Source organism: Cervus elaphus, chromosome 27 (assembly GCF_910594005.1).
Source record: "Cervus elaphus chromosome 27, mCerEla1.1, whole genome shotgun sequence".
NCBI classification, from domain to species: domain Eukaryota; kingdom Metazoa; phylum Chordata; class Mammalia; order Artiodactyla; family Cervidae; genus Cervus; species Cervus elaphus.
In genome coordinates, this window is record NC_057841.1 from 35496952 (window position 1) to 35990280 (window position 493329).

The 493329-nt window shown below is 41.5% G+C and overlaps 6 protein-coding genes, 2 non-coding genes and 1 pseudogene across 27 annotated transcripts; 2 read left to right on the forward strand and 7 right to left on the reverse strand.

Annotated features, from left to right (window-relative positions):
• Window positions 1–31074: 31074 nt before the first annotated feature.
• LOC122685009 lies at window positions 31075–32844 on the reverse strand (annotated as a pseudogene). Its single transcript, XR_006338216.1, has one exon. The product of XR_006338216.1 is annotated as a serine/arginine-rich splicing factor 3-like (transcript).
• A 6407-nt stretch (window positions 32845–39251) lies between these two features.
• HRH4 (histamine receptor H4) lies at window positions 39252–54048 on the reverse strand. The gene is made up of 3 exons (XM_043889640.1): window positions 53752–54048; window positions 44600–44763; window positions 39252–40202 (listed from the first exon to the last, which is right to left on the reverse strand). Exons 1-3 carry the CDS (start codon window positions 53990–53992, stop codon window positions 39402–39404), a joined length of 1206 nt encoding a protein of 401 aa, XP_043745575.1. The 5' UTR covers window positions 53993–54048; the 3' UTR covers window positions 39252–39401.
• Window positions 54049–85782: 31734 nt separating this feature from the next.
• On the reverse strand, window positions 85783–113392 carry IMPACT (impact RWD domain protein). 2 transcript variants are annotated; one of them, XM_043889397.1, is made up of 11 exons: window positions 113235–113392; window positions 112005–112133; window positions 110836–110888; window positions 109536–109598; window positions 102530–102615; window positions 99231–99353; window positions 97051–97103; window positions 94315–94388; window positions 90985–91075; window positions 89364–89498; window positions 85783–88343 (listed from the first exon to the last, which is right to left on the reverse strand). In XM_043889397.1, the coding sequence occupies exons 1-11, from the start codon at window positions 113268–113270 to the stop codon at window positions 88275–88277; spliced, it is 912 nt and encodes a 303-aa protein (XP_043745332.1). In that variant the 5' UTR covers window positions 113271–113392; the 3' UTR covers window positions 85783–88274. The 2 variants fall into 2 exon arrangements, with proteins under 2 accessions (XP_043745332.1, XP_043745331.1); XM_043889396.1 differs by having other exon boundaries at window positions 97051–97148.
• A 19723-nt stretch (window positions 113393–133115) lies between these two features.
• Window positions 133116–346374, forward strand: OSBPL1A (oxysterol binding protein like 1A). Of its 6 annotated transcripts, none has more exons than XM_043889695.1 (29): window positions 133116–133339; window positions 141680–141856; window positions 145977–146099; window positions 153656–153741; window positions 154653–154727; window positions 175876–175987; window positions 180590–180675; window positions 181799–181943; window positions 192086–192147; window positions 192250–192294; window positions 193147–193220; window positions 193335–193398; window positions 199182–199280; window positions 201082–201204; window positions 212384–212465; window positions 225563–225669; window positions 261533–261695; window positions 282642–282798; window positions 307882–307957; window positions 324991–325125; window positions 326295–326392; window positions 327477–327659; window positions 332624–332731; window positions 334066–334155; window positions 335258–335384; window positions 337984–338100; window positions 338679–338802; window positions 339790–339880; window positions 345129–346374. In XM_043889695.1, exons 3-29 carry the CDS (start codon window positions 145979–145981, stop codon window positions 345229–345231), a joined length of 2853 nt encoding a protein of 950 aa, XP_043745630.1. In that variant the 5' UTR covers window positions 133116–133339; window positions 141680–141856; window positions 145977–145978; the 3' UTR covers window positions 345232–346374. The 6 variants fall into 6 exon arrangements, with proteins under 6 accessions (XP_043745630.1, XP_043745631.1, XP_043745634.1 ...); XM_043889696.1 differs by having other exon boundaries at window positions 133130–133254; XM_043889701.1 differs by lacking the exons at window positions 133116–133339; window positions 141680–141856; window positions 145977–146099; ... (11 more) ...; window positions 212384–212465; window positions 225563–225669 and adding an exon at window positions 232769–232890.
• Window positions 156936–157008, forward strand: TRNAE-CUC. The gene has a single exon. It is a non-coding gene; the product is annotated as a tRNA-Glu (tRNA).
• On the reverse strand, window positions 298838–298944 carry LOC122685066. Its single transcript, XR_006338240.1, has one exon. It is a non-coding gene; the product is annotated as a U6 spliceosomal RNA (small nuclear RNA).
• A 306-nt stretch (window positions 346375–346680) lies between the features above and the next one.
• CABYR (calcium binding tyrosine phosphorylation regulated) lies at window positions 346681–365191 on the reverse strand. Of its 13 annotated transcripts, none has more exons than XM_043889707.1 (6): window positions 363601–365191; window positions 363414–363503; window positions 360474–360646; window positions 360321–360374; window positions 350497–351650; window positions 348350–348474 (listed from the first exon to the last, which is right to left on the reverse strand). In XM_043889707.1, the coding sequence occupies exons 3-5, from the start codon at window positions 360619–360621 to the stop codon at window positions 350506–350508; spliced, it is 1347 nt and encodes a 448-aa protein (XP_043745642.1). In that variant the 5' UTR covers window positions 360622–360646; window positions 363414–363503; window positions 363601–365191; the 3' UTR covers window positions 348350–348474; window positions 350497–350505. The 13 variants fall into 13 exon arrangements, with proteins under 13 accessions (XP_043745650.1, XP_043745642.1, XP_043745638.1 ...); XM_043889703.1 differs by having other exon boundaries at window positions 360474–360921; XM_043889706.1 differs by adding an exon at window positions 360841–360921 and having other exon boundaries at window positions 363414–365191.
• Window positions 365192–367127: 1936 nt separating this feature from the next.
• On the reverse strand, window positions 367128–466775 carry TTC39C (tetratricopeptide repeat domain 39C). Its single transcript, XM_043889329.1, has 14 exons — window positions 466016–466775; window positions 420653–420701; window positions 418471–418599; window positions 415309–415423; window positions 412649–413003; window positions 410384–410552; window positions 383296–383389; window positions 380060–380167; window positions 374381–374490; window positions 373236–373359; window positions 371876–371973; window positions 371422–371526; window positions 370115–370153; window positions 367128–369565 (listed from the first exon to the last, which is right to left on the reverse strand). The coding sequence occupies exons 1-14, from the start codon at window positions 466165–466167 to the stop codon at window positions 369476–369478; spliced, it is 1737 nt and encodes a 578-aa protein (XP_043745264.1). The 5' UTR covers window positions 466168–466775; the 3' UTR covers window positions 367128–369475.
• On the reverse strand, window positions 404360–405089 carry LOC122684878 (protein POLR1D-like). The gene has a single exon (XM_043889330.1). The coding sequence runs from the start codon at window positions 404963–404965 to the stop codon at window positions 404609–404611; it is 357 nt and encodes a 118-aa protein (XP_043745265.1). The 5' UTR covers window positions 404966–405089; the 3' UTR covers window positions 404360–404608.
• Window positions 466776–493329: the final 26554 nt, after the last annotated feature.

Here is a 493329-nt window from a genome sequence, read left to right on the forward strand (position 1 = left end):
AGAGTAGATTTAAAAATTTTAAAAGGATAAGAAGTATATTAGTTACCTTGAAAGTGAAAGTCACTCAGTCATGTCTGACTCTTTGCAACCCCATGGACTACACAATCCATGGAATTTTCCAGGCTGGAATACTGGAATGGGCAGCCTATCCCTTCTCCAGTGGATCTTCCCAAACCAGGAATCAAACCAGGGTCTCCTGCATTGTAGGCGGATTCTTTACCAACTGGGCTGTCAGGGAAGCCCATTAGTTGGCTTGAGCTGACATAATAAAAGAGCATAAACAGGGAGAGGCTTAAATAACAGATTTATTTCCTCACAATTCTGGAGGCTTGAAATCTGAATTCAAGGTGTAGGCAGGCTGTAGGGCTGGTTCTTCTGAGGACTTGCTCCTTGGTCTGCAGGTGGAAGTCTTCTCTTCCCTGTGTCTTCACATGGCCTTTCCTTTGTGTGTGTCGGGTCCTAATCTCTCAATATAAGGACATCAGTCATGATGGCAGATTAGACTATTCCTCGTTTTCACTTAATCACTTCTTTATAAGCTCTACTTCCAAATACAGGCATATTCTCAAGCGCTGGAAATGAGCACTTCAACACATAAATTCGATGGGCGGGGCAGGGTACAATTCAGTCTACAACACAGAGAAATATATTTGGGGGGATGGAGAGAGAGGTGAAGTGAGCCCTGCAGGCAGCCCAGATCCCAGGTGATAAGACTCAGAAGTGGTCTCTCTGGGACACGTAGGAAGAACAGGCCTAAGCTCCGGGCCTAAGCTCAGCCAAGACTCCTCTGCTCTAAGCACTGCCTTCAACTAACAGATACTCCCAGTCTAAGAACTTCTGTGGACAGAGGAGCAGACTGGTGGCCAATGACCAGATGGTCTTCCCTGATGCTAGGCTCTAAGTCCCAAATCCCTTGCATAATCCAGGCTAGGAACCCTTAGAGAGCATTAGTAATGACTGATACTGAATTTCCAGACAGCCCTGTGGAACAAGGGCTTGGCAACATATTAATGTTAATTTAAAGTAAAAAACAGAATGCAATATCTCTTGCTGTTTATGAACAACCTGCTTGAATTCAGTCAGGATGTATACAGAGATTGGGAAAGACTAAAACAAAACAGAAACCTGGACCATATGTATACATTAAGCCAACCAAGGTGTCAAAAATGCACAGAAGCAGAACAGAACTCAGACTAAGAGGTCTTAGGGTTTAAAGGAATTCATTTGGACCTAAGAGGCAAGAGTAACTCATGTCTCCTGACCTACTCCAATACACTGATCTCCTCCGTAAGTAATAATAATAGTTAACGGGTGCTAGGAACTAACACATGTTCAGCCTTCTCACCCCATCCAATTCTGCCAACACTCTCATTTAAATTTAAATACTTCCTGGGCTTCCCTGGTGGTTCAGTGATTGACCATCTGCCTTCCAACGCAGGGGACGCAGCTTGGAACCCTGGTCTGGGAACTAAGATCCTACATGCCGCAGGGCAACTAAGCCCTGCGTGCTGCAATGACGATACCGTGTGCCCACACTAAGACCTGATGCAGCCAAATAAATAATAAAAATAAAGTAAAATTTAAATCCTTCCTAATATTTTAGTATTACGGGTGATTTTACCTATCTTTTATTTACACAGTCCTCCTACTAAAATGGTAAACTTCATGACAGCAAGATCTCTGTTTCCTACTTTCTTTGGACCACCCACGGTACCGGAGAACTTTTGCTCAATTATTATAATTATGGGTCACAGCCGTAATGACTGAAAACTTTCTTTCCTCCCACCAAAAGCATTAAAAAGAACCTTTATGTCCCTTTGTACTCTTGAGACGGAATGGGGAAATTGGGTAAAATCTCCCTATTTTTTTATTAACAGAGGTTGACTGTTTTCAGAAAATTCTTCTTGCAGGTGGCGAAGTTCTAGAAAGACTACTGGGAGGAAAAAGAGAGGTCCGGCATCGAGAAAGGGAAAAGAAAGCAGAGGAGAGACAAATTCTGGAGGAAAAGGCTCAGGACATGCTGAATTCAGTGGGGGGTGATATTAGCTCTTGAAAGTCCTACGAACCCACTGCCTATCTCCCAACCTAAACATATGTGTTTTCCAAGCCTGGAGTTCTGAACAAATTTTTGCTAAGTCACTTCAGTCGTGTCTGACTCTTTGAGACTGCATGGACTCTAACCCACCAGGCTCCTCCGTCCATGAAATTCTCCAGGCAAGAATACTGGAGTGAGTTGTCATTTCCTCCTCAAGGGGATCTTCCTGATCCAGGGAACAAACCCAGGTCTCCTGCATTGCAGGCGGATTCTCCACCACTGAGCCACCAGGGAAGCCCTCTGAACCAATTACGAAACACAACAAGAGTCAAGAAAATAAGAGATTAAAATGTCCCTTTATCTCAACTAAGATTGGCATTTATAGAACATCGTGTGCACCATAGGTAAGTGGACTTTCTAACATGGAGCCACTGAATTAGCCTACCCTCTGTACCCAGGGAGGGCTGGGTGCCCTCCAGCTCACCTCTCAGAGGCACCATGCCTTTGCCACTAAGCTTCCTGCAGGGTAAGAGCATTCAGGAGCACACGCTCTCTGAGAGCAACGCAGGAGAGGAGAGTCCGGCAGCGGCTATTGATAATTAGGCAATTACTAAAGGCAGAGTCTTTATCTTGGATCTATAAATGTGCTCCCCAAAGGTCCCAACAAAAATCATGTGCCAAACTGTGTGTGCTTTGCGTGTCTGTGCATTTTTCTGGGGAGAGATTTATAGCTCTCATAAAATCCAACTGCCCAGTATTAGGAGCCAAGGAAACATGACTGAATGGAGACAGGTCAAGGTCGTTAAGTCCTCATAAGAGCAAGGATGTAGTTAGTTATAGGCCTTGTGGGTCCAAGTGGGGTAGGGAAAGAGCTAAACCAATAAGGCAACTCTTCCATGAGTGTTTAACCAGTCAGTACCTGGGAGACGCTCTGAGGGCTCAGCTGAGAAGATCCTGGGAAAGAATGGGAGAAACAAGAGGAACATGAGAAAGCTGGAAAGCCAGAGCTGCCATCCATTCATTTCACAAATATTCAATAAGTGCCTGCTATGTTCCAGGTGTGCTGCTAGGTCCTAGGAAGAAAAGGTGAAGAGAACCTGTGTTTAGAAAATGAGAGACTAAAACTTGAGATCTCCTAGGTAAGGACAGTTCTCTCACTACCTGAGTTCAGTTTGCTCAATTCCTTCATTCTTCAGTCACAATGCTCACATTTAAGGGGTAAAAAAAGAGAAAGAAAGCAAGCAAAACCATACAAGGTGAATTAATCCACCAAGCTGCCAAGATCAATCTTTTATCCATTCATTCGAGTCATGGGGAAAAAGAGAAAAAAATCAGGATGACAACAAAAACGGAGAGAAAATGAGTTTCTTGAAACTTTCCCTTTCAACTTTGAGCTGACATTGTGCTGAGACTCTTTCCCGCTGTTCTGTCTGGCCATGTCAAGGAGTGACCATGATTTATGGTGCCACCTCCACAATTCCACTGTTCTTGATCCCCCACCGGAAGCAGTGACAAGTAAGGTTAACTGCTGTGTAAAGAGACAGCTTGAGTAATGCTTCGTACACAGATCTGGTGCTGATCTACGGTACGAGGCGGGGGAAGCAGGGATGTTAGTCATTGGTTAAATCCCTTCCAAACGGCAACCTCCCCAAATGCCCTAACACCTCTTGGAACAATCCATGCTTGTATGGAAAGGCACCCTGCATTGTATTAGAAACTGTTTCTTTGTCCTTGTTCCCTCAGAAACATGCAAAAAGCTCACTCTGCTCACATCTGCATTTTGTATTATCAGTAACAGCTAACACGATGTGTCTGTGTACTATGCCAGCCCTGTCTACATGCCGTATAATCATTACTTCAGTTAATCCTCTTGCTGTCATACCCTATGATCATCCCCATATACAGACGAGTGGAATGAGGCACCAAAGGTTAAACAGCTCATCAAGAAGCAGGAAGCAAAGCCAGGATTTGAGCCCAGGAAGTCTAACTGCACAACCTGCTGTACTACTCTGTTAGACCATTCGTCTTCATTTAACTCGGCCAATTTAGTCTAACTTATCTTCTCTTTAACCACCTTTTATGCATTTATACAAGTTCACACCACTGAATAAAATAGGGTGTGTATCATCACAGAAAATTTTTTTTCTAGTCTTCCATAGTCACAACTTGCTTGATGAACAGGATTGGAAGTTTCTGTGTCTGTAAATATTTCATTAATGCTAATCACTTTTTCATAAAGTTACATCTCATTTCCCCTGAATAAAGGAGGAAGAGGAAACAGAGACCAACTTGACTGAACACCTACTTCATTCTAAACATTGTATCAAGTGCATTCAGCCTCACCATGATGCCCTGAGTTAAATATGATTCTTGTTGTTTAGTCGTTAGGTTGTGTCTGACTCTTTTGTGACCCCACAGACTGGAGCCTGCCAGGTTCTTCTGTCCATGGGATTTCCCAGGCAAGAATACTGGAGTGGGTTGTCATTTATTTCTGCAGGGGATCTTCCTGACCCAAGGACCAAACCCACATCTCCTGCATGGGCAGGTAGATTCTTCACCACTGAGCCACTAAGGAAGTCCTTAAATATGATTATCCTGTTATAAATTGAGAAATGGAAGCTCAAGAAAGTTAAGGACATTTCTGTGTCTAACTATATGGGAGACAGAAATGGGCTCAAGGGCCTCAGTAATTCCACTCTGCCAGGGCTGGACACATGCTGTGGAGGTCTTGGTAACTCAGTGCGTCCCATCCTGTTAGTCACACAGATGAGGTCTAACCGAAGAGGAAAGAGGAAGGCAGAGAGAGACGGAGAAGCAGAGTGAGAGTCAGCTTCCAAGTTCAAATGCTGCTGAAACGGTGAAGAAATGGCTACTCCGCATCCCGGATTTCCTCAAGGTCTCTCTAAACTCTTGTCAAAGACTTTAGATTACAGTTATCTGGGTGGCAACCTTGAGATGTTACCAAGTTTCTTCTCTGGCAAGATGCCAAACTCCCTCTATCTGCTGGCAACAGCACAGCACCTGTGTGAGGTCTCCTGCTTTCCAAAAACGCCTGAGGACAAGGTCAAGGATGCGCTGCTACAGAGGTCTCGGCCCCCACAGCGACGCAGCCGGGACAGACTGGGCTCCTGGATACCGAGATGGGGGTAGAGCCTCCCTCCTTTTGTCACATAAATACCATCTTAATCTTATTTCCTCAACCCTTTCCCGTCACTAAAGAGTTCTTAAAGTCAATTCAAATCTCACTTTAAACTCTTTTTTCGCCTAGAGAAAAAAAAAGAAAAGAACTGTTGTTGTTTTTGTCTAAATGGAAGTACTGTGCTGTGACTGGGTTTGTAACAGCAATGTGTCAAAATGCCAAAAAAGTGTGTCAAAAATAACATTTAAAAAAAACTCAGGGGAGACGTGTTATAGTCCTAAATGAGCATCTTTATTTCTCTGTGTTGAAATTTGTTAGTCTCCTCTCAAGGGTCTTAATAAACCTCAAAGAAACACACAACACTTAATGAACACAATTTAAAGGCCAATTCAGCCCTTGATACCCCCATTACTGTCAAAACATCTCTCACTTGTATTTGTGAGTTCTTCTCTTCCAAGTCTTTCTGTTCAGTTTCTTCCTCAACGGACGCTTGTTTTCCCAACATCCTTAACCTCAAATGTATATGCATGTTGCCATGAAGTTAGTCAACTAAAAAGAATTAATTTCAATTAACTTTCTTTGTCATTGTTGAGGAAAACATCACAAAGTATTTCTTGACACATTACAAATGACAGTCAAATTCAAGGCAATCCCACACTGCCCAGCGTTTGTATATTTAATTTAATGGGCTTTCAAACAATATTCAAGCCTATCTATAAGGAATATACCCTCCCATGATCTGACTGAGATAAGACAAAAATATTAAAATTTCAGAAGCTACTCAGAGAATTCAAAGGATTACAGTGTCTTTCTGCATATCTTGAAGAGAAAATATTTACTTCTATCAAGACACAAGGTGAAGATTTGATCTAATGCCAGGAAGCTCCTTGAATTTCTTGCTTCCACCACCTCATGGTCATCTATTGCTCGTTGACTGCTCAGCCTCCCCATTGCAGAGCAATTGCAAGTCAAATAAAAATAAAAATCCCCTCATTTCCTGGGCAAAGTGATTGGAAAACAGTTAAATCTATAACATAGCAGGACTGTATTGTTTTGCACAAATTACTCTGATACTAGGAAGTAAAGGGTGTCTCTTCTTAGTTCAAGAACAGTAAACGATGATGTACACCTAGAGCCACTGGTTGTCATTTTTGCTGTGATGTGGAGCATGTCTTTATCAGCAGAAGTTGAAAAAGGTAACCAAGAGCCAAGAAATGAAAAAATATAGATAATAGCATTTGAACCCTTGGATCCAGCAGTACCTGAAATCAGCACCACTCTCTTAGATTTCCAAGTTACATGAGCTCATCATTTCTTTTTGTGCTTATATTGGTTGCATTTTGCTTCTCAGTTCAGTTTAGTCGCTCAGTCGTGTCCAACTCTTTGTGACCCCATGGACTGCAGCACACCAGCCTTCCCTGTCCATCACCAAATCCCAGAGCTTGCTCAAACTCACGTCCATCGAGTCGGTGATGCCATCCAACCATCTCATCCTCTGTCATTCCCTTCTCCTGCCTTCAATCTTTCCCACCATCAGGGTCTTTTCAAATGAGTCAGTTCTTCACATCAGGTGGCCAAAGTATTGAGTTTAAATTTCAGCATCAGTCCTTCCAATGAATATTCAGGACTGATCTCCTTTAGGATGGACTGGTTTGATCTCCTTGCAATCCAAGGGACTCACAAGAGTCTTCTCCAACAGCACAGTTCAAAAGCATCAATTTTTCAGTGCTCAGAATTGACGCTTCTTGCTTCTTTGCATATCTGAATAATATACCTGATTCTTCCCATAGGTACCCAAAACAACGTTTCATAAACCACAGGCAGCATGGTTCAATGTGGGTGGGTTTTGAACTGTTCTTTTGCTTTAGATTTGTAACTTTTCTTTTGCTATAGTTTTGTTAAAGGAAAAGTAGCAAGGTGAGATTAAATTCTTGGTGACTGGGAGACAGTGGGATGGAGACTTGACCTGACATGATTTGTATAAATTTTGAATTTCTATCTTACACATATTTGTATTATGTACTTAACATAACTAAAGCAATTTAGTTATTAAACTGTTCAAATGATAAAAAAGCATAACCATACTTTAATACAGTGAGATTATTTCTAAGACTCTTTTTAAAAAATAATCAGAAACACAGACCAAAGTACATGCATGAAGATATTCATGACAGGGGTTTCTGTTTGTTTTAAAAATTAGGAAATGGCAATAGTCTAAGCAATATTAAGGGAACAGTTAAGAAAATATTAAATTCATAAAATAAATTACTATGCAACCATTAAAAATGATTTTAACATAAAATTGTGCTTATATGATTTAGTGAAAAAAAGGAAGCTGTTTTTTCTATACACTGTATAATTTTTTATACACTGTGACCTGAACAAGTAAAAACACATGGAAAACATATTAAAATGTTAATAATTATCTCAGTAATGAGTTTACAGATAATCCTTTTTTCCTTTGTCCTTTTCCATAGTTACTGATTTTTCCAAAATACATTTTTGTTCTAGTAATCACTAAAATGTTTAACAAAAATTAAAATTTGTGTGTTCCTAGCCACCTTACTTAGTAACAATGGACTCAGAAACATGCCCTCTGGGACTTCATCTTACACTGTGTGGAATATTGTTTTCTGCTTTCTAGCAGGATTCACCAGAACTGACTTCATTTTATGCCAGCACTCACTGCCCAAGAGACCAACACCCACCTTTTCATCATTATGCCCTCTTCGTGAGACTGGAGTCTAGCAGTGTGACAGTTTCTGAGGTCAGCCTGCTTGGAAGTACATTCTGACTCCATCATTTTCTACTTAACTGGCTTGTGCCTCCATCGGGATGCAAGAGATATACCATGTAAGGTTGCCATGGGAATTAAATGAGATAATTCACACACCTCACAGTGCCTGGCACCTGGTCAATCCTTAATAAATATTAGGTATTTTACACAAGAGAAATTTTCTTTTCTAGATTGTGACTTCAAAACACGAAGATAAACTCTAATAACACCCAATTCTCTACCAGCTTATTTGTTTTCATTATTTCATTATTTCCCAACAGTTTGAGTTTCTGTCACATGGGTTTTCTTTCCTACTCTCTTCGCATTCATTCCCCAATGACTCTGCTGCCTTTGAATCCCACATCAGCAGGAAACCTCAGACTCTACCAAGACTTCAGTGCTGATGCCCTAAGACAGCTGTCTGTCCTTCTATGGACAATTTATGAAATTTGAACATGAGTAGTGGATTGGGCAGCAACAGTTTATCAGTGTTAAAGTTCCTCATTTTGATAATTCTGCTAACATAAAAAAATGTTCTTAGCCACAAGGAGTGCCCACTGAGGTATTTCAGAGTAAAGGGGCATGATGTCTTCAATGTACTCTTACAAGTCAGAAAATTTTCTGCAAGTTAAAATTTTATCAAAATAAAAAAAGATTAACATAAAGCAAACCTGGAGAGTCTAGGGACATCAAAGACAAGTGAAGTTTATTGAATGTTCTCTACCTTTCCCCTGCTCCATGCAGTGTGTATACACACACACATATACCACAAACAGTAGCTAACTTCCTTGACCGTGACTTCTGCATGGAAAACTGTGCTGTCCATTTACTTCCCAGCCACTTTAGGAAATAAAGAACACCATATCAATGAAAGAACACTTTCACCTTGAGGTGTTCTGCTCTCCTCTTAGTTAAGGAATGCTTTGAGAAAAAAAGCTTTCGAGGTCTTAAACACAAGGTAAGCTCTCCCACCTCACCCCTTCCCTTAACAAAGGCAGAGAAAGAACAGAAACTTCTTGAGAAGTCCAAAATCCTCCTCGACAAAGGCAGCCATGGAGGTGCCCAGTTAGAGAGGGCCTGACACAGTAGATCAGGGAGGGTTTAGGGCAGGAGGGTATTATCAACGGGGTAGGTGAAAATCTTGCCCAGAGAATTTCAGGTGGTGATGGCAGTGTGGAGCAAGAGAAGTCCATCTCCCCGCCCCTGTGAGCACATCCCAGAGATGAGGGGCAGCCAGTAATAGAAGTATGAGACTAGCCAGTCATCAACCTGAGCTGGTGTGTTGTCACCCACCTTGACTATAATTTTGCTCATGGGAAGATAATTTTGTAACAGGAGGATTGGTTTCTGGTACTGAGGAAACCAGAACCCTTTCATACACTCTTTTCTGTTTTTTTTCATTGTGGGAAAAAATAATAAAAACATATAAAACTCAACCATTTTAGCCATTTTTAAGTATGCAATTCACTAGCATTAAGTACACTCATACTGGTGTGCAGCCATCATCACCATCCGACTCCAGAACATTTTTAATCTTCCAAAACTGAAACTTTTTACCATTAAATACTAAATACTAGCAACTAAGATTTTATTTTCTATCTCTATGAATTTGTCTACCATAGGTAATAGATGGAAGTGGTAAGTGGAATCCTACTGTACTTGCTTTTGGAGACTGGCTTATTTCACTTGGCATAATATTTTCAGGGTTTATCCATGTTGCAGCATGTGCCAGAATTTCATTCCTTTTTAAGGATGAATAATATTCAATAATACCATATTTTATTCATTCAAATATTGATGGACATTAGTGCTGTTTCCACTTTTTGGCTATTGTGCATAATGCTGCTGTCTCTGTGAGTGCACAAATATCTGTTCGAGGCCTTGCTTTCAATCCCTCTGGTTATATACCCAGAAGTAGAATTGTTGGATGGCAATTCTATTTTTTATTTCTTAAGGAAACTTCATACTGTTTTCCATCATGTCTGCACCATTTTACATTCCTACCAGTAGTGTACAAAGATTCCATTTTCTCCACATCCTCATCAACATACTTTCTGAGTCTTTTCTCTTTTGATAACAGCTATGCTAACAGTTGTGAGGTGGTTATTGCATTATGGTTTTGATTTGCATTTCTCCAATGATCAGTGGAATGGAGTTATCTTTTTCTCTGCTTTCTGGCCATCTGTATATCTTCTTTGGGGAATATTCAAGCCCTTTGCCCATTTTTTAATTAAATTGTTTTTCTTTTTTTATTTGGTCACTCCACAAGGCTTGTGGGATCTTAGTTCCCCAACCAGGAATTCAATCCAGACCTCCAGCAATGGAAGTATGGAGTCCTAATCACTGGACCACCAGGAAACTCCCAGGTTGCTTTCTTGTTGTTGAATTGTAGGGGTTCTTTATATATTCTGGATATGAACCCCTTATCAGGTATATGATATGCAAATATTTTCTCCCAGTCTATGCATTGTCTTTTCAACCTAGTGACAGTCTTTTCATGCACAAAAGTTTTTAATTTAATGTAATCCAATTTACCTATTTTTTTCTTTACTGTTTGTGCTTTTCATGTCATATTCCACACACTCTTAATTTGTACCACAATTCAGAGCTCATTAAAGGGGCATATATTTGACTCAGTCACTGACACTCTTACCCTGTCACTTACTGTTCAGCTAGGCAGGGACATGGAACTCCTCAGAAATGGCAGAATCCCCACTCAGTGGCAGAAAAGGGATAAGGAATGACCCCACAAATTATCAGTGTTTAAACACAAACTCATCTAGGAAACACAGGGCTAAAATGTTTTCAATCAGTGATTCACATCCTCATGAGATCTGTCATCAACCAGTCATCAGCTGATAAGCCAGAGGAGACGAAGCCTACACCAGGGACCCTCATCCTTATCCTACCCTGGTCTATGTCAAGGAAAAGAAACACTAAATGAAGCCTGAAAGCCTAGTCACATAGAACAGAAAAATGGCTTCAACTCTGATTTTTTTTTAACCAGCATAAAATTCTGTGATGTTAACACATCACATTCTTTGTAAGATACAAAGAAGCAAAGCAGAGTCTTTCTGAAGGGCTGGCAGGTAATGCTGAGCATCATGACAACATCAAGCTTCACATAAACTAGACACAAATCTAGCAGCATTACAGACAAAATGATGAGCCCTCAACCTCCCCACTTAGGGTGCATCTCTAGCACCTTCTCCCTGTGTCCAATAATAAAAACCAAAGCATTATTTCATATGTCATTTATCTCCTCCATAACCCATACATAATAATAAAAACAAGTGCTTATGTATACTTTCTATGTGCTAGATACTGTTTTAATGAACACATTAGCACATTTAACCCTCCCAAACAACTCTGTGAGGTAGATTCTGTTATTACCATCCCTATTTTATAGATGAGAAAAGTGAGGCACAGAGGTTTAGTAACTTACCCCAGGTCACAAGGCTTAGACAGCAAAGCTGGAATTTTAATGTAAGCTGCCCAGTTCCAGGAAAGTGATCATAATCATGACAGTCTACTCTCTGGATTTACAATTACATATATATTTTTATATGTCTTTATGTATAATCACCAAAAAAAAAAAAAAAACCCTCTTTCAAAACAATTTTAGTAGGTGATACGGTAATAAACTGGCAAATCATCTGCCATCTTCCATAGTTTGGGCGATACATACCAATCTTTTTTTTTTTTCTTTTTTTGAGAGTCCCTTGGACAGCAAAGATACCAAACCAGTCAATCCTAAAGGAAGTCAACCCTGAATATTCATTTGGAAGGACTGGTGCTGAAGCTCCAATACTTTGACCACCAGATGCGAAGAGCTGACTTACTGGAAAAGATCCTGATGCTAGGAAAGATTGAAGGCAGGAGGAGAAGGGGGCAACAGAGGATAAGATGATTGGATGGTATCACCGACTCAATGGACGTGACTTTGAGCAAGCTCTGGGAGATAGTGAAGGACAGGGAAGCCTGGCGTGCTGCAACCCAGGGACTGCAAACAGTTGGGCATGACTGAGCAATTGAGCGACTGAGCAACAACAACAACTAATCCTTTTAAACTCCAGAACACAGACTCAAACAGTTTATGTCAGAATGGGCAACATCTCCTCCAAACTAGCTGGGATCTAAACCTTTGGTTCCATGAATAAAGTGGATGGTCAAGCAGCCTCAGTATGTAGGAAAATCTAAAAATGGGGAAGCCTCCAGTCGAGGCAGCTTTGCTGGTTCCCCAAATTGCTCTGGCCAGCCAGCCACCTCTGCTCTGGATGCATTAAGCTGACCTCACCTGAGATCTACCCCCACCAAAAGCACCCCTTATAGTTATTTTCATGGGTTTTCTTTTTTTTTTTTTTTGGTTCTCAATTCCACATCTGTCTCTTTATGCCTCAATTCCCTTAACTGTAAGGACTTCCCAGGTGACTCAGATAGTAAAGAATCCACCTGCAATGTAGGAGACCTGGGTTCAATCCCTGAGTTGGGAAGGTCTCATGGAGGAAGAAACAGCAACCCACTTCAGTATTCTTGCCTGAAGAATTCCATGGACAGAGGAGTTTGGCAGGCTACAGTTCACGCAGTCGCCAAAAGTTGGACATGACGGAGTAACAAACACTTTCATTTCACTTCCCTTCTCTGTAAAATGGGCTAAAATACCTACAGGATTTTTTTTTTTAGAGAATTAAATAATGTATGTAAAGCTCTCAGAAGGCTGACATAGAGAAAGTGATAAGCGTTCGCTTTTACTGTATCGTAACCCTATTGAAGATGCATTTTCTCCCTCATTTTGCATTTTATGTGATGGTCATTCCCTTCCTGTGGACTGTTCCACCCATCTCGTGACACTATCACAGACAATGTTGGATATTGATTGTTGTGGATTGAACTGTGTCCCCCTACAAAAAAAAAAAAAAAAAGATATTCTGAGGCCCTAATCCCTAGAACCTCTGATGTGGACTTTTTTGGAAACAGGGTCTTTATAGACATAATCAGTTAAGATAAAGTGATATTGGATGAGGATGAACCCTTCTCCAATGTAAGTAGTGTCTTTATGAGAAACACACAGATATACTCAGGGAGACTGATGTGTGACAAGAGAGACAGAGATTAGAGTGAAGCATCCACAAACCAGAGAATGCCAAGGACTGCCAGCAAGCAGAGCTAGGAAGAAGCAAAGATCCTCCCCTAGGGCCTTCAGAGAGAGTATGGCCCTGTAGACTCCTTGATTCCAGACATCTAGCCTCTGGAACTATGAAAGAACAAAACTCTGATATCTTAAGCCACTTAGTTTATGGTAATTTGTCACACCAGCCCTAGGAAAATTTTACATGGATATGGACTTTTCACATTCACTCTCTGGGTTTTCCTTCTCTAATCCAAACCGTGTCTCTCATAAAATTCCCATTCGTGTTTTTGTGCATGAACTTCCCCTCTTCTCTGTAATATCTGTGGAAATGTTTAGTCACGAGGTGTCAGAAACTTCCCTGTTTTAATTTGTTATACATTAATTCTTCCCCTATCACAAAATATGATCATGCAACAAAAGGATATGACACAGAACGCTGAGCTTCTTGTGTTTAACTCTGTGTTAGGGAGCAATCTGTTATCATTGAAATCAGGCGCCAATCTTGTCCTTCTGGGTTATCGTGAATCCTCACTTGGTTCTGGCCATTCGTAATCTTGATGTCCTAATATTCTTTCAACTGGGAGAGTGACACAGAAACCACTGTCATTTTACCAACTGATTATTCAATTCCACATTCCTAAATCTCATCTTTTCCAGCTTCTCTGAGTTAAACATTACATTTTATTTTAGCTAAATCACCCCTGTAATAGCTGAATCTTATTCTGTTAGAGGTTTTGATGACTTCTCCATAGATGGAACATAAAACAGTGTCTAGCATACATACATTTTTACAGTTTAATTCTAGGCTCCCAAAAGATAAATCGCGAACCAAATGGAGAAAGAGACATGAATAAATAATACCAGATGAACAGACTAAAATATGTAGGAAAAGTTAAGTCCCTCTCAGTAAATGTCAAGTATGAAATTGTTTTATATAATTTTATTCATTGGACCTAATCTACTCCCACAAGATTTCATTTGATTTTCAGAGATTGATACCATTATGTTCTGCATTCCAACTATGAGATCAAAACATTTCCAGGGCCAGACTACAGTTTCCTGCACTGTGATGCAAAACTCGCTCCAACAATAGAACAGAGTGAGGTCTACAGCTCAGCTACATTCTGCCCAACACTGGTCACCGTGAACCAGAACGTGTGGGTAATCGCTGAGTGAGGATCGGGGCTGCAGAGGGAGTCTCCACCACAACAGCCAGTTGGAGCAAGGAAGCTCAGTGCAAGAGCAGAGGAATCGCTTTTATTTTCGGTAGCTCTTGCCCCAGCTGGGGCTGACGGGAGAGGGCACAGCAGCCATGCCAGCCACACATATAGGTGGGTGTAGGGGATCGTTCACCAAACCGTTTGTCTTTTCCTCCTAGAGACACCACCAGATTACACAGTCCATCAGGCTTGAGATGCAGGGGAAAAAACCATTTCAGTTCAAGTGCAAAGGCAGAAAAATACCAATGGCTCAATTCAAAGGCCATCAAGTAGGAAGAGCTCTCCATAAGGGGTAGGTCAGCTTTTTTGCTCTATGTAGGTCTTCAACTGATTGGACAAGGCCCACCCACATTAAGTAGAGCAAACTGCTTTACTCAGTAAACAGATTTAAATGTTAATCTTATCCAGAAACACCCTCACAGAAACACTCAAAATAATGTCTGACAAGATATCTGGGCACCCTGAGGCCTAATTAAGTTGACATAAAATTAACCATCACACAAAGTAATCTCATTTATTTGCACAGTGATGATCTGCCACTTCACAGGATCTTCCCAACAGCTTCAATTAAATATACTGAGATAAGTCAAGAGGTTAAGTGGATTATCTGAGGTGCCAGCAAGTGGAGGAGCCACAATTTGAAACCTATGACTTCATGCAGCAGTTGTTTCCAATGGTTTCCAGCATAAAGGTTCCTTTTAAATAGCAACAAAACACCATAATTTTGTTTAAATCTTGATCCAAGAAAACAAACTATCAAGAAAAAAATTTTTTAAACAACTGGGGAGAATTGAATATGATCTGGGCTTTAGATGGTATTAAAAATTATTGTAAATATTTTTAGAAACAATATGACAAGGTTAGGTAAAAACAAAAATCATAGACCATTACATGATGGTGTTTTGTTTGAGATGATACATCATTAATTAAGCTTTTTTAAAAACTGTGAGTTCTTCCAGACAGAACTCCATTACAGCATAGTAGCATCCATGGCATACCTTTATCAAATATTAAATATTTACCTTGCTTTAATGTGTTGACTTCACTCTGAGCCAGGTTCTCCCCACAAGATGGCAAGATGGATGCAAAAGCCCTAGCTCTCACATCCTCTCAGCATTTTGGTTACTAGGGCAGAAAATGTTCAACTTTCTTACAGTCTTCCCAAAGCCCTGAACTTTGCTCTGATTGAACCTAACTAGGTTACCTGCCTTTATCTGAATCAATCAGATAAAAGTTCTAAGTTTAATCCTGGAGCTAAAAAATAGAGCCAACCCCATGCCATATGACATAGGCTCCAGGTGTTGGTGATGGACAGGGAGGCCTGGCGTGCTGCAGTTCATGGGGTTGCAAAGAGTCGGACATGACTGAGCAACTGAACTGAACTGAATATTGGGGAAAAGATGTTTGCCCAAGTAAATGTGGGGTGCTGTTAAGAAGTCAAAACAAATGATGAATACCCCAAAGCACCAATTTTACCTCCCATATCTTCCTAGCACACCAGGTTTGACTCTGGGTGTGCTGTTCCTTAAGTTTGCAAGTAACAAGGAAATTTATCTCTTCATGGACAGACTATTTCCAAAAGACATGGAAGCCTTATAAGTAATCAGCTCAGGACAGTTGTCCAATTTTACATTCCATGATATTCTTCTTCTAAACAATTTATCATTTATTTTATAGGCCTGAGACTTTCTCGCCTTCCCTTGTGTTAAGCTCTCCATTCAAAATGCCCTCCCTCTCACCCTCCTTCATCTTGTAAAACTCCTGCTTAACTTTTATGTCTAGCTCAGATGCCATTTTCTTCACAAAAGGTTTCTCAGAGCTCTTCCCCATCCAACCTCATCCAACTTCTTCCAAACCCTTGTAGCTCTGCATACCTCTTAGGATACCTCTGCTCGTCTCAAGAATTCAAGGGATGCAGAGCTAAATGTGTTATCATCTTATTTTCCCTTTCAGATTATAAATGCTCTGATGCAAGCCTGTTTTCATTCATCTTTACATGCCCCTGTACCAACTCATTGTCAGCAGTCAATGCTTATTGAATTCCATTCCACCCAGCTTGTAGAGATATGTCAATTCTCAGAATGATTCTCACCATCACTGAAATAAGTCAAAATGTTCTATTTCTTTATCTGGGTTGTGGGTTCAACAGCATCATTATTTTATTAGTATTATTCATTATTTAGCATGTGTACTATATATATATATTTTTTTAAAGCAAATAGAAAAAATAAAGCCTGCATTCTCATGAATTTTTCATCATTTACACATCACTTTCCTACATGATGAGCTGCTGAATTGCAGAGGGCTCTAGGTAGATCATGCCCTGGCTTTAATTCCTTCTTGGGCTTCTTAGAGCTCAGTCACTGCTACCTTAAGAAAGCACTAGTTGAAACTTGATGCCTATAATTCTTAATTACAATTGCATTACTGGCTTTATGTGCATCTCTGCTCATTTAAACTCGATGCTGACTGACAAATTGTGCTCGTCTGCCTATTCGACAGTAATTTAGTCGGGCAACCTGCAGCTTGCGCCAGACTGATGAGCAGCTGTTTGATCTGTTTGGGGATGTATTGCTGTTTTCTTGGTGTAGGCAGCTTTGTGCTGCTGCTGAATGGATGGTTGGTTTCATCTCCTCCAGTGACATTGTGGACACTCTGGATAGCCTTGCCTATAACTCCAAATGCATGTATTTTTAAAAATCAATCACCTCCCATTCCAGACATATTATCACAAGAAGGGCAGGATGACATGGCTCATCAGATTCAACACAAACTCACTGCTATTTTCAAGCCTGTGAAAGTTCAGGCTGATATCCAAAAGGTGGCTCTCCTTAAATTACAACCCAAAACCTACTTAATTGCAACACATGGTGACTTCTCTCTAAAGCCTTTCAGTAGAATAACCCTACTCATAACAATACAAAATACAATTCAGTACAAAATATTCTGATTCTGAACCACCCACTCTTCCTCTGCCATATCCCATGGTCTTCAGCCCCTTATGCATGGCAAGTTTCTGAGTTAATTACCTGAATCTCTTCAAGCTGTGAAGAGATCTCCCTCTCCCATGACTCACACTTTATTATTTTTCCAGTCCAGGTTTTTCATGGTCCCTGTGGCCTGAGAGCAGAGTGAAGGAAAAGTGTCCCTAAGGTATAAGAACTACTTTATTGAGATATAATTCATATGCCATGCAATTCACCCATTTTAAGTGTACAATTTAATGGTTTTGCATATATTACAGTATTAATTTTTAAATTGTGGTGAAATATGTATGTAATGTACAATCAGACATTTTAACCATTTTTAAACATACAGTTCACTAATTTTAACTACATTTTCAATGTTATGCAACCATCATCATTATTTTTAAAACTTTTTCATTACCTCAACAAAATCTCTTCTAAACTTCAGGCAATAACACCCCACACCACTCCTCTCAGACCCCAGTAACTACTATTCCACTTTCTGTCTCTATGAATACGCCTATTCTAGGTACCTCATATAAGTGGAATCATACTACATTTCTCTTTATGTGACTGGCTTATTTCACTTAGCATATTGTTTTCAAGGTTTACTCACATTGCAGCATGTGTCAGAATTTCTAAAGCTGAGTAATATTCCATCGCAGGTATATGCCACATTTTATTTATTCATCTGTTGATGCACATCTGGGTTGTTTCTACTTCTTGGCTATCGTGAATAATGCTGCAATGAACATGAGCACATAAGTATCTGTTTGAGTCCCCACTTTTGATTCCATTGTGTACATACTTAGGAGTGACACTGCCAGGCCATACGGTAATTGTATGTTTAGCTTTTTGAAGAACTGAAATGCCAAACTGTTCCATAGCAAGTTTTTTTCCATTTTTTAAAAAATTTTATAGCCATCATTTGTGTGCCAGCACCATTTTAATCTTAGAGTCTGGGGTAGTAGTCTGCACAGGTAGTAGTGGAAAGGAAGAAGGAAACTGTCCAATGTGAGATACCACGTTATACCACCACCCCTACAAGGAACTTAATCTGGGTCAGCTTTATTTGCAGATGTTTTCTGGTAGCCTCACTTATATCCTATGACACTGAGGGACAGCACCGCAGGCCCTAAGGTCACAAAGATCTGTCCCACTTGAAAACATGGTATTGGCTCCTATTAAGGGACAGTGTCAAGTGAACTGGTGAGTCACCATGGATGACAATACAGCACATGCATAGCACAGCAATATATTTTATATTCTGTGTGTACAGAATTCTCCAGAAATTGAAGTCAAATATCAGGGAGAAAAAAAAAATCCAACTTTTGTAACTCAAGCTAGTAAAACTCAAACATATGCACTTTTTTCCAAATTCCCAACCTGCATACCAACTCGATATCATAACCAATACGGTCAAAGCCCTCTTCACTGAGAAAATAAAAGCAATTACTGTGGGCACCTCAAATCTCTTGCCCCAACAAAATGTGTCTTTATCTTCATCTGCTACATGTCGCTCTTCTTGTTGCCTCTTCATCAAGACTATCTCCCCTCATTGCCTCCCTCTGCAATGTAGACATACATTTCGTTTTTTCTTCCCTTGTGACTTGCAGACAATTAGAAAACACAGAAGAGCATAAGAATAAAATTAAATCATACTTTTTACAAGAATTAGACGGATGCTATAGAAAGTTTCCAAATAATATCTGCAGGCCCATCTCACAAGGTATCCTTTCAAATACCTGAAACTAAATCTCAGGGTGTATACTCTTTACTTCTCCAGTGCATCACCGCCTTTCCCTCCAATATGATTTCTTTCAGTTCAGAAATTTCCTTTTCCCACCAATTCAACCTTCAAAACGGCTTTTCTGTGAGGCCATCCCGCTGCTTCTCCCTTCCGCCAGCCAGAATTCATTTCTTCTGAATTCTCACAACATTCTGCACCTTTATGTAGCGCTTACTTTTCATTTTCCTTCTAATTCCTTGAACTAAAGGGTTGACTGGGTCAGTGACTGTGATGGGCATGGGGACAGGCGGGATCCAATAAAGACAGCAAAGCAAGGGTGGCCTGGGTGGGAGGGCTTGACCGGGATGCGGGCTCAGGAGGCAAGCGGAGAAGTCGGGAGACCTGGGCTCACGTTAAGCCCCCACCTACTGCTGCCAGGTGCCGGCCCCACTGCGGGGAAGGGCCCCACCTATGGCCACGATGTCCGCCAAGAACGTGCAGGGTGGTATCTCCTATGCCCGCGGCCCCGCCCCCTTAGCCAGTGACCGACTCTGGGGTGAAGAGCCCGACTCCTTGGCCGGGGTGGGACAGCTTCTCCAGGGAGCCTGTCCCCAGCACCCCCCCCCGCCCCCCACACACACCCTCCTCAGGCCAGGGCTGGCTTGGCCTGAGAGCACGCTTTGCTCCGCTCCTTCCACCCTCTCCTGTCGCCCATTCGCCCCTCGGTTTTCCTGAAAAGCCCGTGATAAATCACATGCACCTGAACCCCAGCTCCTCACCTGGCCTGGTACCTGCTGTGCGTTGGCATTGGGACCTGTTCCCCGTCATCTCTGAGACGGGGAGGACGATGTCTCCCAGGGCTGTGGAGGAGGAGCATGGCGGCGGAAACCAGCGAGCACCCAGGAAATGTTGCTGGAACTTGAATCTTAGCCCCTAAGGAAGACAGCCTTGGGACGGAAAGCAAACTATGACAGTGGCAAACGCTGTGGTGGAGGAGAGGATGGGAAGAAACTAAAATACTGGGGTACATTCTGCCTGGCCTCAGCAACTCCAGTTGAAAACAGGTCCTTCACTAATCAAGGTCATTTACAACTTGCACATGCTTCTAGGGGCAAGTAACCTAAACAACGTTTGCCCGAATCGTCTAGAAACTCCTGCTGGAGCTGAGTGGGTTAACACTGGATAGGCCCACCCACCCTCCACTGCGCGTGCGCATGCCCGCTGGGTGTTGTTTTGACCCCTGCAGGAACCCGTAGCCTCTTGTGCACGCAAAAAAAAGCCGCTTTTTTTTGTCTTGTCACGGCGTGGAGGTTCCTCGCTCCACAGAGGCTTTACCGCTTTGTTCCTTATCCCAGAAATACTCCAGCGCCTGGCCGTCCAGGAGGCAGATTTGAGGTTTGTCTTCCTGTCTTCTTGCCTGGCTTCCTGGAGGATAAACCCTCTCTGGCTGCAAACTTCACCTCAGTCAGTCATATACGCCACACCTCAGGCAGGACTAGAACCCCATTGGGTAACAGTTGTTATTCTACCCTTATTGTTGCCTGTGAACCTCTCTTGATTCTCTTGTAGATTATTTCTAGTTACTCCTTTGTGATCCCTCTCCTCCAGGAAGGAAATATTACTGCTTAGCACGCCATGGTTGGTTAATAGGCGCTGATTAACTGAACACTGAGACCATCCAGTGAGGGAAACACTGGCCTAGTTTCCACGTGCGTCTCATGCAGGTGGAGGGCGACCGCAGCCTGAGAAAATAGGGGACAGAGGGGTGGGCGCTTAAGACATGAACGAGAGAGACCCGGACATTCAGGAGAGAAGCTCACAGAAGCTTCCAGAATGTATTTCCCCACTTGCTTCATGGTATATTAACTGATTTCTGGCCCTGTGCTTGAGGCTTTTGACTGATGGGCCCACCTGGTCTTTGTTTTTATATTTTGGTCCCCAAACATGGAGGATTCTGCTTACCTAGAATTCAAAGTCCTAGTTTAATTTGCAAGTAGATAAAAGATCTGGGGGGTGTTGCATAAAGAGTCAGAAAGGACTTAGCGACTAAACAACAACAAAAAGATCTTCTTATGACTCAACTAAGAGCATTTCCTCTTTCCTTCCTATGACTTCCATCCTCAAGTACACAGTCAGACATAGGAAACAGCCATAATGGTCATAAAGTCAAACATCACCAGGTAGTTTTCCAGTCTTGGCTATCTAAATACCGTGTCGTCTGTGTTACATAACTCTTCCAGAACGCATGCTGCTTTAATTGTGGGGCACAGAGCATGACAGACTGCTCAGTTTTTTTAATCATTTTCTTCAGTGTTTTCTTCACTCTGAGGGCGGGGAAACTAATTATGTCCAGGTGGGGTCCAGGTGTAAGTATGTTTGCTAACTCCAGAGGGTCTGCTTATATATAAGATGGTTTCGTTGCAGTGTTCGAGCTTTGAAAACTTGCTCTCTTGGCCCTTTTTAACAAGTACTCACTTCCCTCTAAATATTCCCCTATCATCATGCTGACTATTGAATGGCCCATTGAAGTTCTGTGGGGATGGGACGAGCCCTGGGAAGGATGAGGGCAGTCTCAAGACCCATGGCAGATTCTGGGCTGCACCATTTCTTCTTCAGTCTCTCCAGAAACCTATCTTTACAATAAAGGGGCTCAGTCCTTAAATTATCGTCGTCATAGTCAGTGCTGAGATGATGGAGCCTCACTTCAAATTTAGACTAGAAAATTACCTTAAGAAGATAGAGTCTGTTATCAAAAGTAACTGGAATTCTGAAGATGGATGGTGGTGATGTTTGTGCAACCATATGAACGTACTAAATGTCACAAAACTGTAAACTTAGCAAAAAGTGTACGTTTTAACCATTTTTTGTATATTTTGCCAGAATCAAGAAAAAGTAACAGGTTGTCTTAACCTAGGAAGGATTGGGGTCAGTGGAAATTAGTCATGTGGTTGAGATGGTAAAGAATCCACCTCAAATGCGGGAGACCTGAGTTGGATCCCTGGGTTGGGACGATCCCCTGGAAGGGGGCTTGGCAACCCACTCCAGTGTTCTTGCCTGGGGAATCCCCATGGACAGAGGAGTCTGGTGGTCTACAGTCCATGGGGTCACAAAGAGTCCGACACTACTGAGAGACTAAGCGCACAACTTCAGAGCAATCGTATTTACAGAAACCCTCCATCCTGTTGGTTACTTCAGAGACTATCACCTTATGTTGATATAGAACTGCTTTATAGTTGGCAAAGCACTTTTACATACTGTATCCTAGTGGACCCCTGTGTGTATGAAACAAGTAGGTTTATCAGCATATTGCAAATGAGCATTGTTGTAGCTATCTTTGCTGAATAACAAACTACTCCAAAACCTAGTGACTTAAGAAAAATACCTCACTTATTTTACTCACCAATCTATAATTATGGGCAGTGAGTGCTTGGCAGGGATGGCCATCTCTGCTCCTTGAAGCATTAGTTGGGGTGATTCGATAAGGACTAGAGAATCTACTCCCAAGAGTGGTTCTCTCACATGGCTGACAAGTTGGTGCTGGCATGTTAGCTAAGAGGTCTTGTCCACATGGGCCCTTCCACAAGGCTGCTTGGGATTCCTACAACATGGCGCAGGGTTTCAAAAGTGGTTGTTCCAAAATTCGGGACTCTCCAAGTCTCTTAAGGCTTGAGTCCACAAGCTGGCACATCATCACTCGATCTGTGTCTACAGAGCCCACCAATATTCAGAGAACAAACATGGGCCCAATCTCTTTAAGGGAAGGATGTCAACCGATTTGTGGCCATCTTTAATCTTCTACAGGAAGATCTTCTACAGGCTTAGAGTGGATCAGCTATGGTTACTCAGCTAGTGTGAGACTCTCTTCTTTCTCCACCAAACTATTCTGGGTTAGTGTGATGATAGGTGCACCAAAATCCATCTAAGTCATTTGAAATTATTTCTTTCCTTTGAAACAAGTAGATAATATATTCAACCACTCTTTGTTAGAGTACAGAGATGAGTTCTTAAGAGTAATTTTTAAAACTACAAAATGCTGTGAAACACATCACTTCTGAGTCTGAGGTCTAAGTATGTATATAAAACCCTTTATTTTTGTTTCTGCCAATGATTTAAACAGTGGGCTTTAAACACTACCTCCCATAATATTTACCAGTAAAATGCATGTGAATGCATTATGTGTCCTAAATCTAAGCAATCTAAGCAATTTTAATGCTAAAATGTTATGCCTTATCAAATTATCTCAAGTAGGAAGGGAATTCATTTGTTACCTAAAAATATCAAAGATTAGAAATGTTCTATTAGAGGTAAGACATCTTCCATGGCATGAAGGTCCCATTTTAGGGAGAAGCTCTATTTAGATGAGATAACCATTTTGCTTTGAACAGTTGTATCTTGCAACTAAACTTGCTGGAAAGAAACTATTCCACCAAGTTGGAGATAACTGACCTGTGATGCTTCACGTTGACAAATGAGGTTGTTAAGCCATGAAGACTTGGGGAAACATCCTTTGCAATAGAGAGACCTGGCTGTCACCACCTTAACCAAGCAGTCACACTCTGCATCCATGTCACTAATAGAGGAACAATCTAATATTATATGCTTCCCAGCATAATACAATAGGAAATATGCACTTGCCCCTGTAAAGTATTCTTGCTGAAAATGTTTAACTTTAATCTACTTTAAGCCCTAACCCCTTTTTCAACTGAGGTTCCTCAACTGAACCATTAATCACAGAAAATGAGTTGTGATGATTTCCTCAGTTCTCTCAAGAATGAAACATAATTGTATTGTGAATCGTTCAGTCACTCAGTCGTGTCCGACTCTTTGGGATCCCATGGACCGCAGCATGCCAGGCTTCTCTGTCCTTCACCAGCTCCCAGAGTTTGCTCTTACTCGTGTCCATTGAGTAGGTTACGCTAGATGCATGGGCTAGAACTCAATTTGCTGTATAAAGTGGGTGCCTTAGGACAATACAGCTCAGTTCTTTAATGGATCTTTAGTTGTGAAGGATCAAGTTAAATGAGGAGAAGTCAGACAATGGTGAGTCGGGGGCATTCCACAAAACTCACCTGGTCTCGTCAAAAAAAAAGTCATGAAGAAAAAGTGCTGGTTGTTAATTAAAAGGAAACTAATGAATTCTCTCAATAGATTTTTGCCCGCTTTTTTACCTTCATTCTCAAGGATTCATACAGTGTATACTCTTTGTATTAAGCTTGATTTAGCTGATCATAACATACGAACTTCACCCAAGCTATTGCATGATTCAGTATCTTTCTCCTTTTTATGACTGTGTGGTATTTCCTTGTATAAATACACCACAGTGTATTTATCCATCTTCTTGCTGATGGACATTTGGGACAGTTTCCGTTTGGAGAAATGATGAATCAAGTTTCAGTGAGCATTCTGGTACAGTTCTTATGGTGTTAGAAATAATCATTTCCCTTGAGGGTATACTGAGGAACAGAATTGCTTGGGTCATAGTCAGTATATGTTAAATTTTATTAGATATTGGGCAGGCAACCTTCCTATGTAGTTGAACCAATTTACACTTTCAAAAAATCTGAGAGTCAGCAATTTCCTTGTGGTCCAGGGAATTTCCCTGGTTAGGACTTCGTGCTTCCACCTCAGGAGGCATAGGTTTGATCCCTGGTGAGGAAACTGAGATCCCACATGCTGGGAGGTACTGCCTGGTGAGGGGGGGTGGTGTGGGGAAGGATCTGAGACTCCAGTTATTTCATAACTTCACCCCTTCTGGGAGAAGTTGAAGAGGAGCTATTAACAGGAAAAGGGCATGAGGAAGCCTTCTGGGGTGATGAAAACATTCTATTTGTCAATCTGATTACTAGTTAGGTAGGGGTTGCTGTTTAGTCGCTCAGTCGTGTCCAACTCTTTACAACCCCATGAACTGCAGCATGCCAGGCTTCCCCATCCTTCACTATCTTCCAGAGTTTGCTCAAACTCATGTCCATTGAGTCAGTGATGCTATCTAACCATCTTTTACCTACATAAAAAACTCATCAAGAGTCTAAAACTGCTATAAAAGTGTAAGGTATAGTTCAGGCCGCGGCAGAAAAGGAGAGACGACCTCAACAGAGGTCGGTTACCTTTATTCAGGCAAGGAGGGGCAACAGTCGGCCTAACGACCAGGCTGAGCGCAAGAGGGATCAGGGAGGCTCCATATTTAACGGGAGGTTTGTGGAGGCAATAAGGGAAATGTTAGTCAGGCAGGACGTTTTGGGTAATCTTTAGCTGAGATGGCATTTGTAGTTGAACAGGAGGTGGGAGGTTTTGGGCAGGGGGTGATAAGTCCCAGGTAGATGCAACCAGCTGGGAGCATCAGGGCGGGGCTTAAAGTTCAGTTTTGTCTTCCCTGAAGTTAGATGACTCAGCAAGGGCCTTTGAGACCATTGTTTTCTTTACTAGGCCCAAGGACTCCTTCAAAAAGTATTTTTAAATTCATCAAGATATACATTTAAGATTTGTACGCTTTGAATGTAGGTTTCATCTCAATTAGAGAAGAGAGAGCAGGAGACTTTTAACCTAACAGCTAAATTTATAGATGGGTCTTGATTGGCTCCTGGTTCAAAACAAAAGTCAATTACAAAAGATAGTTTGGAGTCAATTAGAGTCTTAATATGCACTAAATATTAAATGTTACTAGGAAATAATTTTTCATTTTCTTAGGTGTAATGGTTATTTTCTGGTTATGTAGGAGAATGTCCTATTGGGAAATGCATGCTGGAGTATTTAAAGGTAGTTAGAAAGGTGAAACATCATGATGTCTGTAGCTAACCTTCAAATGATTCTGCAAGAGTGTTTGTATGTGAGAGAGAATGTACACACATAGAGATAGAGATAAAACAAATATAGGGGGAAAAAATATAAACCATTGTTGAATCTAAGGATTGCTGGTGGCTCAGAGTGTAAACAATCTGCCTGCAATGTGGGAGACCAAGGTTTGACCCCTGGGTTGAGAAGATCCTCTGGAGAAGGGACTGGCAACCCACTCCAATATTCTTGCCTAGAGAATCCCATGGACAGAGGAGCCTGGCAGGCTACAGCCCATGGGATCACCGAGAGTCAGACATGACTGAGTGACTATCACACACACACATTGTTGAATCTAGGTAGTGGATATAAAGGTGTTATTTTTTTCAACCTTTCTAAATATTTAAAGTCTTATATAGCAGCAATCCCCAACCTTTTTGACACCAGGGACTGGTTTTGTGGAGGACAGTTTTTCCATGCACACTTGGGAGATAGAGTGGAGGATGGTTTTAGGCTGATTCAAGTGCATTACATTTACTGTGCACTTTATTTCTTTATTACATCAGTTCCATGTCCAATCATCAAGCATTAGATCCTGGAGGTTGGGGACCCCTGTTCTATAGTAAATTGGGGGTGGAGGGCATGGGTGGAAGATGTAGAGCCCTGAATGACCAGCTCAAAGTGCAAAGTAGCTAAGAGAAGACCCTAGAAGGAAATCTAGGAATCTTGGCTCCCAATCCTCTGTGCCCTCCCCTGCATTGTTCCTTTCTGTGTTGCAAACTGTTTATTAAGTTTGGATCTGCCTTTTTAAATTAATTTCCCTCTGCAAAGTACTCCCAATGGTCTAACTAGGCAGCACAAAGACACCCCCAGATTTCTCTTACAAATAAATTGCACTTGCATTCTGCCTGCAAACTCCCTCTGCAGATCTTCCCCTACCTCCCCACCCCCTCACCTCCTTCCTCCCCCTGCCATCCCCTCTCTCCATCTCTCTCTTAACTGCTTTCAAAATCTCTCCACAAGCACTCTATCCATGCCCACATTCCCTTCTTCTAATGCAGAAGCTAAATTGAAAGCTGAGTGGCCCTGCCAGCACACAAAGCCCCATGATTCCTACCCCTCCCCAACACCCCCAGGGCAGGAGGGGGACTCGATGGAATGCACCACTTCTGTTTGAGGTTCGCTGGCCCAGCTGCAGTGCCCAGCAGAGCTTCTTAGGTGGCTGGGCCTCTTTGAAGGTTTACTTTCAATTAAAAAAAATAAGAAAGAAGCCAAATCAGCAGCTGTCAGGGAGGCAGGGAAGATTTATTCAGGGTGGTCAAAGGGGAGTTTGGCCGGCAGGAAAGGCCTGGAGGTAGATGGGAAGGAAATTCCAGCTGGAGAGAGAAATTCCTCCTGGCAAGGTCAGGCCTGCACCAGGCTAGTCCTTCTGGGTCGGGCAGCATCGAATCCTGTTGCTGGGCTGGGTCACAGGGGGAAAAGGCGTCCTGTTTGCAGACGCTTGGAGGATGGGTTTGGGAAGGGGAGCTACCAGGGGAAGCAAACGGGTAGGGCCTTGAAAGCATAGCTTATTAATCAGATGAAACCAGGCCTGCGGGATCAAAACATGACTGATTTTAAAATTGCTTCCTGATTCTAAAGCTGGTGTTGCCCACCTTAGAATGTGATGAGGGGTGAGGAGGCCAGGTCCCTGGGCAGTTCTACAGGCACAGAGCTTCCATTGAAGTCTGCTTGTGTGGAGAAGCCACGCAAATGTGCAAAGAATAGCAGCAGCCAGAGTCTGTAGTTTTTATCACCTTTCATTTCCTGTCTCTGTTCTTCTATGGCTTTAGACTTTTGATGGGCCATTGTGAAAACTAATGTGTGCTTTTCAGATGGAATGAGCCAAGTCCTGCGTTAACCCTGATCCATGCCCAGTAGCTTCTCGAAGTACAGAGTGAAGCTACAGGCATGAGTTTGAAAAAAATTCTCAGCCCCGCTCCCTGTGTCTACACCCCTTCTCCATCCCACCCAGTCTTGGATCGAGTTGGAATAGAGAAGCTAGGGTGCGCTCCATGCTCTATCCCTTTCGTGCAGAAGCAATAACCGTCCATATTATACCTGTTCCCACAGTACAGCAGGTTATTGTTGAAGCTGCTAGTTACACTAGTAGGTGTTGCCTAAGTATCCCAGACCTCATTAGCTGGTGACTATTTTAAACATAACTGCATATAAACATAGATATGTACATACACATATATACATATCACAATTTTATTTTTATATAGAGGGGCTTCCCTGGTGGCTCAGATGGTAAAGAACCTGCTTGTAATATGGGAGACCCAGGTTCATCCCTGGGTTAGGAAGATCCCCTGGAGAAGGGATTGGCAACCCATTCCAGTATTCTTGCCTAGAGAATCCCGTGGACAGAGGAGCCTGGTGGGCTACAGTCCATGGGGCTGCAGAGTTGGACATGACTGAGCAACTAACATTACTGCCACAGAGAGACTTAATATTTTTAGAAACAAATTGTGATTAAGCTCAGCTTTGATTTCCAGACTTTGTTCTTGTACCTGTCCTGACATTTCTGTTCATCCCTAAAGAGATGCCATCATACATGCCCAAAAACCAGTCTGTCAGCTGCGGTCAGCATCGGGTGACCACCCTCTTTTCTGCCTCCAGCTGTCGTTTGTCCACCACACATGGAGCCCCCTGGGTCAAGGGGCGGGGGCGGGGGCAGGGATGGGGGAGGCCCAGTGCTGCCACTGCCCACTGGGAGACTCCAGCGGTCACCCGGACCCCAGATGGCATGCTGCGTCTGGGGAGCCCGGCATGCCAGATTCAGGTGTCGGAACAACACTGGGTTCCTCGGGAGTGGAGTAATAGCTTCCTTGCTAGCTCTGCCTCATGTTTTGACATGTGGTCACCCAAGGCTGCTCTGTTACACCAAGAGAATCACAAAGTCTCAATGTTTTATCAACTTTTGGGAAGGTAGTCCTCCAGTAAAGTAATTTTATTAACTTCTGGTCCTGGTTCCTCTCTTTAGAGGAGCTCAAATATAAGCCAGGAAAATAAATATATATTATTTTCCACTCCTTTCTTTTTATTCTCTTTATTCCTAGCTTTTCTTTTCTAAAGTAAATTTAAGTTGCAGAATAAAACTTCATAGGATTTTAATAGATGGAACATTAATGATAGAGATGAGATGAAGGTATTACTTTAATCAACAATATCTGGACTCTCCTGTCTCAAAACTTTGAATAAATCTAAAAATCCTATCATCACGCCAGCGCTTGATTGTGTTTTTCTTTTAAGCTAACAGCTGAGATTTTAAAAAATAGATTTACCTTATGAATCATAAGTAATGCCCACAGTGTGAAATAGACTTATTCCTGAGAAGTTGGCCATAGAGCAGTTTTTCCAAAATGTACAATATTTTCCCCATGAGCATCCATTATATCAAAGACATAGTCTCAAGAACAAAATTTTAGGACTGAGAGATGCCCCAATTAAATGATAGGAAAATTTTTGATAAGAAAGATTTTAAATGTGGCTGGACTCATGGCATCCAGCATAATATGAAATTGGAAATTACTTTGTAATAAACATAATTTCCCTTTTTACCTCCTGATCATGGAATTACTAATACAAAAGAAGCTCTGTTGCTTCTTTGAGGTTATGTGCTAACTGAGCTGCAACACCAAATCTAGCCAGTAGGTGGTGCTCTCTTAAAAAGGGGAAATACTTGAAGTTGAAAATTTTTTTTTTATGAAGACACATGACTGCAATCATTAAATTAAAAGACTCTTGCTCCTTGGAAGGAAAGTTATGACCAACCTAGACAGCATATTAAAAAGCAGAGACATTACTTTGCCAACAAAAGTCCATCTAGTCAAAGCTATGGTTTTTTCGGTAGTCATGTATGGATGTGAGAGTTGGACTATAAAGAAAGCTGGTCACCGAAGAATCAATGCTTTTGAACTGTGGTGTTGGAGAAGACTCTTGAGAGTCATTTGGACTGCAAGGAGATCCAACCAGTCAATCCTAAAGGGAATCAGTTCTGAATATTCATTAGAAGAACTGAGGCTGAAGCTGAAACTCCAATACTTTGGCCATCTGATGCAAAGAACTAACTCATTTGAAAAGACCCTGATGCTGGGAAAGATTGAAGGCAGGTGGAGAAAGGGATGACAGGATAAGATGGTTGGTTGGCATCACTGACTCAATGGACATGAGTTTGAATAAACTCCAGGAGCTGGTGATGGACAGGGAGGCCTGGCATACTGCAGTCCATGAGGTTGCAAAGAATCGGACACAACTGAGCAACTGAACTGAACTGAAGATACTTGAAGGTAGAGGACCATGACTTTACAGCTACCTGTAAAAGTTAAGTTTTGAATACTTTGGGGTATGTGAGAAATAGACAACGCCTTTAATGGATCACTGAGGAATGTAAAGAGTAGATGTAGGGAAAATGCCAATAAAGTCAGTTTAGGAAAGATGGGCATAAGTTGGTGTATGTCAAAGCTTAGAAGAGAACTATTCTTTTCCAGTGACTTTCAGGGAAGGAAGATTTTTATAAGCGTTGAAATTCCTGAAATGCAGTGAGTTTGTTTTTTTGTTTTTTTGGTTGTTTTTTTTTTTTTTTTTTTGAGCCAATAACTTGTAATGTTTTTACAAAGGAAAGACTAGCAAGTGAAACCCATGAAATAGGCAAGAAAAACTTTGTGTAGTCCTAAGGAATTTTAAGAGGTTCTTTGAGAAAAGATTCCTCCTCTTGGAGAGAGAGAAAGAGGGAGTTGGTTTATCTGTGTGTCCATCTGTGGGTATGGGGGCAGTAAATCTGTGTGGGAGTGTGTGAGTCCATATGCCCACCCTTGTGTGAATGCTTTCTGGCAGCCCTACCTCAGGATGGGGAGCAGTCACTACTTGTTTTTTTTATAGAACTTGTGTAGCCTTAACTGCTTTTCTGAGTTTAATTCAGTATAACATATTGGCAAGTGAGGAGGCTGTTATCAGATTCCTCTAAATTGTACCTCAAAATGGTATTACCCATTTATCCAGTGGCTGCTCAGAAATAAAAGGGAGAAAAACTATGTGGAATTACTGCCATCTGGTGGAGAAAATGGAGACTGCTGGGGTAGAGTGAGGCGGGGTGGGGGGAAGACCTTTAGATTTGAACTTTGTTGATTTGATTTTGTTTCTTTAGGATTTAATTCAGGTTTTTATTTAGTTCACTCACATTCACCTCCTAAAAGCTCTGATTCACTAACTACCTCCTCTGTCAAGTAAGAATAGCAGTGGTATCTATTTTACTGATACCATCTCTTCTTTTTTTTTTTTTTTTTGTAACCAAAACTTTAATCCCAAGGATTCTCACAAAACGTATTACAAATGACAGCATAAAAAAAGCATCTTGCACAGTAACTCAGTTCAGCTCTACAATGTACCCTTAAACTGGCAGGACATTTGTTATCTTGAGTAGTCTCAGATTTCCAAATAAAGAACGTTACAAAGAGCTATGTATTCATATACAGCAATCATAGAAGGAACTTACAACCTAAAGCAAAAGTAAACTAACTTCCTTGAAACTTCTTAGATTCTACACCAACTGGACAACCTTTCGTCCAGTGTGAAGACTAGTGGGATTTTTAAACCTCTAATCTAGTTTAAGGGTGAAGGTTTAATTTTTCCAGCTAGCTTTTGAGTTCACAGCAGCTTTTAAAAACTGCTTAACTACAGCTGCATACCATATCCCAGCTATGTTGAAAAAAATCTTCCAATTTTTGCCAGTTTTTATTTCCATATTGTTAAATATTGACTTTAGCTGGGCAGGAGTTAAGAGGTTTATTATCAGCCTATGCAAGACTAAAATTCAAAGCAAATTAAATTTTGCTTAAGGGAACATTGTAAAGTAATAATTCTTGATATTACATGCCTCATATGATCCATTTCAAACCATAGAGAATTACACCTTTGTGTCACTGTTCCAACAGACAAACAAATGTGAACAGCTAAAACATTTTAAAAATGCACCAAGCTTATGAAGTCTCAAACAAAACTTGAATTTTCTGTACATACTCCTGTCAAATAAAGTTATTTCCTGCACACCACTCCTCTTGCAAATTGGTCTTCTATTTCCTTTCATTTGACCTAGATCGGCTACGAGACCTAGAGAAAGATCAGGACGGCTTGTGATATCTCTCCCGGGACAGTGATCTCTCTCTCCTTCTATCTCTAGAAAGGGACCTGCTCCGGTGGGAGAAGCTTCTCCGTCTTGGAGATCTTCAGCGAGGTGGAGGACTCCTCCTCAGATAATCATATCGAGGGCGATGACCCCAAGAAGGAAGTGGGCCACGATTACGACTTCTCTTTTCACCATCGATAGTTCCACTCTTACTTGGCAGCCACACAGTGTTCTCCCATCTAGCTCTCGGACAGCATCAGCTGCATCTCGGGGATCTTCAAATTCAACAAAAGCAAAGCCAGGAGGGTTTCTAGCAACCCACACACTTCGAAGTGGTCCATAATAGCCAAAACCTTGTTCCAATTCAGTCTTGTTACCATTGTTTCCAAGATTACCTACATAAACTTTACAGTCCAATGGACAGGAATCACGATGCATTTCGAGATCTTGGGTTAGAAATGCGGAGGTTCAAATCCACAGAACCTAGGCTAGGTCTTCTCCATCCCCTCCCGCCTGGCGTTCCCAGATGCTCTGGCACACCCAGCGTCCATGAAATGGCCGATACTGTCTCTTCTAAGGAATCCTATCTGGCAAAAAGAAAGCCTCTTGTTTCTGCATTATCCATACAAATACTATTCTGATTTATCCATGCAAATTCTAGCCATCTGCAGGCAAAGCCTTGTCTATACTAGCCTAGGAGCGCAGCTACACAACCTTGACACAGAAGGACGGGTTGCTTGGAAAGATACAAGGCCAAGCAGGGCAGTTTGCAACAGTTCTGCTGTAGGGGCTCTGCCTTCTCATCCCTACAAGCATCACTATAAAAGAAATAATTCATCATGCTTTGTCACTGCACTGCAGAGCACATTTGTGGGCGTGTCCCTGTTGATTTCAAGCCTGATGATACATAACTCCTTAACTAACTTGCCCCTCATTGCCTGCTACATGGTAGAAACCCTGATGGGGCTGTGTTCTCAAAGCCACAGACATTTCCTCAGTCCTGAGAATAGTGTCGAGGAGTACGGCTTTCCAAGTCCGGACCCTCCTTTCCTTGGTCCTCGTGAAAGCCGAAAAGTAAGAACACTGAGAAATAGACCATAGTGCTCAGCTCCACACCACGGGGGACTGCAACCCCTTGAGAGGTAGTCCTGAAAGTGAAAATCTCTCAGTCATGTCCAAATCTTTGCAACCATGAGGACTGTAGTCCACCAGGCTCCCCTGTCCATGGGATTCTCTAAGCAAGAATCCTGGAGTGGGTAGCCATGCCTTCCTCCAGAGGATCTTCCTAACCCAGGGAACGAACCCAGGTCTCCCACATTGCAGGTGGATTCTTCACCCTTTGAGCCACCTTTGAGCCACCCCTAGAGAAGTATTCCTAACTCAGGAGTAATAAGGCCGTTCAGCCTAGCTTGAGCCACATGAAGCCAGAGGGACAAAACCCAAAAATAAGGATTGAACTCAAAACTCAAAAGCTGAGATTCCAGAAGCCAAGGAGGGCAGAAGATTCAACCTGTTGCCTAACCGCCTCCTCAGCCATGACCCAGATGCCCTAGAGTGGTGTGGGGACACAGGAAGGATGGAGTAATAATTTAAAAACAAGTTGTCTTCCCATTTCTAAGAAAGAGCTGATAAGTGTCTTTCTAAGGAGAAAAAAAAGCATGTCTTTTACATCTTTATCTTGACTGTTGGACATTTTAAGTTAGAGTGAATGTCCCAAAGATGTTTTAAGTGACCTAAACATTTCTTAGGATTTCTGTCTGTGTGCTTACATTGCCCATCTGACCTTGCAGGCTGATTGCCTTACCCACTAGAGATCGCAGCATGTTCATCAGAATGGGTTTAAATTCCCTATCTGATAATTCCAACACCCACGCTATGTCTGGTTCTGATGATTCCTCGGTGTCTTCAAACTGTGGTTTTTGCCTTTTGATATGCTTTGTAATTTTTCCTTCGTAGCTGAATATACTGCATAAAAGGAACCACCATAGACTTCTAGCAATGTGGTGGTGAGGTCTGGGGGAGGGGAAGTTTTCTGTAGTCCTGTGATCAGGTCTCCATCTTTCAATGAACCTGTATCTTCACTGTGCACTCCAAATGTACTTCTGAGAGATTTTTTTATCTCCGCATCTTAAGTGGGTCAGGACAGCTAGAGACGGCTGGAGTTGACTATTTCTCTTCCCCCAGGTCAGCTAGGCTCTGAAATTATCCCAACAGGTTAGACTCTGGTTAACTAAACTAAACTTTTCCTGAAAGAGGTTTTGTTTTATGATCAGTTCCTTATGATCAGTGGTAAGAGAGCAGAGAAAGGCAGTATAAAAATTTGAAAGGAGAGATAAATTCGACTTCTTCCACTGATCTTCACAGAACTACTCATCATTAACCAAACTGGCTCATTCTACTGAAAGTCCTTCTTCTCTTATTCCCTGGTAGACATTTAACTGCATTAAGAAACTGCTGCAGGCCTGAGCAAGAATAGGATCGAAAAGAGAGACTATTTAATACAAAGTGTATAACCAGTCTGTAGATTGCAGTATCTGACTTAAGGTGGAAACTTGAAGAGACTGAACCTGATGATTGAGAGAGAAATGCACAAAGCTAAGAACAGCTTGTTTTAACCTTTCTCTCCCTATGGTATAGCCTTAGACTCACATGTGTATCTATCCTACTATTGTTATGTTGTCTAGTTGACAATATTTTGAAATCAGTTATCTTTGCTCCTAAATCATTTTGCAGCAACTATGTTCCTGTAGAGAAGTAACCATGACCTTTAAAAAAATACTGTCCTATTACATAATGTTTGTCTTTTTTTGTCTCAGTTACCACAAAAGAACAAGTGATATAAATCTTTATCTCTCTCTCATACTCAACTTTCAGAGGTTGGATTGAATACACTGGAAAGTGGACACTTGCCATGTAAGCTAGCTATTACTGAATATCAGAGCATTCCCCAGATGTAGTGACTTGCGTTGCTCAGGAGTCTCTGGGTCAACTGCGCAGCTCTTCTGGTCTGGGCAGTGCTAGGCTGCAGTCAACTGGCCTCATTTAGCCAACATTTGCCCAGGCATCTCCAATCAACTGTTGAGTCACCTGGAGGCTGGCTACTCTTATGATGGTCTTAGCTATACCAGCTTAATTCTGTCCTGGGTTGGGAAGATCCCCTAGAGAAGGAAAGGCTACCCACTCCAGTATTCTGGCCTGGAGAATTCCATGGACTGTATAGTCCATGGAGTCGCAAAGAGTCGGACACGACTAAGCGACTTTCACTTCACTTCATACAATGTTTGAGTGGCCGAGTCTTAACCACTGGACTGCCAAGGAACTCCCAGAAAATTGTTTCCTTGAGGGAATGTGGGCCCAACATTGCTGGATCTTCTAATTTCTAACAAAACAAAACCAAAAACACCTGAAAATCTCAATTTTAATGTCAAATTCCCCAGTTTTTAAATTATTGTTTTTGTTCAGTCACTAAGTCATGTCCAACTCATATTCATGTCCATTGAGTTGATATTGCTATCCAACAATCTCATCCTCTGCTGTCCCCTTCTCCTCCTGCCTTTGATCCTTCCCAACATTAGGGTCTTTTCCAATGAGTTGGCTCTTCATATTAGGTATCCAAAGTATTGGAACTTCAGCAACAGTCCTTCCAAGGAATATTCATTGTTTTAAATGTTTAAATAATAACACCAAAATCCACTGATCCTATAGGTCAGACACTTTCATGAACCACCAGCTTGGCATCTCTGTAGGGAACCCACCAATGATAGCCACTGCCAAGTTCCATGCTTTCCTGGACTTCATTCCTCCGTCACTTGCATCATCAACATTAAGATGTTAAACACTTCTTAAGCACTAGAGTCCACGTGATAAGAATAGAGAGGAAGTAAATTTTGTTGGAATGAGGGTTCTGGGCTTAGTGTTGCTAGAGCTGCTCCAGGTTTTTGCTCAAAACCCTCCACCCCCCACTATTAGCAGGAGTGTCCTTGCTCACAACCTGCCAACCCTGCACCTTTCGCAGGAGTGAACATAAATCTTTAAAGAATCTAGAGATAAGGAAAAAAAAAAAGAAGAATCTAGAGATGAGAAAGGAAGCTACATACACGCAAAGAGAAAACCCAGATAGAACCAAGATGGCAACAAACCTGACCTCTAACAAACTGAATCTCATCATATCTTGATTTTACTACATTAGCGTATTAGTAACACACCTACCAGTAGCCAGGACCAGACATTAAAGACCAATGTTTCTGCCTTGCTGGCTCCCATCAGAGGTACTAGCAGAAGCCCTAACTACATTTTTCCACCTCCAAGGGCAGGCTGAGCACAGCTGGCCCCATCCCTTTGGTTGTCCAAGCTCTACCATTGGCATCAGGAATTAATCAGGCCTTCAGACATTAACCTTCTAATGATTTCTCCAAGATCCTAGGTTCTGATCACTTCACTTCTCTTTTACTCTCTCTAATCTTAAAGATGATAGTCATTTTCTTAAATTATTAACCTCTGGGTTACATAAACATCCACTTCTTGCTCTTTCAGCCTTCCAATATCCTGCATTGATTAAATTCCTTCTCTTTGAAATAACTTGACTCAACCCTGACTGATAACAATTATTAGAACAAGAAATTTATTTTGCATACAAGAATTTCTTTTTTCTGAAATCACAACATGAAAAAAAGTTTCTTCAAACCTCAAGATCTTTGCTACAGGAAAGTAGCAACCAAAAAGCCACAAAAAGCAGTTCTATAAAATAGTTATTATGATTGTTCAGCTGTTTATATTTAAAGCCTTCATGACTCATAAAAAAGACTGTAGCTCAAATGTCATCCATAATTGACGTATCCCCCAATCTGCCTTCACTCTTCTTGAATCTGTTTCTATACAGACCAACTGAAGTCAGTACCTAGGAATCAACGTTCTTAGGAATGTTTGCCAATTATGCCAGTGAAGTTGGGTCTGAATTTAACGTGAGCTAGTAAATATTCCTCTTTCTAATATGTATTTTAAAATAATTTTAAAATAAATATCTTTAATTTAAAAATTTAGTAAGTACTTATAAACCAGCTATGCTGGGCAGTGGAGGCTAGTAATTACTCATACTAAAATAGGAAGTTTCGTTTTATGAAAAGTCTCACCTGAGGATATCTTGAGGCAGTTAGATCAAAGTTTAGGTATACAAATGTGTTTCTAGAAAATGGGATTATATAGTTCTTTTCTTTAGAAACATCTACACCAAACTAACAATTATGGCTGGTTCTTGGTTAAAGAAATTGTTTAACTGTTGTCTTTTTATAATAAGTACATATATTTTCATTATAATGAAAACCATTTTAAAAGTTCTTACAGTGCAGATTTAAAAGACTGAGATTGACATTCCCTTTTTAAGGAAAATGCCTAATGCATGCCTTTTCAATAAATAGCTATGAAGTGCACTGTACTAAGAGAACCCCAATGTATTGGGTTGGCAAAAAAATTTATTTGGGCTTTTCTATAAGATCTTATGATAAAACTCAAGCAAACTTTTTGGCCAACCCAATATTTCTGCCCCAGGGAATCTAACTCTTATTGTCAAGGTTCACAGTCATCTTTATAATAAGTAGCTAATATATGATAGACTCCTAATACACATTTGTTTCATGAATACCTGAATGTACCATCAAAAGTATTTTATTCAGAGTCTCATTTCATAGAAGATTAGCCCTCTTCTGTTCATTTCTCATACCTGACTTACAGTTCATCACTTCTGAAACATACATTTCTCACTTTTCAACAATTCTGAAATCAAAATAGGAGTTACTTTTAAGTGTGATTCTTTTAAACCTTGTTTCATAGACAATCTGCAGCATTTTCTCTTTTATGATGTAAGATGATATGTCTTAGATGGACAGCATCTTGGATTGAATGAAATATAATACATATTATGTTTTCTGACTTTAGAAAATACATATGACTATTTAGGCATGTTTCCTCCAAGGTTCAACTGGAAAAAGTTTTCATGGGGCCACTCCATTCAATGATCATTCAAACCTCCAGTAATGAGATGAAATCCACAACTACTGATTTATAAATGTTAAAACTAACAAGCTACAGCATTGTAAAAACTTGTGTGTTTATAAGGGCTTATTTCTCAAAGTTTTCAATTATGATTGAATATTGAACATGTATTTCCTGTTTTGAACCTAATGTTAACATGTAAGTGTATATAAAAAGCCATGTGCATTTCTAAGCATTTATGATATACTTCAAAGATTTTCCTATTTTAATGTTTTAAATGAATCAAAAGTTTAAAAGATCTAAGATATGAAAATGACTAATCTGTATTATAAGAACTCTGAGAAATTATAGAAGAAACACTGGTAAAATCTTATGGAAGAGATTAACTATGAAATCACAATTAAATGTTATGACAAAGACAGGTAAAGAACACTATAAAAAAATTAATAATGACAAAAAGAACAAAATGTCACCAGACTAATAAAATGTTAGGTATAACCTACATTAGCTGCATAGTAATCACTCTGAGCACTGCAATATAAAATATTGAGCACATGAGTTAAAACATCAAAGGCAGAAATATATTTGATTCATAATTATTGACACATACTAGTTCTGTGAATGTTATACCAGATATATCAGGTTTAATCTTATAGTCCTTTTGCATCTCTTAGCCTTTCTCATTCTCTCATATTTTCTCATGGAGAAGTTTTAGCTGATGTGCAAGTTAGGAGAAGGGGGCAGGAAGGAAACGGGAAAGCCATCCTTTCAACCCATTACCTATCCCTCACCCTGTCATCCTATGATTGCCCGGGACTCCAAGATAACTTCATTGAGAACCTTAGAGCTGCAGTGACCTCCTCTTTCCCCCATCATCCCACACTTCCTGCTTTTCTCGGATGAGGAATGTAGAGTCTGGAAGTACACATGCCCTCTGCTCTTTCATCTGAGCACCCTCACCTCCTGTTCTGCCGACTCAAACCCTAATTCACCTGCCCAGTGACCATAACAGAGTTACCCACCCCCAGGAAAAAGGGCTAAAGAGCTCTTTTTCCTACTGTATGCTTTAGGGAATGGTCATAAAACGTGATGAGTTTTCGTCACTGTAAAATAAAAATGGAAATTCACTTAAGACTGTAGCAACACTGAACATATAGAAAGAAAACCAAAATTTTTGAATTTCACAATCAAAATTATCTTAAGATCTAAAGACAAAGAAGAGGTGATGACTAAGAAAAATATAGTGCTTTTGTGGCTCTGAGTTTACAAAAATATTATTGTCAGTTTCTAATGATGCTATTGTTATTCACCAGAATAATTTTCCACTGACTTCTAGGTTCCAGGGTTTTTTTTATTTGTTTGTTTAAGTTTTCAAGTGTTACAATTTTATGGACTTTTTCAGTAGAGTGGAAAGGGCAAGATGAAAGCCAGACTCATTTAAGTGAGAACAAGACTGAGATTTACATAAGCAAAATGATTATCTTTAAGAAGATGTTGACCGATTCTGTGATGGTATGGTCTGCTTTTTCACACGAAATAATTTCAAAAAGGCCTTCTGAAAACGCTTGTGACACAGGGGATACAAAAAAGGATTGACAAAGGAATTGAACCACTGAAGCCAAAATGTGAAGTCGTACACAGCGTTTTCAAGATCTGAGTGTGTGCCATGACATGAACGAATAATTGTGAACAGAGAGTAGGGAGCCCAGCAAATAGCAAAAACACCCAAAAGAATGGCCAGTGACTTGGCTAGTTTCTTGCCTCTGCGCAGCTCAAGGTGTTCCCTTTGGTGAAGAGTTAGGGAATCTGAATAAGAGAGAGAGCTCGTTTTGGAAGCAGTTAAACTATTCATCTGGGCTCTTAAGGAAGACAAGAGGCTGCTCTTTCTTCCTGATTTCTCAGAACGAAGGGATGCTGCTGATTGCTCCAGGTTGGAAAGAGATGGCCTCGAAAACAGTCCATTCCTGAATGAGCGTCCGCTGCTACTGGAAGGGACAGAAATGAATCCAGAATGCCCCCTACTGAGATGACCACGCTTCCATAGGCTCCAATAAATATACATGTTGAAATAAGCCACTAGCAAGACTGGGATCAGGAATTCGAAGATTAATGTAAGGGCAAGGATATGCGATTGTGTAAGGAATTTAGGTTCACAATCCCCCTGCAATTCCTTCCTAACCTCTGAAACTAGTATTGGCCCATGCACTAAGAAGGCCACCACCCAGACGGCCACCATCAGAGCCACAGTCTTCAAGGTCCCAGTATGTTGAGCTCTGTAAGATACCTAAAAGAAACCAAATAAATTATTTTTACTACAATGAGCACATGTTGATTGCACAAAGCTTACCGTCAGCCCTCAGGAGTTTCCATGATGTGCACAGAGCAAGTGGTCACTGAATCTGGGTAATGTGATTGGGCCGGGGCAGAGGGCCTGATTTTGGTGAACCCTGGGCCAAGATGTAGACTTTCTTAACAGTTTAAGGTTAAACATCTGACACTATGGAAAATGTCAAGGTTAATATCTAAAAGAAGAACACAATTTTTCCTAGTCCACAGACACTAATCTGAACTGTTAACTGAAATTGAGGGAACATGTTCACAGCGTTTTTAACCTGCCAGCTGGGTCGTGAGCAGCATTTTTAACAAATTGGAATAATCAATGTCAGAATGCATCACACATCATAAGGATATGTATTGTTTGATGAAACTTTTGCTTTGGGAAAACATTAATAGATATACATAGAGAGAAAGAAATGTGCATACCGAATCACAGTGTAAAATGCATTTATCGCTGAAGTCACAGTAAAAAAAGTTTGAAAGAATCTATTCTGCAGTTCATGCTGAGCCTTCAAGGTGGGATCAAAAAGGAAAGAGCTCTTACATTCCCCCCACAGGATGATGCACAAAAAGAGAGTTAAATCAGCTGTAGGGAGAGATTACAGTGTTACTGAGCAGAACCTAACATTTCTTTCTACAAATGTTATACACGCAGCAAAAATGGTACTGAAGCAATGGTGGCCAGCCACTTAGGGAGATGTGGCTATGGTTCATGCCATGGTCTTTTTTAGGAGTGAAGAATATTCTAAGCCCACTTGAGCACAGGGACAAGCTTCTATAAGGAAAAATGAGATTCTGTGGGGGAGGATTGCTCTCAGATCCCAGGACCTTGATCGATTCTAAAGTCTTGAAGAATATCTTCTATAAGAAATCTAAGATGCCAACTACCTGTATTAGGGGTAACCATGTGACCCAAGACTTTTCTAAGGGGACTTGGAGCAATCTCTCCAAACCCCTTTCAGATCAGTAAGATTTCTTCCAACCATGTTCCATGTTTCTCTGCTTATGCTCAAGGAAAAGGAAATGATTTACCCATAAAGTGGGAACACACGTCCCTTTTCACCATCTTTCAAGTACCATTTTCTCTGAGTTTTTAAGTCTTGTTCTGAAGTATGTTCTCATTTTTATTACAAGGGTATAAGAGTGCCAAGCACTGTCTTTCTTTAATGGCTTGTATGTGCTGAAGAGGGCTCACCAACGGGCTAGAGGTAAAAGGAGGCTTGTTTAAAATTTTTAAGTTACTTTTTTAAAAAAATCAGGGCAGTGGGTTTTTCCCTCTTTTTTTTTAACCCTTTTTCCAAATTACTGGTATTTCTGAGGCGAACCTAAAATGTATATGGTGCTAACCACAAGCTCTCATGTACAGTACATCTTTTTGCCTTCTGCTTCTCATACCACTAATTAATACTTGCACTTAAGTCTAATGATTATGAAGATAGTAACAATACCCAGATGGTCATAAAACTGCATTTAGTTTTTTAATTGCTTTGTTCAGCCTTTGTAATGATATGGTACAATACACTGGAAAGTGATCTCTTTTCTGTTATGTATAAGGTCAAATGGGATAACAGACATCCAAGGGAATTGAGATGATGATGCCAATCTCTTCCTTCACCTCTGGGTAGCATTTTAAACAGATGTCAGTTCAAAATTGCTTGAATCCAGGCCCATGCCTCCCTGAAATTCATCCATGGCCCACTTCTCACCTTCTATAGAATATGTCCATTATTCAGGATGTCTCCTCTTACCCTGCTTCCTTCCCCACTTCCATAAGACATCCAAACATTCTGTCAGTTAGGTTTCTTTTGTGAGGCAGAGCAGCCCCTGGGACATGCTGGTGTTAATAATGAGATGGGATTGCAGGGCCATTCTAAGTGCTAGTCAGGCATGGCCATTTGCATCAAGTCTTCCTTTCCCCAGTTATTGTCAGATTTCCATTTCTCAAGCCCCACCTGTCACCCTGACCTGTTACACTGTCTTCTTGACTTCTCGCTACAGCAAGGGCTCTGTTCCCCATGATCACTTCCTAGGCGCTCCTCTGGTCTTTGAAGGCTTCCTCCTGGCTTCCTACAGCTGTGTTGGAACTCAGCCAACAGAGGTGCTGGTGCCTGCACACCCCCGTGAGCATTCACACACCGCTGCGTTTAGCACCCGTTACACGTGACTCTGCTGTGTGCTGGGGGCCCGGAGCCAGCTGACCTGGCCCTCAGCAAGTTTACAGCCTGCATTGTCGGGGAGTTTCTCAGGGCAAGACCAAGAAATAAACCCATCCATTTTTCTCTCTGGTCATCACTCCTCAGCCCTCTGTAACATCTAAGCCTTCTTTCTAACTGGGAAAGCCGTCCCTTTCCTTTACACAAACCTGAGGTTCACTCCAGAGCTTGAGCCTGCAGTGAAGAAATGTCCCAGTGAACACTAACTAGGAACACTCACTTGAGATTAAAAAAGAAAACCCAGAAGGAAAGGGAATGTTTAAAGTACAAATGGGAAAGATAATTAACTAAAGCACTGCTTTTCAAACATTTGACTGTAACCTAAAGTAAGAAATGCATTTTAAACTCTAATCAAGGATACTGACAGAAGTACTCATAAAACAGTTCTTACCTTTATTATACACAGGGTACTCTGATTTACTCTAATTTGTAAGTTCTGTTCTACTTCCTTTCATGTTTTTTCATTCTAAGAAAAGTGACATAACAGGCCACTACACTGACTTCATGACTCAATAATGAGTTACTACCTGCAGTTTGAAAAATGTGAGATTATAGGCTTCTGGATTGCTAATCCAAACTCATCTGTACTCTCTCCAAAGTTCGTCCAGTACAAACTGCTGTGGACTCTGGTGCCAGTGAAGTACTCAATGTCAAGTGTCTGGCTGTCCCACCACATCCCATCCTCTACTTCTTCCTTGCCATACGGCAGCTCAGCTAGAGAATACATTTCCCGGCTTCCCTTACAATAAGGTAAGACCATGTGACTACATTTCACCAGTGAAAGGTGAGTGGAAATGATTGTGTGCTTCTGCACTACTTGGTTAAAAGAAAATCCTTTGCCCTGGACTTCTGCCTTCTGCCCTTCTTTTCTGAAACCTGAAGTGACAACAACTTGACTTTGAGCATGCCAAGGAGGTTAATGACTTAGGATGGCTGTCTATGGAGCACGTGTGTCCCACCAACTATTTGCATGATTAAGTTTTATTTGAGCAACTGAAACAGAGGCCATAAGTGCCTGCTCTAGAGGGTACAGAGCGTGGGTCCTTGGGTGAGTTCCTGGAGCAGAGCCTTCTAATCTTCCTGAACTGTTCTATGAGAGAAAAATTAACTTCTGTCTTACAGTCTGAGTCTCAGCATTTTGAAATCTCTTTGTAATGGAGTTTTATCCTATCCTTATCCAATGCACCCTGCCAGTCCTGTCTACCTCCAAGATGCACAGCTCTCTCAGGACAGAGCTGTCCCTGTCCTCTCAATGCCTCCAGCACCACACTTGGTCCCTTTGTTTATGGATCCATTTCCACATAAGACTGTTATATTCCTCAAAAAAAAAAAAAAAAAAAAAAGACTGAAGATTCAGTTCTGTATCCCAGTCCTTAACAAAATCCCTGTCACACGATCATTCCCCACACATTTAGGTCCCTGGGACTCAGGAGTGAAGGAAGTTTCCCATCAAGGTCTCAGACTCTTCAGATCACTGTCCCATTATTTCTGTGGCCTCCACCCATCCCCCAGCCTTACTAACATCAATCTTATTCTCTCCTTTGTTGCTGATAAATTTACCTTGCTTAAGAACTGTCGTGAACTAATTGATGAGACGATTCCGGATCTTGGTTAGTTCAGACTTGCTTGGCATGGGTCCTAAACTGGCACTGGTTAGTTCCACTGTTATAACCTGTGGCTTCCCTGTACACTGTTTTTTCCTCTGGTCATTCAAAATTAATTTTCTCATGACCTTCAGAAGTCTGGGAGTCTTTCTACCTGCCTACCACGTTCAATCCTGAAGAAAGCATTCAGGTCTCAAGTTTTCTAAGGAGTTGAACAGATAAACCTACTGTGAGACTCATGCATATCCAACCAACTACAGACTCAGTTTACCACTTCTCACAACTTGACTTGGATTCTGTTGGACATTTTCCCATCTTCATTGGATGCAGGGGAGTGACTTAACCAAACACACAGGAAGTGTTCAGTAACAGCCAATGAGAACTTAGTGCCAACAAAAGGGTAATCAGGCTTCTCTAAGGTTGGTCAATTAAACAAACAAACAAAAATTTTTGCTTAGGGACCCAAAATTTATAAAATTTTCAAATATATAATCTTCTAAGGAGGATAAATTAATGTTTTGACTTACAGCATTCGAGACTGACTGGTATCGATCAAAGCTGATGAGTACAATGTTATACACAGATGCTGTACACAAAAGGTAGTCAGTAGTGAGCCAAAAGACACAAATCTTATTTTCAAACTGCCACTTGAAGAGCTTGTGAGGGATGAACAAAGGAATGGAGATCACACCTGCATGGGGGGAAAAATGAAGGTTGAAAAATATAGCACATATCAATGAATACGAAGAGACGCAAACACGACACAATGAACTATCTGAACTGACCAAAAACTGCTTGATTATAATTTAGAAATTCATGGTATTTCATCAACAAATTCAGCACTGATCTCCTACACGTTCTTTAAATACCATTTTAAAAATAGCTGTCACAAACATCTTACCTTCAATGGCTCCTTATTACTTTCCAAATTCAGTTCGGGTCCCAACATGTATTTCCAGCCATATACAGCACACATCATCTTTTGTGTTCATGATCCGACCCAGACAGGATGGGCCACCCTTCCCCTAAAGACATCTCACATTGCCACATCTCTGCTTTTGCCAAGAACGTTCTTCTTCCTAGAATATCTCTCCTTATTTAACTCGTTCTCATTCTTCACATAGTGTAAAAAAATGATATCTTTCTTGCCGTCTTCACTGGAACTTCCTGGGTAGAAGTGACCCTTTGTCACCTGCCCTTTCCTGGCACCTCAGTCATCTCTCCCTCTCTCGCGTACAGACACATCCTACTTTATAACATTGTCACGTGTTAAGATTGGGACCGTGTTGGAAGTCGATCTTTGTATTTTTCACAACATCTAGAGTTGACTAATGGCTCACACATTTAACTCAAATAAATTAATAACAGCTAATAGGTATTGTACAGTTACCATATGCCAGACACTGTCCTGTGTGCTTTACATATATCATCTCCTCTAACTGTCATAGAAGCTCTGTAAGGTAGAGACAGTGTGAGAGAAAAAGCCTTCTGCTACTCCCTCCACTCCTGGCTCACTCCTCTTCACCCTTGTTGTTGTTCAGTCACTAAGTCATGTCTGACTCTTTGCAACCCAATGAACTGCAGCAAGCCAGGCTCCTGTGTCCTCCACTATCTCCCAGAGTTTGCTTTAATTCATGTCCATTGAGTCAGTGATGCTATCCAGCTGTCTCATCCTCTGCTGCCCCCTTCTCCTTTTGCCTTCCATCTTTCCCAGCATCAGGGTCTTTTCCAAAGAGTTGGCTCTTCACATCAGGTGGCCAAAGTATTGGCGCTTCAGCTTCAGCATCAGCCCTTCCAGTGAATATTCAGGGTTGATTTTCTTTAGTACTGACTGGTTTGATCTTCTTTAGGTCCCAGAGACTCTCAAAAGTCTTCCCAACACCACAATTCAAAAGCATCAATTCTTTGGCACTCAGTTCATGGTCCAACTCTCACATCCATACATGACTACTGGAAAAAACATAGCTTTGACTGTATGGACCTTAGTTGGCAGAGTGATATCTCTTCACCCTATCTGACCTCAAATACACCACACCCACACCCACACCCACACTCTCAGATCCTTGCAAGGGTGTCCTGGCATGCAGCACACTTCCCTCCAAGAAGGCTCCTTTTGTTTACTCAAATGAATCTTCCTCACTGAGCCCTAACCCTGAGGTTTACATTGTATCCTCTACCTCTAACATACTTCCTCCCCGCTATGTTTTTCTCAGTAGCAAATGATCATCCTCTAAAATGTTGTGTACTTTTATTTATTTATTTATTTATATTGTTTATTGTCTCTCTCCCCACCCATGTTCCCAGAAAAAATACAAGCACCGTGAGGGCAGGGATTTTTTTTTTTTTTTTTACTGTATTTTCCCTGATATATCCCCAGCACCTAAAAAGGTACCTGGTTCAAAATAAATCAGTATCAGATGAATGAATAGATGAAAATGGGGAAGTCTAGTTTCATTAAAAATTGCTGTCAATACTGAATAGCCCCTTCTTTCTGAACCCAGTTAAGAAGTTGCATCTTGTGGGAAGTAGGAGGGAGATTCAAGAGGAGGGGACATATGTATAACTATGACTGATTCATATTGATATATGGCAGAAAAGTGAAAGTGAAGTCAGTCATGTCCGACTCTTTGCGACCCCATGGACTCTAGCCTACCACACTCCTCTGTCCATGGGATTTTCCAGGCAAGAGTACTGGAGTGGGTTGCCATTTCCTTCTCCAGAGGATCTTCCCGACCCAGGGATCGAACCTGTGTCTCCAACACAATATTGTAAAGCAATTATCCTCCAATTAAAAATAAACTTAAAAAAAAAAAAAACCTGCATCTTCCATGAGAAAATGACAGTCAAAAGGTAGCAGGGGTGCTAAAAACCCTAGTGAATTCTTTGGACCAACAGAACAGTGTGTGGATAGCAGTGATTGTATTGAGGGTATTATGGATTGAATGTTTGTGTCTCCCTCTCCCAAAATTCACATATTGAAGCCAGAATCCCCAGAGTGATAGGGCCTATAAGGAGGTAATTAAAGGTAAATTAGGTTGTACGGGTAGAGCCCTAATCCAACAGGCTTAGTGTCCTCAGAAGAAGAAACACCAGGAAGCTCGCTTGCTGTCTCTCAAGGCCAGAGGATGAAGCAAGATGGCAGCCATCTACAGGCCAGGAGGAGAGCCCTCACCAGACACCAAATCAGCTGGCACCTGGGATGTCCTAGCCACCAGAGCTCTGAGAAAGTAAACTGCTATAAAGTCAGTCAGACTGTGGTTATTCTGTTGGGGCAACCCGAGTCGACTAACACAGAAGGAAAGAGAAGAGTCTGGATCTGAGGTCTCAAGGTACCAGCATACTTCACTCTGTTGTGCTTCGCTTTATTGAACTTCACGGATACTGCATTTATTACAAATGGAAAGTTCACTGCAACCCTGCATCAAGCCAAGTCTGTCAGCGGTATTTCTTCCAATAGCCTTTGCTCCCTTTGCGTCTCTGTGTCACATTTGCTACTTCTCACAATATTTTTATTTTTTTATTATTATATTTGCTGTGGTGATCTTTGATGTTACTGTTTTAATTGTTTTGGAGCTCAACGAACTTTGCCCAAATAATTCAGTGAACTTCATAAATGTTGTGTGTGTTCTGACTGCTCCACCAGCCTGCTGTTTCCTTGTCTCCTCAGGTTTCCCTATTCCAGGAGACAACAATATTGCAATTAAGCTGATTAATAATTCTAGAATAACCTGTAAGTATTCAAGTGAAAGGAAGAGCCAACAAATGTGGCAAATTTCAGTGTTGTCCCATTTTAGGAAATTGCCACAGGCAGCCCAGCTTTCAGCATCCACCACCCTGATCAGGCAGCATCCATCAACATCAAGGCAAGACCTTCCCGTGAGCAAAAAGATTATGACTCCGTTAAGGCTTGGAAAATGGTTAGCATTTTTTACCATAGAATATTTTTAAATTAAGGTGTGTACATTGTTTTCTTAGACATAATGTTACTGCGCACTTAGTAGACTGCAGCTATACCTTTTACATGCACTGAGAAACCAAAAAATTCATGCGACTCTTATTTTGATTTTTGCTTTATTGCAGCAGTCTGGAACTGAACCCACAATGCTTCTGAGTTATACTTGTACTAAAGATACACTTTGCCATCCTGAAAATGTGTTTCAGACCCTGTCACCAACAGCAACCTTTTGCCCTTGAAGATCCTGTCTGGATCATCCATCATGTGCTTATGTAGGCCATACATACCCAGACAAATGTAGATATGAAAAAGCTACCCACAGATGGAAGCATTGGTCATGTGATACCAATTTTATAGGTATCAGTATAGATATAAATAATATTTTTCTGGAATAATATATAGATGAGATAAGCTAATGCACCTGATACCAGAATTTTTCCTCAATAAATCTTTCCTTTTCAACTAAATTCAACCTAGGAAGTTGTGCAGGTGCCACAAATTTTAAGAAATTGCTTCTATAGGAGGCCAGTTCAGAACCCTGTGACAAGAGGACATTCAGCCAGAAAGCCCACCATACGGAGCACGTGATGCTCTAACAGCGGCATCACCACATGGATGTGGAGCTCTGGATCTCATGACCCTAAATATGAAGAATTGCTGTCTTATAGCTACAGAAAATCTCTCACAAGGCCCATCTTGGCCCACCACCACCACCATGAGGTCCTACAGGCTCAGAGCTAAAAAGACACACTTCCAAGCATGGCAAAGGAGAAAGAACAGCATTGACACAGAACTCAAATCTTGTTACAAAATGCTCTCGAAGACTCTGCCAAGCCCTGTGCGGTTGTGGTGAATATTGCATTAGATCAGTGGACCTCTGGATGAAGCTGGCAGGCGGCAGGGAAAATGTGAAGGATGAGACCGGCTGACTAAGAGAGATTCTGGCCTGTGTCCAGCTGCTGTCATTGGGAGCAAAACCATTTCTTTTTCCATCCACCTGACAGTAGAGGAGGACCACCAGGACTGCTAAGTCATCACATCTGCAGGGACATTTCTCAAAGAGGAACCACAGATGGTCTTTCTCAAGACCACGCTGGTGGGCCTCCCATGACGTTGACCCTGGGCCTTATACAGAGGCACTCTGTTCTCGTCTAGAACCATCTTCATTCAAAGCTTCAGGCCTCAGTCTCTCTCCCTTGGATATATTTTTACCCCATCCCTTCTGACCATGAGGTATACAAGTCCTTACTTCTTTTGGAATAGTCAAAATACATCATCCATTTTAAATGTTGAGTATCATCTAAAAATTGTACAGTTCTGTGAAGAAGAAGAGAGATACATATATTTATAATAGAATATTCTCTGTTCACATAAATATACTCGTGTATTTATCTGTATATTATCTGTTTATGTGAGCATAAAGGGCTTCTCTGGTGGCTCAGCAGTGAAGAACCCACCTGTCAATGCAGGAGTCTTAGATTCAATCCCTGGGTCAGGAAGAACCCCTGGAGAAGAAAATGGAAACCCACTCCAGTATTCTTGCCTGGAAAAATCCCATGGAACAGAGGAGTCTAGCCGGCTACAGTCCATAGGGTCACAAAGAGTCGGATGTGACTGAGCAACTGAGCATATACACCCATGCACACGTGAGCAAAGAGACTGAAGTGGAAGGATCTATATCAAGTTGTTAGTGTTGGTTACCTGGAGGGGCAGAACTGAGGAGAAAACCGAGATTGCTGCATGTTTTTAATGCTTCTATATTAGTTCTCCACTTTTTTCTGTGATCCTGTCATTTCTATACCTGGATTCCTAAGTCAATCTTTCCCACTAGAAATTTCCTCCAAAACTTTTATCATTGCAATATCAGAAGCATAAACTGCTTTCTCAAATGCTCCCTATTTCTCTGAGGAATGTCATACTTCTCTTGTCCCCAGAACTCAGTCTTTAACACGTCTTTCTCCTGCCTGACAACCCCATCCCGATTGCATCTTTGCCTCCTGAACTTATTTCCACTCTTACCCTCATCAGCAAATTTCTGTCTAGTCAAGGCTATGGTTTATCTAGTAGTCATGTATGGATGTGAGAGTTGGACTATAAAGAAAACTGAGCGCCGAAGAATTGATGCTTTTGAACTGTGATGTTGGAGAAAGCTCTTCTGAGTCTCTTGGACTGCATGGAGATCAAATGAGTCAATCCTAAAGGAAATCAACCCTGAATATTCATTGGAAGGACTGATGCTGAAACTCCAATACTTTGGCCACCTGATGCGAAGAACTGACTCCTTAGAAAAGACCCTGATGCTGGGAAAGACTGAAGGCAGGAGGAGAAGGGAACAACAGAGGATAAGATGGTTGGATGGTATCACTGACTCGATGTATATTTGTTTGAGCAAGCTCCAGGAGTTGGTGATGGACAGAAAAGCCTGGCATGCTGCAGTCCATGGGGTCACAAAGAGTTGGACATGACTAAGCAACACTACAAACAAAGCTAGTGGAGGTGATGGAATTCCAGTTGAGCTATTTCAAATCCTGAAAGGTGATTCTGTGAAAGTGATGCACTCAATATGTCAGCAAATTTGGAATATTCAGCAGTGGCCACAGGACTGGAAAAGCTCAGTTTTCATTCCAATCCCAAAGAAAGGCAATGCGAAAGAATGTTCAAACTATCTCACAATTGCACTCATCTCACACACTAGCAAAGTAATGTTGAAAATTCTCCAAGCCAGACTTCGGCAATACATGAACCATGAACTTCCAGATGTTCAAGCTGGTTTTAGAAAAGGCAGAGGAACCAGAGATCAAATTGCCAACATCTGCTGGATCATTGAAAAAGCAAGAGAGTTGCAGAAAAACATCTATTTCTGCTTTATTGACTATGCCAAAGCCTTTGACTGTGTGGATCACATTAAACTGTGGAAAATTCTGAAAGAGATGGGAATACCAGACCACCTGACCTGCCTCTTGAGAAACCTGTATACAGGTCAGGAAGCAACAGTTAGAACTGGACATGGAACAACAGACTGGTTCAAATAGGAAAAGGAGTACGTCAAGGCTTTATATTGTCACCCTGCTTATTTAACTTATATGCAGAGTACATCATGAGAAACGCTGGGCTGGAAAAAGCACAAGCTGGAATCAAGATTGCCAGGACAAACATCAATAACCTCAGATGTGCAGACTGCACCACCCTTACGGCAGAAAGTGAAGAAGAACTAAAGGGCCTCTTGATGAAAGTGAAAGAGGAGAGTGAAAAAGTTGGCTTAAAGCTCAACCCTCAGAAACCTAAGATCATGGCATCCTGTCCCATCACTTCATGGCAAATAGATGGGGAAACAGTGGGAACAGTGTCAGACTTTATTTTGGGGGGCTCCAAAATCACTGCAGATGGTGATTGCAGCCATGAAATTAAAAGACGCTTACTCCTTGAAAGGAAAGTTATGACCAACCTAAACAGCATATTAAAAAGCAGAGACATCACTTTGTCAACAAAGGTCCGTCTAGTCAAGGCTATAGTTTTTCCAGTGGTCATGTATGGATGTGAGAGTTGGACTATAAAGAAAACTGAGTGCCGAGGAGTTGATGCTTTTGAACTGTGGTGTTGGAGAAGACTCTTGAGAGTCCCTTGGACTGCAAGGAGATCCAAACAGTCCATCCTAAAGGAGATCAGTCCTGGGTGTTCATTGGAAGGACTGATGTTGAAGCTGAAGCTGCGATACTTTGGCCACCAGATGCGAAGAGCTGACTCATTGGAAAACACCCTGATGCTGGGAAAGATTGAGGGCAGGAGGAGAAGGCGACAACAGAGGATGAGATGGTTGGATGGCATCACTGACTCGATGGACATGGGTTTGGGTGGACTCTGGGAGTTGGTGATTGACAGGCAGGCCTGGTGTCCTGCAGTTCATGGGGTCACAAAGAGTCGGACACGACTGAGAGACTGAACTAAACTGAACTGAAGTGACTGAACTGACCCTTGCTCAGAGCCTCACTGCTGATTTCTGCCAAGGTCACTGCAGGATTCTCGGAAACCAAGCCACCCCCTGCTCCAGCTTCTCCCAACTCCTACATCTCTTCTGATGCTTCTAATGTGAAGCTTCAACCCAGTCACTCAGTTAAATGTCTCATTGCCTTCTGAATAAGCTCCAATCCAGACTCACACTAGTATTCAAGGGCCTTCATTGTATAGATTCCAACTATTCCATCTTCACCCTTTGCTGTTCTCATACAGCCCATTTGCACACAAGCCAGCCTGGAGCTCACACTTAGGAAGGTACATGCAATGATTTTCTATCTGCATATCTCTGTTGATTCTTGGAATTCTCTGCCCTCTCCATCTCTGCCTATGGAAATTCTTCCCATCCCCTAAAGTTCATTTTGGAGGCCACAACCCCCTAACAAAATGTGTACCCCTTCCCACCCCATCCCCGCACCCCGCCACCGCCCCGCCTCTGAGTGCCTATAACACTGGTAGGTCTTTGTAGGTTCTCATATCAATTTGTCCTGTTAGTTGTTTCTGAACTTCTCTTAACTACTCTACTATTCGAAGGCTTATTAAAGAAACAGATTAACCTAGTCCTGTCTATCTCTCCTCACCATCTAATTGTACTTGATACTTAACAGTACTTATGCATGGTAGGCACTCTACTAGCATTTGTGAACTTGGTTTGAGTTGACATTTGTCTGCAGAGAAATCAAGAGTGAAAAGACTAACACAAGTTGAGCAATCACTATGTTCCAGGCACTAAACTTAAGTGTTGTGTTAGTTTTGCTTCATTTTAACATAACATAACATAATTATGTAGCTATACACAATAACAAATTAACTAGGAGGTCCTATAAGACAATATCAGCAGTAGACACTTCTGCATATTTACTTATTATTGCAAGGATATGCACTTCCTTGGTGGCTCAGCTTGTTAAGAATTCACCTGCAATGTGGGAGGCCTGGGTTCAATCCCTGAGTTGGAAAGATCCCCTGGAAAAGGGAAAGGCTACCCACTCCAGTATTCTGGACTGGAGAATTGAATGGACTGTATAGTCCATGGGGTCACGAAAAGTCGGACACAACTGAGTGACTTTAACTAGACACTCATTATTATAAGGATTGTGAAAAATGATCATCAGGCAGTAAGAAATTATGAAGTACACATTTTCAAGGAAAGATTACTTTGATTTCTATGATCTTACAGTTATTTGACACTATGATACCATATCATATGCAAAGTAGGTCAGTGTTCGGTGTACTTTACAACATGCTATGATATAGCATATTATAAAATAATATCAGCTATACTATTTGACCTGAACATCCTATTTTCTGATTGTGCCAATTACCAGTATATGCATCATTTCCTATAACTCCAACACTGTGATATTAAAGAAACTATGCTTACTTAAAAATGAATGCTTATAAGCCTAAACATGCAAGGAAAATAGCTCCAGAAAAAAAAAATAACTCTTAGATTAAAGCAATACTGGACTTATTTTTATTCCATAAAAAGAAACTGTTTTTAGAGGAAAATTCCCCTGCAAACCTTATTTATATATATATATATCATTCCCATAGAGTGCCATATAGCCTCCCCTGACTTTCAATCCTTAAAGCTTTTATTTCTAATAGTACCCAATTTTATACAGTCCTTTGAAATAATAAAAGCTTATTTTATGTTTTTAGAAATAAATTATAATCGAGAAAGATTATCTTAAATAAAGATATGTAACTTACCAACAAAGAAGTCCGAAATGGCCAAGTTAAGAAAAAAGTAATTACTTCGATGTCTAAGATTTTTGTCCACCACAAAAGCTAAAATGACCACAGCATTTCCTAGCATTATAGCAAAAGCTAGTAAGCTCATTAAAAATGCTAAAGCAATTTTTGAAAAAGAATTTATGTCATTACTAGCAGAAGAATTTGTGTCATTAGTAAATGGCACCACATGAGAAGAATTTGTGCCATTAGTAGACATGACATCAAACTTAATACAGCAAACTAAGCCAGCAAGACAATTCTGACAAGTGTCTTTTCCAGTCGGACACCAAAATATATAGTCTCCTACACATAACAACATTTTAAGAAAGGCTAATGCTGATCTCATAGTACTTCCTGATTCTTGATAAAAGCAGACTTGTGGTAACAGTTTCCTCTTAACTGACACTGAAGAAGTGTTTCCAAAGACAGTGAAAGGTCTTATCTTAAACATTTTGGTGTAACTCATCTATTTCCCATTAATAGAGCAATATTATATAAAATATAATTGATACACTCTATAGGTAAGGAACTGGACTCAAATGAGACGATATAAATCCAGTTAAATGTCCCCTTTAGACCAAGATATAATATCCGGGGCTGAATTCACCATCACAGCTGAAACAGTGAAAAAAATGGACAAAATATATGAAACCGTAGTTTTTGAGGCACTGGACATCAGGCAATGAAGAACATTAATCCCTGAGAGAAGAGGAGAAAGTGAGGAAAGTCCTGCAGTTGCCCCAGCTCATTGTCTTGAGAAATCTTCCAGGGCACAGAGCAGAGAAGGGTATCCAGAGGAAGCCCAGCAAATTCCCTGAGATAGGGAGGTTAAGCTGAGTTGGGCAGTACCAGACAGAACTCTGTGCTAGGGAGCTGCAGAGGGCCCTCCTCAAGCGTTCACCAGGATACTGACCAGCACAGTGTGTGGGGAAATGTTCTCAGACAGGAAGAAGAACCACTGAAAAAGATTAACAATACCCAAGAGTCACAGGGAGCCAGTTACAAAATTGTTCCCACCAGTTAGACACGAAATCTCAATTCATGAGTAACTGAGTAATTTACTCAAAAAGCCATTGAGTAATATTCCATATTCAGAAAGGTCTTGCCTCAGTAGTCAGAAATAGATAGCCCCTTACTGAATACTGCTAGGATCCTGCCTCACAAATCTTAAAAGCAAAACCTGAAAGGATCAAACTAGTTCCAAGTGACTTAACAGGAGCTCAAGAGTATTTGTAGAACATAAAAATATCCAGTCCCCAACAAGGTAAAATTTATACCATCTGAAATCCAATTAAGAATAATCAAACATGCCAAGAAGCAGGCAAATAACACCCATAATGCAGAGAAAAATCAATCAGTGAAACCCATGACTGACACAAATACAAAGACATTAAAGCAGTTATTCTAGCTGTATTCCATATTTTTAAACAGATATATAAGATACAATTTTTAAAAAACAAGATGGCAGAGTAGAAGGATGTGCCCTCATCTTCTCCTCTGAAATCTCCAAAATTGCAACTAAGCTCTGAACAACCATCGACAGGAGAATGTTGGATCCCACCAAAAAAAGATATCCCACTTCCAAGGGCAAAGGAGAAGCCCCAACCAGACAGTAGGAGGGATGAAATCACATTTAGAATCAAACCCCATAGAGATCTCTTCAAGAAAATTAGAGATACCAAGGGAACATTTCATGCAAAGATGGGTACAATAAAGAACAGAAATGGTATGGGCCTAACAGAAGCAGAAGATATTAAGAAGAGGTGGCAAGAATACACAGAAGAACTGTACAAAAAAGATTTTGTGACCCAGATAACCACAATGGTGTGATCACTCACCTAGAGCCAAACATCCTGGAGTGTGAAGTCAAATGAGCCTTAGGAAACATCACTAAGAACAAAGCTAGTGGAGGTGATGGAATTCCAGTTGAGCTATTTCAAATCTTAAAAGACGATGCTGTGAAAGTGCTGCACTCAATATACCAGCAAACTTGGCAAACTCAGCAGCGGCCACTGAATTATAAAAGGTCAGTTTTCATTCCAATCCCAAAGAAAAGCAATGTCAAAGAATATTCAAACTACCACGTAATTACACTCATCTCACACACTAGCAAAGTAATGCTGAAAATTCTCCAAGCCAGGCTTCAGCAGTACATGAACCATGAACTTCCAGATGTTCAAGCTGGTTTTAGAAAAGGCAGAGGAACCAGAGGTCAAATTGCCAACATCTGCTGGATCATCGAAAAAGCAAGAGAGTTGCAGAAAAACATCTATTTCTGCTTTATTGACTATGCCAAAGCTTTTGACTCTGTGGATCACAACAAACTGTGGAAAATTCTGAAAGAGATGGGAATACCAGACCACCTTATTTGCCTTCAGAGGAATCTTTATGCAGGTCAAGAAGCAACAGTTAAAACCAGATGTGGAACAACAGACTGGTTCCAAATTGGGAAAGGAGTCCATCAAGGCTATATGTTGTCACCTTGCTTATTTAACTTATATGCAGAGCACATCATGCGAAATGCCAGGCTGGATGAAGCTCAAGCTGGAATCAAGATTGCCAGGAGAAATATCAACAACCTCAGATATGCAAGTGACACCACCCCTATGGCAGAAAGTGAAGAGGAACTAAAGAGCCTCTTGATGAAAGTGAAAGAGGAGAGTGAAAAAGCTGGCTTAAAATTAAACATTCAGAAAACTGAGATCATGACATCTGGTCCCATCACTTCATGGCAAATAGATGGGGAAACAATGGAAACAGTGTCAGACTTTATTTTCTTGGCCTCCAGAATCACTGCAGATGGTGACTGCAGCCATGAAATTAAAAGATGCTTGTTCCTTGGAAGACAAGCTATGACCAATCTAGACAGCATATTAAAAAGCAGAAACATTACTTTATTGACAAAGGTCTATCTAGTCAAAGCTATGGTTTTTCCAGTAGTCATGTTTGGATGTGAGAGTTGGACTATAAAGAAAGCTAAGTGCCAAAAAATTGATGCTTTTGAACTGTGGTGTTGGAGAAGACTGTTGAGAGTCATTTGGACTGCAAGGAGATCAAACCAGTCCATCCTATAGGAAATCAACCCTGAATATTCATTGGAAGGACTGATGCTGAAACTCCAACACTTTGACCATCCGATGCGAACAACTGACTCATTTGAAAAGACCCTGATGCTGGGAAAGATTGAAGGCAGGAAGAGAAGGGGATGACAGAGGATGAGATGGTTGGATGACACCACCGACTCAATGGACATGAGTTTGATCATGCTCCAGGAGTTGGTGATAGACAGGGAAGTCTGCTGTGCTGCGGTCCATGGGGTCATAAAGAGTCGGACACAACTGAGTGACTAAACTGATAACAGATATAGTGGGCTTCCTTGGTAGCTCACCTGGAAAGAATCTGCAATGCAGGAGACCCCGGTTCAATTCTTGGGTTGGGAAGGTACCCTGGAGGAGGGCACGGCAACCCACTCCAATATTCTTGCCTGGAGAATCCCCGTGGACAGAGGAGTCTGCTGGGATACAGTCCATGGGGTCTCAATGAGTCAGACACGACTGAGTGACTAAACACGTAGATAAAAAAGATATTTTTAAAAGACCCAAATGAAACTTCTAGAAATGAAAACTGAAATGTATGAACTAAAAATACATTAGAAAGGATTAATGAAAGATCAGAAATTGTAGAAGAAAGGATCATGAACATGAACACAGAGCAATATAAACTACTCAAAGTGAAAAACGGACATAAAAGAGAATTTTTTTTTATTTAAGAGAGCTTTACTACACTATAGAACAACTTCAAGTGACTTAATGTATACCTACAGAAGTCCCTGCAGGAAAGTAGAGAGGAGGGAACATAAGGGAAAAAATTGCAGAAATCATGGCCAAAAGCTTTCATCATTTGATGAAAACTATAAGCCAAGAAGTGCAGTGAAATTTAAACACAAGAAACGTGGTGAAAACTGCACAAAGCACATCAAATCAAACCCTTAAAAACCAGCGTTTTAAGAAAAAGTCTTAAAAGCAGCCAGAGGAGGAAAATTACATACAAAATAAAAAAATACATGGATGGCAGCAGATTTCTCATCAGAAACAATGTAAGCAAGAAGATACTAGTCAACATCTTTCAAGGGCTGAAAAGAAAAATCAACTTAGAATTCTGTACCTAATAAAAATAACTTTTAAAAAAAAGTTGAAATAAAGAATTTTTCAGATGTATAAAAGCTGAAAGGATTCACCATCAGGAAACTAGCACTACAAGAAATGTGAAAGGAAGTTCTTCAGGCAGAGGAAAATAGATCCAAATGGAAACAGGAATCTATACAGAGGAATGAAGAACAACAGAAATGGAAGTTTTCTTTCTTGTTTACCCTAAATAGAAGTAAGGTGCTAGGGGCTAAGGCTGCATTTTGTTTCATTTTGTCTTATTACTTTTTGTTTAAGTATGATATATACAAGAAAAGCACATAAATCACAACTGTATAAAGTACACATATCATAGATGTGTAACTGATTAATTTTTACAAATCGAACATACCCCTGGAACTACTACCCCAGGCAGGAAATAAAGCACCTTGGAAACTTCCCTGGCGGTTGAGACTGGGTGGTCCAGTGGTTGAGACTACATGCTTCCAATGCAGGGGTCTTGGATTCCATCCCTGGTCAGGGAACAAAGATCCCACATGGCATGACCTAAATAAATAAAGGAGAAATTTTTTAAAAAGAAACAAGCACCTCAAAAATTCCCTTACCTAGTCAGTGAACCCTGTGGGTAAAACTGTCTTGACATTTATAATCATAAATTAATTATGCCCATTTTTGTATTTTATAAATGAAACTGTATGTTCAAAATTTACATTAAAATACTTCATATATTCTATATGGCATGATTAAATTATAAAGAAATTTGTATTAATATATTCTACCCCAATATAATTTGTTAGTTTCATTTGCAGTACTTCTCAATTTACTAAAGTGAAGAAAAAAAGAATTGGCTACATTTCCCCTTTTCTTATAATTTCAATGGAAGGGAAAAAAACTATTTTTCTCATTTGGTAACCATAAGCTGAGCCTGGAGCTTCCTCATTGAACAATTCTACTTCATATGTATTCATTAGGTAACCACTTCAAAAACCTGGAGTAGGATCTGGGTAATAAAAAAGGATATATACCTCAGAACCTACATGTCTTTCAAATATATATAGTTTTCCAAAGGAAAGAGACTGATGAAGGAAGAAGCAAACTGGTTCTTCCCATTCCATCCCAATTGTCTTACCTCACACTTGGTAGAAACTTAGAATGAATTTAGCCTTCCAGCTACGTCTCTTGATATTAAGGTCCTCCATTCACTGCCCATGCAGGCAACAATAAGGAAAATAATATCACATACCATTGACTTATTTTACTTATCAATCCAAAAGTAGTAGGTTAATAGAGGGATTCTCTGGTGGCTCCAGTGGTGAAGAATCCACCTGCAATGAAGGAGACCAGGTGCGATCCTTGGGTCTGGAAGATCCCCTGGAAAAGGGACTGGCTACCCACTCCAGTGTTCTTGCCTGAAGAATCCCATGGACAGAGGAACCCGGCAGGCTACAGTCCATGGGGTCTCAAAGAATGAGACACGACTGAAGGACTAAGCGCAGGTTAATAGAAAATTGGCATGGATAGCAAACACACTTGCTTAAGAAGACGGCCATGACAAAGAAGCAAAGGGCTGATAGACAAACCTCCAGCACTGTGTTTTGCAACATAAGGTGAGGGGAATTTAAAATAGGCTTCTGTGAGACAGATGATTACACTTTTGTGGTGAAATTAAGGAGAAAGGGTTTATCTTTTACAGGAATTTACAAACAAGTCCTCCCTACTTCATCAAAATTTTCTTTCTCAGTAGTCAGTAATCCCTAAAACTAGAGCTACCATTATGAATCCCAAGAGTTGGACACGACTGAAGCGGCTTGGCATGCACATATAGTTGATTTAGTGTTATGTTTAATTTCTTCTGTATAGCAATGTGACTGTTATACACAGATATATATATAAAAGTTACAGATACAGATATATATACAGATACAAAAAGATACAGATATATATATATAGTTATATCTTTTTCATATTCTTTTCCATTATGGTTTATCACAGGGTATTGAATGTAGTTCTCTATGCTCTACTGTAGGACCTTATTGTTTAGGATTATCACATCTTGTGCCAGCCATATAGACCAACCCAGTGACTTAACCAGAGGGACCTTCATTAGGGAGAAATATTTGGATTAACATAATGATAAGTGGAATAAAATGGAAATTATTGCTAAGGGGAAGTTAGCCAATCAATAGGCGTTACAAAAGGCAAAGTCTAATAAATTTTGGTGCCTTAGGAGAAGTACAGAGCAAGAGAATATTATTCTCTTAGTTTTAACTCAGATGCCCTTTGGGAGAAGGACTCATTTATCAAAATCTTCTCTTTTGAATAATCAAGAAGTAAGCGGAATAGCCAACCCAATGAACATACATATATACACTTGTGAGAGTGGTCTGCGTCCTCATGATGGATAAATGAGTTAAAGGTCTGACCGTAACCATATGAACAATACTAAGGTGGCTATGCCTTTTGGTTCCTATTTCATAGGATAGAGCTATTATGGAAGACCTGAGTTAGGAAGAAAATAAAGGGATTATATACCACACTGATTAATAATAATCTGGATGAACAATTGCATGGCCATTAATTTTGATGGTGAAGATTTAAGGAATATGAGAATAGAAGTCCGTCTTCTGGAATACAGGAGTTCATCTTCTAAATGTTCCATCTGTCAAAACATTGTGTGTGAAAATAGCTCCTTGCCCAGCACTGTGGGTAAAAAGCCATAAAGAGGCAGAGGAAGAATTGAGACACTTGGGTCACTGAGAAAGGAAAAGAATTTAGTATAACTTGGTAGGCCCACCCTCCTGAGAATGAAAAGCCTAAAAGTCTATGTAGATGGCTGTGGGAAGCTCTATGTCATATCCAAACCAAAGTCCATTTAGCAGTCACAAGTACTTGAAGTATCTTATAGCCTAAGGGGGTCAATGTGATCAGGTGCCAGATGTAATTCCTAATTGTAAGAAAACTCAGTCATGTCCAATTCTTTGTGACCCTTTGGGCTGTAGCTCACCAGGTTCCTCTGTCCATGGGATTGTTCAAGCAAGAATACTGGAGTGGGTTGCCACTTCCTCCTCCAGAAGATCTTCCCGACCCAAGGATTGAAACCAAGTCCCTGTGTCTCCTGCATTGCAGGCAGATTCTTTACTGCTGAGCCATCAGGGAAGCCCTGATCGTGAGAAGCTAATACTCTAAATGTCAACAGCAGGTCTGGTGGATCAAACAGCTTTTGCCTGCTTGAAAAAAGAGAATATTAGGAGAATTAGGAGCTGATCTAGGAGTAATTGATGGAGAGGGATTCACTTTAAATGAGGAAAGATATTTTGAAGGATTAAAAAAAAGACTTCTGGAACAAATGGGGAACCTCCAAGGCATTTTCCTCCAGGAGGAAAGATAAGGATGGCAACTGGATGATAACATAGCACTGGGAAAATGGACTTTTCAACAGCACAGACACTGTGATAATCTGCCTAAACTCAGCAGCGGAAACAAGCTTGTATATCAGCACATCTGGGCTCCTCACTGTTGTAACTCAAATGGAGTCTGAGCTGCCTGAGGCCCAATAACCAGAGATTCTCACTGCATGGGAGACCTGTGGGCTCTACAATCTGTGGAAATTTGTAACTGGAGAATGCTACCTCTCAAAGCGCTCTTTAGCAGCTTTAGTGTCATGACTGATGGCGAACCGTTCCTTTCCTGTAACGTTACTAACAGGTATTGGACAAAACTTTAAACAGGACTAGAGGGCTCCCCATGGAGAAGAGTTATTCCCAGTTGTGGAACACTAAGAACCACTGTCTCTGACAGGGAAAAGGAATTTGTGTTTTCAAAAGGTTTGGAGTCCTGGAATAACAGAGACACATGTGGTCTCTAACCTACACCTCTCTGAGAAAAGCTAGATTTTGTTGGAATAGACAAAATAATGATATGTAATTATATCTGATTTATATTGTACTGTGTATCCATGACACTACTGTGTGGTATAATACATAAATCATAGATAAATTTAATATTGTAGACGCTAATACAATTTATGGTATTACCGAGATTGATCTAATATATTATGAGATTATATTAAAACCCCCTCATGATGTTCTTCCCATGGAGGAGAAATGGCTTAATCTCTCTCACCTAATAGATGTATACATTAAATGCTGATAACTGTAAGTCAGCAAGACAAAAGTATTATAAAGTTAGTTCAAAATATGAGGAGGTTTGTGCTAGTCTGTACTAAAACTATTGGATTGTCCATCTGTTTAAATCCATACCAAACCCTTGTTAGTTATTACAGATGTTTGCAATTTGGTGAATTTTGATTGTCTCTGTGATTATGTCATGCTTTAAGGCAAGTAATTACTGTCAAACCAAGAGCTATCGTTAGGTCTAAAAAGGGCTTGCTCATAGGTCAGGGAGCTAGACCGTGCTGTGAGGGGAAGTTCCAGTTCCAGAAGACCTGGAATTAGCCAGATCAAGACATGAAATGTGCTAGTTAATGGAGTTGCTTTGAAACCATGAGTTTGAGGAGTTCCCAGCCAGTCTGTTCCAGCTTTCAAGCATTGTTGATTGGTAACAGTGAGACTGATGATTTGCATCTGCTCTTCATGTCTCAGGAAGCTGTGCTGTTGGGCTGATTATGTAGCAAGAATATGCCTGTGTGACCAGCAGGGAATAAGAAACCCTGGCTGAGATTCCCATTCTGGCTCCCTAGTTTCAAGGTGCTCCGAGTCAGTTGGTCCTAGGGAAGAAGCACACACGTGTGGCCCTTACAAAGAGAGGACATCTGGAGTTCAGCCTGACTTCTCCAGACCCTGTTTGTAAAGCAGCCTTGGGCAGTGATGTTTATCTTTCCTCTGTGCTGATGGCTGTGTCAGATCCCCTTCCTGCAACAAACCACGGATTTGTAAGCATTTTCATTTTGGTTCTGTGAGTCTTCCTTAGTGATCGAACCCTGTCTAGCTGTCACCATTAATGCAGCTAGATTCCAGATGCTTTAGGAAAAAAAGGCATTACAGCCATAATTTCTCACCCTCATCTCCCCTTCACCTCCCCACCCCCACACCACATACATACACAGGTACACACTCTCTCCTAGGATGAGAGCTCACATCTCTCACCCAGGAGAAAGCAGACCGCCTAAATGATACACAGTGGAAACTGGAGTCTGTCAAAAACTGCAAGATACAAGAAACTACTGGGACTTGATCTTATCTATGGGGTGCGGGGAAATCCCAGGAAATAGTGGGAAAAGGGCTTTGGTAAGAAATGGGGGTGATTAAAGATGAAAGACATGAAGAATGAGCTAAAAGAAAAATGTAAGGTAAGTCTGAGAGAGCATTCACTTGGAACACTGCTAAAGCCTTATGTCCTCACTCACTGTGGGCCAAAAATGCTGTGTTCCAGGACCCATAAAACCCAAGTCTGTCTCCATCCACAGTACTGGTCAGACTCTACCGAAAGTTTACAGGAAAGAGCTACCTAAACCTGCATCAAGGATCAGTGTGTATTCAGAATCAACAAAACAGAAGAGAAGCCCAAGGCAAATAAGGAACAACAGACAAGCCGACAGGTGTCTTAATTTATATAATCCCAGAAGCAGATCCTGAGACAAAGATCTATACAAGGAGTTTATTTGAGAGCTGATTCCAGGAGTGCTAGGAGAAGAGTGGAAGAAGGAAGCAAGCCAAGAAGGGTGCATTGAAGTTACACTTTGACTAATGAAATCTTAATCCTCCTGGGACACTCTGGAAGCCAGTGTAGAATGTGCTCCTCAGGGTTATTCCCATAGTTGTAAGGGAGCCAGAAATCACTGGATAAAGATTGCTAGAGTTTGAGGGTGGCATCAATCCTCTGGTATTTCCAGCCTGAGGTGCCTCTGCAGAGCAGTATCAGGCCACCAGAGAACGCCATCAACAAGGGAATGCAGATGCTGGCAGGTGGGAGGTCCGCAGGTATGAGCTACAGCAGTGAGGCCAAAGGAGATAACAGGCTGGGCACTGACAACATAGTTATAATCCCAAGAGCTTTTCTCCAGCAAAGAGTAATAGCAGCCATATTTCCAACTTTTACCTTTCTTAGATGGCAGCTAAGGACTCATTTTGTAGACAAGAAGGAACGGGTTCTGTCTCCTTGGTTACATTAGGGGCTCCCATGTAGGGTTTTTGACCTTGAGTGCTGTGTCTGGCTATATCATACTTTAGATTCATATCCTGGAACTGAGCCACCCAGAAGATATATGCCACCCATTACCCAGTACCACCATGGATACAAACCTGTTAATGGATAGACACCAAGGGACAAAACTGGCCCAACTAAAGATGTAAGGGTACTCAGAATACCCTCACAGAGTGAGTAGGATATATGACCTCAGTGCTAGAGATGATGATATAGTTAATAAGTGGATGTTCCAAAGGGTAGATAAAACTTTATTAAGAAAATACATTATGCAGGTTTTCACCCTGTTGCAAGAGACCAAATGACATGCAAAGCCTGAAATATTTACCATCTGATCCTTTTTCAATGTTAACCCACTACTGTAAGCCACAAGTGAGTCCCCCGACCCTAGTCAGACTCAATACCTCACCCCAGGAGAGGAGATCTCAAGGAAAAACCAGAAAGATTGACTGGTCTGCCTTTCTGTTGTTGGGGCTCACCAAGACCACCTTCATGTTCTATGATTTGCTAGAAGGGCTCACAGAATGCAGTAAAGGTGCTGCACTCACAGTTAAAGTTTAATTCAGCAAGAGGATACAGAGTAATATCAGCAAAGGGGAGAGTCCAGGAGAGACCAGGCACAAACTTCCAGTTGTCCTCCCCCAGTGAAGTCATATGGATAGTGCATAATTCTAGCAATGATGAGTAGCAACATGCATAAGCTGTTGCTAACCAGAGAAACTCACCTGGACTTTGGTGTCCAGGGTTTTCTGGGGGATTGATCATATGGGCATTTAGCATCCACATGGTTGACCTTCATTACTTAGTCTCCAACCCTTCCAGAGATCACACTGATACCACATGGCCCAAGATTCACACCATGAATCACATTGTTAACATAGACTATCTGGCTCTGCCAAGGTCCCAAGTAAACAAAAACACTTAAACGGCTAAGATATTCCAACACCTTAGAGGCTGTTTCCTAGGATCTGATCAGTGGCCAAACTTTTCTTTGAAATAGGAAGCATTTGGGCAACCCAGGCCTGCTGAGTTAATCCTTTATTGCACCCTTACCTTAGTATTTTCCCAAAACTGGATGAATGATGGAGAAATAATGAAGTAGCTCAGGAAAACATAGCAAGAAGCTGGTTGGAGAACAGCCTGGGGAGAGGCCTCAGAGGCCTCCTGAAGAATGAGGAGCTGTGTTTCCTTCACCTCATAGTGGGCTCCTTCCTAGATACCCATGGATGGTAAATGTTTTCGGTGTTCTGTTCTCTGCGTGATCTTTCAAAAGTTTTCCACCAAGTTGAGGGACATGAGTCAGAGGCAACTAGACAGAGCTGTGGGAGCTATAAAACTTGGTATCGTTAAACAATAAGAAAGCTTTAGAACTACTCCCTTAGAAATGCAAAGGGAATTAAATACACAAACTGAGAAGCATACAGAAAACTTATGGCAGCTTAACTTAAAAAAGGAGACAAAAAAAATCAATATGTGAAAAAGAATAAATGAAGGAAAAAGCTATAAAGAAAATGCAAAATAGTCTCAGGAAAAAACGAGCTTGGTTTTTGTACTTTCTCTTCATCCCTAAATGTAAGCCTGCTAGAAAGTCCCTGCATGGTGATGGTTTTAGTCTCTTGTTGGTGGTTTAGTTGCTAACTCATGTCCAACTCTCATGATCCCATGGACTGTACCCTGCCAGGTTCCTCTGTCCATGGGATTCTCCAGGCAACAACACTGGAATGGGTTGCCATTTCCTTCTCCAGATGATCTTCCAAACCCAGGAATGAAACCCGGATCTCCTGCACTGCAGGCAGATTCTTTACCAACTGAGCGTGAGGAAAGCCCTACTCTCTTGTTGGCTGAAGGAAATGGAAGACGTTGGAGACTGAAAGCGAGCAAGACCTGGAGGGTTCCTGGGCATGGAAACCTTTTTGTGTTCCCCATTTCTTCTTTGTAGGGATTAGGCTTCAGCCTCTGTGAGCTTCCCTGAGTTCCAAAGGGCAGGCTGCTAATCAGAGAAGGGAGGCCATGCAGAGACAAGGGAGGAGCAGTCAAGAAACAATAATACAGCCTTGCAGGCAGGGTCCTGGTTCTGCCAGTTATCTTCTGCCAGGTATCTTTGAGGTCTCCTGCAGAACTAAAACCCTCAACAAATGAGGATGTTAACTACTAGATGAGCATTCTTCAATCCAGAGAGAAAATCACAGTTTCATAACCTCAAGAACCACAGAGGCTCATTAGGAGACCACCTGAGGCCAGATTAAAGGAATGCAGGCCTGCACACACCCTGATCCTTATCAGCAACCCCACCCTTTAACCATTGCTGTAAAACTTTTCACCAAATCCCCCCAGATTGGGACACACAATTCTGAGGGCATGGGCCAACTGTATCCCCCTTAGTCTGACAAAGCAATGAAACTATACTTTTCTACTTCACCCAAAACTCTATGAGATTCGATTAGGTAGTGATGTACAGAGGCCGAGTTTTTGGCATCAAGACTACAATACAGATTCCATTATCTACTGGGTAAGATTAAGCCTCTTGCTTTGACCCTCTTCTCTTTGTTCAAATTAATTTTTGTTGAGCATAGTGGATTTACAATGTTGTGTTAGTTTCTGCTCTACAGCAAAATGAAACAGTTATACATATACATATATCTACGCTGTTTTAGATTCTATTCCCACATAAGTCATTACAGAATATTGAGTAGAGTTCCCTATACTATACAGTAGGTTCTTATTTATTATCTATTTTATATATAGCAGTGCATATATGTCAATCCCAATCTCCCAATTTGTTCCCCCTACCACCTCTCTTTGACCCTGGTAACCATGAGCTTGTTTTCTACATCTGTGACTCTATTTCTGATTTGTAAATAGGTTAATTTGTAATATTTTTTAGGTTCTAATCACCAACATCATATGTTATTTATCTTTTTATGTCTGACTTACTTTACTCAGTATGACAGTCTTTAGGTCCATCCATATCACTGCAAATGGCATTATTTCATTCTTTTTTATAGCTGAGAAACATTCCGTTGCCAACATCCGCTGGATCATCGAAAAAGCAAGAGAGTTCCAGAAAAACATCTATTTCTGCTTTATTGATGATGCCAAAGCTTTTGACTGTGTGGATCACAATAAACTGTGGAAAATTCTGAAAGAGATGGGAATACCAGACCACCTGACCTGCCTCTTGAGAAACCTGTATGCAGGTCAGGAAGCAACAGTTAGAGCTGGACATGGAACAACAGACTGGTTCCAAATAGGAAAAGGAGTACGTCAAGGCTGTATACTGTCACCCTGCTTATTTAACTTATATGCAGAGTACATCATGAGAAACGCTGGGCTGGAAGAAGCACAAGCTGGAATCAAGATTGCCGGAAGAAATATCAATCACCTCAGATATGCAGATAACACCACCCTGATGGCAGAAGGTGAAGAGGAACTAAAGTGCCTCTTGATGAAAGTGAAAGAGGAGAGTGAAAAAGTTGGCTTAAAGCTCAACCCTCAGAAACCTAAGATCATGGCATCCGGTCCCATCACTTCATGGCAAATAGATGGGGAAACAGTGGAAACAGTGTCAGACTTTATTTTGGGGGGCTCCAAAATCACTGCAGATGGTGACTGCAGCCATGAAATTAAAAGATGCTTACTCCTTGGAAGGAAAGTTATGACCAACCTAGACAGCATATTAAAAAGCAGAGACATTCCTTTGCCAACAAAGGTCCGTCTAGTCAAGGCTATGGTTTTTCCAGTGGTCATGTTTGGATGTGAGAGATGGACTGGGAAGAAAGCTGAGTGCCGAAGAATTGATGCTTTTGAACTGTGGTGTTGGAGAAGACTCTTGAGAGTCCCTTGGACTGCAAGGAGATCCAACCAGTCCATCCTAAAGGAGATCAGTCCTGGGTGTTCATTGGAAGGACTGATGCTGAAGCTGAAACTCCAGTACTTTGGTCACCTCATGCGAAGAGTTGACTCACTGGAAAAGACCCTGATGCTGGGAGGGATTGGGGGCAGGAGGAGAAGGGGATGACAGAAGATGAGATGGCTGGATGGCATCACCGACTCGATGGACATGAGTTTGAGTAAACTCCAGGAGTTGGTGATGGACAAGAAGGCCTGGCATGCTGCGATTCATGGGGTCGCAAAGAGCTGGACACGACTGAGCGACAGAACTGAACTGAACATTCTATTATATATATATACACACACATATATATATTCCTCTATCAATGGACATTTATGTTGCTTCCATGTTCTTACTATTATAAGTAGTGCTGCAATGAACACTAGGGTGAAGTGAAGTGAAGTTGCTCAGTCGAGTCCAACTCTTTGCGACCCCATGGACTGTAGCCTGCCAGGCTCCTCCATCCCTGGGATTTTCCAGGCAAGAACACTGGAGTGGGTTGCCATTTCCTTCTCCAGGGGATCTTCCCAACCCAGGGATCAAACCCAGGTCTCCCATTTTGCAGACAGACTCCTTACCCTCTGAGCCACCAGGGAAGAGAGGGGTACATGTATCTTATTGAATCATGGTTTTCTCCAGATATCTGCCTAGGAGTGGGATTGCTGGATCATATGGTAGCTCTATTTATAGTTTTTTAAGGAACCTCCATACTGCTCTCCAGACTTCCCTGGTGGCTCAGTGGCAAAGAATCTGCCTGAAATGCAGGAGATGCAGGTTCGATCCTAGGGTTGGGAAGATCCCCTGGAGAAGAAAATTGCAACCCATTCCAGTATTCTTGCCTGGGAAATCCCATAGACAGAAGAGCGTGGCGGGCTACAGGCAATGGGGTCGTCAAAGAGTTGAACACAACTTAGTAACTACAACATCAACATACTGTCCTCCATGGTGGCTGTATCAATTTACATTCCCACCAATGGTGTGGGAGGGTTCCCTTTCCTCCACACCCTCCCCTTACTGTGTCCCTCTTGACAAAAGCAAGATGAATCTTTAAGTCTATGTTCAATTGCCTTCTATTCACTTTTTTCCCGCAATGATTGGGTAGAGCAAGGTAATGTTTATTTCTGTTCTTAGCTATATTAGCAAAGTTAATGAATTAAGTTAAAGGATCTAAACAATGTCAATAGATCTTGGGCCACTAGTCACAATCCACTAAAAGAAAACTTTTTACTTCATTATTTAATAGCAAATTGCTAATTGTTGGCAGGATTTGTTTATGTATATTTTTGTTTACAGAGCTTGAATTTTTAAAGTACTATAAATACTTAAAGAAATAGACGTATATCAGATGTGATAGAGAAGGAAGGAAGCTAGTACACAAGTTACAAAAAGACTTGACACTTCAATAAATTTAAATTAATTCAAATAGAGTACCAAGAACAAAATTCTGAGCTTTGCTCCTAACAACTGTATGTTCACACAAGGTGAGAGAATGAAATGTAGCCAATGTGATTTCATCATTATTCCATTTCCTGAATAATCTCTACTTGGTAGCCCATATCTGTGAAAACAGTTCAACACAACCTAAGGCTAGGTCCCCAGAGCTGTCTTTCCACATAGAATTACCAAAAAAAAAAAAAAAAGTGCAGATTATCTGCACAATCCATAAAATAAATCCCTGTTTACTTTCTGGGCCAACCTACTCAGTATCCCTTCAACATCTTATCTACAGTGGTTACAGTCATCTTGTTTACTTTTGCACCTTATCTAATACTACAAAGTCAGCAGTGGATTTATCAACCTTTCTTTCCTTCCTCCTTTGAAATGAATGCTCTCTAGCCTCTCCAGTTTAGAGATTATAATTAAGAAATTACATAAAATAAATGCTTCATTGGCAGGTGGATTCTTATCCACTATACCACCAGAGAAGTCCTGTATCCATAGTTCTGCCTATTCTGGGCATTTCATATAAACAGAATCATATACTACATGCTCTTTGGTGACTGGCTTCTTTCACACAGAATAATGTTTTCAAGATTCATCCATGTTGCAGCATGAATCTGATTTCATTCTTTTTAAATGACTGAATGAGTCATTATGTGGCTAGACCACATTTGTTTATCTATTTGTTTATTGATGGGCATTTGGGTTGTTTTCACTTCTGGGCTATTATGAATAATGTTGCTATAACATTTGTTTCTACATTTCTGTGTGGACATATGTTTCCAACTCTCTGGAGTTTATACCTAGGAACAGAACTGCTGGTGAAATGGTAACTCTATTTTTAACTTTTTGATGAACAGCCAAATTATTTTCTAAGGCAGCTACATCACTTTGCATTCTAATCAGTAATACCCAAGGAATTCAGTTTCTCCACATTATTGCCAATACTAGTTCTTTTCCATTTAAAAAATTATTATATTATCTTAGTGGATATGAAGTGATTTCTCATTGTGGATTTGATTTACATTTTCCTGATGTCTAATAGTGTCAAACATCTTTTCATGTGCTTCTTGGCCATTTGTGTTTAGTCTTTGGGGACATGTATATTTAAGTATTTTGCTTGCCTTTCAGTTGGGTTGTTTGTTACTTTGTTGTTCAGTTGTAAGATTTCTTTACATATTCTGAATACTCACCTTTATCAGATCTACAATTTACAAATATTTTTCTCCCATTCTTTGTGTTGTCTTTTCACTTTCTTAATAGTGTCCTCTCAAGCAGAGGTTTTAATTTTGATGTATTCCAATTTATTTATTTCTCTTTAGTTGCTTGTGCTTTTGGTGTCATATATAAGAATCTATTATATAATCCAAGGTCATGAAGATTTCCTATTATGTTTTCTTCCAGGTAGCTTCTTCCAAACCCTTACAAAACTAAAACAAAATAGCACAGCAGTACAGTGGACAGACAAAAGAACTGAAGAGTGTGATTTTCCACAGTCTTAAGTAGAGAATTTATTTCCAAATCTAGTCATTATGACTACATTTAAACAAGTCGGATTTATTTTCTTGGGCTCCAAAATCACTGTGGACAGTGACTGCAGGCATGAAATTAAAAGTTGCTTGCACCTTGGAAGAAAAGCTATGATAAACCTAGACAGCATATTAAAAAGCAAAGACCTCACTTTGCCAACAAATGTCTGTATAGGCAAAGCTATAGTTTTTCCAGTAATCATGTACAGATGTGAGAGTTGGACCATAAGACGGCTGAGCACTGAAGAATTGATGTTTTCTAATTGTGGTGCTGGAGAAGACTCTTAAGAGTTTCTTGGACTCCAAGGAGATCAAACCAGTCAATCGTAAAGGAAATCAACCCTGCATATTCATTGGGAGGACTGATGTTGAAGCTGAAGCTCCAATAATTGGCTACCTGATGCAGAGAGGCGACTCATTGGAAAAGACCCTGATGCTGGGAAAGATTGAGGGCAGGAGGAGAAGGGGGAGACAGAGGATGAGATGGTTGGCATCATCAACTCAATGGACATGAATCTGAGCAAACTCCAGGAGACAGTGAAGGACAGGGAAGCCTGGCGTGATGCAGTCCTTGGGGTCGCAAAGAGTCAGACACTACTGAGTGACTAAACAACAGAAATATATACAAACATGGTCTTAAAACTTCTGGTTTTGCATGTAAGGAACTTGGAAGTTGCCACTCCCTTCTGCCAAGTAAAAGAATGAATGGACTAAAAAATAAACTCTTTTAGATTCATAAAAGAAGAAAGGTCATAGGGCAAACCACTGTCCCCAAAACTGGAGAGAGAGACACAGAGTCCTGAGTTACTAGAGCAGAACAGAGTTTGAAAACAGGAAATGCCACGGGAACTAGTGCCAGGGGAGAAAGCCTGAACTATAACTTATTTGCTGGAGGATCAGTGTCGACAAATCTGAGAGTTAAAAACTCCAGGAAGGTGTCCTCCCTGGTGGTCCAGTGATTAGATTCTGTGCTTCCACTGCAGGGGACTCAGATTCCATCCCTGGTCCCTCATGGCATGTGGCATAGCCAAACAAAAACTTTTTTTAACTAAGAAAAACAACTCCAGGGGGATCCACTCACAGGGAGGTACCCACAATACTGTGAGATTTACCTCCAGGAGCTTGACCAGGTTCCCACAGAAATATCAGAAAAACCCACTCATGCAGGGGAAGGGGAAAAGGAAACACTTTGAAATGTGACTGAGCACTCTGCCTACCCAGTGGAAACTAGTTAACTGGAGCCTGACCTATCAGGGTTTTATCAAACCCTAACAGATATGGGGAAAGGGAAGTACCCAATTCCAGCCCACTGAAGTTATCCTCCCCTAAGAGGGGAGGCGGGAAACAAAAAGAGAAAAAAACTTGAGAAACATTTGCAAAGCTCATAGTCCAGAGGCATAGGCTCACTGAGAGACTGAGATCTACTAATAATCACAGAACACTGAACACTTCCTCTCCTCCGTACACACCTCACCAACACATTACTAAAGGCCTGTTGACAGCGGTTTTTTTTACACAGTACATCATGGCTGGCCTTTCAAGGAAAAGAAACAAACAAACAAAAAAAATCACAAGGTATACTAATAGGCAAAAGACAATTTGAAGAGACAGAGCAATCATCCAAGCCAAACATGCAGGAATGTTAGAATTATCAGGCCAGAAATTTAAAACAGCTATCATGAATATACTAAGGGCTCTAGTCAGAAAATGTAGGCAGTATGGGCAAGAACAAACGGGCAAACATTAACTGGAAAAAAATAGATGCAGCCCCATGTTCATTGCAGCATTATTTACATTAGCCAAGACATGGAAACAGCCTAATTGTCCTTCAACAGATGACTGAATAAAGAAAATGTGAGATATACATTCTATAATATTCTAGTTTTGGAAACAGTGGCAAACATTTGTCATCCCTGAGTTCAGTTCAGTTCAGTCGCTCAGTCGTGTCCAACTCTTTGTGACCGCATGGACTGCAGCACGCCAGGCTTCCCTGTCCATCACCAAGTCCTGAAGCTTGTTCAAACTAATGTCCATCGCATCGGTGATGCCATCCAACCATCTCATCCTCTGTCGTCCCCTTCTCCTCCAGCCTTCAATCATTCCCAGCATCAGGGTCTTTTCAAATGAGTCACCTCTTTGCATCAGGTGGCCAAAGTATTGGAGATTCAGCTTCAACATCAACATCAGTCCTTCCAATGAACACCCAGGACTGATATCCTTTAGGATGGACTGGTTGAATCTCCTTGCAGTCCAAGGGACTCTCAAGAGTCTTCTCCAACACCACAGTCCAAAAGCATCAATTCTTCGGCGCTCAGCTTTCTTCACAGTCCAACTCTCACATCCATACATGACTACTGGAAAAACCACAGCTTTGTCTAGACGGACCTTAGTCGGCAAAGTGATGTCTCTGCTTTTTAATATGCTGTCTAGATTGGTCAGAGGTTTTCTTCCAAGGAGCAAACATCTTTTAATTTCATGGCAGCAGTCACCATCTGCAGTAATTTTGGAGCCCATAAAAATTAAGTCTGTCACTGTTTGCATTGTTTCCCCATCTATTTGCCATGAAGTGATGGGACCGAATGCCATGACCTTAGTTTTCTGAATGTTGAGTTTTAAGCCAACTTTTTCATTCTCCTCTTTCACTTTCATCAAGAGACTCTTTAGTTCTTCTCTGTCTGCCAAAGGGGTGGTGTCATCTGCATATCTGAGGTTATTTATATTTATCCCATCAGTCTTGGCTCCAGCTTGTGCTTTTTCCAGCCCAGCATTTCTCATGATGTACTCTGCGTATAAGTTAAATAAGCAGGGTGATAATATACAGACTTGATGGACTCTTTTCCCAATTTGGAACGAGTCTGTTGTTCCATGTCCACTTTTAACTGTTGTTTCTTGACCTGCATACAGATTTCTCAGGAGGCAGGTCAGGTGGTCTGGTATTCCCATCTCTTTAAGAATTTTCCAGTTTGTTGTGATCCACACAGTCAAAGGCTTTGGTGTAGTCAGTAAAGCAAAAGTAGATGTTTTTCTGGAACTCTCTTGCTTTTTTCGATGATCCAGCGAATGTTGGCAATTTGATCTCTGTTTCCTCTGCCTTTTCTAAATCCAGTTTGAATATCTGGAAGTTCATGGTTCACATACTGTTGAAGCCTGGCTTGGAGAATTTTGAGCATTACTTTGCTAGCATGTGAGATGAATACAATTGTGCAGTAGTTTGAACATTCTTTGGCATTGCCTTTCTTTGGGATTGGAATGAAAACTGACCTTTTCCAGTCTTGTGGCCAGTGCTGAGTTTTCCAGATTTGCTGTCATATTACGTTGAGGGAAGGCAAACATGTGTCACTGGCAACTCACAAAATCTTAGGGATAGGAGTACCAAAGAAACTCCCAGAAAAGAAAGTTCAACTAGTGTATTTATAAGAGGATCAGAATATAGATCCATGTCAATAGTTCATCCTACTATCTAGTACATCACTGGATTATAATTTTGCTTCCTAAATATCTTTGAAATTCAACTATTTCATCTCTATTGCCATTATCCTAGTCCAAACTATCACAATCTCTTTATTACTGCAATAGCCACTTAAATGCTTCCCATGATTCACTTTTGTTACTTTTCAATGTATTTTTTGCCAAGCAAGCAGAGTATGTTTCTAAAAGAAAAATCTGATTGTTCTCTTCTTCTGCTTAAAATCTTTCAGTTGTTTCATATTATTCTTTTTATAATCTTATCAGGGTCTACAAGATTCTGCTTGATTGATTCATCACCTACCTTTTCTCCTTGATCTCACAAGATTCTCTAGCCCCATGCACTCTAGTGACATCATCCCTTCATTTCCTATAAGCAGACGTTCTCAATACATTTATAACAGAAAAATGAACTGTTAGGCTCTTCCACCAATGAAATTCCCCAGATCCTTTGTTATAGCCACGCTTTCCGGGAAACAGACTCACTCAGAAGGACAATGCAGATAGTGGAGTGCAGTTTATTACGCCGGCGGGCCCAAGGCAGAGTCTCCTCTTAGCCAAGGACCCCGTCCAGCACTTGTGAAAATCTTTTATAACCCATGCGTATGTGTCCAAACCCACCACCTACCCCATGTGTACGTGTCCAAACCCACCACCTACCCCATGTGTACGTGTCCAAACCCACCATCTACCCCATGTGTACGTGTTATGTGTTCAAACAGTCTATAATCAATAAGCCTGCAGTTACATTCCAACCAGTTAATAATCGATAAGCCTGTGATTACATCCTGATAGATATGGAAAGAGTTTATGACCTGTCCGGAGACAGGGGTGATTACGGTATGCTTCCTCTTAGGCAGTGAGTAACCTGGATGTGATCTTCAAGATTCCCCTGTCTGGAGGGGGGTCTTATCCTTCCATTATCGTTCCCACAGGCACTAAGCAGAGAGTTCAGAGTCCACTGGAGAGGCAGCCGAGCACGGCCAGCACGGACAGGCCTGAGATGGAGTCCAGGCCCTATGAATTCCTTCTTCATTCCCCCCTCTTGATGCTCTTAGTTTCCATAATGAACATCACTCATTGAGATATATTGTACCTTAGCCCTCCTGTCACCCACATGAGAGAATGCTATCAACCTCTGGGTTACAAAATTCACAAGACATTGTAGGAAGCAGGGCCCACAGAGCAGTATGATTAAGATTACTATAACAACAGTTACAATGGTTTTCCACCAGTCTCCCTTTACCCAGGAGAGGACTGAAGTCCAAAAGGGAATATTTTCATTAGACATGGCTTTCACTTGATTTTGCATATCCTTCAAGGCAGTAGATACATTTCCAGACAGGTCAGGGATGTACACGCAACATTCGACTTTAATTACGGCGCAAGTCCCTCCTTGGGCTGCTGTGAGTATGTCTAATGCCATCCTATTTTGAATAACTGCCTTCTTCATCTGAATTTGTTCTTCGTTCAAAGCTTGAATGGCTTTTGTACTGTCTAAGAGGGCCTGTTTAGTGAAATTAGTTAAGGCCTCTACCTTAACCATGATATCCGTTGTCCCTACAGAGGGTACAAACAAGGCAGCAAGATAGTCATACCATTGGAACACAGATCGTGTCCATCTTGCATGCAGATAAGGCAGGTTAACTGGAGGCTGGTGTAGGCCAGGCTTAATACTGCCATGGGCGAAAGCAAATCCTAATGTGCAACGCCCCACCCAGCCAACTGGTAACCATGGCCATAAGTTAAGCCCACAGAGCCACTGGGTCCCATTGGGGGCTACCCAGCGGATTCCAGGATTATATTTTCAGTTGGAACCGGGCCACTGAACAGACTGATTGGGGTGATAGGTAACTTCCAAGATTTGTTTACATTGATCAGGGGGCAAATAACCCATATATTTTAATTCTTTTGGGTCTAGGGGGTGGTCTTCAAATCCAACTTTCTGTTCTTTTTGTTCCCAGCAAATAGTAGCAGGGGTAATCAACTGTCCTTTCTCAGGAGTCATCCAGAAATATTCATCCCAGACCTGGTAGTATTGCTCAAGGTACCGGGAGGCCTGTCCCCCTTTTGTAAGAGAACCCTTTTCCTTTTTATTTTTCATATATGAGGTATAAGCCTTTGTTACTTCCGTAAGGCTGGTGTTCATGTTAAATGTAACCCTATGTTCCTGGCCCATTGATGGCTTCTTCTTACACCAGGAGAGCAAAGAAAGGTTATGGTTGGTGAGAGAGAGAAAAGTTCCTTTCTGTTGCTCTAAGAAGGAACACAGTGGTATAAAGTCCCCATAACGGAGTGGTGATACCCACCAGGGGAGTCCGTCCATTACTGACAGGGGCATGGCCCCACATACCCAACAGTTGGAGGAGTTGTGGAAGTTCGTGTAAGAATGTGCCCACAAGATGAAGACGTTGTTCTGTGCAGGAACACTGGTCAGGTTCAGAATTGCGTTGATGAGGCCGAGCAGCAGGAGTCGTTTACCCAGCTCCATCCTGTAGAGGGCTCGTCCGGGATCTCGTTCTCTTCTTTCTCTTTAGAATGATCTTGGTTCCCTGTGGGTTGGTGGGGTCCTTCTGGGTGGTCCACTTGGCGTCCTCCGGGTCAGCGTGGTATGCCTTCTTAGCTCTGGTGTGATGGATCAAGGGACAATACCTGCAACTTTAACTGCAGTAGGGGTAGTTAGAATAACATAAGGGCCCTTTCACCAAAGGGCTAGCAAATCATGTTTCTAATCTGTGACCCATACTTGGTCACCAAGTGTAAACTCATGAATCTGTTCCCCAAGGGGGAACGGCACCCTTTCTTGTACAAACTTAGTTACCCGATTTATTATCTTACCCAGTTCCATCTGCTGTGAAATCCTATCCCCCCTTACCTGAGGCAAATTTGTTGACACCTGTTTTATTATGGGAGGAGGCCTCCCATACACAATTTTGTGCGGAGAATAGCCTTGGGACTGTGGGGTCATCCTGAGTCTGAGCAGAGCCATTGGAAGCAAGTCCACTCAGGAGCAGTCAGTCTCTCTGATCCACTTGGAGAGTCTCTTAAAGTGTCTGGTTGGTTCATTCCACCATCTCAGAACTCTGGGCCTCCTCTTTGTAGATCTGTGCCTTCTTCTTCGACACCCGGTAACCTGCTTCCATCAACAGCTGGAGCAGTGCATTTGTCCCTTTCCAGCATTTTTCCTTGGTCTCAGGTAGCCAGCAGCAGGTCATCCCCCTATTGTAGGAGCTGACATCCATACTCTTCTGGATGGAATGAGTCCAGATCAGAGGCCAAGGCTTCCCCAAAGATGGCTGGGAAGTTTTTAAACCCTTGTGGGGGAGTCCAGATGAGCTGTTGTTTGGTGCTCCCCACTGGATCTTCCCATTCAAAGGCAAAGATGGGCTGTGACGCTGGGGTGAGGCGTATGCAGAAGGCATCCTTGAGATCTACGCAAGTGTAAACTTTAGTCCTCGGTGGGAGGAGGCTAAGTAAGGTATAGGGGTTTGGAACAGTGGGGTGTAAAGTCACAGTGGCCTGGTTGACTAGCCTGAGATCTTGTACAGGCCTACAGTCCTGTCCTCCTTCCCTGTTGACTGGCAGCATTGGCGTATTCCAAGCCGACTGGCACTCTACTAGAATGCCTGCTTGTTTCAATCTATTGATGTGGGGCAATATGCCGGTTCAGGCCTCCATCCATAGCGGGTACTGGCACCCTCTAACCAGGATGGTGCCTGGTTTGAGTTCCATTATCACTGGGGCGTGATGTTCAGCCAGCCTGGGGGGCAGGGGGGGTTGTCTTCCACCCAGACCTCAGGGAATAATTGAGTTAGCTCCCTCATGCTCTTCTGGCCCACCCGGTTCTGCCTTCAGAGGCTCATGCAACCTCCACTCATCTTGGGTTGGTATTGAGAGAGAGGGCAAATAAGTCATAGGGTCCATCCAGAAGGTGAGCCTCTCCTCAGGGGAGAAAGTCACTGGTGCTCCTAGTTTGGAGAGCAAGTCTCTTCCCAACAGGGGTACTGGGCACTCAGGAATGTAGAGGAATTCATGAATCACTTGGTGCCCCCCCCCCCATCTGACATTTTCTGGGCTGGCAAAACGATTTAATCATCTCTTCTCCCCATACTCCAGTTACAGCGGTAGTCTTTTTGGACAGAGGTGCCACAGGTTTTGTTACCACCGACAGTTCTCCTGTATCCACCACGAAGTCAATGTTTTGGTCCCCCACTTTTACGGTTACCATGGGCTCTCAGGGACCTGATATCTCTGAGCCCTGGCAGCCCTAGAGTTAATTTCCAGGTCAGCAAGCCCCACAACTGAGGGAGCTTCCTCTTCCTTCCTTGCCTTAGGGCATTCATTCTTCCAGTGGCCGAAAGCTCGGCGCCAGGCACACTGGTTTGGCTGTAACCGGCCCAGGGCCTCCCTTGGGACCGGCTGAAGGACTGTCCTGTCCCTGGGGCAGATGAGGTTTTCTGGAGGGCCCGAGATAGACTTTCCCAGAGCAGCAGCTTGCACTATAATTCTCTTGTCTGTTCTCTTTCTTTCCCTCCGGCTCTCTGGCAGAGCGCGGTCTCTGCTTAATTCCAACGTCTCCCTCCCCCTCTTGTCAGTACTCACCGGGAGAGGCGGGTATAGCTTGGGCGGTTCGGGTGGAGCCGGATCCTGGAAGTGTTGGCCAGAGGCTTCTGTCACCGGGATCGGAGCCTGCCCAAACGGCGGCTCTACAAACTCCGGGAAAGCTGGCGGAGGAGCAGTGGCTGTTGCAGAAACTTCACCTGGCCCTGGATCGGGCATTAAGGCGGCCTCCGGTCCTGGTGAAGCACTGGGAGGCAGGCGTGTCATTATCCAGCATGGGGGAGGGGTCAGGTCATCCCCGTCCAAATCCTGTAGAATTTCCTTTTTTATCATCAGTCAATTTTTGTGCCCTTAATATTTTTCCCTTTCCCTTCTGGATACAGAACCTTGTCCAAGTAGGAGGGTTTCAAGCTAACACAGGCCATGCATGAGTCAATAGATGGATATTGATCCAGGTGTCCTGGCTCTCCTGTGACCACTGTGTAGATTGCTTCCACTATTTTTAAGTTCATGGTATTCTCTGGTGGCCATCCTGCTCCCATAGGGGGCCATTCGACCTCACAGAGTATGTGGAGGCAGTTAGGCTTCATCTTCACCCCATAGTCTCCTCCTAATCCCTTCTTTAAATTTTTAATCATGCACTCCAATACAGTTGCCTTAGATTCACTTTCCCCCATCTTGCTTACCTTCTCAGACCTTCTTGTACTTTTCCTTTTCGTTCTGTCTACGAAGTTCTCAGTACTCTATGTACTTCTGCTATTTCCACTCAGTGACACTTAAATTGCCATTCTGCCTCCTTCCTAATTGAGGTGAGAAGAGCCTTACCTGCCAGACCCCAGAGGGAGAAGGGGGATCGGCGTGTCTTCACCTGCCAGTCAGCATAGCTGAACCAGAACATCACATGGTCCGAGACTGTTTCTCCCTTAAAGTCCATTCTGCCTTGGTGGGCTTGATCAGGTGCGGATGAAAACACAGATGGGTTAAATATCTCATGTCCCAGGCCATCTCCGGAAAAGCCAATTCATACTCACTTCTGTTTCCCTCTTCTTCTAGCCTAACAATTCCGAGGGGGTCAAGAATTGCACAGCAGACGGGACACCTCCTAGGGGAGGGCAGAATACGAGCATACAAGGACCAGTTTCCTATCCTAAAAATCCCCTGGAGATCGCTTGATAATAATTTTCCCCGAGACGGCGTGGACACACCTCCTAAATGTCCTTCACAAATTTCCTTCCTAAACCCTAGCACGCTCGTCGACCTGTGTACCAAGCAATCGCCACCTGCCTATTCCAGGCTCCTGTGGGTCCCCGCTCCTTCTAGTCCCTCCCAGGGGGGTGATTAGGCCCCCTCTTCCACCCTGCTGGGTGGGCTCCTCCTCACCTGAGCGCTCAGTTCCCTGCTGCCCTTCACTACCTGCCAAAGCGAAGAAACCGGGCTTTGAAAGGCTGAATTCTTCCAGAGGGGCGAGGCACCTTCCCCCTTCTAGGAGATTCAAGCCACAAAGCCTCGGGGTGGCCTCAAATGCGACCTGTCTCCTCAAAGTGAGGAGTTTCCCGGCCAATGCACCAAATGTTATAGCCACGCTTTCCGGGAAACAGACTCACTCAGAAGGACAATGCAGAGAGTGCAGTGCAGTTTATTACGTCGGCGGGCCCAAGGCAGAGTCTCCTCTTAGCCAAGGACCCCGTCCAGCACTTGTGAAAATCCTTTATAACCCATGCGTATGTGTCCAAACCCACCACCTACCCCATGTGTACGTGTCCAAACCCACCACCTACCCCATGTGTACGTGTTATGTGTTCAAACAGTCTATAATCAATAAGCCTGCAGTTACATTCCAACCAGTTAATAATCGATAAGCCTGTGATTACATCCTGATAGATACGGAAAGAGTTTATGACCTGTCCAGAGACAGGGGTGATTACGGTATGCTTCCTCTTAGGCAGTGAGTAACCTAGATGTGATCTTCAAGATTCCCCTGTCTGGAGGGGGTCTTATCCTTCCATTATCGTTCCCACAGGCACTAAGCAGAGAGTTCAGAGTCCACTGGAGAGGCAGCCGAGCACGGCCAGCACGGACAGGCCTGAGATGGAGTCCAGGCCCTATGAATTCCTTCTTCACCTTTATTTCAGTTGGAAATTTTTTTCTCAAATTCATCACCCACATGCCTTTGGACAGCTTCCATCAGCTATAATCCTTTCACTGGAGTTTTCTTTCAGCTTTCTTCCCTCCTGCTTTGTTACTTCACCACAGTTAGAGCAAAACCACTGCCACTCTAGACCACTTAGGGTCCTGTCACTATTTCTTTAAATTGTGGCAAAATATACATAAAATAAAATTGTGTATCTTAATTATTTGTTAAGTGTACCATTCAGTAGTGTTAGTATATTAACATCGTTGTACAACCAATCTCCAGAACTCTTTCAACTTGCAAACCCCAACCTGTGTACCTATTTCCAACTTCCCGTTCTCTAATCCTCTCGATTACTATTTTACTTACTGCCTATATGAATTTGACTACTCTAGTTATCTCATATAAGTAGAATTGTACAATATCTGTCCTTTTGTGACTAGCTGATTCACTTATGTCCTCAAAAGTTTGTCCATATTGAAGCATATGTTAGAATTTCCTTCCTTTTCACAGCTGAAAGATATACCATTGTGTATATAACACATCTTGTGTCTCTTTTCATCTGTTGACGGACACTTGGGTGGCTTTACATGGATGTAAAATATCTCTTCAAACCCTGCTTTCATTTTTTTGTGTGTGTTTATACCCAGAAATAGACTTGCTGGATTGTATGGTCATTTTATATTTAGTTTCTTGAGGAATCACCATACTGTTTTCCATAGTGGCTTCATGATTTTATATTCCCACCAATAAGGAAGAGGAGTTCCAATTTCTCCACACTCTTGCCAACATTTGTTCTGTTCTTTTGTTACTAACCATTTCAGTGGGTGCAGTGTGTTATCTCACTGTGGTTTTGATTTGCATTTCCCTAATGATTAATGGTGTTGAGCAGCTGTTTGTGTGCTCATTGGCCATTTGTTTATCTTCTTAGAATAAATGTTTATTCAAGTCCTTTGCTTCTTTTCAGATTGCAGGGTTTTTGTTGTTGAGTTTAAAGAGTTATCCATATATTCTGGATACTATTCTGAGTACTTATCAGAAACATGATTCACAAATATTTTCTCAGATTCCATAGGTTACCTTTTCACTCTTTTAATTGTGTCTTCTGATGCAAAATTTTTATTTTGATGTTATCCAATTTATCTATCTTTACTTTCTTCACCTGTGCTGTTGGTGTCATTTCCAATGAGTCTTATTAGTTTGTATTTTTATACTGGAATCAGATATAGATAAAACAAGAAATGGGAAATATTGAGTTTAAAAGAAAAAAAAGTTTCCACATGGAGTCAACATTGATGCCTACTTTATCCATAACTATACAGTCTTATTTTTCTTGGAGCTCTTATACTCTCTGCTTTTTTTCCATGATGCAATATAAACATGTGGTTCAAACCTATAGGCATTTTCCTTCTATATATTGTCGAGTCTTACCTCTGATAAAATATTCAATCCTGCCAACATTCCTTCTTTGACAATATTTCTGTCAGTTTTAAATCTGAATTACCCCTTGGCTTCAGCTGTGCTGCTGTGCTCGACCCTATGGTGGTGTTTCTTACCGAAAGGAGAAAAGACTCCTCTAGGATTTCTCACGCACACCTTCCCACACAGCCCACTAGTTGAGAATCACAGCGGTAAGGAGCCAACAGCCTTTCTTCCTGCACACCACTGCTGGTCTCAGGACTCACTTTCCTCTCTGGGCTCCAAAGAGATTCTCCATGTTGATTGGAGATCAGCCCATAATGCTGATTTGATCATTCCCTTTTTTCTTTCTTTTGTTCCTTAATATTTATTTATTTGGCTGCGTCTAGTCTTAGTTGCAGCATGCAGAATCTCTTTTAGTTGTGGCAGTTGCAGCATGCAGGATCTTTAGTTGTGGCATATGAACTCTTAGTTGCAGCATTGTGGTTTCTGGTTCCTTAATAAGGGATCAAACCTGGTCCCCTTGCAGGGGTAGCCCGGAGTTTTAGCCCCTGGACCACCAGGGAAATTCTTCCCATTTTTTTTTTAAAGAAAGTTTCTGTGGGTTCTCTCATCAGGTAATCCAATTTCTCTGATGTCTGGCTTCTCCTTCCTCCAACCTAATGCATCTGGGCCAGACAGAACCAAAACATCACACCCAAACTGGCAGCATTCAGTAGGCAACCACCTGAGGGGTAGATGAGTAAGGTGGCAGAGCAATAGCAATGAAGGGGCATCTAAGTGGCAGTGAAATGGCTTCCCAATCAGAAAAACAGGTTAGGCTTAAATGGCACCTCCAGCTAGCCAGTTGCCCAGGTCAGGACCTGAATGCCATCTTAACTCCTTTCTTCCCTGCAGCCCTCAAATCTAGTGCCAAGTTCTCTCAACTTTACCTCCTCAGTTCAGTTCAGTTCAGTTGCTGTCATGTCTGACTCTTTGCGACCCCATGGACTGCAGCATGCCAGGCCTCCCTGTCCATCACCAACTCCCAGAGCCTACCTAAACTCATGTCCATCGAGTTGGTGACACCATCCAACCATATTATCCTGTCGTCCCCTTCTTCTCCTGCCTTCAATCATTCCCAGCATCAGGGTCTTTTCAAATGAGTCAGCTCTTCACATCAGGTGGCCAAAGTACTGGAGCTTCAGCATCAGTCTTTCCAATGAATATTCAGGACTGACTGATTTCCTTTAGGATGGACTGGTTGGATCTCCTTGCAGTCCAAGGGACTCTCAAGAGTCTTCTCCAACACCACAGTTCAAAAGCATCAATTCTTCGGCACGCAGCTTTCTTCCCAGTCCAACTCTCACATCCATATAGGACTACTGGAAAAACCATAGCTTTGATTAGACAGACCTTTGTTGGCAAAGTGATGTCTCTGCTTTTTAATATGCTGTCTAGGTTGGTCATAACTTTCCTTCCAAGGAGTAAGCATCTTTTAATTTCATGGCTGCAGTCACCATCTGCAGTGATTTTGGAACCCCCCCCAAATAAAGTATTTACCTCCTTAATACTCCTTAAATTCACTTATTTCCATCCATTTCCCCTATTAGTAACTCAATTCAGGCCATCGCCCTCTCTCATTAGAGGCTTTTCTTTTCATACCCTTTTGCAGTGTAGGAGAGGAAAACAGATTTTCCCTCTACCTTTCTGAGTTCTTGGTTAAAAACAGATTAACAAGAGAAAAACAGTTTATTAACACTATGCTGCATGTATACAACTGGAGATAACCAGGGGAAAAAAAAAGGGTAAAACTTTCTGAGATGGACCAAGCCACTACTTTAAATACCATCCTCAGCTAAATACAAAGGAAAGATTTGGGGAGTAGGGGGTGGGGAAAAGGTAATTTACAGGAAGGTGAGAGAAGGAAATGTTTAGTCAGCAAAAATTTCCCTGCTGGCAGATAAGTCTCAGGTTTAAAAGTTTTATCTGGTAAAGCTCTCTTTCGGGTAGAAGTCCCCTTTCTAATGTAAATTTTCTTTATGAATGTAGATTTCCCTTACAAAAAGGTAACTTCTACTCTGTTCTCAGAGCTTCTGCTGTGTTTGCAGTTTTCAAAAAAAAAAAAATCAGCTCAAAGTAACTCAATATGTCAGAGATATACTAGGGTGGCATATTCAGGTGTCAGTACCAAGATCTTACTGATTACAGACAAATCTGATTTCACTTCTTTTACAATAATATACTAACCCACCTACTGAGCTCCCACTTTGTGTGAAGCTTTACACTAGTGACAATTCGCACATTACCTCGTTTTATTCAACCCTCCAAAAATCCTATGAGGAAGGATTATCAGTCCCACTTTACAGATGAGGAAAATAAGGCTCAAAGAAGTAACTTGTCTAAGATGGTTCCATGTCCAGTGGAAGCAAAATTTAAATCCAGCTCTGACTTCCCAATCTACTTGATTAGAAACACGTACTTGTGATGTATGTCTTGCTGTCAAATGACAAAAATAATACAACTTGGTAATGAGTTTGATGTTCTTTTTTCAAGGAAGAACAGTCCATAGGTTGGTGGAGCCCAGTGCCTGGCAAGCAGCAGAGCGCCCTTCCTGAGAGATTTTGGGCAAGTGCTATTTTTATAGGGACTAGAAGAGGCAAGGCAGGAATGGCATGATTGGCTAGGAGGTCAGGAATTACCTTCGAAGGTGAGCAGATCCTATTTTCTCGGGCAAGGTAAGCTAGGTAAACTGAACTGGAGCATTGTGATCGGTTTAAGTTAGGTTTTCTGGACAGACCAGGCCGACTTAGGCTTAGATTTGTGACATGGGACAGGCCACTGGGGCAGCGTCCACTTTGTGCCTCCTGAAAATATGAACTGACTTTATCACGCCCCTAGACAGTGCACAACGCAAAATCGGGGCTAAATGGGAAAACAGACAAAATGTTTTCTAGGTCCAGAGACCCAAATCCCATCTGTTAGCATTATACTTTTGACCTGCTTGTTTCTCTTTCTACTTGGTCTACACGAAGGGTTGGCAAAGTATGGATCACAAACCATGGTCTGCCTCCTGAGTTCAGAATGGTTTTTCCATGTTGTGGTACTGTATTTATAGTTAGAAATACGTATCTGGTCTTCATCCCCATCTCTGGCACAGAACTCTTAATAGTTTATAATATTGAGAAATTGGAAAAAAACTTAAATATTGGAAACTAGTTTATATTATATAGTGAGTAAACTTTGATATACCCAGAATATAGAATGTGACAAAGCCATAAGAAATTAAGCCATAGAAGAATATTTATTGACATGGGAAAATGTTAACAATATACCTCTATATGAAATATGCAAGATACAAAACAGTATATACAGTTTAATACCATTTTTATGGAAAGAAAAATAGCCATATATACAAAATCATGCATAGGAAAAAAATAGAAGGATGTGCATACCAAATGTTAATAACGTTATCTCTAGACAGTGGAATTACAAGTGGCTATACAATTTTCACAATAAATTTTACCTGCCTTCCAAAACAGTATCTGCTTCAAGCTATTCTTTCTTGGTTGTGATCAATTTGATACAATTTCTCTTCAAATAGGCTCTGTATCATGACCTATACCTCCAAACCATGCTGCTGTTCCCATTTAAAAAGGAGATGCTACTAGCTCTTTCATACTGGCATATGGAGAGTATCTTTAACTAACACAATATACTATAAAATATGCCACAGTATAGATCTGGCTATAGAAAATTATTATTTGGAGAATTTGAAAACCTTCTAAACGAGAGAAATTTTAAATAGACAAAAGGATACTATAACTAGTTAGGGGTCCATAATGAAGAGTGAAATAACTCAGGTTCCGTAACTGGAGACTTTTGGATCTCTCCTTTTTACTAGCTGACTTTTGGCAAAGGATATTAGAGTTTTTTAGTCTGGAAAAATGTGGTTAATAAAAGAAGCAAAAATAAGTTGTTGGTTTTTTTTTTTTTTTAGTAAGGGAAAATGGGATCAGAGATTAAAAGGTTTTCTATAAAGACCTAAATAAATGTTAGATAAAACAGCTAGGAAGAAATTCAAATTTGGTGTTGCAGAAAAATTAACTCACATTTTTCTGTAGCACCAGTTCTTCCTGTTTTTTATCTTCTTTGACAGGTTTTCACATGCCAAAACTGTGACATCATTTTAATGTTAATTAATAGCCATTAAGTTCTTTATTTTAACAGCTAATACATAAAACACACTTTTTCATGGAATTTGAGGTAAATGTTTTAAATAAATATGGGTTACAACAACTAGACACACTGACAACAAATGTAATTTAGATTTTACCTCTCAGAATCCATTCTAGGGTAAAGCAGTTTACTAAATTCTAATTAAAAATACCAAGTCAAGATGTTGGATCTCCTAAAAGTAAAACATCAGAGAACAGGAAAAAAACCAATGTGTCCACTTTTGTTTGATGTTTTCCATGCTCCAGCACCATTCCAAACTGCTTCTTTATTTCTGTTCCCTCTCTTTGGAAGAGAATTTCAGGCAAATCTGTGACTAATTAATAATTTTTAATAGTTGCTTATAACTATTATCTGAAAGGGAATAGTTAATGACTTATAATTCCTCACAGATAAATTTATTTTCTAAATGCCTAGTGGTAAATTGTACAACTTGCAAATAAAAAAAGCAACTTTTATAAAAAAAAAACTGATGAAAGGAAGATTTTATAAGAATGGGGGGGAAAAAAAGAGGGATTTTCTCTGTTTTTCCCATCAAAGATTCGTTCCTTCTCTCCACAAATCATGGAGTTGAGAAAGGTAGCTGGAGCAGGAACAGGAAAAGTGCACCACATTTACAGAACTACACAACACCTGTCACTCTGCACCAGCGGTGTTCTGCCACCTCTGTGCCATTCCATAAACGTCCCAATAACCTAGCACAGCTGAGGCACAGTTCTAATTCCTCAGTGAAGATCACAAGAAGACTTCATCCAGGCTGTTAGAAGAAACCAGACTGTTACACCGATGCATTTCAGCGGTGGGAGGAGACTACTGGCTCACCCTATTGATTGCTTAACAGTACAAGAATTAAACAAAAAAGGAGAGACTAGAAAATCACTTTGAAAATTCACAAACACCAACTTGCAACAGAAAATTGAGGCATGACACTTCAGCTAACAAATCTGTTAGATGAATTATCACTTCAGCACATTAACTGCAGGTGTATACTCCTGGATTTTCACTTAATCCATTACTCCATGATGAACACTATAAAATGAAAGGTGACAGATTTATGAACTAAAATCACAAGAAGAAACTCTTGAAGATCAATCTTCAATGAGGCCCTACTCCAATAAACCATAAAGAGCAGTAAAAGGTAATACTCACTTAACAAAATGAGAATCCCAATGCCGAGATATCAGGTACTTATATTCCTCTAGAGACACTTCTTCCCCACCTAACAAAGGCACTTGACATGTAATGATATGCACAGTTAACTCAGGTACTGCCCTGGGCAACTGTTACCTTTCTAAAATTAGATGCAGTGGTGATTAACTTCTAATTAATCCTTCTGAATCAGCCTGAAACACACATGAAAATATCACAGGTTCTCTATTTTGGCAGATGATATAACCAAAGAACAAAAGATATGCTGGTGTTCACAATGAACTGGCTGACTTGAACAGTCCAGGATTCTCTCTCTGCACAATATATTCTTGGATGACTGTGGAATTTGTATATAATTATAGGCAAATTAACCTTTCATATAGTTTCAGATGTTAATGTTCACTCCTCTTCTTGTCTTTCCTTACTTTTTTGTTCTTTCCCAAAGCCTTAGATGATTCCTCCTGAAAAAGACATAAATTAATATAGTATCTTCCTACACTTAGGAATCTTAAATATTCATACAGAATATGCAGAATAGTGAAAGTGTAATTACTTCCATTTGTATCATCTTTCCGTTTTACAGGGCTCTTTCACTTACCACAGTCTATTTTAATATTTCCAAAACAATCAAGGATAATCAGAGAAAACATTTATCTCAGTTATCTAACATTTATATTTGAGTAATTTCAATATTATTTTTAAGTTTATTTTTTTGGGGGGCTTCCCTGGTGGCTCAGACAGTAAAGAATTTGCCTGCAGTGCAGGAGACCCTAGGTCAGGAAGACCACCTAGAGAGGGAATGGCTACCCACTCCAGTATTCTTGCCAGTATCCTTGCCTAAAGAATTTTATTATTTTCTGTGAATGTATATATTTTGGCCATGCTGCACAGCTTGAGGGACTGAACCCATGTCCCTGCAGTGGAAGCCTACAGTCCTAACCACAGGGCCCCTAGGGAATTCCCCTTAACATTTTTTAATCTACTGTTCATTTTCCAAAGTAAGGCAGCAAAATTTAAATTAAATATGAACGTATCTGAAATATGAGACAAAAACCTCAAAGTATAAAAGAAGAAGGCATCTAAAGGCATACCAGGGAAAAGGGGATATACTTTGACACTAACAGAGAATATTAGAATTTTATGGATGTTTAAAGACCATCCAGTTCACTGTAGCATTAGCTACAACTTCTACGGGCCTCAATTTTAGGGAGTGGAAACTGATTGGTCTTTAAGGTTTTTATAAAACCCCATGAATCTATGAAATTAAGGTCTGAAGAGATGAACCAACCTGCCCAAGATCACACAACTAATCAATCACATTGTTCTCACCAAAACCTAAGCCTCTAGTTTCCTAGTTCAAAGGTTCTTCCAATATACGTCACTCATTCTAATTCACTCTTAATTTTCTTTTTCAATTTTTTCGTTCAATTTCACAGGCAGTAGTGAGAAACTCTCTAGATATAATATCAGTAACCACTTACCGGTGAACTTGTGTAGTTCTTCTCCACTAGAATGTTTCTAGCACAGTTGTTGATATGTTTGAAGCGATCTGGTCCTAGCAGAATCCCTCCATACCAGCGTGATACCACCACCATGACATTTCTCACATTCAAAATCTGTTATTTTCAGAAGCACAATTATGTATAGATATGCACAAGTACAAATGTGAGTTTTAAAGAAAAATGAAAAAAAAATGTATATATATGAAATTGCACATAAAATTTCCCCCTGACTTTAATGGCATAACCATGAGTGAGCAGAGTGAGATGAGTAACAACTGAGGGGACAGATGTTAGAATGAGAAGGGAATTTGGAAAACAAACTCTGTGGTCCACAGTGTCCTCAAATTCCAAACTTGGGGGCCACCAGTCAGAGTGAAGGGGAGGTCATGCAGTAGGTTCCAGTTCTTGGTAACTTCAACCAGAACAGCTGAGCTTAGGCAGTTTTCTACTCCTACGTCAAACAGCAACATAAAACCTGCTTCTGAACAAACTGCCAGACAGAGCTGAGGCTGTATGAGTAATCGTTGGTGCCTACCAGTAAGGGCTTCCTCAGTTTGACATTTGTCAAATGTTGCCCTTAACATGAAGGCCACCAGTCTACAGGCCTGACCCCCCCCAAAGTTCCTATCAAGGGAAGGGCCTGGTTAGAAAACAAACTTCTACATACAATGGCAGAAGAAACTATAGCAGATACCTTAGGGGAAAAAACCAATCCATTCTTAAAATTAATGAACAATCAATGATCATCAGACAGATGAAGAAAATCCAGCAGCATGAAAAGAAAGGACAAGATAAACAAACTAAAATGGACAAGGAGAAATTTAAGGAAGAAAACATCTGAAAAAAGAAACTCTAATTAGTATACTCAGAAAAATTTTAGAAGACATTGCATTCATAAAAGCAGAACAGCAAGCACACTATGAAAAGGGAAAAATAGAGAACAAGAAAGAACTCCTGGAAAATTAAATATGGTTGCTAAAAAAAAAAAATTTATTCAACAGAAATTTTGGAAGACAGTTAAGAAAATGTCTCAGAACATAAAGCAATGAAATGGACAACTTAACAAAAAAAGAAACATTCTGGAGCTATCCAGAAGTCCAATATCCAACCAGCATGAGTTTTACAAAGACAGAACAAAGAAAACAGAGGAGAGGAAGCTGTCATGAAGAAAAAAGGATAAGTTTTTCCAGAGCTGAAGATAATCTTCTATTGTCTACCACTGGAAGAGCTTGAAAGCACAGCTGCTGCTGCTGCTCCTGCTCAGTCGATTCAGTCGTGTCCGACCCTGTGCGACCCCGCAGACGGCAGCCCACCAGGCTCCTCCGTCCCTGGGATTCTCCAGGCAAGAATATTGGAGTGGGGTGCCATCTCCTTCTCCAATTGAAAGCACAGCACAAGTTATTAACCTTTTGCTTTCTGCCCCATATCCAGTGGTTAAAATTATCTCTCAATCAATGTTTAAAAATTAATTACTAATAAAACCAAATATGGCTCATTACATATCATGTAACTGTTTGACTTATTCCTAAATGGAGCTCTGTCTGGTTGAGAAATTTTATGGCTCACAGAACAGGACTGGCAGGGTTTAACTCACACGTACCTCCATGAGATGGAGAAGGCGCCCACCAGCTGCTGTTTCCCCGTCATCCTCACAGTCCTGTAAGAAGGTCTGCTTATCCTCACAGTATATTCTAGAAACCCATATAACAGTGTTATACTTTGAAACCTTGAAATACTGTAATAAAAGTTATACCCCTTCATACTTGTTGCCATCAATTTACTTCCAAAATTAGCATATTTATTTTAAAAAATCTTTCTTGATATACATTGGTTGTATTTTCACTGATGACTTACTATCCAATATGCTTCCTTTTTTATATTCTGGAAAGCTAAAATCAAGAGTACTTCCTTTGAATCAGAAATGCTACAATTTCAGAAGGTGAGCTTACACATCTGACACTCTCTCTGCTTCAGTTAATCTTGAAGCTGAGATTAGAGAGAGTAGTCACTAAAAAATGTTTATTGAGTCAGCTATCTGAATATTACACGTAAGAGGCACTAACAAATGGTATAAAGGAAACAGGTGGTATACTGTCATCAAAGAGCCTAAGCTCTAGTGAAGGAGACAAAAAGTACATTAAAAAAGATGGAGGTGAAAAAATCAACCTAAGTCAATATTTTATACTTTTCTAACGTCTTATTCTAGCCACAAAGCATTTATCTTCCCCACTATAAGAATTATAAGATTTATTTTTCTCCATAATTTCCCCCTGGATAGTTATCAGTATCAGAAATAAATCACAGAGTTTTTACCCATTTAAATTATCTAGAAAGTTAGCATCTAGAATAATAAATAGGGCTACACTGTAGTTGAATAAGCTTGGCAAGTAAGTAAGAGGTATAAAAAGAAAACAGTGCCAGTTAAGATATGCCATCTAGTGGATTTTTTAGGCCCCTTTACAAATGGTAATATTCTATTTAGGACTAAGTAAATATAGCAAAGATTATCTTTCTAGCTATTGTGATAAAAAGCCAAATACTACCTTATCTATAAACCTAAGTCAACTTTATTAGTTTTATTATGCCAATCATATTCATTCATTCATTCATCCATCCATCTTTCCATCTACCAATCCATCTATTCATTCATTCACTCAGTAAATATTCACTCAGTAAATATTTACTGCCCAGTTCGATCCCTGGGTTGGGATGATCCCCTGGAGGAGGAAATGGATGATCCCCTGGAGGAGGAAATGGCAACCCACTCCAGGGTTCTTGCCTGGAAAATTCCACGGACAGAGGAGCCTGGCAGGCTACAGTCCACGGGGTCACAAAGTGTCGGCTAAGACTGAAGCCACTGAGCACGCGCGCATGCACACACACACACTCTCTCTCTCAACCAAGCTCACCATTATTTAGAGTTGGCCTCATTTCAAGAGAAAGTTAGTACTATTCAACAAAATTTTATGTGGCAAATTTAAGGTAAAAAGGAGTCAGGGATTGACTTTAAGGAACAAAAGAAGAAATTTAACTATAAAAATCAGTACTAAAAAAAAAAAAAAAATCAGTACTGTTAGGTTTTTGTTTTTTTTAAAAAGAAGTACCATGGACATTTTCACTAACCCTTTCCTCACATGCCAGGAAGACAATGATGCAGCATCCGATACCTGTGTGGACCAATGGCCTGAGGAGTGCCCCATAACTCCAAAGCAGGAACACAGCCCCAGAACCAGGAAGTAACCTTAAAAGGACCCTAAGCATTCAAAACACACAACACAAAGTCCATGGACCACATACAAGTTATTTCTTTAACTCCCACTGGAGTCCTTTAAGCCTCCACTTTGTGCCTTTTTAGTCTTCTCCGACACACAATTCTGACAAGCTAAGCTCCTTCATTCCCGAATATCAATTATATAAGGGGGGATTTGGAGGGGCTGCTATATGCAGTCAGCTGACATCTGTGAGAAGTGATAGCTGATCACCATCAATATGCAAAAATACTCAAGTACTTAAACCTGGGGCTTGAAATACAGTATCTGGCACATTGTTTAACTTTTAGATAACTTAAAATCAGTATCATGTCCAGTGACTGTTGAAGGGGCAGCCACACAGCCATGTATTAATAGGAATAACAGAGATAAATAACACTAAATTCTCAAGTTCAGCTCTACCACTTAACAACGATGTGATCTTGAAAAAGTTCACCTTTTTACAGTGGCACCGTCACTTAAATAATTAGAATTAACTCATGTAAAGTACATGGCACAGAGTAGGCACTCAATAAAGATGCAAACTAAATGAATGGTACCTATTAACACTTTCACAGCACGTTCTAACCACCGAGAGCAAGCACAGTCTAATCTCTCCTTTTTATATTGATGACCCTAACTCACTAAAACACCAAAATTCTACACCCTGATACTCTAATAAGTAGGGAAGTATGTAACAAGTAGGTTTTTGGAAGATTTGGCATTTAATGGGATGTGACTTAGTAATATTAAAAACTCACCAATCAAAAGTGATCATTCTTTTTGAGTTTTCTGAATTTTAGATAGCCTAGATTTTACAGATAGTGTCAATCACATTTTAAGTTTACACTGAATTCCTATGTCTATACTCTGATCTATTTTAGTCCTAAACTATGTTCTGTTAAGTCTGTATAAATTTGAATATTTAAAAAAAATACACCCTTCATCTCTTTACAACAAATTTTGCAGAGATTTGTATAAAACCTTCATACTCAAAGACATGTAGTGAAAGAAGCACTCTAAATTCACTGCTAACGGGAGCATAAATTGGTTTAAAAAAAACTTCAGAAAAATTTTGGCAATATGGATTAAGAATTTCAAAAATGTTCACATTTTTTGATAATTCTACTTCCAGGAATCTATTCATTTTTTCCTTTTTAACTATACTTCTGCTTCATTTCATAAAAGAATATCAAATAACCAGAACCTATCCTGAGGAAATAATCTAAAAAGTACACAAAGATGTTCACGGGACTATTCTTTATAATCGTTTTAAAAAATGAAAAACTAAAACAAAAAGGAAATGGTTAAATAAATTGTGGTATGGAGCCTCAGACAAATATTATAAAGCCATTAAAATAATGTTTATAAAGCAATTATAACAACATGGAAAAATGCTTTTATTATATTAAGGAAAAACCTGGATACCAGAATGAAGCATTAAAAAATAAACTTTGCATAGAAGAGACAGAAAACATTTCACAATATCAGTTACACTGAATGGCAGAGAGTGAACTTTTCCTTTTTTTTCTGCCGTTTCCAAATATTTTACACATGATTATTACTTTTACAATGGAAAAAAAAACACAAAATTGTTCGTTTGTTTTAAATCATGCATCTGTTTCCCCCATTTTTTTTTTTTTAACAAACTGCACATTCCTAAAGTTGTGATGATCACTTACCGGTATGCATAGATGTTGTGGGTGGCACTAGCAATTTTCTTATTCTCATACAATTTGGCAAGAACCATTTTCACCTTAAAAGCAGAAACAATATAAATAAACTGATATATATATTTTTTATTTGCTCTGTAAATGCTAAAAAAAGTCTTAAAGCATATTGATATACATACTGTTGAACTGAAATTAACAAACAGTTATTTACAGAATCAACTACATTTTGAAAAAGCCATTTCCAAAGTTTTCTCCTCATTTTAGGGGCAAAAACTGAATTACTCTAATTGGTACAAAAAATAGTCCTAGAATTTTTGAGCACCAGTTTTCAACAAATATCTGAGCAGTAACCATGTTCAAGGTACTTGCACATAAGAAATCTTCCCCATACTGTAGAGAAAGTTAAATGAGAATATGAGAATTTCTAGAAATGGCTCTGAAAATTTACCAGCGTGAGAGGTGCAGAGTAATGGTATGTTTCAAAACTTATGAAACCAAAACTCTCCCTGGAAGAAATAAGGTTCAGAGAGGAGGTAACAAGAGCCAGAACTTGAAAGATAAGTGACAATTCTGCATCAAAATGGAGGAGTAAGGTGGGGCAAGAAGTCGTCATTCCTTCAGAGGGAACAGCATGTACAAATGGACCAGATTTAGTAGGAAGAAATAAATGCTTAAGTTTAACTGGGGGCTTCCCTGATAGCTCAGTTGGTAAAGAATCTGCCTGTAATGCAGGAGACCCTGGTTCGATTCCTGGCTTGGGAAGATCCCCTGGAGAAGGGATAGGCTACCCACTCCAGTATTCTGGGCTTCCCTTGTGGCTCAGCTGGCAAAGAATCTGCGTGCGATGGAGGAGATCTGGATTTGATCCCTGGATTGGAAAGACCCCCTGGAGAAGGGAAAGGCTACCCACTCCAGTATTCTGGCCTGGAGAATTCCATGGACTATACAGCCCATGGGGTCACAAAGAGGCGGACATGACTGAGCAACTTTCACTTTGGGCTTCCCTAATAGTTCAGCAGGTAAAGAATCCACCTGCAATGCAGGAGACCCCGGTTTGATTCCTGGGTCGGGAAGATCTCCTGGAGAAAGGATAGGCTACCCAATCCAGTATCCTTGGGCTTCCCTGTAGCTCAGCTGGTAAAGAATCCGCCTGCAGTGCAGGAGACCTGGGTTCAACTCCTGGGTCAGGAAGATCCCCTGAAGAAGGGAAAGGCTACCCACTACAGTATTTTGGCCTGGAGAAATCCATGGACTGTATAGTCCATGGGGTCACAAAGAGTCAGACACGACCAAGTGACTCTCACTTAGCTGAACTGGAACTTCAGATAAACTACAGTTTTTTTTATTGTAAGTATGACCTATGCAATAATGTTTATCTGAAATTCCAATTTAGGTAGGTATCCTGGCAACCTTAGCAGGGACATAAAAGAGAAAGGTTCAGAAAGAGACCAACAGTTTTATGTAGCTCTGCCTTAAGAGTATGAATGTAATGACAGATGTATCAGGATGATTAAAGCAGGGTCGTATCACAGTGACTTGTATAACATGTTTGAATTTCTCCTTGTAGCCAAAGGAAATCAGCAAAGATTATTGAGTATGTGGGGGAAGAGTGACACGTGGTCAGTTCTTCCAGAAAAGTAGTTGGCAAGGGGCACAGATGAAACGAGGTAGGGAAGACTGAGTTAGAGACGGGGAGGCCAACTTGGATCAGAAATGATGCAATCTTGTGCTTCTCAGACTCAGATTCCTGATTAGTAAAATAAGTAGACACTGGCCTCTAAGATTTATTTCAGCTTTCAAAAATTATGATTCTATAAGTCTAAGTGACTATAATCAGAAATGGAAAAGGGATCCAGGATGAAGAGATTCCAAATAGAATGTCTAAGGACTCTAGCAACATGATTATAAGTAATGGCCAAGGGCAAAACAGGCTTTCTGAGAGAAAAGCCCAGAAGCTTACACCAGAAGCTCTTATCCTGACCACAAATCAATGAAGAAAAAAACTTCCTCTTCCAGAGTCTAACAAAGAATGAAAAGGCAATGTGGTGCAAAAAATTATATTCCTATATATAGGGCTTTAAAAGAACTTGGACAGACCAAAGGGAAGAAGACCGATGCTTACTCTAAGAATTTTCTGGTTAATTTAACTTCATAGGTGTACTGAAATTGTCTCTTACATTCATAAAGTTTAGGGTAGATTATAGCATGGAAAAAGAAAACAATTCTGCTGAAGAGACTAAGAAAGACAAAGACCTCTGAATACCATTTCTGACGGAGAAGTTTCCCAAATGATATCCTTTGGTGGTTATCAGGTCACCTAAAATCAGAAAGCTGAAAGGAAAAGGAATTCAGGTTGGAAAGACTGGGCTCAACCAGTCTGTCTACTGTCCCCCTACTTGGGTAACAACAAATCAGGCTAGGTTTTACAGAACTCCCATGTGATAGGACAAATGATTTTTTAACAAGTAGGTAAGCATCATAATTTTCTATACCACCACAATGGGTTTTTCTTCTTTGAAAATCCATTAGTTAAGCCCTAATCAGAGTCTGCATATAATTTTGAAAGCAGTGATCAACAGAAATAAATATTCTATGATTCCCAATAATGTGGGGGTAGAAAATTCAGCAAATAATTTTTATCTTGAATGAAAATTAAAAGCAAAAACAAATATATTATTGCAAAACCATCTGCTTCAATTACTTTGGTAAAACACCATCAAAGTGAACTGGACACAGCAAATTTACCTGTTTGGGACAAACTACTGGAGCCAAGTGTGCCTGAAAAGTACTTCTTCGGTCTGTAATAGGAATGCCATGATCAATTGGAGGTAACTCTTCTATTTCTATAAATGTAAAGAATTACGTTACTTTTTAAAATTCTTACATACAAATACTGAAAAACTGGCAAATGGTATAGTGGAGGGAGTTAGGAAAGAGATGTAAATTACATGGTCAATCAACTCAAATAACCAATACTGGTTGTCTATTAAATTACAATTTTAAGTAAAATGTTCCCCCAATAATATCCTACATTAAGATAAAACTACTTGACTTATAAATGCTTTTCACCTGCTAAATGGTCACCCAGTGAAAATGGCAGGTTGGCATGCAAATCCTGGACTGTTTCAGTAGTATAAGTTGGCATAATATCTAACTTTTAAGAGTATAAAGGAGTCCTGAGACCAAAAAGATCAGCTAATACGGAGTATTTATTCATTTTACTATTGATGGACTTCTGGGTTGGGAAACCTATGACTTTACTTTGTATAGCTGTAATATAATGTCTTCTGCTAATAAAACTGTTCCTACTTCATAGGATTGAATTAAATATATCAATAGTACACCATATTGGTAGTCCACTGAGTACTTGATTTCCCGTTATTCTGCCCTTTAAACAAGCTTAGGAACAATTAATTCTTTTCCATTTCTACCAGTCAGTTTACCTTACAAGTGATGAAATACTTCAACTAATTGATATAAAAATATTTCTGGAGCATTTTAAATAACTTGCCTCAAATCACTGCTCTAGTTTACGGCAGGACTAGGATAAGAAGCCAGGTTTATGGAGGATGTTTTACCTTCCCCCCAGGTGTGTTCTCTTTTTGAAAAGATTGTGACCACTGTACTGGTACACTACTAAGGTCAATATGAACTGGATGTGATTTATTATGACTCTGATTTTCACTCTTGTTAAGAATGAATCTTCATTCTCTAAAGAAATCCTATGCCAAATCCACAAATATGTAAACGAATAAAATGGGAGCTACTCAGAGTGAAGCAGGGGCAGGTATCCTGGGTCTTCTCCCCCTACTCATTCACTTCTTTATCCTTTCTCTTCCACTAGCTTTGAGACAATATGCGAGAACTGTAAATTTTCATTCACTGTTTAAGAGGTACTATATCATAGCAGAGGAAACTCCCTATCTTCAAAGAAAATGAACATTCTCTCTGGTCTATCATGTTTTTCTAAGACACTGGAGGAACTGACGATATCATTCAACATTTTAAAATACTAAAATGGAACATACTTTCTGATAGAAACACAGAGCTAATTTATCACAGCAACCTATTCATAAGTTGAACACTACTCGATTATGAAACAAATTTGTTTGAGTAAAAACTAAAATCTTAAAAGCATTTCACTAGCTTTAATTCACTGGTTGCACCTCCAATTACTGTATTTATATTTGTTAGCACAGACTAAAATTTAACTCTGAGCCATCAGTAGATCTAAGATTTTAAAATAAAAATATATAAAAAAATAAAAATAAAATAAAAATATAAAAACAGGATATGAATTGAAAACATTGACACAGCTTTCTTAGTTTCAATTTCTCCCACCACTAATTCAAAACTCTAACAGCAAAAAAAAAAAAAAAAAAGAAAAACTAAACTTCTATTTTTGTCCTCACTATTCTGATAGACTTTTTAGAAAACACAAAAATGACCAAGAGGCAGGAAAAATATAACCCAGTTCTCTGTAAATTAATAAGAATTCCTTAAGATGTGACAGTTTACTACATTTCTATACCATTCCAAAAACAAATCCTAGTGCTACCACCCCGTGCTGTGCTCGTCACTCAGCTGTGTCTGACTCTTTGTGAGTCCACGGACTGTAAGCACGCCAGGCTCCTCTGTACATGGGAATTTTCTAGGCAAGAGTACAAGGGTGCATTGCCATGCCCTCCTCCAGGCGATCTTCCCAACCCAGGTCTCCTGCATTGCAGCTGGACTCTTTACCGCCTGGGCCACCAGAGAAGCCCAAGGATACTGGAGTGGATAGCCTATCCTTTCTCCAGGGTATCTTCCCAACCCAGGAATCGAACTGAGGTCTCCTGCATTGCAGGCGGATTCTTTACCAGTTGAGCTACCAGGGAAGCCACATCACTACTGTCCTCAAAATAAACTAGTAACATTCACTATACCTGTTCGATTTTCACTGACATCAAAATCCAAAGTCTTAACTTGATTTTCTGGTTGACATGCTAAAACAAGATCATCTTCACATTCAACATCTTCCTCTTCAGTTTTCTTCTTTATGTCTGGGCCTATGTGGATATGAGACATTATGAGTGATCATAAGACAGTAAAAACTGACACTTAAAAAAACTTTTTAGTCTCGATCTCTAAACATCAGTCTTCAACAGAAGGAACCAGTGTTCCTGCAAGTGGCCGTCTGTCTCCAGGGTTGGGACAAGGAAAATGTAAGATGAGCTGGGACATCTTGTGATTGCAGAGAGTAAAGGAATGTTCAGAAAAAGATGGGAGCTTATAAAAAGAACACAGGAGCCCACCTGCGAGCACTCTGAAAGGCCAAACCTGGAACAATTTGAGCAACAAAATAAAGACAGTATGGAATTTTAGCTCACTAAATAAAATGAGTTCATTCTCATGTAAATAATCAAATAAATGTGGAGAAGAGATATCTTGTTTTCACAATATAATTCAAATTAACCATAGCAAGAAGGAAAGAAAGAAGTGAGAATCACCATATTGTTACAACACTATATTGTTTATAAATATTGTTGGTAAGATACACTAATAGATACTAAAATCAGGGGGAGGGGGGATGAAAATTTGAAGAAGGATAGGGTATTAACACAGTCTCAGAGTATCTCCCCCAAGAGACTTATCAACGGTGATAATTTTATATGACAATCTAGATAGACCATGGTACACAGATACTTGGTCAAACACTATTCTACATATTTCTGGAAAGGTGTTTCTTAGATGGAATTCACATTCCAATCAGTTGACTTTGGGTAAAGCAGATTGCCCTCCACAATGCAAGTGAGACTCATCCAGTTAAAGTCTTTTTTTTTTTTTTCAGGTAAGGTCTTAAAAGAAAAAGGACTGACCTCCCCAGACAAGGAGGGAATTCTGCCAACATAAGCTTTCACAGCCTTGAGTTTCAGTATCATTTCTTCTCTAGGTCTCCAGGCTGTCAGCCTACCTTGCAGATTTTGGACTTCCAAGCCTCCATAATTTTGTGAGCCAATTCCTTAAAATCAATCAATCAACCTCTCCCTCTGTCCCCAACTTTTCCTTCCCCCACCTCTCTCTATAAATGTTGAGTTGGCCAAAGAGTTCATTTAGGTTTTTCTATCCCATCTTATGAAAACCCCAAACAAACTTTTTGACCAACCCAATACATAGATACACACACACACATACATACATACATACATAAGACACACACATTTTATTGGTCTGTTTCTCTGGAGAACTTGATTAATATAGTAACTTTATAGTAGAGTCATTTTGCATTAACCAAGGGATCAAGGTAAATATCATCAATAATAAAGCATATTGATATCATTAGCTCCTTGATATAGTACATACACTATGAAGGACACAATATCATTTCTGTCATATTTTTGTCAAAATGCCTAGTCTTACTCCAATCATGAGAAAACAATGGACAAACTCAAGGTCATAAAAGTCAAAGAAAGAATGGGGAACTATTTGTAGACTAAAGGGGAGTAAGGAGAAAAAATGCAACAAAGAATCCTGGACCAGATCCTAGAACAGCAGAAAGAACACTAGTGAAAATATTATTATTATATTTACCTATGTTTGCTTTCTGTTCTTGATAATTATACTATGGTTATGTAAGATGTTACTCAGGGAAGCAGAGTGAGGGATACAGTAGTTATTTCTACTATTTTTGCAAACTTTCTGTAAGTCTAAAATTAGTTCAGAATTTTTTAAAGTATAAATAGTTGTAAATAACTACTTCAAGATTTAATACTTCTACAGTAGAAAAAATAAAATAATAAAGAATAAATACATACTGAAGATTAGTAGTAAAATAAAAATAAATTACTTGTCAAGTGGGTGCCCTGGAGAAGAAAATTCTCATGAGATATCCTGAACACTTCCATTTTAATATGAAGTCTCGAAAATTTTTTATTAAAAAATTCCAAAGAAAATTTTTGAAAATTATAAATTATACAACCTAAATCAGTAACTCAAAAAAGTGAAGTGTGGTGAAACTAAATTATAGATATAGGTGGGAAAGGGAAAACACCATATTAAAATAAAAAATGTAAAAACCTTCCTAAGAGGTGAGTGATCCCAAAGTTCTGGAGTTCTAAATTTCTACTGGTATACGTAACACTTCTGCAATTATCCCACACTCTAGAATGGTGGATTGGCAAAAATTGATTTTGAGACCACTCTTCTCAGATGCCCTGAAATGCCACAAAATCAGAACATGAATCATAAAAAGTCAAGGAAAACACTTCAAAAAATACTGTCCCATGATCAGAATATCTTCAGACCATTTATCTCTGATTTTAATGGAAGCAGTAAAAAATACTTCTATAGAAAAACTGTAAAATGCTCTGAAAAAATATGTATTTCTATCAACTTTAAATGTATACTGATTTTGGTAAAGGAATCCTCAATAACTGGTTTCCTGTAAATAACCTTCTAAAAATTAGTAAACAGACTATTGAATTGTTGTTCTTTCATCCTTCTTCTCCCCAAACTGAAAATAATTCTATCAGTGATAACAATAAAACTCTATTTGGAAATAAAATCATACTCAGTGATTTTCCTCTCTAAAAGGCTTTTGTAGTAACTGAAAGCAAAGACTAGCAAAGTAAACAGAAAACATAAGAAACTTCTATGTTGTTATATACTTATGATTCAACGAAAGAATAATAATAGAGCAAAATATTAATTTTCAAATGTTCTGAAATTAGTGGTGATGGCTGCACAACTTTGGAATCTACTAAAAACCACTGAATATACATTTTAAAAGGTGAATGATCATAGTATGTGAATTCTATCTTGATTTAAAAATCAAATTTTCAAAGTCACTTTTTATACCCTAAATATTGGTCAATGTGTTTTCCAAAGTTCTTTTTCCATAGACATTACACTCATTTGAAGCTAATGTCTAACTTATATCAATAATGCATAAAGAATGTTACATGGTTAATATTGCCATAGAAAGCAAAGGTTTTTGGGCAAACTTCTTTAATCATAAAATTCTATCTCTGTAAGAGCTTATAGTAATCTGAAACCAAAGAGGTTACACCTTACTGAAAGAAATAACCATACTTACATGAGTAAAGAACTTTTCAGAGAATATATTTTATCATGTAAAACCATAAAACAGCATATAGATCTTTATTAAAAGTTTCAATGAGAATATATACATGAAAATTTAGTTACTGTAAATTAAAAGAGCAATGATAATATTTTTCAAACCTACCTGGTTCTGTCATCTGAGATTTTTGTATTAGGACATCTCTTATTTTCTCCACCCACAGGTAAAGAATACTTTCACCAATATTCTGGCTAAACAAAATTCAAGGGAAAAATTGTTATTAAAAAATTCCTTCTCAAATTCAAGACAATATAGACATGTTTATACTCTAAGAAATTAAATTATATCTAGCCATGTGTTTTTTTTCTTTCTTTCTGCCTTGCTGCGCAGTTTGTGGGATCTTAGTTCCCCAACCAGGGACTCAACCCAGGTCCTTGTAGTGATAGCTCCAAATCTTAACCATTGGACCGCCAGGGAATTCCCTAGCCTTGCCTTTTAAAAAGAAACTTATAAAAACATGAGATTTACTAACATTTGTAGATGAATATTTAATACATCAATATTAAAAATCCCAAATGACTCCCAAATTAACACTGCTTACTTAAAATAAGTAGAAGAGCTACAACCAAAGAGGGGAAAGAGAATTTCTGAACTTGAACGGAATTAAGATAGATATAAATATGATTTTGTTTCTGTCAATGAATATAATTGTAGTATTGATGCCCAGTCATTGCTTGCTTTCCTAAACTTTATGAACAATTTCAAACCACTTATTTCATATACTTATTTCAACAATTAAGAATACAAAGCATTTGAGAAACTCCCCAAGAAAGTCAACTTACAAGACTAAAAGACAAGCAATGCAAAGTTTTAGATTCTTGTTTTCGACATAATATTCTATTGCCCGAATTCATTTCGGTTCCAAAGAGCTGTCTGGCTGCATCAGATAATTAAATCCATCTCAAAGGCCCATTGAGAAAAAGAACAAGTCACAGTTCTTTTCCACAGAGTTATGTTAAATGATGGCAACAGCAAGTGTCTATTTTTTAAGGAATGATACTAATTTTAGATGTGTTAATATGCGTGTTAAAGGAACTCACCAAACCACTTCATAACACCTTAGCCCTTCCTCTAACAGTTGCTCTTGAAACCATTATCTCTCTTTATCACCACTCATCAACACCCAAAGGAAGCTTTCAAAACAAGCACACAGGAGAAAACAACACTGCTTTCAAATAACTCTGTACCCTCAAACACTCCCACCCCACCCAGAGCTCCTGAGTGCTGAAACGACCCTCTGTGCTCTCTGGCAACCTGTCTTAAGAGAGGGCAAAAGTCAACTCGAAAAGTTTTAAAAGTTAAGAATGTTGGTTAAGTTTCCTTTAAACAATTCCTACTCCTTTCCTCTCTCCCCCATAAAAGATTCAGAGGTACAGAGACAGAGAAAGGTAAAATGTATTGAATATATAATATACTAAGCCCAAAGTACATGATATATTGATATAGCAACACATTAATGCTCATAATTTTCTAATAGAGTAGGCTTTATTTTCCCATTGTACAGATGAGAAAGCAGACCTGGAGAGATCAATTAACTTGTCTAAGACAGTCTTATAAGCAATAAGAAGTCCAGAGCGAGAATGTGAATGCAGACTTACTCCAGAGCTCAGGTGGCCCACATCACTTTGCTCTCCTAGCAAGCAGCTGTGCCCTTAGGCAAGTAAGACACTTGAACTGCCTCAGTTTCCCCACCTACAAAACAGATTTACAGCATCTTGTCTTACTTTACAAAAGCAGTCTCTTTTCAAGTGGAGCTGTCTTAATTCACTCAGCAGATCTATAAGGGCCTCGCCTACACACCAAGCACTATGTGCAACCCTGAGGGTATAGCAGTGAATGAGAAAACTGGGTCCCCTGTCCCAGTGCTTGCAATTACTGTTCTTAAAAATGTATGCTTTTATATGTAATTCTTTCCATCTCCTAACCCCATTCTACTGAATTCATCACATCATCATCATCACCAAAAGTAGTAGCACTATTATCCAGTTTTTATTGAAAGCCTACTATATATAAGATGTAGAAAATGCTTGGTTACTTCACTTAATCTTTACAGCCCCCTTTGAGACAGGAAAATAATCCCTCCGTGAATACATATTCACATTCAGATTTGTTATTTTTGTTAGGGGATTTTGGGGGGAAGGGGCGGTGGAAAATGCCTTGGAAGAATTTCTGCAGTTAATAACTAATTTTTCCAAATAATAAGGAAGACATTAAACCTTAACTCCAAATTTCCTCTCCTCTAGCCCATGGCTTCCTGAAGAACAATATACAACAGCACTCCATCTAACATCATTTATTGACTGCTTCCTTCATCCCTAGTATTTAACTAAATTTACTGACATCCAGTTTAAGGAAGTTGTGGTAGATGTGAAAGGTTTCCTGAAGAAAATGAAAATTCTTTCCCTTAGACCCCCAAGTTCTATCACTGATGGTGGTTTGGGTGGTGTCATTGTTTCTGCTTTTTTGTGTTTTCTCTCACGACAGTGGTTTGTAAACCCCACCCCCCCTTTTTTTAAAGTATAGTTGATTATTCACATCTTTTAAATACAAACTAGGAAAAAAAAAATAAATAAATAAATAAATAAATAAATACAAACTAGGATTTGGTGGTTTTCACACTTTTGCCCTTACTGTAATGAAATCTCTCACAGAACCAAAAACAAATTAAAACAGACAAAATCTGGAATCTTCCCTCCTGTGCCCTTCTTTTCCCGCACCCCAATGGTCCTGGAGGAAGTTTGCTGAATCCTAAAAATCGGTGCAAAATCTGAGAATACTCATTATATGGTGAGATGCTAAGCTTTTATGCACGAAATTGTTATGGTATAGTACCTGAATATAAAAAGTCTAGAACAAATTTGTTTCAAATTGAATAAAAGATCAACTTGGATTAAAAACTGATATTTTAGTAGAGACATAACTGTGATTAAATATACTTAAATAACTGTAATCCAATGCAGAACGATCAAGACAAAGTCAAGTTACTTGTGACTCTCATTTTACCCACGGCTCTAATTTTCATACCTTTAATTCTCCAGTATTTATATTTGTTATTTAACGGTAAAGATATTCACTAAAATGTACTACAAAGTTGCACGACCTCAAACAAATCACTCAATCTGAGTTTCCATCATCTCATTTTCAAAACGACAAAACTAGATGAGATGACTCTTCTGACAAGAACAACAAAAATGAGAGCTGCTATTACAGTGCTGAAACATATCACATGGATTATGTCACTTAATCCTCACAATGATATTATTCTATTATCCTCATTTTACAGATGAGAAAGAGGTCACATTATTTCAAAAACTGACCCCAGAAGCCTGCCCAAGGCACCCTTAACATCAGCTTGATTAAACTTCAGACAGGCAGAGCTTCCTGACTCTAGGCCGTGACTTTGTTCTTAGAGCATTTTCTTTAGAGAACTTGTCATTATGAATTCTTCTTTAGCTCCTTTGGGATTATGGATATCTTTTTAGAAGCTATGGCAGCTTTAGAACCAACCAGTGTCCTTCTCAAGGACCTGGGAGCCATTCTTCTGAAATGCAGTCATCAAGGAAGAGCGCCCCTGCTGCCCAGTCTCTGTTGGAAGGAGCATCTAATTACTGATGAGCCACAATCTGCACACACAGATGGCCTGACCACGGAGAAACACTCTTGCAACCTCAGGAAGAAACTTAATGGGCTGGACACTCTCTGATCAACCTCCCCCCAGCATTCCCCAGTACTTTTCTACAGCTTATCCCAGCCCTCAAAAACCTTGCTGTCTTTTGTTTCAGCCAGCTGAGTTCAGACTGAGTTCTGCCTCTCTCCCTTGTTACAAGTCTTGAAGAGAGTATTCCTCACCTATTTAACTTGGTCTGGTGCACTTCCTGCTTTGACAAGCCTCATTCTCTAAGTTCCAAATCTAAGACTTCATGTGATACATCAAACTGTGAAGAGCTGTGGGAAATTAATCATTTTCTTAGATTTAAAAGTAAATATTGTTGAAATGAACTATCATAAATTCAAATTTTTAAAAATTTTAATCTTTTTCACTTTTCTATTAATACCAAGTGGTATAATGTTTGAAATATTTTTTAAACCTGTCATTTACCTTTTGTTTTATAAAAATCATTATTTTCATATATTCAAAATATCCATGTTTAAAATGCAAAATGTTTAAACAAAAAATAAGGTATGATAAGCAAATAACTCTACACCTACCCAATCACCAAATTCTAGTTTATGCTCTTAAGTATTCCTCTAACTGACCATTCTTCTCCCCTGCATTCTTGTTGCCTCAATGAAGATCTCCCCTGTCTCCCTCTTAGTTATTGACTGCTACTCCGATGGAGTCCCTTCCTTCAGACTCTTCACTGCCTACCCTCCACACTGCCACACGGATCTGATTACATCACTCCCCTCCCTGCCTAAAATGCCTGGAGCCTACAAGATAGTGTCCAAGCTCCTTACCCCAGCTTACAGGTTCTTTCTTCTTACACCTATATCAATTCCTATCCCCAGCATATCAGACTACTTGCTGAACCCTGCAGTTCCTTCTATCTGAAAATCTCTCCCTTTCTGATTATCTGCCAAGCACCACACCTTCACAATGGAACCCTCCTTTACAACCTCACCACATGCCCAGAGACCTCTAAAAGGAACAGCACTTGGTACAAACCTCTCAGCAATTACATCATTATAGTGTATTGGTACACATCTGTCTTCATTCTTAAATTCCAAACTCCTAACAGAGTGCTAGCATATAGAAAATACTTATAAAATGTCTACTGGACAAGGCTGTTAGCTTTCAGACTTCTTCCCTCCTTGCATAAAAGAAAACATAGTTCACCTTCTTATCTAGGCAAAAAAATATTTCAGCAGTCAAAATGATGCTAAATAAATATGAAAATCTTGATAATGTTACAATATTTAGAACATAATGAAACTATAAACATTAAGGACTATATTTATACATTTAAAATGTTTACTTTTCAATGACCAATAGCATTTCACTTGTTGCCCCCTGCAGGGATTTTATGGAAAAATATCATTAAAAGTTGTCACACACAACTTTAAGAACAGAATCTACATTTCTACCTAGACCACATGTGTGAAAAGAATACTATTGGACTGGGGTTATTTTCAAGTGCTTTCAATAAAACAAGATGGGATGAACCATATCCTATCTTCAGAACAAACTGCTTTGTTATTTCTGATCCTTCCTAACTCTCTAATAGCTCAAGAGAACTAGCTAAGGAGAACAGCAAGTTGTGCCCTATAGGACACTATCTCTTAATAAAGGGGGCACTTTGGGGTAGAAAAAAGGCAGATGGGAAGCCATTTCAGAGTGCATGACACTGTGCAAAATAGAAGAATAATTTCACTGATGAATATGACTTAACAGGATGGAAGGCAAGTGTGGGAAGATTTTCCAAGAAGAGGAAGTGTTCAACACCATCAAAAGTTACAGAGGCCAAATAAGATAAGAACTGAAAAATGATCATACGATGTACAATTACGACATCCTTGGTTAGCAAATCTGCAGTGTTATTTATCTTATTCTACTTTAGAGGGTACATTGGTAAATAGGCATAAATAAAAGATTACAGAAAGAAGTTTTTTGGGGGCCCAAAAGTTGGAATGACCAGTAAGATCATGGACAGAAAACATTTCATTGAGAAAACATGTAATATCTATATTTTGAGGATGATGGGATCACTAAATGGGAGCATCTCCCACTGATATCTCCTGTTCTAGGTTACTTCTTGAGTCAAATGTAAACCTAGGGACTCAAGGAAGACCACACTACCTCTTGGTAGGAACCAACAGAATCAATTCCATGAAGACTTAGCATTTTTAAATTTAATATTCTGTGAGGAAAAGAAACCTGGCATTGACACAAAGTGGGTTTTCTCACTGTGCCAGTTGGGGAGGCCACCTAGAGCATGTAAGACAATCCTTATCGGTTCCCAGATTACAGTAAAACTGATATTTCAGAACATTATTTGTTGTACTAAATTAATGTATCTCAATACAATTCACCCAAATCACAGAAACATCTTCTCCAGACTATTGCACAGCCTCCTAACTGATATCCCCAATGCAGTTGCTCCCTTCCAGTCAGTTCTTCACCCAGACACAGAACGGGGTTTTCAAAATGAAAATCTCACCACAGCATCATACCACTTCTCGGCTCTTCTTGGCTTCCCATGGGTCTCAGGACAAAGACAGACACTCAACCTGGCCTACAGAACTCTCCATAACTTCCCCTGCTTATCTCACCAGGTTCCTTTCCCACCCTGCTCCCTTTTCCCCCAACACCCCCTCCTTATACCACCATTATTTTGTGTCTTCATATGCTCCAAACTCCTTGACACAGAGCCTCTGCACATGCTGTGGCCTTTCACTGGAGTTCTTTCCATTTAAGTAACTCAGCTCCTGAGTCAAACAAGCCATCTCTCACCTACCAGGGCAGGTCTTATTTCAAACTCAGGTAGTACTACACATAATATCCTTCTTTCAAACAACTTATCACAGCTGCAATCTGACATTCATTTTTACAGTTATGAGTAATATCTCCCCTACCAGCAAATTCTAAATGCTATGAAAACTGGGACCATTTCTGTTTTTGCTAATTATATATATCCAGGATCTAGTATAATACCTGCTATGTAGTATCTGCTGAATGAATGAGTGAAAAATACAGTATATTATCAATAGACTCTCAGTCCTATGGCCTAATACAAGAACATTACCATTAACAGTACAGGTAGTTTAAAGAATAATTATGCTTAGGATTCTGCTGTTACCAGTTTCATTCAACATAGCCTATGAAAATATCAAAATAAGAACAGTGTCTCTGAATTTACTTTCACAGCTAGCTAAGTGTTTTTATAGCTATTAGTTCTAAATAATACTTTTGTTTTTGTTTCTAAATAGAATTTATATCAAATGCATATATAAAATTATATAACTAATCTTTCAAGGATTCTTCAACTGGATTCTTTTTGTTAATGGAAAAGCAGCTTAACAAAAAGTTTACAAAAGGGCCTAACATATCACAGTTCCAACAAAGCCGATAACAGAGTCACTAAGAGCATTGTTTTTAATCATCATTACTTACATGTATATTTCCTCAAGGCTATTTGATAAATCTGCCCGTTCTTGCCCTTTAAGCCAAGGAGCACTAAGATTAAATAAAATAAAACAAAGATGATTATGCAAAGACTGTGTTTATATCACAAAGAAAAAACACTGATTAATCACAAACTGATTTTAAGTTTTAAAATTTTTCTACTTTGATCAAAATATTATTTTATGTTGTATAAATCTGTACAGTTCCAAAAAGGTTTCATTTGCATTAACTCATTTAGTCCTCCCAGGAAACCATGATGACACCAACACCATCATTATTCAATTAAAATATAGTTTAAAAGACGGGGGAGTAAAAAAAAAAAAAAAAAAGACGGGGGAGTGCATAAGATACCATAAAATCTGCCCAAGTTTACCTAAGTGGCAGAATATGTTTCAGAATCTAAATTTCCAGATTCACAGTATTTGCCACACAACCACAGTTCCCAATTTTTTCTAACTGATGTCCCAAAAAACAACTCTAACAAATAAGTCAATTGCCACATGACTGTAAATCAACTTTTTCTGAAAAGAGCACTTGTGTTTGCAAGCTTTCTATAGTAATATCCTTCATTTTCAATGAATAAAAATGAAAAATTACAGAACCATGAGTGATAACAGACTTTACTGCTGTGGTTTTAAAACACTCATACAAAAGATAATTTAAAAAATAAAATCTATAAAAAATGAAACAAAAAGATAATCCCACTGGTAGGTAAAAATGTTAATAACTGAGATTTAATGCAGTTCTATCTGAACAGATTTATACAGCTTAGCAGGTCAAGCAGGCAGGGTGATCAAAGGTTAATTGCAGTCTACAGGTCATGACTCAGTAAGACTACACTCTGGCTACTGAGAAGATGGTTCCTCAACAAGGGCAAGGTAAGTACCACAAGCACCATGGGCAATGCCTGGAAGGAGGTTCTCTTATGCAGAGCCATGTCAAGTAACCGGGGAGGTCATGGGAAACAGGTTAGGAGTGACTCTACAGACCGAGGTTTCTAGATTACTAGATTGTCTAACGAGGAAGATTTCCTTTCCCATCTCTAACGATATTCTGGAGCTATTTTATCCCCTATGAATCCCTTGATTCTTTTATACTAAGTGGCAAACGTCAGTGTGTTTTTACATAATTTAATTTTTAAATGTAAATACTCTACATGAAGTCCAACGTGTTTTTAATTTCTATATACATTTTGACAAGGTAGTCTATATAAACACAAGGTACAGTACAAACAATCTTTGCAAAGTACAACTTTTTATAAAAATATAAATGTAGAAATATAGCTTACTTCAGTTGATAAATAGGTGGAGCTGTACCTGGGTACTCATTTGGTAGCATCACCTACAAAGCAGTTTAAAAACAAACCTGCTTATACTTCATCGTGGTTCAAAAACAACAACATTCATAAAGCCAGTCACCAGACAGATTTCTAACTTGCCAAACTAAGACACAAAACCATTGTTTTATCAAATTTCAGAAGTGAATTCCCTCCTCACATTTATGCTTCCACCTTAAATATGTTGTTAGAGTTAGTTGCTCAGTCGTGTCCAACTCTTTGCAACCCCATGGACTGTAGCCCACCAGGTTCCTCTGTCCATGGAATTCTCCAGGCAAGAATACTGGAGTGGGTTGCCATTTCCTTCTTTAGGGTAAATGTGTTGTTAAGATGATGCCAATTTTTTAAGGAGATTATTTGCAGAGAAAGTATAAAAGCAATTAAAATTAGAAAAAGTGGGGTCAACAAAGACAAAAGGGAAACTAAAATAGGGTCGTTATACCCCAACCCCGGATGACGAGGGTGGCATTATAACATGTTCCAGGTAATTTTCTTAAGAAATTTAAAAAAAAAATCCTACCAAATACTATTAAAAAGCTAACACTTACTAGAAAACCATGCATGTTTCTTTTGAAATCAGTATTACTATAAAAATGAATACTGATAAAAACTCAATTTGGCATCTTTTATGTTGGAAGTACAGACAGTCACCAAAGAATAAGCATTAAACACAAATCCATAACTGATCATTTCATGTATGTGTCCTAACCACAACTGACTCCCAATTAACAAAGAAATGAGTTATCTACTCTATGAACCATCTAAATTACTAATCTAGTCTTTCTTGGAAAATGTTAGCCATCTTCCCAGGTTTATACCCTCTTCTACTAAACGGAGAAGATAATGAAAGGAAGTGAAACTCGAGTCTGCCAAAGGAAAGTGAAGAACACTTAAATAACTGGCAGAGGAAAGATCGATATTATCAATGAAAGCATTACTGGAGAGTGACCTGAGATGTAACTACCCATACATTTGGATCATCAGTTGTTAACAAAAGTCAGCAACAAAATGACAAATCAGAACAAGTCACAGGACAATAATTAGAAGAATACAACAGTAGTCAATAATACAAAGTCAATACTGTAACTGGAAAACGGCTGTAGATGAAGAGGAAAAAATACCTGTAAGCAAAGTGTCCACTTGGGGTCATCTATATCGTCGCTAATTCGAATACAAAATATTTTGGCGCAGTCATCAATGACACACCATTCCTCGCCATATATAGCAGCCATTGCCTCAATTTCCTCATTCTGAAAGAGGTTGATGAGGGGGAAAAGTCAAAAATTATTTGACTACCCTAAAAAACCTGAGTCTTCCTTACTGCTTTATAAGGTATCTGCATTTAACATAACCATCTTGGGTGAAGGAGCCCTAAAGGAAGGACACCAAACATTTTCAGCAACGGGTCAAAATGTCCTACTCCCTGGGTACCAGACTCTATAGCAACGACGGGCACCAACCTTGCTACTACATCCCTGTGCTTTTGACCACTACTGAGCCAAAATATATATGCACTCCTATATCCTGCATGAGATTCACAAGTGAAAGGATGAACGTATCTTCTCTGCTCCACCTTCTCTTTTTAACAGGTAACCCCTCCCACCCGCCTCCCAACCCCTGGACCACTCCTACCTATTATATCTGCCTATACTTATATTACTACTGCCTCGCTCCTGCTTTGTTTTGTTTTGAATTTGGCCCCGAGGCTGGGTGGTTGATGGGGTTTTTGGTAATCAAATCCTCGAAACGTTTCAGAAATTACTCTTTGGGTTTCAGGTTAAGAATAAAACCGGATCTAAAGGTAAAAATGGGGAGCAACGGATACTTCCAACTTTGTATGATCTGATTTTGTCCTTAGGGCCCATTAGGAAAAGCTTCAATAGCGCCCACGTGAGCCACGCGCTAGGGGTAAGCTCAAGCCCAAGAGCAGAAGATCTACGGGTCCTCAGGGGACTCCAGGGTCCGTGTTATTATTGCCCCTTTTGCAAACGCAGGAACTGGGATCTTTCTTAAGTGGCCAGTCCAAGGTCACCCGGCAGAGACAGGCCGGGGAGCAGAACCCTGGTTTCTGCCTCCCGCCCGGAGCTGCTGAGTCGCGTGCTGATGGTTGACGATGGCATCCAAGGCAGGTCCAGCGCGCCGACGCCCGGGAGCCGCCGGCGCGAGAGATGGGCTGAGATCGAGCGCCGGGAAAATAGGACGCGGCTGAGCGAATGGCGCAGCCTCAGCCCCTGGAGGTGCGGGTGAAACCGGGGGTGGCCCCGGGCAGAAGCCCCCTCGGTCGAGGAGGCCTGGGGCGGTGAGAAGAGGCCGAGACGAGCCTGGAGGTCGGCGCCCCGCCGGGGCCTCACCTGCCTCTGGTCGCTGCCTGCATCCCCCTCAGCCATGTGGCCCCGGGAGCTGCCGGGCGGCCACCGCCTGCCCAGGTCCGGAGCGCGGGGGCGGGGCGCTGCGGCAGTGAGCTGAGCGCGGGCTGCAGCGAGACCCGACCCGGAACCGCAACCCCGCCACGCCGCGCGGCTCGCCTCTGCTTCCGGGTTGCGGGCCAGGTGGGGCTGGGGGCTGTCACGCTAGGGCTTCCTCGCGCCAGCTTCTCCCCACCTCTTCCGCCGGGCCTCAGGGACGCAGTCCCTCCCAAGCAGCGGCAGGAGTCCGCTTGGAATTTGCTCCTGGACTCGCCGGGGCTGGGGGCTTCTGCTCGCCCACGGCGCCGTCGGTGCCATCGAACCCCGCCGGAGACTCGGTAGTCGGGTTCACCGCAGCGTCCCAGGAAGGGACTCACCGCAAGAGACTCACTCAATCACAGCCCAAGTCTCATCTTTGCATTTTAAGCAGGGTAGTTTTGTTGTACGTGTTTTAAGATGTTTTTGTGATTTGAGCAAGGGTAAGTTTATGCGAAGAGTTGACTCATTGGAAAAGACCCTGATGCTGGGAGGAATTGGGGGCAGGAGGAGAAGGGGGCGACAGAGGATGAGATGGTTGGATGGCATCACCGACTCGATGGGCATGAGTTTGAGTAAACTCCGGGAGTTGGTGATGGACAGGGGAGGCCTGGCGAGCTGCGATTCATGGGGTCGCAAAGAGTCGGACACGACTGAGCGACTGAACTGAAAGTTTAACTTTCCCAAAACTCTAGAGCAGGAGAGGGCAGAAGGCAATTTTGAAAACCTTCTGAAAAACTTAGCACTCGCTGTTGTCTTGTGATAATTTTCTTGAGTGTCCTTGGACTGTTTTTCTGGGAGCAACTTTTGCTGAAGACACTAGGATTTACCAGTCAACATAAAGGTCGTTGTTTCACTGTCCAAAAATTTGAATCTGTTTGTGTCGTTTCTCCCCTGTCCCCAACGCATGCATTCCAGTATACTGGTTGTGGCTAACATCTGTCACCTTACATGAGACACCTTAATTAAGTCCCTTAATGTCCTATTCGAGAGACAGTTTATCCCCTATTGCCTCACTTTCTTCACACGCACACACACAAACTCAAAATATTGCATCTTTACTCTCTCCTGTCTTCCTTAATCACAGGCATGTTTTATTTCCCTTTTAAAACACTTCTCTGAATCAGGAGAATTCTGCAAAGAATTCCACCCGAATTAACTTTGAGGGATCTTAGTATAAGTCTTGTGGATTTATTAATTCAACAGACATTTATTAGGTTCTTACTGTGCTAAACTTTGGAAATGCTGATTTAGATGTGCATTGCCTTTAAGAAGCTAAAATGAGGGAGAACAAAAGTAAATTAGTATTTAAATGGGTGAGAATTACATCCTGTTAGTAGCACAAGGAAGGACCCGCTACTGAATCCCTTCGCTGTTCTGAAACTATCACGTTGTTTGTTAATCAGCTATGAATTAATAGAAATTTTAAGAAGTTTTTTTTTAAAAAAAGGAAGCATCGTCTATTCTAATTTTATTGGGCTTCTCATTCCAGATGATGCTTGAAGTGAGTTACAGAAGAAGAGGTAGAGATTAGCTAATTGAAAAAGGAGGAAATTGTTTGCGATGGAGAAAAAAGTATTGGCAGGAAAATCGAGGCCCATTTAAGGAGCATCATGCATTTCATTGCCTCTGACATCACATCTGTCAGCCTCTTCTTGTCATATGACTTGGATAATCCCTTTATGATTGTCTCCATAAATCTGCACATGTGCACTCATTTTGGTTCCAAGAAAACGCCTGAAGGACTTGCTCTCTATCATGTCAGTCACACCCCCTTCCTCCAGTTATTGGGTTTGGATAGTATGTTTTCCTTCACCTTCAATAGAAGCAGTTTTAAACTCCTCCTTCCAATCAGGTAGGGCCCCAAAGTTCATGTGCGACCAGTCCATCACGGTATTTTTCTTCTTGGTGAGGATTTGCCTGCAAGTTCCCTGAGGTTTGGGCTTCCCAGATTGCGCTAGTAGGCAAAGAACCCACCTGCCAATGCAGGAGACATAGATGATCCTTGGGTCAGGAAGATGCCCTGGAAGAGGGCAGGGAACCCACTCCAGTATTCTTGCCTGGAGAATCCCATGGCTAGAGGAAACTGGCAGGCTATCATCCCTAGGACGGCAAAGAGTTGGACATGACTGAAGCAATGTAGCATGCACACACGCCCTGTGAGGTTTGGCCACTGTGCATCTCCAGGTCATCTGAAGCTTTCTGCAGTTACCATCTTATTACTACCTAGATGACCATCTGTTGTTAAACAGCTGCTTTTCTTCCTTCACTCTGAACTCTACTGATCTCCTCTTAATGTCTTACAACTTCTGTTGCAAAAAATAGTAACTGTCACCCTTAAAAAAGAAAAAAAAAAAAAAGCCATAGAATCTTTTTTTTAGTGAAAGCTTCTGTAAAACAGATTAGGTTGTTCTGCCTGAAATAGTGGTGTTGGGCCTGAAGTCCCAACTACCTAGCAACCTCCCTCCCAGTGGACCTGCAAAGACATTCAACCCAGATTTTAAAACTATTGTATTAAAATGTAACAGAAAACAACCACACAGCACAATTTAACCTTCTAAACAAGGCATAGTATTAGTTTATCTCGTCTCATAGATAGCACCTCTTTTCTTAACCGTATACATCAACCCAGTCTATTTTACCTTCTGGAGATTGCACCCATGATTTTCTATTGATTCCTACTTCTTCATAGCTAGAGTCTTTAAATCTTCTTTTGAGCTCAGATTCTAAATTGAAGTTACTCTTTCTGCCAAAGTGCACAAAATTATTTACAGCACCACTTTATGAAATGATTCATTTTCAAGGCATCAACTACTTTATGCAATATCCCATCACACTAGAAATGTTCCCTTCTTGGTCTACACACAGAGGAAGTTAAAGTATGTCCTTATGCATACTAACATGGTTGGAACAGTTTATTATAACTATTCCCACCTAAAAATGTATTTTAAGGGGCTTGAGATTAAGGATGTTGCAAATTGAGATTGTGGCTGTGTCTATTTTATATTGCGAATAGGACCTCTGTAAGCTTTTTTTTTTTTTTTACTCTTCACATCATTCCCTGCAAAGAAACCTGAATAAGGTTCTAAACTCAGATATGCAAAGAGCACTTTGGAAAAAGAAGGAGGAAAATAATTACTGAAGTAATAAGTGTTGCAGACAACCTACATTTGCAGAAAGCAAGACTTTATAGGCAATTAAGTTGAAAAGGTTTTACTTAATAGGAACTTTACGCAGTTAAGCAGTTGCTGAGAATGGACAGCAAATAACAGATTTGGATACATGTAGGGTCTCTACACCAGATCCTGCTGATTTCCCCATCCATTTACCTAAATGGCTGGTTACTGAACATCTTCCTCAAACTCAGTATGTTCAAAACTGAACTCAGTATCTTTCTCCCTAAATCTACTCCTCTGCCTGTCTTCCCCATTTCTGTATTGGCAACCCCTGAACCCTGCATCAGACTTCCCTCATGGCTCAGCCGGTAAGGAGCCTGGCTGCAATGCAGGAGACCCGGGTTCGATCCCTGGGTTGGGAAGATCCCCTGGAGAAGGAAATGGCAACCCGCTCCAATATTCTTGACTGGAAAATCCCATGAACAGAGGAACCTGGCAGGCTACAGTTCATGAGGTCACTAAGTGTCGGACACAAGTGAGCATCAATTGGCCAAACCTGAAATCTGGGAGACATACTCTACAATTTTTACTGTCTTCATAGACAACAAGTTCTGATGATTTTGATTCCTTAATATCGCTTACCTTCCTTATATTCTCCTAGTTTTTCTGATTCCATCTGGACCCTCTTTAAGTTATCCACCTCACATCTGCCAGAGGAATCCTTCAAAATGCACATGTCTGATGTGTCTTTCCTCCCTGGAAATCCTTTATTTGCTCCCCATAGCTTCCATGGTAACACTTAAACACCCTAACACACAAGATGTGTTCCTGGCTACTTCTCTGATTTTGTTTCCTGCTGTTTTACCCAGACCAGCCTCAACTATTTTACTGAAGCTTTCTTTGATGAAAGAATTCTATGGATTTGGTGGGGGGGGGGGGCGGGGGGGGGAATGTGAAAACTGCTATTTTACACCTTAGAAACTGTGTGGGTGTTAAGACATACAGAGTGAAAGTGTTACTCCCTCAGTCGTGTCCAACTCTTTGAGACCCATGGACTGTAGCCCATCCCTGGAATTCTCCAGGCAAGAATACTGGAGTGGGTTGCCATTTCCTCCTCCAGGGGATTTTCCTGACCCAGGGATAGAACCCGGGTCTCCTGTATTGCAGGCAGATTCTTTACAATCTGAGCCACCAGGGAAGATGTACAAAGAGACCAGTGAATGGAGTGAAGGAAGAAGAAGCATCTGTTTAACAATAGATGGACATCTACATGGTATTAGGATAATAACTGCAGAAGTCTTCAGGTGATGTGGAGGCATGTGGCCAGATCCCTCAGAACTTGCACATAGAGGAGAAATATGACTGCCTGCACCAGAATTTCTATGTAGGGTGGATTTCAGAACCCAATATGATTGGAAGGAGGTGCTTAGAACTTTTTGCTTAAGATTTAGAAACAAACTGCCCAAACTAAATACATGGAAGGAGAAGGAGTCATACTCAGGCCATAAAGGACCAAAGTTCTCTCTTGGTACCAAAATGAGTGTATACAGATAGAGAGATGTTGTGGAAGTGATCATTAACAGGTTATATAAGTAATGTGACAAAAAGGGTTGGCAGCTGTGATAACAGGAAGAGGAATGAGTTATTTGAATGGAAAAAACCTAACCTGGAAGTACATACATCTGATTGTAACTGAGATGCCTGTCACATCAGGCATGAGGAAAGAGGCCTGTGAACAGTTCTCCATAAACCTATTTCAACGTACATCGATGGTTTGAATAGGGGTCTTCTAAATATTCTCTAGGACCTTGCTACTTAAGGTAAGGTCTATGGACCAACAGCATCGTGTTATCTAAGAGCTTGGTAGAAGTATGGAAACTCAGGCCTCCATGCCAGACCCCTTGGGTCTGCGTTTTAGTAAGATTCCTGAGTGATTCTTATGCAAATTAAAATTTGAGAATCTTGTGTGATGACCATGGGAAAGGACTTCTCGGATCTTGGAGAGCAGGGAAGGTAATTGACTGAGGGCCCCGCTACTGTGCTCTGAGACCTGTTACTGTGTTTGTACTGAGACTGTACTTCCCGTGGGCTGCCCTCAGCCGGGCACACAGCAGTGACCCAAGCAGGCCCATTCCTGAGGGATGAGACACTCCTCTGATGGGAGGCTTGGGCTCCTGGGCTCCCAAAGGTCTTGCTGAACTTTCCTTAGGTTTACTCCTTCAAAGTCACTGTGGACAGTGACTGCAGCCATGAAATTAAAAGACACTTGCTGCTTGGAAGAAAAGCGATGACAAACCTAGACAGCATATTAAAAAGCAGACATCACTTTGCCGACAGAGTTTTGTATAGTCAAAGCTATGGTTTTTCCAGTAGCCATATATGGATGTACGAGTTGGGCCATAAAGAAGACTGAGCGCTTCTTTTGAACTGTGGTGCTGGAGAAGACTCTTGAGAGTCCCTTGGACAACAAGGAGATCAAACCAGTCAATCCTAAAGGAAATCAACCCTGAATATTCATTGAAGCTCCAATACTTTGGCTACCTGATGTGAAAAACCGACTCATTGGAAAAGATCCTGATGCTGGGAAAGATTAAGGACAAGAGGAGAAGGGGGCAATAGAGGATGAGGTGCTTGGATAGCATCACCGACTCAATGGACATGAGTTTGAGCAAACTCTGGGAGATAATGAAGGACAGGGAAGCCTGGTGTGCTGCAGTCCATGGGGTTGCAAAGTCAGACACAACTGAGCAACTGAACAACAACTGCTACACAGCCTTCCTCTGTCCCTTCTTTCTTTCTGTCCCTCCACTCAAGGTCAGATGTACATCAGTTTGATGGCTCTCAGAGCCTCTTCGGGCTCTTTCCTATTTTTTCTCACAGGCATTTCCCCTAGTAAGTTTCTTGCACATTTAATCTCATGTTGGCATCTGTTTGTGTTGTTGACTCATTGGAAAAGACCCTGATGCTGGGAGGAATTGGGGGCAGGGGAAGAAGGGGATGACAGAGAATGAGATGGCTGGATGGCATCACCGACTCAATGGGCATGAGTTTGAGTGGACTCAGGGAGTTGGTGATGGAGAGGGAGGCGTGGCATGCTGCAATTCATGGGGTCGCAAAGAGTCGACTGAGCGGCTGAACTGAACTGGCATCTGTTTCTTCAGGACCCAGCACAGGCTGCTTTAAGATACACTGTAACACAGGTGAATTCTGCCTACATAGTACTGACTTGAAGTCATATATGTTCCTTAAATATTTTTCTAAGGGAAATATGTCCTTAACATATTTAAGAAGCAAAACACAAACACCTTGGCACGCTATTAATGAGTCTTTCCTCGATTTCCTATGCTTATTGTATGCTCCCAACTAATGAAAGCTAATGTGGTAGATGCAGGCCAGTGAATGCTGAGGCTATAGGTTCTCTTTGTCCCATTTGTGTTCTGGCCAATCATTTGACCAATTATGGCCAAGAAATGTGACAGAGGCCAAAGAAGGATTCACAGGATGCATACTAAAATATAAGTTTTAAGGAGAAGCTCTCAAAAAAAAAAAAAGGAAACAGAGCCAAGATTAGCAAGCAACTGGGGAAGGAAGGAAATCCTTGAATATTTTAATATCACCATAAATAACACAGCAGCCTAAGAAGATTAGCTGGCAATTGTACAAACAGCAACAAGAAAAAATAATAATGACTTCAGGAGATTTGAAGAAAATGGAAGGGTGACACCTAATGTATACTACTGGAGCTCATATACCATGGAACCATGGGGTAAGGACCCTGTATAGCACTGGTCTGATCAGCACCCCCATTTCAGAAATAGGCACCCCTATCTCCAAACAAGGTGTGCAGCCCCTTCAGTGACCTCAAGGGCAGGGGCTGATTTCTCAGTAACAGTGTGTCCAAAGGTGTATTCCATAGAAAATTATTCCTCAGAGAGGAAGGTCGTAAAGTGAAGTGTTCCGTGGTCAATCGAGTTTATCATCTCTGTGCTAAACACACCTCATCTGATAATTTTGTGTTAAAACTCTTAACGCCCTTAATATTCTAACGTACAGTATAAATCTCCAAGAGAGGATGGTAGTATGTGGCTTTTCTGGAAGAATTTAACTAAGGAATCCCCACCTCTCTCCACCCCACTAAAACCTTAGAGCAGTAGAATTGCTAGAACACTTTTTGATTAACACTATCCCCACTTAGTGTCATTATACCTTATGTTCCCCTGGTGATACAAGTTCAAGGTCACTGTTGCATCTATTTCTGATCCAATATTAAGAAGGACCTGGGCCCCCCCTTGCCAAAAATATTAACTCTGGCTTAAAAATTTTTTTTTTTAATTTTCAAGAAACCTCTTAACAAAGCTCTAGAAGGGATAGTTACCAGTTCTATTGTTAGTTGTTAAAACCTTAGAGCGGATTGAGTTATGGCCAGCAGGGAAGAGGATCATGGAAGGGAATGAGAGGAGTGAACCAGTGGCTTAGCCTCCCTCAGCATCACACACAGTGACCCTGTCTTAGCCCAGGGTTCTTCCACCTCCTTTCCTCTTACGTGGTACTTCAGTTTTCTTTTCCTGTAAAAGTTTTCCTTGGACTGAAAGTAGAAATAGAGAATAGGATCAGCTCCCTCTGTACCCTAAAATCAGTGTCCAAAGGAGATGATCATGTGAAATTTTTAAATGTTTGATAAAAATATTGGGGCTTCTCAGGTGGCGCTAGTGGTAAAGAACCTGCTGGCCAAAGCAGGAGACATGAGACAAAGTTTTGATCCCTGGGCTGGGAAGATCCCCTGGAGGAGGGCATGGCAACCCACTCCAGTATTCTTGTCTGGAGAATCCCATGGACAGAGGAGACTGGTGGGCTACAGTCCCCAGGGTCGCAAAGAGTCAGACACGACTGAATGGACTTAGCAAGCACATATCCTCAAATGCTACTTTGTTCAGTAATAGTGTAAAGTTTTATTTTTTCCTATTGTATCAAGTCTCAGTTCCTCTGCTTGGCTTTCAGAGAACTTCAGGTCAGCTCTCCTAATGCAGCTGTTTAGTCCTATTCTCCAAGACTCTCCACTGTAATTGCCAACCCTGTCTACTGTTACTGCAGCTTCCCTTCCAGGCTCACTGCTCACCTTAGTCCAGGCCCTCTCAGCTCCCCCGGACCACTGCAATAACTTCTTAGTTCATTTTCCTGACTCTAGACATTTCCCTTTCCCATCCTGCTACCTGCCAACAGAACGCTCTCACTGAAGGATCACTGTGATCATGTCAGTCCTTTGTTCAAAAGTCTTTCCATCTTCTGCAGTCCCCATCTCAGTAAATGGCGCCTCTCTATACCAGCTCCCTGTACCAGACACTTGGGCGCCACCTTTATTCTTCTTGTCTCTCACCCCACTCATGGAATCAGTCACCAAGTTCTTTATGTTCTGTCACTTGTATCTCTCAAATCAGCCTCCTACTACTTTTCTCCATCCTCAAAGTCCTTGTCAAAGCCGAGGCCCCTTGACTGGACCACTGCAACAGCCTCCTAACCTGCTTCTGACTTCACTGTTTTTCAGCCCATTCTCTACTTTGCTGCTTGACATAGATCTCTCTCTGATGGAGCTCTAATGTTGTGATTCTCCTGCTTAAAACTCTTTGGGGTTTTCACTCCATCCCTTTGAGGATGAATCTCAAAATCTGTGACACTCTGTAAAGGATGCTTTGTGATATGGCTCCTTTTATGTCTCCAGTCTCGTTGCTTCATCCCAAACTCTGTCCTGCACCTTCTCTTCTAGATTTACTGAACTAGATCCACTTCCTCTCAGAAGGCATGTGATCAATTGCTCACTTGCTTGACTGCTGACCTCCAGCCCTTCTCACACATTACTCCTTCTACATGGAATGTTCTTTCCTCCCACATCCAACGCATTTTTTTGGACTCAACTTCCTTGATGGCCATTACCATGTCTCTCTTCATCTTTACCTTGCAAGTACCCAGTACAGTGCCTAGCATTGGGTGGGCTCTGAATTCAGAGAAGTTAAATTGTTCATGGTCATATATCTGGTAAACAGGTAAAGAAAGTGAAAGTGTTAGTTGTCGCTTAGTCGTGTCCGCATGGACTGTAGCCCACCAGGCTTCTCTGTGTCCATGGCATTTCCCAGGCAAGAATACTAGAGTGGGTTGCCATTCCCTCCTCCAGGGAATCTTCCTGACCCAGGGATTAAACCTGGGTCTCCCATATTGCAGGCAGATTGTTTACCATTTGGGCCATGAGGGAAGCCCCAACAGGTAGAGAGCTGGGATTCAATTCATGTTTCTGAGTTTTGTGTACCTGCCATTTTACTGCATTGCCTCCTAACTCGGGATAAAACATTTTAGACATAAAGTCCCAGTTCATTCATTCATTCAACAAATATGTTTTGATTTCCTAATATGTGCCATGCATTGTGTTAGATAAAGGGGGTGAACTGGTGAACAAGGCATTCCTTGGCTTTAGTATACTTCTACTCTGATGAAAGATACAGATGAATGAAGATACATTTGTATCACTATGTGACAGATATTATTATAGGAGTGGGTAGAAGGTAAACCGGAAAGACTATGGGAGGGGGTCAGGGAAGGCCTTTGGAGAGACTTGATTTCTAAGCTCTGACAGTACGTAGCATAAGCCTCGGGAAGCTGAGGAAGCTGAGGAAGCTGAGGAGGAGCGTTCAAGGCACAAAAGAACAACATTGGCAGAGGTTTTAAAGCATCAGAGACCATGGCAAATCAGGGAACTGAAAGTTGTTCACAACTGCTGAAGTGTAGAATTCTTCAGTCGCTCAATTGTGTCCAACGCTGTGTGACCCCATGGACTGCAGCATGCCAGGATTCCCTGTTCTTCACCATCTCTCAGAGTTTGCTTAAATTCACGTCCATTGAGTTGGTGAAGCCATCCAACCATGTCATTCTCTGTTGTCCCCTTCTCCTCCTGCCTTTGATCTTTCCCAGCATCAGGGTCTTTTCCAATGAGTTGGCTCCTTGAATCAGGTGGCCAAAGTATTGGAGCTTCAGCTTCAGCATCAGTCCTTCCAATGAATATTCAGGACTGATTTCCTTCAGAATTAACTGCATTGATCTCCTTGCTGTCCAAGGGAGTCTCAATAGTCTTCTCCAGCATCACAATTTGAAGGCATCAATTCTTCAGCACTCAGCCTTTTTTACTGTCCAGCTCTCACATCCGTACATGACTACTGGAAAAACCATAGCTTTGATTATAAGGACCTTTGTAGGCAAGGTAATGTCTCTGCTTTTTAATACGCTGTTTAGGTTTGTCATAACTTTTCTTCCAAGGAGCAAGAGTCTTTTAATTTCATGGCTGCTGTCACCACACACAGTGATTTTGGAGCCCAAGAAAATAAAGTCTGTCACTGTTTCCATTGTTTCCCCATCTATTTGCCATGGAGCGATGGGACCAGATGCCATGACCTTCATTTTCTGAATGTTGAGTTTTAAGCCAGCTTTTTCACTCTCCTCTTTCACTTTCATCAAGAGGCTCTTTAGTCCCTCTTCGCTTCTGCCATTAGGGTGGTGTCATCTGCATATCTGATGTTACTGACATTTCTCCCCACAATCTTGATTCCAGCTTGTGCTTCATCCAGCCCGGCATTTTGCATGATGTACTCTGCGTATAATTAAATAAGCAGGGTGACAATATACACCCTTGATGTACTCCTCTCTCAATTTTGAACCATTGTTCCATGTCCAGTTCTAACTGTAGATTCCTGATCTGCATACACATTTCGCAGAAGACAGGTAAGGTGGTCTGGTATTTCCATCTCTTGAAGAATTTTCCAGTTTGTTGTGATCATCACAGTCAAAGCCTTTAGCATGTTCAGTGAAGCAGAAGTATATGTTTTCCCAAAATTCTCTAGCTTTTTCTATGATCCAATGGATGTTGGCAATTTGATTTGAAGTGCAGACTACCACAGAGATAATGACAAGAGCCGAATGGTGACATTGCAGGAAGCAAGGAAAAGGCAGAGCAGTGTTCTAAGCAAGAGAATTAGTTGATATGATTGAAATTTTGGAACAGCCTCTTACTACAGAGTGAAGAATAGATTAGGGCTGAGTGTGGGAGAAAAGGTAGGATGGGGAGAATAAGGAAGAGAGACCAGAGTGCTTGCCACTGAGAATGAGAACAGGAAGGAAGCAGGCAGGGATGGGATGGGGAGAGGAGCTACACTTTTAGTTGTGCTAATTTGGACACATTGGTGTATGGTCAGAAGTTCAGCAGTGGCTTTGGGACCTGTGTTACAGATTGGTGAGACATGAGCAGACAGAGTTAGGAAGCCATGGGGACATGGGGCTCTTCTACGGAGAGTGTGAGGAGAAGGGGAGTTTAGGGCAGAACCTGTGACACTGCAGGGAAGGATCTCAGAGAAAGTGAGGAAAGAGCATTCCCGGGAGGCAGGAAGTGGTCACTGGTGTCAGTTGCGGCCAAGGGTCAGTTAAAGTTAGGACTCTTAAGGGGCTCATTGGCTTTTGCAACAGAGAGGCCTTTGGGGTTCCCAACAGGAGCAGTTTCAGTGGAGCAGTGGGAGCAGGAGCTGCTACAGAGAGAAGAGGATAGAGTGCGAAGGAGACGGTGAGAGCCAATGGAGACTGAGCTTTAAAGCAGTTTAACTCTGAAGGAGCTATTGATGCTGAAGCTGAAGCTCCAATCCTTTGGCCACCTGATGGGAAAAGCCGACTCACTGGAAAAGACCCTGATGCTGGGAAAGATTCCTGATGCAGGAGAAGGGGATGACAGAAGATGAGATGGTTGGATGGCATCACTGACTCAATGGATAGGAGTTTGAGCAAGCTCCGGGAGATAGTGAAGGACAGGGAAGCCTGGTGTGCTGCCGTTGATGGGGTAGCAAAGAGTTGGACACCACTGAGTGACCGAACAACAACTCTGAAGGAGGAGGGAGACAGGGTACTACTCTCTGGAGGAGGTTTTCTAAAAGATGGCAGCGACTAGAGAACCCTTGTGGAGTGGGTTCATCGTGAGAGCTGGAAGATCTAGGAGAGGGTTGATGGACAGGGTTGCTGAGGAGGAGGGCTCGGCAACACTGAGTGGGGTTCTGGCCTTTGACAGGAGGAAATGTAAGAAGGGCGTGACTGCAGGTAAGCATGTTGGTTTGGTAGTAAGAAGTTCAGGGGGCTCTCAACTAATTATTTTGTGTCTTTGGTAAGAGTGCAAGTGAACATGTTAGTCACTCAGTCGTGTCTGACTCTGCGACCCCATGGACTGTAGCCCACCAGGCTCCTCTGTCCATGGGATTCTCCAGGCAAGAATACTGGAGTGGGTTGCCATTTCCTTCTCCAGGGGATCTTCCTGACCCAGGGGGTTGAACATGGGTCTCCTGCATTGGCAGGTGGATTCTTTACCACTGAGCCACCAGGGAAGCTGTCCTTGGTAAAGTCATCTGCTGAGGGTGTCTTGGGGAGCTGGCAGGGAAGGGATTTTAGGAGAAAAGAAGGTGCAGTGAAGAGCAGGAAAAGAAGCTCAGTCCTGGCCCCTTATCTTCTCACTGTGTTCTTTGTCCCTAAGCCATCTCCTGCAAAGCTCAAGGCTCATGTCCCCTTGACACAGATGGTCACAGATGTAGCTCTCTGGTTCAGAGCTCACCTCTGAGCTCTCAACCAGAGTCTACCTGTCACCTCCATTTGAGCCTCTCCAAGCTCTTTCCACTACCTGCTCCTTCAGTTTCCACTCAGAACGTCTAACAAGGAAGGACAAAGGATTGTTGAGCAGTGCTAAGAATCCAGCCAATGTTCCATTTCATGAGTTAGCAGTGCGGTCTGCACTGGGTAAAGTCCTGTGCTAGTTTTATGTTGCCCACCCCCTCTTAGCCAGTTTTGCTCACAGTATTATCTGCTTAAAAGCCATTTGTTCCTATTTTTTAGGTTTAGCTGAGACAGTACATTTAAAAATATTCCATGCACTGTGTCTCCTCTTTTCTAAAAGTTCTCATGTAAAAGTTGTATACATTCCTGAATTTTGTTGTCATTCAGTCACTCAGTCATGTCTGACTCTTTGAGACCCCATGGACTGCAGCACACCAGGCTTCCCAGTCCTTCACTATCTCCCAGAGTTAGCTCAAACTCATGTCTATTGCATCAGGGATGCCATGCAACCATCTCATCCTCTGTCGTCCCCTTCTCCTCCTGCCTTCAGTCTTCCCCAGCATCAGAGTCTTTTCCAGTGAGTTGGTTCTTCCCATCAGGTGGCCAAAGTATTAGAGCTTCGGCTTCAGCATCAGTCCTTCCAATGAATATTCAGAGTTGATCTCCTTTAGGATTGACTCATTTGATCTCCTTGTATTCCAAGGGATTCTCAAGAGTCTTCTCCAGCATTTCCATATGCTCAAATCTTATCTATTAATGGCTGAACTTTTTTCCCCCCAAACTTTAAACTTTTTATTTTGTATCAGGGTATAGCTGATTAACAATGTTGTGGTAGTTTCAGGTGAATTAATGGCTTAGCTTTAAAAGCCATCTTTCCTCTAAAGCATTCACTAATAGCCCCGGCTTGCAAACAAAACTTTCTTCCTCTTATTCCTCCTTTATCTGAAGTTTTCTTATGGTTCTTTATTATTTTCTATCTCTTAATTCACCTGCTGATTTATAAGTCTTACATTGCCTCATCTGTGTCCCTAGGTTCTTAAATTCCTGAAGGCAAGGCTGTTATCAGAGTTACCTTTTTTCTCTCAGCCTTAAACAGTGCCTTGCACATGTATCCACTCACAAAGTCACGTCAGTTACTAGGTTAATATGTATTTACTGACTAATGAAGACATGAATTAATCGATGATGATTGAGAGGTTCTCTGCTCTTATAAGTCTTTGCATGTCATTACTCTAATCTTCTTTCTGTTGGTAATCCTACAATGTCATGGATATTTGTGCGTGATTCACAAATCTGTTTCTAGCCCTAAGCTCTTGCCCCAAATAAATTCTCACATCTTCAGTTTCTTGCTGCATCTCTCAAACTTATTCTCTTGAAGGTACTCATTTCCCATTTCCTGCTGTTTCTGATCTAAAGCTGAAGCTAAGCATATATACCACCACTTCTATACATCTTCTTTGTTCTAGTCCTCACTGATCTCGTCTTCCCAAATTCTTTAGAATTTATCAGTTATACGTGTTGTTATGGGGTTTTTTTGGTTAGTTTCCATTGTATATTTTGCTTCCAAAATTAGATTATAAACTTCATGAGGCCACAAATCTGTATATGAATGTAATCACTCTTTTTTTCTGCACTACCTCCCTTCTTTCTCGGATCTCTTTTCTCTCCCAATTCTGTTGAGAAAAAATTAACCACCACCAGAGGGCAGTGGAGAGGTCAAGATAATGAGGCTGGGGAAAAGACAAAGTTTAGTTTAACAAAGTGGATATAATAGTACTAAGCTTACTGTTTTTAGTTTTATAGAAACATGTGATTTGCTTGATCCTAAGTGCTAAATTTTAACAGATAGAAGTACAAACGGGGTTTCAGAATGCTACGACTGGCTGGAGCCTGATCACAGGCTGGAGCCTCTGGAAATGTAAGCCCAGGAAAGAGAAATCAAGGCAGCTCACGCTAGTATTCTTTAACTTTTTACAATAACAGCTTGTGGAAGGCTAATGCAGTTTATTCTGTTCATCTTTACGATGAATACCTGGTGAGAGCTGTGTGGAGCGGGCATTTGCCTCTGTAGGAGGAACTTCTACCAGTAATAATTCAGCCAGGAGAGCGGTTTGAGTTGCACAGAGGAGCCCCGAGGGCTACAGTCCGCAGGGTCGCAAAGAGTTGGACATGACTGAAGTGACTTAGCACGCATGGGGACATGACTGAAGTGACTTAGCACGCATGGGAGGCAGTGATCCAGGAAGTTCCCAGGCTCCAGCCAGGCAAATTCCTTTTCGCAACGTGGTTGAAGACCATCTGGCTTTAGGTGTGATGTTGGGCTGGTAGGTTTCTGTTGACTCTTCCAAATCTAAGATCCAGGAATCTGGAATCTGATCTGTATTTCCAATTCAGATCCTAGGCTGGCCCATCAAATCCCATTTCCTCGATCTTTGTGATTTCACCAAGTGGACTAATGTGACATGCTATGGCCACTCATCAGGTGTTGACAGGTGATTCTGGAATGGACAGTGGGAGTTACTGGGGATCTGGAAAAGAGATGTGTTTTAGAAGTTTCAAGAGTTGCAGAGACCTTGAAGTGAAGGGTGGCTGTTGAAAGGCAATATCGACAGGGTTGTTTGTCAGAGATCAAGAATGGGAGAGCTGAGAGCAAGAAAGGGGTCATCACGGTGCGAGGCTCTTTCTGGGTTCAAGGAACAGAGAAACAGGTTACATTAGGTGTAAAAGTGTAGGAATTTACTGCAACGACATAGAGAGAGAAAAGCAGAAACATCTGTGCTACCCTGACAGGTGGTTTGACACACAGCTGCAGCCAGCAGTGAGCTCCTTCTCAGCAGGGAGCCTCACTCTTCATGCCCTACAGGGGTGTTTCCACACCCTGGGGTCTCATTCTCTCTCTGCTCTTGCCTCAGATTCCTGATCTCCTCTCTTCTCCTCTCCTTCTTGACGACCCATGGTTTCTGCTTTCTCTCTGCCTTCACTTTCCTCTGTATGTTTTCCTGCTTCTACCCTAAACACTGTACTTTGTATATTGCACAGTCAAATGGACCCGGAGAGAATCTAGATGGTTTATACTAGTAGTTTAATACGGCCCAGCCGTGATCTTTTCTGTTGGGCAGAGCATATCTATAGTCTTTTGGTAGGCCTGAAAAGAGGTGCCATTTGGTTAGGTCCTGGCCCTGTGCCTTCTTACACATCAGACGCTATGTAAGGAAGCCCTCAAAGAGGGGCTGCGGGCAAAGCAGACTTTCTGAGGCTTCCAGGAAGGGGTAGTGTAATTGTCAGGCACACTGCTTGACCAGACAACTATGGATGGAAAAGCAGGGGTATGCTTGTAAAGAAGAGAGCAAAGGGCTAAATGTGGAGCTGGAAATATTGCCCAAGGAGCCCGTGGCTTATGGGAAAAGCCATGAAGGGAAGGGCTTGATTGAAAAAAAGAGACTGTAATGGGCATTTTTGTGGTTGCGATTGCTCATAATCCATTGCTCCTTCTGGTAACAGCACTGGACCTCGATAGCATGTGCGTGCACATGCGTGGGCCACTGGGGCACCACTACTCTTACGGAGGGTAGTTTCGTGGGATCGTCAGCCAAGGTGCCCTGCCCTGTACACCAAAAAGCCTCTCTCTCTCTGTTTCTGTCTCAAGTTTGCCTCTTCTGAAGAGGAAGACAAAACGATAGGAAAACAAAAATAAATGGAATTTATTCTTTCCTGCTGGGAGCAACCTAGAAAAAATGTAGACTAGTCCCTCCTACCCAGATCCCTGGAAGTGCCCTAGTCCTGTCCTGGCTGGGCCAGATTTTCAGCTGTTTATTTGATACTGTGCGAAACATCCCCTATCTGCTTAGGTTAGCCAGTGTCACTGCTTGTTGCTAGCCATCAAGGAACTATAGATAGAGGGGACCTTCCTAAACTTTTTGTGTCGGGACCCAGCTGAATCAGTCATCGGCAGTTGATTAGACATTTGTGTGTCACATACCTGGCAAAAGAGGGACAGGAACAGAATTAAGTTTAGATAAAAATAATTTAATATCTGAAAATGTTCCAACTCATTTCAGTTATTAAAAAATCTGAGTGTATGGTACAAATGACAAAAAAAGTTTGACAGCTTTAAAGAGAGAAAAAACAATGACATCATAGCCTTGATAGTATTGGGTTAATAATAACTGCAAAGTACTTAATATGTAGGTGTAGGGTTGGTTAATTTCCCCCAACTCAACAGTTTATCTGGATTTGCCTGATGACATCTGACCTATTTTTCAGCATTCCAGGCAATAATTACCCAAAGCCTTCCCCAAAGTCTCAGTCCATAAAACCCTCCTTTTAATAAGCCTTAATAAGCCTTTAGTGAGCCTTCTGCAGCACTTCAAAATCACACGGGCACCAGGGGAGTGTTTTTAAAACACACAATTTGTGAAGTGCATTCTGGGGCATTTCAGGCTTAAGACAAAACTGCAGGGACACAAACATCGGTTACTATAATCTGGAGGGAATCTGATTCTGGTGGGAAACGCTGGGATGTGGGGTGGGTAGTAGTAGTTGGGGGTTCCTGGGCTTCCCAGATGACTCAGTGGTAAAAGAATCTGCCTGCCAATGCAGGAAACATAAGAGATACGGGTTCAATTCTTGGGTTGGAAGATCCCCTGGAGAAGGGAATGGCCACCCACCCCAGTATTCTTGCTGGGAAAAGCCCATGGACAGAGGAGCCTAGTGGGCTACAGTCCACGGGGTCGGAAAGAGATGTACATGACTTTGCAACTGAGGATGACGAAATTAACAGAAACAAGCAAACGAAAGAACCCTAAGTGGATGCAGTCTGAACCAGGCCATGGGTAATTCTGATGAAGCACATTGTGATCTGAAGATTGTTAACTTTTCAGTTGGGTCAGGCAGGCCTGGGAACGGCAGGGCAAAGAGTTAGTTTCTCCCAAATCCCTTTTCTATGCACCCAGAGCTACCAATTCTGTCCTAGTTACGTTCATTGTAGATAAAGGGTGACACAGTAACTTTAACATGCTCCATCTGCAAAGTTAAAGTATCTACCTGTTCACAGCTCAGAAGAGCTTATTAATTGTTTCCAGATGTTCTGTGTCTACCAAACACTTCTCAAAATAGAGTATGACACAGTTGGGGGCAATATAGTAATTCTTTGTTGTTCTAGAATAGCACTATCCATTATGGTTGCTGGTAGCCACATGAGGAAGTGGGCTTCCCTCATAACTCAGTTGGTAAAGAATCTGCCTGCAATGCAGGAGACCTGGGTTCAATTCCTGGGTTGGGAAGATCCCCTGGAGAAGGGAATGGCAACCCACTCTATTATTCTTGCCTGGAAAATCCCATGGACGGAGGAGCCTGGCAGGCTACAGACCATGGGATTGTAAGAGTTGGACACGACTTAGCAACTAAACCACCACCAGCCACATGGTGGCTAATTTTAAATTAAATTTTATTTACTTTTAAATTAAAATTAAATAAAACTCAATTCTTTAATCACACTAGCCAAAGTTCAAGAGCTCAGCAGGCATATGTGGCTGGTGGCTACTGCATTGGACAGGGTAAAATTATATTAATAGAACATTTCTATCATTGCAGAAAGTTGCATTGAACAGTGGTGCTTTACAATAAGAATTGTTACACCCTTGATGTGTTTATATCTGTACTAGTCAGAAATAAAAACACCAAAGAGATATCTTTTCCTAAAGATTGTCTACATAGATATCAAAGAGACGCCTGTAAAAATATGTACAAGGAGTCATCTTACCAAGATTAGAACTTAAAAAAAGAAAAAGATTAGAACTTTTTATTGGTAGTCAGGGTGATTACCTCCTGTTACTTTCATCCTCCTATTGGCTAGGATGTTTACAAACTCAATTTCGTGAACTGAAAAAAGAAATGAGTAGTGAATTTGGGCAATTAAATCATGTTAGTGAGAATTGAGGCTTTTGTGGAATAATGTGGATAATTATTCAGGTAGTCAATTTTTATTTTGGCTGTGAAGGTAATTCAGTATTCTTAGAAAATAAGCTCTGAGGTTTCTTTGAGAGGCAAATTTGACTGCCTTAGTTACCACACAATTCACCTTTGAAGGATCGTGCTCTTCAAGTGCCTTTTTTACTAAGAAAAGGTGATGCTAGCCTAGGATATATAAGCAAGGTTTCTTGTGTTCTCCAGAAACCTTCTAAGAGATCTGACACATCATGTATCACATACAAGTGCAGTGACAACTGGCCTGTAATAGGTTCTCAACCAGGTTTCTAGACTTAACTGAAAACCTACGCCCCTTAAATACAATACCTGTTTATTAATGTTCATTACAAAAGAACATGTTCATTAAATACACTGGAAAATACAAGAAAGTTGAAAAATTTTTCGTAGGCTTGTAACTTCGTCTTTTTCAGCTATGCTTATTTTTAAAACGTGTAATTACACTAGACTGTGTACCTTCACATAATAAGGCTATGTGTTAACTACTCTGGCTAGACCTGTTGTGCCAGTCCGTAGAGATGGACTCTATGAAAGGTGTGTGATGGGGCGGGGGGACGAAGTGAAGGAAAACTTGTAAAATCTCTCTTTAAGCATACCTTACTCATATCCATCTTAGATGCTTACACCTGTATAGCATTTAAAGATCATCCTTTGACATGTGAAAAGAGAGGTGCAGTTAATTTACACTGCCTATTAAGTTCCCAAGAGTAAAGTCGCAACCAAAGCAGAAAAGAAAAAACCTGGGCAGCTGGGTAATGTATTGAGTATTTATAAATATATTTGCTTTGGCTTGGAGGGATTCCTTTCCGTGCCACAGCTCCTGGGGGTCCTCGAAGTAGGGTCCGTCCTTCTCTTGGGGCGGGGCGTGTGGGAGGAGCGTGAAGTCCTTGCCTATCCTGGCAGCAGTTGGCAAATGCTGGAACCATCCTCGGCGATCCGGGCGGGACTGGAGCGTGCTGGGGGCGGGGCATGCCAGATCGGGGGCGTGGCCGAGGGCCGAGCGCGCCACTCCGCCCGCGCGCCGGTCACGTGGTGCCCGGGCATGGCGTAAATAAAACCGGAGCGCGCGCGCGCTCGCGGGGCCGGCCGCGCGGAGGGGCGGCGCCACCTCGCGGAGTGGTGCTAAGCGGCCTCGCGCTCCGCCGGGCTCTGGGATCGCCGAGACCGATGATCCGTGGGGCCGCGAGTCTTCCGGGAGTGCGAGCCAGGTGACGGCCGCTTCCTGGGCGTGAGGCGGGCAGCCTGCGATTGTGGTCCCCACCCCGGGAGATCTGGAACCCGGTGACCGCGTAGGTCAGTTTCCTAGGCCGGCTCCAGGGCAAGCGGGCTCTCCCCTGCATGGTGCTGGGGGAGGTCTGTCTGCGCGTGGTGGGGAGTGAGGGCGCGTCTCCGAGGATGGGCAAGGTCTGGGTCTGGAGGTACCGGGCTCGGACGCAGACCTCGACCTCCCCGAAGTCCCTGGCTGCTCCGACGCTGCGGGGAAGTTGTTGCAAGTAGTAAGACGTTGGCATTTGTTGCCATTTCCACGCTGGGTGCTGGGACTCCGTCCTGGTGCCTCATGCATTCCCTGAGAAGTCATCAGCTGCGTGCTTTATAGGTACTTGGATGTGTGCATCCCAACTTTGAGTTTCCTACTATCGTGAGGAGGGTTGATTCACAGTGGAAGTCACGAGCTGTTCACGTGACCCTTCTCACTGTGTACCTCGTGGTCAGTTCCCACTAGCACCAAAGACCATCAAAGGAGTTCAGAAACAGCATGAAAGATTGTAGCTGCCTAATAGAAACAATGCTACGGTCCATGGGGTCTCAAAGAGTCCGACACGACTGAGCGACTGAACTGAATAGAAACAAAGATTTATTTACCCGGTGGCCCTGCTGTTTGGCAGGAGGCGTTGAAAAGGGTTGTCTTGATGTAGTTAATGTTGTGAACGTCTTAGCTTCATGCGGACAGTGAAGTTGAACCGTTGGCATGTGCTATTAAGTTAAACTAGACTTGCAAATTTAGTGATTAGGTGTTTGTGGGTAGAATCAGTGATATGTTTTTCTTGACAATCTCAGCCATATCGTAATATTGTAATTGATGCATTCTGGGTTTAGAGTTCGGGATGTCCTCACCTCTTATTTCAGAATTTGAAAAATACTTCGATTTGTTTTGATGGCTTAGGAGTGTTCGCGTTCTGGCTCTGATGCAAGGAAATTTTTTGCAGTGAGTAGTAGGTATAATTTCTGGATACCCCTGCTGAATTTAAAGGTCTCTGTGTTAATTACAGAATAGTTACAAAATCCACCCTCTTTGTATCCCCTAGTTCTACTCTAGGAGCTCTACCTACAATCTATGAGCGGAGAAAGGGGAGAAAACTGTCAGTAACGTTCCTTTTTAGAATGTGTCTTTTTCTTCTAGCCTTGAGCAACTGATATGCAAAACAGGAGTTAACTGCTGCAAGTTGAATAGATTTATCTGAAGCAGTTGTGTATTAGTGCAGGCTTTTGCCCCGGTCTGTTTATCAGATGACACTTGCTGAATATCTTTTTCCTCAGTAAAAGGTTGGGGTGGGGGCGGCTGATCCTTGTCCCTGGAGGCTCTCAGCCTTGCAGGTATTATTTGCACAGCACTTACACCTGTAATTCAGAACAGCTAAATGTTATTTCTGTAAAACATTGCTTTTTCCACTCTTTCTCCAAAGCAAAGGGAAATGGTGCTTGTTTGGAACTAGCAACTAGGTAGAAAAATACAGCCAGTTTCTTTTGCATGATAACATGATGCAATGTCTATTTAACAAAATAAAAATTTTCTTCATGTGGTTTTATTTTACCTAGTCACATCTATATTTAATCATAATATATCACTCTTCATGCTTTGACAGTTTCTTACCTCTTGCTATTACAAGGAGCTGAGCTTTTGTACATTATATGTATTCACTGAGAAAAGTAGTCAAGAGAAAGTGGAAATCAGCTTAACTAATAACATATGGGGGAGAAAGCCAGGGCGTGTAAAAAAATTTGAAGTGGTTAATAAGCCAAGTCTGGTGGTAATTAGAACTTTATTGGTTTGTAAATTCTTTCCAGTTCCTAGAAAAAGGACAGGTGTTAGCAGTATTGTTAGCAATAAGCTTACACCGATCTTTCCAGAAGTCATTAATGAGGGGTCAGAAAAGATACTTTCATGCATTTTGTACAGAATATATTGGTGATCATATATAGTTATCTTATAGGATGTTCTTGATCCCTAGAAATGTAGGATTTTCTCACTTACCTGTCCTCTTTCACTAATAACGTAGGCAAATATAAGAAATACTTTTAAATGGTTAAAGTAGGAGGATGTAGTAGGTCACTTTATCTGAGTCACTGTATTCATCAACCAGCAAATAGGGAATTACTGTGCTATACAGTGAAAGTGGTCTTTAACTGTACAGTTTCCTATCATGTGACAATGAAAAGTAACCACATTTTTACTTTGGTTAAAGTTTTCCTTTAAAGAAAATTCTGGTCATATAGTGGGTAACTGATCAGTACTGCAACATATTTCATGAAGTTTGGAAGATAATTTTCAAATGTGGGATAATCAAAATAGGAAACATTTAAATACACTATCTGACATGTAAGGAATTTTATCATTAGAACGTGATAGTTGATCAGCCTTCTTTTGGTGAGTATTATTGTTATATAAAACTATATTCATCTAATTTGTGAACTTCTCTTGCTTCTATGGGTCCAACCTAATTTGAAACTATAGTTAATAGTTTTTAGAATCTATGAAGTTCAAATTCAAATCAGGAATGAATGTAAGGGTTAGTTCTTGGTTGTTAAAGCAGATAAAATGTATAGCAATTTAAGGTTTAAACAATTTCATAAAGCAGGGAAGCTTATTTAATTTTTACTGGTTTTATTAAACATTAACATTTTCAACTGAATGAAGATAAAATAATAAATAGCAAGAAGGGTGATTATTTTATTATATCTGTATGGCATCCAAGTCAGTATGGGTATATAATGAATATGAATAGAGAAGATAATGTAAATAGGTTAAATATAATTTGGTATAGGCATTTTACATTGATTTCAGTGGCTTACAAACTGCAGTAAGACATACTACAATTATAGCCAGGTGTCTCTCATTTCTCCTGCAAAAAGGATGATGCTGTTGGTCTGGGCACAGAGTCCTGTTGAAGTTAGCAAGAAAGTTTCACTGAATTAAAAATAAAGCGATTTTTAACTTAATTTCATATTTTTAAAAGAAAGAGGCAGGTGCTTCCTAAAATGACTTTAAAATTTGCTGTCTTTTTCCTTAAATTGCCATATTTTGGATATCTTATTTCAATGAGTAAAGCTTCTTAAAATGAGAGGATTAAGCTAAAATTCGGATTCAGCTTCCTTGGTGTTCGCACATGTGAACAATAACTAGGATCGGGGACCTTTAATTTTAGAGGCTGAATTGAGTTTTATGAAATATGTAGCATTAATAATATTTCACCCCTTGACTAGAAGTTCTAAATTCTGGCTGTGGCTAGTAAAGTCATACCCTTAGCAAGTACCCTTTGTGCTTTTCAGTTTCTTCATCTCTAAAAGCAGTGTTAGATTAAATATGAATCTGTCTGCCAAGGCTAAATTTCTGAAACAAGCAAAAATACATTTAATTATTTGTTATCACAAATGTCATAATTTTATACATATACATTTGTATATGCCTATGTACAAATAGGTATATACACACATACATACACCTGGGATATATAATATAAAAGAACTTAATGATTACTTGCTAGGAACTAATAAGATTGAGAGCAAAGCTATTTTATTTCTGTCGTCATGTTTTAACATAGTCACTTTGATTTTTAATATTTTCCTTATATTAAAATACAGTATTGGAAAAACATCGAGGAAAAAATATACCATTAAGCAGTTGAATACTTTGGAATACAGTGCTGAGCACACTGGGGTTTTTTTTGGTTTTAAAGACTTGGTTTGTAAAATATATTCATAAATATTTAATTTTTCTCACTATTCAAGTTCCTATTCAAGTACAGTATACTTCAAATATTTTAATGTATTACCAAGCATAAAATCAATATCTGAGAATTTTAAAAATAATCACAACATAGTCATAAGGTGTTTTGAATAGTTGGCTTCCTTTGACTTTTTACTGGTTCAAAAGCTATTTGGCACTTGTTAGACTCAAATTTTAGATGCTTCCTCATTTTTTTTTTTTTTTTAATTTTATTCAGTTTGGCTACAGTGGGTCTTGTTGCTTTGTACTGGCTTTCTTTAGTTGTGGAGATCAGGGGTTACTCTTTATTGTAGGGAGTGGCCTTCTCATTGTGGTAGCCTCTCGTTGTGGAGCACAGGCTCTAGGTGCGTGTGCTTCAGTAGCTGCAACACATGGGCTCAGCAGTTGTGGCTCGTAGGCCCAGATCCATAGCATGTGGAAACTTCCCGGACCAGGAATCAAACCCGTGTCCCTTGCACTGGCAGGCAGATTCTTATCCACTGTGCCACCAGGGAAGTTCCAGATGCTTCCTCATTTTTTTAAATTGTAAATTACATAGAACATAAAATCTCTTTAGCCATTTTAAAATATATTATGCAGTAGCCATTGTGTCTGTCCATTTCTAGAACTTTCTTATCCCAGGCTGAAGCTCTGTACCCATTAAACACTCAACACCCCATTTTCTTCTCTCCCAGCTTCTATTCACCACCATTTCAATTTTTGGCTACATGAATTTGTCTACTCCAAATATATAAGTGGAGTCACGTATTTGTCCTTTGGTGTCTGGCTTATATCACTTCAAATAACGTGTTTTGGGTTCATCGTTATTGTGGCACGTTTCAGGATTTCATTCCTTTTTAAGGCTGAACAGTAGTAGTCTACTGTATGTATGTAGTACATTTTGCTTATCCAGTCATCTGCCAGGGGGCACTTGGGCAACTTCTACCTCTTGGCTGTTGTGAAGAACACTTCTGTGATCATGAACAGATATCTCTTTCAAGAGTCCCTTCAGGTCTTTGGGGCATACACTCAGAAGTGGAATTGCTGGATCATCCGGTAATTTTATGATTAAGTTTTTGAGCATCACCATGCTTTACTGATACTTTATGATGTCCCGTTAAGCATTGCTATATTTGTGGTCTAATAAAGTTAGCCGTGGATGTCTTTGAATTTTAACTTCAGACACCTTTAAGAACTCTTAAAAGACAGATAATTTTTTTTTTTTTCTTTTAAGATTGCACCATGTGGCATGTGGGATCTTAGTTTCCCCAGCCAGGGATTGAATACAAGCCCCTCTGCATTGGGAGCAGAGAGTCTTATCCACTGGACTACCAGGGAAGTCCAAAAGCACATCATTTAATATTTTGAATTTCTGGTACTTGAGTGAATTAGCTCTGATTATTGAACTTTACTGTCTTTGATTTCTCTAGGAATTTTCTTCTTTGATTCTGTATAAGTTCAGCTGGAATAGTAAAGAAAAATAGCCATTCAGTTTGTAAAATAATAGACCTCTGACTGAATTGAACGAGTTGATTGCCCTTTAAGTTACAGTTTTAGGGTTTCTGTCAAGATTTCAGAGTTGTTAGGGCCACAGAATTTATCCACTGTAATTAATGGAGATTTAGTGGTGTATATCAAGTATAGGAACCAGCTTAAGTAATGTACAGGCTTCCCTTGTGACTCAGCTGGTAAAGAATCCGCCTGCAATGCGGGAGACCTGAGTTCAATCCCTGGGTTTGGAAGATCCCCTGGAGAAGGGAAAGGCGTCCCACTCCAGTATTCTGGCCTAGAGAATTTCATGGGCTGTATGGGGTCGCAAAGAGTCAGACACAACTGAGCAGCTTTCACTTCACTCACAGTGTTTATACAACAGCAAAATGTAAATTTGCTTTCCACAAAATAATTCAGAATTAGAAGCTTGTCTTCCCCAGTGAACCTTGGAGGAGGGGAGTCAAGGCAAAGTGGCCTCTAGTCTCCCAGTTTTTGTAGCTCAAGATGTTTTTGTCTAGTTATTTTCTTGAACATTCTCTTGGCCATTAAAATCTCGTTAATTAATCTTAAAAACAAGAGTTTGGAGCTGCATGTATGTGAAAAGAATGGCTGAACACATCCACAAAGTAACACTGAAAAATATCAATACTATGTGTGCTGATAGAATGTTGTTCAAAATCTAGTCTCATAAGATGCATTAAGGGTTTACTTGTCTTTCTTTTAGCTTAAACGTCAGAGACAGTGCTTTTCTGAAATAAATTCTCATGAGTCCAAAGAATATTTTTTAACATCTGTTCAACATTTGAATTTGGATTCTTTGATTTTTGTATTTTTTCTAAAGTTAACCATTGTTGTTCAGTCACTAAATTGTGTCTGACTCTCTGACCCCATGGACTGCAGTACCCCCGGTCTTCCCTGTCCTTTACTATATCCTGGAGTTTTGTCCAACTCAGGTCCATTGAGTCATGAGTGATGGTGATGCTATCCAACCATCTCATTCTCTGTTACCCGCTTCTCCTCCTGCCTTCAGTCTTTCCCAGCATCAGGGTCTTTTCCTGTGAGTTGGCTCTTCACATCAGGTGGCCAAAGTATCAGTCCTTCCAATGAATATTCAGCACTGATTTCCTTTAGGATCGACTGGTTTGATCTTGAAGTCCACGGGACTCTCAAGGGTCTTCAGTGCCAGAATTTGAAAGCATCAATTCTTCTGCACTCAGTCTTCTTTATAGTCCAACTGTCACATCTGTACATGACTATTGGAAAAACCATAACTTTGACTATGTGGACCTTTGTCAGCAAAGTGATGTCTCTGCTTTTTAATAGGTTTGTCATAGTTTTCTTTCCAAAAAGCAAAGGTCTGTTAATCTCATGGCTTCAGTCATGGGCCACAGTGATTTTGGAGCCAAAGAAAACAAAATCTGTCACTGTCTGCACTTTTCCTCCTCCTATTTGTTAACTGTTAACTACAAATTATTCATAAGTTAAGAGGTGTATTAATATCAAATTAGCAGTGATCATCCTAAATAATCCTGGAATGTATATTTTAAAAGATCTTCCTTTTTTGCTATGATTTTAATTTCTTGTGGCATATAAGGGGAAAAAAGCCTTCATTTTTTGATCACTGGATGAAAGTGTACCGCTTATAATAAGCATGTTACTTTTAGGCCTTCCTGTCGGTATACTTGATTGCTTTGATCTTGAAAAACTAAGTCCACGTTCATCCATCCATCCATCCATTTAATATTTGGTTGCTTGCTGTGTTCTGGGTACCTTACTGGATGCTAGGGATATAGTGGGGACACATAATAGACTTGGGACCCTTTTTCTAGTTAAGTTTGTAGTGTATATGGGGAGAACAAAGAAATGACCACATGAGCACCTACAGACTAATGTTTGTGGCAAACATGAAGTGCTCTGAAGGCTTATTAAGGGGATCTAGTTGAAGTTGGGAGTGGAGATGGCAAGTTAGACCTCTTGAGAAATGTGGATAGTAATTTATTTGTATAGTTGACTTTTCTATAACAGAAGTTATCAGGAGTTCTCTGGTGGTCCTGTGGTTAGGAATCTGCATTTTCAGTGCCATGGCCCAAGTTTAATCTCTGGTCGGGGAACTAAGATCCTGCAAGCCTTGCAGTGTGGTGCCCACCCCCAAATATATATAAATATTATATATATTTAATATGTACTATATATTAAAGTATATATAGATAAAACAAATATATAGATAAGATATAAAAATATATAGATAAAACATAACAAAAATATGCAGATAAAACATGGATTTTTATATTTTTTAAATATAAAAATATATAGATAAAATATATAGATAAAACATAAAGTTATTCTAATGCAAGGCCGGGTTTTATTCATTAGTGTAGCACCACCTAATAGAACAATGCCTGTACCGTGGTCAGCCCTCAGTGAAGTGTTTATTGATGGTCATACAGTGACAGGAGAGAAAGGGGAAGGGATGCTGGCCTAGTGGTGATGAGCGAACTGCAGCTGCTCATGGACTTCACGGTGGACAACTTCCTAGCCCATGCTGGCTACCTAGATGCCAACCTGAATAAAGTTTTAGCTGCTACAGATGTATCGAATTCTGAATCTTCAGGTATGCATAGATAGCAGCAGACTTTGCCTTATAATGGTTCTTGGATTAAGAAAAAATGCACATGTTTTTATGTCTTGGTTTGGAATATCTTAGTTTCTTTGTGGCATAGCTGAAAGGAACATAACGATCATGTTTTACTGGGCTAATTAAATCGTGCTGTTATCATTTTAAGAAGTTTGCTTGGTCTTTAAATTGCAGATATTTTTGGAGTTGTGCTACTTTGATTTAGTGTTAGAGCCACTAGGGGAGAAGGAAAAAGTGTCAGCCCCCCCTGGAAACACTCTCCTCTCTTGGTTTTGATACTCCCACCCTCTCCTGGTACCATCCCACCCCGCCCCCCTATCCATGTTTAGACCTTTCTTGCTATATCATAGTCACTTTCCCTTCACTCTTGGTCTTCTTTCAGTAAGAGGTCCTGATTACCCTCATGATTTTAATGAACACTAATGTACTGACTATTATAATTCTCCCCTAGAACTGTTTGCTTGTGTTCAGGCTGGTATAAGCTGGTTGCTTACTGGACATCTCCCTCTCTTTTTTCCCCCAGGAATCTCAAACTCACCACGACCAAATGGAATCACATCTTCACCCAAGATTGTTCCTGGTGTAACAGTTGTCCAGCTGGGTCAGAAACCTTTGTCCTGCTGGTCTTGGTGACCTCCTCAGTGTTCAAGTCCCAGCTTGAATTTCACTTTTTCTGTGATTCCTTCCTTCACTAATGCAGGTAAAGGGCTAATCACCCCCTTTGTCCTCTGGACAGCCACTATCCCTTACTCATTATTGTACTTGGTGCGTGTTGGTGTGACCGAGCGCATGTGTGCCCTGTCTGGAGGGCAGGGACTGTGTGATACCTCCGGTGCCTGTAGCAGTTTCTGTCCTTAGTGGGTACTTTGCAACCTTTGAATAATTTCTTTTTTTTTTTTTTGACCACGCCGCTCGACTTTCAGGATCTTAGTTCCCTGACCAGGGATTGAACCTAGGCCCCAGCAGTCCTAACCACTGGACCACCAGGGAATTCCCAAACCTTTGAATAATTCTTAATCTCATTCCAGTGCTTATCAGTAACTGTTGTGGTGAATATGTTATTATTGAATATCATATGAATATTATATTACTGTGGAGTGCTTAAATAAGCAATAGATTTGACTTTACCCTTTTCATATTTATTATACAGAAGTTGAAAAACTTAAAACTACAACTTTTTTTCTGTAAACCCAGTGTGGTAAGAACCCAAGGTAACATTAAACAACTTCTAGTATGTTCTGAATATACTTCAAGTGTTCTCTGATTCATTCTTGAAAAGCAGGAAAAATATATTAAATGAACATTTTTTGTGTATTATGCCAGCAAAAGTAGATTGTCACTTCTTATATAATGTACTTGTCTCGCTAAAATATATATTAAAAATCACCTGTGATGAAATATTCATTTAATTTGACAAGATTTTTTGTTTTATATCTTCAGTAACTTTTTTTAAATAAAGATTAAAAGCTGTTATATTGTAGGGAGTTTAGAAAGCACAACTATCAAAAGACAGTCAAAGCCATTCATAATTTCACTGTCAGAAGTATCCACTGCTATCATCCTAATGTATTTCTTTTTCTGTGAACATGTAAAACATATACAGAGATTGTTATATTAAAACCATCTGACTTGATGATACATTGCAATGCCATAGTTTTAGAAATTCCTTTTACAATCTTGTTGTTTCATAGTATTCAGTTTTGTGAACAAACCTTTAGTGATGGACATTAACTTTTTTGCTTTATAAATAGGGCTGCAGTGAATATAAGTATTAAGCTTTTTAAATGACTGATCGACTGTTTTAATAAATATGCACTATAAATGAATGCAGAGGTGTTTAAGGTGGTTAGTGTAAACGCCGATCAACAATCTGTTGAGAAGAAAGGACATTATGGTCACTGCTAGATGACACCTCCTAGGAAAATAGTCTCTGAAATCAGTCTCTGGGTTAGAGTCTGAGTTTGTCTTCCTGAGGGTTTATAAGAGCCCTTTCAAGGGGACGTGAGTGAGTTCTGGGCACAGAGGGGTTATCTGGTAGTGCTCTGAAGGGACCAGGTTCTGGGCCCCTGGCCGGCAGGAGTCGTGAGGTGAACAGGCTGCTCTTCTGAGCATACGGAGGCCCGCTCTAGTTCTCAGGAATGGGTGGACGCAGAAGACTTGCAAGGAAGGGACATGGGCACCCACAGGTGATCAGGCAGCAGAACACAGACATGCAGAAGCGTGATTAGCACGAAGCCCAGACAATCCAAGGACGGTTAAGATCCAAGCCAGGCACACACTTAACTCCTAAGTATTTTACTCTTTACCCACTGCCTTCTGGCCTTCAGAGTTTCTCATGAGATACACGATCATCTATCACTTGTATGTGACGTTTTGCTTTTCTCTTGGCCTGCTTTCAAAATTCTGTTTTTTGAAAGTGTGATTATACATCTTTGGTTTCATCTTGGTGTTCCTTGACTTCTTGGATATTTATGTTCATGTCTTTGACCAAATTTGGGAGGTTTTTGGCCATTTTTTCTTCAAATACTTTACCCCCTTCTCTCTTCTGGGACACCTGTGATTCCTGTGTTGGTCTGCTTGTTGGTGTCCTACAGATCTCCTAAGTTGCAGTCACTTTTCTTCAATCTTTTTTGTTTCTGGTCCTCAGAGTTAATAATTTCTGTTGTCCTGTCTTCCAAGTTCACTGATTCTTCCTGCTCAAATCTGCTTTTGAATCCCTCGAGTCAAATTTTCACTTTAGTTACTGTACTTTTAAGCTGCAAAATTTCTTTTTGGCTTCATTTTAGGTTTCTATCTTTATTTGCATTTTGTTTATACATCTTGACTTTCTCTACTTCTTCTTAATCATTTTTAAGACAGTTTTAAAGTCTTTGACTGGTATATCTTCCATCTATTCTTCTTCAGGGACAGTTTATGTTGACTTGTTTTTTTTCCTTTGAGTGTGCCCTGCTTTCCTATTTCTTTGTGTGACTTGTGTTTTTTTGGGAGGGAACAGCACTGCTGAAAACTGGACATTTGAATCTAATGCAGTAACTCTAGAAATCAGATACACCCTCTTCCCCAGGGTTTGCTATTTTTTTGTTTGTTTGTTTTGATGTAGACTGCCTCTCTGCTGAAGGCCAGCCTGAGGTATAAACTTAAGGTTGTCTCATGTCTTTTGAGCTTTCAGGTGGGAATGAGCAGTCAACGTTGTAATTTCCCCCACATATGCATTTGGTTGTAAATGTCCTAGTTTTTACTAGTGGAAAATTAAGGGGAAATTTAGGGGGAAAATGGAAAAATGAATGGGGGTCAAAAGGGTGCTAGCTGTTTAAATCTCCTGGCATTCCAGCCCACTGGAAAGGCTTGCAACAAGGGGCCAGATGCAGCAACAATGACTGCCCACTTGTTTGTCTGCACATCTGTGATCAGAAGCAGCAATCAGTGATCAGAGCCTAGCTCCCCAGTATTTGGAGGACGGGGTCCCTTTTGCCAACCTTGACTGCAGCAGGCTGCTCCAGGAGCATATGCACAGATGCCTGCTGAGTGGCTGAAGGATAGGGAACTGCTCCTCTGCTAAGAGCTGAAATAACCACAATTACCTTCCAAGCCTTCCCTGACAAGTTGCAAGCCTTCAGTAGGCTCCAGAGTTCCACAGTAGTTACATCAGACAGATTCTGCAAGTGCACCTGTTGTGCAGGTGGAAAGACAGGTCCTGGTATTGCTTACTTGGCCATCTTCTGGCATCCTCCCTGGGTATTTGTGTATTTTGAAATTATTTCATCATGACAGTTTGTCACTTCCTCCGTCTGCAACATATGTGTGCAATAATTTGTGTGTATAACATATGTGTATTATAACTTGTGTGCAAGTTATATATAATATGCATATTAACAGTTTACTGGACTGCACCTTTTCTGTTCATGCCAGCATTTGGTGTGTTTACTTTTTTTATTTGTGCTAATGAGGTAGGCAAAAAAATACCATTGTGCTTGATCTATTTGCATTAACTGATTATTGTGCTCAGTGACTTCAGTCATGTCCAACTCTCTGTGACCCCATGGATTGTAGCCAGCCAGCCTCCTCTATCCATGGGATTTTCCTGGCAAGAGTACTGGAATGGGTTGCCATGCCCTCCCCTAGAGGATATTCCCGACCCAGGGATCGAACCCACGTCTCCTTTACTGCAGGTGGATTCTTCACCTGCTGAGCCATCAGGGAAGCCCAAATGATTATTAGTATGAAAGAAATTTGTATTTTTTCTGGGAATTGCTGTTCATAACATTTTTATATAAATGCTTTAAATTCGGTTGTTTTCCTCTATAGTTGGCTTGAGGCTTGATAAGAAAATGAGTTTATTGGTAAGTATGGTGGCTCCAGGATCCTTATCTGTAATTTATTTTCTCACACGTTTCCAATGTGTTCATTTACATCATTTCAGTCTTTTGATAATTCTATAGAACTGATGAATTGCCATATTTTAACTTTATAGTCATAAGATTATTAATGTTATACTAATGACTATTTACAAAATACTTTGACAGTTAGCTTTCATAGACACAATCTTACCACAGGTCATGAAGTTGATTGTATTCTGCAGGTAAGGAAGCTGTTCAGTTTGGTTCAGTCGCTCAGTCGTGTAGGCTTCAGTAATAATACATAGGGCACAGAGTCTCAAGGTCAAATTCTGACCCTGCAGCTGATTCATTTAATTATTCCTTTTGTCTGTCTTATTAGCTACAAAATGAAGAGGGTCTTTTTCCCCTTTATCTGTTGGCAGAATATCCAAAAGCTAAATATGTTCTTAGATTAATAGCAGTGTTACTATTTTTTAAATCTAGAAATGAGCACAGACGCAGAACAACAGCTTCTCCATCATGCCAGAAACGGCAATGCTGAAGAAGTAAGACAGCTATTAGAAACCATGGAAAGGAATGAAGTAATTGCTGACATTAACTGCAAAGGTAAGCCTTGAATGTATCTTTTCGCTTTTTCTTGTGGGTATGCACTAGGTGGCTCAGTGGTAAAGAATCTGCCAGCCAGTGCAGAAGATTTGAGTTCAGTCTCTGGGTTGGAAAGATCCTCTGGAGAAGGAAATGGCAACCCACTCCAGTATGCTTGCCTGGGGAATCCCATGGACAGAGGAGCCTGGTAGGCCATAGTCCATGGGGTTGCAAAGAGTCGGACACACCTGAGCGACTAAGTTCATACACACATATACACTACTTTATCATTTATTTAGTGCTAATCCTTTTGAACTTGCTTGCCATAAATTTCCATCTCTTATCCTAGGAAGAAGCCCTGTAAGAGTGGATCTTCTACTCCCCTCTAAGTAAGAGAAATTGAGTGTCAGTCTTTCTTTTCTTAACTTTTTATTTTATATTGGAGTATAGCCCATTAATAATGTTGAGATAGTTTCAGGTGGACAGCAGAGGGACTCAACCATACATAGACATGTATCCATTCTGCCCCAAACTTGAGATCCAGTCTTAAAATTGTCATGGATCCTAAACCTTACGAACTACAGGGATAATCCTTGAGCCCACAGGATACATGTTATGACAATTTCTTCTTCTTGAAGACGTTGCAGTTGAAGCAGCAGGTTTGAATGTTTAATGTATGCCCAGGATCATGTGAAGTACCTTAAAATACTGTCAGACAGGATCTTTCCCTCACTGAGATTAGTAGATTACTAGCTCAGACTAGTCTTTATTGCACAATATGTACAGAGTATAAGAGCTATGACATGCAGAGTGTCACGGAATGTATAAGAAGTGTGTAACTAGAACTTGAAGGATTAGTTTCTTGGAGGAAATCATCCTATGGTGATATATGAAGAGTGCATAGACATAACCAGGTAAAAATAGAGAAGAAAAGGGCTCAAGGCAAAAGAAAGGTCATGTGCCAGTGTCTTGAAGTGAGAAGCAGCCTCGATGGCAGGGATTTTGCAGATAGGAGGGGTGAGTAAGTAGCAGCTGCCAAATCACAGCGTGTCTTGTGTAGCAAATACAAATATATTAAACTCAGGTGTGCAGAGAAATAGAGTTTATTTTTTAAATTGGCTCAGATGTTTCAACAAGCGCCTTCTCCTTCTGGGAGTTTGGAGGACTATATGTTAGTCCTCGGGTCCCTCCATCTCAGTGGCTTTTTTGTAAAACGATTGGCCTCCCAGAGCCTCTCATCCGTGTCCTTTCCCATCTCAGTGTGTGTTAAGTCACTTTCGTTGTGCCCATCTCTTTGTGACCCATGGACTGTAGCCTGCCAGGCTCCTCTGTCCATGGGATTTCCCAGGCAAGAATACTGGAGTGGGTTGCTATTTCCTTCTCCAGACTATCTTCCTAACCCAGGGTTTAAACCCAGGTCTCTTTTGTCTCCTGCATTGGCAGGCTAGCGTCAACTTGGGAAGCCCATTTCATTAAGGTGGTCTTTTTTTTTTTTTTTTAAGGTGGCCTTTAAGTGTAAAGGCGAGCCTTTCTCTGTGTGTACCGCCTTTGGTTCCTCTGCAGCTTCTCTCCCAGCTCATCCTTGTAGCTGAAGAAAAACACAGGGAGTCACACGCAGGTGTTTCAGTTTATCGTAAGCACAGATGTGCTCCTTGGCTGCCTCAGGAGTCTCATCTTGGCTCTTGCTGGCTTCCTGTCACCCTGACCCTCTTTAATCTTCCATCTGACACATGGCCTAGGCTTGCTGGTTCACCTTGGACACACTCCTTGGGTGTGGCCACAGGGTCTTGAGTTGACACCTGGGGGCTCAGAGCAGCCTTGGGGACCAGCACTTGACCTTCCCTCTGCCCACACTGCCGAGTTGACTTGGCCACTGTGCAGGTTGGTGCTCGGCTTGGTGCCTGCCGGGGGCCCTTTTCCTATCATCCCGCTTGTCACTGCCCGTTCTCATTGTTCCCTGGACCTACCTCGCTCTCTGGGCTCAGGGTCAGGAGTCATGCGTCCCATCTTACATCTTTTCCTCTCACATAGCCCCGAGTCCTTGGTGGGTATTTTCTTCTGCCACGTTGCATTCCCCTCCTTTGCTTGAGCAACTCACCCTCAGTGGGGATGGAGTATTATCTTTGCAGCAGGGAAGAAAACTTGCTCTGAGTTGTCAGAAAGTAGCCCGAGGTGGTTCATGGAATGCTAAAGGAATTCTAAAAATCTTCTCATCCTTCACCAGGAACCTGGTTCTGTTTTTAAAAAGTTGTTTTAACTGGGGGGTAATTGCAATGTTGTGATGGTTTTTGCCATACATCAACATGAATTGGCCCTGGGCACACTTGTGTCCCTCCACCCTGAAACCCTGTCCCCCCTCTATCCCTCCAGGTTGTCACAGATCACTGGCTTCGGACTCAATGGGAGAAGGAGAGGGTGGGATGATTTGAGAGAATGGCACTGACACATACACATTAGCATATGTAAAATGGAAACCTGGTTCTTAATCTTTACCTTGGAGTTCTGTTCTGAAAGCTGGAAGCATGCCTGGTTGGATCATCATCAGGGACCCTTTACTTTCTACTCACCTCCACCCTGACCATGGTTACCTCGGGCTAGTTCTTGAGAAGTCACCTACTAGGAACTGTAAAACTGAGAGACAGCTGTTAATGCTTTTTCAAAATTTCACCCTCATTATACTTGTCAGTCAGACTTGTCTTAAGGGTGGTTTGAAGGGTTTATGCAGAGGAACAGCTATAATCAGGTGAGGTGAGTTCACCCACAGGAGTGAGTGGGGAGGGCTGGGACTGGGCGTGTGAGTGTTTGCGGGTGGGAATCTTGGTGCCTGCCATTTCTTGATTTTTCTATCTCGTTTGTTTTTCCAAACCCTGAGAAGTTGAGGAAATGGTAAAGTGTAGTATAATTCTTCTGCAAGATTTAAAGTTCAACAGTCAACATAGAGATGTTATTGGTTGGAAGGAATCCAGGCAATATGATGTCTGGTTGAAGGGAGAGAGGGAATCTGTAGGTTAAGGTCAGTACTTCTAGGCTTGGGGCACAAAGGAGGAGCTAATTGGGCAGTTTTGTTTGCAGCTGTTGCCACGTTAGGAGTGTGTGTTCATGTCTGTTGCTAGTAGTGAGACATTCTTGCAAATAAAATAAATGCTAATATGTTTGAATAACATGCTTTATATAAATTCTGAGAGTAGTACTCCGAGAAATATGTTTTTAAAGCAAAATAAGAGCTTGTATTGGTAATATGAAGATGATTCTGTATGATGCTGTCCTCTCACTTTGTTGAAAAGTCTGCATAAGAAAATACTTCAGTATTACCCATAATGCGTGTATGTGCTCAGTTGCTTGGTTGTGCCTGACTCTTTGTGACCCCATGGACGGTAGGCCACCAGGCTTCTCTGTCCATGGAATTTTCCAGGCAAGAACACTGGAGTAGGTTGCCATTTCCTTCTCCAGGGGATCTTTCCTACCAGTGATCAAACTCATGTCTCTTTTGTCTCCTGAATTGGCAGGCAGGTTCTTTACCACTAGCCCCACCTGGGAAGCCCATCACCCATAATATCTGCTGGTGTTTCCAGTGTTTTCCTCTTCAGTGTAGGGTACAATTTTCTGTACATATTTCTAAAGTTGATATTTCTTACTGATCAAAAATTTTGGATATCCATAATAAATAGTGAAGAGCGTAAAGGATATTTGGAGTATTTTAAGAATAAGATTTTGGAAATTTCAACTTCTTGGTCCAGAATCCCATGTGGAAATACTAGATGTGAGGAAGCTGCTGAGTAACTCAAAGGAGACTGGGGTGGATCATTGGGACTAGAAGCAGTGGGAGTGGTGAAAAGTGTTTAGATATAGTTAACATTTAGGAGGTAGAATTGATAGGGCTGATTGAGTTGTGGGAGGGGTGAAAAGGAGAAAGCCAGCCAAAGTGGTACTTATTTCTCCCATCCAAGTACTAACCAGGCCCGACCCTGCTTAGCTTCTGAGATTGGATGAGATCGAGCCCTTTCAGGGTGGGATGGCCATGGATAAGTGGATGTTGTTCTTCAGCTGCTCAGTCGTGTCTGACTCTTTGTGATCCCATGGACTGCAGCATGCCAGGCTTCCCTGTCCAGTATCTCCCGGAGTTTGCTCAAACTCATGTCCATTGAATCGATGATGCCATCCAACCATCTCATCCTCTGTCGCCCCCTTCTCCTCCTGCCCTCAGTCTTTCCCAGCATCAGGGTCTTTTTCAGTGAGATGGGTCTTCGCACCAGGTGGCCAAAGTATTGGAGCTTCAGCATCAGCAGCTTATTTCTGAATTGAGAAGTGAGGTGAATAATGGGACAGTTGATTGTGAAAAGTGGGAGTGGGGACAGGGAATTTTTGTGTGCAAGTGTGAGGTAAGTGAATTCAGCTTTGTACTTCCAGAGCAGAAGGTATTCATCCTCCAGGTGGAGGTGAACAGTAGAGAATTGAATAATAGAACTGAATAAGAGATGGAAATGTGGAGTTTGAAGTCAAGAGCATGTAAGCAAGTAAAGCTGCGGGAAAGCGCCAGGAGGTGTTATTGTTGGAGATTCCAGTGAAATGGCCCAGTCAGAGGAAGTAGAGAAAGTGGAAGTTTGCGCAGAGCCCTCGGAGGAAGTGCAGAGCCGTGGAGACGCCCCACGGGGTGCAGGGCTCTGGAGGCTCGGGCTGGGCTGGCCGACACTGGCCAGTGACGCAGGGTGCTGCCTGCTGGAAAGTGCCCCTAGCATCCGGCGACACAACTTACTGGGATAAAGTGAGGACAGCTTTAGTGATGTGGTGGGAAGTGAACCTGGTCCGCAGTCAGTGGGTAGCTCCTGGAGGGAACAAGTTGGAAGGAGTGTAGATGGGGAAGAGAGGGCGAGAATGAAGGAGACGATGGTCAGAGGGGGTTCAGGACCAGAGAGGAGTTGGGTGCTTTTGCTCGTTGGATGGAAGAGATGCAAATACTTACCTGTTGCTTCCTATTTGCAATGAAAAAGGGAGAGGTTAAAGATAAGGAGGAAAAGGAGTGCCCGGGAAGTAGGAGGAGAGCATGGCATCCACGGAATGGGAAGTGTGATTATCCTAAGGCCCCAGGAGGAAGGATGGAAGGGTGCCTGTGGGCAGAAGTACGGGGGTGGATTGGTTGCTAGGAAGCCCAGAGAGTCCTACAAAAACTTCTCTTTTCCCTGAAGCTGAGAGGAGGTCGTTTGCTAAGAAGCAGATGTCTGGGAAAGAGGCTTGAGGGGAGTAGTGGGGATTGAAGTACCTGTGGTGGAGCATAGGAGAGACCCCTGAACAGGGCACCCTGGCGAGGGCTTCACCGAGGTGTGAGATCCTGACTTGATGGAGCCATAAATCTACAGGGTTCTGTTATTTTTCTTCCACCGCTGTTAGTGCCCTGACTGTGGTTATAGAAAAATTGAGCAAATGTATTTTTCAGGCTCTGAGGTTTTTCTAAGCTGCTGTGACAAAGATGGGATATTGGAGGGTATCGGCAGAGAGATGTTGATGTGAGGACCAAGAAATAGATGCTGGACTAATTGAAGGAAGTGAGGATGGTGGGGATGTTTACATATAAGCAAAGTGTTTAAAGAACTTGACAGTTGGTTCCATTGAAGAACAAGGTGGGATTTGCCTGTGTGAATAAGCTGGAAAGTGGAGACCCTGTTCCTGAGTTCAGACGTGACGGTGGTATTCGGGCTCAGGCTCTGGGATCAGATACCCAGTGAAGAGCAGAGGCCAGGTTTGTGGGAAAATGAGATGAATTGATGCTTTTGAACTGTGGTGTTGGAGAAGACTCTTGAGAGTCCCTTGGACTGCAAGGAGATCCAACCAGTCTATCCTAAAGGAGATCGGTCCTGGGTGTTCATTGGAAGGACTGATGTTGAAGCTGAAACTCCAGTACTTTGGCCACCTCATGCGAAGAGTTGACTCATTGGAAAAGACCCTGATGCTGGGAGGGATTGGGGGCAGGAGGAGAAGGGGATGGCAGAGGATGAGATGGCTGGATGGCATCACCGACTCAATGGGCATGAGTTTGAGTAAACTCCGGGAGTTGGTGATGGGCAGGGAGGCCTGGCGTGCTGTGGTTCATGGGGTTGCAAAGAGTTGAACACGACTGAGTGAATGAAGTGTACTGAGGGAAGCTGAGTGAGACACCAGGTTACTGAATTGCAGTAGACACCCCTGTAGCGGAGGCAGGATTTGCCTCAGAGAGAGACTGTGTTGCCCAGAGTTAGGTGGTGAGGGGTGAGCCACTGGGAGGCTGTAGATAGCATCAGAGAAAGTCTTCTGGGGTGGGGGTGGAGGCTGGGGTAGCTGTGCTTGATGGCAGAACAGAGGGATCGTAACATGAGGGAGGTCACCGGCCAAAGACCGAGTTGGGTTTCAATGGCGAGATTCACGGGGCTTCTGTGCCGTGAGGACCAGTGGGGCTGTGGAAACTGGAGGGCCTCCCCTGTCCAAGAGATAAAGGAGAATCATTGTCATCAGAGAGAGCGAGCTGTCAGTTAAGGACCGAGGGTAAAGAGAAATGTACGTGAAATGGACTGTGGCTCAGGGATGTGTTGCCTCTGGAGTTAGGGGCTCTGGTGGGCGCCCGCTGGAGAGGGAACAGTACTGGAGTCCAGTGAAGGGAAGACAGTCTCGGGGACACTGTTGGCGCTGGCAGTCCCTCTAGGAGCGGTTAAAGGTCTGTTCTGGGCACAGCGAGGCTGATGGTGGATTTTCTGTGGGCCCCAAACCTGAATCCAGGAGCTGAGAGCAGCCATTCCCTTCCAGCTCCTCCTCAGGGGGCCAGGTGGCCCCTGGGCTTCAGTAGACCCCCCGGGCGGTGGGCGTTGGTGCTTTGACAAGCTGCATTCTCTCAAGCTTGATCGGGAAGTTGGGTGACCTTCTGAAGTTTCTCAGCTCTAACCCATAGCGCCTTTTTTTCCTTCCCTAAACTGAGTTATATTGCTTGCTTTCACCACACTCAGTTGTTTTATACCTCTCCTCAGCTGGGATCTGACTTTTTATTGCTTTTTATTTTGGTTCTTGTTCTCTAGTTGGACTCGACCACACTGGTAACCCTTACCCTCGTTTCCCTAAGGTTTTATGTGAAGTCAGGACTCCGTTTTCAGTCTCTGTCTGCAGCGCTGACGGCTTTCCAGACACAGGAAAGACTGGTTCTTAGTTTCCCCTTCCTACCCAGCCTGCTAACGCGGGACAGGTTTTCAAAAAGAGGTGCTTTTCATGAAATGCTATGGCCAAGAGAACCACATCTTCGTTTGATGGTGGCAAAATGGTTAGACACTCGGCATGTTAGAGCCACAGACTAGTCGGAATGTAACCCCCATCAGGTCTCCTGCCCCTCTTTTAAGAACGAGGACATTGAGTTAGAAGGTGGCAAGAATCTGGGCCCTGTTGAGTCCTAATCCATCTCACTGCACACCCTTTTTAGTGTAATGTCTCGTGTCTCTCTCACATCAGCAGTGCTGGGTGAAAGGGAGCCCCTGACCAGTATGTTGGAGCAGCTACTAGGGAGAAATTTTACTGTAAAGTTACCTTACTAACATCTAAAAATGCCTTTTTCCATTTTTTTTTAGGAAGAAGTAAGTCTAATTTGGGCTGGACACCTCTTCACCTGGCGTGCTACTTTGGACATAGACAGGTGGTCCAGGATCTGTTAAAGGTATTTTTATGGCTTTGATTTTTCAATAAATAGAAAATATGGCTACTATGTAAATTTCTATTAGAAGTCTTAGGAAAAGCCATTTGGACCATAATGCATAATGGCCTTAGCAATCGCTTATCACTTGATTTTTCTTTGCTAAGTACACGAATTTGATTAGCTTAATTAAAATTCTGGTTTTTTTAGTTGTTTGTTTTTTACATTATTGACTTTTTAAAGTTGCAAAAATAAACATAGGAATTAATGGAGATACTGCATTGTTTTTTTGAGCATAGTTTAAAAAAATAGCCAAAGCACATTTTATGTATTTAAAAAATAATGTCATAATCTGTTAATGAGCACTGTGTAATTTAAGAACTCGTATTTCTCAGTTCTGTGATGAATAATTTTTCACTCATACTGATATTTCTGAAATTGGATTGCATTTTAAAATTGATTTGTTGGCCCCAAATATGAAATCCGGGAGCCAAGGCAGCACTTGAAGCTCCAGTTCCCCCACCATTTACTTTGTGATGTCTGTTTCTTTTTTCCCTTAAGACTTATTAAATTGGTGGAAAAAATATGCTATTTTATTCAGAGATGGTTTTCCTTTTTTTTTTAAATGTTTGTGTTTCTAAAGTAGAATGAAGGGCAGATAGATTTCTAAACAAAAGAAACTTTTCTGTTAAGTAGATTTTTCATTGCACGAAGCTTACTTTTGGATTGGCCAAAAGGTTCGTTTGGGTTTTTCCAAACGAACCTTTTGGCCAACCGAGTATATTAATGTGAACTGAGTTATTTTTACTAGTGACAACCAGTCACTATTAAGTATTTTAATTTTTTTAAATATTGACTGTATTCTTAGGAAATTATTTTCACCTCTGTATATTTCTTGATATGTGGAAGATGTTTAAAGCTTTCATGTTTACTAGGCTGGTGCAGAAGTAAATGTATTAAATGACATGGGAGACACGCCGCTTCATCGGGCTGCCTTTACAGGACGAAAGGTGAAAAACATTCCATGTTCAGTGTTTTCAAGTGAAATATTTGGAAAATCAGCCACAAATGTTTTCTCCTTTATAGTGCTAGGAATAGCAACTGGGAAAAGCCACAAAAATTGTAGATACCAGCACTTTGGGTCAAAAAGACTACAGGCTCTTAGTGACGGACAGTGAGGTCAATTATGAAAGTCGTGGGGCTCCACTCTAGTGGCCCTGATAGAAGTTCATTCAGCCTCTACTTGTGTCCCCAGGAGTGGGGAACTCCTGCACCTTCTTTATCATTTTTTTAAACAGTTTTTTTTTGGGAATGATTTACACTGCCTGAAACTTACCTGCTGTGAGTATACAGCTAAGTGATTTTTTTGGTACACTTACACAGTTGTGCCACCATGACCACAGTCCAGTTTTGGAATATTTCCATTTGCCACAGAGAGCTTCCTTGTGCCTGTTTGTATTCATTTCTTGTTTCTTGTCAAGCCTCAGACCACCACTGATATGCTTTCTGTCTCTAGATGTTTGCTTTTTCTAGACATTTCTTGTAAATGGAATCATAGCAACATTTGTGTCTAACTTCTTTAGTATAATGTAGTTAAGGTTCATCCATGGCATAGCGTGTGTCAGTAATTTGTTCCTTTTTTGGGCTGAATAACATTCTGTTGTATGCATATACCACATTTTTAAGTCTGTCTTCTGTTTATTGGAGAGACTTTTCCCTCTGTATTGCCTTGACACCTTTTGTGGAAATCGGTTGACCATAAATGGGTTTGTTTCTGGACTTCCGTACTCTTTGTTTGATCTATATTCTATCCTTACACCAATAACACACTGTCTTATTACTGTAGCTTTGTAATTAAGTTTTGATATTGAGTAGTGTAAGTTCTCCAAACTTTTAATCTTTTAAAAAATTATTTTGGCTGTTCTCAGTCAAAAGTTTGTTTCTATATAAATTTTAGGATTATTCAGTCAATTCTTATAAATACACCTGATGGCATTTTGATAGAGATTGTGTTGTCTTGAACCTATTGATAAAGTTGGGAAGAAATGACAGATTAAAAACACTGTCTTCCAATCCAAGGACATCAAATGCCTCTCCACTTATCTAGATTTTTAATTTTGCTCAGCAGTGTTTTGAAGTTTTCAATATAGATCTTGTATTCTTGTGGTTAAATTTATTTCTGTGCATTGTATTTGTTTTGGTGCTATCTTGATGGAGTTTTTCTCAATTTCTTTTTTGATTTCTTATTGCTGCTGTATAGAAAGACAGTTTTTACGTTGTTCTTGTGTTCATGCTGAACTTGCTTTTTAGGGCTAGTATGTTTTTGCAGATCCCATAGTATTTCCTATATACTGGGTCATACCATCTGCAGATAAAGGCAAATGTACTTCTTGCTCTGCAATCTGGATTCTTTTTTTCTCTTTGTTTTACGAACTAGATTCTAGTTTAGTGTTGAATACAGTGAGAGGAGAAATCTTTGCCTTGATTATTTTATCTTTGGAAATAGCATCTGGTCTTTAACCAGTAAGAATGATGTTAGTTGTAAATTTCTCTTAGATGCCTTTCATTAGGTCAGGAAGCTTTCTTCTGTTTCTAGTTTGTTTTTTCTTTTTATCATGAATGGCTATCATGTCTTTTGAAATGATCATGGATTTCTGTTTATTACTCTTAATACGGTGAGCATGTCCTTAGTTGCTCAGTTGTGTCCAACTCTTTGTGACTCCATGAACTGTAGCACATCAGGCCCCTCTGTTTATGGGATTATCCTGGCAAGAATGCTGCAGTGGGTTGCCATTTCCTACTCTAGGGAATCTTCCAACCCAGGGATCAAACCCATGACTCCTGCTGTTCCTGCATTGGCAGGCAGATTGTTTACCAGATTCTTCCCATATTAATGGGAAGCCCATTAATGTGGTATATTACATTAAATTGGAGATGTTAAGCCAGCCTTGCATTCCTACATAAATCCCACTTGGTATTGATTAATCCTTTTTATATGTTGCTGGATTCTATTTTCTGATATTTTCTTAAGGATTTTTTTGGGTCTGTATCCCTGAGAGATACTGCTCTGTAGTTTTCTGTAGATGTGTTTGTCTGGCTTTGGTAACAGGGTAATACCAGCCTCATAGAATGAGGTGAGAAGTGGTTTTTCCTCCTCTGCTTACTGAAATAGCTTGTGAAGGATTTGTATTATTCTTTCTAAATATTTGATGAGGACTTCCCTGATGGTCCAGTGGCTAGGATTCTGCACTCTCAATGCAGGGGGCCCAGGTTCAAACCCTGGTCAGGGAACTAGATCCCACATGCCACAACTGAGACCCCTCACGGCCAAATAAATAAGCAAATATTTAAAAAAAAAAAACAAAAAAAAAATAAATATTTGATGAAATTCACCAATGAAACCATCTATGCTTGGATTTTCTGTGAGAGACGATCTTAAATTACCAAATCAATTTAATCATTTAATACAGATCTGTTCAGACTTTATGCTTCTTCCTGAGTTAGTTTTGGTTATTTTGTCTTTCTAGGTATTTTCCCTTTTTACCCAAGTTGTCTAATTTGTCTGTATAAAGTTATTAATAATAGTAATTTATAAATTTCCTTGTGATTTCTTCTTTGATCCACAGGTTAAATAGAAGTATATTGTTTGCCAAATATTTGGAGATTTCCTAAATTTCCATTGTTAATTTCTAATTTAACTTCTCTTATGATCAGATAACTTACTTTAAATTATTCTTTGAAGACTATTTTAAATACTTTTAAAATTTATTCGGAATTATTTTACAGTATAGCATTTGATCTATCCTGGAGAATGTTCCTTGAATGCTTGAAAAAATGTCTACTTTGAGGCAGAGGATTCTATAAATGCACATTAGGTTAAATTACTGGTAGGACTGTTGAAATCTCTTATCCTTAACTAATTTGTTTTATCAGATACTGAGAATGTGAGGTATTGGTGTCTGCAACTATAATTCTTGAATTGTGTATTTTTAATTTTGTCAGGTTTTGCTTCATGAATTTTGTGGCTCTATTAGATGGATATCCATTTACAGTGGGATTATGTGGGATATGTTATATGGGATATACATACCTTCATGATGTATTAAACTTTTTATCATTATTTGTGTCTTTCTTTGCCTTCAGTAATATTTCTTACCATAAAGTTACTTTTGTTTTATGTTACTGTAGCCACTCTAGTGCTCTTACAGTTACTAGTTATGTTTTTTCTCCCTTCTTTTACTTTCAACATCTTTGTATCTACCATGTCTGTTGTTGGCAGGATATAACTCAGTTTCGTGTTTTTATCTTCTGAAAATTTCTCCTTTTTGATGTAGTGTTTAGCCTGTTATTCAGTCGCTCAGTCCTGTCTAACTCTTTGAGACCCCCATGGACTGCAACTTGCTAGGCTTCGCTGTCCTTTACTATCTCCTGGAGCTTGCTCAAACTCATGTCCATTGAGTCAGTGATGCCATCGAACCATCTCATCCTCTGTTGCCCGCTTCTCTGCCTGCCCTTAATCTTTCCCAGCATCAGGGTCTTTTCCAGTGAGTCAGCTTTTTACATCAGATGGCCAAAAAGTATTGGAGCTTCAGCATCAGTCCTTCCAGTGAAGAATTCAGGGTTGAATTCTTTTAGGATTGACCGGTTTGATCTCCTTGCTGTTCAAGGGACTCTTAAAGAATTTTCTCCAACACTACAGTTTGAAAGCATCAGTTCTTTGGCACTCAGCCTTCTTTATGGTCTTCCTCTCACATCTGTACATGACTACTGGAAAAACCATAGCTTTGATGATATGGACCTTTGTTTAGTCTATTCACATTTAATCATTAATAACTTTGGACTTACATTTTCTATGTTGTATTCTTTTTCTATATGCCTCAAGTTTTTTGTTCCTTTGTTTCTCCTTTATTGCCTGCAATTGTTTTACACAAATATTCTTTAGTGTATCATTTTATCCCTCTGGATATTAAACTTGTTGGACATATAACAGCAGCTTTATACTTTCTATCTGCTAAATGCAACAGATGTAGATAACACCTCCCTTATGGCAGAAAGCAAAGAGGAACTAAAGAGCCTCTTGATGAAAGTGAAAGGGGAGAGAGAAAAAGTTGGCTTAAAATTCAGCATTTAAAAAAATGAAGATCATGGCATTGGGTCCTATCACTTCATGGCAAATAGATGAGGAAACAATGGAAATAGTGACAGACTTTATTTTCTTGGACTCCAAAATCACTGCAGATGGTGACTGCTGCTGCTCCTGCTAAGTCGCTTCAGTCGTGTCCGACTCTCTGTGACCCCATAGACGGCAGCCCACCAGGCTCCCCCGTCCCTGGGATTCTCCAGGCAAGAACACTGGAGTGGGTTGCCATTTCCTTCTACAATGCATGAAAGTGAAAAGTGAAAGTGAAGTCGCTCAGTCGTGTCCGATTCTTAGCGACCCCATGGACTGCAGCCTACCAGGCTCCTCCGTCCATGGGATTTAGCAGGCAAGAGTACTGGAGTGGGTTGCCGTTGCCTTCTCCGCAGATGGTGACTGCAGCCATGAAATTAAGATGCTTGCTTCTTGGAAGAAAAGCTATGACCAACCTAGACAGCATATTAAGAAGCAGAGACGTTACTTTGCCGGCAAGGGTCCATGTCTAGTCAAAGCTGTGGTTTTTCCAGTAGTCATATATGGATGTGAGAGTTGGACCATAAAGAAAGCTGAGCGCCAAAGAATTGCTGCTTTTGAACTGTGGTGCTGGAGAAGACTCTTGAGAGTCACTTGGAGACAAGGAGATCCAACCAGTCAATCCTAAAGGAAATCAGTCTTGAATATTCACTGGAAGGACTGAAGCCGAAGCTCCAATACTTTGGCCACCTGATTCGAAGAGCTGACTCATTTGAAAAGACCCTGATGCTGGGAATGATTGAAGGCGGGAGGAGAAGGGGACGACAGAGGATGAGATGGTTGGATGGCATCACCGACTCGATGGATGTACATTTGATCAGGCTCCAGGAGTTGGTGATGGACAGGGAAGCCTGGCGAGTTGCAGTCCATGGGAGTCTCAAAGAGTTGGACAGAACTGAGTGACTGAACTGAACTTAAATTCAACATATGGACCCACTGAAAGTCAGTTTCTACTGCTTTTTTTGAAGTATGGGTCATATTTCCATTTTTTGCATGTTTCACAACTTTTACCGAAAGCTGAACATTCTATATAATGTATTTTAGCAACTCTGAATTCTGATTTTTTTCCCCTTGAGGTTATTATATTTGAGGTTATTATATATATATATTTTTTTATAAACTTGCCTAGTCTTCATCTGTGAAATCTGGAATGTGTCTGGCCTGCTGATGTCTCTTTTCTCTTTTTAAACATACATATATATATAGAGAGAGAGAGAGTAGTTTTCTTTTTTTAATATTTATGTATTTATTTCCAGTACTCTTGCCTGGAAAATCCCACGGACGGAGGAGCCTGGTAGGCTGCAGTCCATGGGGTCGCTAAGGGTCAGACACGACTGAACGACTTCACTTTCACGCATTGGAGAAGGAAGTGGCAACCCACTCCAGTGTTCTTGCCTGGAGAATCCCAGGGACGGGGGAGCCTGGTGGGCTGCCGTCTCTGGGGTCGCACAGAGTCAGACACAACTGAAGCGACTTAACAGCAGCAGCAGCATGTATTTATTTGGCTGCATCAGGACTTAGTTGCAGCATACAGGATCGTTGATTGTGGCACAGGGATTCTCTAGTTGTGGATCATAGGTTCAGTAGTTGTGGCATGATTTTAGTTGCCCCACAGCATACGGGATCTTAGTTCCCCAACCAGGGGTCAAATCTACATCCCTTGCATCGCAAGCAGAATTCTTAACCACTGGACCACCAGGGAACGTCTCTGCTCATTTTTTAAAAACTGTCTTAACGTCTGAGTGTGGTTTCTGTTATGTACTGGATGTGTGTGTCCCCCTGAGATAGAAATCCCAGTGTGATGGTATTAGGAGACAAGGCCTTTGGGAGGTGATTAAGTCATGATGGTAGACCTTTTGTGAAGGAAATCAGTTCTCTTACAAGAGAGACCCCAGAGGGTTCTTGGGCCCCTTCTGCTGAGTCAGTACAAAGTGAGAAGAGGATGTCTGTGAACCAACAAATAGGCTTGCTCCAGCCTCCAGCTCTGTTTGTGCCTTCATCTTGGTCTTCCCAGCCTCTGAAACTGTGAGAAATAAATCATATTTAAGCCATCCAGTCTGTGGTGGCTTTGTTTTAACAGCCTCAATGGACTAAATTTCCTAGACTCCAACCCCCGCGTCTGCGTAGTGCTCAGCCAGTGTTCGGGTGGAGGTTTTACCCGAGTGCTCAGTCCTGTGAGGCTTCTACCCTCTGCTGATGGGGTCCGTGGGTGTTTGGAGAGCGCGGTCAGCTTTAAGCCTTAAGCCGTTCCTCACTTCTCCCTCTGCTGTTGCTTTGCACAGGGCCTTCTCCTGTGGCCCCCGCACTCTCAGCTAGGAGTGTGTGGGTGGCTTACCTCGTCCTTCGTTGGTTCTCTCACTTCCAGGCTCTTTTGCCGTTTGCCCTGGGTAGTAGGCATAGTACGGCCTTCCAGAGATGTGCTCATCCTAGTTCCTAAAGCCTGTGGGTGTGCTGGGTTACATGGCGATGGGAAGTCAAAGCTGCAGATGGAAGTGAGGTTGCTCATCAGCAGACCTTAAAATAGGAAAGTTGTTCTGGATTATCTGGTGGGCCCGGTAACCACAGAGGCCCTTAAAAGGGAGGGAGGCAGAAGGGTCAGAGGGAGAAGGAGAGGGGCTGAGGAGAGAATGGGCAGAGAGATACAGTGATTCTGGCTTGGAAGATGGAGGAAGGGGACCAAGGAACGTGGGCAACCTCTAGAAGCTAGAGAAGCAAGGCAGTGAGTTCTCCGCTAGAACCTCTGAAAGGACGGTAGCCTTGCTGATGCCTTGATTCTAGCTCGGGAAGGCCCATTTTGAACTTCTGAAATACCTGCTGGGTTTGTGGAAACAGACTCAAAAGGTGATATACTCTCATGGGAAAAGGAGCCTTGTGATGTGGGTTTTTCCATTTGTTTCCTACTGAATTTGCTACTTTGACTGACAAAACCTCTTGTCCTTTTGCTCCAAATCATTTCCCTCTGGCAGAGCTACTGATTTTCATGGCCAGTCCTGGCCTGGTCAGATTTCTTGGGAAATGGGAGTTGGGGCATGACCATAGCCTATGGCTAGGTTAAAGACTCCTGTTGTTCTTACCTGAAGTTGTAGTTCCTGTTGAGCGTGCCTCTCAATTTGTTTCTTTAATCCAGTGATCCCCAACCTTTTTGGAACCAGGGACCAGTTTCATGGATGACAGTTTTTCAAGGACCGGGGGCCGGTAGGGGTGATTTGATGATGATTTAAGTGCATTACATTTATTGTGCACTTATCACCCCCACCTCAGATCATCAGGCATTAGATCCCAGAGTTTGGGGGCCCCTGCTTTAGTCGATGCCTCGCCCCATGAAATGAGTAGTTTTCTAATTTTGTCCAATTTTGTCCCCATTTTTCAGGACGATAATTCACTGATCTCCATGCCACCATAGCCAAAATTTACTTCACCTCTTTTTCCTGGTACTTTTTTTTTTATTTCAATGATCTGGTAAATTAACTATGGCATAGAGTGCATTTCTTGTTTGTTCTGATTATTAACCATTGTCTAACATACTCCATAAAGGTAGTTTTGTAATCCCCATAATTGGAAGATTTATGTGCATATATCACAAGTTAAAAATTAGCTTATTATATGGTTTTATACTTTTCATTATTATGATTAGACTTAACTGATTTTCATATAAATTATTAATCAACCCAATAAGTGTGTGCTCAGCATGTTTGAATTAGTACATTCCACACTGTTTGGTCTATTTGTTCATATGTTGATATTTGTGGACCAGATATGGAGTCTTTAATTAAAAATACCCATTATACTGAAAAAAAATTAAGGTAGTGGGTTAATTGCTATGCTTGACTCTGAGGTCAGAGGAGGGGGGAGGTTAAAAAGTGAGCTGCAGATACTTTAATTTTCCTGACTCATATGTGAACTGCTTGTTGTTTTCCTTCATAGCCCTGCCCTTCTCATTCTTCTCTGCGCACCTAGGAGAGTTCTTGGCCGTCTATTTCTACATGACCCATGTCTACCTGTTCTTGAAAGTGTAGCTCAAATGTTGTTTCCTTAAATTCTTTCCTGACTTCCTGCAATGAGAAGGAAGCTGTTATTTTCCAGATTTCCTGAGAATATGATAGAACTGTCATTCATCTTTTACATGGTATCTTAGTTGCTGTGTCTTAATTCTACCACTAGATTGTATTAATCGTGCTCCCAAGGAATTTATATATTTCACTTATCTTGTATCCTCCACAAGCACCAGTCTTACTGCATAATTACCATCTGTGTAATTACCTAGATCCAATCAGTTCATTGATCTGTGCTGGCTTCTTTGCATATTTGACTATTTCCTTGAACTTGGAACATAAGACCATGCTAAATTAGGCCTTAGTTTGATTTGAACATTAGCATACACATGATGTTATCACTTGTGTTAGAAAATAAGATTAAGCTGAAGCTAAATGGTTGTGCCACGGATGAAACATTAAAAATTTATGTGCTCAATATCTAAGCATGATTAAATTTTGAAAAAGTTTAATTTCTAATTGTACTCATGAAAGGAATCAAATTATCCTCTTCTGCTGTGATCTTTTACCACGAAGATAGTTTAAAATATGATTGGGTGGTGATTTAATAAATAGAATGAGGAGTTGAAAAGGGATGTGGTTTGTTACAAAGCACTTTAAATTCTTATCCTTTCAAATATATAAAATGCAGCTTCCAAAATTTTATAAGGAACCTGGTAGGCTTTTCTTGGTCCATTAGCGACCTCTACTGTTCTTTAATAAAAATTAATATTTCAGGATTTTAAGATGTTGTATTTAGCATTTGTTCCTTTATTTTTCAAATACAGTTCTGTTTCTGGGGTTTTTACATCTTCTATAATCAGCTGAATATAGGAATACAGTTAATAATTGGATTGTGGTATGGACTTTTTTTCCACTTACTATCTTCTACTGGAGCTGAGTCTGCGTCAAAATCAAGGCTTCCTGTGTTCTGTCTCAGGTATTTTGTGTCTCTCACCTGGAATCTAGAGGATACAGGTAATCCTGGCATCTACATAAGCTTATCTGTCTTGTTCCCTAGGATATGCTTTCTCATGCTTATATATTGAGTGTCTTCTGTGAGTCGAGCACTGTCCAGACAACTTGACGTGTATTGTTGTATTTACCAGAACATGACATCCCTAAAATAGAGGTATAAACATTGCTATTTCTTGTAGGTTGAGCTTCTGAGAAGGGAGATGGAGGTTAGTGTGCAACAGGCTTATCGGAGTGCAAAGGGTCACACCAGTGGAAGGAGGGGTGAGCAGAGACTGGGGTCAAGCTGATGCTCCCACGAGGGCTGCCTCCGCTGACCATGGGGAGCTCCTGTTGCTGTAATCAGCTTTGGGGCCTCAACTGAATCTTCTTCTCCCTCTTGGACTATCTGCTCTAGAATCCCCCTCCCCTCGGCTAGCAGATCTGGTTTTTGGGGCTTACCTGGTGGTGGGGCTCAGGCCCCCAAGCCTGGAGGTCCCAGTCCTTGGATACCATGCCTTCTTAGACTGGGGTTGTTACACTTGTCCATTTACTGTCAAAGTTGGACAAGGAAACACCAGGAGACACTTCAGTGTATCGTCTGCACATGAAATGTGGTCCTGTGTTTCTGTTGTGTATAGTCCTCCTTTCTTCTGATGTTCAAGTTAATTACCTCTGCTAAGGTGGTGACTCTTCTTGCCTCCTGGTCCTTTGACACAGGAGCCGAATGTTCAGGTCTCCTCTCTCATCTGGCACAGGAATCAGAGCGTTGCTGCTCGGATGTGGAATATGCTGTCCCCGAACCCGAAGAACAGCCAGGCGTTGTGCTTCCCCCTTTGTTTCAGGAAGTGCGAGATGGAAGTGCAAGTTCATCACTTTGGGGGCAGTGTCCTGACATCACCCATACCATTGAACCCCTGAGAATTTACTGACACAAAAAAAGCCCCTGAAACATAAGAATGCCCACCCTTTGTAGCACATGTATCTTATTAGGGCCTTCAGCATTCTCCTTCTGGCTCATCTGGTTTTATTACCAGGACATCATTGGTGAAGTGGACCAGGGTGATTTCTGCAGGATGCCTAGATGGTTCTGAGGCAGAATTATCAGTGTGAATGTGTACTGTTGTCTGTGTGAATACACTGTCTTCTGTCTTTTTTTCTTAATGAGGCTAGATAGGAATATGTTTGCCAGATCAGTTGCTGTGTACTGTGTACTTAGGTGCTGTTAACCAGCTCCAGCAAAGATGCAGCCTCTGGCAGAGTGGCTAGAATTGGGGCTGTCTGGTTGAGTTTGTGGGAGTCCCCTGCCATCCTCCGCTTTCCTTCTGGTTTCGCAGTGACAGAGTGGTGAGTGAAATGGAAGCGTGTAGGGACCATCAGCCCTGCATACTCGGGTTTTTAAGGGTGGCACTAATTTCTGTCATCCTCCCTGAGTGAGATATTGGTTTTTGTTAATCCTGGCCGGGATATGGGGTAGGGCAGACTTAGAGCCTTCCATGTGGCTTTTTTACACTGTAGACCAAGGAAGGGATATGAGCGTTTGCCAACAACTTAACATGTCTGCTCCAGTTACACATTTAGGGACTAGGAGAGTATCCTCTGGATGTGTTTGTGAACTCAGTGCATGCACTCTGATGCAGACCTGGCCCAGGTGTCTTTTACTATCTCATTCCTCTGTGTGCCTTCTGTCTAACAGAGGGACCAGATAATGCTGAGTCTCTTGCATCTTATACTTAGTAACTTGTGAAATGTTTGGGTTTTCCCATTTCCCTGGTGTACAGTTACTTGAGTAAATGGTCATTGGTCCCTTTGGGGATGGTCTGAGAGATTCATGACTGAATATTTGCTTTGGGGCTGCAGAATCCTCCCTTCCAGGGTCTGGCCTCTCCTTCAATAACATAGTTCTAAGTCTGAAATTGAATCAGGTCCAGAGACTGGACATGGTATCATGACTTTTATTGGAGCATCTGTCTTTGGCTTCTGACCATTGTTGATTTCTTTTGATGGTACAAGTTGAGGTGTATCTGGAAGTTTCCTAGCAGCATGAACAAAGCAGTGGCCCCCATTATAGGAGTCAAAATGCCAGAAATGCCATGGCAGATAATTGAAGGAGGTTTTAAATAAGCAGGCATGCTGAGTTGAATATGGATCATACCATATAGTTTTGTGCCCTGGGAGGGCCTGGAAATACGTCATCTACCAAAACACTGAGAAATCATGGGCAGAAAAGGCGCCAGCACCACTGAGAAACTGTTTCTATGTCCTCCGAGATCCAAGAACTGCCTGTAGGAAATTGCGTTGCAAGGAACTTCCCTGGTGATCCAGTGGTTAAGATTCCGTGCTTCCACTGCACGGGGCGTGGGTTCCATCCCTGGTTGGGGAACTGCTAAAATCCTGCATGCCACCAAGAAAAAGGAAATGGCTGTGCAGATCTGCTTCACTGGTAGCAGTGGGGATAGGCCCCCAAAACAGTAGAGGCTTGGAGGTGGCACGTAAACATCAGAAATCAGGTGGCTGTAGTTACGGTAATGAATGAGTGAGTTCAGAGGGTTGAGAGGGCTGACCTGCAGAGAGTTATGGAAATAGTTAACAGGATATAGCATTTCAGAAGGCAAATTGCCCTGGAGTTACCAGAGCAAATGGTAGCAGATACTGCTTTCGTCATCTTTTTCTCCTTTTTATTCTTTTTTGCTAGATTCAGAAAGTACTACTTGATGCAAATTCTTCAGTAACTTACTATACATTTGTTAAATGGATACTGGCCACAGACACGGGTGCTCCGTTCTCTGTTTTCTCTCTTTTCCCCTTTTTCTACCTCTTCCTCCCTCCATGCCATTTTTTTTCTCTTAGTGTTTGACTAATTTCTGTTGATCTGTCTTCAGATTTACTGACTGTTTTCTCAGCTGTGCTCTGATGTCTACTGAGGTCATAAAGGCATTCTTTATCTTATTTCTAGCATTTTCCTTTGACTCTTAAAAATTTTTTTTTTTTAATTTAATTACTTGGCTGTACTGGGTCTTAGTTGCAGCATGTGAACTCTGAGTTGTGGTGTGTGGGATCTAGTTCCCTGATTAGGGATTGAACCCTATCTCCCTGTGTTGGAAGGAAGTCTTAACCGCTGGACCCCCAGGGAAGTCTCAGTGATTCGCTATTTTTAAGGTTTTGTCCCGTATTTTCCAGAGCTGTGCTCTCACAAAGCTGATCACCCCTCTGGGAAAAGGCTCTACGAAGTCCGTTTCTCTTGCTGCATCCTTGGCTGCTCTTCTGGTTCCTACCTGTTTGTGTTTGCTCATTTTCCTTACTTTTCATTTTAGGTGTTCCTCTGATTTTTTAAAATCACTCTTCTCTTTCCTCTTGAAACCGTCCCCCTAAGAAACCCATCTGCCCTTAAGGCTTCATTATTTCTCCTGGGGGATTATTTGGAAATCTATCTTGACCTCATACTTCTTTCCAGACATCCAGGTCTTCTGTCTTCGCTGTGTGTTTGGGCTCCTCACTGCTCAGGGATCTGGAATTTCACGTTTCTAACATGGGATGTCTCTTCCTTCACACAAGTTCTTTATGCAGTATTTGTGTTGGTCATTGAAGTATGTGTCACTTTAAATTCTCTTTTTTTTAACTGACGCTTGAGAACATGCTCACTGCTTTTTACCTGGACTGCCGTCTCCCAGTGCCTTTTCTTTTTTTTCCCCAACCTCATAATTCCACCCTGTCCAGCAATGCCCCAGTCAGTATCCTAATCTCAGCTCTGATTTTCGTCAGCACTTTCTCTTTCTTGGATCCCTTCAGTATTCATTATCCAAATATGTTTTCCCTGACGTGTGGAGGGCCTTGTACAGTGTAAGAGTTTAAGTATGTTAACTGAATAATTAAAGAGTGTGGAGAGTTGGCAGACCATGCAGAAGAGAACCACATATTCAGTTGACACAAGGAAAACTTGTTAGGGAACAGTGGTTGGAGCTGGAATTTTGTGAAAAAGCATCAGGGACTGCTCAGGACTATATTAGGAATTCTAGATCCTGAGGGATGAAGAAGATGTCAGCTAATCTTTTGCTATCTGTACAAAATGTTAGGTCCAGTCCAGGAGATGAAAGAGATGTGGATTCAATTCCTGGGTAGGGAAGATCCCTTGGAGGAGGAAACGGCAACCCACTCGAGTATTCTTGGTGGAAAATCCCGTGGACAGAGGGGCCTGGCGGGCTGCAGTCCATGGGGTCGTGGGGAGTCGGACACAGCTGAGCACACAGTGTTAGAGGGCAGGATGGTCTTTAGTTTTGGCATAGAGGAGCAGTTTGCCTTAAAAACTTCTTTTCCTTAAATATAAGAATACTACAGCAGACCCTTGAAGAAAATTAAAACTTCCTCTACCCACTGAGATACTAAAAATCACTGGGGACCTCTCTGTTTGGGGGGTTTCATTCCCATCCCTGCAGCAGAATCCAACCACTGGTCTCTTCAGCTGCCTTCTTTTTTCTAATTGTGATTTAAATAAAACCTCTTCTGATGACTTCTGCCTGAGCACTTGAGTTCCTTACCTGGAGGGCTTCCTAACCTAGACATTTCTGGGCCTTATCCCTGGCATTTCTGACTCGGTGGGTCCGAGAGGGGCTTAAGAACCTGCGCTTCTGCCCGTTTCATGGTTCGTGCAGCTACCGCAGGTCTGGGGACCACACTCAGGAAGGTTTGCTGTCTTTTTCACAGGGCGGTCAGGTGTTCTTTGTAACTTGCAGTCTGATGTCATTCCTCTGAACCCATTCAAAGGTGTCACTTCCCTTCCCAAACCCCTTAGACTGCATGGAGCAGCTCCGACCCTCTGCATTGTCTTGATTCCCCGCCCCGCCGCCCCCCCCCCCCCCCCCCCCCCCCCCCCCCCGTAGCCTACTTTCACATAATTGAAGCATATTCTGTTTTCTTAAAGGTACCTGTCTATCTTTGTGCATACCATTTCTTCTGCCCATTTTCTATAGTCCACTCCTTTGGGGATTTATATCAGTCTGGCTCCACATTGATTCTTTTTAAAAAGAAAATGTTTTTAAATTAAGTAGTTAATTTGGCTGTGCTGGGTCTTAGTTGTGGAATGCGGGATCTTTGTCACAGTGTGTGATACTTAGTTGTAACATGTGGGATCTTGTTTCCTGACCAGTGACTAAACCTGGATCCCCTGCTTTGCGAGTGTAGCGTCTTAGCTGCTGGACCACCAGGGAAGTAGTTTTTTTTTTTCCACTTCATTTTTTTAATTGAAGAATAATTACTTTGCACATTTTTGTGGTTTTCTGTTATACATCAACAAGAATCAGCCATAGGTACACCCATGTACACTCCCTCCCAAAACTCCCTCCCTGTCACCCCTCTGGATTGTCACAGGCCCCTGTTTGAGTTCCCTGAGGCATACAGCTAATTCCCATGGGCTCTCTATTTGACATATGGTATTGTAAGTTTCCATGTTACTCTCTCCATTCATCTCACCCTCTCCTTCCTCCCCGCTCTTACCCGCCACCATCCCCGGTGTCATCCATAGGTCTGTTCTCTATGTCTGTTTCTCCAGACCAAAGTTTTACTTTTGTTTCATGTTTGAAAGAGTGATTAACAAAAGAAACCACTCATTACACACAAACAATTTCAGTATTTAATAGAGGATTATATAACTTAATTTCAATATATAGTCATTAAAAGAAAAGAGAAATAGAAACAATAGAGTAAAATAACAGCACATGCATCACCAAATTGGGCTGACCCACATCCAGGCTTGAACCGCGTGCTAGGGAGTCCTGAGAAACAGCAATCTGGAGTCCTAATTGGGAAAAGGTCTTGAGCAGTGTTTCTACTTCACAGGTGAGACTTCAAATTGCAGTTTCCGGGGTTCCCACTTATAATCCCAGGCCACAAATTGATATTATCATCAATTTGCATGCAAAAATGCAGCTATGGTTTTACTGTAACCTTTTTACAATGCTGTTTGTTTTGTCTTGTGAGTTAAGATGATGCTGTTAAAGTGTTGCAATCAATACAGCCAGCAAATTTGGAAAGCTCATCAGTAGACACAGGACTGGAAAAGGTCAGCTTTCATTCCAATCCCAAAGAAAGGCAATGCCAAGGAATGTTCAGACTACTGCACAGTTCCACTCATCTCACATGCTAGCAAAGTAATGCTTAAAATTCTCCAAGCCAGGCTTCAACAGTACATGAACTGTGAACTTGCAGATGTTCAAGCTGGATTTAGAAAAGGCAGAGGAACCAGAAATCAAATTGGCAACATCTGTTGGATCATCGAAAAAGCAAGGGAGTTCCAGGAGAAATCTACTTCTGCTTTATTGACTATGCCAAAGCCTTTGTGTGGATCACAACAAAATGTGGAAAATTCTTCAAGAGATGGGAATACCAGACCACCTGACCTGCCTCCTGAGAAATCTGTATGCAGGTCAAGAAGCAACAGTTAGAACTGGACATGGAACAACAGACTGGTTCCAAATAGGAAAAGGAGTACGTCAAGGCTGTATATTGTCACCATGCTTATTTAACTTATATGCAGAGTACATCATGAGAAATGCTGGGCTGGAGGAAACACAAGCTGGAATCAAGATTGCTGGGAGAAATATCAATAACCTCAGATATGCAGATGACACCACCCTTATGGCAGAAAGTGAAGAAGAACTAAAAAGCCTCTTGATGAAAGTGAAAGAGGAGAGTAAAAAGTTGATTTAAAGTTCAGCATTCAAAAAACTAAGATCATGGCATCCAGTCCCATCAGTTCATGGCAAATAGATGGGGAAACAACGGAAACGGTGACAGACTTTAATTTTTGGGGTTCAAAAATCACTGTAGATGGTGACTGCAGCCATGAAATTAAAAGATGCTTGCTCCTTGGAAGAAAAGCTAGGACCAACCTAGACAGCATGTTAAAAAGCAGAGATGTTACTTTGCTGACAAAGGTCCGTCTAATCAAGGCTATCGTTTTTCCAGTGGTCATGTTTGGATGTGAGAGTTGGACTGTGAAGAAAGCTGAGTGCCGAAGAATTGATGCTTTTGAACTGTGGTGTTGGAGAAGACTCTTGAGAGTCCCTTGGACTGCAAGGAGATCCAACCAGTCCATCCTAAAGGAGATCAGTCCTGGGTGTTCATTGGAAGGACTGATGCTGAAGCTGAAACTTTAGTATTTTGGCCACTGATGCAAAGAACCAGCTCATTGGAAAAGACCGTGGTGCTGGGAAAGATTGACGACAGGAGAAGGGGATGACGGAGGATGAGATGGTTGGATGGCATCACCGACTCAATGGACATGAGTTTGAGCAAGCTCCGGAAGTTGGTGATGGACAGGGAAGCCTAGTGTGCTGCAGTCCGTGGGGTCGCAAAGAGTCAGACGTGACTGAGCAACTGAACTGTGAGTCACAGGATATCATTAAACCCCTGTTGGCATGCCTCCAGGGACTCAAGAGTTCCAAGACCCACTACCTTTCTTATTTAAAGTGCAGCCCTGGGACTTCCCTGGTGGTCCAGTGGCTAAGGCTCCATGCTTCCAATGCAGGAGGTCTGGGTTTGATCCCTGGTTAGGGAACTCAATCCCACGTGCTGCAACTAAGACCTGGTGCAGTCAAATAAATAAATTAAAATTAAAAAAAAATCACTGCTTGACTAACTGTGCTTTTGGGAGGTACAGAACATGGGCACTGCTCAGGCCGGTCAGAAGCAAGGTCAGAGGTCTGCTCTCCTGCTTCTGAAGCCTGAACAACACTTCCTTCATTTAAACAGGAAGTCTACCACATTAGTTCTTACACTTTCTTGAAAATCAGGACAATTAATTACTAGAATACTGGTGCAGTTTCAGAGATTATATAAAACAATTAGATGAGGTGTGTTGAGAAATAACATTCAATAACTTCAATGTGCCATGTGGTACCTGGCTTGAATAATCTCTGCTCTCTTTCTATAGGTACTTGATTGTGATCTATTTCATGTATTTTACAGGTCACCCATATACAATTCAGTGATTCAGGTATGTTGACAGACATGTGCAACCATCAACACATGTCGATTTTAGAACACTTGGATTACCCCAAAAAGAAATCTTGTACTTATGAGCTGTAATTCCCTGTTACCACTTCTCCCCAGGCTCTGGCAACCGCTAATCTACTGTCTCTATAGATTTACACATTCTAGACATTTCACATTAATGGAAGCATATAATACATGGCTTTCTGTGACTGGCTTCTTTTATTCAGCATAATGTTTTCAAGGCTCATTCATGATTATAATGTATATCAGTACTTCATTTTTTATTGCCACATAATATTCCATTCTAAGGGTTCCCCTGGTAGCTCAGCTGGTAAAGAATCTGCCTGCAATGCAGGAGACCCTGGTTTGATTCCTGGATCGGGAAGGCCCCCTGGAGAAGGGATAGGCTATCCACTCCAGTATTCTTGGTGGCTCAGATGGTAAAGAATCTGCCTGCAATGTGGAAGACCTGTGTTCGATCCCTGAGTTGGGAACATCCCCTGGAGGAGGGCATGGCAACCCACTCCAGTATTCTTGCCTGGAGAATCTCCATGGACAGAGGAGCCTGGCGGGCTATAGTCCAGGGTTTGCAGAGAGTCGGACATGACTGAGCGACTAAGCACAGCTTTCCATTGTATGGACATAACATTTTATTTACCCAACCATCAGCTGATGGACGTTTGGGTTGTCCAATTTTGGATATTATGAATATTCTTTGAACATTCATGTGCAAGATTTTTGTCATGGACATATATTTTCATTTATGTGTGTATCTAGGAGTAGAATTGCCATACCACATGGTATTTCTATGTTGAATATTTGGCAGAACTGCGAAACTGATTTCCAAAGCAGCTATGCTGTTTTACATTCCCACTGGCCTCGTGTGAAGGTTTCAATTTCTCTACATCCTCATCGCACTTGTTGTTGTCTGTCTTAATTTTAGGCATCCTAAGGGTCGTGAAATGGTATCTCATTTGGTTTTGATTTGCATTTCCATAATGATTTATTGAGCATCTGTTCGTATACTTATTGGCCATTTTTGTTTGGAGAAATATCTGTTGAATCCATTGCCCATATATTTATTTATTTCTTTAATTTTAAAGACAGATTTGTAGAGTAGTTTCAGGCTCACAGCAAGATTGAGAGGAAGATACAGATTTCTCATGTATATTGTGGTTACACACATGCATCCCATTATCAACATTCCTCACCAATGTGGTCCTTTTACTTTTTTCCCTTAAAGCAAGTTATGACCCTACACTAACTGCAACCACGCAAAGTCTGTACTTTACTTTAGGGTTCACTCTCGCTGTATGTGCAACGAGAAAAATGTAATGAAATGTGTCTATCATTACAGTGTTTTCACTGCCCTAAAAATCCTCTATGCTCCCCTAGTGGCAACCACTGATCTTTCTGTTGTCTCCATAGTTCTGTCTTTTCCCGAATGTCATGTAGTTGGAATCATACAGTATTGTGACCTTTTCAGATTCTTGGCTTGTTTTTAAAATTGATAGTTTGGTTGGTTGGTGTTGAGTTTTAGGAGTTATTTACATACTCTAGATATAAATCCTAGATCAGATACATGATTTTCAAATATTTCCTCCCACTCTGGATTGCCTTTTCACACTCTTGATAGTGCTATTTGTTGTAGAAATTGTTTAATTTTGATTTAGTCCAGTTTATTTCCTTTTTTTTAACCTATGTTTTTGGCGTTGTATCCAAAAAATCATTTCTAAATCTAATGTCATGTAGCTTACTCTTATGGTTTCTTCTAAGAGTTTTTAAGTTTTCCACTAAGTCTTTCATCCATTTTCTGTTAATTTTTGTATGTGGTGTAAAGTATGCGGGTCCAGTTTTATTTTTTCACATCTGAGTATCCAGTTTTTCCCAGCACCATTTGTTGAAGAGACTGTCCTTTTCCCTTTGAATGGTTTTGGCACCCTTGTCAGAAATCGTTTGAACACGTATGTGAGTTTATTTCTGGGCACTCTGTGCTCTTCCATTGGTCTATATGTCTGTCTGTATGCCATTATAGCACTGTCTTGATTACTTTGATCAGTTTGGAGGTAAGTTTTGAAATCTGGAAGTGTGAGATCTCCAACTTTGTTCTTTTTCAGTATTGTTCTGGTGATTTGGAGTCTCTTGAGAGTCCATGTGAATTTTAGGGTGGGATTTTCTGTTTCTGGACCAAAAAAATTGGGATTTGATAGGGATTGCGTTGAATCTGTGGATTGCTTTAGGTAGTGTCTGAACACTACCCAAAAATCTCAACAGTATTGTCTTCCCATTCATGATTCCTAGATGTCTTCTCACTTAGTTATGTCTTTCTTTAAGTTCTTTCAGCTATATTTAGTAGTTTTAGTGTACAGATCTTTCATCTCCATGCTTAAGTTTACGTCAAAGCATTTTATTCTTTTTGATGCCATTGTAAATGGAATCATTTTTCTTAATTTCCTTTTCTGATTGTTCATTTTATCTTTGCCCATTTTTTAATTGGATTATCTTTTGATTGTTGAGTTGTAAAAAGTTCTTTATATATTCTGCATGTGGTTTCCTTTTCAGATGTGATTTATAAATATTTTCTATCATTCCATGTTCTACTTTCTTTACTAATACGAACTCTTTGCATGAAGCATGAAAACACTTCTCCCAAAATCTTTCCTTTAAAAAGATAGGAAATGCTAAGATATTTTATAAGAATTTACTAACATATTAGACTTCTTAGCAATTTTTCTATTTGTAAAATGTGGTAGTAGATTTTATAGAATAACATTTAGTGAAAAGTATGTTCATGAACACTGTAATAGCCTAGAAAATGATATATTAGGCAAGTGGGGTATAACTTAATTATGTCACACAAATAAAATTGTATTTTTTTGAAAAATCTCAAACTTATGCATGGGAAAAATGATTAGAAAGAAACCTGCCAAAATGTTTATGGTGGTCATGGAGTGACCAGGATAATGAGTATTTTGTTTTCTTCTTCCTGTCTGCATTTGGATGTATATTTAAGGGTTTTTTTTTTTTTTTTTAACTACAAAAAATTCTTTTTAAAGAATGGTGAAAATTGTGTGGCCCAGTGGAAAAATGAAACTCATAGGAAAATATAACATTTAATGACACAGAATATCATTTCCTACGGGTATCAGTGTACTGTCAACCTCGAGGTTAGGGTAGCACTGTGTTTCATCCTGTCTTCTTGTAGAACTAAAAAGCAAGTGTTAGCACATCCCCTGCCTGAGTGCTACACACCCTAGTGAAGTTAAACGTCAAATCTCTAATAGTTTCCTGTAACTCTCTCGCACTCTCATCCACCTGTCCTGTCTTAAGTTATATAACCAAACCAGTGATACTGGGCTGATTAGTTTGAAATTCCTAAGAGAGCTGTTAGCCACTTAGAGTAAATATGAAGGATGTAGTTTCTATTCCATCTGTTTATACTCTGTTGAAAATTGACTTTAGGAGGTCATTTGCTTCATTATAACCCATTCCTTTGTTAGTGTTGTATCCCATCAGTCTATATCACTTCAGAAAATTGTGTCTTGTTTCTTATAAACATTAAAATTAACTTTTAAAAGATCTAAGTCTGCTGAAGAATTTTTTTCAACAGGTCTTGGAATAATATTAAATGAATGTATTGTCTGCTCTAATTATCTAATTTAAATTACTACTTTAAGTAATAGCTTTGTTAACTCATATTTAGCGTGACCACATGAATCAATTTGGTAAAACAACCAGATAATTTACTTTAAAAATCAATTACAGAAGTTGTCTCTGTTAATTGGAGATTGGCAACTGTGTAGGCAGTCATCAGTTATCACAATTAGTTGAACTGTAGAATATTCTGTTTATGATGCTTACTTAGTATGCGTTTAAACAGAGCTGAAAGACGTTAAAGATTCCTACAGTCATTGTTTCTATTGTAAACATTCAGTAGTAATTAGAATTTTGAAAAAGGGCTATAATACAGTTTTAGTTTAATAATGGCTAAAAATAATTTCTCTGCTGTTTCAGGAGTTGGTAATGCTTCTTTTAGAGTACAATGCTGATACTACTACTGTTAATGGGAATGGCCAGACAGCAAAGGAGGTCACTCATGACAAAGAAATCAGAAACATGCTTGAAGGTAAAATATTACGGATCTTACTCTAAACAGCACTTAACTTCATTATAGCCACGGCCCAGGATATAAGTAGAAAATGGTTTCTGAGATGCCAAAAGAGATGACTGAGCCTGTGCTCTAAAGATAGTGTGATTTGAGACTCATCGATTGGATGTTAAACTGTCTGAGAGCTTCCTCAGGGCTTTTGAATTCTTACTTTATATAACATTATGGCAAGTTTTAAAAATTCAGTCTCCAGCATAATTAAAAGTAAAAATTAGAGACATGAGAGGGTACAGCTGAAAGGCTGCAGAAGTGTGATAATGAAGAAATACAGGAGCCCAGAGCAGGAAAACTGGATGTGTGTGGCTCCTGGGAGTCACGTGATTCTGGCAGAGAGAGCTCTGGCCGCTCTGTTATCCTGAGGGCATCTTTGTAGCACAACGGCCACAGTAACGTCTTCATGGATCAGCTTCATTGCTGGATGAGCTTCAAAGATTCAATTACATTTAAGAAGACATAGGAGGGATTTCTCTAAAAATAGTTTAAGACAAAAACATTTCAGTGCTTACATCAGGAAGCTTCATTTGTTAGGATTGTTACCCAAATATCCAGGGCTTTGGCTGCAATTATTTTTGGGTAGTATTTCTGTAGGAGAGAAGGGAAGATTTCTTGTTTACTCCCTTATGAATAAAGGTATTGAATTTTAAGTTGCAGTTTCACACACATCCTGTGTTTCTTTCCTTTGCAGTTCAGAGGAGGGCACGATAATGTTTTATTTGAAGGGCATTTACTTATTTATTATAGTATTTTTATCTATGTACAAAGCACGGTCTTGCTTCTTATTACTTCCCAGTTGGCCTTGAAACCTAAAATTTCCCTTGTTCCTCTAATTATGTCTGCTTGTCAGACACTTTTTAGATCAGTATTTCTACTTGCTCTTGATTTTAAAATGAACCCTTTCATTTTTAATAAAGAAATCAACACATAACATCTTCTATAAGGCTCGGTATTATGTGATTTTGACGGAGATTGAACATGCTAGATGTGATCCCTGCCATTTAGTAAATCATGATCTGATTGGGAGGATGAGGTACTGTCTTTGTTTATAATAAGTGTTTGTAATGACTGTCCTGTCGTTTTGTTTGTAATAAGATGAGAACCCAGAACTGATGGTCTCCTGATGGACTGGGATACTGGGTTTGTGTGACAAGTTGACATTTAATGGGGCTCGTTGTAAAGACATGCTCTAAGCACCCGACCTCATACCCTCACAACCCAGCTGTGTTAAGGGCAAGAGTTTGGTTGACCTGATGGGCTCTATGATTTATCAGCTACAGTATGATCCTGGCTGGGGAAGTGGAAGTAGAAATTGAGAGATTTTGCTCTGATTCCTTTAGCCAGGTGTGATATCGTTTGTGGAGAGCATGGTAATTGGGTCAGACTACAGGGAGTGCATCCACAACCCACCAAGACCACAGGTAGACCAGAAACACTATCATAGGGTAATGCATGTAGAGACAAGAAATGTTTCACCCCAGAAGGACAGACTTCAGTAGACACAACAATCATACTCAAGTACCCCAAGAGCTGTTATATTGGAAGACGGATATTCTTATTTGAGGCCAACCAGAGCCAGTTGATGGTCTAGTTAATGGAGTGCCAGGGAGTTTATGTTTGGGTCCAGTCTATTGTAACAGTGGCCTGGGTTGCCTTAAAAGAGGTAGTGAGCTTCCCAAACACTTCTAATCCTAGGAGAGGATAGATTACAACTTCCCAGGCACTAGAGAGGACTCTAGTATCCTCTTCATATCATTTGACTTTTTTTATTTTGAGAAATATCTAACCTTCAAGGAAGGTTTCAAGTGTACAACAAATACTTGTACATCTACTCTTAGTCACCAGTTATTAACATTTTGCTACATCTGGTTTATATTATTTAATGTTACTTATTTACTTTTAATTTTTTTCCTACACTGTGAGGGGGTAATTTACAGACATGATACTTTAGCCCTAAATACTTCAGTATGTATCTCTTAAGAACAAGGATATTTCCTTATATAATGATCAACTTCATGAGATGTAACATCAATATCATAATATTACTGTTGTAGAGTGCCCTTCAAATTTGGGCTTTTCTCTTTTCATATAATTAGATTTAAGCTATCTGTTTTTGGCATGGGTTGTAGTTGGAATAGAATGAGGTGGTATGCTTTATATCAATGCATCGTTTTAGGTACATGATGTCATTTTGTTCCACTGTTGGTGAAATTATCTCTGATCACTAGTGGTCCACTGTAAAGGTACTTAGTACATAGTCCCACTTTTGTAATTAGTAAATAATCCTTGGGAAGAAAAATTGAGACCATGGTAAGTATCCTGATTACCGACAAACTTCAAATCAGTGATTTTAGTATTCATTGATAATTCTTGCCCGAATCACTCATTACTACAGAAATTGCAAAATGGTGATTTTCTGTTGCTAATGAAGTATATTTGCTAGTTTCTCACCTGCATTTCAGGTGTACTACTATTTAACCTACCCTGGGCGTGTATGTGAGTGTCTTGTCAGGATGGAGTTAGGCTTCATGATCTTTGTGGTCTTCCCTAACTCTGAATTCTGATTGAAAAGAGCTAGTTTATAGTCATATAACATTTAAAATTTAAAGGACAAATTATTTGGGGGGTAGAGTGTTGGCTTTAAAAACATTTCTTGAGGTATAAAATGTATAAAAGTACACATTAATAATGTATGGTTTGCTGTTTTCACAAGGGAACATATCCACATAAATGGCACCCACATCAAGGAGTAGAATATTACTGGTGCTCTAGAAACTTTAAGTCCCTTAAACTGGAGTACTTGTTTTATTGGCTAGACCAACAGTCTTTTTTTCAGTGTCCAGAATGAATATAGGACAGGAACATAAGCAGAGTTTTCAACTCCAGATCCTGTTTTCCTTCATTTATGAGCCAAGACAATCTAGAGAGAAATCATAGGGAAGCATAATGACCCTTCAAGTCTAGAATGATCATTATTAAGCATTGTTTGATTATTCAGAGACTATTTACTGGCTGAACATGCACTGTGTCTTACTGTCATAAGTGCCTAGGACGCACAGAAGAGTAAGAACAGGTACCTGACTTCAGGAATGACTGTGGGCATAAAGTGCAGCTCTGGGAAATACATGCAGTAACAGAGGTATGTAGGGAAGGCTAGGGACTGTTCTCAAAAGCTCACAGACCAGTGGCCATACAACCAGTGAGAGGAAAGGCTGAAGAGCGTGAATTCCAGCGAAAGAAGGCAGTACTGGGAGCCTGTGTGGAGGCTTGGCAGCCTTCCTCCAAGATGGAAAGGGAGGGGATGTGGGCGTAGAAATTAAAATGTGAGGATAGAAGTTGCTGGTGTACAGTGATGTTAGTTCTTTAGACGAAGCTACCGGCTCCAGCTATTCCGGTATTCAAGCTTTGTGTTTCCTGTAGTTGAAATGCAAGGGCATGCATAGTGTCCTGAACAACTGTTAGTGCATAGTAATTACTAACTATTAATAAATGTTCATTATTTCTCAGGAAGACCTGCGAAACTTTTATATTCCTCCCCTGCAGCCTTTGCACAGGACATTATACACATATTTTAAGGGGGATTATTGTTAACCTTTCTATGAAATTGCTTCTTTTCTGCAAGCCAAAACAGAGCTCAGATATAGTAGAAATGAGACCTTATTACATATTCCACTCTTTTAAATCAGATTGCTCTCATTCCCTGCAAGTATGAGCAGCACAGAGTAACGGTAAGAGCAGGTCCTCGGAAACCCACCTGCCCAAGTTCAAGTCCCAGCTCCTCCCTGTCCTGACTGTGACTTAGGTTAAGTTCCGTAGGTTAAGTTTCTGTATCAGTTTCTTCAACTATAAAATTGGGAAAATAGTAATGCTTCAAAGAGTAGCTACACAGATTTAGTGAGTTAATATTTTTTAAGTGTTTTGAAAGGTATTTGGCCTGTAGTAAATGCTATAGTATTTGTTAAGGACATAAAATATTCTTATAAAAATATGTACTTTATATATAAACCTAAATATATTTATATGGTTTGTATGTCTTAGTGGACATGAGTATGAGCAAACTCCAGGAGACAGTGAAGGACAGGGAAGCCTGGCTTGGTGCAGTCCATGAGATTGCAAAGACTCAGACGTGACTTAGCGACTAAACAACAACAACAACAATATCTTCTTATTAACACTATTTCTTATTATTACTTTTCACATTCTAAAGTTCTGGAAGGTATGAGCACCTCTCCCCACTTAATCTGCCTTTCTAAGGCACATAAATAATAATATTTCAGCATAAAAAAATAATTCATAATTATCTGTGATGGGTATTGTAGTGAGTAACATACTTAAAGACCTCTGAATTGAAAACATAAATTCATCAGAACGTGAGGGAAGTTCAGCTCTGTAATCTGAAGTCTAAGGCAGTGAGAATAATAATGAAGTGTCACAGCATTTGAACTACAATTCAAAACATTGTGACTTTTCTCACCGTGATCCCTTCATTCTTTATACATCTCTGTGATAAATTTGCTAATAGGATCCAGCCTAGAAGTAGAGTAACATGTACTTTTCCTTTTGCAGCTGTAGAAAGGACTCAACAAAGAAAGCTTGAAGAATTACTTTTAGCAGCAGCAAGAGAAGGCAGAACAGCAGAACTTACAGCTCTGGTAAAAAAAAAATAAATAAATGTGTTATTTCTTTATGCTGCGGGAAATTTTCTATCTAATGTTGCGTTCCTAATGTAGTCAAACTGTGGGGCCAAAATACTCGAGATCAAAGTAATAGAACAAAAATCTTTAAATATCTAAAAACAGTCTGGTGATACTTTAAGCAGGATTCATTTTACATGATAGTGTTTTTCTCTGATTTACTTCTACACTTTCTACTGAAAACCTAATGGTTAAGAATCCAGTTTTTCAAGGTAAACATTTAATGTAAGGATAGTTTTTTTTAATGATTAAGCCAATTTAAAATTGACATGTAATGTATAGAATCCTATAAAGGAATATCTTTCTCTAATTTTGATGAGTAATTACTTCTGAAAGGTATGCTGTACTTCCAGAAATTAACATACAGACAATGGACATTGTTTTTGAAATATTTATATTATGTTTGAACAGGCTGAAAACTTTACCTATTTTATTTTTTTCTCCTTAGGAGACCTACTTTTCAGTTTGCATTCCCTGAAAATAGTCTCATTAAACACAAAACTCTGAATGTGTTCTAAATTCAAGACTGAAGCATGGCAGTTTGCCTTAAAGTTATTTCAGCTTGTTTGAAAAGGCTTCTCTGGTTTCCAAGTATGGAGCCTAAAACGTTTTTTAAACTGTCTGAAATGGAGACTGTAAAGAATTGTTTTTAAAGAAGTCAACCGGGAACAACAAATTCAGTAGACCTTTAACATTTACACATTTAACATTTATGGTTTTAACTCTTCTGAAAGCCCTCTTTGGTAGACCAATTTGCAATTCTGTTGTCACGAGGGTGAATTGCAAGACTGGTAGGAGCGAGTGGATCTTCGTGGAATCCCAGCGCCCCAGCCTGTTGTGTGGTGTCTGCTGTCAGGGAAGTGTGGACCTGAGGCCCCATGGCAGCTTGAGGAGAGCATGGAGGGTGATGTGGCTTTACTGCTTTTCTGAGCAGGAAGCCACTGACAGTCGAGATGCTAAGGAGCCCAGCTGTGCCCAGGCTCAGGAGCGTGAGGGTCCACCTGAATTATCGGTTATGTGGTTTTACGGGAGAAAGTCTGTCTTCGGCATATAATTCACATTGCATTTCTTCAATTGTTAGCTCAACCGGCCGAATCCTCCTGATGTTAACTGTTCGGATCAGTTAGGCAACACACCCTTGCATTGTGCTGCTTACCGGGCTCATAAACAATGTGCATTAAAGCTTCTGAAAAATGGAGCAGACCCTAATCTGAAGAACAAGAATGGTAAGCATGTGGGTGAAAGCCATTGTTGGTCATTATGAAGTTATTAAAAAAAAAAAAAGTGTTTCGTTTTAGTATCCAGTCTGTGTTAAACTGTTTAATTTTGAAGTCAAGTCATTTATACAAAAGAAAAAATTTGTTGATTCACTTCTCAGTTAAGACCTAAATGTTTAATAATGCCTATTTCACCTGAGGCACTAAAGGTGACTTAAAATCTGATTCCTACCCTCAAGGGGAGGAAACGTACAGTTCAGTTGCTTAGTCGTGTCCGACTCTGCGACCCCATGAATCGCAGCACGCCAGGCCTCCCTGTCCATCACCAACTCCTGGAGCCTACCCAAATTCATGTCCATCGAGTCGGTGATGCCATCCAGCCATCTCATCCTCTGTCGTCCCTTTCTCCTCCTGCCCCCAATCCTTCCCAGCATCAGGGTCTTTTCCAATGAGTCAGCTCTTTGCATGAGGTGGCCAAAGTATTGGAGTTTCAGCTTCAGCATCAGTCCTTCCAATGAACACCCAGGACTGATCTCCTTTAGGATGGACTGGTTGGATCTCCTTGCAGTCCAAGGGACTCTCAAGAGTCTTCTCCAACACCACAGTTCAAAAGCATCAATTCTTCGGCACTCAGCTTTCTTCACAGTCCAACTCTCACATCCATACATGACTATTGGAAAAACCATAGCCTTGACTAGATGGACCTTTGTTGGCAAAGTAATGTCTCTGCTTTTTAATATGCTATCTAGGTTGGTCATAACTTTCCTTCCAAGGAGTAAGTGTCTTTTAATTTCCTGACTGCAGTCACCATCTGCAGTGATTTTGGAGCCCCCAAAAATAGGTTCTTGTTATTTGTGGTAGTTTTGTTCTATTAATACAATGTTTCTGGGACCTCTGAATTAGTGGATACTGAACCATTGCTCATAAGGGAAATACAGAGTGAGGCTCCTATGAACCTTTGGTCACAGCATTTCATCTACAGATCTCACGTAACCTTGTAATATGTGAGCCTCTGTGTAAAAGCACCTTATTTAATGTATATTATTGATGATTAACATTGCGCTCGCTACCAGGAACATCATAGCTCAAGCCTGAACTAAGATCTTGTAACATGTATTCTATCTGGGGGGCACGTCACAGGCTTCTTGAGCTTATGAGCACTAGACAGCACTTCATCGCTGTGCTTGGGGGCCAGTTTCAACAGTGAAATCACCAGAAACAAGAAGCGAGAAAGGTGAAAAATGCGGCCCTAGGTAGACTGTGACGAGGACTCTTGTTTACAGTCTGAGAGCTGAGACAAGAGGGCAGAGCATCAGCCTTTCCGCTTCAGGGAACTAATGCATTAGAAGACTCAAGTTTTTTTCTCTTTAAAAAAAAAAAAAAGTTTATTTAATCAGCCTTTGAAGACACCTGGTTTGCGTATGAAAAAAAGGCAGTAAAATGACAAATGTACAGGGTTCATGATGGGTAGAAACATGGAGAGGTGGGCAGAAGACTCAAATTTTTTTGTTAATCTGGATGTGTCTGTGAATAGCCAGAAAATTACCACGAGTATTGATTGGCAATTAAAGTAAATTTTAACAGTAGGCAAGTTTGTAAATGTGGAGTTCTCAAATAAGAAGGATAGACTTATACACCCAGGACAGTGTCAATGACAGAGTTGGGTAACCGTAGGAGAAGCTGCAGAGCGTGTCTTGGGTATTTAGTGGTGGGACAGCCCAGCAGGGCTGCTGCACATCCCCTTTTGTGGACCTGGAGGACTGGAATTTACAGTCCTGAGAAGGGGAAGACTGTAGGAGGGGCAGGTGAAGAGTTGCTAAGAATTAGGGGCTCGGTTTTTAAGACATTACAGTTTTGAAATATGATTATGTAATCCACATGATAGAGTTGGAAAAAGAACTTTGAGTCTAGAGGAGTGGGGTCTGGGTGGAGATACAAATTTGGGAATCATGTGTAAACGTTAGAATCTAGATGGATCAAAGAAATGAACATAAGAGTTAAAACCATAAAACCATAGAACAAAATGCAGGAGAAAATCTTAGTTATCTTGGGTTTTGCAAAGATTTCTTAAATATGACACAAGTATGAATGATAAAATATTGATAAATTGGACTTTGTCAAAATTAGAACATTTTCCTCTTCAATAGGCACTGTTATGAAAATGCAAGTTATTTTATGGAAGGAAATATTGGCAAAGCATATACAACAGTGAACCTCTATCTAGGATATATACAGAACCTTTATAACTCTTAAGAGGAAGATAACCCAATTCTAAAAACTTTCAGCCATTTCACCAAAGATACACAGATGGCAAAAATCACATTACTAAAAGATCCATATAGAGGTATAGAACTTAAAATTCATTTCCATGAAAAAAGTGCATTCACATAAATACAGGGACTATGTACCATGATGTTTATTTCAGCTCTATCTAAAATATTAAAAAGGTGGACATAAGCCTGATAGCTCAAATCAGCTGGGGTTTGCTTTAATACTTGCAGTAATACTAAAATCGATACAACAGGGGCTACTTATATCAATGTAGATAAATAAAACAATGAGCAAAGAAAGGAAGTTGTAGAATAATAGATATGCCATTATTTCAATATTAACATCATACTGAACAGGTAAAAGCACTTTATGGGGGACTTCCCTGGTGGTCTAGTGGCTAAGACTCTCTGTGATCCCATTGCAGGGGGCCCAGTTTCCATCCCTGGATGGGGAATTAGATCCTGCATGCCATAGCTAAGAGTCCACATGCTGCAGCTAAGACCCAATGCAACCAAATAAATAGACAAATAAAAAGAAAAAAAAATTTTTAAAAGCACTTTATGGGTACATTCCTATATAATAAAAGTGGAAATACATGCTTGAGAATGATGATACTACCAATTTGTGTCATCAAAAATATGAAAAAATAGTAAAGCTGGAAGTGGGAAAGAATCATCATGACTACCTTTGAAAGTTAGTAGCAGTTTACTGTGGAGAAGGCAATGGCAACCCACTCCAGTGTTCTTGCCTGGAAAATCCCATGGACGGAGGAGCCTGGTGGGCTGCAGTCCATGGGGTCGCAAAGAGTCAGACATGACTGAGTGACTTGCCTTTCACTTTTCACTTTCCTGCATTGGAGAAGGAAATGGCAACCCACTCCAGTGTTCTTGCCTGGAGAATCCCAGGGACGGTGGAGCCTGGTGGGCTGCCATCTGTGGAGTCGCACAGAGTCGGACATGACTGAAGCGACTTAGCAGCAGCAGTAGTTTACAGAATGATTGAAGGGTAAACTTCTAAAAGTAATGGAAGGTGGATACAGATATTTGGAAAGTTCAGCTTGCCCGTTAAAAGATGTTAATGTGTTCTTTATAAAAGTTAAGATGGTGCTTTCTGAGAAAGTATTTTTTCTTACCATAAGAGTAAGAAAATAAGTTTTTTAAACATTTTTTTATTTAAAAAAAAAAGTTTTTCTTATTCTACTGCCATAAGAGTAATAGTGTCCACATTTTAGGAAATTTTAAAAATAGAGAAAGAACATAAATTACTCCAATATAGCCTCTGGTATTTTGGCATATTATATACCATTCGAATTTATTCTCATACCTATTTTTGAGCATTTTTTAAAGTTGCAAGGCATGCTTCTTTTTTTGTGGCCAACATGAGGCAAATGAAGGCACTGAAAAAGTATAATCACTGCTACCCAAACATCCAAAGATTTAGGTTTTAGTTGCTGTTCTGTGGTAGACTAGATTTTTAAAATTTTCAATAATAGATACCAACTCGAGAGTGTAAGCAAAAGAAGGATCATATATTAATATAAGAATACAGAGGTATCTCTCTGTATTTCAGAAAAGGAAATGCTGTTCACCATCAGAGGGGATGGAATCAGGAAACAGGATGCTGTTAGGCCCCAAGAGGGCTGCCACTCACTGTATGTATGTGTCTCTCTTCACTGTGTGGTCCCTCATTTCTGTCTCTTAGCAGATGAGCTCTTTTGTTTTCCAACGTACGTGAGGGAAGATGGCTGCCCGGTAGCTACATTCAGCGGATCATTATCCGTTAACCTCGGTTTTAAGTGGGAGACAGTGTGATGGCGCCTTGTGTGAAGTGTCTGCCATGGGTCCAGTCAGCAGGAGCTGGGGTGGAGATACAAACATGGTGGCTAGGGTCTTCCCCTGGGGGTGTGGGAAGGGCAGAAGATGTCCAGAAGCACAGGCCGGCAAACACCTAAGAAAGTACCTTTTAAACTATTCTTTTTAAAGTATTCTTTTTAGTTTATGGCTTGTAAATAGAGTTGACATATTAAAGTCCTACTTATGTTATGCATCAATGGTTTTCCATATTGTTCTTGGAAGCATGGTTTTCATAGCTTGCCTTCTGCATAGTATTTTGTGTGGATATAATATAACGTGCTCCATGCCTCCAAACCTTCAGTGATAAGAACAATGATAATTTCTATATTTTTTACGACTAAATTTTCCAAGTCTTTTAAAACAAAGATGTTTTAAGTCAGACTTGTTGGTCCTCCTCTTTGAGTTCTTCTAAAACCACTAAGCTTAGGCAGTAGCTGGGGCATATCTGATTCTGTCCTCCGCTAGTGTATCTGTGGCACATTTATGCAACACATGAGGAGTCTCTGCTGTTGTGGTTACTGGTGACCCAAAAGTGAGCAAAATCTGACTGTCTCCATGCTCTTGGAGCTTGTGTTCTGGTGGGAGGAGACAGACAAAGTGAAAAATGTGTACAATGCCGGGCAGTGATGTGCGGAAAAATAAAACGGGCCAAATGGAAGAGAGGGTGAGTCAGTGGGCTGTTGTTTTGAGAAGCAGAGACGGAAGGGAAGGTCGCTCTGAAGTGACCTTGAGCAGAGAGCCGGACCAAGGACGGGAGGGAGCCTGGTGAGGGATTCGAGCAGAAGAGCAGTGAAAGCAGAGGAGAGGCCAGTGTGAACGCCCAGGGTAGGTGGGCACTTGGCACATTTGAGGAAGAGAGCCGCCTGGGTGCCTCGAGTGGGGCTCATCAGGGAGAGCGATAACCCCAGACCATAGCCAGAGGCTCGGCCCTGCTGGCCAGTGTGGACGGTTTTGAGCAGAAAAGGTGATGTGAGAATGTACTCAGGATGTGAGACCCTCAGCTTGCTAATCACTTAACCTCTGTACCCTTCATCAAGCATCCATTCCTCTTCCATTGTTCTGTTACCCCTTTCTCATCCACTTGAAGAACTGACTGTGTGTGTTTTCTGTACTCATGGCCTCATCTGTCACCTTCCTTCACCAGTGTTGCATTTTCAATATTTGTTTTTCTAAGGTTTTACTAGCTGGTAATGTTTCCCTGTACTATTCTTTGTTGAGGATTTTCCTTGACAGTCTTTCCTTGACTGTTTTTCCAAATGGCTTGAATTTTCTTAGGTTCTTAGTGAAAATGCTGCTGGCCCCTAATTGAGATTGCAGTCTTTGAGGCGTGTTGACATTTGTATTTGGTTTTCCCATTAAGGGCCAAGTCTGTATCATGCAAAAATTTAAAAAACAGGATCATTCCTTTTTTTTACTTTATTATGTTGTGGTTGATAAGAGGTGATGTGATTCTGAAACAGCTGGTTATGGTGCCCAACCAGGAAAGAAGGCTATTTCATTCAGTTCAAAAAACATTTTATTAAATTCTCATAGTGTGGTTGGTACTGTGGACATTGAATCCGGAAATGAGGGCTCTGTATGGAATTTCAACTGGTTGGCAGGAGTTCAGAATTTGTTTTTGGTGTTAGGACAGAATTGTGTGAAAGAAATCACATTGTTCTTCTCTCTACCTAAAGGAATAGTTTCTCAAGAGTGCACTATAGATAGAATAAAAATAACAAGTTGCCAGAGCTTTTCATAAGACATCCTTGTATGTGCTGGCTAGAAAACCTAATGTGATTATCAGTTGCTCAGTTAACATTTTAAAAAGTGTTTTCCCTACCAAGAAAGTAATCTGTGGCCAGTCTAACTTTTATCCATCAGCAGTCTGATAAATCTACCTCAAAAATAAATCTCAAACCCATGTACTTTTCTCCATATCTACTGATGTCTCCATTTTGCTACTAACTCTCTAGTTCAAGTCACCAGTATCTCTTTTTTAAAATCAATTTTTATTGTAGTGTGGTTGATCTGTAATGTTTTAGCTTCTGCTCTACAGCAAAGTGAATCAGATATACATACCCATATATCCACTCATTTTTAGATTCTTTTCTCATACAGGTCATTACAGAGTATTGAGTAGAGTTCCCTGTGATTTACAGCAGATGATTAGTTATCTATATATAGCAAAGTGATATGTCCATCCCAGTCCCCCAATTTATCCCTCCTTGCTTTCCCCCTTGGTGGCCATAAATTTGTTTTCAATAGCTGTGACTATTTCTGTTTTATAAGTTTATTTGTACTTTTTTTTTTAATAACATCATATGATTTTTGTCTTTCTTTGACTTCACTCAGTATGACAATCTCTAGGACCATCCATGTCACTGCAAATGGCATTATTTCATTCTTTATTTGTGGCTGAGTAGTATTCCATTGTATATATGTACCACGTCTTTATCCATTCCACTGTTGATGGACATTTAGGTTGCTTCCATGTCCTGGTTATTGTCAGTAGGGCTGCAGTGAACATTGGGGTGCATGTATCTTTTTCAGTTACAGGTTTTATCCAGATACATGCCCAGGAGTGGGATTGCCGCATCATATGGTAGGTCTGTTTTTAGGGTGTTTTTTTTTTTTTTTTTTTCTGTTTTTAGTTTTTAAAGGAACTTCTGTATTGTTCTCCATAGTGATTGCACAAACTTATATTCTCACCAACAGTGTAGGATGGTTTGTTTTTCTCTACATCCTCTCCATCATTTATTGTTTGTAGATTTTTGATGATAATGGCCATTCTGACCAGTGTGAGATGATATCTTATAGTTTTCATTTTCATTTCTCTGATTTTGAACATCTTTTCATGTGCCTCTTGGCCTGTGAGAAATGTCTATTTAGATCTTCCACCCATTTTTTGACTGGGCTTTTTTTTTTTTTTTAAATGTTGAGCTGCATGAGTTGTTTCTATGTGACCAGTATCTTTTACCTGGACCTTTGCTATTGCTTTGTAACTTGTATCCTTGCTTTTCTCTTGCCCACATTTACAAGCTTTTCCCACACAGCACTGTAGTGATTTTTTTTTTTTATTACAGAAATTATCAGAGCTTAAAAAATAGTATAATTGATGTACAAATTATCCTCTCTCAGGCATTATTAATAATCCACTCACCAGGTGTCATATTATTTTCTCTATAAATACTTAAATTCTTTTGTATAAGATATGGTCTCCTTTAAAAAAGGATCATGTGAAAGAAGAAAAAAAGAATCATGTGATAGTTACACAACTCTGTGAATATACTAAAAACCATTGAATTGTACACTGTAAATGAGTAAATTGCATGGTGTGTGAATTCCGTCAATAGAGCTATTAAAAAAATAGCCATGATGGCATTATCCTATTAATAATTTTATAATTTCTCAAAAAATCATCAAATAGCTAAAGTCCACATTTCCCTGAATATTCTTGAAAAGTTCTTTTAACACACTTTGACAGAGTTTGAAACATAAGTCAGATCATGTTATTCTTTTACCTAAAACCTTTCTGTGGCTTTCCATCATATTTAGGATAAAACCCAGAGTCCTTGTACTGGTTCACAAAGGTCTGACCTACCAACAAGCCCTTACAGGATGTGACTTCTCTTCCCCTCTGCCTCTCTTGCCCACCTAACTGTTCCTACCTCAGGGCCTTCGTATCAGTTGTTGTCTCTGCTTGCAGGGCCTTTCCCCTGTTTTCTCATGAGGCTGGACCCTTTCAGTTTAAACATCCTCCCTCAGAAAGACTTTCCCCGTCAGTCTTCTAGTCTCCAATCTGGAGTGGCATCTCAGTCATTCTTTTTCAGAACATTCACTTAAAAATGTTGGCATAGCCTGGGTGGTGGTTGTTTAGTTGCTGAGTTGTGTCTGACTCTTTGCCACCCGATGATGCGCAGCAGCACGCCAGGCTCCTCTAACCTTCACCATCTTCTGGAGCTTGCTCAAACTCATGCCTAGTGAGTCGGTGATGCCATCCAACCATCTCATCCTGTGTGGCCTCCTCCTCCTCCTGCCCTCAGTCTTTCCCAGCATCAGTCTTTCCAATGAGTTGGCTCTTCACATCAGGTGGCCAAAGTATTGGAGCTTTAGCATCAGTCCTTCCAATGAATATTCAGGATTGATTTCCTTTAGGATTGATTGGTTTGATCTCCTTGCTGTCCAAGGGACTCTCAAGAGTCTTCTCCAGCACCAGAGTTCAAAAGCATCAGCTCTTTGGCACTTAGCCTTCTTTATAGTCCAACTCTCACAGCCATACTTGACACCTGGAAAAACCATAGCTTTGAGTTTACAGACCTTTGTCAGCAAAGTGATGTCTCTGCTTTTTAGTATGCTGTCTGGGTTTGTCATAGCTTGGGTTATTATTTGCTGTATCCTATTTTATTAATTTGTCTGTCTTTCCCTTTTTCTATATCACACCCCCCCCCCCCAATTTTTTTTTCCGTTCTGTTCACTACTGAATCCCCAGTGCCTGAAATATTGTCACATAATAGACTCATTAGACAATTTTACAAAAAATTGTCCTACACATACCAGGTGATTGGTATTTATAAAAAGTTTATTTGATAGAATGTGTCACTTCCTGTGTAAATAGAGTTCCAGTCTGATAGGTTATTTCTTCAAAGACCTGGGTTTTTTTGTCTTTTTAATTGTAAATATCTTTTGTTTCTCTGGGCTTCCCTTGTGGCTCAGATGGTAAAGGATCTGCCTGCAATGCAGGAGACCTGGGTTCAGTCCCTCTTTGGGGATGATCCTCTGGAGACGGGAATAGCTACCCTCTACAGTATTCTTGCCTGGAGAATTCCATGCACAGAGCAGCCTGGTGAGTTACAGTCTGTGGGATCGCAAAGAGTTGGACTCGACTGAGCAGCTAACTTTCACTTTTGTTTCTCTAGGAACTGGAAACTCTTGAGGGTATGAGATGATTGTTTAGTTTGCATCCTTCACATAGTGTTCTGCTCACTTCAGAACTCGTTAAATAACTCACACACAAATTCTGTTTTTGTCATTTGGCCAAACACAGGGTGCTCGTGTGTGTAAGTTGAGAGTTACTGTGACACCTGATGGTTTCACTCTCTGTGGTCCCTTTTTCCTTCTGCCCTCAGTCATGGACCATCACAGACTTAGTCTGTGCGTTGTCTCTGCCGCCTGTTCTCCAGTGAGATAGCTTAAGAGCAGCTGTGATGAGCTGAATAATGCTCCCCCAGTGATGTGGTTAGTTGAGTATCTGGAGGTAGTGAGAGAATCCTGAATTCTCCAGGTGGGCCCAGTGTAATCATGAGGGTCCTTCCTTTTGGGGAGGAGGCAGGAGGATCAGAATTATTGATAGAGAAAAAATCTAAACAAGAGGTTGGAATGATGCACTTTGAAGATGGAGGGAGGGACCGTGAATCAAGGGGATGTAGGCAACCTCTGGAAAAGGCAAAGAAAGAGATGTTCCCCAAGAGTCTCCAGAGGATGGCAGCCCCTCCAGTAACTGGTTATTGGCCCAGTGAAACTGAGTGTGGATTCATGACCTCCCCACCTGTAAGGGAATCATTTGTATTGTTTTAATCCACGACATGCATGCTAAGTCACTTCAGTCCTGTCCGACTCTGTGCGACCCTATGGACTCTAGCCCACCAAGCTCCTCTGTCCATGAGATTTTCCAGGCAAGAATATTAGAGTGGGTTGCTGTGCCCTCCTCCAGGGGATCTTCCCACCCAGGGATCAAACTCATGCCTCTTACATCTCCTGCATTGCAGGGGTAATTTGTTACAACAACCTTAGGAAACTGACAGATTGACTTTTGGCAAGAAAGCCTGAATGATCACAGAACTTATCCAGAGTGTTCAGAGTTTAGTTTGATTTGCTGGCGTAATAGTTACTGAAAAAGAGCCTGTAAAGAATTGAGATGGCAACTTCAGGTAGGTGATTTGGGGCATAGTTGATGGAACAGGAAAGATTATTACGTGCTATCATAGCAGCATCCGTTTTATAGTAGAATTAAGCTCTTGATGGCTTTCTTCCTTGTATTTTACACAGATCAGAAGCCTCTTGATCTTGCCCAGGGTGCCGAAATGAAACATGTTCTTGTTGGTAATAAGGTGTGTGTTAATGGATTGCATTTATGTATGTAAAAAAAAATTTTGAGTTCTTGAAACACATAGATGTGCTTTTAACAAAAACATGTGTTTTTTTTTTAATAGATCGTACACAAAGCTTTGAAACGATATGAAGGTCCTCTCTGGAAGGTAGGTTGGAATGAGTTTTTAATTGTAACACTGGAAAAAAGATTTCTTAGGTGATCTCTTGTTAAAATTAGTTTTCATTAGTTTCTGAAGTATGTGATTTAGTAATTATTTGATCTTATAATGTAAACCATTATTATACTGCTGGACTTCATCAGGCATCCAGTGATTGTAGCAATTAACTGCCTCTTGTGTTGGTCTGGCACTTTTAGGTGGCTGAGTTTGTACAGAGCAGAGTGGAGGGATTTTTTTTCTTAAGCATAGGATTACACTTATCATTTTTGTTATGAACACTGATCTGTAGAAGACTCAGGAGGAATTTAATATTTAAATTGTCACAGAGCACACATGTAAAATCTTTCTGGTTATAAAAATTTCTTTGCATTTTAGAGTTCAGTGATTTTCTAGAATTAACTATTTTGGAGCACATAGTTTCTTTTGCATTTGAAAGTGCTCCTTCTATATATTTATGTACATGTCTGTCTGTAGTGTATAAAATTTAGGATAATTTTCTTTTTTTAGAAGCTCTTTCAGAACTTTGAGGAAATGGTCTTTGAAGCCCACCACTGATACATTTCCCTATAAATATTCTAGCACAGTATTGTCAGAACTATAAACTGTGTTCCTTGTTGATCTTACCAGTACGGCATTGCTTCTGTTCCTGTCACTCTGTAGGGTATGTTTTCATTTCTGCACTCAAGTTTCCAGTTAACTTTTGATCATTTTTGAGTGTGCAGTGGTACTGTCAAGATGAAAGGCTCAGATAGAACTATCATAACTTAATTACTTTTTATCAGTCAAATATTTGAATCTAGATGAATCAGCTTGGAAAAATCTTTGTTATTTTTCCCTTAGAGTTCAAGGTTTTTTGGCTGGAGGTTATTCTGGGTAGTGTTAGAACATGGAGTCCTCTCGTGGTATAGGAAGCAGTAAGTATTATGGTCATTAATACTTCTTGAGTTTCAGCATCTACATTTTGAGTGATTAAAACTTTTCACTAATTTCTTTTCCTTTTGCCTTGATGATTTATATTTATTTTGAAGGCCCGATGCAGTCCATAATACTTATCGCCAAGGATGCAAACACCTAACTCAAGCGGTGTGCACGGTAGGATGATGCGCGCATCTTTCGCTTAAACTGTGAACTCAGTCCTGCAAGTGATTGTGCTCAGTCATTGGAATGAGCCACTTTGTAAAATCTTGGGGGTGGAAAGCACGTGTGCAGTTTGGCCCTCCCTATTTGTGCCTTCTGCATCTGCTGATTCCCCCACCCGTGGATCGAAACCATACAGGAAAAAAAATAAATTCCAGAAAGTTCCAAAAAGCAAACTTGAATTTGCCATGTACCAGCAACTGTTTACATAGCATTTGCATTGTAATAGGTATTACAAATGAGGTGATTTAAAGCAAGCCAGAGTTGTGTGCAGATACTATGCCATTTTATGTAAGGGCCTTGTGCTTCCATAGATTTTGGTATATCTGTTGCCCACAGATACTGAGGGATGACTGCATATGTTTTTACTTGAGAACAAGTAAAGTTGTGGAATTCCATTTAAAAACTATAATCAGCTTTTTTAAAAAGTCTGTGTATTGTGGGATAAGAGAAGCATGATCCAAAAACATTTATACAGAACGTTTACCGTTTTGTATGTGTATGTATATATGTATGTGTATATATTCACACATGTGTATGCACGTAGATATCTATATATGTGCATGTATGTGTATCTTTGAACATGGGTACAGCTGGATAATGAAAATTTTTCTGGTGGTAAAATTTAAAGCCTGTATCAAAATCAGGATGTTTAGGTTCTCTATAATCCCATCTGGCTGTTTTACTTTTACCAGCCAGGAGAAAGAGTTTTTCCTCCATGGAGATTAGTCTAAGACTGGAGCCTGGACACGCTTGTTAGCTTGCTGCTTCAGTTTCTTTAGGGTTGTCGGCATGCCATAGCGGTGCACCCTTTTTTTAAAGCGTAGGACTCAGGACTTCCCTAGGTGGTCCAGTGGCTAAGACTCTGCACTTCCAGTACTTTTACTGCACAGGGTGTGGGTTTGATCCCTGGTCGGGTAACTAAGATCCCACATGCTGCACAGCCAAAAATAAACTGATAGCAACAGAAACCCCAGCACCCACCTTTCTGTGTGAACACTGCTGGGGGACCAGCAGCACACCCTAGAGGTGTCACAGGCTTGGTCCCCCGCCCCTGCAGTCCAGCCTCCTTACATACCTGGTCCCTTAGTGTCCTGCACCTCTTTCCCCCTTGCATTGGACCAGGGGGCCAGGGAAGTGCCGTCTAGTCTCAGCCATCTAATCTTCCCTTTTGTTGGTGCCTCCCAGCCGTTCTCATCTGTTCCAGCTTTTGATTAATTTACCGAACTCCAAGGTTTTTCCTCAGTTGGGTTCTTTCTCTTTCTTTTTTTGGTTGTTGTTATTTCTCATTCTTGCCTACCTTAAAACAAAAAATTACAGCAGTTGTTCCCCTGATCCTTTTAAAATTTCCTGATCTTTAATTTCTTTAGAATTGCTTAGATCCTGCTACGTTATGCCTCACCTTGTTTATAGTTTTGGCTTCTTCTATAAACATCTGTTTAAAGCCTGCATTTATAGGGCTTCCCTGGTAGCTCAGCTGATAAAGAATCCACCTGCAATGTGGGAGACCTGGGTTCAATCCCTGGATTGGAAAGATTCCCCTGGAGGAGGGCATGGCAGCCCACCCCAGTAGCAACCCACTGCCTGGAGAATGCCCATGGACAGAGGAGCCTGGCGGGCTACAGTCCACGGGGTTGCAGAGAGTGGGACATGACTGCGCGACTCAGCAGCAGCAGCAGTGTTAACTGTGTTCACTTTGTTGTCCAGCAGATCTCTAGAACTTCCTCATCTTGCAGAACTGAAACGTGATACACGTGTAATAGCACCTCTCTCTTTCCCATACCCCCACCCCCTGGCAACCACCATTCTACTTTGGTTCTATGCTTTGACTACTCTAGATGTCTCACCTGAGTGGAATTATACAGTACTTGTCAGATTTATTTCACTTAGCATAATGTCCTTAAGGTTCATCCATGTTATAGCATGTGACAGGATTTCTTTTCTTAAGGCTGAATAATATTCTACTGTTATGTATAGACCACGTTATCTTTATCTGTTCCTCTATTAATGGATGTTTGAATTGTTTCTACCTTTTGGCTGTTGTGAATAATGCAGCTATAAACATGAGTGTGAAAATGTCTCATCAAGGTCCTGCTTGCATTTCTTTGGGATGTAAACCTCGGTGTGGAATTGGTGGGGCATATGGTGATTCTGTTTTTAGTTTTTTAAGGAACTTGCGTATTGTTTTCCATAGCACCTGCACCATTTTACATTCACGTCAACAGTGCTCCACTTTCTCCACATCCTCACTGCAACACTCATTTCAGAGGGTTTCATTTATTTGTCATTCTAATAGGTATGAAATGGTATCTAACTATAGTTTGATTTTCAGTGCCTTGATTACTAGTGATATTGACTATCTTTTCATGTACTATTGACCACATGTATATTGTCTTTGGAGAAATGCCTGTTTAATTCTCTTGCCCATTTTTTAATCAGGTCTTTTGTTTCCTTGTTGGTGTTGAGTTGTAGTTTTTTGTATATTCCAGATATTATCTCCATATCAGGAACATTTTATTTTTTTAGATACTTATTTTTTTATTTAAATATTTGCAGTGTTTTCTACAATTTCATAGGTTGTCTTTTCACTCTGCTAATAATGTTCTTTGCATAGATGTTTTCATTTTTTATGTAGTCTAATTTATGTTTTTTTTCTTTTGTCACTTGGACTGTTGGTATCACATCCAGGAAACCCATTCCAAGTCCAGTGCCATGAAGCTTTCTTCCCATGTTTTCTTACAAGAGTTTTATAGTTTTAGCTCTGACATTGAGGCATCTGTTTCTCCTGAGGCATTTCTCCTTGGCTTGTAGGTGGCGGCCTTCTTGATCTGTCCTCACATGGCTTTTCCTCTGTGTGCAGGCATCCCTGGTTCCTCTTTCTCTCCTTGTAAGGACATCAGTCATACTGGACTAGGGTCCCACCCTTATGATCTCATTTTACCTTAATTACCCTTTATAAAACCTTATAAAAGCCCTATCTCCAAATGTTGTTTCACTGGGGATTAGGGCTTCAACATATAAAGCCCTTAATCTGGTTGAGTAAGTTCTTTTTCCTTTCCTAGCTAACTGAGAGTCCTCATTATGAAAATCTGTTGAACTTTATTAAATGCTTTTCCCATATCTTCAAAATGCTCATATAGTTTTACTCATTTTGTTAATATGATTGTATTGATAGACTTTAGGGTGTTAAAATCAATCTTACACTGCTGGGACAAATCTCAGGAGGTTGTGATATATTACCATTTTAATATATTGTTCATAAATACTTTGTTAAGAATTTTTGCTTTTTTGTTCATGATGGATATTTGTTTATATTTCTCCTGTGGTGTTTGTATTTCTCCTGTGGTATTATCTGGTCTCACATAACTAACTAGAAAATGTTCCTTTTCAGTTTTCCAGAAGAGTTTGTATAGGATTAGGTTACTGCTTCCTTAAATACTCGCTAGAATTTGCCTGTGCAGTCACATGGGCCAGGATGCTTGTGTGTGTGTATGGGGGAGAGGATTGTCGTTACAAATTTCACTTGTTCAGTTGCTATAGGGCTAAACATGAATATATGCTATAGGGCTATTTCTTCTGGGTTGGTGTTTGTAATTTTTGCCTTTCAAGGAATTTGTCCATTTTCTTTTGGCTATAAAACTTAGGGTAATATTATTCCCTTGTGTTTTTAATGTCTGTGTGATAGATAATGTTGTACAATCTTTCGCTTTTTATATTGGTAATTTATGTCTTCTCTTTTTTTCAAAGATCAATTTGCCTAGCGCTTTGTCACTTTTATTTTCCAAGTGATTGATTTCATTGAAATTTTTCTTATGATTTCATTCTCTTGATTTCATTGAAATTTTTCTCATGCTTTTGCTATTTCTTTGATTTTCGTTCATTTTAAAGAATTTCTCTGTGTTTTGGGCTTAATTTGCTCTATTTTATAGTTTCTTAAGATTGAAGCTTAGATTATTCAAATTACCATACAATTCAAAATATATTCTAATTCCTGTTGTGATTTCTTCTTTGAACCAATGGATGATTGGGAGTGTGTTGTTAAATTTCCAAATAATTGGAGTTTTCATGACTGTGTTTTTGATTTATAGTTTCATTTTGGTCATTGCACATATTCTGTATGATTTCCATCTTGTCAAATTTATTGAGACTTGCTTGATGACTACATATGGATTATTGTGGAGAATGCAGTAGAGAATAACCTGTATTTTGCTCTTGTTGGCATGCCTATAAACATTCAGTCATGATGGTTGATAGTGTTGTTTAGATCTTTTGTGTCTTGCTGACTTTTTTTTCATTGTGTCAATTGCTGAGAGAATGGTGTTTAAGCTCCAGATATATTTGTAGCATTATTTATTTCTGTTATTGATAACACACATATTTATGATTGTTGTCTTCCTGATTAATTGACCCTTTTATCATTATGTGGTGGCCATCTTTATCTCCTGTAATAATGCATTTTGTTTTGAAATCTATTCTGTTTGATATTAATATAACATTTCAGCCCTTTTTATGGTTACTGTTTGCATAATATCTCTTTTTGTATCTACTTTCAACCTACCTATATATTTATTTTCTGTCTCTTGTAGATAGTGTATTTTTGGGTCCCTGTTAAACATTCTGACATTTTTTGCCTTTTAATTAAAGATTTCTTTTGAGCTTGTGGTACACTTTTTTGGATTGTATCACTAATGTTAAGTTCTAGAGATCCTGGATCCTATTACTTTTCTCCATTGAAGGTTATTTCCATTGTTTCAGGTCATTTTCGTGGCTAGGTTTGGATTGTAAACTCTGTTTCTCATACAGCAGCTCTGGTCTGCATTCAGCTAGGGTGGTATCCAGTGACTGCTTGGAATCTATTTTCTGCGCATCAGTAAGAGATGTTAGCAGAGTTGGGGAATCCCGTCTCTCTCTTTCCTTTGGGGGACTCCCCTACTGTCTCTAGTATTTATGGCTGCCCAGCTTTGCTTTTTTAATTTCCAAAGACAGACTGTTATCCAAGTACACCCCGCTGCTGTTTTGTGTCCCCCCGGGACTGTGCTACTTCAGGTGAACTGCCTTGGGGATCGGAAGTATCAGTCACTCCAAGTCTTTGCTACTGTCTGAACTGTAGCCCACCAGACTCCTCTGTCCATGGGACTCTCCAGGCCAGAATACTGGAGTGGGTTGTCATTCCCTTCTCCAGAGTATCTTCCCAACCCAGGGATCGAACCTGGGTCTCCTGCATTGCAGGTGATTCTTTACCATCTGAGCCACTTGGGAAGCTGAACTTGGTTGCAAGGTGACGTGCTCTCCCATCGAGTTGGCCAGCCCTTGTTCAGACTCCAGCTCTTCCTTTTCTACTCCTCATGCTTTTACACGCAGTTCATTTTCTATACTCACATCAAACAAAAGGTTCAGGAGAGTGGCATGAATTAGAAACTGGAGCTCTGCTATTTAAAGGACTTTATAGCCCAAGTGCATGCTATGTTAAATATGTAATAGGATAAGGGAAAAGCTATATACCTAGTGTATATTATTAGTATTTACTTTGAGTAATGGAGCATATGAAAGCCAGACTTGGTGTAGATAAGCTACAGTGCATTTGATACTCCCAACATTATCACTTCTTTCTCAGTATTTTGAATGTTTTCTTGGGTATTATTGTCATGTTAATAGTGTTGATTTTATGTGTAGATCATTTAAGGGTTCTGTTTTATGGGCATGAATGGTATTGTCTTACTGACTTCTTTATATCCAAGGTAAAATCCACTGATAGCTGCCTCTTCTTTATTAAATGCTTCGATGACACTGTTCATAGCTTCAGGGTTCCCAAGAACAGCCTTCAGCAGACAAGAGAGGTAATTTTATGGATTTATTTGTCTTTCGTAAAGCAACATTTAAGGACATAAAGAATATCAAAAAGGCTCAATATTAACATCTGCCATCTTGTTGATTATGCCTTTTTAATGGGAGTGATGATACAAAACTTTTGAAATTTGGCTTATGAATTAATTCCTTATCAACATATACCTGCAGGTATTTTCTCTTTTTTTTAAGATTTTGCTTCTGTGAAAGTAAGGGGCCCTTGGTGGTTTTAGAAAAAAGCCTAAATGATTATTCAGTCTGCCCCTGAATTTATAGGTGAGGAAACTGAAGACGGTGAGGTTGAAGTGCCCTCTTACGGTCATGCAGCTGGCAAGTGACAGAGCCTGGCTCCAGCCCAGGAGTTCTGATTTATTGCACTGTAGACTCAGCCTCTCTCCGTGGTAATTTGAATGATAGCGGCAAGCAAGAAAATTGGGATTGATGTGACAAAAATTCATTGTGTAGTTATTTAATGGAGACTCCATATTCCTTTAGATCAAGGCAGTATTGTAAACTTACCTTGTTTTTTATAAATTGTGTAAGGAATTAAAAGGATCTGTTTTCCAGGGGCTTCCCTAAGTAGCGGGCTTCCCTGACAGCTCAGTTGGTAAAGAATCTGCCTGCAATGCAGGAGACCCTGGTTTGATTCCTGGGCTGGGAAGATCTGCTGGAGAAGGGATAGGCTGTCCACTCCAATATTGTTGGGCTTCCCTTATGGCTGAGCTGGTAAAGAATCCGCCTGCAATGTGGGAGGCCTGGGTTCAATCCCTGGGTTGGGAAGATCTCCTGGAGAAGGGAACAGCTACCCACTCCAGTATTCTGGCCTGGAGAATTCCATGGACTGTATAGTCCATGGGGTTGCAAAGAGTCAGACATGACTGAGCAACTTTCACTTTTCCCTAAGTAGTGTAGTGTATAAGAATCTGCTTACCAATGCACGGGACATGGGTTCGATCCCTGGTCTGGGAGGATCCTATGTAACACCTACTGAGCCCTAGAGCCTGTGCTCTGCAACAAGAGAAGCCACCACAATGAGAAGCCCTCCCACAGCTGGAGAGTAGCCCCCATGCTCTGCTGCTAGAGAAAAAGCCTATGCAGCCAAAAATAAATATATAAAATAAAAATTTTTTAAAAATGTGTTTTCCAGAATGATTACTTTTGCCTTGCAGAGAACACTAAACAATCCAAACCGTATATGCTATAACGTTTCCTAAAAGGGTAAGATTTCATCCTGAGAAATGAGATAGAAGTTAGGTATTTTTAGGGCAAACATTCCATCATTTTGTAAATCACTGATTTTTTAAAAAACAGTACAAGTTAAAACAGGGCAATTTTTGGCTCTCTTAAAATGATCAGAGTTTCTTGTGCCTATGGCAGCTTAGTAAATTGTTGCTAGATGTATTATTATGCAATAACTTATTCAACAGAGTTGCGAACCTATAATTCTTAAGTGAGAAATTCTCCACCCGTTGTTTTGTTTTTGTAGTGTGTTTCAGTATTAATATGAATGAATACGCAAACTTACAGATGATGTTTTTTAAAGGACTGGGAAAATTTTTATCCAGACACGTCATGAACAAGAGACCTGCATCATTACTTTTTTTTTTCTTTTCATTGTTACTTTGTTGTTGGGTGTATTTTGCTTTGTTTTCTTTCTTTTCTTTTTTTTTTTTTTTTTGAAGCCATGATACTTTTTTTCCTCCATGTAAATTTTATGCTTTTCAGGTTGTTGTCATAATATGTGTTTCTAGTTAAAAGTGTATTTCACTTATTTAAATCATTGGATTATCTCAGGACTGGCTGGAAGCAATAGAAGAGCATTCTGCTTACAGCACGCACTACTGTTCCCAAGACCAGATGACTGATGATGAAGAGGATGATGCAGTTTCTGCTGTAGACTTGAAGGAATCCTTAGAGGTAGGGTAGAAAATGTAACTTGACCTGTACAGCTAACTATCACTCAGGTTTTACTAAGAATGTTTTTCTTAATATGAGGTTTTAAAATTAAGATTTCTGTCCACAATGCAAATAGTATTACTCTTTTAGTAATATTCTTCTGCTACTTATACTGTCTCTCTTATGGTAATAACTATCAAATATCTGTAAATAGGCTATAATGATAGGCATGTGCCTACGTATATCTTTTTTGGTTAAAATGTTTATGCTGTGATCAGATTGTCATTCTCTTTGAAAGCTGCCGCCAGGAGGGGAGGCATGCACTGCTTGCCTTACTGCCCTTTATGACTTCACTGTATATTTCAGAGTTTAAATAATGCAACCATAGTGATACCTTCCCTGGTCTGTAGTTTCATTTAAAAGCACGTGTAATCTCTAACTTCCTTGATTAGAGGTAAGGTTAAAGCATCAGTGATGAATGGAGAGGCCCTCATCTGAAGTGACATCAATGCCTCATCCATAGAGACATACCAACATAAGTAATTGAAATGAAATAGGTACCTTTTTTCTTGGCATCAGTTTTGTGGCGATACCTTTTAAATGAATGGGTTTGGAAGAATTAGAACTATAAAAGGATAATGTGTTTTGATTTAAATAATTATATCAGAACATGTGAATTTGCCTACTAAATTTAATCTTTTTTAAATGAAATGAATTTATTGCAGAATTTGAATGTTTCTACATCAACAACTTTAGTGAATTTAAGTTTACTAATTTCTAAGGAGTTTTATTGACTTAAAGATCTATCAACTTAAAATAAGAGATTCAGATATTTTGAATCCCTAATCTTACTATGGAATATGAAAAAATTTGAGCCCTTCCATGTTTGTTGAAGACATTCCCTAGAAGTTGACTGCTACCTTACCAGCACCCCTTCTCTTTTAAAGCTGAATATGTAACATGACAACCATAAACATAATTTTCAGATTGGTGAACTTTGCAAAAGTAACATGTAGCAGAATGTCTAAATAACATTAAAACTGTTCAAATAAATAAAGAAGGTTTAAATATCTATACTCAAAGTCATGTTAGACAAGTAAAAAATAAAACTGTGCTAAATATTTTAACTTTTAATCAGTGTTCCTTAAATGAAAAGAACCCCTTCCCTATTTATGTACCCTCAACAAAAGGGTAAATAATAAAACCTGGAAGAGCTTACAAGGCACGACAACTTCTTTCCCAGGATTATGGTAATTTTAAGACCTTTTTAATGGAAGCTACAGGTAACATATAAGCATACTAAGTTGCATATCATTAAAAATAACTTTCTTGAAGAAATGTTTCTTCTTTAGCTTCCTTTTCAAATTTTAGAGTTATCAAGCACAACTTTACCTTTTATTTCTTAGTTGAATATTGTGTTCTTATGTTAACTTTAAAGTCATGAGGTTTTTGCCTTTTAGATTTTATAGCACCTGAAGTCAATGAGAGTTTGAGCCAGTGTTAAGTACTTGAGGTTTTGCAGGTTTACACTTACCTCTTTCTAGCAGAAGTGGAATGCTAATTCTGGGAATCTTCACTCTTTCTCAGTTTCTGGAGGTTGGTCAGAAAAGGTAAAATCTGACATGAGCCTGAATTACAGCTTGTGGTAGACCTGCTCCAGAACACCCTCAGTCCTTGGACTCTTAGGTTGCAGAGAAATACTGGGACCAATTCGTGAAATAGATCTATTCTAGATGTCTATAGACTTTCTAAAGGAAATGAGGAACTCTCGGACTGGAATGTTCTGAAACTACCTGAATTAACATATAATTAACCTCATTCCCTCAACATGCTTTTGAACAAGTAAGTAGACTTACAAGAAATTGGGGAATTAGGGGAGTGTCCACAGAGTGACTATGTCACAGGATGCTCTTGGTCCCATTATACCTCTTCAATGAGGGGTCTTCAGAAACTTAAAACATTTTGTCTTAGCCCTCAGTCTGTCACTGTCTTGAGGTTTGGCCTACAGGGAGAAAAGTGTAAGACAAATCATAAAAATATTGTATTGGCCTTACAGTCGTTGCCTTCATGGCAACTTGAAAATAGTTCAGAAATAAAAACTGGGAGAGATTTTCAAGCAGGTGTTGGTATAGAACTTTACTGTCTAATATGATTGCTACTAGAAACATGTGACTATTTACATTTAAATGAATTAAATGAAAAATCCAGTAACTTTTTTTAAATTTAATTTTCGGAGCTGTGCTGGGTCTTCATTGCTCTAGTTGTAGCAAGCAGGAGCTACTATCCAGTTGCAGTGCGCCAGCTTCTCGTTGTGGTGGCTTCTCTCATTGCAGAGCACAGGCTCTAGGGCTCATGGGCTTCAGTAGTTGCAGTTCCTGGTCTTTAAAGCACAAGCTGAACAGTAGTGGCACATGGGCTTAGTTGCTCTGTGACATGTGGGATCTTACCTTGACCTGGAATCTAACCTGTGTCTCCTGCATTGGCAGGTGGATTCTTTACCACTGAGCCACCAGGGAAGACCTAGTTCCTTATTTTAATTAGCCACATTTCAAGTGTTCAGCATTTTGGACTCTTTTGTTGACTATGAGGGATACTCCATTTCTTCTAAGGGCTTCTTGCCCGCATTAGTAGACATAGTGGTCATCTGAGTTAAAATTCACCCATTCCAGTTAATTTTAGTTCACTGATTCTTAAAATGTTGCTGTTCATTCTTGCCATCTCCTATTTGACCACTTCCAATTTACCTTGATTCATGGACCTAACATTCCAGGTTCCTATGCGATATTGTTCTTTACAGCATCAAACTTGACTTCCATCACCAGTCACATCCACAACTGGGTGTTGTTTTTACTTTGGCTCTGTCTCTTCATTCTTCCTGGAGTTATTTTCCCACTGTTTTCCAGTAGCATATTGGGCACCTACCGAACATCTTTGAGTGTCCTGTCTTTTTGCCTTTTCATACTGTTCATGGGGTTCTCAAGGCAAGAATACTGAAGTGGTTTGCCATTCCCTTTTCCAGTGGACCACATTTTGTCAGAACTCTCCACCATCACCAGTCCGTCTTGGGGGGCCCTACATGGCATGGCTCATAGTGTCATTGAGTTAGACAGCGCTGTGGTCCATGTGATCAGTTTGCTTAGTTTTCTGTGATTGTGGTTTTCATTTTGTCTGGCCTCTGATGGAGAAAGATAAGAGGCTTATGGAAGCTCCCTGATGGGAGAGACTGACTGAGGGGGAAACTGGGTCTTGTTTTGGTGGGTGGGGCCATGCTCCATAAATCTTTAATCTAATTTTCTGTTGATGGGCGGGGCTGTGTTCCCTCCCTGTTTCACTTGAGGCCAAACTGTGGTGGAGGTAATGAAGATAACGGTGACCTCCTTCAAAATGTCCCAAGCATGCACTGCTGCACCGAGTGCCCCAACCCTGCAGCAGGCCACCGCCGACCCACACCTCCGCTGGAGACTCCTGGACACTCACGGGCAAGCCTGGGTCAATTTCTTGTGGGGTCATTGCTCCTTTCTCCTGGGTCCTGGTGCACACAAGGTTTTGTTTGTGCCCTCCAGGAGTCTGTTTCCCCAGTCCTGCATAAGTTCTGGTGGCTCTGTGGTGGGGTTAGTAGCGACCTCCTCTAAGAGGGCTTATGTCATACCCAGGTCTGCTGCACCCAGAGCCCCTGCCCCTGCTGCAGGCCGTTGCTGACCTGTACCCCCGCTGGAGACACTCTAACACTCAAAGGCAGTTCTGGCTCAGTCTCTGTGGGGTCTCCTGATGCGTACAAGGTTTTGTTTGAGCCCTCTGAGCATTTCTGGCAGGTATGGGGTTTGATTCTAACAGTTGTTCAGCAGTGAGTTGTAATTTTGGAGTTCTCACAAGAGAAGATGAGCACATGTCCTTCTCTCCGCCATCTTGCAAGCTAAAGGTGGTACTTGGATGTAATCTCAAAAACGACAGAATGGTGTCTGTTCGTTTCCAAGGCAAACCATTCAGTGTCAGTAATCCAAGTCTGTGCCCTGACCAGTAATGCTGAAGAAGCTGAAGTTGAATGGTTCTATGAAGACCTACAAGACCTTCTAGAACTAACACCCCAAAAAGATGTCCTTTTCATTATAGGGGACAGGAATGCAAAAGTAGGAAGTCAAGAAACACCTGGAGTAACCGGCAAATTTGGCCTTGGAGTACAGAATGAAGCAGGGCAAAGGGTAATACAGTTTTGCCAAGGGAACACACTCGTCATAGCAAACACCCTCTTCCAACAACACAAGAGAATACTCTACACATGGACATCACCAGATGGTCAACACCAAAATCAGATTGATTATTTTCTTTGCAGCCAAAGGTGGAGAAACTCTATACAGTCAGCAAAAACAAGACTGGGAGCTAACTGTGGCTCAGATCATGAACTCCTTATTGCCAAATTCAGACTTAAATTGAAGAAAGTAGGGAAAACCACTAGACCATTCAGGTATGATCTAAATTAAATCCCTTATGATTATACGGTGGAAGTGAGAAATAGATTCAAGGGGTTAGATCTGATAGAGTGTCTGAAGAACTATGGACGGAGGATCCTGACATTGTGCAGGAGGCAGGGATCAAGACCATCCCCAAGAAAAAGATACACAGAAAGGCAAAATGGTTGTCCTAGGAGGCCTTACAAATAGCTGAGAAAAGAGAAGCAAAAGGCAAAGGAGGAGAAGAAAGATATACCCATTTGAAGGCAGAGTTCCAAAGAGTAGCAAGGAGAGATAAGAAAGCCTTCCTCAGTGATCAATGCAAAGAAATAGAGGAAAACAATAGAATGGGAAGGACTAGAGATCTCTTCAGGAAAATTAGAGATATCAAGGGAACATTTCATGCAGAGATGGGCACAATAAAGGACAGAAATGGTATGGACGTAACAGAAGCAGAAGATAATAATAAGTGATGACAAGAATACACAGTAGAACTGTACAAAAAAGATCTTTTTGACCGAGATAACCACAATGATGTGATCACTCGCCTAGAGCCAGACATCCTGGAATGCGAAGTCAAGTGGGCCTTAGGAAGCATAACTATGAACAAAGCTAGTGGAGGTGATGGAATTTCAGCTGAACTATTTCAAATGCTAAAAGATGATGCTGTGAAAGTGCTGCACTCAATATGCCAGCAAATTTGGAAAACTCAGCAGTGGCCACAGGACAGGAAAAGGTCAGTTTTCATTCTAATCCCAAAGAAGTGAAAGTGAAGTTTCTCAGTCATGTCCAACTCTTTGCAACCCCATGGACTGTAGCCTACCAGGTTCCTCTGTCCATGGGATTTTCCAGGCAAGGGTACTGGAATGGGTTGCCATTTCCTTCTCCAGAGGATCTTCCCAACCCAGGAATTGAACCCGGGTCTCCCACATTGCAGGCAGACGCTTTACCATCTGAGCCACCAGGGAAGCCCAAAGAAAAGTGATGCCAAAGAAAGTTCATACTGCCACACAATTGCACTCATCTCACACAGTAGCAAAGTAATGCTCAAAATTCTCCAGGCCAGGCTTCAACAGTATGTGAACCATGAACTTCAGATGTTCGAGCTGGATTTAGAAAAGACAGAGGATCCAGAGATCAAATTGCCAACATCCGTCGGGTCATCAGAAAAGCAAGAGAGTTCCAGAAAAATATCTACCTATGCTTTATTGACTACACCAAAGCCTTTGACTGTGTGGATCACAACAAACTGTGGAAAAGTTCTTAAAGAGATGTGAATACCAAACCACCTTACCTGTCTCCTGAGAAATCTGTATGAAGGTCAAGAGGCAGCAGTTAGAACTGGACGTGGAACAACAGACTGGCTCCAAATTGGGAAAGGAGTGCATCAAGGCTGTATATTGTCACCCTGCTTATTTAACTTATATGCAGAGTACATCATGTGAAATGCCGGACTGGTTGAAGCACATGTTGGAATTAAGATTGCCGGGAGAAATATCAATAACTTCAGCTATGCAAATAACACCACCCTTAAGGCAGAAAACGAAGAAGACTAAAGAGCCTCTTGATGAAAGTGAAAGAGGAGAGTAAAAATGTTGGCTTAAAACTCAACATTCAAAAAACTTAGATCACAGCATCCGGTCCCATCACTTCATTGCAAATAGATGGCAAAACAATGGAAACAGAGACTTTGCTTTGGGGGGCTCCAGAATCACTGCAGATGGTGACTGCAGCCATGAAATTAAAAGACACTTGCTCCTTGGAAGAAAAGTTATGACCAACTTAGATAGCATATTAAAAAGCAGAGACATTACTTTGCCAACAAAGGTCCGCCTAGTTAAGGCTATGGTTTTTCCAGGAGTCATGTATGGATGTGAGAGTTGGACTATAAAGAAAGCTGAGTGCGAGGAATTGATGCTTTTGAACTGTGGTGATGAAGAAGACTCTTGAGAGTCCCTTGGACTGCCAGGATATCCAACCAGTCCATCCTAAAGGAGATCAGTCCTGGGTGTTCATTGGAAGGATTGATGCTGAAGCTGAAACTCCAATACTTTGGCCACCTGATGAGAAGAGCTGACTCATTTGAAAAGACCCTGACGCTGGGAAAGATTGAAGGTGGGAGGAGAAGGGGACGGCAGAGGATGAGATGGTTGGATGGCATCACCGACTCGATGGACATGAGCTTGAGCAAGCTCTAGGAGTTGGTGATGAACATCGAAGTCTGGTGTGCTACAGTTGATAGGGTTGCTGAGTTGGACACAACTGAGTGACTGACCTGAGCAAGTACTCAGTAGTTACATGTGGCTGTCAGCTTGGAGAATGCAGATATAGAATGTTTCAATCATCATAGAAAGTTCTTTTGGATCAAACTGGTATGGGCTTTTATATTTGAGGTGGCACTAGGAAAGTGGGGGTTTTATTCATTGAGGATATCTTGATTCTTAAAAGCTCTGAACTATACCTGTGTTATAAGAAGTAATGAACAGATGATGCAAACTTCTAAACATATGAGAAAGTGATGTCAGACTTTCTTGACTAAAGAATAAATGATTCCTAATTAAAGTGAATGTGCAGGAAGATGAGTGTACATCAACTCAAAGCTGATGAGTGGTATCCATACAAGATATCAGGCAGGTATATACATATATAGATAGATAGATATGTTTAAGATTTACAGCTAAGTGAATAGGACATAGTGTAAAAATCTAATATGTAATATGCTTCTGGGCTTCCCTTGGCTCAGTGGTAAAGAACCCACCTGCCAAGCAGCAGAAGTGGGTTCAATCCCTGCATTTGGAAGATCCCCTGGAGAAGGAAATGGCAACCAACTCTAGTATTCTTACCTGGGAAATCCCATGGACAGAGGAGCCTGGCTGATTCTCTGGAGCACGAAGGCCGGCTGCGTAACCCAGGGAATATTGGCCTCTTTCCTTCTTTCACTTTCTCATCGTCGACTCTGGACCACCAGGTTCCAGTCCATTAAAGGACCCCAACAGGGTTGCAAAGAGTTGGACATGACTTATCGACTACACAACAACAATATGCTTCTACATGGGAGAAAGAAATCAGGGATGTACAGTTGAGTAGGTGATATCATCCTAGGGAAGATGCGAAAGTATTAGCAGTTGTTGCTTTGAGACTGGAAAAGGGAGAAAACGTGGACTCTAGGACTGATTAGTAAGTGAGGGAGAATTGTCTTTCTCATTCTCTCTCTCTCTCTATATATATATATGTATATATACACACACTTTGTGTAAATAACTAATACAGAATACAACATTAAGAATATTACAAATCACCAGGTACCAGAAAGAATCAGCATGCCGTGGACTGGCTTAGACTGAGGGAAGATGGAGTATGGGGTTATCCTTGAAGTGGATTTGACTGGAGTTTGGAAAGTTTGGATATCAGTACGGGGCTTCAGGGCTCAGGATGCTGGCTGTTGTCTGCAGAGGAAGGTTATCTGGGTTCTACAATCCATTAATTTTAAAGTTTAAATTAATGTTATTAAGGTACAATTTTTCTGTTAAAACGAGGGCATTGTAGCATCTTCAGTTTGATGTGTTTTGACAAATACCCTGAGCAGCCACCACTCCTATCCAGGTGTGGAATGTTTTCATCATCTCAAAAAGATCTCCATTCCCCTTCCAGACAGTGTTCTCAGGCAGCCACTGAGCTGCTCTGTCATCACAGTCTTTGTCAGCTTTGCCCATTCTAGGATTCCAGCTACATGGAATCACACCATATGTCTCTTTGGTGCCTGTCATCTTTCACCCACGATGCTGTGTGTATCAGTAGTTTCTTTTTATTGATGAGTAGAAGGCAGTCTGCTTTGGTCCTTTTTTAAAAATTGAAGTGTAATTGATTTACAGTGTTATGTTAGTTTCTGGTGTACATCAAAGTAATTCAGTTGTACATTTACATACATACCTTTTCTTACTGTTTTCCATTATGGTTTATTACGGGATATTGAATATAGTTGCCTGTGCTGAACAGTAGGACCTTATTGTTTATTTTATATGTAGTAATTTATATCTACTAATGCTTTGGCTCTCAATTAACCAACTGTGGGATTGTCTGTATGTGGCAAATAGGCTGGAATTAATGACCCGTCTCCTACCCTAACCACTCCTCTGTAGATGCCTATTCCATTGATACACATTTTTGAACTGTCTTGTATATCAGGATTGAGAAAGTAGTTTAACATCAACTTAAAACCAACAGCAGAACTGGATGGGAAGAAGTAGCAGCAGGAGACCTGTGTCCTGAGTGGGGCCCAGCTGCTCACCCAGGCATCTGCAGCCCTCTGTGGCCGAGGTCTGTGGGTGTGCTCCTGTTCTTGGGTTCTGTGCCCAGGTATCCTGGGTATGAAATACTGTCACACTTCAGCTATAAGAACACAGCTTGCATGAGAGCTCATTTATGTAGAGTCAATAAAAATGGAAACCTAAGAAGAGTCCCTGACATAAGGAGTATAGCATAGAAGTCAGTGAGACACCATGCTGGGCTCTGCGAAGAATGTATGAACATTAACCTTCCTAAATCCTTGGTGGCTCCGACGGTAAAGAATCTGCCTGCAATGCGGGAAACCCGGGCTCGATCCCCAGGTCAGGAAGATCCCCTGGAGAAGGAAATGGCAACCCACTCCAGTATTCCTGCCTGGAGAATTCCATGGACAGACGTGGGCTATAGTCTATGGGGTGGCAGAGTTGAACATGACTGAGAGACTGAGCATGCACACACTATTAGATTTTTAGGTTTTTGTACGATATAACCAATAGGCACTAAGAGGAACTGATGACAAATTGGAGAATGTGGATTTTTAAAAATAGTGTTTATAACGCTGCTGCTTCTTAGCATCAATTAAATGACATTAATTGTTTAGAATAGCAGATACCTGTTTGTATACAACTATGAAACAGCATGTGTAGATGGAATCTTCTCCAGCTGATCTGCCGAGTAACTCTTAAGTAAATTGTGGATCAGGGTAAATTTTTTTGCTTTTAGAGATGCTGAAGGATGATGAATGTAAATCCGGTATTTGAGGATGATGCAGGAGAGTATTTCTTGTCTTTAATTGTAACCACAGGAACTACGATTATACACTCACAGTCTGCAAATGAAGCTAGTGTTTGCTTTTGTGCACCCAGTGAACTTTTCACCATAGGAAAAAAGAGAGACAGAAAACAGTAGTATTGACGTGCACATGGGCAGGGGTATTAAATATGTACAGAGTGAAATGACAATTTTCTATTAATAAATTATGAGTGATACATTTGGTTGTGCAGTGCATGTTTTCAGTGGCCCCTGATCGACTTTTGTCTTGCCTTAAATGTGTATTTAAAGACTGTGTCTGAAAGAATTACCCAGCATATCGTTTCTGTTTTTGTGGTGGCATGGAAAGGTATTGGCACAATGTAGGTATTCTTCCTATCCCCCTCCCCCCCAAAAAAAATGAACCGCATTTTTATGTTGTTGGAACTCTCAAAATGGAGTAATGTACATTTTAGAGAGAACATTGCCTGTCACTAATGTGGTACTGTGATTAATTCTGCTGTGGTTGAGCTGAGCTGAATCACTGAAAGATTTATCAGGTGGGAAGCATGCGTTCCTCTATCACCTTGGCACATAGGTCTGATTTAAGGGGAGTAAAAATGTTGGTGATGAGCCAGTTGATGTTAGGAGTACAAAGTAGAGAATATTCATGCGTGCATGCTCAATCATGTCCGACTCTTTGCTGCACCTTGGACTGTAGCCCGCCAGGCTCCTCTGTCCATGGGATTCTCCAGGTAAGAATACTGCAATGGATTGCCATTTCCTCCTCCAGGGGATCTTCTCGATCTAGGGATCAAACCCTGGTCTCCTGCTTGGCAGACGGATTCTTTACCACTGAGCAACCAGAGAAGAACTCATAGGCTTAATGTATTACTCAACCTCCAATAGTGTGATAATCTTGATAAGGTCAAGGTTCTCAGAATATTTTCTTATTGCCATAACCAACCAACTTTACAATGATGATTTTCTTGCTTCTTCTTCTTGCTTCTTAGTTTGCTTTAAAGGGAAACTAAAAAAAACTTATTTCAGAATTACATTGTTAGATTTACCTGATTTTTCATTTTTGGACTTACAAATCTATACTAAAATGGGGTGCAGTTTACATCATGAAACTCTGTATGTTTTGCTTTTAGGGATCTAAATATGTAGAAATTTCAGATTACATGGAAGACTGCTTTACCTTATTTTCATAAGCTTTCACTGACTGAAACAATGTCCTACTGTTCTGACTATGTGGGGGCTGTGCTCACTTAGATTTGCTGAACGAAAATCCGGTTGAGGTCTCCAAATGTTAGTACCATCTGGATTTTTTCAAACAAAAACAATTTCTAAAAAATATTCTTAATGAGTGCATTTTATAATTTCTCGATGAATTTAATCAAGCCTACTAAGTGTGAATAAATCAGAAAGCTGTCAGATATATATTGTGTAATGAGTTATTAGAAGTAATTGATAAAGTTGTGTAGTATCTACTTGACATGTTCAATGTATTTAAAATTCAGAATTGTTTTTATTAATTTGTACATGGTTATATTCAGTTTCTAAGGCGGTTTTCTCTCACCCTTTTCTCTCTGTTAGGAACATGTCTCAATTATTACAGTATATCAACCTGTGAGATAAAAAGTTTCAATAGCAACATAAAAGCATATGTACTGTAAAAATCCTGTATTTAACTTTTCTTTTGTTTTCTTTTCCAGAAAGCACAGATATGCCAACAGAGACTCGATAGAGAAATTTCCAACTTTCTCAAGATGATCAAGGAGTATGACATGGCTCAAGGTAAAAAAAAATAAAACCCCACTCTTTAAGATACCCATCATCATAGATGTTCACCCTTGTTGGTTATACATTACAGATAATTTTTGGTTTTGAATTCAGAATTGTATTTGAAAAACAAAGTTAACCTTCTGGGGCTGTAATTCATTTTGGCTATGCAGTGAGAGCTCTGTTTATGAATCCCAGAAGACTTGGGTTTTGGAGTCAAATTGTCTTAGATTTGAATCCTTGTTCTGCCACTTATTAGTTGTTACTTTTAAGCGGGACAGTTAATTTCTCAGAGGTTTAGTTTCTCTGTAAAATGAAGGGGTCTGCAGTTCCAAGGTCTTGTTCTTTGCCATTCTGTGAATGTATACATGAACTTGTCTAATGATTAATCTCCTTTTCAAAAGTAAATTTTTATGCCTTTAGTTATGAATTACCAAGAGTTAATTATAAATACTCCAGAAATCAAAATACAACCCAGTGCAAAATACAAAAATCCCAATATAAAATCTAATATGCAAATTAGGTTTTGAGAAAAAGTTGATTACTTTGTAAATTAAACAGTTATAGTGTGCCTTAGACTTGAGACTCTTAACAGTTGCTTTAGACTTCAGCTATGATATGTTTGTAAATAACTTCACTAAAATTTAATCAACTTAGTTGTCTATGAGATTATGACTGTATCAATTTTAATAATGATCGAGTTTGTATGTGCCCAGGGAAGGTGAAGAAATGTTGATATCAGAGTAAACTGAGCATAAAAGTTCTGTATCTTTCCAGATGCACCTCAGGCGTCACTTTACTTCAGTTCAGCAGACAATTATTTATATGAGTGATGACAGCTTGGGAAGGATAGCAGTCATTTTGATTATTAACTGCTAGCTGGAATATTTTATTACTTAGTACTGTTTATGTTCAATGGGCTTTTAAATAATAACAGCCTCATTATATTTAATTCACATAAGCCTAGAATTCACCTATGTGGAGTATATCAGTGGCTTTTAGTTTGGTTACAGACTTAGGCAACTGTGACTATCAATGGGCTTTTAAAATACCATCTTCACCAAGAATCATCAAAACTCAGCTGAGATACTAACAACATTTAAAAAGATACGGAAACTGTACGGAGTGAAGTGAAATGTAAAGATTATTTTTTTTCTTCTGAGCCAAAGTAAGAAATTATATCAGAATTACAACCAAATTTTTTTTTTTTTTTCTTTTGAACCTTGAGTCAGATGTCTTGGTTCAGATCATCTGTATGACTTGTCAGTCATAATGATGGCATGCATCAGTTGTGTTCTTAGAGACATACATGGTATTCAGTACCAAGAGTGAGTTCACTTTGCACAGTGACATCTGGGAAACTTTGAAAAATGTTTGTGATCTGACAGCACTATTTCATGTATCTGCAGTAAAAGTCAGTGGGTTTACACGTGAATGATTATAGACATTATTTTCTGAAAGACTGGTGTAGATAAATAGAACAACACACACTCAGGAAATAGAGTTGAGATAATTTTATGAATGGAGTTAGTTTTGAAGGTAACTGAGTCTTCTCAATGCCAAGGGACTGTACAGAATAACCTGGCACATGAGTTTTATTAAAAGGAGCTGATAGATACACATCCTACTCCAAACTGCCTACGTAGGTTTCCAGTGACATCTCAAGAGGAAGACTAAAATGTTTGTGGACAGAATCCAGATCTTGTGGTTGGGATTGTTAGTTGGTTTATGTTTTGGTACAAAATTGTATGAATGTGAACTTGAAGACTCCACGCCCTCTTTCTTACTGCATCTTCTATGGTACACATTCCGCTCTGGGCCGCCTGTGTCCGGATCACTGCAGCACCTGCCCTTTACTCTCCCTGCCTTCTGGGAACCCCCCCTGCATTTCATGCTTAAAGGGGATTGAGTCAGAAGGCTTTCAGGAACTCTTCCAGCTCAAATGCTGTGAAATACTGCATGATTGGTGCCAGGTTAATTTTAGAAAGTTAGTTTAAAAATGATTATAAATGTGGGTTTTTTTTTTTTTTTTTTTTGCCTGAGAACTTTTAAGTGTCCTTGAAACTGCAGAATAAAATACAAACTTTTTATCTTGGCATTTAAGGACATTCTTAACCTGATCACAAACTGATTTTTTAGGTTTATTTACGGTTCTTCTCCCCATGATCCCTGTGAACACGTTTGACCAAACACTGTGTCTTTTGGTCCTCTGTTAAAGTAATACTTTTGTTTTCATGTGTGTGTTAGTCATTCAGTTGTGTCTGACTCTTTGTGACCCCCATGGACTCTAGCCCATCAGGCTCCTCTGTCCATGGGCTCCAGGCAAGAATACTGGAGTGGGTAGCTGTTTGCTTCTCCGGGGGATCTTCCTGACCCAGAGATTGAACCTGGGTCTCCCACATTGCAGGCAGATTCTTTACTATCTGAGTCACTATCGTTTTCACGAGAGGACCTTAAACCTGATTTCTACCTGGATTAATGCTAAAGTTATATATTTGACATGGACAACACATCATTCAAGGTGTAATGAATGCAGTATTGAAATCGCTACAATTTTATCTTTACCAAAAACCTGGTTGCAAAAATGAATAAAATCACTCAAACTTATAAAACTTTTGGAAGACTTCCTGAAGGCCATGTAGTCAATCTGTTCTACCTGACAACTCTAAATTTACCCTTAGGTGTAATAGCCAGGTTTTGACCATTGTAAATAATGTTGTATTTGATCACATGACTTATATTTGATCACATGACTTTATTACCATAGGATTCTTGGCAATGAGATTAATGGGTAAAAATATATTAATGTTTTTGAACCTATTGATATATACTTATAAGTAACTTTCCTAAAAAGATATTTTACTTTACATGCCAAGTTTAATACATGCACTTCATTGCTTAATGTGTATAATAAATCCCTGGTTGAAAACATTATCATGTTTTAGTTACCAAAAAGAAAAAAATCTTGAAAAGCACTTTTATTCAACCCACTTACAGCTTTAGTCAAACTCCTGGACTTTGAGTTAAGAGTCTTATCACCCCCTCACTGTTGCCATACCAGTCCAAGCCACCCTCATCTCCTTTGAGCGCTATTAAAAACAGCCTCCTGATTCAAATCCCACCCATGTCTCTGCAGTTCCTGCCCCAGGGATCCTTCTAAAGCATTAGCGGGTTGATACTCTTAGCTCAAAACATCCTTTGCTTCCAAGTCTTCTCACTTAGAGTCAAAGATGAAGTCCCTCTAATGATCTACAGAGTCTTCCTGACCCGTCTCACCTCCCTGTCCTCATCGCCTGCCTGCCTCTCTGCAGCCTCACTGGCCTTGCTGTCCCTCAGAGCTGCCTGGGTGTGCTGGCCCTTCTGCCTGGAAGGCTTTTCTCCAGGACTTTCCCTGACCCCCTCCCCCTTGCTCCAGCAGAACCTTGCCTGATGCCCTGGGCCCTTGATCACTATCAACTTTAGAAGCATTCTTAAGGCTTCTTTGCCCTTGGCCCTCTGATTGGCTCCAGCTGACAGAGATCTTGTCAGGAGATGGGGAAAGGGTGGGAGGAGGGGTCGGTTGGGGTCACCCCGCTCCCTCCTGCATGGCTGTGGTCTACTTGTGGCTGGACTCCCCTCTCTATGGGCCCAGGGCCCTAGCCTATGCCTGCAGTTCCCACCGTCCCCTCCCTTTGCCCCCTGTCCCAGGGTGGTCCTGCCTGCCTGTCTGTCCACTCACCATCCTCATCTTCGTGAGTCACCTCCTTTTAAAATTCTCTTAGTTACACTTTGTGGGCTCTTTCTGCCATGACATTATTGATACCAAGTCCTGTCTCAACGTCCGACTCAGACTCTCTGCGTCCCCTGCCTTGTGGTGTTCTTCTCTTTGTTACTTACCAACCTTCCTCTGTGTGTGTGTGGAGTTGACTGTCTGCCTCTCCTGTTGGAATATAAACTCCACAAAGGGAACAACTTTGCTCTGTTTTATTCACTGATTATCTTCAGCACCTAAGCTATGTGCACAGCACATAGTAGGCGCTTGTGTTCCCTTGGCTCTTGTCCAACCTCCCCTCCCCCCTTCCATACACACACACACATTTTGAATGAATGAAATGAGTAACATATTTAGCTAATAAATTTATAACATTTCTGTTGAATTCGGGGAGAAACAAGTACTTACTACATTTGTTCTGTCAAGTTAATGAGTATACAGATCATACAATTCAGTGAAATCTTGTAGGGACTTAAAGAGGGAAGGAACTGTCAGCCCTCCCCTCGGGAGCAGTTTTCATTCTTGAACGGATGGGGTTTCCGCAGTCAGTGCCATTGGTTCTTATATGGGATTCTTCTCTGGATTCAGTGCTTTTCCTGAGACAAACCTTTGAATCATTCTCTTCACTGAGGATCTGTGAGTAGCAAACTTTCCATCTCATCTAAATCTTTATTTGACCTCTGCTGGCTTACAGTTACTGTCCATTAGTTGTTTTTTTTTAAACGTATAACTTTATGTTTATTCTTTACTTTTGGCCATGGGTCTTTTGTCACTGAGCGGGCTTTTCTCTAGTTGTGGCAAGCAGGGGCTGCTCTCTAGTTATGGCCTCAGGCTTCTCACTGCGGTGGCTTCTCTTGTGGGGGGCACAGGCTTCAGTAGTTGTGGCACGTAGGCTCGGTAGCTGTGGCTTCTGGGCTTAGTTGCTCCTCAACATGTGGGATCTTCCCAGATCAGGGATCAGACCCCCTGTTTCCTTAATTGGCGGGCAGATTCTTTATCACTGAGCCTCCAGGGAAGCCCCTCCATTAGTGTTTTGAAGATGCAGTTCCAATTTCTTCTGGCTTCTGGTATTCTAATGATGATTCTTTGGTAGGCTTTTTTTTTTTCTTTTTAAAGTTCTCTTATTGCTTTTCAAAGATCTCCCCTTTGTCTTTGTCATTTTACAGTTTTAAACTGTCTTATATATGCTATTTGAGACTGTTTTTAATTCAAAGACTCATTCATTCCTTCTTCAGACTAGGAAAGTTCTTCATTGTTGTCACTTCACACTTGACTTCTTCATTCCTTCTCTTCTCTTCGGCAGAAACTTCTTGTGGTCATGTTGGGAGGCTTCTTATTTTATCCCCCATCTCTTAGTGTCTCATTCTGTTTCTATTTTTTTTTGTGTTATATTCTGAGTACTTTCCTCACGTCTACTTTCTAGTTTCAGTTTCTTTCTCAATTTGATCTAGTTGGTCTGTTTAGTCCTTTGACTTTCTAATCCTAATGGACTGTATTTCATCACTGTAGAAATGCCAGGTGGTGGTTTTAAAAGTTTTTATTTTTTTCCATAGAGGACTGCTCTTCCACAGTACATATGTTTCTAACTTTATTGCTAATAATTTTAAATATATAAAACTAAGCCCTTTTCAGTGCGTTCTTATGTCTCAAGTTGTTGGTGGAGCCGGTTCTCTTATTTTGTTGGCTGACTGTCCCTTGGAATGGATTGTTTGCTTCACTTTGGATTTTAACTTTTTATTGGGAGTGTGTTTTTCCTCCTCCTGGATTCTGGAAGTGTCCCTTCACAGTAGTTTTGTTTCTGTTGAGGATGTAATCACTATAAAATCGGATTGCATGCTAAATGTGACACAAATCAGGGATTTCTGTTTTTCATGATTCCCACCCAGAGCACTGGCAGGAAATGCCCTTCACTGCTGCCCTGCCCGTTTCTGTTTTCTCTGGGGATCCAGCCCTTTACAAGGCCTTGCTCTGCTTGGTGAGATCAGAGCCACATCTCCTTTCACGAGGATGTGAAGGAGCAGCTCTCAGCTCCCCAGTTTATGTCCAGCTGACCTCTGACCTCCCGGTGCGTGGCCTTCCCCGTCACACCCCTGCCTGTTCCTGTTCTGTCAGCCTTGGCTTTTCTGTTGGTTTCCAGCATATCTGGGATTTTGTTCTTTCCAACTCTGATATATATTATTTTATTTCTATTATTTTATCAGCATCTTTGTGGGTTTGGGTTGGAAGGAGGTCTCCTCAGCAGTGTAGTCAGCTAGGTACCACAAGTGTCCCGTGCACTTTCTAATGTGAAATATGTCAGTAATGCACAAATTGTATTATCTAGAATACAGCCATATACAGCCCTTTGTATGTGTGCATTGTTTTGTGTACTTTTCATATATTAATTCGTTTAAAAAAATATTTATTGATTTGGCTGTTCCAGGTCTTAGTTGTGGCACGGAAACCCTTAGTTGCAGCATATGGGATCTAGTTCCCTCACCAAGGATCGATCCTGGGCCCCCTGCATTGGGAGCATGGAGTCATAGCCACTGGACCATCAGGGAAGTCCCTTTATTAACTCTTATTCCTTATGACAACCCAGTGTTAGTACATAACTATTATGTCCATTTTATAAATAAGCTAACAGAGGCACAGAGAGCTTATGTAACTTGTCTTGGGTCACACAGTTAGTAAAACCCAGACAGAGTTTGACCCTAGGCAGCCTGGCTGCAGAGACTGTTCTTCACTAGTAAAGAGCCTGGACTAAATAAAAAATTCTGTATTTCCTCCTAAACTTTTGATCTGTGAACTAGAAAAGGTTACAGATTTTCATGCCTAGATCTGCATCTACACTGAAAGGTAGAAAGGTTGAGGACAGTCACTTGACGGCTCCAGCTGAGGTATTGTTCCAGTCCTTTGGGTCTCCCGTTCAGAAGTTCAAGGGGACGGTGGAATTGATGCAGGGCTGAAGTCTCCAACTCACAACAAAAAAATCCTTTGTATTTTTTCTGTCAATTATTGTTATTCTTTTTTCCTCTTCTCTTGTCCTGAGGTTCTTTCTGGTATTTTTCATCTCAAAGAATGCATCTCCATTTGATACGCTTTCCCAAGCCCAAGCCTTGGAGTCATCTTAACCTTGGAGTGCATCCTTGATGTGACGCACATCCTATGTCTCCTGTATCTCTCCTTGTCCCCTTCTCTGTTCCTCTGTCCCTACGCTTACGCAGGCCACAGCCATCCTGCCCGTAGGTCGCAGCCCTTCTCATCTGGCCATGCTGCCTCCAGGGAGTGTTGCACACTGTGGTTTGAGAGGTGCCTCTAAACACAGATCAAGTCTTGAGGCCTCAGTGCCTTAGGGGGAATCGAACTCTACCTTGACCTGCGTCTCCTCATTTTAGCAATATCACCTCTCACCTCTTCCTTCCTCTTACTCAGAGTTCAGCAATGCTGAACTTTTCTCTTGCCTTAGGGTCTTGTTCCCATCACGTGAAATACTAGCTTTTCCTCATCTTTTAAATGTAGCTTCTAGAAACTTCTTGGCTTCTCTAAGACTAGCCTACATGTTCTTTCTTTGTGTTTCCAAATGACCCTCCAACTAATTTGCATCACTGTACCTCTTTCTGTTTCCATTTCCCCGTCTGGGCAGACCTAGCTGCCTCAGGTCTCAGAAGGGGACAGAAGAACAAGCAAAAGCTCAGGCCAGTACTGTTACACCTGCCCAGGCCTGTAATATGGCGGCTTCCCCAGTGGCTCAGTCGGTAAAGAATCTGCTTGCAGTGCAGGAGACCCAGGTTCCATCCCTGGGTCGGGAAGGGCCCCTGGAGAAGGGAATGGCAACCCACTCCAGTATTCTTGCCTGGGAAATCCCATGGACAGAGGAGCCTGGTGGGCTACAGCCCATAGCGTCACAAAAGAGTTGGACCTGACTGAGTGACTAAACCACCGCCAGCACCACCCTGCTCTGAGAGCTCTTCCTGATCTCAGTGGGGACAGGGCCCTGGGTGGGGGGCAGGCTGCGGTCCTGGTCCAGGCTTCCTTTCAGGCAGCCAGGTGGAGCAGTCAGATAGAGGAGACAAGGTGGTCATGAAACAGAGTGATTTAGTACTCTTACTTTGCTAGTCCATAGGAGAAAACATCATCACGTTCTGTCTCCTCACCTTCCTCACTGGGGCGCAGACCTGACCAGCACTTCCTTCCTGACTTTCCTGGAGGCAGCGCTCCCTGGGTCCCAGTGACTCTGTATCATTTGTTTTGTTGATTGGGTTTTCTCTTAAGATTATCCCCAAAAGGTTAGGAGCCACTGCCAGGGCAGTTTAGTCAGGGGTGATGCAAATCCAGTTACAGCCTTTGGTGGATATTTTAATCCAGTTTTCCTCCTTTCTTCTATTCACTCTTATTTGTAAAAGAATGCAAAATACCTGCTGGCTTCTTCCTAATTTTGACCCCAAAAGGTCTTCCCAACTAGTGCTTTCTTTTCTAAAATTGTTAAATTAATTCATTTTAGTTTTTCTAACAAATAAATGCTTTCCCTCTGACTATTCTAAAGACTCCCTCTGATCCATACTGTTCATTCAATAATAATTGTTTTACTTTCTGTGTTCCTTGCTAGACTGTATTGTAAGGACAGAAACTGTTTCTGTTACTTACTTACCCCTTTATCTCAAGCACCTGGAAGGTAGTGCCTGTCACATGATAGCCACTCAGTAAATGGTGGATGCAAATCCTCTTACCTCTCAAGTTCTCATTGATCATAATTCTGAGACTCTTCTTCTCAGAACCAGTATTTTCAGACTATCTGAAAATAATAGTTATAGATATTTTGGATAAATTTGTTTTATTGGGCATTGTGTTTAACAATAACAAACTTATTCTTCAAGATCTGACCCAAGTACCATTACTTTTATCAAACTCCCCTTTATTATTCCATCCCATAATGGTAGCTCTTTTCTCCAAATATGTGACATTTATGTGTGTATACTTTGTTTGCTCTTTATATCTTATAGCATCCCTGTTATGATCTTTTTATTCTTATTTAACTCATGCTTTTAACTCATTTAACACATGCTCCTTGAATTATATATCTTATGCTTCCATTGCAACTAGTATAAATTTATAGATGTAGATACATAGATCAAATGCTCAGCGGTATTTGTTTAGTGGGTGATTGATTTCAAGCTAATCATCTTAATTTGAACAAGAAATAGATAAATTTATATTTTTATATCTTATATGATGTCACCAATCTTGATTTTTTTTTTTTAAGTTATGGTTTTATGTAGTAGAAGTTTTTTAGAAGAGTAGTTGATTTTTATGTCCAGAAATCTTTTTCTCCATTTTGGGGAGAGAGTATTGATTGTCTTGAGGGATTTATATAATTCCAATGGAGTATGAATCAATTTCAAAAATACCTTTTCTCATGCACATAGTCAGATACATGACATTTTCTATTTTCCACCACAAGAGAAAAATTGTCTTATTTTGATATTTTCTTTATTTCCTATGACCTTAGCTTTGTCACTAGATAGCTTTGGGACTATTTATTCTCTACTGTTTGTGTTTACTTAAAAAAAAAAACACAACAAAAAACACTTAAGGCAATACTGTGTCCAAAAGGACTAGGGTGAGAGGGTGAGGAAATGCCATTCATCCAGTTTTCTTCTCATAAATATCTTGTCCCCAATGATAGAAATATTTGAGTTAAAATTGAAAAACAGACAAAAGAGATTTTCTTGTGCCTCAAGTAAAAAGAAAATGTAGTTTAAAATAATACATTTATCCACCTGTGCTAATTAGCCAACCTGGAGTAATATAAATGAAAATATTTATGTCTTAAATATTTCTGGGGCTTCTCTGGTGACTCAATTGGTAAAGAATCTGCCTGCAGTGTGGGACATGTGCGTTCGATACCTGGGTCGGGAAGATCCCCTGGAGAAGGGAATGGGAATCCACTCCAGTATTCTTGCCTGGAGAATCCCATGGACAGAGGAGCCTGGCGGGCTATAGTCCATGGGATCGCAGAGGCAGAGACGACTAAATGACTCACACTTCATATATTTTTAGCTAAAATATAATAAATATTTATATTTATTATATATAATATGTATTTATTATATATTTTAGCTAAAATATAATAATAAAATATAATAATTCTTCTGTTGTAGTAAAATAAAATATCCCAGAGTGATTTGGATTTTCTATGCAAGTCAGTGGGAATAAAATATTTTTTATTATTTTTCCTTATTCTTTTAATATTTGAGTCTTTTCCTTGTACAGGGTTTGGTGTACAGTATTGGGGAACTGGTTAAAGAGGTTTAGAGCTTACCGAGAGTAGCCGCGTACAGTGAGCATATGTACCGTGTACATATGAGCAGAGTAGCAGAGCATATGCAAAGGGCCTGAGTTCTCAGCAAGTGGATGTGGCTACATATGGAGTCCAGTAGAAGAGGTCACCTCCCACAGTGATTTTTAAGGAAGGCTTCATGGGGAGCATGGCATTTGAACTTGACCTTAAAATTTCTTTTTAGTTATGAGGAGAAACTTCTTAATATGAATAATTACTATTTCCAGTATTCACAGAAAAGGGAATGTCTTTAACAGAAGTTTAGAAGTAGTAAAATAGGATCATATTTCTAGGAAAACAGATATTCCCGGGAAAACAGTCTGGCTGAAACTGACCCTTTATGGAATGATTTAAATGTTAATCTAAGGAGTGTAGGCTTTCTCTGTATAAGGAGAACAATGGAGGTGTTCTGTATTAGGGTTTAGTTGAACAGCAAGAAACAAGCACTTCCCCACTAGTTTTAAAACTTATCCAATTAAAAATTGTACATTGTATTCATGGAAACGACAGATTGTGAGCTTTTTATACATGTCTCTAAAGTTAAGCTTTTCACATATAATCTTCCAGCATCTTTCCTGAGTTCAACAATATTTTTAGTACAAAAAATAACTTTTTCTCTCAAATTAACTGGTACTATTTAAGTGTCCAATCCTCAGGGTAGGCCAGATATGGTAACATACTGCCTTTTTGCATTTATTACAGCTCAGTCTCTAAATATTAGTTGGCTAAAGCATATTTGCAGTGATTCCCAGTTGGTAACTTTTCTAGAAGCTTAGCAGTTCTCCTTTATGTAATCAGTATGAGACGTCATCGCATAAGAGGCATGCTGGTGTCAACCAACTGGCCTTGATACATAGCCCCGAACGAGTGTGTTTACCAAAGTCCATGATTCTTACACCATCCCATCATGCAGGTTAATATTAATTCTAGCATCTTGTTTGGACACTAAACAAAGATTGTCAGAGAAATTAGGTAACTTTTGACTATTTTGGACAGAAGAATTTGACACTCAATAAGAGATTCTTATAGAAACTTGTCTTAATATATATTTCTTGGAATACCTTTTGAAAGCTTGTTTAAAAATTTGTAAAGTGCCCCTAAAACTGGAAAAGACCCTGATGCTGGGAAAGATTGAGGGCAAGAGAACGGGGTGATAGAGGATGAGGTGGTTAGATGGTAATACTGACGCAATGGACATGAGTTTGAGCAAACTCTGGGAGATAGTAAAGGATAGGGAAGCCCGATGTGCTGCAGTTGATGCAGTTGCAAAGTATCAGATACAACTTGGTGACTGAGCAACAACAACAATAAAATTTATTTTGACATTTAATGTTTTATGGTAATCAATAAGTATCTTAAGTGTTAGATATCTAAAACATAGACATAATTGGAGATGATGATGGCATCTAATAAAAAGAAATATATCCATGAATGGACTGTGCTTCCATTTTTCTATCCTTTGTGCCATGAAGGTGGAAGATTACTAGATTACCCAGATAATTTACGGGAGGCAGAGGCTGTGTCTGTTTTTTCTTGTGCATCTCCTCACATCCCCAGTCCCCAGCTGGTACTATTTAAGTCACATGGCATCTAGCATATGGTACTCTCTTTTGCTATTTAGCAACTAAGTACAGAATAAATCTTCACAATGTGTATCAAAGATTGAAAAAAAGTATGTAAAGTCAAATTTATTTTAGAATTTAGTAGTTTTCAATTATTTGGGTGTCATTAATAATAGTAAATCCTAGGAAACTCTATCCCATGAGATGAAAAATATGATAAAATGTCATTTGGTCTTTATATCAAGATACTAATAAAAGACTGTTCTTACTTCATTCACTATGATCTTTTCCTTTTATTGCATACTTTTGTCTTACGAGTTTTAAGAAATAATTTTTCTAAGAAAAGGACTTGTCTTTGCTAAAATAAATCTCATTCATATAAAACATTTGGAAAATTTAAAAAGAGAACAGGTTAATACAACTTTATCACTTAGAAATAATGGCTAGATAATTTGTCATATTATTTTCTATAGATTTTCTTCCCATTGGAAAATTTTTGTTCAGATTTGTTGGCATTTGATTCGCTTGATTCTTTTTGTTTATTGACTTTGTTTACCATGTTTTAAGAATAGCGGTTTAAGTACATCAAGAGGATGCGACAGATTTAATTGTCTTTCTCCCTTTATTTTTTTCTTAAAGCTTTCTTAATGTTATGATTTCTTTTTTTTGATGGAAGGGAAAGATTTAAAGGATCTTAGCCTGGAATTTTATGTTAATTATACACTATTTCAACTAAGTACACTTTTCTCACATTAATGTGACATTTCACTTGTTTAAGTGACATGTATGCATCTTGTGGTTTTCTCTTGCCAAAAAAAAAATAAAAATTTAATGGTGGGAAAAGTGGATTAAGATTTTCTTTAGGGGTCCGAGGAAGATGCTGATATTATCATTTATTTCCCAGCTTACATGTATACGGAAGGATACTGGGCCTTGACAAGGCTGTATTTTTGAGAGCGAAGAACCTATTTATACAGAACATTTATCCAAATAAGAAGTAGAGGAAGTTGAGTTAATACCGCCTTCAGATCTCTTAGCTGTCATGTCAACTACAGAATTATTTTTGTCTCTTTTTAGCACTTTGCCTTGGAATAAAATTACTTATCTAGTAATGAATATCATGAAAGGAAGTGTTAATGTTTTATAAATAATGATATCAGTCCTTCTTGACAGCTGTTTTTCTTAAACATTATTTATGTCTATAAAATTTTGCTTTCTTTTTTTTTTTTTTTAGTCCTGGCTCTTCTCCTTTTAAGATATAGGCTTTTCTAGGTCAAGGCTTTCGCCTTTGCTTTTTCTATATGAATTTATATGCCCTGCATACAGTAGGTGCTTAATAATCATGCCAGAGGAACAGTAATTATATGCTTAAGGCAGCTAGAAGGAAACATGAGGTTAGTGGATATGAAAATATGTTCGTGGTCTTGGTTTACTTTACTATTACTTAAAATCCCACTCATTATATTTACTTTATTTATAGAAATGCTTCCATCATTTCTTCAGAAAGTTGAAGTTGTCGCTGAAGCTTCTAGAGAAACTTGTGTAGCTTTGAGTGACTGCCTTCATCTCTTCACTAAACAAGAAGGGGTAGGTCTTTGGAATTGAATTGTTACAGTCATTGTTTGCATGTCACATGCTTGATTATCCAGTACATCATTGCTTTCCAACTGTCCAAAGAGAGGAGGAAATAGTAAAGGAAATGAAAGCTTCATTTTTCACCAGAAGTTAGAACTTACTTATTCTTGATTAAGTAGGATGATTCTGAAATAACTTCTGTTCATATCATCTAATTTGTTTATGTACCCATGTTTAACAAGTATGTTTATAGTTGATCTATTCAGGGTTGTTGTGGCGTTTCGATAAGAAGGGTATGAAAATATTCTAGAAACAAGAGGTCTGTTTGTGAAAAATATGTACTTTTGTTTAGATAGTCTATTGCTCTCACACTTACCTATGTGAACTGAACTTAATGGATTAAATGTTCTTTTGTGTTCTTTGCCATTTATTCTTTCCCATTTAAAAAAAATTTGTCATCTGATCTTCCAGATATGAGTAAAAGTGGTATGCTATCCATTAGTGAGTGTTTTTCTAAGGACTGAAAAGTCGTTAAAGTGCGTTTTGGCTGCCTGAACTTGGACTTTACTTTTGTATGCTTCCCCCCTACCCCCCCACCCCCGTCACCATTTTCATGATTTTATGCATGCATGTATGTATGTTTACATGCCATGCTGCACAGCTTACAGGATCTTAGTTCCCCAACCAAGGATTGAACTGGTGCCCTTAGTGGTGAAACTGCAGAGTCCTAAACAGTGGACGACCAGGGAATTCCTCCATTTTCATGATTTTTAATGCAAGCCAAATAGCAATAGGCGTTCTTCCATATAAGTTCTGGGTATATGTTTAATCTTCAACTCTTTAGATTGACACAAAATTTCTGTTTTATTTTTTTAGATTCCACATATATGTAAAGTCAAAGGATATGTTTTTGCTCTGTTTGACTTACTGGACTTAGCACAATACCTTCCAAGGACACGCAGTTTCTTATTCTTGTTACAGTTGATTTGTGCCTTTTGTTTAGAGTTGAGGTTTTGGTAAAACAAGGTAGATGAAAATGGTTATATATATATATGTTTCTCTTATATATAAGGATCTAAAATTCTGTTTTCCCATCTTTAGAATAGAAGCCTTGAGAAATAATAGGACATTTAAAAAATGCTGTGTTTGTTATCTATACCACAAATTCTGTAATTATTTTATTTGGGCAACAAGAAAATCTGTGCGGGAAGTCCCTGGTTGTTCAGTGGCTAGACTTGGTGCTTTCACTGCTAAGGGCCTAGGTTCAATCCCTTCTTGGGGAACTAAGATGCCATAAGCTGTGAGGTGCGGTCAACAGGAAAAGTAATAATAATCTGAATTCGTTTAAACAAGCTTACAGAAAATTAATAGGATTCTGTTAAATACCATAGGAAAAAAAGAATTGTCCATGAAGCATGTTAAATGGCTGAGTCATCTCATGTTTGAAATCATCACTTCTCAGCATTTCTATTTTTGGTGGCTTCTGAATTTCATATTCTAGCTTGTTTAAATGAGGAATGATATAGTGACTTCAGTAAATCCACATAGGATGACACCATCTTGTCGGAACAAACACAACAAATTTTGATGTTACATGATTCAGGTAGCACTTATTATTACATTGTAAAACTAAATTTGCATCTCCTGTGTGGTACACGAGAATGTCTTGATGGCTCTTTTGTTCTAGGAGTGTATAGTTTCAAGGCAAACACTAGAAGTAATTCTTGAAGAAGCTGACCTATTCTAATCTTTAACTGATTAGAAAAAGAAAAAGGTAATCACCTCCACGTGGAAATTTACATGTACAAGAATATTAGCTTAAAGTTTAGCCTAATTAACCTCTTTAAGTCTTTAAAATTTGTCATGAGGATGAAATAAGCCTTTAAAATTTGTCCTGAGGATTAAATAAGATAATTGTGAGCAAAATGCTTAGCATGGTTCCTAAGTAAGCCCTGAGTATAAGTCAGTGGTTGTTACTGCAGGATGCTAATGAACACTTATGACCCCTTTTCTCTGATGCCTGGTGCTTCCGTGTCCTTACCATTGGTTTTGTGTTGTTTTGGATGGAGGTGGTGTGGTATAAAGAATATTTACTGGGCCATTTGTGGAATGACTGTGCTGAGTTCACATCCTTATTATTTAAGAGATGATAGTCCGCTTAAGTTCTCTGAACTTTGATCATGTCGTCTTTGAAATAGGAGAGACATGTAGAAAGTCATTAACAGCCCTGGTCTGAAAGTCTAATGGACCTTTTTTAAATCTCAGTCTTTCTCTAACCAACTGTAGGACCTTGGGTGAGTTTCTAAAGAATGAAAATATATGAACTCCTGAATGTTGGGTATGGCGATCAAATGTGTGTTGATGAATAATATGTAATAGAGTATATCAGCATATCAAAAGGGCACAAGGTATTCGTTTAGTAAATAGCATGTATTGCTTCAAACTTTCAGAATATCTTCAAGTGTTTTTTTTTTTTCCACCGTAATTCTGTGAAATATCACCCCTATGAGTCCCTAAGTAGAAATCCATGGATTTCCTTCTGAGAAATATGCTTATAGAATATGTGAAGGCCTAAAAAATGTTTGAAAGATAAATGGTATCACTGAAGTTGGTCTTATCAAGTAGCTAAGGATTACAACATAGGACTTTAATAGCTTAATTGAGGTCAGAGTGGAATAATTATGCACCATAATGCCTTATTTATCAGGAATCATAAATTACATTTTTATCATCTAGAAATTCTATTCAAAGAGCATTAAGGTTTGAACTCATAGACCTGAGTCCAATTCCTGACTCTGTTCTTTAATCCCTGTCTTTGACTCAGTTTTAAAATACAATCTCCTTTTTAAAGTGGTAACCAACCAGAAAAGAGTGTTTTGAAGAGTAAATGAGATCAGATTGGCAAACACGTCCCATAGTACACAGCACAGAATAGGGACCAGTAGATGTAAGTGATCCCAGCTCCAATGGCAGAAAAAAAAAATTCCCACTGTAATCTTTTTTGAGGACAGTTACTCTAAATGTTACACATTTAACTTCTTAACCTAAAATGTTCATCCTTTATCTCTCCTGGCTGCCTTAGGATTGTCCTTTTGTATGTTCATAATTACTCTGTTCCTTAATACAGAGATACCTTCAGGGGATAATGTTTATAGGACTCTTTTTGATTAAATGGCCCAATCCTGCAGCTGCTTTTTGAATTCCTTTTTATACTCTTTTGGTTTAAAATTTTTTTCTCTCCTGAGTTTTAGATCAGCTGGGTGCCTGTCTCTAGCAGTGGAATACTGATTCTTTCTCATTTACTCATACTAATTGCCTGTTTGTTAAAACGAAAAACAGTAGTAACCAAACTTGGCAAAATTACGTCCACAGTAAGAATAAGATGTTCTTTATGAGGGTTGACAATGAGCACAGACCTCAGTCTGGACCTGGAGCATTCTAGCCTGTGATGTTCTTTGCTCACTTGGAGGTGCTCTGATGTGGCCTAGATACTCCAAGTATCCATGTGACTGCTCTATAAATGAGGCATTATGTAGGCATATTTTACATGACATAACACTGCTTAAGTTGTTAAAAAAAACAGCAGTATATAAAATAAGCTGTGGAGTCTGTGATTGATCTACTAAAGGGAACCTTTGTTGTTGTTTAGTTGCTAAGTCATCTCTGCCTCTTTTGCAACCCCATGGAATTGTAGCCCACCAGGCTCCTCTGACCACAGGATTTCCCAGGCAAGAATACTGGAGTGGGTTGCCATTTCCTTCTCCAAAAGGGAACCTTACTATATATTTTTAGAGTGATGGGCTTGGGAAACATAACCATATAATGGCTATGGTTTTTCTTAAACTTTGTGCGCAAATTCCGTTGAAAAGGCTAGAAACTGGTTTCATGAATCATTGTTTCTGTAGTTTTTCTCACCAGTGGGTGGTCTCAGTGGTTAAAAGATCATTCAGAAGTCATCACTGGTGACCTTCTGGTTCTTTGTATTATTAAGCTCCCCGCAACATGATTAGTCTGATCAGTTTTTAAGGTAAACTTGCTTATGTTTTATACTTTCCTATTAAATCTTCTGACTGATAAAGAGATATAACCCAAATGTATGGTTGGGACTGTAGTGATGCCAAGCTTGTGGTGTAACGGAACGATTCAGACTCTCAATTGGACCCAGCCTAAGGAACTCCTGCTCTGGGCCAGATGCTAAAGTCTTTGGAGAGAATTCATGCCCTCATGTGGATTCCTAACTTTATCAAGGCATGGTTTGTGTTACTCATTTAGCTTTCTGAGCTGTTCATAGGCCTTTAATCCCCGCCTCTGTCATCTGCAGTGTTTACATCTTTCAGGCCTTTACACTTCTCTCATCTCTATTCTCTATTCTAAGCCAAATTCTTTGTTAAATATTAGGTGACCACTGTATTATGCTATCAACTCCCTACCACCCCCTGATTCCAGTTTTTTTTTTTTTTTTAATCTATCTTTCCTTTTATTGGTGGCATCTGTCTCCATCTTGCTTCAAAAACAGCTACTCTCTTCTGAATTCTCCCTTATAGCTTCTAGCTCCCTGCATCCCTTTCCAGATCCATTTTTGGAAATGTGATACCGTCTGTTTCTACTTTTTTTATTGCTCAGCTGGTCCATCAAGCCTGTTCTTGCCAGTATTTCCTTGTTGCTAAATCAGAGACACCTTTAAATTATCTTGCTTGTCCTTTGAAGAATCTGCCATTGACTGCTGCTTGCCTTTTGGAATGCTTCTCTGTGATGTCCATGGTGCCTGCCTCTTCTGGCATCTCTTTTCTATATAGCCACTCCTCCCCAGTCGTCTTCTAAAGCATCTTTCTTCTGCCTGTGCTTTGCATGTTGGTAGTCCCTAGGTTTCCGGGGTGACCTTCTCACTCAGTATTCTCCATGGATGATTTCACCTACTCCTTCAACCCAGCAATCCATGATGATTCAGATATCTCCACCTTGGATCTCCTGAGCTGTGAACCAGTATATCCAGATGCCTTTTGGACATTTACGTATGGATACATCAGCGGCGTTTCAAAACCAAGTGTCTAAAACTGAGTTGTTGATCAACCCAAAGTTACCTACTGGGTAACTCAAGCTGGAAACTTGGGAGTTATTTGCTTTGTTTGTCTTCATCTTCTCTTTTAATCAAAGATTATTTTTACTTCCTGTATCTTAGTTATCTTAGTTGCTCCCCTAACCCAGCACACAGATTCCTCATCACTATTCTGTTGCATAAAGTTCTCAGGATTCCTCTCTGTTGGAGAACTGCTACCATTTCCCAACCTCAGGTTCCATCTTTCAAAACTGAATTAAAGTCCGTCCTATTCTAGGGCTTCCACGCTGTTGTATTGCTTATGACATTGGGTATGTTTTACTTGTCTGATTATATATTTACTTAACTAGAACTCAAGTATCTTGTTTTTGTAGCATCTGTGTCTAGCATAGTGCTTGCTTACTTTGTTGTTGCTCAGTCGCTAAATCTTATCTGACTCTTTGTGACCCTGTGAACTGCAGCACGCCAGGCTTCCCTGTCCTTCACCATCTCCTGGAGTTTGCTCAAACTCATGGTCATTGAGTTGGTGATGCCATCCAACCATCTCATCCTCTGTTGTCCCTTTTTCCTCTTGCCGTCAATCTTTCCCAGCATCAGGGTCTTTACCAATGAGTCAGTTTTCGTATCAGGTGGCCAAGGTATTAGAGCTTCAGCTTCAGCATCAGTCCTCCCAATGAACACTCAGGACTGATTTCCTTTAGGATTGACTGGTTTGATCTCCTTGCAGTCCATAATGAATGTACATGAATAAATGAATAATAGATGCACAAGTAGAGAGGACAGACTTTTGGGTCAGACCAATCAGGACCTAAAATCTGGACTCTGAGCAAATTAATGTGTTTGGGAATTACGTTTCTAAATCTGAAAATGAGGATACAAATGAGTTGTTTTATGTGAAGCTCCTCAGTACAGTGGCTGGCACATTTTAGGTGCTCTGTAAACTGCCTTCTGAAACAAAGTAGCCTTTATTATTGTTCATTGTTTCCTCTTGCTGCCTAGTACTACTTTTGTTAACTAAATTGTTCTCTAATTCTTAGGGCCTAGAGAGAAAGAATCTGTAGCAAGGTCTCCTCTTTAGTATCAAATGTGACTTTTCAAAATATGGTACTACTTAGTGACCATTTTAGAATGGGAAGAAAAAACAGAAAGCAAACTGACTTTTCAAAGACACTGTAGAACCTCACTGACATTAATTCCCCTTTTTCCAAGTGTGGCCTTGTCTCATTTTTTACACATTTCCCATCTGTAGTGCAAGTTCACTGCCAGAAGAGTGAACTTAAAGTGCCCTAGGATCTTGTCAACGAAATATTTAATTTTGTTCAGTATTCCTCTGCTTCCCAAAGTGGAGGTCACATTTATATACCATAGAAAGGTTTAAAACTACCATTGGAACAAGAAGGTTTGTTTTTCTTCAACAGAGCCTCATAATTAACTGGGAATTTCATTAGCCTGAACATCCCACTGAACATCGCCATTCACGTGGCGGGTCTGCCTGACCACTGCGCCTTCATCCACCCTTTAAGCGTGGCCAGAATCTCAGACCATCTATTTCACGAGAGTGCGTTTCATGTTAGTATGTTTCACGTTAGTAGGGTTAATTACTGTTGCTTTCCTCATTGCTCAAAGGGAAGCCCAAGGAGTGCATAAAAAAATAAATAGGTGCAGACTAGCTCAGGCTTTGCAGTTAACTCTTAAGTGTGAGCCTGAGTGTCAGTTACCTTCAAGTGGAAGACTGCAGGAGAGGATCGCTCTGCTTTCCTGGGGGCGGATTTAAAAGTTGCCAGGGCCGCGTCTGCAGGACGGGCGGGGACACAGCGCCTGATCCAGGGCCGGGCCGGGCCGGCGCTCCGCGGATGCTCGCCAAGCGACCGCGGGGAGCGGACCGCCTTCCCCGGAACCCCGGCCGGGCAGCTCCCCGGCCGCGCGCCGCTCCCGCCGCCCCCCAGCAGGTCCCTACCTGCGCCGCGGAGCGGGCGGGCGGAGGGGCGGGGAGGAGGGACGGACGACGCCAGCCGCCGCGGAGCCGCCCGCCGCAGGCCATTCGCCGGCTGTAGCCCCGAAGGGCGGCGGTGCGGCCGAGGGGCCAGCGCGGACCTCGGGCGGCCCGGGCGCTAGTCCTGGGCCGCGCCTCTCTCCCCGCTCGACCTCGCCGGGAGCCGGGGGCGGGCCGCGCGAAGGTGACTTAGAGAGACCTTGCGGAGCCGCCCTGGGTCGCGCCTCCCAGCTGGGCTGGAGGGGAGGCGGAGGGACAGGCCGAGCGCATTCGTGCGGGAGCCGCGAGCTGCGCCGGGCGGAGCGCGCCGCCGGGGGGAGCCCCGACCCCGGCCCAGGTGGGTGGGCGAGTGCCGGCGCCGGGGAGGGGGCGGCCGGGCGGGATCGGGGGCTCTGAGTGGGTCCGAGGAGAGTTGGGCGCGAGCGTGTGGAGCGCGGTCGCTGGCGTCTGGGGAGGGGTGAGCGGAGCCGGGGACCCTGCCCGCCCGGCCGCGGTGGGTTTGCAGTGGCTCCTGCGGGAAGAGCCGCTGGGGTCCGGGGTGGAGGGGGGACGGTAGTGGAAGCCCCTTGAACGGCTATTTTTCTCGGCTCAATATTGGTAGTAGGTCAAGTAGGGCCGGAGTGGGAGGAGTAAGACAGTGAAAGACATTGTTGTCCTAAATAACCTTCCAAGTTAGTGATTTTTTCGTTTGTCTCTGCCCTGGCTGACATTGAGATGAACTTAACCGTCCGCTGTTCAGAGGCTGCTAAAATTCCCCGAAAAAAACGGAGGAGGGGGAAAATGCTGGAGTGGATTGAGACGAGAAAGGGAAATCATACTGGGGTTGGGGAGCGGGGAAGTGGCTTTTAACTTTGTTTTGATTAGCGATTTTTGATTACTCATAGGCTTTCTTTGTAGCCTAAACCAGTGGAGAGTCACGTTCCGCAGCGTTCATCGCATGTGGCTAGTTGTTTTGTGTTTTCTGTCGTGCGGGGTTTTTTTTTCTTCCTGGATTTGGAGGGAGGGTGGTACTGGGGACCATGCCAGAGAAAAGCTTCTGCAGCTTTTGAGAGTTATTAAAGCTATTAAAAGTTTCTTAATTTTAATCAGGTTCATAGACAGAACGAAGGCATATCATTTAGAAGACATAGCATTGCTTAGCAGGAATCTTTTGCAGAAGAGAAAAATGCTTGAAATGCGTGTTGGTGGAGTAATGTGTAGGCTAGAATCTGGAGATCTAAATATAAATTTCCTTTTCAGTTTGAGGACACACCAGTGTTAATCTCCGGGCCAAATAATGTTTGATTTTGACCCGGAAGCTGTTGACTTTGGCAAGTTAGCTCAGCTTCAATTGAGTAGATATTTAGTCTGATTGTGAAGACCTGAGAGCTATTTTAGCCTTTGTCACAGTGTCGCTTTTACTAGGTTGGGGGCCTAATGGGATTTGTATCACTGTGAATATAATGGCAGAACTCTAGGCTTCCATCTGTAGAAGCTCTTTAAACGTTAATTTCAGGGGATTTCTGTGATGGTGAAAGTGGCCCACATAATCTCCCTTCCCTTAGTTGTCTCCTGTGCAGAATGGGGGGGGGATTAAAAAGTTTATTAGGTTTTCCATATTAAAAGCAAATGCATCTACTGATAATCAAGGTACTATATAAGTACAGTTCAAGCACATTTTAAATATTGTAGGAAATTTGTAAGATAATTGCAGCATCCTATTTTAAGCTCTATGTATAGTTTGTTGTTATTTACATTTTCTTGAAAAGGACTGTGAGTTGTGATTACATAGTTATGATTATCAACTCCACGAAGATTGTAAGGAAACTTCTAATTCCTTTAAAAAGTAGAAATTTAGAATTTTTATTCAGTCTGCATTATTCCTGGATTTTTAGCTTGTTGTGTATATAATCCAGAAGTATACTGCTGCAAACGAATCTTAGAAGCAGCTGGGACATACGTAAATGCCAAGTTTATGTACAATTAAGCTGGCTTTCATTTTGATAACTTCTGTGAACTTTTTGAAGAGAGATACATAAGGTTTCTATTAGCGTGAAGTGTGTGGTTTGTGTGTATTAGCCTTGTGATGCTTGTTGTGATCCAAGACTTACCCTGATATGTTCTTGTATCTCACACTTAAAACCTGCATACGGTTGTGATTGTGGTGTTTGCTGCCATTTTCCTATCAGAGTGCAGTGCCCGGCTTCTACTCTAGCTAAAGAATTTTGAATGAGTTATAGGCATACATAATTTTCCTCTCATTTTTAACTTCAGAGTGTTAAAGATATAACCCCTGTACATCTTTATAATGATCCACGATGGACTTGATATCTATCACTTAATGCAGAATCTTCTCTTTAGTTCAGTAAGTATTTACAGAATGTTTACCTTATTAGATACTGCTGTACCAGTCTGTCTCCATAAAACTTATAAGATTACTGCAAGAGCCAGATGACCGGGCTCTTAGAGAAAGCACAACATATCCAGTGGGGAAGAGAAAGGGATGAATTCCAGCAAACAGTTCATTAAGACTGGAACAGAGGGGGATGAGTAAAGAGAAGTCAAGGCTAGATGAATAGAAGCAGAGACTTCTTGGAAGACTTTGTAAAACATACCTGAAGACTTTGGATTATTTGGGGCAGTTAGAATCACTGGAAGATTTTAATCAGGGGAGAGATTTAATCAGATTTGTGCCTTATGAGAAGGATTAGAGGGCAGGCCTGAAAGCAGGGCGGCCAGGTGCAGAAATTCAAGAGAGATAATCAGAGTCTGAGCCCAGCTGGTGGCTATGGAAAGGAAGATACAGAGCAAAGAGGAGGAGGAGACTTAAACAAGACATAAACAAGATGACTAGGAGCCGATCATAGATTGGATAAAAGGAATGAAGCAGGTGAAGTCAGATAACCTTAGACTCATGGCATAAGTTGTGGGCTAGAAGGAGTCTGACGGAGAGGGTGAAGGGGAGAATGAGTTCACCTTTGAACACACTGACATGAAGATAAGATCCTCCTGACTAGTCCAGTAAAAACTTGGGAATCTTTAGATTGGGAGTCACCTGGGTTCAACATGGTGATCCAGGCTGAAGGAGTAAACATCACTTAAGAGGAGTGTCCTTTGAAATCAAAGGATTGAATTCCACCTGTGGAAGAGAGCCAGTGGAACGGACTGAGGCAAAGCAGCCTGAGAAGGCAGAGTCTTGACCAGGGAGCCCAGAGGACAGGAGGTGAGGAAACACCTCAGACTCATCTGTTAGATTTGGTAGCCGGGTGTCTTTGATGAGGGAAGTTTTCAAAGCAGGATAGCATGAAGCCTGGCTGCAGTGAGCAGAGGATTGAGCGGGGAGTAGAAAGTAAAAATGATGAAGATAGACTGGGATTCAGTCTCTGTAGACAGTCTGTCCCTTTCTTTCAGTCCTTCACCTCTTATTTATTTTTCTTCTTCCTGCCCTGGTAAGGCCTTCTAGACAATGTTGAAACAGAAGCCCAGATGGTAGGAATCTTTGTTCATGCATGGTAAGTTTTTTTTGGCCTCAAGGCATGTGAGTTGAACCTGTGTCTCCTACATTGGAATCGCAGAGTCTTCACTACTGGATCACCAGGGAAGCCCCTGTCCCTAGTGTTTAAAAGGAATCTAATGATTCCCTGTTAAAAATATTTGGTGCATAGCATTTATAAGATAAATGAAGTTCCCTATCATTCTTAAATTGCTGAGGGTTTTTTAAATCATGAAAGGGTGTTAAACTTACCAAATGTTCATTTGTCAAGAGAATCATGAGATTTTTCTTTTATTTGTTAAGGTGGCAAGTTATATTTTTAAGATTCTTTTTACCGATAAACCATCCTTGTGTACCTGGAATAAACTTAATCTGGTCATCATGTATCATTTTCAACATTAGACTCAAGTTCATTTCTTTCAGTTTTTAGCATCTGTTTATAAGTGAGACTGGTTTGTAGTTTCCTTTTTTGTTCTCATCAGGGTTTAATATCAAGGTTACACTGACCTCATATAATGAGTTCAGGAGTGTTCCCTTTTGCTGTTCTCTGAAAGTTACATAAAATTGAAACGGTCTATTCTTTAAAAATTTAGTGGAATTTTCTTATAAAACCAACTTTGTGAATTTTTTGACTGCTAATTAAATGTATTTAATGGTTATAGTGCTATTTTAGTTTTCTGTTTCTCTTTGGGTCACTTTTGACGAGTTATATATTTCAAGGAACTTTACCTTTTCCATTTAGGTTAATGTGTTGTTATAAGGAAGTTCTTAATATCCTTTTATTGTCTTTTTCACCTATGTTTATTATGTAATTATATATTCCCTTTCCTAATCTTTTCCCATTTTTTCTAATATTTGGCCATTTCCAAATGAATTTTGCTCTCTTTGTAAGATCAAACTCGTTAAGGCTTTGATTATTTTTCAAAGAAATATCTAGCCTTTGTCTAGTTCATTTTTTTCTCTTAAATTTCTGCAGTTATCTCTATCTTTTATCCTTGAGTATCTATACATTCTGTCTCCTTAAAGTGGACAATGTGTTCAAAATTCTTTTCCAGATTTCAAGTTGTATGTTTAATTCTAGTGTTTTCTAATTTAGTGAATATATCACGGTTAGCTTTATCCATTATTTTGATTATTTTATGAACTTGAATAAAATATTTCTAGACTTCATCATTCCAGACTAAGGGCTGCTAATGTATGTAGAGTTGTTGTTGTTTAGTTGCTGAGTCGTAGCTGACTCTTTTGCCACCCCATGGAATGTAGCCTGCCAGGCTTCTCTGTCCGTGGGATTTCCCAGGCAAGAATGCTAAAGTGGGTTGCCATTTCCTCCTCCAGGGAATCTTCCTGACAGGGATAGAACTGCATCTCCTGCATTGGCAGGTGGATTCTTTACCACTGAGTCACCAGGGAAGCCTATATGTAGAATAACACCCTCCTAATATTTAAAATACCTGAAACTTCTAGAAGGTTCTGGTGACTTTTTTTTTTTTTCCCTCTTATACAACTTTCCTTGTTTTCATCGCTTGGCATTTCTCTCCATTTCTCTTTCCCACCTCACTGCTTACTTTCTTCCTCTTTCCCTCTCACCCCCTCTTTTTTATCCCTAGATACTTCATGCAGTGGAAGAAGGATGACCATCTTCCCTTCCCCTCTTCCCTACTTTTTTCTTCTGTCTCCCGAGCTTCCTACCCTCTGACCCCCACCCCACCTCCATACCTGGAGCATTTTTCCATTATCTGCTTCCACATAGTCCGTCTTGTTCCTTCCTTCTTAGAACCCTGGCTGCAGCACAAAGGAGGAAGATGCTAGTAACTTGGGTCTAATTTCCTTTAGATGCTCAAAGTTTCATCATTCTTTATCTCATGATTTTTGTTATTCCTTAGGCAGTCCAGCTGACAGCAGGGTTAGGGAGAGGATAGGGTAGGCCTAGGGAGGTGGCCTAGATGGTGGAGTATGAGCTGCTGTTACTTAGCGTCTTGAAATGTGGTCTCCAGTGTTAGTGACTCAGAACCTCACATCCCTCCTGTGTAACAGGGTTATTGACATAGATTCCTTCTCTCCGTGAGTTAGTGCAAGACTCAAGCATAAACCCGTTGGTCGTATGTAAGAGAGCCTTCTCATGCTTAATTTTCAGAAAAATGTCTTGAAAGGATTTTGTGCTCAATTCAGGGACAGAGAAGTGGCATAAAAGTGGTTTGTGGCCTGGGGTGTTGGATCAGAGAAACCCTGGTGGGAAGAAGCAGGTGGAACGACCAGAGCCCAGGAGCTGTGCTCAGCAATTCAGCAGGATTCATAGGGAGGCCTTCGTCCTCTGGGGCAGGGAGCTTACAGCCTCCCTGGCTAGAGACACGGGCGCGTTGTTACATGTGGCGGCCGGATCCTAAACTGCATCGATACCATCTGTTCCTTCACCTGTGGTTTTAGTTGCTGCATTCAGGACACTGTGCCTTTGTGAGGCACTTGAGAAATCACTCTGCACTGAAAATGTTGAAATGAGGGAGATTTTGTTGTTCCAGGGTCTAAACAACTGCATTACAAATGAAGTTTGGGAATATAATTCTCAATAAAATTTCTTAGAAATGATTTAAACTTTCAGTATTTTCTTCACTTATTTTTGTTACTTTGTGTTATGGATGAGTTGTTTAAAATCACCAATCCATAGGCTCAGTCTTAGATTGTAGAGTGTCTCCTCTGGCTAAGGTAGACCCCGAGCTTCCCAGGTGGCTCAGTGGTAAAGAATCCACCTGCCAAGCAGGAGACTCTGGTTCAATCCCTGGGTCAGGAAGATTCTCTGGACTAGGAAATGGCAACCCACTCCAGTATTCTTGCCTGGGAATTCCCATGGACAGAGGAGCCTGGCAGGCAACTGTCCTTGGGGTTGCAAAGAGTTGGACACAACTTAGCAGCTAAGCAACAACAAAGGTAGATGGGCTGTGCACAATGGAGAGAAAAGTAAAGATACCTCTTCCACTATGGTGCCTCCAAACAGCAGAGTTTGAAATGATTGATACAGTTGATCTCTTCTCCTTCATTTTTACAGAGGAGAGTAGGGTCTGGGGAGACGGCTCGATACCTCCCCGAGTTTGTGTACTTAGAAGGGGCTACTCTTAGAGCCAGAACCAGGAATCTGCCTCTAATGGCTATGCTGAAGAACAAGCCACTATATCACACACAGCTTGAATTAGGAAAATGCATCTGTTATAGAGAAGACAGTTCACCTTGTTTTGAAGCTGAAGTGGTCATTTATAAGCTAATTTCTCAGTTCAACAAAAGGATACCAATTTTAAAAATAAGCGGATGGCCAAGAATATTGCAGTGTCTTCACATTTTGCACAGAATAGCTGTATTCCAGGTCTTCAACAGGAAACACTGTCTGTCTTTTTGTGAAAATTTTGCTTGGTGTAGAGATCATACTTTTGGAATACATAGAATTTATCCATGTCTCTAAATATTCTAAATTTCACCCTAAAATTAAACAAGACTATCAGAATGCTACAGCCTGAGTTATATTTTCCTGATTTTCTGAAAAATGTCCCTTACTGAATTTTAAGTTGGAATTACACCTTTGATTTCTATTGAGGAGGCATTTCAAGAGCTGAAATTGGCATTATTGGTTATTTTTCCTGCAAATACTCTTAATCCTGTTATATATTACACTGAATGAGAAATTAGAGCCAAAGGCAAAGAGGGAGTTTGTTTTCCCTAAAGAACCAGTTTTTTTTTTTTTTTGCTTTGTGGATAATTAAAAGGGCACAATTGTATTTCACTTTCTGTTGTGACCTTAAGAGAATTCAGCCCCAGGTTTGTAACTTGCCCTCGGTGTCTGTGTAGGCGCCATTGCTTGTAGGTCCTACCCTGATCTGCACCTGAAGTCATTCTGTTTCATGGTTTAGAAGTCACTGGATTACAGCATTCTCTGTGAGCCGACTGGATGTGGCTGGGCCTCAGAGTGCATTCAGATACCATGATGGTAATTTGAGTCTTTTTCTGCAAGTAGTAAGTTCTAAGTAAATAGTTGTTAAAATGTTCAGAATAGATTTGTAGAACATACACATTTTGATATTTAGTTGACTTTGTAATAGATCATTGCAAGAACCCAACTTACACTGTATAATGGATGTTACAATGGAAGCCTTTTTTTTTTTCACATTAATGCAAATCAAACTAGCTGTATATTTTTTATTTGCAGAAAAAAGTTTAATTATTTTTGTTGCAAAATTCACATAGCATCAAATTTACCATCTTAACCGTTTATAAGCGTACAGTTCAGTGGCGTTGACGTACATTCATATTGTGGTGTAACCATCACCACCATCTATCTCCAAAACTCTTTTCATCTTCCTAAACTGAAAATCTATATCCATCAAACAATAACTCAGCCTTCTCCTCTCCTCCCAGCCCTTGGAAATCATTATTCTACTTTTTTGTCTTTCTGAATTTGACTACTTTAGGAATCTCATATAAGTGGAGTCATACATTATTTGTCTTTTTTTAACTGGCTTGTCTCAGCATAATTCCTTAAAGGTCCATCCATGTTATAGCTTGTGTTAAAATGTCCTTTTTTTTTTTTTTAAAGGCTGAATAACATTGCATTGTATGTATATATACCACATTTTGTTTATCCATGCATCCATCAGTATTGCATTTGGGTCGATTCAGCCTTTTGGCTGTTGTGAATAATGCTCCTGTGAACATGAGTGTACAAATATCTCTTTGTGTCTTTTCGTTGAATTCTTTTTAGTGTATACTCAGAAGTGGAATTGCTGAATCATGTGGTCATTCTATTATTTAGTTTTTGAGGACTCACCATACTGATTTCCATAGTGGCTGTACCATTTTCCATTCCTACCAACAGTGTGCAAGGGTTCTAATGTCTCTGCATCTTCACCAACACTTTTTCTTTTCTGGGTTTTGTTTTTGTTCTTATGGTAGCCATCCTATTGGGTTAAAAAAAAAAAAGAATTTTTTATAAGTGGAGTTAATCCTGTTTTCTATCCAAATATTAACCCTAAGGTTGCCAGACTCTCTCTTTTTATATTGGTTCATAATTGACCTCCAGAGCAGTAGGCTTCCTCTTACTTGTCAAACCATTCAGAAGTTTCCCTGGCTGACGTGTGGTGAAGGGTGCACACTCTCAATTCTCCTTAGTCCCCTCTTTTTCCTCCAGCCAGTAAAAAACAGCCACACAAACCAGGGATGATTCTTGAAGTTTCCATGGACTTTAGACTTTTGGTTTAAGTCCATGTATGTGTATTTTACTTTAATATTATCTTTCTGTACTTTAGATACTAAATGTTGATTTGTATTTCAAAAGATAATTGCTCAGCTGAAAAGAATTTTGTCTGCATAGGAAAATGAAAGCAAAGATATGTTTGAATCATGGAAGGTATAAAAGATGAGACAAGGAAACTGATGCACAGTTGACCCTTGAACACCATGGGTTTAAATTGCATGGATTCACTTACATGCCATTATTTTCTTATAGAAAATACTACAGTACTACACGGTCTGTAGTTGGTAGAATCAGCAGATGTGAAAGAATCTTGGATTTGGAAAGCAGATTATAAGTAACAGTGGATTAACCCCTGCATTGTGCAAGGATCAGCTGTACTTGAGAAAAGTCAGACCTACCTTCAGTTGTTCAAGGCGAGTAATCAAGTAAATATAATCAAGTAATAAAGTAACATGTGTTACTCAAGACCAGAGCATGATAATTCTAAAGTGTTAGAATTGGACAGGGAATTTAACATATTCTGTAGTGAAATTATTATTTAATCTTTAGCCATATTTAGGAGTACAGAATTTCTGTAAACTCTGAAGTCAAAGAAATATTTTAAAAATAAGATGGAAACTTGGGGAAAATGTAACCACAAAATTATAAAAAGGGATCTTAGAGGCTGTCTAATTTTCTTCTCTTTGCAAGAATCTTATCTCCAATTTCCTGCCAGCGAGATGGTACTTATACACGCCATGTAAACACTGCCATTGATGGGCATACAGGCGGTGGGTGCCGGTGGTTACAGGCTTGGAGCCTCAGTCAGACAGACCTGAGTTTGAGCCATCATTTTACTGGTTCTGCGATCCTTGGCAGCTCATGTCATCTCAGTGAGCTTGAGTCGCCTCATAATTAATAAAACCTACTTCACAGGATTGTGGGAGGATTACATGAGGTGGCGCACAAGTGTTTATTGCCACAGCATCTGCCAGGTGGAAGACATACCTAGATGTTAGCTCCTGCTCTTCTAGGTCTACTACTGCTGTTACACATGGATAATCTTCTAGGGCCACCCATTCCACTGTAGGAAAATGGTAAATACTAGAAAGTTAAAAAATTAAGATGAGGTTTTTCTTTTCTTTTTTCCTTTTTAAATTTATGGTTTCAAATCTGTGCTCTGCAACTTTTTCGCAGAAAAGTAAAAGAAACTATTTGTTGTCATTCAGGCACTCCATCGTGTCTGACTCTTCGCCACCCCATGGACTGTAGGCCACCAGTCTCTTCTGTCCATGGAATCTTCTAGGCAAGAATACTAGAGCTGGTTGCCATGTCCTACTCCAGGGGATCTTCCTGACCTAGGGATCGAACCCTAGTCTCCTGCAGTGTCCTCAGAAATCCTTTACCTCTGAGCCACCGGGGACGGTCGCCCTGAAAAGAAACTACTTCTCTTGACAGTTCCTCCAGTATTTGGAGCATCCTGTAAATTCCTCCTCTCCCCAAGCCAGACATCTCCAAGTTCCTTCCGCAGTTACTCCTGCGTCAGTCTTTCCAGACCCTTCCTTCTTACTCTTCACCGAGCCCCCGCGGGTATAGTCTTGAAAATATGTCCCCTAGAAATGAGCCTGGCGCCAGTCCCATGTGATGCCCTGTGGGGTGAGGCTGCCTCTCCTTTGCTTCCCTCTCACCCAGCTCACTTTGTTCAGAGGACAGTGGCCTCCTGTTGTGCCACAGACTCACTGGTGGGCCCCTTCCGACCTCTGAACGTCTGCTCCTCCTCTCCCGGAGCACCCTTCTCTGACACCTGCCCGCCTCTCCCTCACCCCGGCCGGCCTTCAGTCCAGTGGCGCTTGCCCAGGTGAGTCCTCTGGCCGCGTTAGCGTTTCCCGCCTTCACCTGTTTCTCTGCCCTCGGCAGACCGGAAGTCCCGTGCGCGCAGGTGTGTTTGCTGCGTTCCCTGCTGACGCCCGCAGCCTGGAACGCCCGGCACGGTGTAGGTGGTGGATGAGTGTTTGCGGCATGACAGCACAATGGGAGCGAGGACTGACTCCCTCTCCTTAGAAGCTGGATCATATCCTGCTGGGAAGGGTGCTTGGGCGCCGCCGGTTCACTCATGGCTCATTTTTTGTTTTTTTTCTTTTGAAAAAAAAATCGGGAAAAGATTTAAGTGCCCTTGAAGTAGGAAAAATTAGAATCCATGTTCATTGTTGTAAGACTTTGAAAATTTTTCCAGTCACTTTGATTGCTTGATCAATATTTTATATAGAATCTTATTTTCTCATAAGGTTTTTGTTTTGCAAAAATCAATATTGGTCATTAAAACAAGAATATATATTCTTTAAATGTAACTTAACAGAGCTTTCCAAGTAGTGGGCTTAAGAGTCATGATCTTTTCAACCCTTTGACTGGCCCGAACCCTACGCCAGGTTCCTGGTCTCTGCTGTGTGTCAGGACTTGGAAAACTTGGGAAGCACTGCTTTAAGACATTTAATTCATTAAAAAAAAGTTGTTTTTTTTTTAATTGGAGGATAATTGCTTTACAATATTGTATTTGTTTCTGCCATATATCTGCATAAATCAGTCATAGGTGCCCCCTGGCTGTTGAACCTCCCATCCCATCCCACTCCTCTAGATCCTCCCAGAGCACAGGTTTGAGCTCCCTGCGTCATGTAGCAAATTCCCACTGGCTATCTATTTTACTTAACTCATTATTGACTGGGGGATTTTTGCAGAAACTGACCCCTGTGACTGGCGATTTGTTTTGTAAATGAATATTGAACGGTCTCCAGACAATAAAGTCTGTGTAACAAAAGACATATTGTAAGTAATACATCTCCGGTCAGTAATATGTTAAAATGTTTTCTTGTGGAGTTAAAACCTACTTAGTTGTGATTCCGGTGTATCATCCCATCCCTCCACCCCCAGTTTGAGAACCATGAAAACAGTCATTAAAACAGAATAAACCATCAAAATTCTGTGGACTTAATGGTGTTCAGCGTGTATGCAGAACGGTATTTCTAGAGACAGCTGAAGGCATTAGTAACAGGGAGTCAGCGATGGTGGCGTGGCTGTGCAGTGGATTAGTTCTCAGCAGTGAAAAGGACAGAACTGCTCATACTCGCAGCAACATGAATGAATCTGAAATTCTACTGAGCGGAAGAAGCCAGACACAAGGAGTACACTATGCGTGATTCCGTTTATTTGAAGTTCAAGAGCAGACAACTCTATGGCCTGAGTTAGAGAAATCGGAGCAGTGGTTGCCAGAGCTGGACCTGGGGAGAACAGTGACTGTGAAGGGGGGCGGGGACCCCAGGAAGGAGCAAAGAGAAATGGTCTGTGTCTTCACAGTGGTGCTGGTTGCATAGGGTGTACGTCTGTGACTGTTCACTGAACTGTACGTTTAATTGATGTTTCATTGCATGTAAGGAATCTCTCAAAGTTCATTTTAAAAATTAAGAGTCAATAGGGTGTTTCTTCTGCTATTTATAACTTTTTCTATTTTCATCAACAGAACTCTCAACTACAGAGCCCTGGAATAACATCTGACAATAAGATCTGTTTAGATTAGGATTTAACTTCTTTGCTTTTAAAAATGGTTGTTTACCTCTGGTGGCATATCTCTAAAAAGAGAAATGCATTTCAGGGATACATAAGATATATAAATCTGTGGTGAGTGATTATATAAGAGTAAGCTATTTTTAGGTAGAAGTTTTGCAGCCATGGTGAGGCAAGAGTGTGCTTAACAGAATCTCAGATTGGGTTCCTATAGTAGATGGCTAAGAGAGCCTTGTACACTGCGCTTATAAGTAAGCATCATTTCGTGTTTGATGCAAATACAGATTTCTCATATTTGTGAATCTGATGCAAAAGTTTGCAAACATCATAAATAGACACATTTAAAGATACTTTGCTTATTGTGAAATTATGAGATACATGAAAGACATAAAAAATTCTGTAAAATATAGACAAGACTATAAACACCAGAACCTGGCAACTACTGGCAGGAGGTTTTGGTTTGTCTTGGTCTGTTCGTATTGGTAAATACACGAATACAGTATACAATGCAGTTTAATATCTTTCATTGTCTTCAGTAGTATCAGAGTATTTTTCTTTGTCATACATATTCTTTGAGAATATGTAAGGAATGTATTGTTTAAATTCCCATTGTCACTAAGTGAGCGGTCTTTTCATTATGCCCTTGCTAAATACGCTCAATTTTTTAGCTGTGTTGAGCTATAATTGACGTACAATAAATTGCATACATTTAAAATGTAGTTTGGTGAGCTTTGATGCATGTTCACATTGTAAAACCGTCATCACTTTCAGAATTAGGAATAATTCTATCACTTACCAAAGTTTATTCCTGCCTTAGTAGTACCTCACCCTCTTTCCTGTTCGCAGGCTTTGGTTAGCTTTCTGTCACAGATTAATCAGTGCTCCGTAGGCATTTCCTAGAATTTTACATATGTGGAATCATACCTTTGTGGGCATGGGGGAGGTTCAGCTTCTTTAATTATTTGCAGATCCATCTGTGGTGTTGCTCATGACAGTAGTTCATTCTTTTTTATTGCTGAGTAGTGCTCCATTTTATGGATGTACCACAGTTTATTCCCCTCTTGATGGACATTTGAATTGTGTACAGTTGTTGGCTGCTGAACATCTTTGTGTGGGCATACCCTTTCATATGTCTTAGGTGAATACCTAGGAGCAAGTAGAATGGCTGGATCATATAGGAAATGCATCTTTGTGGGGTTTTTTTTTTTTGAGTTTTTAATTTTTAAAAAATTACATTTTTTAATGTAAAATGTATGTAGCGTAAAATTAACTATTTTGAGCATAAGGTTCAGTGGCATTTGGTAATTCACAGTGTTGTGCAACTGTCACTCAAAACATTTTTGTCACTTCAAAATAGAACCCTGGGGATGAGATGAGCTGGCGAGAAGGGTGGGAGGGAGGTTCAAGAGGGAGGGGACATATGTATACGTATGGCTGATTCATGCTTGTTGTATGGCAGAAACCAACAAAACATTGTAAAGTAATCATTCTCCAATTGAAACAAAAACCCTGTACCCATTAAGCTGTCACCCCCCATCCCCAGTCCTGCCTACAGCCCACGAAAATGACTAATGTGTGTTTGTCTATGTGGATCTGCCAGTTTGGGGCATTTCCTATAAATGAAATCATTCAATATGTGAGCTTTAGTATTGCTTCTTTAGCCTGTTTTCGGGCATTGTGTGTACTGTAGAATGTATCGGGACTTTTGTTTTTATGGTGGAATAGTTTTCCATTGTATGTGTGTAACACATCTTATTCATTCATCTATTTATGGATATTTGAGTTGTTTTACCTTTTGGCTATCGTGAATAGTGTTACTCTGAACATTTTTACACAAGTATTCGTTTGGACACATTTCAGTTCTTTCGAGTATATATCTAAGAGTGAATTTTCTGGGTCATATGGTAATTCTATGTTTAGCTTTTTCAAGGAACCACTGCACTGTTCTTCACAGTATCTGCACCGTCTTATGTTCCCACCAGCAGGGCACAGGGATTCTATTTTTCCATATCTTTGCTAACACTTATTTTCCTGGTGGGTGTAAAATGATACCTCATTGTTATGATTTGCATTCTTCTAGTGACTAAAGATATTGAACCTCTTTTCTTATGCTTGTTGGCCACTTATATATGTTTGGAGAAAAGTCTGTTCGAGTTCTTTGCTCATTTTAAAATTGGGTTGTTGTGTAAAAACCTTTCTTGGCTCATTTTAAAATTGGGTTGTTGTGTAAAAACCTTTGGTCAAAATAACTGCTTCATCAGGATATTACACTTATATATATATACACAATTTTTCCATAAAATACATCTTCTTTGATACATTTTTCCCTTAGAGGTTCATTAAAAAACAAAACCTAATTCATGTAGTTCACTACTCTAACATGGTTTAGCCAGGCATGTTTAAAGCAGCTCTGATTTTCTATACAGCAAATATCCCACACTAAATTGTTTTTCTAAATATCTTCAGCATTTTTTTTCTATCTTACAGCAGTATTTTCTGACAAAGGAATATATCTGAATTTTTCATCACATTATTTTCTGTCTGCTGTTTTTTTGTACTTTGAGAATAAGTATTTTCTCAAGTGATATGTAGCTTTTTGTCTTTTCTATTAAAAACCATTAAAAGACTTGCTAAATATTTGATTACATTTAGTGAAGAAATTTAAAGGCTAAAACTTCTGTATGTCTTGTGACTGTAAATAAACCTCCTCATATTTCTTCAGTGATATCTTCATCTGCTGGATGCTCAGATTTTAAGTGGTGAGGAAAATGTTACAACTTCATGTGCTTATTAGTTTGTATCTCAAGACATAATGCATGCATACATGCTCAGTCGTGTCTGACTCTGCGACCCTATGGACTGTAGCCCGCTAGACTCCTCTCTCCATGCGATTTCCCAGGTGAAAATACTGAGTTGAGTTACCATTCCCTTCTTGAGGGCATCTTCCTGACCCAGGGATCAAAAGAAAGAAAGAAAGTGAAGTTGCTCAGTCATGTCGACTCTCTGTGGCCCCATGGACTGTAGCCCACCAGGCTCCTCCATCTATGGAATTTTCCAGGCAAGAGTACTGGAGTGGGTTGCCATTTCCTTTTCCAGGGAATCTTCCTGACCCAGGGATCGAACCTAGGTCTCCTGAATTGCAGGCAGACGCTTTAGGCCACCAGGGAAGCCCAGGGATTGAACTGAGACTCTAACATCTCTTGCACTGGCAGGCAGGGTTTTTTTTACCACAAGTGCCGCCAATAACCCATAAATAGAGGGTGACCTGCACACATCCACATTTCTAGGTGTGTGTGTATGTGTGTGTGTGTGTATGTATATACACATCCATATTTCATATGGTCTTCTGGAGAACTGGTTTATTGTCATCTGATTATATGTGCTCTGTTTTTTCTTTTAAGCAGGGTAGCTGACAGAGAGCTCCCGCTGGCAGTAGGAGCCTTTGCTCTATTCTCTTTGTTCCCATCATTAGTATCACCTTCAGTCTGGAGTTCTTTTGGCATGGTCTTGATGCTATGGTTGTGTTTTGTGAATTAATTAAAACTAGGTAATACAGTCCGTAAGTCCTTTTAACCATGCTGTCATGAAGTGCAGTGTGCGTCACGATACCCTGAAAGCAGGCGGTTTGGTCAGCTTCTGAGTGGGGTCGCCACTCTTCCCTGAAGTTACTGGGCATCCTGCACTTGACCCTTGACCAGGTGATCCATGGAGGTGCATGTGACGGCACCGTTGTCAAGTCTGTCTGTATCGTATCTGTATGTGCAACGTACGGTTTAACATTTTTTACAAAAGTAAATATAAAAGACTTTCTAATATTCGTATGTCTCATGGATAAACACACTCTACTCTGGAGACAATAAGGGAAAGCAAATAAAGAACCATTGGAAAGCTTAAAAGTAATGCTGAGTTTGCATTTTAAATAGGTATACTGGGCAGGAGTGTGAGGCGTCTGTCTTTTTCTCCTTCTAGACTATAAACTGTCCAAGGATTAACCAATCTCTTCTACTTTGTATCCCTAGCCCTGCCTTGAAATGTAGTAGTATGTGCCCAGAAAATATTTTTTAACTAAATTGGAATTCTCCTGAATTGGCAGTTCTTCTTTTAAAATTAATTAATTTTTTGTCTGCACTGGTTCTTCCTTGCTGTGCACCGACTTTCTCGAGTTGCCTCGAGTTGGGGCTACTCTTTAGTTTGGATGTGCAGGCTTCTCACTGCGGTGGCTTCTCTTGTTGTGGAGCGCGGACTCTAGGTGCATGGGCTCCAGTAGTTGTAGCATGTGGACTCAGTAGTTGTGGCTCGTGGATTTACGTTACCTCGTGAGAGTGGAATCTTCCTGGGCCAGGAATCGAACCTGTGTTCCCTGCATTGCAAGGCGGGTTCTTAACCACTGGGCTACCAGCGAAGCCCCTAAACTGGCAATTCTTATCCAGAAGCCACATTAGAATACTTAGTGGTGCTTTTGAAAAAAAAAACACTACATGGCAGTTTCAAGTGTTGGGGGTTGTTCCAAATGCCAAATTCTAGTTAGGAGGAAGGAAGCAGATAAGCAAGCAGAAAATAGGACTGTGCCCTTCCCTTTAAGGAGACCTGGTGAATTCCTTAAATTACTTCCATCTTGGCCAGAACTTAGTCATGTGGCCACAGCTGCCAGAAAGACCGAGCAATACAGTTTAAGATGGTGTTCGTTTTTGTTCCGTTGCTAAGCTGTGTCTGATTCTTTGTGACCCCATGGGCTACAGCACGCCAGGCTTTCCTGTCCTCCACTATCTCCTGGAGTTTGCTCAAACTCATGTCCACTGAGTTGGTGATGCCATCCAACCATCTCATCCTCTGTTGCCCTCTTCTTTTGCCCTCAATCTTTCCCAGCATCAGGGTCTTTTCCAACAAGTTGGCTCTTTGCAGCAGGTGGCCAAAGAATTGGAGCTTCAGCAACAGCCCTTCGAATGAATATTCAAGGCTGATTTCCTTTAGGATTGACTGACATTGTTAATTAACCATGTTCCAACATAAAAGTAAAAAATTTTTAAGAAGATGCAGGGCAGTGAGTTCAGCTAACAAGCTGGGTTTCTTACTAAGGAAGAAGAGGACACTAGATATTGGGAGAAATCACAGTACATGGACTTTGTTCATTAAGTCTTGAGGCAGTAGGCTGGGGCTGAAACTGGGCCTTCTGATTAAAACCCAAGCCAACTCTACAGCTGCTCTAGGTATACTCTTTATAGTGGAGAATTTTAGCTCTAAGCAGGTTAGGAACAGAAGAGATCTTACAAAAGAAAGAAAGAAACCCTTCTCCTGGAGGGTGTGGTTGCAGTCAGGTTATTAGTCTATGTAACAATCTCACCATTTTATAGTGATGTCATTCCTGACAGGAGTCCAAGGGATGGTTTTATAACAAGTGCTTTGCTGTGGTCCAGGCAGCTCTGCTTGCCTGCCCTCATCTGTCTGGCCCATCAGTGTAGTAACCCCATCTACTCAGAAATGTGAGACCCTCTGGCAGTCATGTATGGATGTGAGAGTTGGACCATAGAGAAGCCTGAGTGCTGAAGAATTGATGCTTTCAAACTGTGATACTCTAGAAGACTCTTAAGAGTCCCTTGGACTGCAAGGAGATCAAACCAGTCAATCCTAAAGGCAATCAACCCTTGTACATTCATTGGAAGGATTGATGCTGAAGCTCCAATACTTTGGCCTCCTGATGCAAAGAGCTGACTCATTGGAAAAGACCTTGATGCTGGGAAAGATAGAAGGTACAAGGAGAAGGGGCCGCAGGGGATGAGATGGTTGGATGGCATCACCGACTCAGTGGACAAGAGTTTGAGCAAACTCTGGGAGATAGTGAAGGACAGGGAAGCCTGGTGTGCTGCAGTCCATTGGGTTGCAAAGAATTGGACATGACTGAGTGACTGAACAACTGCTTCTAAGACTCTTGATCATGGATTGCTGTCAACAGTGTTACTGGGTGTTTTGGTATTGGCAATGCCATGGGTTGGAAAGCTTATAGGATTCCAAGTTAAAAGATCTTGGTTTCAGTTTTTTATTCTTTTGCTAACCTCTGGCAAGTTACTTAAATTTTATGACCTTCAGTTTATACATATATGCATTCCTCATAGTGTTGTTACGAAGATTTAATGAACATTAACTGTGTAAAAGTGCCTTTTAAAAACTAAAATGCTATGCATGTACTTTATCAGTTGTAGACACAGTAACAGCCCCGTGTAAGCAGAACCATTGTTTACACAAATGCTTATGAAGTCTTTTTTTTTTTTTCTTTTTTTGGCTAGGTGAACTCTTATACTGAAGTTAAGAATACACAGATTTTAAGAGACATTTTTGCTCATTTAAATGATTGGTTCTGGAATAAACTGTGAAAAAATAATACTTGTTAATACTGGTTAAAGAGATTTTATGATAAAAGTCATTTTGTTTTGCATCAGTTCCCGTCTATTTCTCCTGTTACTACACTCCTGAATTTTCTTCATTTTAAAATGCTATTTCAGCAGTTAACTATTGAGCATGTCATAGGCAACCCATTCTGGGCACTTAGGGAATACAGTCATGAATAGCTATTTAATGGAGAATTTAAGAGACATAGTTAAAAGAATAGGCCTTTTAAAATTCCAGAACTTTTATTGAGTAGGTTGATTTGGAATTTTACCATTTTCATATAGCCATGATTTTTGACATTATACTGAATTTGTTTGCAGTGCGTTTAATACATACCATTACATGGCAGTTTAACATCCTGTTCTGTAATTTACATGATACATAAAAACCTTTTGAAATTTTTAATACACTATAATCTAGAATAATTTGGAGATTATACATTGATGTAGTGCTTTTAGGAATGTAATTCTATAAGTGCTAGCTTCTAGAATGTAAAATGCTCTTAGTTATGGAAATTACTAGTTATTTTAGTTCCTTATGTGACTGTTACAGTATCAACTGACTTAGCTTTGCAATTGAAAGAGAAAATAATTATGAGATCTTACTTGTACTGAGTTATTTTAAATGCCAAAACTATTGAGCAAGGGAGTGAAGTTCATGTGTATTGAATCTGCTGTTGGTGGCATACCATGGAAGTGAATGGTACTTTTGTTTTAGAAGACACTTTTCTTTTTTGCTTCTTTTTTTTTTTTTTTTTTAAACATGTAAAACCTCAACTTAGACATATTGTCATTTGTCTGTAGCATTATACTCCTATTGGTTTTATTTTTATGGGAGGTTATTTTTAAATCAATCTGACAAAAATAACTATCAAATAGTCTGGGTTTATATTGATTCAAGTATCTTAAGCCCTGGCTTTTAAAACTCATCTATTTACTACATTGCTTGAGTGACTATTTATTGGGCTCTGTCCTACATGTAGGACTACACAGTTATTGCACAATTCCTCCTTGATTTAAAATGTCTGAAGATACATTTGAGAGTAATAGATTGAACAGATGATTAGCAATTACTTAGCTCCACTGCAGCCATTTTACTTAGAGCTTTATCAGTAAGTCAACAAGCAGATAACACCCTCTCCTTCATTCCCAAGACAGAGCTGAAGGGCAAAGAAGTATAGAGGCAATTCCCAGCAGGGTTTCCTTTCCTGTTGGCTGGAGCCAGATGGAGGAACATGGTAGTACCAGCAAGAACGGAGTATGTAACAGTGCCTGGAGCAAGCCCTGGTCCACTCTAAGCAAAGGGAAAATGCTGGAACAGCTGCTTTGTGCTGGGTTGACCAGATTGAGACTTCCCTGGTGGCTCAGACGATCACGCGTCTTCCTACAACATGGGAGACCGGGTTTCAATCCCTGGGTTGGGAAGATCTCCTGGAGAAGGAAATGGTAACCCACTCCAGTATTCTTGCCTGGAAAATCCCATGGATGGAGGAGCCTGGTAGGCTACAGTCTGTGGGGTCGCAAAGAGTCAGATGTGACTGAGTGACTTCATTTTAGGGCTTCCCTGGTGGCTCAGACGGTAAAGCATCTGCCTGCAATGCAGGAGACCTGGGTTCGAACCCTGGGTCAGGAAGATCCCCTGGAGAAGGAAATGGCAATCCACTCCAGTACTCTTGCCTGGAAAATTCCATGGACTGAGGAGCCAGGTAGGCAATAGTCCATGGGGTCGCAAAGAGTCAGACTTGACTGAGTGACTTCACTTTCACTTTGACCAGATTAGTGTGAATGAGGCTTTGGAGGGCCTTGGATCTGATCTCCTTTTAAATCTCAGGGTGCACTTTTCAATGCTGTGTGTAATGCATATGCTGGGACCTACTGGTTGAAGACCTCTTTGTTTTCCTGTTCTCTGTAGTTCTTACGTGCACCAAGACAAAAGGAACCACTAAAAGAACACTCGGTTACACATACCTACCTATCTGCATCTGGACACATGTCGTTTAGTCTCTTAGTCATGTTCAACTCTTTTACGACCTCATGGACCCATAGCCCACCAGGCTTCTCTGTCTGTAGGATTTCCCAGGCCAGAATACTGGAGCAGGTTGCCATTTCCTCCTCCAGGAGATCTTCCCGACCCAGGGATCAAACCCGCACCTCCTGCATTGCAGGTGGATTCTTTGCTGCTGAGCCACTGGGGGAACCTGCATCTGGACACACACATGCTGCTTTTTTCTCCTCCAATTAAGGAAGAGCTGTCCTGTCTTAGTGAAGCCCAGTTGTACTCGTATGGATTAGATCCCATCCTTTTTTGCAAACGCAGAAACATTATTCCAGCAGTTCTCTCCTTTGACTCCTATATCATTAATTTCCCCTTTGTTGAATCTTTCCCATAGATGTAGAAACATGCTGGCATATATTTCATAAAAAAGCCTCATTGACCCTCACCCCCTTTCAGCAATTGCCCCAATTCTCTCCTTTCCTTTCTAGCAGAAAGAATGGGCCATACTTGCCCTTTCCAATTCCCCTCTCATTTCTTCTGACCCATTCCTGTGAAGCCTTGTCTTCAGCGTTCTCTCACTGTTCTGCTAAACCTGTCCTTGTCAAGGTCACCGTTGACTTCCTCATCATCAAACCCAGAGGGCTTTTCTTAGTCCTCATGTTATTTGATCTGTTATCAGTGTTCAACATAATCACTTGTTCCCCCTTCTAGTGCTTTGTTTATGCTTCTAGAATTAGCACAGACTCCTGAGTTTTCTTCAGTCAACCCCCCACCTTCCACCTTTTTTGTTTGTTTGTTTCCTTTGCTGGTTCTTTCTTGTCTCTCCCATCAGAGGGAAATCTCAGTCCTTAGATTTCTTCCTGTAGCCTGTCTTACTTTCTCCCGTAGTGATTGTATCTAGTTTTACAGCTTAAAACATAATCTATTTGCGAAGGACTCTCAGATTGTATCTCCAGCCTGGAATTTGTCCCTGAAGACCTGATTTGATATCTAATTATCTACATGACTTCTGCACTTGAATGCCTGATGATACCTCCCACTTACCATGTATGAGTTGCTGCTTGTTCCAAGTCCTTCCTGTAGTCTTCCTGCATTGGGTCACGATGACTCTATCTTTAATTATGGAGTCATCCTTGACTCTTGTCTCACATCCCATAGACCTGCCTTCAGAATATATGCAGAATCTGACTACTTCTCATCACCTCCATTGCTATTAACCATCTCTTACTGGGATTGTCACAGTAGCCTCTTAGAGATCTTTTGATTCTAAGCTTGCCCTGCCCTCCAGGTCTCTTATTCAGCTTATCAGTCAAAGAGATTGTGTTAAGATGTAAGTAAACGAAATAACATTACTTCCCTGCTCAAAGCCATCCAGTGGCTCCTCATGTCAGTCAGAGTCAAAGCCAGAGTTCTTACATTGGTCTGTAAGGTCTGTGGGCTTCCCGGGTAGCTCAGCTGGTCAAGAATCCACCTGCAATGCGGGAGACATGGGTTTGATCCCTGGGTTGGGAAGTTCCCCTGGAGAAGGGATAGGCTACCCACTCCAGTGTTCTTGCCTGGAGAATCCCCATGGACAGAGGAGCCTGGGGGTTATAGTCCATGGGGTCGCAGAGTCAGACATGCTGATCAGCCAAGCGCAGCACAGCAAGCTCCGTGCAGTCCCCCTCCCCACCCACACCTTCCTTCTACATCCTCCCTCATCTGAATTTCTTCCCATCAGACAAATCTGCTTGGCCACTGAGGCTTCTTTATTTTTAAGTATCTTTCTTAGTAAGAGGAGAACTGGGGGCAGTGGGGGTGGGGGAGGGCTTGAGAAACATAAGAAAATTTGTGCAGTTGGAGAGGCATTGGTGAGATGGCATAGAAGCAGGGCATGAGAGTCAATGAAAACCCTAAAATCTCATGTGTGCAAGGGCACTTCATGAATCTATAAAACAAAGTGCGTGCCTGCCATCCAGTCTTGAAGATGTGTTTCCATACTTGATCATGCCTGGGACATGAGATCAAATCTCATTTTTCTTGGACTGAGAGCATGATTCAGCCTAGCTATGAACCTAGAATAACGTCTGCTTGCGTTCACATGAGAGCTCTGTGCCTCCCACCTCCAGCAATGCTGTCGTCAAAGCAGAATAGAACCTTTGGAGGTGGTGTTCAGTTAAGTCATGTCCGACATGTGACCTCATGGACTATAGCCCACCAGGCTTCTCTGTCCATGGGATTTCCCAGGCAAGAACACTGGAGCAGCTTGCCATTTCCTACTCGAGGAGATCTTCCTGACCCAGAGATGGAACCTGTGTCTTCTGCATTGGCAGGTGGATTTTTTTTTTTTTTCTTCTTTTTTTCACCACTAAGCCTCCAGGGAAGCCCAGCACAACTCTTGCCCAGCTGTAAAGGACCAGACCCACTTTACCATAGCAATGTGGCAACAGTAGAGAAAAGTCAGCATATCATTGGTGCTATAACCACAGAAATAAGTGTTAATGTAATTCCTTATCTAAGAGGTAAAATTAGATGTTTTTGGATATAAGATGTATTTCAGTCTGAGGCCAGTATGTTCTGTTATAGCCGTACATCCAGTAATAAGAAATGAGAAAAACTGATGCTGAAAAAAGATGGGCCCAATAAAGGACACAAATGGAAGGGAACTAACGGAAGCAGAAGATATTAAGAAGAGGTGGCAAGAATACACAGAAGAGCTGTACAAAAAAGATCTTCACGACCCAGATAATCATGATGGTGTGATCACTCACCTGGAGCCAGACATCCTGGAATGTGAAGTCTAATGGGCCTTAGGAAGCATCACTACGAACAAAGCTAGCGGAGATGATGGAATTCCAGTTGATCTATTTCAAATCCTGAAAGATGACGCTGTGAAAGTGCTGCAGTCAATATGCCAGCAAATTTGGAAAACTCAGCAGTGGCCACAGGACTGGAAAAGCTCAGTTTTCATTCCAATGCCAAAGAATGCTCAAACTACCGCACAATTGCACTCATCTCAGATGCTAGTAAAGTAATGCTTAAAATTCTCCAAGCCAGGCTTCAGCAATCCGTGAACCGTGAACTTCCAAATGTTCAAGCTGGTTTTAGAAAAGGCAGAGGAACCAGAGATCAAATCTCCAACATCCGATGGATCATCAAAAAAGCAAGAGAGTTCCAGAAAAACATCTGTTTCTCCTTTATTGACTATGCCAAAGCCTTTGACTGTGTGGATCACAGCAGACTGTGGAAAATTCTGAAAGAGATGGGAATACCAGACCACCTGACCTGCCTCTTGAGAAACCTGTATGCAGGTCAGGAAGCAACAGTTAGAACTGGACATGGAACAACAGACTGGTTCCAAATAGGAAAAGGAGTACGTCAAGGCTGTATATTGTCACCCTGCTTATTTAACTTCTATGCAGAGTACATCATGAGAAACGCTGGGCTGGAGGAAGCACAGGCTGGAATCAAGATTGCCATGAGACATATCAGTAATCTCAGATATGCAGATGACACCACCCTGATGGCAGAAAGTGAAGAACTAAAGAGCCTCTTGATGAAAGAGGAGAGTGAAAAAGTTGGCTTAAAGCTCAGCATTCAGAAAACTAAGATCATGGCATCCGGTCCCATCACTTCATGGCAAATAGATGGAGAAACAGTGGAAACAGTGTCAAACTTTATTTTTCTGGGCTCCAAAATCACTGCAGATGATGATTGCAGCCATGAAATTAAAAGATGCTTACTCCTTGGAAGGAAAGTTATGACCAACCTAGACAGCATATTGAAAAGCAGATGCATTACTTTGCCAGCAAAGGTCCGTCTAGTCAAGGCTATGGTTTTTCCACTGGTCATTTATGGATGTGAGAGTTGGACTATAAAAAAGGCTGAGTGCCAAAGAATTGATGCTTTTGAACTGTGGTGTTGGAGAAGACTCTTGAGAGTCCCTTGGACTGCAAGGAGATCCAACCAGTCCATCCTAAAGGAGATCAGTCCTGGGTGTTCATTGGAAGGACTGATGTTGAAGCTGAAACTCCAGTACTTTGGCCACGTTATGCAAAGAGCTGACTCATCTGGAAAGACCCTGATGCTGGGAAAGATTGAGGGCAGGAGAAGGGGACAGTAAAGGATGAGATGGCTGGATGGCATCACCAATTCAATGGACATGGGTTTGGGTAGACTCCAGGAGTTGGTGATGGACAGGGAGGCCTGGCGTGCTGCAGTTCATGGGGTCACAAAGAGTCGGACGTGGCTGAGCGACTGAACTGACTGACTGATTCTGTTAACTGACTGGAGTGTAGCCGGTTGAAAGAACTTTACTAGATTGATCATTAGGGCCAGAATGTCACCTAACCTGTAATTGGATAATTGGTCATGGCGTTCTCTGAGTACTAATCATTTACTCCCACTTAGTGATATGTCTTTGCCAGATTTAATCATTGCCTCTGCCTGACTTAACCTCTTGGAAACATAGGTAAATAGCAGGGTGCTTTATAGAAGGAGAAAGCTGATAAAACATATATTCACTGGCTAGCACCAGGCTTTTTAAAACTCTGAATTCTTTTGTTGGCATCCATTCCCTGATGGCGTGAAGAACACCTTGAAAGTATTCATTGTGAATTTCTTCTGCCGGCATGAAATTGAGCAAGATGAAAGGGGGATCATATTAAAGTGATTTGAGGAGATTATTGGAAAGGCTTGAATGTGCATTAGTTTGAAGGGGCTATAGACTCAGAGCAATGTGTCTATTAATAGTTAATAGTGTGTAACTATTAAATGTGTGATGATTCAGTCCTTAAATGTTTTCTAATAAAAAGTTTGACATTTACGTTTACTTGGTTTTATGTTGATTTCTGTTGTGGCAAAGTGGCTGAGGGCGTGAATTTTATGTGAATTTGAAAAAAGAAAATGTCGTCCATATGCTAGAAATGGTCTAATTAAAAGCACATGTTGGGTTTTACTAATTTTGTGGAAAAAAGTTATCTGTTCTTTGAACAATAATAGGGTAGTTATCGTTTGAGTCATCCGTGTGCACGAGTTGACACACATGAGAGTGAAGAGCAGCACTTAGAATTGCAGGGAGGGACTGCATGAAGGTACCGTTTCTCCCACACCATAGTTGCTAAACTAGCAAATGAGAATTTGGAGACAGACTTGGAAAGTAAGACGAGGATTTTATGAAGTTATGCTGTGCATAACTTGCACTATTTCCAGTGCAGGTATCCCCCCAGCGTTTCTGAAATACTGAGATGACAGCGGGTTTAGAATTGGATTGTTCCAGCTGACTGTTCCAGTTGATTGATCTGACCGACCAAAAAGCACCGTGCCAGTGAAGTGTGTTCTTAGGTGCTGCTTTGCAGCTCTTCACTAGTGCAGTTTCAGTGCGCTCTCAGCTGCGTCACTTTTCCGGATGGGGAGGTATTGCCATTCAGCAGGAAGTTTGAGGGTAACGTGCCTTCAGTATCACAGATCCTGTTAGGCTTGAAACTAATACACGTGTCCTCAGATCAGCTGAGAGAGAACAGCGAGGTGAGAACCAGGCTGTTGTCAGAGCGTCTTCTCCCCCTTTTGTTTCTACCCCTTTCCCTCCTTCTCTGAAGACTGTCTTCTCAGAAAACAGATGTTGAGGCAGCAGAATACAGGAATGCTTGCTTTCCATGGATAAAAGATCAGGATTTCGAGTATAGTCTTGTTGGGGGAACTTGATATTTTGGAGCCTCAATCATTTATTTTGTCCCCTTTCTGAAATCCAGGGATTGAGTTTAGGTATTTAAATTTAACATACTTTTTTTAAAGCAGTGAAACTGATTTTTTTTTTTTCAGTAACTATAGTAGTTACCCCTTTATCCTTGAGTGAGGGTATGATCCAAGACCCCCAGTGGATGCCTGAAATTTTATGGATTTACTGAACAATATATATACTGTTTTTTCCTATACATATGATTATGTACATAATCATATACCTATGATTAAATTTAACTTGTAAAGTAGGCACCATAAGAGATTAACAATAAAATTAATAAAATAGAACTTACATATTTTTCACCCAGAAGAGGTAACTTAGTTGATTCTTATGTAGAACAATACAGTGTCAGCAGCACATTTGCGTTTTGATACTTGAGCAGCTAAAAAAAAAAAACCCAAAGCTTAATGAAAGAGGAGTGGATGGAGTGAAAGAATTTGAATCTGCAGTGGTGTTTTTTGGAATCTACAACCGTGCTGATGTTTTTCCATCTAAAGAAAGGTTCGTTTTGGATATTATGATGAATTCTGTAGTCCTTATTTATAGATAAATGAATTGACCAGTCAAGTGGAGGAAAAACAGCTCTTTTTTTTAACGTTGATTTCAACTGTACTAAGCTTATCAACTATACTATCCTCCTTGGATATAAAATTTTAGATTATAGGAACATTTGCAACTATTTTTCAGTTTCTTAAAAATTATTATTATATACCTATTTAATTTTTTCCTGTTTTCTGGGTCTTCTCTGCACATTATTGCTTACCATTTATTGCTATTTATATTTCATTATTGTAATTCTAATAATAAACATGTTCCTATAATGATAATAGCCCTTCCCTTGTAGCTCAGTTGGTAAAGAATCTGCCTGCAGTGCAGGAAACCTGGGTTTGATCCCAGGGTCGGGAAGATCCCCTGGAGAAGGAAATGGCAACCCACTCCAGTATCCTTGCCTGGAAAATCTCATGGACAAAAGAGCCTGGTAGGCTGCAGTCCATGGGGTCGCAAAGAGTCGGGCATGACTGGTCGACTAACACTTACTTATAATGATAATAAATACTAAGGTACCCAAGGACTGGAGCTGTTCCCAAAATAATGAGGGCTTAATTCTGTTTTTATTACACACTTAGCATTTTCTGGTAAGTCATATCCAGGATTCTGGGATCATTTTCCCTATACGTGTGACTGTGGAGTCAGAATGTGGAGGAAGATGCTGTGTCCTTAGGGACCACAGGAAGGAGACTGAGAGGGAGGCGGGTTCAGCAGAGTGCAGCTGGGAGCCGTGGGGAGAGAGCACCAGGGTGAAGACCCAGGGGCAGACGTGACTGGAGGGGGTTTCGGAGGTCACCCCATCTCATGCTTCTTGAACTGTTGGAACAGCCCCTGGCTTTGGGCCTGGAGGGAAAAGTCCAAGAGGCTCCCGATCCGGACCCAGCGTCCTCCTATGCAGTGCTGCTTCCTGAAACATCTGATTTCATGTGTTGAGATTTGAGAAATAGGTTGTGCTGTTGAATTTTTTTCTTTTTTTTTTTTTTTTTTTGAAGACCACTGAGTTGAAGCCACCAATGAGACTCTTCCATGGCAGTAGAATCCTGATTTTATAGGTAAAGAAACAGGCACAAGAGACATCTGAGATTAGGTGGATCCCAGCTCTTCCAACTCCTGTTTAAAGAGCCACGTGGGCCCTAGAAGTTGAGGGAGTTGATGGAATAGCTGTGATTGTCAGAGTTCTAATACAAGAGTGGATGAAACGATTCACACCAACTCTGGTACCTGCTATTTTATATGAGAATTAGACTACTTAAATTTCAGAAGGCTTTAGTTAGCTTCAAATTCAGAAGCTCTTGAATTAGATAGGAAGAACAGATTATATCATCAAAGGAGTAAGACTTTGCCTTCTCTATAATCTTTTTACTTATTTATTTTTGTTCACTAAACTCAAGGTAAAATATGGAACCAGAATCAAACTCTGGATTGGAAAATGGTAATTAAAACATCCTTTCCTAGCCTCTTGTTTCTTTTTATTTGATATACCAACTCTTTTGAGAGTAAACTGGAGGATTATGTCTTAAGCTTTGATGTGATTCACATTTTAATATTTACAACAGTTTTGATTCTTTATTTTGTTAAAAAGCTGGCTTAATTTGATTAATGTTGAATGAAATACTCTCTATTTAAAAAAAATTTTTTTATATGATTTTCAAATTGACTGATGTCCTTCTACTAGGGTCCTGATCACTTGGGCTGAATTTGTTTGCTTTTTTCTTAATCTATTTGCATTGGCTGGAGCTGTTGTGAAAAAAGGCCCCACGGGAAGAACAAAATTAGCTTAGTAATTTTGCTCATTCAGCCGTGCACATGTAGCACCGCTGTTTTCATTCCTGATGTTGCAATTGAACTGGATCTAAAGTGAGTAATTTTCATATCCTTTTGAGTAAGTCTGTCTCTCCTGTCACTCTGAAGTCTTGTTTGTATTATCTGTTTTCTTCTAGGTGAGGAATTTTAAATTGGAACAGGAACAAGAAAAAAACAAAATTTTATCAGAAGCGCTGGCGACTCTAGCCACTGAACACCACGAATTAGAGCAGTCTCTGGTTAAAGGTTCCCCGCCTCTGAGCATCTTTAGTGAGGACGAGTTCTATGATGCTCTATCAGGTAATTGCAGAACCCCACCATCTGGGTCTTTGGCAGTTCACAGTTGACCACCTAAATGTCGTCTTAGGGTAGATGTCACCTTGAGTTCCCTGGAGTGAACAGATGGAAATGTATTGCTACAGCTCCCCAGTGACCTACATTGTGTGTGATGTTTTTGAGGCAGGAACCCGAAAGTTTGAAACCAAAGTCATCACTGAGTCTGCCTTGGTTGACAGCCCGTGCTCTGCTAGGGCCAGAGGGCTGTGAATCTGGTTTATTGTTTTATTCGTTGACTGTTAAATACCTCCTGGTACAAGGTGCTATTACCTGTTAAAGGACAGAGAGGTGGATGGTTTATATCCTCAGAGAGGTCTTACGAGTAAAGGACACAGATGAGGAAGAATTGGTTACAATATGGCATGCTGTGTGCCGAAGGGAGAGGTGAGGCCACGGTCTACCTGGAGCAGAGAAAAGGAAGACCTTAGCTTGGCCTCAGAGCAGTGCAGCACGCTGGCAGTGGGCAGGGGCTTCAGGGCCAGATCCTCTGAATTGAAATCCTGCCCCTGACACTGGTGTGAGCTGTGTGACCTTGGGCAAGTCCCATGACCTCTCTGGTTCTCAGCTTTTACATGTTTAAAATGGGGATAATTACAGTTTCCATTTCAGGGGGTTAAGTCCAGATTGAATTGAGTTCATACACTCAGTAGTGTCTGACAGGTACCAGGTATTCAAAAAATGGGCGATGTATGTGGAGGGGTGAGAATGACTTTTAAGAGGAGGTACTGCTGAGTAGTTTTGACTTTTTATGAATTTCCTTTAGAATTTGAGGTAGATGTGGGTGGAGTCATGGAAGGAATCATGGAGGGGATGACTGGAGATGATTGAAACTGAGAACAATTCTTTTATGTGAGGAAATTAAGTGCTCATTTAGTAGATGAACATGTACAATTGCTGGGTCTCACAGAACTTGATGGTGGAAGCAGGAGATCTCAGTGGATACGGAGTTAAAGGGTCACATTCATAACAGGAAACTAAAGGAAGCACAGTGAGAGGTCACAGAAATGAGAACTACAGAAAGTTTGGTTAAGGAAGTTAAAGTGGTGTGATGATACAGGACAAGGAAAATGATCTTGGCGGACTTAACAGAGAAGAGAGTGATTACAGAAGATCAGCAGAGCACACAGGAACATTAATTTTAGAAGTGTGACATGATCAAAAGATGGGGGAAAGCTAATTCTAACAGCCAGATGGGGGAATAATTAGAGAAAGGATTGTAACGACTACGATGGTGGCAATTAGATGGGGTATTTGTGAAAATAGTGATTCAAATTGGGAAGAGAAAGTAGAAATCAGATTTGAAAGCAGTGGAATGAGTGGCGGGGTTAAAGAAGGCTTTTAGCCTGATTGGGGGAAGGGAGGAGAGGACACCAAGGCTGCTGACATGTCTTCCCGTCTGTCCTCTGCCACATCCTGTCCCGTTATCCCCTGTATTCCTTCTGTTCAGAAATCCAGAGAGAGATGTGAATGTAAAAGAACCTAGATGCTTCAGCTGTTCATCATTGATGATCTTTTTTTAATATATATATTTTATTGAAATATAGTTGACTTGCAAAGTTTCAGTTGCACAGTAAAGTGATTCAGTTATACGTATACACATATATTATTTTTGAAATTATTTTCCTGTGGGTTATTACAAGATATTGACTGTAGTTCCCTGTGTTATACAGTAAACCTTTGTTGCATGTTGCATTCATCATTGATGTCTTTAAAAAAAATTTAATTTTTAAGAAAAAGCTTATTTGTTATGAACAGTTCAAGAGAGAAGTACTTATAGTGCCCGGTGAAATTTTCCCTTCATTCCTCATCCTAATTGCACACTTCCTCAGAGGTTCTTGTTAACAGCTTGATAGATTCTCTTGCAGACCTTTTAAAATCAATCCCATGTATATGTGCCTGCGTATCTATGTTGTTTTTTTTTTTATTCATGAGTGGAAGTAGCTGTGTAATTGTCCTGGGTCTACTTTTCATGGCACAATGTATCTTGGAAATACACACCAGTATTTTTCCCACCAGTACTACAACTGTAGCTCATTCTTGTTAAAGCTTCCATGAAAATCAGTGATATGGTTGAGCAGAATTTTCTGTCATTCTCTGCCTGATAGACACTTAGGGGCTACTCTTATCTTTCTGCTTCTCGGGTGTATTTTAACATTGATTTCCATAGTTGTCTCCTCGGGGAGAAGGAGATAAAAAGAACTACAGTCCCTCGGTCAGGTTTGGAAAATGAATTTCCTCTCAAGTGCCAGTTCAGATCTGTTTGCAGAACCTGCCTCTTGATGGGTTGCTGTGTTGAGAAGGATCCCGGCGCAGAGTCAGTGCCGAGCTGAGTCAGCGCGTTCCACGTGGCTGGAGATGAGGGCAAGGGACTGCTGCCCTAAGTGACCCACCTGAGTTTTATTACATTTGCCTGAACGTAGTAGCCTTTCTTGGGCCACTCCTACTTCCTGCCACAAATCTCGGGAATCCTTTGGTGCAATGTAGAACTCTATTAGAATTATGAGTCGGCTGCCCAGGGTTGAAGTCTTGCCCTGCTGGTGACCTAGCCACATAATTCACTGAGATCATAAAAGCCATCATTTGGGAATGACTTCATCTTCTCACTGTAATCTACACATTAACCTTCATTCCCACTTCCTCTTTCTCTTCTGTTACAAAAGAAGTGTTCCCTTTTAATTAAGGCCATTTCCTCCTGATTTGTTCTGGTACCCATCTCTTTGTGCCTCCTCCAGAACTTAGGTTTAGTTATTACTTTTTTCACCTACAGTTTCATTTTCTTATTTTTTTCTTCACGTTTTATTGAAATAATTGACCTACAGCCCTGTCAGTTTAAGGTGTACAGCATAATGATGGGGCTCAAATCATGAAATGATTATCACAAGTTTAGGGAACATCCATCATCTCATAAAGTACAAAATTAAAGAGATAAAAATTTTTTTCCTTGTGACGTGACTTCTGAGGATTTACTCTTAACTTCGTGTATAATATATAGCAGTGTTGATTATATATATCCTGATCTATGTTACATCCTTAGTACTTAGTTATCTTATAACCAGAAGTTCGTACCTCTTGAATCTATTTTCATCTATTCTCCCTCCCCTTTCTCTGCACCTCCAGTAACCAAAAATCTGATCTTTTTCTGTGGATTTATTTGCTTATTTGCTCTTGAAGTATTATTGACCTATAACACTGTGTTAATTCCTGTCACCTACCCAGGGAGGCCCTTCCCTGCTCTTTGGGCTTCCCCAGTGGCTCTGACAGTAAAGGATATGCCCATGGTATGGGAGACCCAGGTTCGATCCCTGGGTTAGGAAGATCCCCTGGAGAAAGGAATGGCAACCCACTCCAGTATTCTTGCCTGGGAAATCCCATGGACAGAGGAGCCTGGCAGTCTACTGTCCTTGGAGTCACAAAGAGTCGGACACGACTGAGCGACTAACACTAACTTACACAACATAGTGATTTGATATTTCTGCACATTTTTAAATGGTCAACTTAAGTCTAGGCATGTGGAAGTTTGTACCTATTCATCTCTGTCACGTGTTTCTTTCTATACCACATTATTTTAAATACTAACTTAGAATTCCTGTAATAGTTTCCTGTGGCTGCCAGAAGAAATTACCATAAATGTAGTGGTTTAGATAATGCAGATTTATTCTCTCAGCTCTAGAGGTCAGAAGTCCTGTAATCAAGGTGTTGGCAGGTCTGTGTCCGCCTGTAGGCTCTAGAGAGAATCTGACTCCCTGCGTTTCCAGCTTCTAGAGACCACCTGCATTCCTTGGCACGAGGCCCCATCCTCCCATCTTCAAAGCCAGTAAGTTGACTTCTTCCAATCTCTCTGACCTTCTTCCCTCCCTTTTATAAAGACCATAGCAATCACAGTGGACCCATCCAGATAATCCAGGGCAGCCTCCCCAAGTCAAGGTCCTTAACTCAGTCACACCTGTAGAGTCCTTTTACAATGGGAGGTGACCCATCCGCAGGTTCCAGAGACTAGGAGGGACAGTTGTTCAGACTACCACAGTTCCAGAATTTATTTCTCCAGCCCTGACCTCTTGTGAGATACGTATATACTCAGTTGTTAGCTGGATAAATAAAAGATGGATTCTTGATCTTCCTCCTAGGTCCTTTTCCTCCTGGAATTTGCTTAATTTTAGTAAATGGCGCCTCTTTCATCTCCTAAAGCTGGAAATCTGGGAGATTTGTGGCACTCACGGGCCCCCTCCTTGAAACACAGACCAGGGCCCGTCCGTTCTGCCCTTCAGTCATGCCTTGAATCCATCTGTGTTCTGTTACTGCAAGGTGATCATTAAAGGTGTGGGTGCTGCTGCTGGAAGACTGTTGATAAATGGTGGTTCTACCAATTCCTGTAGCCTTTGGAAAATGACTTCACTTTCCTGTGCCTCATTTCTTCATCTGCCGGTGGGTCATAAGATTATCGGGGGGAATAAACACCTCATATTTGTACTGTAAGCAGTGCCGGGCACACTGAGGGGCTGCCCAGCGTTCACTCACAGTATCATCACCTGCCCTGCACCTGCTCTCGTCCAGCCTCTTAACTGATGGCCGTGCTTCCTGCCTTGCCCTCTTGACTTTCACTCCATACATACCACCCACATTGATGCTTTACAGACAATCACGGCATCACATTCCCCTGCCCAGAATCCTTCAGTGGCTCTTCGCTGCACCTGGGACAAAATGCAAACTCCCTAATAGGCCTTCCAGGCTCCCGACATGACCCCCACCTTGCCCGTCCCTTGTTCATTCCGGCCACACCGGGCATCTTCCATCCTCACCACGCAGCCGTGACAGAGGCTGTTGGGTGGGACGAAACAAGTATACAAACCTGCATTTCATGCAATTTCTGAATCAGAATAATAGATTAAATCAAGCGTACCTTAATGTTTAAAAGAAATGAGAAAAAAGGCTTTTAAAGCTACTTCTCTTGAAATACTTCTAAATAATTTTCAGTAAATGCTTAGTCTGCTTTTTAAAAGTCAGTTACAACTTGTTACTTCCTTTAAAATTAAATCCATGTGACTTCCTGTTTTCCCTTTAAATTTTTTCAGATAAGCAGGGTCAGTGAAAATGTAGTACAGTAGGTGAGACAAACCTTGATATAAGCCTACAGTGTAGTGTATTTTTTCCAACCCCATGCGGGTCTTTTAATTATTTAAATTTTTTCCCAGTATGCTCAGTGACTTAAGATTTCATCAGACCCCGTACAGCAAACATTCTGTCTCACAATTGGGTTGAATTCCATTCTATAACAGATGAGAAGGCACTAAACCTAACAAAGCATCACTTCCTGTCTTCATTGCGTGTCTGTCTTTAAGGAATGAAATGGTTATGTTGAGTGAAATTTCTGATATTATTACCTGTAAGTGAACACTTCCTGGGAAGAGGGCTAAGCATTCATAAGAATTAAAACAAAGGATTTAATGAGAAACTAGAGACTAACTAGTTCTGTAGAAAAATTCTATTCTGCCAGCAAGTAAAGTACAGAAATTATAATATGTAGTAGGTCCCACTTCAGGGAAGAATGAAGCAGCTCCTTCTACATGTTCCTGCCAGCTTTCTGCTTTTTGCATTTCACCCCCTTCTCCTACCAAAACTCTCAAATGTCTCTAAATAATCAATATCTCCTCTTCTGGGTAGCTTTTCCCACTCCCTCAGGCACAATTAGTTGTTTCATCTTTTGTGTTTCTTCCATTTACATCTCTTTCAAGGCCCTTTGGTTGTATTGTGCCTGTCTCTTTTCAGCTCAGTCACTTCAGTCATATCTGACTCTTTGCAACCCCGTGGACCATAGTCCACCAGGCTCCTCTGTCTATGGGATTCTCCAGGCAAGAATACTGGAGTGGGTTGCCATGCCCTTCTCCAGGGAATCTTCCCAACCTAGGGATCAAACCCAAGTCTCTAATGTCTCCTGCATTGGCAGGCAGGTTCTTTACCACTAGCACCACCTGGGAAGCCCATATGATGGTAGAGACCGTGTCTATTTATATTCCTGAAGTACTTAGCATAGACTAAGTTGCTCTCTAAACGTTTATTGAATGCAGGTTGTTGAACAAATGTCATTGATATTTCTGTCCTCCCTAAAAATATATTGGTTTTCAATCAAGAGCACTAAAGAATCCATAACACTTGCTAATTTCATGCAGCCTGCATGCTTCACTTTGGGTACTGTGTGGAACAGGAGGGGTGGGTGATAGAGGGGGTGAACTGGGATGAGATGTTACTTAAAAGGTAAAATTTGTTCCCCAGGAATTTACCATTATGTGGGAGCTAAGAGATTGGCTCTCAGAGAGAGGGGTGAATGAAAAAGTAGCTAAGGGGGAGAAAATGAAAGGTGCTTGACCTTATGAATCTCTAATGATTGCCTAAGGCATTATTTTTGAAACGTTTCTTAACCAGTTAAATAACTTCATGGCTCTTGTTCTTTAGTACTGGTCTGAGATAGCAGTTGCACAAAAATTTCTGCCTTTTGAATTTTAAAACTTCAAAATTTATTGTTTTTCTTACTGTCTGTTCACTTTCCTTTTTAGAAACATGTTGAGATCAGTTGTGCAAAAAAAGGCTTTCTTGCTTGGTTTTTCTCTTAATGCTATTTTGGTCAAAATGCGCATGAATAATGCATCCAAATCCTATAGTGTAGATTGGCAAAACCAGTGGAAAGTTAGGTTATGAAATCGAAGCCAGCTTTAGCATGTCTCAGCAGTTGCAGGGGTGGGTGCTCATGTCTTTTTAAATCAGAGCTTTAAAAGTGGAAAGTGGTAATATAATGACTTTGATTTTGTCTGGAGGAGAGTAACATAGGAAGTTATGACCCATGTGAAATAACATTTAATCCAACAACTACAACTGGTAATACTTGAGAAAAGTAATGACATCTGCTGAGAGTTTCACATAGAAGATGCAGGGTTTGACCAAAGTGATCAGAAGTGTTGGCAGGAAGGCTGATAAGATACCGTGTGCTCTGTTCTTTATGTTCCTAAGCCCATTGTCCTCTCCTGCATTTTAGTTTTTTAAAAAATTAATTTATTTTTATTTAGTTTCTTTCGTTTTTCTGGGTCTTCCTTGCTGCGTGTGGTCTTTCTCTAGTTGTGGCGAGCCAGGCCTACTCTTCATTGCGGTGGCTTCTCTTGTTGTAGAACACAGGCTCTGGGTGCATGGGCTTTAGTACTTACAGCACATGGGGCACGGGTTCAGCTGTTCTGTGGCATGTGGGATCCTCCCGGACCACAGATCAAACCCGTGTCTAACTGCGTTGGCAGGCAGTTTCTTATCCACTGTACCACCAGGGAAGTCCTGTGATTTGGTTCTGAAATACCTGGACATTTGCTGCCTGGGCCATTTCTGTGAGTCTTTACTGTGGTCTGGACCTGCCCAGGACTTGAAGAGCTTCTGTATTCCTAGGACTTTTTTCTCTTGTCCTAATTTATTATTTATTTATTTATTGGATGATTAGCCATACTACCTTGTTCTTGCCCTGTTTCTTGTTATATAACTTTTTGTGCATTTCTTTCTTGTCTTTCCCCAAGCCTGCATTTCCCTCAAGGACAGAGACCTTATTGTGTGAACCTGTGTATTTCCTCTGTTGCCCAGGACAGAGCACATTCGTTGGTTGGTGTGATGTGCAACAAATTGAGTACCACAGACTGTGACTGTTATTAGACACCTTTTGTATGTAATATGGTATAATATTCTGTGGAAAATCTTAAGTAGTGCCAGGAGCTCTTAATCTCACTTTGTGCTTATAGCATTAAAAATTATCCAGCAGCTTACTCATAATGTGTATATGTTGTAGGTAAAACACTGGTGAATGTAATTTATCCTTTGTGTGTGCATGCACGCTCAGTTGTGTCTGACTCTTTGTGACCCCATGGACTGTAGCCTGTCAGGCTCCTCTGTCCGTGGAATTCTCCAGGCAAGAATACTGGAGTGGGTTGCCATTTCCTACTCCAGAGAATCTTACCCACCCAGGGATTGAACCTGGCACTTCAACCTCCATCAGGATATTAGTACAGCTCCTTATCTCTCCCAGGTAATCAGTTACTCCTGGTCCCCATCAGCTGTCTTGTCTTTCAAAAATGCTGTGTCCTATACAAATACCTTTGACCTGTACAAATACCTTTGACCTGCATCACTTTGCTCTTCTAGCATTCTCTCTTGAACAGCCTCTATTTATGTTTGTTCTCATGATTTCCCAGCAGCCGCTCTTGACCAGGTCACCACTGTCACGTGCTCAGCTGCCTAGTTGCATGATCCTGTCTCAGTTTGCATCTTTGTCGACCTTTTACCAGCCCTTCAAGTTGCTGATGCCCCCTTCCTTCACGGAACGCTTTCTTTATTTGGTTTCCAGAATACCACTCTCATTTGATTTTATTTCTGTTTCCTTTGCTAATGTTCTTGCGTCTCTCTCACTTTTGGTAGTGGAGTGTCTTAGAGTGCAGTCATTCTTTTCTTTTCTGCATTTACCCTCAAGATCAGAGGTCCCCAGTCACCTAGTCACAGACCAGTATTGGTCTGTGGCCTGTTAGGAACCGGACCACACAGCAGGAGGTGAGCGATAGGCTAGTGAGTGAAGGTTCATTTGTATTTACAGCTGCTCCCCATTGCTTGCATGACCGCTTGAGATCGCACATGATGGTGGCCTTAAAAATACGTTTGAGACGATTTCAGATCTCCATGCATTCTGAATAAAAGTCAAGGCAGAATATCCTAAAATTACTACAAAAGCACTGAAAAGCCTGCTTCCATTTCCAGCATTCTCTCTTTGTGAAGCAAGGTTTTCTGCAGTACAGCAATCAAAAAGTTCACGCAGTAAGCCAAAGATACGCAGTGCACTTTCGGTGTCACTGCCTCCCATCACCCCTGGTCTAGTTGCAGGAAAACAAGCTCAGGACTCCCACTGATGCTGCATTATGGTGAGTCATATAATTATTTCATTATATATGCCAGTTTAATAATAATAATAGAAATAAATTGCATGATAAATGTAATGCGCTTGAATCGTCCCAAAACCATCCCCTACCATCCAGTCTGTGGAGAAATTGTCTTCCACAAAACCGGTCCCTGGTGCCAGAAAGGTTGGGCTCTGCTGCTCTAGTGCCCTTGTGCTCAGAGTGTGGTCTGAGTAGCGTTAGCTTCTTGTGGGAGCTTGTCGGAATTGCAGAACCAGAGGTCCCAACTCAGACTTAGTGAATAAGAATTGGCAGTTTTCTTTAAATCTGTAGGGGATCATCCAGACATTGAAGTTTGAACAGCTTGCCTTACATGACGTCACCTAGTCCCACACCTGCGAATATTGCCCATATTCTGTTAAATCTGTAAGTTTTATGTCTGTAGGCTCAGTCTTGTCTCTGAATTTCAGACTCCTGTCTAATTATCTACTTGGCATGTTCATTTAAGTGAGAGCTCCTAAGTATCTTAAAATGTCCAGAAGAGAATTTTTCACTCCTGCTCACAAGCCTGCCCCTCCTGCATATTTTGTGGATGAAGGATGCGTCTTTACAGTTGCTTCAGCTGAGGTTGAGAACCTTTGAATTATCTGTCATGGACTGTGGGTTTTGTTTTGTTTTGTTTTAATTGTTGTTCTTTGATTTCTTTTTGCGGGGTGTCCGGGAAAGGCTTCGTATCCACGTTCAGTCCGTCAGCACATTCTGTCACCTCTTCCTACCACATTTAGCAGAATCTGACCCCTTATCATTCCACTCCCACCACCCAGACCCCCGTCATCTCTTGCCTGGATTGTGAACAGGGGCTTTCTGACTGGTCTCTCTGCTTGCATCCTCGTCTCCAGCAATATTTCAAGCACAGCGTTCAGAGTGATCGTTTCCAAACGTGAGTTTCTTCGGGTCAGTTCCCTGCACAGGACCCTGTAATGGCTTTACTTCCAGCTGGAATAAAAGCCAGAAGCCCTCCATCTGGCTGCCTGCCGCCTTCTGAGATCTGCCCTGTCCTCCTCATTCCCTTCCTTCCATCACTGACCTCAGCAGCAGTCCCTGCTCCTGCCAGGTGTGTCCCCCAGGCCTTCACTTCCCCTCACCTGGAGCTCTCTCATCCCAAATACCTGCGGGGCTTACCCCTCCACTCCGTTCCTTTTTCTGCTCAGAAAGACCTTTACTGTATCATTTTCTCTTCTTTTTCTCTTGCCTTAAAAAAAAAATCTTTCACACATATTGTTCATTTGTTCCTGGACTCCTACAAGTAGAGTGTAAGCTCCTCTGTGAGGGAGGCGTTTTTCTTGGTGCCTGAGTAAAGAGTCAGTAAAGAGCTCTCTAGCAGGGTAAGATGGAGGTGGAATATTCTCTGTGGAAGAAGCTCACACACACGAAGGTAGAGAATTGTTTTCCAAGATGTCATGAAAATTCGCTGTGCCGAAGCAGGGGTTGAGTGTTCCAAATGCTAAGAAATGGTGATGAGACGAAGCCACAAAAGTAATTCAGGACCCGCCTGAAGTGAGTCTTGTGATAAGGTTCTGCTGAAGAATTTGCTTTTTATTTGTAAGTGATGGGAAGCAGCAAACAAGTATACATACGGATGATGTCAGGTTAGCATTTTATAAAGTTTCCTTTTTTAAAGTAAATATTGTGGATTTTTATAATATGCTCACATTATACTAAGAATTGGAAATTAAGAGCAAATAAGGCATGGTCCGTACTCAGGAGTCTACAGTCTGTTAGCGAGTGAGTATGTTGACAGTTAAATTGATTTGAGGTCCAAGTGTCCTTGATGAGAGATGACAAGAGTTTGCATGAAAGCAACTTAATTGAGGTGGAAAGTTTCAGTTCCTCTCTTTATTGTTTTAATGAACACATATCCTGACCTTTGTTCCTCAGGGAAGCCTGCTTGACTTTTGGACTAGATCAGATCCCCACTGTTGATACCCCATGCATCATCAGTTCAGTAGATCACTCATGTCCGACTCTTTGCAATCCCATGAACTGCAGTACACCAGGCCTCCCTGTCCATCACCAACTCCCAGAGCTTACTCAAACTCATGTCCGTTGAGTCAGTGATGCCATCCAACCATCTCATCCTGTATCGTTCCCTTCTCCTCCCTCCTTCAAACATTCCCAGCATCAGGATCTTTTCCAATGAGTCAGCTCTTCACATGAGGTGGTCAAAGTATTGGAGTTTCAGCTTCAGCATCAGTCCTTCCAATGAATATTCAGGACTGATTTCCTTTAGGATGGACTGGTTTGATATCGTTGCAGTCCAAGGGACTCTCAAGAGTCTTCTCCAACACCACAGTTCAAAAGCATCAATTCTTCAGTGCTTAGCTTTCTTTATAGTCCAACTCTCACATCCGTATATGACTACTGGAAAAAACAAAGCTTTGACTAGACAGACCTTTGATGGCAAAGTAACATCTCTGCTTTTTAATATGCTATCTAGGTTGGTCATAACTTTTCTTCCAAGGAGCAAGCATCTTTTAATTTCCTGGTTGCAGTCACCATCTGCAGTGATTTTGGAGCCCAGAAAAATAAAGTCTGTCACTGTTTCCATTGTTTCCCCATCTACTTGCCATGAAGTGATGGGACTGGATGCCATGATCTTAGTTTTCTGAATGTTGAGTTTTAAGCCAACTTTTTCACTCTTCTCTTCTACTTTCATCAAGAGGCTCTTTAGTTCTGCTTCACTTTCTGCCATCAGGGTGGTGTCATCTGCATATCTGAGGTTATTGATATTTCTCCCGGCAGTCTTGATTCCAGCTTGTGCTTCATCCAGCCAAGCGTTTCTCATGATGTACTCTGCATATAAGTTAAATAAGTAGGGTGACACTATACAGCCTTGACATACTCCTTTTCCTATTTGGAACCAGTCTGTTGTTCCATGTCCAGTTCTAACTGTTGCTTCCTGACCTGCATACAGGTTTCTCAGGAGGCAGGTCAGGTGGTCTGGTATTCCCATCTCTTTCAGGATTTTCCACAGTTTATTGTGATCCACACAGTCAAAGGCTTTGGTATAGTCAATAAAGCAGAAGTATATATTGTTCTGGAACTCTCTCGCTTTTTCGATGATCCAGCGGGTGTTGCCAATTTGATCTCTGGTTCCTCTGCCTTTTCTAAAACCAGCTTGAACATCTGTAAGTTCACGGTTCATGTGAACTATTGAAGCCTGGCTTGGAGAATTTTGAGCATTACCTTGCTAGCGTGTGAGATGAGTGGAATTATGCGGTAGTTTGAGCATTCTTTGGCATCGCCTTTCTTTGGGATTGGAGTGAAAGCTGACCTTTCCCAGTCCCGTGGCCACTGCTGAGTTTTCCATGCATCATAGTCCCATGGCATTTCCTGTAGTTGACATTTTATGTGATTTTTTTTTTTTCTGCCCTGTCACTCAAGCTGACAGAACATTCCTTGAGGAACTTTGCACCCCTAGCAGCTAGCACAGATGAGGAGTGCAGATATTTGAGTGAAAAAAGTTTGGGGGTACATTTCAAAGGCTAAATTGAACTTGCGGATGAGTTGGTTGTGGAGGATAGTGATGTTCTTAGACTTCCCATCTGTTTACTGAAAAGTCCTACTTTGGCCCCAAACATCTCAAACTCCAAACAATGGAAACTGGACTTGTCATCCTGACCTGCCCCCTTGTATATGGCCTGTCTTGGCTGATGACCTCCTTGTCTAACAACCGTGCAAACTATAGATGTGAAAGTCATCTCTTACCTGCTTTCCTCACATCCTCCCCATTTCTGAGTATCTAGTTGTCTTCTTGTCTGTTTCTCCCCCAGTGTTCACGGTCAGTGAATCCACTAAGTTACGGTCATTATTACAGTGGCCCTGTCATGCTGATGCATCAGAAGGTGAAAATGTTGGTCACTCAGTCGTGTCCCAATTCTGAGATGCCATGGGCTGTAGCCCGCCAGGCTCCTCTCTCCATGGAATTCTCCAGGCAAGTATACTGGAGTTACCCACTCCAGTATACTTGCCTGGGGATCTTCCCAACCCAGGGATCAAACCCAGGTTTCCTGCATTGCAGGTGGTTTCTTTACCGTTTGAGCCACCGGGGAAGCCCAGAGATATCTGTAAAGTCTAAAATGGGTCTTAACCTCTCCCTGACAGAGCATCCAGTGGCTCCATACTCCGTACTTACAGGGTCAGTACAAACTCTGTGATCTGACCCACTTTTCAGCTTCATCTCTGATGACCACATCTTTTCCTCCTGGCTGCCCTCCTCTCTAGCCATGCCAGATATTCTTGGACACACACCTTGTTCTTTCAGGCCATTGGACTGTTTGCTATTCCCCTCACCCCGGGTATTCTCTTTCCTTGCCTTGAATTCTTAGTCATCATGGCAGCTCAAATGCCATCTCTGCATGGAAACTTCCCCTGGTTTCCCTAAGAGTGACTTCTTCAACTCTTCCCACAAACACTTTGTGTAAACATTTGTTTACTTGTGTGTCTTTCACTAAACTGTTTCAGCAACAAGCCCTTTACCTGGTATGTGGTAGCTGTTTGGTGAGCGTTGATTTATTAAACTGAAGTCACATGAAAATACTTCATTTTTGTTTTTATGAATTACTTTGTAACTGGTCCTTAGTTCTAGAATTATTTTCTTTGTAGAGTATATGCGTAGGTGACCTTGAAAATGATTTTAAGGATGTCAGCAAGACAAATGGGGAGCTCCGAATTTAGTCATCCAAAACAGACAAAATTTGTAATAGCCCATACACCACATTTTGAATAATTCCTCATCTGCAATTACATGTGCAGATTTTGCAAGCTGCCAAAAACAGTAGTAGATTTAGTTGCTTGGGACAAGCCAGTCCTTTTAGAAAAAAGTCTGTGGTAATCAACACTATACTATTTGGTTCATTTTGACCTTGCGCCTCATTTGGGGAGGATATGTCTAGAATGGCTCTGACTCTTGTTGCTTGCTGCCAAGATTCTGTTTCAAGCTTTTGTCACTTCCTCTGTAGGTTATTGTAGCAATCTCTTGGCAGCCCCTCCTGGACTCATCCTGATTCCTGATTTTCTGTTTACAATATATTTTGACTGTGGTAGACCTCATTGATTTTCCTTGTGTCCTTTGTATTTACTATGTTATTTTTTAGTCTATAAAATTGTATTTTAAAGCTGAATAAACATTTGGCACCGATAGTTTCAGGTTGGGTTACTTTGGGTTACCTTGGACATTCTTAGAACATGCCTGGTTCTTGGGGAAACCATAAACAATGAAGGTATTAAATTGAGTGTGTGTGCCTCTTGACCATTTCCTTAAGTAACGGGGAGGGGTTATTTGGACAGTATCCACAGTCTTCCACATCTTGCTCCTTTGTACTGTTTGTTCTCAAGCTAGCTTTCAAAGGTCATGTTAAAACAATGTTTATCAGGAGAAGGTAAGAGTCTTGGCTTGTTTCTATTGTTAACTTTGTGACCTCTTCTTTCAGCCTTTTAATAGGAATACCTCAAAAAAAGCAGCATATAGGTAATGATCCTCTTAATCTGAAGGTTTTTTTTTTTAAGCCACTTTATTGAGATATGATTGACATACAAATTGTACGTCTTATACAACTTGATGAGCGAAGTTTCAAAGCCAGGTTAACCTAATCACAGCCATTGGCTTCCAGGCTGTTTGGTTGAAAGGGGATAGTGTTCAATCCAAAATGTGTTAGAAATAATTTTAAGTCCCCATTTGGACAGAGCTTTAAAGATCTGGGCCATCAGAGATTTGTAAACAAGCTTTCTACTTGTTTAGACTATTAATAGTCTAAGACTATTGATTTAATTGGGAAGTTAATCAGGCAGAGATTTTGTCTGCCTTAAGCGTTTGTACATAGACTAGAGCATTTATCTTGTGGGAAATAAAAGGAAGAGTGAAAGACTAATTTTGTCAGAAATCTCACTATGGATTGTGTTAAGATTTCTGCTACTGTGTTTACAAATACACTGTATAAAAATGCATCAAGATTGTGCTATGTCCATGTGGCTTTGTTTCGTTGAGGTGAGAGATGACAGGACGAGAATATAGCCCACACACCTAGCATGATAGATGTGTGGCTTTGGCTTGACAGGTTTTTGTTTGCTTGATTCAGTTTTGTCTTGGTTTTATTGTGGTAAAATATGCATAATGTATGGGCTTCCCTGGTGGCTCAGACGGTAAAGTGTCTGCCTGCAATGCGGTAAAGTGCTGGCTGCAATGCGGGAGACCTGGGTTTGTTCCCCGGGTCGGGAAGATCCCCTGGAGAAGGAAATGGCAACCCACTCCAGTACTCTTGCCTGGAGAATTCCATGGATGGAGGAGCCTGGTAGGCTACAGTCCATGGGGTTGCCAAGAGTTGGACATGACTGAGCAACTTCACATACATAATGTATATGCCATTTTAGCCATTTTTAAACATGTAGTTCAGTTGTATCAAGTACATTATTGTGCAACCAACACTGCCATCAATTGGCAGAACTTTTCCATCATCCCCCAAATGAAACTGTACCCGCTAACCAGTAACTCCCCACCTCCCTGGCCCTGTTTGTTTTTAAAGCATGTACAGTACTCTGTTACTACCGTGACAACCATATGACACATTAAGCACAGTCTTTCCAATGCTTGATACTTTCCTCTAAGGCATTAATGTGTTGCCCAGTAACACTGAATGATAGATAATGTCTGGTCTTTTTGATATTTGTATGTTCAGGCAAAATTGAAAAACCTGATGTTTTAAGATTGAATTATCACCTTAGTTGCACTAAAATCTGTCACTTGGAGATTAATCTTATAGGCAGGCTTTGCCTTCTTAATCAATAAACCTCCACAGTGGCTGTGACCTCTTTGCTACTTAGATAAACATGTTTGAATTTCAATATATCTGAATCCATGGGTCTGCAAATGAAATGATGCTTTGCTGGAGGCAGGTTGGTATGACTCATACTACGAAGGCATAGAAGTTGAGGTTGGCTCCCTGTTGCCAGTGAGCTTCCCAGGTAGCTCAGAATCTGCCTGCCGGTGTAGGAGACTCGGGTTCGATCTTTGGATTTGGAAGATTCCCTGGAGAAGGAAGTGGCAACCCACTCCAGTATTCTTGCCTGGAGAATCCCATGGACAGGGGAGACTGGCGGGCTCCAGCCCATGGGGTTGCTAAAGAGTTGGACACGATGTAACAACTAAACAACCACCTTATTGCCCACAAAGTAAATCTAAGCATGTAGTCCTACATACATAGTCCTGGAAGTCACTGCGTTTTTGAACTTTTATTGAAGTGCGGTTGTTTTACAGTGTTAGTTTCAGCTGCACAACAAAGTGAATTGGCTGTCCATATACTTGGATTTTCTTCCCGTTTAGGCCACCACAGAGCATTGAGTAGAGTTCCCTATGCTATGTAGTAGGTTCTTATTAGCAACTGAGCTTTTTGTTCCCAATCAACAAGTTTTTATCTCAAGGACACTGTGAATCACGTTATTGGTCTCATTTCCTTCTTTGGCTCTGGAGCTAGAATGCTTAGAGATGACCTGGTGATTTGCTTCTAGCAGGTGTAAGAACCTCATGGCAGGTACTGGGGTAACTACCCCATTCCTACCTCATTTTTTACCCTCCTTGTCCCACTGCCTGCCCCTGATTTTTGTTCACCGTGAGTGGTCAACTTCATGGCTGAGTCATAGCTTCACTTCCACCCAGCCGCCCCATCACCACTCCTTTCTCATGTCGTCCAGTCCTACCTCCCCGAATGTTCTGTTCTCCCTGCCGTGGACCTTCCATTCCCTTTGCTCAGAACAGTTCCTCTGTTGTAACTCTCTCCCCCACCCCAACTCTTACTCCTTGTCAGCTTACTCAGCTCAACCATCAGTCACAATCTCCTCTAGACACCTGATCCCTCAGTTGGTGAACTTGGCTGATACCGCCTGTGTGACCCATTGCCCCCATGCAGACTTCTGTTCCAGCACCAGGAAAAAAATTCACTGAACTCACGTGTTCACAAAACAGTCTGTCTGCTCAGCCATGGACAGGGACCAGATCTTACTATTCCTTGAATCCTACCATGCCTTGCACAAGACAAAGAAGAAGAATGAATGAAGCAGTGTTAGATGTGGTAGATGAGTCACCATAAGAATTTACGAATGGTCCCTGGACTGACTTTGCAATATGGAGGTAGTTGCTGACCTCTGCTAGAGCCCTTCAGGGGAAGGGTGGGCATAGCCTGATTCTGTTAGAGGGAGAAGGAGGCTGGGAGCATGGAAGAGAGAAGTAAGGGTTGGGAGGAGGAACAGAGAGAGAGCCTAGGAGAGGGGGCAGAAAGAGGAAGTCAAGCGGAGTGATCAGAGTCTATACTGCCATCTGAGAGAGTGTCTCTAGGGGTAAGCACAGTGCTCCCAGGCTTGGGTGAAAGTGGTTGGTCTCCAGCTGGTGTTCAATATGGTGAAATCTTATTTTGAGTGAAGTCTTTTTTTTTTTTTCTTTTAAGTGAAGTCTTTACTTCACAGCAGCTCTTTCTTCCTTACCTCTTCTTTAGTGTTTACTGTGTATCTGCTTTTTGTTAAGAATTTTCTCTTGAGGTAGATTTGTCCCCGTCTTATGATTTGTATCCGTTCAATAGCAAATACAGTATCCTGTGCAGAGTGATGTTCAATAAATGCTTGAAGTTTTTGCTTCAGTGCGTTTTGGTTTTCCTGACATTTAAATTATAAAGTAACAATGCATCGTGAATAATACTAACCAATAAAGGCAAAATTATTTTATTTGGCACTTGAAATTTTTTTTTCACATGAAACAAATAGGAATATGTAGAAGTGAACAAACCACCCTGGTCTACCCGCCAAGACCACTGTCACCTCTTTGGTCCGGGTTGTGCTCATGCTGCTTCCTCTGAAAACTCCTCTCTGAGCACAACATTCATTGTTTTGAGACTTACCTGCCATACCATTGTAGGCAGCTAAGGTGAGGGGGGCTGGTGCCCAAAGGAAATGAACCGAACTGGGTATGGCTTTCTTGACGTAAGAGAAGCCATTCTGGGCCTAAGCTGTTTTGTGATCTAAAGTGAAAGTGAAAGTCACTCAGGGTGTCTGACTCTGTGACCCCACGAACTGTATAGTCCATGGGATTCTCTAGGCAAGAATACTGGAGTGGGTTGCTATTCCCTTCTCCAGGGGATCTTCCCAACCCAGGGATCGAACCCAGGTCTCCCGCATTGCAGGCGGGTTCTTTACCAATGAGCCCCAGGGGAAGACCTAAGCCTGGGCGAAATGCTTGCCCTTGAGCAGGTCTCAGTAATTAATGATCAAAGGGAACAAAACAGAACTGTTACCAGGCAAGAGAAGTTACATACAGTAACAAATTTAATGAATCAGTTGTAAAGACTCCCAGTTCTAAGCCAGAAAGATAAAGACCAATACAGTATACTAACGCATATATATGGAATTTAGAAAGATGGTAACGATAACCCTATATGCAAAACAGAAAAAGAGACGCAGATGTACAGAACAGACTTTTGGACTCTGTGGGAGAAGGCGAGGGTGGGATGTTTAGAGAGAACAGCATCGAAACATGTATATTATCAAGGGTGAAACAGATCACCAGCCCAGGCTGGATGCATGAGACAAGTGCTCAGGGCTGGTGCACTGGGAAGACCCAGAGGGATCGGTGGAGAGGGAGGTGGGAGAGGGGATCGGGATGGGGAACACATGTAAATCCATGGCTGATTCATGTCAATGTATGGCAAAAACCACTACAATATTGTAAAGTAATTAGCCTCCAACTAATAAAAATAAATGGAAAAAAAAAAAAGACCCAGTTCTGTTTTCAAAGTAAACATGAGCCTGAAGCACTTTGAGCTCTTTTATAGAATTCCAACACCCCTCCCTCTGCCTTGAGCCCTCAACCACAAGATCAACTGGAACCTAAGGAAAGATACTCTTGGCCTTTTCTGACCCTCCTAACTTCAGTCAGCTGAAGCTTGGGCTCTTGTCAACCTTTGCCCCAGTTCTGTGCAGAAATTCTCCTCTGCTCAAGACCCCTTCATGAATAGGCATGCACTGCCCAGGCCGCTTCATGCAGATGCGTGCACACTTAACCTGAAAACTTTCCTAGTTTTGGTGTTGGGGAGACATTGCCTTGGGAAAGATCCCTGGTGTTTTCTTTATTTGCTGCAGTTAAAAAATCCTTCCTTCTCCTGCTCTCTGGCTTGGTTGTCTCTTTCTGCTTGATAGCCCCTGAGAGATGAACCCAATTTTTGAGAGATACCACCTCTCCTGTATCCTTTGCCTGCCCCAGCAAATGGACTATTCCCCTCTTGGCCTCACCGTGCCTAGGACAAACTTCTGTCACTTCACTGTTCTCGTTTGGACAGATTACCTGTTTACCTGAACCAGACTGATTTTTCTTTAAGGCAGAATAAAATTAATTTTTTTTTTTTGCTTGTATCTTAGAGTTGTAAAATGGTAGCCTGATTTTTTTTTTTTTTGGTCTTAGCATTATGTTAAAAGTATTTTTCTATTTTATTATAATTTTAGCAGCTGCTTATTTCATCAAAGGAATGACTGTCTCCTGTCACTGGCTATGCAGGTTTTCAGGGTTTTGCAATAAAATGTTACTACCTGCCAAAATTGACAATGAAAAAATAAATGTCCCTTAAACTTAACATTAAAATATTTTTCATTGCTATAAGGTGTACATCAGGACAAAGCTATATTTACAGAAAATAAAGATAACTTCCCTAGTACTGAGTTTTTTGGGCAGATAACTTGCAGCATTCAGAGGACCCAGAGTTCAAGGTGTGGTATGCAACTGCAGCTATCCAGGAGTTGTTACTAATCAATTCTAATGTGATCTGAAGAAGGGCCCATGATTTGGGCTGAATTGCAGAATGCAGTAGTGGGACAAGAAAGTACTATTCCTGAGCACCATGATACATACTAGGCAGATGGGTGAAGCTTTTATTTAAATAGGGAGTTTGCTTGCATGTATGTAGGAGGACTTCCCTAGAGCAGAGGACAGTTGTGTGTACGGTCATCTGCTGAAGGGATAGTTGCACGTTATCTGGAATTGACTTATTAATATAAACGTAGGCATCTTTTAAAGTCTCTTGGAGATTGAGTGACTGCTACTTTGAACATTATGCAGAACATTATATATATATGCATATATATATATGTTATGTTTATATATATGCAGAACGTTAAAGAGTCAGAAAACCCAACTAATAAACCAGGAGCGCGTCAGCACACTCGTTAACCCCATAGTCCTCCTTCCTCATGCCCAGAGCACCCTGGAGATGCTGGAAGGAAAGGAAGGACGTGCATATGCCTGAAAACTATACCATATTGTATGAAAAGAAGTTGTCCTGCTATTCCCAATCAGGCACATGGCTCCACACTCAATACATAGGCAGTTGGGAATGTGGCGTTTTCATTCCTAAAAACATCTGCCTCATAGTTAGATTCTCTATGGCTACTTCAGGCTGTTGCTCTTGAGAATTTAAGTAATATAAAAACCGGAAGTGTTTTTTTAAGTATCTGAAAATTACCTTTGTACCTCTAGTATCATATGAAATGTACACTTTCCCCAAGTACAGCCAACTGTAACTTTTTCTTTATATATGAATTTTTAAAAAATGCTTTTTCAAAGTTATGTTTAAACTGCTTTGAAAAGGGAAGGGAGAAAACAACTTTTTTTAGGGGGGACACCACTAAATACGATTTCCTAAAGAATTAGGTAATCTTTGTAAAGTCTCTTTTAATGTATGAAATCTGTTTCATTGTAAGTTTATATAATCCTGTATCCGTTTTCTAAATCCCCTTTCGCCTTACTGGGTGCAGGTTCTCTGAAATCCCTGAGGAGGTGGTAACGGCTGGATTGTTGAAGGACAAAGTAGGCTGCTTAAGTTTCAAAGCCTGATGCATGAAGGGAGGGAATCCATTGTTACGGCAGCCTCGCACCAAAGCCCAGTTCATTGACTGTGAACCTGCTCTGCCACAGATTCCGAGTCCGAGGGGTCCCTGAGCAGACTGGAAGCAGTGACGGCGCACTCCTTTGACGAGGAAGCAGAACCCCTGAGCAGCAGACAGCACAGAATGTCCGAGGGCAAGGACTGTGGTGGTGGAGACGCGCTCTCCAATGGCATCAAAAAACACAGGTAGGAGGGCCTTTCTCAGCCATCACTGCCGCCTCTGTCCTCAAGTGCATTTGGGTTTGTAAACCAAAGTGTGTGGCTGTCTCCTCGTTCTTTTGCTTTTTTCTCTCTGCTGAACATTGATATTGCTGTAACACCTCAAGGAAAGGATTCAGCTTAAATACTTTGTCCATTTATAGAAAGAACATCATCAGTTGTCTTTGCAGGAACTAAGCGCAAAACGTGGTTTTTGGCTCCCATGATTTCAGGGGCCCGTAAATCCTTCAACTGGCTATTTAGAAGGGCTCTTCAGAGCTCCCTACTGAAAGTGATGCTGGCTTCCTTTTTTTGAGCATGCATCTTTTATGACTCTGCCTCTCAATGCTATTTTAGTTTCTTGTCATTTGATCTTCGTGTTGGTTTTATTAAGAATGGATGGTAATATTGCCTGCTTATTGAAACAGTTTAGTTACATTTAAACAAAGACTTTTATTAAGACCTGGGGTTTGTTGAACATAGCCCTTTAATACTGTCTAATAACCTTAGTATTGTTTTTTTACTCCCTTGATGATTTAGTCCTAGAGATTGTCTCAGTTTAATGAGGTGTCACAGACACTCGAGTTCTCTGGTTTCACACAAGTTTATAGGCGCAGTGCCTTGTGTATATGCTGGTATTCATGGGGTACAATATTTTATGAAATTGTCAGTGAAGACTATATTCTGTTGTCATTGTAAAAAGCACTTTTGTTTTAGTTGTTAATTTCTACCTGATAGTTTTTTACTGTTGTTTAATATTTATAGATTTGTATAGCTTTAACTTCATTTCTGTATAGGATTCTGGCTACCATTGGTCTCAACTCTTGTACTGAAAAATGGTACACAGCACTTTTGATGTGTATGTATCTGCCCCATGTTAATGAGGAATGTTTTTTCTTTGTACTTATTTGAAAAAAATCAGTGAGTTTTAGAAAACAAACCAGAGTTTTCTTTTGTGCAGTTAGAGGGTGTCCTCTAAACATGCTCGTTGATGGTTATCTTTTGATGGAGGTTATCACGGCAGATGTTGTCGTGAGCCATGAGGGCCCGTCCCGACTGTGCTGCGGTTGCCGTCCTCTCCTTTGTGATCTGGGACTCGGTTCTGGGCAGGCCATCAAGTACCTCAGTGGAAACCCAGCAGGCTCAGTTTCCTGGTCTCTACAGAGAAGACAGCCTCTAACTGTTCAACATACATCATGACGGTCTAGTGACAACACAGGAGAAATCTTTGGAATGTTCCAAGAAGTACACAAGTAGTCGATAGAATTGTTAAGATCTCGGAAGGAACGCTGTGCTTATTAGACGCTGTCAGAGCCTGTGACTGAAGGGGGGATTTCTTGGCTTTTCAAAAGCCCAGGAGCCTGTTTGTGTGTGTGCCATAATGCATCATAACAGGAGTTATTTTGCATCTAACAGCAATTTATTATATTAATACTGTATTCACATAGCCTGTGTTGTCTCTTATTACATAGTCCAACCCAGACTGGCACAGATGTGGAAGTCTCTCCCCTTAAACCCCCTCCACCGCCCCGTCTCCTGCTGCACTTGGAATCACCTTATCTATTTCACGTTCTTAGCCAACAGAAGTACTTAGGCCTTCCTTTCTGTAGTATGGATTATGGAAACAACACATTCCCCCCAAATATAACATATGAAGCCACTGCAGGCCCTATTCCTATTCCTCTCTGGGGTGTCAGCGTGGAGTCCCTGGGAGAGTGCCCGCCCCAGGGGCACCACTCGCTGTAAATGACCTCTTTTACCTCTGTTTACTCTCGTTCTCCTCAAAAACCATCTGCGTAACTCTGGAGAACCTCTGCCCTCTTGTTTCCTTTCCCACCCCATTATCGCAGGATGACATCATGGAGTGCAGTTTGAAAAACCTCTGACCCAGAGGTTAAGGCCTGTGTCATGGTCATTTAATGTAAAACAAGGTATGCCAGACTCACTGAGTTTATTTCTGTGATAATTAACATAGAGATATTATGGATCTTTGATCTATCCTACGTGATGATTACCACGAAAATAATTCATCTGTTAACTAGGTAAATTAAGTCATCTCTTTAAATAAAAATTTGGACTAAATGAACTGAGTTCTCCTCTCACTCTGAAAGTCTTGTGATTGCTAACTGAAATCTTGAAAACATGGTTTTTCTACCATATTGAAGTTTAGGAAACTTACACAATGTCTTTTGATACGATTAGACTTGGGGGAAAAAGGTATTTTATGTTTTTTAATTCACTCTGAATTACTGATGGGCTGTGTACTCTGCTGGGCATTGATCTTGTCTGTGGTTCTGTGAGTGTCTTTGGGCTTTCAGGTTAGTTGTAGAGAAATATCAGCAGAAAGAATCAGAGATTGATTTAAGACCTAGAACCAAAAATACTGTGGAGATGGAAAACATACAAAATAAATGCTTTGTTTTGATGGCACTTTCTTTTTTCCAGAAAATACGTTGACTTGCCTTGTGGAAGGTTAGCTTTCACCATACTGGTCAGGTTTATGTTGATAGGGCTTCTTGTCATCTCGGTGGTCTGTGTTCTGTGGGATCAGTTCTCTAGTCTTGAGCCTAATTTAGTACACTTATTCTGAGCTCTCCTCTTTTAACTTTTTAGGAGTTTGACCTAAGTTGGCATAATTGGTAAAGATACTGATATTTATCTAATCTGGATATATATAATGTAAAAGATTATATATACTATAGTATATATGTATATATACTATTGTATATATATACAATGTATACAATGTATATATACTATTATATATATACATACTACTTAATGTAGAACAGGTTAGTAAGAATCTGAAATATTGGATTCATGTAATGATGCTTTAAATGGTATTCCCAGTATTACTAGATTAAAAGATAAAAACCTATCATCATCCTAATAAAAAACATTCAATGAAATTAGTCACTCATGATTAATAAACATTAGCAAATTACAAATGGAAGAAAACTCCTTTAATCTGGTTAAAAGTTGGAACAAATAAGTACTTGATAATGAACTATAAAAAACAGTTCTTTTAATTTCAGGAATAAGACAAGGATGCCTGCCATCACCTTTTCTGTGCATCATTGATTAGAGGCCATAGCTAGGGACATAACACAGCCCCCAGACTTAGAAATAAACAGGACCGTAGATGTCTACAGACAGATCATTGTAGTTACTATGAAAGTTTGGCAAGGTTGCTTTGCTGCAAAGTCAGCTAACTATTAATACATTTCTGTGCACCATCAACAGAAACTGCAGTTAAAACTGGGGGGTGGGGTTGATTTTAGAGTATTTATTAAAAAGTCACTTACTTTGAAATAAATACTGAAAGATATAAAACTTATCAAGAAGGAAAAGTCATTGTCATAAGTTTGATTTACCAAATTGATCTATAGACTCAAACATGCTTTTAATTAAAGTTGCACTTTTCCTTGGAAGTTGAAAAATGGATTCTGAGCTATATCTTTGAGCTCAGAGGGCTTTGAGGAGCCAAGATACTGCTCAAGAACCTGGTTTGAGGGAGGGAAGGCATTTGCCAGACTAAATGCCAGGTTGATTACAAATCTTGAGTGCAGAATTGTCCTGCAGGCAAGACTGATCTGAAGAATGGAAGTAAAAGGTCCGAAGACCCAGACATAGAAGAAAACCTGGTGTATATGTAACAGAGGCAGCATAGCATATCGGGGAGGGAAAACATGGACTGTTAGGTCAGTGCTGCTGGGAGAATCATTCAATATAGGAAAAAAAGGAAATGGCCCTCTATTTCACAAATATAATTTAAATTCTAGATGAACCAAACACAAATCTGTAAGACCATAACTTAATAAAATTTTCATAAGAAAATGTAAAAATACCTTTGCAATTTTAAACTACAGAAGGGTTTCTTACAACAGAAATGTGATAGGAACAAAGTTTTATCTGACTAATTAACATACTTGTTCTTGATGTGTTTACCTGAATAAAAGCCTTGCATTCTTTCATAAATGTGGCCAAGAATCTTAAATGTTTAGTTTGCTGAAATGGTAGATTCAGACTCCAGACAATCCCTTGGTTTACCCTTGGTTTATCCTTCATGACTGCTTTAGAATTATTAGGTGGCTGAATAACAGCTGTTTTCTGTGTGTGAAGAATATCCTGACATGTTGAAGTCAAACAAAAACGTTGAGAATATAAGCTAAGACAGTCTGCCAAGAAGTAGGGTTATACTGAGAAAATGTTGTTAGTTGTGAATAAAAATTATTCAGCTTCCGATCCATTTTATCAGTAGTGCAAACCCAGCTGGACTTCCCTGGGGGCTCAGCAGTAAAGAATCCATCTGCCAAAGCGGAGATGTGGGCTGAGTCCTTGGATTGGGGAGATCCCCTGGAGAAGGAAATGGCTACCCCATTCCAGTATTCTTGCCTGAAAAATCCCATGGACAGAGGAGTCTGGTGGGCTACAGTCCAGGGGGTTGCAAAGAGCGAGGCATTACTGAGCATACACACACACACATAGAGTTACTAGCAAGTCAGCCCACTCAGAGGCCCTCTGGTAACCTGGGCAGAAAAACACCCTTGTTTGTCAGGAAGTATTTGGGGTAGCTCCTTGTTGTCATGTAGTGACCAGGGGTCTAGAGACACCTAAGGACCTAGGGGTAAGAGCCTTGCCCAGAATTAGCCAGATACAGGGTAGTGCCTGGGGCTTCCCAGCTGGCGCTAGTGGTAAAGAACTTGCCTGCCAATGCAGGAGACACAAGAGACTCAGGTTCCATCCCTGGGTGGGGAAGATCCCCTGGAGGAGGGCTTGGCGACCCACTCCAGTATTCTTGCCTGGGAAACTCCATGGACAGAGGAGCCTGGTGCACTACGGTCCATAGGGTCACAAAGAGTCAGACACGACTGAAGCATGCAGGTTCTATGCCCTCTGAATCAGTTACTCCCTGACTCAGAGAAGTTGTTTGCTCTGGAAAGCAGAGGACTGTAATTAAAGAAAAAAGAGGTATCCCTAGAAGCTCACACAGCTCTCCTGTGGGGCCTCGCTCATTAACAAACCAGACCCCAGCCTGTGTCACCAGCCTGAGCGAGAAGAGCGCTCGGGACCAGGAAACAGGAAACAGCTCAAGGAGCATCAGTCGAGACAGAAGGTGCTGGATCCTCTAAAGAGAGGCCCGCAGCACCAGGGCCCCGCTGGGCTGCAGCCTGGGCAGACTGCCCACAATCCTGTCTCTGGAACCACAGGTCTCTGTCATCAGAGGACACGGAGATTGGCAAGTTGGATGACAGTGGCTAATGCTGAGGAGTAAGAGCCAGCAGGCCACTCCGATTCCATGCGACACCTGTCTCTCCAGCAAAAACACATTAGGAGATTCCTTGACCAGGAGAAGGGATTGCCAGCTTGGCAGATGGGGGTTAGTCAACCAGCAAAGAGAGTTCAGAAGATAACCTGAAACAATAAGCAAAACTTTATCTAGGATAAGAAGCTGGCAGGCTGCGGTCACTTGGGGTTATGTTAGGAAGGGGGTAAAAAGGCGGCGTGAGTCAAGATTTGTAATAATTATCTTCACAAACCAAAGTGGACTTGCTGAACTTACTGCCAGGAGTGACTCTAGGAAAATGGAGGCATCTTTGTGTTTTTTTTTTTTAAGGCTTCCTGAGGGTTTCTTTTTCTTTTCTTTAATATTTATGTGTTTGGTTGCATCAGGTCTTACTTGTGGCACTTAGGATCTGTCGTTGCAGACCAGCTCTCTACTTGTGGCACTTGGGCTTAGTTGTCCCAGGGCATGGGGGATCCTAGCTCCCCGACGAGGGATTGAACCTGTGACCCTGTATTACAAGGCGGATTCTTGACCACTGAGGATGTCCTGGAGGCATCTTTCTAGAGAACTCACCTCTTCCCAACCAGTTTTAAAAAGTCAGTTAAAAGGAGTTGCTCTTTTGAAAGAAAGAGCTGAGGCTTAGATGCCCACAGGCCCATCTTCTGATCTTGCCCCTGACCCCTAAAACGCCTCTTTGGGGCTTGGGGATCTATAAAACACAGTTGGAAAAACACAGACTCTTTCCAGTAACACTTGATCATGCTTAGGATTTCTAAGCGAAATACTTAACAATTAAAGTCATAATTTTGGGACTTCCCAGGTGCCTTTGCAGGAGACACAAGAGACACGGGTTCGATCCTTGGGTCGGGAACATCTCCTGGAGAAGGAAATGGTAGTATTCTTACCTAGAGAATCCCATGGACAGAGGAGCCTGGTGGGCTGCAGTCCGTGGGGTCGCAAAGGGTCGGACACGACTGAGCAACTTAGCACACAGCATGAGCAGATTTTAATTCTTTGGTCTCATTTGCTTTGATATTAGTCAGTTGGATTTTTCTTCAGCAGCTCTTTAAAAGTGTGTGTGTGTGTGTGTGTGTGTGTGTGTAGAGATGATTGTCTTTAAAAATATTTAATTGATGATTCATGTGGTTCAAAATTCAGAAATGTAATAGGGTATATTTTGCAAGTTAGTATCCACTTTTTAAACTAGCCACTCCTCTGCCTTTTCCCAAGTGCAACCATTAATACATACAATTTTGTTTTTTCACACTAATGATAGAAAATGCAGTCATACAGTTCTTGCCCTTGCTTTTTAAAAATAATATATGTACCAAATTATTTGTTTGACAAATACATTTCGAGCTACTATTAATGCCACATTCTAGTCGAAGTGCTGAGGTTACAGTAATGAACAAGCCAAGCTGCTGTTCTGTTGAAGTGCCCATTTCTGAATTGAGGGAGGTTGAGAATCTTTCTGTGATCTATCTGTACTTTTTTCCTGTGAATTGCTAGTACATCTTGCCCATTTTTTCTAGGAGTGTTCAACTTACTAATTTTTAGCTGCTTTATAATACCATTACTAGCTTTTTGTATGTGATACAAGTTGAAAATATTTTTTTCCAGGTTTGTCAAAAGGGAAGATAATTCTTAGAAAAATCTCTAATTCCTCCCACATAGCAGATAATTACCATGTAATTCTTATCACCATATGCCCTTTGAAAAAAAAAATGACCTAGAAAAGTGTAGCTATTAAGAGCTACTTGGGTTTGATTTCATATCTACCACATTCCTGACTGTAAGCAAGTTGTAATCACTTTGAAACCCAACTTCTTCTGTAAAAGGGATGTAATAACAGGACCTACCTTGTTGGGTTGTTGTGGTAATTAAATGAGATAATCTATGCAAAGGAGTCATAGTGATTTTAACTCATTAAATCTCAGGTGCTGTTATTAGTAGAAAACTGATAAACCTTAAGCAAAAGTAAATAAATGGAATTTTTTTTTGTTTGTTTGTTTCTTGTAGCTCATAAGAAAAGGACTTTGGATGGGTTGTAGAAGTTTACTTTGGCCTTTGAAATTTGGGAAACAGGTTGCTGTTGTTCAGTAGCTAAGTCACTTTTGACTCTTTGCGACCCCATGGACTGCAGCACACCAGGCTTCCCTGTCCTTCACCATCTCCCAGAGTTTTCGCAAACTCGTATCCATTGAGCTGGTGATGCCATCCAACCATCTCATCCTCTGTCGCCCTCTTCTCCCCCTGCTCTCTATCTTTTCCAGCATCAGGGTCTTTTCCAGTGAGTCAGCTCTTAGTATCAAATGGCCAGAGTATTGGAACTTCAGCTTCAGCATCAGTCCTTCCAGTGAATATTCAGGGAAACAGGTAGCTAAAATAAAAGTGTTCATTTCGAAATAACGATTATTTTCTTTTGAATGTGAAATAAGGAAAACTATCTCTTATGGTTGCTTTTCATTATATTTTATAAGGACATTTTAAAGTAATGGTTACATCTAAACATAGTTTTTCTTCATTAAGATTACAAAGGTGTGGCTGGTTGTAAGCGTATGTTGTCAGAAGTGTAAACAAGAGGTGACTAGAGGCTTGAAGCGCTGTTATTCATTCCTTAGTCCCTTGATACTACCTTCCCCATGCAGAGGTCTCATTACTTCTCTTTTCGATCCCTAGGATTCTTGAATCTCTTAGGTAAATATCGATTTTCTATTTCAAGTTTGCTTTATATGCACTTATAATCCTCAGAATGTCAGAAGAAAGAAGAAATTAAATATTTAATAAAATGTATTTCCTTGCTTGGCATCTTACTGTATTTGAAGATGTACCCTCTTTCTCTTCCATATACATAAGCACAAGGTTCTGAGTGCCTGGGAGATAGTCAGTGTAGCTTAGTCTTTTAATGGTCTGCCTTATTCTGTTTACTCTGCCCATTTCTTAATTATGGTAATTCATAGACTGGGCATCTTAGCTTTTGATGGCCTGTGGGATTTGGTCTTTACAAATACATCGAAGTGTCTCCCATTGGAGCAGTGCCAACCTGAATTTTGCCTGAAGGAGAAAACAGCCTCAGGGGACATAGAGTTCTTCTGTATTGTTTGCTGTGCTTGTTAACACAGAAAGATTTTCCTATTTTAGGTAGCACCACATAAAATAATAATAAGTTTTTATTGTTGTTGAATCTCTGTCGTGTCTGACTCTTTGTGACACCATGGACTGTAGCCTGTCAGGCTACTCTGCCCGTGCAAGAATATTGGAGTGGGTTGCTATTTCTTTCTCCAGGGGATCTTCCCAGCCCAGGGATCAAACCCCAGCCTCCTGCATTGCAGGCGACTCTTTACCATCTGAGCTACCAGGGATGTCAGTAAGGATTTGCAAGATGTAAATTAGGAAAGTTACTATTTTCAAAACAAAAAGATCCTTTAACCATTTCTTTGCTTTGTACCATTAAAATCTTTAGAAAATGTGGTTCTTGCACAACTCTACAGAGCACATTCAGGGCTTGTAGAACATGACAGATCCTATTCATGGGGTACAGCCTGTTGTTGAGTCGTGTTGATGCAGTACCATGCTCAGCCAGGATTTGAAGTCTAAGCATGAGCTGCCATTCTGCCGTAGTGAGTATTCTCAGAGCCAATTCCTTGCTCTTCTGGAAATGACTCACATTAATTACACATCCTGGTTCTCAAGCAGGAAGCGTTGCCCCTGCATCTGACAAATGTGGGAAGCGTAGATGACTGTCATAGATCTGCATGCTGTGACGATATGTGGGGAATGTAATATGACTTGTGCTAGAGCAAGTACAGCCAGTGGTAAGAGACGGAGCCTGGTGTCCTGCTAGCGCTGGAGTGAAGCAGTGTGCTTCTGGGCTGTCAGAAAGCCCAGTTTTAGCAAGACTGGCTGGGTGAACCAAGTAGATTGTTCTTGAACCATAGAACCTTCACAATGTTGTCTTGCTTTTGTGCTTTGATGTTTTGGGTCTTTGAGTCCCTTAAGTAGATTGTGAAAAATTCTAGTAGGTGAAAGTGTACCAAGATGATAAAATAGTCGAGAACTGTCAACATAGTGCACTTTCCTTCTGCATCTGGTTCTGGCTATATGACATAGCATAGCTTTGTGGCTCTGGTTAGCATTTAGCCCGTCCATGCTGCATCTCTGACTTGAGCAACACCTCACAAAAGCTCAGTCCAAAAGCAAGATGTTAGAACCGAGGTCTGACTGTTGGCTAGAGCCACTGTCTTCTGGCTGTATTGTGTCAACTTCAGACCCACAGAGCTTCTGCATCTTCAGATGCATAATATTAATGGCCCCAACGTACATTTGCATTATAAATTGACGTATATAAAATACTTTAACAAACTCCATAGCTTTCAATTCTCAGAATAGCTCTGAGTCATAGGTAGGGCAATTATTATTATATCCTCAGTTCTACAGATGAACAGATTGAAGCACAGAAAGTTTAGTTGACTTGCCCAAGATCACTTAGCAAATAAGTGATAGGACCTGCAGGCAAGCCAGATATTCTGACTTCAGAGCCTCCGTTCTTTTCTTAAAATTTAGAGTCTTCATAGATGTTTAGAATAACAGAGATTTATATGCCTAGGCAAATTCCTGGATTGATATTCTGAAATGTAAAACAGTCTGTCCCAGCTTTTAATTAATGCAGTTCTGTTTTGTTTCTTTTATGTAATAATTTGCAGAGAATTAACATCATAGTCCCAGAGAGTTTATTAATCACCCATCTGCTGTTGGCTCAGAGTTAGGCACTATTACTAATTACAGTGGACATGGAATGTGTTTTCTGGGCCTTTGTACATTTCCACTTGTATTAACATGAGTATACAAAAGAACACATGAACGCATTGAAAATTCTGCCAACTTCAAACAGATATAAAAATTTCTCTTCCTATAATCTCTATTGTCTACTAGCTTCCTACCAAAGTAGAATATTCCAAAGGATGTAGGAATGATTAAAGGTGTAATGTTCCATGGAAATTGTTCCTCTTCAATAACTGTGCGTTCTCTTTTTATAAGTGAAGACCAAGATTTTTGGCTTTTTTCCCAGGATTATGATTGACATTATCTTACTGGAAAGAACAAGAAAATCTCAGAAGGTGAGGTAGACTTCTTCCTTCTGACTGTTGTGTTTTAGGACACTATGTAACCTTTATTAGCAGAAGAAACCTTCTTAATAAAGAGAGGAATACTGTTCTTTGCAGTACGGGAATCTTACTGGGCTCCGAGAAACCAGAAAGGAAACTGGCGTGTAAGTCAAATGACGTCCATGGAGGTGTGACGTGTCGCAGAGCAGGAAGGAACCAGAAATTCAGCTCTCCTTAGAAATTCTATCCCTCTGATGGGTAAGCAGTCAAAAAGATCTCAGGTCGCTCTAAAAGGAAGTTAAATCAGGCTATTGAACTGGCTAAAGCAGATCACAAACTGTTATATTTATTCTAGAAAAGCGCATGTGGTTTAAAGGCCAGCTTCTCTCTAAACCGAAGGGCTGGTTCCTGGGTATGTTTTCATCAGTCCATGTTGGCTTGGCAATGTGATGATTCTGTAGGCTTTCCTCTTAATCCAGTAATGGTATTATAAAGTTCAGAGCCTCAGAATGAGGCAGAGTCGCGTTTGCAGAGGGATACTTAACTATCCAGTGCGTATGTGCTCCTCTGTGTGTCTCCTCTTTGTGTTGGCCACAGTTTGCATAGTCTCCAGACTCTTGTTTTGGGGAATCTGAAGGCCTTGACTGCAGTGTCCAGGTGACACGCAGCCTGTTAGACACAGCTTTGCTCCTGACTTGTGTTCAGGTATCAGCCGTTGCCGTCGGCGCTCAGGGCTACTCCGGGGTCTTGCCATATCTCACACTGCCTGCTGCCAGACTCCTAGGCCAGCTGGAGCACACCCGGGTAGAGTCCAAGAAACTCCTGTTACAGTCAGGAAAGGCTGCTTCCCCGTTTCCTGCCAGCAAAATTACTGGCAGCAAAACAGTTTTAGATCCTTTCTGGAATGTGGGAAGGTGTGAGTGGAAGGTTTCGTGCTCTCCGCCTCTGTGCTCCGTAGCTGGCCACACTGCAGGAGGGCTTAGGGCAGCCTTTCAGGTGAGACAAGGACGAAGAAACTGGCTCTGACTTGTGCTGCGCGCAGCCTGCATTTTGTCTGTGTTCTCCGTCATCAAGACCATTTCCTTTAGGTCTTAGATGACCTTATCATGACCTGCTCTCTGTACTTTCATTAGTTTACACCTGTTCCAGCCCCCTCATTGCATGAAGTGTCAGTTAACTCTTTGAGATAAGGTGAGCAGAGAATACATACTCTGTCCCTAAGTTAAGTGAGGTCTGCCTTAACTTAGTGTGTCTTGCCTTCTTGCCAACTGTGCCAAGCACCATTCAGTAGGCTCGACGTGACAAGATCCTGTTGCCCAAGGGGCCAGCTTCTCTCTAAACTGAAGGACTGCTTCCTGGGTATGTGTGCATCAGTCCATGTTGGCTTGGCAGTGTGATGTTTCTGTAGGCTTTCCTCTTAATCTGGTAAAGGTAATAAACTAACAAGAATAGGAAGTCAATTTACTATGTTACTGAAGTTGGACAAAGAATTCTAAATTTTAGAAAGCCAATATGGAAAGCAGTTTGAAATTTTAAATATGCATTTTAACTTATTAAAATCAAAATAAGTAATAGCTCTTATTAAACAAGGCCATAAAATCACCTTCATCTCCTTGCTATATAGAGCCAGATTTATTAAGTGACAATTATAGGCTTTTCATAATGTAAGAGATCAAAATGAAAAATAATCTTTAAAATACACTGCAAAACCAGATAGCAATATCAGATAATTACTTAAAGTTACCACAGTAAGCTTAAAATAGGAAACCAAGTTGTCGGACTTTTAAAAATATGCATAGTCCCTGAAAAGGCACTGGACTAGTCTTAGGGATCTCATCTTAGACTTGCACGGACTTTCTTCTAAGACTAAAGGCTGATTTTATTTGAAGATGTCTAGGAGCAGATTAAATACCCAGCTGCCCACCCAACCCCCTGACCTACATGTCTGACTCAGCCCCAAGTTCGGTGCTGATTCTAGGTATGCAGAGACAACTTGCAATTCCCCTATTTGTCCAAATTCAAGTCTGGAAGTTGGTAGAAGGTACATTACAATATCAGTCATGCAAGAAAAAGTTGTAAGCGATAGGGTCTCTTTTTAAGACTCATCCAAGCTTGCTTCTGTTGAAATGGAGATAGACAGATTTTAGGAATTTCATTGTATTGTATAGGTATATTTTAGTTATTTTGTGTTGATACTAATATATTACACTTATGAAATGTTTCATATAAATAAAATGCCTTTGAAGATCTTACACCTCCACATATATTATAAGTACAACTTTATTTACTCTTCCATGACTGAAGAATGATAGCATTTTTGAGACTATGGACATAAATCAACTTTGGAGGGCAAACATTGTTTTCCTTGGTTTAATGAAAGCATCATTTTCATGATGATAAAACCAGATTGCATCAACTTAAGCTGAAATTCTTTGAGTTGCAAGACCAGAGAAACTTGTTTTATACCCAGATTTAATTGTTAAAGTATTGAAACAGAATCCAGAAATGAAATAACATTTTGAAACTGAAGTATCTCACCTGTGAACATTCTTGAGTATTTTGTGATCCAGCCTCCTCTTAGTCACAAAATCAATTATGGTAGTTGAAATTCAATCCATATTTATTGAATCAATTTTTTTTTAATTGACTTGTTCTAAACTTTCCTAAAGATACCCTGTGGAAAGCGGAGGGCCTCTTTCCTGACTGTCTATGCCAGTGCTTCTATAAAATAGTCTCTTGACCATTGTTGGGGGGAGGGGGTCCCCTAGGACCCTTTTAGGGAGAACCACAAGGTTAAAACAAGCTTCTTAATATTACTAAGATATTAGCCTTTTTAAAAAAAAATTATTATCCACTAATAAGCATACAGTGCAGTTTTTTAGATACTACGTGATGATGCAACATCACTGATTCAGTGCAGGCACAGTTATGAGCAACAAGCTATCTTCTGTAAAACCAGACATTAAAGGGACTGCGAAAGTGTTTAATAATGTCACTCTTCTTACTAAGGTATTTTTGTTTTGGACAGTACAGTTACTTTTTTTCATAAAAATGTAATTTAAGTTAGCATATTTATTTTAATGTTATTAATAAGAAAAATTTGTGGTTTTTTTTTTTTCTGATACAGTAAGTAGTGATAGATGTAATCTACAATAAAAGAATACTCTTTGGGACCACAAATAATTTTTAAGAATTAAATAGATCTTAACACCAAAAAGTTTGGGAAACCAACAAGTTACAGTATAGTTTCTTTTTGCTTCTTTGTTGAAGCAAAATTAGCATACTTTGAAATTCAAGCTCTTAAATATACAATTTGATGAGTTTTGGCAAATTCATATATTCATGTAACAAACCCTCCCTCCCCCCATCAAGATATAGATTGTTTCCATTACTCCGGAAAGCTCCCTGTAACTTCCCGTCACACCCCGCCCCTCCCCGCCACACCACCCATAACCACCCTATGTTCTCATTTCTGTCACGATAGATTCAGTTCAGTCGCTCAGTCGTGTCCAACTCTTTTCGACCCCATGAATCGCAGCACGCCAGGCCTCCCTGTCCATCACCAACTCCTGGAGTTTACCCAAGCTCATGTCCATCGAGTCGGTGATGCCATCCAGCCATCTCATCCTCTGTCATCCCCTTCTCCTCCTGCCCCCAATCCCTCCCAGGATCAGGGTCTTTTCCAATGAGTCAACTCTTCGCATGAGGTGGCCAGAGTATTGGAGTTTCAGCTTCAGCATCAGTCCTTCCAGTGAATACCCAGGGCTGATCTCCTTTAGGATGGACTGGTTGGACCTCCTTGCAGTCCAAGGGACTCTCAAGAGTCTTCTCCAACACCACAGTTCAAAAGCATCAATTTTTCGGTGCTCAGCTTTCTTCACAGTCCAACTCTCACATCCATACATGACCACTGGAAAAACCATAGCCTTGACTAGAGGGACCTTTGTTGGCAAAGTAATGTCTCTGCTTTTTAATATGCTATCTAGGTTGGTCATAACTTTCCTTCCAAGGAGTAAGCGTCTTTTAATTTCATGGCTGCAGTCACCATCTGCAGTGATTTTGGATCCCAAAAAAGTCTGACACTGCTTCCACTCTTTCCCCATCTATTTGCCATGAAGTGATGGGACCAGATGCCATGATCTTAGTTTACTGAATGTTAAGCTTTAAGCCAACTTTTTCACTCTCCTCTTTCACTTTCATCAAGAGGCTCTTTAGTTCCTCTTCACTCTCTGCCGTAAGGGTGGTGTCATCTGCATATCTGAGGTTATTGATATTTGTCCCGGCAATCTTGATTCCAGCTTGTGCTCCTTCCAGCCCAGCGTTCCTCATGATGTACTCTGCATATAAGTTAAATAAGGAGGGTGACACTATACAGCCTTGACATACTCCTTTTCCTATTTGGAACCAGTCTGTTTGTCCATGCTGGTTCTAACTGTTGCTTCTTGACCTGCATATAGGTTTCTCAAGAGGTGGGTCAGGTGGTCTGGTATTCCCATCTCTTTCAGAGTTTTCCACAGTTTATTGTGATCCACACCATAGATTAGTCTTGTCTATTATTGAACTGCATTGTGAATGGAATGTGCATGCTCTCTCTCTTGTTTTTTTAAACTTTTTGCCATGTATTGGGAGTATGGCCAGTAACAATGTGATAGTTTCAGGTAAACAGGCATGGAACTCAGCCATATGCATGTATATATATATGCATATACACATATATACATGTATGTATACACATACATACATACACATGTGTCCTTTCTTCCTCAAACTCTGGTCCCATCCAGGCTGCTGCATCACAATGAGCAGAGCTCCAGGTGCTGCACAGTAGGTCCTTGTTGGTGATTCATTTGAAACACAGCGATGTGTTGCATGTAATCTTTTTTAGCATGGCTTTAATCGCTCAGTGTTTCTGAGAGTCATCCGTGTCATGTGTATCAGTGTTCAGGTTTTTTAATGCTGAGTGATAATGCCATCATTTGAATATGCAACGGTTTGTTTCTCTGTATCCCTGTTAATGAACATTTGGGCTTTTCTCACTTGGGAGTTTTATTGAATAAGGCTGCTTTAAGCATTCTTATACACGTCTTCTTTATGGACAGTTTTTCACTTTGTTATGTAGGAGTAGCATATAGGGGTTCTAGAGAGGGTGTGTATTTAGCTACAGAAAGTTACTGTAATGTTTGCCAAAGTCAATGCAACATTTCTCTGTATGTGAGAATTTCGGTTACTCTGCAACCTCACCAACATTTGATGCTTTACGGGTATAACAGAGTCGCATCCTGGTTTTAATTTACGTTTTGTAAATGATTTTGAGCACTTACACATGCATTTTTGAGTCAGTTTTAAAGTTTTCTTTGGGAAGTGCCTGCGGGTTATGCCCATTTTAAATTGGGTTGTATGTCTTTGTATTATTGATTTGTAGGAACTCTTTCTATATTTTGGATATAATTCTTTTTTTTAATTTTTAAAATTAATTTTTAGTGAAATATAGTTGCTTTACAGTGTTGTGTTTCTGCTGTGTAGCAAAGTGAATCAGCTATATGTTTACATATATCCCCTCTCTTTTGGATTTCCTTCCCATTTGGGTATAGTAGGTTGTTCTGTATAATAGATTCTCGTTAATTATCAATTTTATAAATATGTGGAACACCTCATGACTTTGTGTGTTATCCTTGAGCCGAGTCCATGCTAATCTTCTCTGTATCACTCCAAATTGAGTATATATGCTGCTGAAGCGAGCACTGGATGTAATCCTTTATCAAATATATGTTCAGTTCAGTTTAGTCGCTCAGTTGTGTCTGACTCTTTGCAACCCCATGGGATGCAGCACGCCAGGCGTCCCTGTCCATCACCAACTCCCGGAGTTTACCCAGGCTCATGTCCATCGAGTCGGTGACGCCATCCAACCATCTCATCCTCCATCGTCCCCTTCTCCTCCGGCCTTCACTCCTTCCCAGCATCAGGGTCTTTTCCAGTGAGTCAGTTCTTCACATCAGGTGGCCAAAGTATTGAAGTTTCAGCTTCAGCATCAGTCCTTCCAATGAATGTTCAGGACTTATTTCCTTTAGGATTGACATATGTAGCATGTATTTTTTTCTCTGAGTTGATAGCTTACCTTTCCATTGCCTTAATAATAAATAGACATCTTAATACCTTCTTTGAACAGAAGTTTTTAGTTTTATGAAATCCATTTTACAACTTTTCTCTTTTATGTTAGGGCTTTTTTGTGTCCACTCTAAGAAATCTTTCCCTCTGCCTCCCCCAAAATATTAACCATTGTCCTTGGTTCTCTCTAGTATCATTAATGATGTGTGTTCTTCAAGTTAGCTTCATCAGTATCTTTTAATGAGAATAACATAACAGTTTGAGAGTAAATAAATAGCCCTTTTTGGTTGCTATTGAAAAATTATAGGACAAATGGATTGTGGGACTCAACCTAGAGCCCTAGTTCATAGAAAACCAACTGGCATAAAATCTCAACACCATTTACTGAGTACCTGCCGTGTTCCAACCACAGGTTCAACAGAGTTTAGAATCTCATGTAATAAAGTTTAAGTTAATAAGAGTGTTGTGTTTTTTATGGTTCTTTGTGCTGACCAGGAGGAGGACAGGATAGAGAGGAGTGATGCATTTCCAAAAATGGAAACTGATACTTTTTAACTAACTTTTAAGTAAGAGTATCTTTTTGCATTACTGTTGAGATTACTAGGCTTTTCTGCCCATTATTTTCTTTCAACCTTTATAAAAGATTTGCAAATTGTACCCCAGATGAACTATGTAAGATTCATAATTTGTGAAAATGAGGCTTTTAATTACTTTGATGATTTACTCTTGTAGCGTCATTTTGAAATCTAGTCTTCAATTTTTTTAATATGATTTTATTTTGCAGTTTATTCCTAATGGCTTCCTTGTTTGGAAGACTTTCATTTTGGGTGTTTAGCAAACATCAGTAGTGCAATAAAAATTACAAATGGTTAGTTTCAAATACAAGCTGTGTTCATTAGGGTTATATTTAAATTGGTGGAAGGGAAGATTTGGGGGAAAAGAGAAGAAAAATTCTGATAGTTGAAAAGTAGAAGTGATAAGCACCTAATAATTGGAAGAAGATATACACACATAAGTATAAACACCTAATACCTGTGTAAGTGTACACATACACGTTTTCAGTGTTACAGTTATACATGTATTAAAGTCTGCTTCTCTATGAAATTATTTTCTTAGATTTTTAGTTCTTAGGATTCCTTTGATCTTGAATCAAAGGTTAGAATTAGATTGTTTTATGCTTGTCTAAATATCCTAATGAATATTCTGCTAAAAATGGCGATTCCTTCAGAAGATTTAAGAAATGGAACTGAAAATGTATGTTAAGGAATTTGGTTTTGAAAATGTTTTCTTAAGAGATGACTTAAAGGCAGAAAATTTGATTATCTGTGTTCTTCATGCCTCACTTACCACTTATCCATATCTTTCATTTTTTCGCTGGTTTTCTTTTTGTTGCCCATTTTAACTTGAGAGATGTTAGGTAAAACACTCAGCACCTGTTACCATGCAAAATACTCTGCCATGTGGGGCATGCAGAAGAGAATAAGACATAGTCCCTGACCTCAGGGGAACCGCAGTCTCTAGTGAGTGACAGATGTGTACAGAAATAACAGGATATGAAGGAGGATAGGGAAAATTAAGAACTGTGGAATTTAAGCATACCATGGAACACCAACCAACCTCATTTCTTGAAATTAGCACATTGGAGTGCGTTTAAAATCACATTACTTAGAGATGGCCAGCAAACACATGAGCATCTCTCATTATTAAAGAAATGCAAATCAAAACTGCAGTGAGTTATCACCTCACTACCCGTCAGAAGAGCCATCATCAGAAAATCTACAAACAATAAATGAGGGAGACGGTGTGAAGGAAAGGGGACCCTCTTGCACTGTTGGTGGGAATGTAAATAGATAACAGCCACTTTGGAGAACAGTATGGAGATTCCTTAAAACTCTAGGCATAAAACTACCATCTGACCCAGCAATCCCACTACTGGACATATACCCTGAGAAAACCATAATTGAAAATTGACATATGTACCACAGCGCTTTTTGCAGCACTATTTACAATAACTGGGACATGGAAGCAACCTAGATGTCCATTGACAGATGAAATAGATGAGGAAGTTGTGGTATATGTGGGATATTACTCAGTCATAAAAAGGAACAAATTTGAGTCCGTTCTAGTGAGGTGAATAACCTGGAGCCTGTTATACAGAGTGAAGTAAGTCAGAAAGAGAAAAACAAATATTATATATTAATGCATACATATGGAATCTAGAAAAATGGTACTGATGAACCTATTTGCAGGGCAGGAATACAGATGCAGACATAGAGAACCGACTTTGGACACAGGGGAAAAGGAACGAGAGGATGGGATGAATTGAGCGAGGACCATTGAAACATATACATTACCATATGTAAAATAACTCGCTAATGGGAAGTTTCTGTATAACACAGGGAGCTCAACCCTGAACCATTTTTTTAGATTCAACACATAGGCGACATCATCTGTATAGGTCTTCCTGTCTGACTTCACTCAGGAGGACCATCTCTGGGTCCATCTCGGATATCCCTTTTCTTACTGCAGATGTAGCTGCCACCTGAAATAGATCAGCCATCCCAGTCACCCCGCTGGAGATTAGCCCCAGGTTAAGGGAATGGCTACCCAGTCCAGTATTCTGGCCTGGAGAATTCCAGGGACTGTATAGTCAAAGGGGTCGCAAGAGGTTAACTGAGCAACTTTCACTTTCATGCGGGAAGGCAGGGGTGTGGGCTGCAGCCCTGGATCCCTTCCCATGTGTCTTTCCTGCCCTTGTGTGAGGGCCTGCACCCGAATGTGCTGGCATTCCCGTGGGGCACATCCGTGCCCATTCCGAAGACCCGGAGGAGCTCAGTGGCCTGGTGAAGACAGAAGCATCTCCCAGAGGTGTGGGGGCCTGGTGGTCTGAACTTGCACAGTGTGTTCAGAGCGAGGGGAACCCAGCGCAGCCTTTGTGAGTCACACTTCACGTTAACTTGGGTCAGCTGGGGCTCTGTGTACATGCTGTGATGCAGGGCGTGGTGTCGGGGCAGCACGGAGATGAAGCGACTGGGACGGGACCTTCCCTTAGAGACCAGTCATTGTACCCTTGTGTCCACAGTCAGAGTGGCATGTGTATGGTTGAAAATAGAACCGGGCTGCATCGCTCTCAGTCCCTGGTACAGGGTGTTTTCTCTCTGTGTGAAGGGAAAAAGGAAGCATAGAATTCAGGATAATGACTCTCAGATAAACTCGAAGGCAAGAGAATGATTGATCTGTGTGCGCAGCCTGGAAACTCTGAGGCCTGCTCTCCATGGTTCTGATTTCTGCCTGGAGTAACGCCGCCTCATCCAAGATCAGTAGGGAATTCTTATTATTCTTCCCTACCCCTGCGTGGAAGGAGTGAACATTTAAAATATAGAAACATACCCTTTTAAGTACAAATCATTTTTTTAAAACTTTAATCTACCTAATTAAAAAAAATCCATTCCCTCTGCTTCTTTAGATAATACTGCAGATTTCACGTACTCTTAATGATTGGGCTATGGACTGTTTTGCTTCTCATTGACTTTAGACTCATGTAAGTGAGTAATTTTGTGCTCCGCTCTACAATCTGAGAGCAATTCTAGCCTTTTGTGTTTAGAAGTAATCATGGAAATCCATTATGTCCAATAGTTGACACAGGTGATTTTTGAGCATTTGAAATGTGTCTAGTGTGACCAAGAAACAGTCTTTAGTCTTATTTAATTTTAATAAGGATAGGTTTTATTGTGTTAATTTCATAATATAGTTTGTAAAAGTGAAGCAGTACAAAGTATTTTGCCATTAAACATAACATTACTGCTTTGGTAAGACTACATTTCACTTTGTTAAAAATGTGGTAGCTAAATTGAGATGTGCTCTGAGTGTAAAATCAACACTGGATTTTGAAGACATGGTGTGGGGAGAAGTATAAAATATCTCACTAATATTTTTATATTGATTACATTTGAAATGCTAATATTTTGGACCCTATTGGGTTAAATCAAATATATTATTAAAATTAATTTATCTTGTTGCTTTTTTTTTTAAAAGACACTACAAAGTTTAAAAATCTGTGAAACTCTCATATTTCTGTGATACAGTATACAGTATGTGTTAGTTGCTCAGTCGTGTCCAGCTTCTCTGCAACCCCATGGACCGTAGCCCGCCAAGTTGCTCTTTCCGTGGAATTTTCCAGGCAAGAATACTGGAGTGGGTAGTCATTCTCTTCTCTAGGGAATCTTCCTGCCAGGGATTGAACCCAGGTCTCCTGCATTGCAGGCGAATTCTTTACGATCTGAGCCACTGGGGAAGCCCCATTTCTATGGTAAGTCCCTCAGCTTTGGCACTGCTGACATTCAGTTCAGTTCAGTCGCTCAGTCGTGTTCGACTCTGCGACCCTGTGAACCGCAGCATGCCAGGCCTCCCTGTCCATCACCAACTCCCGGAGCTTACCCAAGCTCATGTCCATCGAGTCAGTGATGTCATCCAACCATCTCATCCTCTGTCGTCCCCTTCTTCTCCTGCCCTCAATCCCTCCCAGCATCAGGGTCTTTTCCAGTGAGTGAGCTCTTTGCACCAGGTGGCCAAAGTATTGGAGTTTCAGCCTCAACATCAGTCCTTCCAATGAACACTCAGGACTGATCTCCTTTAGGATGGACTGGTTGGATCTCCTTGCAGTCCAAGGGACTCTCAAGAGTCTTCTCCAACACCACAGTTCAAAAGCATCAGTTCTTTGGCACTCAGCTTTCTTTATAGTCCAACTCTCACATCCATACATGACCACTGGAAAAACCATAGCCTTGACAAGACAGGCCTTTGTTGGCAAAGTAATGTCTCTGCTTTTTAATATGCTGTCTAGGTTGGTCATAACTTTCCTTCCAAGGAGCAAGCATCTTTTAATTTCATGGCTGCAGTCACCATCTGCAGTGATTTTGGAGCCCCCAAAACAGCCAATGCCACTGTTTCCACTGTTTCCCCATCTATTTCCCATGAAGTGATGGGACCAGATACCATGAACTTAGGTTTCTGAATGTTGAGCTTTAAGCCAACTTTTTCACTCTCCTCTTTGACCTTCATCAAGAAGCTCTTTAGAAGCTGGATAATTTTTTTGGTGTGGTGACCTGTCTTGTTCCATGTGGGATATTTAGCAACATCCCTAGACGAGCTGATGGAGACCAACTTCCCACCCAGCGCAGGAATGCCTATCAGGGCCATGACCAAAAGGGATCCTCCAGCATCTGTTTGAAGCCCTTCCTTGTTGAGATCTCTTGTCTCCCCTATTTGGAATTAACTATAAGACAGATTATGTTTTATGTTTGCTGTTATGTTGTTGTTTAGTACCTAAGTTATGACCTACTCTTTTGCGACCCCATGGACTGTAGCCCACCAGGCTCCTCTGTCCATGGGATTCTCCGGGCAAGATTACTGAAGTGGGTTGCCATTTCCTTCTCCAGGGAATCTTCCCAACCCGGGGATCAAACCTGTGTCTCCTGCATTGGCAGGTGGATTCTTTACCACTTAGCCACCAGGGAGGCTCATAGCTGTTATGTTAGCTTGTATAACATTAGGTTTGTATTATATTTACCTTAGCTGTCCTGCATCTTCCACCAGTGATCCTAGTGCTGATCTCTTGAGTAGCACAACATAAACCAAATTCTTTTAATTCAGTTCTTAATTGAAGAATAATTGCTTTACAATATTGTGTTGATTTCTGCCATACATCAACATGTATCAACCATAGGTATACACATGTCCCCTCCCTCTTGAACTTCCCTCCCACCCCATCCTACCCCCCCTAGATTCTTTATGAAAGGAATAATGTGTACCAAAAGGCCTTATAAATTTCCAAAGCGCATTCATCAAATACTTAAACCTCTACTCCAAGTAAAGCTTGGATGTCGCTTATCTCCTGCTTTCTTGCTTGCAAAATATGTCTTGTTTTTTTGTTCTTCTTGCCTTTAATTAGAATAGTAACGTATACACATATATTTAATGTAAGCATCTGTTGGGAAAGATACAATCCCTTATTCAGTTTTCACAAAACTTATTTTAGGCTCATAACTTTCTAGACATAGATTTTGTTTTTTAACAGACAAGAGATGAAAAATGTAGTTGATATGCATCTCTAAAACTGTATTATACATGCAAATGCTAGGTAATGGCAGAGATTCTACCCCTGGATTCGATTGTTCATGTCATCGAGATTGATAGTCTTAGATTGTATAGAGAATGTGATTTCAGTACCATCTGTGGCCACTTATCCAGCAGATTGGGCAGATAACAAATCTGCCAAATGAGCAGTGTATGTTCCTAAAAAAGGAAAATCAGAAGGATTCTACCACGGAGGATCTTAAAATATTATTTATTTAAAAACTTAAAATTTTAGTAACTTCTATAATTTGAAGTAGTTTATAGAATATAGATTCTATAGAAGGTAAAAATTTTAATATTTTCCCTTTTTTTAATTTATTTTAATTGGAGGATAATTACTTTACAATATAGTGATGGTTTTTGCCATACATCAACATGAATCAGCCACAGTATACACGTGTCCCCTCCATCCTGAACCCGCCCCCCCACACCTCCCTCCCGACTCCATCCCTCTAGGTCGTCCCAGAGCACCGACTTTGGGTGACCTGCTTCATACATCGAACTTTCACTGGTCATCTGTTTTACACATGGTAATGTATATGTCTCAATGCTATTCTCTCAAATTTTCTTTAATATTTTAGTTACACGGGTATGTTTCAAACAGCATTGGAAAACCAGCACCCTTGGCCATAACCTAAGGTAATGGAAAAGAAAGCGTCATTATAAGGGTGTTTCAGGAAGTTGTTCCGGGCTCCCCCTGCCCCTGCCCCGGGTAGTGCTGAGGTCTCAGGACGCCTGAGCTCAGGTGTGTTGCTCATTGGAACAGCAGACTCTTTGCCGACAACAGCCATCACCCTCTCGGCAACTTCTCAGCTCCTGCAGAGGCTTTGGGAATGTTCCTTCTCTAGAGGTTAATTTGTAAAGGATCTTCCCGTATATCCAGAATTGGTTGAGTTTGGTTCAGTATTGGTATCTCTGGGAAAGTACTGATACATGATGCACAGCCTAAATTTTGCTTTGGCTTTGGAGTTGGCATTTTCCCATTTAATTTCTTAAAACAACCTGATACTGGGTTCTCTGATGGCATTTTTGTTTCCATTATTTAATAGCTAAAGGAAAATAATTTATTGAGTATCAGAATGTGATAGGTCTGTCTTAGACCAGACAGCAGGTCAGATATGCCAGCTTGTGAAAGCACAGTGTCCCTCTGAGGTGGTTTGAGTAGCTGGACACCAACACAGGAGGGTTAGAATTCTGATCAGGACAGTTCTGAAGATGTGGGGCCAGTTGATCTGCTCTGAAACTTTTTCAGGGCCCAAAATAGCAGTGGCTAGGGATATAAGCCCAGAGTGACCCTGTTTTAGCCTTTCTATGATGATGCACATTTTTTCCAGTTTTGTTGAGAAATAATTGATATACCTCACCAAGGTTAAGGTGTACAGCACGGTGGTTTGAGTTACATGTATATTACGTTTCGCAGTATTGTGGCATGATTACCACAGTAGGTTTAGTCGTCATCCATCATCTCATATAGATAAAAGAAAAAGAGAACTTTTTTTTTCCTCCTGGTGTTGAGAACTCTAAAATCTACTTTCTTAACTTCACAATGTATCTTAATCATATCTTCCAGTGTTACCTATAGTCATGTTGTACATTACATCCATGGTACTTTATCTTATAACTGGAAGTTTGTGCATGTTGACCACCTTTCTCCATTTCTCTCCAACCACAAATCTGATCTTTTTTCTGTGAGTTTTTTGTGGTTTTTGTCATTACTATTAGATTTCACATATAAGTGAGATTGTGAAATATTTGTCTGACTTGTTTCACTTAGCATAATACCTTCAAGGTCCATTGATTTTGTTGCAAATGGTAGGGTTTCCTCATTTTTTATGGTTGAATAATATTCCTCTCTTTGTGAGTGTGTGGGTGTGTGTGTCTGTGTGAGAGAGAGAGACAGACAGAGAGAGAAATACATCTTCTTGTTCTGTTCATCTGTCAGAGGACCCGCAAGTTGTTACCATGTCTTGGCTTTCATAAATAATGCTGTTATGAACATGGGGATGTAGACATCTTTTCAAGCTAGTGTTTAATATGTTCCCAGAAGTAGAATCGGTGGATATTATGCGAGTTAATTTTAATCTTTTCAGGACCCTCCATACTGTTTTCTGCAGTGGCTGTACCAGTTCACAGTCCCACCAACAGTGCAAAACCTTCATTTTTCTCCAGTCATGTCAGCATTTGTAATCCCTTATCTTCTGGGTGATGCTATTACAGGTATCAGGGGATGTCTCATTGAGGTTTTAATTTGCATTTCCCTAATGACTAGTGATATTTAGTATCTTTCATGTTGCATTTGCACATGATGCATATTTTTATATGCATATTAATGTCTCATTAATGTATGCTTGTGGCTTTCATGGTAATGACAGTAGCTTTTTTTTTTCCCTACTGCCAGTGCTATTAAAGTTAAATTATTTTTCCTTTCTTTTTTTCCAGAACAAGCCTGCCCTCCCCTATGTTTTCCAGAAATGACTTCAGTATCTGGAGCATCCTCAGAAAATGTATTGGAATGGTAAGTTAACTCTCATTTCCACAATATGAAGCTGATACGTGTTTCATGCATATCCTTGGAAGAGAATCTTAATGTTGGCATAAGTGATACACAGCAATGTTTCTGAAAACTTTTGAGAATCAGAAATTAGGAAAAGTCTTATACTAGGTTTTCCTGACAGAATTTTAACCATTCATTATGCTATTTAATATGACTTTCATGTGACTTTTCATTATAAGGAAATAGGAAAAGAAAATGCTCTTGCCCCATTGTCACACCACATTTGTATGTACCCATGGAATTACTCTGGAGAAGACACTGGCAACCCACTCCAGTACTCTTGCCTGGAGAATCCCATGGACGGAGGAGCCTGGTGGGCTGCAGTCCATGGAGTTGCTAAGAGTCGGACACGACTGAGTCACTTCACTTTCACTTTTCACTTTCATGCATTGGAGAAGGAAATGGCAATCCACTCCAGTGTTCTTGCCTGGAGAATCCCAGAGACGGGGGAGCCTGGTGGGCTGCCGTCTATGGGGTCGCACAGAGTTGGACACGACTGAAGCGACTTGGCAGCAGCAGCAGCAGCAGCATGGAGTTACTCAGAAATACTCTCCGAAAGAACAGACTCCCCACAGTATAGAATATAATTTCACTTACACTTCTGTGCACAGAGCCGATTTTTGTACTTTGTGAGTGTGGTGTATGTCAGACATTTGGAATGTGTCTTTGCTTACTTATCTGCAGGTGGATCTGATTTTTCAGGAGGAGAGAGATGGATGGCAAAACTTACTATTATATAAACCCTACGCTTAGTCACTTCAGTTGTGTCCAACTCTGCAACCCCATGGACTGTAGCCTCCCAGTCTCCTCTGTCTGTAAGTTTCTCCAGGCAAGAACACTGCAGTGGATTAACATTTCCTCCTGCAGGAGATCTTCCTGATGCAGGGATCAAATCTGTATCTCCTGCCTTGCAGGCACATTCTTTACTCTCAGAGCCACCTGAGAAATCCATATAAATCCTTAGATTCCCTTTAAAATAGTAGTCCACGTCACTACCCTGACACCAGTCAGGCTTGGATTCTGAGTAAAGTTCTCTTAACTTCTTCCAGCATGACCTTTGACCAACTAGAATGATGAAAATTTTAAAGCATGTGAGTCTTGAGCTGCTAAAGAATCTGCTTGGACATGCTGCTGCTGCTGCTAAGTCGCTTCAGTCATGTCCGACTCTGTGCGACCCCGTGAATTGTAGCCCACCTGGCTCCTCTGTCCATGGGATTCTCCAGGCAAGAATCCTGGTGTGGGTTGCCATTTCCTCCTCCAGGGGAATCTTCCTGACCTGGGGATCAAACTTGCATCTCCTGTGTCTCCTGCATTGCAGGCAGATTCTTTACCCATTGAGCCACCTGGGAAGCCTCCTGGGAAGTATAGTCACTTCCTAAACACATTCACTCTGACGTGTGAAATCCTTTCGGCTGCTGGGGTGCCCATGTTAGCATTTTTCGAACGCTCGGATTCTCTGCATGCAGTAATGTCATCTGAGACTTCCTGAACATAATTTCCTAGGAGATAATCTCAGAAACATCTATTTTAAGGGCTTCCCTAGTGACTCAGTTGGTAAAGAATCTGCCTGCAATGCATGAGACACGGGTTTGATCCTCAGGTCGGAAAGATCCCTTGGAGAAGGCAGTGGCAACCCACTCCAGTATTCTTGCCTGGAGAATTCCATGGACAGAGGATCCTGGCAGGCTATAGTCCATGGGATCACAAAGAGTTGGACACGACTGTGCAACTAATTTTCACTTTAACTGCATGGGGAGTAATTCAGCTAACCTCTCTGTAGCTGGATAACAAGATTTACCCCAGTCTTACCACTTCCTGTCTTTGAGACCCTGGGCAAGTTGCCTTGCTTCCCTGAGTAAAGTTAGAAGAATAATTAGTACTTTATAGCTGCATTGAGAGATATATAAGAAAATTTATGTAAAATGTCAGGACAGACCCTGGTTTAGCTTAATGCTCAACATTATTATCAATAGTTAATGACACTTAGGGTTTCCCTGATAGCTCAGTTGGTAAAGAATCTGCCTGCAATTCAGGAGACCCCAATTCGATTCCTGGGTTGGGAAGATCAGCTGGAGAAGGGATAGGCTACCCATTCTAGTATTCTTGGGCTTCCCTTGTGGCTCAGCTGGTAAAGAATCCACCTGCAATGCTGGAGACCTGGGTTCAATCCCTGGGTTGGGAAGATCCCCTGGAGAAGGGAAAGGCTACCCACTCAGTATTCTGGCCTCGAGAATTCTATGGACTGTATAGTCCATAGGGTCGCAGAGTTGGACTTGACTGAGAGACTTTCACTTTCGCTTTTCAATCACATTTAATCGGAACACCTGGACTTTTAGCTCCATTTAGTTTACATTAAGACTCATCAGGACAAAGCAAATGTATTTAGGCAAATGTATATATTCTTAAATAAATTGTTAATCATACATATTAATCTCTTAAGAACTGGAATTTTCAGGATGAAAAAATGATATCCTATAGAATTTATATTTTCAAACCCTTAGTAAACATAATTATCAGTGAGATCCAATATGTATGTATGTGTTTAAAATTAAAGCTAGTTTTATAAAAAAAATACTCATTATTAAAACAAATGATATTTTTCTATTAGATCAGTGCTGACTCTAGCTCATTAAATTGATTTTGTAACCTGCTAATGAAAGGGCTTCCCTGGTTACTCAGTCGGTAAAGAATCCTCTTGCAATGCGGGAGACCTGGGTTTGACTCTCTGGGTCGGGAAGATCCTGGAGGAGGGCATGACAACCCCACTCTAGTATTCTTGGCTAGAGAATCCCCAGGGACAGAGGAGCCTGGCGGGCTGCAGTCCATGGGATCGCAAAGAGTCGGACACGGCTGAGACAAGAGCGCAGCACAGTGTATGAAATCCACAGTTACTGTAGAATTGCTATCACGTTTGTTGGGTCAACAGAATTCGTATGAAAACCAGATGTGGTTTGGTGTTTTTTGGTGATCAGGGAAAGTACAGCTTTCTGTATTTTTCTTGCTTAAGTCTGTCACCTACCATCTCCTTTCTCACTGGATGTCAGATTTAGCAGTACTGTCTTGAGTTTGTTCTGGCTAGTAGCTGATAATCATCTGGTGTATGTGTCTAAATGGAAATTAACCATCCTTTTAAAAGACGGTAAATAATGTTATGTTGGCTTGTTACCTGCTTACTTTGAAAGATGCGCTATTTCTTTAGAAGAATGGTTTTACCTTTATTTTTAGGTGCAGAACTGTTTGTACAGAGACAAGACTGAATCATAGATAAAGCAAATAAAAGCAGAGCTGTTTGGGTTGAAAGGGGACCATGGCGTGTTTTGAAACTTGTATCTGTAGAACTTTCTGAATAAAATCATAGAGAAAGAGCTGCAGGGGAGGTAATATTTGGGGCGAGTGTTCTCTGGTGAGGTTTTGTAAGAGAGTAATGTTCTAGATGAATATTTATTAATGTGATCTGGCATTTGGAAGTATTGTTCTTTGGGTGCTGTTGTGGGCTCCCTTCTAAAGGGCAACAGAATCAGTCCAAAGGGGCCAGCATTGTGCACAGTGGAGATTTAAAGTAGAACGGGTCTTGAGAGAGAAAGCAAATAACATCCCCAGAATAAATTTTTAAAGTAGTTTTCGGTATCAATCCCTCTCATATCTGCCTCCTTCTCCCCCCTCCCAAGGAAAATAGGTCAAAAATTAGAAGGTATCAGCATTCATAGAGTATTAGCATTCATAGAGTTTATTACCTTAACTTCAAAGTGTCAGTCTCTGGTGGTGCTAGTGGTAAAGAACCCGCCTACCAATGCAGGAGACATAAGAGACACAGGTTCAATCCCTGGATCAGGAAGATCCCTGGAGAAGGAAATGACAACCCACTCCAGTATTCTTGCCTAGAAAATCCCATAGACAGAGGAGCCTGGTGGGCTACAGTCCATGGAGTTACAAAGAGTCAGACACGACTGAAGCAACTTACAGCCTGTGTGAGGCACTGGGTGGCTGTGAAACCAATTGGAATTCGAATTCAAAGTGAAGGTAGATTTGAAAACTCTCCCACTGCACTTTGGTGATTCTGTTCCACTTAACAGTCCAGACACTTGGCTTCAGGTCCTTTATGTGTGAATACATCTCAGAAGCCGTGGATGGACCCGTCAGCTAGCTCTTCCCATAGTTTCACATTCAGTTTCTTCTTTTCATGATGAAAAGAAAGTGTTAGTTGCTCAGTAATGTTTGACTCTTTGCGATCCTGTGGACTGTAGCCCACCAGGCTCCTCTGTCCTTGGCTTTCTCCAGGCAAGAATACTGGAGTGGGTTGCCATTCGCTTCTCCAGAGGATCTTCCCGACCCAGGGATCAAACCTGGGTCTCCCACATTGCAGGTGGACTCTTTACAATCTGAGCCACTAGGGAAGCCCTGGCTTATCTTTTTATGATAAGAAGTCTTCAAAGTTGCAGAGGAAATCTGATATGCACCGTAGCTTTTCATGGCATCTCTGTCGACTTGAGCACTTGAGAGCAGAGTGGGGAGTGTGGACATTCTGCTGGAAACCTCCCAGTTCACATTCAGCTGGGGTCTGGTCCCAGCTTTCTCAGAAATCAGTGCTCCTCATTTATGATGTTGTAGTTCATGGAGTAGTGTCAGGAAGCCAGTAAGACATGGGATAGGTGCTTACCTGCCATGGAGGAATGGAGGAGGAAATGGCAACCCACTCCAGTGTTCCTGCCTGGAAAATCCCATGGACAGAGGAGCCTGGCGGGCTACAGTCCTTTGGGTCGCAAAGAGTCGGACACGACTGAGCGCCTAAACCACGACCAATGAGGGAAGAAAGTCGGTGTCTTCAGGCATATGACGTCCTGGGCCTCTGAGCACCTGCTCCAGCCAGGCTCATTGTGCTCCATCTTCCACTGCCACATACAGAACACATTTTACTTTGCTTTCTTTCCCAAAAGAATATAGAGACTTAGATTTCCAAAACTAACGACACCCTTTTTTTTCTCCCAATCTGTTTTGGACAGGATTATGTTACCCAATGTTGGGTTATATAGTACACGAAATGAATACTTTACATAACTGGAATTCAATCCTAAATCTCTCTGTGATTGAAGCTTTTATCAAACAGATTCCCATCGGAGAGTTAATACTGGTGTTGGTGAGGAGTTTGAATCCTTTGTTCCTTATTTCCTTACTCCCGTTGTCTTTGAAAGGATTCTAGTGTCATAATCCCATTGTCTTCTCTTTCCCCTGTTTTCTTTCTCCTCTTCTCTTCAGTCCTTTTACGATTTGTCAGCAGGACTCACCCAGTGGTTAGGTCACGGGTCACCATGCTTAGTGACTTTGGAAACCAGAACCAGCTCCAGGTTGAGCAACCGAGGCACCCAGACACAAAATTTGAGTAGGTGCCTGCACCTGAGGGTGCTTCTGCTAAATGTCTTGGAGTCCTAGAATATTAATGTTCGAGTATTATAAAAGGGTGAGGAAGATCTGGTATATTGTAAATACTGTTACTAAAGTGAAAATATTCTATCATTCTTAACATTACCCAGTACAACCAAATTCCATAAGAGATTTGAAAACTTTATCTGTTTTTTTGCTCCTTTAACTCCTATTTCCACTCCATATTTACTATCGAGTATTACCCTAACCTAATTTTTTTTCATCTTTGTAAGTCTTTTATTGAGTACCCTATCATACTTTGCTATCCCAAAAATACAGAGTAAAATTAAAATTTAAGAATTTATATTTTATGGCCATAAGACTTGAGTACTAAAAGTTTCAAGTTCTTTTCACATGAATGATCAAAATAACAAATGTTACAAAATTTATGAAACTATACCACAAAGGTTAAAATGTTATTCATTAAAAAGGATTTTTTCACTTGGGTTAAGATACCCAAGAATGAATTTTATGCATTGCTAGAATGAGACAGGGCAGTAACAGTTATGTTCTTATTTTTTTTAAGTAGATGTGAAGGTTAAGAAGCCTTGCTTATATTAATAGACAGGAGTAGGAGTTCTGTGTTTTTTTTAATATCTAGCAATATCATCAGTTCTTTGGCCTTTTCCTGACAGTATGTCAAGAGTCAAATGGTAATATATCATCCATCAAAAATAATTTTTTATGATCCACAAGTTGACAGCTCAATTAAGACTTCTTTTAACGTTATTGGAAACCACATTTGAAAACTCTAACTTGCAGGAGGTCTTGTTACCCACCCTGGAGTTGTGGGCATCTGGGTCTCTGGGGAATGCAGCAGAGACACCTCACCAGGGCTCTCAACTTCGATTCCTGTGATAACTCACATCTGCCTTGCAATACTGAGAAAGGGTTGAGAAAACTGAAATATTTTCCCTAAAACATACCTTGTATAATCTTTTGTTCATGAAATACTTTTGTCTTACCATGAGCTTTAAATGTTTTCCCTGAAAACCTCAGACTCATCTCATTCCCTTGACGCAGAATACCTACCAAGTCACCTCAGAACCAGACGCATCCCGGGTCAGTCACTGTCAGGACTGTGATGTTATTTTTGGGTTCAGATAAACACGTTGGTCTATGTCACTGTGACAACTGTCTCATTCTTGAATTCTAAATATAAGACAGATACAGCTCTAGATAAGATTTAGAGCTTTGCCCAAAGTGGTACATCATTATATCATAAATACCGACTTAAGAGGCAGGAGGCAGAAGAGGAAAAGTAGTTAAACAAAATGTGTCATCTCTACCTCCCCACTCTACAGTGATCTGAAATAAATATCCGAGAAGTGACCGGAAGACCCTGTTTCTAATGTCGGGTCTTTGTCTTATCAGAAACAAAGGGCCTTGACTTACGGAGATTTCCTTGGTGCTGACCAGTACTGTATTTTTTTTTTTTTCCAACTTTTTATTTTGCATTGGGATATAGCAATTCACAATGTTGTGATGGTTTTAGGTGAACAGTGAAGGCACTCAGCCATGCATATACATATATCCATCCTCCCCCAAGCTCCCTCCCATCCAGGCTGCCACATAGCATTGAGCTGAGTTAGCTGTGCAGTGTAATAGGACCTTGTTGGTTATCCATTTTAAATATAGCAGTGTGGCCAGTACTGTATTTCTAAACTTCCTTTGGTGCCCTGAAGATTTTCACACACTGGGGCAAAACTGCCATGCTAGGATTCAGGATGGTGTGAGGGGTGGGGTCTCCCACCCCTCCCCGCACCAGGTAAGTGAAAAGTGAAAATGTTAGTTGCTCAGTTGTGTCTGACTCTTTGCAACTCTGTGGGCTGTCCATGGAATTCTCTAGGCAAGAATACCGAAGTAGGTTGCCGTTCCCTTCTCCAGGGGATCTTCCCAAGCTACGGATTGAACCCGGGTCTTCTACATTGCAGGCAGATTCTTTATCAAACAAAGGGCATTGTAAAAGGAGAGGTGGGAAAAGGGCCACAGTGTGACGTCCAATGCAGGTGCATCCTTGGCCCATCAGTTCTCAGGTAGGAGTGCGTGTGGAGGGTGAGCACCCACCAGTCGGTTCCCCTTCAGCATCCCTGCCCATAGTCACGGGGAACCTTCCGGGACTACAGTGTGGAGACCGTGGCTCTGGTCCACGTGTCCAGCCAGCGCTTTAGGCATCCTTCCATGTTCCTGCCTGGTGCTGGTCTAGTAAGAGGACTCGCACAGCCTCCCAACCCTGAAAACGTTCAGCTACGAGACAGGAAGAATAGGAAAGGAATATATTGTCCCTCAATGCTTTTCTTGTGTTTTTCCTCCCTGGTTTTTTTTTTTTTTTTTTAAACCACTGGCTGCATCCAGCTATCCATGGTGTGGTTCATTCAGTTCACACACAGACACCCCTGTCTGGGGTGTAATTCCTTTGTTTCTGGGTGTCGTGCTCCCCAGGGCTGGTCTGTGAGAGCCGAGGAGCAGAGGTGTAACCACAGCAAAAGGCAGGAGAGTGGCAGGCTTGTTCAGTCTGCGCACCCAGAGTGGTCCCCAAGGGCTGTCCTGCGAGGTCTTGGTGTGACCACTTTGGGCGTGATTGGTGTTTCAGGATGGCAAGAACCCCTCACGCGATGGCCAACTTACAGACGATAGACCTCTTGTGGAGAGGGAGGGGACTGGGTAGCATGAGGTGGGAAAGAGACCTTTGACTTCCCAAGGCCCTTCTGTGTAAGGAGGATACATTTTTACGTCTTTGGTAGCTGTGCAAGGTAGGAGGGCTGTTGTGGAGAGAGGATCCCGTGCCAACCTTGGCACACCCAGGGGACAGAGCCCAGGCTGCTGCCAGTGCTGCCCGTCAGTGAAGAACCTAGAAGCCCTCTTAGTGCTTGGGTCACACACCTGGGTGAGCATCCTGCCTGCTGGCAGACTTAGCTAAAGACCCAGGCTGAGCTGCTCTCTCTAACCTAGGTCTTAAAGATTTGCACGGTTGGCCATTACGATGCTAGGCGTAACACTTATAAACTGCTTTTCATTTCAGGCTTGGCCTTGCCTGTGGGTTGTTTACACAGTGCTTGAGGGACAAAGCAGCCTGCCTTTTTTTTTTTTCTTCTCAGTTTGTCAGCTGATGAGCAGCTGCAATTAAGAGTCTGTTTGGTTTCATCATTGGTTGCTATTAATTTGCATGGATAAATTTAAATTTTGCTTTCAGCTGGGTCACAAGGTAGAATTGCCTGGCATAAATATTTAATTTTTCCAGCTGACTGAAACCTTCAGTGATAAAAGCATTCTCTAGCTCATGTTTCTTCCTGAAACTTGACCTTCATAATAGGCATTGTTGCTTTTCCTATTACTGGAATATATACCGTATTCGTTGGTTGTATACAGTAGCTAGAGAATCCAGTACCAAACTTCATTGTCTTGTAAGTAAAAATGGTGTCTCTGTGAATTTCCAAGAGGGAGCGAAATATAATTTGTATTGCCAAGTTTTTCATTATATATCCATTATATAAATTTCATTATATAAATTTAAATCTAAGCAATCAAAATAATTGTAAGATTCAGTTCAGTTCAGTCACTCAGTTGTGCCCGACTCTTCGTGACCCCGCGGACTGTAGCACCCCAGCCCTCCTTGTCCATCACCAACTCCCGGAGTCCACCCAAACCCATGTCCATTGAGTCGGTGATGCCATCCAACCATCTCATCCTCTGTTGTCCCCTTCTCCTCCTGCCCTCAATCTTTCCCAGCATCAGGGTCTTTTCCAATGAGTCAGCTCTTCGCATCAGGTGGCCAAAGTATTGGAGTCTCAGCTTCAGCATCAGTCCTTCCAATGAACACCCAGGACTGATCTCCTTTAGGATGGACTGGTTGAATCTCCTTGCAGTCCAAGGGACTCGCGAGTCTTCTTGAAAACCATAGTTCAAAGGCATCAATTCTTCGGCACTCAGCTTTTTTTATAGTCCAACTCTCACATCCATACATGACCACTGGAAAAAACCATAGCCTTTGACTAATGGACCTTTGTTGACAAAGTAATGTCTCTGCTTTTTAATATGCTGTCTAGGTTGGTTATAACTTTCCTTCCAAGTTTAATAATAATTACAGGCTAATAGAGGCAAAAAAATTGCAAGCTCATTGCTATATTTTAAATAATCTGTTAGACTGTTTACACAGGTGGTTTTTATGGTTGTCTGGATCTATATTTGTATGTTCCATCAGGGCTTTTTCTGTCCCTTCCACTCCCTGTTACCTGGGCCACAAGCTTGCCTTTTCATTTCCTTGAATGCTTGCATTCTGAGTTACTAAAAGAAGCAGGAGGAAGGTGTTTAAATTATTCTTGATTACAAAAATTGGATTTAAAGACCCTTGTAGAATTTGGGGAGCTTTTCAGATGATTAAAAAGGAGTCTGCCCATTGAATGGATGATAAAACCATGCCCTCTGTAACTTGGTCTTCAGAGTCGACACCACACTCTCTCATTGACTTGCTGATTCATGTGAAGTCTAACCAACAGGTGCTGAAGAGCCAGTATCTAGCAGGCTTGTGACTGTCCCTTTCTTGCTTGTCTATTTTCTCGGGAATATTTATGTGAGGGTATGGCAATGCATACTATAGAGATAAAAGATTAAGTCTCTAGGCCTGGATTCCCATCTGTCGTCGTCATTGTTGTCTAGTCGCTAAGTCATGTCCAACGCTTTGTGGCCCCATGGATGGTAGCCCACCAGGCTCCTCTGCCCATGGCGTTTTCCAGGCAAGAATACTGGAGTGGGGTGCCATTTCCTACTCCAGGGAATCTTCCCAACCTGGGGATCGAACTCAACATCTCTTGCATTTCCTGCTTTGAAGGCAGATTCTTGACCACCAGCGCCGCCTAGGAAGCCCACCATCATTGTGAAAGCAACAAATGTCACCCACTGGGATGTCTTTTGTTCCCTCAGTGAGTGAGTGATAGTCATTCTAGTATTTTTAGGGGGAAAAGTTCAAATTCAAACTTACAGGTGAAGTTCTTCATTCCTTTACTGAATAAATCCTTTTAAAATTCCTTTAAGCCTCACCCTGCTATTGTGCACCACAAAGCAAAATGTAGAAACAAGAGAGCAGAGTGAGAAATGGCATCACTCCTGCCGCCTACCGTCCAGGGCCAGGGCTCACATCGCCACCCTGGTGAGCCCCTGTCTCCTTGGCGACTGGACCAAACAGAGAGCCTTGGTGGGCCTACACGATGCCGCCTGGCTGGGGCGGGGAGGAGGGGAGACACAGGTGTCCTCCCCTCACTCCCCCAGCTTTTAAGGTCAGAACTCAAGCCACGCTGCCCCCAGGGTGGCACTTCTGCGGCTCGGCTGCCAGGTGACAGGACAAGGTATCCCAGCCTTTGAAGCCTCCTAACAACCTTGGAGGACTTGGCAGTCTTGCATGTACTACTAATAGCAATGATCATATAGTTGACATGTATTGCTCGCTTAATGTATGCTTGGCACTGCTGTGAGTGTTTTGTGTGAACTAACTAATCTAATGCTGACAGCGACATCCCCACTTGGTGGAGTAGGGACACAGGCATTAGGTAGCAGGGGCATGTGCTCTCAGCCCGTCTTTTCTTTTGTTCTCTTTAAGTTATAAGATACATGCAGTGTAATAGTTAGCGTTTTGACTGTTTGTAAGCGTGCAGTTCAGTGGCAGTTGTATGTTATCCTTGAGCTGCTGTCACCACCATCTCCCCACAAAACTCTTTTCATCTCACATAGCTGATGCTCTGCATCCCTGAATCAGCAACTCCCCACCTCCCTACCCCCCTCTCCCCCGCACCCAGCCCCGGCAGCCGCTGTTGTGCCCTCTGTTCAGAAGGCATTCTTTCAGCCACGACACTCTGCTGTCCCTGGACCCCAGGACTGGCCCATCCTGAGTGTATCTAACTGCTCCTCCTCTTCCATCATGCCAGCTACACTGGATTTCTTCTGTCTGTTTTATGACTAGCAGAATGTCAGCGTGTGTGTCTGAAGGTGGTCCACTTTCCGTGGTACGAGGTGGTCAGCTTCCCCATCCCTTCCTTTGGCCAGGCTGAAAGTGTTAAGATTTTTAAATCGGATCTCTTGTTTTACCCCTGATTGTAAGAGAAATACATGTCCCTTTTAGGAAATTTAGAAAATACAGAAAAGCACAAAGATCATCAAGATTACCTGGATTTCCAACTCCTAGAGACAACCGCTGTTAACTTTTTGATACCGCTGCCTTCTAATATTTGTCTATATGACATATAGTTTACAAAATTAAAATATTTTTAAACATGTTGCATTGTAACCTACTTTTTCACACATTTTCCCCATGTGAACTAGTGTGCATCATTCAACAAGAGGGTGCTGAGCTCAGAGAGTTTGTATTCCAGTGAAAGAGTCAAGAGAGGCTAGTGCTTTGTGATAAATGCCCAAATCGGAGTAAACTCGAGGGCAGTGGGAACTCACAGGAGCACGTGGGGGCAGGGGCACCTGTGTTGTGCTCTGTTCTGAGGGGCTGAGGACACAGGCAAGTATGAGGTATTATCCCTTCCCTCGGGAGTTGTATCACTGGGTACTTAGCAGGTTGTGCTGGTTATACCCCAGACAGAGCAGCAGGTCGTCCAATCTGTGATCAGATGCTCACTTGTACCATACAGATTGTGTGTTCCAGGAGCTGGGAGAGATGAGAAATAAAGAGGAGAGGCTTGAACTGGGCTTTGAAGTTCTACTGGGGAGGAGATACAAGAGTTAAGGGAAGTGAGGAGGGCATTCCAGGTCAGGATTGGCTATAACAAGACTTTTATTTTTTTAAACAATTAATTAATTAACTAGACTGGGCAGGATCTTTAGTTGCAGCATGTGGGATCTAGTTCCCTTGAACAGGGATCGAATCTACACTCCCTGTATTGGGAGTGTGGAGTCTTAACCACTGGACCCGCCAGGTGAGTCTCATAAGGAGACTTTTAATCTGGTGTCTAAAGCAGTGCCTGGCACCTAGTAGGTGCCGAGTTAAAAGTTTTTAGAAAGATTCTTTGGAAGAATTTTATTTCTATATGCATACTCTGTATGGTCAAATTGCTTTAAAAGAGACGATCTTGGTGGACTTTTTTTTTTTTTTTTAGGTACAATTGACAAATAATCTGTATCAAGATGATTGGATGTATGTATGCATTATGAAAGGATTCCCCCATCAAGTTAATTAACACATCCAGCCCTTCACATGTGTAGTTTTTTTTTGGTGACAGCATTTAAGTTCTACTCTTCTTTCATTTATACAAAACAGCATTATCAGTTGTCTACCATGTTATGTGGTAGATCCTCAGGACTTATTTATAACTGAAAGTTCATACACTTTTACCAACTTCTGCCTATTTGCCCCACCCTGAAGCCCTTGGCAATGACTTTCTACTGTGTTTGATTGGTTCAGTTTTTTCTCTTTTTTTTAAAGTTCGCCTGTGTGTGATACAATGCCGTATTTGTCTGTCTGGTTTATTTCACTTAGCATAAGGACCTCCATTTTCATCCATGTTGTCATAAATGGCAAGATTTCCTTTTGTGAGGACAAGTAATATTTGTGTGTGTATAGATCTATACATATACACACACACCCCCACATTTTCTTGATCCATTTATCCATTGATGGACACTTAGATTGTTTCCATTGTGTATTGGCTCCTTTGGCAAGAATTAATTGACCATAAACGCATGGATTTATTTCTGGGCTTTCTATTCCATTCATCTTCCTGTCCATTTCTATGCCAGTTCTGTACTATTTTGATTAGTGTATCTTTGTAATACAGTTTGGCATCAGGGGGCTTGATGCCTCCAGCTTTCTTCTTTCTCAAGATTGCTCTGGCTATTCAAGGTCTTTTGTGGCCCTGTACAAATTTCAGGATTGTTTTCCCTTTATCTGTGAAAAATGTCGTTGGAATTTTGATAAGGATTGCATTGACTAGATCACTTTGGGTAGTTTGGACATTTTAACAACTTCTGTAATCCATGAGTACAGAATATCTTTCCATATATTCCTGTCTTCTGTGATTTCTTTTGTTAACGTCTTACAGTTTTCAGTGTATAGATCTTTCACCTCCTTGGTTAAATTTATTACTAAGTATTTTATTCTTTTTGATGATATTGTAAATGGGATTGCTTTCTTAATTTCTTTTTCTGGTAGCTTATTCTTGGTGTATTGAAACACAACTGATTTTTGTAAGTTGGTTTTGTACCCTGCAACTCACTGAACTCACGTATTGGTTCCAATGGTGTTTTGGTAGAGTCTTTACGGTTTTCTATTTATAACATCATAGAGGTAATTTTACTTCTTCTTAATTTGAATGCCTTTTCTTTTTCTTGCATTAGTACTCTGGCTAGAAAGGATGAATTTCTTACCATAATGATGAATTTTGTCAGATGCTTTTTCTGCATCTATTGAGATCATATATTTTTATTCTTCATTTTACTAGTGTGGTATATCATATTGATTGATTGGCTTGTGTTGGACCATCCTGCTTCTCTGGAATAAACCCCAGTTGATCATGGTATATGACCCTTTAAATGTATTGTTGAGTTCAGCTTGGTAATGTTTACTTTTACGTCTGTGTTCATCATGGATATTGGCCTATAATTTTCTTTTCTGGGTCCACTTTTGTCCTTCTCTGGTTTTAGTGTCAGGATAATGTTGACCTTGTAAAATGACTGTGGAAATGTTCCCTCCTCTTCTGTTTTTGAATAGTTTGAGAAGGATCAGTATTCATTTTACTTTAAATGTCTGGCAGAATTCACCAGTAAAGATATCTAGTCTTAGACTTTTGTTTGTTGGCAGGTCTTTGATTACTGCTTCAGTCTTTTTACTAGTAATTGATCTGTTCATATTTCCTATTTCTACATGATTCAGTTTTGTTAGGTTGTCTGTTTCCAGGAATTTATCCATATCTGAGGTTGTTGATATATCTTCCTACAGCCTTGATTCCAGCTTGTGATTCATCCAGCCCAACATTTCACATGATGTACTCTGCATATAAGTTAAATAAGCAGGGTGACAATGTACAGCCTTGTTGTCCTACTTTCCCAATTTTTAACCAGGCATTTGTTCCATGTCATTCTAACTGCTGCTTCTTGACTTGCATACAGCTTTCTCAGGAGACAGGTAAGGTAAGGTGGTCTGATACTCCCTAATGTTTATGTTTAGAATTCTGTTTTTAAATCTTCATTCTAGAGTTATAAGTGAACTACTTAGCCCCAACCAGTATTTGAATATCCTTCAGTTAAATTTTTCTGTAAAGAAAGTGACTATGATTGAATGAATAGATTGGAAGTACTGCTCCTCCCTTTGATGTTAAAAGAAAATCTGACTTCCAGGCAGCATTAGTAGGAGTACAAATAGGATAAAGGGTTTTTGGCAGGCATTCAGCTTGGTAGTAATGGTAAAAATTTTAAATGAGTGCACACCTTTGATCTAAAAAACCCCCTTATAGAAATTTACTTTAAAACCATATGTGCTCATTTTCTAAAAGATTAGATTAAATTGTTCATGATATAGCTATATATATATATATATATATATATATACACACACACACACATATATATATATTTAAATTTTTTTTAATAAATAAATGTACCTTTTGCTAATGTGCCCAGAACTAGTCTTAAGTGTTTTGCAACTATTGGTCTTAGAAGAATGCTTTGTAGTAGATTATGCTATATACATTGCTAGATTAATGCCATGGTGTTGATAAGGAAGCTGGCAGAGTTTAACTTGGCCGGAGTTGCCTGACTGCTAAATGAAAGAGCCTGCCATGGAGCCCAGTCTGGCTCTGATGTCTTAACCACTAACAGTACAGGGATTACAAAGAACTGGACAGACTCAGTGATGTACTGTACATGTGCATAAGACCTCCAAACACAGGAACAGCAAAAAAGGCAAGTAAATGAGCCAATACACAGAGCAGATGCCGTGCATTAAAAAAATCCAGTAAGGTGTATGTGTACACACACATGTACACACATTTGTGTAAATACACAGCAGTGTACCCCAAACTGTTGTTGAGGCTTTTCCTCTAAGGAAAGGAGCATTTTCATGTTTTACCTCTATTACTGAGAATTGCATATTCCTCTTTTTTTTTAAAAAAGAAAAAAAACCCATGAAGGTATTTTTAAGTAAAAGAGAGAGAGTCTGAGACATCTCAGTTAAAACAAGCCCTGGCAGTCCCCGCTTTCTTGACTTGGCCCACCAGTGAGTTGCTGCATTTACCAAGATCTCAGGGTGTTACATAGTGAAGAGCCTTCTGTTCTTTATCTCCTTATACATTCCTGTTCTCTTTTGTCTTCCCAGAGAGGCAGTGTAAGCCTATCATTTCTTTTCATTACATTGAGCTGCTACATCTGTCTGCATTCTGCAGTATTTTATGATAATAAATGAGCTTCTTTTGTGTGTGTGTGTGTGCATGTGCACATTTGGGTTGTAGTTTTGTGAAGGTCACTTTATTCTTAATTGTGCACATCTGTAAGAATGTAGATGTTTAGAGGAGTAGGAGGAAGCAGGTGGCATTCAACCTGAATGGTGCCTTGGGGTTGTTCACATGATCGTGGTTTTAGTTAGCAGTTTTCATGAAAGACCTGATTCCCACGAGAAATGTTAATAATGATAGGTGGAAGGTTGGGAAGATTATCAGAATAATCTAGAGAAAATCAAGGTAAGTTTGTTACCTAATGAATTTTTTTAAAGATCCTGTGGTGCTGCTGTTTGCGGGCAGGATATGGTAGTGAAAGTGACAGTGTTAGTTGCTCAGTTGTATCCAGCTCTTTGCTTCCCCATGAACTGTAGCCCACCAGGCTCCTCTGTCCATGCAGTTCTCCAGGCAAGAATACTGCAGTGGGTTGCCGTTCCCTTCTCTAGGGGATCTCCCGACCCAGGGATTGAACCCAGGTCTCCTATGTTGCAGGCGGATTCTTTACCATCTGAGCCACCGGGGAAGCCCCAGGATATGGTAAACAGAGGTGAAAGGTTGCAATTGAGGTTAGAGGACCCCTGCCCAATCGTTAAATTATTCTTGGAAGTCTACATGATTGTGTCATTATATCAGACAGAATTTAATATCTATTCTGTAAAATATACACTAGCCGTCTAGCACCCTAGTTCATAATGTATATGGATGTGCTCAGAAAACCTCAATATTGTCTGTGAAAAGCAGTCTGAAGTTCTTTTGAAAAATCATCCACAAAAATGGTCTGTGTGGTAGCTTCTTAGCCCAGTGTGGAGATGTTTGGTCTTTGCGTCCCCATCACCTTTGTCATTTGCTAATTCTGATCTGAGGCAGACTTATTAACAGTCATCATTTCACTGATCACTAGTAGACTGCAAGCTCCTCAAAGCCAAGGAAGAATGTCTGGGGTAGTCTTTGTATTTCCTTCAAGGCCTAGGACAGTATATTCCACATGGTTAGATGATCTGGGGAGACTTAGGAAACTGAACTAATACTAATTAAATTTCGTGGTTGCTGTTTTCTGTGACTTTCTTTCCAGGAACATGTTATGTCGAGATGGCAGCATGTAGGTTTACTGTATATTTTGGATATCACAGTTTCCATTTTCTTATTCACTAGGAACTCTCCAAGATCACCATGCCAGTTATATTTAATGAGCCTTTGAGCTTCCTCCAGCGACTCACTGAGTATATGGAGCATACATACCTCATCCACAAGGCCAGTTCGTTTGCTGATCCTGTGGAAAGGATGCAGGTACGTGTCACCAAGCCCTCAGAAAGACTGAAGTCTTGGAAGGTCTTCTCTGCCACCTCCCCTACCTCTCCTCTCCGCCCCCAACCTACACGCACAGAATTCATGTTAAGTTTAATGTGAGGTTAGGAAATGTTATTAATGCATTGCATGTTTGGAGTGTCATCTGTGTTCCTTCCCCAGACCAATGAGGATTGCAAGAAAGCAAAAAGGTACAAAACCAAACCTGAGTTTGGTGAGCTGCTTCTGAGTCATTGTTTTAGAAAGTGGCATTGTGTTGGGGGGATGACAATTCAGCCTTTCAGACTTCTCAGAGTGTTTCTAGGAAGACATGTATATACATACACATATAAACAAGTGTATTTATGCTTATGTGTATATATAAATATACGCATACTACTATAGGTTAAAAAAGAGGACAAGAAGGAATTGTACTTCTTGATTTTTTTTGGAAGGGAGATATTCATGTGATATATATGGATGGACTAGACACAGGGAGCGTGGATACATTGTTCTCCTTCCAACAAAGCAATAGCATTCTAAATGGAGTCTTGTGTCCTTTCGTGTATGTAAAGCAGCTTTTCCCAACCTCATTGGACTTGATACCAGTTTGTTTGGTTTTCTCCTTCACCCCATTCTAAAAGCAATGTGAAAGTGTTAGTCACTCAGTCATGGCTGACTCTTTGCATCCCAGTGGACTGTGACCCGCCAGGCTCCTCTGTCCATGGGAGTTCCCAGACAGGAATACTGGAGTGGGTTGCCGTTCCCTTCTCCAGGGGATCTTCTCGATCCAGGGATCAAACCTGAGTGTCCTGCATTGCAGGCAGATTCTTCACCATCTGGTGATGTACTTTTGAGAAATTTTAAAGGAATTAAAAGTAATGTTGGATTTGAGAGTCTTTTTTAAAGTCCTTGAGAGTATTTGTAACACTGTGAGTATATTATAAAAACCACAGTTGGGATGACTTATAGGAAGAGACTCAAGAGTCATTTTCATTCTGAATATCCACATTGGCTTATTAGTTTGCTTATTAAGCCATCTTAAAAATACAACATAATTAAACTCCTCAGAATCATTTTGTAAATTACTGTCTTCAGCAAAATTTCAGTTCCTGAAAGAATGAGGAGCCAGCGAGGCTATTTTTAACTTGTGCTGACGCTCTGTCCCACAGTGTGTAGCTGCATTTGCTGTCTCCGCTGTTGCTTCTCAGTGGGAACGCACTGGAAAGCCTTTCAACCCACTTCTGGGAGAGACTTACGAATTAGTGCGGTAAGATCTTCCACTCTATTCCAGGCAGGTAGTTGAATTTGCATGATTTATATAGCTCTTCAAATGAAAATGGGTATTTTTTGAGCATTCACCAACATTTTGTATGACTGGAGAAAAGGTAACAACTTTGATGTTTGTTTCTGTGATAGTTATTTTAAAGACTGTCAAAAATATGAAAACATATATAAAATGGACCATTATTAAAAGTAAATACAAGAATTTCAGTATTCCTGATCTTGCAGAATTAGCTATCATCCTTTCTAGTTATGTATTCATTAGACAGGATAGATTTTTTAAAAATAACTGCATAAAATATATAAGCATGAACTTAGATTGTTGGCATAGAGGCAGTGAAGGTATCTAAGGGTGCACTACTGTCTGCCTGCTGTCGCTTACTTCTTTACACACAGTTAGAGAATTCATTTGGCTTTGTTTTTCTGAATCTTTCTCTTCCGTCCATAAGTTTTGATCTCATTTATTCCCTAGGTCTTTGAAAAGGAGACGCTTTAGATTCTTCTGTCTTAGTATAAATGGGATGATAAGTTTTAAATTTACATGGCTAGTATTGCCAATTGATGGAAATCACTGCAGTTCATGGGTGTTCCTTATTTTAATGTGTTTAAGTAGCTCGATGTATAATAACATTGGTTTTAGTTGTTTGGGATGCATTTTTGCAGTTTCTCATGTATTGTCCTTTTCATCAGGACGATAACAAAGAATTGTTTAGTTTGTCAAATCCATTTCCTTAATACTTTAACATTGCTTTTTAAAAAGATTTACTTTCAATTGGAGCATAGTTGCTTTACAATGTTGTATTGGTTTCTGGTGTACAACAACATGAATCAGCTATAAGTATACATATATCCCCTCCCTCTTGAGCCCCCCTCTCACCCCCGCACCCCCCTTCCCGCCTCTCATCACAGAGCACCACGCTGAGCCCTCTCTGCTAGACGGCAGCTTCTAATGGATATTTTACACATGGTGGGATATATATTAGCATTGCTTTCAGACTGAAATGACAATAATGTATATATTTTATGGTGAATTTATCCTAACACTACTTTTTTTTTTTTTTAATCTTAAGAGATGACCTTGGTTTCAGACTCATCTCTGAGCAGGTCAGCCATCACCCACCCATTAGTGCATTTCATGCTGAAGGATTAAACAATGATTTCATCTTTCATGGCTCAATCTATCCCAAACTGAAGTTCTGGGGGAAGAGCGTAGAAGCAGAACCCAAAGGAACCATCACGTTGGAGCTTCTTGAGTGAGTTGGAATCATACCTTTTACTCTTTCCCTGTGTACCTACTCATTAGGATACACACTTGCACGCAGACCTGACCTTGTTTGAAAGCTGAAGAAAACAAAGCTGCTTTTATAAGATGTAAATTTCCTACATCATGTAAAAGAATTTGAGAAATGTGGCAACAGCCATGGTTAATCAGCCTAGGTATGTGTAAACAGTTTAACTTGATATATGATGGTGGTTTTGTTTAGATCTATTTTAAGATTAAATGGAGTTAATCACTCCATGACTTTATCATGGCAATAATCTCTTGTTTAATCATCTTTTACAATGAATTCACTTTGAGAAATATTGAAATAACAGTCACATTGGCACATCTTAGACATTAGGTAAATTGAAAGTTCTCTTCTTTTGCAATAGAAAAAAGATTGCCATGAAATATCTTTCCATTTATTTGTGTTGTGTTTAACTTTGTTCATTACCGTCTTAACCATTTTCAATACACAAGTCTTTCACCTCTTTGCTTAAATTTATTTCTAGGTTTTTTTTTTTAAATGCAATTGTAAGTAAAATTGTTAATTCTGTGCTCATGGATTGAAAAAGTACTGTTAAACTGTCATACTATCCAAAGCAGTGTACAGATTCAGTGCAGACTCTATCAAAATTCCAATAACATTTTTTGCACAAATTAATGCAGACGGTGCTGCAGTTTATATGGGATCACGGAAGACCCCAAATAGGTGAAGCAGTCTTGAGAAAGAAGAACTAAGCTGGAGGCATCATTCTCCCTGATTTCAAACTGTATTACAAAGCTATAGTAATTAAAATAAATGATATTGGCATTAAAACAGATGTATAAAACAATGGAACAGAGTAGAGAGCCCCAAAAATAAGTCCACGCAAGTAGGGTCAATTAATTTAAACAAAGGAGGCAAGAATATACAATGGAATGACAGTCTCCTCAATAAATGGTGTTGGAGAAATTGGACAGGCACATGCAAAAGAATGGAACTGGACCACTATTTTATACTATACACACAATTGACTCAAAGTGGATTACAAACTTGAACATAAGACTGAAAATCATAAAACTTCTAGAAGAAAGCATAGGTGGTAGACTCCTTGATATAGGTCTTGGCAATGATGTTTTGAATCTGACACCAAAAAGAATAAAAACAAAAATAAACAAGTGGGACTATGTCACATTAAAAGGCTTCTGCACAGTAAAGAAAAGCATCAACAAAATGAAAATGCAGCCTACTGAACAGGAGAAAATACTTGCAAATCATATAGGCTAACATCCAAAATACACAAAGAACTCATACCACTCAATAGCAAAAGAAAAAAGTAATTAAAAAATGGGCAGATAAATGGACCATTTATCTGAATGGACATTTTTTCAAAGAAGACATACAGATGATCAAGATGATCAACAGGTAAATGAAAAGATACTGTACATCATTAATCAAGAGAATGCAAATCAAACCACAATGAAAGGGAACCCTTGTGCATGGTTGGCAGATGTAAATTGGTTCAGTCTCAATGGAAAACAATTTGGAAGTTCCTCAAAAAATTAAAAGTAGAACTACCATGATCCAGCAATTCCATTTTGGAATACTTAGCCAAAGAAAACAAAAACTTTATCTCAAAAAGACACCTGCACCCCCATGACATTATTATACATATTATACCTGTATAATATATTAATATGTTGTATATATATACCTGTTACACACAACAGTCAAGATATGGAAATAACCCAAGTATCCATCATTGGATGAATGGATAATGAAATTGTGGTACACACACATACACAGATATTATTCAGCCATAAAAAAGAATGAAATCTTGCCACTTGCAACAACATAGTTGGACCTTAAGGACATTATGCTAAGTGAAATAAGTCAGAGAAAGACAAATACTCTATGATCTTCTTATCTGAGAAAGAGAAAAAGGAGGAGGAGAAAAAATAATAAACAGACTTTAATCGTAGAGTGACTCAGATATTGAAATTTGTATCAAAGATTTTAAAGCAGATGTTATAACTATACTCCATGACATAAAGATAAACACTCTTAAAATGAATAGAAAGACATTGAAGTATTTCTGGAAATTTTAGTACTGAAAAAATACAATAACAAATGTAATAGCTGGGATAGACTCTATTGCAGAGTAAAGATAATAAAATATGTACAGGATCCACAGGCTGAAAGCTATAAAACCCTGGTTACAGGAATCAAAGACTATCTGAGTAATGGAGAGTCTACCATGTCTCACTATACTTGGAATCCTTAATGTAATTCATATGTTTATTCTCCTTTAATTGATCTATAAACAGTGTGTATTAACACAATCCAAATTAAAAGTCCCAGGATGAATTTTAGTAGGTCAAGAGATAGTGGATCCTAAAATTTATATGGAAAGATGAATGAAACACTGTAGCCAAAATAGTTTTGAGAAGGAAGAACAGAATGATGGACTCCTGCCTCCTAATTTTAAGACTTTACAGTGAAGCTATTGCCATCAAGACTGTTGTGTTGACAGAAAGACAGACACATACATCAGTGGAACAGAGAACAGCATCCAAAAACGGACCCACAGAAACACAGTCAATTGATTTTTCATGAAGGTGAAAGAAAGCACTGTTCAGTAATGAAGGGTAGTCCTCTCCACAAATGGTGTGAGAACAGTTCGACATGGATGTGTTAAAAAATGAACCTCAACTTACACCTCACACCCTAAGCAAAAATGATCCCAACATAGGTCATAGGCTAAAATCTAATGTACAGCTTTAAGCTTTTGGAAGAAAACAGGAGAAAATGTTTATGACTTTGGGTTATGCAATGACATCTTATAACACCAAAAGACAATCTAGAAGAGACAAAATTGGTAAATTAGATTTTATAAAAATCTATTGCTCGGTGAAAAACACTCTTAAGAGAACAAAGAGAGAAGTTAGAGATGGATAAACATTATTTGTGAATCATTTATCAATAAAGGACTTGTATCTATAATATATAAAGCATTCTCAAAACAGAAAACAGACAACCCAGTAAGAAATTGGACAAAAGATGTGAACAGATACTTTACCAAAGAGATATATGAATGACAAATGAGCACACAAAAACATGCTCAACAGCATCAGTCATTAGAGAAATGCAAAATTAAAATCACAGTGAGATACCACTACACACCTATTAGAATGTCTAAAATCAAAATTTTTAGAGCTGACAGTATCAAATGCTGACCAGGATGCAGAGCAACCAGAAATCTCACATATGACTGGGGGATCTGGTAAAACAGTAGAGCCACCCCGGCGAACAGTCTGGCTGCTTCTTACAGAGTTGACCTTGTGTTAACCAGATGATTCAGCAGTCCACTCGTAGGCATTTACTCTGGAGAAATAAAGAGGTGTATTTTCACAAAGACCCGTGCCCAGATGTTTATAGGAGTGTTACTTATAATCACCAAGAACTGAAAGCAACCCAGCATGCTTCAGTGAGTAAAGGGTTAAACTGTGATACATTCATATAGTAGAATACTACTCAGAAATAAGGACAAATTATTGTTACGTAGAATGTAAAATGCATTATACAAATGAAGCTAATCTCAAAGGGTGACATGGTGCGTTATCCCATTTATATGACACTCTGGAAAAGGCAAAACTATTGCAATGGAGAACAGATGAGTTGTTTAGGAATTCCAGGTGGGGGAAGGTTTGACCGTAGAGGGGCGGGCAGCATGAGTGAATTTGTGGAGGGAGTGATGGAATTTGTGGTTGTGGTACTAGTTACAATGATCTACACATGCACTGAGGCTCACAGAACTAGATAACACCAAGAAAAGTGAATTTTACTGCTTGTGAATTGAAAATACATTTAAGCATACGTGTATGAAGATGTAAAATGAATGTTTTCAAAAGCAGAGAATGTGTAAAATTGGAACTTATTCACATACACAAGTTTTTCCCTTTGGCAAGCTGGAAAGTACCAGATAGACCATTTTTCTTCTCTACCTCTAATTTAATATGTTTTCACCAAACTTTTGAAGGCTTAAAATGATTATGTACGTAGTTTAATTTGGAGTTTGGTAGAAACATAGTTTTGTTTTGTTTTTGTCTTTTTTAAGTTTTTGCATCTGGTCCCATCACTGCATGGGAAATAGATGGGGGAACAGTGGAAACAGTGTCAGACTCTATTTTTTTGGTCTCCAAAATCACTGCAGATGGTGATTGCAGCCATGAAATTAAAAGACGCTTACTCCTTGGAAGGAAAGTTATGACCAATCTAGATAGTATATTTAAAAGCAGAGACATTACTTTGCCAACAGAGGTCCCTCTAGTCAAGGCTATGGCTTTTCCAGTGGTCATGTATGGAGGTGAGAGTTGAATGGTGAAGAAAGCTGAGCGCCAAAGAATTGATGCTTTTGAACTGAGGTGTTGGAGAAGACTCTTGAAAGTCCCTTGGACTGCAAGGAGATCCAACCAGTCCATCCTAAAGGAGATCAGTCCTGGGTGTTCATTGGAAGGACTGATGCTGAAGCTGAAACTCCAATACTTTGGCTACCTCATGCAAAGAGTTGGCTTATTGGAAAAGACCCTAATTCTGGGAGGGATTGGGACCAGGAGGAGAAGGGGACGACAGAGGATGAGATGGCTGGAGGGCATCACCGACTCGATGGACTTGAGTTTGGATAAACTCCGGGAGTTGGTGATGGACAGGGAGGCCTGGCGTGCTGCGATTCATGGGGTTGCAAAGAGTCGGACATGATTGAGTAACTGAACTAAAGAAACAATAAGAATTAACCAGATGATACCTATTTTACTGGGATTTACACCAGCAGTTTTTATAGTCTTAGAGTTGAGTGCTCTCCAGCAGTCTGATAGGTTATCCTAAGTCATGACATTTGAGGAAGATGTGCTTTTTAAACAGAGTAACACTTCTCACTTCTTTGTCTGGGCTTTGGCTTTCTTTTTGTTTTCTAGACACAATGAAGCATATACGTGGACGAATCCTACCTGCTGTGTGCACAACATCATCGTGGGAAAGCTCTGGATTGAGCAATACGGCAACGTGGAGATCACAAACCACAAGTGAGATGGTTCATCGTCCTCCCCGTCCCTTTATTTGCATCACAGGGGTCCAGTAGTCTTTCTGTAAAAGTTATAGTAGAGAACATTCCTGGCGGCCCAGTGGTTAAGACTTCGCACTTCCCATGAAGGGGGCCTGGGTTTGATCCCTGGTCCGAGAATGTAGATCCCACATGCCATGTGGTGTGACCAAAAAAAAGTGCATTGTATTGTAAGGAGTTTCCTGGCAGTCCAGTGGTTAAGACTCCACACTCACTGTGGAAGGCCTGGGTTCAATCCCTGATTGAGGAACTTAGATTCCACAAGCTATGCAGCTCGGCCAAGAATATATGTATAGAGCATTTTTTAAAGTTCTGTATATATGAAAAAAATTCTAGTAGAATCTAATGACAACTTAAGAACCAGGTAGTATAACACTGTGGTAAATAGAAGCCAGTCCATTTAATGAACAGAATTTAGTAGTTGTGGCTTCCAGGCTAAGTTGTCCCAATGACATGTGGAATATTCAGGACCAGGAATTGAACCCATGTCCCCTGCCTTGGATTCTGAACCACTGGACCGCCAGGGAAGTCCTTAATGAATAGAGTTTATATTTAAGTCTTTGATTATGGAAGACTGGTGAACTCAGAGCTTTGGCAGCCTCAGGGAATCTTGATTCCTGCCTCCCTCAGCTCACCTTGCTGACACCGTTTAGCTTGTATTGTTCACATGAGGGCAGGCGACAGGAGGAATAGGAGAGTTGGAAAAAGGTGTATTCAAATCCTACTGTGACCCTAGGCCCATATCCTAGTCAGCTCGGGCTATGGTGACAGAACACGGTGGGCCGGGTGGCTTCAAGGGCAGACATTTATTTCTCATGCTTCTGGAGACTTAGGAGGCCCAGGTCAGGGTGATGGCCAATTCAGTGCTGGGTGAAGGCCCTCTTCCTGGTTTGAAGTTGGCCATCTTCTCAAATCTTTGCATGGCAGAGAGAGGGATCATCTCCCCAAAGTCTCTTATTCAAAGAGCATGCATCCATTCATGAGGGTTCCACCCTTAGAACCAGATTACCCCCAAATAGCATGGGTGATGAGGCTTCACCATATGAATTGGGGTAGGGGGCAGGCAGACATTCATTCCATAGCAGCAAGTCACTTATTTTTTATGAACCTTGCTTGCTTTTTCTTTGTGGTGGGGTCAGTACTGATTGTGGATTAATTGTGATACTCTGTGTGGAGCCTGGTGTGAATTAGAAAATCAGTAAACAGCAGGGGCTGCCAGACAGGTTATCACAGTCACTGTTCTCTGCTGCTGCTTCCGTGTTGAACAATAACCCGAGCTCACTGTCTCCTTTACAGGACTGGGGACAAATGTGTGTTGAATTTTAAGCCGTGCGGCCTTTTTGGTAAAGAATTACACAAAGTTGAAGGCTACATTCAAGATAAAAGGTAAAGTTTTGTTTTAAATGTTGACTAGTATAGGTGTTGTTCACTAAGTAAAGTGTTGTTATTAAAATCTGCCAACACCAGGAATTCCCTGGTGGTCCAGTGGTTAAGACTACATGCTTCCGCTGCAGGGGGCACAGGTTCAATCCTTGGTTGGGAAACTTAAGATCCCACATGTTGCGTGGTTCAGCCAAAAAATTTTTAAAAAGAAGAAAAAGAAAATCTGCTGTTATCTTAGTTCAGTCACACAGTCGTGTCTGCCTCTTTGCGATCCCATGGACTGCAGCACACCAGGCTTCCCTGTCCATCACCAACTCCTGGAGCTTGCTCAAACTTACCGAATCAGTGATGCCATCCAACCATCTCATCCTCTGTTGTCCCCTTCTCCTCTTGCCTTCAATCTTTCCCAGCATCAGGGTCTTTTCCTATGAGTCAGTTCTTCGCATCAGGTGGCCAAAGTATTGGAGCTTCAGCTTCAGTCCTTCCAATGAATATTCAGGACTGATTTCCTTTAGGATTGACTGGTTTGATCTCCTCGAAGTCCAGGGGACTCTCAGGAATCTTCTCCAACACCACAGTTAAAAAGCATCAATTCTTCGGTGCTCAGCTTACTTTGTAGTCCAGCTCTCACATCCATACATGACTACTGGAAAAACCATAGCTTTGACTAGACAGACCTTTGTCAGCAAAGTAATGTCTCTGCTTTTTAACATGCTGTCTAGGTTTCCTGCTGTTATCTAGGAAACAGCATTTCAGTAAATTGAAAAACTCTTCTGAAAGAAATATCTATTTCTTTAAAGAATCTGATTTGTAAGTGTCTTTATTTATGAAAAGAGAGGCTTCCTTGATGGCTCAGACTGTAAAGAATCTTCCTGCAATGCAGGAGACAGATTCTGTCCTTGGGTCTGGAAGATCCCCTGGAGAAGGACATGGCTACCCACTCCACTCTTGCCTGCAGAATTCCATGGAGCCTGGTGGGCTACAGTCCATGGGGTTGCAAAGAGCTGGACATGACTGAGTGACCAATACTTTCAGTTTATGATAATATTCAATTACACCAAGACACTGGTTTAATTGTTGGCTCAACATCGATTTCTCTTGACAGCAAAAAGAAGCTCTGTGCCCTCTACGGGAAATGGACAGAATGTTTGTACAGTGTTGACCCAGCCACATTTGATGCTTACAAAAAAAATGATAAGAAAAATACTGAAGAGAAGAAGAATAGCAAACAGGTAAACAATCCCAGAAGATGGAATCGAGGGGATCCCTGGATGGTGGCTTGTTAGTGGGTCACAGTGTTACCTTTTAGACTTGGTGCCCATGCATGTGATGTTTTTCCTTGACCTTTTTTTTTTTTTTTAAATTTTATTTTTATTACTGTTTTTAACACCAAAAACCTTTTGTATTGGGGTAAAGCCAATTGGAGACCCCAGTTGGATTCCTGGGTCAGGAAAATCCGCTGGAGAAGGGATAGGCTACCCACTCCAGTATTCTTGGACTTTCCTGTGGCTCAGACAGTAAAGAATCCGCCTGCAATGTGGGAAAGCTGGGTTCAATCCCTGGGTTAGGAAGACGCTCTGGAGAAGGGAACAGCTACCCACTCCAGTATTCTGGCCTAGAGAGTCCCTGTGGACAGAGGAGCCTGGCAGGCTACAGTCCATGGGGTCGCAAAGAGTCAGACATGACTGAGTGACCTTCATATAGCCGGTTAACAATGGTGTGACAGTTTCAGGTAAACGGCAAAGGGATTCTTCCATACATATACATGTATCTCTTCTCCCCTAAACCCCTCTCCCATCATGGCTGGCACATAACATTGAGCAGAGTTCCATGTGCTATACAATAATGAACAGGTGATCTGACTTGCTAGTGAATGTTTGGGATCATCTCCTATGGAGTATGGGTGTGTGCTATGCAGTTACACACACGGTGTTGAATTCACATCGCTTTAGAAAGTTAGAGTTCATCTTAGTGGGACAAATATTCTTACCCTCCTTTCTGTTGATGTGCATTAGCAGTTGAGCTCTTCTGAATATTTGAAATTACACCCAGAATAATCACATGGGTTTTCATGCTGTCAGTAGTGGTATTGCCCTCCTCTGTATCCGAGATCCCGGGAGCTGAGAGCATCGCAGTTAAGGGAATCGTTGCTGGACGGCCATCCTCCTCTTATGAAGCTTCCTCCTAACGGGACAGTTCAACCTTAGACTCTCCCCTTGTGAGGCCACAGCTTCTTGTCGCAGGACCCTGGGAGGCTGGACTGCTCCGTGGCCTCTGAGCTAGGGAGAGGTTGCACCCGTTTGGACAGGAAGTGTTGGGGGACTGGTTAGTTTCCAGTAACGGGCATCAGGGATCAGAGCGTAAGCTCTGCTTAGAATACTGCCTTCCCCACTTCTGAATGGTTTGGTCTTAGGCAGATCCCTACCCTCTCTCTGCCTCAGTGCCTCATCTGTAAAATGACACAAGCACCCTTGTGTCAGAGCAGTTGACGGAGGGCAGGGGCCCCCGGGTGAAGACAACTCAGGTCCCGTTCTCTTTGAGCATCATGGCCTGGCTCTCTGCTCCCGGCTCCCTTTGCCCCGCTGTGTTGCTTTCAAGAGGCAAAGCCTCACTCTCCCCTTACAGAAGTGGGGTTCAGTACAGCAGAAGGCATTGGGGAAAGTCCAGAAAATCTCCCTCATGTCCCATTAAGCCCCGGTTGATCTTTGTAGACAGAAGGGCCTTGCCCCTTGGAGAAGGCACCCTCATGCTCTCCCCGTGTCTAATCGCTCCTCCCAGGGCCTCAGCCACTGTGGGTTTCTGATGCTTCTGAGGATATTCAGATGCCAGGCGAAGCTTGTCACCAGTGTTGTCCCCTCCTTGTTGCTTTTTTAAAATTCCACGTCTCAGCCAGTAGTTCTAGATTTGGTAACAATGACATTGGGAATATGACTTCGCTTTCCAAAGGCTTAAATTCTTTATATATAAAACTTTATGGGCTAGTTACATAAGGACTAAATATACAGAGAGCTGCTGGCATAGCTCTGCTGGGGAAGGGGAGGGAGCAGGCAGCCAGTGGAAATGTTGCTTTCTTTTTTAGCCTAACATCTTTCGATTGAATACTTTCAGGATCCCTGCTGGTTTGGGTCATTGATAAATTTAATTAAATGCTCCAAGAATTTAACCTTTTCTTGCCCTCATAATGTTCCACGAACTACTTAAATGAGTTATTTTGGATTTTTAAAAAAGCTTTAAAAATATTAAAACACGACAGTAAAGGCATGATGACGACAGTGGAGATGGTAATGCCTTAAATGCTTAAAACACCCTAAAAATGATACAGCACAGGCTCACAGGCTCACAGCATGGACTCAGTCACTCGACCCACATTTACTGGCTCCCTGGCCTGGGTCGAAAGGTGAGGACATGAGCGTGAGAAGGACATGGTGCCCTGGCACTCATGGGGTTACAGTCTAACGCCGCATGATGAAAACCGCTTGTTTTACAATTTGTTGTTGTTGGTCAGCCACTAACTCATGTTCGACTCTTTGTGACCCCACGGACTGCAGCACGCCAGGCTTCCCTGTCCTTCAGTATGTCCCAGAGTTGGCTCAAACTCATGTCCATCGAGTCAGTGATGCCATCCAACCATCTCATCCTCTGCCGCCCCCTTCTCCTCTTGCCCTCAGTTTTTCCCAGCATCAGGGTCTTTTCTGGTAAGTCAGCATTTTGCATCAGGTGGCCAAAGTATTGGAGCTTCAACTTCAGCGTCAGACCTTCCAGTGAATATTACTGTTGTAAGTACAGTCTTTTCAGAACATTGCAGTTTTGTTCCTCTGTTGGTTCTTCCAGGTGAGCGCTTCTGAGGAGTCGGATGAAATGCCAATGCCGGATTCCGAGAGCGTGTTTGTCATCCCTGGGAGCGTTCTCCTGTGGCGAATAGCCCCGCGGCCTCCGAACTCAGCCCAGGTAAGGCCTCCTGTTTACTTGGATCTGACGGCGCTCTTTCCCCGGCCTGGACAGAACCAGGAGGAGGGCGGGGGTGAGAGGCGGGGCATCGAATTGGTGCTCAGTCATCCCTCTGGTTTCCCACCCGGGATCCAGGGTTGCTGCTGCCCAGGCCTCCTGGTATCTGGCCGAAATGCCTTGGGGTAGGCCTTTGGGGGGCTTCCTCCATATATACGGGGGTGGGCCTTTAGGGGGCTTCCTCCATACATACTGAGGAGTAAGACTGACTCTCTTTAAGTACATGGTGATGCAGCCAGATCTACCATGTGAGACTTTTCATATGAAATGAAGAATGTTGGTTTCACTCATAGTTCTCCCTGGAGGTGATGGTGGTGAATGTCACCTGAGGGGTTTCCTTGAGACAGACACCCACAGCTAGTGTGGACCCAGGTGAAAACATGGAGATGTGTGGGTGCAGAGAGGCCGGCCATCATCACCCCAGAACAGAGCAGGGGATCCCTGTCGAATCTTCTAGCCTCAGGGTTTCATTCTGCATTAACCTCCAGTACATGTTAATTTGAACATTTTCTTCTTTTTAGATGTACAATTTTACTAGCTTTGCAATGGTTTTGAATGAAGTAGACAAGGAGATGGAGAGCGTGATTCCTAAGACAGACTGCAGGCTGCGGCCTGACATCAGAGCCATGGAGAACGGGGAAATAGGTAACGTGTCTGGCAGCTCTAGGGAAGATGGATTTCTTTGAGGAGGATAGTTTGCCTTACTCCCAGTCACTGTCTGCGTTTTAGTCTGTTAGGGCTTAACATTTTATATGTTCGCACAAGCATCTTACATGTTAGCATTTTACGTGTTAGCACAAGGCATCCCTGGTGGCTCAGACGGTAAAGAATCCGCCTGCCAATGCAAGAGACCTGGGTTCGATCTTTGGGTCAGGAAGATGCCCTGGAGAAGGGAATGGCAACCCACTCCAGTATTCTTGCCTGGAGAATCCCATGGACAGAGGAGACTAGCGGGCTATAGTCCATTTAGTCATAAGGAGTCGGACACAACTGAGCAACCTACACTTTTCCCAGGTGATGCTAGTGGTAAAGAGCCCGCTGCCAGTGCAAGAAGCATAGGAGACTTGGGTTTGATCCCTGGGTCAGGAAGATCCATCCCCTGGAGGAGGGCATGGCAACCCACACCAGTATTCTTGCCTGGAGAATCCTAAGGACAGAGGAGCCTGGCGGGCTACAGTCCATAGGGTTGCACAGAGCCGGGCATGACTGAAGTGACAAAGTACATGTTTATTTATTTGCCAAATCTCAGCTGCAGCATGTGGGATCTTTTAGTTGCGGCATACGGGATCTAGTTCCCAGACCAGGGATTGAACCCGGGCCCCCTGCATTGTGAGTGCAGAGCCTCTGGACCATCAGGGAAGCATTTTAACATGACTTCTGAGGCCTTAAGAATAAGCTGGCTTCCTTGGGGAAACACAGAGGCTGTGGAAGGAGGTGAGAGGTCCTGCATGCCAGCATCGCCTCTCACCGGCTTGGGGCTGTGTTTCGACATGATGTCTGACTGTGGTGCTTGTGTTCTGATAAAGGGCGGCGGTGCTAACACCTGCCTCCACGGAGTGAGCATGCCAAGTGCTGGGCCGGGCGGCCTCTCCTTGTACAATAACTGTGTTTTCACTGCTGTGCTGATTCTAGATCAAGCTAGTGAAGAAAAAAAGCGACTCGAGGAGAAACAGCGAGCAGCCCGCAAGAACAGGTCCAAGTCGGAGGAGGACTGGAAGACGAGGTGCGCTGAGGGGCTGGGGCGTGTGGGTGCGGTGGGGGGCCCACTGCGCCCTGCGAGTTGTCCCCAGGCCTGAGAGAAAAGTACTTTCCTTTGACCAAGTTCAAGCTGAAAGGGCTGCACGTGTGCAAAGAAAAAGGACTATTTGGAAGTTAAGGTTAAAATTTTTCTATACAGTTCACTCAGGTTGATGTCAATTAAGCAAACTCTCCTCCTTGTCCAGCAAAATACTTGTCCCTTCTATAAGAGGGAAAGTAGAGTTACAGATTTTGGTATGAGGTAGGTTCAGAGTTGTTTGTTTGAGTAAATTATAGGAGCTTTGCTTATACATATGTCATGTATCAAGGATATTTAGACAATGCCTTTATTCTTCCAGACACATGACACACGTCGTGGAGATGCAATTTGTTAAAGTGACATCTTGGGTTCCATTAAGAAACAGAAACTGGCAGTAAAATGTGCAAGTTTTGAAAATTTTTCTAAAGAATCAAGAGTTACTTGGTCACTTGGGTTGAGTAATAGAATCTCTTGTAAATAGGAATAGAACGAAAACATTTTTTACATTTATACTATGTAATAGAAACCATTGTCCCATTATTCAAAGTTGTTAAGTAAATTTCAGAGCCAGTGTGGGCATCATTTCACAACCAGTTTAGTAGGTATTACTTGGTAGCCCTTTGGCGTCTTATACCTTTATTAGAACTAGGAATGATCTTAGGTATCATCAAGTCCAACAGTTTTTGGACTTTTTTGTTAGCATCAAAATCTTTCTTGCCAACGAACATATGAAGAATTTGCAAATACAGAGCACATGGCCACAGAGCTGCTGGGGTAGGATGAGGGCTGAGCATCGAGGTTCACCTTCTCCCGCCCGCACACGCAGGATCCAGGGAGCCTCTGGAAAGCCGTTGGTCTAGAAATCCCCTTGTATGTGAAGAAACAAATGCTGGTTGTATTTCATTTGAGAGAGTTGCTCAAGGACAAGTACACCCCACAGACCATGATTAGAAAGAGCCACAAACCCCAAAACCGCACTACTTTACTGCAATCCCTTCTGAAAGGACTTTATCGTTATTTTTAGTCTCTTTTGCAGAAAGCCCACTTTGTGCTGTATTTCTAATTAACTCCTTTATTTTTCTGACCACATTTTCAAGTGTGAAGTAAGCGAAAGTCCAGTAAGCATGTTTACTGTTGGGTGAAGTCTTACTTTCAGAAAACAACAAGCTTTGGACAGCTCTGTGGTGGCCTGGAAATAAAACTGGAAGCTAGGTTTGTGAGCTCCAGTTGGGAGTCTTAAACATGCTTGCTTCCGCCACTGTCTCTTAGCATCCATAGTTCTTATATGGATTTCAGTTCAGTTCAGTCGCTCAGTTGTGTCTGACTCTGAGACCCCATGAACCGCAGCATGCCAGGCCTCCCTGTCCATCACCAACTCCCAGAGTCTACCCAAACCCATGTCCATTGAGTCAGTGATGCTATCCAACCATCTCATCCTCTCTTGTCCCCTTATCCTCCTGCCCTCAATCTTTCCCAGCATCAGGATCTTTTCCAGTGAGTCAGCTCTTCGCATCAGGTGGCCAAAGTATTGGAGTTTCAGCTTCAACATCAGTCCTTCCAGTGGACACCCAGGACTGATCTCCTTTAGGATGGACTGGTTGGATCTCCTTGCAGTCCAAGAGACTCTCAAGAGTCTTCTCCAACTCCACAGTTCAAAAGCATCAATTCTTCGGTGCTCAGCTTTTTTTATAGTCCAACTCTCACATCCATACATGACCATTGGAAAAACCATAGCCATAGACTAGACGGACCTTTGTTGGCAAAGTAATGTCTCTGCATTTTTAATATGCTGTCTAGGTTGGTCATAACTTTCCTTCCAAGGAGTAAGCGTCTTTTAATTTCATGGCTGCAGTCACCATCTGCAGTGATTTGAGAGCCCCCAAAAATAAAATCAGCCACTGTGTCCACTGTTTCCCCATCTATTTCCCATGAGGTGGTGGGACCAGATGCCATGATATTATTATTAGTTTTCTGAATGTTGAGCTTTAAGCCAACTTTTTCACTCTCCTCTTTCACTTTCATCAAGAGGCTTTTTAGTTCCTCTTCACTCTCTGCCATAAGGGTGGTGTCATGTGCATATCTGAGGTTATTGATACTTCTCCTGGCAATCTTGATTCCATCTTGTGCTTCTTCCAGCCCAGCATTTCTCATGATGTACTCTGCATAGAAGTTAAATAAGCAGGGTGACAATATACAGCCTTGATGTACCCCTTTTCCTATTTGGAACCAGTCTGTTGTTCCATGTCCAGTTCTAACTGTTGCTTCCTGACCTGCATATAGATTTCTTAAGAGGCAGGTCAGGTGGTCTGATATTCCCATCTCTTTCAGAATTTTCCACAGTTTGTTGTGATCCACACAGTCAAAGGCTTTGGCAGAGTCAATATATGGACATACAGACCTTAAAAATTATGCTGCTGCCCCTTGGTCAAAAGAATATGTGCTTGGAGCCCTTTCCCGTTAGGGGTGAGAGGTGGTGTTTGCTGACTGGGTTTTCTCCTGGCTGATAATATGCTTTTGAGCAGCTGGGTTCAGTCTGTGTCGAGGTAGAGGTTGTGCAGCTTATAAAGGGATGTGTTTTGCAGAAGGAGAGTTGAAACCAGCCCTTGGAAATCACACCCAGAAACTTATTATAACCTGTCCCAAACTCATCCACACTAAAAGCTGGCTTCCCTGTTGATACCAGTTTCAGTCACTTGAAAAAAGTTCAGGTTCTGGGACTTTTCAGGCTTTAAACTGTAGTTCATACACATGAAAAGGGCTGCTTGTGATCCTGCCCTGTTTTCCGAGAGAAGCCCAGAGACCTTAGCAAGTGGGGTTTTGTGGAGAGGAAGTGGTGGGACTGGTGAGAGACACAGCTGTGAAGAGGTGGGTGATGATGCCACAAAAGTTGGTGAAGTCATCTCTTCCCCCCAGTAAGAGCATCATGCAGAATTAATAGCGTTCTAGAATGTTATATTATGTAGAATGTTATATTACTGATTACATTATAGAATGTTGTATTACTGACATGGGGCTTCCCTGGTGGCTTAGATGGTAAAGAATCTGCCTGTAATGCAGGAGACCCGAGTTTGATCCCTGGGTCAGGAAGATAGCATGGAGAAGGGAATGGCTACCCATTCCAGTGTTCTTGCCTGGAGAATTCCATGGACAGAGGAGCCTGGCAGGCTACAGTCCATGGGAGCACAAAGAGTTGGACACAACTAAGCGACTAACACACACGTCAGTCATTGACTAACACATATTACTGACAGAGACCTATGGATTCTGTAGACTCAGAAACATTGACTGAAAGGTAACAAAGACACCTCCCCTACCCCCTCTTCTTTTGCCCATGCTTACCTAAAGTGTTTGAGTCTGGAAAGACAGCGTGGGCTTTTCTGTTTGTGGAGGGGATACGCTGACAGCAGCAGAGGTTTCCAGACCTGAGTGCTGAAGATGAGAAGACCAGACCTCGCGAGAAACGCTAGTCCTTAGTATCAGATCCTCAGACCTGATTGTCTTTCATGTGATGTTCCAGTTCTCCCCAAGAACAAGTGCTCCCCATAGGGAGGCCCGGCAGACATGGCCTTTAGTGGCTTAAGTGTGAACCCAAAAAAGTCCTTTGCTGTTGAATGAATCTCCTGCTCTGGGAGGTCTCTCTGCACTTGACTTGCCCACTGTCCACTTTGTATGGAGGAAGTCCTGTGGTGTAGGCCTGAGGTTTGGTTAATTTTTAGAGTCATTTTTGATGATTTTGATTTGACTGATTTTTCTGAAGTGCTTGGATTTTGTTAAGCCTGACTACAAAAGTGCTTTTATTGCTTGAACTTTTGAGACCAAAAGGAGTGAAATTGTTTGCTTCATTTAGACAAAAATTCTGTGACTCTGATCAAAGAAAAATCCTTAAAAGTATTTCCAGCGTGGTTACCAAAGTCTTGAGAAACACATATCTTGATAAATATTTGATATTGATCTTTGACTTTAAAATTTTTTAATTAGGGAAAAGTCCTCAAAGCCAAATAACTTCTGTAATATTTTAGAAATTTGGGCCCAGTGGGCATTTACTTTCTCAGCCTTCAAGGAATTAGCCTAATCTGAAGCATGTTTTCTGTCTTAGGGCCTTTAGTGTTGCTTCAGTGGTTAACAGGGACCACTTGGGATTTATCTAACCTCACTCTAATTGTTAAATATTTTTGAGGCAATTTATTTGGAAAGAATGACAGACATGAAACTATTTTTATAAATATTACTCTGAAAAACTAAATCTTACTAGAAAATGTTACACAAATTGAAATTTGAACCTTTGGAAGAAGTAATTTTGCATTTCCATTACTTCAAGAAAGCTGGGAATATTTAGGAAATGGGTGAATTGTTTTTTAAAGGGCAAGAAAATTAAGGCAGCTCTTTCTAGACTTTGATCAGACAGGTAAGGATGTTAGAAGCTAGATGCAGCCTATAAATCTACATTAGTGTGGAGAAAAGAGAGACCCAGGAAGATGTGGGCCAGATTAATTTCAGTGGATTATGTGTAACGTAGTATATTTGGAAAATGATGGCCTTTAAAAAGGCTTATTTGATATCATGGCTAGCTTGGGCAAGTTATTTAACTTCTCTGACATTGAGCCCCTCATTTGTGAAATGGAAATAATATTTTGGGGTAGGGGGATTTACTCTGAATCAGGCACCTTCCTATTACTGTAGGTAGACTGTAAAAGTCTCCTCACCCTGATTCCTTATTCCTCATTGCTTAAAAGCTGCTTTATTCTGGAAAGTAAGCGGTGGACAATTATACACCGTTACTGAATGCCGTGGAAAATCCTTAAATCTTTCAAGTGGGCTTATTACAGATTTCCAAATACTGTTTTACATATTCTGAACATGACTGGGTGCATGTTCAGTCACGTCTGACTCTTTGCGACCCCCATGGACTGTAGCCCATCAGGCTCCTCTGTCCTGGAGTGGGTTGCCATTTCCTGACCCAGGGATTGAACCCATCTTCTGCACTGGCAGGTGGATTCTCTACCACTGAGCCACCCGGGAAGCCTGTTGTTCTATATAAGCGCTCTCTAAAGACACTTCCTAAGTCTTCTCAGAAACCTCTAGCTCACAGAATGAAGTGAATCACTGCAGTAAGGGAGTCTGCAGGCTGGTGAAGCAGTGAGGATCCTGTGATTGCAAACAGTTTCCCCTGTAAATCTTGTCTTCTCCTTAACAGGTGGTTCCATCAAGGCCCTAATCCCTACAGCGGAGCCCAGGACTGGCTTTATTCAGGCAGCTACTGGGACAGAAACTACTTCAATTTGCCTGACATTTATTAAAATGTAGACAAGTTGGGGCGTTTTGACTCATCTGCAGATAAGTCTTAAACCTATGTTTTAAAATTTTCTTCCTTGGTTTCTACTCATCTTTAAAAAAAAAAAAAAAAAACAGAAAAAACCCTCTCATGATAACTTGCACTTCACCCAACAGAAGTGGGGTATAGGGTGATACCAGTGATGAAAGTCTTAAGAAAAATGGGTAATTCTGCTATCCAGTCGTGCTTCTTTGGAATACTATTTTATACAGAGGTATGGGAAACTGCTGGCGAATAAGCTTTTGATGGTTGCTGTTGCCATATTTACCGAAGGTTTATACCTAAATGTAACTTTAGCTTTATTGAATTATATAGTAACCCAGATCAAGTTATTTTGAATATTTTTATGCCGTCATGCTTGAATGTTTTAGATTTAACTTTGAAATGTTTAAAATTCTCCTGTATAAGGTTTATATGCTCAAATATAGAGAAGGTGTATGTCATTTTGTAAAGACTACATTGAAAAGATGGCTTTTCTTTACACTAATCCTCTCAATTTTGCCCCCTCCCATCCCTAAAAAGAAAAAAAAAAGCCTGAATGTTCAGAAGAGACATTCCTAATTTGAAAATTCGAAACTGGAAAAGGTATTTCATTTGCTCATTTTAGTACTCTGAATTTACTTTTACAATTTTCTATAATTAATGTCACTAGAATTAAAAGGTGTTTGAATTGTATGTTTGAAAATATGTATAAAACCTAGCAATTCACAAAAATACCATAGAAATAGAGGTTTTAGGCACCATCATTACATAATGACAAACCTTTTTAAATGCTTCAACTTCCAGTGGCGAATGCCACCAGAGCAGCTCAGTTGTATTCATGTATTATAAATATCAAACTATATAAAAGGAGGTCTTGTGCATTTCAGGTTTTCAAGGCACCTGTGTACTTAAGATATGTACAGAGACCTACTGTACAGTAGCTTTGCCCCTTTAATTGGGGTACATTAATCATATGGTATTTATCTACCCAACCCCAGACTGAGATTTTGCTCCCAGGGGCCTTAGATAACTGCCAGTAAGTTATTTCAATGGCTGTCTCAAAGTTAACAAGTGTTACAATGAAATAATCTACCTGATGCTAATAAAGGCTTTAGAATGTTCTAAACAGTGTGGTTTCATTTAAACTTTCAAATATACTCATAATTGCAATTCATGTGATCCTAAATTGTTAAGAGCGTCCTCACAAAGAAGTCCCTGTGGTGTCAGAGTTCGCACTGAGGGTCTTCTGGGTAAGTACAGTACAGAGTAAGGTGGCACTGTATTCGCTCGGTGGGAATGGTCAACTGGAAAACCTTGCTAGAAAACTGCTCGAGTGGAACTATTTTTTTTTTTTTTTTTTACAGTGTGTCCTTAAGACCTGGTTGTGTTGTTTGTATACCCACTAAGTTACAAAATAAGCAAGATGACAAGGTTTTATGCTTGCATGAAGTTTATTGATATAGTACGCTTGGTGGCAGACTCCACCTTGAACGTCGACTCAAACAATGTCATTTTCGGCATCTGTTAGGAATAATGTAAACAGTTAATTGTTTAATCATAAAACTGAACATGTAAAATGAGTGATCAGAAATGCAAGTTCTGTGCTTCTGCTCTGCTCAGCTCATAACTAATGTTACCTGTGCATTTGCACTGAAATATGCTCGCATCTCATGCTCAAGACAGCCATTTGGACAGTTCCATGGAAGTCTACAAAGGGTGTGAGTAAGTAAACGTCCTAAGGTATTTTGAAAACAGTGCCTTCTTAAATAGTCATTATGCCACTTGAACTTGCCTCTAATTGACATCGAGCTTCTGGGGTTCAGCTGCTGTCTTTCTTCTGATTCCCCACTGAACTCTTAATCCCATCTTTTCATTTGGGAGGCAGGTCCCCTCTTCCCACCTGACTTCACCTTAAGGGTCTCTCGTCTGTTCTTTCCTGCCTTTGGACTCTGTGGGCTCCTTGTGTGGCCAGCACCTCCTAGGCACATGTCCATTACATTGGGACCTGAACACCCCATCTAATAGACGAGGGCCTGGATCCATACCTCTGTGCTCGCATCAGGGAGGAGAGACTGACGCTGGATGTGGTAATAACTACTGGTTGACGAAAAATGTATTGATTTGTGAGGATAAAACTGTCTACAGTTAACGCTGCTTTTTTAGCTCTTTAATGTGTCTCCACCCTCTTTGTTCTGCTCTGAGTACTCACTGTACGAGGGAGCAGACTTACCACATGGACCGAGTGCTCCTAAGTGTGCTCCCTCTAGAATTGCTCAACTTGCTCCTCCCGCCCTTTAAACCTGCCAACTAGATTATAAAATGCCCACATAAGGCTGTCTTTTTGTGACACCATCCCTTTGGCATCTTCTGCAGGGCTAGATCCAGGACTGGATGTTCAAAGGTCAACGAGTCGACTGGTGCACGTTTTAGACACCAGAGCCGTGGTGAGCGTCCCTGGCGCCGTGCGCCTGCCATGCCCCGAGTAGTAACTTGGGGGTCAGGGAGGCATGCACTCAACTCACTGTCTTAAAACACCTCTGTCTACAGGTCATCAAATCAAACTGCTGAGAACGCACGCAAATGTGGTAAGGCCCAGGTGCATGAGGGGGAGAATTTACCTGCCAGTTTTAAGTTTCTGCTCTGCGAACATGGGCAGTAGTCACGGTTATTTCTCCAGCAATACCGTAACTTCCAAAGGGAGACTGTTTGTCACCAGATCCTGAACCTTTTTTGGCTACATCTTCTACCGGGAAAGCAACAGAAAGAAAAACTGGGCTTTTTGGTCTGGGCACATCTTGTCCACTTGTAGGAGGACTAGCATTCTGGGGGGTGGGGACGTGTTTCTGGAATTTCTGATCTGCAGGAAGAGCAATGGGCACTTGCACTGCGGCATATCTCTTCACGGCCTCTGACTGGGAAACAACAGCATGTCCAGGAACAGGCTTCCAATCCTGTGCTTCCTGAACATTTGAGCCCACTAAAATAAAAGGCGGGGCACTGGTCTTCTTGCTGTCGTCCATTATCACATAAGTTGGAGAAGTAACTTTCGATGGATGCTGCAGAAACTGTGGATCCTTAGGATTAGAAAGATAGAGGGTTGCCTGGGGGAAAGGCCCAGGTGCAGGTGGCGGTGATGGGCGGCTTTGTTGATTCATATCAGTTAGACAATAAAGGGTCCACATGTTAGAATATGGTGGTGGTTGTCCTGCTTCGCTTGCTGCTAGTGCTACAAAAAAAAAAAAAATTTGCAGGCGTTAAAGGTTTGGTCTCTGTATCAGGCGCTATGCACAGAAATGTCTTAATTTTTTTTTTTTAACATATCAACAAACAGCTGTAGTAATATGTGCCATAAAGCATGCTATAGAGAGGGCTAAATAAATCATGTTTGGTAATGTGAAAGAAGAGAGATTCTCTACAGTTGGAAAATGAGAACAGTGTCTTGATAGCAAGTGGCGGGGACACTAGGGTTGTGGCTGAGGAGCAGTCTCATTCTAAGCTGCTGTTTCCAGGAACTTAACTTTAGACCTGGCCTCTCCAGGATCCTCAGGAAGTGAAGAGTCAGCACTTCCAGCTCCACTAAAACAATCAACTGAAGAGCGTCTGAAGCCACTGGAAAAAGTGTTAATGCATCTGCATAGTGATTCTTCTCTTTATGGAAGGAATCGGCACTCAGCACTAGGTGGCATCTTTTGATCCCATCATCAGGTATCTCGGGCCCTTCGCAGGCACTGTCTTCGCCCGCCAGCCTGTCACCACACAAAAAACATCACATAATCTAGGACTCAGCACTTGGGAGCACTGCCCGGGCTTAGGCGAGACTTGTAATTACAGGTCCTGGGTGGCAGTAGAAGGCTGCGTGTTCGCATAGTGGCTCTTTAAGGGGAAAAAAAGACGGTCTTGGGGTGCCATCCATTCACTTCCACCGAGGATGCTATCATGTCAGGTTAGAGTTGCCTACTTGAAGCCAGTGCTGTTGTGGAGAACTGACTCCCAGAAGATGGGATGGAAGAACAACATATAGCCTTTGTGCAGCTTTTTTGTCCTTCTTCAGAAAAGAAAAAGACACTATGCACGTGATTAAGCTACATTTTCAGGCTGCTGAAACTGTTCCTTCTGGAAGCTAATTAAAGATAAGCACAAGCGAAGTCGTCAGGTGTCTGTGAAATACCTTTAGTGCTTTGGAAGCAGTTAAGCCGCCTGAGAACAGTAACTTGGGATGAAGTGCTGCCTAGGCCACAAGTGTAATGCCAGCCCCAACAGGCTACGCTCCAACACTGCCCCCTGCCTTTCCAGCTGTGCAGAGTCCCCGTCACACTGCCAGACAATCTCTAAACACCTGCTGTGGTAACACCTCTATCATGCTGACTCTGGTAAGAGTCGTGACTGAGAGAGCTTCTGCAAAAGGAATGGGGGGGTGTTGGTCCCTGCATGTCCCACCTACCTAAAGGGAGAGGGGTCACTGCCTCGTCTGGATGAAGCAGGGGGGCGGGTGGACCAGAGGCCATTAACTAGACCGAGACGGGAGGTCAGATGGTGCGTCTGTGTCACAGGAGAGCGGAAGTGACACTTGAGCAGCCAAGCGAGTAGGGCGTTTCAGGCTCCTGTCGGGGCAATGTGGACGCCAGCCAGCTGCCGCCGCCACCCCGCTCCCCAGCGGGACAGAACCTCACCTTGACCTTCCCCTCTCCATCCAGCTCTGAAGCTGCTCCCTCCGCTGCGGGCAGCCCCCAGGCAAGACCGCAGTGCTCAACCAGCCCCCCAGACCAGCTTGCAGAGCTCTCCTCCCTCAGCGCGAAAGCAGTCAAACACACCACCATTTCTTCCATGTTTCCAATGCCACCACCTCGGTAGATATGTTGTTGTCATTTGCTTTTACGTTCATGAGTGAGAAATTTCAAACCAACACCCCATGATTACAGTTTTGCAGTAGCAGTATCCAGATCACATGACATGTTTGTGCCTGACAACAGGTTGTAACATCTTTGGCTACATGGTATGTCCAAACAACTGAAGAGCACTCGATGACCAAACTTTGAGGGCAAGCGGTGGTGATATTGCATTAAAATCACTCATCTCATGAGAGTAAAATCTCAAATACAACAAAGCCTTTATTTAAATAGGTTTGGCATTTTCAGTACTAGTGAAAGGAAAGACGTCTGACCAGTCTGCAGGGAGCCTACCTAGATGGTCACCTGAAATAGAGATGTCACCAGAATGTAGTTTTTAATTTTGTAAGTAATTTTCTTACCTGGCTCCATCAAACCTCGTTGGAAGGTGCTGCTTCCCGTTCTGGTTCCATTTCTGGTTCATAAAGACCTTCTGGAACAGGAGGTTGGGGGCCACTAGATGATCTTATGGACCCTGAGCGCGTGGGTTTGACCTCCGTCTCCTGGGACGCAGGGTTTCCCCCGGACTCCTGCCCAGCACTGCCAGGGGCCAGCGCAAAGATCTCCACTTCAAGGTGCATGGATTTCTCAGAGCTCACTGCTTTGGTAGAGCCGTCTGCCTCCACATGGACTGAGTCATACTTTGTACTCTCCAACTGCACAAATTTTGCGGAACCCACAGATTTTTCAGACCCGCCTGAGGCTGTCTTGCCTACTACAAGTATGGGACTGTGTGGTGGTGACTGCTCCTTGCCTTTAAGACGAGCAACGTGATCAGAGAAGGGGATAACTATTTGTTCTGGTAACTGCTCAACATAAGTAACTCCTTCGATTACAGGCTCATCATTATAGATAGAGGCTATGTGCATGGTAGATGTCACCTCAATGTCAGCCTGCAAAGGGACCTCAGAAGCATGGTCACAAGCAGGAGGTTCTTGTTCACCCTGCAAGGGGAATGAGGAAGCCGTTGGTGATTCAGCCTTACTGCCCACACGTACATGGACAGATTTTTCGCTCACAACCTGCTCTGCTACCATCTTGCCAGAACAGACACTAGGAGTGGCCACCACGTTCTCTTCAGTAGCCTTCGAGCTCAGCATCTCCTCGGAAATACCAGGCATACTTGTTGCCACATCCACCATTAAAATTTCAGATTGATCAGAATGAACAGATGGAACATTACCTAACATCTGAGCAGCAAACTGGGCGGGGTCCGCAGGGACATAGGCAAACTCGGAAGTGACCGCTGCTGGCACTGGTGACGACGGTGGGGTGGCCGGTTTGGATGGACCCCGGAGTGCTTCACTTGCGTCCTCAGGCTCTGAGACCAGCTCGGCCTGAACTGATGGGAACTGAGTGGTTTTGTTGCTGAACAACGGTGCTGCTATGTTATCCTCCTCTGTGTCCGTCGATTTTTCCATCCGCTTAGGTTCTAGGGAGATGGTAGATGCTCTTTCTGGCTCTTTCACACATTCTGCTTTCTTCTCTTGTGCTGTTCCTTCCGACCATTTCTCCACTAAAAATGAATGGTAAACGAGTTAACAAGTACATAGTCCTCAAAAAAGCAATTTTAAAGGAAGCATAGGTTGAGCAAACCAAAGTCATTATGTAGGCAACTTTGAAAGTTTTGTTTCACTCTCCAACATCTGTAACTTAAGTGTGGGCAGTGAAACTCCCCTGTCCTTATCTACTGAAGACAGACCTCAGTTCATTACCCTAGAAATAAGGGACTACTTAGGGAGCACAGCGACAAAAGCTAATAATCAGATACCACCTTCAGCTGGATCATAACTCTGCCTAAAAATCAGCTGAAAACATCCCTGAAAAAATCTCCTGATCCAAACTTCCACATAACTGGGGAAAGAAAAAAACACTTCTTAAATGAAACACATGCTGTCTTATTAAAAGGCATTCTTTAAGAAAATGGTATATAAAGTTCAATTTACTAAACTGTAAAACTAGGCTACTATAGCATATTTTTACATTAGGAAATGTCCTTGGAGGGGAAGAAAATAACCATGGCTCACAAGGTCAAGTCAACTGATGACATACAGAAACTCCCAGAGCTGGAAAGCTGCTGTAATGTCATTTTCTGGACTCAACATTGTGCTTGTCACTCACGTTTGTTTAACCAGCTGAGTCATGACTCAAACGTTTTCACATCTGCCTGCTTTACTCAGGATTACCTCTTTGGGGAAGCATTTCCCTAATATCATGAACTCAGCAAGAAAAGCTAAATTTGCCTCAGGAGAATATATTTGCTTCAAGTCAAAACTTTGGAAACGTGTCTTCATGGTAAAGAAATCAGTCCTGGCCCTGAGAGTGTTCTCCCTAAGCCCCTTCTCCCACACTCTTGCTCTTCCTCCTGGGGGCAGCCTGCTGTTTCTCATTGATGATGCCAGGCAGGGACTCGCTGACCTAGGTGGGTCTTGTGGCGGGCACTGGCAGTGGGGCTTTCTCACTGTCCTGTGGGTCATCCATGGCAGCTGATCTCTGCTTTGTATCTGTGGTCAGTCTTGAGCCAGTGTTTCTGCCTCTCCCCCAGTGGTAGGAAGGAGCCCTCTATTTGGTGTTGACATAGGACTCCTCTCTGGCCTTTGCTTCTATCTTTCACAAAAGGCCTGTGAGTGTGAACTTCCTGCATCTGGAGTCCCAGACTCCTCCAGCTGGACACCCAAGCCCACCCTTAGGGCAAGGTCAGGACGCCCACTGCTAAAGGAACTTGAGGCCTTTAGTGCAGTGAAGGTAGGAGAGCCACCATGAAACCCAAGCCCGCTCCTTTCTAGACTCACCTACCCACTCTACGCCAGCAACTCTCTTTTCCCTCATGGGGACTTCAGTTCCCCAGGCAGTCATTTATTTATCATGAGCATTCTCAAGAACGCAGCCAGCTTTGGGATTGGATCACTGAAGTCCATAGATTGCCTGCACAGGACCCATCTGAGATGTCATTTAAAGGAATTCAGCGACTGTGGGAAGGCCATGTGCTCTTTTAAAACAGGCTTATCATTCCTGAAAAATCTAAGAGACTAATCCTTAGCTTCATATTTTTGCCTTTGGAAGTCCCCTATTAACCACCATCCTGGAAAGGTAAGTGTTAGTAACTCCCAGTCGTATCTGACTCTTTGTGACCTCATGGTCCTCTGTCCATGGAATACTCCAGGCAAGAATATTGGAGTGGGAAAGGTAAAGCATTATGAATTATGAATCATGACAACTCATCAGAGAATTTATGACATTGCTGCCTTCCCTACAACTTTTCATAGTAAAAAGGTATATGAGAAAGTCTGGATCTCAGTCCTGACTGAATAGATTTAATGGCCAAGCCAATGGTTCTGAGTTTCGGCCTCCTAGTCTGTAAGATCTTGAGTCTTTGTAGAGATTAAATGGAATCATTCACCTAAAAGTTATTCTATAAACTATAAATCACATATAAATGGGAAATAATAAATCAATACCTAGTTAAATACCAAATTTAAAATTATAAACCTATCCTTAAATCAACTTTGATTAAAATTAGTTGGCTATCTCTTAATCTGGTGCTAAGATGCAGGGTGTTTTTCCCTATTTATACTATATGTCTATATATACACACACACATAAATGTCATATTTCATCACATTGAGATCAAGTGCCTTAAGCTGTAATAATGGTTTTGAAATGTAAAGCACTAGATTAACCACTGGGTTTTGTTTAGAATACATAAGAGGATATTAACAAATATATACATATGAGTTATCATATATAAATTTATATTGAGTTTCTGTTTATCTATTACTACAAAAGGTAAAGAGCTTCTCTAATGTTTTATAGGTCTTTTTAACAGTTTCAAAGATTGCTGACTTGTAACCTTAGCTTTTGTCTGCCTGAAAATGTACTCTGCTTTCATTTTTAAAGGATGTATTCACTGTATATATATATTCATTCTAGGTTGGCAGCTTTTTGCTTTCAGCACTTTAGAGATGTCATTTCGTTGTCTTTTGGCTTCTATAGTTTCTGTTAAGAAATCAGCTATTTGTCAAATTATTCTCCTGAAAGTAATACGCCTTTCTACCCTTCCTGTTCTCATGATTTTGTCTCTTTCAGCAATTTGACTGTGATTTGTATTTATTCTGCTGTGGGTTCAAACTTTCTGAATCTGTAGGTTGATGTCTTTCAGTCAGCCTTAGATAATTGGTAATTCTTGGCCACTTTTTCATCTACTCTCTTTTCTCCTCCTTTGACTCTAATTTTCTTCCTCCTTTTGATCACGTCCCACAAATATCTTACACACTGTCCTCGTTTTTTTTTTTTTTTTGTCTTCTGCTAGTAAAGCTATTTAATAAAAATTCAATTTGAAGTTACAGAATAACCATTTGTTTTTTATTTTTAGAGCCTTACTCTGTTGAAGTTCTCCAGCTTTTCACCCATGCTTTCTATCTTTTAATTATTTTCTTCTAAATGGTGCTGATCTTGTTCTAATAATGGCACATATGATCCTCCTGAGACTTCATTTTATATTTTGTCAAAGTAGGTATATTATACTTTGTTCTTACTCCTAGCACACTGTCCTTATTTCCAGGTTCCAGAAGTCTCTTCATTTTGGCTGAGTCCAAACTCCAAAGCCTCCCCTCTACCACTTGTGAAAATGCTACTTAGCTTTCAGTCTTCCAGCAGCTCTTCTCTGCTAAGCCTTCTCAAACCTTAGAGTCCACACATGAGCACCTTAGGAGTTGGCAAAATAACCAAGGAAAGTCTCTTTGCAGACTTTTGGGAAACCCTTCTCTGCAAATGCCTCCTCTCTGGTGCTGTCACCAAGATCCCAGCCCCCTCAGTAGCTCCAAACTCTGCTGCTCTGTTTTTCTCTTCCTGGAGTGATTTCCAGTCTCTGCTTAGTCTCTTTTCCTGCACATCAATTTGAAAAATGCTACCATGGTGAACATGGGGCTCAAGTTTTGTGAACTTTTGTGTCTGAGCTCTGGCTCTGCCCCACATTGTGCTTTCCTGCTGCCTCTTAGTCGCCTAGGTAGAAGCGTAACACATACTACCTCGGTGCTGGTCTCTGACTCCACTGTATTTACTACTCACGCTTCTATTTTGTGGAAAGTGTGGCCTGTGTGCTTATTTCACTTGAAGGACTGAGAGAGTCTTCATAATTTGGTTGTCTTTAGTAATTAAGGACTAGTTGACAGTATTTTAGTCCCAACTTGGACGTGTTGCACTTAGCTCTCTGCGGGGTTGAGTCACTTCACTTTTCCCATCTGGATTACTTGCTAGTCAGGACTCTGAGATGCCTAAACACATTTGGACCCACGAAAAGCCAGACAGAGCCTAGGAAACAAATATTCTCTCAGGCCTATCTGAGAAAGACTCTCCAGTATTTCTAATCCAGTGCATCAAATGCAGTTAGTTTATTCAGCCAATATTTACTGAAGGTCTGATCATGACAGTTATAATGTAGGATCTGAATGTAGCATGTGACGTGCTAAATGCAGCACCATGCTACCGGTGAGCTGCCCAGTGAGCTTCTGAGGAGCGTGCATTCTTCCAGACAGTACAGAATGCAGAGAACAAGCCAGCTGCTTGGGTCCTAGGGAATTCTGATCAGAAATTCGACCTGCCTTCCTATCGCCAGTTTCAGTCTCAGCTAGCACTTTTCATGCACCACAGTCCCTCTGTCAAGAAGGACTTTCTATTTCCCTTTCCTGTACAGCAGGAAATGGCCTTCAAGCCTGTCTTTTTTCCTGCTTCCTCTATGGTTTATCTAAAGTAAAAACTTGTTTCTGGTAACATTAGGTCTTAAAATGCCTTTGAAAATTCCAAGAAAATCTTTTCTCAACAAAAATAGGCTCCTGTACAACTCCAAAGTGTTAGCTTTTTTATTATGAACCAAGTGATGGATTCTTTGCTGTAGACTGTATTTGCCTTTTCCCTAAAGCAAATTAATGCTTCAATGGGTAGAGATCAAGAGAGCAAATAGGAAAAAATAGAGGTAATCTAAATCCGGGGCATACTAATTTTTTATTTTTTAGAAATATACCTCCAACACTGAAGAGTTGGGATTGACAGGGAGCTATCAAAGTGTCTGGCCAGCAGAGTCAGATACTTAGCTTATAAGGCCCAGAATGGTCTTGCTTGTTATACTGACCTCTCCTTGTGTTCCTGACCTCATCTGGTTTGCTGTCCTGGCTTGCATGGTTTTCCTTATCTGTTTCTCAGCCCAGCGTTCTCCTCTCTTAATCCTGACTCTCTATTTCTGTCCCTAGTCTTGACAATCTGACCCCAATTCTCAATTGTACCCTTTTCCCCAGTGATTTATTTGCAATCTTATCACAGCATTAAAGCATGAAGGACCTAAGCCCTACTCCCAACAACATCGCCAGATAATCATTCCAGCTTTTTAACTTAATGAAATTCTTACCTTGGTACAAATTACCACCCTGCCTAGGCAAACACACAATTTCAAGAAATGAAAGACTCCTTTTGACACAATACTCATCCCTGTTTAGGAAATCAGTATAGCCTTACTTGAAAAAATTGCCCAGAAAAGTAGAGTGAACACCAGAGCCTCATAAAACTTGGTATGGATAGTCCTGAAATAGAGATTCCTTTTTTGTTTAATAAAGGTAGATAAGCTACAAGTATGTGTAATGAATTCTATAAGTCATAAAGATAGAATTGGGCTTAAGAAACTGGAGACATTATTATATCTAATATGAATACATAAGACAATATTTAATGGTACACATAACTACTGTGCTGGGCTACATAAAAAGTGAAATTGGGCTCAGTGATCAGCAGCAGTTCATGACTATAATTACTACTCTATGGCCACGCCAGGAACGTCCAACCAGAATCAGTTAGAATAGTTAACAGGCTAACTCAGTTGGGAACCTTGGTGGCCTAGGCCTTCTTGATTCTTCCAAAGTAGTGGCTATTTCCTGCCTCTGTTGGAAGCCAAGACAGGAATAACATCGGAAACTAGACTCAACTAGGCTTGGGAGGATGGAAGGCGCCATTCTGATGGAGAGGCCACTGCCCTCCTCATGGAGTGGTGGAAAGGCCAGAATTAGTACAATCTGGGCTGTAGGCTCCATACAAGAAGCTGACAGGAGGAAGAAGTGAAAAGGGGGAGATAATGTGGGAAAAAGAGAACTGAGATTTCGCTCCAAGTTCAAAAATCAAAGTTTTTTCTAGAGGAATGTTACTGGTGTGTTACTCTATTTTGGAAAGAGAGTCATACTACTAGGAAAATCTTCATGCTACTAAGAAGATCTAAGTTTAGATCCCAACTCTACCAAATAGTATTTTAGAAACTTAAAAGTTACCGACTCACTCCCAAGCATCAGATTTCTCTTGAGTAAAACTGTAGGATGTCACCTATTTTATAAAGTTGTTTTAACTGACAAAACATACTCTATTGCCTAGGACAAAACAGGTAGTCAATAAATTCTATTCTCCTCCTTTCTTTTCCTAGATATACTAAGTGGTAGAACTTGACACAACTGTTTTGCCTTAAAATAGTGCCTGAGTTTCTAAAGTCCCCTCAATGATTCATGCAGATTAGTGAAGAAATTCTCCTGAGAAGACTGAGAAATAGAAAATGCTTTCACTGATTCATAAAGTAGTAAGACCCATTTAATCAAATGGCAGAAAAGTCAAGAGGATCCAAAAGAGGGTTTTACATGGGCAGCTTTGGCAATGAGCACACATGGGTGAAGTATTTGCCAGAGTGGAGGCTGTATAGAGGCAGGCTCTGGAAAATGAGAGAAAAGATGAGAAATGACAGAAGTGGGAAACATTTGCTCCCATGTCTGGTTCTTTTCTCTCCATCACCTGACTCTGCATGAAATTCTGAAGGTGGTGGGGCAATAGGTAAACAGTACTGGTCCTGTGATGAGGCCTAACAACAGTGGGGCTCGTCCTAGGAAAAATCCCAAGATTGAAGTGTTTGAGTCAAACGGTCTGTGCAGGACATACTTAGCTTCATACTTCCCATGCATACGGGTAGCTTGGGAGTAATGCTGCCAGGCCGCAAACCAACCAGTTTGGAAATAACTTTGGGGGATACATCTGGTATCTGGGAGATGAGTGGACACCAGTGCACTAGGGATGGCAATTTAGCTCTTGCCCACATCATTAAGTCTTAGTAACTGGTGCTCTTTTTTTGAATAGAGGTATAGTTGATTTACAATGTGGTGGTAATTTCTGCTGTACAGCAAAGTGATTAAGTTACATATATACATATTTTTATATTCTTTTCCATTATGGCTTATCATAGAATACTGAATATACTTCCCTGTGCTATATAGTAGGACCTTGTTGTTTATCCATTCTATATATAATAATGAAGTTCATTCAGAAGCCATTTGGGATGACAATAAAAGGCAGACATCGATACTGGGTTGTAACATTGAACTCATTATATTTTCTGGTCATAACTTCCTGTTACCTTCTCCCGCTCTCTGGTAAACTAGAATAAGCAACATTTGTTTATGCTCTGCTGTCCAAAGAACAATCTGTCTCTACAGCCATACTGTGAGCTTGCTTTCAGGATTATCTGTACATGCTCTGTCAATTTCCTTGATATCTATAGTTTCTAGAAGAGAAAGAGCAGTATCTCTTACCCCTTACCTTCATCAGAAGTACAGCTGCTCCATTAGTACAGTCTGTTTATTCTGAACCTGAGATTCAAAGATGTTAATCCCTGCGGACCAAAATCCATCCCTTTAGTCCATATCCTAAACTGAATGGTGGATAAACTCTGCAGTAAACAAGTTAGTCTCAAAGGCTGCCACTTAGTTACCTGCCACCATAAAGATTCACTGACTTTATCCCCATTCTCAAACACAGCCAGTCCTGTCAAACAGCTCCTGGTATAAACTAGTACAAGGGCCACAATAACTGCCTGCTGTCCCTCCTCCAGCAGGTCTTCCTGACCCAGAGATTGAACCTGTGTCTCTTACATCTCCTGCATTGGCAGGCAGGTTCTTTACCACTAGTAGTGCCACCTGGAAGCCCCAAGGTTATAAGCAAATCTCAGACCTATTTCCCATGGTAAGTGGAGAATGCCATCAGGACCCTGCAGGGAAGCAGCCAGACTAGACAATAAAACGTTCCTATTTGAGTGGCAACTCACTCCCCTACCCTGTGAAATGCTGACTCTTGATATTCTTAATCTTGTTTTCTGTTTTGGGTGTCTCTTTCACTGTAGGTCTAAGCCCTCAGGATTTTTACATTTTCCTAGGTTTTATCCCTAATTTCTCCCTATCTTGGCTATCTGTTAACATCAGTAGCAGAGAATAAACATGGATGTAACGCACTGATCCTATCTTTTTTCTCTATAGTTATTCCAAAATGTTGGTCGGCCAATGGAGCATTATTTAGTTATTTCTCACATTCACTGTAAGTCACCACTTTCTCCACAGAATTCTTCCAAAAGCTTTTTTTTTTACAATTCTTTTAGACATGTGTGCCTGTTCTCAGGATTTAACTAATATAGACTCTTTTGCTCATATTGATCTTTCCAAATGTTCATCATGTAAACTTTGCCTTTTACATTTTTCCCCTTCTGACTTCCTCACTGTTCATCCATCCTCAGTTTCATTGTTACATTCACATAAGATAGACATTCACACACACATAAATAAAACAACTTTTTCCCCTAAGCAGATATATACAGCCTTACATCGCAGAGACAGGCCAGAGACCACTTAATATGAAAAATTTATCTAAATTTTCTATGAAAAGTATGTTTAATGACACCTAATTGCTGCCCTGTCCTCCAAGCTGGACTGCAGTTTAAATCATCATGGGGAGGGGGAAAACAAGGGTGACTAACCTTTTCTATTAAAATAATCTTCCAAGAAGAGAGTTTATACACAACATTCCTAAGTAATGTATCTCATTATAATTTGAGTCTTTACCACTACAAAATTCAGTTCAAAGATGGCATATTCGAAAGGGTTTATACACCCTTCCTTCTAGATCTCATGGTACCAATAAAAGTTGAGGGTTTCCTGCAAAGTGTCAGATTTCTTTAAAAAATGATTCAGTAATAAAAATAAAGCATCAGTGTGATTAAACATCAGTGTAATTATTTAAACAGACAATATTTGTATCATTCTTAAGTTTGAGCATATGTTAGGTAAGATGCAGTAATTCATAACTAGGTTTTTATGAAACTGTTACTACTTACGGTACTTACCTTTAATCTGATGAAATTGTTTAACCAGATCTTTTATATCCAGACAAGCATGTCCTGAAGAAATAAGTACAGGAAATGAGATACATAAAATTCCCAATTTAGAATGCTTTCTTGTTCAAAGCAACAAATGTATAATCTAAAGCAGTAACAAACCTTCTCGAAAGAGAATAAGTTCTCTGAAATAAACTGCTGCGAACTGGGTGATGTTTGGTGGATTGGTTTTGAGTATGGCTCTGCTAACTCCCTCAAGCAGAGTCTTGAGGCCATAAGGTACGACAAGTCTGGGCTTTGAAGAAATCATGCTGGCGGGATGTCTGTAATCTCAACTACAATGAAGAAAAACAGTCTTATAAACAGTATGGAAGTTTATTATTGAAAATGCTAGGAGTTAACTATAGTTTCTAAGAATAAATCTATTAAAATTACTAGTTTTAGTGCGGATCTCTAGGTATTTATTCAAGGAAAACTGACTAATGTTTAATGGTAGTTTGAAAAATAAAAAAAGAACCATACTACCAACAACTTATCATGTGCAGATGAGCAATCGAGTACTGTTAAAGAAATCCATGGGAAAAGCCCTGCCAGCAACTCCAGGATGATACTAAAAACAAAACAAAAAAACAGACAAAACCTGTTTTTACAAAATTCTCTTAGTATTTTGTGCAGTAGAATTTCCAGAAAGATAAATTAAGCTCATTTATCTATGCCCAAGAAACATCCTTCCAAACCACATGGGAACTGGCTTTTCTGTACATTCATCAAATAGAGTTATTAAAAAGTAAATTTCTACAAGAAAATATTTTCCTCTCACTTTCCTAAGTATATAACCAGACACAATGATCATCCTTAAGTGTATATATTTTAGCTTTGTTCTAAGTTACTTGTGGTATTATATCACCCACCACCATTCATACCTCTTTTCTCCTATCTTCACTTAACCTCTGCCCTCTCCCCCTTCTCTTGGCTTTCTGGATTTTAAGTGGTACCAAGGGCACTGCATAGTTTTACTGTGTAAAACTCTAAGCTGCAGAGGTTGCTACCCTAAACTCTGTGTGTGTGTGTCTTGTTTCATTCTAAAAACATTTAAGAAGGCTTATAAATACTCATAAAGAACAAAATAAAATTTTTAAGGAATTCAGTTCAGTAGTTGAGGAAAATTATGGTAGGAAAAATAGGATTAAGCCACAGGTAAAGTTAGTATCCCAATACAAACCTTAGGTCCTACACTAGAGATGGATTGTCAGATCAGCCTTCTGAATTACCAAGAAGCCATCACATAATAAACAGTTAAATGATTCAGGTTTCCTGAGATCAGAAAACAAATCAGATGCTTGGGAGAATCACAGCTATTCTGGGCACTGAGTCCCAGCAGAAATTTCTCCTATGGGTCCTCATAAAGAGAACAGTGTAATCATGAACCAGGTCCTCAACAATATCTCTATAGTAAATAAAATAATGAGTTTCATAGGGCTAAGTGACACAGTTCAGTTATAGCCATTATACAAGGGGCTAGCCCCTAATAAAAAGCAACTTATGTGGCATAGCAAAATGCTGAATATTTAAACGTACATCTTCCTAAAGGTCAGGGGGAAAAAAAAAAGTTTTGGGGCCAAAGCAAAATCTTTGAGAACATAATTCAGGATACTGTATTCAAGCCCCTAATGAAAACTTACTATTAAGAGTTTCGTCCAACAGGAGCTTCACTGAATTAAACCATCTTTAAAATAACTAGTGCACCTCTGGCAGGCCCACATGCTGAATGTTAAGGGACATAGGTAGTAATTAAATGGATGATACATGTACATTTCATATGTATGTATTTTTTAAAGGATATCCTGTGCACCCCAGTGTGAGTTGGGTAGACAGGTGGTGTTTTCAAAGTGGCTTACCAGGAACCCCGACAGCTAACTGTAGCCAGCACTCGGTGCTGCCAACTGTGAGGAGAGCGCCCTCCCCACCCACCCCACCCCACCCCAGACTTTGCGAATGTGCGGGATATTTAGTGCCCCAGGACCAAGGATTGTGCATCCTGCAATGCAGTGCCTTACAAAGAATCGTCCTGAAGATGAGGAATGACCGTGACATAAATCGCACCTACATCACCGGGTAAAGTCACACATAGGGCCGTTGTGGATTGTGTAAAATGACAGCTTACTAGTTTTCCCCAAACTTCTATTTGACAAATATTTGTCAAAAACCAACCTATTTTACAACCCCCACCCCCACAGAGGAGTAACGCCTGAACAGGAACGCCGCCTTTGGCTGAAGATGCGAGATTAGAGGGCTTCGTAGTCACAGGAAACGTCAAGGGTACCCACCACTCGCTCCCTAAAGACTGCGCTGGGTGCTCGTTTTGCCGTTTGGTTGGTTTGGTGGAAACGGCAGAGAGACCTGGGAGAGCAGGCGTCCCGATTCCACACCGACTACATCGGCGGTGGCGAACCCGCCTACCCGAACCCCGGACCCCCAGGTCAGCCCCAAGGGCGCTGTCCGCCTCTATGGCGGAAGCGGGCCCGCCCCTCCCCGCAGGTCTCCCGCTCCCCAGACGCTAGAGGAACCTTCCAGCAACCACACCGCGCTCGAGAGGCCTCGAGGGCGTAACTGCCGCCAAGCCGCAAGGAGGTTGGGGCGGCGGCGGGGTGGGGGTCTTTCCTCCAGACTCGCCCCACCTTCTCCTTTCCGGCTACCTCCACTGAGCTTCCTCCTTGCCCCCTTGCCGGCGGCTCCTGGAGGAAACGGCGCTTACGGCAGGGTCTTTTATACCCCTGGGGGGGGGGCGGGGAACGTCAGGCCTGCGTCACAAAGCCCCGCCCCCTCTGAGGCTCTGAAAGGGCGCGGAAGGAGGCGGGAGTTTGGCGGCCACAGCCAATGGCGAGCCGAGAGACACCAAAGGTCGGAACTCCGCAGAGCAGGGGAGTGCTTTGCCTTTTCAAGCAGAATACAAAGGGGCACAGGAAACTGGAGTCTCCACACCGTAACAGGATCTCCACTTTGGGTCTAGCTTCGAAGAAAACATTTACGGCAGTTTGATTTTACTGTCACTGCATCACACTACTCTCCCCCGTCCCCCTTATTCTGTTGCTCTCTACTTACCTTTTTGAAGAAAAATTCTGCCGACGTACGCAACACACACTGGTACAATAACAGGATGCCGCACAGCACTCCTCTCAAGAAACGTGCCTGCTGAAAGAGAATTTGGCATTGATCCTGAATCTTCCTGTTTCTCGTAATTCCAGATCTTGCAATACTTCAGGCACTGCATATCCTTCCCAAACCTTACCATCAGCTGCAGGTTGCAAGTCCATAAGGACTGTGTGTAAATTTAGCTCCCTTTTACCCAAGTGAAACTGACTCCTTCAAAACACCCTCTGCTTTTTTTTTATCCTGTTCGGGCTCTAATATTTGTGCTGGGCATTTAAATACCATCGGAGTCATGATGATCAAATTCCACGCAGCCTTCGTTGTAATCCATTTCCACATGTTTAAAAAGCAACAAGAATCACTGTAAATCAACAATTAAATAACATCATCAGGGCATGTATCTGACAAAACTTGAGAAAAAATGGTTACCAGAGCACGTTGCAGTAACAAGCAATGTTAAAACCCTGGCATACATCTATGCTGCACACACCCCTTTATGAGGATATTAATTTGTCCATTACCTATTACTGAGTGCCTTTTATGTGGCAGACAAGCCCCTCCTTCTTATGAAGATTACATTTTAAAAGAAGAAATGCTCTTTTAGTGTGACTTTGAGTGTGATGATTAGATCTGCAGGTGGTACAGCTTTTGGTCCTCATCGCTGTCTCCTCGTCCCCCTCCCCCAGACTTTGTAGTGTAAGTAAAAGTGAAATGAAAGTGAACAATTCCTTTCCACTTGTTCAGTTTATATTTAATTATCAAAGGTGTAATGACACTGAGCTAAGAACTCCAAGTACAAACATTAGATATCTCATTTATGGTGACTTTTGGAATGAGGGACATATACTTATGTCACCTAACCAAACTTGGTCAGTCACCTTGAACACCGATTAGGTGTTATGTACTGTGCTGAATATCTGCAACACAGAAGGCAAGCCTATATACTTTTTCCCCATTTCTGCAATGACTGTTCTGTCCAAGTTCCTCTGAAAAGCAAACCGTTACACCTAACAGCACCTAACAAATTTTAAAACCTCTGTCTGCTGCTTGGTTTCTAGAACTCCTAGTGATCTGATGTGGCTTTACAGTCTTCTTGTCTTTGTGTTCATCTCTTTCAGTCACTGGGGATCTAACTAAAATACAAACCTACTTTACTCTCAATTGCTCCCCGTCCCTCCCTGCTTCAAATCCTTACTCTATAGCAATCCACGGTTCTTGCAGTGACCTGTGTAACTATCTCATCTTACCATGTGGTTTCCACTTGACCCTCGAGAGACTGGACCTGAAGACACATGCTGTTTGTCACTCTGTGCCTCTGCTCATCAGGTCCAAGGCCTGAGACATCCTTTCAGCCGTCATTTTCACATGACTGCATCTTTCTCCTCCTCTAAAACTCAGCTCAGCAATCTCCTACTTTAGAAAACCAAAGGGTTACAAGCATTTTTTCCAGCAGCCCTATAATATATATAACTCTGCCATATAGTTGACTCTTCTCTCAGATTTACTAAATACTTACCAAAAGATGATAACCTAGGCCCATCTCTCTCTAATGTATTCTATCTGCATTAGACATATCCTAGGAGTCTGTTAAAAAGGTCTTCCTAAGCCCTACTTTAGTTCAGTTGCTCAGTCGTGTCCGACTCTCTGCGACCCCATGAACTGCAGCACACCAGGCCTCCTTGCCCATCACCAACTCCCAGTCTACCCAAACCCATGTCCGTTGAGTCAGTGATGCCATCCAACCATCTCATCCTCTGTCGTCCCCTTCTCATCCGGCCTTCAATCTTTCCCAGCATCAGGGTCTTTTCCAGTGAGTCAGCTCTCCGCATCAGGTGGCCAAAGTATTGCAGTTTCAGCTTCAACATCAGTCCTTCCAATGAACACCCAGGACTGATCTCCTTTAGGATGGACTGGTTGAATCTCCTTGCAGTCCAAGGGACTCTCAAGAGTCTTCTCCAACTCCATAGTTCAAAAGCATCAATTCATCGGTGCTCAGCTTTCTTTATAGTCCAACTCTCACATCTATACATAACTACTGGAAAAACCATAGCCTTGACTGGACAGACCTTTGTTGACAAAGTAATGTCTCTGCTTCTTAATATGCTATCTAGGTTGGTCATAACTTTCAAGGAGTAAGTGTCCTTTAATTTCAAGGCTGAAGTCACCATCTGCAGTGATTTTGGAGCCCAGAAAAATAAAGTCAGCCACTGTTTCCCCATCTATTTGCCATGAAGTGGTGGGACCGGATGCCATGATCTTAGTTTTCTGAATGTTAAGCTTTAAGCCAACTTTTTCACTCTTCTCTTTCACTTTCATCAAGAGGCTTTTTAGTTCTTCTTCACTTTCTGCCATAAGAGTGGTGTCATCTGCCTATCTGAGGTTATTGATATTTCTCCCAGCAATCTTGATTCCAGCTTGTGTTTCCTCCAGCCCAGCATTTCTCATGATGTACTCTGCATATAAGTTAAATAAGCAGGGTGACAATATACAGCCTTGACGTACTCCTTTTTCTATTTGGAACCAGTCTGTTGTTCCATGTCCAGTTCTAACTGTTGCTTCCTGACCTGCATACAGATTTCTCAAGCCCTACTTAGAAGCTACTGAATTAGTATCTCTCTGTAGTTGTAAAACTACAACTTGAGAACCACTCCAGAGTCCATCTAAGTTACAAGTGTGTTGCTTCTATTGAATATCCTGATCAACTAGGAACTCAGCCCCCTTGCTAGTTTTTCACAAGTTAGCCAAGTAGGTGAATTGTGCTCACTTTAACTGAAGGAGCCCACCTTTTAGGAACTAACTTTCCCTTTTCTTGTTCTCCCTTCCCTGTCCTTTTCTCTTGTTCTAAGTATTTCCTCTTCCTAAGTTCAAGTTCAAGCCTCCCACACCAACTATGTCTTTTCTTGGGAGGATCTGGGCCTAAAAAGATTTTTTCTATAAAATAAAACCCTGGTGGCCCAGCGGTATACTCTGAGCTTCCACTATATGGGGCATGGGTTCAATTCTTGGTCGGGGAACTAAGATCCCACATGCCAAGTGGTGGGGCCAAAAAATATGTAAATAAAATGTACAAACAACATCCAAACAAACAAACAAAAAAGACATAACAAACGAAACATGACTGTGTGACCATGTATCTTCATAGGTAGGGATCCATATTTGAATACTTGCCACCACAATCTGCTTAGGGAAGCAATCAACTATGAAAGTTTACATAGCAAAGGAGTGTGTGTGTGTGTGTATTTTAAAAAACTATGTATGCACTGTCTTTCAATTTTAGTTGGCAGAAGGATAAAAATGCAAATTCTCTAAATAATTGACTTACACAATATAGGACAATAAATATTCTAATTTTCTGTCACATCTGAAAGTAACAATTCTTTACTTAGCTATCATGTGCTAAAATCAAAAAGATACCTATCCCAATAAAAGTAAAATCTTAAATACATCACAGAGGTACATATTATTATGACTAGACCATGCCTCAAAGTGTGTCAGATTATAACTGTGTTCCAAGTACAGAAAATATACATTAGAGATTTATCTCATCATAGGCACAATCTAATACAAAAATATATCTGACACTTATAAATTAGAAGGTCCACTTGACAGTCTCCAAAACAGGAAAAGGGGAAGGAATAATGCCAACATTAATAAAGCACACACAGATGCAAACATGATTATTGATTATTTTCTTCATCAGAGAAGGGTAAAGAGCAATTTACACCAAACTAGGTTTCCAGGCAGATAACAGTAACTCAAAGGTTGGATAAGTCACGGCACGCAGGCCAGACTGTTATAAATTACTCCACTCAATAATGTACTCAGATTTCAGTGAATCTAATGGCTTCGTGTACTCAGTGCAGTTTTGTTATTTTAGTATTTTCAGAACCACTGTCTACCCCCTCTTGGAGCTCTACCACCAGGTTCCCAGATAAACCGCCAGGGCTATCCTGCATCAAACCTAGCAGAGACAGTTTATAAACAGATCTATAAATGGACTAGTAAAGACGACTCACTGAACAGTGTTGCAATCATGTGTATTCAGTGAAGTGAACTGAACACAGATTTATTTGAAATCCTGAGATCTCTCTGGAAAAACAAGAAGTTTTAAAGCAGTTAAAGCAGAAAAGTATGGAGCCTTATGTACTCTTTTACTACTGAATAATAAGTAGTTTGAACAATACCTGATCTGAAAATTCAAGTAAGTATGAATACTGGAGCAAGAACTTCATTATTCCAAACGCTCCACAATCATTACTGAGAAATCTGCCATATAAACTATAACCAAGAGGACATGAAAATGGCGAGAGCCATATTTTAAAGATTCATAACATCCTTTCCTTCAAACCAGGTATCTAAAATTTTTAGACACCAATTTTTCCCTTCAGAAGGCATCTACCTGGCTCCTGGATCTTCCCATTCATGAAAGTAAGTAGGCATCTTTTCTCTCTGGCTAGCATCTAAAACCCATGCAGCAGTCCCACTAGAAAGAAAGTCAACGTTAATAAGCATTTTGTAAGGGAAAAAACATGAAGCAAGTTCAGCCAAAGTCAGTGAGGAGCAAGCATTTTTTTTTTAAGAAACTATTATTCCCTCAAAACCTGATTAAGTAGATTAAAGCTGCAAAAGCTCTAGCTGACCCTCCCATGTTTGTTTTTAAGTGAAATATTAAAACTGTTGATGTTCTATGAGATCATACTTCAGCTAAAAGGATATGTAAAATTAAATGACACCCCAAGAGGATATTCTATAGGGCACTGGAAATTTGAAAAATAACTACCCTTAAGATTGATCCAGGTTAGTCACAAATTGATGACATAAATTCTAAAATGACTGAGGTATTTAGATTCTTGGAAAACACAGGTATGCAGTACTGAACAAAGAGGTAAATTCAATGACAATAAAAATTAGCAACAAAGGATTAAAAAATAACTTTGAGGTCTATTTACAATATCAATAACCTGAGCTAAGGGGAAAGTGATTAAATCCTGGCAACAGACAGCCCAGCAAATCCTTCACCAGCAAATACTTTGAGGCAAAAAAATCTGTGTGCTTTCAAGAACAGCCTTTTCATGCAATTTGCTGAAAAGGTTCCAAAACCTGGAAATTAGACAATAAATCACAAAGGAAGGGAAACCCCTACACTGCAGGTATCATTAATCCTGTCTGTAGTCTAGGTCTTCTAATACATTCGCTAAACAGCTATACTGTGGGCTGTAAAACTATCTTCTATTTGCTTTCATGTTGTTGGCTTTCAAAGGGAAAAAAGTGTTTGTCCTTTGAAGCATTTTTGTAGACAATCTGGAGATAAATATTTTGATGACATTTCAGCTGAGAAGTATTTTTTTTTTAAATAAGGAAAACATGGAATTCTGGGTTATTAACATATTTGTTTTTACAATAGAAGAATTATTTGGTCTGTGGTCAGGAGACCTGCATTCTATTCAAGACTCTATAATAAGAGGAATAACTAATTGGAATAAGTCAATTTGCTTTTTTGTGCCTGAGTCTCATTTTCTGGACAATGGAGATTAGCATATCTGTGCTGTTACTCACTGGAATAGTTTGAGGATAAAGTAAAACTGGAAAGCATTGCTATTTTTTCAAAACACAATATAAATGCTATGTTGTGATACTGTTAATAATTTTACAGGTACTTTGTGTTACCCAGTCAGATGTGTGCTTCAGGTAGGCATTCCTACAAGATCGCAGGTTGAATATTTAGTTTACTTTTATTTTAAAAATAATAAATCACAAAACTAAAATGTTTGAACAAGGTCACTTAACCCTCTCCCCGGGTGGTTAGTTATTATTACTACCATCATTATCATCATTTTTTTTTTAAGCTATGTGTTTAAAAGAGGAGATCTTTAATACATCAGCCTAACTGAGGAAATGTGTCCTGGGCCCAGGTGGTTTTCGGAAGAAAAGCTGATCTTCGAAAGAGCGGTGTGCTCTGCTTTTAAAGTGCAGAACCTGTATTGGGGAGGGACACAGCAGGAACTTGGGGTCTGTCACTGAGGAACCAGTTCCCTCATTGAGGCCAGGGCAGCATGAATGCGGACATGCAACCTGTTTTCAAAGTCGTAGCCAGAGAAATCCTCCTGCAAGACCAGAGAGAGAGACTATTAGCTAAGCTGTCGGTACAACTACGGTATTAATCACACCGCACTGCGTGCTTCCCACAGTAAAACTCCTTATGCGCCTAATAACGGCTTCACATTCACTTGATTTTTTTTTTTTAATTCCCCAAACTTCAAATTATTGTCTGACTTTAAAATGTCAACTGAATGTTATTAAATGCTGTCTTTGGAAATTTTCCCTCATGTTATTCCTGAGATAGCAGTCTGAAGCTGGGCTCAGTGGAAGTTACTGCTAAACTTCTTAACTCAAGAACACAGCTGTGAAATCAAGTTATTTTCCCACTCAAACAAGAGTTTCTATAAAGCATGATGAGCAATTTCATAGGAATTTTTTGTGTAATTTTACTTAAAAATCAACTGCTCACTGATTCAGTTATCACTTTCCCCTCCAGAAATATTGTCAACCAGGACAATCGTTTCACAAAACCTCTTGAATTCAGGCTCCAGAGTATACACAGAGGACAAGGGTCACTGGAAAAAGAGAGACTGGGGATTTTTAGGCATTTTTACCTTTGCTTGAAGAAGGAGAGCTCTGCCTCTTCCTACAGTCTATGAATATAAGAAAAATACATTATCTCTTAACACCTATGTTTACATATACTCAAGCACAAAATGTTGTAATAGAAGATTTGTTAATTCCAACAATTCATGGTGACCTAAAGGGGAGTAGACTGCTCATTCAAGCATAATGACTCAATTTTTCTTTAATATAATGATGTTTACATCAAGGAATTACTTGATAATTTTTCATAATTTTAAGTATTATTCTGTAAACAACTAAAAGAGTTAAAATAGTTTAAGACCCTACTAAACAATCTAAAATTGATCATTTATTTGAAGTCAGTAAGTTAGATCTCTTTTTTAAGGCAATACTAATTGAGAACAATCAGCTTCATTTTTCAAGAGGTAAACTATACTTGTTGTATTTTATGTATATGTATTTTAGGCTGCATTAAGAGTAAAAAATTTCTTTAAAGAATATGGTGTTAGAAATTTCTACCAAAATTCATAAAAACTGCATTTTCTATTTTGGTAAAATTAGAATTTCAAATGAGAAAGCTTATCAATTAAAAGCCTATCTTTGGCAAGACAGGTGACATATTTAAGGATTAGGCTAGAATATTTGTTGATTTAGCTCAACTTTTTAAAGATCCATATATTTGAAAGCTGACTTGAATTTATTGAAACTTAGAATTTTATATAGTCAATATTATGTAACTGAGCTTCTAAAAGAAGATATTAAGCAAATCCAGCACTTTAAAATTCTGTTTTTAAAAACTGCTCCATTGTGTTTCAATATACATCTTAATAATCCATCAAATTTACAAGGTATTCTAAAAAATTTTAAGTAATCCTACACACCATCCTCATTTATTCTCACTATAGTCTTTATTAAATTGGAAAGGCAAGTATTTTTTATCTTGTTTTATAGATTAGGAACAAAGTATATGGTTAAGTAACTTAACTGGTATCATACACTAAAAATAAATGATAGCACTAGGATCACAATGTAATTCTGTATTCTTCTGAATAAACCACATTACATAATATTATACCACTCTAAAAAAAGACAATGATTTTGCCTCAAATGAATTTTTGTTCCAAAAGCTATGTTTATCATTGTAACTCCAGGGAACAGATTACCTCCTTCAACACAGTAAGATAGGATTAGTAGCTTTTTGGATTCATCCCATGTGAAATCAAGGGAAACAAAAACAAAACAAAACAAAACAACTTGTTTTAAATAAAGGATGTTTTGTGCCTGTCCACTTCCACAGTTTTGTTGATGAACACTATTTAAGAAAACAGGATCTTACCTCTGGTTTGTCTAATAGAAGACAGCCAAGTTCATAGCAAGCATATGGCTGAACGTATAAGTTATTCTGACGACACAATTCATCTTTGACAGCTCGCTGAAAGAACTGAAAGTAATACAGATGTTATTGGAATGAACTAACAAAACTGTCTGCCTCCTCACTTCCTCCTCCACCAATTGAGACTGTCCTCTTTGATAAACAGCTAGTGCCAGAAAAGGAGCCCAGAGGTGAAGAAATATTCGAAGGCTCTGAAGTCACATTAAAAACGAACATGAAACGTCACCAGCTTCTGGCATCTGAAGAGGATGATCTTCATCTAATAAAGCGGATGAAACTCACACTGTGATGGGAGACTGGCTTTGTGTAATGCTTTTTCCTTTTTCTTATTCGCAAGCCCATATGTAGTTTTTCATAGTTCAGTTCCTTTAGCTATGACACCACATGAACAATTTACCTGAACAGCATCTTCTGAGTTCCCTAGACATTTGTGTATGGCACCAAGAAGCAAATACTTTAATCCAACGACAGATGAGTCATCTACTCCATGGCAAGCTTAAAGAGAAGTAAAGACAGCAAGAAGGGAATACATTCACTTAAATATCATCAGGAGTTAAGAATCTCATTGTTTAGCAACTTACTGAGTTCAAACTGAGAAGGTTCCCCTTCCTCATCCTCATTCGTGAGTCTCCTTAGTCCAAGAAAGTGATAATCTTTCTTGTGCCTGCCAATTACTATTTTATATTTGCATATGTGTTTGAATTATCTCTAAATACAGAGCCTACACTTGTGCATTCAAAAGAATATAGTCCCTAAGATTCTTCCCTGTTCCTTTGAGTTAGACATTGGTAGATATTCCAGACTTGCATCAACAACCAGGAATGGGTTTTAAATTATGAATTTTTTTAAACAACAGAGCAGAACTTGCACATCCAATAACAATTTTATTTCAAGTAATCTCCTTGGGAGGGTTACATACCTACTCTAATTACAGGGCCTCTGTGTACAACTTCTTTTGGAGTTGTATTACTCTGCTCTGGAATATCAATACTGACAAAACTTTTTGACCTTTGAGAGGAAACCTGTTTTTTTCTTAATAAGCAAAAGGCATCTGCAGACTTCTGTCTGATGATAAAAGCATGGGATTCAGGGGCTTCCCTGGTGGCTCAGTGGTAAAGAACCCATTTGCCAATGCAGGAGACATGGGTTTGATCCCTAGTCTGGGAAGATCCCACCTGCCGTGGAGCAACAAAGCCCGTTTGCCACAACTCTGAGCCTATGCTCTAGAGCCTGGGAGCTGCAACTACTGAAGCCCCTGCACCCTAGAGCCTGTACTCTGAAACAACAAAAGGCCACTGCAATGAGAAGCCCACATCCTGCAATAAAGAGCAGCCCCCACTTCTGCCCCATCTAGAGAAGTGCCCGAATGCAGCAACAAAAAGGCTGAGACGAGCCTAATTCCACTGGAATTCAATGGAAAATGCTATATTTGATCACAAACAAGTCTCACTGCAGAACAATCCGATACACTTGAGTCCAAAATATTAATACAAAATCAATTCTGGAGAAGGGCAGCATATACGTGAGATGACATTTCCAAAGGTAGTTTTGAGATGAATAACCCCGATGATCAGAGCATCACCACACACTCCTGAATCTGTCCCTTCCAGTGCTTTCTATCCCCAGTACCTAAGTGATGGAATTGTCTTAACCACTAGGCCATGTGTCCCAGAGAGTGACAGATCTGCACTCTCTGAGTCAGAGCAGATGAGTGAGACGCTGAGGGAACAGGCTGCGGTGTGTACTTCGTTTTTTACCTTGACTCATCCTCTGTAGGTTGGGGGGGGAGCAGTTGGGGAGGGCCTTCCACAAGTACAACACTTCAATGGATGCCAGCACGCAGAGAGCTCTGGTTGGGGTTTGTTTCCGAAATCTCTCTGCCTGCAAGCAGTTAGAATGATTAGGCTACATTTAAAAAAAAAAAAAAAAAACTAAAAAAAAAATACTTCAGAGACATTAGGAAAATGTATGGTTCATATTTGATATGAACAATCCCCTCCCACAAAGTTAAAATTAAAATTTCTCTCTGAATTTTGCTTCCTTATTTTTGTTATATTGGTAGATATGCCTTTCTCTCGTTATTCAATCTAATCTACTGTCGAGATCCAGGACATATTTTAAAAACTGCAGGATGAAACCAGATTCATTTCGGTTTAGGTCAAAGGAACTTATAAAAGCTGGGTGAGATATTAACTCAATGGGTTTATATGCAGGCTGTAACACTAGAGGCCTTTTAGTTAACGTTTTATTGACTTTTTAGTTTTCTAATTAGTCCCAGTCCTCTTGGGGGCATTCCCCATTACAAGTCACACTAAGCCATTAAATGTTCATTCAATAAAAACTTCCAACTAAAAACATGCAGAATTTAGGATATGACAAGTTGTCCTATAACCTATGGTAATTCAGCTAAACTTTATTCTTAAAAAAGTACAAAAATAAATGAAGGCCTCTCTCACTACAGTCCTGGGCCTTTCTGTTGGTCAATTTGATGCATGCTCTTGCTTTTTATTCATCACCCAGTGTGACGGTTTCACTAGATGAGAACCCAGAGTCTGTATCTCTTGCCCAGGTTCTGCTGATCTGCACTCCTCTGAGGCTACCTCACCCTTCAGATACATGCTCTCCCTCTCCAGGGGCTCATGAGCTCTGCAGGGTCGGTAATGTCTCTGTTCATTCAAAGAAACATTAGCTTTAATTATTTGCAACCAACCAGTACTTTGCATTCGGAGCAGGATGACTGTGAGAGAACATGCTCTCACAGTCGTGAGCTACTTGCTCAGCAAGGAGATCAGCTTTGCACAGGATTTCCTAATTTCCTAGGATTTCCATTTGTTGCCCAAGGTGACCATGGTTAGAAATATCCATTATAAACGACACACCAGATCAACAGATTCCGACAGACCTTTTTCACAGAAAACTGTTCAATCTGATTGTTTTTCCTTTTGAAGAGCTTCTGAACTTCTTTGAAGACAATCTGTGCCCCATCCACATCACCGGTGGCTCCCTGGCAAACTGTAAGAAACCATCATCATAATCTTTAAAGTATTAAGGGGGAAAATACCACTAAGGGATACCCAGGTTGATGACACTTGAAAAAGGTTATTACCGAAGGACAAAATGGGAGGAAATATTTTTAAGACTGTTACATGTGGGACTACACCAACCTGCTGATCATCATTCCATTGATTCAATAATTATTTCCCAGCTGCCAGGTTCCCTGAGCTTCACAGGAGCATGTTGGGAAAACTATGGTCCTAGATATTGTCACAGAACACAGTCCAGTGAGAGCTCACACACTTGGAAAGTGGAAGAAAAATGAGATCTAGGCAAGAACAATGAGGAGCTGGGAGGACTGTGAAAGCTTCACACTGGTAGAGGGATATCCCTGTGCCTGGAAAGAAAGTCATGAAGTGTCCCTGTATGCGTGTACTGTCATGAAGTAGTCATGGGTGTGTTCATTGGGCACCTACTACCTACAGCCACCATCAAGGATGTGAAGAAGAAATATACATGTTTACACCCAGAAGAAACTTGAATTTCAGCTGGAGAGAGAACACCCACAATTCCAGAGCTACAATGGATGCAGTGAAGAGAGCTTTTGGAGTCCTGACATCAAAGTTACTTTCAAAAAGCTCAACATGGGAAGAAATGGTTTCTCTTGGGAGTGATCGGACAGCTCTGAGGAACAAGCAGTCAAGCTGAGCCTTGGAGGGGGCTACGATTTTAATCTTCATCTACCCCAAGCCCCAGGCAAAGACTCAAATCACACTGCCTCTGCTTGACCTGCTGTCTCCCTTCTCCAAACTTCAAACCAGGCTACAGTCCCACCTCCTTAATCTGACTTTACCAACCACTCTTTGTCACCCTCTTTGCAACTCCCATGACATTGAATTCCTTTCTATTAATTTCTTGTTGATTTTGTCTTTGGCACACACTGTTTTTCAAGCCCCACTTGGAATGTCCATTGATTTGCTAGTTCTTCCTTCTTTATTTGACTGATCCTAAAACTAGATGGTCCCATTCTCACATTTTGGGGCTTGGTCAAGCCGGGCACAGGGCTGTGGCATGTCAGAGAATGAGCAGCTACTGGAAGGTCAAAGAAATACAAGCAGCAAGGCTTGGAGAAAGCTGAGGACATCAAGGTGATGGGAAAAAGAGAAGATTTCTACTGGGAATCACTGGGATTAGCCTGACTATGAAAAGGGAGAGATAATTCCATTCCCAGTTTTGGAAGCAGCACTGGTCCAGATGTGGGGTCTGAACCCATCCAAAATGACCTCATCTGTTGTGTTACAACATTTCAAAACCAGAGAGCAGCTCAGTGATTGTTTTGTAAAACAACTCCATCATATTATAGACCCAGGAAAGTTAAAAGACTTGCCTGAGGTCACACAATAAATCAATGAAAAAGAGTAATTTCTGCTGCCCTTAGCTTGAGGTTTCCTTACATAACTGATATTATTATAATATTTTAAAAAGGAATGAGCAAATGTGGGGACACAAGAGAGTCATAAACATCAACAGTATCTGGATCTGAATCACCTCTGCAGGTCGACAATACTAATACCTCAGATCCTCAAGAATATATATACCACTTCCTTTTCATAAGTTATAGACAGTTGCCTCAAAGGATGCAGATATTAGAAAGCATGAGCACCTCTGATTTATCCTAAGTCTGAGACTTACACAGACTTAGGATGCTTGGCCTGTCCACTAGGACTAAGCTTTATTGTTGTCATTAAGTTGCTCAGTTGTGTCCAATTCTTTTGCAACCCTATGGACTATAGCCCATCAGGCTCCTCTGTCCACGGGGCTTCCAGGCAAGAATATTGGGGTGGGTTGTCATTTCCTTTTCCAGGGGATCTTTCTGGATCAGGGATCAAACCTATGTCTCCCCACTGGCAGGTGGATTCTTTACCAATGAGCCACCAGGGAAGCCCTTAGAGAGATATTCTAATCTTTTGGGGTAACTTATTTTTTATGTAATTTCAAACGCATAGAAAATTTGCAAGAATAGTACAAGGATATGGTCCAGCCATCCCACGTCTGGGTAATGTACTAAATGGCATTGAAGCCAGGGTCTCAAAAAGAACCACATACCCAGCAGCATCATTCACGACGGCCAAAGGGTGGAAACAACCTACGTGTCCCCGGACAATGAACAAATAAAACATGTTTTGTTTGGTTAAAACATGGTCTGTACACACAATGGAATATTATTTAGCCTTAAAAATGAATGAAATCCTGACACATACTACATTATGGACGAACCTTGAGGACACTATGTTAAGTGAAATAAACCAGATTCAATCAACAAATATTGTTGAGTCCACTTACTCAAGGTACCTAGAAAAGTCAAATTCATGTAGACAGAAGGAGCAGAGTTTACTAGGGGTTGGCATGGGCAGGGGGTGGGTAGTTCTTGTTTAAAGATCAGAGAGTTTCACTCCTAAAAGAAAAGAGGGGAATGGAAGAGTCAATTCCTAGGTAGGTTGATAAGAAGTCCCGGGTCCCTGAGGAGGAGAAAGGGATCTGGGGGCTTTTGAGAAGGGGACAGAGGTCAGAGTTCTCAAGAAGGAGAAAAGGACAAGTGCTTTTTTCTACACAGCTTTGTCTTAAGTCAATGTAACAATGTATCATGTTTCTCCTTAACAGGAACCTTCTAACTAATCTTGTTATCTTAAGATGTATGTTGTGGGAGTGGATCTGGTAAGACCTTTCTATTGTTAGTTCTTATCTTGTTAATTTAAGATGTACGTTGTGGGAATGGGTCTGGTAAAAGTATATAAGGCTTTGATTAAGACTAGCAGGGGGGCACTCCCCATCCCCCTTCTGATGTCTATGTCAGAAGATTTCTCTATCCCTTTTTCACTTTAATAAAACTCTGCCACACAAACACACAAAAAATAAAGATCATAGAGTTTCACTTTTCAAAAAGAAAGCTGGACAGTGGTGATGGCTATCAAAAGAACTTAATGCCACTGAACCACACACTTAAAAATGGTTAAAACAGGGAATTCCCTGTCAGTCCAGTAGTTAGGATTCTGGGCTTTCACCTTCAGAGGCCTGGGGAAATAAGATTCTGCAAGCTGTACAGTGTGGCAAAAAAAAAAATTTTTTTTAATGGTTAAAGTAGATTTTACATTATGTATATTTTACTATAATTAAAAAAAACCTCTCAGCTATAAGATGAACAAGGTTTGAAGATCTACTGTATAATAACATGGTGACTACAGATGATAATACTGTATTGTATAATTGAAATCTGCCAAGAGTAGGAAAAAAGACAAAAAAAGAAAAATGATAAAAAAACAAAAAACAAGGAACCAAGTCCCCAGTGGCAGTGTTTCCAGTCCCTTAATGCCGATCTTCTCAGGCGCTGCTGTAACACATACCAGTCCTTCAAGCCAGCTCAGATAACAGCTCCTGCAAGCGGCCTGCACGACAGTTCAACAGCGAGCCTCCCACACCTCCCTGAGCCTTCTTCATGTGGCACTCTTCACACGTCATTTTCACGAAACCCCCGTGGAGAGGTGGAGCCTGGAGTCTTTCATGCTTTATCATCTCCTACAACTGGTGTGATCCTGGGATTTCCAGTGAGAATAAATGCTCCTCTGTAGAGCCACACTGTACATTTATTTCTTCATGCTCTATGCTCCACAAAGATTTTTTAAAAATACATAGCTCATCACCTTTCTAGATTCCGTATATATGTGTTAATACATGAAACTTGTTTTTCTCTGACTTCACTCTGTGTAACAGGCTTAGGTTCATCCACCTCATTAGGACCGACTCAAACGTGTTCATTTTTGTGGCTAAGGCATGTCTGATTGTATATATGCACCACAGCTTTAACCATCAAGCAAAGGAGACGCAGACACAGAACAGACTTGTGGACGAAGTGTGAGACGAACTGAGAGAGTAGCATGGAAACGTGTAACTGCCACATGTGAAACAGGCGGCCGGTGGAAACGTGCTGTATTACGCAGGGAGCTCAAATCAGGCGCTGTGCGGCAGCCTAGCGAGGTGGGAAGGGGTGGCAGGTTCAGGAGGGCGGGGACATGTGCATACCTGTGGCTGATTCATGTCAATGTATGGCAGAAACCAACACGATAGAGTAACGCAATTATCCTCCGATTAGAATAAAACAAATAAATAAATAGCTGCCCACACTGACTGCGTGACCCCATGACACCACGAGGACAGCAGTCCCTCTGTTTTGGTTCATCACCGTGCAGGGCACACCACGCCCACTCAATAAATAGCTGCAACTTTCATCTGAGATGCCTCTGAGTTCCGTAAACCAACCCTTAACGTATCCCAGCAGCATACTGAAAATAATCCTACTCAAACCTCAACAGCAAGAGCCAGATGAAAATGGATTAAAACCCTGTGGGATCTATAGGAAGGCCTGCGGGTGTAAGGGCTTCCATCCTGATTGCTAATGGACTGCAGTTCCAGAGCATTCTGGATATACACACGAGTCACTGTTAATTCTTCCCCATTTTAAAGAGGCCAGTTACAGGGATGGAATGACAGGAGATGTTCTGTTAAATGCAAACCTTCAGAGAAATAAGAATATATCTAAAATAATGCTTGGATCAGTTTTAAATTTTAAGTAAAAGAATCGCTTCTGTGGGTGTGTCAGGAGAGCTCATTGTTAGACAATTGAAGACAATCCCCACCTAGACCATTCAGCACCCTACAGGCAATTTATGGGGCTCAGGGCACAGACAGCTGTTCTGTCCACCAGGTGGCAGCGTGTCTTTACCGATCTGTTCATTGAAGGGAAAACGGCAATGCACACATACTTCTGTCAGAAAGCATAGGTCGTTTCTGCCACAATGACACGCAGTGTTGAAACATGTTGTGCTCCGCAAAATCACACTAATTAGAACAGGGTTAAGAGGCAAAACAAGGCTGGAACAGACTACTCAAAACCTGTGCAACTCAAAACAAGGGCACTAACTATGCAAATGAAGACATGAACACTATTTAAAAGACATGTTCAATGCTTTAAAATTCTTTAAGCACCTAATAAATGAAAAATAGATTTGAGGAGAAAAAGGAGAGGGGTGAGGGTAAGTTGAGGTTGTTTAGGACAAAGTGTACAAAAACGAGAAGCTCATAACAAGCATGTCCAGGACCCAGCCCTGGGGGGACACGGGCAGAGGCAGGGCGTGTAGCATCGAACTTCCCACCATTCCACTGTGTGGGTGGGAGCGGTATTCAGCTCCTATTCACTTGCAGTCCAAAACAGTACTTTAGCCACTTGATCTGAAGATCTGACTCACTGGAAAAAATCCCAATGCCAGGAAAGATTGAGGGCAGGAGGAGAAGGGGACAACAGAGGACAAGATGGTTGAATGGCATCACTGACTCAATGGACATGAGTTTGAGCAAGCTCTGGGAGATGGTGGAGGACCCAGGAGACTGGTGTACTGGAGCCCATGGGGTCTCAGAGTCAGACACAACTTAGCGATCTGCATCCTCTGCCCGTCACTCTCCATCCAACAACAAGAGGGAGCTAGTCTGAGACAGAGGAGGGCGCGCGTGACCATGTGTACTGGGATCCACTCACCTGCAGTTAGGTAGGCATAATAGCACTGGGACCACCGGGACTCGTTTTTTAGCCTCTCAAAGGAATTGAACGCGTCCTTGAAATTCAGCTCTATCATGCTGCACCAACCTGTGAAAGAGATGTTTTTAGAAAAGGATCCTAAAATAACAGAGGCTTCCCTGGTGGCTCAGTGGTAAAGAATTCGCCTGACAATGGAGACGACACAGGTTCGATCCCTGGATTGGGAAGATCCCTTGGAGAAGGACATGGCAACCCACTCCAGTGTTCTTGCCTCAAAAATCCCATGAACAGAGGAGCCTGGTGAGCTACAATCCATGGGATCGCAAAAGAGTCGAACCCAACTTAGCGACTGAACAGCAAAATAACACACTTTTCAGCTCATTTGTAGGTTACACATCTCTCATCCTGCTGACTTCCTCTGCAAGTGTTCCATGAAAACCACCCTGAGAACTTCATAATTCTCTTTTTCTTCTTAAACATTTTCAATGGGATGCTTTGAGGAAGAGAGGGCATCTCTGATTTCACAACCAGTGAGGCAGTATAGAAGGGAAGGGAGTGAAGATTTCGAGAAAAATGGTCTAATTTGACTCCAGTTGTGCAATAAACCTAAGCACAGCAGCGCTTCTCTCCTAAGAACAGGCAGAGAGAAAGGAATGACGCTACTAGATTATATAACACAGTGACCACCTTGGAAGTCTCACACACTCACCAGCGTGTTCATGATCACTGGTAATTAGCAAACTGCTCAGAGGAGCAGAGAGCAAGCCAGTGAGACATTAAGTTCTTGCCACCCTCCCTCTGAGGGGCAGAGAAAGGACCCAGCTCTCTCAGAGCAAAACATCCTTAGGCTGGCATCCTGGGGGTGGGTAGGGGTGGGCAGAGGCAACAGCAGCAAGGACATAAGGAGTTTTATCCTCTGCTGTTAATAACAGCAGCTCCCCATCATAGAGCCAGCCATGTGTGTGCCAGGCACCTGATGTAATTCTCTCTAATCCCAGTGCAGTCTCGGAAAGGTGGCTGATGGTGCCGCACCTGACCAAGGAGAAAGCCTAAGGCATGAAGAGGCTTCGTGACTTGCTCACGGTCACACGGCTTAGAAGAGGGAGGGGCTGAGGATCAAAGGCCATCGTGCTCTCCTGTCTGAGATCTACCTAACAAATTCTGTTATCCACTGCACCACAAAGTAGTCACGTCACCTTACACCCTACAGGGATGAGGGGAAGCCACACTTCCAGGAAATTCAGCGTCAAACTCCACGGGATATGATATGAAGTTGATGTATTTTAGAGTAAAACCTGGGGCTAATTATTTCCATCCTAAAATAGACTTCAGGGTAAGATTTGGGTTCAGTGCAAAAGTAGAGGCGGGAGGTAGCACCAAACCAGAATAAGGAGGCTGAGTTCTGACTGCACTGTTCCCACCCTCTACCCGCACCCCAGATTAACCCTCCTAAGTCCCTAGCACTGGGTTCCATGGTTTCTAAGCTTTCTTCAGCTCTAACATTCTGCCCCACCACAGGCCCAGAAATGGTACACACACAAGAAAAGGCCACCATGATCAGTTAGCAATATATACAGTATCAAATCTTTATGTTAGACACTTTACTATAATGTTACATGTCAACTCTATCTCCATAAAACTAGAAGAAAAAGAGTATCCTAAAGAAGAAACATGAAAGGTCACCAAAGCTAGTTCTTCAAGTTCTATACTACTTCATCAGTTGTGAAATTAGAGATGCCTTGTCTTCCTCAAAACATCCCAGTTACCGTGTCTCATATTCCATTCCATATTATGGCTACAAACCAGAGCTCCAGCAGAGCTGGTTGTTGTTGTCTAGTTGCCAACTCATGTCTTTTTTGTGACCCCATGGACTGTAGTCCGCCGGGCTCTTCTGTCCTGGGATTTCCCAGACAAGAATATTGGAGAGGGTTGCCATCTCCTTCTCCAGGGGACCTTCCTGACCCCGGGATCAAACTCGAACTTCCTGCATTGGCAGGTGGGTTCTTTACTACTGAGATATCAGGGAAGCCCCCCAGCAAAGTTTAGACTACAGAAAAATGTATTTCCCACTGGATCACACTTGATCTTCACTTTCTAAGCTATGACAGATGTATAAAACATAATACTGTTTATTGGGCAGTTCTCAAGCAGCACACTTCTTTAAAAAAAAAAAAAAATTCAGGAAGACAAATACATCTATGGCAGGCAAGCAAGCGGCAGGCACTGTAAGGTCCACACTGCCAGGTGACAACTGCCTCCCCAGGCTTCCCCCATCTCTTCTTTTGTGTTTCTGATGACAGCCTTTGGAGTCTCAATTTCCCTTTTGGTTCTCATCACCATCTCATCTTTTCTCCCATCTCTGCTCCCCACTTCATTCCTGGTATGTGTGCTATATACAGTGTGACCTTGCAATCTTGGCTCAAACTCTAAAAAGCATGAATCCCTTACTAAAATTTGTTCCTGTTGTTTCAAGTCCAAAGTTGTGTTTATGCTTCTCAGCATAATTAAGCCACTGTCACAGTCAAGGATTATGGAATCACTAATGTATTTTAGTGCAGTCAGCCAAAAAAAAAAAAAATCATAGCAACAGCTTTGGCAGAGGGGAGAGGGGGGCTAAATCTTGGGCAAACAAATGCCTCCAGGCCTGTTTATATATGCATCTCCAGGAGGGGAGAAGCAGGAGGAAGTGGCTAACACGTGTGCCAAGCACCCTGCTTCACACTCATTCAGGTACTTTCATCTAAACCACACAGCTGCTCCAAGGGCTATTGCAGGGCGAAGTCTCCTAGTTAGCTGGTAGAAGAGCTAACTGGGCTTGGAATCCGTGCACCCAATCTCTCCTAAGCCGGACTTTTCCTCTCAGGTACACATTGGTGAGAGGGAAGAGATAACAGTTCTGAATTCTAATATCCAGTCCAATAAAAGAGTCAAAATTGGTTCTTACTCAATTCATTTAACTGTGCCTATTAGCTTAGAGTCAAATCGTCCAAGGAACGAATTATTGGAAAGAAGTAATGAGAATTCACTGAGATAAGTATCGCTACTTGCGCTACACTAACAAAGCCCTATTATTACAAAAGGCAGCCGGCATTTCACAAAGACACAAACTGAACAGCATTTACAGTGACAAAGCGCACAGGAATGCATTAACACTTGCAGGACAAGAAGCTGGACAGAAACTGCTGTGTTAATGTACTATTTCACGACAGGAGACTGGACCGACATTCAACACTTACCAATTTCATAGAGACAAACATGCTGGATTTCTCTCTGGTCTACTGCAAGTTCCAGAGCAGTATGGAAGGAAGTCAAGGCACTGTTGATTTGACACTAAGGAGGAAAACAGAAACACAGTCATTGGCTTAAGATCTATCATTAACACTGCGACAGAGGATGAGATGGTTGGATAGCATCATGGACTCAAAGTTCGTGAGCTTGAGCAAGCTCCGGGAGATGGTGAAGCACAGGGAAGCCTGGCGTGCTGCAGTCCATGGGGTCGCAAAGAGTCTAACGCGACTGAGCGACTGAACAACAAAAGCGTGTTTTCCCAAATTCAAAAGCATCTTTTCCCTTCTAGTTACTTTAAACAGATTAAGCAGTTATAGAAGAGAGTGCTTTAAAGACTTCTGGGGAAATGGCCCCGTCCACAGTTGTGAGCTAAACAGCGCTCAGAGCACTTCTTCTGCTCAGCCAGAAAGACCTCCGGGAGGGCTTGGCCCACAGCCCCTCCTGTCCCGGGGGCTCTGGTGGACTATAGTGATGAGCTGATCTGGCTCCTTAGTACAGGTGACTTTGACAGGAGAGGGACTGTATGTCCTCCTCCTGTGTATACCCACCAGACCCAGAGAGACTCACAGTCAGCACTGTCGGGAGCCAGTCCCCGGATCCAGCCTCAGCTGCTCTCCCTTCTGGGACCCCCCTCACTCTCGACCCCACAACTCAGAGCTGTTGTCAGATTGCTTCCGGTTATCACCTCTCTTCTCCGAACACTTTAGAAACTGAGGATCCAGATTTTACTTCCTACTTTTGCATTCATCCAGTACTGTCAAGAACCGAGAGACTCATTAAATGTCTGTCCTGCTCTTTCCTGGTTAAATACATTTAGGTTTTCCTTCCACGAAAGATCTCTTTCAAAGTCTGCTGACCCAAGGCCATAAGCAACTGGTAAGAGCACCTAAAAGGCATCATCAGGATGAAAGGGAGGTAGATTAAACCCTAAATAGGGCAACGACAGGCATTAAGTATCACATAACACTAAGGAATATAAATCCTAAATGTCCCAAAGTCCTGACGTATGCTCAGAAGTGTTCGTTTCTCCCTCCTGCAGGTGCCTGCAATGCGATGCTCATCTGCCCTGTCCTCAGCCCTCCATCCTGTGCATCTCCCCCCGCTGCTCCAGGGGAGCTCCCTTTCTGATGCTCGGGCTGCCTCTTCTCCCCACAAGCAGCCAGACTGGGGCATGAAGGGTCTAAGAAGAGGGGCTGTTGGTCCCCTGAGCCCAGCCCCCCCCACATTCCTCAGTGCTGTGATGCCCGATCACTGCAGGAGGCCCCTGCACCCTACACAGGGCACAGATAAGTCAGCAAGGAGATGTGCAGGACAGTCTGTGACTCAGGAGCACTGGGAGCCAAATGGCTCAGGACCCAAGGCCACAGCTGGGCCAGTAACTGCTCCTGCCCCACGGTGACACTTCACTCTGCCGGCAGCCAGCTTCACACTGAGCACTCAATCCTGTGTCACCCCCACAAGAGCTCGCCAGGCAGCCACAGCACACATACACGTGTGTGTGCGCGCCCCACTAGCTCGTATTCTCAAGGAGCTCAACACCACGTTGAGGGGACACTCACAGGAATGAAAGAAGCGCCCTTCTCTGACCTCGAGGTGTTTACACTGATTTTGAGCACAAAGCGGAGGGGTGTGTGTGTGTGTGTGCGCGCGCGTGTGTGTATGCATGTGTTTAGTTGCTCTGTTGTGTCTGACTCTTTTTCGACCCAAAGGACCGTAGCCAGCCATGTTCCTCTGTCCATAGGATTCTTCAGGCAAGAATACCGGAGTGGGTTGCCATTTTCTCCTCCAGGGGATCTTCTCGACCCAGGGATGGAACCTGCATCTCCTGTATTGCAGGCAGATTCTTTACTGCTGAGCCACTGGGGAAGGCCACAAAGCCAAGATACCAAAGATAAAAAAAATCAATCTCTTATGAAAAGCACGTGTGTGGAAAGATCTGTACGCTCATCATGCCCATTTATAACTTTCTGGATCAATCGTTCCTTCCTGGACCTTCCTGGTGGTCTAGAGGTCAAGAACCCATCTGCCAACGCAGGAGACACAAGTTTCATCCCTGGTCTGGGAAGATGCCACAGATCAACTGAACTGAGCGACTGAACCTATGCACCACAACTTCTGAGCCTGTACTCTGCAACAAGAGAAGTCACAGCAACCAGAAGCCGGTGCAACTAGAAAGTAGCCCCCCAGTTGCCACAATAGAGAAAGCCCACACAGCAATGAAGACCCAGCACAGCCAAAAATAAACTAATAAAAAAAGTTCTTCCCTTCCATCACACATGCACTCAACTTAGCCCATTTACACAGAAACCACAGTGTTAGGGTGTCTGCTTTGCATGGATCTCCTCAGTTTCCCAAGTTAATGGCTCTCAACTCTCACACAGGGATGGGCCATCACTACCAAGCTGACCCCAGCAGATGGCAGTTCTATGCCACACTGCCCTTCAGAGGGCAGAAAACTACTCAGTCAACATTTGTCAGTCAACCACTGTGCCCGGGATGGAATGGGCTCCGGAGATACACAGATGAGTCAAAACTAAGCTGTGAACTCAAGAAAATAAGAAACCAAGTAATAGCTGAATCAACATTATTTCCCTTAACCCTTTCAAAGAGTCTGAGATAGGTGTGTATTAGTTTCATTTTCAGATGAAGGCACTGAAGTTCAAAGAGGTTAAGTAGCTTGGCCAAGGTCGAGGGCTAGCAATTGACTAGTATGTAAATTCTGCTCCAACTGCCTCCAAAGCATGCATTCTTCAGGGAGAGGGATGCAGGTATGATTAAATGAAGGATCTGGAGAAGAGGGCCAGTTCCTAGATTATCCAGAGGGCACTAAATGCAATCAACAGTATCTCTACAAGAGGGAAAGAGAGAGAGAGAGCTGATGCAAGTAGGTGGTGGTTTAGCCGCTAAGTCGTGTCCAACTCTTGCCGCCCCATGGACTGGAGACCACCAGCCTCCTCTGTCCTTGGGATTTCCCAGACAAGAATACTGGAGCGGGTTGCAGTTTCCTTCTCCAGGAGATCTTCCTGACCCAGGGATTGAACCTGGATCTCTTGCATTGTAGGTAGATTCTTTACCATTTGAGCCACCAGGGAAGCCTGATGGAAGTAGAGATGGTGGCATTGTGACCACAGAGGCAGAGATCAGAGTGATATGGCCACAGTCCAGGAATCTTCGTGACCACCAGAGGCAAAATGCAAGGAATGGAGTTTCCCTACAGCCTCCAAAGGGCGCACTGCCCACCACCGTGATTGGTACCCAGAGAAACTGACTTTGGACTTTGAGCCTCCAGAATTGTGAGAGAGAAAATTTCTGTCATTTTAGGCCATGAAGTTTGTGCTAATTTGTTAGAAACGTCTTGGGAAACCAGAGCAGTATACCTCTTTAAAGATTAAACTGTCGGGATTTCCTCAGTGGCCCAGTGGCTAAGACTCCAAGCTCCCAATGCAGGGGGCCCAGGTTTGATCCCTGGTCAGGGCTCTAAGATGCCACGTGTGGCAACTAAGACCTGACACTGCTAGCCAGCTAAATAAGTAAATCAATAAAATAAAAATTAAACTGTGAAGAAAGTCCCAGGCTCTTTGTGTTATAAGCACCCAAACAGAACTGGAAAGTACTGAGACCACTGAGGGAGCTTAACGGCATTATCCCAGGAGCAAGCATAGCTACAAAACTAATTCCACTTCTATTCTGATCACTCATTAAGGAATTACGATGAACAGCCATTAAAATTGTAGAAATAAATTTCCCTCTTTTCACCAAAACAATTTAAAACAAAAGTGATCCATGGGAGTCCTTATGGTTACAAATTAAAATATCCAGAACTCAGCAGAGAAAGGAGAATTATTCTCAATTTGACACTCAATTCCCAGCTTAATTTTTAAAGAACTACATGTACCCTGAAGAAAATATAGAAAATAGATTAGTATGAAAAAGCTAGGACATCAAGAGTGAGTATCACACAGGCTTCTGTCTCATGAATTGTGCCCTGATACACTGTGTCACAAAAACGACTACAAGCCTCAGTTACCTTACTGGTAAAAGGAAGGAAAAAACGTTGGCAAGCTTTAATCTGCCTCCAGAGGAAGCCATGAAGAATAAAAGCACGAATCTCTGCCAGATTAAATGGAGCATATTTATTGCCAAATTAAAAGCAGCGGGACTGACAGCTACTGCACTGTCCTTACAGAGATACCAAGTGTTTTTCCAGTTACTCAGGACTTCCTGAGGAGTCTTCTTTGGCATTTTATATCTTTTGCTGGAACTATATAAAGGATCTGTTGCTCCATTTTATTCTCCAAGTGAATATCGCTGGTATGTGGAAATCTTTGGATTTTTTTTTTTTCCAAGTATAATGTCTGTTACACTCAGGAATTCTTAAAATTCTTAAATGTTTTTCTTTTGGATTTTCCAGCGAAACATTCAAACCATTTGCACATAATGACAGTGCTGTCTCTTCATTTACAACAGACAACTGTTACTGGTTAGGACCACTGGTTAAAAAGGGCTTTCCCAGCGGCTCACTGGTAAAGGACACACTTGCAGTGCAAGAGACACAGAGACAGGGGTTCGACCCCTGGGTCGGGAAGAGCCCCTGGAGGAGGAAATGGCAATGCACTCCAGTATCCTTGCCTGGAAAATCCCATGGACAGAGAAGCCTGGTGGGCTACAATCCAGGGGGTCGGGCACAACTGAGGGACTGAGCGAGTGTGCACGCGCATGCACACACATACACACACCAGTTAAAATACTGACTATTAGCAAGCTCTGAACACATACTCACTTTATTCTAATAGAAAGGAAAACATTGGTTTTCATTCCAATCCCAAAGAAGGAAAAAGCCAAAGAATGTTCAAACTACCACACAATTGCACGCATTTCACATACTAGCAAGGTAATGCTAAAAATTCTTAAAGCTAGGCTTCAATACGTGAACAGAGAAATTCCAGATATTCAAGTTGGATTAAGAAAAGAAAAGAAGAACCAGAGATCAAACTGACAACATCTGCTGGATCACAGAAAAAGCAAAGGAATTTCAGAAAAACATCTACTTCTGCTTCATTGACTATGCTAAATCTTTTGACTGTGTGAATCACAACAAACTACGGAAAGTTTTTCAAGAGAAGGGAATACCAGACCATCTTCTCTGCCTTCCTGAGAAATCTGTATGCAGGTCAAGAAGTAACAGTTAGAACCAGACTGGTTCCAAGTCAGGAAAGGAGGACGTCAAGGCTATATTGTCACCCTGCTTATTTAACTTATATGCAAAGTACATCATTAGAAATGCTGGGCTGGATGAAGAACAAGCTAGAATCAAGATTTCTGGGAGAAATATCAATAACCTCAGATATGCAGATGGCACCACCGTTATGGCAGAAATTGAAGAACTAAAGAGCCTCGTTTTTTTCCCCCTAAAGAGCCTCTTGATGAAAATGAAACAGCAGAGTGAAAAAGTTGGCTTAAAACTCAACATTCAAAAATTGAAGATCATGGCATCCAGTCCCATCACTTCATGGCAAATAGATGGGGAAACACTGTCAGATTTCATTTTCTTGGGCTACAAAATCACTGCAGATTGACTGAAGCCACAAAATTAAAAGATGCTTACTCCTTGAAAGAAAAGCTATGACAAATCTAGATAGCATATCAAAAAGCAGAGATATCACACTGCTGACAAAGGTTCATCTAGTCATTTTTCCAGTGGTCATGTATGGATGTGAGAGCTGGACCATAAAGAAGGCTGAGCAGATGCTTTCGAACTGAGGTGCTGGAGAAGACTCTTGAGAGTCCCTTGGACAGCAGGAGATCAAACTAATCAACCCTAAAGGAAATCAACCCTGAATATTCATTGGAAGGACTGGTGCTGAAGCTGAAGCTCCAATACTTTGGCCACCTGATGTGAAGAGCCAACTCACTGAAAAAGACCCTGATGCTGGGAAAGACTGAAGGCAGGAGGAGAAAGGGACAAAAGAAGAGGAGATGGTTGGATGGCATAACTGACTCAGTGGACATGAGTTTGAGCAAACTCCAGGAGATAAGTGAAGGACAGGGAAGTATGGTGTGCTGCAGTCCATGTGGTCAAAAATAGTTGGACACAACTTAGTGGCTGAACAACAAAAATGCAGTAATTAGTAATTCAGCTTCTCACAAATTATTTCAGAACACTGGAAAACATTCCAGGTTTGTTTTTAATTAGTAAAGTTAATTTTTTTAGAGCAGTATTAGAGTGTGAAAGTCACTCAGTCGTGTCTGACTCTTTGCAACCCCATGGACTATATGGTCCATGGAATTCTCCAAGCCAGAATACTGGAGTGGGTAGCCACTCCCTTCAGCAGGGGATCTTCCCAAACTAGGGATCGAACCCTAGACCTTCCCAACCAGGTCTCTCAAATTGCAGGCGGATTCTTTACCAGCTGAATCACAAGGGAAGCCCAAGAATACTGGAGTGGGTAGCCTATCCCTTCTCCAGCGGATCTTCCTGACCCAGAAATCAAACTGGGTCTCCAGCATTGAGCACAGTATTAGGATTATAGCAAAACTGAGCAGAGAAGTCAGTACTTCATTATAAAATACAGTGAAGAATGAAAGAGTTGTTAGATTCTCATAATTGTATTTCTGCCAGATTCTTATGATGTTTAAGAAAAAATACTATTTCTTAGGAAGAAATACTTTAAGATTGTTAGTTTAGTTGTCAAGTACCATAATGTTTGAAACCAGCTTTATTCCATTTAATACATTTTGCCTTCAATTCTGAAATTATTACTCTTTTTTTCCCATTCACGTACACCTGATTTATTTTGTCTACACTTTAGCTTTTATTTTTGTATCACCATTTAAATATTTTTAGTTAGCTATGTATCTAGTTTGTTAGATTTCTTTTTTATCCTAATCTTAGTTATAATCTTTTGTATAAAGATATGGTAAACATAAATGAATTTAGACAACTAATATTTTGTATTAATTATTTCTATTAATAAATTTTATTAATTAAAATTAAAATTAATTAATTATTATTTTGTCCCCCTGACAGTTACTTTTTTCTTATTATACAAACTCTTTTATTTGCTTCATCCTCTACATTCCTTTAGATGGTGTAAACTGTTTTTATAACTCTGCTTGTGGTCACCTAGAGGTTAAAAAAAAAAAAATAGAGAAATTCCTTTTTTATCTAACAGGTATAAGTAAGAGCTGTTTGAGTCAAGAGTCTACCACAAATATACAAGTGAGTGCTCTTGCCTGAAGGGGACCAAAGAAAATAAAACATGTAATACAAAGGGACAGACAGACCATGGGCAACATTTTCTACCCAATTTAAAACAATTAAGTTATTCTGTTGATATCTCCACATTAATATATTTTTAAGCTATTAAGAAAGTAGAGATGGTGGGACCTCCCTGGTGGTCCAGGGGCTAAGACTCCGTGCTCTCAATGCTGGGGGCCTGGGTTCGATCCCTGATCTGGGAACTAGATCCCACACGTTGCAGCTGAAAAAGATCCCCATGCCACAACAAAGATCAAAGACCCCCTGGGCTGCCACTAAGACCCAGCGAAGCCAAATAAACGAACGAAAGAATCAATGTATAGGTCTCAGAGCACACTGTGAAGACACAGTAAGTATGAATAATTTTCAGAGTCAGCATTTCATATAAGCTTAGTGTCACATCCTGTTTTACTCAAAGATTTTCACTAGCAATAGCAAGCTGACAGGATTCTCTTGATTCAGCGACTGAGCAAAAAGTCCCATTTCTAGAGTTGCGAAAAAAGTGAAAATGGAAACAAGGCCAAGTTGTTTCAGGGGCCTGGCCCAAACTCTAGTGCCAGAGGGAAAGCAAGTTCCAGACAACCCTGAATCTGAAGTGCCAAGACTCTGCTTCCCAAGCGAGCAGTTTTCTCCTGTCCCACCTCAAAGGTGTGTTTAACATTAAATGACCGCACCAACTCCCAGACAGAGCGGTCTCAGCTCAGAGCCAGTCCGCTGGCCTTCAAATGATGCTGGTGTCACCTAACTTGGGTCAGACCCCAGGGAGGAGAGAGCACTGACGGATAGTCTCTCCCGTGGACCCGGCTACTGGGGAAGGGCACTGCCCCAGTGGATGGCGCTGTGTCTGCTTTGGGAATTCTCAGTTCTGTTAGACAAGTTAAGTGTCTGAAACACAGGCACATTCTCTCAAGACGTTTTAAGTAATCGGTCAGCAGAGTTTGTTGGACACAGGCAGAATTCCTGAGATGTGTTCATACAAACCAACCTCCTCAGAAATGTTGATGGGGACTGTGTTTATAAGAATGTTGAGTAAGTGCAAAGGCTATAAGAAGAGTCCTCTGAAATTCCTAATGAAATCCCATATATAACGGAGGGACTGTCTGATGTGAACAACATGAGAAATGAAAGAGACTCAGCAAGAAAAGATGGTGACATTGTAGCACATTTCTTAGCAAATGCAGTGAGTCCCTAAGCACTGGACGAATGCCATGTGTTCCCGCCAACTACACAGATTACAGATTAGTGGATGATGCCCAGACTTCTACACCACAGGGATGTTCTGGGAATCCCCACTTACTCTTTCATGGCCTGTGCACATTTCTGACATGAGAACTCCCCTAGAGCCTACTGTAATTGACTATTTAGAAGACACACATCTACAACTGATAATTCTAGGCAATACTCTAGAACCTAGAAAAAGGTAAACAGTAGCTATTTCTGGAATACAAGATTTGTATCTGTTCTTTGAAGTACTTTCATATTTTACCATGTTTCCAAACAAATATGCATTTTTTAGACATTACAAAGTGTGTTAGTTGCTCAGTCATGTCTGACTCTTTGAGAGACCGTGGACTGCAGCCTGCCAGGCTCCTCTGTCTGTGGGATTTCCCAGGCAAGAATGCTAGAGTGGGTAGCTATTTCCTTCTCCAATGGATCTAACAAGGTAGTTGAAAATATACATTCTTATGCTACATTAAAAAAAAATTTTTTAAGATCTTTTTAAGTGGACCATTTTAAAGTCTTTATTGAACTTGTTACAATACTGTGTCTGTTCTGTTTTTTTGGCCATGAGGCATGTGGGATCTTAGCTCCCAGACCAGGGATCAAACCCACACCCCCTGCACTGGAAGGTCAAGTCGTGATCACTGGACCACGAGGGAAGTCCCCTGCCTTTAAAGATCATTGCTGAAAAAAGGTTATTCTGGTCTAATCATTGCCAACATTAAAGCTAACATGTTGCACTCTTTATCACATGCCTGTTAGAGGGAGAGCTGTTGAAATGGGAAGCAAGATTCCAAAGCCAACAGTCCTCACCTCCGTGCCTCTCAATCTACAGACCGACTCCCCTCCCAGTCACCTCCGGTTCCTCTTCAGTCATCACCACCCACAGCCACCACCCATTCACCTAGCCCTTGTTACTGTCTTATACAATCACCTTTTCATGCAGTCACATTCCAGTCTTCATAATCAAATTGTAAGTTTATTTTGGGACACAGGCTTTTTCTAGTTCTCTTGGCATCCCCTCCAGAAGGCCTTTTCCAGTACAGGCTACAAATCTCTGATTACACACAAGTGGAATACGGTAGCAGTGTTTTCAGCACCTCCAGTAAATGGACAGCACCCTCCTTGGTAAGTGAGTTATGTAACCAAATCCACCATTAAGGGTAGAGGAGCTGAATAATGCACCAGTTGCAGGATTTCCTAGTCCCTCAACAGTAAGGACCATGACTTTGACAAAATTTGTGAGGGGAAATGCTTTATACTGGATTTACAACCAAGACACAATTCTGTCTAAATAGGAAAAGTCCTGACCAAGCATCGTATGCTTAGCCCTTTGCAGAATCCGTGCTACATTATTTAAGGCTGACAGAAGAGGCACTGTCCTCTCTTTACAGACAAGGACACAGGCTCAGAAAGCTCAGCCAGCCAGGAAGTGGAAAAGTCTGTTTTGAGTTCAGCTACCCTATGCTGCCTTTGAAAATTGCAGAGGAGGAATCTATATGAAAGATGGCAGTAAATTTAAAAGAAATATATTTATTTTAAAGGTGCTATCAAAGAATTTTCAACATGAGTGAAGATGATGCAAAGAATTAACCCAGAAAAACAAAGACCATAGAAACACATAAAAACAAGTCTGCAGAGAGTCACACCCTACACAAAATAAAACATGAAATTTAAGATAAACAGAAAAACCTGGGAAACTGATGGAGGGGATTAATATCCACAGAGACTTAAATGAGAGAAACAAACAGAAGCCATAATTAGGAAGGTGACTTTGAAACTTTTCCTAGAGCTGAATGACCTTCTCTGTAAAGGATGTCAAATGGACAAGCTGGTATATGGGTTTTTCCAAAGAGGAATTAAAAAATAAATTGTAAAAGGCAGAAATGCCAGGTAGTCACACAGTTCTGAAAATTCAAGAACTATGAAAAAATTTTTTATGTAACAGCTTTGAGAAAATTCTTCCCTTTTAAAGTGTACAATTCAGTGGCTTTTAGTATATTCACAGAAGCATGCAACTCGTAAGCTGAAAGAAATCTTAAAAATGATGTAGCCTAGTGTTTCTCAAGGACTTCCTAGTGGCTCAGTGGTAAAAAAAAAAAAAAAAAAATCCTCCTGCAATGCAGGAGACACAGATTCAATCCCAGGGTTGGGAAGATCCCCTGGAGGAGAAAATGGCAACCCACTACAGTATTCTTGCCTGGGAAATCCCATGGACAGAAGAGCCTGGCAGGCTACAGTCCATGGATTTGCAGTCAGACATGACTGAGCACAGCACCGTAGTAGTGTTTCTGAAGTGTGTTATACTGAATGTTTCTCTGTCTCACAGGCTACAGTATGAAAAAGAATCCTCCTGGTCAAGCAACTTGGGTGAACATAGCAGATATGCACACTATCTCCCTCATGATGCAACACTAAACTCTCCGAGAAGCCCCAGGATATCCTAATTTAAATGATACGAAATCTCTTTTCATGGAATATGTATTAACTAGTCCATCAAATCAGTGCTTCAGGAAAACACTGATCTATTTCTACCCTCCTGATTTTCCAGGTGAAGGACTAGGGCCAGAGAAGACTCAGTGGCTTCACCAAGGTCTCACTGTTCTTCAAAACTGTTTGACATGTCAGCAACCATGTGGAAGTAGAGAGGGTTTTCATTCTTCCTGCAAGAGCCAAAACCAGACCTTCAGACTTTTAGTCCAGCACTCTTTCTACAATGCGTGTGTATGTGTGTATGTGTCAGTCGGTCCGTCATGTCTGACTCTTTGTGACCCCATGGACTGCAGCCTTCCTGGCTCCTCTGTCCATGGAATTCTCCAGGCAAGAATACTGGAGTGGGTTGCCATGTCCTTCTCCAGGGGATCTTCCACATTGCAGGCAGACTCTTTACCGTGGGAGCCACCAGGGAAGATCTTTTTACAATGTTACATGTCAAAACCTGAAGCTCTGAAACAATGACAACAAACTCCCAGAGCCACAGAAAAATAAGGACTAGCACATGAAACAAAGAAATGCACAGATTTAGGAAACCAGTGTTCCCACATGCTGAGAGTCCAAAATCATAAAGAACAACAGAAAAGTTCAATACAATACTACAAGAAAAGATAGAATTTGAAAGAAGAGCTCTGGACAGGGGTAGGTAAAGTGGGGAACACTATTTCCTAAAACTAGCTCTGTGCAACCCAGTAATGGGAATTTGCCAGACACTTACTGGCCTTAGGAGAGGGAGACCAAAGACCTGGAATGCCACCTGTGTGGATACGTAAACTTGCTTTTAAAATGGCAGAAAAAACAATTAAAATACAGTGATCACCTTTTCAATCCACATTGAAGGGAAAATCCACCCCAGAGTAAGCAGAAATGAAAACAAACATAATAATAAACACAATCCTGAGAGTAAAGGAATTAACACATGCTCCATATAGATAACATGTATAAGAAACTCCTCTGTAAGAGAAGAGAGTGGGATTGAGAAAGAATTCAGATCATCTGTTGCTTCTGGGGTCACCCCAACTCCACCAGCCTCTCTCTACAAAATGCTCCAGCCCCCTTGAGCCTGGACCTCCCCATCATGGGGCCTCTTCTTGAGTCTAGGCTTGAATGCAGGATCATGCCCCATGCTCTCATATTTATCTGGAAACTCCTACTGACTCTTCAAGAGCCAACCCAAATATTCCCTCTCTTGGGTCATCTTCCCCAGAAGATGAGGGATGCACCATGGGTGACCGACACCCTGCTTGCCCTTCCTACAGGCCTGTTTCTATATTTCTCAAAGACTGGCCTTCCTCAGTGATCAATGCAAAGAAATAGAGGAAAACAACAGAATGGGAAAGACTAGAGATCTCTTCAAGAAAATTAGAGATACCAAGGGAACATTTCATGCAAAGATGGGCACAATAAAGGACCGAAGTGGTATGGACCTAACAGAAGCAGAAGATATTAAGAAGAGGTGGCAAGAATACACAGAACAATTATACAAAAAAAGATCTTCATGACCCAGATAATCACGAGGGTGTGATCAAACATCCTGGTATGCAAAGTCAAGTGGACCTTAGAAAGCATCACTATGAACAAAGCTAGTGGATGTGACAGAATTCCAGTTGAGCTATTTCAAATCCTAAAACATGATGCTGCTAAAGTGCTGCACTCAATATGCCAGCAAATTTGGAAAACTCAGCAGTGGCCACAGGACTGGAAAAAGTCAGTTTTCATTCCAATCCCAAAGAAAGGCAATGCCAAAGAATGTTCAAACTACCTCACAATTGCACTCATCTCACACGCTAGTAAAGTAATGCTCAAAATTCTCCAAGCCAGACTTCAACAGTATGTGATGCATGAACTTCCAAACGTTCAAGCTGGATTTAGAACCAGCAGAGGAACCAGAGATCAACTTGCCAACATCCACTGGATCATCGAAAAAGCAAGAGAGTTCCAAAAAAACATCTACTTCTGCTTTATTGACTACCCCAAAGCCTTTTGACTGTGTAGATCACAACAAACTGTGGAAAATTCTGAAAGAGATGGGATTACCAGACCATCTGACCTGCCTCCTGACAAATCTGTATGCAGCTCAAGAAGCAACAGTTAGGACCCGATATGGAATAACAGACTGGTTCCAACTTGGGAAACAAGTATGTCAAGGCTGTATATTGTCACCCTGCTTATTTAACTTATATGCAGAGTACATCATGCGAAATGCTGGGCTGGATGAAGCACAAGCTGGAATCAAGACTGCTAGGAGAAGTATCAATAACCTCAGAAATGCAGATAGCACCACCCTTAGGGCAGAAATTGAAGAACTACAGAGCCTCTTGATGAAAGTGAAAGAGCAGAGTGAGAAAGTTGGCTTAAAACTCAACATTCAAAAATTGAAGATCATGGCATCCAGTCCCATCACTTCATGGCAAATAGATGGAGAAACAAAGGAAACAGTGAGAGACTTTATTTTTGGGGGCTCCAAAATTACTGCAGATGGTGACTGTAGCCATGAAATTAAAAGACGCTTACTCCCTGGAAGAAAAGCTATGACCAACCTCAGTTCAGTTCAGTTGCTCAGTCGTGCCCAACTCTTTGCGACCCCATGGACTGCAGCACGCCAGGCCTCCCTGTCCATCACCAACTCCCAGAGTCTACCCAAACCCATGTCCATCGAGTCGGTGATGCCATCCAACCATCTCATCCTCTGTTGTCCCCTTCTCCTCCTGCCCCCCAATCCTTCCCAGCATTAGGGTCTTTTCCAGTGAGTCAACTCTTCGCATGAAGTGGCCAAAGTATTGGAGTTTCAGCTTCAACATCAGTCCTTCCAATGAACACCCAGGACTGATCTCCTTTAGGATGGACTGGTTGGATCTCCTTGCAGTCCAAGGGACTCTCAAGAGTCTTCTCCAACCTAGACAGCATACTAAAAGCAGAGACATTATGTTGCCGACAAAGGTCCATCTAGTCAAAGCTATAGTTTTTCCAGTAGTCATATATGGATGTGAGAGCTGGATGATAAAGAAAGCTAAGTGCTGAAGAATTGATGCTTCTGAGTTCTCGTGCTGGAGAAGACTTTCGAGAGTCCCTTGGACTGCAAGGAGATCCAACCAGTCCATCCTAAAGGAGATCAGTCCTGAACACTCATTGGAAGGACTGATGCTGAAGCTGAAACTCCAATACTTTGGTCACCTGATGTAAAGAACTGACTCATTGGAAAAGACCCTGATGTTAGGGAAGACTGAAGGCAGGAAGAGAAGGGGATGACAGAGGATGAGATGGTTGGATGGCATCACTGACTCGATGGACATGAGTTTGAGCAAGCTCCGGGAGTTGGTGATGGACAGGGAAGCCTGGCGTGCTGCAGTCCATGGGGTCGCAGAGTCGGACACGGCTGAGAGACTGGACTGAACTGAACAAAGCCTGGCCACCTCAGCACCAGCTGACATGCCTCCCTGCCATGTGGCCCTCATCTCCCCCAGGCCCAGAGCTCTGCTGCAGTGGCCAGTAGCGCTGCAGCCCCGGAGCAGACACAGCAGTGCTATCATCATGTCATAAACACCACAAGGACCTGCACTCAGAGCTCCAAAGCAGCACACACCTCCCATATTACCACTCCCTAAACCTCAACAGCAAAACTACACCCAGGATCCCACCTCAACCACAGACCTCACCTCAACAAGGAGAGAAGTAAGGCTTAAAGAGATTAAAGGTCTTGTTCAAACCAGTCAATCCTAAAAGAAATCAATCTTGAATATTTACTGGAAGGACTGTTGCTGAAGCTGAAGCTCCAATACTTTGGCCACCTGATGTGAAGAGCTGACTCAGTGGAAAAGACCCTAATGCCGGGGAAGACAGAAGGCAGGAGAAGGGGGCAACAGAGAATGAGATGATTAGACAGCATCACTGACTCAACGGACATGAATCTGAGCAAACTCCCGGAGACAGTGAAGGACAGGGAAGCCTGGCGTGCTGCAGTCCATGGGGTTGCAGAGTTGGAACCGACTGAGCGACTGAACAAATCTAGACCGCTGGGCCAGGATGGAGGAGCCAGGACTCAGCACGGGCAGTCAGCCTCCAGATCTGAGCCCCCAGCTACAATGTGTATCTTATTACATCACAGTATCACAGCTTCCCAAACGCTCTCAGTTAGCCAGTGAAATGCAGGCTGAATTTCAAGGGATACAATCAAATCCCTAAACAAGAACACTAACATTTCACTATTCTTACAAGTCAAATATGTTATGATAGAGTATTAAGAAAATGAACTATAAAACAAGCTAAATTAAGGAAAACCAGAAATAAAGTGGAAGTAAAATATGAATTGATTAAAAAAAAAATCAAATCTCTCTCTATAAAAACCAATATGAGGGAAGGGGATTGGGATGGGGAATACATGTAAATCCATGGCTGATTCATTTCAATGTATGGCAAAAACCACTACAATACTGTAAAGTAATTAGCCTCCAACTAATAAAAATAAACGGAAAAAAAAAACCCAATATGAAACTCTAAAGCCCAATCATAAAATTAGGAAAACATAAATTTATAAAAACACCACTAATAGTAAAAAGTAATATTATATTTACATGCCTGGATATAGTCACATGTCTAAAAATATGTGGAAATAAGAAAAAGTAAAATATAAAACTAAGGTGAGTATAACAGTAAGTAGACATCTTCAGATTATTGAAGAAATAAAAGAAGTTATTAAAGAATTAATTTCAAAACAGTACTTAACAACAACTGAAAAATACTTTCAAATGTTTAATGATGGTTTAATTACTTTAACTGACTTGCTTCTCCAAAATGTAGAAGAAAATATTCTATTAAGCAACTCATTTTTTAAAAAATAGTAAGTTTATTTCTAAAGCCCAATAAGAATAAGCCCTCTTGGATATTTATATTTACATTTATAATAATATTTAAATATATGTTATTTGCTAGTAAGCTATATATACTATTATTACATATACAAAACATTACTAGAATATATATAAAATATATAACACATATATATATAACTTATTAGCAAATAAAAGCCAAAAAGAGAACTGGATTGAGAGAGAAGGCCTAAATTCTAGTTCCTCCTTAATCCAAAATAACTATGTACATGTACACATACTTATTTCACTTGAACCTCTGTTTACTATGTACAGATGTATGTAAAAAGTATAAAGTAACGAGACATTAAGGGTGACATGAGTAAATGAAGAGATACCATCAGAAATGAGTAAGAAATACAAACATTAAAATTTCCTTATAATACACAGAACCTGACAAACTGATAACTATATGTAAGAAACAAATGTATAAAAATACTAAATAATATATATTTTTACAGGCAATAGTCATGTATTTGTTATATTTAAGACACAAAACCACAATTGTCAAAGCCACTTAATTTTCATTTTAAAACATCTGTAATAGGTAGAAAATAAAGATAACTCAAAAACAGATTCCACCTATCTTAAGGATTTAGTTCAATAACAAGAAGATAAACAACCTTAAATAAAACAATGTTTGGATGGACCTAGAGATTATCCAACTGAGTGAAGCAAGACAGACACAAAAAGATAAATGTATGATATTGTTTGTATTTGGAACCTAAAAAGGGTACAAAAAAACTTATTTACAAAACAAAAGCAGGGTCACAGACATAGAAAACAAACTTATAGTTACCAGGGGCTGGGGGCAGGGATGTATAAATTGGGACTGACATATTCACACCACTATATATAAGACAGGTAACTAATAAGAATCTACTATATAGCACAGGGAACTCTACTCTGTAAAAGCCTATATGGGAAAAGAATATAAAAAAAAAAAGTGGGCATCTATATAACTAATTCACTGTGCTCTACACCTAAAACTAACACAACATTGTAAATCAACTATACTTTAATAACAACTTTTTAAAATGTTAATATTCCTGAATCTAGTAAGCATCAGAATAAATAGCCATCTGTACATGCAAAGAGGTATAGGAATATGAGTTTTTAAAGTATCATTTTACAATCTGAAGAAAAAATAGTCTATGTGTCCCAGTTTGAGAAGACAAACATTATTTCTGAAGAAACGAAATCTGTTGTAACAAAAGTGTGTATGTTTGAATGTTCAAATTTTCACAATAAAATGTAAAGACTGTTCTCAAAATGACAGTAATAGAAAAGGGGAAATACATGACAAATATAACTTATGATTATATTAGACATGAGAATTTGATTAAATAAAAACGTTTCTTACTCAAAAGTCAAACTTGACTAGATCAACAGATTATATCCAAAGGAAAAAAGAATATATACTCCTACTGAAAATACCCTCAGTAACACTTTTTGGAAGCATTTTTATTGAGATATAATTCAAGTTATTACAAAATTCACAAAGTATACAATTCAGTGGTTTTTAGTATATTCACAGAGTAGCACAATCATTACTACAACATATGTTTAGGATATTTTCATCAACCCCCAAAGAAATACTGTACCTATTAACAGTTACTCTATATGCTCTCCACCCATCCCCAAGCAAGCTATCTGCATACTCTGGGGACTTCATCTAAATAAAATCACACAGCGTATGTTCTTGTGTGACTTGGCTTTTTTCACTAAAGGTGTCTTCAAGGTTCATCCATGCTGTAGCATGTGTCAGTACTTCAGTCCTTTTTTAATTGCTGAAAGTTATTCCATCGTATGGATACATATTGTTTTATCCTTTATCAGTTGACAGACATTTGAGTTGTTTGCACTTTTTTGCTAAGTTATGAATAATATGGACATATGTTTTAATTTCTCTTGAGTGGAACTTCTGGGTCATAATAATCAATCTATGTTGAAGGTTTTGAGAAACCATCAAACTGCTTTCCAAAGTAGCTATACTATTTTTCATTCCCACCAGCAATGAATAAGGGTTGCAATTTCTCCACATGCCTGCCTTCTTATTGGGTGGTCTTTATTGGAGCTACTCTGGTGGATGTGAGACAGCATCTCACTTGGCTTTGATTTGCATTTCTTCATAATGACTAATGATGATGAGCATCTTTTCATGTGCTTATTGGTCATTTGCATATATTCTTTCATGTACATTTTTAATAGTAAATACTATTCAATACTGTTGAGATTATAAAGTACACATCTTCCAATTTTGCTCTTTGTTTCCAAGACTGTGTTACATATTTAGTGCAATCCCTATGAAAAATCACAGTGGGCTTTTTCGCAGAAATGTACAAACTGATACTAAATTCAAGGAACCTGAAATAGCTAAAGCAATCAAGCGAGTACTGCCATCTTAGCAGTACGGAGTGTTCTGATATATAAACAGAAGGTCTTATCAGTAATATTTGAGACACTGCTGCTGATACCATGTACAAAACAATGAATGATTAAACTCTGACTCACTATTCCTTGAGTATCATCTTTCATCATTCAGTAAAAGTTACAAAGTGTGAACTGTGATTCAGACAATGACGACACCACTGAAGCTATAACCAAAGGAAATAATTCAAGAAAATAAAAAGTAAAAATATGCTAAGATAATACGTGGTCTTTTCTATCACAGGGAAATGCTGGGAAATCACAGGTATATAACAGCTGTCAAATATCCCAACAACGGAAAAATCAAATTAGTAACCATGGAAATCTACATAGTTTCCATAGCACTTATCTACAAAAACTATCTTCAAATACATAAACACTAGATTTGTACGCAAAACTGCCTGAAGTTTCATATACATACATTAAACATCACAAACCAACTTGAAGCAAAACATCTTAATTATTGCTAGGCTATTTTTATGAAGTTGCTTAACATCTTAAAATAAACTATTATGTATGTGTTTTAAAAAGAGAGGCGCCCCCTTGACGCTTGTAGCAAGCATTAGGACATGATGCGACAACCCACTTACATGTGACTCAGCATTATTGCCGCTGAGCAGTGGAATCCGTTTAGCAGTATTGCTGTCAAGGACACCTAACAATAGACCCTGCGTTTAACCCCTGCCCTTAAGACCAGGGCTCATGTAAGCAAGGCAAAGCTCATCCTCTTATGCACATTTAGTGAGCTTGGGGATATAAATCCGTGTTAACCTTCTACTAGCTTTTCAACCCAACGGCCTGTAAGGATAGAGATAAAAGAAGAGCAAATGCATTTAACCTATTAGCAATTTGGGTTCTCATCATCATCTCATTTCAGTGAACAGTCATTAAACCACACACTGTGGATTTATCGCACTGGAAAGTGAAGACAAATTGATCCTCCACCTCTCCTACACCAGATTAAACCCGTCTCTCACTCTGTGTCCTAAGAATAAATGGCCGCCCTACCTCCTGGTGCCTGAAGTCACAAAGAGAACTGCGTAGGTCGGAAGAGAAGACTACAATTAATAGAACCTTGGGGAATTACTTCTCTTCCTGCATTGCCTTTTTCCTGATCCTATAAATAACAACATTACCTCATGCTGGCAAGGCGTGCTGTTCGGATACAAGAGGCAGGCTTGCTCATCAACGCTGCCACCCAACAGCTCTGGTTAGTCATATGCCCCCGAGACGGATGCCTGGGCACAGGACCCCCTGGGTTTGCCATTTCTGCGCCGGCCCCTAAGCTCCACGCCCCCCCCGCAGTCCTCCTGCCTCGTCTCTTTCTGATAAATTAATCACCAAGGCGATCAACCTTCACTTTTCTGTCCCTGCCACAATCATGAACTGAGGGGCTAAAAAAAGCAACACAGACCTCTCATTTATTGTGGGGAGCTCCAGTGAAACAATTAACTGTCATCAATAAAAGTACAGAGAGAAAGAACTACAGCCTGAAATAATGAGTGGGAGGAAGATCCAGAGACGGAATGATGCGGCAGAAGCATGAAGGCCTTTCACACAGACAGAACCTCGCAGGTAACAGAAAGTAAGGCCATGGAGCGCCAAGGTGACAAAGTCAAGGGCAACCATCAAAGCGGTCCCTGTGGGCACTGCTCATGGGGAAGAGAAACCACATCCTATCACACACCCTTGTCAGAAGCAAGGGCTGGTAGGGGGAGTACAGACCCGAGCAGGCTGTCGCCTTGAGGCCCTGTGCACACTCCCCCTAGGTTCTCATGGAGCAAGGCTGTCATTATTGTGGTCGTGAGGGGCTGTCACAGCACAGATCCTACCCGCCTGAGCTTGGGGAGTGCAGAGGCTCAGCCCTCCAGCAACGATCACAGACCTCATCGTCACCCACTTACTTCTTTAGTTCCTGTAAATTTATTTAATTCATTTCTTTAGAGTCATGCTTCTTTAGCCAGCCCATCAGGACTTCCATATCTGAGATCCCTGACACCAAATGTTGAGACCTTCTTGCATCATCACCTTCTGTGCTGGCTGTAGAAACAGGCTGAGGTGCCACCAAGAAAAGGTGACAGTCGTTGCCGACCAGCTTCCTCTCTTAAAGAAACACCATCACTCACCCTGATCAACAGACTTCCTGCCAACAGACTCATCAGTCCATTCGATAACAACACACTGAGGGCCAGTTTCGTGGGAGATCCTTTTCTGCTCCTGAAGAACAAAACCTGTGGTTTTTCCATGCCAGCATGCAGGACACTCAGAAAGTATGGGTGCAAACTTGGAAGACAGTTTCACAAAGAGTTCCCAAACTGCATAAAGAAACTTCTTTAGAATATGTCCATCAACTGTCATTCATTCAAATATTTGAGCAATGAAAGAAAGACTAATATTAAAAAATAAGTTTCCTAACTAAGCAGTCACACCATGTAAGGTGTATATATATATATACATAAAACCAAATACATGTATCTGTATATTACATACTAAGTAGATTATTAAAAGGGAGGAGAGGGGAATTGTGCCAATCCATATTGTTTAAAGAAAAAAAAGAGGACTAGAGAGAAATAGGAAGTTTACTGAAATGTAGACTTGTTCCTAATAATTTTAAATAACCAAGAAAAATATTCATTAATCACTCAGGTGGTAACAGACTTATCACTACCATAAGTTTAAGGGGATGAAAAATATATAAAGTTCAAAATTGTAACCATTAGCTCATATTTTTTTTTTTTTTTCTGAAAACTTGTAAGTTCTAGATTTATTTTGAAACCAACTTCCAAACAAGACAGAAGAAAACCCAGATGAATGTATATTACACCGCCAAAGCCGCTTAAGCCTGCCGGGATGTCGCTGTGCTCCTTCCTTCGTGGAGCCTCGGGTGACTGTCCGCCATCAGGACGGAGGCCCTGCTGTAAACCCGTCCTGGTGTCTCCGCACCACCCCAGGCCTGGGCACTGGGAGGGTCTCGCTGGGCCCCGCGCCCCCACCTCACCGTTTGCTGGACCGTGTCTGCGACTTCTCGTGGCTACCCCGCTTCCCCCGCGGCGAGCGCCGGGCGTGGACGCTGTGCTTGTACGGGTGAGACCGGTGCTTCTGGCGCCCTTCCTCCTTTTGGCTCTGGCTTTTCGCTGGTTCCTTGCTGCCCTCTTTTTGTTCGTGGTCTTGCTCTTTGTGGGAGGGCAGTGTGTTCTTAATTGTGTTAATTAGAAATCTTTTATTTGTCCCGGCAAGAGGACACTTCATCCAGCCCATTGGTCCCATTGTTTCTGCTCTTGTTTTCCCACGTTTTGCCTCTTTCAGCAGCTCTTCTATCGCTTTCCTCTCCAGCTCCTGGTCCTCTTCCATGGCGGGGGCGGCTTCCGGGATCCTCAGGTGGCGCGGGCGGGCCGGAGGCTCTGCCCCATGCCTCGAAACGTGCTGGCGCGGCAGGCAGGCAGGCAGGCAGGAAGGCCATTAGCTCATATTTTAAAATGGAGATTGCTATATAACCCCTGGGTCCACTTCCTAACAGCTCTATGCATTATGGAAATTCAGGGAAAAGTAAATACTGGTACTGTGCAGTAGCTCTAAATCCTCTGTGATTTTACCTATTACAGACCTAGCTCAGTTGATAGCTCTCAACAATAGAACAAGTTCTTTCTCCTAAAAAAAGAGCAAATTTGGTAACACGACTTCCCGAGCTTAAACACTCAATAACAACAACCATCACTCCACTACTTGGATAATGTTTATCACATGCCAAGTACTGTGTGAACCCATATATTCTTCATGGCTACATGCTATGTCACATGGGAGAAGTCTAGAGATAGGACAGGTAAGGAGGATAAGACAAGAGGGTGGAGGAGGCTGGAGGTGGGGGTACTGTAGACACACAGTGGGGAAAAGCCAAGGGGGTAAAGAAAGCAAACTCTTCTTGCAACCTGGCCCAGACTCCCAAAGAGCAGAGAAGCTTGGCATCCTGAAGATGCACAAGGACCCCACGAATGACTGATGGTGTAGAACTTCACTGCTGTGTCGAGTCAGACCACGACAATGCGGAATAATGAAGACCTGGCCACAAGGGCTATGCAAGTGGTGGGAAGGGGTGGGTATCCTCAAGACCATCCTCCCCATGGATTCCAAACTGTCCCAAACAACGAAGGGCAAACTGTGTAAAAGGTTGTTCATGGAACTAAAAGAGTAGGTACCTGCACTTGATTTGCAAATAACAAGTAAAGGAAAATGAACACTTATCAGCTGGTGTTGAGCTGGTTGTCCTGTATGAGAGAGCAAGCTGGCACAGAAACAGCTGTTGAAACAACTGGAAGTTCTGAGTCACCAAAGAAGCAAAGTCCGGGTCACATGATGCACTTGCCAAAATTAGGAGCCCCCAGACCATGTTCCCTAGGAGCTCGTGGATAAAAAGACCTCAAGGGTGGGGGGTGGGAGGCTCCAGAGGGAGGGGACACGTGTACTTGTGGCTGATTCATGTCAGAAATCAACACAGCATTGCAAAGCAACTATCTTCCAATTAAAAAAAAAAAAAGCCTACAAAAAAGATCTCAAGAGGCCCTATCTCTAACCTAAATGCTCACTGAAAAGAAAAAAAGATTTTCTGCAAGCAAATTCATCAGCTGAACCTTATGAGTTTTCATAAACTGACTTAGGAGCTTAAAGGCCTTGCAATAAGCGCCTGAGAAGAGCTATGCCACAGCCTCTCTGAGCAATTCCTCATCAGTAAATGAAGGATGCCACCATCTGATACCTAGCTACATGATCATCTGGGAAGATTAATGAAACAACAAGTGTCTGTGTGCCATGAAGATAATGCCAATAATATCTCAAGTTAGCCCTAAAATTCTCTTATCCTGTAAGCCTTCAGCAAGAGCCAAACAGAAACAATCACATTTCACTTGACCCTCAGGGCTTCAGCTCACCAATCAAGAGCAGAAATGGATCTTTCATTCTTTTTTTCTTAAAACCAAGTATCAGCTGGATAAGCAAACTGCTCCATGAAAAAGCAGCTCTAAAGTCTACCACCGGTACTCAGATCCCAATTGACCTACTGTGAAAGAGACTGAACATCTGCTGGGGGCTATCATGGTGACTATGTGCCCTCCCAAATCATGCTTATAAGACCCTTTGATGATGCTGTGGCTTCATTTCTAGAACCATCCCAGTGACGAGTGAGCACTCAGAATTAGTTTTTACTCAGTCTCTACCAGAGATGGATTTGTGGACAAGGTAAAATCATGCTAAATTGAGTTTTTTAGGGAAAAAGAAGTTATTAGGGATTTCCTTAGTGGTTCAGTAGTTAGGAACCCACCGTGCAATGCACAGGATGTGGGTTCAATCCCTGGTTGGGGAACTAATATCCCACATGCCAGGGAGCAACTAAGCTGATGCATACAACTACTAAGCCCACACACTCTGGAGCCTGTGAGCCACAATGAAAGATGAAGCCACATGACTCAATGAAGATCCTGCTTCCTGTCTGCCACAACTAAGACCTAAGGAAGCCAAATAAAGATAAATAACTGTTTTTTAAAATAAAAGGTTTTTTTATAAAAAAAATGTTGCTAGTTTTTACTACAAGATAAGCATTGCTTTTTAAAAAAATTAACTTATTTAATTGGAGGCTAATTACTTTACAATATTGTGGTGGGTTTTGCCATACATTAACATGTATCAGCCACGGGTGTACATGTGTCCCACCATCCTAAACCCCCCCTCCCACCTCCCTCCCCACCCCCTCCCTCTGGGTTGTCCCAGAGCACCAGCTCAAAAATTAATGAAAATGGAAAGCATCAGTTCAGTTCAGTTGCTCAGTCGTGTCCAACTCTGTGACCCTATGGACTGTAGCATGCCAGGCCTCCCTGTCCATCACCAACTCCCGAAGCTTACTCAAAATCATGTCCATTGAATCAGCAATACCATCCAACCATCTTATCCTCTGTTGTCCCCTTCTCCTCCCTCCAATCTTTCCCAGCATCAGGGTCTGATGGAAAGCATAATGAAACATAAATCCTGACTTTTGCATTTCTATTTAGCAGTTTCAAAACCCAATTTAGAGCACTCATTGATCAAGGGAGAAAAGGAAGGGCATCCACTGATCAAGAGAGATCTAGACATGCCTAATGCCTGGCCTCACTGCTTCACTGTACACAACTGCAAACGTCAGGCTCTCACCCCCACTAGGCAAGTCTCCTTTGAACACTAAGCCAAGTATCGTCAGGTTCAGAGTTATTCAGAATGTCAATTTCTTAAAGGAAAGGCATCATGCATCTAAGAAAGCATTTACCCTGTACCCAGCTTTCTTCATTTCAGAAATAGCCACTGAAATGAGAAGGCTGAGTTAATTAAAATCTCCTTCTATAGGCTTACTTCCCTCTGCACAAACCCAAGGGAGTATGGGAACTTGAATAGCCTGAACATCCTTCCCCCCATATAGGGCCCTAACCCTGAGCTTGAAAGAAAAATTCACTAACAGCAGACTGGCTCACACAGGAGGCTGATCAAAACTACGTTTTTAAGAAAGCAAGAGAAAAGAAGAGAAATGTCACTGAAGGCTCACGAGCCTGACTTGAAAGAAAAACAATCTCAAAGTAATGAGAAGAACAATGACTTGGACATGGGTTTACATAAGTTTGATCCTGGGGAGATTTCAGCGTTGTTTCAACTATAAATTATTAGTATAATCTTTAAAATACGATTCCATATATAAACGTAAGGCATCCTTGGGTTTAAGAAGACACTTCATGAAGAAGAGATATTATTGGGAAAGTAACATACACTCCACTGCCAACAAAAAATTAGTGAAAGAATCACCTCCTGTGCTTATGAAAACACTGCTAGGCAAACATCTTCATAAGCATGTGCGGGGTTTTCTCAGGGGGCAAGGGTCTGACTCCTAGCATGGATTATGCTGCGGATGCCTGGTTAACTGAGGGCGGAGGTTATTACACCTCACACTGATACACTAGTAGCTGCTAGTGAGCATGTGGGTGGAACATCATGTTAACAATCACCTTCTTTCACACGCGTGGTTAAGTTCTTATAAAGATTTTCATTTTACCATAATTGAAAAAGATAGATGTACCCCAATGTTCACTGCAGCACCATTTACAATAGCCAGGACATGGAAGCAACCTAAATGTCTGCTGACAGATAAATGGATAAAGAAGTTTTGATACATAAATACAATGGAATATTATGCAGTCATAAACGGGGATTTATGTGAGTCAATTCTAGTGAGGTGGATGTTATACTGAGTGAAATCAGACAAGCAAATATCATATCAATGCCTATATATGGAATCCAGAAAAATGATACTGATGAAACTATTTGCAGGGCAGGAATAGAGACTCAGACATAGAGAACAGACTTCTGGATACAGTGCGGCAAAGAGAGGGTGCAATGAATTGAGAGACTGGCACTGAAATATATTCATTACCGTATGTAAAATAGCTAGCTAGTGGGAAACTGCTATATGACTCAAGGAGTTCAGCTTGGTGCTCTGTGATGACCTAGAAGGGTGGCATGTGGTGGGAGGGAGATTCAAGAGGGAGGGGACATGTGTATACCTACGGCTGATTCACGCTGTTGTATAGCAGAGACCAACAGAGCATTGTACAGCAATTATCCTTCAGTTAAAATCAAATACATTTTTTTCTTTAAAGATTTTCATTTTTCTTCAGATCCTTGCGCCCTCAAGCAGGCTGACATAAAAAAAGAGGTGCAGGTATTGGGAGGCAGGCACTGAGATGGTATAGTTCTTCCCGTAGAGGACTGTGTACCATTAGGTGCACATACTAACTGTACTCAGACATAGCCAGTCAGACATAGTCTTTGCAACCCCATGAACTGTAGCCCGCCAGGCTCCTCTGTCCATGGGATTCTCCAGTGGGTTGCTATTTCCTTCTCCAGGGGATCGTCCCAACCCAGAGACTGAACCCATGTCTCTTACATCTCCTGCATTGGCAGGCAGATTCTTTACCACTGAGCCACCTGGGAAGCCACAAAAAAAAAGAGGTGCAGAGAGAAGCAGAACCCCCTCAAAGGCCAGGGTATGTTGTTTTTCTGGAATGAGATAGCCTAGCCTCGCTCGCTGGGTGAGCTAAGAGGTCATGTGAAGCCTGTTCAGACCCCTGTTGACCTTCCCTGTAAAATGCAGGGGATCATTCTGTTGTGGGCTTGTTCTGAGGATTAAATGGGATGGTGTGTGTGAAAGCCCCTGGCATGGGACCTAGCCACATGAAGCACATGAAAAAGTAATACGGGCTACTACTGTTTCAGAGTCTTTGCTGTCCTTGACATTTCAGGCAATAACATGAGCATGAATCAACTGTCAGCTGGGATGAACATTTGGAAATAGATTAATAGTAACTCCAGAGAAGGAAAAAAATCACATTGGGTTGGTCAAAAAGCTTGTTCGGGTTTTTCACATAACATCTTATGGGAAAACCCAAACAAATGTTTTAGCCAACCTAGTATTTTGCTTTAACTAAGACATTCGCAAGGGCTCCCGTGTCTTCAGCTCAGGGCACAGCATCTCGTCTTACCTCTGAGGGACCCCGGCCCTGCTTCACCCATAGCTGTGAACAGAAGGTAACTGCGAAACACTCTGGGTTCCTTGGAGAGGCTCCCATGGCAATGACGAACGCAAGGCACAGGATGTCAGCCCTGAGACATTTGGGCTCCTTACGAACTAGCCCCTTCTAAATGAGAATTATAGATTCAAGCAACAGAGGCTTTATTTTAAAAAAGCTGGCGAAGGCACAGTACCTCTAGTCGTTGTATGCGTCCCTTGAAAAACATAAAGAGGGAAGAGTTTGGATAAGCAGCTTCTTTTTTGAGAAGAATTTCCTTTGCTTCATCCAGGCCGGCTTTGTTATCACTGCCATCCAAGGCAAAAAATGGGCGGACCACAGTATGATACCAGAGCAGCGCTAATCTGAAGAAGAGGGACAGAACCCGTGAGAGACGCGGACTTTGCTGACAGTGTTTCCAATCTCGAAAATAATCAGTCTGTGCTCCTCCCATACACACTCCTTCCAGAAAACTCCCTAGGCAGTCCCTGAGTAAGTAAAAATCTGTATCTTTCCCCGTGTTATTTTGATCCATATTTGGAAAACCACAACTTTCGAGCACAATGTATAAATCAGCATACTCCCACCAGGGAAGAGAATAAGGTGACAGAAGCATGTAGTTCTTCTGAGGCTTCTAGATGGATTGCTGAAGGCATCATTTACGTAAATCTCTGAATTCTACTCTGTTCTCATCAATGCATAAATTAGAAACAGTGACTAGTGATCATGAATTTACTGTCCCCTTATAATTACTTTCCACATTACTTTTTACAAAAGGAAAGCATTTGTTTTCTCTTGTGTTCACAAAAGTTAGACTGTAAGTAAGCCTCACACCTTGAATTTAAATACAGGAACCATAAGCAAAATTACACAAAATTAAGTTAAAATAAGTTACAGGAACAGAAGGGCCCTTTATCTAGCCTTTGAAAACCAAACAAATAAGTTACTTAAAATTCTCTCACTTCAAACTCATCCCTTTCAAGAAAAAGGCCATGTTAAACTAGGTAAACAAAATAGAGTCACTGGGATCGGCTTTGAAAGACAAAAATCGTGTAACCAACACAACAAATATTTTTATGTAAATATATGCTTCCAGTGTGCATAAATTTGATCCTTTTCTGGAGATCAGACTAATTTACATTATTTTTAATTCAATTCATTCCTTTCTCAGAAAATGTTATTAAAAAAGACATATTATCACAAGTTATAAATCCACTAAGTCAAATTAATGAAGGACCACTGTTTGTATAATATAAGGAGTTTGGGAAGGCATGAGTATTTTTACAATGAAAAATTAATGACTTTTTTATAGTCGCTACCAAACGATTAGGAGTTAGCATCAAAATTCCTCAATACTGACGTTAAGTAGAAACCCAGCAAACTAAGGTTCTCTGTGATACCAACATCTTTTGGAAAAATTCTGATAAGTGGTGCAATGTCAAAGCACAAACAGTATTTCATAAAATTATTCAAACTGCAAATGGTAGCAGATATTTCAGTTCAGTCCAGTCACACAGTCATGTCTGACTCTCTGCGACCCCATGGACTGCAGCACCCCAGGCCTCCCTGTCCATCACCAACTCCCGGAGCTTGCTCAAACTCATGTCCATAGAGTTGGTGATATTTATCAGATCGGAAAAAAAAACACATTGTTTTTAACTGATGAGGAAATGGATGAATCCTTGCTCTGGATGGTTATATCAGCTTCTTCACATTTTTCTGTATAAATAATTATCATTTAAGTCTGAACAATATAATATAACTCAATTTAGTTGAATAGCACAGACTGTCCAGGCCACAGTAAGAGACCAACGGACCAACTAGAGTCATCAAGAAAAATTATCCAACATGAGGATAAAAGAAGAGAGATTTCAGAATCACAGAACAGCCTTATGAAATTTATATCCTCTGAAGTCCAAAATCAGGATTACGAATCTCAGTGACTGGCAGAGTCACTGCTTTTAAATGCTTATAAATCATGATCGTTTTGCCTGTTTAAAACACAGGACTCATTAAAAAAAATAAAAATAAATTTTAAAAAGAAAATGGTAAAGAAGAGGGGCTTTCCACAAAAATTAAAAAATGAATAAATAAAAATCAAATACAGGACTCATGAGACTTAAGAACAGTGCTCTGTTCTCCACAAGAAAGTTAGTCACTCACTCGTGTCTGACTCTTTGTGACCCCATGGGCTGTAGCCCGCAAGGCACCTCTGTCCATGGGATTCTCCAGGCAAGAAGACTGGAGTGGGTTGCCATTTCCTTCTCCCTGTTTCCCAAAGTTAACTCCTAAACATCACCAAAAACATGGTCCTTGGCATTCCATTGAAACATAAAAGGCATGGCAACATGTCAACCAACCCAGCACTGATTTTACCTGAAGTTTCCTATAAAGGTTTTGAGTGTCGCTTACTTACTTTCAACTATATTATCTACCAAAGCATTGCAATATAGCTACTCACGTAGCTAAAGGGGCCTTCATGTCCTTACTTTCGCTTGCATACATCAGTGAAGAAAGCCCCTGCAGGCGGTCTCCAGGAAAACCCAGCAGGTTGATGATTTTGAGCAGGTTTGGGGGCACCATGGATATGCAAAGGTGAAAAAGGCCGTATCCAAAGCTCACAGCACCTTTCAGTCTGTTCAGAGACTCCTCAGACACCCCTTCAGCCACAATGTGGTTATCATTTGCAGCATCAGAAGTCAAAGGCTCTTCTGTTAGCTTCTTCTGATACAGCTCCTGAAGGGCGTTGATGTCCAGATAGCATTTATTGTAAATCTTCCAGGCTTTCCTAAGGATCCACCCACCTTTTATATATGCTATAAAGGGAAGGGGAAAAAAGTATGAAAAAAATAAGCATTTAAATAAGTTTCCTATACTAATAATAAAGATACTGAAGAATGATTTGAAAAAATCAAAATTTAAAAAAAATACAAACTATTATCCACCATGACAACTTGTTTTTCTTTATATGGCTTAAATTCCTTACCTGAGGTCTGTTTCGGGGCTCCCTCGGTAGCTCAGATGGTAAAGAATCTGCCTGCAGTGCAGGAGACCCAGGTTCAATCCCTGGGTCAAGAAGAATGGCTACCCACTCCAGTATTCTTGCCTGGAGAATTCCATGGACAGAGGAGCCTGGTGACTACAGTCCATGGGGTCACACAGAGTCAGACATGACTGAGTGACTAACACTTTCACTTTACTAGTGTGGATGGCAAGAGCGATGTATTATTTTGTTCATTAAATAGAGTCACTCACACAGTAGTGAGGGTGTAGGATCTTTGCGGTTGTTCAGTTGCTCAGTTGTGTCTGACTCTGCGACCCCATGGACTGCACCACCCCAAGCTTCCCTGTCCTTCACTATCTCCTGGAGTTTGCTCAAACTCATGTCCATTGAGTCAGTGATGCTATGTAACCATCTCATCCTCTACTGACCCCTTTTCCTTTTGCCTTCAGTCCTTCCCAGTATCAGGGTCTTTTTCAATTAGCATCTGTTATCAGCTGAATGAATGAATGCAAGCCTCCTCTGAATCCAACTTATCCCACATATAGTGTGAAATCCTCTACCGCATTCCCGAAACCACTGGCAGTCTCTATGATGCCACTGGAGTGCTCTTGGCTAAACCTTATTACACCTGTACTTCAGACCCTTGGATGTTCTGCAGCAATACCTCCAAGAAACAGTGCAGCTTCCTTCCTCGGGTGATACAGAAGAACCTGCGCCCCTCCCAGCCTCCCTGCCACCCCACCACAGATGGCAAGCTGGTGAGCCCTGAGGGAACTCAGGAAGGAAAGAATACCTGCCCTCTAGCAGTCGTCAGACCGCAGCCACTCACTACAGTGAGCCCTGAGGAAGCGCAGGATGTGAAAACAGGATACCGGCCCCAGATAGCTGAGGTGCACATCAACGGAATGATTTCAGTGAGCCCAGACTCTTGCATCTTCCCATACATAGAAAAGGGTTAAATCCCTTAACTTGGGTTATCTGGTTTCCTTTCATCAACAATCATTTTTTTGATGTTCAGACTACCTGCTCTTTGTTGCCACACTTTTATATAACCTGGCTCCTCCTTCAACTCCTTGGAGCAGTTTTTCTCAGTTTCTTGAGGCACAGTCTCCTCAGCTTGAAGGTTTAAAAATTCCTTCTGAATAAAAGAGTTCTCAACTTTTAGGTTCTGAATTTTTTTTTAAGCCCACAAAGATAATTTCTAGGAAGTCCACATTTAGGAGGTCACAATAAAAGTTAAATCCTACTTTTTACTTGAGCCAAAGAGAAACCAACCATCCTCAAGCATGAGATGGAGACAGAGAAGAAAGAAACGGAAACTGGCTGCCAGTAGCCCAGATCAAGAAAAGTGCATGTCATGACTTAGCAGCAACAAACCCTTCTTCACTTCAGGTTCGGAAGAAAATGCTTTTCTCATTGTGATTTATAGTTGATTTCCTTATTGAACACTCATGTTTTCAAGTAGACCCTAGCTACCAAAGAGGCAGATACCTGCCATCAGGAACAGAGATATAAAACCACAAAAGAGGAAGAACTAGGATCAAAGTTAAACTTACAGTGAACTCTAGACAGTCTCCATTCCAATCTACACTCCTCAAGATATCAAAGCTACAAAATCCTGGAAAACATTTGTCTTGGGCAAACTAAATAAGAATCAGTTTATACTCCTCATTAAGGGCTGTTAAAATGTTGGTCATTCAAGCATGTTAGGAAATCTTTAGTACACGCTCAGTCTTTCAATAACAATTTGCTGAGAAACAAACTGGTTATATTTCACTTTAAAGGGTGATTATCAGACCTTGATTCCCACCCACGCACCAAAAAACCTATCAATTTATTACTCTATCTAAGGCACAGGTAATATCTCTAAGTATGACAGACTATCTGCAGACAAGAGGATGAAAAAGATTTTGGAACTAAAACTATTCCACTAAATATACATTAAGCACTCCTGGTATCAATTTCTTAAGTAATAAATCAAAATCATGCCCCAAACAAGTGCCACATGTTTTCAAAGACTGAAATACAAGGTGTTCTAAAAAAAAAAAAAAGTATGGGGTATTACCAATTGTGTCCACTGAATAGCAAAAACTGTTAAAAACAATGCTTTAGCATACCTGACAATTCTTGCTTTACAAACGAGAGCACAGCCAGGTAAACTTGACAGTCAGCTATGATTATCTGCCTCTGAAGCCGATCAACCATAGAGGGGGTAGATTTTCGGACATCAACCTGTTTGGTGGGAAAAAAGTACATACAGATAAATCACACCCAAGAACAGCATCACTCTTTCCCAAAAACTATTACTTTACTGGGCAGAATAACTTCACATAGGAAGTATGGAACAGTAGTCACTAAAATCCAAGACCACATTTACACTACACTCTGAGCCTGGGAGTTCCAGCTTCCTCCATTAAGTCTAGCTTTATTTTGTTACCAACACAATGCTGTAACTCAAAGAGCCTTGTAACTCAAAGACAAATATTCTTAATAATAGAAACACTTCATGGGAAACATGAAAGCCCACACAAAACTTTAGAGTTTTACCTTTTTCAAAACAATGTAAGTTAAAAACTTATTACATTATGTAAGTTGTATATATGTAAGTTTAAAACCTAGACAGTGTATTAAAAAGCAGAGACATCACTTTGCTGACAAAAGGTCCATTTAGCCAAAGCTACGGTTTTTCCAGGAGTCATGCACAGATGTGAAAACTGGACCATAAAGAAGGCTTAGTGCCTAAGAATTGATGCTTTTGAACTGTGGTGCTGGGGAAGACTCCTGAGAGTCCCTTGGACTACAAGGAGATCAAACCAGTCAAACCTAAAGGAAATCAACCCTGAATATTCATTGGAAGGACTGATGCTGAAGTGGAGGTTCCAATACTTTAGCTACCTGATGCAAAGAGCCAACTGACTGGAAAAGACTCTAATGCTAGGAAAGATTGAAGGCAAAAAGAAAAAGGTGCAGCAGAGGATGAGACAGTTAGATAACATCACCAACTCAAATGACTTGAATTTGAGTAAGCTCCCAGAGATAGTGGAGGACAGAGGAGCCTGGTGTCCATGGGGTCACAAAGAGTTGTATGTGACTTAGCAACCGAACAACAGGGACAAAAACAACAAAGTTATTTATAAAAAAAAAAAAAATTACTGAAGGTATAAAACACTGCCCCAGGTAAACAATGTGAAAAGCTACTTTGCAGCCATCTGCCTTCAGGAAGGACCCATATTAGGGTTCATTCCTTTGGTGCATGCAACTGAGATGTGAGGGATGGAACCTGATTATAATGCTAGTTAAGGAGAAAACACCCTCAATTAAAAATTAGCTTTGAATGAATCACAAACTGAACTTGAAATTTTAGTCAATAACCTCTAAAGGTGACTACCTTTATAAAACATGAAAAAGTAAAACCAAAAGCTCTACTTTTTAGTAAGATTCTGGTTTTATGAATGCTAAATGAAGAAAATTCACTATGAAATAGAACAGTGCCTTCTTAACACAAGGTAAACTTGAACAAAATAGGTTAAATAGTTTTCATGATGATACAAGAAATGGTAGACTTTTTGCAAATATGACAAAAGTATGCAGAGTATATGTGACAAAATGGCTGGCTTCTCTTTTTTCTAGATTAGCAGAATTCACCTACGGTCACTGTTGTTCCTGGTCCTACTTCCAGCACCTATTACTTTGTTTACTGAAGAAAACGTCAATCTATTGATGCTTCTGTTTTCTTTGCTTGTAATAACATCTACTCTGAAGGGCTAATGAGATACTCTGCATGTGAAAATGCTTTTTAAATTGCAAGGACCCATTACTAACGTTGATTATGAACCTATGTGCTGGGCGTGGTACTAGATGCTGAGGACAGACATGTAAATAAGCTTACAGTCTAACGAAGGCACGCTGAGGACCATGTAATGTAGTAAATGCTCTGAAGGGTGAAGTACAGGGAACTATGGGAACCTGTAGGGAACACACTAACAGGACTTGGGGACTAATATCTGAGTCTTTGGAGAAAATGACATCGAGGAAGAACTAAAGGACAGACAGGAACCAGGTCGGGAGGGATACAAATATTCGATGGAGAGGAGAAGTCAATGCCAAGCCAGTCACATTACGGAGCCTGGGTTTCAGTGCAATGGCAGGGGGTGGGGGGTGGGGGGCAGGGACACTGCAAATGAAATCAGCAACATGTAATCTGCATCTCAGTGACTGCACTTTGGAGAACAAATTAGAGAACAGTGAGACTGGAGGCAGAAACACCAGTGAGGGTTGTCTTAGGCAAGTGGAGACGGTGGCTGGCCTAGGAAACTGGCAAGGAAAGGAGATGAATGCAGGACGTATTTAAGAAAGAGGCAATGAGACTCGGTCTCTGACTGATATAGGGTTTGGAGAGAGAGGAATCGAGAACTCTGGCCCTTCTGCAGCCTCAGTAAACAGTACTCTGGGCCCATCTGTGGCTTCCTCATGGTAGACCCCATAAGCCAGAGCAGAGGTGAAGCCACGTGGAGCGACATAAGGGAGCAGAAAAGACAAGTGGCTTTTGCTGTCTGAAACTAACAGACTGGTGTGTCAGCTAAACATGTGACACTTGTGAGACCCCTGGGTGCTCCAGAAACATCAGGGGTAGGAGGACACCTCTCTAAAGTCTAGCGCTTTTGCACTGAAAATTGAAAGAAAAAAAAAAATCAGGAAGAGTGGATTATGATGTCATTGTGACTATTTTATTACCCAAGACCGGGAAGGCCTGGGGAAAAGGAGGTAATAGCTAAATTCCTGAATTATGCCAAAATGCAAAACATGAAATACATATATGAAAGCCTCATGACAAACATCCTTGCCACACAGCCCACTGTGGAAGAAGATAATGTTAAGAAACCAAGAGAACATGCACTGAAAAGTTCTAATGACTAAAGGAGGTTCTACTCCTTTAAGAAACACACTTTAGGAACTTCCCTGGTGGTCCAGTGGTTGGGACTTCACCTTCCAATGCAGGGGCTGTGGATTCGATCCCTGGTTGCAGAGCTAGGATCTCACATGCCTTGGGGGCCAAGAAACCAAAGCATAAAGCCAAGGCAAGGTTGTGGCAGATTCAATGAAGACTTTTTAAATGGTCCGCATTAAAAAAAAAAAAAAAAAGAAACATGCTTTACATAATCAAAAGCTGTAAGACTCACTCAGTGCTTCAGCCATATTCTAAACACCAAAAACCAAGTAAATGAAGAATGTTCTAAGTAAGAGGCACATAGATCATAACCTAAAGACATAGTACTTACATTCTTCTTAATTTTATTCTTGATTGTTTCAATTACTCCAGCCTCTTCACTTTCACACAGCTTTTCTGTAGTTTTTAAGTCATCACACGCCAACTGCATTTTTTCTTCCTCAAATGTCATCATGGCATTCTTCCAAAGAAAGAAATAAGGAAAGAATGAATGAATCGTTAAGTGTCTGAAAATTTAGGCCAATTTATCACAATACAACTCCAAACTAGGGGGGAGGAGGGAAAGCCATCTAAATGATTTATTCTTAGTAAAAGAAATCAGAATGCTACCACATACACTATTCATTGAAAAAAATATAATCTCAGTATGAAACAAGAACATATCTCCATTACACCAGCATGAAAAAATACATGCTTAACACATCTTTGCAATTACTGTTTGACAAGTTTTTGTTATTAAACACAGTAACAAAAAAAATTATTGTATACAGTTTCTGATTGTAATTCAGCTTCTAGAATAGACATTTTCTACCCATGCATGGGATCCCTGGGTCCATCAAGCACAGCACAAAATGCCAATGAAACATCAGCCAGCAGGTACTCTTTAAAAACTATCGGTCTTTTCAGGGACAGCAATTCCAATGGATTCATTCATAAAAAACTCATTTCTTATTGTTCCCAGTCAAAAATTCCCACTCTCAGCTCATTTCCAAGCACCCAATCCTGGTAGACTTTTTCAGGACACACTGGGATAGAAACAATCCCTTCTTTGCTGAAAACCTGCTACTTTCCCCCAGAAGAATTGAGGTTGCTGAGATGAACGGGTTTCAGGGGCAGAGACAGGGCACCAGGTTCTTGGAAGGACTTGATGAACTCACTGTGACTAGCTCTCCACCCCCATCACATCCAACCTGACCACTCTGGTACCCTAGGCCTTCTCTGTATGACTCTAGACTACTTTTCCATTCCAGCCAGACACTAGCCACCTTTGCCCAAGCCTCCCTCCCACAGTTTCCAACCAAATACCAACCCTGCTACGGGCTCCCCCCACCACCCACCTCCTCCCACCCAGCCAAGCCTTCTGCCATGTCTCCCTAGCATCCTTCCTTGCTACATGGGTGGGTACCATTTATGACCCCCACCCAGTACCACTTTCCTTAAGATCTGGAACTATGTTGCAAACAGAAGGCCTTAAGAATTGTTAAAAAGATTTGTTGTATTACCTGGTAATAAGACTAAAGAAGCCTGAATGAAAACCCATGTCAACAGAAGCTGGTCTGGTGCCTGTCACTGGTGCTGCAAGGCTGCATACAATATGCCCATTTGGTGAGCTTTTTCTGTCTGGAATCTAAATGCTTTCTCCACTTTACTTCTCTCAGTCTCTACTCAGGACTTTTTTTTTTTTTTGCAGTTACATAATTACATGATACTTTCTTTAAAATTATGTTTGAAAGTAGTTTGTATGATAAATATTTCTGAAAAATAAAAGCATTCAATTTTCTGCATTGCCCAGTTTACTTTAAAACCTAACTGCAACCTATTCCCTCAATTCCTAAGTACTAACATTCAAAAACACAATAGTAACTGAGAAACTTTAAGTCTGCTAAAATAACTTGTCTTCCAGTCCACATTTAATAGTTTTAAACTTTTGATAAATAATAATAATAAATAATAAACTTTTGATAAACTTAACAAAAGTTTAGTTTCAAACTTTTATTATCCAAAGTCTATTTTCTTTTCAACTCTAATGCATTTTTAATTTTTGGAAAGTGAAAGTGTCTCAGTCCTGTCCGACTCTTTGTGACCCCATGGACTGTAGCCTGCCAGGCTCCTCCATCCATGGGATTTTCCAGGCCAGAATACTGGAGTAGGTAGCCATTCCCTTCTCCAGGGGATCTTCCCAACTCAGGGATTGAACCCAGGTCTCCTGCATTGCAGGTGGATTCTTTACCAGCCGAGCCACTAGGGAAGCCCTCCGATCTTTCAATTACATTTTTATTTTAAAAAGGATTTTGCTTGGAAAAAATATAATACTCTAAAAAATATAAGCATTTAATTTTTTAAATTAAGGAAGGATATCTCATAAGTGTTGGTGTATAGGAAAAAGTTAAATCCCAGTTTTAAACTGCAAAAGATTTTCCACAAGAGTGTATCTATGCAGCCGGTAACCATTAAAAGACAGACATTATGTGTTTGCTTCCTTCCCACCACAGCCTCTTCCCACATTAACTTACCAAAAAACTGACAAAGCTGGCTCCAAAACTCATTAACGGGCTATGATTTCTGTTAAGAAAACAAAGTAAAATTAAAATTACCTTTTTGTAAAATTTTATTTTAGAAACATTTGATATACCAGGATCATTGCAGACTCCTACTAATTATTTAATGTAAGTTGTTATGGTCTTCAAGTCGATTTAATTACCCTAAGAATAAAGTAAAAAAGGCAAGGAAGTTCACAGATCTATCAGGACAGAACCTCCCCCTCACCTGACTCTTCAAAGCAAGGAGAACAAGAAGGTCATATTATAATAGGTGTTGCTTTAGTAAATCAATCTGATTATCTGGAAAAATGTGGCCAAGGGAAGATTATTAACATTCATTTTTTTAAAAAAATTTTCTATAAATTTTAACAACTTAAGTACAGTTTATTTACAATGTTTCAGGTATAGAGCAAACTGATTCAGTTCTACATATATTTTTCAGATTCTGTTCCCCTGTAAGTTATCACAAGGCATTGAATATAGTTCCCTGTGCTATACAGTAGATCCTTGTTGTTGATCTATTTTATATATAGCAGTGTGTACGTTAATCCCAAATTTCTAACTTATCCGTCCCCCACTTCATTTTCCTCTTTGGTAACCATAAATGTGTTTCCTATGTCTGTGAGTCTATTTCTGTTTTGTAAATAAGCTCATTTGTATTGCTTTCTTAGATTCCACACACAAGTGATATCATCTGACATTAATATTTGCTTTTAAAATGCAAACATGCTCAAAACTTAGCACACATAAAATATTATTTTCAGAGTAGATCAAAAGGTTTTATCACTTAAGCCAAACTCACTTATCCCAACCAAAGAACTTTCAGAATGCCTCCATGGAGCCAGTCATCACCCTGCTGTAATCTCAATCATTATCTGGTTTCATACGTAAGCCAAAAATATGAAGCCAGATCAAACTAGTACCAATCCAATTTAAAGAATATAAGGATAAACGTTCTGCTTCAAAGTCACAATTAGTACAAAAATCCAAATCTCTATAAACGGCGCTAAAGGGAAAGCAAATTGTAACAGCCTTCTTAAAAATAATGGTCCTGCGCTTGTTATTATGTAAATAATATACGCTTATTATAAACAAAGGCATGAACAATGTATTTAGTCAATCCCCTGTTGGAAATTTAGTCCATGTCCTATGTAACCATGTGTGTGTTTGGGGGTATGTATGGGAGGAAAAGTGTGCCCATTTAGATGGATATATGTATGTGTACATATACATATACTCAATGCTCGGGGGAATATCCTTGTACACATATCTTTGAAGAGAGTCTAAACGTACTCTTGGAATAAACTGCTAGAGGCCGCATTGCTGGGTCAAGTGGCAAGCACATCCATTTTCCTCTTGGATGGGGGTGTCTATTGAGGACAAGGGTGAGGATCAACAACTCTAATTTGAAATGTTCATCCTCTATCAACTTGGTAGCTACTCCAACTCTATGGTGAAGAATAGCCTATCCACCCCCACATCACAGGTCCTTAGATCTACAAGAATTAGGAAGGTCTAGTGAGGGGTGACGAATCCCACACCAGCGCTCACAGCCATGAACCAACTCTAACACACCTCCCAAGCACACAGGGCAGGCTCCGTCCTCCCAACTCTGCATCAGCCAGGTCAGAGGTCAGTTTTCCACTCCATGGCTCTCCCCTAACCTGTCATGACAGACTCCCATCTTGCAGTATTATAATCTGGATTGTGTAATCAGGGTCCTCTCCAGAATACTATTTTCTGCCTTGTCCCCCCCTCATCGTCATGCCTTACACACAGTGGGCAACCAACAAAGACGAATCAGTGATGGAATGCAAGAGCTCCGCCTTTCAGAAACAGACACACTTCAATCAAGAGCTGAGTAGCCCGGCTGCCCCCATCCTTGCCCGTTCCCTGCTTATACATCAGCCACTGCCCATGAAAGAAATGAAAGAAGCTAATCAAGAGCCTAGCGTTGCTACATTTGCTTCTTGTTCTGGACTAAAATTAGGTTTCTGGGAGCCAAGGCTATTAATGATTCATGTTGTCCTAGCCAAGACCTTAGTACTTCACATACCCTCTTCTCATTTAAGTGACAAATCAGCCCAAGAGAAACATTTTCCCCTACTTGTCTTCATAAACCCCAGGGCACCGAGATGCATTAGCCACTTGATAATGAACTGATGGAGAAGCAAGAATCCTCCCTGCTGCTCTTAGCCTGGTGCTGTAAGCACTCCATCTAACAAGAGTCCCTTGTTCCATTCACCTGATTTTCTTTAACTCAACATGATCCAGGTGATCATGTATTAATTGAGCTCCTCTAAATCAATCTTTGCGCCCACATGTGTTTCTACATAAAACTGATTCAATTTGGAGATCTGGCAATGTTCTCAAAGAGTGCAAGGATCATCACTTCAACACCAATGTTGGTGGCAAAGAAGATGCTAGTTTCTACAAGAACAAAAAAATGTAAGGAGAAGAAAACTGCAAGGGAGCTTGTAAAATACATACAAAACAACTGGGACATAAGAGACATATAAAACAACAAATACAAATATGTGTGTGTGCTTAGTCGTGTCCAACTTTTTGTGATCCCATGGACTGTAGCCCACCAGGCTCTTCTGTCCATGGAATTTTCCAGGCAAGAATACTGGAATGGGTTGCCATTTTCTACTCCAAGGGATCTTCCTGACCCAGGGATACAACCCGCATCTTTTTCATCTATAGCCACACATACACTAGCAACAATTACAAAACGAAACCTAAAAAATTATCATTCACAATAGCACCAGAATATTAATAGTTAAGGATAAGTCTACCCAAGATGTGCAACACTGCTATGCCAAAAACTCAAAACAATAAGGAAAATGAAAAATCTAAGTCAACATTTTGCAACAGTCGCATTCTTAACATTTGGGGCCAGATAATTCTGTTGGGGAGGTGCGGTACTATGCATTGCAGAATGCTGAGCGGCCTCTCTGTCCTCTACCTACAAGATGACAGAGTAGAAGCCACTGCCTCCCCCGCACACACCGCCCCCAAAGGCTGTGACAACCAAAATGTCTCTAGATTGCCAGATGTAACATCAGGACAAAATCAACTCTAGTTGTGAAACACTAATGTAAATAAAGAGACATCCAACTCTTTCAGATTGGAAGACTCATAATTGCTGAGATAGTACCTTCTCTTAAACTGAACTGTGGCTCCAATACAATCGCAAGCAAACTCCCAGGGGAGGGGATGTTTGAAAAGTTGATTCTAGAATCTACATGGAGATAAAAAGTGCTCCATAACTAAACTAAAAATATATATGGAAAAGCAAAATACTTAGAATGGCCAAATCAATTTTGAAAGACCAACAAAGCTGTAGATTTACATTACCCAATAACAGAACTGAATTAAAATTAAGAATTTCTGGTCACTCTCAGGAGACTGAAGAAGGCAAATGCACATATTCAACAAATAGCTCGTCTTGAGAACACATAAAGAACACCCATAAACTAATTTTAAAAAATGACTGGCAACTGACTGGCAACCCAGTTTAAAAAAAAAGGTGGGGGGGGAGTCTTGGACAGGCACTTCACAAGCGAGGATATCCAAAAGTTAATAGGTATATAAAAAAGTGTTGAAAAGCATTCATTATCAGAGAAATACAAATTAAAACCAAAACGAGATACCACTATATGCTCATCAGACTGGCCACACTTATAAGGACTGGTAATAATACCTGTGTTAGTGAGGATGTAGAGTATCTGGACTCTAAAACACTGCCTGGTAGTATTTACTAAAGCGATATGCCTACTCTACTAAAACCCCATCCACATTTCTGATCTACTAATCACAGGCCTATCTATGACTCAGTAAGTTCACTCCCAAGTATACATGTACAACAGAATTGCATTATTATGCCCCCAAAAGACATGTATGGTTTTTTAATAGTATTATTCTTAGAAGCCTCAAACTGGAAACAATTCAAAGGCCCATGAACAGTAGAACGCATCAAATAATTGCAGCAGTCAATGAAATAGTTCACAGCTATGAAAACAAACTACTGCTAAAGGCAAAAACATGAATTAATCTCAGAGATGTAGAGTGAAGGAAGTCAGATATATAGGAGTATATACTGAATGATTCCATTTACATGAAGTTCAAAATCACTATTCTGACCACTAATGATGACAGACTTCAGAACAGTGGTATCTTTGAGGGAGTACTGACTGATGTTAGAAATATTTTTTATCTGGATATAAGTAGTTAACCCTGTGATATTTACATATTCTTTACTATATGGAAAGTTTTTCCTTATGAAAAAGAGAAAATTCAAAAAATAGATAAATGATCACTGATATGTATTTGATGCTATTAGTGAATCAGTATTAATTTTTTTAGGTATGAAAATGGTATTACTCCTACATTTTAAGGACTTCTTAAGAGATGTATATGAAAGCATTTACAGATGAAATGACAACTGAGATTTGTTTCAAAAATAATTTGAGGTAGAAGAATTAAAAGTTAGCAGAAGTATACATAAAACACGATTTCCCATGACTTGATAATGATTAATGCTGCCTGATTGGAACATGGGACCTGATTAAACTATTTTAAATACTTTGGAAGCTATAGACTATTTTTCAAAATAAAAAGTTAAAAAAGCATAAAAATACTCTCCAAAGGTGATGTCTTTTGGAATTCTTTGATGAGAAGGGTTCTAATAATCACTGCCATAGTTTGCTTTTTTTGAATATGAACCATGAGTAATAAAATGACTTAAAATTTTCTCTGAAGCCTCTCCCAAAGGTGAGAAAACTGTTAAAAACACAAAGATGCAGTGGATATTTTGTTTCTAAATTTATGAACATTGCCATGGAAATTTAAAAACAACAAAGTTTCTCCAACAGATTAAAAATTGGATTGATGAAGACCGTTTCTTAAAATACAGTGGGAGGTAATATACATATTTGATTCTCAAAGGAACATCCTTCCATTAAATAATTATAACTAACCGCATATGCTTTTTCAAATGTAATTTTATCCCCTAAACATGATGGCAAATGGCTAGAGTTAAGACTGATTTTTCTGAAAATGTCCTATATTCATATAATGTTACGTTCTTAGAATTCTCCAAAATGACTTCTCTCCCCTTCAAATGAGTGGGGAGACTGAACTTTGTGTATTACCGAGGAAATCTGGGGCCATCTGAACTTAATCAGCCCATGGCAGTCACGCTCAAACCTGAGATTGAAGAAACAGTCACCTAAACTCAACCCCTACCCCGACTGCTCTTAAGAGGCCTGTGCCTTTTCTGTGACCCATGCTGCTTTCAAAATCATAGTCCCAGAGGATCATAGGGGTCAATCAATCACCCATCAAGGCATCATTAAGTGCTTCTCTAGAAGCCTCAAACCATCCTTCAGAGACACAACGTTTGCTCACAGGACCGGTGATAGCCTCTACTCTGATCACTATTTTCAAACACGGGCTTTAGGGAGACAAACTGATTCAACATTTCACTTGTCTTTCTACAAGTAAAGTAAAGTAGTGCCAACAGAAGAAAAAAAGCTAAGTCCATGAACTCATTCACTGCAACATTATCCAGAATAAGAAAAATCTAGGTGGAAAAAAGAACTGTCTATATAGAGAAAAAGCTTCATGACACTGGATTTGGCAATGATTTCTGTGCCAGGAGACACAATCAAAGTGAAGAGGTAACCTATGGAATGGCAGAGAATATCTGCAAATCACACCAGACAAAGGGTTAATGTCCAGACTAAATAAAGAACTTCTACAACTCAACAAAAATAGCGAACAACGTGATTAAAAAGTAAGTAAAGACATGAATAGGTATTTCTCCAAAAACGATATACAAGTGACTAATAAGCACATGAAAAGATGCTCAACATCACTAATCATTAGGGAAATGCCAATCAAAGCCACGACAAGATACCACATCACACCCATTAAAATGGACACTATCAAAATAGCAGAAAATATACTGATACAAGTGTTGACAAGGATATGGAGAAATGAGAACCACTGTGCACTGTGAGTGGCAATGTAAAATGATGCAGCCACTGTAGAAATCAGTATCACGGCTCCAGAGACACAAAAAATCAAAACAGAATTACCATATGACCCAACAATTTCACTTACGGGTATGCACTCAAAAGAACTGAAACCAGGAACTCAGATAGATTTTTGTATACCCAGAGTCTAGCAGCATCATTCACCAATAACCAAAGGTGGAAGCAACCTGACTGTCCACTGATGGATGAACAGATGAACACACCATGGTGTATATAAACAATGAAATATTATTTGACCTCAAAAAGAAATCAATTCTGACACATGCTGCAATATGGATGAACTTTCAGGACACTATGCTAATCGAAATAAACCAGTTATGAAAAGTACTGTATGCTTTCACACAAGAGACCTAGAGCAGTCGAATTTAGAGACAGGAAGCAGAGGGTGGTTGCTAAGGCCTGGGGGTTGGAGAGAAAGAGCTGCTATTGTTTAAGGGATATGAAGTTTCAGTTCTGCAAAATGAACAGAGTGCTAGAGATGGGCTGCACACTAACGTGAATGTACTTAAACACACTTAACTGTACTCCTAACAATGGTTAAGATGATAAACTTTATGTTATGTATATTTTACAGCTAAAAAATTTCTGAAAATGGAAAGAAGTCTACAATAGAAAAGATGAGTCATGAAATAACCAGATGGAATATTATCACCTAGAAAAATGCCTGACAGAAATTAACATGACAACAAAAGTTCTGGGTACATTATGTTCCAGTATGTATAAATAGTAAAAAAAAAAAACAAAAAACAAAAACATTGGTTGTGGGGAAGGTGTAATAAGATTAAAGGTGATTTTGTACATGATTAATGTGTGCACATGGGGGAATAAACAGTCACAACTAAAGATGCTCTGATCACCATGCGTGCCTCAGGAATGTCACTGCAGACTCTCTCTCGACACTTAGACACCTTTTAGGGAGAAAAGTGCATCATTTAAGTCAATTTACTTGTTCTAAGTACTCCCTGTGTTTCAGTTGTTGCTTTGATACAATTTCTCAACAGAATATATATATTATCTATATATATATCATCCAGTCAACCAAACAGAATAATGGGGCGATTCAACAGCAAAACAGCCCAAACCTACTTACATGGGAGTGAGTTACTCACTTAGTGACTAGCTGTGCCCAGCTGTAGCCCAGAGCACGTTAACACAAGGCTGATAGAGGAATGCACCCCCTCCCCCAACAAAGGAAAGAGAGACACTTATATGAGGGGACTCCCAAACAGTTGGATTGTTTTCCAAAAATAAATGCAAATGACTTGAATATTGCTTTTCATACTAACTACTTAAGCAGTGTAAGGTCTTAAATGCACCCCTTTCAAAATAAAGAAAGGAGACTGAAGAATTGATGCTTTCGAACTGTGGTGCTAGAGAAAACTCTTGAGAGTCCCTTGGAGTGCAAGGAGATCAAATTAGTCAATCCTAAAGGAAATTAACCCTGAAAATTCATCAGAAGGACTGATGCTGAAGCTGAAGCTCCAATACTTTGGCCACCTGATGCAAAGAGCCGACTCACTGGAAAAGACCCTGATGCTGGGAAAGATTGAGGGCAGGAGGAGAAGGGGACAGCAGAGGATGAGATGGTTGGATGGCATCACTGACTCAATGGACATGAGTTTGAGCAAACTCTGGGACATAGTGGAGGACAGGGAAGCCTGGCGTGCTGCAGTCCATGGGGTTGCAAAGAGTCAGACACAACTTAGCAACTAAACAAGAACAAAGATATCAAATAGAACCACAATTTTTTTTTTTTTGCCATTTGAATGAATTATCTCATTTTTTTTTCATTTTTAATACTGAAATCTTCCATCTAGCTAACTCCTCCCTACAACTTGTAAGAAAAATAATCAGTAAAAAGCTCAATAGGAAGGAGTTTAATGAAAGCTGAGTTAAAATCTAAAGCACACTGAAGTCCGTATTAACTGGATTAAGTCTTGAAATGTTTCGATTTCAGGGGATGCCAACAACCTGAATGCAGACCTCACTTAATTTGTACTTGTGGGCCCCTAAGTGGTTGGCTCAATTTTCACTGCCCTGTGTTTCAAGTTCTCTAACTTCGGGTACACTGTGAGCACAACAGCTAAGATGAACTTGATTCTTCTGCAATCATTTATGTTTCCCAAATATACTGATCTTACTTATTTTTTAAATCCTACTCAGAAATGGGAAATTCTCCCAGTGAGTTACCTGGAGGTTTCAATCCTAATTTGAGGACGTGGCAGCAATAATACAGACTGGGACATCTAAGCTGCTCGAGTCAACGATATGACACTGTTCTCACCGACTAAAGACACTGAAAGTTTTCTCTGTTCTCATACCATGAAAGCGAGGAAGAACAGCGACGTTCTCAGCAACTCACTCACCACCATGCAGTCAACAAACATGGCTGAAGACAGCATGTGCTGGGTGTAGAAGAGGGCCCTCAGAGGCAAGGAAGGAAAATCTCTAGAGCACAGGTCTAGCAAGAAAAGTACCCTATTCCCTCAAATGGTGACCGAGGAAAACAGAATGTGAAAGGATTTTTCTTGACATGATTTGCAATAGATAAGGATATTTTTCAAAAGGAAAATCTAATTATTCTGAAATCACCTTAGTTAAAAAGTACATGCTTCCTTTACATGTGATATACAGCATCCCTAGGTCTCATATAGGATTGGAGTGCATCAGTGGAATATTTCCCTTTGAAACTTGTTACAAGCTAGAATGTAAAATTCATGATCTGGTTTTTCTAGAAAGAAATCACCTTCATAGGAATCCCAGTGGATCTATCCCATTCACTAAGTATCCTTCCCCTGACCGATCTGAGAATTAGGAAGCCGGTCCACGGAACCCACTGCTCACCTTCTTCTAATTCTCCCTCATAAAGTTTCCAGTTTTAAAGCAGCTTCCCATAGCACACAACCACCTCTGAGCCTGCGCAGTGAGGGGCTGAAGTGTCAGGTTTATCCAAACCAAATGATAAGGAGAGTGATTAAGAAATCAGGCCCAGGACTTTCCCAGTGGTTAAAAACCCATCTGCCAAAGCAGGAGACATGGTCCAATCCCTGGTTCAGGAAGATCCCACACGCTGCGGGGCAACTGAGCCTGTGTGCGCGCCACAGCTACTGAAGCTGATATGCCCTAGAGTCCATGCTCCGCAACAACAGAAGCCTCTGCAATAAAAAGCCTGCACACCACAATGAAGAGAAGCCCCCTGAACACTGCAACTAGAGAAAGCCCAAGTGCAGTCAAAAGTAAAATAAAATTTTTAAGAAAAGAAATCAGGTCCAACAAAAGCCAACAATTCACTACCAAAGAAACAACGGAGGGTTTTCCAGGCTGCTCTTCATTTTCATCATTAAAGTTATTTAGCTGAAAACTATACATTAACTTAAAAAAACAAACATGTTTAATTTTAAAATCATATATGCAGGTCATAACATTCTGTAATTTAAAACTAAATGAAAAGATGACCTCTTTTATACACAGTGTTACAGGAAAAACACTAATAAACTTTAGGTCATTCTTCCATACAAACTACATTTCTTAATCCCAAGTATATAGTATATTGCACTACACACTAGAGAGACACATAACATAAACATGTAACATAAACATGAAGGCTCATTCCTCTCCATGGAGCCCACATGGTCCAGTTTGGCTGGTAGAAATATTCCAAGAACAAATGGTGACAGAAAGCGAGTGGATGGTTAATTTTACTCAAAGTCATCCTTTGTCATCATCCTTTTCAAGGATGAATAAGGTGTCCTTGAATACCACATTTGATGAAATCTAATAGAGGCTACTTGCCAACTCTGTCGCTTTCTCTAGTGTTTCTTAAGAGGATATATTAATAAGACTAATTGCATCTCTGCATTTTAAGCCTCTGCAGAGTGCTTACTATTTTATATTTATCTCATTAGTCACTCATTTGTTTGAATAAGTGAAAGCTCCCCAAGGTTGGAAGCCCATCTTTGCCAAGTGCCATTGGGTTAAGCTTACAGGACAGAACCTAGCAGATCACTGGCCCCAATCCATTCCTGTCTAATAAAGCCACCACCCATCTCCCACGAAGTCCACGCTTCATGCCACTTCATCTGATGGGCCTTCCTCCACAAGTTCTAACAAATTCCCAGAAATGAGACTGTCATCAACTCGAGCCCACACACACTCTGCTCTAAAAAAAAAAAACACTTGTTTCCTTGATCAGAAGACAACAGTGGGGGATTTCATAGAGAGGAAATACAACTGTATCTTTTTCAGATATAATTCACAGTGTGATCCTTGGGCAACTTTTTAGCTAAAGGATAGACTGTCTCTAAAAACAGAGGTCCTCACAATCAGTCATTCAGCCGATGACTTCTGATTTATGAGCATTTGGATCAGGTCTGATCTGTTGGGGCCTGTGTTTATCATCTGCCCACTCTTCTTAGGGATTTAGGAGTCTTCAGTGCCCCCTTAGCCGGCCCCAGGGGCTCCCCACTCAGGTCCAGGAAGGCCGTCAGTTCCCAGGGAGCCGTGTGTTCAGCAGCATCTGCACTCATAGCCACTAGGGTAGGTGGCTGTTTACTTCTGTTGCATCGACTGCTTGTGATGTGGCCTTGCATCTTATCAGAAAATGACCTTGCAATTCACTGCCTGGTGCCAAGAAACCATGAAAGACTCTCACTGGAGTGAGAGTGAAGTGAGGCCATCAGCTTACAGTAGGGCATGAGAGCATTTCTGGGGGCAGGCCGAGACTCTGGGGCTCCTCCCCACATAGGGGCAGCAGCAGACAGACAGACAGTCTGTTTCTCCCTATAGCTTGAGGTAATTATCTACAGGTAGACAGAACAAACGAGCCCTGCTACACAGCACTGAGAAAATAACTGGGCCCTTGAACCTGACTTCCTCCAGACAACAGTCCCAGGAAAACCTCTGAGGCACAGCTGCCCCAATGGTTGTATTTCGAGGATGTTCCTACATGAAGAATGCATTCCAGTGCATATGGCAAGACACCCCTCACAGTCACTATAGTAATTTAAAACACATACTGGTTCTACAATTACATGGCAAAACACAGGTCTTCACTTTTTAGGCTTGTTTCTGGTATCCTGCAAAGAAGAGCTAGTAGATTCAGGGGTATATGTCTTAGACTTGGGGGTGAAGGGAGATTTGGGGACCAATTACAGAAGAGAAATGGTGAAGCAGGATGTAAGACACAGAGCAACTGGCTGGCGGGGGAGCTGGCAGACTGGAGAACTGAGGGCCACCCTCCCAGTATCCCCAGTGGACCCAGCACCCAGCCAGTGAGGCCTGTGAGGAGAGAGGAGGAATGATCCTGAAGGCAAAGTGAGAGCCAGGGAGAAGAGTGTGGCCCCGAGTTCCCATCTTTCAACTTCCAAATGATTTCCTGAGTTAGAATTCACTGGTGTAATGAATGCTTAGTCACGTCCGCCTCTTTGCAACCCCATGGACTGTAGCCCGCCTGGCTCCTCTGCCCATGGAATTCTCCAGGCAAGAATACTGGAATGGGTTGCTATTTCCTTCTCCAGGGAATCTTTCCAACCCAGGGATCGAACCCATGTCTCTATGCCTCTTGCACTGGTGGGCAGATTTACCACTGCGCCACCTGGAAAGCTCTAATTCACTGAAAGGGTCTAAAGCCTATTAAGCGTGGTGATATTCAGGATGGAAAACATCTACATAAAAAGTGTTTGAGACAAAAGCAGGGAACTTTTTAAAGTTCCTTGCTCTCTTGGTGTAAGACCTACAGTCAACAGACTCGGGTCATGGGGTTACATTTGATATAAATGCCAGTGTAACAAAAGCCTAACCTACAACAAGCCCCAGTAAATCTACCTTATTTACATGCTAGGTGGACAAGATCTGTTTCAATGGTATGAGTATATTGCTGCCTTTTTCGTACCCTCTGTAGGGACAACAAATATATTATGATTAAAGTAGAGGCCTTGACTAATTTCACAAACAGGCCCTCCTAGATAGAACAGAAGCCATCCAAGCCTTAAATGAAGAGCAAATCTAAATGAGAAAAGCAGTAATTCATAATAAAATGGCTTTGGACATACTCACAGCTGCTCAAGGAGGGACCTGTGCTATAATTAAGGTTGAATGTTGTGTATACATTCCTGACTTATCTGACAATGTATCGACTACTTTAGATGACATGAAAAACCAGGTAAAAGCAATGTCAAATGAGAACATTCCTTTCTGGACTTCGGTCCTATCTTGGGTGAAGTGCGATTGGTGGAAAACTATATTTACCACTGTTATAGTTGCCTTGATAGTTCTGCTTTGTGGACCCTGAATTTTACAATGTATTATGAACTTTGTAACCTGAAGGTTGATGTCATTCTCCCTAATTGGCAGTTGGAGAGCCAGGGTGCAATATATCCCTATGAATGATGCTCATAATATGAGTTAAGAGCATCAAGAGGGGGGAATGAAGAAGGAATTCATAGGGCCTGGACTCCATCTCAGGCCTGTCTGTGCTGATCGTGCTCTGCCACCTCTCCAGTGGACTCTGAACTCTGTGCTTAGCGCCTGTGGGAATGACAATGGAAGGATAAGACCCCCTCCGGACAGGGGAACCTTGAAGATCATATTCAGGTTACTCATCACCTAAGAGAAAACAGACACTAATCACCCCTGCCTCCGGACAGTATCTATCAGAATGTAAGCACAGGCTTATTGGTTATTAACTGGTTGGAATGTAACCGTGGGCTTATTGATTATTAACTGTTTGAACACATAACACGTGAATGATGGGGTTATGGTGATTGTATTTACCCTTCCTTTGTAAGCATCAAGGGATTGGGGTGGTGGGTTTGGACACATACACATGGGGTATAAAAGATTTTCACAAATGCTGGTCAGGGCCCTTGGCTAAGAGAAGACTCTGCCTTGGGCCCGCCAGTGTAATAAACTGCACTCCACTAAATAAATAAATAAATAAATAAATAAATAAATGTTTCCATTACCCACTGCCCCCGCCCGCCCTCCCCCAGTTTTCACTTTAACCCATAAAATTTCAAAATCAAGATAAAAAACTATCGCACTCAGGGTTCCCTGACCTTCCCTTTCCTCACTGGCTCCTGTTCATCCTCCAGGTCTTGGTCCAGAAGGTGCTGCCTCCAGGCCATGCTTCCTGGTCCCTCTGATCAGGCGAGTACCCTTCTCTGGGCCATCGCTGCTTCCTCAGCCTTTGCCCTTCAGAATACTACTCACACACTAGTGTATCTTTTCCCACCAAATGGTGCCCAACCTGGAGCCTGCCATCTAGAATGCCATTCATCCACTGAAAAAATGAATGAAACAGTGCAAACAAGCAAAAGAATAACTAAAAGAAGGCAGAGAAAGTGATATCTGCATGTTGAGTCATGCCAAGGGTGAAACTGTACATCTCCTTTCGTGTTGCCAACCTATTTTGCTAGGTGGAGAAATTCATTAAACCGTGGCTGGCATAGGGAAGGTAAAATGTAAGTATTTATTGAACAAGGGCAACAAATAAGGGACTGGTCTACATAAAGAAAAGCATCTTTCTCATACCTAAGAAGCTACTCCTGACAACAGGATTCATTCTTGCATTTCTTGTTGTAGTTTAGTCGCTAAGTCGTGTCCGACTCTTTGTGACCCCACGGGCTGCAGCACGCCAGACTTCCCTGTCCTTTGCTATCTCCCAGAGTTCGCTCAAATTCACGTCAATTGAGTGGGTGATGCTATCTATAGTCTCTAGACAAGATACTTAAAAGTGATTTCTTGCCTTCCTTGTTCACTCACCCTACAAGTAAATTTCTTATTCACCTATAGGACTCTAAATATATTTATGGTGATATTATAAAGGCAGATTCTGAAAGTAAAACTGCTTTATTATGTAATTATAAATTTTCTCTTGAGTTGGCAAACATCTTAGGAACTTCTCAATCATGCACTGGTACGTTCATTTTATAACTGCATTTAATTTTTAACAATCTGAAATTTAAATAATCACCTGTGGTTTTCACTAACAGTATAGTCTACAATAGGAAATAACTAATCTTTTTTTTTTAACCTACATCCTTAGAGTCAGCCCAAACCCCAAAGGAACTTCCTGCTCTGAAAAGCCCACTGAAGATAAAACCAAATTCAAAACAGCAGTCACTGATACATCCAATGAAAGCAATATCTTAAATTTCTGTGATGATTTTTTAATAAACAGAATGATAGTACATGAAAAGAAAGCAACATTTAGTTTAATGTGTGCATGCTCAGTTATGTCAGACTCTTTGTGATCCTATGGACTGTAGCCTGCCAGGCTGTCCGTGGGATTCTCCAGGCAAGAATACTGGAGTGGGTTGCCACGCCCTCTTCCAGGGGATCTTCCCAACCCAGGGGTCTAACCCACATCTCCTGCATTACAGGTGGATTCTTTACCTCTGAGCTAGCAGGGAAGCCCATTTACTCAAATGAAGTTACACTAAAACTAACTGCTGCTCCAGAAGAACAGATATAGAAAAAGGCTACCTCTTTTAACCAAAACTTCACATGGAATTCAAATGTTTATCCCGTCATTCTTTTTAAATCAACAAGTAATTCAAATCAAAATGACAGAGCCCTTAGATTTCCTACTCATCCTGGCCTGACTGCCTTCAGGCAGTGTGCAGCTTTGCATAAATGAAAAACAGAAGCCTGTAAAAAGAGCTCATTTGTTTAAGGAAGTAAGAATAGGGCACTTAATTAACAAAATCTATTCACTCTCACAAGCCCTTAACTACTTGTGCAACTATGTCTTAAGAGTTTACGAAGTATATCAAAACTCCAAACCTTCATAACATTTTAGAAAGTACATGTATCTGTTTTCCAAATTCACTGGTTTGTTAGTCTCAAATTATTAAACTACAATGCTGTATTTTATTTCTATTTTAGTAAAGCCTCTATCAGACACAAAATCATATAAAAAGTAACAGATTAAATCTGTCTACAAGAAATTCTGTTCAATATCAGAATGAAAACATTTTTTTGCCAAATTAAAAATGCTGTGCTGATATTTGGGAAACCTCAGATAAAAACAGGCATAAGAGACTACTACAAGCAACTATATGCTAATAAAATGGACAACCTGGAAGAAATGGACAAATTCTTAGAAAAGTACAATCTCCCAAGACTGAACCAAGAACAAATAGAAAATATGAACAGACCAACCACAAGTACTGAAATTGAAACTGTGATTTAAAAACACTCAACAAACAAAAGTCCAGGACCAGATGGCTTCAGAGGTGAATTCTACCAAACGTTTAGAGAAGAGTTAACGCCTATCTTTCTGAAGATACTCGAAAAATTGCAAAGGAAGGAACACTCCCAAATTCATTCTATGAGGCCACTATCACCCTGATACCAAAACCACAAAAAAATCAATAAATTTATAGACCAATATGACTAATGAACATAAATGCAAAAATCTTCAACAAATCAGTAACAATCTGAAACCAACAAAACATGGAAAGAATCATACAACACAATCAAGTGGGATTTATTCCAGGGATGCAAGGATTTTTCGATATTCCCAAATCAGTGTGATATATACCACACTGACAAATTGAACAAAAATCATATGAACATCTCAAAAAAAAGGCAATGTATCGAGTAAATATGGTTAAATGAATAAAAGGGTGTTCCATTTTCATATCCTTTCTCTTCCCCTGTGGGTTTGGTCTCCAATAAAGCACTATCAACATTATATTCCACAATGATCTCCTATGACTTGAAATATTAACAGTAGGTGAGATTTCTTTCTTCAACAGTTTTATCAAAGATTCAAATAAAGCCTCACATAAGCACTTTATAAATGGTATTCTTGGCATTTATTACAACCTTTCAGTAAATAAACTTAATATGTCATAAAAATCTTTTAGGTTATAAAATTTGTTTTAAAAGTCACAAGACGACAGTATGTTGAAACTTTGCTTCTCAAGCTTTACTTCACATTCAAATCCTGCCTTTTAATGCAGATTCTCATTCGCGTGGTCTGGGGTGAGGCCTGAGATCTCACATTTTAACAGTCCCCTCACTGACGCTGATGGTCCCCAATGACACTCTGAATAGCAAAGTCTTAGAGGCAATGTGCCTGCAATGTGGGAGACCTGGGTTGGATCCCCAGGCAGGGAAGAGCCCCTGGAGGAGGGCATGGCAACCCACTCCAGTGTTCTTGCCTGGAGAATCCCATGGACGGGGGAGCCTGGTGGGCTACAGTCCATGGGGTCGCAAAGACTGAGCGTTAAGCACAGAGGCCTTGTTAAAATTTCTGCTCCAAAGAAGCGGCTGAAGTTAACAATGCTAGCAGACTCCTGCTAACCAAAATACTCCGGATTCTAACGTCAACCTTTTAGAAAGGAAAAACTGAACACTGTTAATATCTTCTCCCAGAAATAAAGGATTCTTGTGTTTACTAAGGCCTGCTTTGTTAAACCAAATTTAAGCTCCCATTCCCCAAAGTATTTCTCAGTCCTTCCACCACGACAGCCAGCTAGCTCCTCATCTTCTTCTGGCCTCTGGGAGCTGAGGGTCCTGTCTTTCTGTTCCTCCTCTCCCCTGTTCCTTTCACACCAGCCTCCGCCGCAGCCTCACTGTCTCACACTGGCCTCCGCCAGACTCCCGTCCACACCAAAAAAGCAGCCTTTCCTGGGGACGCTGTAACGTGCCCCCTGCCCCTGACCAGCAGCCTCTGTCCACGGTCCCCCAGCTGTCCGGCCCGCACCAGCTCTGGGTCTCATTTCTCAGCTCCGCACGCCCACAAGCCCTCCACCCCCTCACTGCTGGCCGTCTCCTCTCAGCCTCTGCATTTTCTCCCCTCTCCTCTTCATACCCGACTCCAACCCTGAAAATGATCCCACTTTTTGCAGGGTGCCTCTCTGTGACCTGCGCCCGCAGCACGTCCAGAGAAAGAAGCCAGATTCCCGGTGTACCCCGTGGCTCCAGCAAACTTGGTTATGAAGTGCGCACACACACGCGCAAAGCTATTCTTTCCGTCAACGTCCGTGACAGACGTTTCATTCCCAACGGGTGAAGAATCCAACAGCTGGAGGGTAAAGAGACTTTTGGGAAGAAATTAACATGCTGTCCTGACTTGTGAGATGCTGGCTGTGAGAGGTAAATGAGCCTGGGAGAATTCCTTCAAACGCTCTGCAGGTGCAAAACACCTTCGATCCTGCGCCTGCTGTAATCACCTTCATGCCCCACACCGTAGGCTTCCCTCCCATCCCGAGAGCTCCCACACCTGCACCCCCTCGCATACCCTTGCTCGGGGAAGCCTCTAGGACCAGGGGTTACAGCTCAGGGCCAGAAATCGTCCGTGAACTCTGATGAGATGGCATGAGTGTGCATGGAAACGCTGAGTGTGGGGCAGCATGGGGAAGTCTGGGGCCCCGTGTAAAGCAGCCGCAGCCCAGCAGAGCCTGGCAGGCGTCCAGGACACGTCCGGAGCGCCTGACCTGCCGCTCAGCACGGGTCCTGGTGTCTCTGGCCCAGTCCATTCTCAAAAAGCTCTGGTTTTTCTGCTTTCATTTTCCAGTGTGCTAAGTGCTCTGTAACTTGTTTCTCTGAACCTTCAGGTCTAAGATGAGGAGGAAGGAAAAAAAGGGTCATCACCAAGTAGTTTTTAATTCCCCTCCTTTTTTCAACCTATGCTGCTTCTGTTGAATTTAAGCTATTTCTATAAATTTTACTTTCCACCACTCCTAGTTTGCTTCCTAAGTGTCTTTCGTATGTGTATGCTGTGGAACCCCAGCTAGATGCAAAATTTCCTGAGGACAGAAACCGTGCCTTACTTCCCCCATATAATTTCATTTATTTTATCACCAACATGCACTGCTCCACAGGCACTGTACCCAGGAATTTTTATGAGAAGCATGGTCCCTGCTCCCAACTGCTTATAGATGTTCCCTCAATGCCTCAGTGCACAGGTATGATCAACATAAAACTGGCTCCCTGAAAAATTCCTGCAACCCTAAATGACATTAGGGCACTGTATCTTAAAATTAAAGTTATATATGTATATATCTATATGTATAAGAGGACAAGCATTTAAACAAAAATCTGTGTGGCCCGGGAGAGAGATTTGGCAATATATATTAACATGGATCCTTCTAACAAATCATTCCACGTCCAGACATATACACAGATAACATTTTTCACATGTCCATCATGTACAAAGATGTTCATTAAGCCCTGCTAGGGGTCTGAAGGAAACAGAACTCACCTAAATAGTTACTGGTAATGAACGAGTATATCCTCTACTTACATAAACATTACGCTGGACAGTTAAAATGATTACATTTGACTTACATGTATCAACATGGGTAGACTTCAAAAATGAAAAACTAGGTGGAAAATATAATCTGCAAAGGATCCTTATTATATACAGTTAAAAACACAGATATATGTGTTGTCTATGGAGAGAAATAAAGGTGTGAATGTGGTTGGAAAAGATATGCCAATCTGAGGACAGTGGGACAGGAACCGGGGAAATTGACACTGCATTGGAACACAAAGGGGATATTAACTGTAACTGCAATGTCTTATTTCTCTAAAAATATCTGGAGTGAATATGGCAAATGATAGCATCTGTTAATTCGGGGTATGAAGGACACCTCTATTTTTTTTTTTTATAATCTGCTGTACTTTTTATATATTTAAAATATTTGATAATATAAAAAATGATATCATACTCACATTCAAATCATTAAGAGCAGTGATCTCTCTCCATTGTTAAACTGACTAAAGCAAACCAGGAAAACATGATGAGAGGGAAGAGATCACTAAGACAGTTCCAATTACTAGCTATTCCAATCATAGTGACAAAGACCAATACTGCCGCTGGACCATGCATCAGAGAACTGTTGCATCTCATGTTTGCTAGGTCTCTTCTGAGCTGGCAGAGAGCACTCCTGGCCACCCACTGCACTGTGAACCCACCACGGAGTCATTGGCTGGGTGTTCTGCCCACCCCGCTCTCTGCAGGGGGAGGTGAGTGTTCTCCTCCTGTGCTAGCTAATCAATGCTAATCCTGTCATCAAGGGAAAGTAAGTGAGTTTCTGTTGTAATGGACTCCATGTGCAGGTTGTTTTAGAAGCTACAATTAGCCGTGCCTTTAGCACTTCTAGAGAGTGGGTGGGCTCATTTTGAAGCAATGATCATTTTCACTGACAGCATTAGGAATCTAAGAAGTCATAAATTATGAAAGGACATATCTAAGTTTCAAAAGGAAATAACTGTACACATTTCTCACTAAGAATGTAACAATCCCTCGGGTCCCCCACTTCTTTTCTTGAATTTGATTCATTTTACTACGTATCTAATGAGAAATTCCACTAATACAAGCTTCATTTTAAACTCTCATTGTAGAATGTGTCCTACAACCCACAATTCCCTTTTGTAACTGCTATAAAGATAATCATAAATTTAGACTGCAGCCCAGAAAAATATGGTACCACCCTCTCAAACTGATGCCTGCAATTGTTTATACATGTACAAGCACACAAAACTCAACCACTTTCCACTCACCTAAATCTCCAGATTACCCAAGATTAGAGGGAGAGAAATAGATGCCCTTCACCTACCAAACACTCCAGGCAGTGGGCTCTTTTCCTGTGTTTACTGAGAGAAGGGCAGTAATTGTACCCAAACATGTTTGTGCCTGTTGCCTTTCTTAACTGTAATTATTGAATTCATTGTTTACTGTGTAAACAGATGAAACAAGACTCTAAAAAGTGTTATATATGAAAAATAATCATGTTTTGAAAAGACTGATAAAGGCATATGACTCTGAAAGCTCCTTTAGGATTAGATTAAAAGCTCCCTCAGACTGCTCTGCCAGTGACTTCACCCTCTGGCTCCTCTCTAAAGACCCTGATGCTCAAAATCACAGAAATACTTTATAGGTGAGGCTGATGCAGGGAACCCAATTGAGAATCCGTCAGCAAACTCACAAAAGGCAAGGCCTTGGCCTGACATCAAAAATCAGAACACAGTGTCTACTAGATATTCTTTCAGTATATAATTCCTTACAATAACTGATTTTCTTAAAATTAATTTATTTGGCTGCATCGGGCGGGTCTCAGTTGTGGCGCATGGGCTGAGCTGCTCTGTGGCATGTGGGATCCAAGTTCCCTGACCAGGGATCAAACCTATGCTCCCTACATTGCAAGGTGGATTCTTAACCACTGGACCACCAGGGACGTCCCTAACTGACTTTTTAAATAATCACTAGTGATTCATCAAGGTTCGCAAGAGGCCTCTCCAATACACTCACTTAGCTCCTTCAATTCCTTTTCTGATATTCAGTACAACATACATTTCTTTCCCAAGACAGTTAAAACACTTGCTATAATATTTCCCAATTGATGACAAGTTGGTGAAGAAATTGTTACATTACTTAATCCTTCCAATGTGTTCCTCTATCTATATTCCTTGTCTCTCTCTGAATGGCAGCAACATCAAGTCAGTGACCTAGAATATCTAAAATAATTGTTACATTACTTAATCCTTCCAATGTGTTCCTCTTTCTATATTCTTTGTCTCTCTCTGAATGGCAGCAACATCAAGTCAGTGACCTAGAATATCTAAAGTTCTTCTCCCAACAACAAAAATCAAATGAAAAGAAAACAGTCCTGTTGACTCTACTTCCTTAAACCTTTCTCATGGATTGCCTGTGCCCTCACAGTCCCGGTGTGTGTTGTAACAACTGCCATGGAACTTCTTTAGCTCCACGTTAACTGTGTATACTGTGCTCAGCATGAGCTTTGTGAAATAAAAGCCTTACGTCACTCCTCTGCTCACAAACCACCAATGGCGCCACCAAAGGGCAAGATTAACAACCCGTGGCGCAGAACACACACCCATCCACTTTACTGGCAACAGTCTCCATCATCGCTTCTCATGCACACTCTCTGGGCAACCAGGCAGGGGCTGATACAGCACACCCAGAGTCAGAGGCTGCTCCACCTGCCCAAGTGCCCCCACGCCACCCCCCTAACTCATCCCCAGGGCACCTGCTCAGACACTCCTCCAATTCCCAGAGCCCTGGGTTCAAGACCTGGCTTTGAAGTGAGTGGTCTTGAAAAACAATTTAATTCTGTCGAGGCTCGGTTTCCTCACCTGTAAAATGGAAGGAAATGACAGTTCCCATCTCACAGGGTCATAGGGATGCCTGAGTGAGAACATGGGGCAAGTTCCTGGCACATGGTGAGTCCTCATCAAGGTCTGAGATGTTTATCATTATGGACTCAACTGTGCTATCCTCCACCTGCCTCTAATTCACATGCTGAAGCCCTAACATGCCATGTGACTGGACTTGGAGTCTGGGCTTTTCGGAAGTTATTAAGGTTAACTGAGGTCAGCAGTTAAAGGGGCTTCCTTTGTGGCTCAGCTGGTAAAGAATGCAATGTGGGAGACCTGGGTTCAATCCCTGGGTTGGAAAGATCCCCTGGAGAAGGGAAAGGCTACCCACACTTCAGTATTCTGGAATGGAGAATTCCCATGGATGGTATAGTTCATGGGGTTGCAATATCCTATGTGACTGGACTTGGAGACTGGGCTTTTATTTAGGAAGTTATTAAGGTTAACCGAGGTCAGAAGGATGGGTGTCAAATCTAAAAGGATTGATGACCTTATAAGAAGAGGAAGAGGTTCCTCTCTCCTCTTTCACTCTCCACTTGTATTCAGAGAAAAGGTCAAGGACACAGTGAGAAGGTGGCCACTTGCAAGCCAGGAATAAAAGCTCTCATCAGAACCTGCCCATGCTGGCACTCCACTCCCGGACTTCCAGCCTCCAGAACTGTGAGAAAATAAGTTTCTATTGTTTGAGCCCCCTAATCCATGGTGTTTTGTTAGGCAGCCCTAGCAGACTAATATACCTATTCTTGTTTCCCTCCTCATTCTGAGACTCCATTTAAATTAGATGCTGTGTGATCTTCCTCACCAGATTAGTACTTCTTTGAGAGTGCAGAAAGGGTCTCTTCCTCTTAGGACCTACCATGGTAATCTGAACACAGAAGGTAATCAATAAATCTTTAATTTATAAATGAAAATGAGATTTCAATTTTAAGCAAATATTACTCTTTCAGGTGGCACTAGTGGTAAAGAACTTGACTGCCAATGCAGGAGACATAAGAGATGCAGGTTTGATCCCTGGGTAGGAAAGATCCCCTGGAGGAGGGCATGAAAACCCACTCCAGTATTCTTTCCTGGAGAATCCCAAGGACAGAGAAGCCTGGTGGGCTACAGTCCATGGAGTCACAAAGAACTGGACACAAGTGAAGTGACTTAGCACACATACATCCTTTCAGAAGCTGCTGAATTGTGAGAGCTAAATGTCATTGCCAGACTTGCATTTGACTATTCAGAGACATGAATGTGTAGTACAGAAACTGCTGCTTTTTTAGGTCCATTTTTACTGATCCCCAAGTTGAGGCCCTACCGACAGAGAAGTCTCAATATGTAGCCTAAAGAATGAAAAAAGATAAAATGTCTTTTCTCTTGACCTGATCTCAGGCACCTGTCTCCCACAGGTGCACATCAATGCAAAATGCCACAGCCCTTTATGAGCTCCCTGAAGCACTGAGTTCCCAAGAGTAATGCTGACACCGAGGTCACTTTACCACCATCATACCTTTGTACTTAATTCTGTATTTTAAAAGGGATTGTATCCAGTGTCTAAGTGGATAATAAATGGATAATACTAAGTAAATGGATAGTAAATGGATAATACTAGGTGATATTAAATGGATAATACTAAGTGTTACAATAACCAGTGAACACTACACAGAATGTCCAACATACGTAAGCTTTAAAACAAGTGAGAGATACCATCTCACGGTCTTATCTAATCTTTCCAGTGAGACGGTTGATCCAAGAACAGCCAATGCTACTTCCCAATACTCCGGACAAGTCTTTTATCACATGGGATCTGCACACTTGAAGTATGGGGGATGCATGACATGTACATAGGACTCCCAGTAAAACTCATGTTTGGAAGCAAGGTCTATTCATGCAACATTTACTGATTGAGCACTTACCACATGCCAGACATTAGGCAAGGTGCTGGGGATACAACAGTGAACAAATTAGACAATGTTCTTAATCTTAAGCAGTATAGTCTAGTGAAGGAAAGTATTACATTAGGGGATGCAAACAATGCCCCTTGACACAGCAGTTCAGGATCCCCAAAAGGACCCTGCATGCTGAAACATGCAAAATGACCTTAATGATAAATGGGGAAAATGATGATTGACCTCTGACCTTAAAATTTTATCAAAACATTAAACCCACCACAAATATCATACTCAACAGTGAAAAACTAAAAGCTTTTCCTCTAAGATCAGGCACAAGACAAGGGAGCCCACTCTTACCACTTCTATTCAACACAGTACTAGAAGGCACTCTGCTGATATTTGGGAAAGCTACACCTCAGATAAAAAACAGGCATAAAAGACTACCACAAGCAACTATATGCCAATAAAATGGACAACCTAGAAGGAATGGATAATTCTTAGAAAGGTACAATCTCCCAGGGCTATGCCAGGAAGAAAAGACCAATCACAAGTACTGAAATTGAAACTGTGATTAAAAAACACCCAACAAACACAAGTCCAGGACTAGATAGCTTCACAAGCAAATTCTATCAAACATTTAGAGAAAGTTAATACCTATCCTTCTGAAACCATTCCAAAAAATTGCAGAGGAAGCAATATTACCAAACTCATTCTATGAGGCCACCTAATACCAAAACCAAAGATACCACAAAAAAGTAAGTTACAGACTAGTATCACTGATGAACATAGATGAAAATACCCTCAAAAAAAAAAAATACTAGCAATCTGAATCCAACAATACATTAAAAGGATCAAATACTATGATCAAGTAGGATTTATCCCAGGGAGACAAGGATTTTTCAATACTCCCAAATCAATCATGGTTTGAAAATATACATGTACTCTAACATTCACTGAAACACTGTTTGCAATAACCAAGACATAGAAGCAACCTAAATGTTCATCGACAGATAAATGGATAAAGAATATGTGGTACATATATATAATGGAATATTACCCAGTCATAAAAAAGAATAGAATAATGCCATTGCCAGCAACATGGACAACCTGGAAACTATCATACTAAGTGAAGTAAGTCACAGAGAGGAAGACAAATATCATATGATATAGCTTATACGCAGAATCTTAAAAAATGGTACAATGAACTTATTTACAAAACAGCAAAGGAGTCACAGAGAATGAACTTATGGTTACCGGGGAGGAAGGGTAGGGTGAGGGATAGAATCACAAACTTCTCGGTAACCGTAAGTTCATCCTCTGTGAGTCCTTTGTTGTTTTGTAAATAAGTTCATTGTACCATTTTTTGCCTGATGAACTATGGACGGAGGTTCGTGACATTGTACAGGAGACAGGGATTAAGACCATCCCCGTGGAAAAGAAATGCAAAATGGTTGTCTGAGGCGGCCTTACAAATAGCTGTGAAAAGAAGAGAAGCAAAAAGCAAAGGAGAAAAGGAAAGATATTCCCATTTGAATGCAGAGTTCCAAAGAATAGCCAGGAGAGATAAAAAAAAAGCCTTCCTCAGTGATCAGTGCAAAGAAACAGAGGAAAACAACAGAATGGGAAAGACTAGAGATCTCTTCAAGAAAATTAGAGATATCAAGGGAAAATTTCAGGCAAAGATGGGTTCAATAAAGGACAGAAATGGTATGGACCTAACAGAAACAGAAGATATTAAGAAGAGGTGGCAAGAATACACAGGAGAACTGTACAAAAAAGATCTTCACGACCCAGATAATCACGATGGTGTGATCACTCACCTAGAATCAGACATCCTGGAATGTGAAGTCAAGTGGGCCTTAGAAAGCATCACTATGAACAAAAGCTAGTGGATGTGATGGAATTCCAGTTGAGCTATTTCAAATCCTGAAAGATGATGTTGTGAAAATGCTGCACTCAATATGCCAGCAAATTTGGAATATTCAGCAGTGGCCATAAGGACTGGAAAAGGTCAGTTATCATTCCAATCCCAAAGAACGGCAATCCCAAACAATGCTCAAACTATCGCACAATTGCACTCATCTCACACGCTAGTAAAGTAATGCTCAAAATTCTCCAAGCCAGGCTTCAGCAATACATGAACCGTGAACTTCCAGATGTTCAAGCTGGTTTTAGAAAAGGCAGAGGAACCAGAGATCAAATTGCCAATATCCGCTGGATCACTGAAAAAGCAAGAGAGTTCCAGAAAAACATCTATTTCTGCTTTATTGATGATGCCAAAGCCTTCGACTGTGTGGATCACATTAAACTGTGGAAAATTCTGAAAGAGATGGGAATAACAGACCACCTGACCTGCCTCCTGAGAAATCTGTATGCAGGTCAGGAAGCAACAGTTAGAACTGGGCATGGAACAGCAGACTGGTTCCAAATAGGAAAAGGAGTACGTCAAGGCTATATATTGTCACCCTGTTTATTTAACTTATATGCAGAGTACATCATGAGAAACGCTGGGCTGGAGGAAGCACAAGCTGGAATCAAGATTGCCAGAAGAAATATCAATAACCTCAGATATGCAGATGACACCACCCTTATGGCAGAAAGTGAGGAAGAACTAAAAAGCCTCTTGATGAAAGTGAAAGAGAAGAGTGAAAAAGTTGGCTTAAAGCTTAACATTCAGAAAACTAAGATCATGGCATCTGGTCCCACCACCTCATGGGAAATAGATGGGGAAACAGTGGACACAGTGGCTGACTCTATTTTTGGGGGCTCTCAAATCACTGCAGATGGTGACTGCAGCCATGAAATTAAAAGACGCTTACTCCTTGAAAGGAAAGTTATGACCAACCTAGATAGCGTATCAAAAAGCAGAGACATTACTTTGCCAACAAAGGTCCATCTAGTCAAGGCTATGGTTTTTCCAGTGGTCATGTATGGATGTGAGAGTTGGACTGTGAAGAAAGCTGAGCGCCACAAAATTGATGCTTTTGAACTGTGGCATTGGAGAAGACTCTTGAGAGTCCCTTGGACTGCAAGGAGGTCCAACCAGTCCATCCTAAAGGAGATCAGTCCTGGGCGTTCATTAGAAGGACTGATGCTGAAGCTGAAGCTCCAGTACTTTGGCCACCTCATGTGAAGAGGTGACTCATGGGAAAAGACCCTGATGCTGGGAGGGACTGGGGGCAGGAGGAGAAGGGGACGACAGAGGATGAGATGGCTGGATGGCATCACCGACTCGATGGGCATGAGTTTGGATAAACTCCAGGAGTTGGTGATGGACAGGGAGGCCTGGCGTGCTGTGATTCATGGGGTCGCAAAGAGTCGGACACGACTGAGTGACTGAACTGAACTGATATTTAAAATATCAACAAATAACCAACAAGGACCTACTGTATAGCACAGAGAACTCTTCAGTGTTCTGTAATGATCTACACGGGGAAAGAATCCGCAAAGGAACAGGCACATGTATGTGTATAACTGAATCACTGTGCTGTAGACCTGAGACTAACACAACGCTGTTAACCAACTACACTCCAATACAGAATAGAAGTTTCAAAGACTTTTAAATGGCAGAAGACATGAACAGAGACTGCTCCGAAGAAGATACACAAATGGTCAACAGTCACATGAAAAGATGCTCACCATCACTCATCATTAGGAAAATAAAAATCAAAACCACACTGAGATAACACTTAAAAAAAGAAAATAAGCAGTGTTGGTAAGGATGTGAAGAAATTAGAACCCTTGTGCACTGTTGACGAGAATACAAAATGGTACCACAATTATGGAAAACAGTATGGCAATTCCTCAAAAAATTACAAATAGAATTATCATGCATGTGGGCTGTGCTTAGTCACCCAGTTGTGTCCAACTCTTTGCAACCCCATTGACTATAGCCCACCAGGCTCCTCTGTCCATGGGGATTCTCCAGGCAAGAATACTGGAGTGGGTTACCATGCCCTCCTCCAGGGGATCTTCCCAACCCAGGGATCGAACCCAGGCCTCCCACTGCAGGCAGATTCTTTACTGCCTGAACCACCAGGGAAGCATGATCCAATAATTCCACTCTGGGTATATTCCTCCCAAAGCTGAAGACAGATCTCAAAGATACATGTGTATATTTGTGTTCATAGCAGCATTATTCACAATAGCAAAAACATGGAAGCAACCCAAACTCCCTTTGATGGAGAGAGAAATGAACAAACAAAATGTGGATGCACTATGGATATCATTCTGCCTTAAAAGGGAAGGAAATTCTAACACATGTTATATCATGGATGAAACTTAAAGACATGCTAAGCGAATAAGCCAATCACAAATGGATAAATACTATATTTATACATATTAGTACTATACATATAATACATATATAGTACTATATGTATTTTATAGTATAGCAATGAAATATAGGATTCCATTTATATGAGGTCCTCAGAGTCATCGAATCCAAGATGACAGGGTAGAAGGGTGACTGCCAGGGACTGAGAGGAGGAAGAAATAAAGAGTTGTTGTTTACCTGAAATAGAATTTCAGTTTGGAAAGATAAAGTTCTGGAGATGGATGGTGGTGACAGCTACATGACTTAATGGACTTAATGCCACTGAAGCATACTCTAAAAATGGTTAAAATGGCAATCATATCCCTCTGTATATTTCACAATCTAGAGAAGTTTAAACATTCTTACTGTCAGTTATAAATGTATAGGAAAATGAAAAACAGTAAAATTTATGTACTTAGTTTAAGCCTGTAATTGAAACCATTAGAAACACTGAGCATTAGAGGGTTTTACTTCTCTGTAACTTATGTATCAGGAGTGTTTGAGCAGCACATGCTTTCTCTTTGTCACAGAACTCAAGATGCAGAGTGAGCCTTTTTGCTGCTATGCCTCAGTGAATAGTCATACTTCTCACCAAGTTTAGGTTGGCTTCCAACATTGTAGCCTTTGGGCTTTCCAGGTTGTGAAAGTGCTTCCGATTCCTTTAATGTGAAGTAATTCCTTTTTCTCTGCTGCACTTTTATCTTTGGTCAAATCTCTCTCAAACAGCCATTTTTGTAAAATGTCACATGGGTTTATCACTCTGAGACAAGGAGGCAACAACAATATACTCTGGTGTCTGCGGGAACTAAGAGGTGTGCAGTGATCGATGACAAGCACACTCGGCAAGAAGTGATGTGATTGGCCACTGATCATGATAAGCATTTGTTACATCCATGGTGATTTGTGGGCTGGAGAAATAGCAGCTTGTGTATTCACAGTTTATACCCTGGTGGAACTGAAATGTGAACCATGTTATTGGGGGACTGGTTATTTAATTAATAACCTCCAGGAACTGAAATGCATGCAGATTAGAACCAAGCAAAGCAAGTGCTGTCTGTACATAATTATAAATTGAGGTAAGAAGCCCAGAGGAAAGAAACATGATTCTTTGAGAATCTTCAAGAATTTGAAGGTAGTCAGAGTAAGGGAAGAGCACAGTCATGCAACATAAGGCTACAGAATACATAACTGACAAAGCACTGATGTTTTAAATCAAGGTTAATCTAGATTCTTAAGCAAGTTGAAACCAAAATCACTGTCAATTTAAAGCTACTTTACTTTTCCATTTTTATATAAACCATCATATGAAGGGGCTTCCCTGGTGGTTCAGATGGTAAAGAATCCGCCTGCCATGCAGGAGACCCAGGTTTGATTCCTGGGTTGGAAAGATCCCCTGGAGAAGGGAATGGCAACCCACTCCAGTATTCTTGCCTGGAGAATCCCATGGACAGAAAAGCGTGGTGGGCTATAACCCACGGGGTCACAAAGAGTCAGACACGACTAAGCCGCTAACACTCTCACTTCATCATATGAAAAGAGAAGCTATGAACCTTTTCTGCAGCATGAGCTTCCCTGGCTTTGCACAGCCTCAGCCTAGAAGGAACACAATGAAATTATTTTGAAATATGAGGAAAGAAACCAGATAAAGCAGTAAATGGTCTAGGGGCAAACCAAACAGAACCAAGGCACACTGCAGAGAAGCTGTCAGGAACTTTGGTCCTGATCCTGAGAGCAGGAGGAGGTTACTTTTAGTTTCCTGGGACTGTTGCAGTAGGTTATCACAAACTTGGTGGCTTAAAACGGTAGAGATTTTTCTTCTCTCAGTTCTGGAGGCCAGAAGTCCAGAGTTTCCCTGGGCTGAGATCAGGACATGGGCAAGGCTGGCCTGCTCCCTCTACAGGCTCTCCAGAGAACCCATGCCTGGACCGCTCCAGCTTCAGGGACTGCCCACAGTCCTGGGCTGCGGCTTCAATCACTGCCATCTTCAAGGCTGATGTCTTCAAGCCTTGATGACTGTTTTCATAACAGTCTCCCTGCTGCATGTATAAAATTTTACTTTGCCTCCCTCTTATAAGAATATGTGTGATTGCATATATTCACTCCAGGGGGGCTGGCTATCCACCCAGATAATCCAGGATCATCTTCCCATCTCAAAATCTTTAATTTAATCATGTCTGTAAAGATCCTTTTTTTTTTGGCCATCAAAGGTAACACCAGGAACTTCCCAGGTGGCTTAGTGGTAAGGAATCCACCTGCCAACGCAGGATACATGAGTTCAATCCCAGGGTTGGGAAGATCCCTGGAAAAGGAAATGGCAACCCACTCCAGTATTCTTGCCTGGGAAATCCCATGGACGGAGGAGTCTGGCGGGCTACAGTCCAAGGGGTCACAAAGAGTTAGACATGACTTAGCAACTGAACAGCAATGGCACCAAGATAACACAGGGTGGTTCCAAGGATTAAGACACAGGTATCTTTTAGAGGACCACTTTTCAGCCTACCACTGAGGTCACGAAAGTGTTCTCAGCAGAGGCAATAAGACATGAAAGATCATTGAGGGGTGGGGAGGAGGGACAGAGACGGTAAGAGGAAGCCAGCTGGGCTCTGCAACTGCCCAAGGAGACGTGCCCTGGATGACCTGGCGGTGGAGAGAAGTAAATGGATTCAAGAGGTACTCAGGGAGGAAAACTGGGAAATGCAGAAGATGACAGAGGTGCCAAGAAGACATGTGAGACTTCTGGAGTCTGTAACCTTGTTTCAAGTGGGGCCGCCCACTGAGCTTGGGGATACCAGAAGAGCAGATGCACAGGAGACCCCAAGGCTGCAAGACTGCTGGGTGATGCCAAGCTGCAGGGCAACAGAGTTCTTTTCAGAAGAAGCAGGGAAAACAGCATATGGCCTGGGGCTGGGGCCAGATGTCCCACTCAGAGTCTTTTCAACTTGGGTTCAGTAAGGCTTCATTGTGTCTCGAGCCAAGTGACAGTGATAATACTTATCTACAGGGTGGCGGAGAGCACTGGGATTGAGGGTAAATGCGCCCATCAAAACCTTTATTAACGGTAAGCATTGATCCCCCACCTGATTACCACTCACTGCTGCTCTTCGCCTGCACAGGAATGCAAGCAAAGACAGAGTCTGCTGTCTGATTACCAGACTGGAATACCTCTTACTTTCTTCTGACTCCTCTCTAGCTTTGCTAATTCATATTCATTTATTGCTAAAGCCTGATGCTCATTTAGAGTTACTGATCTACTCTGAAAATAACTCTCCAGGCTAAATAAAGTCAATTTTTTTCCTACAGTTTTTCTAATTGTGTCATTAATGTGTATCAAATATCTCCCTAACTCATCAGCATTTAGTTCCTTCTCTATCTTAAATCATACAAATAGACAATCAAATCAATTATCTCCATTAATAGCAGACGGCACTGGTGTTGATAAGTAACTTAAACAGAGGTCATCCAAACCACACATTATCAACTAGCTAAAAAGCCTTTCCAACAACCCTTCAAATCTTATTTTTTTTTTCAAAGCTTATTTTTTAAGTAAACAAAATTGATAAAGTTTTTGTTAATTTTCTCATCTTTAAATTAACATAGGATCCCCTTTATTATCTGTGGCAATAATCCACAAACTGCATGATCACTCTGATTGAGAATTAAGTACACTCAGCTATCTATACAAGCAATTCAAACATTAAATATCTTAATCACCTAGAAATTTTAGATATCTCTATTTTTCAGTTGAAAAGGCATTTCAAAGTGAAACTATAGAGATGTACTCTTCATAATAAACTTTTAGTAGACTAGAGCTCAGTAAACAACTCTGAACTTCATAAGAAAGTTTTTTTCTCGCACCAAAACACTATTATTTTCCTTTAGTTTTCAGTAGACCGTAAGGCAGAACGAGCTTCCTTGGTGGCTCAGGTGGTAAAGAATCTGCCTACAATGTAGGAAACCTGAGTTCAATCCCTAGGTCAGGAAGATCCCTAGGAGAAGGAAATGACTACCCACTCCAGTATTCTTGCCTGGAGAATCCCATGGACACAGGAGCCTGGTGGGCTACAGTCCATGGGGTCACAAAGAGTTGGACACAACTAAGCGACTAACACTTTCACTTTCTTTTCACAGGGCAGGAAAATTTCATTTGGGTTTAGTTCATTATTCACAAGCTTCTTTAACTATAAACTTAGACTTGAACAGAATAGATCCTTGATGAGGTTTCGTTTTAGTTTGAGGTAAAACTCAGTCTTCTATCAAGAGAAAAGCTCACAATTTCAATGCAGCCTCAACTATCCTCTCTCTAGCTGGAGTTCATGGGGTTGCAGAGTCAGACATGCCTGGGTGACTGAACAACTGTCTCTCATAAGCCCAGCTCTGATCCAAGAATACCACACAAGGGACACACAAAAAACCATTCTGTCACTTCTTGCCATTTTTACACTGATAATCTCTCCAGAACAAGAATCCGGACGAATTTCACCACAGCAGGTTCCAACTCTTGGCTAAACTATTTTAGACAGCTGTTTCCTCTCATCCATGGCCCTTCCCTCCTCCTTTCCCTGTGGTATTTAAAGAGGAGTAATTTCAGCTCAATCTGTAATTTTAATAATTTCGAGTGTCTCATCAACCATCAATACAGAAGTAACAAAAAACTTGTGAAAGCCCATGGTTGAGAGCTGAAGCAAACAGCATTCTAGCTATAAACTCATAATTGTTCTTTTCTGGGCAATTGAGTTGCTGCAAATCTTGCTGTTGGCCAGAAGATGGCCAATTTCTTCAACTGCAGGCTTAACAATAGCCAGCTCCATTTCACCTTGGATAGTTCAAGTGTCATATATCAGACCAGCATACAACTGATGGGTTCAATGTGTTTTTTTATTTTAGACCCCAATAAAGTTAAGGGGATTGTGGCATCTAGTCCCATCACTTCATGGCAAATAGATGGGGAAAAAATGAAGACAGTGACAGATTTCATTTTCTTGGACTCCAAATCACTGCCAACAGTGACTATAGCCATGAAATTGAAAGACTCTTGCTCTCTGGAAGAAAAGCTATGACAAACCCAGACAGCATATTAAAAAGCAGAGACATCACTTTGCCAACAACTGTTCGTATAGGCAAAGCTATGGTTTTTCCATTAGTCATCTTTGGATGTGAGAGTTGGACCATAAAGAAGGTTGAGCACCAAAGAATTGATGCTTTTGAATTGCAGTGCTGGAGAAGACTCTTGAGAGTACCCTGGACAGCAAGGAGATCAAACAAGTCAATCTTAAAGGAAATCAACCCTAAATATTCATTGGAAGGACTGATGCTGAAGCTCCAATACTTTGGCCACCTGATGCAAAGAGTTCACTCACTGGAAAAGACCCTGATGCTGGGAAAGACTGAGGGCAGAAGGAGAAGGGGACAACAGAGGATCAGATGGTTGAACAGCATCACCGACTCAATGGACATGTGCATGCTAAGTCACTTCAGTCGTGTCCGACTCTGTGTGACCCTATGGACTGCCAGACTCCTCTGTCCATGGGATTCTCCAGGCAAGAATACTGGAATGGGTTGCCATGCCCTCCTCCAGGGGATCTCCTCAACCCAAGGGTTGAACCTGCATCTCTTATGTCTCCTACACTGGCAGGTGAGCTCTTTACCGCTATCGCCACCTAGGAAGCCCTCAATGGACGTGACTTTGAGCAAATTCCAGGAGATGGTGAAGGATAGGGAAGCCTGGTGTGCTGCAGCTTATGGGGTCGCAAAGAGTCAGACACGACTGAGCAAATGAATAACAGCAAAAGTTAAGGGTGAACATGACTGAAAAGACACAAAGATATTCCATTCTTTTTTGCTCCAGAGATGAGCTGACAATACATACATAACTAGAGATTTTGCAATTCACTATGCCAAACAAAGGTGGGAAGGGCATAAAAGCAGCACTTGAGGCCTTAACAGTGACTCATCATCCTGAAAGCAGTCCCCCAGATGCCACGCAGTATGGATTTCCATTTAAACCAATTGCTTCCCAAGACCCGAATTTCTGTCATTTAGTAAATTCAACTTGGATTTGGATATAAAAAGTCATGTTTCCTCCTTTTCTGTCCAGTTAGAATAGTACCAACAATTTTTACTTACGATAGAGATGAAGTGATACAAACATTTGAAAATCTATTTATCCAGTGAGTGATTTACATCATGGAAGTAAAACCTGAGGGAGGGTTGCTATAGTAATGAGACGAGAGAGTGAATTCTGAAGCAAAAGGCACCCATCTAGACGATCAGAGGCCAAAGTGGGAAGAACAGCAAATAATACTTACTAAGCATGGAAACTCAGAAAGAGACGCATCACCCTCAGATTCACTTTGCCTTAGAAAAGCCCCACCCAGGAGTACAATGATGCAATCAAGCAGATAAAGAACAGGTTGAGCGCACACGTACTGTGGAATACAGGTGATGGTGTGGCTGAGGGTGGGACCACGGAAAGTTCTGGGAGGTGCCCTACCTGAAATTAAACTGTGTGTGTGTGCGTGCTGGTGATGGTGGGGTTCCTACTAGCTGCTTTCAGAAAATCAACATGACACTTTTTTGCCACATTTCCTTCCATTCTAGAGGAATCACTTTTGTGGTCCCCTTGACTCTCTTAATTTTGGGGCAATTGCATCCTGATTTCTGATGTTTTGACCCCTTTTGCGTGGGAGTAACCTACTGAGCAAAAAGCTCGCCCTCCTCTTCAATCTTGGCCTTTTGATTAGATTTTTAATACAATCATGCGTCTTAGGAAGGACATGGACTAGTTTATACCCTGAGATTCACAGTTAGGAAGACCTGAGTGGGACACTTGGGAGAGAAGGCCTTTGAAATGAAATCATCTGAGGCTGGAAAGACACGGGTCCTGCAGGCTGGCTCTGCAATGAGAAAGAAGCTGGGAAGGGGCCCCAGGGGACCACCCTCCACCTGGAGGGGGACCAAAGAACCTGTGCTGACATCCCCTCCTGGAGGTGTCTGGGCCCTAGAAGCAGCCGTGCGTGACCTGGAAAAGCTGGTGTTTAGAAGCAGCAACCAGTGGGGCCAGCCCTGGAGGAGCCCTACCCTGCACTCCGCCTCGCGCCAGGTCACAGGCTCACTGGGGGCACTACCCCCTCCCGCACAAGCCCCCTGCGGTGGCCCTGCCAGCCAGGGCTTGCCTCCCTCTGCTGCTGATCCCAGCAGCCCTGGGACCCCAGCGGCAGAGCTAAACCTTGTCTTGAGCGCCACACCTGCAAGCCCAGTACCTTTTAATGGAGGTGCTTGGGAAATCTCTGGGGGCCGTTTTGGGGCAACACAACAACTGTGGTAGAATGCGCCCAGGACCCCGACCATCCTCAATGTGCCAGACTCCTTGAGTATCATCACACCCCACGTCCTGCACAATCTCTGAACATGTGGAAGTTCACATGCATGACACCGTTTTCCATCGTTCAGTTCTAGAATCCACTTCCCTGGACACAGAAGCACAAGACCATTCTCTCCTTATTTAAATATACCCTTTGTCAAGATGTCTTCACAATTTTAGAAAACTATGCAACCAACAGCAACACCACTTGTGGCATTTGAGCTGACAACACACCACAGCTACACCAGCCCGCGTCTGCAAAAGTCACATGCCAGAATTTCACAGGGATACTGAAAACTCTTTTACATATAGTTAAAGCCAAATTATTAAAGACCCATGAAAAGCCAGATTTTCATTCATAATTTCACTATTCAATTCATTAAGGATTTTCACGAATAAGCTTCATTTTTGCCATCCACTATTAAGGATCCATAGCATGTTGAAATCTGTATCATTAGAAGTGCACAGAAAAAATTATTTATTTGGGGTTTCTTATTTTTCTGTCTTACTCTGACACTGCCCTTGGGGGGAGTGTTCTACATCTCCTGCCCCAGCTTCCCTATAAACTTTTTTCCAATTCATCCTTTAATCTGAGAAATCTATTACAGGCTGTGGTCTCCAGAGGACTTGGTTTGGCAACGGATTTAAAGATGGGAGTTCGTTTTGTGAGACCCTCTATCAGCACACATCCCATGTCCTAATACAGGGAATTAATTATGTTGACACAACCCTGACATAGGCTCGTTACAAAAATGCCATGCTTCCTTATTTTCTCCATGTCAACAGCCCGTGGTTTGCCGTGGCACATTATCTTACTTCAATTAAGGCTTTCCCTGCTTTCTCTTAACGAATACAAAACAGTGTGGTCTGTTACTTCTTCTGTCTCAGGTGCACCTACACTCTTATTTTTCTTCTATGGAATGGCTTCGGATTGCCTCTCAAATCCAAATTTATTCATTATACACAGGTGCAAGCACCTAATGACTTTATCTTCTGATGGTGTGCTGAGCATTTCTGTTTTGAAATATATGTAATTTTGTATTATGAATTTTTAAATTCTCCTTTATGATACTATTTGGGCATTCTGCTGCCTTTTAGACAGTGTACATGTCACGGGTCATTTTTTTCTTAGGTCATTTCATCTGTCAATTTCATTTTAGGATCGTAGAAGGAGAATTACAAAACATCTGTTACAGAAAGAGGGTGTTAGATTTGAGAGAGTTGTGAGCTACCTGTCTGGAAAGCTTCTCCTTCCAGCCTCCAAGTTTTTCCAGAGACCAGTTCATCCTGAAATTCAGGACAGGGACTGTGGAGTTGGGAAGCTAGACTGGCGTCTTCTTATGCCAAAGCACATCATGCCGTCCCCACCCAGGGCAACCTAGCGCACTGGGGGTGGCTGACGGGAGACGTGAAAAGTGGTTCTTCCTGCCAGAGACAACAAGGAGCGGAGGATAGCTCAAGCCCAGGAGCTACCTGCCCCGGTTGGATGCAGTTGAGACTCATGGCCACTGTAGAAGCAGAAGACTTCATCAGATTCTCCACTTCTCCTTTGATGGCACCTGTCAAGACCAGGACAGGCTGGCTGGCAGCCCTGCTCCCCACTGCCCCACACCAAGCACTGGGCAGCCTGGATACGCTGAAGGGAAGAGGCTGAAGGGCCAGACAGGAGCCCTGCTACCTGCGTATGAAATGCACAGCATCAGTTCAGGGGTGCTCAGAGCCCCTCCACATCAGGATGCAGGAGGGGTTTGAGGAAGCAAGCTCCTAACAGGCAGTGCCCCTGGGCTGCACGTGCAGATAAAGGGGCACTGATTAGTCCACAAAACCTCGTGGACTCCACGTGACTGCAGCGACCTCAGAAAGGGTGGCCTCAGGAACACCCGACAAGACGTCCACCCATCTCAGCCCTTGCACCCAGACAGGCAGCCATGTCAACAGGGACTTCACATCACAGAGCTGGGTGAAGGGATGGAGGAGCGACCCAGGGGCTGCACCACCTCCTCCTGGGAACCTGAGTTGGGTCGGGAGGGACAAGTCAGAACCAGTCAAATAACGCAAAATTCTCCAGCACAGCTAAGGAAGAAGGGACCGAGGAAGGGGCAAGAGGGAGGCAGGGAAGCAGACCAGCCAGATCAGAGCACATCCATCCTAGGACAAGACCTGGGACCTCACCCCAAGGCCAGCTGGGAGCCACAGGGCATCTGAAACCTGGGTGACCCACTCCCTGTGGGCAGACCTCTCTGGTGGCTTACTGGGTTGCCTGTGGGTGCCCAAGTGTGTGTTGCAGATTTTGGAGCGGGAAGTTCACCCCAAAATGACATGAGCCGCATGCAGGCCAACTTCTCATAGCGTAAGGGTTATTACAAAAGCAGGATAGTGTGGTACAGTGGTTAAAAACACAGGCTCTGCAGCCGGACACCCTAGGTTCAAGTCCAGCTCACCCACTTACTGTGAGACCTTGGGCAGCTCATCCAGTATCACTGTGCACCATGCCCCCCTCCCCCACGAAGAGGGAGGTGACAAGAGCACCCTGCCCAGGACTGTGGGGAAGATAAGGCGAGGATGAACACACGGGGAGTGTGTGACCTGGCACAGAGACAGCACCACCTAGTAGTTACCAATAATTTATGATTCTTATGTATTTATTTTGATGCATCTTAGGAAAAGTCACCTAGACCAGGGATTTTGCAGACATTCCAGCTTTGAGTAAGACTGCTGAAGTGACTGCAGCAGATTTCCAGGGATTCAGTGAGCCACGGCTGCTTGAAGCAGCGACCTGTTTCTCACCTTTGAGCCCGGCACAGAGTAGACCTTCTCAAAGAGCTTTCCTGTGTCATAACAGACTGACCGTTTTCCTGTAAGACAAGAGTAACTCCCTGTTGTGTATCACATTCTCTCGTTCCGAAATTCTTGAGCAAGAAGGAAGAGATGGAGAAAGCAACCTTAGCTAGAGGGAAAAGGGTGGAGATGGCCAACCAGCAAGCATCTTTACACACGAAGGAGAGTCCAGTCTCTGTTTTCAAATCAGACGTCAGAAGTCACTACACCATCAAGACAGCAACTAACCAACAGCCTTCTAGGACGTACATTTGTGACTATGCACGGTGACAAATGTTAACTAGATTCACTGTGGCAATCACTGCACAACACATATAAAGAGCACATCATTGTGTTAACACCCGAAATGAGGGTGCTGCATGTCAACTATACCTCAAAGAACAGGCAAGCAAAGTCTCCTGTCCAGAAACTGGGACGCACTTCTCCAAATCGTAAGGCTTTGAAGTAAGGACTAGATCCCCAGGTTCACCCCCAAAAGACCTATTCAGTCTCAGATTAGACCTATGTTACCAGCCGAACAGATACGGTGAACTTGTGGGACAGAGGAAGCAGTGGAAAATGTCTAAGACAGAGAGGAGTTCCTCCCCCGGCACCCCAACCTCTTTCACGGGGCAGAACTGGCACTAAGCAAGGTTTTGAAATAACAGCCATCTACTCTCTGGGCTTCGCTTATCTTCTCTCTTCTCCGAGAGTCCTTCTCAGCAAATTCCCTCTTCAAATTCCCCCTGCTGTCGCTGGGTAAGTAGGAGGGTGACCCTGGCAGAAGAGTTATCATCGCTGTTCAGTCGCTCAGTCGTGTCCAACTCTTTGTGACCCCATGGGCTGCAGCACACCAGGCTTCCCTGTCCTTCACTCTCTCCTGGAGCTTCCTCAAACTCATGTCCATTGAGTCGGTGATGCCATCCACAGAGGTGATGTGATGCCATCTCTGTCGTCCCCTTCTCCTCCTGCCCTCAACCTTTCACAGAATCATGGTCTTTTCCAATGAGCTGGCTCTCTGCATCAAGTGGCCAAAGTATTGGAGCTTCAGCATCAGTCCTTCCAATGAATATTCAGGATTGATTTCCTTTAGGACTGACTGGTTTGATCTCCAGAGGAGACTAGGGTGTAAAAAGTGGGATTTAAAAGTCAGTGCAAGGACTTCCCTGGTGGTCCAGTGGTAAAGACTCTGTGCTCCCAAAGCAGGAAGCCCAGGTTCAATTCCTGGTCAGAGAACTGGATCCCACATGCCACAACTAAGACCCGGCACAGCCAAAAAAAAAAAAAAAAAGCAAAAACATTTAAGAGTGTGCAAAAAGTCTAACCCCTGAAGCACAATGATGTATTTGGAGGTCCACAGGGGGTTTCATATAACTAGAGGAAGAAAAAGCCTCATGCCACCCCGACCCCCACCATAGACGTGGTCACTTTTTCCTAATTATTTCCTATAAACTCGCCCGTTATTCTACAGGCAACTGCATTTTTTTTAAACATCCCAATTAAGCCAAATGAATCTTTAATTAGAATCTTTTCAGACAGTGCAATAGTTGGGAGGGAGAGAAAATCCCCCAGCCTTTGCATATACACACCGCTGAGCTGAGCAGGGTGGAACAGGGCAGTGGCTGAGCCTCCTCCCTCCCGCCAGTTGCCCACACCATTTCTGTTTCCTGTTGCTTCTCCTTTCTTACATCTCCGCACCTATGGACTCTCCGGGGCCTCTGGCAGCGAGGCGCAGGCACCTGGCTCTGGAAGCAGCCAGATCACGTGGCGCCCACAGGTGACCTGTGGGCCCCCCTTGGAGAGTCCAGAGCATCCAACACACTGCTGGGCACAGGAGAAGCTTGGATACATATGGGTTCAGGTCTCTTACACCAGCCTTTCAAGTTTTTCCAGGGAGAACAGTGGTTTGTACCAGGGGTCATCAAACTCTTTCTATAAGGGTCCAGAGAGTAACTATGTTAAGCTTTGTGGGCTGTAGGCTCTGTGTAGCCATTCATTTCTTCACAGAGAAGATACTTTGTTGTTGTTGACATAATACTTTGTTGTTGTTTAGTCACTCAGTCCTGTCCCACTCTTTGCAACTCCGCGGACAGTGACTCGCCAGGCTCCTCTATCCATGGGATTTCCCAGGCAAGAATGCCATTTCCTCCTCCAGGGGTTCTTTCCCGACCAGGGATTAAACTCGTGTCCCCTGCAGCTCCTGCACTGGTAGGCAGATTCTTTTCTGAACCACCAAAGAAGATACTGGGTTAGCCAAAAAGTTCATCTGGGAAGTGAGTCTAGCTGTATCCTAATAACTTTATTTACTGGGCTTCCCTGGTAGTTCGGTGGTAAAGAAGCCACCTGCCAATGCAGGAGACACAGGTTCAGTCCCTGATCCAGAAAGATCCCACATGCATATGGAACAACTAAGCCTGTGTACCACCACTACTGAGCCTGTGCTCTAGAGTCTGGGAGCTGCAGCTATTGAGCCCATATGCCACAATTACTGAAACCTGCGTACCCTAGAGCCTGTGCCCCCAAACAAGAGAAGTCACCACAACGAAAGTCCTGCAGACCTGCCACTAGAGAGTAGCCCCCAGTCACCACAACTGGGGGAAAGCCCGTGTAGCAACAAGGACCCAGCACAGTCAAAAATAAGTAAAAAAATTTTTAAAGCATTTCTTTAAAAAAAAAAAAAACAAAAAACCTTCATTTACAAAACCAGTAAACCAGATTTGGCCCATGGGGTCTAGTCTAAAATCTCTAATTATACTGAGCCATCTCTACAGTGAGACTGGCTCTATAATCAACCTGCTCAGAAACAAGGCCACATGTAATACGGTTTGATTGTATGTGCCATAAACTGTGTTAAAACAATTTAGGACCTATACATTCATTTTAAACATGAGTTTTTGTTGCTTTTTGTTTTTAATACGTTTTGGCCATCTTTGTACTTTAAGACAGAAAAGAAAAATATCACAATTCATAATACCAACTATGCACTAATTCTCTATCAAGCCCTTATTTACGCATATTTATCATCAGTGATCATTCATTCTGTTATATGCTTTTTGTTTGACCTGACAATGACCAAACAGGACTTTTTAATCATACCTACAGCCAGAAAGTGGCAGTCGGGTTGGCAGGGGTAAATAGTGCAGATGTCTTAGGGTCAGAAAGAATGCCAGGAATTAAAGCAGGAGATGGAGATGGTGGCCTCAAGGGGAAGAGGGACAGTCAATGCCAGTCCTGTGAAATAAGAACCGCAAAGTTCTTTGGCTCAGGAGCTCCAAATGTCTCCTGTCCTCCTTAGAGTTCAGAGTTTCACCTCTCCTCCTAGTCTGCCGATTACAAAAGTAACACCTCAAGCCCCAAAGAGAAAGAGATGGTGACATCAGGACCCTGGGGCCCAAGCAGCTGGGTGTTAATCACAGATGTAAGGGCCACACTGTGAGGGGTGAGGGCAATGGAGAGCATGAGTTAACTGAACAGCCTGAAAGGCAACCCTGACTCACAGGAAACGTGGACCAAACAGCAGATCTGAGAAGAAAACAAGTGTAGAAAACCCATCCGACATGACAACCTAATAACACTGATCAGCTGGCAGGTCTCACCCCCCCTTCTCCAAATGCCAACTCACATCTCTCTCCTAGAGTTCCATGTCCACCCACCTCCGCTCACGTTCTCCTCCTCCCCCACCCTTCCCCCAAGGCCTTCTCTTTCAGCTTGTTCACTTCCACCCCATCAGTGCTCAGCCTCAGTTCCTCTGTAAGATTTTCCTTCAAGCTGGGTTACCGGTTGCTTCTCTCTAGTCCTACAGGCCACAACAGCCATGGCTACATCTCCAGATTCTCCCCACCAGCCAAGCTTACCTGCAACTCAACACCTAAAAATCTAGTGCCTGCCTCATGCACATAACCACAGCCTCTGGTCACAAGTCTGAGTTCCTAAAGGTCTGAGTGTGTATCACACACATGAACAGCAGTTAAAAGTGTGTGTGTGTGTGTAGGAAGGGGAGTGAGCACTGCTGGATTACAGCACGGAGCCCCCAGACCAACACAAAGAATGTGATTTTGGAGGGTGAGGACCACACACTTACAAAGGTATATTCTTGGGCTTAAATCAGAACCAATCTGCCTCAGCCTCTGGAAGAACATCTCCAAGTGCATGATGGGGACTCAACATCAACAGCCGGGCAGCTTGTTATATTATTACTATAGTTACAACAGAAGTGACAGCTACATTTTGAAACTCCAGCTATGGAGTCATATCTCAAGAGAAAGCCTCTATTGTGCATGGGCATGCATGCCAAGTTGCTTCAGTCACATCCAACTCTTTGCTATGGACTGTAGCCTGCCAGGCTCCTCTGTCAATTCAATTCTCCAGGCAAGAATAATGGAGTGGGTTGCCATTCCCTCTTCCAGGGGATCTTCCCAAACCAGGGATCAAACCCATGTGTCTCCAGCACTGGCAGGCAGATTCTTTACCACTGAGCCACCTGGGAAGCCCATGTTCCTATCTTTATAATATCTAAATTATACAACCCCAGCTTTCCACTAATTCATGATGACCTTCACGATAACGTTTCTACGAAGTAATCATTTCTCATTAGGTAGCTGCTGGTAAAACTTTATCATCCTAGGAATGTGGCAAGAGAAAGTGACCTTCTTGCTTTAATTTTCTTAAAGTGTTACTGTTACACTAGACACAAATGTTTCTATTGTTAAACTGTAATGATACAATTCTAGAATGTTTACTGCAAAGGGAAGGGTGGTGACAGAAAAATCCTAAGGAATGAGATAATCAAGTTGTTCTCTCTTCTGCAAGTAAACTGAGTTAGAGGTGTTCCTCAAACATGTATGAAATCACTGCTGTGTTTTCCAGCAGGCCATTCAACCCTGGAAAGGGAAGAGAAGTGTCCCAATGTGTAGTAGGACCTAAGTCTTTGAAATGCATCATGTGAGGGCTTCCCTGGTGGCTCGGCAGTGATAAAGAATCCTAGTATAATGCAGGGGGTGTGGGCTCGATCCTTGTGTTGGGAAGATCCTCTGGAGAAGGAAATGGCACACAACTCCAGTATTCTTGCTGAGGCAGTCCCACGGGCAAAGGAGCCCACAGGTTATAGCCTGCGGGGTAGCAAAGAGTCAGACACGACTGAGCATGCACACAGTCCAGGCTAACTTTAAAGAGAAAGGCTACCTGCATTCAGGACATTTTTTGTCTTCTATTCAAACTACGCCATCAAGGAGAAAGTACAGTAAGAGTGGACAAGGCATCAAGTTCAAAAGCTGGTTAGTGTTTGATGGCTTACACGGTGCCAGCTACCATGGATTCTAATACTAACCACCCTATGGTGTGCGCAACTCCCACTTTACAGGCAAGTAAGCAAACTGAGAAACCAAAGTCAGCAGCTACAAAAGTAGCAAAACTAGGGCAGCCCCTGGCTGCTGGGAAGCTGACAGGATGATGCTACTACTATCCACCCCTAAAAGAGTTTAAGCTGCTGGCAAACAAAGTCACCAGGCAAGTTACAAAATATAATCAATCAGGTGGGACAGTCAGAATGGTTTAATGAAAAGAGCCCTGGATTTAGAACCACAGTGTCTGTGTCCTGGCCCGTGCTAAACGCTGAGAAGCTGAGTGCCTCGTAACTAAAAACACTGTGAGGATGAAATACATCTCATTCCTTTGTCATCACTAGAATAGCTCGAATATAAGGAAATATGCTTGGCAGAGAAGAAATACAACATCATGTTCCTTTATCCTTGGTTCCCATTTCAAAACACAAGCAGACAGCCACAGCTTCTAGCTATGCAGTGGAAATCCTGCCTGAACACCTCCTCCCCTCACCCCCAACACTCGCAGAGAAACGCTTTCCCTAGCACTCGGAACTCACCCTCTAGTAATAGTGCATAGGGGCTTCCCCGGTGGCTCGGCAGTAAAGAATCCACCTGCTAATGCAGGAAATGTAGGAGACAGAGGTTCCGTCCATGCCCTGGGAGGAAAAGATCCCCTGGAGGAGGAAACGGCAACCCACCCTCATCCCTGTCTGGGAAATCCCAAGGACAGAGAAGCCTGGCAGGCTACAGTCCATGGGCTGCAGAGTCAGACATGACTAACACAACAGAGCACAGAGTTGTCTAAATGAGGCAAAGTGAGTTATTTCATGCTTTCAGTATATGGGAATCATGAGATAGGAATTTAAGTACATTAAAGCAATGGGGGGGGGGATCATTAAAATAAGTAACAGAACATTTCAAATCAAGAAGTATTGAAAAATGCAAGTACCCATATCTTGATCAACAACCAAAGAAAACAAACTTACTCTAAGACTTTCTCGATCCCCTCTCATACAACGTAAATTAGTGTGTCTTTTTGGAAAAGTCAAAGCACAGTAAATAAAATTTTTCATTAAATACAATCTCAGATGGCTCCAAAAACAAAACAAAAACAAAACCTGTACGAGAGAGTGCAAGACAAGTCAGTCTTTTAAATCTATCCTCTAGAAATCCCTGATGAAACTCTGGCTTGAAATCAGATTTGTATGCTTTAAAAATAAAATGTTCTGAATAGAGCTAAGAAGTTTCCATTTGCGGGTTTTTTTTTTCTTCAAAACTGATTTAAAAGTAAAATGTCTTAGTGAAAAAGTTTATAGTTGTGAGATACTCGCTTTGCCATTAAGTTTGTGGACGCTCCCAACGGTAGAAACCACCACTCTTTTATGTCTGAAAACTTCAGGCGCCTGCATCCCACCGGCTGGGCTTTCCTCTTATTTGCTTACAGGCCGTGGCGCTCAATCACAGCTGCACAGGAGTTCCCTAATTCCTACCAAACACCGGCCCTAAAGACCCGCAGCAATTGGTCCTTAAAACACTGACAGGGAAGCTGCCAATCAACATCCTTGAGTCCTGTGGATACTAAAAGGGCAAATCACAAACTTGTTTCCTAAACCAGAAAGCAGGTTCTTCTGCTCCGCAAAGAAATTGAAGGCTCCTCACTCACACACGTACACACACACTCACACACTTACGCACTCACACACACACACACACACACACGAGAAAGCTACGAGGTTTCAGTTCTTTCGCTTCAATTTTTTTTAAAAAGACGAATAAAACAATAAACTGAACACACGTGTGCTTCCTCTCTCCTGCGTATGTTTAAAATCCCTCCATTTTCTTCTACCTCTGAGTTAGAGAAATCCATCATAAATACATACGCTTGCTCGAAAAGCATTAGCAACTCATTTTGCGGACTGAGTTTGAGAAAACAGGCAGAGAGAGGTGAATGAGCAGAGTTTGGCTGGATTTTTTTAAATTCTTGCATGGCCAGGCAGTTATGCATATGTTTTCAAACAATGAAAGCGTCTGGAATGCACAACGATGCACAGTAACGCGAGGAGCACGAAGCAGGCACGCTGCAGCTGGTGTGGTCCGTGTCACAAAGGCAGCGAGGGCGGCGCGCCTCGCCAGAGTCACGGCCCTGCAAGTCCGGGGCTCGCTGCCGCCTCAAATCGCGTCCGGTCCAGATCTCAAAGCCCACGGGCTCCGGACCCGGCGGCGGGGGACGCGACCCGCTAGAGAGAAGCGGACGGACACCGGGCGCTCCTCTGGCAGGACGAGGCCGGGAGAAAGTCAGGGGAGACACTGCGGGTCCCGCGGAGAGAAAGGACCGCGGAGCCGGGGTGGGAGCGGAAGGGAGACGGGGCCAAGGCGCAGAGGCCGGGGGATGCGAGGACCCGCCAGGGAGTAGTGACCGCCGGGAGGGGGCGGGGGAGCGGGGCGCGCCGGTCACCTGTATTGTTTGAAGAGCTGGTCCGACTCCCGAAAGCCGTTGTTAAGCAGCATGTTGATGCCGGCGAGGGCCAGTTCCGCGTCCTGCAGGGGAGCCGCCGCCGCGTCTCCGTCGTCCAGCCGCCGCGGCCGCTGCTGCTCCGAGCCGGCCATGGGCGCGCGAAGCTCTGCGCGGGGCCGAGGCGAGGTGGAGTGGCAGCCGCTGCGGCCCCCGCGCGCGCCCGGAGCCCGGTTCTACCTGCACGGGGCGCGGGCGCGGTGGGCGGGCGCGGAGGGAGGAGCCGGGGCCGGGCTGCAGCGCGCGCGGCGGGGACGTGGGCGCCAAGGCCACCGCCTCCCGCCGCCGCCGCCGCCGCCGCCGCGGGGATTACTCAGCAGCCGCCCGCCCCCCTCCGAGGCTCCCGGCTCGCACGGCCACTGAAGCGGTGAATCCGTTTCCGGGTGTCTCTACCCGGGCGGAGCGGGGGCCGAGCCCCGGCTGCCCTCGCTTCCTGCAGCCCCCGCGCGCCGCCCGGGCCCCGGCCCTCACACCGCGCCCCTCGCCCGGCAGCCCGGAGCCAGAGCGTTGAGCCTGCTCGGACGCGCTTGAGGCTCCGAGGCCCAGCCCTTGACCCCCCTCCTCCAAAAGGACCGGACCCAGGAGTCGCGGGGAAGCTGGAAAGGGCGAGCGGGTTCGGAGACCGAACTGGGAACTCCACCCGGGCCGCGGCGAGAGCGCGCAGTGCTTTACCCCCGGCGCCCGAAACCCCACGCAGCCGGCGCGCGCGCCACCCAACTTTATCCGCACCCTGGGACCGCCCACTAGCCGCGGAAGCCAATCCCTGAGGAGGTGGGCGGCGGAGGCGGCGCCCGGGGCACCTGCCCGAAGGCTGCCCGGAGCTCAGAGTTGAAGAACTAGAGGGGCGAGGGCCTGGGTCTGACCACCCACCGGCTCCGGACCGTGGGGCAAGGAAACAAACAGGGGCTCAGATAGCAAACACCTAATATTTAAGTTATAAATTAAGCTGTTCAATTGCGTTATACTCTAACCCTAACAATTACACTTTCATATCAATGCAGCAGAAAAATGACTATAAAGCTGCAGTTTCCGTAGGACCGGAAAGTCAGTAAAACGCTGAAGATGACTGAATTTAGCCATTACTTACGAAATTCTGATGATGGGCTGGTGGTGTGTGTTGGAGGTTAATGTTAGGGAGACAATACATAAATCAGTTTTTGTGAGTTTCCATAAATTAACTTTTGCCTCTTTTATTTTAGCAAAATCAATTATGTATGCTGTTACAATCAAGATTATGATCTTAATGTATAATTAAACCACCTTTCTTAAATCATCGTGATTCTTTAAGTGTAGTTTATTAAATTCAGTTTGGAGAAACTTTGACCAAGCTTTAACCACTGAAATTGTTTGTAAAACTTAAAATGATGTTCAGGTTTCTAAATAACCCATGAATTCTAAGTATCATGTCCAGCATTATAATGGAATCAATAAGATAAATGATCACAAAAAGTTTTCCAAAATAATTTCATACTGTAAGTGGCTATCACTTATTTTTATAGTCTGTGCCATCCCGTACAGTACAGTATTCCCAACATTCATCTCAAATTTAAAAGTAATGTGAATTGTTGCCACTTCTCAGTTGCTGGGTGTAACTGTTACAACACCAGGCTAATTCTTGAGTACCTCTGGGGCCAAAAATTAGAACAGTGAAAAGCAGCAAGAAAACAATGATTCCCAGCCTTGGGAAACAATACTTTGTAATGGAGGACATCATTGCCTTCAATGTACTCCAAAAAGGATTTGACAAGTTGACTTTTTTTTTAACTCAAGCACACATGGACTTAAAATAGTGTTACTTTCAAGCATCAGCAGGTTATAGTTCCACTGAGCCAGCACCCAGTGCCAGAACTCCAGTGACAGAGGTGCCTAAGTGTTGATAAATGTGTGTGTGTGTATGTGTGTGTTTTGATGAGCAGGGTCCTGTAACTCAGATCTCAGGTACTATTGTGGCCACGTGGCTCACATGGGCCTCTGTCCCAGAGGAACCCCCCTGGAACACACTGCCAGCGCTCGTGAGAGCTGACAACATGCCCAGTGTTTACGAGCTGCCTGAACTTTGGATCTGTGGAAGCATCCACCCCCAAACCTCTGAAACAATCTAGTCAACAAGGGAAGGAGGGACTTATGTACTGGTCCAGGGGTTGAGAGTCTGCCTGCCAATGCAGAGGATACAAGTTCGATCCCTGGTCAGGGAACTAAGATCCCACATGCAGCAGGACAACTAAGCCTTTATTTATAAAAATAAATAAATATTTAAAAACAACAACAAGGGAGCAAAACCAAGAGAGCAACACCAAACTTAGCAGATTGCCTGTACTCCCTCAACTGGAGAAGGCAGCTACACACAGGTCTCTACGTCCCTATTACTTGGGGGGCGGGGGTGGGGGGTGAAAGTGAAGGTGCTGATGGCACCGTGGGAGTTGTTAACAAGCTGTTCCAGGGACCCTGCAGCTGAGGGTGGGAGGTGGGTGAACAAAATCAAAGCAAGGTTTGTGGGGCTAGTTCCATCTCAAGCACCGAGCACAATCGGTTATGCAGACTTTGTGAAATTGAACTGCTGAAAGACTGGACCAAGATCCAGTGCAACTTCCCAGCAACCCCATAACAGGCGAGGGAGGGGGCGTTATGGATAGAGGGAAACTCTCCCAGGTAATATACACCAGATGTGTGCTGAGTGGGATTTAACCAGATACCAAAAACAATTAGGTTAGCAGCAGCAGCACGAACAGACATTTTCAAATATTTGCTCTGTGATGAGGCACACACAGAGCATTCAAAACAGGCTCCATGATCCTGAAGGCAGACAACGTGAAGGCAGGCAAAATGTAATTACACTTGCTGCAGCTGTTTGGTACTGCCACCTGCTCAGGGTTCACCTAGCAGGTGGGGAATTAAGGCTGGTTGTGCTTCTTCACGGGCTAATAATGGCAGCTAATGACAGATATTTAAGGGGTTATGGTGTATATTACCTACAAAAGGAAAAAAAAGATCTAGATTACTAACACGTTAGGGCATGAGGCAATTGAAACTGAAATTCTTATCACCTCCTGCAGAACCAATGCAGTCTTCAGTGCACCACCTCCAGCCCCAGAAGATTTACCCAAGTGTTTCCTTTGGAAGGGAGAAGGCAATGGCAACCCACCCCAGTACTCTTGCCTGGAAAATGCCAGGAGAGAGAGGAGGTGACGGAAGGGGGAAGGGAGGAGAGCAAAGCTCTCAAGGAGAGGAAAGAACCCATTTCCTTTCCATAGACCTCTAGTGGGTATTGTCAGTCTTTTGTGGTTCCTCATGAGATTTCATTATGAAAATGAAACTCCAAGTTCAAATGATCAGTGAAAAGTTTTAGATATCTGTATTATCCTTTACCTGGTAGATTTTGTTTTTAATAAGATGTCTTGGTTGCAAGTAACAGAAAAACCTAGCACACATGCCTCTTGACATCGGTAAGGCGGCACTGCTTCAACTCTTAACAAAAATCCTAATTCAGCCACACTGGCTTTGATTGGCCTGTGTTCAGGTGCTTATTCTTAACCAATCAGTGTGAGGGGGAAAGCGGTGGCGGGGCGGGGTGGGGGGCTTATTATGATTGAATTAAGTCCGTCAGAGTCTTCTCCCAGATCTGGAAGGTGGAATCAATTCAACCCAAACTCCTTGGCTGGGAAATTCCATATCTATTAAGAAAAGGGAAGTAGAAACGATGTGAGAAAGACAACCAACAAACTCCCCCCTAACCTTGTCTTCTTTAACATGTCTTGGATTTTGGAATCATATTTTAAATGCCTTTAGAGACTACACTACTTTAAGAAAATCTTGCTTGTGCTTCAGTATATTAAAATACTTGGTGGGAAGCTGCTATATAACACAGGGAGCCCAGCCTGGCACTCTCCGATGACCTAGAGGGATGGGATTGGGGGAGGGGAGGGAGGTTCAAGAGGGAGAGGATATAGATATAATTATGACTGAGTTCAGTGATACAGCAAAAACTAACACAACATTGTAAAGCAATTTGCCTCCAATTCCTGTATAGTTGATATCTTGTAATACCTATAATGGAAAATAATCAAAGATAATATATGTATATCCGAATCACCTTGCTGTACACTGGAAACATTGTAAGTCAACAAAATATATGTATTAAGAAAAAATTTTCCTCCAATTAAAAAAATTCTTTAGTAATGCTAATAACCATGCCTTAATGTATCTCTGTAAATCTGCACTACCAGTTGAAGTAAACACAGGTCTCCAGAATGTCTGGGACTCTAAATTTAAAGGAGGAGAACAGAGAAATTAATATCACACTCTATTTTCATATTATGCTAGCTTTGCTATCCAACTCAGTCCTTGAACTCTACTGAAGATTTAGTAGGCGAGCTCTGTGAGGGTAGATTTAGTTAACTGCTTTTTTATGTCAGACTCTGTGGAAGGGGCCCTCCTTCTCTGGTCACAGGTGGGTCACTAGCTGGCCTCTAAGGAGGGGAGCGCCCATGGGGGTCCACCAGGCTGTTTCTCCAGCAGGAGGAGAAATGTGTCCAACAGGACAGTCATCCTGCCCTGGAAACAAGAGCAGTGACCACAGAGCAGGAAACCATCCCCTTCTGATCGGAAACCTCATCTGTCTTTCCCCAAACCAAATACCCAAAGGACCCCAGTGTGTTTAAACAGGTGTTTACTAGAGTTTAGATCACTGTCCTCCCCAGGGTGGCTCCAGCAGTGAGGCCTCCCGCCCAAGCCCCTGATTGGGATGTGTCTTTCAGTGGAAATCTGGGTCCTCTCCTGGCCTTCAGAGACCCTCCCTCTCCATCTCCCCATCTTCCTGCCGCTCCTTCCTCCCTCCCTTCCTCCCTCCTATGGTTCTTTTCGCCTCTCTTCCTTCATCCCTTCCCTTTAACCTCTCTCCTTCCCTTGCACTGGTTCTTGCTATTCCCTGATCTAACTACCGTCCCTCCTCCTCAGAGAAATCTTCAAGCCTCCCTCTCCCCTGGTTCCCTCCCTTGACTGAGGCATTTTGCAGCCCCTGGGGAATGCCCAAGGCTTCTCTTCTCTGTTCCCTGACTGTTGCTCCGGAGAGGGACAGTGTATCTCTGGTTTCAAGGTCTGGGTCTGCTGAGTTCTGGGGTGCAGTGGGGAGCACGTAGCTGGGGGAGGCAGAGGCGCTCTGGTCCGCATGGATGAGGGAGGAGAGAGGTGCTGAAAGGTACTGAGTGCCCTGGTAGGTTTTCTCCTGGGGTATCTAAAACCAAGTACAACTTCCACTGTGATTAATTTCTATCTGGAATCCCCATTTTTACTAAGGGAATTATTTGCCTTCCCTTCATGTAATGTTATCCATGTCTTGCTAACAATCCTGGCCTTATTATACTAAGATATTAAGCTGCTCCTACACTAACTTCCAACACAGAGCTTCCCTGGTGGCAGGGAATAGGACAATGCAGGAGATGGGTGTTCGATCCCTGGGTTAGGAAGATCCTCTGGAGAAGGAAATGGCTACCCACTTCAGCATTCTTGCTTAGAAGAATCCCATGGACAGGGGAGCCTGGAGGGCTGCAGCCACGGGGTCAGAAAGAGTCGGACACGACCGAGGGACTAAACAATGACAATACTGACACACGGCACCCCTCAGTACTCTCTGACCATCAGGCTTCTCCCCTGACTATAGAAGGAAGGAGGGGACCCCGCCCCGTGAATCTGTGTAAGGGGAAGCAGCAGCGATTCTTGGTAGACTTGTTCCTAATCATGAAGTGTAGTCAGATTCCCTCAGACAGTCTAGAGTACGGAGTCAGTGCTCAGCCCCTGTTTGTCAATTGTATGGTGAGTTGGAAGTTGCAGGGAGATGGAGACTGGGCCAGGCATTTCAATCATAGACTAGGGTTTGGGCTCTGCAAGGCCTTACCTTTGTGACTTGGGGCAATTTTACTTGACCTCTTTAGCTTCAATTCCCCCATTAATGATATGAAGACAATCAGTACCTTCAAGGCAAGTAACTGAAAGGGTAGGCACACAAATAAGCTACAGCTGCAAGATATTGTCTGAATCTATACAATTAGTTTTCTAATATTAATGAAGGCGTGTGGATCCTTCTTGTCCTATATTGTCAACAGAATTATCTTTTTTCCCAACAGTATTATCTTGAAATATCCAGCTACAAGAAAATCTGTTCAATTAAGTAACCAAATGTATCATATGGAAATGATTAATCTAAACCATTTCTAATATAAACAGTACAAGTTTGCTATTTTAATGCAGCCTAAGGAAGAAGTGCTGATTTTATTCAGGGAGTATAAAAAATATTAGGTAAAAATAACTAGGCTTTAGAGTTCTTCATTTGGATCTGAATTGTCTCTGCTTTAATAACCCATTAATATATGTTTTTGACACTGCCTGAAGGATTGGACAGAGAAATCAATAATATTTAGTATGAATGTTTTTTTAAAATGCATATTCTATGTCCTGTGTAACATGTTTGGCAGTCAGTTATGGTTGCTTTATCTTTGCAAGGAAAGACACACTGCTAACATAAAATCATGCCTTATTCATTTAATCACTTGTGTTTTGTTCTGGGGTTAAGTCAGTAATCTGGGTGTCCCTATCCAAAACTCAGCACCACTGAATTCCCCATAGTAACTTAAGGAACTAGTTGAAAAAGTTTTCTAGAAATGTGGGTAATCCCACACTGGTGTTGCTTGTGCAAATGAATGGACACCACTGAGCAGAGTGCCCTGACATTCTGGCGTTTCACAGGGCACTCACTGAGTGTTCTCACTGTGTCAGGACAGGGGTAAGTGCTGCCAATATTTAGACAAATATTATGAGGTTTCTCAACACTGCGGATGAAACATGTAGTCAAATACATATCCATAGACTTCAGTACAAAGCTCGTCAGAATCTGTTTAATTCCTGGATTTACTCCTGAAATGGTTATAACAGACATTTAACTTTTGATCTGATATTCACTGATTTTCTATTAATTTGTTGATTCTTTACCCTTTCAGAGTTAGCATATGAACCACACCAGAACACTTCTATCATTAACTTATAACCAGTCCTTGATTTTTGAGCCCCCAAATAGTATCACCAAGTTTAAGTTCCCCCATTAGTTATCAAAGGGGCTAATCACTATTTTTTGTTACTTTCACATCTATCTTCAAAAGAAAATCCACCACAACTGAAGACAGTTTTAAGAACATGAATAAAATTTTGAAGACAATTCCAGAAAAGGACTTAGAAAAATGAAAAATTATCTTTTCAAAAAGCTTTGTATGTAAAAGAGAAAAAAATCCACTACAGTGTATAACAATGGATATTTGTTTTAAAATATTCTATTAAACAGTCTGCTTCCCTATGAAGAGTATACACACACACAAACATACTAAAAATTTATTTTGAAAATCTTCTATAATTAGATAAGCTCCCCTGTCCATGGGATTATCCAGGCAATAAGACTGGAGTGGATAGTCATTCTCTTTTCCAAGATGGCTGCACAATTCTGCAAATATACTAAAAACCATTGAAATGTACACTGTAAATGGTGAATCTTACAGTATATAACTCATACATCAAGAAAGCTGTACTTTATATAAAATTTAAATCATTCTAAATGACTGAGTGAAAAACAATGGAAGAAGGGAATTTATGGTTTTGATTTTTTTATTTCATATATCTGACGCAGAAAAAAGTTTATTGCTAAAAAAAATTTCATCTTGAAGAGTATCCATAAACCAGTATTAGTTATTGGCTGCCATTGCAACATATTCAGTGCTATGTTAAGACTTCACACATTTTGTTCCACGTAATTCTCAAAGGAACCCTGTGAGGTGGACTTTATCTCAGGATTACAGATATACAAACAAGTTGCATAATTTTCGCAAGGCCACACAGCCAGTAAGGGTTCAAGTAAGGTCTAAACATAGGTCTTATCGGACAGAGTGGGTAAGTCTTAGTTGTTACAGTAAAACCTGGTACCTCCTAGAGGTCTGGGGGAAGTACATACACACACACATACACCTAACTAGCGGGTGTGCGTGTACACACACATGCACACACGTGTTATTCTGAGTTTCACATGGCCATCTCATCACCTCTTCCTCAAAGTGATATGCTCTGCTTAGTCACTCAGTCATGTGCGATTCTCTGTGACACTATGGACTGTAGCCCACCAGGCTCCTCTGTCCACGGGGATTCTCCAGGCAAGACTATTGGAGTAGGTTGCCATGCCCTCCTCCAGGGGATCTTCCTGGCCCAGGGATCAAACCCAGGTCTCCCACACTGCAGGTGGATTCTTTACCATGTGAGCCACTAGGGAAGCTCAAAGTAATATACATTTATGTAATTTGAATACAGGAAAATATATGATCATGATCTCATATGTAATCTGAGTCACTAATACTAGGGTGGAGCCCAAGTGTCTGCAATTCTACTGAGAACCCCAGGTCAGTCTAATGTCAGGGACCAGCCCTCTGAGAAACAGTTGTCTGAGTGACAATCCTGAAAGTAGAGCAGCTACTGCTCATCTTTGTACATTTCTTACCCACAGGATATGTTTCAGAAATACTGCATGAATAAATAAGTGAAAGTATAGTTTACTGTGAGATTCTGATGGTAAATCATCTGTGTATCCTTGGATGTGTTATTGATCTGAGGATAAAGGGATATCCTTAGACCTTTAAAACAAAAGTGTGTCATGTAATACCTTAAGAAATTCTGTGCGTTTTATCAATTAGTGGTTGATACCTTCGAAGTTGAAAGACACACTCCACAGAGAGTGGTGACCAGACAGAAGAAGACAGGCCCTCATTAAGGAGAAAAGGAGGATGTGGACACCAAGAAATCACTTAAATCCTAACTCTTGACATTTATTTTTAAATGTGGTTGCAAAAGAAGACTCAGAACATTCAGCTATGTCAGCACTAAAAATACACATTTCTTCACTTCTCCTCACCTCCTTCACCCTGCCATCTCCTCTGAGACAAAAACAGTGAAGACAGGGGGTAACTGTGAGATGGAAAAGGCAACATGAGAACAAGTTTACATCTACCAACAAGGAACTGGATGCCCAGATACCCAGGGACTAGTTTCTTCATTTCCCAAACCACGGAAAGAACAGCAGCTTTCTGGGCTTGGGATTGGTCTTCTTTACTCTACTTTTCAAAAAGAAAACCACCTCTAGTGGACAGCCCTTCACCTTTGCCCCAAAAGCAAAGTCACTGTTTCCATATCCCTGCCCTACCAGACATGCCTAGTGAACGAAAACGACCTTATGTAAATTAAAAAAAAAAAAAAACACAACTTTTCATTCCTCTAGACTAAGATAACCATTCCACTGTTTTTCTCTGCAGTCATTCAAGCAAATCTAAAAACCACTCGCCTGTGAAGAGCTTTTCTCACACACGTCATACCAGTGGTCATAGGTCCACTAGTGATTCACTCCAAGGATGCATTACATAAATTGCAGGGTATCCCAGATGTTGTCTAAGATGAGCTAATTACTGTATTTTACTTAAAACAAGGGTCAGTTCAGTTCAACAGCAGGTGCCAGCCACTGTATGCTAGGTGTACTGGAAGGCAAAGTTGAAGAAGATGCCCCCAAATCTGGGAATCTTCTGGTCTAGTGGTTGAGACAGGCACACCAACAGATAATCTTAACATAAAAAGGTCTTAAGACAGAGGTATATGCGGGGTGCTGTGGGGGTTCATGAAGGCTTCCTCCTATGAAGGAAGGAGGAAATTGGTAACTGAGAAGGGTAGAAAATATACCCCAGACAGAGGGACCAGCACGAGCGTGGCCATGGGAAATAGCAGACGTCCCTCCTAGAGATGTCTTCTTGTTCTAGAGTGTGGGCTGAGGCAGGAATGGGCGAAGGATGAGGCTGGGGAAGCAGGCAGGAGTCAGGACATGAAGGTTTTCTATGCCTCGAGAAGGAACGTAAGGGCAAGGAGGAGCTGGTAAGGAATCTGACTTCACTCGACTTAATATGAAGGGCCACTTAAATGTGAAGAAGACTAGAGACTTACAAGAGGCAACTGCAGAAAACCAGAGCACTCATTACTGCCTCGTATGTGAGCTTCTCCATTTTCCTGCTGCTGCAGGTGAACAAAACCAACCCAAACAGGCATCACAGGAAAAGGCGCAACCTGAGTGTGGGTCTCGGGCAACTGCTGAACTGAATGCATATGCTCTCTCAGGGACTCTGGGACCCCGCTTCTCTCTGCTTCTCTTTACAGGTTGAGTTTTCTCTCTCCTGCAGTGGGAGAGCAGCTAACAAGGCAACTCTCCATTCTGCGTGACTGTCCCATACACGGCAAGAATCTAGCACTCCTGCCTCCCAATGCCTAAAGCACCACCCAAGCACTTCCCACCTCCAGGAATTCCTCGTACATCCAAAAAAAAAAAAAAAAAAAGGCCTCAGAGTGATGTATTCCCCACCTTGAATCATTACTCTGGGGTATAAATAATTCAAGATCCCTGTTTGCCAGATTTGCATTTTCCCTACTACCACCAGTCTTTTTTTAAAAATCATTTTATTTATGTATTTATTTAGGCTGCACTAGGTCTTTGCTGCTGCACAGGCTTTTTCTCTAGTTGCGGCACACGGGGGCTGCTCTCTAGTTTCAGGGTAAGGGCTTCTCATTGTGGTGGCTTCTCATGTTTCAGAGCACGGGCTCTAGATCATGTGGGCTTCAGTAGTTATGGCCCGCAGGCTCTAGAGCACAGACTCAGTAGTTGTGGGGCATGGGCTTAGTTGCTCTGCGACATGTGGGATCTTTCTGGATCTGGAATGAAATCTGTGTTTCCTGCATTGGCAGGTGGATTTTTTTTTTTAACCACTGAGTCACCAGGGAAATCCCCATCACCAGTCTTAGTAACTCTAAATGGCTGCTGGTCAATTCAGTCTCTACTGACTTTGAACTAGTAACCAACATAAGAGATCTTCTCAAGTCATCTTTAAATCTAGATCCCACTCCCCACTTTTAGTTTTCTTCTGTTGGCATCACCCATTCCCAGAGGAAGGGATACCTTACTCTCCAGTTTCTATGCAGTCATTGTCAAGGATGATTCTGATCAGTGCTGCCTGAGTCACCTGGCAACCCCGATCCCATCACTGGAGGGTAGAGCATTCTGATTGGTCAGCCCTGGTTATGTGGGGAGGCAGCCAGGGGGTGGGTAGAGGCATCCTGGCTAACAGCCCCACACATAATGGAGAGAAGTTGTTTTCAAAGAGAGGAGTGCAGGCGAGCAACTTATATCTACCTCAGGGAATGAATAGACAACACAATTACTGCACACCTCACCCTCCAGTGTTCCATTCTGTAACAAAGGGGGAAAGAAAAAACATTTTAAAAGCCTAAAACTTCCTCCCACCTCTTCCAAAGATATTGATGGATTTGGAAAATGATCTATTTGAGTGGAACCCAAGAGTAAATTAAGCACAACTTTATTAAATGTCTCTTTAGGACACTGATGATGTAACTGACTTGGAAATCTCCAAGATGTGTTGGTGATGCTGGGGGCAGAGCGGTGAAGGACTGAGGGACTATGGGAAAACTGGTAGAACAGGGACTGAAGCAAAGGTAAAGAAATCAGAGGAGAGTCTAAGGAACTTCACTGACAGCGGCGCATCAGTAAAGCAAGCAGAGAATAGAAGAGAGAGAGGAGAAAAAGCAGACAGACAAGGAGAGATGATGAAACTCCACAAAACCCAGACTAGGAGGGTTGGTTTATCCCAGGAAAGCCAAGAGGCTGAATATCTAGAACCAAGGAAGAGGTCAATTGATTCCTGAATGTATTTCTCAATATCCATGACCACAGACCACAGGACCAACATCCATGGCACAGATCCAGGGACCCAAGGTCAACAGTTTCTATCTAAACCCAAACTTAGGTTGACCTGGGGCCCCAGGCAGGCAAGAACCTGCTTCTTCAGAGACACAGAATCTGATAGAAAAACAGATAAGAGGAGACTAAAGGGGACCAGCCAAAAGGACAGTGTCACCAGGTGAAGGAGGCAGAGGAACTTCTCAATTAGGCAGGCAGAGACATCAAAGGTCACCTGGAGGACATAGCGCCTGCTTTGTGCTGAACTTTAGTCAAGATAACCGAAGGAAGGCAAGGAAACCATATAAAGGTTTTACCTCCCAAATTTATTTGTTTTTCAGATGAGTTCTTGAGTTACAGAACCTCAAACTGGATGGAACACAGAGGTCATTGCATCAGAAACCTCAGCTCCTGATCCAACTCTGGGTACCTCTGTTGACCTTGATCAAGTTGCTTAACCTCTTTCAGCTTCAGTTTCATCATCGATAGACACAAATCATGGCAAAGTCCCTGTTTGTCTCACAAGTAAACACAGATTGTGGTGACATCCAGGAGCCAGGACCAAGCTATATAACTTGTAACTTGTGGGGCCCACTGAAAAATGAAAACATGGGGTTTCTTGTTTTCAAAGCCTAGAGAATTTCAAGATGGCAACCACAGTGCATTAAACCAAGTGTCAGGTGCTTCTCAGAGCAGAGCCGTGCATGACTAGACAGATCCCAGCCCTGCCAGGTGGGATAAGGTACTGCTGCTGCTGCTGCTAAGTTGCTTCAGTCGTGTCCGACTCTGTGCGACCCCATAGACGGCAGCCCACCAGGCTCTGCCACCCCTGGGATTCTCCAGGCAAGAACACTGGAGTGGGTTGCCATTTCCTCTTCCAATGCATGAAAGTGAAAAGGGAAAGTGAAGTCACTCAGTTGTGTCAGACTCTTCGCCACCCCATGGACTGCAGCCCACCAGGCTCCTCTGCCCATGGGATTTTCCAGGCAAGAGTACTGGAGTGGGCTGCCATTGCCTTCTCCAAGGGATAAGGTACTAGGTTGGCCAAAAAGTTCACTAGGGCTTTTCCATAACTCACAATGTATTGGCCAACCCAATATATCAAAGGGCCTTTTCTATCTACAAAGAGTTCGGCAAAGTGGTGAAGATTTTTTTTTCCCCCTCTCTTCTTGACTCTCCAGCATTACATTAGTTTTCCAGGGCTAACTAGGAAATTAATTGTCTCTCAGATCTGGGAGCCAGAAGTCCAAAATCAAGGTGTCAGCAGGTTGGTTCCTTCTGATGGCTGGCAGGAGAGGCTCTGCTCTGGGCCCCTCTCCTTGGCTTGTAGACAGCTGTCTTTCCTCATGTCTCCTTACACTGTCTTCCCTCTGTGCATGTCTGTGTCCAAGCTTTCCATCCTCACAAGGACACTGGTCCTGTTGGACTAGGACCCACACTAATGACCTCATTTCAATTCAATGAGCTCTGCAATATACCACCGTGGTGGCGCAAGTGGTAAAGAACCGTCTTGCCAATGCAGGAGACATGAGAGACGCGGGCTCAATCCCTGGCTTGGGAAGATCCCCTGGAGGAGGAAATGGTAACCCACTCCAGCACTCTTGCCTGGAGAATCCCATGGACAGAGGAGCCTGGTGGGCTACAGTCCATGGGGTCGCAAAGAGTTGGACATGACTGAGTGACTTAGCATGGATGCACGCAAACCACCCCCTCATCTCCAAATAAGGTCACATGCTGAGGTACTGGGTGGTTAGGACTTGAACATATGAATTTGGGAGGGGAATACAGTTCACCCCATAACCAGCATCACCTTCTCTCTACTATTTTGGAGATGTGTCTGGTGGTGTGTAGTCTCATGGGGAGGCAATGATGGCGGGACTGTGACAGGGACGCTGTGGTGACGCGGGTGTCAGGGGGCCACTGTTTAGGCTAACCAGTGCGACAGCTCCCAACGGCTGTCCTTATGACCCGCTCCAGTCTCTGAAAGCCCTTCAATTACACCCGATAAATTCCTCCCTGACTCAAGAAAGCTGGAGTGTGTTCCTGTGGCTTATAATGAAGAAACCTGATACTCAAACACTGCATTGAAATTGGGAAGGGTATTGCATGGGGTCTGAGTTCTGAGCCCGCCCCAGCCCTCCTTGGTCCCCTTCTGCTGGCTGGGCCCTGCTGCTCGCCTCCCACTGTAGTCTCATTGCTGGCACCATGGACACAGTTTCCCCGAGTGTGGGGCGCTGGTACACTGTTTCTGGGCCACTATGGGGGCAGCTCTGCAGCCCAACCCAGGCCTCTGAGGAGCCTGCAAGGAGCTGGCTCTTCCTGTCACTCGAAGGCTTGTGTGACGCCCCTGCCACCTTTTGCGGGGGGGTGGGGGGGAGGTTGCAGAAGATGGCTGTCCCATGGCTTCTCGGAGGGTGTGGGTGACAACCGGAGTGGAGGGAGAGCTGAATCCCGTGGCACCAGCTCAGACTGGTGAGGCTCAAGATGGCGGAAGCCAGAGGATAAACTCCTGGCCCTTCCTCCTGTGACCCACAACCCCAAATGCAGAGGTTCCCTCCAGCCTCCCCGTGGAGTCCTGCTGGCTGAGGGGCAGGCGTGGTTTCTGGGGCAGGTGCGGTCAGCATGGCCATTCCTCCACCTGCTTCCATGCTCTCCTTGACTCACTTCCTTTCTCCCTTACTTTATACACTTTAAGCTTTGTCTCTGCTTTCTATCCATTTTGATTCCCAAAAACCTTGTGGGAAGCCTTTGGTTCAGGAGCTGGGAAGGCAGAGGCGGAACCATTTCTTCACACCCCGGTGTCCACAGCCCCAAACCACACCTGAGGCCCAAAGACAGGGCAGGCCTGAGGGCAGGCCACCAGGACCTGCGAGCAACGAGACTGGGGATATGATGAAAACACCAGCTATATCAAAGCCACTTGGAGAAGCCAGGCGCTCATCCAAATGATGCAGGATGTCCGGTGGAAAACAAAAGAGCTTTCACCTGAGCCAGCCATGGGCGGGTGGCTGTGAAAATGGGGCCAGGGCCACACGTGTGTACTTAGAAAGGTGTGGCTTCTTCTCCCCTAATTACAGGTTCCTGAGGAGCAGGAGGGAAGTCATTTCTGCCTCTGTACAGTAGTCCCCACTTCAGTCCTCCGAGAGCTCCACTCTCTCCACTTAAACCAGCTCAACGCTGATAGTCCGCACGGCAACGCTGCACCAGAGAGACCCTCAGAAATGCAAACTCCATGAAGCATTTATTCCTGCTACACAATGGTGGCCTGTTAGGCTACTCAGAGTTCTGTAGATGTAATTATAAACTCTTAGTGCTTCTTTTGGTTTTCAGTGAGGTTCAAGTAGTCTGAAAAAAATTAATAAAATCTGGCGTTTGGGACAACCAAGGACAAAATAATAAATGAGAGGGAATTCCAGAAGGAAAGACAGTCCTGTCATCTATTAGCTTTATGGCCTTGGGCAAATTACCAGAACCTCCCTGAACCTCGGTTTCCTCTTCTACAAAATGGAGAATATAATAACCTCTCTGTAAGTTGTTATAAGAATTAAGTCAGCCAGTGTGTGGGAGAAGTCTAGCACATAATCTGCACTCTGTAAGTGTTCATTATTGTTATTACCATTACTGATTACCACAAATGATTACTTCTCAACGCAGAGGTGAGACTGTATGTGAGGACTACTTCTGGAATATGATATGGAAGTATGCAAACACCAGACCAGCCCTCCCTAGACCCAGGTTTCTGATGGAGAATATGAGTTTCTAGGCCCAGACTGGCTGAAGGGAATTCCTCTGGAGGCCAGTTCCTTAGTAGACGGGCACTACCTGTGACTTGAAGCACCAAGTAGAAAGTGGGGCCCCTATTCTTCCCTGAATAAGGTCGGTCTCAAATGGAGAGCACAGAAACCACCTGTTCTAGGTATGCAGGTTCCCAGGCCCCACTCTGAAAAGTTCTGATTCTGTAGGTCTGGGGTTTGGGGCCTGGGAATGAGCATTTCACATATGTGACATGTGCAGACATACACAGTACACGCACGCCACGATGCTGAGGCAGAAGGTACTCTGTCCTCATTTTCAGAATTCTCCTCTACACTCTCAGACACCCGTCCAGTCCTGCAGTGAGCACAAGCGGACAACCTGAGCTCCTGGAAAACACTTGCAGCTCTCTTCCCTTGTACTGCAGGCACACTCAATCAGGAGATCCTGACCACACAGGTCTTAGTGTAAGGTTATCACAGGTGTAACAGCTTACATTTAGAGCTTACACTACATAGAGACGATAGGAGAAGGCAGTGCCTCACAAACTGAACCTCATTTTAGAAACATCTGGGGAATTTTTGAATCTGCCTCCCACCCATGTCCAAATGCAACAGAAAAATGGGCAAGAGACATAAAGAGACATTTCGTGAAGAGGATATACAGATAGCAAATAAGCACATGCAAAGATAGGCAACCTCATTTGCCATGAAGGAAATGAAAATTAAACCACAGTATGATTTGTTATTATATACCAACCAGTATGGCTAAAATAAAACAGTGATAACACCAAATACTGCAAAAATGTAGGGGAAATGGATCTCTGTACACATTATTAGTAGGAAAGTAAAATGGTACAGCAACTCTGGAAAACATTTCGCAGCTTCTAAAAAACTGAACATGTACTTAACACACAACTGAGCTACTGCGCTCCTGGCATTTATCCCAAAGAAATGAAAACTTATGCTCATGCAAAAATACAAATGTTCATGGCTGTTGTATTTGTAATAGCCCTGAACCGTAAAACACCAAACTGTTTCACAATAGGTGAATATTAAGCAGATTACATCCATATGATGAAGTTCTAACTAGCAATAAAAAGTCATGAACTATTGATATACACAACTTGGATGGGTCTCAGGAAGATTATTCTGAGTGAAAAAGCAAACCTTAAAAATTACACACTGTAGAATCCATTAATATAACATTCCTGAAATGACAAAAATAAAGAGAAGAACAGATGATGAGTGTTTGTCGGAATGGTAGGAAGAAAGAGAGGGTAGGTGAAAGTATAAAGGGTAACACAATGGTGATATTGGGGATGATGGAATAGTTCTGTAGCTTAACTGTACACGCATGCTCAGTCGCTTAGTTGTGTTCTGACTCTTTTCAACTCCGCGGATGGTATCCTGCTAGGCTCCTCTGTCCATGCAATTTCCCAGGCAAGAAAACTGGAGTGGGTTGCCATTTCCTCCTCTAGGGGATCTTCCCAGCCCAGGGATTAAACCCATTTCTCCCGCATCTCCTACATTGTAGGTGGATTCTTTATCACTGTGCCACCTAGGAAGTTCGTGTATTTTAACTACAGTGGTGGTTACACAAGGCATGGAATTATGCACACACATTATACCAATGCAAACTTCCTGGTTTTGATACTGTAACTATAGCTGTGGAAGATGTAACCATCAGGGACAAGTTTGCAATCTCCTGTGAAGATATTTTAAAAAGAACAGGGAAAAAAATGCCGATGCCCAGCATGCTCACCAGACCAATGAGGTCAGAATCTCTGATGATGGATGAGGTGGGACAAGTCCAAGCATCAGCATATCCATCACAAATCTCCCAGGGGATGACCAGTGCAGCCAAGGCTGAGGTCGAGTGTAACAAGGCATCTCATAGCTTCTGCTGCCACAAATTTGGCATCTGCTGAGTATTGTACTTGATAGAAACAGTTGTCCAATGTACAGCAGGGCTGTGAGGGCCAGCATTGCTTACATGACAATGAGGTTTTTAAAAGTCTTGAAACTGGGTCAACTGGTGATAGTTCCAATGGCAATGGGAAGTGAGGTAGGGGCTATGAGGCACAAGGTGTTGAACTTGTGAAGGAAGACTCTGGGCTTCCCAGGCAGCACTAGTGGTAAAGAACCCGCCTGCCAATTCAGGAGACATAAGACACACAGGTTCGATCCCTGGGTTGAGAAGATCCCCTGGAGGAGGGCATGGCAACCCACTCCAGTATTCTTGCTGGGAGACCCCCATGGACAGAGCAGGCTGGTGGCTACAGTCCATGGAGTTGCAAAGAGTCAGACAACTGAAGTGACTTAGCACACATGCTTACAAGGAAGACCCTAGGTTTCACCTCCCTTTGTTCCCCCAGATTTCTAGACAGATACCAAATGCTCTCTTGGTTTTCTATTTGAGGTCCCTAAGAGATTCCCTGGGCTTCCCTGGTAGCTTAGTTGGTAAAGAATCCATCTGCTAAGCAGGAGACCCTGGCTCAATTCCTGGGTTGGGAAGATCCCCTGGAGAGGGGATAGGCTACCCACTCCAGTATTCTCAGGCTTCCCTGGTGGCTCAGCTGGTAAAGAATCTGCCTGCAATGCGGGAGACCCAAGTTTGATCCCTGGGTTGGGAAGATCCCCTGGAGAAGGGCATGGCAACTGACTCCAGTATTCTTGCCTGGAGAATCCCCCCATGGACAAAGGAGCCTGGAAGGGTACAGTCCATGGGGTGGCAAAGAGTCAGACACAACTGAGCAACCAAGTACATAGCACAAGAGATTCCCTAAGTGTTTATAAAATATCTGCTGACCACGCTGAAGGACTCACACAAGACCTTAGAGCTACCAATCGGTTTCCTTTTGCTATTACCATTGGTTCAGTCTCCAGAACTTTTTCTCTATTATCTTACCATAAACAATGAAAACCATTGCACAAAACAAGCTGACAATTACTGATATTTTTCTTCTTGTATCTTCAGCCAGAATATCTAAGGACGTATCATGAAAATAACAGGACATCTTTTGCACTGATTGTTGTCCCTTGATTTTAGCCTCCATTTATTTCTTGCTATTTTATTGCCATGGCTTCATATGGGTCCAGAGGTTCATGTACCTAATAGTTTCAAATGCTTTCCAAAATGAATTCCTCCAGCTGAACCTCAGATGTGAAAGCTTTGTTACCTGTAATGTCTCATTTAAGATTTTTTTCTTATTTGGCTGCATCAGGTCTTACTTGCGGTGCATAGGCTTCTCTCTAATGGTGGTGCGCAATCATTTAAGATTAAAATAAAGCTTTCTGGTTGAGTCTCAGTGAAGTCATAGAAACTACCTAAACCTCTAAGATCAAATTGTTTCTTTCCCATTATGTTTCCCTATATAATTAAACTGGTGTACCATTTAAAAAAATCAATCTCTGGTTTATAATATGTAGTGCCTTTAAATAATTATCCAGATTGGTGTTGCTCATTGTGGTATTATTTACATACTTATGAAACGTGAACTTTGATCTGCCATTTCACTCACAATAGTTCAAGGAGAGTGGAAGACTAGATTCCAAGCCTCACAGCTGGAGGACTACATCTTGCTCCTTATATAAGCTTTAACTGATATTCACAGGGAACTTCTGGGTCTTTTTCTATATATTCTCAATCCAGTCAAGGGTCAAGAACTACAAGTGGGGGTCTGCTAAATTATTTAATGTCAATAAGCAGGCCACATACTTGACACTGGGCTTCCAAGATGGCACTAGTGGTAAAGAATTCACCTGTAGTTTTGCTCAGAACCTGCTTACATCACTGCGGTTCACCTAGATGTCTTGGTTGGATTAGGAAACCTACGTGTCTTTTCAGCACTGCATGCCCAGGAGCACAGTGGTTGAAGAAGTTGGCTGTGGGCTCCATCTCCGTGTGTGGCACGTCGGTCTAGCCTGCCTGCCTGCCAGATACTCAGAACTTAGCCTTGGGAGAAGCAGGCCATGCTTCTCAAGCAGGATGCTGCACTCAAAGAACAAAAATGTCAACTGCACATAATTACAACTAATTCAAAAACCCAGAAAAGCTGCTACAATTAGGGGGCTGTGGAGAAGGCCTTTTGTGTTTCTGAAAAGAACTAAAAGGACAGGGAGGCAGTGTATTGAGCTTTCTTGGCCAAACATCTTTTTATTTATTACAGTCTGTAATTATACATTTAGTTTTGGATCTACCCTCTGCCCATAGGCTCCACCAGGGTAAAGACCATATGTCTGTATTGTCTACCATTGCACATACCCAGGACCATGGAGGAACTCAGAAAACTGTTTAATGAATGGATGACTATAGGGTTGCATTTGTAGGACGGAAATTCCAAACACATTTTCCTCATTCATGGGACCTTATTCAACCAAGTTAACTGGACACTCGGTATAACCTCTACATTGTTTCTGTTAAATTATTGGGCCAGACATGGAGGAAATGACATTGTGGCTATTAATGTTTCAGGTAATAAGGCATGATAACCACAAAAGCTTGCATATAAAAAAAAGCAATTATACTCCAATTAAAAAAATTTTAATGGAGTAAACTATACAAATATTGAATAACTATGTTGCATGCCTGAAACTAATAAAATATTGCAAGTCAAATATGCTTCAATAAAAAATTAAACTTTCCAAAAAAAGTCAGACAAGGAAGCACCCCAGCTGGCAATTGTTTCCATTTCTTTGTCTCTTGTAAGTTCTACACTTATTCTGATTGGGTATGTTCTATTTCCAAATAATAAAGAAGCCTTGGCAATAAGATTTCATTGCCTCCTGTAATTTATTCTAATACATAAGAGTCTTAAAGATGACTACCATACTGCTAACACAGAACAGATGTTAAATAAATTTATTGTTGTTTTTGAACTCAGCAATAAAAAATTGAAAACTGCAGCTACTAAATACTCGGTGTGAGTGACAGCCACTCTCTTTAAGCTGTCTTTAGTTGTGTTTGCCTGAGTTAAAATGCTTTGCTCCTACTACCCAATGTCCAGGCAGCTCTTTCCCAGAAGCATCTTCTAACCATTTTGGTTTTGCCCTGATCAGCATCTTGATGGAGATGACTCCCTGCATTAAGTCAGATTCTGAGTCACTGGCTGGATCATCAGAAGGTTCCAGGACCTTTTGCAGGGGAGGCCTTGCTAAGTGGTTCCTCCATTTTACTCTGTGTATTTGGAAGAAATACACATTCTTGCCATGTGCACTGTTTCACAGGTGTAGCCTCATATAAAACTTACTGGGAAATCATATTCTTATATTCCTTTGGTTAATGAATTTTTAAATCCATATAACTACTAAGCATGAAGGATTAGTGCTACACACAAGTTAAGTACTTCATATGAGCCAGGGGCTAGAATGACAGCTATTATGATTACAGTGTTTGCTCAACAGTTGGCTTATGATCAGAAATGAAGGAGACTTTGCCTCCTCTGCAAAGAATTATGCAGAAGTCATCTTGGCCAAGGTCAAGGGCTAAAGCCTAGAAGCATTATTCATGGATAATTTTTAAACTTAAAAATAAAGCTTAATTGAGGTATAATTGACATACGATATACTGCACACATTAAATATATACTACTTGATAAATTCTGACATATGTATAAACCAGAGAAACCTGTATATTTTGAAGAAATTCAAATTTGCCACAAATCCAGATCATGAACATATTCACTCCTCCAACGAGTTTCCTCCCTGGCCCTTTGTCATTCCTGCTCCAGCCCACTCCACGCCCTAACCCATCCCTGGAAAACACTTATCTGTTTTCTGTCATTAAAAATTATTTTGCACTTTCTAGAATTTAATAGAAATTAAAATCTTATAGTATAGACTCTATAGTATCTGGCCTCTCTCACTGAATATAATCATGTTGAAGTTCATACAGGCTGAAGCATGTATTAACTGTTCATCCCTTTTTGTTACTGAGTAGTATTCTATTGTGTAGAAACCGCATAGTTAATTTATCTGGATGGAAACTTGGATTCTTTCTAGTTTTTCTCTTACAAATAAAGCCGCTGTGAGCATTCATGTATATGTCTTTGTACAGACATCTATTTCCTTTTCTCTTGGTCAAACACCTAGAAGCTGGATGGATGGGTTGTGTGGTAGGTGTATGTTTAACTCTTAGGATCTGCCAGTTGTCTTCCCAAGCGTCTGTGTCCTTCTCTACTCCTGACAGTAGTATAAGGGAATTCCATCATCACCTAACGCTTGGCGTAGCTCATCTTTTAAATTTTAGTTGCTCTAAAAGGTTTGTGGGACTCCCCAGGTGGTTCAGTGGTAAAGAACCCGCCTGCTACAGGAGACCTGGGTTTGATCCCTGGGTCGGGATGATCCCTGGGAAAAGGAAATGGCAATCCACTCCAGTATTCTTGCCTGGGAAATCCCTTGGATAGAGGAGCCTGGTGGGCTACTGTCCATAGGGTCGCAGGGAGTCAGACACAACTCAGTGACTAAACAACAACAACAAACGGCATGTAGTGCTATCTCAGTGTGTGGACACAGGACAGGCTGGTCTGGGTGAGGAGGGAAGGTTGGAAATGGGACTGATCTGACCAAGGCTGCCCCAGCTGTGGGCCCTGGGAGGCTCCAAAACCCAACACAGAGAGATGGGAAGGTCATGAAGATGAATGTTACATGCTTCAAAAATCTCACTGTAGATCCTGGAGCAGAGCCTCCCTCCTTTTCCTCTGCCTTCCTCCGTCCAGTTCTCCTTCCCTGATTTACCCTTAGGCACACAAACTTAATAAATCCCAACCGATTCACACACTGTCACATCACCTATGCAGCACCTTGGAGCAGAGCATCTCACAGGCTCGGCGTGTCCCATCTCCCTGCTTCTCTTCTTGCTCTTGAATCCACTGCCAGCTTTGGTTCTTCAGGTTCCTGAAGCTGACAGTGAGACAAACACGGACGCCAGCTACCTGGTGACTGCAGGTGGGCGATTTCTATGCTTATTTAGTTGTCATCTAGCTCCAGGAAGACCCTGGTCTCCTCTGAGCAACCTTTGCTTTTAGAGCTCTCACTGTCCAAAGATTCATGTGTCAAGTTGGGAGCAGTCCTGGGTGGCTGCAGTGAGGCGGCTCCGCCGGGTCAGGGGCCCCCACATCTTCCCTCCCCAGCACTGAGCTGTCAGCTCAACTGAGCCCTGCAGACAGCTGCCCGCTCACAGCCGCTCAGGGAGTCAGCTACCCAAGTTCTGCATCACAGAGGCACTAGCGCAGAGCCCAGCCGGCTACTGCCCAGTCTGCTATTTATAGGACTGTCTTATGGCAGATGTATGTACCCAGAGGATTTGTGAGCCAGAACCAGGTTTCCTGACATGTACATGTTCCAATCGCCCTTTGTTATGAATCCTTCTAAAGAAAGTGACCTGCACCTTTTCAGACTTGAGCAGGGTACCGAGTAGTTACTAGAAAAGAAATGTAAAGGGGTAAGGACTCGGTTATGTGGTTAAGGCTCCTGTACCATCCCCACATTGTAATCTCAGGATTCCTGCTGCCTTGTAATTACCGCACGACTCTTTCATATGTGTTAGAGTACCTTTTAAAGATGCATGAACATACTCTTGAAGTTGTGAAAACAGAAGAAAGGGGTATCATTGAACTGTGTAGCGAACAGACATATATTTAGTGGAACCTGCAAACATCCCCGTGTGGGACATGGGTAAACCTGTGGCTGATTCATGTTGATGTTTTGTAGAAACCAACACAACACTGTAAAGCAATTATCCTTCAATTAAAAAGAAATACTTAAAAAAAAATGAATAAAAAAAAAAGCTCTCTGTGTGGACCACTATTGATGATAGTGTTCTTTCCAATACAGGTGATATTTATTACAGGTGATGATATAGGTAATATTATTTCCTTCACAGTATCAATTCCATCATTAAGCAATATAAACGAGCACATTTTCAAAAGATCATTAGCTCATTAAAACAGCTGGGCTCCACTTCATTTTAATAATGTTTCTTTAAGGCATGAATTCCTCCCACGTAGCACAAATCATGACGACAACATTTAGAAGTAATCAATTATATGTAATTTGAAATGATTACACGTTTCTTAAATTATCAGATGTCAACAGCATGTTAATTATTCATTTGAGAAAACTGCGAGTTTATTACAACTTAAAAGTTTGCCTAGAAGCCTGGAGTTTCAAGAATCTTAACTGCCCTCTGAATCAATTTCAGAATCATTGAAGTGGATTGGGGAATATGAAAACTACAAGGTCAGTAAAAAGTGTATCCTTTTTACTTGTGTCTTGGTTTGGCGGCTCTATTAAACAATATCTGAGACATGGACTTGGCTGTAAGTAATAATTATCCTGGCAAGTAGGAGTTAAGGAGCAGGGAGAGACAGGGAAGAAGAAAAAACTGATATAAGTGCATGTTATTAAGGGGATGGAGTGTATTTGTTATCACTGTAGTTTGTGGTTAACTATAAGTGGCCATTGGAGAAGGAAATGGCAACCCACTCCACTATTCTTGCCTGGAAATCCCGATGGACAGAGGAGCCTGGAGGGCTATAGCCCATGGGGTCGCAAGGAGTTGGACCTGACTTAGCAACTCAACAACAGCAACATAAGTGACCATAGATACAGTGGGAGAACTCAACACAATATAATTGTATTATCTTATAGTTCTGAAGAGCAGAAGTCCAACTCAGGGCTTCCTGAACTCAAATCAAGGTCTCAGCAAGGCCATGTTCCTTTCTGGAGGCGCCAGCAGACCATCCACTTTCCTCCCTTTCCCAGAGTTGCCTGCATGCCTTGGCTTGCAGCCCTTTCCTCCATTTTCAAAGCCGGCAACATTGCCATCTCTCTGACCCTTTTTTCTGTCATCACACCCTTATTCTGACCACAGCTGGGAAAGATGCTCTAATTGTAAGGACCCATGTGAGGAGATTGGGTCGCCCTAATTCAGGATAGTCTTCCCCAACCCAAAGTCTTCATTTAATTCTGTCTGCTAAGTCCCTTTTGCCAGTAAAGGTAATATTCACAGGTTCTGGGGTTTGGACATGGACACCCTTAGGGTCACTATTTGGAGATCTCTGTCTGTCAGAGGGGGCTGTGGGTGCTACACAGTGAGGGCCGGGCTCTTTTCCCTTGGAAGCCCAAGGAGCACACGGAATGTCACAACTGTCCCCCTGAAGCAAGAGACTGGAGAACCTGTCTACCAGCTCCCATTCCTCCTGGAGATAACTCACCTGTACTTCCAGGCTGTGGGCTTCCCACGTGGCTCAGTGTGTAAAAAACCCACCTGCAAAGCAGAAGCCACAAGAGATACAGGTTCTATCCCTGGGTTGGGAAGATCCCCTGGAGGAGGGGCATGGCAGCCCACTCTGGTATTCTCACCTGGAGAATCCCACGGACAGAGGAGTCCACAGGGTTGCAAAGAGTCAGATATGACGGAAGCGACTGAGCACACACACAAGCACCTCTAGGCTGCACCTGGACAAGGAAGTGGACTCTGGTGTGCTGGGGTTTGGGGCACACTGGATCCTTTCAGCACAAACAAGAAGAACTTACAAGGAAGTGTCTCGACCCTGAAAATAGACGGCCAAGGGAATGTGAATTCCACATCATGGAATGATGGTTTTCCTGTGACCTGAGAAACACTGGAGCCTGGAGCGTGGCTACTGGAGCTCAGACTAGACTCCACCACTGTCTTCGAGTCCTTCACAAATGTGTGGCCTTTTTAGGCCTCTGGTTCCCACATTTGTTAGCCAGAGAGGCCACTTGGAACCCCTGGAGCAGTGATGAGTGTGCAGAGCAGCTAATGTATACTGAGTGGTCACAGAAACAGCAGCGGGCATCTTTACTCATGGATCCAAGAAACACTTATTGAATTCTGGACCCTGCCCTCACGGAGCTTCTCTTCCAGAGGGGGACATAGGCAACAGACAAGTTAATAAATAAATATACAAGGTCTTACAAGTTATGGTTGCTGCAATAAAGGACATGGTTAGGGTGACATGACCCAGAGTAAATGGACAGAGGTGTAGCAGACACTGACCGCCCTCTTCCCTTCTAGAAGAGCCTAATGCATTCAGCTGGCATGCAGGGCCTCCGTGACTGTGGGAGGGTGGCCCCCACGCCAACCCTGGGGTGAATGAATCAAGGCTGGTCTAAATCAGTTATGGTACTCTCGCTCCCCTGGGCGAGTAACTGGCACAAAAGCAGACCCGGAAGCCAGGAAGATTTGGAAAGCAGCCTGCATCTGGGGAATTAGTGAGGACACTGATGATGCTAGGTGAGGAGGAAGCCTTGTGTCTTTCTCCCCTTTTTCCTGCCTTGGACAAAATGAATGAGCCATCTGGGCCAGCAGCGGCCTTTCTGAGATCACAAACCAGCAAGGATGAAGACATTAATGAAAGTCTCAGAGAGCAGAAGGCTCCAAGAACTGTGTCCTTGATGATGTCAGAGAACAGCTGAAAAACAGCCAGAAATTACCTCCCGAGTCAGCTCACGTGGGAAAAATAAGCCTCTACTGTTTCTCTATTTTTTATAATGCTACAGCTAGTCTGGTTGTAGCTGAACACACTCTTAGCCGATGGCAGGAATCCAGAAGGGATGTTTAATTTGAGGCTGGAAGTGTCAGTTACAAAACGAGCCAGGGAAGAGCGTTCAGGCGAGGGAGGAAGTGGAGTTTGTGACAGAGGGACAGGGCAGGGTGGGCGGCTGGCCAGTGACCTGGGGTCAGGGGACAGAGGACTAGTGAGGTGGCCGGAGGGCACCCTTCTGCGGCCTTGACATTAGGGTGAGGACTTCCAGAAACCAAGAGTAGTTACCTGATGGCTTTAAGCAGGGGAGGAAGGTGTGGTCACAGCAGGTTAGACATCCCATACTCTTTGATGTTGAAATGGAAAGCCATAAAATCTATAATCCTGATAGGGGATTAAAAGTTATTAAAAATTATGCTGAAGCCAGAAACTGAAGACCACTAATAAGTAGTTGTTAGCAAAGAACATTGAAAAGGTAGAGATTGATGACTCAGTCTTGGGGAGAGGGGACTCTGAGCTTTAAGACATCTGCCTTGGAAAGCCTTAGACGATAAATCCTAATCCAATGGGGTGAACCCAAAGTCCCGATGGGTCAGACCGACTTGTTTTGTATTTGGTTTTAGGAAAATGTGCTGGCTGCTTTGTAAGAACAATTCTAGAGACATCAGGACTTTCAAAGAGTAACACTGCTTACTTCCTTTAGAATGAAACCATCAATCCTAAAACAATATATGAATTGACTGGCACAGAAAATTGTACTCAGCCCTCTGTTATAATACTTAAGGGACTTGAATTCTTTTTAATCTTTTTCCTAAGAAGTATCATGCCTTTGGCTTTCTTCCTTCCATTTTGATTGAACTAAATGATTCTAATGTATTCACTGGAATAAGTGTCTCTAACATTTATCTCTTAATAAAGAATTCTTTTGACGGATGTGATCTGTCTGATGCATTAAAGAAAAAAATCATCACTGGCTGTAACGTGAACGATGACTTGTAAGGGAGCCGAAGCTGATGCTATCATGCATGATAGGGAGGAAGACGGACAGCCTGATTTGGGATGTGCTGTGGAAACACACTTGTGGACAGACTTGAGATGCACGTAGGAGTTAGACCTGAAAGGATTGGTCTGAGGAATCAAAAGTGACTGAAGAGGACTCAGAACACTTTGGCTTGAGCCACG

Bases quoted from the DNA above. Each gene is read 5' to 3' on its own strand.
- HRH4 (XM_043889640.1), bottom strand. From the start codon at position 53,992: ATGTCTACTAATGGCACAAATTCTTCTCATGTGGTGCCATTTACTAAT. The intron at 44,764-53,751 runs GTAAGTTACATA...CCCCCCATGCAG, and splicing joins CATTTCGGACTTCTTTGTTG to GTGTGATCTCCATTCCTTTG. The intron at 40,203-44,599 runs GTAAGTCAAAAC...GGTTTCTTTTAG, and splicing joins ACCAGTCAGTCTCGAATGCT to GTATCTTACAGAGCTCAACA.
- IMPACT (XM_043889396.1), bottom strand. From the start codon at position 113,270: ATGGCTGAGGGGGATGCAGGCAGCGACCAGAGGCAG. The intron at 110,889-112,004 runs GTATTTTTTCCT...ACTGCTTTGTAG, and splicing joins AGTGGACACTTTGCTTACAG to GTGATGCTACCAAATGAGTA. The intron at 89,499-90,984 runs GTACGTGTGAGT...TGAAAATAACAG, and splicing joins GCCTTCTCCATCTCATGGAG to ATTTTGAATGTGAGAAATGT.
- OSBPL1A (XM_043889695.1), top strand. From the start codon at position 145,979: ATGAGCACAGACGCAGAACAACAGCTTCTCCATCATGCCAGAAACGGC. The intron at 181,944-192,085 runs GTAAGCATGTGG...TATTTTACACAG, and splicing joins TAATCTGAAGAACAAGAATG to ATCAGAAGCCTCTTGATCTT. The intron at 193,399-199,181 runs GTAGGATGATGC...TTTATATCCAAG, and splicing joins TAACTCAAGCGGTGTGCACG to GTAAAATCCACTGATAGCTG.
- CABYR (XM_043889707.1), bottom strand. From the start codon at position 360,621: ATGATTTCTTCAAAGCCCAGACTTGTCGTACCTTATGGCCTCAAGACT. The intron at 360,375-360,473 runs GTTTGTTACTGC...TTATTTCTTCAG, and splicing joins ACTTATTCTCTTTCGAGAAG to GACATGCTTGTCTGGATATA. The intron at 351,651-360,320 runs GTAAGTACCGTA...ATTCATTTTTAG, and splicing joins ACAATTTCATCAGATTAAAG to TGGAGAAATGGTCGGAAGGA.
- LOC122684878 (XM_043889330.1), bottom strand. From the start codon at position 404,965: ATGGAAGAGGACCAGGAGCTGGAGAGGAAAGCGATAGAAGAGCTGCTG.
- TTC39C (XM_043889329.1), bottom strand. From the start codon at position 466,167: ATGGCCGGCTCGGAGCAGCAGCGGCCGCGGCGGCTGGACGACGGAGAC. The intron at 410,553-412,648 runs GTGAGTAGCTAT...CCTCTTCTTCAG, and splicing joins ATGAAGGCCCCTTTAGCTAC to ATTAGCGCTGCTCTGGTATC. The intron at 371,527-371,875 runs GTAAATTGTTCA...TATTACTTTCAG, and splicing joins ACTCAGAAGATGCTGTTCAG to TTCTTTCAGCGAGCTGTCAA.